The 556,422-nt window shown below is 52.7% G+C and overlaps 2 protein-coding genes and 2 long non-coding RNA genes across 7 annotated transcripts; 2 read left to right on the top strand and 2 right to left on the bottom strand.

Moving 5' to 3' along the window:
* Nucleotides 1–19,934: 19,934 nt before the first annotated feature.
* On the top strand, nucleotides 19,935–37,008 carry C28H16orf78 (chromosome 28 C16orf78 homolog). Its single transcript, XM_070500709.1, has 6 exons — nucleotides 19,935–20,076; nucleotides 20,210–20,217; nucleotides 23,198–23,329; nucleotides 23,576–23,684; nucleotides 34,116–34,368; nucleotides 36,861–37,008. The coding sequence occupies exons 1-6, from the start codon at nucleotides 19,935–19,937 to the stop codon at nucleotides 37,006–37,008; spliced, it is 792 nt and encodes a 263-aa protein (XP_070356810.1).
* A 91,025-nt stretch (nucleotides 37,009–128,033) lies between these two features.
* ZNF423 (zinc finger protein 423) lies at nucleotides 128,034–447,239 on the bottom strand. Of its 4 annotated transcripts, none has more exons than XM_070500329.1 (8): nucleotides 446,845–447,239; nucleotides 390,495–390,554; nucleotides 344,554–344,754; nucleotides 259,783–262,997; nucleotides 252,891–252,975; nucleotides 157,241–157,372; nucleotides 155,507–155,622; nucleotides 128,034–128,578 (listed from the first exon to the last, which is right to left on the bottom strand). In XM_070500329.1, the coding sequence occupies exons 1-8, from the start codon at nucleotides 446,882–446,884 to the stop codon at nucleotides 128,549–128,551; spliced, it is 3,879 nt and encodes a 1,292-aa protein (XP_070356430.1). In that variant the 5' UTR covers nucleotides 446,885–447,239; the 3' UTR covers nucleotides 128,034–128,548. The 4 variants fall into 4 exon arrangements, with proteins under 4 accessions (XP_070356430.1, XP_014713015.1, XP_070356432.1 ...); XM_014857529.3 differs by lacking the exon at nucleotides 446,845–447,239 and adding an exon at nucleotides 406,094–406,166; XM_070500331.1 differs by lacking the exons at nucleotides 344,554–344,754; nucleotides 390,495–390,554; nucleotides 446,845–447,239 and adding an exon at nucleotides 289,285–289,438.
* LOC139042338 (uncharacterized) lies at nucleotides 138,817–162,136 on the top strand. The gene is made up of 3 exons (XR_011498974.1): nucleotides 138,817–154,518; nucleotides 158,148–158,417; nucleotides 161,914–162,136. It is a non-coding gene; the product is annotated as an uncharacterized lncRNA (long non-coding RNA).
* On the bottom strand, nucleotides 431,869–446,545 carry LOC139042337 (uncharacterized). Its single transcript, XR_011498973.1, has 3 exons — nucleotides 446,416–446,545; nucleotides 440,650–440,716; nucleotides 431,869–440,556 (listed from the first exon to the last, which is right to left on the bottom strand). It is a non-coding gene; the product is annotated as an uncharacterized lncRNA (long non-coding RNA).
* Nucleotides 447,240–556,422: the final 109,183 nt, after the last annotated feature.

Here is a 556,422-nt window from a genome sequence, read left to right on the forward strand (position 1 = left end):
CGAGCATCTAAAAGCTTCCAAAAGGGGGCAATTATTAGGAGAAATCATCCTCTGCTTTTTGCCTGAATTAGAGCAAATGAGGTGTCAGTATGTTTGAGAGGCCCACAGGCGTCTCTGGGCGTCTGTGAGCTGTATAATGTCTGGTGGAAGGAGCAAGGGACAGGGGCCAGCATGCCTCCAGGGGACTCGTGGCTCTGTAATTGGGGCATGGACTCAACCCCTCTGAGCCCCAGCCTGTCATCTGTAGAAGCGTTAGATGTGGGGTTGAATGAGGTCGTGTAGGGCGTGCAGTGCCTGGCACTCAGAAGTGCCCACCGTAAGCAGCCGAGGAGAACGCTGCCTGTCCTGGTGCGGGGCCCACAGAGCTTCGCCCTCTGCACTTGCAGCTCCAGAAAATGCCCCCACTGGCCATCCCGACCTTCTCCTCTTGCCTCAACCACCTCTGCCTGCTCTTGACAGCTCCCATTCTCTCCTCCCCAGGCTGCATTGCCGAAGCTCCAGACCCATCTAAACACTGCTGACCCTCCTCCCTGCCCTCTTGCAGCAGCTGGGGTGGTGGCAACGGGACCATGACCTCCGAGGCTGGCTCCTTCCCACCTGCCTCAGCATCTAGCCTGGCACCACCTTGGGCCAACAAGCCACATGGAAATGATGCAAAGGCCCCACTGTTTGCTGACACTCACAGACTGTCCTTAAGGTCACCCTCTGTGATATGTCATCAAGAGCAAACAAATCTACGCTGTGTCTATTCTATCAGAGCTTGTTTCTATCTGCATCTGTCATCGCTGATTGCATTTGAATGGGTTTAGTCTCTATTTTAAATAAAAGATTTATGCCTTAGCTGTCAGAGCCTGCCTTTATTTGAAAATTTAATCTTGTTTCTAGGAGTCTAGATTAACTTATTAGATTTAGGCGTCCCTCATGCGCCTCCAAGAGAAAAGGAGCAGATCTCTTCTCTGCATCTGGCCCTGCACGTGCCACACAGTGGGGCCAAGAGCTGGCTGGGCTTCACCGCCCAGCGAACCAAGGCAGGACAGAGGCCACACATCTCGGACAGCTTTGTTTGGTAGCCTTGTGTCCAGGGACTGTTTTTCTGGGTTCCCAGGTCTCTGGGCCAGCTTCCAGGCCATTGGCCCTGGGGGCCTGTGTTCCCTGCAAGGACCCTCCACCAAACTTGCCCTTTCTCAGGAGTTTTGTGGAGGCTCCAGAAGAGACCCTCAGAGGGAGACTGACGTGTCAACTTCCCCCGTGCCAAGGAGTTCTGAGTTTCCTTCATATCTGCGTTGTATCTTCTACCCCGCTTCGAGCGCTCCCCCTGCTGTTTAGACCACGGAGTCAGAAGACCTGGGTTTGAGTCCCAGCTGGGTAGCCTTGGGCAGGTCACTTAACTTCCCTGACCCTCAGTCTCATCATCTGAAAGATGGAGATAATGTTAAGGCCCGTCTCAGAGGACTGCTGTGTCCCTGAGCGAGAAGATGAGGGGAGCTGCTCTCTATGAGTTTGTCCCTACTTCAGTGGGGATGGGGGCACCACTACCCACTTTGGAGGTGAGGATGCAGCTGCTCAAAGGGCGAAATGACTCGCTCAGGGTCACAATAAAGTGCATAGTAAAGCTGGCCCAGAACCAGGAATCCCGATCCCCACCCAGTGCCGCAGGCTGCTCCCTCCTCCCCACCCCGTCTGTCTCCTCTGCCTCTGTCTCTCCCTCCACCTTCTCTCTCCCCGCTCCCTTTTCTCTGGCTCTGTCTCTCTCTGCCGCGTGCACCGAGGAAAAGCCATGTGAGTGCACAGTGAGATGTAGCCGCCCACAGGCCAAGAGAAGAGGCCTCAGAATGAACCTACCTTGTTGGCACTTTGACCTTGGACTTCCCAGCCTCCAGCACTGTAAGAAATAAATTTCTGTTGTTCAAGCTGCCCGGTCTACGGTATTTTGTTATGGCAGCCATGCAAACTAATATACTCTGTCTCTGTCTCTGTCTCTCCTTTTCTCTCTCCCGCTCCCTCTCCCTTCCTCCCCGGCGTCACCGGCCTTCCTGTGGCACTCCCGCCATCTGCTGGTCAGTCTCAAGATAGCAGGCAAGATCCTGGCCTGAGCGGTTCCACCTCCGTCAGGGCAGCTGGAGCCCGGGCAGCCACACGCACATGCACACACGCACACATACACGCATGCACACACTCCCCAGCCAAGGGTGAGAGCTGAGATGGCCTCTCACCACCCTTCCCTTTGCACTCCCTCCTACCAAATAACCTGGCACACCTCAATTCTTGACGCGAGAACACACACTCATTTTTAGTTATAAGCTTGTAAAGTCTGGACCACAACTGACCTGTCGACCCTTGTTCCCCTACTCACTCATGGCTCGGCACACAGCACGCGCTCACTAAATGCTCCTTGAGCGACTAAGGGAAGATACTCCCTTTTGGGGCTTTAATAGGCTCTCATCTTTGGGGGGCCCTGAGCCCAGGAACGGAACGCCTCTTCCTCCTGGTAGGGTCCCACCACACACACACTCACACGTGTGTGTGCCTGCACTGGGGCCACACTCATGCCCCGGCCTGGCCAGGCTAAGAGGTAACGGATCAGGGCACGGGCTCCTGCCTCACCAGAATGGCCTCAAACCCAGCTCTGCGAGCCAGCCCTGAACGGAGACATGCATCTCTTGGTTTATCACTTGGCAAACAACTCAGAGGGAAGGAAGATGCAGCGACTGTCCCATAATTCAGCCGCCTCGGCCTCAGAAGGGACTGTTATCTGAGGGCTAATGAAGATGAATCTATCCAAGGGAGAGGAGGGAAACCCGGCTTCAGCTTTCCAACCCAGAGGCTCCTCCGTCACTCCAGTTCCTAAATCAGCCCTGGGTGGCAGGGGGAGGAGGCTCCTAGGCCTGCCCACACCAGGCTCATTTCATCCTGCCAGGCCCAGGACCAGGGCGAGGAGAGGGAGGCACAAGATTTAAAGGGGCTCCGAAAACAGGCTCATGCAAGGTAAGTGGTACCCATCCTTCCTTTTGCCTCAGGCTCTTCGCTATCTCAACACAGTGCTATTACTGGTCTTGTCTTTATTTGACATTTTGATAATTTACTCATCATGGACTTGTTTGAGTGAATTTTGACTTTTTAAAAATATAGCATAATGAAAGTGGGGACTTGAACAGATATCTGTATACCCTTATTCATAGCAGCACTATTCGCATAAGCCAAAGGTGGAAAGCATCCATGTGTCCATCTACGGATAAAGGGATGAACAAAATGTGGCACGTGTATACACATGGAACATCGTTCAGCCTTAAAAAGGCAGGAAATTCTGACACACGCCACAACATAGATGACCCTCAAGGGCTTCCTGCCAGGTGGAATAAGCCAGACACAAAAGGACACATGCCATGAGATTCCCCTGATATGAGGCACCTAGAGTAGTCAGATGTCTATCACAGAGACGGAAAGGAGAGTGGAAGTGGCCAGGGGCGGGCTCAGGGAATGGCAGTTCATGTTCAACGGGGACAGAGTTTCAGTTGGGAAGAAGAAAGAGTTCCGGAGATGGATGATGGTGATGGTTGCACAACATTGTGAATGTGCCACTGAACTGACCACTTAAAAATGGTTAAAATGGTAAATTTTATGATGTCTATTTTACCACCACGAAAAAAAAATGCCGCATTAAAATATTATTTATCTTAATGGCTGAGTCTTTTGATGCCTCTTAAATTTTATCCCTGAGTTGAGTGTCTCTCACCTCACCCTTGTCTGACCCTGAATTCCTCACATTGTTCCCATCTTACAGGTGATGAGACCAAGCCTGAGGGAGGTTAGAGGTTAAGAGGTCTGCCCAAGGTCACCAAGACAATTATAGGTGCGCCGGGAACTCTAAAGCCGAGTGCCAGCTGCCAGCTGAGGACTTGGTCTGTTACAGCCCCCGCCTGCATGCCCCAAAGGTGTGTCCAGGGAGCTCTGTCTACCCCCTGTCCTTCTAGAGTCAGCTGCTCCTTGAGTGGATCTCATCCCACAATAAAAGGGCCCCAGTGGTCCCACAGATCCGGGGCCCCAGCCCACCCCATTCCTTGTGAAGATGGGCCTCATATCTGACTCCTCTCCCAACAGCTATAGCCCTCTGCTCCCCGCGAAGAGAAACTTCTAGGCAGAGGGCTTCAAGCAGATGCGGTAGGCAAATTGGGATTGAGTCCGTTTTCACTCTCTAGGTGCAACACTGGCTCCTACTTTCTCCCCAACATCTATCCCCTCTCTTTCCTCAGTAACAGAACCCAAGTTTAGCTGGGCACAGGCTATCTAGAATCAAGCCTTCGTTTCCTAGCTTCCGTCGCCAGCGAGAGGTGCCCACAGACCTTAGATCTGGCCCCAAATCTGGAAGGCGAAACATCATGTGCGGCTTTGGAGGCATGTCCTTATAGAGAGCAGCACCTCTTTTCTTCTCCTTTCCTGGCTGGAAAGGCAAGTGTGATAGCTGGAGCCTTATGGCCGTATTGGAGCATGGCGGGGCACAGGCTAGAAGGGGCCTGGTCCCTGACGTGGGCAGAGCCGGAGCAGCTGTGGACTACCCACCTGCACGCCTCTGTGAGAAGGTCAGTTCCCAGCAGGACACAGGCCACAAGCCCTGGAGCAGATGACCAGACTTGACCTCCCTCTCCAGCAGGCAAGGCCTCTCTCTCTATGTAGATCACTCCCCAGCCCCTATTGGTCATTTCTGGAACATTCCTAGTGAATTCGTTTCACTCGAGTCCTGGATGCAAGGTCTATTTCTGGGAAGTCTACGTAGGCCTTCTCTCCCCTCCCTGCTTGGTTGTGCAGAGGCTGTGTGATGTCCAGCTGGGCCGCAGCACAGGTGGACCTGAGGGCCAGCCCTGGACTGCCCACCTGCACACGTCTGTTAAGTGAGAGAGAAACTTCTATCAAGCTTAAGGCACAGGCCGCGTGGAGAGCTTGGCAAGGCTCTTTGCCTCTGTGGCTCGAAGTTTCTCCTCTGTGACATGCAGATGAAGCCAAATGAGAAAATGGCCATGAAAGCGTTTCATAAACTCTGAGAGGTATCTTATGGACTGAATGTTTGTGTCCCTCCAAGACTCCCATGTCGAGCTCCACCCCAATAGGATGGAGTTGGTGGCGGGGTCCCTGGGGAGGTGATGAGGTCATGACGAGATTCCCGCCCTTAGAAGAAGAGACGCAGGAGGACTTGCTTCCTCCCTCTGCTCTGCCACGTGAGGACACAGCAGGACAGCTGTCTGCAAGCCGGGAAGAGAGCCCTCGCCAGACCCTTCCGTGCTGGCTCCCCATCTCACACCTCCAGCATCCAGAACTGTGAGAGATACATGTCTGTTCTTTAGGCTCCCCTGTCGATGGCAGTTCTGTGACAGCAGCCCGAGCCAACTATGACAAAGGACTCATTTGTATTATCTGGTGAGTGACCAACCCTGTTAAAACCAAGAACTCCCCTAAATCAAGGATGATCTCCAGTGACGATGTTCACTTTATTTTTGGCAATTGTGGCTGAGGAATCAGATCCCTCAAGCTTTGCTCAAGGAAGTGTGGCCTGAATGTCCTCTACTCACAGCCAAGGCTGTGGGGACCAGCGTGTCTAGAAGGGGCTGAGGACTGTCCCTGCCCTTCACAGCTGTCATCACATCACCGCAGACCCTCAGACCTCCCACACTCCCACCAGGGCCACCTTGGCCCTCAGCCTCCAAGGTGCCCAGCACCCACCCGTTCTGCTGACTGCACAGCCACATCACCTCTCCAGGCTAAAGAGAAGTGACAAGGCACTGGGAAAGGCTCCCAAAGCAGCACCCCTGGCAGGAACACAGGCACAGGTCCCAGCCCCAGAGATGAAGGCGTGGAAAAGGCAGGGGGGGGGGAGGGGTGCTGGAGGGAGGGATGAGGATGGTGGGGGGGAAGCTGGAGGGAGGATAAGGATGTGGGGGGAAAGCTGGAGGGAGGATGAGGATGTCGGGGGAAAGCTGGAGGGAGGGATGAGGATGTGGGGAGGAAGCTGGAGGGAGGATGAGGATGTGGGGAGGAAGCTGGAGGGAGGATGAGGATGTGGGGGAAAGCTGGAGGGAGGATGAAGATGTCGGGGGAAAGCTGGAGGGAGGATGAGGATGTCAGGGGAAAGCTGGAGGGAGGGTGAGGATGTGGGGGGAAAGCTGGAGGGAGGATGAGGATGTCGGGGGAAAGCTGGAGGGAGGGATGAGGATGTCGGGGGAAAGCTGGAGGGAGGGATGAGGATGTGGGGGGAAAGCTGGAGGGAGGGATGAGAATGTGAGGGGAGCATCCCTACTGTCGAGGAGTGGAAACTGAGGCAACTCTCTCTTAGGTCATGACCAGAGATAACATCAGTCATGAGTGGTTTGTCCAAGCACTTTACAGCTTCCAAAGCACTTTCCTATCTACCATGTCTCCTTATCCCAGCTGTGAGACAAAGGTTCAGAGAAGGCAGAGAGCATGCCCAAGGTTGCACAGCAGCGAGAGGCAGTGCTGTGATGTAAACCCTCATCTCTGATTCCAGGGCGCTGCATCGACCCACGTTCCACATTCCTCAGAAATTGGAGAACAGCCGCGACACTGGGGCCCTTGGCAGGGTAGACTTGGGAGTGACATCGAAGGACGGTCAACTGCTGGCCGTTTCCCGCTGTGGCCTGGCCTCTAGAGGAGGGCCTATAGGCAGATGTTGGGGTGGAGGGAGGTGTCTCCCTGGGGCTCCAGCCCGGCCCCTCACAGACATGACACCACAGGCCCCTTCCAGAAACCTGGACCCAGCTCAGGAGAGGGGACGCATCTGTCGGTCTTGTCCACTCAGTACTCACTCCCGTCTCTGACACTAGCACCCCAATATTTCTTTGGGGAGCCACCCTCCCCATGGGACACACTCTGAGTCCTTAGGAAAAGGTCCCCCACCCCCTGCAGGGGGTGATCCTGTGTTAGCAGCTCCGGCAGTCAGATCTGCTCCCCAGAATCTCAAGCAGAGGGTGACCCAGATGGGAGCCCCCGCGGGAAGACGACCTGCAGGTCTGCCCCGGCTCGGGCTCCCAAGAGCTACTTCCACCTTTTTCTCCGGCTCTGAGGGCCACTCCAGATCCTTCCAATAAACGTGTGTTTTGTTCAAGTTCGCCAGTTGCTGGGCTTACAACCCAAGTGCCTACCTGATGGCCAACCAGCGAGGCCCAGCAAAGGGGACTCAGAGGAGGTCGGGACCGGGGCACACAGGCCACCAGCCCCGGAGCAGATGCGCTGGCCCAGCCTTCCTCCCTACAGAGCAAGGCCTCTCTCTCCATGCAGGTCACGCCGAGCCCTCGTGGTCTTTCCCGGGACACTTCCTAATGCGTCGCCTTCACAGGGGTCCTGGCTGCAGGTTCCGTTCCTGGGAAGCTGCCTTCCTCACTTGGCCCTTCGCAGGCTCTGTGATGTCCTGCCAGGCTGCAGCACCGCTGGCCTGAGGCGGGTGAGCGCTCCCACCCGTGAGAGACGGCGGCCACCTCCTGAGCCATCACTGCCATCCTCCTGAGCCTTCCTCTGCCCCTCACTCCAGGCCCCTTGTGTAGGCTCCGCAGGCGCCTGCAGCCCTTCCGTCTCCGGACCCCTACCTCGCTATTTCCCCTTCCCAGAGTCACACAAGGCTCACTCCTCCCTCCATCCCTGAGGTCTCAGCTCCAGCAACACCCTCTCACTGGGGCCCTCCAGGACCACCGTGAGCTGAAACTCTACCGAGCCCCGCCCCAGGCCTGCTGAAGGCAACACAAGGAGAGGGAGGGGTGGCCAGGCGGGAGCAGGTCAGCCCTGCGCTCACTCCTGAACCTGCCTTGAAGGAGGGGAGGGCCCAGGCCTGCGGAAGTGAGGAGGGAGGAGAAAGCACTCGAAGGCAACTTCAGGGACCTCAGGGGGCACGTAGCGGGTGGGGGAAGAGTGGAATGAGAGACAGAACTGCAAAGATCTGCTGGAGCAGATCACGGGGTCGTGAAAGCCAGGTGAGGATGTATGAGCGTTTCCTGTTGGGCAATAGGGAACCTGAGGGCTGACCTTAAAGGCGTCAAGGTTACAGATGCCCACAGTCATGGAGAGCCACCCTGATGGGCAGGATCAAAGTCCAGGGCCAGGGACCCGGGCCCAGGAACACGACAGAGGCCTGCCCTGCCCAGCTGCAGGGGCACTGGCCCAAGGTACTGCACAGAGACGCCCTGGAGTTCCCTAACTCAGATTGCAACAGGGAGGATGCGGCTCCAGCTGTCTTTAGTGCCATCCCAGCGCTCCCTGCCTCTAGGCCCGAGGCTTTGAAAGTCCCCAGCCTTCTCCTGAGGGGACTGGGCTGAGGGGGAGTGCACAGGAAACGGAGCCAAGTCACTTTTGACCTTTAGGGCCCTTCCGCCCTCCCTTCATTTCTTTCCCATGAGAAGTAGCGCTCTGCTTTGCAAGCTAATGGTGTTCGTTAACATTTTTCGTGAGTTTATTGTGTTAGATGGATTAGTTCTGGCCACAGCCAGGGGGTGGCATGGTTATTAATCCCAGACTGTTATTAACCCAGGAAAGGAAACTGAGGCAGAGAGGTTAAAGATCGTGTCCGATCGTGTCCGCAGTCACACAGGCAGTAGGTGGCAGAGGCATGACTTACAGCAGTCTGGCGCTCCCACGCCCTTCACCACTGTGCCACACTGCCTGGAAATGGAGATGGGTGTCAACTCTCCCTCCACCAAGCCCTCCCAGGGCCCTGCCCAGTCCCTGTGGCCGACATCCCACCCAGCCTCCCACCTCTCCTCCGCCTTCCCAAATCCTGAAGCCCCCCTCCTCTCCTCCCCAGTGCCACCCCACCTCGTCCCCTGCCTTGTGGTCCCTGTCTCTACCCTCCCAGCCAGGCCACACTCTTCCTCCTGGAAGCTTTAAAGCAGGAGAGACGGTGGGAATCTGCTCTGCAAACTGCTGGGCCGTCTATACTGGGCCACCCAAGCCCCCGCCGCCATGGCCGGCCACCCAAAGGCAGACGCATGGAGATTCTCCGCTGACACCCATGGAGAAGTCGCTGCGGCACCGCCCACTGCCGTCACGCTGGGACTCGTTCAGCACCAAGTGCACGGGGCTTCTAATTAACTGCCAGCCCTGCACAGACAACTGTTCCACAAACCACGGCTCATCACCGCTCCCCCGGTTCGGCTGGGGGGGCACTGCGGTCACAGGAGGCTTGGATATTTTGATGCTGCAAGGATGGCAGCTGCCACTGCTGCAGCCCCAAAGGAAGCCGCCAGCCACAGGAAGGAGAAAAGAAAGGAGCTTTCAGTTGGGGGGCCATCAGGTGTGCAAGGGTGAGAGGAGAAGGCTGTGCAAGATCTCTGAGTGTGCAGATGTGGCTGTGCTGTTTATCTGTATATTAGAAGTGACTCGACTCAAACAGGTATAAGGAAGAAAGATACCTAGAGGTGCCACATAACCAGAGACTCCAAGGCTTCAGGCGAGGCTGGATCCAGGAGTACAAATGAATTACCAGAGCAGATGGGGCCTGAGCCACCAAAGAGCTGCACCTGCAGCCTGGACACAGGGAGCACAGGGAGCTCCTGGGGCGCAGAGGAGATGGCGACGTCAGCTCCCCAGCAGGGACTTCCCTCGCCTCTCTGCCTCAGCTGTTCCCTCCCACCGCTCAGCCTCCAAATAAGTCTGGCCCTGCTTCTATTGCAGCCATACCACATTAGATTTTAAGCATTTGGCCACATGTCTGCGTTATCCAATAGACCAAGATTCCCCACTTCAGCACTATCACCATTTGGGCTGGATCTTTCTCGTCCTGGGGCTGTCCTGTGCATTGTAGGGTGTTTAGCAACATCCCTGGGCTCCACTCACTAGACGTCAGCAGCACACCTTCCCCCAGCTGTCACAACCAAAATGTCTCCAGACATGGCCAGGTGTCTGCTGCAGGGGCAAAGGCGCCCTGAGGAGTCCCTGGGGCACGGGAAGGGTCCTGTCCCCGGGGCACGACTGAGACCTGCGCGGATTCCAGCAAAGCTTCGACGGCAGAAGCAAGGGTGGGGAGGACATAAGTGTGGCTGTGAGAACACAGGGAGGAGCCGACAGCCGTGGGGTCCCCAAGACGGAGGGAGACTCGTGTGTTGATGTGTGTGCTGCTGCACACAAGGATGAATGTGTGGGGCGGCCGAGGAGTTCCTCGGACACCCCAAAACCCCAGACGTGGAACCGGAGGTGATGGGTGCTAAGAAACTGAGCAGAGGGAAGGAAACTCAGACCCAGCGGGAAGGCCAGGGGTGTTGGCCCGTGTTCAGCCTGCCGCCCCACAGGCTGTTCACATGCACCAAGCAAGAGCTGCACTTTTTTTTTCTAGCCGGGCGGGTGCTGTTGCAGCCCTGCGCTGGCACAGCCTGCCTTAGCAACTTCCCAACGATCTACAGATGGGATGAGGACAGGGAGGCCTAGAAGGTGTTGTTGGTTGCTGTTGGTTTACTAGCCGAAGACGCCAAGTGGCAGAGCTGGGATTCGAATCGGTGATCTGTTCGGAGTCCACACTCGTGCCCAGTTTACTCCTCCAGCCCCTGCCAGAGGCAGGGAAGCCCTGCTGTCCTCAGCCTTTGTGGCGGCCGGCAGGAGACGCCTCTGGGAGAGAGAAATGGAGACAGCACCTGGGGGAAGCTTTGCAAAGAGGGCCCAGTGGCTCCACCAGGAGACCCTTCCGCAGCTCCAGGGCAGCGGACTCCAGGCTGAGGGCTTGTTTCCATCCCCAGCCCACCAGCACCTTGCTGTGGGACTGCTGCTTCTCTCCTTTAGTTCAGTCTCTTCATCGATGCAGGAGGCTAACACCCATGTTCCTGAGAAGCGGGAGGGACATGGGCTCCACTGTCTGCAAGTGGTGGGACCCTCGCAAGCAGCTTACGCTCCTTGAACCTTGATTTCTGCAGCTACGACACGGGAGTGATAATGCTGCCATGCCAGTTAGTTGAGGGAATTAAATGAGAAAACACATGTGAACATCGAGACAGTGGCTGCCACAGAAGATGACAGAGCTTGAGAACCGGTATCAGCTCCAGGATCTCATCTGAGACGTTCCCTCTGGGGCTGGCCGGCCTGAATCCACCTAAAACACGTAGCATGGGGTCAAACAGCCAGGAAGCTGTGGTCCCTCAGAGCAGGTGTCAGCACAGCCTCCCCTCCCCACCCCTGTGCACGCACCTCCACATCCAGGGCTCCTCGATCCCAGGTGCTGCGGGATCGCTTCCTGTGCAACAGAGAGGAAAGCCACTCTCATCACATGGCTCAGTGCGCCTGTGCCTCCTCCTTGCAGCCACACAGCCTTCCAGGCTCCCCTGGGAGAAGGAATTTATTCCAGTTTAAATGACGATGATAACAGTTGGGCTGGGACAGCAGAGGGAGGCTGGGACTTGCCAACGGACAGTCCCAGGTAGGGAGCAGGACCAGTTATTGCGGGCAGGCCTAAACTGCCCCCACTTGATGATGTTGCCCAGCATCTGGGGTCAGCCCCCGCCCCCCGCCTCCCCGGTCCACCCACTGGGCCAGGCCTCCAGGCTGGGCTTCCTCTGAGAGGCAGGGAGTAGAAAAGAACGAGCCCTAAGCCATCCTTCAGGGCAGGACGAGCCTCTAAGAGCCCAAGCCCCAGAGCTGCTCCTTCTGATTCCTGCCTCCTCCTCCAGCTGAAGGAGGAAGGGAGAGGCCACTGCCTGGACGGGGCTGACACCGTTTCTACGCTATCGCCCTGCATTGGGCCCCTGGTCTGGCCCTCCCAGGGCCATAATTCTGTTCAATCAGCGTTCCTACACCACTCCCACCCTTGTTCATCCTAGGCCCAAGTGTTTGTCCATGAATGTGTACTCATCGCTGCCACTTACTGAGGACCTACTGTGTTCCGGGCACAGTGCTAAGCACTTTATCCGGATGGCTCATTGAATGCTCACGTTGCTTGGTGTAGGAACCATAATTGGCTTTATTTTACAGAAGAGAAAACTTAGACCAGAGAGGTTAAGCAACCTGTCCAAAGGCACACTGCTGGGGCATGGTGGAGTCCCCTCCAGAGCCGGCACTCTTGGCCGTGGTGCGATAATCGAGCCTCTGCAACTGCGGAGCCCTTGATTGTCTCGTGAGCACCTCCCGCCGCCCCCAGGAGCGCAGCAAGGCTGACACTGGTGCCATCTTACAGAGGAGGAAACCGAGGTCGTGGGATGTCAACCTCCTTGTGGTCGTGTAATCAGGAAGCCACAGAGAAGGGAACAGGCGCAGTCTATCCCCTGATGCCCAGCCCTGCACTCTGCCCACTGCCCTGCCCAGCCTTTCTGTAAACCCCTCATCACAGATGTCGCCTGTGACCTTCTAGTCCCCAGGGGAACGCGGGACCTGCATGCTAGAGAACTTCTCACGTGCCCCCAATCCCTCAGCCCTTCCCGCCTCTCTTCCCAGCGGCCGCGGGGGGAATGTCAGGGCTCCTTTAGCAACAAGGCCTGGGGGGGTCCTGGGCAGCAGCCCCCTACTTAGTGCGGGCCTGGAAGGAGAGTGCACTTGGGGGTCAAAAGGTGTGAGGCCAGCTCCACCACAGGAACCAGACAGCCTGGGGCCTGGGCCACCACCTGTCTTTGAGCTTTGAGCTCCAAACCTGTAAAATGGGATACGAATCTTACTTCTCCAGAGCAGAGAGAGGGGGAGACAATAACTTTGTGACTTTGTAAAGTGGTTAGAATTACGGCCTGGTCCAGGGGTTGCAAACTCAAATGTCTTCAGGGGACAAGTAGGGAGGCAGATGGCTCATGCCCCATCTCAAGGGGGAAGGTGGGGCTAGTTCAGTCATACCAGATAATTTATTTAAAAAATCAGAAATCTGAGTTGTTATTTTTTATGGACTGCCCCTATTTCTAAAACACTTTGCAGGCTGAATAAAACACATCTGTGGACCAAGTATCACTTGCACCGGTTTGTAACCCCTAACGGAGTCCTATTCACTGCGAGAGTCAAGAGGCGAACAGCAAGTTCAAGGTCACACAGCCAAGAGAAGCAGAGCAAGCGGGCCTCGTCGCGGGCGTCCGGCTCCCCGAGCAGCCGTCTCCCAGCTCCACGTGCTCAGAGTTTTACAGTACCCTCAGAGCTGTCCAGTCCCAGGCCTGGGCCCCTGGGAAGCCGGCAGCCTCCTTGGGGCCCTGCAGAGCAAAGGACGGACATTCCCAGGACAAAGGACTGCAGGGCTCTGGCTGTGTCAGTCACAGCCCACTCCCCGGCACATTTATCATGCGGCCTAACGGAGACATTTGCGTGGTATGTCCTCGAAAACTAGGGCAGATGTGGCATTCTGGGAGCCAGAGCCCCCCGCCTCAGACGCCCTGCTGAGACTGGGGACCGACGGCTGTTCTCTGGAACTTGGGCCAGCTGCAGGGAAGTGGTTCTTGCTAATAAGATTATATATATTTTAAGCGGCCCTTGTGTATTGCAATGATACTGAGTATTAAAATGCCGGAAAGGAGGACAAAGTGAAAAAGACAGCCAGCCCATCTCTACAGGAACGGTACGGCTCCACGTGAGAAAACCCCTGTGGCTTCGCCCTCCTGTATCCCCAGCCTGAGCCGGGACAGCTGGAGATGTGTCCAGTCCTATCTCAACACTCGAGGCCTCCCTCACCCTGGAGGGGTGGCTGCCGATGGGCCCTGTTCCTCAGACTCCTCTCTCCTGGAACCCGACAGCGCCCATGGGCTGGGGGCAGGAGGACTGGGTCCTACTCCTGGCTGGAGTTAGTCCCTCTCTCCACCTCCATCTCAGCTCCTGTCGTTCGGCCCGCCCGCCTCCCGGCTGTGCTGAGGTCAGGGGGCAGAGGCTGCACACAGGCATCCCTACGCCCGAGCCCGGCTGGAGGTTTTGTCCAATCAGCATTTCTTTTTAACTTTGTTTCCAACTAATGTCACATAAACACCTGGACTTCTGGCTTCTCTTAAAAATTCAGGAGATCTGGCCACCCTGGGCTGCCCTTCCCACATGGCCACCAGTTCACTCCATGCCGCACACTCCCGCTGCCTCACGCTGAGCCAGCTTCCCTCCTCTCTGTCACCTGCCCAGCCCTTGAATTCCAGACCCCTGACTTAGTGCAACAGACATGGAAAGCCTTTGGGGGTAGCATGCAATTCCAGGCCTTGTCATCATTAACGGAATTTCTGGGTCCCCTGCTATTTTGCTGTGACCTTGGGCAGGTCTCTTGGGCTCCCTGGGCCTTGTCCTCCTCCCTATTTGAGAAATGAGAGCGAGTCCCGGGGGACCTCCAGGAGTGTTTCTAGCTCAGACACCCAGAGCGCCTCAGGAGTCTTGCACTCTTGGCTCTTCCATTGCCGTCAGAGAATGTCCAGCTGCCCAGGCTCTGCCGTGATCTCGTTAGGGGAGGAAGGAAGCTGTTCAGCACTCCTGTGCACATTGGTTCACTGGGCCTCCATCCCTCTCCACCAGCCCACCCCCTGTTCCCGAGACAGCCTGCCTCTGAGGCCAAGAGGAGCAAGCCTGGGGTGGGCCAGCATGGCCAGACTGCACGTCAGCTCCGATGGCAGAAAGCACGTAAAAAACTATCTTCCCCTGACCACACTTTCTACTTCTTTCTTTTGCACCACTGCTTCTAACATCTTTTTGCCAAGGCCTTAACAAACATCAGGTCAATAATTGCCTTGCGGTTTGTTTCAATAAGTACCATTTGGTGGTGGGGGTGGGGAAATATTGCCCTCCACTCCATCCCAATATCCAAGCTTCATTTCTTTCTCCTAACCCTCAGCTCAATCCCAGTCCAACTCTGGACTCGGGATCCAGGCTTGCTAGCGACTGTGCTCTATGTGATGCTGTCTGTCTATATGCACACTGTCTTCCTGGGCTTCAAGCATTCAAGAACTGTGTATTGAATGAATAAATGAACGAGCTTGCTATGGCAGCAAAGCGTTCCAGCACCTTCATTCTCTGGCTCCCAGCTCACCCTGCACTCCCTGTCCCCAGGGCTCATCCACGCCTCGGCCAGTGCCTTTCCCTCCAGCTGGAATCAATTCTGCTATTGTCAAAGTCCTCTGCATCCTTCAGGACCTAGCTCGAGCACTTCCTCGGCAGAGACTTCTCTGATCCCCTCCAACAGACTTCACCATGCCCCCCTTGTGCTCCCACAGCACTCTTGTGTAATGTCACTATTACCATCTCTCTGATTTAGTTATTGGTATCACATGAAAGATTTCAACTACAAGTCATGGAAAGCACGATCCAAGCTGAGTTACACATTAAAAACCTGAAAAGCTCCGGCCCTGGTTCCACGCCCAGTGAGTCTCTTGGCTCTGTCCTCCTCTTTGAATGGGGCTCCTCCTCAGGGCAGCCGCCATCCCGCATCAGAGCAAAATGACCACCACCATTCCAGGCTTCCCATCCCAACACGCAGCCGTTCCCAGGAGGTCAGTGTCCTTGCATTCCTGGCAAACGCTCCAGATCCGTGCTGCTGGGCCCTCCCGCCAACAGTCCAGCCCGGGGAATGCATGCCGTGTGCCGACTGGCTTAGACCAATCTAGGTGATTCCTTCCAACTGGAATGGTGTTTACTCACCCAACCCACTAGGGGAGCAGTGGCAGGAGCGTGGGGACAGCACAGGGCCCACAGGGCTCTGCCGGGGTCTCCACCAGGAAATGACTGACGCCACGTAACCTCCGCGTCCTCCTCCCTCAGTGCCCAGTATGGTGCCTGCACCAAGGACACATCTGTAAATGCTCCTTGATGTGAATTCCCTCCCATCCTACAAGACGGTCCTCTGGGGCCTGGCTGGCTTGGCCTCTGTCTCTTTCAAAACAATATGACGGCTGTCAGGTGAAAGAAAGCGGTAATTCGTATGTTCACAAGGGTAGAGTTCTGGTAACCCCACTCCACCCCAGCCCCTAACAGGGCTTCCAGAAACATGTGGCCACGGATCGCTACTGCAGACTTGAGGAAGAGAAACCGAGGTGAAGAGGCCTGACATGAGCCCCATGTACTGTCCACTGACGCACTCACTCCCTTGCTCACTGTATTGATGCCTATCCACCGTGGCCTCCCCTGAGGAATGGGACAGACCACGGAACGGCACCCTGCCAGCCCCCACCCACCCCAACCATCCCTGCTTGATTACAATTGATTATTTCGTTGGCTCTCAGTTGTACCATTCCCTAAGGGGCATTTGGGAAATCTGGGGAGTTGCCTTCTATTTTAGTTGTAACTGAGCATTAAAACACTGAAATATACCCAGGGAGACTGCATTTTTTTTTCTCTCTTTTATATTAGTTTAGCGGGTTATACTAACTTTTTAAAATATGTGTTTTAAAAATAGGTAAAGTTTTATATGTATTCTATTTCAAGACAGCAAAGGAAGTCTTAGAAAAGAGAAGGTTATATAAAGGGTATGTGTATGGCTCAGCAAGGAGACAGTAACTCTTCTCCCCAAAAAGCAATCATCAAGTAAAATTGACCAAAACAACCTCACAGCGCTCTGGAGGCCACCAGAGGCTGCAGCCAGTGGAGCAGCCTGTGTGCTTGAATACGGCACAAGTCTGGTACAACACCGAGGCTCTGGGCATCCAGCCTGAGGCTGCTCCCATCCCTCCTCCCAGTTCAGTCAGCAGGGAGGGGCCGCCGGGGTGCGCGGGGTCTCTGCTTTGGTTAAAGGGCACTCACTGGAGGTGGAGCCGTGAGCAGCACCCGCTCTGGGCAGCATGGTGATTTAAGCGAGAATCTCCAAGGCAGAAAAGCCGGAGGGCCAAGGGCTCCACTAGACCGAGGTTGCAGTTGTGGTCTGGCAAATACATTCCCGCTAAAGCTGCACACATGCACCACAGAAACTACAAAGGGCCCGATCTAGCCACACACTCCTGGCCGAGCCTGAGGCTGTGCATGTGCGCAGAGGATGAGAAGGAGCCCAGCAGAAAAAGCTAGGGAACCCATGAAAATGGCCTGAACTTTGAATGTGCTTTGTGATAGGCTGCTTCTCAAATTGTTCCTATCGATCCTTGCCTCCTGGTATTAGTACCCTGTATAATCCTTCCTTTGGGTGTGGGCTTGACATAGTGACTTTCTTCTAATAAATAGAATGTGACAAAAGTGATGAAAGTCACTTCCAAATTTAGGTTATAAAAGACTGACTTCTGCCTTGTTCTTACTCTCACAATGGTTCTTTTCCCTTGCTGCTCTGATGAAGCAAGCTGCTGTGTTGTGAGTTTCCCTGTGGAGAGGCACATGTCACAAGGAACTGAGGGTGGCCTTCTGCCAACAGCCAGCAAAGAAAGAACTGACAGCCTCAGTTCAGTAGACTGCAAGGAAGCCAGTCCTGCCAACAACCAGATGAGGAGCTTGGAACTAGAGCCTTCCCCAGTCGGGCCTTCAGACATCTGCAATGCCCTGATTGTAGCCCGAGTCAGAGGGCCCAGCAAAGGCACACTCAGCATCCTGACCACAGAAACTGTGTGAGGATAAACGTTTTTGTTTTAAACCACTAAACTTTGGGATGATTTGTTACACAGCAGTAAGATAACTGATACAGCTCCCACATGCAGATTCAGCAGCAGAGGACAGGTGGTCATTGACCCAAGGGGTTTGAGCACAAGTTCTGTCCAATCATCTATGAAGACCCAGAGACAGTGCTGAGAAAGCCAGGCTGAAATGTAAAAACAAGAACACAAAAAGCTTGATCAGAAACCTCTGGCTCCAACCAGAGGGAGGACAGGATTCCCAGACTCCCAGAGAGGAATTGTCTGAGTCGCAGAGCCCAGATAAGTTATTAAACAAAGAAACAAGTGAAAAAAACAGCAACAATAAACCTTACAAGGGAATCAGAAGGCAAAGCTCCTATGATATTTTTTAATGTCCAGTTTTCAATAAAAAATTACAAGATATGCAAAGAGACTGGAAAGTGTGACACACACTCAGGAAACTGGCTGTCAATGGAAACTGTCTCTGAGTGTCCCCAGATGTTGGATTTAGCAGACCAAGACTTCAAATAGCTGCTATAAATATAGTCAAAGAATTAAAGTAACCTATGTCTAAATTTTTAAATGAAAATATGACAACAATGAATCAACAGAGAGAGATTCTTAATTAAGAGAGAGAAATTTTTTTAAAAAGGAATGGAAATTCTGGGGTTGAAAATTACAATTGAAATGAAGATTATACTGGAAAGACTCAACAACAGATTATATATGGCAGAGGAAAGAATTAGTGAACTTGAAGATAGATTAATAGAAATTATTCAATCTGAAGAGAGAGGGAAAAAATTATTGAAGAAAACTTTAGAAATCAGTGGGACATCAAGCATGTCAACAGATGTATAATGGGAGTCCCAGAAATAGAAAGAGAAAGGGGCAGAAAAAAATATTGGAAGAAAAATGGCCAAGATCTTCCAGAATCTGATGGAAAACATTAAATACCTATCCAAAAAGTTTAACAAAACTCAAGTAGGATAAATACAAAAAGATCCACATCTAGACACATCATAAGAAACAGCTGAGAGACAAAAACAGAGAGAAAATGACTCATGTTGGGAAAGCAACAATACGATTAACAGTGGACTTTCCATACCTACGATGGAGGCAGAAGGCAGTGAAATGATGTTACAAAGTGCTGAAAAACTGCTAACCAAGGATTCTGTTATCCAACAAATCTTTCTGCAAAAATGAAGGTAAAAGAAGGACATTTCCACATACTCAAAGTCTAAATGAATTCATTGCCAAAATCCTGAAAATATATTATAAAATGAATGAAGACAAGATACAAAAGACTATGCATGTTTGATTCTTTTATGTAAAACTCAAACAGACAAATCTATGAAGTTAGAAGTTACGATAGTGTTTACCCTGGGAGGGAGGTGGTGACTCGTGGGGCCATAAGAGGGAATTCTGGGTACTGGTTACACAGAGGTCTTCATTTGTGATTCTGGCACATTTCTGTATACAGAGTTTCCTTCAATAAAAGTTTACTAAAGCAAAAAAGGAAGCTTGCTCATGTCACTCTGTCCCTTCTGTTTGAATCCCTTTATTGTTTTCCTTTTCCTTCCCAATCTGAGCAAATCTGTGACCTCCAAGGTTGTCTGGTCTGGCCTCTTCCCACCTCTCCAGCATCATTTCTCACTACCTGGTACTCTAGTCACCCTGGACTTCTGTTCTTCGAGTGTACCATGCTTCCATCTTGCCTCAGGGCCTTTGCACATGCTCATCCCTCTGGCCCAGAGCCCTGTGGAAGCCTACTTACCCTTTAGCTCCAAGCTCATCACCCAATCCAAGTCTAGTTTTGCGGTCACAGGCTTTCAGAGAATTACATTCCTTTCCTTCAGAGCACTCATCTTCATTTGTCATTATGGATTCACAGAATGATTATTTGACTGTCTTGTCTTTCCCACTGACCCATACGTTTAGGAAGTCTAGGTTTTTATCTTGCATTAGAGTCCCAGCACCATGCTTGGCACATACTAGGCATCTGATAGCTACTTGTTTAATGAATATAGAAGTAATTGAGCCTTTAAAAGCTTCATTCTAATTAGAGTACATTGTGGAAAGCCTGGATGCCAAACTAAGAAATTTAGATTATTTTACAGGCTACAGGGAGCCATGGAAGGTCTTTGAGAGCAGGAGTGACATGAGCTGACCTCTGTTTTAGGAAGATATCTGTGGAAGCGGAGGTGGAGGGGCCGTAAAGGAGGCAGTGGCAGTGTGCAGGCAAGAGGGGCAGTGGCCACGTGGGGAAGCCAGTGTCCCACTCCACTCTGAGCCCAAGGGCCAGCCCACAGTGACCTCACAATCACCCCCAAGACCTCCCAGCCTTTAAGACCAATATCCCAGCCGCTGGCCCAACTCCGCCCTTGAAGTTCACCCTAGAGGCCACACCCTCCCGTCTGGGTCACCCGGCCAGCAAGCAGAGGCAGACAGTCAACCAAGTGAGTGTAGGCCACCTCCCGACCAAGGCACAAGCAAGACGCCAAAATGTCAGAGAAACCCGAGGACCCGAGGGACGCGATGCCCTCAGAGAGGAAGTCCATGTGGAGGACCGCTGAGGAGAGGCGGATGTCCGACCTCACGCGGGTGCTGGAGTGGCTGGAGCGGAGGCGGGGGAAGAAGCATCAAGGTCTCCAGGTGTGGCTGCCAAGGAGGCCGGGAGGAAGACTCCATCCCAGGCTGCCGCAGGGAGGGAGGGACCCCGAGTCCCGAGAAACAAAAGGCACGAGGGTCTCCAAGCACCGGGTGAACTAGTAGAAAAGCACCGGAGGTGTGAGGGGAGGCCGTCGGTGTGGCGAGGACATCCTGTTGACTAACTGTCGCTTATGTGGTTACGCTCCTGCCCCAGGAGGCTGGGAGAGGGCCCTATCCTTCGCGATGGTTACATTTTAAAGGGATGGCTCCCAGGTCCTTGAGGAAAACTTTCCTGGATTTTAAAACTGGCAAGAGGCTAGGAAAACATTTACATCTCTAAGGGGCAGAGAACGAATTCACAGTGTAAGTTTTCTAAAGGAAAAGAAAAGGAAGATGACAGACCTAGAGTCAGGATGAAACCTGTCTAGTTCAGTCAAGGTGAGGGAAATGTTGAGGTCGTCTTGGTCGGTGTTCGAGAAGGACTGAGGGGCAGTAGCGTCTAGGCTTGGCAGGATGGGTCCTTCCCACTGTCCCCAGATACTCCTGTCCTCCTTATGGCTCCAGGGTCACAGGGCACTCAGTCATCACTGCCATTATCTCCACTGGGGCTCCTACGGAGCTCCTCCTTTCTCCGCTGCATCAGAACTAGCTCTAACCCATTGGTCTTAGTCCATTTGGGCTGTCAAACCAGAACAGCACAGACTGGGTGACTTATAAACAACACAAATCTATTTCTCATAGTTCTACAGGCTTGGGAGTCCGAGATCAAGGTGCCAGCCGGCACGGTCTCTTCCTGCTTCACAGCCAGCTCCTTATCGTTGTCCCATCCGTGATGGAAGGCGCCAGGGAGCTCTCTGGAGCCTCTTCTGTAAGGGCATTAGTCCCATTCGTGGGGCTCCAGCTCATGACCTAGTCACCTCTCAAAGGCCCTACGTCCTAACACCGTCTCATTGGGAGTTAGGATTTCAACATATGAATTTTGGGGGACACAGACATTCAGTCTATAGCACCATGCTTCCCTCTTTCTCCAGGAAGTATGGCAACCAATTTTGCCTCTGTTTCCCCCAGAGTCCCCCTTACAGAGAATCAAGCCATGCCCTTGGAAAGTGGTCTCCTCCACAGGAGATGCCACCTGACCTCGAATCCCCTGGCCCCCAGAGGAAAATGGGTGAAAAATGGCCTTACGAATGATGACGCTAACCTCTCTTAAGCATTTCCTGCGTGCTGGGCCCTGTGCTCAGCCCTGCAGTGAGGTCCCGCGTCGACCGCTCCCCCGAGGCTGCAAGGCGGGCGCCCTTCTGAGCCCCCGCTTGAGGACCAGGAAGCTGAGGGGAAGAGAAGTAATTTGCTTGAGCTCATGGAGTTAATTAAAGCCCAAGCCAGGGCTCAAACTCTGATCTATCCAGTCCCCCAGCTCACGGCCGTGTGGGGCTGACTCCCACAGCCACCTCTGCGGTCTCTGCCTCGCCCAGGTCATCACTCGCTGCCTTTCAGGAAAGCTCCGTGCTGTTATGTGGCTCCTTATCATTTACGGTGGGATCTGGAGTGTGCATTCCATCAGAGTGCTGAGACACGTCTTACACGGAGGTGCTAAGATTGACAGATAGCACCCCCGCCCCCCACTTTTTGGAAGGGGTAAGGGCTTGACTGCTGGGTTGCTCAGAGCTCAGTGTCAATTACAGAAATTATATCCACATCTGCAATGAACACGTGTGGTCCCGTGGCTCCTCGCAAGGGTTATATTCCAATAATGTGCTCACAGCTTTACCTTATATGCGGCTTTTATTGTAAATAATTTTGGACCCAGGGTGGGAACAAATTTAAATTGAAAATGCAGTTAAGTCTTCAAGCACTGTGATCTCTCCCAGAATCATTTGGGTGTTAAAGGAAGCTCCTGAGACAGAGGGGGACGCCCCCGGAGGTCTCGGACTCAGGCGACTCCTGAGGAGAGGCTGAGGCTGTAGGGGGAAGGCAGGAGGAGGCACCCCTGGAGAAGCTGGCCTTAGCCTCTCTCCTCAGCCTGAAGGTTCAGCCCTGCCCCCAACTTGCACCCCATCTCCTCACTAAGCCAAACAAGACCCTGAGATCGACCAGCGCCCCCTCCTTAGACGGCCACACGCACACCTTGGGCAGCTTCTCCCACACACCCGACCGGCTCCTCAAAACACTTCTTCTGCCCCACAGGATATAGCCAACATTCATGGAAGGCTTGCACTTCCACATGGTGACTCATTTATTCCTCACAGTAACCCTGTGAGGTAGGTCCCACTCTTGTCCCCATCTTCAGATAAGAAAACAAGCCACAGAGAGAGCTGTCACTTGCCCAAGGTTGCTCGGCCACTAAACAACAGACGGGATCCCAAGCCTGGCAGCCTGACCTGGAAACCAGGCTCGGCCCTCATCTCCCCACAACCACCCGCGGCACAGCGGAGGGGAGACCCAGTCCATTCGGCTTTTCCCCAAGATGCTTCAGATACTGGCCCGGGGGTCCCTGTCCCCAGACCCTGGAGCTCCCTAGTGAGCCCGTGCTCCTGCCTGCCTTCCCCGGGCAGGCGAGGCCAGGAGGGCATAGGGAAGTCCATGCAAGGCACGCACGCCAGCCCTAGACAGGCCGCGAGGAGCACGGGGCGGAGAAAGGCAGGTGAGCTGTGATGACAGCTCTGGGAAGACAGGATGGAGTGGGGGTGCGGCAAGGAGGGCATTCTTGGGACAGAGGGAGAGTCCTGGCTGGACTCAAAGACAGGGCAGCCTTCCTGTGGCTCCAGACTGGAGGCCATGGCAGGGAAGTCACAGCTAGAACGGCCACGCAGGGGCTGGGAGGAGTTCCTGCCAGGCTGGGGGTAGGCCCTGCAGGGGGGTGATAGGGAGCTAGTGATGGATTCTGAGGTGGAGAGGGACAATTAGCCTTGGGGGTTAGAACATGGTTCTGGGGGCGGTATGACATGGCCACCAGGGGTGCCTGGAGGCAGAGGGACAGTGAGGGGAGGACAGGAGCACCAGAGCGGGGTGGAGGGAGGGACAGCCCACTCAGGGGAGCGTCCCATCGCCGCTCTGGAGGCGGATGGTGGTCTGCGCCCCGCGGGGCAGCCACAGCGCCCTCTTCCCTGTCCTTTCAGAAGCACAAGCCCAAGATGGCGACACCTTTTAAAGCAAGGAGGAAGGAAGAAAAGAAAGGCAAAAGCGTCCCGAAGCCCCAGGGTGGGAACCGCCAGGTGTCGTTCTCTGACCAGGTGACACAGCCGCTCGGCGTCCCACCCGCCCCACCCGCACCCGGCTCCCCACGCTGCCGAGGGGTGCCCACCCCGCTCCTGCACACTGGCCACTTTTTAAAAATGTGTTAAGGCTCTAGGCTCCGCTCCTGCCCCAGACTAACGCTCACAGTAATCACCTGCCCCATCCAGCTCCCACCCGACAAGCCCCCGCCGCGGGGGAAGGCACGCTCCTGTACATCCTTCTCTCCACTCCCCTCCAAGGCCACAGGGCAAAGCACCAAGAAGAAGGAGAACTCCGCCAGGTACCGAAGGCCCTACGGAGCGGAGCCAAAGGGAAAACGCCTCAGCACAGTCCCGGGCAACTACACCAGGGACAGCGCCAGGAAATCTGGTGAGGAAAGCATCCTGGCCCCAGGACCGGGAACTGTCCCCCACCTCTCAGAGGGACCAAGAGCTCACACCATTCTTAGGGCAGTAGCATCCACATCAACCCAGCCACTGTGGACGCAGGAGCCCTCCATGGCTCTTTAGGGATCACACTGCGAGCTGGATGTCGCCTGGACACGAGGCAGGGGGATGTCAAGGCTTGGCCCACACATGCGTGTGCTCTTCTCAGAAGCCAGCATAGTGTACCCAGGTTCCTGAAGCCATTTTGGTGACATCAACCTTCTGCGTCCCAATTATCTAATTGATTTAGGTACTGTGACATTGTCAGTTACAGAAGGAACCACACCTGCTGGCCTTAAACCTGCCAGGTGTTGCTCCTCCCCAAGAAGAGGTCGGCTCAGGTTCTGCCAGATGCCCACCTCCCAAGACGGCCTGGGTTCGAATCCTGGCTCCACACTCTGTATTGAGCTCAGAGTTGTATAATTCCTGGGCAAGTCACGCCATCTCTGGGGTCCAGTTTTCATATTTATAAAATGGGACAATAAGATGACCTACCTCATAGTACAGTTGAGGCGCGTTAGTGAGATGAGGCGAGGAAAGCACTCAGCCTGACACAGAGTGTGCTCAACACTGTCAGCGAGTGGTGACTCTGAGTAAACACGTGCTGAACTTCTCAGGAGGGCCGGACCGCGCCGTTGGAGAAACAGGTACGCTTCTTGTGCCCGGCCTCTGGGGTGGAGGGGTATGGTCAAAGAGAATTCTGGAGGCAATTCCATTAACCCAAAGGAAGTGTGGACAAGAGCCTTCAAGCAGGGGCTGCAGTTCTCCTGTACAAAAATGTCCCCATTGTTCACAAGAAAATGCTTTCTCCTTTTCATGTAAGACACCAAAGCCAGTGTAAGCGCACTGCCGTCACACCTGTCAGATTTAAACATGACCAGCTCTACACGCAGTTCAGGGTCCTGGACTGATCATAGAATAACACTTTAGTGGAAAAACTGGTGAAATCCAAAAAGGCTCCATAATGTGCCAGTGTTAATTTCTCAGTTTTGACAAATGTACCCTGTTTATGTAAGATGTTAACGTCAGGGGAAACTGACGGAAGGGTACATGGGAGCTCCCTGCACCATCCTTGCAACTCTTCTGTAAATCTAAACTCCAAAACAAACGGTTATTTAAAAAAGCAAAGCTAGATGGACTTATGCCCTGCAGGAAGCCCCACACCTCTCTCCAGTTTCCTGTGACTCTAGAGTCACATCTGGCTCCAAAGTCCTGGTCTGCTGGGACCCTGAGCATCTGTAGGTCTCACATCGCTTTCTACACTGTTCCTTTCTCCCCGCCCCTGCCAACCAGACACAGAGCATGCTTCCTTCGCTTCTCCCCACACCTCTCACACGAAGCCTGTGTACGCAGACTCTACTGAAGGGTGGGGGCAGCAAAGAGAAAGAATCACATCACAGAGTCATACAGCAAACAAATCAGAAATCAATTATGAGCCCGTCTTGTTCTTCAAAGTCCTTGTCCCCTGCCGCCAGGAGACCCCCACATTTCCCTGCAGGGGCAGCCTCCAGATGTCTTGCTCAAATCCAGGACCCAGGCCAGAGTGAGCCCAGCCAGGCACCCAGGGCACAGGATTTAAGGAGGCACTCAGGCTCAGGTGTCGACACTGTACTTGGGTGAGCCTGAGGGCCAGCACCTCCTTAAATCTGTCCCCGGGCACCTCCTTGTCTCACTCTAGTCCTGGTCCTCCCACTCCCCCTCTTCCTCTCCTCTCCTCTCCTCCAGCCTCTGCCTTCCCCACCCCACCCATTCCCGCTGGCTTTTCACCTGGAGGGATCGCTTTGTTTCACTGTCTCTTTCCACACTCAAAGTAGTCTAGCCAGGTATTTTCCCAAACAAAGGCAGTTCCTTTCCTAAGAGAAACTCTCATACCAGTTGACTAAATAATTCTTTTCACCTCGCGCACAAGGATGCCAGCGGGCAGGCTGACTCAGCAGCCACTTGGTCCTCTGCAGTCCCCTGCGCTCCCCCAAGACAAAGCCACCCTGTTGGACAGCAGTTCTCTTTCCTGATCTAATACAGCCAGTGGCCACTGGGGGGCAGCAGGTGCTCAGCGCAGCCCAAGTGCGTCTGGAGCTCGGACCCCAGGAAGCCGCTGGGCGGCCAGGTGTGGCATCCAGGACCGGGGCAGGGCTGAGCCTGGACGCAGTAGGGGGAGCTTCCTGTGCAGGCTGACAAGAGGCCCAAAAGGCTTGGGGAGGATCTGGTTTGGGAGTCAAGTTTAAGATAACACAGCCCCCAGGAAGGGCATGGAGCCAGTTAAGGCTACAGCAGGAGTCCAAGAGGAGATAAGGCAGCTCGAGGAAGAGTATGCTAGACCGAGACATCGGGGTCTAGCCTCCCCCAGCCCCACTCAGCGCCCGAATCACTGGCATCCTTGTCAAGAACCAGACCCCGTGGGCGTCCTGCATTCCCTGTCCGCAGAGCGAGCCCCTTCCACTCTCAACACCACAATTCTGTGTGACCTGGGGGCGACATCCCCCACCACCTCTAGGACTGGAATGTGACACTGTCTACGCAGTCACAACTCCCCCTCTTCCATGTTTTCAGTGTTGTGATGGCCACAAAATCAAAATCTGCAAAACACTGTGAGTGTCCTGAATGAATGAACTGTACTGTCTCGGGCTCCAGAACCTCAAAGCTAAAAGAAAGAACAGTGACCACTCCACTCCAGTGTTCGCTTTTCAAAGCAGACAGGCTCACTTTCAGCATCTCACTTCATTTTCACAAAAATTTCCCTTCACTCCCCTTAAATCACTGAGATGCCATCCCTGGCCCTCCACTGACTATCTTATTGCCACATCCGGGGGCAGCAGCCTGCTGCCACACTGACACGGTGAGGGGCTCCTTTCTCTCCTTTACGGCCTCTCCCCCGTGAATCCCCCGAGGGCATCTCATCTGTGCCCCCCTTCCTTTGTCACTGCCCCCTCAGTCCCCTCTGAGGGCTCAACCCACAAGGAGGAGTGTGGAGTCCTTGTCCTCCCCCCAGCACAACGTTTAGGTGGGCCCAACCAGACCCAAGGCAGTGAGAGAAACCAGATGGTTAAGCTACAGCTGTGGTCTTGCGTCTCCTCATTTCTATGAACGAAGGATGCAGAATTTTCCAGTTTGGTGGGCTTCTTTCCTGCTTTGTCTATTTTCCATAAGGCTTCTCTGTATATTTTCCTATTTAATTTATTAATCTCATATGTTTCTAAGTCGCTACTAATCACCCTTCCTTTTTTCCCTCCTCCCATACCAAAGTTTCCCCTCGGAATTCCCCTCTGATTAGCACTGCCATTGTCATCCCATTATACACTTTTCCTGGCTGACACTATTCAAATGTATGGCTTTACCCACGGTCTGATGATTTCAAATCTAAATCTCCAGAGAGCCCTCTCTCCTAGGCTCCCTCTACATGCCCAACTCCCAATGTTAGTGTCTACAGGCTCCACAGATCCACACGCCCCCTCGTATGCACCATCTCAGGGCCTAGCGTTGGCCCAGAGCGTGGCCCCAGTTGGAAGTCGCCTCTGCCACCACCCCTCATGACCGGTTGCCCTTCATGACCAGTTACCACTCACAACCAGTTACTCTTCATGACCAGTTACCTCTCATGACCAGTTGCCCCTCATGACCAGTTACCCCTCACAACCAGCTACTCTTCATGACCAGTTGCCCCTCACAACCAGTTGCCTCTCATAACCAGTTACTCATCATGACCAGTTACTCCTCATGAGCTGTTACCCCTCATGACCAGTTGCCCCTAATGACCAGTTGCCCCTCATGACCAGCTACCCTTCATGACCAGTTACCCCTCATAACCAGCTACCCTTTGTGACCAGTTACGCCTCATCACCAGTTACCATTCATGACCAGTTACTGGGTCCTGGAGACAGCACCATCTTTGTGTCTTTCATCTCTTTCCCTTCCTCTCCATTTCCACTCCTATTGTTTTAGTTTATTCCTGATCTTCCTCCACTATCAAAGGCCCCACAGCTCTCCTCCTCTTGGCTATCACGTTGGCCTGTCTAACTTGTTTGCGTCTTTTTATTTAAACTGAATTTTTAGGCAGCAGATGATTGAGTCTTGATTTTTAAATCCAATCTGGCAATTTCAACCTTCTCCTTTGGACAGTTAGACCATTGACACAGAATATGATCACTGAGGTGGTTGAGTTTCAACATGTTAGTTTCTAACTTGTTTCCCTGTTCTTTGCTCCCCTTTCCTCTTTTTCTGTCCTCCTTTGGGCTGAGTGTTTTTGTGATTCAGGCTCATATCCTTTGCTGGATTACGAGCTATAACCCCTTTGCGCCATCTCTGTGGTTGCCCAGAGTGTGCAGGATCCATCCTGGCCTTGTCCCACCTTCCTTCCTTCTCGCTTCACGTAGAACATGAGGAACCAACGAGAGCATGCTTCTACTTCTCCTGTCCCAGCCTTCATGCTGCTACCACCTCACATCACATTTATTCTTACGTTATAAACCCCACAATATGTTGTTATTAATTTTACTTTAAGCAACTCTCTTTTAAAGAGATTTTTATGTTTACTCACACAGTTAACACTTTCAGGGCTCTTCATTTTTTTACACAGGCCCAGATTTCTGTCTGGATTCATTTCTTCTGCCTGAAGATTTTCCTTTAACATTTCCTATGTGTGGGTTTGTTGGTGATAAATTCTTTCACCTTTTGTATGTCTGAAAAGGCCATTATTTCACCTTTGTTTCTGAAAGATAATTTGGCTGAGTATAGAATTCTAGATTGACAAGCTTTTTTCTCTCAGTACCTTACAGAAACACTCTTCTGTCTTCCAGCTTGCAGTGTTTCCAGTGAGAACTTGGCTGTCCTGATTAATGTTCCTCTGTGATGTATCTTTTTCCTTCTCTGAAGGTGTTTGTTTTTCTTGGGGGTTTTTTTGTTTGTTTTTTGCGTTTTTTTAACTGAGGAAGATTTGCCCTGAGCTAACATCTGCTTTTTAGTATGTGGGTCACCACCTCAGCATGGTTGTCGTGTGGTGCAGGTTCACACCCAGGAACCAAATCTGCAAACCCAGGCAGCCAAAACAGAGTGCGCCGAACTTAGCCACGAGGCCGCAGGGCGGCCCTGAAGCCTTTCTTGTTAAGCAGTTTGATTATGATCCGCCCCAGTGTCAATTGCTTCGTGTTTCTTGTGTTTAGCGTTAGTTGAGATTCTTGGCTTATAGTTTCCATCAAATTTGGAATATTTTTAGCCATTATTTCTTCAAATTTTTTTTTCAGTCTCCACTCTCTCCCTTCTCTTTTGGGCACTGCAATTACACATATTTGAAGTCCCACAGCTCACTGGGGTTTTTTTCCCCCAATTTTTCTCTTTGTGTTTCATTTTAGATAGTTGCTGTTGCTCTGTCTTCAAATTCACTAGTCTTTTCTGCAATGCCTAGTCAGCTGTTGATCCCATCCAATGTGTTTCTCACTTCAGGCAGCGTAGTTTCATCTCTAGAACTTCAGTTTGGGTGAGTTTTAGTCTTCTGTGACTCTCCTTAACAGGCTCAAGCCTTCTTGAGCACACAGAGTATATTCACAATGCTCTTTGAGTGGTCGTGGCTACCAGTGCTGTGTCGTTCCCTCTCTTGCGTGTGCTAATTAGTCCTCAGCAGAGAGGAGCCTTTGGAGAGTTCCTGAGAGCTCCATGCCACTCTCTCCTGGCTATCTGCCCTGTGACTCCCAGCTGCCCTGGCCCATCTAAATGGTCTGCTCTCCTTCCTAGCTCAGGGCCACCACCAGGCTCTGCCCACCCTTCCCTTGCCCGTACCACTGCCTGGAAGCCTTTTCCAGCCATTGGTGGGGCCGTCATGGGCTCACCTCACTTGTCTGCCTCTCAAGGCTCACTGCCCTTGTTGCCTGTTATCCAATGTCTGAAAACTGCTGTTTTCAGGCCCCACTCTTTGACTGCTCAAGGTGAAAGGATAAATGCAGCCCCTATTATGCCATCTGGGCTGAAAGCAGAAGTCTCAGATCAGCCTTTCCAAAACCTAAACCTGATCGAATGTGATGGCAAGTCACTGAAAAATTTTAAGAAGGAAGCTACCAAGTTGGATTTTAATTTCAAAAAGGTCACTCTGACTATGGCCAGTAAAAGATCCTGGGAAAGCATTTGGAATGTATTTCCAAAGCAAATCTTGACAAAGTCTGTGCAGCTAGACGGAAACGGGAGTTCCTTTGGCTTTCTCTCCCTGGCCACCTACGCCTTGGGCATTCTGTTGATGCCAGGGCAAGGGTGCATTCCTAACGCTGAGGGCTGGAGGGCAATCACCCCCTCCGTCTCCATGAGTACAGAGTCAGTCCTGGAGTCCCAAACACAGCCCACCAGAAATCTAACCTCTCTGTTCAGCCACAAACTCAGGAATGGGGGGCATTTTTGTCCAAGAGGGTAGCCAGGACAGGCTCCCAGACAAAGGCACTGACAACCTGGGTTCACATCTTCCTGGACCCACTACTAATTAGCTATGATATCTTGGGCACATGACTAAATCTTTCTGATCCTCAACTTTTTCAGTTTTTAAATGGACATGACACGGTTGCAAGACTGTAGTGCCCCCTCCCTAGAAAGCCCCTTGCACACTGCCTGGCACACAACTCACTCAACAGATGTTAGCTGACATGTATAGTTATCGTCACCATTTACACTGTTATTCTTTCCTACGTGAGCCCTGCCTTGACCCCGAAGAGGATCAGATGCCTCAGGAGAGCCTACGGCCCTCTCCCCAAGGGGTTTCCCATTTGTGTCAAGATGTGCAGCTCGTGATTTTTCTGAAACATAGCATCAATTTCCACCATGCACAAACAGGGACTTCTAAGGCCATCTGACTCTATCACCCTATTAGGGACCAGCTGTCAGTTCAGAACAACATACTGGACATAAAGACTCCCAATTAAGGGGCCAGTCCAGTGGTGTAGCGGTTAAGTTCGCACTCTCCGCTTTGGTGGCCCAGAGTTTGGGGGTTCGGATCCCAGGCACAGACCTACATACCACCCCTCAAACCATGCTGTGGCAGTATACCACATACAAAACAGAGGATGATTGGCAACAGATATTAGCTCAGGGTCAATCTTCCTCACCAAAAAAAAAAAAAATCCCAATTAAGCCACTAACTCATGAGACCTGGGCAAGTCACAGCCTCTCTCCAGGCTGCTGTCCCTCCATTTATGTAACTGTAGGAGCTCTAGACTCATTCTCCCTGACCTATCCTGGTAAAATTCCCAAACTTTATTGATGAAAGCTTGCAAGCTTACAGGAAGCACAATTTACTTACAAAGGAAAAAGACACTAGAATCAACCTGGAAGTGAAATGGCACCTACCGACTGCCAAGAGTGAAGACCTACAATTGCATAATCCTGTCCCGAGCCCACACGTAAGTCACTGTCAGAAGGAATAAACGATACTTGCAGATTTAGAAATATTGAAGGACTTTCTCAGCCATATGTCCCTTCATCTGCAGAAAATGGTCTAGAAGAGAGCAGAGGCACCAAATATGGAAATGATTGGTTTATAATCAAAATCTAGATACACACTTAATACAAGGTAATATAGAAAGATTGAAAATAAAAGGATAGGCAAAGAGATAAGAAATGCCAGCAGATGAGGTGGAATTAAGGCTGTAAGCAACAGAGAGGGTAAAAGAGGGATATTTTAAAACAGTAAAGAGAATAAATAATAACCATAAACCTACATGCACCAAAAAATATAGCAGCTAAACAGATAAATGTTTAGAAAAGCAAGCAGAACCTGATTAAAATATAGTTACAATGGGAGATTTTAATACACTTCTTTCAGAACCAAATAGATAGATTAAATACAAAATAATAGGAAGTACATAGACAAACCTATCAATGCAATTAACAAACAATAACATTATAATTGAATAGAGAACAGACATTTTTATATCACCAAAAAACATTTACAAAAATAATCAATGTAGCCCCACAAAGAAAACAGAAACACTCAAAAAAATAAATATTTTAGGATCATCTACATTATCCTAAAGTAATAATTACAAATAAAATTAAAAGCTACCCCCAACTTAACAGTCGAACATTAAGAAACAGGCTCCTAAAATACCCTTATAGCAAAGAAAAAACTAATGAAAACAAGCCTGTTTCATACCAAACCTATGGGATGAAGGCAAAATCTATGCTCAGAAGAAAATTTACAGTAAGAACTAAAAGTAATGGTTCCTGTCTTTATAAAACAAAAAATTAAAAAAGAAGACTTTTATTAATTTATAAGAATAGAAGTAATTAATATGATGAAGCAAGAATTAATACATTAAATACCAGCTGAGATTAAAGAAATACAAGATAAAAAATAGTTAAAAGGATACATTCAAAGCCAGCCTTTTGAAAAAGCAGGCCGCGCCCACACGTGCTGCGCTCCATCCGCGCACACTGCAAGGCCCGAGGGGCCTCCACCCGGCCAGCCCCAGTTCTAGAGGCTGCGATTCAGGGATCCCCATCTATTCCAGCTCCCAAGGGGAAACTCCATGTCAGACAGGGCCCACTGAGGCTGGAGGAAGCGACAGACAATGTGAAGTTATCATGAGCCTTGTTAAAAAGGAGAGTAAAAACATATAAGATTTTGTATGAGAAAGGACAAGTAAGCAAAGATAACAAATACATCAACTGAATACAATACAATACTACATGCATCTCTATACAATAAATTTGAAAACCCAGCAGAAATGGAAAATTTCCTATCATGCTACAAATTATCAAAATTGATACAATAAGGAGCACTAAAAAAGGCACCAGGACGAAAGGTTTCACACCAGGTTCTATCTAACCTTTAAAGAGCAAATAATCCCAATGTTACTTAACTACTGCAGACCATTTAAAATCTAGACACTTCTACGTTAATTTAACAAGCTATCATAACCTTGATGTTAATATATTATACAAAAACGTAGGCCAATCTTGCAAAAATATTAAAAATTTTAGCAAATAGACAATGTATAAAAATATATCAATATGTTAATGTATGAATAATGAATAATACACCATGACCAAGTGGGATTTATTGCAGTATGTTAGGAATGGTTTGGTTATCAATATCAGGATAATTTATTACATCAAGAAAATAAAGGAAGAACCATATGATCATATCAGTAGATGATGGGAAAGCAATAAATAGAACCAAGCCATTGTTACTAATAAAACCTCCATGTAAACTAGGGGTGAAGCTGCTGAATATTGTAAAACATTTACCCAAAATAGTGATAAGCATCATTCTACATGATGAAATGCTAGAATCATTTTAATTAAAATCAGAAACAAAATGAAGCATGACTGCATCATCATCATATTATTTTGTGTGTGTGTGATGAAGATTGTCCCCGAGCTAACGTCTGTGCCCACCTTCCTCTATTTTGTGTGGGCCCCCGCCTCAGCATGGCTTGACGAGCAGTGTTAGGTCTGCACCCAGGATCCGAACCTGCGAACCCCCGGCTGCCAAAGTGGAGCGTGTGAACTTACCCACTCGGCACCGGCCGGCCCTGCGTTATCATTATTGACATCGTTTTGGAGAGTCTGTCAAATGCATTATGTCGAGAAGAGCATATAATTTTCATAAATATTAGAAGGAAGATATTTTCATTTTTCCCCTGATATGATTGCATATCTGCAAAACTCAAGAAATTCTAGTCAAAGATTAATAAAATTTGGTATGATTGTTGGTGTGCTAGAAAAACGTATTTTTTAAAATGGTAATCTTTTCTCTGTACTGACCATACCAGTTATAAATGCCTATCCATGCTGTTCTTTCTGCCTGCAATACTTTTCTCCCTTTTTCATCTGAGAAACTATTTGTCCTTGAAAAACCTAGCTCAGGGCTAGCCTTGAGGCCTAGTGGTTAAGTTCCACGCACTCGCTTCGGGAGCCTGGGTTCACCGGTTTGGATCTTCGGTGTGGACCTATGCCACTTGTCAGCCATGCTGTGGCAACATCCCACGTACAAAATAGAGGAAGACCAGCACAGATGTTAGCTCAGGGCAAATCTTCCTCAGCAAAAAAAAACAAAACAAAACAGAAACCCCAGGTCAAAGTTGATCTCCTCTACCCCCTCTAGGCTAAAGTTCCCTTTAGGTGAACTCCCTCTGAAGAGGCAGGGAAGATAATATTGAGAAAAGGAAATAAAGGAAAGGAGGGAGGAGGAGGGAGTTGGGAAGAAAGGAGGGAGGGAAAGATGATTAAGGATTCAACAAACGCTAAGAAGGAGAACTACGGAAGCCTTGAAAAGACCCCATATCTCAGAACAGTATTGTCTGACGCCCATGCAGTCTTCCAGACCTCATCACCTTCCTGGGTACCCCACCCCTCACCTCCACCAGGATCTAAATCCCTGGTGACATCTGTCCAATTTCAGACCTAGACATCAAGGATGCAATCGCCCTGGAGTCCACTCAGCGGTCAATGCCGTACCGTCGCCAAAGCATTACAGAACCCACGTTGCCGGACACTATCTTTGGCCAGCGGAGGTCAACCCTCCTGAGAGACTGGGTAGTCAAGGCACCCGACAGCTCCTATGAGCGCAAGCTGAAGAGCCTCATGGAGAAGGGCACTGAGCCCAAGATAGAGATGGTGAAAATGCTGAAACCAGAGGAGGTGCTGAGCTGCCGGTGAGCAGTCCTGAGGGTCGGGCGGGGTGTCCCGAGACAAGGAGCTTTGCTCGCTACCATCTGCGGCTCAGACACGGGGGGGCCTGGGGGCCAGGCCTGGGGACCGGGGAGGGTGGCCGCAGCGCGGGTGGCCTCTGCCTTTGAGGCCCGGAGAGCTGCTCCAGGGCTGCAGCTGTGGGGTTTCCAAGCAGCCTCGCCCGCTCGTGGGCCGTCTCTGGGATGGACACGACATGCGGCTGCTGCTATTTCGATGCCACACCTGTGGACACTTATACAACCCTTCCAATATTTCAAACTTTGTTTCACAATAGGAACCATGAATATCATTCAAGAGGGAATTGGCCTTGTTTTACAGGAAGTTTCCTTAACAGATCACTTACACAATGGTCCTGAATTGCTGGTGAGAGAAGCCCCATCCCCAGGGACTCCCCGTGTGTGTCTGGGGCTTGACTCCCAAAGGGACCCTGAGCAAAGTGTGATGCCGTTTTGAATTTACTGCTCTTACCAAAGGCCTCCCTTCTTTCTTGTTCTGTGTCTTATTTATCAGGACCTGCTAGTTTTCAGCAACACCAAACAGCTTGGTTTCCACCCCAAGACCCAAGCACCCCTCCCTAGCCCAATGTTATCCTTGAGTGTAAAGATGTAACTGACAAGGTTCAGAAACTTCATAGAGAAGAGAACGGGACTGAGAATGATGTCGTTGTCCTTGTAGAGGTGACAGCAGTGAGCTCACCTGCATGTAAGAGAGCCTCAGACGCCTGGCGTCCGATCGCCCCATCACGGAGTCCCGCTCTGCTCCCTGGCTGGCTGAGAGAAGGATGGGTGGAGTGGGCTGACTGGCTGACGGGTGGACGGGCAGTCTCCCCGGGCGAGGGGAGCTCCTTGCTCTTGCTGCTTCCGTGGCTGGAAGACTTTCACTCTAGCTTTCAGATTTGATGGAGGGTTCTAGTTGACTCTGGCCAATAGACAGCCTAGCTGAGCTCCACAGTGGAAAGAGGAGAGATTTCGACAGGGCCCCGACCCTCCAAGGAGGGAGACAGGCTATTTGGAGAGATGGCATCCGACAAGCCATTAGGAAAACATCCAAGGAAAGGATGAAATTGTCCGGAATGGGATCTTAGTGAGTGCCCACACATACATATGTGTGAGACCCTCTAGGGCTGGGCTGGTCAGGGAGCAAAGCTGGAGCTGTCCAGCTGTGGGGCTGGCAAGCAGGGTCTGAGCTGACTGTAGAAACAGGTAAGTTCTGGGCAGATCTTGAAGGAGAAGGGAAGCCATCCCCAATGGGTAGGAAACCCAGGTTATAGCAACATGCAGCCCCTCCCCCATTATCTTCAGCAAAGTAACCAACCAGCAGGTGGCCTGTGTAGGGGGCCTACCTACCTCCTTATCCTAAAGCTGGACCAAGGTCAATGTTGATGGTAGAATAAGGAGCCCATCGGATATGACCGGCAGAGGCACGCACTCTGCCACACAGTAGAGACGGGATCTGTTCCTTTCTTCAGTGTAAGGCAGAATTGTGGGGCTTTAGCTAATATTTCAAACCAATGACCTAATTTTTTAAATTTTGGATATTATTAAAAGAAAATACTCATCTCTATTCTTACAATTTTGCTCAGCTTTTATTTCCACTGTCCTGTATTTCTCCCAGCCCTCAGCATCACTCAGATTACACACACATCGCAGCAAGGAGAGGAAGACCTGGCAATTTGCAGCCTGGTTTTTTCTGCCACTCAACATAACGTCATGGCCACATTGCACCTCCTTCCTAGTGACGTTTAATGCTAGCAGAAGAGTCACTGAAAGGGATATTCCATTATGCGTTTAATCGTTCCTCTGTTGATGGCATTTCTTATTTCCCTGTTGTTGATAACCCCAAAATGAACACTTTCCTTTATACAGCTTTTCTTTCCATTGACTTCTCTTTTTGCAATAAGTTGAGGGCCTGAGTGGAGTTACTGAACTAAAGATAATAAACTTTTTTGGGGATGCTCGGCAGTGTTTGATGTATATGTTGCCAAATTAATTTCCAAAGAAGTTATATCAATAAGAACTCCCACTTGAGCCAGCCCTGATGGGCTAGTGGTTAAAGCTCAGTGTGCTCCACTTCAGCCGTCTGGGCTCGGTTCCTGGGCGCAGAACCACACCACTCATCTGTCAACAGCCATGCTGTGGCAGCAGACACATAGAGGAATAGAGAACTTACAACCATACGCAACTATGTACTGGGGCTGTGGTGGGGCGGGGAGGGGGGAGGTTGACGACAGATGTCAGGGTAGGGTGAGTCCTCCCCTGCAAAAAAACGAAAAACGCTCCCACCAACTGTGTGGGTGTCCCACTCTCTTATAAGATCTCTGTCAGCTCCAGAAATGTCTGGAGAGCCGGTCCTCGTCAGAGGTCCTACACTGCCACTGCCGCGATCTAAGCTCTTTTCCACAAAGTTCAGCGCTCAGTGACCCCGCCCTGGGCTGACCTCTGTCTTTCTGGCGCAGGTACCTGAGACTGTCCAAGAACAACATCCGCACCTTGCTCAAGCTGTGCAAGGACGCGGGGATGAACGTGGACATCCACCCCCACATGGTGGAAGGAGAGATCGACGCGAAAATGGTCTTCTCCCAAAACCGCAACGTTGCCCTCTGAGGAGCTCCTCTCCCTGCACCTCAGGCTCCCTCTGCCCTGGGACTCAGCCCCCAGAGCCGTCTTCTGGCGTGCCACACCCGGCCCTTCACACCTGGCGCGTCCCTTGTAGACAACAGTGATCATAAAACACGGCAGACCGCATCCATCATTGTGGTAACATAGTGTTTGCCCAAATCATCCAAGCCAGAACCAACGTGGGAGACACTGTGGGCTTTCTCCCTGACAAAACACCACACCTTAGAAAGGGCTTGGCAGGAAGAAGGTCTTAGGGAGAGGGGAGGAAATGGAGGCCCAGAGTCCCAGAGGGACTTCGGGAGGGCCGAAGGGTTGGAGGGCTGGCTGGGGATGCATGCACCACAGGTTTTGCACGCTACCCCACCTCCCACCGGTGCGGGATGCAGCTCTGTGTGGAACTGGCCCTCTTGCATGTAGGGCGGGAGCTGATGGGGAGTGGGAGACGGAGGCCTCTGTCAGCACACGGAAACAACTCGCTTGAAGAAAAGGAGCCACAGAGGGCAACGAACTTGCTCGAGTCGCACAGATGAGCAGTGGCGGGGCTGAGATGAGAACAGTGTCCTCACCTTAGTCCCCCATTCTGCCTTCTTGCATGATGGAGACTCCCACAAATCCCGCAGGACTGTTCAGAGACGCTGCCTCCCCATCCTGGAGCAACCGCCAGCTGAGGTTACAAGCCCTTCTGGTCCCTGCAAGCTTTTCAAGTACATTCAAATCCCAAATGCCCCACTTGCTAGCTGTGTGACTTCTGGCAAATTACTTTATCTCTCTGTGCCTTTGTTTCCTCATCTGTAAAATGGGGCTAATAATAGAGCCTGCTGATCAGGGATGCTGTGAAGAAGAAATGAGAGCTTGCATGGAAACATGAAGCACAGACATAGATGCAGAAGAGATCAATGAACATGTGAGCTGTTCCCTTAGTCCCCTGGGTGGACAAGGAGCAGACTTCCCAGCCCCCAGCTCTCCCAGAAGGGATCCCCAGAACTGAGGATGTCGTTGTTGAATCAAACTCTGTTGAAAAGCTGCTGATTCCAAACCCAGGGCCCCTCATGGTAAACCTCCAAATCAAATGGTTCCTGAGCTCGGAGGAGATAGTGCCCACCCCCAGGGCAGAACCACAGTGGGCAGCCACGGCTCCAGTGGGCCCAGATGGCCAGTTTCACTTTCTGCCTCCAGACACTAGAAGGGCGAGATTTTCCCCTCATAAGCTTTTCGAATTTCCACGCTCCTCCTCCAGGCTCCAAAGGGCCCCTTGGAGGGGGTGGTGCTCTCCACTGGGTCGCTGCCCTTGGGAGTCAGAGTGCAGTCACAGAGAGTTCCAGAGCCGTCTCTCACCCACCGCCAGTGGCACCAGTGCCCAGTGCGCGCAGGCAGAGCCCGCAGAGGAGCCGGCGGTCAGAGCGGTGCGCCTGGACCCGGCACCGCGGCGGACCCCGTGCCCAGTTCCAGGGCCGGCTGCAGGCGACGCAGCTAACGCCTGTCCCTGCGGGAGAACTCACTCTTCCAAAAGGGGAAGGAAAGGTGTTTTCCGAGCATCCCCAAGTGTCAGCACTTTCAAAACCCAAATCTAACGTCATCCTCCAAGGCCTTTGCTTCATATTGCTGCTCAGGGGTCAGGATGAGGGAGCGCCGGGCCGTCCTGCACAGCGGCTCGCCTTCGGGCTGCCTGCTCTGCCTCTCTCGCGCTGCGTTTTGAACCCATTTTCTCCCATTTGAGCCACTGCGGAAGGGGAGAAGAAGACAGTCTTCTCTGTCTAATAAATATTCGGATTCAGGGAGGATGAGGAATAGGAACGAATGAACAGACAAAATGGCCCTGAAAGCTGGACGTCGGGTACGCTATCAGCAGCAGCGGTGCGACAGGACAGTGACCACTGAGAATTTTCGTGTCCAGACTGCTTTCCCACAGTTTTTTGTCACGCAGTTCAGCTTGATCATTCTCCAGTGTCTGCATCACAGCCCTATTTAAAAGGCAGTGGCAAAGGATGGATCCAGCCCAGCCTTCTAAGAAGGCAAGGGACCAAAGTCGGGATTCCTTTCTGGTAACAAGGAGGGACCTCGAGGCGACATGCAGATTACATTTATCTGTTTTCTTCCCCCACGCCAACTGTGTTATATGGCAGGCATGCTGTATTCCCCTCATGGCCCACCAAGACCCCTGAGTCCTTTCCTGCAGGGCTGGAGTCGTACAGCAGCTTTTCCTCCACGACTCATTCGGGGGCCCATATGCCAGACAGTGTCAGGGAGAGGGAAACCCAGCCCCTCTGATGTCACAGAGGAGCAGGGGAGGTGCCAGTGTTCTGACCTCTAATCTGGAGCCCTCCTCACTCCTGGAGTGGTCAGGGTGATGGCAAGCAGAAGAATGTCTGTGTGTCTAACACCCAGCGGTCTCTCCAGCGCACCCCACAGCAGCTTCTCCAGGTCTGCCCAGGGCCACATTCTCGCCAGCCTTTCGCAGGTCTGGATCCCCAACAGCCGGGGAGAGAGCCGGTCTTGCGATCGTCTGGTCCATTGGCTTCTGATCTTATCCCGTCCCTCATCCATCACATGTTCACTGAGCCCCACCGGGCCCTGCGGTGGCGCCAGCGACACAGCAGCTAAGCAGACCAGGTCTGCCCGCACAGGGCACACGGTCCTACAGATGGGGTACCCAGTTACGCCACGGCGCGGGGTGCCTCAGGGGGGCTGGCGAGGAGGACTCTGACCGCGAGGGGGTGGGGGAGAGAGGGAAAAGCTTCTGGAGGACAAGCCCTCTAAGGGAAGACTTTGAAGAATAAATAAACCAGGGTTTGTATGTGGGAGGGCAGGGTAGGCCCAGGGAAGACTGTGGGCAAAGGCTCAGAGGCCGGGAACAGCGCGGCGTGCCGGGGAACCTTCAGGTCGTTCTGCCCATGTGCAGAGGAGACCCGACAGAGCAGGGCAGGTGATCGGACACTTTCAAAGGGTTTTCAAGGTTTTTTTTCCTTTGTGGTGGTCATTCATTCATTTAGCAGATATTTATTGAGCACTTACTCTATCCAAGGAACTGTTACAGCTCCTGGGGACACAGCAGAGAACAGACACACACTATTCTCACCTTCACGGGCTTACATTCTACTGGGAGACCAATATGCCCACAACAAAAATAATTTTAGCAACTGATGAGAAAATAAAATGATGGCATGAAGGGAGGGGCTGGGCAGGGGGTCGGGGCAGCTGGGGCCCCAGCGGTCGGGGAAGGCTCACTGAGGAAACGCGAAAGTGAACATGAGGAGGGGACACGGCCGTGCGTGGGTCCAGGGGGCACCGCCCCAGCAGAGGGGACAGTGACAGCAAGGGCCTGGGACCGAGGGGTCCTGGCGGCTGAAGTAGAGTGAGGAAGGAGGGTCGGGGGATTGTCCGGCCCTGCGGACGATGGGCTGGGGCTGGGAGCTCCTTTGAGCAGCAGCAGGAGACAAGCGGAGGGCGACAACCGCTCCCCTGGCTTCTGGAGCAGAAAATACTGTGAGAAGAAGGGACAGCCGGTGACAGTTTAAGGAGGTATAGCAGTTAGCTACGTCTCTGGAACAAATTACCCCAAAACATAGCTTAAACAGTATAACTCCTCAGCTCCACAGGTCTTCTGAACAGCCCTTCTGATCTAGGCTGGGTGCATGGGTTAGCTGAGGATTGGCTGGTCCGGGACGGCCTGGACCGGGATGCTGGTCTCTGCTCCATGCATATCATCTTCTACAGGCAGCCTGGGCATGTGCTCACGGTGGTGGCAGGGTTTCAAGACAGGTGCGAGGCCTAGGCTCAGAACTGGCACAGTCACCTCATTGGAGTCTATAGTGGCCAAAGCAAGTCCCAAGGTCAGCTCAGATTAGGGGGTGGAGAAATAGACTTCACTTATAGAAGGAAGGAGCTGCTGAGTCACATTGCAAAGAGCCTGGATGCAGGAAAGAGTAAAAGATTGCAGCCATTTTTGCAATCAACCTACCACAAGAGGCTGTCATGTAGTTCAAGAAAGAGGAGTTGAAGGCTTAAAATAGTGCGATCATGGTGGAAACAAATAATTGCAAATACATTTTGGAGGTAGAGCTGATAGAATTTGTCGCTGGATTGATCTGGGCACGAGGGAGAGGACTCAAGGATGACCCTTGAGTTGTCCTTTGGCCAGAGCGACTCTTGGGTGTGCCCAAAGTGAGGTGGGAGGAGCAAGAGAGAGGAAGTCAGGATCCAGGAACTCATTTGGGGCTGGTGAGACGGGAGATGCCGTCAGCATCCATGATGCTGGCCCAGTGTCATGAGGAGCCGGTGTCAAGCAGGAAAGTGACGTGGTGGAGGGCAGACTGGAAGGTAAGCCCAGAGAGGGTTTGTACTGGTTTCTTGGAGCCACTGGTACAAAGGACCGTAGACTGGGCGGCTGAAAAACCACAGTCATGTATTGTCTCACAGCTCTAGAGGCTGCAAGCCCAAAATCAAGCTGCCGGCAGCACCATGTTCCTTCCGAAGCCTCTAGAGAAGGCCCTTCCCCACCTCTTCCAGCTTCTGGTGGCCCCAGGCGTTCCTTGGCTTGTGGCAGTGTCACTCCAATGTCGCCTCTGTCTCCATGTGACTGTCTTCTCCCTGTTCTCTGCCTCTTCTTATAGGGACACCAGTCAGAGTGAATTAGGGCCACCTTAATGAGCTCATACTAGTATAATTATATCTGCAAAGCTTCTATTTCCAAATAAGGCCACACTCCCAGGTACAGGGGAGTAAGACTTCAACATAGCCTTTTGGGGACCCAATTTAATCCATAACACAGAGAGACCAAGGTGAGGAGGTGGAGGCCCAGAGCGGGCAGAGCTCCACCAGGCCCCTGGGTCACGGCACAGCTGGCACTGAAACCCACACGCCTGACGCCCTCCCTGCCCTACCCTCCCAGTCACCCCCTGCCGCCCACAGTGCCCATCCCGTCCAGTGAACGTGCCAGAGGTTAGGCCTCAGGCTGGTGGCCCCGAGAGGCAGAGCCATCACACCCGCCTCTGCTGGAACATGGAGAGCAGGGCCTCCGGGACACTCTCCTCTGTGCCCCTGAAGCCCTGGTTCCCAGACTTGCTCATCAACACACGATCCCTTTCCACAAAGCAAAGTGATCTAAGCAAGAGGTCAGCCGCAGCCCCTACTTTGCACTCCCAGACCCTCAAGGGGAGCACTGCTGTGGGAAGCCCGCCTCTCAGACCCCAGATGCTCCTGCAGAGCCAGCGTGTAGGTTTCCACAGGGTCAGCATGGACTGGAAAAGGGAGGGGAAATGAATGCAGGGAGGAGAGTGTGCCCCGCCCCAGCTGCTAGGGCCACGTGGGCGCTCTCCAGGCCCAGAGGGCTTTCGTGTGTGGGCCCCACAGGCACAAGGAGCCTCTGATCCAGCTGCCTGGCATTCTGGCCAAATGAGTCCACCGTGAACCCCAACATTCACAGATCCTGTTGAGAAAGGAAAGTTGGTCAGCAACCCCAAGCCAGGGTCCACCAGCAGACAGCACCCTGTGTGCAAGGACTTCATCAGCTCCGAAGGCACCTCGCGAACAGTTCTATTATGGTGCATTTTCTAAAAGAGTTATCACTCGATACAGAAACAGATATCTGTGCCAGGAACAGATTCACACAGGTACAATCCCCTGGTTTATGACGAAGGTGACACTGCGGTGCAGTTGGGGAATGATGATCTTTTCAATAAATCAGGCTGGTCAATTAAATACCCATATGGAAAAAAAATATCCACCCTCGTCCTCCCACCATATGAAAAAATCAGTTCCAGATGGATGCAGATTGTGAAAGCTTTCAGAAGGAGTATAGAAGACAATCTCCGTGACCTTGAAGGAGGTAGAAAAAGTTTTTAACAGACCACAAAAGCCCCAATAATAAAAGAAAAGATTAATATATTATACTAAAATTAAGAACTTCTCATCGAAAGACATCACCAAGACAGTGAAAAGGCAAGTGACTCAAATGGGAGGAGATAGACCTGACAAAGGACTCGTATCCAGGTGACATATTGTTAACACCTACAAATCAATAAGAAAAAGGCAGGTCACTCAATGGAAAAATGGGCAAAAGGCACTTGTACAGGCTTTTCACAAAAGAGGTTAGCCAGGTGACCGATAAACGTAAGAAACGTCGTTAGTCATCAGGAATGCAAATTACAAACACAAGGGCGGCGGCCGGTGGCCTAGTGGTTAGGTTCCCTGCTGTGCCTCAGCAGGCCACCTTTTGCCGGTTAGGCTCCCAGGCGCAGACCTTGCACTGCTCATCAAGCCATGCTTTGGCGGCATCCCACACAGAGGAAGGACTTACCACTAGAACGTACAACTATGTACTGGGGCTTTGGGGAGGAAAAAAAGAGGCGGGGGGAGATCGGCAACAGATGTTAGCTCAGGGCCAATCTTAGAAAAAAATAAAAAGCAAAGCAGTACCACTAACACGCCCCAGAACGGCTGAGAAGATTGACAGCGCCAACGCAGGTGAGAAGGAGAGCAGCCGAACGCTTGGCACACCGACTCTGGAAAACAGGCAGTGTCTACCCAAGCTGAATACACACCTACCCCCTGGCCCAGTATTTCCCTCCTGGATACACACTTCGCAGAGGTGTATGCACGGGCGCACCAGAAGACGTGCCGGCACGCTCACAGCAGCTTTCTTCAATGCAGCCCAATGCCGAGTCAACCCAGACACCCCTCAGAGAACAAGGGATGGCGCGCCGGACATTCACGCACTGGAACACCGAATACAAACCAGACCGAACGAAGAACACGGGTGAAGCAACCACACAAACGATATCGTGCAAAGGTAGCGAGATACAGGAGGACAGCCGCGCAGTTCCACAGGCGCACAGTCGGCCAGGGGGGACGCGCCCCCGCGCTGGCAGCCAGGAAGGCGCAGCCCTGGAGGGCGGCGTGGCGACCGCGGGGCGAGACGGGCACCGGGGCGCCGTTGACACCGGCGATCGCTTGCGAAAACGCGTCGAGCCGTACGCTCGGGATTTATGCCTTTTGGGCGGGTACACTGTACTTTAATTAAAAGTACATTTAAGAAAGAAATACACTAAGTGTTTTTGTAACGAAGTTCTGGTTTGGTTTCTTAAAAGCAATGGGAGCCTCGGAAGCGAGGCGCTGGGGTTCCCTCCCCCGTGTGCCCCCGCCCCGCTGTCCTCGCGCGTCCCCCGCAGCGGCAGTGCCCGCGCGGCGCCACCAGGTGGGGCTCGATCCCAGCGGAAGACCGTGCCGCCCGCGGCCCAGCGCGGGGGTCCAGCGCGCCGGGGCGGGGTGGGGGGGCGGCTGCCGGAACCGGAGCGGGGGGGCGGGCCGGCTGCTCGCGCCAGCGGGGCCCCTGGGCGCGCGTTTCTCGGAAGCTCCGGTTCTTCCCCAGACACGGGGCGAGCAATGCAATGCAAACCAGTGAGGTGTCGCTGTGCACCTGTCAGACTAGAAAATAGCCGTGAGCCGGGCCGCCAGCGTCGGCGCGGACACGGGGAGCGGGGAGCGGGGAGCGGGCCGGGCTGGTGGGGAGCGCGGGCCCCGGCGGCCGCTCCTGCGGAGTTACACGCGGACGCCGCTGGGACCGGCGCGGCCACTCCTGGGCGTTTATTCCGAAGAAGATCCGTCAGAGGAGATGGCTTGAGGACGTCCACCCCTGCTGACGAGGAAGCTGGGTGTGACACGTGGTGGGGGAAAGCCGGGAAACACGGGGAGATGTGACACGCCGCCCTTCGTACAGACTAAACACATGCGGTATAGACCGTGCGTCGTTGCTGAGAGCACGGATGGACGGTTAGAACAGCCGGGATGGGGTCAGGAAGGAAGAAGGGGAGAAGGAGGAAAGAGAAAACGCAGAGGAGAATACCACGTTTCTAGAGTTGTGAAAAGAAGAACCTAAAGGAAGATTCTACAGTCTCTAGCACTTCGTGGTGCCCAATAAATTATTTTCCATGTATGCCTTTATACGCTACTATTTATTGAGTGCTTGCTGTTTCCACGTGTGCCTTTATAGCTACTGTTTATTGAGTGCTTGCTGTTTCCACGTGTGCCTTTATAGCTACTATTTATTGAGTGCTTGCTGTTTCCACGTGTGCCTTTATAGCTACTATTTATTGAGTGCTTGCTGTTTCCACGTGTGCCTTTATAGCTACTATTTATTGAATGCTTGCTGTGCGTCAGGCAGTGGACTAGGCTCTGTAATACAATAGTGCATAGAACAGACCAAAACAAAAAGTTCCCACCATCACGGAGCTGACATTCTAGGAGTTTTGAGCCCTATTCCACAAATAGAGTAAAAGAAATGGCACATTCTCCTAAATCAAATTGCGATAAATGTGATTTTGTGTCCCTGCTGTGGTGGACTGCCGGGAGATTCAACTTCAGCTTCAGTGGGGCTCCCTTGCTCACACCCCCAGGGTCCCGGGACCTGACACAGAGCAGTATTTTGGGGTGCAGGGTTCCTAGCACCTGGTGTCAGCCTATACCGGTCCCTGCTGAATTACTGCGGGGCCTGCCCGCAAAAGCCAAAAAGTCCTCTGAAGACGGGCAGCTCCACGGGGTCTGCACTGAGCCGACCCAAGGGTTTCCACTGAGAGTCCCCATGGCCCCTGTCCTGCTGTCCTGCTGCCTGCCACAGGCCCCCAGCACCTGTCCCAGGAAGAGCCTGCCACCTCCAGGGCACCGCCAACTGCAAAGATACAGCTCCATGGCAGCCAAGCTGGCGCTCTTTCAGCACGGCTCCTGCTTTCTTCTCACCCCCATACTCGCCTCACAGAGCCTGGGCAGCCAGGCCACGGAAGGCCGGCGGTCACAGACACCTCTGCTCCCGGCCTGCCAACAGAACTGTCCTCGCCTCCAGGAGGGTGGGGAGAGAGGGAGGAACTCAGAGACCCAGGCCTAATGAATTCTCCAGCTTTTAAATTCTTCTGCAAGAGTGCAAACGAAACACAGATTAATCACAATATATCACCCTGACGTCATATTTCTTAGTTTTTATTTATCCAACGCATAATGGTTGAGCACTTACTGAGTGCTGTGTCTTCCAGCTGCACGGTGGGACCTTCAGTGAGAGGTGCTATGGTTGAGGATGCTGTGAAGATGATGATAGCGAGGTGGCTGGAGCAACTCAGGTTATTTGGTTGCCAGCAGTAGTCAACTCTGAGTAACTTTGGCAAAAAAGGAAAATATGTGTGTATGCATGTACATACATATATGTGTGCTTTGTATGTGTGTGCATGCCTATGCTTGAGTTGCGTGTTCATATACGTGTGTGTGTACATGTGTGTATAGTGTGTGTTTGTGTAAGATGTCAAGTGTGTATATCTGTATATACATGTGTGTATAGTGTGTGTGTGTGAGACGTCAAGTGTGTGTGTCTGTATGCATGTGAGTATAGTGTGTGTGTGTGTGTGTGTGTGTGTGTGAGACGTCAAGTAGTTTCCAGAATCAGTCCTGGTCTAGTATCTCTGCTCAAGATACAAAACTCCAGGGCGAGGGTCCGGCTGTCCTCTCCAGGGTCAAGGCCTCTATTCCTTGGTCCAGCGAGGATGGCGCACCCTGAGAGACAGTCCCACCAAGGCCACACTCAGGGGGAGAAGGTAGCTCCCCAGAGGGAACTGAGGCCCTTGCTTATCCGTCATCTCTTGCTGTGTGAGCGTTCTCCCCGGACAGAAACGAACACTGATGCTCTGGTGGGGACTCGGGAGCTGGGCTGAGCGGCTCTAGCTTGGGGTCACTCAGGAGGCTGCAGTCATCTGACGGCTTGGCTGGGGCTGGAGGAGCCACTTCCAAGCTGGCTAGTTGGTGCTGGCTGTGGGCTGGAGGCCTCAGGACCTCTCCACATGCGCCTCTCCGTGGGGCTGCTTGAGTGTCCTGACGAGGCGGCGGCCGGCTGCCTCAGAGCAAGCAACCCAAATGGGGACAAGGCAGAGGCTTCAGGGCCCTCAATTCGCCCACCTCAGAAGTCACACACCATCACTAATGCAATGTGCTTTCGGTCACACAGCTCAGCCCTGTTCAACGGGGGAGGGAACAACATAAGGGCGTGAGGACCAGGAGCCAGGCGTCACTGTGGGTCATGGTGGGGACTGGCTGCTGCTGTAGGAAGAGGGGACATGGAGGTAAGGCAGGAGGGAATAACAGAAGTCCCACAGTGACGATGCCCTTGGAGCTCACAGTCTGCAGGAAGGCAAGATAAGAATGCCACGTTAGTAGTTACTCGGCTGAGGACACGCACAGTGATTGGAAGAGGAACCCAAAGAGGCGGCAAGTAGCTTTGGCTGGAGGAGTCAGGGAGGCCTCTCGGAGGAGGCGACCTTTGAGTTGGACCTTGAGGCTAAGTAGAAGTTCCCTAGCAGAGGTGGGAGGAAGGGCGCTCCAGGCAAAGGCAGGAGGCGGGAAGCAGGTGGAGTCGGTTCTGCTAAAGGGGACCGGCAGGGCAAGCCTCTGAGCCGCCCTGATGCTGCCTCCTGGGAGACCTGCTCCTGGGCCCTCCTTTGCTTCCTGCCCCTGGACTCCAGGTGTCTGTCTGCTCAGAGAAAATGGGCTTGGTTTCTCTGCTGGAAGGATCCACGTCCCCCAGCTAACTGGCCCTGCAGGAGGACAAATCCAGAAGAAAGGCCGGACTCCTCACCCTCTGAGAGCCAGAGGCTGGCAAGGGGCATCTCCATGGCTTCCCAGTCCCTGGGCCCTGGCCGCCTCGCTGCGCCCTACTGCTTTCTGGGATTGGGGACAGCCAGACGGCGCTCTACCAACCCACTCAGCCGTCCTCGAGCCCCTACCCCACAGACACATGCACAAATTCCCACTGCCTCCAGGCCAGTGGGACTCGAGCCTCAGCAGGGCCAGTGCAGCCGCTTTGCCTGAGCCGGCAGCCTCCCCCAGGATGCATTAGGCAGGCTCCGCGGTCAGAGCAGGGCGAGTCTGCAGAGAGACAGGCTCAGGGGGCCTCAAATCCCCAGAGGGGAGGGGGCTGTCTGGCCTCAGCTGTAGAAACCACAAAGGGGCCCCCCGGAACGCCCTTTTCTCTCCTCCCTTGTGGTGGAAGGGAGGCGAAGGAGGAGGAGATTACAATGCGGGCAGAGATGCCACCACCGCGTCCTTAGTCGAGGGGCAGAGTGAAGGCCACACGTCCTGCCAGCAGAGCCCAGGGCCCGAGGGCCCAGGGCCCTTCCGCACAGAGCCCATGAGCTGCAGATGCTGCCCCCAGGACCCAGGCGGGAGGGGCGGGGCCGCAGCTCTGCCCACCCTGGCAAGGACTCCTGGCCCACACTCAACAGTAGCCCACTACCTCCGAAGTAAACCAGCTCTCAAGTCCACAGTGAAATCCCCGTAGCCACCAAGCTCAGAGGGACGGCGGGTCCCAGGTTTGCCAAGACCACTGCTTAAACAGCCCGGGCGGTGGTGTGGGGCGGCAGGGCTGGCCCAGGCACACCCAGTTAGTTAGGGAGCTGCCGGCACTCGGCCCAGCTGTGGACCGGGAGGCCTGGCTCTCTGTGAGCCGCTCGTTGCTAAAGCGTCGGGCTGACTTGCAGCGAGTATTTACTGAGCTCTTCCTGTGTGTCAGACTGCACAGCCCGGGGGCTCTGTGACGAGCACAAACAGACATGATCCCACCGCACGGAACTTACAGGTTAGTTGGGGAAACAGGCCTTAACAAAGTTAAAAAATACATAATTACTAAGTGTGACAAGCACTGGGAAGAAAAGAACAGATTTAGTCGTAGGAAACAACTAGGGAAGGAGGGGCAGGGAAGATGCTTCTGAGGAGGTGATTTTACGCCTTCCAGGCACAGCAGACATGAGTGGCGGGATCGACTAATAGGATCTGCCACGGCCCTAGACCAGGAGCATGCCAGATACTTGTTTCACCTGTGTTATGCCCTCGCCTAGGATCCTTGCTACCCAAAGAAGACCAGACGTAATTCTAATTCCCCTGGAATTCACCACGAGGTGCGGTGGATGATCATTTGGAGAAGCCACGTTACAGGGCAGCTTACTAGCTTCGTTGGTAGAAACCTCGAGGAAGTGAAACAGAACCAGTGTGGTGACACCACCACCAGGGGGATGTTAGTGAGGCCTTGAAGGAGCGTGTTGGAGAGAAGGCCCTCGTTGTAAAGAGGCGAAGGCGCTTAGCCTGAGAATGCTGGAACTTCTCTGGCTGTGGCCTCCGTTGGAGGGACGGCTGATGGCCGTTCGCGTCCTCTCCAAGCTGACAGCAAGCGTAGGCACAGTCCCTGCCTGAAGACACCTCTCCACCTGCGCTGGGAGCACCAGCCTCACCACAGACCCTCCGTGAGAACTGCCCTCCTTCCATCAGCCTTTCCACACTCAGCATCTCGCCCAGTGGTCCTGCAAGGCTACGCGGGGCTCCCCATTGCCACCACAGCTGGGCAGCCTGCTCAGACCCCACCAGATGGAAAACAACGTCCTTGAGAGGCAATTGTTAGGTCTATCTAAATATGGTCATGTGCTGCACAACAACGTTTTGGTCAACGATGGGCTGCATACATACGGTGGTCCCATAAGATTGGGACCACAGAGCCTAGGTGTGTAGCAGGCTATACCATCTAGGTTGTGTAATCTTACTCTGTGATGTTCACGCAATGACAAAATCGCCTAACAAGGCATTGCTCAGAACACATCCCTGTCGTTAAGTGACTCATGCTGTGTTCTCAGAGCGGCCTGCACCCACCTCTCACTGCATTTATCACAGTTGTAATCAATCCTTTCTGTGGCTCTTGATTCATTGTGAGTTGCAAGACAATGGAAACAGTGTCTGGCATATTCATTGCCAAATCCCCAGTGTGTGGCACATAGCGGGCCACTCAGCAATTACTTACTGATTAAGGTAACTGTTACAGAACACAGAGTCGGGACAATGTTGAGAAGCCGAAAGTTTTGGCCTTACCCCAAGGACCACTGGTCCTCCATGTTTTAGAGTGGGTGGCAGAGGGTGAGAGCAATATGGTGGCAGTTCCTCTTGATCCCTGCTCCCCAGACTCAGGGATCCCCCAGAGAAGGTGGTAAGTGCGTGTCCTCCGCACTCCCCGGCCCACAGGCTGTTCACTTCTCTGAGTTTGGAAGAGGCCAATGCTTCTTGTGCCCACTCTGTTGGCCCTGCACCACGTGCTGGCACCTACAAGGCAGGCTCCTTGCTCCTAGGAAGCTGACCGTCCTTTTGGGAGAGTAGGCTAGACTGACAATGAGATGGGTCAAATGCACATAGAATTAGTGTGGGAGAACTCACAAAAGGAGTCACTGAGGACGGGTTAGCCTTAGAAGGCTTCTGGGGTCACATTTGCCAGGACGAGTAGACCACGGATAAGTAGAGAAGAGCCTATTCAGAGAAGGGGGCCTTCCACGGAGAAAGGAAGAATAAAGAGGGTTAAGGGAAGAGAGGGGTGCGACGAGACTAGAGGCCTTAGGTAGGTGTGGGGACCGGGAAGGAAAGGCAAAGTGGAGCCAATGCCTGGTGGCCCTTGGTTTCTAGACTGGGAGTTTGAAGTTGAGCTATGGACAATGGGAAGCCACCATGACCCTTCTAGACAAGGAACCTAGAGCTGATTGTCTGGGGCTTCTGGGGTGATGGGCAGAAGACACATCCATGCCCCCTTGGAGGCCGGATTTTGTAGACAAATGGAGAGAGGCCTCGGGGAGCCAGCAACAGATGACTCCTGTAGGCCTTGGCTTTCAGAATGCGCCTCATCAAAGAAGCCGGTCGCCTTGTTAGTTCTCCAAACAGCACGTCTTCCCTAGATCAAGACTCCGATGGAAACACAATGGCCACAAAAGTGGTTTTTGTGTCTTGGTTTCTGGGTCTCCTACTCCCCCCTCCCTCCTGTATCTGTTCTCCATTATCGGCCAGACAAAGCCCATCCCAAGATGCCAGCGTCTCCGCCGGGCCTCACGTGTCCTTTCTCACCTGCGCCGTTTCCCCATCTGCGTCCCCACAAAATCTTTCATCCCATCAACACCGTGAGGATTCAGAGCAAGGAGGTTCACGTTGTCAAAGACGCCTTGATCTCCGTGCCTCCACCTCTTCCTCCTTAAATGAGTTGTTAACAGGAACCCAAGTGTCTGTTGAACCTAAAATACTTAAAAAAAAATTTCAAGGTAACTTACGGCGCGCACTTTAAGAAGCGAGGGCTCAGCGTGTCCCCAGCAGCTTCCTCCTTGATGCTCCGGTCTTCAGGGCTGCGGGAGGCATCCAATCAGACAGGCCGCCGCTGAGGGCCGGGGAGAGGGCTGCGGGGGCTTTATCTCAGATTCGAGCTGAGCCCACGAGATGGAAGGCAGGAGGAGAAGTGAGTGAGCGAGCGAGGGAGTGTGCCTGTGTGCGTGCGGCCGGGATAATGAGTGGCACTAATTCACAGAATTCCGTTTTGGCCATCGCACACGGCTCCCTTTTCTCTTGAAGGCCACTTTGAACAATCCCGTTTTCATAAGTCATTTACTTCCCCTAGGAGGGCAGGACTTCTAAAAATATCCCCCATTTCTTACACCTCAGAAGCAAATTATTTATGTTAAAGCAGCTTCGTTATCCTGGCCCCACTGGGCCGGCTTGGAAATGGAGGTGACTTCAAGAAGGCCCCACTGTCAACGGCAAAATCCTAGGAGGGGCCCATTCCCGGCAAAGCAAGGTTCCCGCCAGGCCTGCGGGGCCCAAGAGCCTTCACGGGTCAAGCAGGAAGTTCCATTCTATTTTTCCGCAAATATTATGTACCAGGCTCTGCGCTAGGCACCAGGAAACCCCCATGAACAGCCAGGTCAGCTCTCACGGAGCTCCCGTTTCAGGAGGGCAGATGGACACTCGACAGATACTCAGATCAGATGTGTCGAGAGCACGAGGGTAAAGTGAGGGAGAAAGCCCTCTGAAGGGGGAGCTTGACCTTCCACTGGGCGGGCGGTCAGGTCATTGGAAGTGACATCCAAATGACAAGGGCTGTGTCATGGGAAGATCTAAGAGTTGTGTCTTGCAGGGAGGGGAAGCGCTAAGGCCTGAGGTGGGGATGAGCCGGGTGAGTCTGGAGGCGAATGGGCGAGGCCAGCCGGACTGCGGGAGGCGAGGCCAGCCCGGAGGCAGGAGCTCACGGCAGGCCCGGAGGCCAGGGCCGAGACAGGGTATTTCCATGCAACTGTTAACTCTTCATGCTGACTTCAAATTTACTGAGAATCCAAACCCCACAAGTGTGTCCCAGTAAGAACCAGGGTGCTTGGAAAAGTGGCCAAACAGGCCACTAACCCAGAAGGTCCCCAGCCCCCGGCTCCTTATCCCTCCTCCTCTCTCCCCAGCTGGGAAGGGCAGTTAAGAGTCATCTCTGCAAAGTGGGCAGGAGGAAGAGTGGCACCAGGAGGGGACATGCCCTAAATGTAGGAGGAACCTGTCACTGCCCCCTGGAGGGACATTTGTCTTCCCCCTTAATCAGTCACAGGTTCAGTCATCATCCAGCGGGGCAGGGAAAGAGCAAGGAAAGCTGCTGCTCCCCGGAGAAGCCCCTCCGTTCTTCCAGTGTCCACGAGGCAATTAAGTCTTGGCATTCACAGACCTGAAGCCTTTCCGGGGCCGAGCCAGTCGGTGAGTCTCCATAATGAGGGGGACCTTCTGCTCTGCCAGGTGCATTGTCCCCGTAGCTTGTCCTCACCTCGCCCGGAGGAAGAGCTCTCACCCAGGGCTAACCTGGCAGGCACCCACAGCCCAGGGCAGGAGGCTGGAGGGTGGGCCCAGGCCGGAGGGTAGGCCCCGGCCGGGGCGGGGGCGAGGGGCAAGGCCTGGGAGCCAGGGGTGGGCTCTGTGGCACAGCCAAGGTGGGGTCTGTTACCTGCGAGCCCCAGACCAAGCCTCTGGTGGGCCTAATTGGAGAATTAATTTTTTCGATGCTGTTGTGTGCTGTGGAGGAGCCAGGATGGTTCATCCAGATCCTCAGCCTTCGCTCGGGATCTCCTGGGTTCCCTGGCAGGGTGGGCCAGGCGTCAGGCGGGGTGAGGCCTCCCTATACCAGGTTCTACCCGAGAAGCCAGGGATACAAGGGGGAGCAAAACAATCCGTCCCCACCACCCTGTGAGCCCACAGTTTCAGGACCTGGGAGGATGCAGGGGAGAAGTGACCACAGAGAGGAAGGGAGAACCCACAGGGGTGGGGAGTACACCTCAGGGCTTGTGACGGGCGTGAGAGAGGCTCCTGCTCCAGACAGGGGGCAAGGAACCAGGGATGGTCTCCCAGGAAGAGATGGGGGCATAGAGAAGAGGCGGGCGAGGGGGAGCATGCCCCAGGTGGAGGGAACAGCATGTGCAAAGGCCCTGCTGAGGGGCCCGAAAATGAGCTAGAGGGGCTGTCTAAGATGCAGGGCAGGAGGGAAAGATCCAGGTGGAACAGGACTATGTGCGCCCTGAAGACACGGCCGGGACTCAGACCCGGAGAATTTCAGCGGGTTCAAGGATGGAGGCAGCACAAGATCTCTTTGGCACTTCTACAGCTCACCAGGCCACCACGTGGAGAGAAATGGGCCAGGAAGAGGGTGACCAGGCAGAAGGTTCCTGCAAGCCTGGACCCAGGTGGTGGCAGAGGAGAGGGACGTGTGTGACACGGGCTGTTTGGTGCTATTAAGACCAGAGATGCAAGAAGACTCAGGTCCTTCTCCGCCGGTTACCCCTAACCCTCTACAAGGTGCCGAGAGAGCGGCACGAGGAGCAAGGACAGAGGACCCACGTTCCTCTAAAACCCACCTCCACACAGGCGCTGGATCCTAGGGCAGAATCTGCAGAGCCAATGGGCTCAACCTCCCCTCTCAGGTGCCTGCCTGGAGGAGGTGACAGTGAAGAGGAGAGAGGTGTGGTAAGACTTTCCTGGAGAGACCAGGAAGACTGTGACCAACCCTCCACACCCCAGATTTTCAAGAATCACAGGACTGGCCTTTCTATGGGCTCAAATCGGGGTGTTTCAAGGAGAGGGGAGGAATCCCAGGAGTGGGCACTGGCTGGGGCTGATGAGGAGAGATCTTGAGGACCCCAGGGCCCTCCCCATCCAGAATCCCCCTGAGAGGTGGGTTGAAGGATCTGGGGGTGGGGCTTGGCACAGCCACTCCCACCGCTGGGGACACGGCTCCGTCACAGGACCCTGAGCTTTTTCATGACCATCTCGGGGGCAGTATTTGCCCTATTGTTCTTCCACGACCCCTGGTGGAAGCCTGCTCCTCCCTGGTAGGGACAGTAGTGGCTAACACAGAGAGGCCAGACACGCTGCCCCCGTTTATGGGCATCCTCAACCCCGTCCTACAGGGAAGGAACAGGCATGAGTTGACAACAGTCACAGAGCAGTGAAAGGTCTGATGCCGATGCTAAGCTCGTGGCCCCTCATTGTGCCGCAGTCAAGGGACGGCGTTCAGTGTTTGGTGGCAGGCATGGGACAGCCAGGACCACCCTTTGCACTGAGACCCCCAGCTGGCGTGTTCATAAAACCAGCGAGGAGCTGGAGCTCTGCTCAGCTCGTCTCCACCCAAGAAGCCCAGGGCCCAGCCACACTGCAGATGCCCCCACCGTGGGCCCAGGTTCGTCACACCCACCCAACACCCTGAGCAGGCAGGGGCCTTGGCTGGGCGGCGTAGTCCCTAATAAGTTAATTATAATGGTGGAATGCGTCTCCCCCACTCCTGCCGGGCCCCCATCAAAGCGTTCCATGATGACATGGGACCGTGAAAAGAAGCTTGCAGGCGGCAAGCAAGGTTTCCAGGCTTTGCAAGGCAGGGAGTGGGGAGGGCTGTTTGTTTAAAGAAAGCTGCCACGCCACATTGATGTAACTCTCATTCTCTCTTTCACGGGGAAGTTGCTGGTGAGGGAAGCCACCGCCAGGGCAGGTAGATGCTCAGAGCATCACTCTCCGTGCAGACGGAGGCAACAGGCAGAGAGACAGGGTGGCAAAGCCAGGCCAGGGTGAGTGCAGGCCAGCTTGCTCTCTCATCTTCCTAGAAGCACCTCCGGACATTGTCTGGAGTGAGGCTTGGCGCTTGCCGTTCCTCAGCTCAAAAACTTGCAGTGGCTCCCCATGGCCCCCACAAAAGGCTTTTCAAACTTCCAAGAGGTTGATATGTTGTAGCAGTTAGGAATCCTTTTGTTGCAAGTGACAAAAACCGTAACCCAAAGTGGCTAAGCTAAGAGGGCAACGTGTTAGCTTTTATTAACTGACAAGCCCATGGCAGAGTGTCACGGAACCCGGCTGATCGCTTTCCACCCCTCAGCTCTCCTTCCTCTGTGGGCATTGTTCTCTGACAGGTCCTCCTCTCAGGATGGCAGGTGGCCACAGCTGCCCCAAATTTATGCTTCCTGGCTTCAAGCTCAGCAGGCGGGAGGCTGGATGCCGGCTTCTGTTCACTCAGGCAAACACCCTGATTGGCTCAGACAGGCTTAGGTGACAAGGACCCTCCGAACCAATCATGCTGACCAGGGCAGTGGAGTCTTCTAGGAATCAGACTGGGAGCTGAGCTTGGACTGGCTAGCCCAGCGCTCCTCTGGGTCATCCCCAGCCCTAACGGTGCCTGGTCTTTGATCACAAACCAGTGCACACTTGGGCCGCCACAGCCTAGGAGAACGTTATTGCCCACGGGGTGAGGCAGGAGTCCTGTTATCTGTCTTAAAGGGTCCTCCTTCCAGCCTCTGAGGGCATGGCTCAAGGTCTGAGGCCTGGCTGCTCTCATGCTGTCCGCCTTCCAAGCCCCCATGGGTGGGGCATCTTCCGGGAACTCAGCCCAGATGAGTGAGAACCAGCAGCCTGTTGCTCAGACTCCAGGGGCAAGTCTTGGTTCCACCAGGAAGGGTTACTTCACCTCCAGCCGCTTCAGTTTCCCCACTCCTAAGATGAGGATAATAACAATGTCTAATTTACAGGACTGTCAGGAGAATTAACTAAGGTCACACATAGAAAGTGCCAGCATGAATTAAGTACTCAAAAAGCCGTACTGTTCGGAAGAATGTCTCTGCTGTGCCCCTCGGCAGAGCAGTGGCTGTCCATTACAACAGGGCAGGCTGGCCAGACACGACTGGACATGGGGAGATGACCAGCTAGGGGCCAGTGCCTCGGCGTCCCTTCACCCTTCTCCTCATAACAGAACCCCAATTTTATCACGTAAAACCAGCCCTCTGTGGCTCTGGGAGGACAGTGGGCTACAGGCCAAAAGACTTGGATCACTTGGAAATATTTGTGAAGTGACCCCCACCCAAGGTGACAATAATGAATATGTACAGTCCGTTGAGCTGCCGGAATGGGCCAGGGACCAAGCTCAGCATGGCACACACCTTACTCACTTCATCTCCACTACCACTGGCCCCATTTCCAGACAAGAAAACAGGTTCAGAGAAGGTTAATGGTTTGCCCAAGGTTGCAGAGCTAATAGGTGGCGGAGCTGGCATCCCCACCCGGAGCTATTGGTCTTGTAACTATCAGTGCTCTGCTGTCAAAATGGGCATCCACAAAGAGGAGTGGCCCTCAGCTGGGTGGGCGGCGCAGTAGCCTCCGCGCCCTCTGCTCACCCCCAGGCGCACCATCCCCTCATGATCGCATGAACGCCTCCTGGAGCACGAACCCTGCTGTGTAGGCAACTCTGGGCAGCTGGGCCCAGTCCTGTCTCGCTGGCCCCCTCTGCCTTTCTGGCCACAGACAGCATGACACGCAGCCTCCCCAGGGGGCCTGGCTCCCCAGCGGGCAGAGGGACCTGGGACTGTGCCAGGCCCCCGACCTCCTCTACTTGCCCTGCATGAACACGCGCCTCCAGGGCCACCCTCTGGCTGTCGTGCCCTGGCCTGCCCAGGGCCCGGTCAGGGTTGCAGCATCAGAAGCCTGCCTCCCCATGCCACTTACAGCCACAGTGCCACCTGTGAGTCGATATGGCATGGGCTGCTGGACAGACCTGACCTCCTGAGCTTTCTACCCTCCAAGCCCGCTCAGCCCTGCCCAGGCTCAGCCCAGCACCGGGAATGCAGCCAGCAGTGCCTTCCGGGAGCCATGAAGGGTCAGCCAGCTGCAGGCACACGAGGCCGTCACCCCTGCCCTGCCCAGGCCCCGGGTGGGCGGTGGCCAGCAGGGGGCTGCTTTTCAACAACGTCAGTGATCCCCCGCCAAGCTCCGCGTGTTCTCGGCTCCAGAGAACTTTCTCATCTGCTCCCTCATCTATTTCTATCGATCATGTTAAGAGCTAATATTAGTGCGTCTTGTGTGCTGGGCTCCGGGCTAAGTGCATTTTATACGCTATCTATTCTCTCATTAACGAGTCAACAAAAATGTTGAACTCTTTATTACAGAAATGTTCAAAGTCACCCAAAAGAAAGAGGATAATATGATTAACCCAAAGGTACTCATGTCCCAATTTTAACAGTTACCAACATTTGGCCATTCTGCTTCATCAACTCCCACGTTTTTCTTAAATGGGATTATTTAAAAGAAATCCAGGCATGCCGTTTTACCCATAAAGACTTCAGTTTGTACCTAACAGTTAAGGCCCCTTTTTTCCTCACCCTACCTTTCCTACCTCCATTATCACACTCAACCAAATTAACAATAATTTCTTAATGTTGTCTAATACCCAGTTCGCATTCAATTCTTCTCAAATCTCTCCAAGACGCCCTTTCACAGTCAACAGGTATTTCTGGGCCCCAACCACGTGCAAGGCTCACTGGCAGGCAGTGCAGGAGAAGCAAATGACGGAGTCCCTGCCCTGTGGTGCACGCTGCTGCTGGGAGGCAAATGGCACCTAGTGAACAGATAGACTGTCATTTCAGCAGCAATAAGGACCGGGAAGAACAATAAAGAAGGGGCAAGGCGTGAGACACACGCATGGATGGCGCTCCAGGCAGAGGGGACAGCAGGTGCAAAGGCCCTGAGCAGGGATAGGTCAATGAGCTCCAGGAAAGGGTGACTGTGAGTCAGGGTGGAGAGAGCAGTAAGTGAGCAAAGAGGGCCTTATGAGCTGCTGTGGGTTGCTGGGTTGCTGAGCAAGGTGGGAATCAGTGAAACGTTTTGAACAGAGAAGGACATGACTAGGATGGAGGCAGGTTACATTTTTTACGCCCATTAGGCACTAAGGATGAGCTATCAAGTAAGTTTCTAACTCACACAACAGCCCTTGAGGAACATGCATGATGAGCCCATCTCATGGATGAAGAAACAGAGGCTCCAAATGGTGACGACCACGGTCATACCTCAAGAACGTGACTGAGGTGTCACCACCATGCTCTGTGAGCGCCTGATAATCTGGGGGGCCAGCAGCAGGGTGAGGACAGGGAGCCCCTCCTACAGGTGGAGGGACTGAGGCTCAGAGGGCTCAGAAGGCCCAAGGCCACGCAGCAGGTCAGCAGCAGAGACCAGAGCAGAACCCGGGCACCTCCCCATCAGCTCCCCTGGGAATGGCTGGGGTTGCCCACTGGGTGCATCTCCATCAAAGGTGCCCACAAGTCGGGCACCGCTTCACTTTCTGGAACTCCTGATCTGGTCGTGGGAGGGGATGTGCACCTGGGTTTGTTCCTATCAGTCCTTAAATTTCAGGAAGCTGCTCTTCCCTCCAGATGGATTTGCCAAAGGCACAGAGAACGTGTGACGAGGACTGGCGAACGTCTGGTGAGGTCATTGCGTGCCTGGGGTGGCAAGCAGTTTAGAGAGACGTCGCTGGCAGCGCCTGCCCACGGTCGAGCAGTGAGCATGGGGACTCAGAGGGCCCCAGTGTGGGCGTGAACTGGGGGAGACGAGATCCAGAAGGGAGACGAGGAATTAGCCCCGTCTGGGTGACTCCACATCAGGGCTCCTCACCTGGCCTCTGCCTCCGCTTTCGGCACAGACTCCATCAGGTCCTCGAGATGGGATGGCGGGCGGGGCTGCTCCCCTCGCCTCGGCACAGCCCTGGGCCTGTGTGATGATGCACACTTCAGTCTGAGGACACTGAGGTTCAGTTTCATGGAGTCTGTGAACTTGGATTGGAAAAAAAAGGACATCTCTATCTTCGCTAACTCTAACTAAACTCTACCATCCTTAAATCACAAATGGAGGCAATAAATTACAACAGCAGGCGCAGTCCGGTGACTGTCACTGAGAGGAGGCACAGGGGTTTCTCCAATCCTGCAATGGTTGTCGCGGATACCTCACAACAGCACTTACGCTACCACTGCTTCCAAAAGCTGTCACCGGCCCCTGCCCTGACTCTCTGTGATGTGCTGACAAGAAGACATCGTCACGCCACCACCACCACCACGGTGGAGAAAAACATGGTAACCACTGTGTTTCAATATGATCGGCTTCCCTTGCAGTGCTCTATTGTTTACTCTATGCATTTAAAAGCATTATTCTGAGACTGCCAAGCGTCCGTGACACAAGAGAGGCTAATACCTCCCCCCTTCAGGTGACTACAGGGCCTGATGCAAAACTGGGGTTCCGAAAGGAAGAGGGGCGGGGGTGTTGGGGCTGTGCAGGCAAAGAGGCGTCTGTGTGTAACATCCATGAAGCCAGCGCTGGCCAGTCCTCTGGCTCAGCCGCCCACAGTGCGCGTCCTACTCTGGCCGAGCGTGTGCGGCTCCCTTTCCTCCCCTTCGCTCTGGGCTTTCCCTTCTATTTCTGTTCTGCGAAAATTATCCGAGATTTCCTGTGCTGTTGGCTGACCCATATCCTTTTAGGAAAGTGATGGAATCTTTTTTTTTGAACCAAACTTGTGAAAAGGGAATGGCGTTGTAACCTGGTTTGATTCAGGATGAAACTGACGATCGGAACTTAGGAAGTGACTTGCTGAAGCTGCCACTAGCAAGGGCCAGGGCTCAGAGCTCCTGCTGCCACACTGCCCGACTGGGCGGGGACTCGCTCCACCCCACCACATCCGCTGGAGCAGGATTCAGCTGGCTGTGGCCAGGGTCTCACTCAGGTTGGGGTCCCAAAACATCTCGGGTGGGAAGAGCCAGCCTCTGTCTGCTTCCCTACTCCCACCATCAGTTAACCCTCCTGCTGCCTGAAGCCAGAGCTGGCACCTGGCTGAAGCACGGTGTTTTTCCATCCCTTCCCACCCTCGGCTCTAAGAGTCACTGAGGAGATCTGACCTTAAATCTCCTACAGTTCTGGGAGCTGGCGTACCTTTGGCCACACTTTGGCCTGGGCCGTGATGGGGATGGGTGAGGCAATCTGAGGGTGACGTATTGGGCTAGATTAGGCAGAGTGAGACCCCAAACCGCAGAAGTGCAGAGTAGCTGCTTATGGGGGGAAGCACAACCTTGGCGAGCGTGGCTCCTTTAGGTTTGACAATTCCATCTCTCTGAGCTCACGTTGGGGAAGTCTTCTGTATTACCAGGATAATACTGTATTAGGAGAGATCTTGTATTTGGTGTACTTAATGAGCAAGCAACTCCCCAAAGACCTTTCAATAAAGCCAGTAAATTTAACAGGAGAAACGCGTCAATTGGCTTTGCTGCTCTGGTTGAGAGGGCTGTCGCTTTCTGCTCTCCCAGATCCTGGCATGAATTATGCTAGGAAAGCCCTGGAATCAATCTTCAAGAGGAAGGCTAAAAGGTGGGTGCAGTTAAGCAGCTAACACTGAGCCTCCAGCCGCCCCAGCTGAAATGATTATTTTAATATAAATGCAATGAAATTGATGAGCAGCCGCCCGCTCACCATCAGAATGTCCCTCCTTGAAGGGTCTCTGAGGGCCAGGCTGTTCCCACACAGACCAGAGCAAGTCAAGGGCTGAACGCACCAGGGTGTGCCGCGCCCAGGACAGAGCGCCCGAGTGAAACAGGCCACGCGGCGCGGCATTGTGGGTTTTGATGAGAAGGGAGAGAAGACAAAATATTCATACCCATCATCTCCTCACATGAGCACACGCCCCCTGGTCCTCTTGCAGAGACGACGGGAGTTAAATATGGGGATGGAGGCGGAGATGACCGGAGCTCTGCGCTGGGGCAGAAAACCTGGGTCCGGTCCTGTCTTTACCCATAAATATGGTGGAGCCTCAGTCAGTCACTTACCCACCCAGCTCCCCAAACTCAGCTGAAAGCTCTGGGGTATGTGTCTGTTAAGTTAATAAACTTCATGTTTTAGAGCAGTTTTAGGTTCCCAGCAAAATTGAGCAGAAAGTACAAAGATTTCCCCTTAACCCCCCTCGCCCCACACACAACCTCCACACGGTGCCAGAGCGGCACGTTCGCTACAGTGGAAGAGCCTGCACTAGCACATCCTTAGCTCCCAAAGTCCAGAGTCTGGTGGTGTCTCTGTAAACAGAATCTGTTCACTCGACACTTCCTAAGCACCTCCTGCGTGCCAAGCCTCAGTTCAGGGGCTAAAGGAACCATAACAAATAACGCACAGTTCCTGCTCTCAAGTAGGCACAATCACAGACATCCCAAGAAGAAAATCTCACAAGCTCAGGCCTCTAATACAAACCTACAGATGTTCTGCTCATCCCTAGAAATCTCGATAACCAGAGTTTGTCATTTGGCAGTTTCTGCAGAACAAAGCACCCCAAACTTAGTGACTAAAACCACCATTGATTTAGCTCATGATTCCACGAGCTGGCACTCTGGGCCGCACTCCGCTGGGCAGGTCTTCTGATCTTGGCTGGGCTCCCCCATGCATCTGCGGTCAGCTGCAGGGCGGCAGGGCGGCTGTGCTCCTGGACGCTGGCTGGCTGCTGGCTGGCTGTGGGCGGGGCAAACAAAGAATAGGGCAGGGGCACCCAGACCCTGGTCTTCCATCACCCAGCAGGCTGGCCGGGCTGTGCACAGGCGGTCTCAGCTTCCAGGAGCAAGGAGAGGGCAGACCCTCTTTCAGTTCTGCGTCAGGTTTGTTCCTGTCCCGCTGATGACTGCGCATCACAGGCCAGCTCAGATTTTAGAGACAGAGAAGGACTCTCCCTCTTGTGGGAGGGGCACCAGGTAACTTTGGATGGGCGTGGGTACGAGCCATGGAAGAACCTGTGGCCAGTTTTGCAACTGCCACCTGTGTCAGTTTGAGAGCAAGCAGAAGCAGGGGACTCGCTGAAACCCCGCCCCACTGCTGAGCAGGTGCTTCCCGCTGCTTCCCCTCCTCACACTAGAAAGCTCTCAAAAGAACAGGTGACACTTGCTGTCACTGCCCTGGCTGCCGGCCTGTCCCCATTGTGGTAGGGACACGGCTCCACCCAGCCTGTCTCAGTGAGGACAATGGGCACCTGCCAATCGCCTAATCTGGACAGTGTGCTCCAGTCTTCCTCACCCTGGCCACCTCGGCTGTGTTTTACCCTGGTGACATCTGCTTTCTTCTTGAATCTCTGTATCTGTGGTCGTATGGGTAATTGTTCGGGATGGCTGCGCCCCATTCTTGGGAGGGTTACACTTCCCTGCCATGTTGACCCTCAGGCTTGGCCTGGGACTGGCTTTGGTTGATGAAATGTGAGCAGAAGTGATAACTGTTACCTAAGTTTCAAGAGGCAGTGCCTGGTGGCAATGTCCCCTTTTATCTCTGCCACAAGACTGGTGAGGCGGCAGGGAGAGGCCACAACGTCAGCCTGGTCCTGGAGGCAGGCGGCAGCTCACCTGAGATGCTCGTGTAGCCTACACGACGAAGCTCCTTTTGGGCAAGCCGCTGAGCTTGGGGGCTGCTTGTTACTGCAGCATAACGGAGCACATCCTGACCAACGCAGGACTCGCACAGCTGCCGCAGTTCCACACTCTTCTTGGTTCCTGCCTGCCACTCCCGACACTCCTCCTTCTCAGGCCCTCCGCCCGTCTTCCTCTGCCCCATGATTCTGTGCTGGGCCTACTGTTTCTCTTCCTTCCCTGCTCCCTGGTTTCACTATCCCTCTGATGACTCCCGGGTCCATATCTTCAGGCTAGATCTACCCCCAGCTTCAGAGTTATAAGTTCAGTCATCCACGGGTGAATCCCACCGAACGTTTCCCAGCACCCCGAAACCCATCCCTCCCTGCACTCCAGGGCTCCATGGCAGCTGCTTTGTCCATTAATGCCCACAGCATCCTTGGCTGCTCACTCTTCCTCGACACATCCCGGCAATGGAACATGGTAGTCAGTACATCTGATACCCAAACCCATCCCCTCCTCCCCTCTTCTTTCTTCTGCTGCCACTTCCTTGGTTCCAGCCACCAAGCACAGCTCCCTGGATGATGGCCACAGCCTCTGATAACCTTTGCTATTCCCCCCAGTCTCGTTCCCCACCCCCACCATCTGCCACCCAGCCCAGACGGAAGCTCATTTTGGCAGCTGCGTGAGAACTGACTATCAAAAATACGCATCTGACCAGGTCGATCTACTTATACCCACCAAGTTCCCCATTCCCCACCAGGGTCCAAACTCTTTACCAAGACCCTCAAGGTTCCCATGGTGGGCCCCTCCCAACCCTCAACCCCTCGGACTCTCCCCACCCCACGCACCTGCGTGTGCGGGGACTCGAGTCCCATTGTCCACTGTCCCACTGCCTCCACTGTGGCTGGCCCCTCTATCTTGCTGCTCTCTGCATGCCCTCCCTCCCGCGACCTGGGTAAGTCCTGCTTGCTCTTTAACACTCAGCCCAGATATCAGCTCCTCCAGGAAGCCTTCGTGTGCCGCCACGCACACCCACACACACACACATGCATGCTCACACATGCACTCTCACACGTGTGCACTCACACACACACACAGGCGTGCGCACACTCACACACTCTGGATTGGACACCCGTCCTCCAAGTTCCCCAGGCAAGTCTCCAACACTGCACTCACCCCCTGCGGCTTCTTAAACGCTCAACGCCCTTCTCTCCTTCAGATGCCGCGCTTCCCCTGCCATCCCAGCGTTTACAATGTGTCTGTCACATGGCAACTAACACATGGGGCTTGTTAAATACACTTTTAAGTGAGGAAATATAACTATTTTCTGCAATGTCTGTGAATCCAGGTTCCCGTCTCTTCTGACCACTCTTCCCAGACTTCAGCTCATCGTTCCCATGGGTCGGCGAGCTACTCACAGCGTCGCAGGTCTTGTTGTAATCACCAAAACACAACCCTTCCGGGTACCCTCACTTACATGACCACTGGCACCCGGGACCACATGCACAAATGGCTGGAGAAGGCTAGTCACGTGGATGAGTCCTCTTTCCCACCCAACTGTAGGTTCTTTGCAGGCAGGCCCCCCTGGTGCTGCATCCCACATGCTTGCCTGGTGCCCGGCTCCAAGTCAGAGCCACGTGTACTGAGTGCTTTCCATGGGCAGCACTACGTGGCTGGTCTCATTTAATCCTGACAACAATCCATTGGATAGGTTATGATTAGTTCCCTTTACATATTAGGAAACTAAAGCACAGAGAGGTTAGGTAAATTTCCCCAGCCCACACAGCTTCTAAGTGGTTCAACTGGGATTCCAACCCTGGTGGTCTGCCTCCACAAGGCTTGCTCTCAACCACTTCACTGTACAACACATATGAGCACAGAAAACATCTAAGGACTTGCATCAGGGATAAATTGATTGGTTAGTTAGACATGACTTGCCCCATCATTTTAGCCTAATATCTGAGCAGATATTCTTCTAAAAATTTGGCACCCTAAGACACAACCCCAAGGCGGGTTGTGATGGAAGGAGCTGAGACTTGGAGTCAGAAGGACCAGCTCTGAGTCCGGCTGGACAACGCCGTCCTGTGATTAACCCCTCTGCCCCTGGGCTCCTGACCTGTGAGACGGGCCATGGTCAGTGGTCAGGGATGCTGCAGGGAGAATTCTCAGAAAGGCATCAGGAGCAGCAGCGGCACCACGCGCCCAGTCGGGGTTCTCCTGGGGCAGCTCCGCCCTCCATTTCCGCTGGAGCAGAGGCAGTGGCCGGGCACTCCCCTCCACTGGGCTGCGTGCACCACACCCACAGAGGCCCCCGAAAGGTAAAGAGGGAAGCGGTGGTCAGTGTTCAGTCCACACAGCACTGTCAGTGGCCTCGGCCCTTCTGTTTTCTTTCCCGGCCAAAGTGATTGATTGTTTTGGCAGCAAGGAGACAGCCTGGACCTGGTGCCAAAGCATCCAGTCAGTTCCATCAAACCAGGTGCTGCCCGCTCCAGCCGCCGGCACCCGCACCACCCTTCTTGACAGCCCAGCCAGGATGTGGCTGAGCCGCTTGTCTTGGTGGGTAACCAGGTGCTAACCAGCTGTTCACCTGGAGCCAACTATCTTCGTGGTTATTTTTCATTCATCCATGCAAGACATTTTGTCAGCCCTACTCTGCGCCTTGCACTAAAGACTCAGTGTCAAATAAAACCAGGTTCTTTCCCCAAGGAACTCACCATTCAGCGGGAAACTCAAGCAAATAAGAACTCAGCTGATGAGGGGAGAACAGAAGACGTGCTGCCCAGCCTCGTCCGGCTCCGAGCAGCATGGTGCGTGTGCACGTGGAGCTGGGACACACACACGCGCCGGGCTCTGCCTTCACCCGCCTGATGCCTCCTCCCCCTCCTCCTCCTCCCCCTCCACCTCCTTCCTCTCGTCTAAGCCTGCCGCGAGCCCACCTCCCTTTGCAGGCCCCCCGGCTACACCCCAGCCCCTCCTCCACACTCTTGGGTCACAGCACACTTGGCTTGGCCAGTCTTTTAGGAGGGGACACACACTGCCCTGTCCACAGGCTGTGCCGTATTAAAACAAACAGACAAAGCCTCTTCCAGATAGCCTAAACAACGCACATTTACTTTACACCCTGTAGATAAGCAAAACAAGTCACCTGTCCCTGACAGCACATTGATGTCTGTCCCCTAGTCCTTTTCTCTGTAAACACGTCTGCCAGTGTGGATATTTTATTTCTGTCCTGTTGCCCCCATCTTTGCAGCCTCCCCAGACCCTGCCTCCAGCAGATGCTCTCAGCCCGTTGGGCGGCTGTTTCCAGTGACAAGGGCTCACAAGGCTGAGGGCTTCCTGGGGCCAGGTTCACTGCCCGTTTGGGGCTTCAGATCTCTCGTGAAGGAGCTTATTTTGGGCAGGCTGTGCTGGTTATCCCAGTGAGGGGCCTGCCAATAGGCTGCTGAACACCAGCGCCCCCAAAGGGCTCCTCTTGGGGAAATCTCACCAACCAGCCGGTCAGGGCACCCACAGCTCAGACACCTGCTCTGTGCCTGGCCCCACAGAGGCACTGGGCGGTGGACCTAAATGAGGGGTGGTCCCTGACCACCTTCTCCTGCAGGGGTCATCTCTCACAGGTGACAAGGGGAGCTCAAAGAGGGGTGCCATATCAAAGAGAGGGACCCTCAGGTCCCCACCGGGGAGAAGGCGATGGTGAAAACCACATGCAGGTGCATCCTGCCTGAGGCCAAACCTGCTCCCACCCTGACATCTTACAGGCCTCTTTAGAGTCAGAGCTTGTTCATTCATTCTCAGCCTTCAAATGTTTTTGGAGCACCTACCATGTGCCAGAGATTTTTCCAAGCTCCAGGTATGCAGCACAGATAGAGGCTTGCCTTCATGGTGCTTACATTCTCATGGGAGAGAGACAGTAAATACAAGTAAATACATAAATAAATAAATTAGGCAAGTTCCAGAGAGAAGTGTGAACAATAAATGGAGAGACAGGAGAGAGGGATGCGTGCCGTCCCCTTCACAGTAGAGTGAAGGATATTCTACTTCTGGTGGAAAGTAAAACATCAGCTGAGGCCTCAATAATAAGAAGGAGCAGCCAAGCAAAGACCTGGAGATAGAGGGAACAGCAAGTGCAAAGGCGCTGAGGCAGAAACAAGCTTTGTATATTTGAGGAACAGAAAACAGGCTCCTTTGGCTGGACTGACAAGGGTTGGGGGCTACCAGACGAGGTCAGTGGGGTCAGGGACAGATCTCAGAGGGCCTTGCAGGCACGATGAGGACTTGGATTTTATTCTAGGAGGCATAGGACAGGACTGGAGGGTTTCTTTCACCAGAGCCTCTGTGAAGTAAACATCCCAGAGCTGGGCCAGGGTTGAGTGTTGCCCCAGGACACGATCTACATAAGGTGGAAATGGAAGGCAGATGAATGGCTACAGTTGGTTCACCAAATATCTTTCTTTTCTCTCTTAAAAATGGCACGACAACAGCTGGCTCTGTGGCCAAGTAATTAAGTTTGTGCGCCTCCCCATCGGTTGCCCCGGGTTTCACTGGTTCGGATCCCAGGCACAGACATGGCACCACTCATCAGGCCAGGCTGAGGTGACGTCCCACATAGCACAACCAGAGGCACTCACAACTAGAATATACAGCTGTGTACTGGGGGCTTTGGGGAGAAGAAAAAAGAAAAGAGGAAGATTGGCAACAGATGTTAGCTCAGGGCCAATCTTCAAATAAAAAAAAGGTTAAAACTTGTGCTTATTAAAAAAAAAAAAAGCACCCCAGTTAGAAATGTGCGCACTGTCGTTGCAGAGCCGCAGATGCCCCGGTGCGCACTGTCCTCGGGCTCCAGCGCATGGCTCCCCGTTTGCCCTGCCCCCACCTTTCTGCCACCCGCCTCTGCTCATCAGGGGCACAATCCTGGCCAGAGGGACGGTGAGTCCTCACTGAGCACCTACGATGGCCAGGCCCGTGCAGGGGTTCCGGGAGGAGGGCCGCCCATGGCCCCGCCTGCGGGGGCCGCGCTCCGTCAGCAGCACTCGAGCCTGAACAAATGACCGCGCACATGAACCATCTAACGCTCGGAAGAGCGTGAAAGGAAAGATCCGATGAGAAGGGAGCTTATGACAGGGGTCCGGTGTGAATCAGGGCTCCAGAAAGGTGACGTTTTAATCGAAGACATCAAGGCTAATGTGTGGGGGCTGCGCTGTCCTTTGGCGATGGGCTCCCAAACCTTCCAGCCGACATTCACTAAGGAAAGAAACTCCCAATGGAAACAGAAATCATTGCGACGCAGACTGTTTAGAAACACAGGTTTTAGAATCAGAGCAAGGTCACTTTGGGCAAATGACTCCACTTTCTGGACCTCAGTTTCTGCATCTGTACAATGGGGATGGTGGCAGTAGTCGCCTCCTGCAGTTATGGTGAGGATTATATAAAATGGCGCACGTGAAGGTAAGGACTCATTGATGTTGGCGCTCACTATTGTGATCTGACTTCCCCTGGACCTGACAGTTCTGAGCCTGGCAGAGGCCAGTCTGCGGTTAACAAAGTGCCCTGCCCCCCTCATCCCAGCGTGACAGCCACCATCAGGGACCTGGGTGGGGTCATGGGGGGGGTCGCAGAGGGCCCGGGCCATCCTATCTCAAGAAAGCTGCAGGAAAGGGCTGATTCCGAGGTCTCAGCCCGTAGACACCTCCCCTGCACCTGTCTGAGGAGCCGTGCTCTGACACCCCAGGCTCTGGGCTCCCCATGGGACTAGCCTCAGGCCCAATCGGCTGCAACAACTCGGGGAGCCAGACGCGGCAGAGAAATGTTGGCAGAGGAGCAGCTGAGCCGGGGGACCCATGCTGAGGGGGGCAGTCTCAGCAAACGTGAGCAAAGGGGCTGCAAGGGTGGACAGAAGGTCTCCAGGACGCTAATTCTTGCGTGTTAAAATCAAACTAAGAAATGCAAGGCCTCATTAAGGAGAGCATACACGCTCTCCAGACTCAAGCAAAACAGTCTGCAATACGGATGGCACAAAGGAGGAGCGACATCCAGGGGGAAAGGATCCTGGCTGTGGGGCACAGGCTGTGAGTCTGGCTATGGCAACTGTGCGTGCGCATTTGTGCACACATATGTGCAAGTGCATGCTGGGAGGAGGGGTACTGAGTGTAGCAGCAAAAGAGGGGACTTTCTCCAAGCACAACCTTGGAAGAGGGTCTGCGTTTTATTTCAAGCAAGTGGTAGGAGGCAAAGGGCCGCGTGGAGGACTGCTCGCCCTTGGTCTTCCCTCTGTCTCTAGCTTCCTTCCTCCTTGCCCATCTCCTTGTGTGTCTCAAGGTCTTTTATTCTGAGTTTCTTTCTGTCTGTCCGTCTCTTACAGTCTCTCTCACTCCCTCTCTGCCTCCCAGTCTCTGTCCCCACCCTCTGTCTCTCGTGGACTCCATTTCTCCTCTCTCCACATGTCTCTCTTCATCTCTCCCCCAGCAATGAGTGTCTTCCCTCATCCCAGACCACGTTTTCTTCCAGCCCCATCGGCTGCTTCCTCCTCCTTTGTGCTGGGAGAGGTGCTGTCTTCCAGAAGAGCGGAATCCTCGGGAGACGTGGGGTTTCCAGGTCTGAATGCTTAATTTCACATTCCCGCTCCACAAGGGCGCAGATTCCAGCCACATTGTATCCTGGCGTGTTTCATGCTCCCCGCCAGGCTGGTGAAATGGCTCTGCTCTTCTCCCTAAATGGGGCCCAGCTGTCCCCCTGGGAAGGGGGCACATTTCCGGAGTCTTTTCAATTGTCTCTTCCCCCATGGGGGATGCTTGGAGTCCGAGGCAGGCCCTCACTCCCCAGCCGCCCAGAGAGCCAGCCTCAGGCTTGGACAGGGCGGTCCGCTCAGGGGTTCAGAGGGTCCTGTCCCTACTCTTTGTTGTGTTCCATTCTATTCTAAGAACTTGTGCTTCCTGGTTTCCAGTTGTATTTTGCTCTGTTACAATTTGAAAAAATGAAAACCTAAATAAAACGGGTGGAAGTTCCTTGACTGTTCAGGTGAGTGAACAAGCACACCAAATACCAAACACTCTACAAACAGGAATTCATTTACTCCTCATGACGTGTCCCTATTTTACACATGAGGAAATTGAGGCACAGAGAAGTTAGACAATGTGCTAGGGTCACACAGCCACCCAGCGTCCAGCGCCAGCATCCTGGCCTGCACTGCAGCCCCTCAGGGACACAGCTGCTCTCTGCAGAGCTCTCCCGCTCAGGACGACACAGAAACTGACCTTGTAGTTTCCTGAAACAGCCTGGCCCGTTCCCCCCAGGGCTTCAGGCCTGGCTCCCTTTCCCTGGCTGTTCTGCAGGGCTGCTTCCCTCTCACCCTCCAGTCTCGGCCCAAACTTCATCCTGAGGCCTTCCCTGAGCCCCTCAGTAAAGGGCCCCCCGCCCCCCCCAGTTCCCAGGACATCATACTGTCTATTTCCTCCAAAGCTTATCATGTGGGGGATTTGGTTGCTATTTCTTTAATCTATATTCTTGGTTTCTCTCTTTCCTCCCCAGCTTAGTCCCGATATTCAGAACAGAGTCAGAGCTCCAGAAAGATTGGGTAAACAAGTCAATGCAAGAAGGGCGAGATGCAGCTTTGTACAGACACAATGAGAGAGGCGGTCAGGAGCCTTACAGGAGGAGAGGACAGTTAAGTAAAGGCACAGAGGATAAAAACATGGTGTAGACCAAGGCGTGTAGACACTCTGTGCCCTGTGCTTCAGGATAGAGTTGGCAGGAAGCACTGGAGAGGTACACGGGCTGGAATTAAGGGCCTTGAGTGCTAGTCTAAGACATTTGGACTTTACCAGCAGGCAATGGGGAGCTAGTGAGGGAGCTAGAGAAGTGGCAGGACATCTGCTCTGGTTTGGGGAGAATGACCTGGCAGGGTGAGTGGGCAGGGAGAGGCTGGTGCCCGAGGCCCCAGAGGACCTAGCTGAGGCCTCTTCTTGGCAGGGGAGATCTCCGGCCTGGGCAGGTCCAGTCCAGGGCTACAGCCTGCAGGATGTGGTGCAGGGGAAATGCGCTGTGCACTCTGGCAGGAGCCACGGCCCCGAGAGAGAAGGGACCGACTGTGGTCTGAAACCGCCCAGAAGCATTTTCTAAAAATCAGAGTGGTGCGCGGTCTTTGTTTTCTCCTTTTCCCCCTGCCCACTTCAGGGCGATGAGGAGCAGATTGTGTTTCCAAACACATCACAAGAATCTGCAGTGGAAGTTGGAAGAATAACCCCAGGCTTCTTGGTCTAATTCTCAAGGTCAGCTGATATCATTAGAATAACATGAACTCAATTTGAGTTACAGCAGGGGAATCATGTTAGAAAATATGGGTCACTCATCACCGAGTGAGGAGGCTGGTACCTCGCACGATCGCAAATGCGCTCAGAACCTGTCAGCCGTCCTCGCCCGCGGTCCTGACAATGGGGGTGGCGCTCACAATGGAGTCACCCACCAAACCGAAGGCCACGTGGAGAGGGAGAGAGTGATGGAGCAGGGCCGGGCTTTCCTGCCTGCAGCCTCCGAGCCAGCCAGAAGGGCGGGGATGTCCTGGAACAAAAGGCAGATTTGTTCCTGCAGGTTTCCACTGAGAAGCTTTCTCGGGGATTTTTGAGATTTTCTTTAAAAGCCACAGTGGGAACAGGCAGAGGCAAGGGCCCTGAGGTCACAGGACCAGCAAAACCCAGTTCTCTATATGCCAGGAAGGACGGGGTAATAGCAAAGACGGCCAACACTTGCCCAGAAGTCGGCTTCGGCAGCAGCCTGTGTAGATGGTAAGAGTCATGACACAAACGAGTACCCGGAGATCGTGTGGTCAGGTGCACGGCAACAGAGTGGCAAGACCACCCACTTTGTAAGAGGGACCGCCGCTGCCCGGCTCCAGCTCACAGCTGCACTGCAGCGATGCGGCCCAGAGTTGCAAGATCTCCCGATGTTTTCATGAAAACTAGAAATTCAGAACGCTGTGTGAAATCTCCTTATTTTAGAATGGTGGCAGTTAATTAAAAAGATTTCAGTGCTGTAGCATCTACACAAAACACGTCTTAATGTTGCCAGTTTGTGACTGACGGGGTTGAGAAACTTGCTGGGGATTTAAGGCCTGAGTTAGAAGCCCTCAGTCGCCGTCGACTCCCAGTGCCACAGTGACGGAGGGGTGGTGGCTCTGCTGTGGAGCCAGCTGGACAAGGTCTCGAGCCGTTGTAGTGGGTGCCCTCGTGCGCCCATGCCCCGTCAGGGGCTGAAGCACTCAGCAAACAGCTGGTAGGAGTGTTGGTGCTCTGCTCTCCTCTGAGCTGCAATCAGGGTCTCGCCCTCAGCTGAAAGAGACACTTCACGCACGGACGCCTCCTCCCTGGGGAAGCCTGCATCTAATGGCTGATGGAGGGGGTTATAAAGGCTTGGCTTTCTTACCCCAAGCGGAAACGTCTTCAGAAGACCACAGCAGCTCCAGGGCCCCAGCAGGATGCGCTGTGTCCTTTCTATGACTGCACTGTGACCCAGTTTCTCCTTCTGCCCAGTCCAGCTTCCTTTACTCCCTGCAGGTGCTGACCCTGTGAACCTCCTCCCAGGAAACCCAACTGTGATGCCCTCTTAGACCCTAATTTCCTCATCTGTCCCATGGAGAGAGTCACTTGCCTTCTTGTGTCTTATGAGGATGTGAGGAGATGATGCAGGTGGAGGCGGCAGGGCTGAGACTATGCATGCAGCAGGTGCTCAGTAAACATGTCCTGTGCATCGTGGATGGAGTGCATAGGAGAAGACAGTAAATATGAGGCTGTTGTTACTAACCACACGGAATTTATCCCCTGACCCAGAGCTTCCAACCTCACCACCTTGACCATTCTTTGTCGTAGGGGAGGATGGACTTGTCCTGTGTGTTGTAGGATGTTTAACAGCCCCTACCCACTAGATCCCAGTAGCAACCCCCAGTTGTGACAACAAAACGTTGCTACACATTGCCAAACGTCCCCTGAGAGGCAAAATTGCTCCCAGTTGAGAACCACTGCCCTAACCCATTCGAGTTCCTCAAGTCACATTTGGGGGACACCCCAGCCTGGACCCAAAGTAGACCAGAGCCTTCCCCAGTCCTCCTCCACAGAGAACCAGGAACCCAAGCCAGGGCAAGGGGGAGTGTGGGGCAGTGGGAGGAGCCCACGCGGGGCTGGAGACACTGTTTCAAGTCCCAGTGACTCAACATGCAACCAGGCAAATGGCTTCCCTTCTCCCAGCCTCGGAGTCCTCAATGAAAAATAGAAATATGAATTCCATTCCTACCGACCTTCTGGGGGGAGGGTGAAAACACCTGGTTTGGTGGGTGTCCCAGCATTTTGACAAAATAAAAGTATTGTGCAGAAGTACAATAAAATTAACTCATACCAATGGCCTTCTTATCCAAATTCAGCTAAGTGAGCTCAGCCAAAGAGAGGGACAGAAAGACAGATAGACAGAGGGGACTTCCCATATGCTGTCACTTTTTCCTTATTCCCACCCTCTAGGCAAGGGAAGCCACAGCTAACATGTCCAAGAAACAAAATAAGCTAAATTCTCAGGGTATACCAGGTTCTAATGATTTACAGGATTTTCATAGTAAATTTCTCTTGGTAAAATTTATAGGACATTTTGCCTCTAGGGCCACTTTCTTGACTGTGAGTAGAATGGACTGAGCTCTTCTTTTTTTTTTTACTCCAAAAAAGTGAATAAAAAGCATATCAAAGAAAGTTATGCCAACTTGACAAATGCATTCCACCAGCAGTGGGCAGCAGAAACAGGAAAAGAAAAGAAAGTTTGCCTCTGAAGCACCTGGTGGAGCAGAGACATGGCTCCGCCTCCCCCACGGCTGCCCTCCATCCTCCTCCCCCGGAGCAGAAGGCAAGCAGCGAGATCCCGAGACTGCCTCCCTCCCAGCCGCCAGGCAGGGAGCCACCAGCCCCACGACTGAAAGCCAGCACGCATTGACACAGAGAGCCCACCACTGCCCGCATCATTTACCTCCCAGGGCTCGAAGCCTCCCACACAGCCTGGGAGGGGAGGCTGGCAGGGGTCTCCCCCTGAGACATCCCCGGAAAGGCAGGATGAAGTGGGGGCTCAGCTGTTCCAGGGCAAGCGGCTTCCTCCTCCCACCCACCCTGAAACGCCCTCTGGCTCTTCCAGCCCAGGCCCGGGGCCTCAGCTTGGTTTACCCCAAGCAGTGGAGTCTGTAGATGTTTCAGGGGCCATTAAACATACTTGAAATCCAAAAAGGGAAAAAAAAGGGTGTTGACTCTACAGTATGAGAAGAAAACTGTAAAATCAAAATTACTAATAATTTCAAAAGCAAGATTCTAAAACCTTAACATTTTTAAGCAAATATATATATATATATATATATATATACACATACACACACAAAATAATTACATTTAATGTAAACTGAGTAGATTTTAGTAAATTGACATAAAATGGAGGAGGACCTCACAGAGGTCTTAAATTGGCCCCCAAAACATTCTCCTTTCACCTCCTGGGGTAAAAATTCTCTTCTCTTGCTGTGTCTAAATGGGACAGGGAGGCAGGCAATCCTTGAGCCCACACAGCATTCTTCTCAGATCTGCAGGACGGCCTCAGAGACCCCGGGCCACAGGCACACTGAGAGCCCCTGTTCTGGAGTATGCAGAGTTTTGGCACAGATCTGAATTCCTATGGCATCCAGGGGCTAATTCTAAACTTGTAACAACTGACCTCCACCCTGAGTTATCAGAGCCTGGGTGATCGCCTGCTTTCATCTCGGTAAGTTTGATGGAAAGTTCTAGACTAGGAGTTAGGACCAGGGCTCTGGGCCAAGCCCTTCCCTCTGATTTTCTTATAGACAAAGGAAATGCAATACTTTCTGCACCAATCTCACTCCCAAAAGTAGAGAAAAACAGGGTAGACTGAGAGGACTATTTTTATTAAGAAATGAAAACGGGGGCCGGCCCGGTGGTGCAGCGGTTAAGTTTGCACGTTCCGCTTCGACAGTCCATGGTTCCCCGGTTCAGATCCCAGGTGGGACATCCCACATATAAAGTAGAGGAAGATGGGCACGGATGTTAGCTCAGGGCCAGTCTTCCTCAGCAAAAAGAGGAGGATTGGCAGCAGAAATTAGCTCAGGGCTGATCTTCCTCAAACAAAACAAACAAACAAAAAGAAATTAAACCGGGCACAGGCACATTTCCTAGTGAAAGAGGTCCACTTCTTTGTGAAAGAGGAAACTCTTCTCACTGATTTCAGATGCAAATAAAGCGCGCCAGCGTCTTCCATCCTGACATCCCACTTCTCTCATTCTCCCTACCTGCCACCCCGTGGGTACCTGACTCTGCGAGCCCTAAACTAGGGGCTTCCCCACTCTGACACTGTGATTCTCTGAGGCCCTGTTGTCCCCCAGGAAGTCACCCATGGCCAGCGGAGGGCAAATGCCACCAGAGCCAAAGGCAGCCCCTGCCCACTGCCCGCTAGTGACCCCGGTTGGCGGAAATCTCTTCCTACAGTCGGTGAGCAGGTCTGTGTTTATTTTGCAATTAACAAAGAACAAAGGAAGTGGCAGGGGGCTTGGGGGTGGTGTTCTGGGCTTCCTTTTGAGGACCAGAATTCCTGCCTTGCCCCTGGTTCTGTTGACTCCAGATCTGGGGGGCGGGAGGGGTGTCAACACCCTCCACCGGTGCATAGCGGTCTGCGTCGTTTTTGGCCAGATGACCAGCTTCGGCAGATGGACTGACGCTCTGAGAGAGACAAGGGGCCAGTGCAGCTCAGACAGGCCTCCAGGCCCGCTCCAGTTGGGGCAGTGAGCGCAGATGCCCCTTTACTCTTGAGGGGGTCACCAGGAGACTAATGGACCAAGGAATTCTGACCACGCCAGTCTCAGAGAACAGCCCCTACTGGTTCTTTGTCATGGCATCCTCAAAGTGGGAACCGTGTCCCTGTGCCCTACATGGGGATGTGGCAGAACCTTGCTAATGAAAGCAGGGAGATTCGGGGGCACGGGAGGTGTTGATGCAGCAGATAGGCTCCGAATTATCCACAGTAAACAAAGCAAATTATATTTACTTCCACGGGAGCCTGCAATTTTGACAGCAAAGAGAGACTTATAGTAGAGTTGTTGCTGCATTTATATTTAATAAATTTAAGAGAGAGATGAAATAGACTTTAGAAAGGCTAGTGAAATATTTATAAAAGCACACCGAAGCCATGTAAGGGAGAGAGAGGGAAATAAAACAGCTCACATGTGGGATCAAATCGAGCAAGCCAGCTTTTAACCTGACAGCTCCCCAGCACTGCGGGTGAGAAGCTGCCAACGGGCCACAGATGCGCTACACCTGAGCTAGCCGGGGAGCAGGGGGAGGTTTGGGGAGGGAGGTGGGGTGGGACAGTCGTGTGTGCACAAGGCACAGCCAGCTCCATGTGGTCCTGGGCATCTGTCACACCTGCCCGGCTGCTCAGGTGCGCCTGGCACCTTGCAATGCCAGCCAGAGCAGGTTCTCAGGCCCCGGCCTGCATCCAGTCAAGCCTCTAGCCTGGTAGGAGCGTCCAAGGGCCCTGGGAGGCCTCATAGACAGATGGAGGATGGACAGCCTAGGCTTCCATCTCTCAGGGAGAGCCGGTCTGTCTTCAAGCTACTGTCCCAGGAAGGTCTGGTCTTGGGGTTATTAGACTGAAGGGAAATAGGTCAGGTTTGTTAGTTTGCAGATTCATAACATTTTTGAAATGCACGAGTAATATATATTCGTGATGGAAAAATCAGAAGGAAACAGATTAATGAACATGCAAACCCTATCACCCGTAATCTCAGCCACTGTCGGTATCTCTAGACTGGTTGCATACCGTTTTCTTATTATGCGGGATCATTTCACAGCAAGTTGTGCTCACCACTGACACATACAGAACGTGCCGGCCATTGTGTGTCTCTTCCTGTGCCCCCAGCTCAGGGCTTTTCCCTCTGCCTGCAATATCCTTCTTTTCGTCTCCTGGTCCAAATCTAAATTCATCTTGTAGGCCCATTTCAATCCTCTTTCCCCAAAAAGACATTCACAGGGGACTGCTGCCCCTCTGGCCCCATTTCTCCCTCTGCTGAACCCCCACGTCACCACATTGTGGTTCATTCTTAGACCGTTTTGTCTGCTGGTTGGGTTGCATGCTGACTTTTCTTGTCTTCCTATTCCCATGGAAGATTCTGCCTTGTCCTTTTTTCCCTCTTTCTCCCTTCATAGGCACCCCCAGCACAGCCTAGGCCCACAGTGGGCTTTAGACAGTACCCAGCACCCAACACTGCCCAGGACAATGTCTTCCGGCTTCAGCAGTGGGCTGTGAACGACTTCTGCTCTCCCTCAGGGAATCCCATCAACGCCCGGTGGTTCCTCCCAGAAGCAGCAGGCTGCTTTGCAGAAATCAGGTTGCAGAAGTTCAGTTCACTGAAGAACCAGCGGACCTAACTACTGGGGGGTGTTCTGGAAGTTTTAGTTTCCCCACTCCAGTCTTTGCCCTGCTTCTGCCACTTCTCTTGCAGATGCATGGCTGTCCCAAATGCTGCTTGCTGAGCAACTCTGCCCCCGACAACCTTCAGACCTGTAACAGCTGCAGAGAACTCTGCTAAACCCGGTCTAAGACATGTGTCAGGGCGTTCTTTCAGCAAACTGGACCTGGTTAAACACATTTTCTGCACACTGGGTTTTGTGAATTGACACAAATGCCCACTGGACTAGGAAGGAGGTTCTGAAGCAACATGGGGATGTGATCTGAGACCCATCTCCTTGACTCCTCAGGTCACCCCCTCTATTCTCTGGCCTCATGACCCTGGGCACCTCCCATCTCCTTCTATTTCCAGCCAATAGCCTCCTACCTTCAGGCCCTGCCTAACTACTCTGAGCTCCAGCCCCTAGGATGGGCTCCTTCAGACAGCTCCTGGGAGTGGCTGGGTGTCACGGGAGCTGGGGAGAATAGGAAAAATGCGATTGCAGTGGGCCAGGCCTGGGCACTGTCCAGAGCTTCCCAGAGACTCCTGAAGGGGGCACAGAACATAATACAAGCAGACCACAAGGGACCAGTCAAGAGCCTCCTGTCTCCCCTGTTCTCCACATGTGGAGCCCTTCTCACTTCTTAAAACCCCTGCTTGCTCTCACTTCCAGGTCTTTGCACAGGCTGTGACCTCTGCCTGGAGCACTTTCCCCTCCTTTTTTAAAGAACAGCTTTACTGGGGCTGGCCCAGTGATGTAGTGGTTAGGTTTGAGTGCTCTGCTTCTGCAGCCCGGGGTTTGCAGGTTCAGATCCCGGGCACGGACCTAGCACCGCTCAGCATCCCACATAAAAGAGAGGAAGATGGGCATAGATGTTACCTCAGCAACAATCTTCCTCAAGCAAAAAGAAGAAGATTGGCAACAGATGTTAGCTCAGGGTCAATCTTCCTCAAAAAAAAACCCAAAAGTCAACTTTAATGAGGTATAATTTACACGCAATAAATCACACACATCTAAAGTGTACAGTGTGCTAAGTTTTGACCCATTTGTACGCCTCTGAAACCATCACCATGGTCAAGCTAGTGAACTTTTCCATCATCCCCAAAGTTTCCTCCTGACTCTCTGATCCCTCCCACCGGCCCCTTGTCCCGATACCCAGGTAGCCACTGAGCTGTTTTGTGTTTCTATAGATTAGCTTGCAGTTTCTAGAGTTGTATATACATTGATCCATATGATATATACTGTTTTATGTCTCAGCATATTTATTTTGAGATTCACTCATGTTGGTGTGTGCATCAGTTGCTCATTCCTTTCTGTCGCTAAGTAACATCCCATTGGATGGATATACCACACCTTGCTTGTCTGTTCACCCATTAGTGGACATTTGGGTTGTTGCCAGTCTGTTGCTGTCAAAAATAAAGCTGCTATGAACATTCATATACAAGTTTTTGGAAAAACATATGCTTTTATTTCCCTTGATGAATCCCTTGGAATAGAATGGCTAGATTGACAATGGATGCATGTTTAAATGTTTAAGAAATCACTACGTTGTTTTTTGAATCAGCAATATAAGAGAGTTCTAGTCTTTCCACATCCTCACCAACTTGGTGTGGCCAGCCTTGTTCATTTTAACCATCCTAATAGGTGATTAGTGGTATATCATTGTGGTATTAATTTGCATTTCCCCAATGACTAATGATGCTGAGCATCTTTTCATGTGCCTATTTTGACATCCACGAATCTTCTTTGGCAAAGGGTCTGTTCAAATCATTTGCTATTTTCTATTGGTTTATTTGTGTTCTCATTAATAAATTTTGAAACTTCTTTATACGTTCTAGAAACAAATCCTTTATCAGGTATATGATTAAAAATATTTCATCATATTCTGTAGTTTGTCTTTTCATTCTTCTAAGGATGTCTTTCAAAGAACAGAAGTTTTAAATTTTGATGAAGTCCAATTTGCTGATTTTTTGCTTTTAGGGGTCATGGTTTTGATGTCATTTCTAAGAAATCTTTGCCTAACCCAAGGTCACACATTTCTCCTTCAGGAATTTGTGTAGCTTTGTATTTTACATTGAGGATTACGATCCATTTTGTGTTAAATTTTGCATACGATGAGACCTGTGGCTCAGAGTTCATTTTTTGCACATGGGTATCCAATTGTGCGCTACTTGTTGAAACAACTATCTTTTCTCCACCTTTGCGCCTTTGTCCACATACGTGGAGACCCCTGTCTGGGTTCTCTAGTCTGCCTCGCTCATCTCTTGGTCTTTACATAAGCACCACCCTCCCCTGATGACTGTGGCTTTTTGGTAAGGCTTGAAATCAGATCATCCCAGTCTCGAACTTTGTCTTTTGCAAAGTTGTTTTGACTATTCAATTTCCCCCTTTGCATTTCCAAGTGAATTTTAGAATCAGCTTGTCAATTTCAACAAAAAATGCCCACAGAGCTTTTGATTGGGATTGCTTTGAATCTGTAGATAAATTTGGAAGGAATTGGCGTCTTAAAAATACCGAGCCTTCTGACCCTTGAACAAGGCATATGTCTCTACTTATTTAGGTCTCTTCGATTTCTCTCAGCAATGTTTTCGTAGTGTTCAGTGTACGGCTCTTGCACACTGTTTGTCAGATTTATTCCTAAGTATTTCAATTTTTTAAATATTACGATAAAAGGCATTTTTAATTTTAATTTCTTATTGTTCCTTGCTAGTATATAAAAATACAATTGATTTCTGTATATTGATCTTGTATCCTGCAATCCTGCTAAACATCCTTGTTAATTCTAGTGGCTGTTTTGTAGATTCCATCAAATTTCTTATAGGCAACCATGTCATCTGCAGATAAATATATTTTTACTTCTTCTGTTCCAATATAGACTCACTTTCTTTCTTCCTTTGTTTCTTTCTTTCTCTGTCCCTCCTTTCCTCCCTCCCTTCTCTCTCAAATTCCTCCCTCCCTCTCTTCCTCCCTCTCTCCTCTCTCTCTCTCTCTCTCTCTTTTGTTCTATTTCCCTCCTATTTCACTGGCTAGAGCCTCAAGTAGAGTATTGAATAGAAGTAGTGAAAGTGGACATTCTTATCTTCTTCCTTAGCTTAGGAGGAACGCATTCAGGGTTTCATTATTAAATATGATGTTAACTGTAGGTTTTTCAAGTTAAAGTTCCCCTCTATTCCTAATTTGTTGAGAAATTTCTTAGTCAGGAAAGCATATTGAATTATCAAATGCTTTTTCTGTGTCTATCAAGGTGATCATCTAGTTTTTATTTCCTAATTCTTGAAAATGGTTAATTGCGTTAATTTTCAAATGCTAAAGCATCTTGGTCATAATATATTATCCTTTTCATGTGTTATTGGATTCAACTCCCTAAAATTTTGTGTAGAATTTTTAGGTCTAAACATGAAGAATATTAGTCTGTAGCTTTTGCATGTCTGAAAAAGTCTATTTGCCTTCATTTTTTTATTGCGGTAAAATACACATAATTCAGGAAGGAATTGGTCTGTAGCTTTCTTTTCTTATAATGTCTTTGTTTGGTTTTGATATCAGGGCAATGCTAGCCTCATAGGATAGGTGGAAATATTCCCTCCTCTACAATTTTCTGGAAGAATTTGTGTAGAATTGGTATTATTTCTTTTTTTAATGTCTGATAGAATTTACAAAAGAAGGCATATGGGCCTGAAGTTTTCTTTGTGGGAATGTTTTTAATTACAGATTCAATTATTTTAAAAGATGCAGAGCTATTCAGGTTATCTCTTTTTCTTGGATGAGATTCGGCAGTTTGTGATTTTCAAGGATTTTGTTCATTTCACCTAAAATATTGAATTTATTGACATAGAGTTGTTTATAATATTCTCTTATTATCCTTTTAATATCTATAAACTTTCTCATTTAACTCTCTCATTGCTGATATTGGTAATTTCTGACTTCTCTTTTTTTCTTGATTACTCTGACGAGGTTCACCATTTTTACGGGTCTTCTGAAAGAACTAGCTTTGGTTTCATCTTTCTCTGTTCCTAATTCATTGATTTCCACTCTGATCTTTATGTTTGCTTTATTCTGCTTATTTTCATTTTCGTTTGCTCTTCTGTTTCTAACTTTTTAAGGCAAAAGAGGAGGTCATTGATTTGTGAACTTTCTACCTTTCTACTGTAGGCACTTAGTCCTGTAAATTTCCCTGATGGTACTGCATTAGAGGCATCCATCACGTTGTGATACAGTGTATCCATCATTTTCATTCAGTAAAAATTACTTTTTTTTCCTTGTGATTTCTTCTTAGAGCCATGGGTTATTTAGAAGTGTGTCATTCGGGATCTTCTCAAAGATCTTTCTGTTATTCATTTCTAATTTAATTCCATTGTGGTCAGAAAACATACTGTGTAACTTAAATCCTTTTAAATGTAGTGAGACTCATTCTATGGCCCGGAACATGGTCCCGTCTTGGCCAGTATTCCATGGGCACTTGCAGAGAACGTGCATTCTGCTGTGTTGGGTGCTCCTGCTCCGAATACGGCAATTGGCTCAAGCGGGTTGATAATGTTGTTCAAGTCTTCTGTACCCTTACTAATTTTCTGTTAATTCTATTAACTATCGACAGAGAGGTCTAGAATTCTCGATCACTGTAATGTGTCGATTTCCCCTTGCTGTCCTGCTAATTTTGCTCCATGTTTTTTGAATCTTGGTTAATAGATGCACAAAGATTGAGGATTGTGATATCGTCTTGATGCCCTTACTCCTTTATTATTATCAAATCACCTTCTCTATAGCTGTACTATTTTTTTGGTCCGAAATTGTACCTTGTCTACTTTCTTTTCACTAGTATTAGCATGGTATGCCTTTTCTTCTCCTTTTCCCTTTAACCTACTTGTATCTTCATATTTAAAATAGAGTCCTTAGGGGCCGGCCCGGTGGCACAGCGGTTAAGTTCATTCATTCCACCTCTGCGGCCCGGGGTTCTCCGGTTCGCATCCCAGGTGCAGACATGGCACCACCTGGCAAAAGCCATGCTGTGGCAGGCGTCCCACATGTAAAACAGAGGAAGATGGTCACGATGTCAGCTCAGAGCCAGTCTTCCTCAGCAAAAGGAGGAGGATTGGCGGCAGATGTTAGCCCAGGGCTAATCTTCCTCAAAAAATAAATAAATAAATAAATAAATAAATAAATAATAATAAATAAATAAGAGTCCTTAAACTTTCGTATGTCTAAAAATGTCGGTTTTGCCTTCATTTTTTTACTGTAGTAAAACGCACACAACGTGAAATTTGCCATCTTAACCATTTCTAAGTGCACGGTTCAGTGGGGTTAAGAGCATTCATATGTTGTGCAACCATCACCACCATCCATCTCCAGAATTCTTTTCATCTTGGGAATCTGAAACTCTGCCCATTAAACATAACCTCCCATCACCCAACCGCCCACCCACCCCGCCAGCCCCTGTAAATTTGACTGCTCTAACTACCTCACATAAGTGAAATCTTACAATATTTGTCTTTTTGTGATGGGCTTATTTCACTTAGTATAGTGTTCTCCAGGTTCATCCATGTTGTAGCGTATATCAGAATTTCCTTCCTTTTTAAGGCTGAATAATATCTGTTTTAAGTATATACAACATTTTGCTTATCCATTCATCCTTCAATAGACACTTGAAATGCTTCCATGTTTTAGCTGTTGTATGAATAATGCTGGTAGGAACACGGGCGTACAAATATCTCTTTGAGACCCTGATTTCAATTCTTTTGGGTATAGACCCAGAAATAGAGTTGCTGAGTTACAGGGTAATTCTATTTTTCATTTTTTGAGGAATCATCATATTGTTTTCCACAACAGCTGGAACATTTTACATTCCCATCAACAGTGCACAAGGGTTACGATTTCTCCACATCCTTGCCAACACTTACTTAGTTCTTTTTTTACAGTCGCCATCATGGATGTGTGTTACCTCGCTGAGTTCTGGTTTTCAGTTCCCTAATGGTTAGCGATGTTGAACATCTTTTCATGTGGTTATTAGCCATCCAAATAACTTCTTTGGAGAAATGTCTACTTAGGTCCTTTGCCCGTTTTTTAATTGGGTGGTTTGATTTTTGCTGTGGAGTTCTTCATATATTTTGCATATTAATTCCTTTTCATATGTATGATTTGCAAACATTTTCTCCTATTCTCTGAGTTAACTTTTAACTCTGTTGATAGTCTTTTGATGCACAGTTTTTTTTTTAAATTTCATAAAATCCAATTTGTCTATTTTTTCTTTTGTTACCTGTGCCTTTGGTGCCATAATCAAGAAATCATTGCCAAACACAATGCTGTGAAGCTTTCGTCCCATGTTTTCTTCTAAGAGTTTTATTGTTTAGGTCTTACATTTAAGCCCCTCCATTTTGAGTTAATTTTTTATACAGTGTTAGGTAGATGTCCAACTTCATTCTTTTGCATGTGGATATTCAGTTTTCCCAGCACCATTTGTTGAGAAGACTGTCCTTTCCTCATTGAATGGTGTTGGCACCCTTGTCAAAAATCATTTGAGCATATATGTGAGGGTTTGTTTCTGGGCTTTCTATCCTATTCCATTGGTCTATATGCATCCTTATGCCTACATGACACTGTTTTAATTACCGTAGCTTTGTAGTAAGTTTTGAAATAAGAAACTGTGAGTCCTCCATTTTGTTCTTCTTTTTCAAGATAATTTGGCTATTCAGTGTCCGCTAAGATTCTATATGAATTTTAGGATGGGTTTTTCTATTTCTGCAAAAAACGTCATTAGGATTTTAGTAGAGATTTCACTGAATCTGTGGATTGCTTTGGGTAATATTGACATTTTAATAATATTAAATCTTCCAATTCATGAACAAGAGATGTGTTTCCACTTATTTATTCTTTAATATCTTTAAACAATGTTTTGCAGTTTCCATTGTACAAGTCTTTCACTTCCTTGGTTGAGTTAACTCCTAAGTATTTTATTCTTTTTGCTGCTATTGTAGATGGAATTATTTTTGTAATTTTCAGATTGTTCATTGTTAGTGTACAGAAAAGCAATTGATTTTTGTTTGTTGACTTTGTATCCTGCTACTTCACTGAATTCATTTATTAGTTTTAACAGTTTTGTTGTGGAATCTTTAGAGTTTTCTACATATAGGATCATATCATCTGTGAACAGAGATCATTTTACTTTCCCCTTTCCAATTTGGATGGCTTTTCACTCTTTTTCTTGCCTAATTGTACCAGTTAGAACTTTCAGCGCTACGTTGAGTAGAAATGGCAAGACTGGGCACCTGGCTTGTTCCCAGCCTCAGAGGACAAGCTTTCCATCTCCCACCACAGAATACGATGTCACCATGAGGTTTTCATATGTGGCTTTTATTATGTTGAAGTTGTTTCCTTCTATTCCTATTGTGTTGAATGTTTTTTATCAAGAAATGGTGGTGAATTTTGCTAAATGTTTTTTGTGTACAATTGAGATGATCATGTGGGGTTTTTTCCCTTCATTTTGTTAATGTGATGTATTACATTGATCGATTGTCATATGTTGGATCATCCTTGCAATTCCAGGAGTAAATCCCCCTGGTCATGGCATAGAATTCTTTCAATAGGCTGCTAAAATTGACTTACTGGTATTTTGTTGAGGATTTTTGCATCAATGTTCATAGGGGATAATGTTCTGTAGTTTTCTTTCTCTGTCGTGTCTGTCGGGCTTTAGTATCAGAGTAATACAAGCTTCGTGGAATGAGTTAGGAAGTGTTCCCTCCTCTTCAATGTTTTTTAGAAAAGTTTGAGAAAAATTGCTATTAATTCTTTTTTAAACATTTGGTAAAATTCACTAGTGAAGCAGCCATCAGGCCCAAGACTTATTTGTCAGGAGATTTTTTTTCCTTGAAGATTGGCACCTGAGCTAACATCTGTTGCCAATCCTCATTTTTTTTTTCCTTCTTCTTCTCCCCAAAGCCCCTCAGTACATAGTCGTATATTCTAGTTGTGGGTCCCTCTGGCTGTGCTATGTGGGACGCCACCTCAGCGGGGCCTGACAAGCAGTGCCATGTCCACGCCCAGGATTCGAACCCGCAAAACCCTGGGCCGCCGAAGCCGCCTGGAGCATGCAAACTTAACCACTCGGCCACGGGGCCAGCCCCTGTCAGGAGATTTTTGATCACTGATTCAATCTCTTTACTAGTTATAATTCTATTCAGAATTTCTATTTCTTCATGATTTAGTCTTGGTAGGTTTGTGTTTCTAAGAATTTGTCCATTTCATTGAGATTACCAAATTTGTTAGTGTATAATTATTTTAGTACTCTCTTACAATCCTTTTTATTTCTTTAAAATCAGTAATTTTCCCACTTTCATTTCTGATTATAGCAATTTGAGTCTATGGTCTCTTTTTCTCAGTCCATCAGACTAAAGGTTTATCAATTTTGTTGATCTTTTCAAAAAACCAACTCTGGGTTTCATTGATTTTCTCTATTGTTTTTCTATTTTCCAGTTCATTTATCTCTGCTCTAATCTTTATTATTTCCTTCCTTCTGCTGGTTTTGGGTTTAGTTTGTTCTTCTTTTTCCAGTTCCTTAAGTTATGAAGCTAGGTTGTTGATTTGAGATCTTTCTTGTTTTATAACATAAGCTTTTAATAGCTATAAATTTTCCCCCTTAACACTGCTTTCACTGTGTTCAGTAAGTTTTTTTTTTTTTTTTTTTTTAAAGATTTTATTTTTTCCTTTTTCTCCCCAAAGCCCCCTGGTACATAGTTGTGTATTCTTCGTTGTGGGTTCTTCTAGTTGTGGCATGTGGGACGCTGCCTCAGCGTGGTCTGATGAGCAGTGCCATGTCCGCGCCCAGGATTCGAACCAACGAAACACTGGGCCGCCTGCAGCGGAGCGCGCGAACTTAACCACTCGGCCACGGGGCCAGCCCCTGTGTTCAGTAAGTTTTGATGTGTTGTGTGTTTTTTTTAAGGATTATTATTTTTTTTTTCCTGCTTTTTCTCCCCAAATGCCCCAAGTACATAGTTGTATGTTGTAGTTGTGGGTCCTTCTAGTTGTGGTATGTGGGCCACCGCCTCAACGTGGCCTAATGAGCGGTGCCATGTCTGCGCCCAGGATCCAAACAGGTGAAACCCTGGGCCGCCAAAGCAGAGCATACAAACTTAACCACTCAGCCATGAGGCCAGCCCCAGATGTGTCGTGTTCTTATTTTCATTTGTTTCTTCTTATTTCCCCTGTGATTTCTTCTTTGGTCTATTGGTCATTTAAGAGTGTGTCTTCTGTTTTCTGGGGTTTTTTTTAACAAAGTGTAGCTTTTTGTTTATTTGTTTGGTTTTCTTGCTAGGAAAGAGTCTCTCTAAGCTGACATCTGTTGCCAATCTTCCTCTTTTTCCCCTCCCCCAAGCTCCAGCACATGGTCGCATATTCTAGCTGTAGGTCCCTCTAGTTCTGCCATGTGAGCCTCTGCCACAGCACAGCTGCTGGCTGATGAGCGCTGTGATTCTGAGCTGGGAACTGAACCCAGGCTGCCCACGCCAAGCGTGCGGGACTTTAACCACTAGGCCATCAAGGCTGGGTCAAGAGTGTGTTGTTTAATTTCTACAAATGTGTGAATGTTCTGTTTCACTTCTGTGGTTGATTGTAAATTCATTCTGTTGCAGTCAGAGGAGATGCTTTTATAATATTTTGAAGTCTATTGGACTTAATCTGTGGCCTAACATATGGTCTACGCTGGAGAATTTCCCATGTGCACTTGAGAAGGACGTGTACGCTGTCGTTGTTGGGTAGCGTGTTCTGAGTACGTCTGTTAGAGACAGTTAGTTCATTGTGTGGTTTAAGTCCTTTATTTCTTTTCTTATCTTCAGTCTGGTTCTTCCATCCATTATAGAAACTGGGGTATTGAAGTCCCCAACTATTATTTCTCCCTTCAATTCTGTCAGTTTTCTTCATGTATTTTGGTGGTCTGTCATTAGGTACATAAATGTTTATAATTGTTATAGCTTCCTGCTGTGTTAAAACTTTTATTAATATATAATGTCCTTCTTCCTGTCTTATAATTTTTTTGCTTTAAAGTAGATTTTGTCTGACATTAGTCTATCCACCCCTGCTCTGTTTTGCTTCCTGTTTGCCGAGAATGTCTACCTCCACTGTTTCACTTCCTGCCTGTTTCTGTCCTTGGATCTAAAGTGAGTGTCCTGTACAAGCATATGATTGGATCACATGTTTCTAAACATTCTGCCAATCTCTGTCTTTTGACTGCAGAGTTTAATCTATCCACATTTAAAGTAGTTACTGATAAGGAGGGACTTACTTCTGTCATTATACTCTTTGTTTTCTATGTGCCTTATAGCTTTTTTGTCCCTCATTTTTGAAAGCACTACTGTCTTCTTTTGAGTTTAGTTGACTTTTTTGTAGCGAAATCTTTAAATTCCCATCTCATTTCCTTTTCTGTATATTCTCTAGCTATTATCTTTGTGGTTACAATGGAGATTACATTTAACATCCTGAAGTTATAACACTCTTATTTGAATTTGTAACAGCTTAACTTCAGTAACATACAAAAACTCTACTCCTTTCCAGCTCCTTCCCCATCCCTTTCGGTTGTTGATGTCACAAAGTCACATCTTTAAACATTATGTGCCCAAACCCATAAGCTAATAATTCTTTTAAATGTGTTAGTCTCTTAAGTTATGCAGAATACGAAAGGTGGAGTTACAAACCAGTTACAATGATACCACCTTTTAGATGTTAACCGTTTTTTGAAATGTATTAGTCTCTTATATCATGTATAAAACAAAATGCAGAGTTATAAACGATTGATACAATAGCACTAGTTTCTATACCTTTATTGAAATCTTGTTTATGTGATCTTAGTTACTGTCCAGTGTCCTTTCATTACTCCTTTCAGGATTCCTTTGAGCATTTCTTACAGAGCAGCTATGGTGGGTGCAAACTCCCTCGGCGTTTGTTCATCTGGGAATGTCCTGATTTCTCCTTCACTTTTGGAGGACACTTTTCCCAGAGACAGCATCCTTGGCTGACAGTTTTTCTTTTAGCACTTTGGATATATTGGCCCACTGCTTTCTGGCCTCCGGAACTTCCAATGAGGAATCTGCTGGTATTCTTCTTGAGGATCCCTTGCTCGTGATGATTCACTGCTTTCTTGCTTCTTGCAAGATTCTCTCTTTGTGTCTGGGTTTTGAAAGCTTCAATACAATGTGTCTTGGTGTGGGCCTCTTTGAGTTCATCTTATTAGGAGTTTGTTGAGCTTCTTGGATGTTTATATTCATGTCTTTCATTAAATTTGGAAAGTTTTCAGCCATTATTTCTTCGAATATTCTCTCCGCCCTCTTCCTCTCCCCTCCTTCTGGGACTCCCACTCCCGGTGAGTGTGTCGGTCTGCTTAGTGGCGTGTGCAGGTCCCTTAGGCTCTGCTCACTTTTCTTCAGTCTGTTTTCTTTCAGGGTCTCAGATTCAATAATTTCTGTTGGCCTGTCTTCAAGTTCACACTTTCTTCTACCTGCTCAAATATGCCTTTGAATCCCTGCAGTGAATTTTTCACTTCAGTTATTGCACTTTTCAGCTCCAGACCTTTTTTTGTTTCTTTAGGTTTTCTATCTCTTTTTGATATTTCCACTTTGTTCACACATCATTTTCTTGACTTTCTCTCTATCTTTCTTTAGTTCTTTGAGCATGTTTATGACAGTTGTTTTAAAGTTTTTGTCTACTAGATCTGCCTTCTGATCTTTTTCAAGGAGAGTTTCTATTGATTTATTGTTTTTCTTCTGAAAAGTTTTATTGTTTTTCTTCTTCTTTCTTCTTTCCTGTTTCTTTGTATGCCTTGTGGTGTTTTTGTTGAAAACTGGACATTTAAATCTAAGAATGTAGTAACTCTGGAAATCAGATTCTCTCCCTTCCTCAGTGTTTGCTGTTTTTTGTCATAGTTTTTGTTTATTGTTTTACTGTTGTAGACTGTCTCTGTGCCAAGGATCAGCTGAGGTGAAAATTTAATGTTTTCCCAGGTCTTTTCTGAGCCTATGCCCTTCCATAGGTATGTGTGGTCACTTTTCTAATTTCCCCTGTATATGCAGTTGCTTATGAATATCCTAGACTTTAATATTTGGCTCCAAAAATGGAAGAAGAGAAGAATCCCCTGGAAGTGACTTCAGCTGGAGGGGGATGTGCCTGTCACAATGAGGGTGGTGCATCAACAATGGCTGCCCATCTCCTTTCTGCACCTCTGTGATTAAAAGCAGTAATCAGCAGTCAGAGCACAGATTCCCAACATTTGGATAACAGGGTCCTTTCTTGCTCATCCTGGCTCCCACAGTCTGTACTCAAGCTGCTCTGGGAACATGTGCACGGCTGCCTGCCACAGGGCTGGGGGTGAGGGATGGATAGCTGCTATCACACTGCAAGCTGAAACTGACCGAAATCAACTGCAGGTTACCATACAAGGCGTCTCTTGGAAGCTGCGAGCCTTCAACAGACTCCAGAGTTCCAAAATAGCTACATCAGACAGATTGCAGCGTAGTTGTTGTCTAGGTGGGGAGACAGATTCCTGGTGCTTCCTACTCCACCTTATTTTCAGAATCCTCTATTTTGCCTTCAGTTTTGAAAAATATTTTCACTAGGTATAGAACTCTAAGTTGACAGTTCTTTTGATATTTTAAAGATGTTGCACCACTGTCTTCTCATTTGCATTGTTTCTGGTGAGAAATGTGCTGCAATCCTTTGTTCCTCTGTACATAATGGCTTTTTTTCTTTGACTTCTTTAAAAATTTTTCCCTTTATAACTGGTTTCAAGCAGTTCAGTTACAACGTGCCTTGGCATAGTTTTCTTCATGTTTCTCATGCTTGGAGTTTAACGAGCTTCTTAGATCTGTGGGTTTACAGTTCTTATAAAGTTTGGGGAAATTTTGGCTACTGTTACTTCAAATATGTTTACTGCGTCCACTCTTTCCCTAAGGAACTCTAATTGCATGCATATTAGGCCACTGACTATTGTCCCACTATTCACTTATGCTATTTACTGTCTTTCTTTCTATTATTTTCTCTCTTGTTTCATTTTGGATAGTTTCTATTGCTATGTCTTCAAGTTCACTGATCTTTTATTCTGCAATGTGTAATCTCTTATTAATCCAACCCAATGTACTTTTCAGCCTGAGTCACGGTTGTCTTCATTTCTCGTAGTTTGATCTGGGTCTTTCTTGCGTCTTCCATGTCTGTTATTAGCTTCTGGAACGTATGGAATATAGTCAATAAGAACTGTTTTAATGTCCCTGTCTGCTAATCCTAACATCTGCATCACTTCTGGGTCAGTTTTGATTGAGTCATTTTTCTCTTCATCCTGGGTCTTATTTTCCTGCCTCTTTATACGCCTGGTAATTTGTAAATGGATGCCAGCCATAGCAAATGCTGTCTTTCTGCGTGCTGGACATGTAGTCTTCTTATAAACATTCTTATGCTTTACTCTACACGCAGCTAGGGTACCTTCACTCTGACCTTGTGGACAGTACATTTCTGGACCTGAGTTACCTTCCCCCGTGCGTTTGCTGATTGATATTCTGCTGAAACTTGAGGAGGGCCCTCTGCAGGTCTCCAGAGTTCTCTGTGAAGCTTTCCCCTCTCAGATCTTCTCCATCTTGCAAACTCTAGTCACTTTGGTCTCCAAACTCTCAACTCTGGCTATCAACACAGGGAGTCTGTCAGCCTCCTCCCACATTTCTCCTCCTTGTGCCATGGACTGGAAACTCAAGGCAGTAAGCCAGGGCAATCATGGGGCTCACCTCATTTGCGTCCCATCTCTCCTGGAACACTACCCTTCATTTCTTCATGTCCAATGTCTTGCAAACCATTGTTTCATACATTTTGTCCAGTTTTTCAGATGTTTCAGGCAAGAAGGTAAATCTGGTCCATGTTACTCCATCTTGGCTGGAAGCAGAAGCTCCCTCACTTGCAGCTAATGAATATTCACAAATCAGCTCAAATGTCGCCTCCTTCAGGCAGCTTTCCCTGATGGCCCATAGACCAGCTTAAGGTTAAGGTTAAGGGCCACCCACAGCCACAATGTTTCCTCTGCCATCATTCTTATCAGGCTGCATTGTTACTGCTTATTTACTCACCTCCCCAGCTAGACTATAGGTTCCTAAAATAGGGACCTATGTCTTGCTCACTGGACTTTACCTGGCACATAACAGTTGCTTGATTCATGTTGACAATTTTGAACATGTTTTATGTCCAGAAGACTAAAACAGTGTTATATGGCATATTCTTTTTGTGCCCAGTCAGATATTGGGGACAGGGAAGTTTCACCTGGAAAGGTGTGGGTCTGAGGTGCACCTGTGCCCCCTGGGGCAGGATGGTAACTCACTCGTTATCTTCAAGACCCCAGAAATCACGTTGGTAGCCAGTCAGGCAGCAGAACACCAGGGGCAATTCAGAGGCACAGGGAGCAGGCAGAAGGAGCAAGGAGCTTGAAGAAGCGCTGGGCTTCTGAGGAAGCTGGAGCCTGTCTCAGAATGTAATACAGCCACGTGGTCCCTCCAGAACTCCAGCCCCTCCAACCCCCGAGGTTCTGGAGAGGGGCCCCAGCCCAGGCAGTACGGTAGTGAAGCAAGTTTGCAAACTGAAGGGATATCAAATGATATTCAAATCTGTACTTAGGTGAGTGGAAAAAAATTCAGTCTTTTTCAAAGAGTGAAAGCCTTCCCCCACCTTCCCCTTCCTTTCTCTTCAGTGACGGCATTTCTATAAGAGAAACTGCTTGATAGGCCTGTTCCCTTTAAATTATTTCCTAACAACCCCAGCTGCCTCTCCTTGGCTCACCCTTCCTTTCAATTACTTTCAGTTTTAAGCTGAACAGTGGCCGCGTCTCAGCCCCTCCTTGCTGGGACTGTTGCAACTCCAGGCCTCTGCAGCCAGGTGCCTGGGCTGGGCCCCGGCTTTGTTCCCCTGGCCAGACGGCCGCCATTTCATCTTCCCGTCTCCCCTTTCTTTGCCATTTAAACTTTAACCTGGTAGTAACTTTGCCCGCCTTGATTCCCCGTTCAAAGGCTGGCAGATGAAAAGCCCTCCCCTTGGATGTGGCTTGAAAACTTCATCCCCAGTCTCTCTGTGTCTTTGAACTGCCTTGGAGCCTTTTTGCCCAGGCTGTTTTATTCTCCCTGGGCCTCTAGCTTTCAGGGCTGGGGGCTTGGGAAAGGCAGCGATGGGGGCGTCTCAGCTGGGGCCCCAGAGGACCCCAACCAACCAGGATGGGCAACTCATGTGCCCCCACATCTTCATTCCTTCCCCAGGCCGGGGGTCTGGATCGGGAGACCATCGCTGCCTTCAGGGCCAGTCCCTGACTTCACCCAGCCCTCCCCCATCTCAGCTTCCCTTCACAAACCCCAGACCCACAGCACTTCAAGGCTTCTAGCCCCAGGTGGGTCCTCCAGAAACTTTTCCTTTTCAATGCCAGGCAGGTCACTTGCTGTTTCAGACATCAGGCAAGGCACAATGAGAGAATTCTGCGATCACAGAAAAACTCAGATATTCAAGACCAAATGGGACAGTGGGGAAAAGAACCAGAGAGAGGGTTAGCAGTAAACCCAAAAGCAGACCCAACTTATCCTCTTCCCCCAAGCAGGCCCTGCACGGCCAGGTCATGCAGCATCACCAAAGTCTCGCGTGAATCCCCCTTTGTTAGATGCTCAGGTGTTCCGTTTGTCTACTGAGAGCAGCTTCCCCACCACCCTTGTCTCTGCTGACAGAAGTAAAGAATATTAAAGTGGGGTGAATGGTGGCCCTCAAAAAGATGTGCTCACCTCCCAACCTCTGGAATCTGTTAATCAACGTTGTTTGGGAAAAGGGTCTTTGCAGACATAATTAAGTTAAGGATCTTGAGATGAAGACATCATCCTGTATTATCCAGGTGGGCCTAAATGCAATGACTAGCTTCCTTATGAGAGATGCTGGAGGAGAGAAGAGGAGAGGGCCATGTGACCACTGAGGCAGATAGTGGAGCAAAGTGGCCACAAGCCAAGGAACACCTGCAGCCACCAGAAGCTGGAAGAGGCAAGGAACCGATTGTCCCTAGATCCTTTGGGGGGAGCACGGCCCTGCTGACACCTTGATTCTGGACTTCTGGCCTCCAGACTGCGCAAGAATAAGTTTCTGTTGTTTTAAGCCATGAAGCTTGTAGTAATTTGTTACAGCGCCCTCAGGAAACTCATACAAGTAGACAAAGCTGTGCAGGGAAATATTTATGGGTATTCACCCTCCCCACCTAGGGCTAGTGTGGTGGCTTGGCCCTTCCTCGGCCTCAGAGGATGGGCTCCCATAGGTTTCAGCCAATCATGATTGCCTATGACCCTCACCAGTGACAAGAGTGGCCATGTGACCTTATGCTAGCCAATGAGAGGAGAGAGAGAAGTGTGCCAGAAAGGTGTGCTGGAAGGGAGGTGTGCTGGGGGCACACCCTCTTCTCCCCCAGGGTATAATCATCTCCACCTGTGCATCCACACTGCCAGCCCGAAGATGACGGCAAGACAGAGAGATGCAGATGCCTGCGGAAGGCAGGGCAGGAATGCGCAATGATACAAGCTAGATAGGGATCCTGAGGGACAGCTTGAGCCTGAATCATATCTCCTGATGGAAACAGGACATAGCTGGGTCCTGGGTAGACCAGATGTCTACTTGCGTGATGCCTTGAGAAGCCCCCCTGAATAGAGTCCCTTCTAAAGGGAGAGCCAGACAGCCCAGCTTAGCTTTGCAGCAAAGGTTTGAGCATGAGGCAGAGACGGAGCCAGGATTCTAGCGTCTGGCACGTAGATTTCTTTCCTGACCACACCCCCTAGATTCATGTTCCAAGTCCTCGGAAGAGAGAAAAGCTGTCAATAAAAATTGAAAGTATGGTTTTCATTGAAACTCAGAAGAGCCACCAGGGTCACTAACAGAGAGCAGCAGGGCCTGAGGGAGGAGAATTCCCCACCGCAGCCCAGGGCAGGGAGGACTCACAATGCTGGAGCCGCTGGCAGCTCGAGAGCGACAGCCCACCGGCGTCATGCTCAGAGGCAGTTGTGGGGCCAACAGACAGGATGGCCCAATCGAGACAGGAGGACCCAGCAGAGGGTCTGAGTATGTCCAGCCGACTCTGTGGTGCCTAAAAGGGACAAGATCCAGTGGAAGCAGAGAGAGCAAGGGACTGGAGGCAGGCCTCCAGATGCAGGGCTGGGTCACTCCAAACAGCTTCTCAGCAGACGTATCTGAAGGATGACAAAGCAGAAGAGAGAGGCCTGTCCCTTGCCACTTGGTAGCTGACAGATTTGTTTATAAGCCCGTATGAGACAAGCCTGGAGAGTCCCCCAGAAAACTGAGCGACGGTTTGAGGGGGTTTCTGGGAGTCCTGCAATATCAGGTGGGAGCAAGAACCACGTCAGTATATATCGTTGCTACCGACACCCCTTTCTGGCCTTAGGCTGTGTGGCCTGGCAGACACAAGTCACATCATTCATTAGCAGCATCAGTTCAGGCCAAAGCTGCTCCCTTTACCACCCTGTGTAACCGCCCTGTGGTCTGAGAAGCTGGGAGCAGACCAGAGTCACGTGGGGGCTTGTGAAAGAGACCCATGCCAGTCCCCATCCCTGCCGGTGGCATTGGATCTCTGGGCAGGGCCCAGGCTCCTATATGTTCAAAGCTGCCCAGGGGAGGCCAATGTGCAGCCAAGGTCAAGAACCCCACTCCATCCTGGTGCTCTCTGCCCGCCCAGGCAGGAAACAGGACAGAACCTGACCTCTTCCCAAACCAGGGAGCCTCAGTTTCCCCAGCGCTAACATGGGAGTTGGGGCTCCCCTTCACCCCAGCTGAGCCAGAGCCCCACTCATGCTCCCCTCACCCCCTACCAGAGCAAGAGGAAGAAGGCAAGGGAGGCAAAAGCCCCTCCTGCCAGCCCCTCTCACAGTCACTGCCCCTGTCTCCTGGCTGCCAGTGTCCTGGCCTGGGTGGGTGTGGGAGAGGGATGTCCCCCACCAGGAGGCAGGAGTCACCCCGAAGCATGCCTGTGCTCAAGTCCAGGAATGACTAATGGGCCCGCACAGTCATTAGGCAGAGGACAGACCTTCTAGTGGTGCCATCTAAACCCCATTTAACTCATCATTTAAATTTACTGACAGATGTAAGCTTCCCTCGAGGAGAGAGCGATGGGCCATCAGCACCCTTCCTCTGACCCACTCTGAGGAGGCTGGGCTCTCATCTCAGGGAAGACGGCCTTCCAGAGAGCTCTGGGCCCTGTGATGGCCATTAGCAGGTGATGATTACAGGCAAAATGGAAGGCAGGTGGCCCCACGCTCTCCTCCTGGGAGGCATCCCCATCCAAAGGCTCCCTTGCCCACTGCAAAAGCCCAGGTGCCCTTCACTATCCCCGGCCCGCGCCTCCCCCGGCACCATGGCGGGCCCAGGCTCAGCAGCTCAGAAAGCTCTGGTCCCAAGGCAGTGATGGCAGCACCCAGCTCTCTGGAGCAGAATCCATGCTCTACTCAGTGGGACAAGTGGGGGTCCAAGGGAGGCCCAGGCAGCCCATCAGCTGTGTCCCCAAGAGGCCTGTTCCCTCAGGGCCCGGGCTCGTAGCTCCAGGGCCCACTCAGGCAGAGCGTAAAGAAGAAGCTGTTTGCAAGCTGCCAACACGCTTCTCTGTTGAGGTGGGGCACTGGCCATCCTGGAGTGGATCTTCTCTGCTCACAAAAGGGCCTTTCAAGGCACCCTCTTGGGTGGGCAAGTGTCCAGCAAGTGGGCACCCATGGCTGAGGGAAGAGTGTGGCTACACCTTTGGGGACCTAACCAAGGCTGCCTCTCCATACCCGCAATTCCTACCCTCCCCTGCACCTCCCAAATCCCCACCTCCCATGCGGGGAGCCAGGGAGCCTCATGGGAGAATTGACCGTTGCCCCTTCCTTCCTAAAGCACAGTACTTTGTGAATGGACAGGGTCCTGACCACGACCCCTGGCTGGAAGGGACCCTGAGGACCCCGCAGGTGCCCGCTCTAAGGAAAGGGCAAGTCTGAACTGGCCAATGAGGCTTTTTCCTGCCTTGATGGTTGGGAGGGAGAATGTTGGCTCCGACACAGCCTGGGGCCCACTCCTGGCCCAGCTGCCTGGCTTGGAGGGTAGGCTTTGGGAAGCATGGCTGGGCCTAGGGGTGTGAGCTCAAGGGTTGAAGCCTGGGGAGGCCTGACACAGGCACAGGGGAGTGGTAGCCCCCTTCTTTGAAGAGCCCCTTCCACCTGCCAGGGCTGGAGCAGCAGGGACATCAGCCTCAGCGACAGGACACAATCTTCCCAGCTTCCGAGCGGCCCAGTGGCCCGGGAAATCTGTTCCACCACGTGGATTTGTCTTGCTCCCTTGTCTCTTGGCCCCACTGGGGTGCCGTGAAGACAAGCACCTTATCCCATTCACTTCTGTATCACCAGCACCAAATTCCTAATTCCTGACTGTGGGGTAAACAAATGAAAAAATGACGCACTGAAACCCATTTCTCGTGTGGCCACACCTCCTTACCACGCGCTTCCTTGCTCTGTGGGTTTTCCATAGCAAACACCTCCGCCCGGCTCCCAGCTCCCTCCGGGCCCAGCCCACCCTCACTTTCTGTGAGCTCAAGGATTACAAACTAATCCCAATATATTTGCCTGAGCGAAACCTAATTAGGAAGGTAAATCTGGAAAAAAAAAAAAAAAAGGTAAAACAATATAAAAACCCAAGGAAAGTGCCCCTGAGCCCCCAGAGCAGGAAGGAAGGTGGGCTGGGCTTCCTCATTCTGCAGGGTCCCTCTCTCAGCTCAAATAAGGAGCAGACAGGTCCCCTCTCTCTACCAGGCAAGGCCAATGGGACAGGCAGAGGATAATTTGTTTTTAGAAAGGCAGCTGGACCTAGGACCCCTCTGCAGACGGGGTCTGGAGGGCCATTTCACCTGTCTCCCTGCTCCCAGGGCTTGGAATTTCCGGTCCATCAGAGGCTCTAGCAAATGGTTAGATGTTTCTATTGCAAGGGAAGAAAGGTGTGTGGGTGCGCATGTGCGTGTGTGTGCTCGCGCAGAAGTCACAGGCTCGCGTAACTGGAAGTCCAGGCGTAGGTCTGATGGGGAGAATACAGCAACTTGAACAAAGAGCTCTCCTTCCCCATCTCTCCTCCATATGCTGCAGGCAGGCTGTCTCCACACTGTCTCTGCCAGCAGCCCGCCCCCACGCTCGCCGCCCCACGGCCAGGGGCCAGGAAGGCCTCTTTCCAGTCTATGGAACAGAAGTCCCAGGAGTGGTGGTGACTGGGCCTGACTGGCTTCTCTTTGGCCACGTGGGCATCCATGAACCAATCATATGGTTAGAAGGATTTGCTACTCTGATTGGTCAGTCCTGGGTCACATGTTCCACCCCTGGAGTCAGGAGTAACATCCATCCCACCTAACACCCAGGGACAGTGAGGGAGGGAGTGTGGTCCTCTAAATGCAGTCTGTTTGATCCCATAAAGAGTAATGGAGGCTGCGCAAACAATAGGAGATGTCCACTATCAACTTGAATAATGAGAAGGAGGAGAAAGTTCTAAAGCTCTACAGGCAGGGCAGATGGCAACCTGGAGGTGGGAAATGAGCAATATGTGCTGGGGTGGGACCTGAGGGGCTGGGCTGAGTGCAGAAGAGGGTTCCAAAATGCAGATCTGTAGCTATCAGGGTGTAGACGTTGTGGGCACATGGCCTGAGGTATACCTGGGGGCCCCAGATGATATGAAGGCCCTGAGCTGGCTGCTGAAAGAAGCATCTGAAAATTCTCACTTTAGGGAACACCAAAATGAAATGTTAGCCTTATATTCTGCTTTCTAGGGGGAATAAAGGTTTACAAAAAAGTAAAAGAGAGAGGAAGCAGCAGACACCATCTGATGGCTAGGGAGCTGAGAAGTTGTTACTGCGCGTCCTCAAACCCACACTTACTTTGGATTTTCTGGGGCAGCTGAGCCTACAAAAGAAAGCTTTAAGACAGAGCAGAGAGCTGCCGTTTTGGTAGTGGGCAGTGGGGATTGGCTAAGTTAGGGGACAGCCCAACCTGGGGCAACTTTCCAAGGATGGGCTTCTAGGGATCACTCTTAATTCAGTTGGGGGGCATATACTAGGCATTTAGTGGGTGCACGACATGAACTATGTCCTACGGAGTCGACGCACAAGGGAAACTCCATATGACCTCTGAACCTTTGGCCAGGCCCATCGCTGGTGTGTCAAGGGACATGATCCTTCTGCCTGTAGATCCATCTCATCTGTGGACTCCTGCCAGGGCAGAGACGTCCCCCATTACTCTAGAGGTCTCAGTGCCTGACCAGGGCCCGGTGCACAGCAGCCACTCAATCTTTGCATCTGTTAATGAGTGAGTGGATGAATGAATTTCTCGGTAACGGACAAGATAAACAGGTTGTCGTTTATTGAGCACTATCTATATGCCACGTAGTTAAGAATTCTGTAAACTCAGCGATCACACATTTGTGGTCAGTCATCTGTGGAGCACCTACCATGTCCTCACGCTGGAAATACAGCAGAGCGTAAGAACAGAAAGCTGTTCTCTCCTGGAGCTGATGCTATGGGGGGCATAGCCGCCACCATCCACAGATGGGGAGACGGAGGCTCGGGGGAGTAGGGAGCACGCTCATGGGTGCACAGACAGGAAATGGGAAAGCTGGCACCTGCCGAAAATCAGATTCAGATCTGATCTCCCGATCCTAGAGCCAGGCCAAGCCAGCACTTGCTGTATCACCAAGAGAAACGAAACCCCCATTCAGTCTTATGGCCGTGAAAGGTGGGCTAACCCTTACCTGGGGGCGGGGTAGGGGAGGTGTCCCAGAGGAGGCGGCCGCAGGTGGGCCCTTGGAGGATGGGAGGGGCTTTCACTAGGAGGAGGCAGTGTGGGCGAGGCTCCCACGGAGGGGGCAGGGTCAGCAAAGACCCAGGAGTGGGAAGGTGCACCGTGAGCCACGGCACCGGCTGGGGCTGTGTGGGGAGCGCATGTTCAAGCAGCTGATGAAGCTGGGTAGAGAGATAAGGGCCACCTCTCAGGGGTCTGGGGGACCGCGAGTTTGTCCTCCTCCAGCAAGGACCGTTGTTAACCCTTCACTCTGTGCCGAGCACTTTCCACATATCATCTTACGGTATTATTACTTATACTATATATTAGCAGGTACTTAGTAATTGCTTAGTACCATTATCTCAGAGTAGTATTACTATTCCCCCTGTACAGGTGGGGCACTGAGGCTGAGGGAGTGCAAGTACCTGCCTGAGGCTGGAACTCAGGCAGCCTGCCTCCCACCACGAGGTATCCTGCTGCGCGGAGAGCGGAGAGTTCAGGGCAGGCAGGAGATGAGGCTCTGCAGGCGGAGGGGGCCGGAGAGGAGGCCGCTGCCCCAGGCCGCAGCCCCTCCGCTGACGAGCAGAGCAAGGAGCAGATGGGAAGTAGCCCACCCAGGGACCCGCTCCAAACCTTCCAGAAGCCTGCAAACATGAAACAATCACAGATGAGAGGAGGCTTGAAAGACACCGTTTTTAAAATAAAAGGAAATCGCATTGTAAAAGCTCTGGCAAAGATGACAAAAAAAAAAAAAAAAAAACTTGTTAAGATCAAAAATGCAGCCAAACCTCAAAAAAGAGGCTTGGGATAAAGGAAGGGAGCGGGGGTTTTACCTGGGGGCTTCCAAGGGGGCTTCTGAAGCAAGTGAGGGCGGGGCTGTCGCGCCTGAGCCTGGGCGGGCCTGCTCCTCTGTCCCCCTCGGCAGGCGGGTGCCTTTCATGTGCCCCCGGGCTTCGTGGCTGGACGACGCCCCACACCCCGGGCACCCATTAAGATTTCCAACTTGAAACTCATTTCTTTCCCTTTAAACTGAGGAAACTTGGAGTCTTTCAAGACACAGAGAATGGCTGGGATAAGAATGGTGCCCGTCTCCGGCCTGCCCTTCTCCCCCTCCCACGGACGGGACCGAGGCCGGCAGAGGGCTAACTCTTCACTCAGCGACAAAGAGCTGGCCCAGGGCGCCTCTGGTCAGGCTCACACTATCCGGCCTGGGAAGGGTCTCACCTGTCCTCGCTCAGGGCAGGCAGCCTCTGAGGGCTTATGGAGTCACCATTCTCAAAAACCTTCTCGCCAGCTGCAGCAGAGGGAGGTCGGAGAGGGAGCCGCGGGGACGAGGACGAGGACGGAAGCAGGCACTGAGTCTTCTCAGCCGTGCCTGGGGGCCCGAGGACGGGCGGGAGGGGTGGCCTGGCTGGGAGTCCCTGCAGCCTCTGGCTTTGGGGCTGACATGCTTGCCAACCTCGCGTGTCTCCCAACGCTGAGAGGAGCCCCAGCGGCACCCCTCTGGGCGGGTGCCTGGAGCAGGCCAGGGAGGTCCCTGAGGACACAGGTGGAGGAATTGGGGCCACCCGTGTGTGTTGCACTGTGGGACAGTTGGGGTTCAGCGGCACGACAGGGGCTGGGAGGTGTGGCAGGCTCCTCCACCTGAGGGCAAACATGGCTGCAAGCACATGGACAGAGGTGCCCACACTCCTCTGCACCACACAGACTGGGGTCCCCCAGGCTCCTCCCCTCGCCGGCCAGGGACGACGAGCACGTTACTGCCCAGCTCTGGGCCTCAGCCTTCCGGGCGGCAGGCACCAGGCCCTGGCCCTGCCCGCTGTTCGCGATGATGTGAGGGTCGCGGGGCCAGGTCAGCCAGAACGTGCTGGGCTTCCTGAGCCTGGAGGGCGGCCTCAGAGGAGACACGATCTGAGAGAGCCCAGGGCGGCGGAGGGACAGAGATGGCAGAAAATGAGAAACAGAGGAACTGAGAGAGAACATCAGAGAGAGAAAGAGGAGAGAGAAAAGGAGAGGGGCAGACAATGAGACAGAGGGAACAAGGAGTGACAGAGACACCCTGTGAACCAGAGAGAGAAACTGAGACCAAGGCAGAGGGACAAAGGGGAAGAAAGCAGGGAAGGAGAGTCAGCGCACACAGTGAACGGGAGAGAGGCTGAGGCCAAGACCCGAGGAGAAGATAAAGGGAGGGAGACAGTCCAGAGGAGAGGCCCACAGAGACAGAGACAGAGGGAGAGAGGGAGGGGGCAGAGCCGCACGGAATAAAAGCAGAGAGAAAGACAGAGGTGTGAGAGGGGTTCAGACAGAGTCCTCCCAGCCACACCCACCCTGACACACGCTCACAAAGGGCCGGGACAGCACCACGTGCTCGCAGCCCATCGTCCATCTGTCTGTGCGTGCAGTCCGGGGTCCTGGCAGGCACTCCCTCCCTCCAGGGAGACAGGGCTGATCTGAAAGGCCTGGATTCCAGTGGGGATGGAAGCAGAAGCTGCTGCAATTAAGAGCACAGGCCCTGGGGTCAGACTGCCCGGGGAGGCGGGGGACCAGCTGAGTGCCCTTCCTCACGTCCCTGAGCCTCCGTTTCCTCATCTGTCAGATGGGAATTATAATGCAAAGCACTGTGGAGTCACCAGGAGCTGCCAGGAGCTGCAGTCACAGAGCCCTCAGCACTGCCAGGCCCCCTTGAACATCCTCGTTGCTTCAGTGGCCTTTGGCCTCCACCCCTGTCCTCGGGGCCTCCCTTTCTCCTTCTCTTCTCCTTCGCTTCCCTAGGAGCCCCTCTGGCTCTGGGTCCCCTCTGCCTGCCCAAGGGGCACAGAGGCACCCACGTCAGCAGCAGTTTCTACTCTGACAGACACCGGCCCGCCGCCAGCAGACACCCAAGGCCTCCTCAGGGGGTCTAGAGGGGCCCAGGCCCTCCCGCCAGGAGCCTGACCGACACTTGGCCAGCTCGTGACACGCTCCACAGCTCCAACCTCGAGAGGGCCAGGGAAATAAATGCCAAAATGCATATTTCTTCCCTTAGAAAAACAAAAGGCCTACAGTAACTGGCGGGATGTTGGGGATGTTGGGGAGGGAGCATGCAGAGCAGGTGGGCCTCACTAAACCTGGTGAGCCGCTCCTGTACAGGGGTCCCAGTGCTCCGGTTACAAGGTGGTTGTCAACCTCACGACCAAAACCCCCCAGACCCAGGGCTGAGGAAAGGGCAAGAGGTCAGGACTGCACAAAAGCACAAGATTCAAAAAAGCAAGGCAGCCGTGGGGGACCTGCAGGGAGGCTGTGGCTGAGATGTCACCTCCACAGAGAGGCCATCCGTGTCCTCCCTCCCCGACGGTTGAACCAAATGAAATTGACTTTCTTATGGATCAAAAATGGTCAAATATTGGCAATTTCAAATGGTTCAATCTGAAAATAATAGGAAGAACAATAATTATCGAGTTTTACAAGGACCATGATAATAGTGTCCATCTGAAGTCCATTTAGGACAAAGAAATGAGGGGCTGGGTCCCTGAGTTCCCTGACTATTTTAGGGTAAGCCAGCCACGTGTGACATTACAGAAGTCACTCTCCCACTCTGAGCCAAGCGAAGATGGCTCACCCACCTCCCCCCCCCCCGTTGACAGGGTTCCTTCCAGGTGACAAGAGGGAAATGCCCAGAAGACTGAGGGCCGCCCAGTGCAAAGCAAGAGCCGCCCCCACTAAATGCTTAGGGCCTCCAACTCCCACCTCGTGTCCAAGCAAAATCCTGAGGGAGTGTAGAGGGCTGGAAACGTCCACGCTGGGGAGGGGACGGAAGCAAGAACTTGGGGAGCAAACACACAGACCAGGACACACGGACACACGGGACATTCGCACAAACCCACAGACACACGCTCACACACGGACACACGGGACACTCGCACAGACCCACAGACACACGCTCACACACGGACACACGGGACACTCGCACAGACCCACAGACACACACTCACACACGGACACACGGACACACGGGACACTCGCACAGACCCACAGACACACACTCACACACGGACACACGGACACACGGGACACTCGCACAGACCCACAGACACACGCTCACACACGGACACACAGACACACGGGACACTCGCACAGACCTACAGACACACACTCACACATGGACACATGGGACACTCGCACCGACCCACAGACACACACTCACACAGACCCACAGACACACGGGACACTCGCACAGACCCACAGGACATGCACAGACCAGGACACACGGACACACGGGACACTCACACAGACCCACAAACACACACTCACACTGACCCACAGGACACGCACAGACCAGGACACACGGACACACCTGGAGACATTCTGACCCACCCAGGGACACACACCCATACACATTCACACAAACACACTGGCAGACACACCCAGGGACACACCAATATGCTTGCCAATTCATGTGGCAGCATGTCGGATGTTCAGAGAGGAGGGACAAAGTCAAGAGGTAACGTGGAAGAGCTGCAGGAAACACTGAGGGGGTCTTGGGCTGCCCATGGGCAGTGCTGTCACAAATGAGCCAACGAGGGCAGGAGCAACAGGTCTGTGTGGTCGGTGTGGATGGCTGTGTGGCAGCCACGAGGGGCCAGGAGATTCCAGATCCAGGCAGAGAAAGAAGAGGCTGCTTTGCGGAAGGTGGGGACAGAGTGGGTAGCAGCAGGTGAAAGAGGGACAGGGAGGGTTGGAAGTGGAGAGGTGACAGGAAGAGCGACTAAGAAGTTTGAAAAGCCACCGGGAGCAGCCTGAGCTTGGGGTTCCCAGGACTGAGGGCCAAGCTCCCTGTGACCCTGCTCTGACTTTCCCAGGCTTTGCTGGGCTCCGACACCCCTGGCCAGACTTCAAGGAGACCCTGGGTGCTGGGGAGGTGGCACTAGACCCAAGAGTGGTGACCAGGCCAGTCTTGTGACTGGCCATTTAATGTGTCCGTCCCACACCTGTCTGTCTACCTCACACCTGGGGTGGTTAGAAGAGAAAAGAATTGGGGCCTGCAAGCCCCTTGGGGCCTCTGTGAGATCCACTGCCCCTAGTGGTGGGAGGCAGGGATTGCTCAGAGTCGCCTACAAGGAGCGGGGCTCCAGCCTCAGGCCCAGGTCCCCCCGCGAGCGAGCTCCACCCAGCCGGGAGAGCCGGAGGGCTCTCTGTCCGGGCCTCCCGTCCCTCCTCCAGCCCTAACCCCACTCTAGGCGTAGTTACTGCAAGAGCCCACCCGGCCTCAGTTGCTGGGGTAAGGTGTGCCGCCCTCAGCGAGGACAATCCGACACACTCCTGCCTCAGCCCCGGCTGGTTACCACAGCAGCGTGCAGCCAAACCCCAACTGTGCTTAAGATCGCTTGAGTTGAATTCTGTCACTTGCATCCAAAACAGCACTCATTACAAAAACACATGTGTACACACACACACACACACACAAATAAATAAATAAAGCAGGAAAGGACAAATGCGAACGGGGTTTTAATGGAAAGAGCACTGGGGAGCCCCAACTTCCCCATTCCTTCTGTGTGACCTTGGGCAACTTCTTGACCTCTCTGACCCTCCGTTCCTTCACCTGTGAAATAAGAATAAGAACGTCTCTTTCATAGGGTTGTGTAATACCCTCGAGCCAAAAACCACCAAGAACACACATTTAGTCCAGCAAAGTTGGATTTACGGACTGATTGCAGTAGTGGCGGATACACACCCATGAGCATCTCAGAAAGAGGATGTTAGCAAGACTGTTCTAGGACTTCAGCTGGTGTTAAGTGATTTTGCAGGCTTTTTCTCTGGGCCGGATGCTGTCAGGAAGCATGGGCAATTCTTATTGATTCTTATCTTATCCTGTCTTAATGATTCTTATCTAGAAGGCAAAAGGAACCAAGCAAAGCTACAGCGGCGATCAGTAAAGGAGCATTTCAGCCAGGCTGGGGGACATTTGGGCAGTTTTGTGGTTTGGAGAATGTCCACCTTCTGTCTGTGCTGAGACATGATTACGTCCGGTCTTGTCTTTCTTGACCCTCCATGGCCCTGCCTGATGTTGGGGTTCTGTGGACTGTTTATGGCCAACAGCCGCAGCTGCTGTCGGAAAGCATTCTCTTCCTCAGCTGTTAAGAGGCGAATGTGCCCACACTCGGTGAGCCTCAGACGTGGTTCCAGCTCTGCTGGAGCAATAATGATCTGGAGGCTGGACACACTGTGTGGCACGGGCTGCCTGTACCGCAGAGGCTGGGGGGGTGACGTGATGTGCCCCGGGATGCGGCCAGCAGTAGTTAGGGCTTGAGCTGGGTCTTGAAGGATGCATAGGGATGGCAGGGGAGGAAGGATGACTCCCAAAGAATCAGGGGGCCGAGGCTGGGTCAGGCCCGTGGTGGGCGTGGTGTTTCTCTGCCCAGGGACAGCAGCCCATCCCCTCCCCCACTTCGGACCACAGATTCCGGGCCGCACCTAGCCAGGCCAGGAGGAGCGCATGATGCGTCCTGGCAACCAGCTCATCACATCCAGTGGCCAGGTGACAGCTTAGGTCAAGCCTGGGAGTGAACAGGTCCAATCCGAGAGGGTCTCAGAGCTTTCCTGGGAATGCCGGGCAAGGCCTCCTGTTCTTCCTCATGTTTCGGAGCCTGGAGGAATGCCATCCCAGAGCCGGGGGTTACTCTATGAGCTTCAGGGGAACATGTGCAAGAGAGGGGCCCAGCCCACGGAGAAGGGCAGCAAAGAGCCAAGAAGGAGGCAACAGAGCCTGTGTGGCCCCTGGGCCCTGTGTGGAGCTGGTCCTGAAGCAGGTTGGCTGGGGACCTTTCCACTCTGGGAGTCCGTAAATTCCCTCTGGGCTGAAGCAGCTGGGGTGGTGTTTCCGTCACTTGCGACCAAAAGAGCCTGACTGATTCACAGGCCCTTCTAATTCCAGCATCTGCATGAGCCCCTGTCCCGGGCCCGGCTCACAAATGGCTCCTGCCCCCTGTGCCAGGCTTCCTACCCTTCCTGCCCTCTTGGCTGCTCCTGCTGCCTGCAGGTCCCGGGAGCAGAAGCTCACACGGGCATTGTGCAGCTCTTTCTGGGCGCTCCCACTTTACCTGCATCCTCGTAACTGCCTGCAGGGGAGGAACAAGGGACCCATTTCACAGATGGAGAAGCGGAGGCTCACAGGTCCAAGGCCCCACAGCCGGTTAAGCAGTGAGGCCACATTTGGCTGATTTCAGAGGTCTGCTCAACTGCACCAGTCTCCCCTCAAATGCGGGCTTCTGAGCAAGCGGATTAATACACAAGTTATCCACAAACATCTGTGTGGTACACATGATTGCACCTGGCTTGGGCCAGGTGAAGGGGCATCCTAGGATTAAGGAAGAGACCAGCTCGCCCCGCACAGGACCCCCATCCGCATAACGCCCGTGCCAGGCTGTGGTGCCCACGGGAACGGAAGGGGACCTTCAATAAGGCCCAAACTTGGGCCTCTGCTTCACAGAGGAGCACCTGAAGAACAGGCCAGATTCCAGAAAGGAGAGAGAGGGTGAGTCTGGACCTCACTGTTGAAACAGCACTGGCCTTGGAGTCAGGCAGACACGGTTCAAGCCCATCCTTTTCTGGCCGTGCGGTTTTGCCTGGTGAGCCTCAGGGAGAAGAGGGCAGCCCTTCCTCCCGGCGTTCTTTCTCCTCGACGCCCCGGGCCCAGCACCTTCTGCTGGCAGGAACCTTCCCGGGGCTGCTGCCAAATCCTCTGGGAGAGATTTCGGGCTGATTTCCTTCCTCCATCCCCATGGGGCCACCCAGCAGGGCTCCAGGTGCTGAGCTGGCGGAGCAAGGACCCAAGGCGAGGACTAAGCTGGTAGTCTGGGGACCAACCACGCAGGCTCGGCCCCCTCGCTCAGGTGCCGTCCTCTGGCTGTCAGGACCGCTGGGATGGAAGCGCCAGGAGGCCGGAGCACCTTCGTTACTCGGCTCAGGGATTGACGCCAGCACCTGGAACAGGGTCTGACAAAGAGTAAGCACTCCTTACACATTTACTGAATGAGTGGACCCTCACCCCTGGCAGGAAGGGGGCTGTCCAGTATGAGGAGGAGACGGAAATGTCATTAGCCTAGCCGCACACTGGAGTCTTCCCGGGAGAGGCCATCACGAGGCTGGTTTGCATACAGAAGACCCTTCTGTGAAGAACCTGGAGTTGCTAAAGCACAGAGCTCCAAAGCAAATGCCCTGAGAGGCCAGGCAGGTCCGGGAGAGCGCAGTGGCAGCCTTCCCCAGAGGGATGGTGGGGCTGTGGGCAGGCAGAGAGGCCTCTTGCACCTAAAGGCCTGGAAACCACAAAAACCAGCTACCACTTACGCAGGCCAGTGAGAGGCCACCCGAGGGCCACGTCCAGCTCACAGCCTCCAGTGTGTGTCCTGTCCACCCCAAAGCCCAGAGGGAGGTCTGCTGGGACAATGTCTTTCATGTGCAGGGTGTCCTTTCTGGTGACATCCAGCTCCATCTGCATCCTTCCTGCTCCCAAAGAGCCCTGCCTGCCGAGAAGGAAGGGTCCCCTCGATACCGCTCTTGCTGCCTTCAGAGCCTCGAATGGATCCTTGGGGCCCCTGGCAGCACTGTGCCCAGGAGACCAGCCTCCAGCACACCTACACAGACATGAGGGACCCAACCATGCACACATGCACAGGCGTGAGCGCCCAAGCACCCACCCCTAAACACATACTAACAGGTTCCTGGGCACCTACCACTGTGTTCAGAGATCCCCTGCTCCAGGGAGCCCTTCCTGACCACGCCCTGTCAACCCGCAAGCCAGTCTGCCCTCCCTCCTCCAGACCTCCATCCCACCTGCACTGACTCATGGCATCCCCTCCCCATGGGACAGTGACTCTAGGGGAGGAACTGGATATGACTCACCTCTGTGCCTCAGCACAGGCATGGCACAGTGTTTGCTGGCACAGGTGGCTGCCTGTGTTTGCAGAGTGCACGAGAGAGGGTTAAGGAGCATCGCAGATACAAGCAAGGCCCTGGATTCAAACCCCACTACCACCACCACCCTGCTGCATGACTGAGCAACTGCTCAGCCATCTCTGTCTCAGTTTCCCCAAGTGTGAAAGGGGTGAGCATAGTGCCTACTTGACCAGTCTGGGGAGGGTAATGTGCAGGTGAGTTTCTGCAGCGCATCTGGAACTGTGCTCTGTGTCTGAGCGTTGGCTGCTGTTGCTCCGGCTGGGTGTGGTGGGATCCAGCGAGACATGAACTTTCTCCCTTGCGGCATTGGCAGAGACACTCAGGCGGTGGGCGAAACAGCAACCTCCCAAGCGTGCAAGCCTGGCCAGCCGGGCTCCCCCAGACTCGATATTGACCTCGCATGTCCTGGGGCACGTGGCTTCTTCCCCAGGCAGCGCATGTGGTGAGGAAGAGCAGACCCCGCAGGCTGGATTGATTTTGAAATCTTGCCTCTTACACAGGAAAAGGTCATGTTTGCAGGTGGGCATCCCGAAGCCTCTTTGCAGCAGGGCTCCCTGGCTGAGCCATGGGACTGCCATTAGCATCAATGGGGGGTCCTCGGCAGAGGGCTCGGGCTGGAGGTGCTGGGAGGCCCGGGTGTGTGTCAATGTGGAAACCATCCTTAATGAAGCTTCTCAGAGAGGGCTGGTCTTCAGGGCAGGCGGGCATGAGGCCAGTCCCAGCCCCCTCTGCCTGAGTTTGCCAAGAGCAAGAAGGGCTGCAACATGGGCCCAGGTGGGTACCCTCAGGGTAACATTCAGCAGCAGGGTCCCCAACAAAGCTGGAGCAGAGGGCTGTCTGTCCTCACACCCTCAGGCAGGGCTGCATCCAGCTGGCTGCTGGACCCCACCAGGGGCCAGAAGAAGTGGGTCAGTGGGAGAGGCAGAGGTCCCGCCCTGGGATGGGGCATAATTCCTGCCCCCTCCCTGCCAGCCTCTGCTTTCATTAGGGCAGGCCCGGGAGAGGGGGGGGCCCTGAAGACAGGGGTTTGGACCAGCCCTCCAGGCCCTTTAGGCTCCGAAATTAGAACCAAAGGACCCCCTCGCCCCACCCAGACCCTCAGCCCTGAACACCTTAAGGCCCCTTCTGGCTGCCCACTGGGGTTGGGATCCATGGTTCAGAATCATGTCCAGTAGGGACCTCACAGACTGCTGAATCCAAAGCTGCCAACTCGTTGCTGGATCTGGCCTGTAATTGAGTTTTGTTTGGCATGAGCAGAGTTTTTAAAAATATGTTTAAATTAGCTTCCAACACTTCAAAGTTGGAAGATTTCACATTTTAAGAGATAAAGATTTTAGCTTTGCTTGAAACACTAGAAGATCTGGCTGCTCTAGGCTTGCATTTCCATGTTACCAGCCAGCTGCCTGCTACGGACCTGCCATGTCTGCCACAGTCCTCACCACTCCCTATCACCTCACTTACACAGAGCTGGTATCAGTTGCAGTGGTCACCACATTTGCGCCTGGTTCACCTGTCTCATGACCAATGCCCAGAGCCCTGGGTGCTGGAATTCATGATCCCTGCTGTTGTCCAATGACTGAGATCTAGAGAGGCCAACCCATTCCCACCCCAGAGCCTTTGCACTGGCTGTTTGCTCCACCTAGAATGTTCTTCTCCAGGACGGCCACATAATCACGCTCTCATTCATTCAGATCTCTGCTCCAGCGTCAGAGAAGCCATCCCTGCCCACACCCATCACTCCTCCCTCCGTTGGGCCCCGCCCTGTCCTTCCTCATAGCTCTTGTTTCCTCCACACACACGATATATTCATCTGTTTACCTGCCCTTTGTCTCCACTCCACCCCACCAACACAATGTCAGCTCCATGAGAACAGGGACTTTGTGCATTTTATTCACTGTCTTATCCTCAGCCGCTGGAGAGCACTGAGCACTGCCTAGGTGCTCAATAAATATTTTTGAAAGAATGAAAAGGAAAAAAGATAGGATGAGGGCAGACTATGAAGAACCTTGAATGCCAGTTTGAGGAGTACGAATGGGGAGCCCCCGTGGGCTGTAGGGCGCAGAGTCACAGGGCTGGATTTGCGTCCTCGAAGATCTTCCTCGGGACTGCCTTCCAGGCACGGTTATGTGGCCCTTGAGGGAGCTGCATTTCCATGTCAGCCACGTGATCTACACAACAGGATCCACTCTGTGAAGGCCCTGACCCCAGCCCTCAGGGGGCTTCAGTACAATTGGGGATCAGAATAACGCAAAGAACACAACGGGGGTGGGAGGGAGGAGAGAGGAGGAGAGAACTCCACTAGACTGCAATCTCTGTGGGGCAGGGTCCCTAAATCATTCAGCAAGGATTTATTGAGCACCCACTAGGTGTTAGGACTCTGCCCTATGGAGCTCAGGCTGGTGATAGAGAGGCAGTTTGTCCAACAAATGCACACGCATCTAAATACAAGCTGATGGGGCTTGAAGGAAGGAAAGCAGGCTCTGAGGGCCTCTCTCGAGCTCCTCGACGGTTGTGCACACAGTAGATATCACATCTGTTTTCAGAAGGAGGGCAGGACTCTCCTGCGGACCAGCTCTGAGAGGAGTGAGACCCTGGGAAACTGCTCAAAGCGTGCTTGAAGGAAGCAGAGGAGAGAAGAGGAGCAGCAGGGAGGGTGGCACCCTCAGAAGCAAGGGTTTGCTGTTTCCTGTATGGGACACCATGCTGGGTGCTGGGTGCTGGACGCTGGATGCTGGGCACTGGGTGCTGGGTGCTGGGCACTAGGTGATAAGTGCTGGATGCTGGGTTCTAGGCAGGAGTCTCCTTGGGAGAAGACAGGGGCTGCTTCTCCTTTCTCAGGAGTGTGCACTGCCCCTACGTCCACCCCAGGTGCACCAAGCGCCACTCGGTCTGCCATTTTGATGCTCTCGGCGGGACCAGGATGCTGTAAACACCCATACGCGACTCTCCTGCAGGGTCTCCCGGTTGCCAGCAATCACAGCCATCTGCTCACATGGCATCAGGCCCAAGCCAGCACCCAGGGAACTGTGCCAGGCAGCGATTGGTTCTGAGGCGTGCCCCTTAAACTGGGCGGGAGGCCTCCTCTTCAAGGGGCCCCTGGGGGAGCTGCAGAACAAAAGACAGATTTCTCTTTCCTTGAAAAAAAAAAATCAATTTCACTTAAGACAGCACAAAATGAGGAGCCAGGAAGAAACAGAGAAGAATGTCTACGGGGTCTTGAATATTCACGAGCTGGCTTTGCATAGCTCAGAGTCCTGGGTGATGGAAAGGCCACGGGGCATGCTCCATGCTTAAAACATCCTTTGGAAGTCACCATTTCCTTTTGGAGGCAGCCCCTCTCCAGCCATCCCTTGTGGCTCAGCCACAGCTGGGTACCGGACGGAGGGAGGCCAGGAGGTTCCCCCTGGAGACAATCCACAGATAGCACAGGACTGGGAATCAGGGCCCAAGATTCCACCCAGCAGGGCTCTTTGGGAGCTGTGTGGCTTTGTGCAGTCCACTTACCCTCTCTGAATCTCCCACAAAACAGAGGAGACAGAACCATTGTGCAGATTAGGTGGAACAGGAGACACGGTAGCATGTCTCTCCAGAGCAAGAAAAGGTCCCAGCAGTGGGAGGTCACTAGGTGCTATGCATGTCTTTTGCACCTGTGCACCCAACTGTGTGTGACTGGTGAGCTCAGGTCTGTCTGCATCTCTGTGTGCGTGCATGTAGTGGACCACGTCCCTGGGTGGCCCATCTGCGTTTGCACATGAGACTCTGGGAAACTACACAGGCTTGTCTTGGCTCCTGCCCACATTTGTGTCTGGGGCACACGTATGGAGGTTTGCATGTGCACAGTGGACATGTGTGTGCACACCCAGGGAGTCAGCCCCACCCTGGGCTCACAGCCTCCAGGAGCCAGGCGGACAGCGGCAGAAGGGAGCCGGCTTCACGTGAGGCTCCGGACCGAGAGCGCTTTCCAGCCGCGCTCCCCTCCGGGTGGGCCTCACTTATCACCTCCTCAGTGGCTCATCCTCAGTTCTCCCGCCCACTGTCCAGCTGGCACACTCCAGGGGCTGGCACTCCTTTCAAAGTCCACACCAGGAAGAGGCTGGCCGTGGTGAAGTCACTCTGGACACCCTGGGGCCAAGTGGGCCTGGCTCGGGGCCTCCGGTGTTCTCTCTGCCAGGCCATCGCTACCAGAGCAGGCAACTGCACAGAGGGGCCTGGCTGGGCTTTGAGCCGAGTGGCAGCCCCATCTCTGTGCTCCCTGGAGCAGGCTGCAGAGGGGCGGAAGGAGCCCAAGGCGCGATGTGAGCAAGAGGAGGGGAGAAGAGGAGGCCAAGCTGCCCTTGTGCACAGCACCCGACAGTTTGTCAGATTCTTTCTCACGCACTAGCCCATTCCATCCTTGCCACCCAGCTAGGCCAGAGGGATTGTCAACCCTGTCCCGGAGGCGAGGGAGTTGCGGCCCAGCCGGAGGTCTGAGGTTGCGCTGTGACACCCTTGGCCCTGGCTCCAGAACCTCACCTCTCGCAGATGAGTGGGCGCAGCCCAGGGCAGCTTCATGGGTGAGAAACTCCGCTCGGGGCTGCTTTAACGGTGGGGCCAGGTGTTTGCTGGAATTTACACCAGGCACTGTTTTGAGGGCCTATTTAATCCCCCAACAAGCCATAAGGTAAGTCCTATTACCCCCATTTTACCCATGAGGACCCTGAGCACACTGACGTGAAGGAATGGCCCCAAGTCACATAGCAAGCAGGACCCATGCGGGTGACCTGAACCGCCGTACAGGGCTGCCTCCCCTGGAGGCCAGGGGAGGCCAGAGACCCATTCAGAAGAACAGAGAGGGGAAGGAGGAACCACTTCTTGCCTCCTCTTCCCAGGAGAGATGAGCAAGGTGGCCATTCTGCTGGACAGAGGGGCTCCCCGGCATCCAGCTGCCCCTCCTCTGCCCCTGAGGCCCAGGTGGGACTTTCACCCCAGTAGGAGTGGGAGACTAGCAGCTCCTAAGCCATGGGACAGCCTGGCCACTGTCCCACCCCAGCCTCCTTCAAGTCCTGACCAGGTGACCCTGTGGCCAGCGGTTCTTTGTCTACACTATTCCAGAGACCTGGGCAAAGGGGTGGCTGGAGGAGAATGGGGGGCAGGAAGGGGGCAGGACCGAGACAGGCAACCAGCCGCCCTTGTCCCCAGCCTGCCACAGCCGCCTCTGCCACCACTGAGCCTGCGCTGGATTATTCAATGTAACGTTTAATTACACCAAGAGTCTAACAAACACAAGGAAAGTCAGATGTGGAACTTGCACCCCCCGCTGAGCCTCCTGGAAGCCATGGGGAGGCAGGATTGCTCCATATGCCACTGTGTGGGGGTGTGTGGTACTCGCACATGTGTGCGTGTGTGTCTGGGGGTCCCGTCTCCATGCGTGCGTGTGTGTCTGAGTGGGCAGTCTGTGTATATCTGCCTGCTGCACGCCTCTGTTGGGGGTGTGTGTGTGTGTGTGTGCATATCTGGCTGTGTGGGCCTGTGTGTGTCTCTGTCTTTGTCATGGCTGCTAAAAGCAGTTTTGCCCCTAATGATAAATACTGTTTCTCAGGCCCCTAGCAAGAGTGGCCTGGTTAAACCTCTCCTCTGACATTGTATTGATATAGAACACAGGCCAGTGGGGCCCCCTTGGCACTGCCAGGCTCCCACGTCATTCCCTCTGGCCCCATCTTCCTGTGCAGGCCTTTGCAGGTGACCAGGTATGGGCAGGCGCTTCCTCACTGCCCCTGCTCCCCACCTCCCTCCCCCCAGGGCTCCTCCCTCAGCACAGGCCTAGACTTAGGCCACCCTGTTCCTGGTCATTTTTTTCCATATGGCCCATTCCAGAATGTCACCTTGGACCTAGAACTCCTCCACTGACTTGAGGCTCTATAGCTAGACCACCGAGGACTGAGTTCTGCATCTCCCCCTCCCTGGCGTGTGACCTTGGACGAGTCACTTCACCTTTCCACATGGTACAGAGCTCTAAAGGAGACGAAGTGTGTAAAGGGCAGCGTGCACTGCGTAGTGTGGTCAGGGGGCTGCATCACGATGAGAATGAAGCACAGGCCCGCAGGAGGATTCCCCTGGGCCCTTACCCTGAGGGGCACAAGATCAGCTGGTGGGGAGAAGGGTGCATATTCTCCAAAACTGACCTCAGGGAACAGGCCTGGAAAGATGGCAGCTGGAGGATGGCACCTCCTGGACAGTAGGACCGGGTTGGGCCAAGGCCAATCGAGAATTTTCCAGAAACCTAGATAACACCTCTGACATAAACTGGGGCAGTCTACTTGGCGCTGGGCCTGGCACATGCTCTCTCTGGTCAGTCCCAATCCAACTCTCCACTCCCCCATCTTTCCTCCATTTGTTTCCCCGCCAAAATCTTGCACTCCAAGAACTAATTTACCAAACGAAATCCAATCTACTCAGTCAACAAATTCTGGAATTGTTATACACTCACACCAAGGCACCAAGATCACGTACAAAACTGTTCATTGCCACAGTGTTTATAACACGAGGGCTGGAAACAACATGAATGCCCCACAACACGGGGTAAATTCAATGAATTATGATTCGTTTATCCAATAACATCCATTGCGGCCATTATAAAAGAAGAAGACCTGGAGGACTTCTGCTTCCAGCAAGATGGAGTAGACATATTTCCCCATTTCCCCTCCTAAGTGCAATTAAAAACCCTTGGACATTCTATATTTTAAAAAATAGAAAAATTCAGAAAGGCGAGGATGGCAGACTGGTCAGGAATCTGGGGACTCAAGGAACAACGTGATGGTGAGTTGGTTGGTTTTTCTTTTTGTTTCATATATCCTAGACTTGCAGTTGAAGAAGCCAGCAACCAGGAAACACCAATGGGCACAAACAAAAGGAAAAATCCCAACAAAAGCCTGAACTCTCTAGCCAAAGAATCAGTAAAAGGGCCACCTAAAGACAGAGAGCTTTTAGACAATAACCACTCTACTCCAGCAACACACCACAGAGAAAACTGTGGCTCCACCCCCACAGTCTAGGGACCCTGGGCTTCACCAGTCTTAATGAGGCTCCCCAGTGATCCCCACCGGGGTGGGGAATCAGACAAGACCAAGTAGGAAGCTGCATCGTCATCCTTCCTGTTCACTAACAAGGCCCTTCTCCCACTCCACAGCACCAGGGGAGGCTGGACTCCTACTGCCCAGCCAGCAGGATGAGGCACTCCAGTCCCTCCCTCCCCGCTGTGCTGGTAGCAGAGGGGGCCTAGTGGAGAGGCAGGACTTGTGCCCCTGCTCAGTGGTAACAAGGCCACCCATCCCTCCCTGGTATCAGAGGAGACTACATGGGAAGCAGTAACTAGGCACTCCTACCCTTCCCGTTCAGAGAGGCACCATTGCAGACTTAGTGGGGAGCCAGAACTCTCACCCCCACGCAGCTGTAATAAGGAGCCCCCTCCTCAGCTATCAATGAAGGCTGAGCGGACCTTGGAATTCCAACCCCACCTGGCATTAATGAGGCAGTGATCCCCACCTCCCCCTTCCCCTGCTGGGGCAGTATCAGAGGAAGACACCTAAAGGAAAGGTTTAAATAAGATCCAGAGTCTCACTACTTAATGTACAAAATGTAAAAGTATCCATAAAGAATCAGCTGTCATACCAAGAACCAGAAAAATATCCAACAGAATGAAAAAAAACAATCAACAGGTGGAAAATTAAGATGACAGAGACATTAAACTTATCTGACAAGGACTTTAAGCAGCCATCATAAAAATGCTTTAATGAGCAGTTAGAACCTGCCTGAAATAAAGGAAAGCAGAGAGAGTGTCAGCAAAGAAACTGAAGATATAAAGAAGAACCAAGTGGAAATTTTAGAACTTAAAAACTACAATATGTGAAATAAAACATTCAGTCAACAAGAGAATGGAGGGGACAGGAAAAATCAGTGGGCTGAAAGATAGAACAATAGAAATTACTCAATCTGAACAAAAGAGAACAAATAAACTAAAAAAAAAATGAATAGAGCCTTAGGAGCCTGTGGGACTATAGCAAAAGTTCTAATGTGAGTGTCATCAGGGTCCTGGAAAAAGGGGAGAAGTAGAGTAGGGCCAAAAAAGTACTTGGCTGAAAAAAAGCCCAAATTTGGCAAAATATATAAACCTACAGATTCAAGAAACTGAGCAAACCTCAAACAGGATAACCCAAAGGAACTCACACTAAGACACATCATAATCAAATTTCTAAAAACTAAAGACAGTGGAAAAATACTGAATGCAGCAAGAGAGAAACATCTTACCTAGAGAAGAAAACAGTTTGAACAAAAGTGGATTTCTCACTATAAATCACAGAGGCAGAAGGCAGTGGCACAACCTTTCTCAAGTGCTGAGGAAAAGAATTGTCGACCCAGAATCCTATATCCAAGGAAAACACCCTCCAGGAATGAAGAGGAAATTAAGACACTCTCAGATGAAGGAAAACTAAGAGAATTTGTAGCCAGCCAACCTACTGGAAAAGAATGGCCGAGGGAAGTTCTCTAAACAGAACAGAAATGATAAAAGAAGGAATCTTGGAACATGAGGAAGGCAGGTGGGACACAATAAGCAAAAATATGAATAAACACGATAGATTTTCCTTCTCCTCTTGAGTTTTCTAAATTATGCCTAATGATTGAAGCAAAAATTTTAACATTGTCTGATGTGGTTCTAAATGTGTGTAGAATATTTAGGACAATTATATTATAAACAAAAGAGGATAAAGAGGCATAAAGAGAGGTAAGGTTTCTACACTTCACTAGAAATGGTAAAATGGTGACACCAATAGATTTAATAAGCTAGGTATGTATAGTGTAATATCTAGAGACACCACTAAAAAAAACTATACAAGGAGATACACACAAAAATACCATATATAAACCAAAATGAAATTCTGAAAAAATGTTCAAGGTAGGAAGCCAGGAAAAAGAAATCAGAGAAATGAAAAACAGAGAAAACAAACAATAAAACGGCCAACTTAAACCCTAACACATCAATTATTACATTAAATGTAAATAGTCTAATATGTCAATTAAAAGAGAGAGATTGGCAGAGCAGATGATCCAGTACATGCTGTCTACAAGAGACTCACTTCAAAGATAACGACACAAATAGGCTGAAAGTAAAGGAGAGAAAAAGATACATTAATCAGAAGAAAGCATAAATGACTATATCAGTATTAGATAAAGTAGACTTCAGAGCAAAGAAAATTACCAGAAACAGAGAGAGGTATTACACAGTGATACAAGGATCAATCCACTTCTCTCATTAAGAAGACACAGCAATCCTAAATGTGTATGCACCAAACAACAGGGCTGAAAAATACCTGAAGCAAAATCTAATAGAACTGCAAGAAGAAACAGACACATCCACAATTGAATTTGGATACTTCAAAACAAGACCCCTCTCAACAAAAGATAGAACAACTAGGCAGAAAATCAGCAAGGATATAGAAGACATCAACAACATCATCAACCAACAAGGCTCCAACAGACATTTATAAAACGCTCCACCCAATGACAGCAGAATATACATTCTCTTCAAATGCCCATGGAACATATACCATGACAGATCATAATATGGGCCATAAAACAAATTTCAACAAATTTAAATCACAGAGTGTGTTCTCCAACTGTAATGGAATCAAACTACAAACCGATAACAGGGAAATCACCAAACACTTGGAAACTAAACAACACTTCTAAAAATCCATGGGTCAAAGAGGAAGTCTCAAGAGAAATTTTTAAAAAATGCATTAAACTGAATGAAAATGAAAATACAACATATCAAAAATTTGGGGACACAGCCAAAGCAGTAGAGAGAAGGAAATGTATAGCACTAAGTGTATATATTAGAAAAGAGGGAAAGTCTCAAATCAATAATCTAAGCTTCCACCTCAGGAACCCAGAAAAACAAGAGAAAAATAAACCCAAAGAAGCGGAGGGAAGGAAATAATAAACAGCAGAAATGAATGAAATTGAAAACAGAAAACAACAGAGAAAAATAATGAAACAAAGAGTTGGTCCTTTGAAATGACCGATAAAATTGATGAACTTCTAACAAGACTGACAAACAAAAAAGAGAGCAAACACAAAGTATCAATATCAGGAATGAAACAGGATATCACTACAGACCCTACAGACATCAAACGCACAAAAAGAAATACATGAACTGTACACACATAGATTTGACAAATTAGACGGAATGAATAAATTTCTTGAAAACACAGACTCCCACAACTCACCTAATATGAAACAGATCATTTGAATAGCTTTATATATAACTTATAACTATTTAGGAAACTGTATTTGAAATTGAAGCTCCCTCCCGCCCCCCAATGAGATGTGTGTGTGCTAACATGGAAAGAAAGGCACAGCATAGAGATGAGGAAATGAAAAGTAATTTGCAGGACAATGTGCCCAATAACATATTTTTGTGAAAAGAGATAGCTACAAATGTATGCTTTCATGCGGACAGACTATCTCCGGAAGGAATGAGGCTGGAGAATATGAGTGTGTGTAGGAGGAAGAGTTGATTTTTTAATGAGGTCTACTTTTTACTTTATAGTCTTCTGACTACTTTGAACTTTTTTCTATTATTATTTAATAACTAAGTTTTAAAAAAATCAAACATTTTCTTTTAAACATCCACATGGCTTGTCTAGCTAGAGCCCAGACTTACAGACATATCGCCTGGTTTCAAGTGTCAGTTTTAACACCTACCAGCTGAGACAGCTGAGGCCCAGCTTCCCTCACTGCAGAACGAGAATGAAGAAAGTGCGGAGTCGCTCTCCGGGAGGGCCAGGACTCGGAACTCAGCGAGCAGCCCTGTGTGCCTTGCACCGTGCTGAGTGTTCTGAGGATTTGGGAGTGAGGGCAAACCCAGGTAGGTGCCTGAGGGGTACTCAGGTGGTGGTGCCTGAGCTAAGCCCTGAAGAAGCTATAGGATCTATTTGAGCCCAGGAGAGGGAAGAATCAGATGCCAGGAGGCACTGCAAACCCTGGGGCCTGGGACCTGAGGCCAGGGTACAGGGCTGAGCCAGGAGCCCAGCCCGGAGCCTTCAGGCTGCCAGGGCAAGAAGTTCTCCTACAAGGGGCCATCTGGAGCCCTACTGAGCTACGAGGACGGAGGGCCAGGGTGATTCCCTCCTCATATTCTCAGAGCTGATTTTCTCCCCTGCTTTCTACGGGACTTTAAGAACCATCAGCTAATAAAACCGTCCCTTGGGTACGTGGCACAGCACAAAGTGCTGCCAAGCACAGCGTGTCCCCAGATCCTCTCCGCAGCCCGGGAGCAGGCATCCTTGTCCCCATTTGCAAATTCAGAAGCCATCGTTGAGCCCTGCCCCAGGGCCCCAGGCCTCTCAAGGCAGCCCCAGAAACACAGGCAGCTCTAAAGTGAAGATCAGCCCAGAGAGACTCTGATTCAACACTCTCATTTCACAGATGAGGAAGCTGAGGCCCAGAGTAACGACGGGATGTGCCCAAAGTCACACAGGGAAATAGTGACAGAGACGAGCAGGGACTCCCAGCCCAGTGCTCACTGCTCTGAAGGAGGAGCACACAGCAAGGCCCCAGTCCAGGTCTGCATAATAAGACAACGCAGGGAGTGTCGCCCCAGAGCGCTGACATCCCCTCTGACATATTCTGGAGTCGTCCATTCCAAATCAACAGCCAGATCATCCCTCAGAATTTCAGGGACAGAAATGGTTAGGAGATCCTCGCTGGTGCCTCTGGAGCGCTCAGCCTGTCTGCAGGAACGGGGTGCCCACCCACTTACATGCATACCTCACACACTCCAGGCAGCAACCGTGCTAAGTGCCTACTATGTCATCTCATCAAATTCACAACTCCCTGAAAGCTAAATAGATCCCTGTTTTACAGAGGAGGAAACTGAAGCACAGAGAGGCCTGAGAATCCGGCTTTGACTTTCTACAGGCCTGAGGTTAGAAATGAAAGCTGAGACAAATCCATCTGGTAAAAAGAGAGACAGGGGTATGCCCTCCCACCGCCGTCTCTAGCCCAGGACCCTGCAGAGGGGCCAGCCCCTCGGCCTCAGAGCTGGGCTCCTCGGCTCCTCTCTGGGATGCATGCTCAGTCCCTCCCTGATTCAAAATGGGGTTGGTCATACACTCCCATCTCTCGAGTTTGGTGCCCCTACGGCATTCTCTCAAGCATTCTCAAGAAGCTTCAAACTGGTGGCCCCATGGCCAAACATAGCCCTCAGAAGTGTTGTCCTTGGCATACGTGGCATTTTTGGTTTTTGTGTTTTTTAAATTAAACTCTGAAGTAACTATCAGCACTAAAAGTTTGAGATGTTTTCATGATAAAATTTGGATTTCCTCCTCTTGAAAAATTGGAAGATGTAGCAGTCTGGGTCTGCATTCTGGCAGGGCAGCAAGGGTCTGGACCTCCTCCAGATGGGCATTTACTGCCCCACCAGCACATGCAGCCCCCACACCCCCAGCCCACTTCACGCATTCACCCTGCCTGCCTGCTCCTGAGCGCCCTGAGTCTGTGGCTCCTACTGCAGGCTCTCATGTATTCAGTCAACAATATGTATTGAGCACTTACTCGGTACAAGACGTGATTTTGAAGGGAGAGCAGGAAGGGAATTCTTCCCTCCAACTGCTCCTGTCACTTCAGGAGGTGATAAGGGTAGCTAGTGGGCAAATGCAGTTTGAAAAACAATTTTCTATATTATGACCTAATTTTATGTTTGGAAAACAAAAAATCCTACTACAATAATACCAACAGTAGTAATAATGAAAGACTACTGCGCTCAGCCCTTTCCATCCCTTCATTTAGTCAACAAATATTTATTGAGCATCAGCCATAATCTGGCACTACTTCAGGGGCTGGGGATACAGCAGAGACAAAAAGACAAAACTGCGCTCTTGGAGCTGAGCTTCCCCCAGGATTCTCACCCCGTCCTCACAGTAGCCTCACGGAGGCGGGAGGAACACAATCGCCATATTCAGACGGGGAAACCGATGTCCAGGGAGGCTGAGCGGCCTGCCAAAAGTCACACTGCCACTGAAGGCGGAGCTGGAAACTGACCCGTAGCCCCCAAGCCCTGCCTCTAAGCCCCACGCCCCAGGGAGACTGCTTGGGCCCACCCCGACTCGAAGCCAGCAGATCTCCGGGGTGTGGCCTCCAGGGTGTGGGGCGTGAGATCTAGAGGGGTAGAGCTGTGGAAGGCGGCACAGCCTCTGCTGAGGGTTCTCGAGCGGCCATCCCGGAATCCCTCAAGAGGCAGAGATGGAGAGCGGTAAGCAGGCGCTTGCAGGTCACGTGCCTCAGGAGGGCGCCCGAAGGCTGGAGGGACGGCTACCTGCTGGAGTCCCAAGAAATCCCGGGCCCTAGCACTGGACAGCTGCCCCTCGCCTCCCAGGGACCGTGACCCAGGCTGGGCTGGCCTCTCAGGAAACTACATTGCGCCTTGCCCTCCACGTCCGGTTGCCCAGGTTGTGGAAAGGGGGGCTGAAGAGAAGAGGGCACCCGGCATGGGGGTGACTGGGCCTGGGCAAGGACCTCTGTTTTCAGTTCTTCATGGACCTGGGTCTGGGTGGCGTCTGTGTCTGGGCTTGGCGTTAAACTAGGAGCGGCCAGGGCAGGTGTAAATTATGCATAGCTATTTCTGGAAACTTCTTAGATTTCTCAAGAGAGAGAAATTAATTTGCCTGTTTGGGCAAATAACACCGATTTTTTTTTTTCCCCTGCTTAAGGTCATTTTGTTAAAATAAAATTGATTAACGTTCTCTTTAAAGTTTAAGTAGAAACTGCTCAAACATATTTTTATGCACAGAAGCACGGCTTCGCCTTCAGTAATTAACGACTCCGCAAACACGTGCGCTCCGCGCGCCCCGCTGCCGGCAGCGCGGGGGGGGGGGGGGGGGGGGGGGGGGGGGGGGGGGGCGGGGCCGGCGCCGAGTGGGCCAATCAGGGCCGGGGGCCGGGGGCCGGGGGGCGGGCCCAGCCGCCGCCGCATCTCGTCCCTGCCTGGCTGGTGCTGACCCTGGCGCGCGGACGGTGGGGGACCGCGGGGACCTCCGGGCCCGCTGTCCGCCCAGCTGCGTGAGGCGTGTCCAGCAAAGGCGGGGTGGCGGGCCAACTCCTGAGGTCAGCCCCAGGGATGCGCGTCAGGGCCCGTCCTGTGCGCTCTGCTGAAGTGCTTCTGTGGCCGAGAGCAGGGCCCTGGGGCCGGACTGCCAGGGTCAGAATCCGAGCGTCAGCAAGTTTCTCACTTCGCTGCCTCGGTTTCCTCGTCTGTAAACAGGATAACAGTACCCACGTGATAATGTTGTGTGGATTGAGTGAGTTAATACCTCTGCGGTGCTTAGAAAATGCCAGGCACTGTGAGTGAAGGCTCAGATAATAGTATTTAAAGTCATCTTCATTGTTATCTCATTTCAACTTCACAACGACTTTGCGAGGTAAGAGTATTTATTATCCTCCCCATTTTACCAATGAAAACACCGGGGCTCAGAGAAGTTAAGTGATTTGCTTGAGGTCACACAGCTAATCAGTGGAAGAGCTGAGGGTTGAATCCAGGTCTGATGTACTCCACAGCTTTTAGGCTACAAGATGTCTTCATTTACATGCTTATCTTCCCCGAGGCCTTTTAAATTGTCATTCATTCACTTTCGTACTCAATTTCTGCATACGTTCAATAAATACTTATCTTCTCCAAAACCCATGCTGGATATACCCAGATTTAGTAAGAGTCAGCCTCTGCCCTCAGAGATGATGGTCAGGGATGGGTGGGGGGGGCAGTGAAGACAGGCTGTGGTCATTAGTGCAATTTGCCAAACCTTGCCTGTTGTTTGTTATTCCAGGCACGTGGCAGGGTTGCACTTCCCCGCTCCTGGTAATGGGGTGGGGCCATATAACGATTGCTGGCCACTGAGTTGAGTTGAAGTGCTCTGTGTGTTTCCCAGGCAAGAGTATTGAATTGCCAGTGTGAGACCCTTCCAAGTCTCTCTCTCTGGCTTGGTTACTGACCACACGGATGGTGGTGGCTGCTCCCTGTGCCAGACTTCCTGAGTGACTGTGATGAGGAGCGCCCCTGGAGATCCAGGATGGCCATGTCACAGGAGGGAGAATAAGCCATGATAACTTAGGGCCTTTTTGTTACTGTGCCATAACTTCACCTATCCTGACTGACACACAGTCCCACAGACAGACAGCTATAAAAGTGTGCAGATGCCCAGTGATAGACTTATGCATCGGCTATTATCAGAGTTTTTAGTGTCAGAACATTTTACCTGACTGTGAGGGTCAGACCCGGTTACCTGGAGGATGGGCAAGGTCAAACCAGGTAAGGTGAGGGAAGCACTCAGCTTGGCCACAAAATTGAAGTGAATGCCAAGTAACTGATAACAATACTTTAATGCAATGTTTTAAAAAATCAAAATTAATGCAAAAAATAATCTATGATGAACAAAATAGCACGATTTCAATAAAGACAGGATTGGCGGCTGCCCCGCCTCACTTGCCCCCCCCCCCAACACAGCCCTGGTTCCAAGAAAACTGTTTTGAAAACAGGCAGCCATCCTGTACGCTGCAGTTTGCCAGTTTGATTTTTTAAGATATTGAATTAAAATATTGTTACTGAGTTTTTTGGTCATCCCTTAAATTTTGCACCCGAGGTGAGGGCTTCACCTGGGTCTCAGCCCTGAGAATTAGACACCTAAGTTTAATGAGCTTAAGGAGTTTAAAGAGCTGAGTCTGAAAACTGGTGTTAACCAGGTAGCAGAGAAGGGCATTCTAGGAGGAGGGAACAGCATGCGCAAAGGCACGGAGGAGGAAACAGCCAGGGGTACGCATGGCAAACTCTAAGCCATTTTGTGCTTCTGGAGAGAGACGGAGCAAGATGGGCTGTGGACGCTCAGCCTTTGCTAAGTGTCGCGAGCTTTCTCCCAGGCCCTGAAATTGAGGGTGCCATGCAGTGTGTAATCCCTGGTCAGTCCACCGACAAGCCCGAGTGGACCAAAATCAACTGAAAATTGTAAAAATAGTGGCCCTGTGAACTTGCTTTGACAAGTAACAAGCACTTGGAGAAGAGAGTGGCACCCACAAAGGATTTCTCCCCCAAAGGCAAGGTCTGACCCATCAAGACTAAGCCGGCCCATCTCAGTTTGCCGTTTCCCAGGCTGTGGCCATGGGTGCTAGCTAGTAATTGCCAGGTTTTGCCCTGGAGGAGAGAGGGGGCCTTTTGCTTCTGTGGCAGATTGGTCATATGAGTGACCCCAATTCTCCATCCCTCCCCGAATCGGCCCTTTTCCCTGGGGTTTTGCAGCACCCCGTCAGAAGCTGGGCTACATTTCCATGCCCTGAGGCTCAGGCTGGCCTTGTCATCTCCTTTGCTGAATGGGACAGGAGCAAACAGGATGCACAAGCAGAAGCTTGGAAAGCGCTGGCACGCCTGGGCTTGCGCTGCTCTGGCCCCTGGCCCAGGCTGTGAGAAAAGCATGCTCAGGGCACCTGCTGGAGGGTGAACCGTGAAGAGGCCGTCTAGATCACAACAGCCGACACCCAGCTCGGATCAGCCCAACCCCAGGTACTTAGGGCCAAATAGACACGACTGTGGCTTGTCACTGAGGGACATCTCTTAGCCTTCGGATGTTTTTAACCATCCCCTACCTTTTCCTTGAACCTTCTAAATCTGGTCTTACTTGAAAGCCATATGTATATATTTTAATTTGTTTTAGTTGAGACTTGGTTTAACTGTAACTGAAAAAAAATCAAATAATAATGACTTACACAAGAAAGAAGCTTATTCCTTTCTCGAGCTCAGGGTGCCTGTTGGGAAGGGGGCCAGAGCTAGTGTGCATTTGGCACAGTTGAAGCCCCAGGCTCCTTTTATATTGCTGCCCAGCACGCGTGTGGCTTCCATTTTCAGGTTACCTAATGGTTCAAAATGGCTTCTGGAGCTCCAGCTATTGCAGCTACATTCCAGCCATCAGGAAAGGGAAGAGATGAGCTCATCTCTTGAAGGACAATTCTTAGAATTTGCACATACCACTTCTATTTATATCTCATTAGCAGAACCAATATGGCCACCAATAGCAATATGGCCACACCAAACTTCTAGGAAGGAGAGGGTGTATAATCCGACCTTCTCCAAGGTAACGTGTGCTCAGATGAGAATCACAGTCTATTAAGGAAAAGAAGGAGAGCCGGCAGTCTTTCTCACAGAGTACGTCATTCTACTCACAATAACGATTATTCAATCAATTTGCCTTTCAACAAGTAGAAGAGGGGAGTCAGACACCCAAGGCCAGAAGGCAGGACATTCAGATTATAGTATCAATTCTATCCTGAAGTGTGAACCTTAGACGAGACTCTGAACTTCCCTGGGCCTGTTTTAAGCCACCTAAAATGAAACCCAGCAGACCGGAGACCCCTAAGGACACTCCTGGCTCGTTTCGTTAATTCGGGGCTTTTCACTGCCTAGGTCCTTTCATTCTTCAGATCTCAACTCAAGTCACTTCCTCAGCAAGCCCTTCCTCAACGTGCCCCTGCCTCTCCTTGTGCCCTACTCATCTCACGCAGCTCCCGGCCTCTCTCCTCACAGCACTTGTGAGTGTCCAGGGCTAGGACTTATTGGCATGCTTGCGTGTTAGATGGCTGTCGTGACTGGGAGCTCCGTGAGGGCAGGGCCCATGTCACTGTCGCTCTCCATATCCCCGACGACTTGCGCAGCGCCTGGCACATGAGGGCAGCTCAGTAAATACCTGCCGGATGGATGGACGATTGCAGTGAAGTCTTGGTCCTACGCACTGAACACATGTCGGTGCAGGTCCTGCCCTCAGAGTGTGCCCTTTAGAAGGGAATTAAAGAAACAGGTGGGGAGTTAAACATTAAATATACTGTGAGTTTAAGAGGAGCATTCTTTATGGCAGGGGAACTCGAGAAGATTCTTCCTATGGCAGCTTCTCCACTGAGACCAAAACCCTTATCCACCAGCTTCCAGAAGCTCTAGGCAGGTACCCGACGACAGGAGTCTGTGCCCCAGGGCTCCTGGTCCATTCCTCAGCCTGGGCAAAACTCCCCTGCCCACAGGGCCACTAGAAACTGACCGTTTGTCCATGCAAACACAGCGACAGTGAGCCTCAGGCGTCCAGCAACCTCGCCCACTCCCCACTGCCATATCCTGCTCCAGCACCCAAACCGCCAGTGACTGATTCCATCACACCGCCCAGCTGAAAGGGGCCGCTCCTGTGCAGGAGGCCTGGCATCAATGTCCTCCCAATGACCAGCCCGCATCCGGGTCTTCAGCCCTCAATTGGCATCATTTCCTTAAGCCTGCTAGTGACCCTGTGGGGTCCTGCCGAGCTGGGAGGTAAAGCGGCTCATCCCAGCTCCAAATCCTCTGACTGGACAGAGGTGGGGGTTCCCCACAGCACAGGCTTCTAGTCCTGCACTCCTCCCACCCCAGTACTGACTGATGGCTCCCATGTCCCCCCACGTGTCCCCTCCCCACACGGAGTCACGAGGGGCTCTCAGCAGAAGCAGTGGGGGCAGAGTCAGCCAGAGAACAATGGGCCAGGCGAGGGGGAGTGGGTAGGGTTCCCTGGCTGCCTTGTCATTGCCATCAACCTCATTACCTCGTGGTCCCCTAGGCTGCCTCTCTCCTTACCCAAGGCATCCACCGGCTTCGCTGCAGATTCCCACACGGCGTGAAAAGCTCTTAAACCCCCCGCTGTATTTTTAATGGGGGCAGTGACTAATTTAGCCCTACGCCACCAACCGTCAAATCAAATCTTCTATTGGTACTTACTGAGGACTCACCTGGGCTCCATGGGGTTCAGGATGAATCTGGAACTGGAGAGGGCCCAGAGACAGTGCAAGCCCTGGGACATGCTAGTCCTGTCCACAGTCTCGGCACCATCCGAAAGGCAGGCCTGGCTGTGGACACAGGGCAGCCTAACCCAACCCTAGCCTGTGGCTGGCCACACTCTGAGGAAGAATGATCCTACCCTGAGCTCATCCCCTAAAATGGCCAGGCCTCCAGGGGACTAAAAATTAGAGTTCACTGCCTTCAGCTTCCAGGAGGCAAGAGCCCTGATCCTGTCCAACGCTAGCAGGAGTCTGCTCTGTGATTCGCAGGAGTAAAATGCCTTTTGAAAAACTAAACGCCCCACCCGTGTGAGAAGTTACATGAGACAGCAGAAAGGGGAACTCTTGCAGGTCGCCAGGAGCCCTTGATATGGGAGTCAGAAGATGCTGGGTATAATTGCTCCAAATTCCACGCCCGTGACTTAGTATTACATTATAATTAGGTGCAATCTGTCTGCCTGTTCATTTCCGCTCTGCAGAGGGTAATAACCAATTTTCTTGCCCCTTGTGAAAAGTTAACAAGGAAGGGCTTCCCCGTGCAGGTTCTGAAGCCCTGGCCTCTGATTGGCAAGTCAGCCGAGCACCAGCCTGACGCAGGTGTAGGAGGACGCGTGTGGGAGACTAAGGCTGCTGGATGGGCCCTGGGGTGCCACCAGGTCAGGAGGAGGTGAGGCAGGTGAGGCACCGAGGATGCGAACTGTGAAGGGAACCCCAGTCTTGGGGCTGGCCAGTGCAGTGGGCCCCTGGGACTGGTATGGGTACCTCACTGCCCGCCAGAGTCCGGGCCCAGTGCAGGTCTCAGCACTTCCACGTCCCCACTGATCTCTGTGAGTGGGAGCCTGCTGCCCCCACCTGGCTCTGCTCTGCAGCCCCCCAGCCCTGGATCTCATGGGGCTGGGGAGTTGCCCGCAGCTCCTGTCACATCCCCATGCCTCGGTCACAACCAGACTCCAAGTCCTGGCGAGGTAAGGGTTAACCACTTGACCGCCTGCATCCAGCACATGGGAAAGCCATCCCGATGGGCAGAAATAAGGAAACATCATGGACGAGCCCACTTACCCTTGGGCCTCAGTTTCCCCATTCATAAATGAGAAGATCGGAGAATTTCATCTTTAAGCGTTCTTTCCAGTTCACCCAGACTGCGTGTGTTAGGCTACTACGCTGCTTCTTTCCAGAGGGAGCCGGGTCTATTATGTTCAGTTCCCCACATGCAATCCCACGGGAACTCAGGGACGCACCCCATGGCTGATGACCACCCCTACAGCCCTAGGCTGGGGAGGAGAGAGCCAGACAGTCGATGCTATCGCATGGATTCCCTTTATTGAACTGTACTAGTTACTGTAGTCAGATTAAGTCACATTTAAAAGCAGACCATCCAGTTGCACTGAAACCGATTATATTCATTACATAGTTTTAATCACTGTCCGGTGAACTGGCAAATCCAATCAAAGCATTAGTCTTTAATTAAAAAATTAAAAGGAAATATTCAGACAATAGCCAAGCAATCACATCACGATGCACAATTACCTAGAATTGCAATTAAAAAGTAGTTAACCGAAGGGGGGGAAAGAAAAACAAGAAAGAAAAAAAAGAAGCAAAGGAAAAAAAATCACACTAATCCTTTTTTAAAAACTATCAATATAATACATGAAGGAACAAAGGACAATAGCCTCAAAAAGCGGGTTTCTCTAACTCTAGAAATGTAGTCTTCGGCGGAAACTCTAAAAGCACACTAGCTGTAGCAGGACAATAAAAAATACTGAGCATGGAATACTTTTAATCTCTGCCATTAATATTCATTTCCAGCTGCTTATAATAGCAGCGCCTCATGGCCAAATCATTAGAGTTTTACATCTGGGTTGCAAATGACACTTTGATTGGATGTAATGTTCAAATGGCCCTCCCCACGGCGTCTCCGGCAAGCCTTCTGCGGAGAGGCGTCCTGTCGAGCGGTCCCTCACTGCGCGTGCTGGCTCATGGTGTGGTTCTGCAAAGGCGAGGAAAGGAGACACGCATGAGGGCGAGAACGGAGAGCATGCCCATCACCTCCCACGCAGTGCACTGACGCCGAGAGCCGCAGAAAAGCGTCTCGATTATTACAAAACAAATGCAATGAGGAAAGAGTGCTCTGGGGACGCAGCTGCCAAGGCGCCACATTGATTTGGGGCTTGGGGATCGGTTCCTGTTGCTGCCAACCTGGGATCCCTATAAATTGTGGGGGGTTTTTTGACCATTCAGGTCTTACGATGGGGACTGGCTATATGGAGGGAAAGGGGAAATGCTGGGGCGGGAGCAGGAATTAAAACCATCCCTGTCCACCTCTCCATCTCCTTTTTGCTCTAATGATCAGGAGGAAATTATATCTGATCGCCTGCAGGCTTCCCCAGATCTCCCTCTCAGTCCTTCCCTGGAGCTGCCCTGAGCGTCGTGGAGGAGACAGCAGATGTGCCACACAGCTCTCCGGCCAAGAAACACCCGAGTGGCACAGACGTGCTGAGGCCGCGGTGGCAGTGCCTGCGGCCGGGGCAGGGGACGGGTCACCCGGCAGGGATGGCGCTGGAGGGGGAGCCTGCCTGTTTGGTCACGTGACGGTGCTCCAGCCAGAACGTTGTGCAGTTTCCTGAACCTGCTTGGGAATCCAGGGCCCGGATGGGACCCTCTGGCCACACGCTTCCCCCTCCCCACAGCTCGTGGCATTTCCTCCCTCATGCGGCCGGGGTCAGGCCAGCAGTGTGGATTTGTTTTTACAGGAGCCAGTGGCCTGGGGCTGGGGGTGGGATTTGGCCTCTAAGAGCCTACAGTTTTTTTGTCTCTTTTCAGTGGTCTGTGTTCCAAATCCAGACCAATCTCATCAAAGCCTCAGGTGGTGTTCAACCTCATGACACCTGGAGAAAAGAAGCAACCCCCACCCCCACCCCAGGCAGCGTAGCCGTATGTGGGGCAGCACAGTGCCTGTAGTCATAGGCAGCAGCTTCTCAGGGATGCTCCTGCCTCCCCAGACCTGGGCGCCCACCTGCCCAGCGAGGACCCTGGGGCTTGCAGCCGTGGCCTGCAGCTGTACCGATGACCACCAGGGGTCAGACGTGGCGCCGCGTCTCTCTCCTGGGCTCCAGGACTGGTCTGTGAGGGCAGTGGGGGAATGCCCCCTGCCTGCAGCTTTCCCGGGGGCCTAGGGCCACCCCCGCTCCCAGCCCAGGGCTCCCGTGGCAGCCCCTTCCCGCTGTAGGCACTGCCGCTGCCTCCATGGTGATGTCACCGACCCCTCTGACAGGCTCATGGCCAGAGACGGGCTGTGCCCTGTCGTCCCACAGCAGATGCCTGCTGAGCCCGTAGCACAGACGCCAACCACTGCCGTCCCCCTCCTCGGCCCCCGGGTGCAGGCCACACGGCTGGGGCCTGGCAAGCACACACACTATGTGCGGCTATAGGTCCACTCCCCTGACTCCTCACGACAGCCTCACGAGGCAGGATGGGGTAAAGGAGGACGATGAGGCTCCGAGGCTCGATGCTGGCCAAGGCCACCCAGCTAGGAAGCAGAAGGGGTTGAGCCAGGCAACTGAAATAAATGAATCCAAGGGAGCCAGGGGCTTGGGCGAGAAGGCAGCCTTCCCAGCGCCGTAACCCCATGGCACCGCAGTCGGTGGAGCATCCCCGCTCCACACCAGACACGAGCACGAGCTCTGCCAGTGTGGCCTGGTACCTCAGGGGGGTGTCATGGACCCAGAGGCATCAGGCAGGTTGTCCAAGGCCACAGATGGGATGCGGCGGTTTCCATGGGAACACCCAACCTCCAGCCGAGGCACCTCTCCCTGCTCTTGTGCAGGGACAGCCAGCCAGTCCTGTGGGGAGCCGAACCCCCCTCCATCAAGCCATCCTCCAAGCGTCCAAGCCTGTGCTGATTTACCTCCCACCTCCTCTCTCCTCCCTCCCAACCAAGCCGCTCCTGAAGTCCTCTGGGCACACGGTTGCTTCCCAGCCCTGCAGCCCCTCTAGGCACTTCCGTCGTCCCCCATCTGTGTGCCTCCCCAGGGCAAGACTGGCCCCTCTGCTGAGCTGCAGGCCCTGCTTTTCTTGACCCTGCAGCACCTTGCCCAGGGTTGGGCACACGATGCCCAGCGGTGGCGTGGTGGGCACAGCTGCCCAGGAACAACTTGGAGGTCTCACTCTCCCTCTGCCAACAGCCAGTCAATTAACAGAGCCACGTGGCCAGGGTGGTCAGGTCCGTCTTTATTTGTGGGGCTTGGGGAGGAGGAAGAGCAGGGATGTTAGAAAGATAAACAGGCATAGCTCTTTTCCTGTTCCCAAATTATGGTTCCTAGGGCCTGACACCAAGTAGACACTGAGGAAATATTTTTGAATGAATCAATGGGAGGATAAATAAATGAATAAGTGTATGGATAGGATGTAGATATGTGGAAAGGGGAGAGGGCATTCCAAGTGGAAGGCACAGCATAGACAAAGGTATGGAGGCTGGAACAAGCCTGGCAGATGCAGGTACCAGAGCACGATTGCAGCACAGAGGTCACCTAGAGGACTGGGGAGAGTTTAGACTAGGGACAGTGCAGGCCCTGAATGCCCCTGAATGTGGACTTTGTCCCATAAGCAGCCGAAGACCAGAGATGACATTTGATGTCCACAAAATCCCCAAGGACCGCCCACCACCAGCATGGTGCAAGGGGGTTCCCAGGCATCTCTGGATAATGAAGCAGCCTCTTCCCAGGATGCCAGGAACAGGGCCAGGTGACACACGTGGTCCACACTGGCTCATCCAGGGGCTGCTGGCATAAAGATTTCAGAAGTGAAAACCTACCCCTAGGACCACTGGTTATGAAAATTTGAGAATAAACCCCACATCTCAGGTAAAAACAATGGGCCTTCTTTCTTACGGAGCAATAGCAGGAAGTTCTTCGTTTAGACTCAAGAAAGAACTTCCTCCAAGAGGGTTCTGTGACAGAAGGGGAAAACTTCCTCCTCTGAAGTTCTGGAGGAACAGCCGCCCAGGATGCACAGCAGATGGAAATGTCAGCCCCGACGCCTCGAGGGGCCGCGCACCAGAATTCGCTCAGTGCCGTGTTCTTGAGCCCCTGCTGGCTGCTCTGCCCTGGGCCGGCACCGGGGAGGGTGTGGGGAGGCTCCAGCTGGGCCCACCCCTCTGGGGCCTGATGTGGGGAGGCGCTCGGGACACACAGACCCAAACGTTTGCGTGGGATTAATGGTGCAGATGGCAGCTCAGCACGGGAGAACGGTCAATGCCACCCAGGAAGCGTATGTGTGGTGGGGGTGCCGAGGAGCCAGGTGCTCGGCCGAGGGCACAGACTCTGGAAGGGCACAGGGGGTGGCGGGGACCCGTCAGGAGGACTCACCAATCACCCAACACACCTGTGCGCGGAGCGGCTCCCGGCAGCGCCGCTGCCAGTCGGCACAGCGCAATAACCCTCCAGCACGCAGCCTCCTCCCCCGGCTGGGAGCCGCGGTTCCGGGGACCGAGCTTCATCAAGCCTTCTTACAGAGCTCCTTCCACCCGCACGGTTCTCACTAGGGCATTTTGGCTTAATGTCTATTTCTCTATTTATGCCTGTGCTATATTTAGCCCTTTTGGAGAAGGAAGAAAATCGTTTTTTAAAGATGCTACCGACCCCGCAGATGAACACTTCCCAGCACCATAAAGGCCGGGGTGGTTTGGGGGCGGGAGCGGGAAGGACCGGAAGGCGCCTGGAGGGGAGGCCTGGCATGCGCACGGCCGCTCTGCCTGCCAGGAGACGCAGGTGTGGGCCGAGGAGCAGGTGAGGAGATAAAACGGAAGAGCAGTGGGGGCGGGCGGCGCTGCGCGCGCTGAGATCCATCCACGACGCCGCGGCTCGCGAGCGGAGGGTTCTGGTAGGGCCCGATTCGGTCGCCTGTGCCTGGCGCACTGGGTTATCTGATCCCAGGACACAAGTTAGTGATGGGCGAGGGGTGGCATGCCGTCAGTCTGGGTCGGGCCCTACTGGAGTCCTGCCGAGCCCTCTCTCTGCACGTCAGCAGAGCGCTCAGGCCGAGAATCCCTTTGTCACACCCTCGCATTCACTTACATGGTCGTTCATTCATTCATTCAACAAACCTTTACTGAATTCCTGCTGGGTGACACCATGCTTGTTGCTGGGCATTCAGCAGCAAAATGACCCCGATCCAGAGCCCAAGCCAGGGTATGTGTTGGGCACAGAGGCAGTGTGCCAGGAGCACAGAGCCTGATGATGGACCATCCTCCCCACAGCACCAAGGCACACTCGAGTGGTCCATTCGAGTTTCACGGCCCCAGGAGCCATCCCTGGCTCAACCCATTCCATGCCCCACAACAGTCATGCACACGCACTCACACACACACCAGTGCGCCCCTCCCTAGTCTGCAACAGGGATTTCTTCTCGAGGTCTTGGCTCTGTTTTCTGTCCCTCAGTCTGGGACCCTGCGTGGTCTCCCTTTGACACTCACCTCCCACAGTGTCAAGTAGGGGAGACTGGAGGTACTTCAACACGCTGGCTACCCGGTGGCCTGGGAAACGCTGTGCGCGACGCAACAAGAGCCTTCTCTGCAGCCCCGAGATGCACGGGCAGGGCTGGGAGGATTTCTCTGCACTGCAGGACACTCTCGGGTGTCACCGTCAGCTGCCCTCCTGATGACAAAATGCCTGTAAGGGCCTAGCCCTTAGCTAGGGCTCCACTGGTGCTACCCAGGCCTGGGAATCACAAGCTGGTGGTGAGCCTAAGGGGACTGAGGTGGGCTGGCTCCTGGGTTTGAATCCTGGCTCAGTCCCTTAATAGCCATGTGGCCTGGAGCACATCCCCTGCCCTCTGGGGGTGTGCGTGGGGGGGTAATAACAGAACCCTCTTCCTAAGAGGCCCTGAGGACGCAGGACATAATGTGCGTGCACTTCTTCCCGCCTGGCCAAGCCTAAGTGCCCCCCGACCTCCATGAATGCTGTGCAGTCTTCCCGCCCAGGCGGGGGCTCTGGGACAGGGGGACTGGTCATTCCTGCCTGTGCCTCCTTGGCACCAAACATTTTTGGGGGTCTTGCAGTGGGGTTTGATGGACTGAATGACTGTGCCCCCCCAGTTCCTCCTCTAAGGGTGGCATGGTGTCGGGAGGCTCCCGAGATGGCAGACATTTCATGGCCCTGTCCCTGGAGAGCAGCAGGTATCTGACAAAGGCACTGCCTGCCCCACAAGCCTCCTGGCTACAAGCTGCGTACCCACAATTCACTGCTTTCCCCTCCCCCCAGGGAACAGAGGGGGATATCTGGCGAGGAGGGGAGCCTCAGGGAGACTGCACAGGGGAGGGAGGTATGCACTCATGCACTCATTCCTTCCACAGCCGTTCACTGGGTCCCCGGATGTCAGGCCCCCAGCTGGGCACTGGGCACATGGAGGGGGTGGCCCCGCCCCCTCCCTTGAGGTGCTCACAGTTCCCTGTCGGGGGAGGGGACTGGACTCAGACCCTCACTCTCAAGGGGCCCAAGAGAAGGACTGGCTCCCAGGGCTTGGTCCTCATGTCTGCCACCCTGTGGCAGATTAAGGGTGCAGAGCCCCCCCACCCAGAACATCCCCCCGGCCCTGCTCACCCGGCCCCACCTGCAGAACCCATGGGGCTTCACCTCGACCCCACATCACCTCCCTCTCGTTCTAGGTCGGGAAAGAGGCTGTGGTCGATCCCTTCCTCCCCAGTGCCCACCCGAGGCCCCCCGGCAGCTTCAGCCACAGTGGCTCTCATGAGGCTGGCTTTACACAGAGCTGCCTCCAGGGGCAGGACCACGTCCAAGAAGCTGCCTCAACCACGGGAGGATGCCGCGTCCAGGGAAAGGAGGTCCTTCAGGCTAACACTGCAGCCATGTTCGCCTCAGTGGGGTCCTGTCATTTGTTCATTAACAAACACGGAGCCTGGCCCTGTGCAGTGGGCAGAAGACAGAGAGTAAGGCACGTCCTGGCCTTTTACGAGCTCATGGCTGAGGGAGAGGGCGAGATTTCACAGAGAGGGACTATGGAGAGAGGACTTCTGACTGGGAGATGCTTTTGGCAGAAGCCGGCCTTCCAGCTGCCCTGTGGGGACGGCTGGGTTAGGATCTGCACTGGCGTGTGAGTGTGTGCACGCACGTGTGCGCAGACAGCTTTCCAAGGAGAAAGAACCCCCGTGACAATGGCGTGGAGGTGCCAATAACACCAAGAATGATTGTAGCTAACATCTGTCACGTGCTCACTGTGTGCCAGGCACCATGCTTAACCCTTCCCTTATCTGAACTCGTGTGGCCTCACGACACCCCTGGGTGTCAAATACTACTATGGTCCCTGTTTCACAGATGAGAAAACCGAGGCCCAGGGAGGCAAGGTCCTGCAGCTGGTAATGGCAGGGCCCGTCTGTGCCCATGCAGTCTGCGTGCAGACCCACTCGTAACCACAGCACTGTTCTGCCTGTGAAATGGGAAAAGCGCAGCATATGTTGGGGGAACAATGAATAATTCAGCCTGGCAGAAGCACAGGGTATGTGCCATGGAGACAAGCCTGGAAAGGAAGGTGGGGGCCTTATTGATGAGGCTCCTTGATGCGAGACGAGGCAGCTTGCCCTTAAATCTGGGCCATGGGGAGCCATCGAAGGTATCTGAGCTGTGGAGTTACATGAGAGGCAAGGAACCAGGAGAAGCTCACACCTCCAGCCGAAAAGGTGTATCAGCAGGGCCTTCGTGCTCTCCATCTCCCTCTGCTCCCTTCCCAGGCTCCCCTCCCCGTTCCCCCAACACACCCCCAATCCCTCTCCCTTTGGGGAGGGTAGAGACTCAGGCAGCCCTGCTGCCCTCTCTGCTGTGTATCACCTGGGCAGCCCCTCTCTGCTAGTGAGCACTTATTTTTAGAAGCATTTGACAATCGTCCAAGGGTCTAAGACGAACAGATGGCCTGTCTTAAAGGCTCGTATGTTCGCTAGTTTGCACTTCTGACAAACGGTAAGCGCACTCGAGAGCACGCCATAAACAGTGCTGGATGAATACTCAGAACACAATTTAACTAATGCACGTCATTACAATTAGAAGTGAGTGATGGCCAAGGTTCCCCCAAATGCCTGCCCGGTGACGCAGCCACTCCCCCAGGGGCCCAGGCTATGACGTGTATGTGTCCCGCTCACCCTCGTGGCCCCCGCCCAGAGAGCCAGCGTTTACCCCGATTACACAGATGACAGGGAAAGGCGTGCCATGAGGAAGAGACACCCTGCTTGGCATCAGGGTCCTGGGTGAAGCTGGTGCCCCGCTGGCCTGGGACAAAGCCCTGGAATGTCCTCCCAGGCAAAGGCAGCTGCTCCACGCATGGGGCTGTGGGAGGCTTCCTGCCTCCCAGACCTCGAGACAGGCTGGCGTCTGCCACCAGAGCAGCAGGAAGTGAGCGTCGCACCACCCAGCCTGACATAGCGGGGGAAGTCTGCCTCTCCTGCGAGAGAGACAGCCTCAACTCAGCCGGAACTCCTAGCCTGGAGGGAGTCCCGCTTCCAGGGAGCAGCGGGGTTGGCTTTGGGGCTTCTGCTGCTTTCCTGCAGAACCAGGAACAGGAGCAGACTCAGGCCCTAAAGTCACCTGGGGCACGCGGAGGCGCTGTGTGGGCCAGGCTGCTTTGGTTGGATGTCCCCCGGGGCTGGCCTTCGGGTTTCTCTGTTCTCCTCACTGCTCTGAGGAGCCCAGGCTGGGAGGCCAGTGTCCAGCGCCCAGCAGCCCCCAGAACACAAAAGACCAAAGCAGGTGGCCCAGCCAAGAACCAGTTCCATGAGCAGGAAAACATCTTCCTTCCAGTGACAATGTGGGAGAAAATGTTGTGAAAAAAAAAGCCCGGTGAACTCCCCAGGGGCAGGTTCTGTACTGCTGTGCTTTGGAAATAAAACCCACCAGAGAGCAGATGATTAGGAGGGAACCAAAGCCTTCTATTAGGAGCCCAGCCCGTAAACAGGCTCCCATTCACAGTCACCCAACAAAACGAGGGAACTGATCATACCTGCCCAGAGGGATGGGGACATGGGACTGCACTTGAGAATGCAAATGGGCCAGGCGGTCTGCTTGTGACGTGAGCCGAGAACCACAGGCAAGTGACACGGCTGTAGACAGCGGCCACGCGGGGAGAATGGGAGTTCGTGGCTGCCAGCACAAGCAGAGGAAGGCGCACTCTCTCCGGGGCTGCCTACAGATTTGCCCCTCCTTGGCAGCAGAGGCCACACCTGGCCCGAAGTCCTGAGTGCATTTGGCCACTGCTGTTGCTGTTTCTCCAAAGAGAAGTGGGGGTCCCCAGTGGCTAGGCCCCTCGGGGATGGGGTACCTAGCAGACTTGAGACTAAGGACCGAGAATTGAGGGTTCTGGCAATGGTGTGCCAGGTAACCATGAGTTCCCTTCTGTGGACCTTGGTCCCCTCCCAGGTGGGGACACTGCACTGGCCTGTCAACCTCCTGAGTCACTGCGGAGTCCATTCTCACCGTATCAGGCAAGCACGCACTTGGAACCAGGCCCCTGGGGGACAGTTCATCTCAAATATGAGTTAAGACCCCGTCCCCAGCACTCAAAAAGCCTGGGTCAGACCCCTCAATGACAGAATTCCAGCCTGACGCAGGTCAGGAATCTGAGCGCACATGCCACCGCCGAGCTCGCCGGCTAGAACTTCTGAAACTCCATGAAAAACGGTGCTGGCAGGTGGGCCCCCAAGACCAAGAGAGAGGTCTCTCTTCCCACCTCAGAACTCATCTGCTGTTATTAGTGGGAGTCAAGACCTCGCACACAGAACACTTGGAAAGACTGACGCATCCTGTCAGCGGGGGCGCCAAACTCACAGCAAAGGAAGATGCATGGGACGCGGTGACTTGTGGAGATGGCTGCGGGGCAGCCCTCCTCCAACCTTGCTGCCACTTCTGGTGGAGGCTTCCCGCTCAGGGGCTAGCCAGGGCAGCCCAGGCTGGGCGCAAAGACATGAGGCACGGTGCAGGCTGTGCCACCCCGAGAACCCAAGCCTTGTCAGCAAGGGCCAGTCCTCGGCAGCTCCAGGCTAGTTTTGTAAGAAAAACTGGAAATCTAGATTTTTAAAAAATATATAAAACGTCTTGATGTTTAAAGCATTATGTGGACCAATCGAAACATCTCTGCAGGTCGAATGTGGCCCAGGGGCTGCCAGCTTGAGGCCTCTGTGAAGTCTGTGAAGACTCGGCACGCCCCAAATATCCTGCAGGGCACCAACTGGGCTAGGCCTGGGGCAGGCGTGGATGTGGGCAGCAGTGACATTAGAGGGCACATGGCCCATCATTTAGGGTTCCCACCCAAGGGAATGGGGCGTGGGACCTTGCGTGGTTCCGTTCTGAAGATGAGAGGGCAGAAGAGGAGGTTCTGCCGAGGTCAGAACCTTCTCGTCTGTCCTGGGTACCACTGCCTCAGGGGTGTGTCCCCATGCGGCCTGTTTCCCAGGTGCGTCAGGTGCTGGCAAACCAGGGGAAATGTGCCTTCCTCAGAGTCACCCAGGAGCACCAAAATGGCTGTCTCAGGGAGGGGGACCCGGCAGCCCCTCCTCAACCACTCGGAGAGAGAGCACAAGTGTGCCATACCTATCCCATCACGAGTCTCGACAATTATCTCCTCGTGCCTTCCTTTTTTCCAAAGAACTCGAGAATCCTCCCACCCACTGCCCCCCGCATCTCAGGGGGGAGGAGAGAGCCAGGCACTGTGGGGGGACGCCGCGGCAGGGCTCCTCCTCCATCCCAACTCCATCCACCCCAAACACACACACACTCAAGGATACCCTACAATCACATGCATACCCACTAACGGACGCCCTACAATGAAATGCACACACATACACACACCTCACAGCCCACAGTTACACACACACTCACAGATACCCCACAACGAACGCACACTCATGAATACCCCACAATCCCATGCACACAGAGACATTACACTGACAACACGCTGCAAAGTGGTTCAGGGGTTGGTTGGTATTTTTGGCGGTGCGCTCCCTGCACCGTGCCACTAACCTGCGTATACTCACAGCCCTGCTGGGACCCTCGGAACCCCCACCTGCCGACGACCTGGGCTCCCACCGGGCTCCCTCTTCCAGGCAAAGGGAGATCTCGGCTTAATCCCACAGTGGGTTCCAACTACACCCAGAAGAAATCCAGACCCCTGAGCACGGCCCTGCCCGTCCTACAAGATCTGGCGCCTGGTGCCCTGAAGCCTCACCCACCTTCTTCCAGCTCCTGAGACAGGCCAAGCTCTTCCTCAGCTCGCCCTCGGGGGGCCGTTCCCGCTGCCCAGCATGCTCCCGCACTTCTCGCGGCTCCTCCCCATCTGATTCCTGTCCCCTTGGAAAGGCCTTCCTGCTCACACGACAAGTGGCCGCCCATCACAGTCAGCTCTGCACCTGCACGGGTGCCCTTCCAGCACCTTGTCCAGCCTGCCAGGAGCCGGCTGTCTCCCTGCCACGGAAAACCACCCTCCCTAGGCCGCGAGTGGCAGGCAGGGACCTCACCGCTCAATTCTCTGCTGCTGCTCTAGTGTCCACTCAGAGCCTGCCCTTGCTAAAACGCAACGAGTGTTTCTGAAAGGACAGTCCGCAAGCCACAGCAGCGAAGCGAACCCTCCCCTGACAAGGTCAAGGGAGAGGAGCGGGAGCTGCCCCTCCCTGCGGCGTCTCCTGCCCCGCCCAACCCAGGGCATCTTGTGCTTTTTTCTTAAAAGTGGAGGAATCCTTTGAAGACATTATGCTAAGTGCAACGAGCCAGTCACGGAAGGACAAATACCGTGTGATTCCACTTCTGTGAGGCTCCTGGAGCAGGCTTATTCACAGAGACGGAAAGTGGGCTGGTGGGTGCCTGGGGCCAGGGGAGAGGGGAAGGGCGAGGCAGCGTTTAGTGCAGACAGAGTTTCAGCTTTGCAAGATGAAAGGAGTTCTGTGGACAGCGGCGATGGGTGCACAACAATGTGAATACACGTTGTGCCACTGAACTGTTGACTTAAAAATGGTTAAGATGTCAATCTTATGTTATGTGTGTTTTACCAGCACTTTTAAATTATTGCGGGGCATCCCACAGGGGAGTGGCCAGGTTGGGGGAGAGAGGTCGCAATCCACGCACACAAGGGAGGCGCTCAGGGCTGTTCTGAGCTGCTACCCTTCCGTCTCCGGTTCCGGGGGGATGTTGGCAGCTGCACAGACTGCAGCAGCGAGACGCGCCTGTGGAGGCCTGGGCTGGACGGTGGGGGGAGCTGCAGCCTCCAGGTGACACGTCACCTGCCAGACACTAGCTGGCCCTGGATGCAAGACCTCTGCCGCTCCGGGCTGCACAGGGCTTCCTCTGCTTGCCCGAGCCTGTGGTATAGTCAGCGACACCGCTCCCGGGGCTGGGCCCAGGGCCTCCGGAGACCTGCAGAGCCCAGGGCTCCTCCCTGAGCACAGGGGCCTGAGGCACCCTGCCGAGGGGCCGCCCCTGCAATCACGTCAAGAGGACCGGGCCCAGATGCCTTCAAACCCTGCTGGTTGGAAGTGCCCTCGTCTCTCTGCTCCTGCAGTCCGGGGGACGGGAAAGGGGGCAAGAGGCACACCTATAGACGCTAAGGATTTTGCCATGTTGGGAAAAAAAAGTGGGAGGGAATTTTTTTCCTTTAATTTTTCTGAAATCTTTCCAGGTCTTTACAACTTTAAAAAATTTATTGATGAAAATCTGATGAGAAAATCCAGCTCCACATATAGTCATCATGTTTTACAAGCCAAAAATCAGGACAGATAGCCAATAGCTGGGACGGAATGCTTGAAATCAGAGCTGTCCTGGAAAATCTAGGTCACACGGTCACTATACAGAACACACATGTTCAGGTCCCTAAACTAACCCAGTGCTTTTCGTCTTATAAATCATATTTTAAGACCTTGATCATATCCATTTCTACTTTCCACCAAATCTTTGCTAAAAGGAAAAGTTTCCTGCGTCTCAAAATTTCTAGAAAATTAACCCCTGTGGATGGAAAGCTGTTCTGGCCGATATTCTGAGGGTGGCCCCACTCAGAAAACATGGCCCATCACCCCCGAGAATGGCTTTCAGCCCCACATGGCCCAGCTCCCTTGCTGACAGACCCCAAGGCTGCAAGGCCAGAAGCTCTGAAGATGGACCTAATTTGCTATGATGAATTGTGGGCATGCTCCAGCGATGCAAACTGCGGCTGAGACCGATTACATTTAATGATCTCCACGGTTTTTGTGAAAACGCTTAGGTGTACATACTTGCCAGTGCAGAGAGGAAGTCCAGCCTGGCACAAAGCCAAGGGCAAAGGTGATCCCCAACACCCAGAATGGCTGGGCAGCCCATGGAGCTGATCCCACCAACGGGGCTGAAGAACACCATGGCCCAGCCTGCAATGCTTGATCTGCTCCTCTCACCTACACTCAGCTTCCAACCAAACTGTGGGCACATCACCACTGCCCACACACCAGCCCCACCATGACCCAGTGGGTCTGCCCTATACCTTCCTTCCCACCACCAGGCAGAACTCGCTGGTTTCCATGAGGCAAACCAAGGATCATCTATATCCCCGGTCTGTCCTAAACCACTCAATTCACCAGAGGCACACATGGGTGCGCGTGTGTGTGTGCGCAGGTGCAAGCAGCTTCAGGGTGGGGGGAGGGATGGGAAGCAGGTAAGCATGGACTTAATATATGAGGAAGGTGTCAAGAAAGCAGTGTAATTCCTGGTACTTACTTAGCACTCGATACTAATGCACGTGTGGCTGGATGGATGGGTGGATGGTGGATGGATGCATAGATGGATGGACGGATGGGATGGGTGGATGATGAGTGGATGGATGGATGGGTGGACAAATGATGTGTAGATGAGTGGATGTGTGGCAGATGGATGATGAGAGAAAGAAGACTGCATGAATAAATAAGTGGTAAGGAGAGTGGATGTGTTGATGGAAAGACAGTGGGCTTTGGAGTTCAAATCCTGCCTTAGCCACTTACTATATTTGTGACCTGAGGCAAGTCACTTCACTCGTCTAAGTACTCATTTACTCACCCGAAAAGTGAGACAAATAATACCTACCTCAAAGTCTTGTTGTGAGCCTCAAGTTAGATAACACATGCAAGAGTCTTTACAACATGTAAAAAGGTACACAGATGTTTAATATTGTCATAATTAATACTAACCACAAGGCTTTGCCATCACTGTCAACTCAAAAGCACGGGTGACCCCACAGTTTTGATTGGCAGTTTCAGGAGGAAGGATGGGGGAGACCGAGAAGCGCCACGGGTCAGGGATGCGGCTGTGGACTGTGCTTCCAGGTCTGGTTTCAGCAGGGGGATGGGCCAGTGAGCCAGAGAGTAGGGAGCCCCACGTGCCTCCCCTGCTCAGACACCCAAGCCCTCGTGGATGGGGTACACTCCCCACTCCCACCCGAGGCCCCACTTCTCCCTGCAAGTCTCCTCTTTATCGCCCTTTTCCAGCCTCAGTTTTCAGGTCTGCAAAACGGTGAGAGTAAAGAGCAACTCTAGTGGTCGCCCGTTGTGGATGTGCCAATGAGATAATATTTGCAAACTGTGCAAGCTACAGGACCTCAAGCTGAGCCCTGGGGGGTAGTGAACCAGGTGAGGCAGACCAGGTGGGGGTTGTGTTGAACTGGAGAGTACATCCCTGTGTCTAAAGGGGGCAGCTGCTTGTCATCACACAGGACTGTGGTCTGGGCACTGCTAGGTCTACTTTGTAGATGAATCCAGAACTCTAGCCATTTAGTGTGGTGGTAAAGAGGACAGAATCTGGGGCTGGTGGCCTGGATCGGCACTGAGCAGCTCTGTGGCCTCAGGGAGTTAGTCAACCTCTCTGTGCCTCAGTTTCCATATCTTAATAACAGAGGCAGTGTGAGGACTGAATGTGCTAGCGGATGAAAGCGCTAAAACTAATGTCCGGCAGGGACTGCCCTGGTAGCGTAGTGGTTAAGTCCATGCACTCTGCTTCAGTGGCCCAGGGTTCACAGGTTCGGATCCTGGGCGTGGACCTACACACCACTCATCAAGCCATGCTGTGGTAGGCGTCGCACATATAAAGTAGAGGAAGATGGGCACAGATGTCAGCTCAGGGACAATCTTCCTCAAGCAAAAAGAGGAAGATTGGCCGTGGATGTTAGCTCAGGGCAATCTTCCTCACCAAAAAGAAGAATAATAATAATAATAATAATAATAATGTCTGGCACTTAATGAAGCCCTAGAGAAATCTCCATTTTGAAACACAGATAATCATTTAAAGGTTCCGCAATCCCCAGGCCAAGGGCTGTGAGTTTTCACTCTGCTCTGTCAAAACGTTCGCGGGTGCTGTGCTCATGACTCTCCCTGCGTGTGTCCTTCCGCGTCACTCTGGAGCACCTGAAGGGAGGGAGGGGAGTGGCCTGCTCCCTTCCCGCCCAGACAATTCCAGCACCTGGCTTCCTCCTGCCCTCCGCCGTACTTCCTACCAATGCCATATTTAACTCCTCTAAGACCCCGGAGAGTATCAAATGCTCCAGTATTTGACGCATCACAACAAACAAAAATGTCTGACCAATTAAACTATAACACGCAAGTGAGGTATTCCAATTTAAGAAACGCTATAATGAGAAAAGTTGGATATGTTCAAATATGTCAGTGAAATACAGTGAGAGCTAACATATCTTGAACCACTATGTGCCCAAACTGGGCCTGCTCTTCATACGTCATATTTCCATCTCCCAATTGTCCCCATTTTCCTGATGAAGAAACTGAGGGGAAGCAGCTTGCTAAGTCATGCAGCTGCTGAGAGGCAGCGCTTGGATTGGAGTCCAAACAGCCCAGTCCTAAGGCTGCCTCCTCCCCTCTCGCTGTCCCCTGCTCACCCCCTCTGCCTCCTGGTGCCGCTGAAAGAGACACCCAACTGAACCCATCGCCTGCCCTCACCCACGTGCAGCCTTGGACGAGCCCCAGCCAGGCCACGTTTGATCTTGTCTCCACTCCAGAAGCAGAGCAAGCAGGGCCACACTCGTTATTGACACAGCAAAATTAATTTCTGCCATCTCCTCAGACTCCCCCCACGCCGGCCCCACCCCGCCTCTCCCGTGAGTGCTGACACGCGGCTGCTGACGGGCGCTCCTGAAATGCCAACTTGCATTTCTCATCATTAATTTCTTCCTAAATGTCATTAGTAATTGTTCCTGCTCAACCAAAGAGCGCAATCCGGGCTTCCGCCGAGAGCAGGCAGTTCTCGTCTCTCACCTGGTGGGGCCGAGCACCCCCGGCCGGGCCAGACCCTGGCACCCCTCCCTGCAGGAGGTAGCCGCCCGCTCCCAGCCAACTGCGGTATGGAGACACAGCAGGCCTCGTTTGAAAATGGGTGGGCTCGACGACGGAGAGAAGCCTGACCATGCTCCTGGGGCAGTGGTTCAATGCTCAGGCTCTTAAGCCAGGCTGCCTGGGTTCAAATCCCACCTCTGCCGCTGCCTAAGCTGTGCCTCAGTCTAGAATAAGAGCTTTGGCTTCATAGGATTGTCCTGAGGATAAAACAGGATAATCAGTGCAAAGGGCTCCCCACAGTGTCTGGGGGCTGTTGCTGTTACTATTACTCCCCACCAGGGTTAGGCTCAGCCCTGCCCCTTACAAACCAGGTGACAGGATGTCGAGCATCCCAATCATGAAAGGGGACAGCAACATCACACCAGTTCTAGCTTCAATGCCACGCCCTCTGTCAGGCCCTCTGGGGCAGGGACTGTGTTCCATGTTTCACAACATTACATTGCAGCCTGACAACAACCCTCCCAGGGTGGCAGCGCTGGCCCACTGTCCAGGCGAGGACGGAGAGGCTCAGAGGGGACGTCACGCGCCCAAGGTCACAGCCACAGCAAGAAGCCAGTCTGAGATTCACACCCTCTGGCCCCCAAGGCCCGTGTCCTTCCTGTCCGTAGGGCTGCCTCTTTTTTAAGGCAACGAGGGGCAGGGCATTGTACAGGGCAAGCCTCTGGGGGCCTCTGGGAGCCTCTGACCCACCCGGCGCCCACTGTTATTAGTATTATCGTGTTTCTAGGAAACTGCAGGCATTTGGTCACGGCTGGGACAGTGCCGGCGAGGGGCCGGGCTAGCAGCACACAATGGCCGCCAGCTTGAGGCTCCTGGCAGCTCCCCCATGCCCATCTGTCGTGATGGCATGGTGCCCCTCTAAAGTTGGTTGGCCCCTGCCCTAGGGCATGAATGACAGGCTCTGATGGGCAGACGGGCAGCCTGAGGCCGATTCCAAGTGCCATCTCTGCCTGGGGCTGGGCCTTGGGGGGGGCCCCCAGTCTCCACCTGGGCCTCCGCACACTTCATCGCTCAGGCGGGCGGAGCCCCAGGGCTCACGAGGGCATCTGAGCACAGAAGCCGCTGCCCACCCAGGCTGCCGGGAGCAGGGCACCCACACATGCTGAGAGCTGTGTGACCCCCGGGTCACCCTCTGGACCTCTGGCCCTCCTGGGAGGAGTGGCCTGCCCGACTGCCCCCAGCACCTAGGACCCAGAGGCCTCTCATTGGATCCTAAGAGCTTGAGAGTCGCCTGCAAGCCCACGGCCTCAGGCTCAGGGCTAAGAACACAGACTCCAGTGTCAGGCTGCCTGTGTTCACAGCCCTGCAACTCTAGCAGCTGTGTGACCCTGGGGAGCCTCAGTTTACCCATCCGTGACATGGAAATCATAAGATCCCCTACTTGTTGGGTCATTGTGAGGTCTCAAAAGACTACGCATGTGAAGAGACGGAGTCAGGCTCCCAGTAAGCACTCAGAAAATGTTGTCTGGTTATAACTGCACTGGGGTGAGTGGCTTAGGCTTGCGCCCTGGACCTCAGAAGGACAAGAAGCAGAGTCAGTGTCCACCCCTGCGTCTTCTTCAGACGCAGACCCTAAGTCATCACACACAGCCCCTCGGGAGGTTCAGCCACCCCAAGTGGTGGCAGTGGTAAGAGATGGTGATGATGACAATACAGCACTGGGAGCAGGAAAGACCTGGATCCTGCTCCACTCACGTGAGTAAACAAGAGACACAGCCGGGCGGTGCCTGGGGACACAGTGAGGAAGGGGCAAAGCTCAGCCTCCCAGCCTCCCGTGCTCTGGCGTGGGGCCTCGCTGCTACGTACATCATGTTGCACTTACCATCTGACAGGACCAGGTGATCTGCCCCAAACTGGACTCTAGTGCAGCATATTAGACTCCATTATGCCACAAACACACAGTGAGCCTTCTTTCTGCTTGTCCCCATCGGGGCACTGTTCCTCTCCACACAACACGAGGGACTCAGGCCTCTGTGTCCCCAGCACCTGCACACACCTGCGCCTAGTAGGGGCTCAGTAAACACTTGGGCTATACTGAGCACATCCACACACGACGGACTGAAGGAATGAGTCAATGAAGCAGGGAACCGAAAGCTCAGGGGCACCCAGATCACGGTCACAACGATGATGACGATGACGACAGTGGCTGATGCTTACCAAACCTTGACTCTGAGCCAGACCCAGTGCTGAAGGTTTTTCAGGCACCACTGTTTCCAGTCCCCCAACACCCAGGAGGAAGGAACTGTCAGTAACCCCCATCTACTGAGGTCCAGAGAGGGTCAGTGACTTGCTCAAGGTCACAGAGCTGCTCAGTAGTGGGGCTGGGATTTGAAGCCAGGCTGTCTTCTGTCCTGTGGTGTGGGCACGGCCTGGCACTGCCACACCATGTTGCCACATTTAACAGAATTCGAGCTGTGCTGGGCTCTGGTTCCCACCCTAGTGGGGAAGGCAAGAAGCACAAGGGATCGTACCCTGAAGCATGCGGTAAGTACCCACAGGAAACCTCATGAAGTGCTCTATGCATGAGAACCCTCGATCTTCACAACTACCCGAGACAGTAGGTCTTACCCATTTTACAGACTAAGAAACTGAGGCCAGAGAGGCACAAATGTCTACAGGACAAAGTAATGGGGGCGGGGCAACCTGGGAGGACCCCAGTGCAAGGTGCTGGTGGCCTGGCACCTCCCTCTCGCTGCCCCGAGCCAAGCCCAGCCAGGCCTGCTCCCCTGAAGCAGCAGCCAGTGTGGACTGGGCTGTCTTTAAAGCAGGAAGAAGGAAGACGCTGCTACTCACAGGAAGCTCAGCCAAAGAGTCAAATGCTAAGCATGTGCCTAGAGCACTTTAATTTTTAATTATTATTAGTTATAATTATCTGGCTGAATCTGACGGCAGCAGCACAAAGAGGCATGGAGGCTGGCTCCTCGGTTACCCATCTTGTAAGACCAGGAGTTTTAAAAATGGGCTCCTACAATCCGCAGTTGCAGCTTCCTTCTTTTTCTCCTTTCTCTGTTTGTGTTCTCTTTCCTTAATTTTCCTACTTTCTAGGAGCTAAAAAAATATGATACAACATGTGATAAATGGATGGAGGATGGATGGATGGATGGATGGATGGAGAGGAAGTCTTCAGCCTCCAAAAACTCACATTAGACTGGGAAGTCAGGTATAGACATAGTTACTACAACTGCACTGGCAAAGAGATCGGGGTTAAACCCAGGCCTGGAGAGGTCATAGGAGGGAGGGCTTCTCAGAGAAGGGACCACTTGAGCTGGGGCCTGAAGCCTGGGAAGAGAAGGGCATCCAGGCAGAAGTGTCAGCAGGACCAGCACCTCGGGGAAGCACCCACCTCGAGGAGCAAGCGACACAGCAGCCCCGAGGAATGAACCAAGGGTGTGCTCACCCCACTCCAGCCCCACTGCCCTCTTCTCTGTTCCCTGGACACCACAAATCTGCCCCTGCCTCTGAGCGTTTGCACTGGCTGTTCCTTCTCCTGGAACAGCTCTTTCTACTCCTGGCTCCTTCTCAACCTTCAGGACTCAGCTGAGATGCCAGCCTTCCCTGACCACCTGATGTGATTGTTCATCCCCAACATTCCTCAGCCTTGCCCGACACATGCACGCACATGCACACACACACACCATTCTCCGTCACCGCACAGTGTTTGACTGTCTTCAAAATTCCACGAGCTGAGATGACCTAGTTTCATCTTCACTGACTTATCACTGGTGTCTCCCATAAAACGTCAGCTCCATGAGAACAGGGACCTTGTCCCCCTGTTCAAGCTGCATCCTGAGCTCCCATGATGGTGCTTACGGTAGGTACTCGGTACTAAATGTTTGTTGAATGGAAAAGGAATGAGGGAAAGGGTCAAACCAAAAGCTCTTGAGGCCTGAGAAGGAAGGGTCCCAATGGAGCTCAGACCATGCCCTGGCTCAGACACCTCCCCCTGGCTGGCCACCAGGATCCAGCCTGGCAGGGCCCGCAGGCCCCATCAGAAGGGCTCCGGGCTGCTTGTTAGAATACCTCGCTCTGCTTTAATCAATCGTAATCACGTAGCTGGAAGCGGCCCGATCAGGCACACACAAGCAAACAGCGTGAGCTAATCCTTTAAATGTGCCTGCTCAACGCTCAGCTGGCCGCTTTGCCGCCACGGCCACACTCGGAAAGCACTTCCTGCAGCCCCTGGCTTTGTCAGTGAGGGAGTCTCGATTCCTGGGCATGGGACAGGCCCACGGCTCCCCCCAGCCTGGCCTCGTCATGGAGGTTTGCAGGATGCCAGAAGTTGCAGATGCCAGAAGAGCCTTTCTCTGGCTCCCACCTCCCTGGGACAGTGCCCAGCAGGTCCCAGGTTGCCGTGACGGGGGAGGCAGCAGCTCCAGGAAGCCCAAGGGCTTCTGAGGCTCCTGTCTCCAGGACTGGACCTAATCCTTCCTCTCTCCAAGCTGGCCTGAGCTGAACTAACACCCTGGCTCATTGCAAGAAGCTTTGCAGGCTCCTGGCCTCAAACTCCAGCCTGGCAAACCCGGCTCCGGGCCTGGCCCCTGCAACACGGGCCTCCAGGGTGCCTCCGCCTGGCCCCCAGAGGAGAGGGCTCTTCTGCATCCCGTTACTGCTACCGTGCCACCTGCCCGGCCCAACTACTAAAATAGTTTCTGGGTCCCCTGACACAAAGGCTTTTTATAGTTCAGCACTGCAGGCCTCATTTAAATCTATTAGCTCATATAAACGGCAATTCATTTAAACTTTGGAGGGTTTCTGTCTGCAGTGGTGGCGAAGACAATCAGCTTTGCATGTGGCTCTGCCATTTGCTAGTGACCCTGGCCAAATCGCTTAACCTCTCGGGGTCTCAGTTTCCATATCTGTAAATAGGGATGAGAGTACCCACTTCGTGGGATTGCGCTGAGACAATCTGTGTAAAATGTGTAGAACGGGGCCTGGCTCACAGCAGGGATCCAGGCAGGGTGGCACCTGTTACAACTATTTCCTGTCAGTTTCAGGGGAGCTCCTCCACACGTCAGAGGTCTATAGGGCTGGGAATCTGCCCACTCCCTTTACGCACCCTGCGGGATGGTGAAGAACGGGGTGCAGGCAGGCTCTCAGGACGGAGAGAAGGAGGCGCCATTGTGCCCTGTGTCTGTGGGCACAGAGGTGTCCACGGGGAATCACAGACGGCTGGGCTGGGCAGGCAGAGCACCCTTGCCCTCAGGTCAGCCGACCCCTGGCAAGGGGCCCATAGGGCCCCAGGCCTTCATCTGCTAAGGCCTGAGGCTGGAAATGCTGGGCCGACAGCCCTCACATTTTTGGGGTCTGTGGTTTACAGAGTTGTGTCCCAACCTCAACCCAATCGGCACAGCACCCTCCACTGAGTCCGGGCCCAGCCGAGAACAACAGGGTCCAGAGAGAAGGCCCAGGCCATAGGCACTCAGAAACGTGTACAAAGAGGACTTGAAGTCGCGTCCTTGGCCCCGCTCGATGCCCTGTCCACCTTGCCTCCCTGCCCTGCACACCCAGCTCCTCCCCACGGCCCAGGGTGGCTCTCCTGTGCCTGTGGCCTTGAGACTTGGCTAGGTGCCAGAGGGAAGGATTCAGAGTCCCACTTTGTTCAAACTCAGGCCAGAAATCATGAAATCACGGCAACCTCTAATGGAGAGACCCTAGAAAGTCATCTAATCCTCAAACGGCTCGTGCTAATAATATGCTAATAATAATAATGGCAAAAATAACTCCAATAATAATAATAAAGGTAAATAACAAAGGTAGCATCTACCAAGCTCTTCCTATGTGCCAGCCACTGTGCAAGGGCCTTACACAACACAACTGTGAGGAAGGAAACTATTAACACCCCTGTTTACAGATAAGAAACCTCAGGTCCACAGCTGGTAAATGACGGAGCAAGGCTTCAAATACAGAGCTGCTCTCCCAGAGACAATGCTCCCCGCCTCCTCCTGCAGCATTTCGGACAGGGCTCTGTTTGCACACCTCTACCAGCAGGGACCTCACCACCTTCCATTTCTTCTATTTGTAGACAGCTTTCCCAAGGAGTAGGCATCTGGGGTGTCCACCAGCCCACGCTCCCCTCCTCCTGCTGGTTTATACTGTGCGGCCCCGCTCTGGGCCACGGCTCACTGGAGCAGGGTTGGACAGCTGACCTGAGCTCAGCCCTCAGATTCCCTCTCCAGGGGTCTAGAACCTGCTGCCTGTGCGCTGGCTACAGTCACTACTTCCAGGTGAGCTGGGTGTTCTTCGTGGTTATCTGTGTAACCAAATCCCCATGCTAAACCCCCTCTGTCCAAACAGCCAGCTGTGTCTGTCTGGGCAGAAATGACAGGAGCCTTGGTGGCGCTGGCCACCTTCCTCCTTGTCTAGAGGAGCCCAGAGGGTCAGGCTTCAGGAGGAGAACACAGCACAAGCCAGAAAGAGGCCAAGGCAGACGGTCACTGCCTCAATAAACGGACGGTCCCGGGGAACACGGCCGACAACCACGACACTTCTTGCTCTTAGCATCCAAAAGCCCCCGTGTCCCTGCAACTCGATCCCTGTCCTGCTTGTGTGAACTGCAGAGAGTGAGCCTGAGCCACGACCGCCAGAGGCCAGAAGGCACGCCCGCCAGTCTGCCGCCACCACAGTCTTGGGGCCCCTAGAAGCACACTGCGGAGCCCTCTCCCCAACAGGACTTAAAATGCCTGAAGGCGGCCGGCACCACACTTCCACTGCAGCCCATCCACGTCCGATCCCGACCTAATGGTCTCCAAAAGCTCCGAGTCAGGCTGGATCCCCACAGCCAAGCACACCGCCTGAGCACTCAGGGTGTGGGGTGGAGTGTGCAAGTATGTGCTTGTGTGTACATTTAGATGAACCTTGCTTAGTCTCCCCTATTTCTTACCCCCCTTCCAGCCCCTGGCAACTATAGGTCTGTTTTCTATTCCAATATTTTTGCCTTTTCCAGAATGTCATGTACACAGAACCTTACAGGATGGAGCCTTTGGAGTCTGGCTTCCTCACTTGGCACTTGGGACTCATGCACGTTGTGCATGTATCAGAGCTGCTTTTCATTACTGAGCAGTGGTCCGCTGTACGAACGCACCGCATCCATCTATCCATTCACCAGGTAAGGGACCATCAGGGGGTGTCCAGTGTGGGGCCGTTATAAATAAAGCCACCATCCTCATTCACATAGAGGCTGTTGTGTGAGTATGTTTTCAGTTCTCTCGGGTAAACACTTGCAGTAGGATTGCAAGGTCATATGTTAAGTATATTTTTAACTTTATAAGAAAATGACAAACTATTCTGCTATGTGGCTGCACCATTTGGCACTTCCACCACGACGTATGAGAGTTCCAATTGCTCCTCCACACCCTGGCCAGCACTTGGTGTTGTGCGTTTCCTGTTTTGTTTTAGTCATTCTAACAGGTGTGAGGTGGCATGACCCTGGGATTGTCATTTGCACTTTCCTCTTGACTAATGATGTTGGGCATCCATGCTTCTTTGGTAAAGTGTTGAAATTTTTCGCTCATTTTTTGGTTGATTTTTCCCCCTCATTATTGAGTTTTGAGAGGTTCTTTTATATGTTCTGGATACAAGCCCTTTATCAAATATGTGATTTGCAAGTATCTTCTCCCAGTCTACAACTTTTCATTCTTTTAACAGTGCCTTTCAAGAGCCAAACTTCTCAAATTTTGATGCATGGTATAAATCAGACAATTTCTCTTCCTTACTTTGTTTCCCATCACAATGGGGATAAAAATCCAAACCCCTTCACTGTCCCACAGACCCTGCCGTGACTGGGGCTCCACCTCCCAGCCCCCTTCACACCATCCCCCCAACTCACTGTGCTTCAGCCACACTTTGCCTTCCTTGTCCCCACAATACGCCAGCTCCCACTGGCCACAGGGCCTTGGCACTGACGGCCCTCTTCCACTCTCTCCTTCCCTCTCACCATCCAGGTCTTGGCTCAAATGCTATCTCTTCAGAGGCCCTCCCTGACCACGCTCACCAGGGAGTACCCACCCTCACCCCCATCACGCTCTGGCCTATTACCTAGTTTCATGTTCTTATGTCATTGACCCCCACTGGACAGTGACCATCAATCCCTCTAGAATGCAGGCCCTAGGGGTGTTTCTCTGTCTTGTTCACCACTGTCTTGTTGGTTCCTAGTTCTAGTGCCTGGTGCACAGTGGGCCCTGCAGATAGATGCTGCGAACAAATGAGCAGCAAAGCTCAGCTCCCAGTCATGCTCCTAATCGCTCTGTCATTCATGTGCCCCGGTTTGTCCAAAATCCTCTAAATTAATCTCAGTCTTTGGGCGGAGCCAGGTGAACTCAGAATCAAACAGGACTTGTACCTCCCTCATCCTGGCAACTGTGCTCCTGTTAATGCATCCTAAGAGAACATTCCCTTTGGAGGCAGACACATCACTGACACAGCCCAAGCTTGCCAGGGTCCAATCACACCTCTACTGCCTCTATATCCACAGCAGGGCCTCCTGTCCTACAGTGACAACAATCCTGAGCTTGACCTTCCTGAGACCTCGCAACCCAGACTTATGTGTGCCAACGAACGTTAGCTTCTCTGAGTCCCGCACAGGACCTCAAATGACATACGGCCAACAGAGCTGGTCAAGGCCCCAGCAAGGCCCGGGCCTGTGTCCTGCCATACCACCCAAACTCCCCACGCCACCCCAGGGAAACAACACGCTCACCCGCCAGCCCCAGCCTCAGCGTAATGACAATGAAGACTTCAATCCCTAGACAAACCCTCCTCTCAGAAAACCAGAAAACCACTATTCAAGTTACTTAACGAAAGCCATTATTGGCATAGATTTGGCATTGCTACAGCACTTCCACATTTAAATGGTCTGTAATTAAAATCACTAATTGCAGAAAATAGTGACTCGTTAAGGCTATAATTTAGCGAGGTTCTCGGCATTTGAGGATCTGCCTGAAAGGCTGGTGGGGTGACCCAGGAAACCACCAGCTCACACAAACCATTCTGGCGTCTGGCACAGCCTGCAGCCCCGGGCGGGCATAGCTGGAGCGAGACCCAGCTTGAAGCTGCCGCTCCCTACACCTCTGCTGCCCGAGGGAGGCCACTGGCACAGTGACACCAACAAAGCCCAGAAGAGGCAGAACCGGGAAACTTCTCTGGGAAAAACCTTAAAGCCAACAAGAAGGAGAGCAGTCATCCCTCTCCTGGCATCCAGGACAATGCTGGAGGACGGGAGGGCTGAGCAAGTCTGATGTTTAAGTAAACCATAGTTTATATGTGCTAGTGGGTCTAAAGCAGGCTGTCATGTCAGGCTATAAAAAGCCTCAGGTGTCTGGGGACCTGGGGCCTATTTTGGAAGCTGGGCCAGGCACGTGAGGCAGGTGGGAGGCTGAGGCCCAGGGTGCACCTGGGAGGAAGGGCGCACGGCAAGCAGGTTCCCTGGACGGCCCGGACCCAGGCACTGGCACTAATCCCCCTTGGTTATAGAAGAGCAGGGACAGCCAGCCGTCCCCCAGCCTCAGCACAGAGGCACAGCTCAGTGTGTGGGTCAGTGGGGAGACAGCAGTGAGCCCAGGGCAGGGTCACTAACTTGCTGGTGGCTGTTTGGAAGTGGAACCCCCACTCTGGGCCTGGGTCGGTTACTCTGTCCCACAGTGTGATGGGATGAAGGCTACATGAGAGATACAAGGACTTAGAGGAACTCAGAGGGGCCACCCAGAGAATAAAAAGCAACAGGCTGTTTGCAAACTGTGCAGGCACTCTTCCAGGTCAGAGGCCAGGCCTGCCAGCTCCGCCCACCCAGCTCTGGCACGGCCAGCCCGTGGGACCGGGACCCTGACTGCCGATGTGAATCCCCCATGCCCTCCACAGGCCTGCTTTCATTTCCTCTGGGCGACGCTGCCAGCTGCTGTGCAGACAGGCGGGACTGGGCCTGGCTGTGTGGACAGGCTGGAGCGCAGCGCGGAGAGGAGTCTCCCACGCCATGGGGTGAGGCTGCGCCCTTCCACCTCAGGAGAGGGGCACCACTGCTGCCCCCGAGCAACTTCAGGACTTTGCCCCGGCTGCCACGGCCTCAGCTCGTCCCGCAGGTGGCGGCGAGTGCCAAGTGCGGGATCAGCACTTGCCCAGGCGTGCGGGCCGGGCGCGTTCCGGTGGGCAGACACGCCCTACGGGCCCACATGGGCTAGTCCTCAGGGTGCTAACAGACGCCCGCTCTCCTCTCCTTCCAGGCACAGGGAGGGACGACCTTCCTCACCCCTTTGAAACTGGGCATGGCCAGGGGACTGGCTCTGGCCAAGACAATGTGAGAGGAGGAGACGTGTGTCATTTCCCAGGGCAAGCTGGGAGAGCCGGCGGGCGAATCACCACCTCCCTCTTCTCCCCGCCTGGTGACCACGCAAGCAGGAGCGGAGATGGACCCTCCGAGGGCCCAGGTCACTGAGTGACCATCTGAGTGTCGTGAACAGGCCCTCCTCTGCCACCTACCTGGACACGTAACACGAGCAACAAACGAATCCCTGTTGTTTGAAGACACTGAGATGAGGAGGATGTTTGCTACTGCAGCATGACCGAGCCTGCACCCCAACTGAAGACGGCGTCATTCACGGTTTATGGCACTTCAGCAGGTCTGTGCAGACATGTGGCCTTCCTGTGGCCATCCGTGCAGCACTTCCCCTTGGGCTGGGGTGTTATGCTGTGTGTGCAGTGTTACTCTTTGACGACGGTGTTTCCGCGTGTGTGTGTGCGTGTGTAGGAACTATGTGCATGGAACTTTCCTGTGTGTGTGATGACACCACCTGTGTACAGTGCATGTGTGATTTTTCAGTGTGCACGTGTGGTATTTATGGTAGGCGCATGACCTCTCCAGTGTCACAAGTATTTCTTGCAAAAATCAGTGGATGAGAAGGCAGTTTCACGTGGACACAGATCTTGGTCCTCAGGAACCAGTAAGAGGTGGGGGGCCCCACGGGATGCCGAGGAGAGTGACTGCAGGTGCCTAGGGAGGACCCCCACAGCAGCTTCCCTTCACAAGGGCCCTCTCAGCTCTGCAGGCCCTGGATGGGGATCTGAGGAAGCTGCTCAGGGCCATGTGCCTCTCCTGAGGCCACATCAGCCTGGGAACCCCTGGTGGGAATCCGTTGCTCTGCGTTGGGGCCCAGGCTGGTATCCACTGCTCTCTTGGCTGGCTTTCCTGGGACTCTGAGACCCCAGACCCAGGACTCAGCCATGCCAGCCATAGCTCCAAAGCTCAGCCAAACACCATCATGCAATAGAGGCGGGGAAACGGAATCCCCAAGAAGGGCAGGGATTTGCCACAGAAACACCACAAACATAAGCCTTTGGACTCCTGCTCCAGGATCTGCTGCTACATCCTGGCTTTCCTGAGAATGCGAGGCCAGCAGAGGCCCAGAGGGCATACCCTACGTCAACCAGCCAGGAGGGCAGCCGCTGGCTCCAGACCCACAAGGCAAGTCCAGCCACCTGTTGCTTTTCCAGTTGGGGTGATGCTGAGTACAAGGCCTCATCACCATGACTTCACCCCAACACCCTCGGTGCCAATGGGGGCCCCAAGGAGGATAAGGAGAGGTGTGTGCAGCAGACGAGAGCACTCACCTGCAGCTCGGTCTGGAAGAAGAACTTCTGTGGGCACTGCGAGCAGTCATAGATCTTGTCCTCTTGCCCGTGCACGGCAAAGATGTGCTGCTGCAACTTGTTGGCCTGGACAAAGACTAGACACGGACATGGCCATCAGGGGCCAAACTCTGGGGACACTAACCCAGCCACCTGGCGCAGCCGCTCCCACTCCACTCACAAGTAGGGATCACCCAGACGTGGACACAGTCAGCCAAACAATGGGCTATTGGGAGCATTGGCACCTACTAGAGGGAACCCAAGCCAGTGAGGCTGAGCTCTGTCACTTACAGTCTGTGCAACATTGGACAAGTCACTTAACCTCTCTGGGCTTCATTACTTTATCTGAGAAACGGGGATCATTAAAGTATGTAGCTCACTAGATGGCTGGGAGAGTCAAATGGGTTAATGCTTGCAAAATGCTTAAAAGATGCCCTGCCACATAACTAGCCAAAATGAACGTCATCATTGTCGTCATCATCATTCGCCAGATACCTTCACCGTGTGGGCTCCTTGAATACAGCACTGGCCTGTATGGCAGCCACTGGTGTGATCCCCATTTTATAGAGGAGAAAACTGAGGCCCTAGGAGTGTTAAGTGACTTGTCCTTGGTCCCGCTGCTATCAGGTGGCAGAGCCAGGATCTGAATTACATAAGCTTAGCACAGTGTCTGGTACAAGAAGGTGCTCGAGAAACAGGAATTACTATTCTTTCTGAGGTTATTGTTGGCGTCCTTAGACCCCACACAGGGCCCCGGGGTCCGGGATCAGCTCACCTGGTAGGCCCCTCGGTGCAGCCCCAGCACAGCCCTAGAGTGTGACATAGCAGATAGGGGCTCCCAGACTGAGGGAAGAGGCACCGGGCATGCCAAGGCTCTCGGGAACTCCAGAGGGGTGTGAGTGTGTGAGGACATCCCCATAGCAGAGCGCCTCCCTCAGGCATGTCCCGGAGCAGGTCGCATGCCAGCTTCCCGGCGGCGGGTCCACAGGGCAGCCTCAGCCCTGGGCACAGGCAGGAGGTGGCCCTGAGGCAGCTGCATGTCTGGGAGGTGAGCACCTCAGAGCTCCCCTCCCGCCAGGCACCTCCCCAGGGGGGCTTCCCGCCATGGCAGACAACAGATGTCGGGGGAGGCAGAGGCAGGCCAGGCTCCCCCACACACCGGCTGCCATCTGGGCAGCAGGAGGGGGGCCAGCAGAGCCCCTGAGACTCGCCTCAGGCTGGGACAGCCGCTCGCCTGGGCCAGCAGCCAGTCTGGGGCCTGGGGGCTGGGGCCTTGGCCGGCAGAGCTGCCCTTGACCCCTGCGGCCTAGAGCACGGCTGGAGCATGCACTGAGACAGGCCAGGAGGTGTGCAAAGGGAGAAGCCCCCTGTGCTGGACAGAGCTCGCAGCTCAGGGAGATGGGCACGAAGCCTGTGAGGGGCAAACTACCACGGAGGGCCGAGGCCAGGGTGGACAAAGGACTCGCAGCCACTGCATGCAGGGGTGAGGGGGCTGCCCAACTTGCCTAAGAGGAGATGCCGGAGAGCACAGACGGGAGGGCGTGGGTCAGCTCTAACAGAGGACGCAGGGAGCGGGGCTGCAGATCCCTGGGGCTTTCCCCATGAACTCCAGGTCCACGTCAGACCAGGCGAGGCCCAGCAATTAAAGGGCTGGGCCCCTGGGTCCCTTCCCTCTCCCCACGTGCTCCCTGCCAGACACATGGCAGGGCACCTTACCTGTGAAGCACACAGGGCATTTGAAGGTGCCGCCCATGCCCTCGAAGCTGTGCTCGATGAGGTGACAGAGGAGCTTGGCCGGGGAGTCGAACATCTGGTTGCACAGCTTACACTCGTGGTTGATGCCTTCCTCTGCAAGGAGAACCACAGCCGGTCAGCGGCTCTGCACACCACGTCCTCTGGGCAGCGGCCCATGGCCCAGGACCCCTCAGGCCAGCCCCAACCCAATCCCCAGAACCAGGGCTGGTGTGGGGGCCGAGGATGCCAAGATCCATCTCGCTCCAGATGGTCCAGCCCCCAAGGCTTACAGACCCCAGGGGCCAGCTCCTAATATCTGGCTCTTGAAAGTGTCATTTACTGTGATTTCTCCTGCTGGTCCAGCAACAGCTTGAACCCGAGACCACGTCACAGTGGAGAGGGGCCCCAGATGGAGTCTGCACGGAGAAGGGAGTCCAATAAGGATTTTAAAAAATCCAGTTGAGTATTTACTAAGCATGTACTATGTGCTAGGTACTTTGCTACGAGCTGGGGATTCTGTGGAGAACTGAGCAGACCATGTGCTTGCCCCCACTCTAGTCGGGAGGAAGACAGATAAATAAAATGGTCCCCACAGAACACAGCGTCGGAGGTGATGTGAAAACAAGGGCGCCCTCTAGGAGAGGGTGGGGGCAGGGCCCTGATGGGGGTCGTGCAGGGCCGGCCTGAAGGCAGCAAGGGGGCAGTGTGTCTGAAGCTCAGGGGCGGGGCAGGGGGGCAGGGTGGGGGTGAAGTCAGGGTGGACAGAGGGACACACCGCAGAGGGTCTTGCCAGCCACTGGAAGACTTGGGGATTTTCCTCTAAGATGGATGGGCAGCCACTGGAAGATACTGCAAAAAGCAATAAACGCTCTCCTTTTTTTGGAAATAGATGGCCTATCCAGTGGATCACAGACAACGGACAGACACCCTGTCCTGCTTCCAGATCAGAACATGGCTCCATCGCCCCACCTGGGAGCTGCTGTGACCCCAAAACTTCATTCAAAGTCACCCGGGGAAGGGAGCATGGCCCCGAGTGACAGCTTCACACCAGTGTCAAGAGGCGCAGAGCGGACATCTGAGCCCCCGCCCAGGATCAGCGGGGCAGAGTGCAAATCCTGGCCTCTTCATACCGTGTGGCCTGGGCATCAGTTCATGCTCGGTAAGTGAGGGCCACCTGAGACCCTGCCTCATGAGAGTCATGGGAGGGGCCGGTGTCTGAGGCCCGTGTGGCCCGGTGGTCAACACGGGGTAGAAGGAAGTCCCAGCTTAACCATCACATCACCCAGGGTTGGAACCTGGCTCTGCCACTCATTGCGTGATCTTGGGTAGTTATATAACCTCTCTGTGCCTCAGTTTCCTCTTTTCTAACACATTCAGTCACAGCCTTCCTTATGACTACACAGCTATTAGAATGGCCAAAATCCAGACCACTGACAATACCAAATGCTGAGGAGGATGCAGAGCGACAGGACGCTCACTCACTGCGGGGGGGAGCGCAAAATGGTACAGCCACTTGGCAGCTTCTCACCAAACTAACATACTCACCATCCAATCGAGCAATCTCGCTCTTCAGTATTCACCCAAAGGAGACGAAAACTTACGTCCACACAAAAACCTGCACATGGTGCTTACATCAACTTTATTCATAATCACCCAAACTTGGAAGCCACCAAGACGTCCTTCCGTAGATTAATGAATAAGTAAACTGGCACATCCAGACAGTGGATTATAATTCAGTTGTAAAAAGAAATGAGCCAGGAAAAGACACGGAGGAACCTTAAACACATAAGATTCAGTGAAAAAAGCCGATCTGAAAAGGCCACAACTGTATGATTCCAACCACATGACACTGTGGAAAAGGCAGAACTATGAGACAGTAAAAAGATCAGCGGCTGCTGGGGGTGGGGAGGGGTGAGCAGGTGGAGCACAGGGGATTTTTAGGGCAGTGAAAATACTCTATATGACATTATAATGATGCATACACGCCATTATATATAAATTACACATTTATAGAATGTGCAACACCAAGAGTGAACCCCAAGGCAGACGATGGACTGTGGGTGATTATGAGATGTCACTGCAGGTTCATCTTTGCAAAAAAATGGACCATTCTGGTGAGTGATGTTAACAACGGGGATGCTATGGATGTAGGGGGACACAGGCGTAAGGGAAATCTCTGTGTCTTCCTCTCAATTTTATCATAAACTCTAAAAAAATAGTCTTTTAAAAAAAAGTCAAATCCTCCCCTGCTAAAAAACACCCTTCCTCTTATAGTCGACTCGAGAATTAAATAAGTCAACACATGAGAAGGAGTTTGACCAGCCCCGGCACACAGCAAGTGCTCAATAAGTGTTTGTTGCCAGGCAGGCTGGTATCAGTGAGAGTGTTATCTGGGACATCCAAGGACACAGGCTCCCCCTCGGGCTCCCCCAGGGAACCAGCCTCACCAAAGGCGCCAGGTGCTCGATTTGCCCTCAAAGGCAAGAATTAGGTAGCAGAGGGGCTCTGCCAGTGGCAAAACAGGAACACAGATGGGCTGAGGCTCCTGGCCAGGCCCTGGGTCCCCAGGCCCTGGCAGGGGCTGGCAGGGACAGCAGGCATCCCTCCGGCCCAGCCGTCCCCCACAGGCATCCCACCGCAGAGGCGGACGTACACGTGTGCGTGCAGGTGGGCCTGCCCCACATAGCCCGCTGGCTGGAATCTACCGGGTGTTTGTCATGCCCCTGGAGCCCCGGCAACTAGGCCACATGCACCCGACAGAGATGTGCGCAGAGCTTCCATTTATATGCGGAAAAGGGACTCATTGACAAGTCCTGGGACACAGGGCTGGCTCAGCACGCTCGCTGCACGGGCCTCACGCACGTCCTCCACGTCCCTTCGGGAGACCCTCCTCATAATTAGAGATGGCCTCCAGTGGGGCACTGCCTCAGAGGAGCCCCCACACACCCCCGCCCCCACACAAACAATGCTTCTCAGGGCTTGGCACGGAGTATGGGTTCAAGGAATGAATGAAGGAATGAACGAGAGAGACAGACATCAGCTTTATTTGTGGCCTTCCTATTAGAATGTGGACACTTCTTGGACATTAATGAAGTAATGAAGTAGAGGGTGTGTGAAAATGACAATTGTACGGAGGTTTCTAGTATAGTTTATAATACACATTTAAATTTATAACATACCTTAATTTAAGTTTATAACATAAATTGAATCTCAGAATTAACCCTGCTTACTGGGAAAAAAACATTTCTAGGAAAGAAAAAATGGGTTCAGAGAATTAGAGCACTTGCTGAAGTAACACAACCAGGTGGGGGCAGTGCTCTGAGTCTCTCCTTATTCGTATGTGTTCCACCTGCACACCACCTCCAGGCAGCCTCCCCTGAGTATGCCAGCACACACGGCTGCCCCTGTCTGGGCACAGCAACTCTGCATTCATGTAACCGGATCCTAGGAGTCTTTCTGATCCTGGCAACCAGGCTACAGGTGCAGAGGCTGTCTTCTCCTCCTCAGGCTCCCAAAGCATCAGGGCCAAGCTGGGCCCACAGGAGGGGCTCGGGAAATACTCATGGGACAGAGATGCCCCTGGCTGGGCCCTGTTCCCCTGCCCAGCCAGAGCTAGCTCCCTGGGCTGAGATGGCAAAGGAGGATTTACTGCTCTCCGCCAAGCGGGGGCCTTTGTCCACTTGGCTGTGAATGGAGACGTGCCAGTCTGATACACAAACACCGAGAGGACAAAGAAGGCTCCTGCAACTTATAAATCAGAGAAATCATGTCTGACAGTCACTTTCCGTTTTCTGAGCGCTGAGCAATTCATCAGCCGGTCCCCTCTGATTCATAGTTGCAGCTACACCCTGCACCCACGTTCATAAATATGTGCACAGTCAGGCAGTCCTGGAGCTGCAAGCAGGTTCCGGGGCCTCAACAGCTGCCATTTAAGCAAATCACAGCCCCAAACCGGGGTGATGTGAGGTTCCGGGCTAATTAGATCAAGAGCCAATGGATGGCTGCCGGGCCGCTGGTCCCTTGCCTCGCTCTCCCCCAAGTGTTAAAGAGAGTCAAAGCTGGGAGAGGGCAGAGGGAAAATAAAACAAGCAAAAAGTAAAGGTGGGGTGAAAATAATAAAGCCTGAGGGGACCCCACAGACCTGGGACCTCCCGAGGCCAGGCCAGATCTGATTTGCAAATCTTTCTGAAGCCCGAGGCCCTCTCCCCACCGGAGGGGGTGGGAGTTGCCCCCTGGGGCGTCCATTATGTGTACCTCCGCCCGTAAACCATCCGGGAAAACTGGGGAGGGCCAGGGAGGCGGGTGGCCAGGGAGGGGCTGCCCTAGTTAGTGCCGAACACTGCTTGCTGTGACCCAGTGGAGCCAGCCCGCGGATGCTGATGGAATTCGCCGCCGCCGCCATCGCTCTCACCCCGCCGACGCCGACAACCTCTTCTTCTGTCCCAAGTCGCAGGGTCCGCAGATAGCGGCACCCTCCGAGAATAACTTTCCTGAATTATATAAGATCACAGGCGGAGCGCCGACACCTTGGAGCAGAATGACAAAGCTGTCTGGGAGCCTGCAGGCCCCGGAGCCCCGGCGTGGGGGCTGGAGGATTTTGTGAGTTAAGACGCACAATTGCTTCGTCTCCTTTCTATTTTTTCTTTTTTTTATAGCACATGACAGGCATCCATAAGAGAGACCTCGCAACTCAAGTGAATTATGCAGCCGGGCTCATTTGTAAAGTGGAATGTAGATTTCACCTGCTCGCTGCCCCAGACCTTCCCTCCCTGTCCCCATAAGTCAGGGCTGGCACAGCAATCTATTGATTGATTATGATTTTAAAAACATAAAAATAAATAAAGCCCCAAATTGCCAAATAAACAATCCAGCAAGCCCAAAAATCTGAGTCCCCCATCTCTTTTTTTTTTTCCTCTGCTCAAGAATAATAAGTGTTAATTTTACACTTCATTTCTCAAAAAAATAATAGGATGTGCTTTTACTTAAAACCAAGTCAGCCTGCTGGAAGCTTTCAGGCTGAAACTGTGTCAGCCCAAAAGAGGAGCAGAGGGCTTTGTGCGGGAGCATCGTGCCGAGATGACAGCTCCCTGTAATGTCCTCCGCACCGACTTTTGTCTCCAAAAGCATTTGATCCCTGGCAGACACACACTTATTTCCATGCAGGTCTTGGGGGAAGCCGGGAGGAGAGAGAGCTGATTATCAGGAGCCTGAAGGTGAGGCTCGGGTGGGCCCCACTGATGTCAAAGGCAGGCCTGGGCACACATTCGGAGGCCATAATTTGCTGCCCAGGAGGGAGGGGCAGCAGGCTGCCGTGAGGAGCCGACAGGGCATTGTTCTTGGGCTCTGATGCACTGAGCCTGACCTGCTCCTGCCATCTCAAAGGGCCTTATCTGGCCCTTCTCTAAGTGGGGACCCCACTTGGGGAAGCTGACCCAGGAGTGTTATCATTAATGGGTATGCGTTTCTAGGAGAGAACCAGTGACGGCTGCCCGTGTGGACAGGAGGCATTACGCCACCTCCATTCAGGAAGCAGCAGTTAAGGACACAAAAGTTAGAACGAGAAACACTTGGGTTTGAGTCCCACTTCCATCACTCACTCACTGTGTGCACTTGAGTAAGTGACGTAACCTCTCTGAGCTTCAGCTGCTTCTGCTAGAAAATGGAAAGAATCATCACAGGGGTTTTGTAAGGCAGCCGAGCAGGCTTCTTCTGCCACAGGACCCCTGCCCTCAGTGCACCACTCTCCCCAGACCGTCTCCTCATCCTCCTCCCCTCACTTCATCCGGGTGACTGCTCCAGACCCCCACCCCACCCCGGCTGAAACAGCACATGCCCCATCCTTTTGAGTACCTCACCCACCTTTAATTTCCAAGCCAGTGCCTTCCACCACCTGCCGAGTTGCAGAGCCGACTGTTTTCAGTTGACTCACCCGCAGAGGAGGAGTAAGCGAGCTCCCCAGGCTGCTGCTCCTTGCCGCCCCCAGGGCCTGGAGCAGGGCCTGGCAGCCAGCAGGCACCCAGGGAAGAGGACATAAAGACTTACATAGAGCACTCAGGACAATGCTGGGACGGAGCGGGGAGCTGGTAAGTGCTGGTTACCATACTCCAGCGGTCCCTCCAAAGCTCGCAGCACTCATGGCTTATCACCCCTGTGCCTGCCTTCAGGGACTGTCCACCTGGATCCTCACAAGGTAGCCTGCTCCAGGAGTGCAGACACGGGGGATCTCCCTTGACTGACAGAAGAGGAAAGGGACGCTTGGATGGGTAGGGCTGGGGGTGGGTGGGGAGCCATGCTGTTCACCCCAAGCAGCTCTCTCTGGCTTTAGAAAATACAAAAAAAGGCCCCAGGACTCGAGCCCTGTGCTCCTTGATATCCAAAAACGCAGCTGAGAAGGGCAGACTTGAGCCTGGCGGAACCCCTTGCCAGTGCCAGCTCCAGTGGGCAGGAGGGCTGGGGGCTTTCCCAGGTGAGGGGAGGGGCAGCGCCCTCACCGGACAGCGTGGGCCAGCCTTGGGCTATGGCACCGTCTCTGTCTGTGCAGCAGTATTTCTGCGAGTGGAAGGAATGCAGGGGAATGCACGGGCTACCGCGCTGAGCTGGAATTCCTCCTTAGCAGCTCAGGTAATGAACCTACCAGACATCAATTCCAGGGCACCAGGGGCTGAGCCCACAGCCTACCCCAAATATCAGGTTTTGTAAAGACCCCTGAGGTCCAGAGGTCCAGGCTGAGACACACATGGGGCACATGGAGGTAAGGAAGAGGAAGAGCAGAGGGCCCGGCAGAGGTCAGGGCAAATGAGGAGGCAGGAGGGGAACTGAGGAGAGGACCCATCCAACACCGCGCCAGTAAATAACCAGCCACAGACACATGCGGAACAGGATGCAGAAGCGTGGGCCCATGGAGGACTCACTCCTTTGTTCTCTGTAAGGAAAAAAGACCTTTGGGCAGAAGAGAAGAGGACAGATGGTAATACCTGGGCAGCCCGATCAGACTTCATCTATTGATTTGTCATTAAACACCACAAGGAATTTAATGAAGGCAGGCTGAGGGGAGGGGAAAGGATGACATTAGGGCTGGGAGTTGACAAAGGAGAAAAGAGCATGTGAGGGAGAGTGCTTCCATGGAGGCCAGGCAGGAACTGGGGAGCGTGTAACGGGGCCAAGGGCTGTGCTGGGATCCCAACGGCCCAGGCCCTGGCTGCCCTGGAGCATCTGCATCCCTGCTAGGCAGGATGTGGTCCGCAGACCAGCAGCTCTGGCATCACCTGGACCTGGTTAGAAATGCAGACTCTCAGGGCCCACCCCGGGCCTGCAGAAGGAGAATCTGCATTTTACAAGTGCCCCAGTGATCTGAAGGTGCATTCAAGTTTGAGGAGCGCTGAGCTCTGTCAAACGGCTTCTGGAGATGCCCGTCTTGTTGGAATCCTGTCGTCATGAAGTGGCATGTCCACAGCCATTGCACTGCCTTTACCTAAACTGCATATTATGGGTCTCTAAAAAGGCAGAGAGTTTTCTAAAGTCGCTTTTTGTCCACACTTTACAGAAATTTGAGAAATCATCAACTAACACCAAGAAACACTTTCCTATTATCACAACTGGGATGAAAATTACGTGGGGTGTCTTTGGAGAGGATGCTGGAGACTCTGGGGGTGGGTGACCAACACTCCCCCAAGTCACCCCGGTGTCCCCACAGCCCCAGATGCCCAATGCCAGGGTGCTGCGGGCTACTCAGTGCGTCCCATCACTCAACAACGCTCAGCCATTGCTTGAAGGCACGCCCCACCACCGCCACCCCCCTTTTGGGCTCACATTTTCCTAATTAATCCTGGAGGATGGGCTGTACCCTTCCTCCTCCTCTCGGGGGCACCTTCCCAGGCCTCTCTGGCCGGGAGGGACCCATCTCATGGTCCCCCGTGTTTCAGAGAGGCTTATAAATGAGCTCTGGCAGCCTGAACTGGGGCCCACTGGGGACCCAGAGCCTCTTCAAAACAGAGCGCTGACAATTAGGCGGTCTGAGTTTTGAAAGGCTTGGGATTGATGGCGTGGACAGTAAAAATATCACCTGGGGAGCTGGGTGTAGTCCTCCGAGGGTTGCCTGAGGTCAGTTGCCATGGCAACAGAGAATGAGCTCAACCTTGTAACTGACCCTTATCTTTTTTTGATCTGTGGGCCACTTGGGGCCAAGGCTTGAAATCAACTGGAAAATAATCCGGTCACATATCAGAAAGAAAACTATTTATACTTATTTACCCAGGTACCCACTAACATCCCCCTTCGGCAATGACGCCGACGCCACGACAAACCGCCGTCAAACGTCAGAAAGGAGGCTCTCGATGGCAGGAGAAAGGGGGAGGCTGAATCCCCTAGGTCAGCAGAATGAAGCTGTGTCCACGTGTGGGCGGTGCACGCAGGTGGAAAGGGCTACCCTCCCCCGCCCCTCACGTCGTTCCTGCCAGAAGCAATGGCTCCTCTTCGCATGCTTCCAGTAAAAGTCCACCTAAGGAGTCAGACTCTGAGACTGCCCCTCTCGCCTGCCATTTGGGCATGTCGTTGCAGCCCGGCTCCATCACTAGGCTGCCCGGCTTTATTCCAGGCTCGGACGAGACTGCTCTGCAAGAGGCGTGTCCCAGCTACGAGGCTGGACAGAGATCTGGGCACACGTGCCCTCTCCACACCTGGGGGAGGCGTCCACACGGGGTTGGGGGAGGGCAGACTGAGGGGGGACAACTGCAGGCCCTTCCCCTTGGTCCCACACCCCAGGAAGGCCTGGCTGGCTCAGCGGCCCCGCACTCACCCCAGGGTTCCCATGGCAAGACGGCCATCTGGCCAAGGCCCGTCTCCAGGATGCTGCTATCCTAACTTACAAGTACTTGCTCGCCCTCTCCTCCCCTGAAACTCAAATTAGAAGACTCCAGATGGTTCTATGGAGCGAATGCTCCCCAGAGCCAAGTCACATGAATCTTAGCTAGGGGTCAGTTAGGCTTGAGGGTGGTTCCGGGTAAACCCCCTTTAGATCGCCCGTCACAGCAAACAGGACAGCTCAGCTGACTGCCCCCCACTCATCCTGTTCTGTCAAGTGAGATCCTTTGGGAGTAGATAAAAAATATGGCTGAGGACTAGCCAGCAGGGAGGACATGCCTGGCTCCACCTCAGACTCAGGGGTCAGTGGGCTGAGCGCTTTCCATCTGTGCCTCAGTCTGCTCATCTGTGCAGTGGGGAGAGAGCCGTCCCCTCACAGGGCTGTTATAAAGAGGGGGTGGGAGCATGCTGAAGAATACCAATTACATGGCTCCTACCACCACGGAGGTCATTACTGCTTCTGTAACTTCAGACAGGATTCTGCCTGAAACTCGGGGTACTGCACCTGAGGACAGGTACTCGATCTCTGTTATGTCCACCTGCGAATGCCTCTCTTTTTTTGCCTTGTCTCCATACTCTCCACCTCTGTACCCCTCCCCACATTTGCACGGCAGAAGCTGTGTCCAAATGTCAACCCCTCGTCCGTCTGTGCCTCGCTGCAGCTGCCTACTTCTGGCCACAGGGAGTTTACTCCGTCCGCCTTTGATGCTCCTGTGACCACAGTTTCATATTTCTTCATCCTTCTCCTAGTTACTCTCTCTCAAAACTCAGTGGGATTCCATGGAGGTCACAAGCGGGGCCTGAGACAAGGGCATGAGTCACATTCATGTGCCCCCATCCCCAGGCCTGGCAGCCCTTCCTCATAGCTGGGCCCGTGCAGGGAGCTCCCTCAGGGCCCCCATGCTCCAAGAACCTCGACTGCAGAGGCTGCCCAGCCAGGTAGGATACCTGACAGAGTGAGGCTCCTTCCAGCTCGACCATCTGCTTTCCACACCGTCAGGGAGCCCAGCCCTGAGGTGCTGGCAGCCCTGGATGGTTAATGAGAAAACACACCATCTTTGCAGAGGGCCATGCTTGCGAACTTCTTAAGGTGGCTGACCAGAGACTCGGAGAGTCTGTAACCTTCAGGACACAGTGACTAGTTGTCTTTAGCAAAAGAGAAGTCATCAACCAGGCCCTGGACACGTCACCAAGAGACGGGAGAAGCCTATCTCACCTACTCAGTGGAAAGAGAAGGCAAATAAATGAGTGAATGATCAAATTAACCACAGACAGATGAGTGGGCCTTCACCGGGAACTTAGAGCGGGCAGAGAGAACTCCCAGAGTTCTAAAGGATTCAGAACTTCTTTGCCTCCAAACTGCTAGAGTTTGAGACTTTGGGGGCTTGGAATACCCTACTGAAGAACAGGATATTTCCTCAGGCGCTCCATTGTCCTCTTCACACATACTCCTTCCACCTGCCAAAGATCAAGGCCCTCGGAAAAAGAAGATTCTGCACATCCCGGGGGACCCACTGAGTGAAAACAAGTGGCTTATGCTTCCTTAACACACCACACACCTACTGACGTATCACTGATCTTCAGACTTATGTCTCCCACAACAAGGCAGCTGTTCAAAAATCCATCATGTGAATAACCCTCAGATTAACGGCCTCTCATAACATACAATTAATGTGACAGGCAGGTTGCAAAATCCTTATTGTCACCGACCGTGCCAGGGACACATGAATTACCCCTGCTTCCACTACTAGGGTTTTCTCTGCTGCTGACATCATTTTCTTCCCCTACCAAGACCATTTTTTAAATGAGCAACAACAGTGAGTCAAAAAGCCAGACAGCCACCCACATGTACAAACACAGTGCATCCATGCAGAATGCAAACAACACCATTTTTCAAGTTTTCCAATCAGGTAGACACAGGACGGCCCCTGAAGTTACTCATACGTAAAGCAAGAAGATCTAGTGCTCAGCCTGGAAACTGCAATTCTCCACTTCCCCTCACTGACCACACGCACCGGACACTGGGCATCCATCCTCACCCCTCACTGACCACACGCACCGGACATTGGGCATCCATCCTCACCCCTCACTGACCACACGCACCGGACACTGGACATCCATCCTCACCCCTCACTGACCATGCGAACCGGACACTGGGCATCCATCCTCACCCCTCACTGACCACGCGAACCAGACACTCGGCATCCATCCTCACCCCTCAGCAGCTCCCTGGCAAAAATAAGTGACAAGACTAGAAAATAATGACTGATTTCTATTGAAAAGTTTTAAAAGTATGCAGCTGTGAGATCTGCACTGTCCAATATGGTCAGTACTAGCCACATGTGGCTATTTAAGTCTAAGTTAATTAAAGTTAAAATTAAAAATTCAGTTCCACATCTCAAGTGCTCAACAGCAGTGGCTGCCGACGTGGACAGCGTAGAAGGTTTCCCTCATGGAAGGTCCTACTGGACCGCCTGTGCTGGTCAGCAAGCGGCGTGAGGGCAGCAGCTCTGTCTTGTCAACACTGTGATCCCAGAATCTACGACAGCGTGCAACACACAGCAGGCACTCAAGAAATACGTATCGAATTGTGGCATGTGTATTTGAAAATGTAAGACTACCTCATCCCTTTTGGTTGTTGGCACATGCTTGTGATTGCCCTACGTGGGAAACTACTCGGACGCGACCTCTGCCCTTCAACTGAAACCTCGACCCTGATAATTATGTAGTCACTTTGTCTAGGGGATTTAAGAATATTGTGAATACAGGAAAGTTCAAGAGTAATGAAGTTTCTCTGAAGGGCGGACCCCAAATAATTGGGTAACTTGGACCAATGGGTTAGGAGGCTGATGGATAACAATGAGCCACTAGCTAGTCTAGAAGCCCACGTGCCACCCCACCACTGAGCTGCCTCTCACCGAGTAACTCGTGTGCCCTGGTCTCCACATCTCCCTGAGAAGCATCAGAATGTCAGCAAGCAGAGAACACCTGCTGGCACTCAGGGCCAAGAGAGAAAGACCAAGGCGAGGATTTCCCAGCTTTCCGCTGGCTTTGCCCTCCTGCTCGAGGGAAGCGAGTAGCGAGTGCTTGCCTCTGTAATGCTTGATGAAGTGGTTTCCTAGCTCTGCTTCTGCAGGCTGCATCTCAAAGAACCAGGTTTTTGCTGTGACCTGAGTAAAATGAAAATTGAAGCTAAAATCGGAAATTCAAACGCAACCTGGAATAAATGAATACATTCAAATCAATGACACATCCTTCAAGTTGTCACATGATTCCAACAGAATCCCAGCATTGAGCCTGCTGGGGAAGGGCTTGTCTCTTCACTTGGGCGGGAAAGCCAAAAGAGACAGCCATGCTGCGGCACACGCACGGCGCCCCCAGGCGGCTTCTTAGATGGAACTTTCCTGTGTCTCCCACTCTCCTCCACCCTCCCTCTCCCCAACGCCCACCATCAAAATGTCGCCCTGAGGGCACGTATGGTGCCGCTGCCTTCTTGCCTCCTTCAGCTGACCCAGGACTGAGAATAAGCGAGGCCTAGTGGATGCTCCAAGCTCACGTTTCACATCAACTTGTTGATTTGTTCAGCTCTCAGAGCTGAGTTCTCCCAGACTCAGCTGGTTATCTGGGATGGTTTGGGCCCAGCACCCAGAGACCAGAAGGGGGGCCTGCCATCTCTAGGCAGCTTAGGCCCCACAGTCCGGCTCCCAGAGGCCGGCCAGTCAGCCTCTGCCCACAGCCAACTCTGTCCACCATCTGGCCCTGCCTTCACCTTCCTGGCAGGCCCCCGAAGCCCGAGCTCTGCTCCCATCCACCCAGCATTCCTTGCCCAAGAAGGCAGTGAACTGACAGCCACAGACAGCCCCCACCCGCAGGGGAGCAGGGGACAGGCAGTCTGTTCTGGAAGGAGGGAAGCCGGCTGCTTGTGGAGAGGTTGGGAGCGGGGGTGGAGGCCCCCCCCCCCACCCCGCAGCCTCCACCCTCCGCACTGGCTCAACGGGAGGAACAGCTGCTGCTAGCTTCAGCGAGCTGCGAGCAGTCCGAGGCCCACGCACGGCAGGACGATGCCCCTCCACCACTCTGACTGGCATCTTGCCTTTTTCCTCCTGGGAAAAGACAGCTTCGGACACCTTTATAAAAAAGCACATCTGACACCCGGCCATTCACCCTTTGCTCTCCACCCTCCTGGCCCCCCCTTACCACGCCTGCTCCAGTCTCTCCCCTTCAGTCCACCAGCACTCACTGACTGGGTGGTCCTCCCCAGGCGCCATGGCCATCAGCTCACTCTCTCCCTCAAGAAACTGCAGTGGCTCCCTTTCTCCCTGTGTAAAGCTACAGCCTCTGCCAGACGGCCCAGGCCCCACCCAACCAACACACCTCCTCGCTGCCACACCCCGCCTCGCGCCCCACTGCCCCTCCCCCCCAGGGCCCTGCTCATTCCTGACTCTGTCTTCATTCAAGCAGTTCTTCACGCTCCGCCTCTGTGCTTCCAACCATAAGTTTCCAAGAAAAGGTCCCACACCGGCATCTGAGTTTCTGGTTCCACTTGCACCCAAAGCTACCCGTAATCAAGTGACATAAAAAGCTATCTTTCAAAAGATTCCTCCCTTTGCTTAAGCTAATTTGACTGTCTGTCACTTGCAACCCAAACAGTCCTGGCTAATAAATTCTCTGAAGACAAAAAATGCAGTTCTTTTACTTGTCTAGGGTTTCTAATAGGGCCAGACAAATATAAGGTGCTCGATAAATGCTAATAGTTTCGTTGGTGAGAAGATTCATACGCGCCTCCCACTGCGGCCCTGGACCCTGCCCTGGAGCGTTCACTTCAGGCCGGCGGTCCCAGTGCTCAGCGCAGTCCCAGGCGCGCGAGCTGTGACATGTGGCTCTGGGTCCACAGACACCCAGACGCCCCCCTAGGAGCGAGGTCCCTAGCATGCTGGATGGTGGCGCAGCAGGATGGGGTCTGCCCTGTAACCACCTCTGCAAAGACAATGCTGTTCTTGGGTGGGTCACGGTCCCTGCGTGCTCACTCATTGCACTCGGCAAGTTCAGCGCATGCAGAGAAGCAGAGCCCTGGAGTCAGGGTTCATGCCCCCTCCTGCCACCAGCCAGCTGTGGGACCTTGCATGAGTGACCTAACCTCGCTGGGGCACTGGTCCCCATATAGAGTGAGGGCTGTCACAGTACCGACCTCGTCAGACCGCTGTGAGGATGAGCGGGCTCGGAGGGTGAGTGCTGCTCTTATCATGACCATCACTGCCACCGTCTCTGTGTAGGGCATTGGGGTGGCAGCCAGTGAGATTCTGTGGCCCCCAAGCTGCTCAGAGGTGAGGAGTCTGGGAGGCCAGGTGAAGGGACATGCCATGTGCGATGACACAGTCACCCAGAAATCCAGAAAACACCCCAAATCAGGCCTGGTAGGACCTGGGGAGGGGGCAACAGAGCTTGAGAGGAGACAGAGGGTTGGAGGCCTGGGTGGATGGAGGAGCGGCAGGAGTTGAGCGCCCAGCAGCCCAGCCGGGCCCTCCCAGGGCCCGGTCCTCCCTGCATGCCACATCACAGCCTCACTGACCCAGGGCCTAGGATGCAGGAGCCGCTCCGCTGGAGGGCGGGTGGAAGGGCAGGGGCCTGCTGTGAGCCCCCAGGGTCCCTGCTGTCATTGAAGGGCTTGGTCTGGTAAGGTGACACCTCCATCCCCACTGGATGCAAACAGGAGACGGAAACACACACAAACATGCATGCATACCCCTCCAGAACCCATTTTGAGGTCCCACAAATTAAAGAAGTTTTTCAATACACAACCTCCCATCACAGCAAAGGCCGTAGTCCCCACTCCCACCCACAACGTTAATCTCAGATTCTGAAGAGAAAAGTAATCCAAAGCCGATTTCTCTGCCTTCCCCTCATGCTTTAATCACATCCCCAACACACAAGGGCCTGCCCTTAAAGACAATTTAGAAACCAGAAACCGGACTCTAGCAGAGTATGCTGAATTCTGGTTCCAAAATCAAGAGCACGTCTTCCACTCGTGACTTGCCTGGGCAGGGACAGTGCCTGGCCATATCCTGGCCTCCATCTGGACAGCTCCCTTCTTTTCCAGAGCTGAGAAAGGCAGAAAACCCATCCACCTGCAGATGGCGGTGCACACGACGGTGGCACTGGGGTCCGGCATGAAAGTGGGCGCCTGCGTGGCCTCTGGCCCAGTTCACAGCAGAGAACACCTCCACACCTCCTGCCCACAGCAGGTGTCTGCAGAGCACAGCTCCAGCTCTCACCTCAACGGGAACGTGACGGTCCACCTACCCCTCCTCCCCAGCCTGGCGTGGGACCCTAGCTCTCTGCACCCGGGCACTATCCTTCCCTCCTCGGCGCACTCACACCTGCACCCCGTCTCTCTCCCACAGCCGGGGTAGCACCTGGGGCCAAGCAAAATGCCAGCACACGTGGGCGCGCTCAATCAGTGCGTGCTCAATGGAAGGGATTCTCTGGGGACAAATAATGTTTGGTCCCTGTCCACAGTCCTGAGGGCCAGGGACAAACACCTCCTCTGAGAGGACAATGCATCGCTTTATTCTAACCATCTCCCACCTCACACACAGTTAAGTGGAAACAAGCAAAACCAGGTACTCAACACTATCCTATTTTGGTAAAGGGGGGCTTATTGAAAGAACTGCTGAAAAGACACACACCAAGGTGAGAGGGTCCTCTCTGGATGGCAGGACATGTTTTTCTTAGCCTTTTTTTGGGTGAGGAAGATTGTCCCTGAGCTAATGTCTGTGCCCATCTTCCTCGATTTTGCATGTGGGATGCCAGCACAGTGTGGCCTGATGAGCCGTGTGTAGGTCCACGGCCGGGATCTGAACCTGTGAACCCCGGGCCATCAAAGCAGAGTGCGCGAAATTAACTGTTGTGCCACCGGGCCAGCCCCATGTTTTCCTTATTCTTGCTTGGCTGTATTTTCTAGTTTCCTTGCAATGAGCATGGATAGCTTTTGTAATAAAGTAGAATAAAAGTTCTTTTAATTAAAAAATTTTAATCCACTGATTAATGAGTAAGACAATGACAGCAACGACAGCATCCCCTCTCTGGCCCCTGTCTCTCCATCTACAAGGCGAGGTGCTGGGACCAGAGAGCTCCAAAGCCCCATGCAGCCCTGCTCTGTGGTTCTCCCATCAGAAGCTCTGAGCAGTAGTGCTGTGTCTCACTCAGGTGGGCTCTTGCTGTCTGTCGGTCCTCACCGGTCCCTGTGGGTCCCTGCCTTTGTGGGGGCAGATCTCTCCCTCTCACCTAGACTCAGTTCCATCATCTGTCAAGAGGGATGCGCAGGCCACTGTTCCAGTCTGGCTCTGCCACTGTGTGACCTGGCCAGTCACCTTGCTGTGCCCTGGTCAACCCATCTGTACAGTGGGGATAGGTGCACAGGCATTTGCGGAGCCTGGAGTGCCCCCACAGGGCTCCCACAGCACCAGCTCCTGAGCACGGCTGGGAAGCCGCTTTGAAGATGGGAGGCCCCATCCACTCCCAGCCGGGCATCGGCCCCTATGAGTCGGTGGGATTTGTGCCCTCCTTGCCCCCGAGGCATGAGCCTGCAAGAAGGCAAGGAGGGCATGCCTGGTACACTCACGATCCCAAGGCCAGAGGCCAGGACGTGTGGGGAGATGGAAGGGAGGTTCTGAGGGGGCGAGAGGCACTGCGGAGGCTTCTGACCCCTTGAGAGGCAGTTGCCGCATGGCAGCCCCACAGCCAGGGCAGACATTCTCAGCAGCCACTGCCTCTGACTGGGTAGGGGCTGGGCCCAGCCCATGGGGGAGGCGGCAGCCCCAAAGGCTCCTCAGGCCAGATGCAGCCTGCCCAGATGGGCACCCTCTGTGAGACTGAAGATGACAGGCTCTGGGGGCCAGGAGGGCCGGTCAGAGGACACTTGGCAACAAGAAGGGCAGGAGGAGCAGCTGGGCAGAGGGCCTTGAGCCCTGTCGTCAGAGGGCCCAGCGAGGGGCCTGCTCCTCGTCTTCAAGTGAGTTCTAAAGGCTCCCCGTCCGAGGCTGGGGTCCTACTGCTGCCCCTTCCCATCCTGACAGCTTCCAGAGAGCTGGCAGAAAGTGATCCAGAGACCCCATATTTGTATTCTGAATGCTAATTTGACAAAGAGAAGTGGGCAAGGGGGGGTGTTTATCATCAGCACTCCAATAAGCCCACAAATGACGCCAGTATTTTATAAGCTTGTTAGAAACAAATCACCCCTCAGCTGATATTTACTTACTGATGAATCATAAAAGGGCTCAATACACAAAGAGTAAATCCAAAAAGAATGTCTTTCTTCGGTCCCATCTCCGGCAAGAATGCTGGGAGCCAAGCCTGCTCTCCCCTAGCACCTGTCCCCAGCCCCCGACTCTGGGCAGCCTCCCCAGGGGGGCAAAGCATGGGCACCAGCCCCATCTCCATGCCCCCCTGCCCCATCCCCACCCCCTCTACTGGCCTAATCTTAGGCTCAAGCTGGTGCTCCAGAGGCAGCTCCGTCCTTCTGCCGCCCCCGGAGTCCTCTGCGGGAGCAGATCCAATCCAGCTAATTTGCATAGTGATGAAGCCCTCCAGTGCAGGCTGGGCCTTAGGAGGCTGGGAAGAAATATGCCCTGTCCTTTGGAGAGGCACACAGAAGGCTCGGTGCAGCCTGCGAGGAACGGGGTGCCTGGCTGGTGGGCGGGGGCAGCAAGGAACCGGCAGCTCGCACGTGAAAGACAGCTCAGCTCCGCCACCCGCTGAGCCTCTGCCCAGCTGGCCCAGCGGAGGAAGGACTGCCTGGGGCTGTAAACCAGCAGGAAGTGAGGTTCAGAGTGCCACCTCCACACTCAGGCTGGACAGAGCCAGGTCACAGCGACCGCCACTCACCGGCTGGCTCACCTTGGGCAAGCCGCTGACCTCTCTGAATCTCAATGGGACCAGACAAGGCAGCCAGTAAAGCCCGGATTAGAATGGGCTGGTGGAATGCAACCACTGTCGGCCATCGCTATGTTAACATCGTCATTATTCTCATCCCTGCGTTATTTGCCCTGCGCCTCTATTTGTTTAGCCAGCAAATGCCAGGTATTGTGCCGGCAGTCCAGGAGACACAGGGACTCACACTGTGCTTTTGAATCACCTCCAGTGACAAGACCACTGGACAGGTGGGAGGTGAGGGCAGCGCTCGCCCTGGTGGGGAAGCAGTGCTGGAAGGGCAGGTGGGAGCGACTGGAGGGCGTTCCGTCCCGCTTCCTGGTCTGGATGCGTTCCCTTTCTGAAAATTCATCAAGCTTACACTCATGGTTTGTGCCTTTTTCTGGACGTGTGTTATACCTCAATAAAACGTTTTCAAAGCTCTTGTCTACTCAAGGAGGGGGATCAGCCAGGTGTGCACATCACCCAGGCAGGGCGGACCAGCTCCTCAGGAGGGCGAAGAGAACATCTGAGATGGGGATGGGGGCAACACCAAGAGGAAAGAACCTTCCTCTACCTGAGGGAGGGCCGCTTGGCACGTGTCTGCACACAGTAGGTGCTCAACAGATACCTGCTGAGTGAGTGACAAATGACTTCCCAGAGGAGGTGGCCTCAGAGGGACAGGTTCAGATGAAGCAGCAGGAAGGCGTCCCAGGGAGGGCTGTCCCCGGGGACAAAGGCTCCAGAAGATAAATGCTCACTGGCCAGGGGCCTCCTGCAGCAGTGATCCCAGGAACGGGGCTTCCGTCTTCATGGGCTCACAGTCTGCGGGGAACCAGACACCCAAGAAGCAATTCCAGGGGCATCAGATCCTTCTCCTACTCTGCAGATACGGACTGGGCGCCCAAGTGCAGAGTACAGCGCTGGGCGCTGGGCACACGGGTGAACGGGACGATAGGCCCTGACCTCACAGCGCTCACTGCCTCCTGCAAGCAAGCGCTTTTTTATTATCCAGTGTGAATAACAAACCAGACCTGGAGCTAAGCCAACCTGACATTGAGTTAGTCACTGATCATCACAGCGATGCTGAGGCTGCTGCTGTTTCTATTCCCATTTTACAGACGAGGAAACTGACACTGAATGAAGTAACTTGTCCCAGGTCACAGAGCTCACGGATGGGCTGGCCCGGGACGGGAACGCAGCTCCTACCCTCTGCACTATCTCTGGGAGCTGGTCAGCAGCCAAAGGTGACTCTTCCCTCGGCCTCTACAGACCCGGTTACAACCACGTCTCTGTCACAGCCCTCGGAATAAGCCGGACAGAGACACCATTCTTACAGATGGGAACACACATTTTCTAGTCACCTGGCCACAAACGGTAATAAATGACAATCCCAGGGGCTCAACTCCTTGTCTGTGCCCTTTCCCCTGCCCGATGCTGTTGGGCGGGTCAGTGGAGGCTGTCCAGAAGAGAAGGGGCCAGGCAGGCTTGACAAGGGTGAGCCCAGCACACACGGTGCAACCTGTGCAAGCCTGGGCCCTGGCCCAGGGCCCCACAGGGCCACCCAGCTCATCGGCTCTGCTCAGAGCCTGTGAACTCCACGGGCATCATCCTCAGCACTGCCTACCATGTGCCAGCCAGGGTGACCCCCACTCACCCCTCACTGCCTGCAGCCCCAGTGGGAAAAGTGGCCCCAGCTGGAGCAAAGCTCACGCAGAAGCAACTCTCCAGTGCTGCCTGTGAGCAGACACGGCTGCTCTAAGTGGCGATTTTGCAGTTTTGGGTGCAAATTTATTTTTCACAGCACATGGGGAGTGGGCAGAATGGATTTGCCTGTGCTGAGCACAGTCCTGCATCCCAAGCAAAGCTGAACAGACGCCGGCCATGGCTAGACGCGCCGAGCCTCAGCTGCCACAGCTCCGAGACAGGACAGGAGGGTCAACAATTATTAACATTTACTAAGTGCTGACTATGTACCAGGCATTATGCTAAACACTGTCCATCCGGGATGAACTCACAAAATCTCTATGAGGAGGTAAGAGTAAGCGACGGAGCCCAGGCAGTGCAGCCACAGAGCTGTGCTCTGAACGCCAGCCACACTAACTTCCTCACCATGCCTCATTATTACCGTTGGTAGTAGAGGGACAAAGACAACTCAGTTCAATGCCTAATTTCTGCCACGTGAAAAGCACAGGGCCAGGAGTTAGGAATATAAGCATGAATAAGAACTAAACTGTCTGCAAGAAGTTTCAAATTACTATGCCCACAAATGCAGGATGTCCTTTCACTAAGATTATTTTTAATGATCAAGCACTCTCCCCAGCACATAGTAGGTCCACAGTACATGTCCTTTGATTAAGCCTCAAAAAGTCAACATTTTTTAAGGAGATCACATCCTCTTCCCTCCAGGCTACTCTCCATTCTATTTCAAACCAGCCCCCACATTCGCTCCAACAGTCACCTCCTCCACGCCCAAAGAGCGCCTCTAATGAAGAAACTACCAGCACTGTGTCCTTAGGTAAGTCGCTTCCCGCTCTGAGCTCAGAGTCCTCCTTTGTGAAAGGAGGTGGGAGGAGATAAGTCACAAGGTCCCTCAGGGTCCAGAGGACTAACGCATAAAGGGCAAGTCCCCATCTTAACTGTGAAGGACTTTGTCAGATAGTTGGAGGATATAAAGGAATAAGCAGAATTTCATTAGAAAGTTCAAGATTTAAACTTGAGGGCAAGACATCAGAAGGAGACACGGTGAGCACACGGGAGCAGCTAAAGAGATGTTGCTCTGGAAGCTCGAGATGTCATTAAACTGATAGGCTGTGGGCAAAAAGCTGAATTGTAACGCTTTTAGAATATTCCCTGAAGTCCCCACGGTTCCCTGTCGCCTTATGCTCCACAGCCCCACCCTCACCTGCCTGACCCTCAAAGGCAAGAGGGAGGAAAGAGCATATTTGTAACTGCGAGGCATGGATGCCTGATGTCTATAAGCTGTGTGACCTTAGGAAAGTCACCTGACTTCTCTGAGCCTGTTTCTTCATTGCCAATAGGGAGCACACATCTATATCTGTTTGATATTCTTTCCAAGGAAGAAAATCAACGAGCTTTGCAGCACTCCCAGCACCCTGAAAAAAATCGTGAAGCTTGGGGGAACCCACGAGGATCTGTATCAGTCAGGACAGGCTAAGAACGTGTGGGAACCAACAACCCAAAATCGCAAGGCTGCAAGCACAAAGGCTCATGTCTCATTTGCCCTTCATGTCCACTGCAGGGCTCTGCTCCTGGAAGTCAGCTGGGCTCTGAAGGCGGGGGCGCGCCTTCATCTCTGCAGTTGACAGTCGCAGCACCAAGGAAAACAGAACTCTGGAGGCTCGCACCCTGGCGGCTCAGCGCTTGGTCTGGAAGTGACACAGGCCACCTCCACTCACAGCTTTCTGGCCAGAGTTAGCCACTAGGTCTCACCCAAGACAAAGGGGCTGGGTTGTGTAACCCTACCACGTGCCGAAGAAGAGCAATGATGCTCAGCAGAGAACCCACACCAGGAGTCAGCACGTAAGAAAGAACACGCACCCTGGAAACTCAGTGCTCACAAAGCCACTCACAGAACGCACCAGCTTGCCCAGGGCCCGGACTCGGCAGGCGAGATGCTCGAGCCTCTCCGTCTCTGGGTCACCTCCACAGCGGTGAGGGAACCCAGACAGAGGCCTCCAGCCCCAGGCCCGCTCCGAGGGGAAATGATGCTCTCCTTCTGCCCCCCTGGCTCTCCAAAGAGTGCAGCAGGTAAACGCCACAGGCCGTCCCGGGGCTGCCCGCAGAAGTCGCTCTCACGATAGCGCCTTTAGGAGGCTATGCAGCTGCACGCTGGGCACCGAGACGGCATCTGAGGCCAGGTGTTGCATCCCTAATTAGGATGGGGATTTCTTTCACCCCACACAGAATCTACATAATTGGGAAGGAGGTTACAACGAGGACCCTCCCCGCCAATTGTGCATTCTCCACGCCCTCCTTCCACTTTCCCTTGCACACTTGAAATTTAAGGGAGAAATGAATCGATTTGAATTTTTTGAAATTAATTATCATCATTGCCATGGAAAATTTATCTGCTGCCTTCCTGCGGGAGTTAAGGGAGGAGGGGATGATCTCATGTGGAGAGGAGCCCTGGGAGGTGACACATGTCCCCCGCTGCGCTCTTAAAGAGAAACCCCACCTCACCCAGCTGGTTCTCAGAGCACCTCCCAGTTCGGTCTGAGCATTCTTCAGAATTTTTTTAGCACCAAAATTAATGCTTTAAAATGTCACTCGCTACAGTAAAATTTATCAACATTATTATATACCATAGAAACTGCCATCCCAGACAAATGCCCAACATTAGAATTTGGTCTAGAGCTCCCCAGAGGAAACGTTTGCAGCAATTTGTATAACAGTTTATATATTTATGCTATTTAATGGTACAAAGCAATAATTATGACTTCATTCACTGATAAGCAACGGCATTACATAAATCTGATGCGGATTTAGAACATGCCAGCTCTGACACCAGCGTACTAGTTGTAAATTATGTTGCCGTTAAAAAAAAAAATCCAAGCAAATATGAAGGAGCAGCAGGAAACTAATAATGCATCTCCAGCTGTTCCAGTTAACCTGCAAACGTGGCCATCTGCACCTCGGGAGAGAGACAGAAGAGGAGAGACAGGGAAGGCGAGCCGGGAGGGGGCAGAGGGAGGAAGCAACCTTAGGGAGACTGAAGTCTCCTGGACCCCAGCCAGTGACCTGCTCCTCCACGGCCAGGCAAACCGCACCGAAAGCATGGAGAGCCCAGACCGGAGGGTCCCCTCTCCGCTCCTCTGGCACCCACATCCAGCCCCACGCTCCTGACCCTTTGCCAAAATAAGGCTCCGGTGTCACCTTCCTCTCTGAGCCCTGGCGAGGCTGGGCTGCCCCTCTGGGTTCCTACTGACCACAGCGCCAGCCTGACTAGCAGCTTCCTTGACAACTTTTTCATTTCTGTTTCTTTCTTTTCTTTTTTTTTTTTAAACACTTCTTCACAGATCTCTCTTGCATTGTTGAGAGTGGCAGAAAAAAAGTAGTTATTGTCATAGATGTGTGCCCACTTCACACAGTTCCAAATGGAGCCGCGGACACAAGGGCTTGAAGTCGCAAACAGGACAGACATGCTCGGGAGGCCACAGGTCACAGATCTGGACAGTGACTGCGGACCAGGCTGGCTCTGCGGGCCACAGAAGGCTGAGGGGCCGCTGTGGCCCCGGCCATGCCCTGCCCATCCAGGGGCCCCCAGCCACCCCCAGAGGGTACAGAAGAGCCCCGCAGGCAGGCGCCCGGCTTTGCTCAGGGGCGGGCCCCAGTCAGCCTGTGTCAGCCGTGGCTCCGGGGACCACCCGTGGGGTCTGCTGGGGAACCTCGTTCTCTCTCCTCCCAACAAGAGGCGGGCTGAGCAGGGCCTAAAGGGAGCAGATCTGGCATCTTCCCTCGGTTGCTGCGTCTAAGAGGAATGCACGGCTGCAGCAATAACAGCCGGCACGGAGCGTGGATCGCGTGCTTGTGGGCTGAACACATCACATGATTCCCTCACTGACCCTCCTAACAACCCTTCGCGCAGGGACTGAGTTACTCCCATTCAACAGACAAGGACACTGAGTCGCAGAGGTTACACAACCTGCCCAAGGTCAGCTCAGCGACTGACCTACACTCATGAACCACAAGGTTTAAAAGAAGGTTCGTAGGCCGACTAACCTGTTTTTCATATTTTTTAAACTACAACCTACAGCAAGAACCATATACACCATGACCTAACACACACACACACACACACACACACGTAAAAACGCAAACAACGTCAGGCAGCCACACTGGGGCTTGCTAGCCTGGTGTACTCCAGCATGTTCTCTCTTGCTTTTCCTTCTTCATTTCCGTTGCTTCCCTCCTCCATTCCATCGGCCCGGCTAGGCCTCACTAGCTCCTTTTTCATCATTGTGTTGGCCTTCACCATAAGTTGATTTCATGATTTGCTAATGGCTGCAGCCTACAATTTGAAACACTGACTGTTTCAACTCTCTCATTTAACCGAAGGAAAGCTGAGGCTCAGAGAGGGAAGACTGTCGTGCCAAGGCCACACAGGCTTGAACCGAAGCCCAGGCCTCGAGGCCTCTTTTACCAAACCTTGCAGCCACATCATCCCTAAGCCCTTCCTGGGCCTCCTCGTGCCCACTTCTGACCACACTGGGGACCAGGGAGCCCCTGGCCCCTTCGGGTCCCTACCCACAGGTGGGCACAGAAGAAGGGGCTGTGGGCAGATGAGGTGAAGCAGAGGGGACGACAAGGAGACAGAGAGCAGGACAGGGCCTTCGAGAGGGGCTCCAATTCGTTCAGTGAACAGCTGTGGAGTGGGGCTGACCCAACAAGTCTAGCTCTGAGGGCTACACCCCACCCGCCCCACAGCTGGCCAGGAAGAGTCGATGCGATAATCCATAGAGAGGGCGGGGCACACTGCCTGGCATCTCGGTGTCCCCCACTCTCCTTCTGTGGCTCCTGCGGGGACCCTCCCGGCTGGGTGATGGGAGCTGGCTGTCCTGCTACAGACACAGACAGAGGAGGGGCAGGTTGGCCTTTGCAGGGCCGCACGCAGAATCAGCACCACCTTCCAGGGTTTGGGCTCCCCCTTGACGTCATTATGTCCCAAACAGAACGGCAATCCCTGTCCCATCTCCAAGTGGTCCTCAAAGGAAGGCCCTCAGGCTGGGACAATGGGCAACAGGCATGGTCCCCACCACCCTCATTCCTGATCACAACTTCCTATCATTCAACTAAATGATTTCGCAACAAGAAAACAACGTTTTCTCGGCTACTCCAATTTCCACAGATGTCCAACAAGCCAGTTCAGATGTCCAGCCATCAGCTTTCCCACCCAAAGCTTCCAAATGCTCTCCCTTCAACGCCAGCAGCATGGGCCCCTTTGGTAAGCTGCCGGGCGTCGGTTCCTAACAGCACCTCAGACACATCCCCATCCATTCCCGCACACATCAGCGTATTCCAGAGACACGCTCTAAGTATCGAGGACACGGTCTTTTTATTTTTATGGTCTAAGCAACATCAATTCCAAGAACTAGAAAAACAATCCCTCAGTGGGAACCTATTCAGTGACTCGCCCAGAAGGTCCTGGAGGCCAAGCTAGTAGCTCTATCTTCCTAGCAGCACAAGGACAAAGGACAGCCAGGTCGGAGGGGTGGGGTCAGGCCTACACACTTCAAAACATACAGGGTGCGTTTCAGCTGGAACTCAGAGGGCAGGATTGGTCAGGAAAAGCCTACACTTTGTCCACTGACAGGGCGAGGAGACCTTCTGAGCGCAGGGAGCCAGGCTGGGGGAGTGGGGCTGGAAGACAAGGCGCTGAGAGGAAAGAGGAGGGCGGAGCCCTGAGCCTGTGACTGGGACAACTGGAACGGTGAGAAACACACCTGGAACAGCAAAGCATTTAGACAGTCAGATCCACAATGCATGGCAGGTACACTTTCAACTCACAGCTGTAGTTCTCTTTCAGGGGTCACATTATGTGGGTCACAATTTTTGTAATTAGTTGCCAACATTGAGAATACAAGAAATCTTATACTAAAATCTGGATTTTTGGCTTCTCTTGAAAACTCAGAACATCTGGACTTTCCAAGATGCAATGCCCCTGGACAACAATGGAGGGGCATGGGCCTCTGCTGGGACACTGTAGCCCGCACTGTCTCACATGCAGGCTGTTTCACTTGCTTTTGTTAATGCCTGGCCCCTGTAGACACAGAGTTGAGGACCCCTGAACTACCAAGTGAAAGAAGGTCAAAGGAGACGAGGGTTCCAGTTCTCTCACCATCCACTAACTCTCACTGTGTGACCTTGGGCAAGCCCCCGCCCCTCTCTGGTCCTCAGTGGAAGCTGTGCAATGATGGGAGTAGAAAGCAACCACTCTCGTACACTCAGTAATTTCATGACACAATCTCAGGCTCCTTCAAGTGGGGGAGCCAGGTGTGGTTTTCCCAGCGAGCAAACAGGCTGGAGGGAGAGGGAGGTGCCAGTGCAGCCCTCACAGCCACCCTCCCGTGCCCGGGCGCCATCCCCGAGGCTGTGCTGACGCCACTCCTCAGCAGCTTGATATGAATATTGTGTCAGAGATTGGAGATATTAAGAGTGACAATGCATTATTAGTGCAGCAGGAAATCTCAGGAGTCCTAGAGACAGGATTTCGAAATCCTCAGCCAAAAATCAATAGTAATGCCCAAGAATTTATAAAAGAAGCACGTCAGTCTCCATTTGAGAAGACACACGCTCTGGTTCTGGCTAAACCAAAGGGATAAATGCAAGTGTGTCATTCTGAAAGGGCAGGAAGCAAAGAGCAAAAGCTGCGTGCGCGGTGCCAGGTCATGGAAGGCACCTGGCCTTTCCCTCAGAGGCCAGGCCAAAATCCCACAAGTCACACTCAGAAACCAGCAGCGTCCCCAGGGGCTCCCTCTGATCCTCTAGGAGGGGTGGGGATGCAGAAGAAACCTGCATCCCCGACTGCTCCTGGACTCGCTCTGTCCTGGAAACCAGTGTTTAGAGAGTGAGCAAGAAGAGATGGACAGTCCAGGGCCTGGGACACTAGGTCTATTCCTAGCTGCAAAATGGGTACAAAATAGTGGCTCCACCTTTCTCCTAGGATTGTTGTGAGGATCAAAAATTTATTTTAAAAAATCAAAAGTGCTGTAGCAAGCATTAAGACCCCACAGAAAGGGCATTGGCTCTGAAGGCAGAAGGAGCTGGGTTCAAACCCTGACTCCACCCCTGGACAATGACAGTAGCAACGTTTCCCTTACCTCGCAGGGATGGTGCCAGGGTTAGAGGTGGTATCTGCACCATGTCTGACACAATATTGAGTCTCAATAATTGACAGCAGTTTCAATATTATGGTCATTATTAAAAATATAAACAAATAGGTACGATAGCATTACAATCTTAGATGTGTTTCTTGATAGCAATCACTCTTGGTAGATTAGCTGATAGTTTTAAAAGTCTTTTCCTGAAATCCTGTCTTTCACTGGTATAGGAGTCCCCAGTTTATGAAACGCTTCCATAACTTTTTTCTTGAGTGATACACACAAGATGAAGTAAGAGAAAGTTTGACAGGAAACTGAAGCTCCCCAAAAATGATGTCACTGGACCAAAGACAGGTACCAAATCAGTGACAAGGAAGAGAGATGCCTCTGTCCCAATGCAGTCCCACCTGGAGCAGGGGGGACCCCCAACCCCTCCACCGACCCCTACCCTCCAGTGCCCATTCCTTTTCTGGGCTCCCAGGCCTCCCAAAACAATGACCTCATCTTTCTCCTATCACTGACTCCATAAGGACTTAGCTGAGAGAGCACCAGAGAGGAGCCTATATGGCTCCCAACTTCGCAGACCCAAAACCTGAAGCCAAGAGAGGGCAGGAAGCATGTGACCACAGCTGCTGACTCCACGTTCTCAGTGAACGGATGAGGAGTTCGAAGGCTCACCCATGTGCTTCCTCCCCCGCTCAGTCCTGGACTCCTCAGGGGATGTGGCCTTGCACAGCAGGATGGGGAGCAGTGGAGGGGCTGAAAGAAGCTTCCGTTTCAGCCAGGAGGCAGGACCCATGCCACCTCCACCCTCCACGGCCTGCCTCGATGGCCGTGCGCGCTCCATGTCTCCTAACCGGTGAGCAAGGACAGAGCTCCCCAAATCCCCGTTACCTCCAGAACAGGTGCGCTGGACACCCTCTCCCTGCCTTGTCCTGTCTAAACAACTTGACTTTGCACAGGGTGTTCTAAGTGCCAAGAGTCAACAAGGCAGCTGCTGGTCCACGCCCAGGCGGCCCAAGGGCCAGCCTTTGAAAATTCCAATGCGGCGTTTTCCACGTGTTTTCCAAGATCACAGCTATATCACTACAATCCGAGGGCATTACTTGGGCCACTATACGTGGCTGTCCTTCTGCCTGACTATGAGCTCTGTGAGGGTGGGAGCTCCGGCGTCACCTGATTGCTTTTAGTTGGCTTTTCTGATGATGTGAAAGCATTACGTGGTTACCACAGAAAATTTGCAAAGTACAAAAACAGATAAACATCACCCTGAATTCTACCTCTCACAGAAACTCACTGTCAAGATTCTGGTCTGCTGACCAATAGAGATACAAATATCACGTGAAGTTACACGAGATCTTAAGCACAAAACCACCTGGCAGAGTGCCTGCTACACACTTGGCACTCAACACATGCAGGCTGAAGAAATGCGTGAGAGAACAAATGAACAAATAAGAACGTCCGTGGCATCGAGTGTCTACAGGCCACACAGCATCTTCCAATTAAGGGCTTTGTCGAGATGGCAATTGGGATCGTGGACAGCTCACCAAGGAGTTTCATTTTCTTTGGTATTTTGTATGTTTATCTATAACTAATTGTTAAAAACATATTAAGAGACCTCATAGACACGGGCTAACATGCTCCATTAGAAATAGGGTAGAGGCAGAGCTGTGAGACAGGAATTTTCCCCCAAAACAGCAATAAAGACCAAATACTCTGGCCGTTCTGTAACCAGGCCATCCTGCTTGAACCCCAGCGCTCATCCAGAGGAGCAGGCCCTTAGCGCCTGGAGCTCTAAGAGGTTCAGTCCAGGTTGTGGGACAGCATCTGGCACACTGGTGTCACTCTATAAATAAAACCAACAATTACTGAGTCCTACTATGTGCCAGGCACCGTGCAGAGCACTTTGCATGTGGAATCTTGTTTAATTTTTGCAACAAGCTTTTGCTATCCTCTGTTATTTCACCCCATTTTACAGAGGAAAAGGGTTAACCTACAAGTTAAGTAGTTTGCACACGGACATAATGCTAGTAAGTGATGGAGGTAGGATTTGAATTCAAGAAATCTGACTGCAGAAGTCCTGCTTTTAATTCCTACGCTATAACGTCTCGTGGATTATAAACGGATAGGGAGATGCATAGATGTGGATGGACAGATGAACAGATGATAAATGAATGGTTACATGGATGATAGATGGACAGACAGACATATGGATGAAACAGTGGGTGGATGGATAGATAAGTGGATGGATAGGTGAATAGATGGTGGGTGGATGGATGGATGGATGGATGGTGGACAATGGATGGATGGATGGGACGGGTGTGGATAAATACTATATGGGTCAATGTCAGATGGATGATAGTCATGCACCCATCCAGGTCTGCTTCCTCCCCTTAACCCAACGCCTCAGCACTGGCACATAAACGAGGAGATGCTCCCAACGCCTGCTCCCATGAAAACTGCACTAACATGAGAGCCGCAGGCCGGCCTCCTTCTCATCCCGCTAGGAATTATCTGCACCCAACCCACCCAAGGGCTGAGTTTTCAAGCCCACCAGGCCATTGGCAGCTCCCCGCCCCTTGGCACTTTCCAGTTGTGGCGGCATCAAGGAGAAGGCGAGCCAGGCCCAGAGGCAGGGCCATCAACTCAGCTTGCTCAGAATGTTTGCTTTCACACTCAAGACTGACTTGGGTTTTGTTCACTTCCAAATAGTCCCCGTGGCCCTTCTTACCCTTCAAGACAGAGCAGAGGTGTCACCTCTTCTCCAAAGCCCTCCCCTCCGCCTAGCCAGCGTCAGATGCCCCTTCTTAGTGCCCCCATACACACCTTTCTATTCTCGCTGCTCTCGCATTGATTTGCTACTCGTCCTCACCCATGGGACCGAGTGGAGATTCTGCTCCCATAGCCCTCAGCTCAGCGCTCTGCACAGAGAGGGGCTCAAGAATACGTGTGCCATTGATCCCCAGATCCAATCCGAGACTTCCACGGACTCCACAGCCTCCCCGCCCTCCTCCCAGCCAGCCGTAAGTCAACGGGAGTCGGGCCACCAGGCTGCAGTTAGCCACCTGCAGTTACTCCTCTATCCACAAGAGAGCACCGTGTCTTGGAGCTCAACCCATATTCTTTTGTAAATGCCTGGTGTCCTCACAGAACACTGTATAACTCAAAAATTATAATTAAAATGTCTTAGCTCCTGTATTTATAGTAACATTTAAACTACTGTGCTTTCTTGAAGTCAGTCATTTACTTGAGAACAGCACACTTTATGGTGAACAGACCTTTGAAACAGTACCGCGGGGAGGGAGCCCAGGCACATGTAACTCAATATACGTCAACAGCTGTAAAAATATTGGTGGGAGAAGGCAGGAAAAAAAGCCATGAGCCCAGATCGAGTGCCCTGTCTCTCACATCCGACTGTTTTCAGCTGTTCCCTCCTCTTCCAAATAACGGGGCCATTTTGGTGCCCGCTGTCACACAAGGCCGGCCCTCTTTGAGGCTGGATGATCAAAAAGGTTATAAATGAAAATGATTTCGATGCTGGCGGCCTGGAGAGTGACCAGGGCGTACGCCGCGGCAGAAGGGCCTGTTCTAATCTTACCAACTGCACGCGGCCTTCGGAGAGCGCTCCTAGGGCGCGAGCAGCTCCCCAGGGCGAGGCCACGGTAAATTCTGCCTAATCCCTTCTGCATACAAATGAGCGCCTGGCAGGAAGGACAGGCCAGACGCTGCAGCCCAGGCCTGCTCCTCCTCCCCAGGCTGGCTGTCTTAGCTGAACAAACAACGGGCAACAGTGGAGAGGGCTGTGGGCTGGGTGGAACAGGACGGAGGAACCCTGGGGCAGGGGCAGGCGGTGCAGGGCAGTACTCTGACCTTCTGACCCCAGAGCCTAGCAGTGGGTACACAGGTGATCTGGCATGGCCAGAGGCTGGACTAGAGTGAGGGAATGGAATGTGCATCAACCTTCGGGCAGTGGGAGGCACCTCTGTGCCAGGGCTGGAGGAGCTGTAAGGAGGGGGGCAGCTGGGTGGGCACCCAGTCCTGGGAAAGGCCCAGCATGGTATCCACCAAGACGCAGGCGCTCGCCTCCCAGGAAGGGCACACGGTGTGGGAAGGGCTCCTCCCCTCCCCTAGGAGGGAGGGACGCCAGCAGGCAGCCCAGGAGGAGCCAGGGGAAGAGGCTCCATCTGGAAGTCTCCGGCAGCCCCAGCTCTTCACCACCACCCAGACAGGTCAGGCTCTTCCAGCAATTGCGTGTTAAGTCAACTGCTGGAAGCTAGATCTGAGGGAAGGACCCCGTGGGAACGGGTGGCCCCAAAGCAGTAGAGGGATGGCTCCAGAGGGGCAAATCGTCCAACGAGGAAACAGCCCGGCGGGGCGGGGAGTCGGGGCAGTGTGTCTCTTCACAGAGAAAGAAAATGGACCAGCCGGGGCCAGGGTACTGAGCATCGCCCTACGGGGCCAGCGGCTCTTGACTCAGTTTTGCCTTCAGTAAAATGAAGGCAAGAACCGTTTTTGAAATGAATTCTGAGACCTCAGTCAACCCTCCAGGGCAGGTGTCCATAACTTGGGGTCATGGATGGACGCAGCAGACATCCAGACCCCTGCCATGGTGGGCAAAGCTCCAGCTGCACTGCACGTGATCCTCGCAACCTCCGCAAAGGGCCCGGGGCGATTTCAGTGAGCTAATCCACGTGGAGCACTCAGACTGTGCTAGGCACACGGGCACTCGAGAAGCATTAACCAGTGGTATGATGTTCACTCCGGGGGAGAAGGTTTCATGGCACAAAAAAGGTTCATGGCCATTGCTTTGGGCTGGCCTGGCAAAGGCCCTGAGTCTCTTTCCAACTCGGTGACCCAGGATAAGAGGAGCAGGCCCAGAGGTGACTAAGGGACCCTCCCCAATGAGGAGGGGACATCATGCCCTTTGCTAAACAGTGGGCCTAGCAACACATCCCGGCACACGTGCACATCTACACATTTCAGAAGTCATCATTTGCCCAATTTTGCCCAAGGATTCATACACACACACACACCCACACACCCCACATCCACAACTTCCATGAAAATCAGCAGGAATTGCACATTCTGAGGACCCAATTAGGCTCAGTGTGTATTTGACAACCTTTCAACCTCCAGAAGACATTTATTTTTACAACGCTCTCCAGCTGAGAAATTACTAGGTTCCTGCCCTTCCCTGAATCGTCTTAGCATCGGGAAGCACCAAGGTGTTTCCGGCAGTGAGGAAGGGGGACCTACTTGGTGAGCCCTGGCAGTGGCATCATGACCACTTAGAAAGTGGGTCTCAGAGGTGGGGACGGTCCAAGGGGAGCCTAAGTCTTGAGCCCCTGAGGAGCCTCGGGAGCCCACTCGCAGCCCCGGCTGCTGCTGGGATGGACAGTTCTGGAGGTCTAAGTGCCCCCTCCACTCTCCATTAGCCCCTGTGCCCCTCAGCCCTTCAGTGCCACTCTGAGAGGAGGGTGTGTGTTTGGGGTGGGGGTGATTTCTGTTTCAAGGATAAGGAAAGTGAGGCCAGAGAGGTCTACTGATCTTTCCCATGACCTTGCCACTCAAAGGGCCGAGCCACGGCTCCACACCTGGGGGGTCCCCACACCCCACTTTGTTCTTCCCCACCCAGCACACACGGCCACACTGGGTTGGGTCACTGAGAAAACCAGGCCAGATGGGGAGGGAGCCTCTGCATTGAGGGGTCAGGGGACAGAGCAGAGCATGGGAAATGAAAAGAAACAAAGGAAAGGAAAGGCTTCCTTGCCAACGAGGTAAGGTGTGCATGAGTATCAGCCCAGGGTAAGATGGCTAGAGATGTCCTCAACCTGCCTGGGAGGCCCCAGTGAACTTCTCACAGGTTCGGTCTATCTGTAGCAATTACTCCAACCCAACAATTTCTCCAGCTCACTGACTTCTCTCTCTCCCAAGAGCCAGCATCTTCCCCACAAAACGACTAGGACTTCACATCCTTGTCAAGGAAAGAGGCCGACAACGGTACATTTCCCATGGATGGCACACGACCCCCAGCTCTGCTCACCTTTGTCAAGCCCCATCGTTTGTGCATCTGAACCAAAGTCTCCTAGCGTCAGACTCATCAGGATGTTGCTGGGCAATGAAACCAAACATCCTTGAATTTCCTGGGTATTTCATAGGAGGGTCCCTCATTTACTAACATCATCAAACACAGATGAGCGAAATCAAGGCACTATCCCAGTTAAGTGAACTGTGGACATTCCCCCAGTAGAGTCAGTGCTGCTGACCCTGGGTGTACCAAGTGAACTCCCACGATTTCAATGTCTGCCTCTCTTTGGCCCTTGGCCCCTAAAAGTCATGGTGACTTTGCCAGGGTGAAAGTCGCACCCAGAAAAACACCACCCCTTCCCGGCAGCCCGGGGCGGGGGTCCCGAGCAGAACATATGCTCTGTGTGGCTTCATCTGTGCCTGACTCTGCTATCTCACCAGCAGCAGGTTGGCAATTAGCAAAATAGCAAGAGCATCGAAGCCGGTGACAACTGCCACAGTCGTGACAGTGATGACAGCCATCACTCGGAGCCGTCAAGCCCGCTTCTCCCCTCACCAGAGTCCCCACGCAGGCAGGAGCTCAAACATTTTAGGTAACTTGGCCACTCATTTCCGTGAATCTTTACTGCCTGGACAGATTAAACCCAGGCCCCAAGTGGCTCTCCCAGTCGACAATTTTTCTTTCAAAAAGGCAGAAGTTGCTCTGAGCCAAGTTCTTGCAGCCGAATTCCTGGACACAGTTTCCAAGCATTCCAATCAGCCGGCTCTGCGGTTGGGCTGGGGTTTCAAGCTTGCCGCAGTATGCGGTCCAGTTTGGGCTACATTCCCTTCCCTCTCGCAGCGTGATGAAGGTTCCCCGCAAAATCAAAAGGCTTACTGTCAAGTCTTCGATTGGTCTGGGCTCCGCGCTATCATGTGTGTGGTGAGGGAAGGAATATGAATGTGGTGCGGCTCTACCATGGGGCCTGGAGGCCTCGTCCACGCCATCCAGGGACCTTATGAAAGTGGAGCGGAACTCTTTTCATGTATATTCCAACTGCTGAAATTCCCCAGACGCACCACAGTGTGCAAACGCGGTGTGAAAAAGAACAATGGCTGGATAAAACCGAGGCGAGTGCACGGAGCGCCTGAAGACGAACCAGGGTTGCTAATGCGAGGGGAAGCCCAGCCGGACCCCACCCTCCGTCTCCACCTTTCTGCCCTCCTTTCTGTTGCATTTGGAAATTAATGAAAATAAAGTCTCCACGTTTCCAGGGGAGGAAGCCCACTCTTTTCTTTACTTGCATAAAATATACATGCAAATTCACCAAAGGGGGTTGACGCTTGGGAAAAACGCAGATGACACTCAGGGCTCAAATTGATGGGTATAATTTACATCTCCTTTCCTTTTTTCTTAAACCACAGATATGATATGTATACGTGTATATAAAAATAGCGGTGCACTGGAGCCAGTTTTTACTGGCTCCTGAGAGCTGCTGTTGTTCTTCTCTTCCGAACCCCACGTTCAGTGACATCCACTGGGATCTCAAAATCAGCATGGCGGGAGTATTTACACCACAGAAATTGGCAAACGCTACAAATCAGAATTCTTTTTTGTGTGTTTGTGAGGAAGATTGGCCCTGAGCTAACATCTGTTGCCAGTCTTCCTCTTTTTGCTTGAGGAAGACTGTCGCTGAGCTAACATCTGTGCCAATCTTCCTCTATTTTATGTGGGATGCCGCCACAGTATGAGCTGATGAGTGGTGTGTAGGTCCACGCCCGGGATCCGAACCTGTGAACCTCGGGCTGTCAAAGCAGAGCACACAAACTTGACAGCCATGCCACTGGGCCAGGCCCCAGAATATTTTTTTTTTTTTTTTTGCAGACAGCCAGTTGTTAAATATTTACCAGCATATCACATCAGTGTGTGTGTGTGTATATGGATGGATGTGTGGAGAGATATACAGATATATACACACGTGTTGATATATACATACACGTATACATATATTTTATAGATATACCTGTATGTGTGTGTATATATACACACACACAGACATTACATATACACATTATTCACGTTTGCATGTTCCCCCTAATTCATAACTTCTCTTTAACTATTCTTTAAAAGCAATACTAGAACCAAGGATCCATGTGAATCTGTACACTTTTAAAATGAAAAAGAAAGAAAAACCAACATGCTCTTCCCAAAATATAACAGCAATAGCTAAATGGATTCCTTTTTGCCGGGCATTAACTTTCTCCTATTACTGCAAATTTGCTGCACTTGTATTTTCTTCCATCCCCGGAATTAAACACACTTCTAATTTCTCACTTCAGGTGCATTAAGTGCAGTATAGGGCACAAATGAATAATTTTATTGATAATAAATTTTATAATCCATGCCGCACTTGCTGGAAATGGATGTGTTCTGGATGCATTCATTATTTCTCCTAATTCGAAGACCACAGGATTGCAGCAGCCCTGCTCACTGAGCCTCTGGAAATTGCTGGCTATTTTCTACTGGTTTGGGGCCCGATTGACAATTCAGGCACATGCTACGCTTTATGTGGATAAATTACAATAACCAGTTTATCAGATTATTACTTTTATTAATTTAAGAGACTATACAACAGTGGCAAGTGGTTTCTGTCTCCTACAGATAGAAGTTATCCTACCAGCTTAATGGTGCTGCAAGGAACTGGATATCTAACAGCTTACCTAAGGGAACGGCCCTAAACACTCTCCCCAGTTCATGCCACTAACACATGGATGGGAGGAAACCACTGCGGGAATGTAGGCTGGCTGAGATGGAGACGGGAGAAGCAGGGAAAAGATCAAAGAATTGTTGGTTGGTTTTGAGCTGGCCTGGAAAGCGTAGTGGTTAAGAACAAGGGTTTTGACCTCAGACAAACCTGATCTCAGTTCCAGCCAGCCCACTTGGATCTGTGTGACCCTTAAGTCAATTCTCGGACCCTCTGTTTCCTCATCAGTAAAATGGAGACAAAATAATCCCTTCCCTTAGGACTAGGGAGGATGGATGAAATAATGTATGTACCGTGCTTAGCACACAGGCTGGCACCTTGTAAGCACCCAGTGGGTGACAGCTAGTGACTCTCCTTGGGCCTCCACACTGAAGACAAAGTCAGGAAAGTCTGTACCAGGTAAGAACCGCCAAAAAAGTACAGAGTTTGGAAAGTGGGTCCAAGAAAGCTGTCTATGACTGTAATGGCAGCCTAGGGTGAGTTCCCCATCATGGAAGGCATTCAAGGAAAGCTGGGAACTTGTAGAAAAGACTTGTGAATGGATTCCAGAGTCAAACTACATGACTTGAGGTTCTAGGATTCTTGTGCAACTATTCTAGATAAAGAGGAATTTGACCAAACTGCCACATTCGCTGGGTATTTACAATGCCCAAATTTAGTTCTAAGTATTTTACATGTTATCTCATTTAATCTGCATGACAGCCCTCTGAGGGACATGCTCATTATCTTAATTTTATAGATGAGTAAACTGGGGCACGGGGAGGTTAAACAGCCTGCCCAGGGTCATGCAGACAGCAAGAGGCAGAGCCGGAACCCAAACCTGGGGGTCTCCCTCCCAGAGCAGGGTCCTTGGCCCATTCACCTGTCTGCACTGCTCCCACCCACATCCCTGCACCATGGTGGACCAAGCCAATGGCATCTGCCTGCACCCCTGCTTCTCCCAGACTGCGGCTCCAACTCACCCACCTCACCACAGGGCCAGCTCAGGAATCCAAGCAAACCCCTGACGCCCGACTGCACGTCAGGAAAGCGGGCGCCACCTCCACGTTCGCTCCAATCACGCCACCGACAAGCCAAGCTCGTTTCCTGCCACCTGACGGGCAGGGGCAGGCATGGTGGCTTTGGAAGCCAAACTCCTTCCCAGCACAAGGACGTCCCAGTGGACGTGTGACAGCAGAGGTGCAGCGGCATTTACCAGCAGGCTCTTTGCCTGGGTTTGTGTTTCCTCAAGAATCAAATACACCTAATGCTTACACAAGGTCTGCCCAAATGCGGACGCAGGACATGTTTGCAAAACGGATGAATTCACCCTGATATCCCACATACACAACTGCAGCTGAATTACGGGAGTACGCTGCTCCGTCTATAACCACATTGCTAGGAACAGTTTAGCTGGATTTGTTCCGGTTTTTGTCAATAAGGACTCACCTGGCCCTTCCAGTGGGAAGCGTTTTGCTTTTTGCAAAAATAAGGACACATCAAAGAAAAAAAAAAAGAATGTACTCAGATTTCCAACCTCGGCATTCTGATTTTTCCAAGAATGGGGTGGTCTAGTTGGGCTCTCAAGTGACATCTGTGACAATGGAAAGGAACCACCCCCAGGCTCGAGTCAGACTCGGGGCAGAGCCAGACGCCTCCCGAGGGCCCTTCTCACACAAAAACAGAAGACATCGCTAAAGGCCTGGAAACTGAAGTCACAAGGCCGGGCCCCCACGTGGCAGCAAGGAGGGGAAGTGGCGGCAGGAGACTCTGGCAGTGAAGTTTTCCTGGAAAAAGGTAGACCGTACAGCCTCCTAAACACTCGAGCCACCGTGCCCTTTCAGCCAGGGGGCACGGGCAGTGGCACTGAGCTCTCGGGGCCCTTTGGACGCAATGTGGAAACACCTGGATGCCCCTCGTATTCACCTGCCTCCCAAGCCAGCTGTCTGCAGCAAGGTGCAGGGAGAGGCTGGGCCTCGGGGCCCCACCACGGGGCCCACGCCTGCAGCAGCCTCTTTGTTATTGGCCCCAGGAGCCACAGTGCTGTACAAAGCTCCCGGTCCAGGTGGGACACTCCCACCAATCGCCCCCTCCTCCTCCAAATGCCCAGCATTCCGCCAGGCCCTCCCCCTCTCCTGATTAACAGCCGGCCACCCCATTTAGAAAGCTCACTTTTCTCTGAGTTCCATCCTGTTCTTGAGGTTTCGGTTGGAAACTTGGCCTAGATGACAGCTGTGTGGGCCTCTCCCCAGCTCGACCCAGCAGGAGTTCTAATACACTTCATTCTGGGGCTGGTTGCTGCTTTTAATCTATCAGCACGGCGCCGCAGCTGCTGTAAGCTAGCTGAAAATTGTCTGCATACGGGGCGAACCATTTGTAACCCTTTTCAGTGCAAATGTGCACTTCAGCAAAACACACCACCCAGCTCTCCCAGGCCTGGGAACCACGCGCGCCCAGAGTGGCCGAGGTCATCCCATGGACCCGGTGGTTCCCTGCCCTAAAAGCGATGGAACTTTCAGAGGCCTGAGCTTGTTATTGGCTTGGAAATTCTACTCTCCTGACTCAACTTCTTCACAAGCTTTGGCCAGAGCACCTTGTGACATTGGAAGCAGGGCCTGGCCCCAGGGCTCCTCTCACTGGCCCTTTGCTTGGATTCCTGGTAAGAGGAGGGCTTTTCCCCCACGGAGGCAGGCTCAGGTCTGCAGGCTCAGGTCTGCAGGCTCAGGTCTGCAGAGGCTGCTGTCCCCACACCCAAGCAGGGCCTGGCCCAAGGCAACACCGCCTGATTCTCAAATCTGCTGGACCCTCAACCGGAAAGGGCCTCTGGTCAATCCACTCAGCACCATCAGACCCAATGGGACTCTGCAAACATGGTGGGGAGGGAGGAGTTAAAATATTTGCCAAACATGAATAGTGCCAGTTGTTACAAAATAGCCAGTACCCTTCAGGCATCCAACACAACTTCAGACGTCAATAGGGAAAGAGAAAAATAGGAAAATACAAAGGAAAGGGAAAGGATGGAAGGAGAGAGGAGAGAGAAGAGGAGGGGAGGGAAGGAGGGGGAAGGGAGGGGGGAGGAGGAGGGGCAGGGGTGATAGGAACAAGGAAGGTGCTCCCACCAGATAGTACCACCCACCCATCGCTCCTGACTCTGTCTTTGCAAAGCCCTTGGAGTCAGCGGGAGGAGGCCCAGGCCCCTCTCCATTTTCAGTGGAGAGGCTCAGAGAACTCTGCTCCCCAGCACCCCGCCCCCAGACATCCATCACGAAGGAAGAGACAGGCTCCCTGGCTTCTCCACCTGCCACAGAGGCCCCAGACAGCATTCACAGCCTCCTCTGCTCTCACAGAGAGGGACCCTCCTCTCTGCCACCCAAGGAGGGCCCAAGATTTCTCCCTCCCTGCGTATCGGCCATTAGACTGCTGTTTGCAGAGCAGCACCCGCAGGAGCCTGGGTCACCAGCCAGGGCAGGCCCCACACCGGCCTGCGGCAGATGCATGCAGACTCCCCAGCACCCGCTACTTGTTGGGGCAGGAGGGGCTGTTACCAAATATGAGGCTCCAAGGAAGAAGGGCTGGAGGGGAAGGGGAGGGGGTGGACCCACCTCCCCAAATCAGTCCAACTCAAACCCAGTCTTCCCTTAGAATTGATTCGGCAGCAGCTGTATCTCTTTCATTTGAGTAATTATCATATAATTAAGTGCATGAATTACAAGAGAGCCAAGGCATTAAATTAAAATATTTAATGCTTGTAAATCTGAAAATGATTACTGTGCTGATGCGCAGCCAGTGAGAAGTGAGGCTAATGGCTCAGCGGCCAGCACTGGGAGGTGGTGGCAGGGCTGAGCTCCACCTCGGAAGGCAGGGTGGGTGAGGAGGAGGATGCGGGAGGATGCAGGGGAGGATGGGGGAGGCAGCAACCTTGAGCGGGGGAGCCAGTCTAAGAATCTCATAGCTGACTCTCCCAACAGAGAGAAGCATTAATCCTAAAATGAGGGCCACGTGTTCTGAGGCCCCCAGCTGCAGCAAGGGTACAGACAAGGGGTAAGACAGAGTCAGCACACTGGGAAATATCACAAGGTGGGTCGAAGGCTTTAGGGACATAAAGAAAGAGGGCAAAGTTGATGACATCACTCATGGGTCCACTTTTACCCTTTGGAAAGTGTTCATGTTCCTGTGTGGACAAATGAGGAAACTGAGGCACAGAACAGAAGGGAGACTTGCCCAAGCTCATGAAGCAAGTCGAAGCAGGGCTGGGACTAGGGCCAAGGTCTCCAACAACATGAACTGCCACACCCGGGAAGCTGGGACGAGCGGGCTCATGTGGCTTTGGCTGGCTTTGATGTGACCCAGGATGGCATTAGCTGATCCTTTCATTACCCAAACCAACCTGTCTCCCTCTTGGGACCAAAAAGAGATATGAAGCTCCTAGAGTGATCCCCCACGATGCTGACAAATAGTTCAGCAAAGCAGGAAGAGGGGTGAGCTCTGGGCTTCTGCCCAGAAAACACCACACACCACCCAGACAGAGCCAGGCTGGACAGATGCCAGGGGGTTCAAAGGAGAGCAAGACCTGCCATCTCAATCGCCATTCATGGCGGCCAAGCCGGAATCAGACCGCCGGCGGCCTGGGGCAAAAGCTCCCATTCCAATCCTGGAATGTCCTCAACAGGAACAGTGGGAGAGGATGCAAAGAGTGGACGTCCCGTCCACGAGCAGGAAAACCAATGGCCTGCGGTGTTAGGAAACTGAGAGGGCAAGGGAGCCCCCTTTGCCCATATGGCCTCCACCAGAATTCGTCATTTCTTGGCCCAGAAGACCCCTCTTCCGTGGACACACCCCTCTGTGAGTGGCCAGCTTCCCTTGAGATGTTTAGACCCAGCTCAAGTGACTCATGTCCCACAGGGGAGAGCCAGCCTTTACTCCCCCTGAAGTGGAATTTGGTTTACTCTTGCTGCCATCTATTCTCCCTTCTTCTGGGAACACGGACCCAGACATCCTTTGGGGAACCGGAGGTTGACCTCCGCCCCGGTGCCCTAGGTGAGCATGGGACTCAGGCCTGGTCAAGCAGCGTATTCCATGCTTCTGGATAAAGTGATTGGTTCAGTGATGAACACGTGACCCACACCTGGCCTATCAGAGCCAATCTCCAGATTGGGGTTCAAAGGCCTTACCCCTGGGTTTGTGGAGCTCATGGGCGCCTGGAGGGGCTAGTGGCCATTTTCCCTCCCAGCTGGGGAGGCCCTGTGCTGATGGTGGGCCCCGGGCCTTGAGGACTGGCCCTGTGAACCCAGTGCCTTGGTTCCTTAAGCCAATTTGAAGGAGGGCCTGGGTTCTTGCAACAACAAAAGGCCTGACGACTATGTTCCCCCTAAAGCTTCGGTTCCTCCCAGGAGAGGTCTGTCCCTTACTGTCCATCTGTCTGCCTCTCTCCCCCTCCCCCTCCCCCTGCTCTCCTGCTACACAGTCCGGAGTACAGTGATGGCGAACAAATGCATGGATGAACGACAGATGTCCCTGCTCAGGCAGGTCCTCTGGGGACCCACACCTCCTGGCCCACTCCTCTCCCTGGTGCCCCTCCTGAGAGCTGAACTTCACTGCCGGCCTGACTCTGCAGAATAGCTGGTGTCGAATGTCAGTCTGCTTGAGCCACTAGGGGCCACAGGCCTTTTGTCCCCAAACACACAGGGAGCTCCTTGAAGGCAAGGACCTTGTCACAGCCTCCCTGTAGTCCCCACAGCTGGTCACAGGTCTTCCCGCCTCCAACCTTTGCTCTCCACGTCCTCCCTGTCTGAAATGACCCCTTGCCTCCTTGGGGAGTCAGATCGAGCCCCAGCAGCCCCATCTAGAACCTTTCCCAGAACACTGTCCCTCCAAAGACCCCATTCCCTCCAAGGAACTCTTCCAGCACCTACTGTGCACACCCCTGTGGACTAACCACGATTTCTCCAGAATTCACCCCCTGCTTTCCAGCCGCACTGCTCGCACCTCCTTCAGGCCACCATCTCTTCTTGTCGGCATGACAACAGCCTCCTGACCAGTTTCCCATCTACCAGGGAGTGTGAGCCTATCCACAATAAGCCCCAGCAGAAGAGAGCTGCTGAGGGTGTCGCTCCACGGGAGTCACCAGAGACTTATGGACAGCCCAGTGAGGCTGTGGATAGGAAAGTGGTCTGCACAGCGCGGACAGATGCCAGTGAGGTCAGGTTTGGAAGGTGTGTCGTCCCGGGTGGTGGCAGGGCAGGTGAAAAGACAGCAGCTTTGCAGTTGCACAGGCTTGGGTACAAATCCCAGCCCCACGACTTTCCAGCTGCCCATATTGCCTCTGCTAGGAGACTTGAAGAGCCTCAGTTTCCTCACTTGGAGGACGAAAGTAACAGCAAGCTTATTGTGACAATGATGAAAAAGTGGATGTTCAGTGTCTCCTCTGCATCTCCTGTGACCCACAGCAGGCCCCTGATAAGTGGTACCTACTGTCACTGTGATGGAGGCCCCTACTGTCACTGTCACAGGGCCTCTGCAGACCCTCCCCAGCCTGACGAGTGAAGCACCCACAGAAACCAACCGGCAGACTAAATGGGCCGTTCCGAGTTGAAAACTTAAATAAAATGACAAAAAACCGACAAGAACTGGGAGCTTACTCTGTGTCCAGAATAGTTGAAGTGCTTTCCACCGATTAAACCCATTTAATCCTAGGAAATCAGTTCTAATTCTTATCATCCCCATTTTACAGAGGAGGAACACGATGCAACAAGAGCTTACTTGCCCAGGGGTCACCGCGCTGCTGAGCGGCAGGCCGGGATCTAAGCTGGAGTCTGTGCACAGCCCCTCCACCTCTGAGCTGCCCTGAGCTGCGGACTGTGGGTGATAAAGAAGCAAAATCCTGAGGCGGCTCCTCAGTCCCGCTCCCAGAACCTCCCAGATATGCTAGGAAGAGAGAACACTCTGAGAGGCATTTCAGGCCCTGCCTCCGTAGAAACACGACTTCTAGCGTGGCCCTGACCAGTGAACATGAATCATCCAGCCTCAGGGTACCTCCGTGCCATGGCCCTTTCATGAAGGGCCACTGCATGCTGGGAACTGTGCTTTTTCATTCATGATGTCATTTAATCCTCACAGCAACCCTGTGAGATGGGTATAATATCCCCATTTTACAGATCAAAAGGCTGACGTTCAGAGAGGTTAAATGACTTCGCTGTGGTCACACAGCAAAAGAGAGCTGGAAGTCAAAGCCTGGAAAAGTTCTTATAAATTGTGCTGAGTGGGGGTTATTTAGTTATTTATTTAATTATTTTCTTCCTCTCCCTCTTTTTTTTTTTTAGCTCATGTGGAGTCAAGAGAGGTGCCTGTTAATGAAGAATGAAATAGCTTGCTACAATTTGCTCCAAAACAGTAGGCTTAATTACCACACTCTTCCCCAACCAAATCACTTAATTGAATTCGGACAGCATGTTTGATGTTATATATAATATTTCGCAAGTTGGCCCTCTTTAGGGAGCGTATTGATTGAGGAGGAAAACAGATGTTCTGGAAGATGTTTCTGGATCAGGGCTGGACCCGGTGGCTGCAGAGTTGAAAGGATCACACAAGTGCAGACAGCTGTGACCCCAGGGCAGGCTCCACCACCAACCCCAACCCCAACCCCAGCCCCCGGCACCCCTGTGTCAGCAGTGGCTTCCAAGGCCTCTGTCTCCACCCCTCACACAGCTCCTGGTTGTGAGTGCTGGGCGAGAGGCAGGCCTAGGGTCAGAGGCCTGGCTGTGCGGAGCCTCCTGGAGCCCTCCATGAAGGCTGGGGGGATGGATGGACAGACAGTCTCCCTGGCTACAGGGGCTTGACTGGCCAGAGCTCTTCCAAGAAGGCACCAAGCATCCTTCTCTATTCACTCATTTGTTTGTTTATTCAACGAACATTCGATAGGCACCTACTCTGTGCCGTTTGTGTATTCACTCAATAAACATTTACTAAGTACCTACCATGTAGCTTTTTAATTTATTCATTCAAACAACACGTATCAGAAGCCTGCTGTGTGCAGGTCCCAGTGGCACCTGCCGGCTGGGAGCTCACAGTCCAGCAAGGGAGGAAGATACTCACCATCGGACACAGTGCGACAGCGGCCAAGCACAGCCAGAGGGAGAGATGGAGGCACCTGAGCGGGGAGAAGGGCACCGAGCAGGCGCAGTGAGAGCAGTAAGGGGTATGTGTTGAGTGGGGAAAGTGCCAAGGCCAAGGGCGCAGCAGGTCCAAAGGCCTGTGCCCGGGAGGTGAGCGAGAGGCAGTGTGGCCGGCATGCAAGAGAGCGCCGGCCAGTGCTGGGGACAGGCGGGTGTGGACGGGGAGGGAAGTGCCGACCTCGCAGGGCCTGTGGGCGGCCCGGAGCGTCTCTCTCTCAGGGCGACAGGGAGCCCCACTCAGAAAGCCGCTTCGAGTCCGACACAGACAACAGATTGGGTAGGGGAGCAGAAGAGAGTCGGGAAGAGCAGGGAGGGTGCCAGGTTCTGTGCCGGGCACAGGGGTTCAGATTCGGGAAGGCAGCCCCTGCCCACTAGAATCCACAGACACGGACAAGTGAGCAGACAGATGCGGTCCTAGGTGACCACACGTCACGGGGGAAGCTGGTTTTCGTAACTTTAGTATTATTTTTGCTTTATTTGGTCAATATTTAGTTTGAAATTACAAACAACATTAAAGGGGAAGGTGAATTTTTTAATTCATTCTTTCAGTCATAAAACGTTTATTAAGCACCTACTATGCGCCAGGTCCTGTGGGTGCCATGAGGCAAACAACAACGTTTAAGGCCTTTTAACCCAAAAGTCAGACCCTAATAGGCCTTCCTAGGTCTCTCACTTACAAATGCATCTTAGACACATGTCAGTGAGCCCACTTGAGAAGCTGCACCTGCTGTGTGTTGGGCGCTGTGCTGGAGATGGCACAGACCTGCTACTGGCCGCCATCCACCATGAGCACGAGCCTTGCAAACGAGAGCCAAGCACACGATGATGTGGGACCAGAGATGACACGGGATTCTGCAGAGGGATGTCCCATCCCCATGGGAGACATAAGCAGATGTCATGAGTAAGGTCATGGGGGGCACTGGAGCGGCCCCATGGAGCAGGGAAAGGATTTCAACGGGAGGAGTGAGGAGAGTGGGGTGAAGGCATTTTAGACAAGGAGGACAGCATGTGCGGAAGATTGTGCAAAAACGCCCAGGAGCAACCAAGCACCTGCTTAGGCTGGAACGGAGGTTGGAAGACGAGAGGGTCAGAGGTTGATAAACAGACTGGGAATGAGCACGGATTGCATCAGATGACAATACAACTGTGGGCCTTGTTCTGCAGGTAATGAGGAGCCACTGGTGTCTTTTAAGTGGAGAAATGGCATGACTACACACTTCCAGAATATGAGCGACAGCACATGAGTTGGGAGAGGCTGGAGGAGGGGAGACCAGATGCTACGCCACTACCATAGCTCAGAGGAGCAGGGATGAAAGAGGGGACAGAGGTGGGGGCAATAAATCAAGCCTGCATATGAGGTGCCCTGGGAGGGACGGGGGAGGAGGGTGCAGGCAGGAGGCCCTAGGCAGAGCTGTGGGAGGACCAGATCTCCGTCATGGTCCTAGCTGAACAGTGTCTTACAGGACATGGCCAGCTCCTGGGACCAGGGTTAGCTTAAGCTCCTCTTGGTTGAGAATGATATAAAAATGCCTGGTACATAGTAAGCTCCAGGGTGGGAGCGAGAGGGGGAATGTTTGGTTAATGAGCGGATGGTTAGACGGCTGATGAGATAGATGGATGCACGGGTGGGGTGGACAAGCAAAGGGGTGAGTGACGGCCACTTGAATATTTGGATAGATGCACGAGTATGTGGCCAAAGGGAGGGTGAAGGATGAGTGGACTGACGGAAGGTAGGAGTGAACAGTAGAAGGGTAAGAGGCGGCTGGCTGGATAGACAGGTGGATACGTAGGTGGGTGGATGGATGCGCGTGTTGGCAGAAAATCCCAGCAGAACATGACTAGAGAATGCTGGGAGATTCCAGGAAGGTAAATATATTCGGGGTCGATAAACCTTGGGCTTCTCCTTGGCTTACCTCATCACTTCCACTTGAAACCTCTTCTCTCCAAGCCCTGCCCTCAGCATTCAGAAAGATAGTCTAACAGAATGATCTGGAATTAAGAGAGCTAGCTGATTACTACTTCCAGTTTTGCTCTGATTTGCTCTGTGGCCTTAGACAAGCCACTTCCCCTCTCTGGGCTTCTCTTTGCCATCCAGTACACTGAAGGAATAGGACCAGATCAGGGATGCCTATGTGCCATGCCTCTCACGCCCCACCCACACCTTACTAGCCAGCCTCACCAATCTCTAAGGGTGCATTTGCATGCCGAGCCCCATTTGCCAGGTGACCTTTAAGGACAGCGGCTCTATAACTTCAGCGAGCATCGGAGTCAGCTGGAGGACCCGTTAGAACACAGACTGTTGGTCCTCATTCCCAGAGTTGCTGGTTCAGCAGGTCTGGGTGGGGCTGAGAACCTGCATCTCCAATAAGTTACCGGGTGATGCTGATGTGCTGGTGCTGGGACCCCACTTTGAGAACCACTGATCTAGGGATCGCCGTCAGCTACTTGACTGATAGTTTGTGCTGAAACCTGGTAGGTATCCCCACAGGGGGAACAGCTCACCCTGCCCCAGAGAGAGGGTCTCCTGAAGCCACTGTCCCCTCTGGTCACCCAGGGACCACCTCGGACACGGTGAGAGGGGTCTTCCGCACTCCTGCAACCAGCCTTGCCCGGCCCGTGCCCAGCCCCACGCCCTGTACTCCTCGCCCGGTCCCCGCCTCGGAGCCTGTGAGAGCACCGTGCCTTCTGCCGCCTGCCCCGCCGCCCTCGGAACAGCTGCGGCTTAATTATCAAAATAACATTTTAATAGTCTCACAACTGCACTCCCTTCAAAGCACGCCAGCAGAGGAGGCGCGAGGCCTCCTCCAGCACCTCTGCCAGCCCCACTTCTAATCGGAGGCATTTAAGCTGCCAGGAGGCCCAGATGCCCGCTCTGCCCAGGGAGCACCTCCACCCACCCTCGCGGCCATGGCTTCCCCACGCAGACCGGGAGCCAGAGCCAGGGGTCATCGCGGGGCCCTGCCCCCTCCTTAGGAAAGGAAAAGCCACTCATTCCCGCACACACGCTCATCACTCAGGAAAGCGGATCTGCGAAGAGAACTTCAGCAATTCACTCGCGATCACCAGGGGTTTTACTTGCTTTTAGCACATTTTTTTTTTATTTAAGGAAAAATTGCTATCACCAGCATTAACTCTGGCTCCCCTTTCCCTGCTACTCCGTGTAATAATTCTACAGGGAGTCTTAGCTGGTATTTAGCTCCTGAGTTAAGCTCCACTAAACAAGCCCAGTGCAGAACAAACTTCACAAATCACAGTGTTTTCCCTCCCACTCCCCACAGCCCCTTCACTCTGCCGTTCCTAAAGCGAGCTAACGGCACGCTCACCAGCACTCACGATGCCGGGCTGCGGGCTACGGCAGGAACATAGGTTATGTTATTACGTCTAATCCTCGTTCGGCGGCCCAAGGAGAAAAGCCGACTGTTTCCATGATCCTCACTTTATCCAGGAGGAAAGCGAGGCCGGGAGAGGCCGCAACCCAGGTGCGCTGCATTGATGGGGGGCTGGGCCGGGAAGCCAGGCAGGTGTGCTCTTAGCAAGGGTACTCTCCTATCTTCCTTGGGGTTTGCCCTGGGGGAACTGGCTTCTAGCCCAGCGCTTCTCAAACTTTGCAAACTTGAATGAGTGGGTGAATCTCCTGGGGCTCTTTTTAAAAGCAGATTCTGGTTCAGCAGGACCGGAGTGAGGCCTGGGACTCCACGTCTCTAGCACACTCCTAGGTAGGGGAGGTTGCCCGTCACTGGGCCATTCTTTGAGGACCGGGACTCTAGGAGGCAGGGCCTACAGCATCCTAGGCCAGCCCCCAGCACAGGTAGATGAGAGAGACCAAGGCAGGCCTGGCAGGAGGGCCTCCTCCGCAGCTCTGTCTCGGGCTGGTGGCCCTGGTTCTCTCCTGGCCCCCTCACCATTACTGCAGGGAGTACCCCCAACTCCCAGGGGAGAGACAGGAGCAGGAACTATTTCAGAGGCTAATATTCTCACCCTACCCAGTTCACCTGGTTTCTCAAACTCCACGCCCAGCACGGAACAAGAAGGTGCCGTTGCCCGCTGGAGGACATTGCCAGAACCAGGCAAATCCCTCTGCCCTCATTGGATTCCCTGTTGCCTACACTGAGCACGTGCTATGGACCAAGACAGGTGCTGTGGGAACACGCAACAGGATGTGGTACCTGGCCCCAGCACCGGACCAGTGGACAAGAAAGAGTTGCTGCTGTCCAAGGCAGCTTACGGTTCCAGGTGGGCTCATGGCGGGGACCTGGGGGACACACAGGCGAGAGCAGAAGCTGGGCTGGGCTGGGCATTGTAGTAACCCTGGGCTCTGGGGAAGTCAAGTCCACTTAATCTTAGCCCCAGTGCCACTGAATTACTACGAACAAAAACGCAGGCCTTCAGGCTGCCCCGGACATCAGCCAGTGGCAGGCACTCTGTCATACATATGGGGACCCAGTAGTCCATCAAGCTTTTGGGGAAAGGGACTTGGGCCATGGCAGCCCCTGGCCTATGGTCAACCCTTAGTAAACTGGCTGCCTGCCCATCAGAAGACCAGCCCTGTTTGAGTGCCCCAGAGGCCACTCCCACTGGCCACAGGCCTGCTGTAGGGGAACGGAGCACTGACTCCAAACCCTGCCTCCGCCATTCCAAGCCGGGTGACCTGCAGCGAGTCAGCTATCTTCTCCGAGCATGACATTTTCAACAGCCAGATGAACATAACTGCACGTGACTTGATTCGCGGGGTCAAGCACAGAGCAGACACTATATATATCTTTATATTTTTTTTATTGAAGTGAAAGGCCTTTACCTTTTTGTAAATGTAGTTTAATACTATTTAATTAAGTGAGTGCCTACTAAGCATTTGCTAAGTCCAGAACTTGGATGAGGGGTGTGGAGGGTGACAGATAAGTCCCTGCTCTCAAAGAACAGAGAATTTAACTGAGAAGATGTGCCAAATGCATATGGTGTCATTAAAGACAGAGACAGACGATAAGGCAGTAAGTGATTAGGTGCCAAACTACCCAGGGAGGACGATGAGAGACATGGGGCACAGGCTGCCGGGGGGGGGGGGTCCCTACGAGGGGGGAGGCACTTTGAGTCTCCAGGAATGGGGAAGATTTGTAGAAAAGAAAACAATAATCAGAGCAATAACATCATCAAGCCTCCACCCACTCATCACTACTCTGTGCCAGCACTCTCTAAGCACGTTACATCCTTAGCCCATTTCGTTCTCACCACCACCTGAACGGGAGGGAACAGGCACAGAGGTTCAGTGACTTGCCTGCAGCCACCCAGCTCGAAGGGAGCAGAACTGAGATGCAGACCCAGGCAGACAGAGTCCACGTTCTCAACCCCTTGGTTCTGCTGAGGCCAGGGTTCCTAGAGGCCAGCCGGGAGCCAGCATCTCCCCAAGTGCAGAGAAAGGAAGGGCTGCTACCTCCCTTGGAGCCATGTTGAGAGCAAAAAGGAGTGGGGGCAAACTGGAAAGGTGATGGTAGGGCGCTCCAACCACTAGAGAACCTGCAGCAGGTTAAGTGCAAGGGGGCAAGACCCCAAAGTGACTAGGGGCTGGCAGGAAGGCTTGTCGAAGGACTCCCAGCAGCCCCCCGCCCTCCTTGCTCAGGGAGGAGCCTCTCCCTGTGCCCAGCTGATGGCCACACTGTAGGAGCAGCTCCCATTGTCCTTCACCACGAAGGCGCGAGAGGCCCTTCTAAGGCACGTGACAACATCTCTGGTTTCTAGACACCCAGCTCCCAGCCGCCCCAGGCCAGGGCTGGTTCTGAAGCTCTGCGCTCGTGTGGCAGTAAAGGTCCACACCTGCCTGGCCTGGACACAGGCACACACACTGTGGCGGGGGAGAGGGAACAGGAGGGCAGAGGGCATCGTAGCGCCTGCGTTTGGAGGAAAGGCACCGGCTCTGGAGAGTGGGGAGGGCAGGGACCACAGAGACCAAGAAAGAGAATCCCAAGTCTGGGCAGGGAGTGGGGCTCACCTCTGTGCACAGTCTTTGAAGCCACCCATGTGGAACCAGTCCCAGCAAACACCCCCAGAGGCAGGATAGGAACCTGCATCTTTGTCCCCAAGTGGCCACCTGCCCAGGACCCACTCGGCAACAGCCGCCTCTCCCTGCCCCAGAGGCGGCCTCTCTGCAGCTTCACCAAGCAGCCCGAACAAGGCCTCTGGTCCGCTGGTTCAAGCTGGGGAAGGGCCTCTTCCATTTGTTCAGATCTTCTTCATTTCCTCCACTTTCTCACGACGGCACTTTCCAAACAGGATATTAAGGGAAGAGAAACCAAGGGCTTTCGGGGTTTTTAGTCTCCGCTCCAGGGAAAAACAGACACTCATGCCTGTCTGAAATTGCTTCACTCTGCGAGAGCCTGTGGGCTGCGGGAGCTCTCCCGCCACAGCCGAGCAGAAAATAGAGTTTGTTTCTCTATCTCCCAGCCACCCCCCACGCCTCTGGCCTGCCCGCCCTCCTCCCGCTTTCTCGCTCCGTGGCTCCCCGCGGCTGCCTGGTGCCACGGCAGGGCCTGGGGCCCACAGCACGCAGCCCCAGGAAGGGAGGAGAAGCAGCAGAAACCCTGCCCACTGCCCCACCCCCCCCAGCCCCAAACCACGCGGCCTTCAAATAACCCTGGATTGAGGCCCATCTCAGGCAAGCAGACCCAAGGACCTTTCGTTCCCTGAAATATTCAGGTTTTCAGGTCATTCTCTGGCCTTACCAGGAAGGCAGTGTGCTCCTGGCTTGAACAAAACGCTCTGGTGTTAAAATATTCATCTGGTTTTGGTTGGGACTGAGGTGTTGTGTGTGTGTGTGTGTGTGTGTGTGTGTTTCAAAGAAACAAAAACATTGTTTTTCCCTCTTGCTCTGCTCCCAGCACACCTGGGAGGTTCCACCTAGATTTTGGCAACATTTTCTTAGATTCCGCAATGGATCCCCGGGAGGCAGAGAGTAGGAGAGAGACAGACGATGGATTCAACTAGTTGTTGCCTCTCTCCAAGGGAAAGGGAGCGAGAGTAGATGTTTTCTCCAAAGTTAATTCACCCCAAAGCTGGCCCTGAGAATACTCTGTCCAAACAATTATTCCCTGCCCCCTGCCCCCCCACTGCCCCAGCCACAGCATCCGCAAAAAGCCTGTCTACCTTCCAGGGGCACACACTCCCGCTGACCAGGCCCCCACTGGGGAGGACCCCTCTCGGGCCAACTGGACCAGACTGGGGCCCTCAGGATGCCTTAATTATCAGTCACTCCACCTCCTTTCCCTTCACTCCCCAGTCCCCATCACAGAAACCTGTCAAGCGTCCACCCTGAGGACTGGGAAAATCAGCTACCTACTGGCCCTGGTCTTTAACTAAAGGCTCGAGCTCAATTATACCGCAGACCTCGGGGATCTCCGAGTGGTGGCTGGAGGAAGGGCTGTCAATGGGTGTGGGGGGAGGGGAAGGCACACTTCCAGCCCCTTCCCAAGAGGAGCTGGGGAAACCAAGGCTGGAGAGTGAGTAACACGATGCATAGGGCCCAGGAGGCAGGAAATCCTGCCACGCCTGCTCCATCCTCTCCCAGGGGACCACCCTGAAGGCTTCCAAACAGGCTGGGGGAGAAGACAGACACCCCAGTAGTCAGTCCTGGAAGCAAGAGGACCTCCCCATGGGAGGACACAGGAGGACGCAGGAAGAGGTTGACCAACTGCAGGAACTCAGTGGCCCAGAGTCACTCAGGCCCAACACCTTTTCCTGCCTGGCATGCCCTTTACCAGCGAGTTCCTCCACCTCCCTTTCAAAATGTATCTCGAATCAGACCCCACCCAGTGTCACCACCAGGGGCCACCATCTCCAGCCGGGACAGCAGCCCTGGCCGCCCCCCGGACTCTGAGCTTCCATTCTAACTCCCTGATGGTCTTGTCTCCAGCCAGCAGCCAGGGCAATCTTTTAACGAGCTTAAAATAGGAAAACGTCACCCGAGACTTGAAGCCCCACACTGCCTTCTTGCTGCAGAGAATAACATCCAGTTCCTGACCGCACCCTGCAAGGCCAGATGCTGCCCGGCCTCTCGCCTCACTGGAGCCACGGGCCTGGCACTTGCCGCACCGCAGCCCCACACGCCACGGTACTTCCAGCCTCGGAGCTTCACCGGGACGGCTCCTTCGCATCCTTTAACGCTCAGCCTAGCCGACGGCCTTCCGTTTTCTCCATCCCCGCACTAATGACACATCTCTCCATCTGTAATTATGTATGGGCTCCCTTGCCTGTGCAGTCTCGGCTTTCCCAGCTGGACAGTAAGCTCCACGAATGTGGGGGAAACACATCGATTCCCTCATCAGAGCCCAGCACAGTGACCGGGACAGAGCAGTCCTCAATTGATGTTGGCTGAATGAATTACAGAATACATGGCTGCCAGTTAGCTGAAAGCAGAACTTTCTGATAGAGATGAAGATAGAAGGGCTCTAAACACTCAAAACCAGTAGAAGCAAATATTCTTCCAACCTGCAATGAAACCAACCTCCTCTACTCCATCTAAATTCCTGATCACACTTGGATTCAGATATTTAAGAAGCCAGAGAAGCACGTGTCATGTGATGCCCGGAGGAAGCCGGAGGGACGGCACTGGAGAGTGGAGAAGGTTCCCTTTCACAAAGCCCTAATAAGATCTCACTTCCACCGAGCAGGCAGCGGAGGACGCGCTCAGAGAGCCGACAGGGCGCTCTGGATCCTGAGAGCATAGAAACTCGGACCGTGACAGGAATCCGGGGTCGGCGGCCGCCAGGAGGGCGCCCGAGGCCCGGCCCAGCCCAACGCAGGCTCGGAGAAAGGGCCCCAGGAGTCCAGGAGCTGAGCGGTTTTACGCCCGGCCGTGGCGTTTATAACAGTGCATGATTCACACGATCGCCACAGCCCGCAGCAGTCCTCCTTGAGAACTGTGGACAAAAGCAAACACATACTCACCAAAAAAACCAAAAGAAATCAAAAACAAAGGGGAAGAGAGGCCGTCTCTTCCTCCAGCCCCCCCTCCATGTGGCTCGCCCATGACTCTAACGTAATCAAAAGGACATTAAACATTTCTAAAGTCTCCTCTCTTTTCCATGGCTGATTAAGCAGTTGGGAGCAGAGAGTTTACTGTGAAAAAAGCAAACAATTATGTGCCATCCGAGGTAAACATTACCTTCGGAGGGCAGGCTGAGATGCACAGCTCCACTGTCAGGAGGGATTATCATTATAATACTTAAAATAACATTTATAACACTTACTGAAATTACACGAAGGAAGTCTGCAGAGACACAGAAATGAAATCAGCTCAATGTGTTTTTATAAGAATACTGAGATCTCTGTCCCTCGGAGGACAGTTAGAGGCATTAACAGTTTTTGCTGGGCCTCCATTAGCTGGTAAAATTTGAATACTGTTTCTTAGGTGAGCTCTAATCTTCTTTGAATCCTCCCAACACATTTTATCTGTAAAAAATTGTAGTTAAAAACTCAGTTTGCTGGCAGGATGTTCGAGTGCTTCTCCTCACGCAGCTCCCCAAAAGCGCCTCGAGTGCCCCTGTAATTTGTTCCGCGAAATAATATGTCCGTTTCCCCATTTCTCTGTTGTCTCGTGTGATGAAAAGTAACATTTCTTTTCTTTCAATTCTATTAGGCGAGGCTCGTGGAACACCAGCCACTCAATCCAAATGCGATCTGGCAGGCAGGCACTCGGCTTAAAAAGCAGGGTCTGCCAACCCGGGTTTCTGCCAGAGCTGACATGTCACCAGGCGGCAGATCTGTGCAACATTTCCTGAGCAATAGCCAGGTGACCAGCAAGCCGAGTGGGTTCTCTCCCTCTCTCTCTCTGTTTTCAGCTGACACACTGGGATCCTTGGCTCAGCTATTTGGTCATTCGCACATATTCTGTCTTCCCCTCAAAACCCACCATGCTCCAATGTTCTTCTGGACTTGCCTGATACCTACATTCAACCGGGGACGCAGGGAACTGGCTCATCTCCAACTGCTCGACTTGCCCTCTAGGGGGCCCCTCCAGGCAGAAAGGGGTGTGAAAACCCGCTCTGTTCCCTGCTTGAATCTACTGAGCCTCCTTTATTCCTTTTCCCATCCTGCATGACTTCCTTCCGTACTGCAGTTATCAACAAAAGTGGCTTCACCTTACAAACACCAACTCACTCTTCAAAACCTGCTCCCAAATGTCACCTCCTCCCTGAAGCCCTCCCCAGCATCCAAAGGCATCCATGCTCCCATGGCACTTTGCAAATGCTTTGACTCCATCCAGAAAGATGAGATCAAATAAGTTATGGTGCAGCCATCCAATAAAACACTATGCATACTCTTTTTTCCCCCCTTTTATAGAGTAAAGCCAAATGGGTTGATATGGAACGATGTCCATGGCACAATGCTAAAAGTGAAGTAAGCAAGATGCAGAATAACACATATAATCGATCCTATTTGAATAGTACCTGTGCATAAGGATAGAAAATTCTTGGAGGACACATAAAAATCAACGAGTAGTGGGTGGCTTCTGGGGAGTGGAAATTGGGGGAGGAGCCAAGAGGAAGGGAGACTGTATACTCTTCTATGTTATTTGAATCTTTTCTCCATGAGCAGGGGTTACTTTTCTGATTAAAAAATAATAAAATTCATCTATGTTGATGAAAATGACTTGGTAGTGCCATTTTGAATTTCTATATTTAACTCACTGGAATGAATGCCACCATCAACGAATTGCCATCACTGATTAACAGACATCACACAACTTTCTCAAGGATCCACCCTTCCCATCTATGTCTATATGTGAATGTCTTGCCTGTATTACAAGTATTAATTTATTAATTTAATGTACAAGTATTAATTTATATATGGAACCCTCTAAAGATGAGATTCTCTTAGCGTCCTACTCGAAACTAAGCTCAGACTTCTTCTCTCTATCCCTGGCTGGCTGGAAAACAGAGGGAAAGGCCAGCCAGGGAGAACACAGTGCGACCGGAGAGGCCCTCCTGGGCTGGAATCTTAGGCAACAGCTCAGGGCGGCGCCCTGAGGGCTTCACGGCCTGATGGCAACAAACAGGCATGTCTTTGGGACTGTTGGCCAATTTCAGGTGGTGGGTTTTCTCATTTCCTGTATAGGAAATGTTCCCATCCTTGGAGAAGAATAGCTCGAACAGTGTGGCCAAGGATACTGATAGGGTGCTGACATTTGGATCTTTCAGATAAAGCTGGCATTTGATATCAGAAAAACATATTGTGATTAGCTAATTACGCCATAAGCAGGGACAAAATAATCACAATGGTGGCACCATTTCCATTCTATATGAAATGTCAATGGATTCAAAACTATTTGAAAATGAATATATTTAGGCATAGAAACATTAAACCTATCAATTTTATCCTAATAACATAATTGTCTTTACAAATACATTAACCACCTAGAAAAGTGCTCACACGCTGTGTATACATTTCATCCATGCACACACACACACACACACACACACATATCATCAAGGTCAACTGCCCACTGCCCAGAGAGGAAGGCCCTCCAGGGTGGAGACTGTATCAAATCTATATCCAGAAACACCAGGGTGCCTAGCACAGTGTGACACAGCACCGATTAACAATCAATAACATATATTAATCATGTTTAAGCTATTTATCCCATAATCAAGTACAGCAACCCTGGGAAAAGCAACAATTTGCCCAGAAGTGGAGAATCCAAATGATTTCTGTTACTTTACTTTATAAGTTAAAAGAAATTAAATTCTTTTCAATTGTGAGCTGGAGAAGTGGGCAGGAGGAAGCAGAGCCTGAAGTGCTAAGGAATGTGTCCGTCACGGACCTGCTTGTTCACTGAGCAGATACAAGGCCTAGAGATTTGCTGGAATGACCTCAGACAACCACAAGCATTGTCTTCCAGGCTTAAAACGTCCCTTTCTCAGATGCTGGTTTGTAGGCACCAACACCCGCATGCCTGGTAAAGGCAGACACAGGAATGCAACCCTGTCCCATGTCTTCCAGGCAAACACGGGCCGCACATGGCTGGTGCAGGGGGGCAAGAGGCCTCTGTGCAGCCCATTTCAAATAGCAAAGGAGATCCCTCCCCCAGCAGCCCTGGGTCCCTAGGTCACTAACTGGGGCTACCAAACAAGGTCTGTCAGACCCTCGTAGGACCCGGCCCTCCACTGTGGAACATACTCTGAGTGGCTGCTATCTACTGCATGAGCCTGGGGTATCATTTTCTTTGTCCTAAAACTATATTTTTCAAGCTTGACAGCGGGCTGCTGCCCTTTGGTTTTCTGGGACTTTTGCGGCACGTCCATCCCACACCGTCCCAGCCCATTCTCATGGAACTGCTGGGACCACCTGCCTAGTCAGCTCGGGCTGCCAGACAACATACCGCGGCCTGGGCGGCTTAAACAACACAAGTTTATTTCCTCTTTTCGGGCAGCTGGAAGCCCAAGATCCGGGGTCGGGGGTCGGTTTCTTCTGAGGCTCCCTCCTTGGCTTGCAGGTGGCTGCCTTCTCCCTATGTCCTCCCACGGTCTCTCCTCTGTGTCTAGATTTTGTCTTCTTACGAGGACACAGTCACACTGGGCTGGGGCTCACACTAAGGCCTCGCTCTAACTCACTCACCTCTCGGAAGGCCGGATCTCCAAACACAGGCACAGTCGGAGGTCCTGGGGGCAGGGGCTTCGACATATGAATTTGGGGAAGACACAGTCAGGGCTCTGTCGCCACCCTAATCACTTCCTTAGCAGAGCGCACCTGCCCCGGGCCTCTCAGGGTGCTGCCACGCCTTTCTCAATGAGGATGACAAATGGCCACAGCATCCAAGAAAGGACGACACAGTGGCTGTGCCTCCCCCACCACGACCCTTTTCCAAATTACCTTTTGGCTGTGGTGGAAGGGGCTTGAGGACCTCACCCAATCCCCTCCCAAGAGCCCCTTAGGCTGGCAAGGCCCCAGTGGAAGATCCAGCGCAGAAACCATCTAATTATGTTCAAGCGCAGAGACCCACAGCGCCTCCAGATGGCGGCGAGGGGTGCATGGGAGACGACTCAGGACAGAGGCGAGGGCACAGCCCCTCACCCCCAGGGGAGCAGCCCAAACCTTCCCTCCCACCCCAGGTTTTCCCCCAAAATCTCACATCTTTCAGATCCACACACCCACTATCACCCATCGCCCCTGAACTGCCAGCCCCTGTGCACAGTCCTTCGGGGAAGGGGAAGAATTTGTTGTTTTCAGTTCCACACGTTTCAAGAAATCTATTCACGTGTGACATGCAGCCTGCCTCTGCCACAGAGGGCGAGCTCTGCAATCTGAATCGGCAAATTTGTTAACTGACTGTTGAGTCTAATGTTATACCACTATTCTGCCTCTCGTTAGCAACACAAATTACCGGCAATTAGCCGGCTGACTGTTCAAAGGCAGTTCAATTTCATGTATAAAGAGAACTATATAATGCTTAATGTATCTATCAAATGTAATAGCCCAAACAAAATTAATGACATGAATACAATGAATGCTTATATGGGATAATTACAAGGTGCCCCTCACGAGAAGCGTGCCATGGAGTCAGACACACAATTCAGGCAGTCACCCAAGTTGTCGAGGCTGGCCTAGGCTCTTTGGAGAGAGAAAAGTCACTGTGAAGCAGAACTCGGCTCAGCCCCTTCCAGCGACAGAGCAGGAAGAACAAGCCTCTGTGGGGGCCTAGAAACACAAGTTGTGGCTCCAAGCCCAGAGTGAAGTGAGACCTTGGGCAAGTCCCTGAGACTTCACTTCCTGCTCTGTAAAATGGGCACAAGAGCACCCGCTCCCCAGAGCCCTAACCTGACATAGCACACACAAACGCGAAGAGCTTTGCCAACTCTGCAGGCCTCGCCTGGAGGAAGGGGGCGATGCTACTGATGCTACTATTATTACGTAAGAATTTCCAAGGTGAGGCCCAGCTCTTCCCGCCCACGTTGCTGACGCAGTAGCGTGGCATGATACAAACCACACTTGGATTTAATTACTACTTTTTTTTTCCTCCGGTAACTAAACATTTTCCTCTGCTCAGTATCCCTGGAATGGCAGGGCCATTCCCAGTGTATTACTTGCATATCCATAATTAAATAATTAAGAATTGTTCAAGCCCTTCCAAACACAACAAAAGACGATGATTATTTCAAACCCACTTTAGGAAAAGTCAAGCCCCTATCAGCTCCATTTTTTGCTAATAGTTATGCAAGGCTGCACCGGCAGCATTCCCTCTTGCATGCCAGCACACCAATAAATTAAGATATTCCTGGCCGCATCTGCACGAGGGAAATTAGAGCATTACCTGGTCCCCGCCAGTGTGCCAGCTCCGAGCGGCAGGCGCAGCCCACGCTGGGCGACCAGCTGTCTGAGAATGTGGCGTGTGGATCACAGCTCAGAGCCAGGGGATCTCTTAGGAGGCCTGCTCTAATATCACAACCGCCTAGCTGCAGGACTGTTCCCTTCACAGCACAGTATTCAAACACTTCTTCCGCTTCTTTCTTTCCAGCTCTGGACCAGGAAGAACCAGGACCTGGGGCCTCCAAGCTGGTCCCCCGATGCTGAAACGTGCTTGGCTGATTTCTCCTGCACGCCTCGCGTCCTTACTGGCGAGGACAGCAGCAAAGTACTTTGTTTTCTGAAACCCCAGCCCCGGCTGCCCGGGAGGAGGGGCGGCCTCATTCCTGGTGGGTGTAACTTCGCCAGGCACAGCGTCTCTGGCTTTGATGGGGAGAAGTGGCCCTTGTAGCGCCTTAAACGCCAAGATCATTCAAAATGGTTTACACAAGCGCAAACTCACGGTCCAAAAGGAGGGAAAGACCTATTTTCCCAGAAATGGGTGGAGGCTTCCCTCCTGGGCTGCTGAGCCCAAGTGTGTGTGCGCCTCAGGAGACAATAGCCACACTCCAACGTGTTCCTTTCAGTCCGAATCCTCCTCCCCCACAGGGCTCCGGAGACCCTGCCCGCGACAGACAGGCCCTGGAAGCGGTCCCTAGCTTTAGACCAATAAAAGCAGAGAATGGAGCACCTCTGAGCTCGCCCTTGACAGAGGTGCCGAGACATCCAGGATGCAGCCTCTTTGGTAAACAGAGCCCAAGGCACTGCAGGGCTGGACCAGAGCTGCAGCTTGGCTGGCCTGAAGGGCAGCTTTTGAGCAATGGGGGTACAACAACTGTGTGGGTAGGGGTGGTGGGGACGGGCGGAAGGAGCTGGTCCAGGAGCTGGTGCTGAGGCAGAGGACTGGGGTGACTGGCACTGGGCTGTGGAAGAGAGGGTGCAGACCTTTTCAAGCATGTTGAGTTGGATGGCCAGAAGGCAGCTGGTACATGAGAGAGAAGGAAGCCAGAGCTGGAGACTATTGACTTGTCAGATGTGCATGAGGACAAGTGTCCTGGGAGTGGTCAACAGGGCCCTGTGGCCTGCAAGGACTATGGACGTCCTCAGTCCTGACTGTGGAGTCAGGAGTCCTTGGTGACCCTGGCAAGGAGAGTGTCAAGGAGCATCATGCTCTCTTTAGTGCCTCTGAGCTTTTGCTGTACCCACAACCTAGAATTATCTTTCTCTAGTCCCTCTCCTGAAACTCCTACTCATCCTTCAGAGGCCCAGCTCAAAGGCCTATACTCTTTCAAACCTCCACTGACCATGTTCTATCCTCACATATCCACTCCACCCACACGTAACGAGGCCAGGCAATCACTCCATAACCCCTACTCCTTAGGATTGGCACAGCCACATGTCCATGTCGACGTCTCCCACTGGATTGGATAGTCCCTTAGAGGGGGGCTCTGTTTGCCTTGGCTCAGGGTCCCCAGCACTCAGTGCAAAGCGTGGCACAGAGTTGCAGGTAAAGACTAGAAGGCACGAGAGGAAATATATTCCAAGCCTGGGGCAGAGTCTGAGATCTGTGGATCTTTCCTGTGACCGGGGGGCTATCTCAAGAGGCTGTGTCTGGGGTTGACTCTTGAAATCAAAGGGGCCAGTTACCAGAAGGCCATGGGATGCTATGGGTTGTGCTCCGTGCACTGGGACAAACACCCTCCTCCCCCAGCACCCCTGAGGCCTCTGCCCAGATGGGTGGCAGCCGTCTCTAATCTTGCAAACATGGAGGCTAAGCCCCAGGCCCAAGGGACAGAGCTCCCTCAGGGTCCCTGGAGGGCCACACAAAGGAAAAACTAGATTCTTCTCCCTTTCCCTCCTTCTGGGTATGAGTTGCAGCAAACTGCTACACCTTCCTGGCTTCACGAGGAGGTCAGATTCCACCCCAGCTGGTCTCACCCGCGCACGACGTGCTGCATCGCTCTGGATGTCTGTTTGGACTACTGCCTTCTCTGTGCCCTCTTCCCTGACAAAAACGTGTTCTCCAGCATTGAATCATAAGTTGCTTATAACAGAGATGTTTTCTATAGCTTGTCTGTCTCCCAAATATGCTGAAAGCTTCTAGGGGGCAGAAACGAATCCTACACCTTTCCAGTATCTTCCTTGATGTAGAGCCGCAGACAGGAGCTCAGTAAGCTGTTTGACAGACAAGTAGGACAGGGACAGCAGCACCTCACCACCGGAGCAGACATTGCCAATCAACCACCTATCCATCTCCTGATGAAGATACACTCGTGGAACTTGATTGCTCCTGCCAGTCTTATTTGGTGGCTGCTCTCCATCAGAAATGGAAGGAGCTGGGAAATGCAAGACTTCCAGGAGGCCCCCAGAAGGGATTGAGTGGCCATGTGTTTGGATGGAGCCCCTTTCTGAGGTTCTCCTCGGTCCTCCTCTGTCGAAAACTGAAGAGGCCACAGAGAATCAGGAGGAACGCAGATGAGAACCACCATCGCCATTCTCAGCATTTCTTCCGAGAGTCACCGCAACCCGTCTTCCCACTCAGCGTTCCATTTTGCAGCAGCTCCAAGTCCAGGGCAGATGGGGCACCACCTCTCTACGCTGGGCCCTTCTCCAGGCTTCTGGCAGCCCAACAGAATCAGACAAAGAGAGAAGACGGACGGTGGGCAACTCTGCCACAGTCCATGGGCTGCTTTCAGGACTCGTTTATAAACACTCTTTCTCCGTCCTTTGCCACTTGCTCTTCTCTGGGCTACGAAACGCAGCTCAAGACCTGATCTGGGCATCACTTTTCAAATGCCCAAATCCCTGTAAAGGTTTAGAGTCTAGCTGTGTGCATTTTGCTCAGTATTAACATGTTCAATGGAGGACTTTGATTTTTTTTATCTAGACGCCAGAAGCTGGTGAATATATGCTTCATAGCTTCAGTTAAACCTTTTGTTCTTCTGGGGCTGATCAGCTGGTAAAGCAGCGAGAGGGAGAAGGGGAGGGGAATTCACAGGGGCTCAGCGGTTTCAAAAAGTCAAATTACCTCTGAGCCATAGCAAGGCTGATAATTTAAATGAAAAAATATATATACAGGCTGCAGCACACAACACCGTCTCTGGTAGGACTTTTAATGAAGCCCCAGTTGTGATGACACTGAAGCCGGGAACGCTACAGTGGGATAATTACTTGGCTCCCACACAGCTGAGTTCCATAGTTGCATTATTAACGGCACATTCCTCGCCATAACGAGAGCTGAACAGAGGTAAGCGCCGCAGACCTTGGCGTCCGCCATTAGCGGCCTGGCGCAAACACAAATGAGTGTTTTCACAAAAGCATGCAAAGGTTGTGAAATTCCAATGAATCCTGTGCTGGGAGGTGGAGACGGGGTGGGGGAGGAGCAGAGGGAGGGAAGGGAATATATGTATAAAATATATATACACACATATACACATACATACATACATACATATCTATATTTCTGGCCCACACAGATGTGACCAGAGATGTCACCTTCCCCGCACAGTGTACTTGGAGTAAGGCAACCTGGGAAATTATGGAGGCAGAACACATTGATTTTCCTGCGACGGATCCAGGCGGCAGCCTGATGAAGAATTACAGAGGAAACGCAATAACCTAATTCTCCTCCAACCCGGCCCTGCGCGCCTGCAGCCTACCTGGCTGGGGCCACGGGGCGGCGCCTCCTGACCTGGCGCCCTGCACAGCTGAGCTCCCGTGTGGCCCCCATTCCCAGCCCTGGTCCATTCCCGAGCCATGCGCTCACCCAGGCCACATTTCAGGTCACGCAGGAAGCTGCCTCAGAGTGCACTGGTCTTCTGGAAAGGGGTAAGCCACAGATATGGGTATTCTTGCTCCCCATTCACCCCAATTAAAGCCAGGGACAAAGACACACCAGAGGGATCCTATGCACATCCAGGACAGAGGCCCCAGGGCGACTTAGAGGACACCGATGGGAGGCCGGTGCGCGGGCCCTGCGCTTCCCCGTGGTCTTCTCCTCGGTTTCGCTTCCCCTGGAAACGTCTGTTTCAAGGTGACCCTGTTTCATGAGTTAGCCCCAGCGTCCCCCGCCTGCTCACAGAACCAGGGGCCTCCCAGTAATTAACACCCGCACTTGATGAGGTCCAGCTGGCAGACTGAAGCGATGCCAGCATCCTCCACTCACAACCTGGGCTCCTCCAGCCCGGCCCCAGCGAGGGCCCCTCCCTCCACGGCCATTCTGGCCACCCTGTCCCCAGAGGAGAGGGTGAAAGTCACCCGTCTAGCGTGGATGTTCAATAAGAAGTTGTTTATAATAGGGAAAAGCTAAGCACCCCAACAGGGAATTTAAATGGTGGTGCTTCCGAAAGTGGAACACAAGCAGCCACTGAAAACGACGGTGCGATGGTGTGTGGGCTGGCCGGGGCCAGTCTCCCGGTGTCCTTACTGCTGGGGAGGTTATAAGACAGCACAAACACTGACTCCATTTAAAGCTAGACACGTGTACAAAAGAACACACAGTGATCGCATTCGTAGAAAGGAATAAAAACAGGTGCCTGCCGTCAGAAGTCAGGATCGCCGTTACTCTGGGGTGGGACTAGAAGGGGGCACGGGGTGGTTGTGGGGGTGTAGGTGACACTGTGTCACGAGCCAGTACTAGCTGCACTGAGGGGTTCAGCCCGGAAAATTCAGCGAGCTACACGCTGACGACACAGGAGCTCTTCTGTACGGAAGTTACACATCCCTAACAAGCCAGTACGTATTTACTGACGTGGACTTCTGCTTAACCACACACGTCAATAACATGCTTTCACCCTGTGTTCACATGCGTATGAGCACAGTCAGGAGAGGCAGCACCAAATTGGCAGTCGCAGTTTTCCGCGGGCCATGAGACTAAGGGTGATTTCTCTCTCTTCTTTCTATTTATCAGCATTTTTTTTCTTATAAGGAAAATATATTGCTTGAGATAAAAAAAAAGTTTTTTTAAAAAAAGAGAGGCAACTCGCCTGAAATTATAAAGAACATGACCAATTAGCAACAAGAATCATAATAACCACCACAACATCATCATCTACTCAACAGATTAAGCACTCAAACGCAGTCTGGGACCCGCTCCGCCCTGCCTTCCTGATGGGCACTCCCCTAGGAAACCGGATGCAGAATTCGTCCACAGAAGTCACTTTCGGGGTGAACCATTTACGCCGGCCTGGCCCATGAGCCGTGAGGACCGAAACGTAAACAACAGCTCTGTGTGGCAGTTCATCACCGCCGAGCTTCTCTCGGTCACCCACACCAGCCGGGAGCCGGCCACGTGCGACCTGAGGATAGTCAGACAAAAGACAGCTCTCGGGCAGTGCAGACCCACCAGGCAGAGAGGGGTGTGACGCCCCTCAGCCAGAGCCCACCCACCCGCGCTGTCCCCTCCTCCCGCTCAGCCCTCCTCGCTCGCTTTAGATCACTTTCTAACGGATCGTTCTTAACTCCTCTATCCCCAGTTCATGTGCCCAATTTCCCACGGATGCTGGAAACACAGCTGAGAAGATACGGCAGGGGAGCAGGTTTCACAGTAGAGACACTGCTGGGGGAAGCAGCCACCAGGCAGAGGAATCATTGCCCCCAACCCAACCAACGTACTTTAAATACCTAATCAAGGTTTATTTAGAGGACAGGGGAAGGCCGTGGGGAGGACTGAGGAGGCGGGGGGACCCCTGGTGGTGACTGCAGCCTCCCTGATACTGTCCCCAGCAATGCGGTTCTGACCCGACTCCTCCTCATACAGCCAAACAACAGCTCTCCCCTTAGCGGGCCCCACCCCTTAGAGGCTGGCAGGGAAGCCTGTCCTCAGGTCTGGGCCCTGCCCCGTGTGTGGCACGTCTGCTGGGGGACCGTCCCTCCAAGAAGTCCCATCTGGAGATACTTGTGGTGGGGTTGTAGCACCTCCCACAGGTCAGCTCCCAAACTCTGCCCTGTGTTCTCAGGCTAGCTGCCGGTTCCTCCGTGTTTCGGTTTCTCTAGTCTCTAAAGTGGAAAATCTAAATCTGAGCCCCAGCCTGTTCACAGGCAGGGGGGCGGCAATGGCCCGCGACCACTGGCTGCTGGCGTGGCACCTGGAAGAAGGCCACTTCCTTTGGAAAGGGGGTAGAGATGATTTAGCAAAGCACAAGGAAAAAGATCACTTCCTACCAGAGGCGAGACCAAGAACTCCATCCGGGCTTAGGAGGCAGCAATTTCTATCTGTGTCGCTCTCCCAGGTCCCTGCTGGAGGGGTGGTGAGCTCGGCACTGGACCCAGCCAAGGAGGGCCTCCCACAGCGCCCGAGGGGCCGCTAGAGGCAACTTGCCCGCCTCTGCAGGATTTCACACAGAAATGTTGTCCTAGATTACTGCGGATGGCCAAGCCAGGAGAGTAAAACCCAAAAACAAAATCACTAGCAGCACAAGGCAAGTCCTTGAAAATTCCCCTGCCCCAGGCTGGGGTGGGGGCCTCCAGGCAGAGGCCCTGGTACTGGTCTCCCCCAGCAAGAAAAAGAGAGTTTTCTGGATTAAGAACCAAAAGCAGCAAACTTCCTCCCAGATTGCTCTGGGTGTTCCGAGACCAGGGTCCAGTCGTCTCTTTATTAAAAATTCCACACTTCCCTTCCCTTTGGAGCCTCCTCCCTGCCTCCTCTCACCTCCCCTTCTTCAGAAAGTTTGGTAGAAAGAGATGGTCACACACTTGCACTAGCACAGCCAGCAATCTCTGTGCTGGGACGCCCCGGAGGGCTCTCCCAAGGACGCTTGTCAATCTCTCTCTCTCTCACACACACACGCAGACTCAGAAACACACAGGCACACAGCAGAGGCGCTGCTTGTCACCCATGCTCACACACACACACAAACACACAGTAAAAGAAATATAGAGACATTTACACACAGCCATGCACAAAAACACAGAGAAACAACCGCATGGATCCAAATACACAGAATCAAACAAATACACAAGGCCACAAACACACCCAAACTCAAACCCAAAACTCATAAACAAACCCACAAACATCATATTTGATTGACCCAAAAAACACACACAAGCACAAAGACACCTGAGCACATACATAAAAGGTTCAGCAACAAACCCACAGGTGTGCAGAGACACAAATAAACACAAGCTGCACAGACTCTCAACAAGAACCAACAAATACACGGAAACCAACACGCAGGCTCAGAGGGCAGACCCTTGGACAGGGCTGTCAACCCAGGGACCTCGGGAGAGCAGGGAGGCAGAACCAGGCTGGCTGGTACCAAACCGGACTGCTGTCAGGCTCTGCGAGCATGCAGGCTAGGCCCAACAGGCTCTTTCAGAACTCCATGGAGCCCTCTTTCTTGTTTGGGTCCTTAAACTCCTTCCCCTCCAACTCAAAGACCCTCCCCATCTCGGCTGCCAGCTGGTGGGGGCCCCCCTCCTGTGTCTCCTGGACAAAGGAGGGGCTCAAGAAGTCAGGGTCTCCCTGCCACCGAGGCTCCAGAGGGGGCCTCACAGGGGGCGAAGCAACACTGGGACACACCTTGCTGGCTGCAGACAGAAGCTGACAAACGAGGTCAAATCTTTACAAACCCCAGGACTAAGCTGACCTCCCAACAGTGCCTGGTCCTGCTGGAAGCTAAACTCCGCAGAGCCCTCAGCAGCCTGCCTGCCACCCAGCCACAGAGCCCTCAGCAGCCTGCCCGCCACCCGGCCACAGAGCCCTCGCCCATTCCCTCCATGCAGAGTGAGCAGCAACTCTGATGTTTAGCTCTCCACTGGCAGGATCCACAGCTAAGAATTATATTTACAAAACAAAATATCTACCAATATCCCTACCCTACAGTAGGCTAACAAAATATTAATTTTTGCACCTAGTCAGTTCTCAACCAGTAAATTAGGGAATAAACTCAAAAAACGAACCCAGTTTTGCTAATCTTGAAACATCCACCGAAACAGCACCAAACTTTGACACCACACTCGCTTCCTGGAAAATAAACCTATCAATTGTCTTTTTAAGCCTCTATAGTATTTTGTCAATATTTTTTTATTACAGCAGAGAACATATAAATATTTTATTATAAACCAAAGGCCTAAAATAAACAGTTTAGTAAATAGTTATTACATTACAAGGAAAAACATCTGTGGAAACTGCTTTCCATGTAATTATTCTTGCTATTTTACATTAGCACTCAACGTGAATTTCTTTGGCACTAATGTTTCACTTGTTCTAAATCTTCCTCCTTGTTGCTATTATTAAAATCTTAAAAAGGTGCCAAATCTTAAATGAAGAAAAAAAAAATGATTCACTAGAAATTATTCATATCACAGTCAGCCGCTACTAAACCTGGCAGGGGTGCAGTGTTTTCGGTGAAATTAACATAAAATATACAACTGCAAATTATCCAGGAAATAGCTATGTTCTTTACGGCATGCTTTTACACTCAGAAAAAAATGTTCTCCTTCTCCATCTCGCACAAAGCCACAAAGTGCTCCATTCCGGCAAGTTTTAAAGGGAAAGTAATAGATTTGTCAAAGGAACGCGGGCTTCGAGAATGGACTAACAAACAGCTCACGGGTGGATCAGCCTAGGTAATTACCAAAGACCGTGTCAGAAACGGAGAGAAGGCAAGCAAAACAGCCCACAGCTTCCTTCCCCCTTGCTTCCAGAGAATGTATTTCCTTTCATAGGCCTCAGTTCTTTCTCCTAAACACAAGAAAAACTGTAACACCATGTAAAATGCAAATCTTGCTGTAAATATTTTATAAAATTGTTGCATACAGCCCAAAAGCTATAGGTCTTAATTGAGAGCAGGCGATTTTTCTAGTCAATATATGGAAATGGAAAATGCTAATTTGTGTTTTTCTACTTAGGAAAAACCCTGGAGAACAGCAAGCCACAAATGCACTCACTTTAATATTATAAATATAATTTGGCTCCCTCTTTGCCATCCCCACAGCCCTCGCTTTTATCTCCCCGTGGCTGTAGGAGGAGGTATGGAGAGTGGCTTTCACAGCATCAGCCGGGGAAGGCGGCCTCGGATGATGGCAGGGGAACATCAGGCACAGAGCTCTGTGCCCCCACCCCCACCATCTTCACGCCCTGGGGACCAGCGGGCAGGGGCCACACACCAGGAGGCACTGCCCAGCATTCTGTTCCCCAAAGGGCCAGAAGCAAGCATGAAGGCGGGAGCTGTGGCCATGTGGCTTCTCCTCTCTCCCCTGACAGGCCTGCTTGGGTGTCCAGCTCCATCTGGCCGCCTCAGAGCTCCCTCTGGGCAGGGAGAGGCTTCTCTGAGGGCCAGCCCTGGAGTGGCCATAACGAACAGGAGCAGCCAGCAAGACGGCGGGAGCGCTCCAAGTTGGGAATGCCTGTTTCCAAACTCGGAAGAGAGATTAATGCCTCTGCCAAGGATCCGGGAGGGCCAGCCCCTTCTCCCGCACGGCCTGGGCCCCACTGCACAATGCGCATCCCAGGAAGAACGCAGGGCTCTCCCACCAGAGCTGCCCTGTCTGCGGCGGCACCACCAGTCACACGGAGCCGCTGAGCACTTCAAACGTGGCTGGTCCACAGTTTGCACCACACTTTGCAGGTGCAAAATCCACACCAGAGTCTTAAGACTTAGTATGAAAAAAAGAATTTAAAAAGTTCTCAGTAACTGTGTAAGTTGGTTACACGGTACAATCATAGTATCTTGGATATATTGGGTTATATAAAAATATCTTATTTCATCTGTTTCCTTCCACTCTTTCTCAATGCGGCAGTAACACATTTAAAATCACAAGTGTGGCTCGAGCCTCATTTCCCTTGGACAGCACGCTCTAGAGAACATTCTTGTTTTCTGCGTGAAGGCTGCATGGTGTTCACGTGTGTGAGCGTGGCTCCCTTAGACACCGTGTAAATGCAAGGTCCCCAACATTATGACCCTAGAGCCCTACGGGCTCAGAGTCTGGGCTTCTCTGATTCCCTCAGTCCAGACATCTCCAGTTCTAAGAAAGCACTCTGACGCGAAGCCATTCCATTCCTCTTGCCTCCCAGCATTTAACGAACCTCCTCAACGACGTTCTTGAAGAGGGCAGGTCCTCTGGCCCTGGTCTTGCCCACTCCTCAATCAAAAAGAGCTTTGGCGATCACAGCCCCCTTCCGCCCACCCCATCATGAGCCCAAGCATCTCTCAGGCCCCCTTCTCCGCCACCCCCAGGAGCCTCCCCAGTGACCCCTGCCCTCCCTGACACTCCCCTGCCCAGAACGCAGAACAGGTCCTGTTGGGAGAGCTTGTCAGTCACTGACAGCCTTTCCCTGTGTTATCCTCCTACAGGAACCTGTTCTTCAACTTCTCCCCAACTTTGAAGAAAACAGCAGAGGGGGTAGTGAGAAGGACAGACTCAGCATCAGGTGGCCTGGCTGAAACTCCAGGCTGTGCCCCTGCTGGCCTTGAGAGATTAGGTACGTCATTGAACCTCCCCTTGCCTCAGCTTCCTAATCTGTCAAATGGGAACAGCAACGCCTACTTTATAAATTTTGGGGGAAAGCTGAAATAATGCACATAAGGTGCCTGGACATAGAACACACTCTATAAACAGTAGCTCTTCTTATCTTACTATTACTATTGTCTCTGTTACTCCAGAGCTGTCCCACGGCTCAAAGCCAGGCCCTCGCGTGCCTGGATCCTCATTCCTGGGGCAGAGGCAGGAGAGGGCAAGCGGCCACAAGGCCAGAGTGGAGGCCAGTGCAGAGGAGAAAGGGGTGTCTGGAGAAAGCAGCCCCTAGCTGCTAGAGGGTCAGCTGACGAGCACTCAGGACCAGCATATACAGCTGCACAAGAAGCCCAAGGACGGGCCGTCCCACAGAAGCCCAGGGCCTGCACTCCCACGTGTGCAGAGCCGCCGGGAGTCCAAGCCGACATTTGTGTGCCGGAGAAACTGGCTGCCACAAGTCCAGTACGCTGGGTCAGGTCCTGCCAGGGAGCATCCAGGGCGGGGGGCAGTGTGGGTCCTGGAAGTTAGATAACTCAGGCAGCAACTGTTTACCGTACACAGTTGCTTCCAAAGGCCTCAGATACTAGGCTGAACCATATGAAACTGCCATTTTCGTAGGTCAAAAATTGGATGTTTAACCTAATAGCTTTAACCCCTGAAAGCTGCATGACCTCTGCCTGGAACGCAAGGCTGTGCTGTTTTAAGGAAGCCCCAGTTTCTGAATTCTACCCTGGGCACCTCGGGTGCATACGCACAGACACACACAGACATGCACACACATAGGCTCCTTTGCCTTTGAATTTGCTTACAGATCAGAAATTAACAAACCAAATAAAGGAGGGAGGGAGGAAACACAGACCCATCAGGCCCCATGCAATGGCAAACTTTGATGATCTAAAGAAAAGGGCTGAGGGTCACTAGGCAGTCTTTAAGAATCAAGGGAGGGGTCAGCCCAGTGATGCAGCTGTTAAGTGTGCACGTTCCACTTCTCGGTGGCCCAGGGTTTGCCAGTTTCCCGATCCCGGGTGTGGACATGGCACCGCTTTCCCGTATGCTCTCCCCATTGCAATCAGGGCACAAAAGCGTGTGTCCAAGAGAACCCAACTGATAAAGGAGGGGCCCTCCATCTCCGAGCACTCCCTCAGTGGGCTGAGTACTGGACAGTAGACTCTTTAATCCCCTCATTTCACAGATGTGAAAACTGAGACTCAGAGGTTAATCAGCCTGCACAAGGTCACACGGCAAATGAGTGGCAGAGCCAGATCTGAATCCAGATTCAGAGACCCCAGAGCCAAGACTCATACACAACACGCTGGGCTGGAGTCGGGCACCCCTGTCTGGGCTCATCTCTCCTTCAAGCCTCGCCTTAGGCAGAGACCGTAACTCGGACTGCATCTTGCTCACAGGAATGGGGCTGGGATGGAAAGAGGAGATGCATGTGACGCCTGGGCCTGAAAAGCTCGAGCGCATTAATTCTCTTACTCTCACAAGGGCTCTGATCTAGGCACTGGGCACAGGGCAGGAGCAAGACAGACAGGTCTCTGGGCCACTCTAGCGGGAAAGCCACATACTACACGACAAACTGACGAGTAAGCAGATGACTGCAGACGCAAGAGGCGCTGCGAAGAAGTAAGACTGGGACAGAGTGACGAGGGCGGGGCAGGGGCAGTCGGCCCCACCAGGAGGCGACACATGAATGGAAGACGGCAGCAGTGTGGACAGCTGGAGGAGAAGATTCCAGAGAGAGGGCGCAACCGGGCAAAGCCCTCAGAGTGCTCAAGCCCAGGAAAAGACAGCGTGGCCAGGGCACTGTGAGCCGCAGAGCTGGAGACCAGGTCGTGAGGGGAAGGGCCCTGCAGGCGGGGAGGGTGGGCAGGGAGAGCGGTACCACCACCCCGGAGACCGCCCGTCTCTACTTAAGCTCAAGAAATCCTCCTCCACGAGCCAACAATCCCCCTCCTGGGTGTGCCCGCCAAGGCGTGGGTGCCTGTGACCACAGAAAACCCCTCTGTGGACAGGACACCCCTGTGGATGCGACACCACTGGGGACGAGACACCGCTGGGGACAGGACACTGCCACGGATAGGACAGGCCATGGATAGGACAGGCCGCAGGTGGCCTCAGCAGCACTAGTCATAACAGCCCCAAACCAGGAACGACCCAAACGCCCAGCCTCAGTAGAATGCACAGCAAGTTGGAACACGTTCATCCAGCGGCTGCAAGACAACAAAAAAATGAAGAAACTACTGAACCAGAGGCAAGGCTGGGCCCAGGACGGAGCAGTGACTGAAGGAGCCGGACAAAAAGGCGGTAGGCTGGGGGCTCCGTTTGTAGGGCGCTCAAAAGCAGGCTGAACGGGTTTCCGGTGGCAGGTCAGGGGAGCAGTTGCCCTTGGGGTACGCTGGAAGGGGTGGAGGGAAACTGCTGGGGGAGGAAACGGGTATTTGCTGAGGTGGGTGCTGGTTAGGGGTACCCATCTGTAGAAGTGTGTCGTGGGGTCCCCGCCATGCTATAGCCTTACTGTCTAAGTCAGACATCAGTTAAAAGGGGCAAGGTGGACAGATGGTCCCAAGTCGTGGCGGTAATGACCTCTCACTCAGAGCAGTCCCTGCATCACACTCATCCTTTCCACGAGGACACGATGAGTCCAGGAAACCCTGCAGGAATACAACTGGAAAGCCAAGCCGGCAGACCGAGAGCCCCCAAACCAACCGCAGGCCTCTGAACTCTGCGTCAGACGGACAAATTCTGGGCGCCTTCTGGACCCCGCTCTCCAGGCTGAGAGGTGACGTGAGGCCCCAGGGCAGTGGAGCCGGGCAGCGGGCCCCCTCCCGTGGGCACAGGAAGGGAGCGGCGGCGGTCATTACCCGCCAGCAGCCAGAGGGGCTGCAGGCCAGCCCTGCCCACACTGAGCCATTAGCTGTGATGACCGCGCAGCTCCCGCAGCCACAGACCCAGGCCCGGGGCTCGGCTCCGACACCAGAGACACTAATGACAACCACGCTGCCGAAATAAATCATTGCCGCTCAGAAGGGCTCCGGTGCGCAGCTCCAAGCTGCATCCCACCAACTTGCCCTCAGCACGCAGCGCCTTCCTGAGGGGCTCCTCCGGGGGGCGCATCCTCGGCCAGTGTCTCTGATACGGTGTTTATAAAGACAGAGGGAACAGGGGGAGTATTCATCTATGCGCCGCCACAGGGCTCCATGTGGGTGGGAATCTGGAGAGTGGCGCTAGGTCCCCACTTGAGATCCCTCGGGAGCTTGATGGTCCAGAGCGGGCAGCCGGAAAGCGTGTTCTGGGGACGCTGCTCCCTCTAGGTAGAGGCGCATAGGTAAGGGGCTCCACCACCCAGTCAGGCAGTCTGGCACGCTGGCTGAGCGCAGGAGTCCTAACTCCAGCTCTGGCTCGTGGCGGCTGTGTGGTCCTGGGCAGGCTACTTCACCCCGTGTTCCTCAATGTCCCCATCTATAAAATGGGAGACTAGGGTATCCCTGAGGGGGTTGATGTGAGAACCAAGGGGGGCGGTCGATACAACGTGCTTGGATCAGGGCCTGGCCATGAGTGATGTAGAAGTCTGTGATCGCCGTCAGCACTACAATCATCACGCAGACTAAAAACTCCAACAAGAAGAAACCTGGTCGATGGGGGGCCGTGGCCACTCGCTCCAGCCCAGTCTTGTTACAGCTGGAGGGTGGTTCCTGGGAGGGACATGAGTTGCTCAAGGTCACCACGCGCATGAGGAAGGACAGGCTGACATCAGGCCTCTGTCTCCCACGGCAGGCGCCCATCCGCAGCCTCCAAGGCAGCCCTCGCTGCAACCCGCAGTGACACAGAGCCTGTCCAGGGCAGGTGCGGCATGGCTCCGAGTCCCAGGGACGCCCCAGGCTTCTCTCGGAGCCCCGCTGCCCCGGGGGGCCCACCCACAGGCCTTGAGACCTACAGGCGACCCCTGGGAGCACAGAAGCAGCTGGAGAGCATCCTCCCAGCCTGCCTGCCTTCATGGAGGAGCCTCGTTCCTCGAGACTCCCAGGAGCTCCCCCAGCCCCTGACCTGCCCTCCTCTCCTTCCTCAGCGTCCCCTCGCTGGCACTCAGCCCACCTTGCTGGCTCGGCTGGAGTTCTCATGCTACAAACCTCAGCTGAGCATGGAATCTTATACTAGCTCTGAATCAGTTCTGACCCTGGCAATGGGTCTTACACACAGTTGGTGCTAAATTATTGTTTGGGCGGGACTGAATTTCCAGGTCATAATGCTATCCCAGCCTAGGCTTTCCTGGCTTCTTGTCTTGGACTAGAAATGCTCTGTTCTCAATCTTATTCTCAAGAGGCCCCAAAAATAATAGAGAGAGGGGCCAGAGTCCAGCTGATCACTGCCTCTGCCAGGAAGCCCTCCAAGACTACCGCAGGCCTCCCGTTTCAGCACTCCTTGAGAAGTATTCTCTCCGACAACCAATCCTACCAGCCTGCACATCACCCAACCACCCTCACCCCCAGTCCCTTGCAGGCAGGGTCTAATGAGGATTTGCTCATCTTTTCCCCTTCCTCCAGCATGGAGGACAGAGCTGGGCACCAAGAGGTGATCACAACAGAAGATGCCCAGAACTTCGGCACCCCAGGCCGCAGGGGGGAGCCGGAGGTCAGGAGGGGCTGTGCATGACCAGGTGGGTCAGCTGGCAGGCTGCGATGCGGGTCCACAGACCCCGGCGAGCCCAGTGGGACTCAGGTGGGTGCCAGTTTCCGCAGAACCTTCCACTTCACCCAACATGGGAGCAGAAGCGAAACCCACCCCAGCGCCACCTTCCCAGAAAACAGGGCCCCCGGGCAGAAGGCTCCACGGCCGGGCTGAGACCACACTCCTTCTCGGCGGCCGTACGTTTCCAGCACACAGGCATCGCTCCTGTCAATTCAAAACCAGGTCAAAGAAAACTGCCTCTCGTTTCCGGCTGGGGCGAGCGTTCCTCCCGGGGAAGGGCTCCGCAGAAGCCTCCAAACTGAGCGCGAGAGGCAAGTGGGAACCAAGCCTCGCTCCCTCGGTGGCCCCGCGGCTGCCAAAATTACTGACAAACTGACCTACAAAGAGAGTTTCTATTTTATGAGCAAACCCCAAAGGTTAACGGCAGAGCTGCCGGCGGGCGATCAGCACTGAAGAGCGGAAGCTTCCCCAGCAGCGCCCGCGTGGAGCTGGGCACCTCAGTTTCGAGGAGAAACGTGTCCCTGAAACGCCAAGGAGAAAAGGAGGCTGGAAGGGGGAGGCTCCAGAACCCTGGTGCCAGGGAAGAATCTGGATGTGAGGACACCAGCCCATCGCCAAGTGGCCTCTCTGTCCCAAAGTTCTGGATCACTGCCACTGTCAGGGCCTGGCTGAAGTGACCTCTGGCAGGGCTGCCATGCAGACCACAATGGGAATGGTGTCTGCTAAAGTTGTGCAGTATACAACCCACACAACCATACCCTGCAGACCAGATTCCTGTGGGGTTCCTGTCCGCAAAGGAGCTTGCCTCTATCTAGTGCTGGTTTCATGGGCATATGACCTGTGCAGCAGCACAGGGGCCTGAATTTAGAAGGGCCCCAAACTTGCTTCAATAACCTGCTGCTGCCATCTTGAAATTCTTAATTTTCTAACACAGGCCCCTGTCTTTTCATTTTGCACCAGACCCCACATATTATGTAGCCAGTCCTCCCTCCATTTTGAGAACACCAGGCCCCTGCCAACACTGTGGACATAAAAGAGAAAGGATGCGCAATTATCCAGTAGATTCATCATTGAATAATTTAGACAAAAAAGTAAGAAAATACCCAGTCTCGGTGCTCCCCCGTCCTCCAGGTAGTCCAGCTGTGGGCTTGCCAGGAGCAGGGGCGGGGCTGGAGGAGCCCTGGTAGGGGCACGGGCACGGGGCACCAGGAGTCTCTAATGTTGGTGCCCTAATGCAGGAAGAAATTCTGATAGCAAGGAGCCCATCTGAGGCCAAAGGCCCTGGGCGTTCTCATGTCTGAGCTGCAAGAAACTCTCCTGGATTTGGCAGTGGGAAGTAGCAAAAAGCAGGTCAGAGTACACATGAGGGCAGGAAACAGGGCCGCCATTGGCAACCCACTGACCAGCACCCAGGGCCCCCACCTCTGACCCTCAACCCAGACTCAAAGCATCCATCACCACCGACACCTCATCAGATGTGCTGGTAACCAGAGACAGAGCATCCGCCCCATCGGGAAGACGATCCCAAGGTCTGATGTCACAGAGGTCTGGAGACCGCCCAGAACTGCCCACCCACCAGGCCCTCCACACAGCCCCCCAGCTCCAGTGATGGTGTGAGGTGTGAGGACAGAGAGTGGCCCGGGGCAGAGCCTTCAGACATCCCCCGTGAAGTCTTATACGAAACACCAACCTACAGAGCAGAGCTGATCTCGGCCCCACATCCCACCCTCTGGGCCTCCCCCATGCACGCAGCCCACCTGCACGGCACACCGGTGTGGCTCAGACTGCAGTTTGAGCACCAGTGACCAAGTGGCCTCGTTTCTGGTCTCCATCAGTACTCAACACCTACACCGCCACAGGGGTCCTAACTCTCCCTCCGTCTCTGCATCCATAAGAAGGGCATCCTGGGTTTCAGCAGGAGCTCAGGTCCTTGGAGAGACACGTGATCACGGTCAGCAACCCTTGGTCCTTCCCACCCCTAAGCCTCAGAAGGCTGCGCTACCACTCCCCATGTCTGACCACCGCCAACAGTGACCCTGCACCCCCACTGCTGGTGCCCACGACCAGTGCACCAACCGGTCTGAGCAAAGCAGGGTGCTTTCCGTCTGCACCCCCAGCTCCCCAGCCTGCCCACCTCACCCGTCCCTGGGAGGATGAAATTAGAGTGTGAGAGAACAATGGAAAATAAAACAAACAAAACTATTTTGATGGAAGCAAGGAGAAGGTTATTAGTTTCAAAAAAAACTGTTGCTTTTACCTTGGATGCTGTCTGGCTTGACTTATGTTCACAGAGACCCGCTCTTCCCCCTCCTTGCCAAGAGAGTGGACAGTTCGAGCCCCGGCCCCGGCCCTGGCCCTGGGTCCCAGCCCCAAGGTTCCCGGCAGGCTGGACCAACCCCCAGCAGCTGTGGTCCAGACCAGAACTTCCCAAACTTCTCTGATGATACAAACCCCAGGGGCAGGGTGGGGCACTCATGGACTCCACACACTTCCAGGCCCCTCACTCCGTTCCGGGGGGGCTTCTCCTGTCAAACGAGCGAGTGGGGTAAAGCGTGTGAAATGCACGCTCAGTAAGCGTTAAGGACTGGAGGATGGACGGCACTTGGGCGTGCGCAGGACTGGCTGCATTCACCCCAGCTTCCAGCCATCTGTGCGACCTTGGGCAAGTGTCTGCCCCTCTCAGATCCTCAGCTTCCTGCTGAGTAAAATAGGTCAGGTGGTCACTCCTTGGCTTCTACAGAACAGCAAGACCCTCCTGGACATTGTCCCTAACAATGAGGGAACTCCAGCTGACCTCCCAAAACAGAAGCGAGCCTGCCCTACTCCTTCCATTCCCCAGAGCAGACGCTGGGGCCCACCTCTGGAGGGGCAGCGAGGGGGGCACAGACCTTCCCTCGGGGGAATTAAGGTGTCTTTAAATAAATGAGCGTCGGCTCAGCACCAAGCCTAGAAGCCCGCGAGCTGGGCTGAGGCGGCCTCCAGACACTGGCTCGTTGATAAACCGCCATTCTGAAGAAGAGGCCCTGCAGGCCGGCGGGTGCTGGGGGCAGGCCCCCGACAGGCAGTGGGAACCAAAGGCGGGTTGACCGGCAAGTGTCAGCTTTCAGCTCACTGCCTAAGAGGAAGTGGAGACTGCGAACCACAGAACTTTCAAGACTGCCTCACGCTGAAAACACGAGGAGCGGGGCCCCGAGAGGTGTTTCCTCCACTTCTACGGGTGATGGGGTGACCAGGAAAAACACCAGCAAAACGCTGAGCCGGTGTCATTCCAAGTGCGCAATGAAAATGAGCAGGGCGGCGGGGGGCTGACGGGTCTGAGCCCCACTGGGGCAGGGGGGAGGGCTGCTCTCACGGCCGGCACACCCGCACCATTGTCACAGCAGCTCCAAAAACGTCAGGGCCCACCAAGCAGCTGTTACCCAAGTTGTAAACAGAATGACAACAGCACGAGGAGGAACATGAGTAAACTTCCCAGAGGAAAGTCCCACCCTCGGGGGTCAACAATATAATGTCCTCTTTTGGGTTCTCCTGTGTAGCAAGAAAGCACCAATAATGCTCATCAAAACCACGTGAAGGGTGAAGCAGGCCCCGTGGCCGAGTGGTTAAGTTCACGTGCTCCACTGCAGGCGGCCCAGTGTTTCGTTGGTTCGAGTCCTGGGCGCGGACATGGCACTGCTCATCAAACCACACTGAGGCAGCGTCCCACATGCTGCAGCTGGAAGGACCCACAACGAAGAATATACAACTATGTACCAGGGGCTTTGGGGAGAAAAAGGAAAAAATAAAATCTTTAAAAAAAAAAAAAAACCACGTGAAGGGGAAGCGTGGTGGGGACAGGCACAGAAGGGGCCTGGCGTGGGGGCATGTGATCAGGAGGGAATGAGACTGGACCAAGAGGAGCTGGCGGCAGAGGCAGGGAGGGATGTCACATCAAGCACACGGCTAGGATTCAGGAAACACTTGCTGTGCGGCGGAGAGGAAAAGGAGTGAAAAATACGGGAACAAGCAGGGCTGATATGCGAACTGTATTACCAACCAGTGCGCCGGGGTCCCCCTAGACTGCAGCATCCCTGGCTGGAGCCCGGCGGCCCTGATGGACCAGGAGTTATCCTCTTGCATGCTGGATCCAGGGAAGGGCCACGGGTCCAGGCACAGGGGGAGCATGTGTGGGCAGGGGGCTCAGGGCAGAAACTCTTGGCCAGCAAGTTAGGAACTATTTCAATATTTTAACTAACAGGACAGTGGTACTGGCACATTCCAGCAAGATACCGACCCTCTCTCAAGTGCCCGAACACAGGTGAGGACCATGTTCTGCCTACACTTTTATTCACTTGTTCATCTATTTTGAGGAGCAATGCTCCTGCCATCCCAGTGACAAGATTTCCAAGCCTCCGAGCAGAGAAACAGAGATTGTGCAAACTCTGCTCAGGCCAATGGAACCTGAGCAGGGCCCACACGGTGGGCTGCCGCAGGGGGTGAAGGCTGCCGACAGGTCGCCAGGAGAAAGAGCTGAGCTGCGCAGGAGCGGGAGACAGAGCCAGACAGCTGAGACCAGATTCTGATCCTGACGCTGCAGAGGGAAGCCCCAAAATGTCTTACAGCGAGATGCTAAATCCTTTTTTTTTTGGTAAAACAGATCTTAAAGGCACATGCTGAGATGGCCGAAGCTCTCCACACAAGCAACAGCTGAGGGGTCTGTGTGTGTGTGACTGTGTGTGGGTTGTTTTTTTTAAGGAAGCTTCCCCTCCTTAGAAATCCTCCATGAAAACCTTACTCGGTCAAGTGTTTCTGCCGCTCCGGCGCACAGGAAAGGGGCCATTTGTAGCACACTGCAGCCCTACCTGTGGTGAACGGGCCACAGAATTCAGAGTACGTGGACATAGGAAGAGAACCTGGGCCCTGTGTGCACTGCGGACCTCAACTTCAGCATCTTTTGGCCTCACGTTACCAGCAGAAACAATTCTTCTCTCTGGAGGCCGCCGGTGCTTCACAGCACTTGTTAGCACACGATGGGGATCCAGCCCGAACCAAGACTCTGGGTGCAGATTATCAAAACCGAAGTGGCTGCTGGAAGCCAGGGAGTGCTACAGAGTTTCTTTATTTCCACCAGCCCCTAAAACTTTAAAGGAGCAGCCCAAGGAATCCTCTTCCCAGAGTGAAAGGGTTGGGCAGGAGGGTTGTATTAGTCATTAAAAGGAAAGATAATTCTGCTTCTTAATAAGTCCATAATTAGTTCACACATTCAACTGTTAGGTCCAGAAATACGTTTGTGTTGACAATTTGCATTTGATGCTTCGAAAACAATCTGTCGTGTTTTTATTTGCCTCACCATCCCCGAAACACCACTTTCCAATATCCTTGCAAGTGCCACGATTCTACTCCTGAGACCCTGCCGTGGCAATGAGGGAGGGGACGCAGAATGCCCAGGTGGGAAAGCGGGGTTTGTGCAAGACCTGTCCTCCTTTGGAGGGACAAGATCACCAAATAGCCAGTCAACTCTTGGTCTGCCCCCTCCCGACTCCCATGACAGCTTTCAGTCCTAGGCTGCACTGACCTGAGATCACTCCACCACCCGGCATGTCCAGTACTGGGTCACTGCAGCTCATCTCAACCCTCGAGCACCAGCACCGCCCACATGAGCCCAGCTCTTGGTTCCCTCTCTCCGCGCGCCCAGCTGATAGGTCAGGTGGGACTCCACCCTGGCCTGTCTACTTCATCAGCTCCTTAAGAGGCTAAAATCAGAGTGAGAACGATTGTTGGAGGGAAGGAAACAAAAGGCAATGCTGGACACAGGAAAAGGGTGTCCTTAGCATCAATCTTTACATCGGGTACTGCCAGGATTGATTTATGACTGCCACAACAGGGAGTCAGGAGTCTCACACAGCACACTGTTCTCTCCACTTGCAAAGAGAAAGGGGGAAGGTCCTCAAAATGGTTCTGGTCCAGGTCTGAGCTATACACCCCCAGTCTGAGCTCCAATTTTCCCACAAGCTTTGGACCCAACAACCTAGTACAGAAGTTGCTGTGGAATCTAGACGTTCCTGAGACTCTCAGTTGCCTATTCAGCTTCCAGATTTCTCCCCTGGACATAATTTTCCCTATTCTTCCAGCTAAGTACAACTAAAAACCCTGGACATTATATATGAAAGAAACATAAAAAGATTCTGAATGGTGGAAAGAAGAAGGCGGAACAGCTGGGGACCTCGGGACCCAAGAAACGAAACGGTAGTGAGTATGCTGGGGTTTCCTTTGGCCTCATATATCTCAGATTGGAGCTGAAGAAGCTGGCAACCAGGAAACACCCACAGACGAGATTTGATAAGCCTGATCTCTCTAGCCAACGGGCCAGAAAGGGGTAGCCGGGAAAGACAGAAACTTTTAGACAATAATATCTCTGCTCCTGCCAAACCCCACAGAAAAAGCTGTGCCCCCTACCCATTCCATCAAAGGCTGAGCGGGGTGCCTAGACGTCCATGCTCTCCAGATAGTAACAAGGCACCCAACAGCCCCTCCTCACCCCTTGTTGAGGTGGTGTCAGAGAAAGCCTAGCAGGGAACCAAGACGGCCATACTTGCTGAGCAGTAACACAGCCCCTCCCCATGGTGTTAGCAGAGACCACCTGGGCAGCCTGATCGCCCCCGTTCCAGCTGTAGCAAGGTGCGGCTCCCCATCCTCCTAGTGTCAATGGAAACCACGTTGGGGCAGGAAGAGGACACTCCTCCCACCAGTCAGAGAGGTATCAGTGGAGACCACGTGGGGAGATGAGCCTGGAATTCCTCCTGCTTCAATCAAAACCATTTGTCCCACCAAGAACCAAGAAGACCTCAAACTGAATGGAAAAAGAATCCATACATGCCAAAACTGACATGACAGAGAGGCCTTATCTGTGACAGAGACAGAATTATCCATTAAGGAATTTAAATACTTCATAAACCTAAAATACTTCAACAAATGAAGTATTTTATCAACATAAACATACAAACATAAACTTCATGAACATAAAATACTTCCACAAATATGAAAATGTGTGAAACAAACGGAAAAATAGAGTCTCAGCAAAGAAATAATTTTGGCAAAGAAATAGAGGATATAAAGAACCACTAAATGGAAACTTCACATAGGTTAAAAAAAGTAAACAAACAAAATTTTAAAAAACTAATGATGCACTCAACAGCAGAAGGGAGAAGAACAAGGAAAGAATTGATGAACTAGAAGAAAGAACAATCAAAATTACCCAATCTGAACAAAAGAGAGCAAATAGATTTAAAAAATAAATGAAAAGAGCCTCAGGGATTGGTGAGACTTTGACATTCATGTGGTCAGAGTCTTGGAAGGAGAGGAGAAAAAAAGTAGACTAAAGAGTACTCAAAAAAACATAAAAGACAAAGCACAAGTCTTGAGAGTGGTGAGAAAACAATACTTTACCATAGCAGAAAAACAATTCAAATGACAGTGAATTTCTCACCAGAAACCATGGAGGCCAGAAGAAGGTGACACAATGTTTTTCAAATGCTGAAAGAAAAGAACAGGCAACCCAGCATCTATATCCAGTGAAAATATGCCTCAGGAATGAAAGGAAAATCAAGACATCCTCAGATGAAGGAAAACTTAAGAGAATCTGTCACCAGGAGACCTACCCAAAAAGAAGAGCTAAAGAAACTTCTCTAAACAGAAAGGAAATGATAAAAGAAGGCATCTTGGAAGGTTAGGAAGGAGGAACACAGTCAGCAAAAATATGGTACCCCTTTTGAGTTTTCTAAATTATGTTTGATGGTTGAAGCAAAAATTTAACACTGTCTGACCTGGTTCTAAATATATATATATATAAGAAATATTTAAAAACAATTAGATTATAAATGGGGGAGGATAAAGGGAGGTAAGGTTTCTACACATCACTTGAACTGGTGAAATGATGACACCAGAAAACTTTGATAAGTTAAATTTATATAATGTAATACCTAAGTAATCATTTTAAAAGCCATACAAAAAGAAATATTATAGGTAAACCAAAATGAAATTCTTTAAAAATGTCGAAGTAACCCACAGGAAGGTAGGAAGAAGAAAACTGAAATGAAAAACAGAGTGAACCAACAGAAAGCAAAATAAAAAATGGTAGACTTAAGCCCCAACATATCATTAATTACATTAAACATAAATGGTCTAAATATACAAATTAAAAGACAGAGATTGGCAGAATGAGGTAAGAGGAATGACCCACCTATAGTCTATCTACAAGAAACTCACTTAAAATATAACAGTATAGGCAGAATGAAAGTAAAAGGAGGGAACAAGATTTCTCTTGCAAACATCAATCAAAAGAAAGGAGAAGGGCTATATTAATATTAGATAAAGAAGGCCTCAGAGAATAAAAAATTCCCAGAGACAGGGAGGGACATCATAATTGAGTTGATCTACCAAGAAAACATAGCAATCTTAAATGTGTATGCACCAAAAAGAGAGATGCAAAACACGTGAAACAAAAGCTGCCAGAACTGAAAGAAGAAATAGACATATCCACAATTATAGCAAAACATTTCAACACCTATGGCTCAATGATTGATAGATCAACTAGATAGAAAATCAGTAAGGATACAGAAGAACTCAGCAACACCACCAACCAACAAGGCATAATTGACATCGATTGAACACGTTCAACCAAAACAGCAGAATACACACTTTTTAAGTACCCAGAGAACATAAACCAATATGGATCATATCACAGGGCATAAAACAAATCTCAACAAATTTAAAAGAATTGAAGTCACACCTAGTGTTTTCTCCAATCACAATGGAATCAAACTAGAAATTAATAACAGAAAGATAACAGGGAAACCTCCAAACACTTGGAAACTAAACTGCTCAATTCTAAACAGTCATGAGTCAAAGATGAAGCTCAAGGGAAATATTTATAAAACACATTCAACTAAATGAAAAGAAAACCACAGTATATCAAAATTTGTGGGACACAGCTAAGTCAATGCTAAGAGGGAAATTTACAGCACTAAATGCACACATTAGAAAAAAGTCTCAAATCAATAACTAAGCTTCCACCTCAAAGATGCAGGAAAACAAGAGCAAGATAAAACCAAAGTGAGCAGAAGGGAGGAAACAATAAAGGTCAGCGCAGAAATCACAAAATTGAAATCAGGAAATCAATATTGAAAATCAATTTTTAAAAGTTGGTTCTTTTAAAAGATCAATAAAATTGACAAATCTCTAACAAGACTCATAAAGAAAAAAAGAGAAAAGTCGCAAATTACCAATAGCAGAAATGAGCCTGAGGAGACAACTACAGACCCTACAGACATCAGAAGGATAATAGAGAAGAACACTATGAAAAGTCTACACACACAAATTGGACACATCAGATGAAACAAACAATTCCTGGAAAAACACAAACTACCACAACTCAACCAACATGAAATAGATAACTTGAATAGCCCTATAACTATCAAGGAAATTAAATTTATAATTAAAAACTCCCTAAAAGGCACTCTCCAGACCAGGTTATTTCACTGGCGAATTCTAACAAATGTTTAAAGAAGAATCAAAACCAATTCTACATCATTTCTTTCAGAAAATAGAAGAGGAGAACCCCTTCTCAATTTACTGTATGAAGCTAACATTGCCCAATACCAGAGCCAGGCAGACAGGACAAAACAAAACAAAACTACAGACCAACATCCCTCATAAATACAGACCAAAAAAATCTTTAACAAAATATTAGCAAAGAGAATTCAGCAATATATAAAAAGAATTATACACTATGGCAATGGGGAGTGTATACCAAGGATGCAAGCCTATTTCAGTATTCAAAAATCAATCATATAATCCACTACATGAACAGACTAAGGAAGAAAAATCACATGGTCTTATAAATAGATGCAGTGAAAAAACAAATATTTTCTTCACAAAATCCAACATTCATTCATGATAAAAATTCTTAGAAAAATAGAAATGGGGGAAAGTTCCTCAACTTGATAAACAGCATCTACAAAAAACCTATACCTATGATTATATATGATGGTAAATGACTAAATGCTTTCCCCTAGGTTCAGAAACAAGGCAGGATGCCCACTCTCACCACTCTTATTCACATAGTGGTGGAAGTCCTAACCAGAGCAAAAGCAAGAAAAGGAAATAAGAGGCACATAGATAGGAAAGAAAGAAATAAAACTGCTCCTATTTGCAGATGACATGATTGTCTGTGTAGAAAATCCCATGAAACCTACAAAAAAAATTCCTACAGCTCAGTGAGTTGAGCAAAGTCAAGGGGTACAAAATCAACATTCAAACAGCAACTATATTTCTATACACTAGCAATGAACATGTGAACACTGAAATTAAAAATACAATACCATTTATAATCATTCAAAAAACAGAAATATTTAGATGTAAATAAATCAAAGCTACAGAACTAGTACAAAACAATAATGAAGAAATCAAAGAAGATCTGAATAAATTGAGAGATACATCACGTTCATGGATTGGAAGACTCAACATAGTGAAGATGTCAGTTCTTCCCAAATCAGTATACAGGTTTACACAGTTCCTATTGAAATTACAGCGTGACAGGCCAGCCCTGTGGCCGAATGGTTAAGTTCGTGCACTCTGCTTTGGTGGCCCGGGGTTCATCAGTTCAGATCCTGGGCGCTGACCTCACACACCTGTTGGCCCATGCCGTGGCAGCATCCCACTTAGAAGAACCAGAACAACTTACAACTAGGATATGCAACTATGTCCTGGGACTCTGAGGAGGAAAAAAAAAGAGGAAGACTGGCAACAGATGTTAGCTCAGGGCCAATCTTCTTCACCAAAAAAAAATTACAGCAAGAATTTTTATATATATAGACAAGATTAATTTAACATTTCTATGGAAAGGCAAAGAACCTAGGATAGCTAAAACAATTTTGAAAAAGAATAATAAAAAACGAGGACTCAGTCTACCTGATTTCAATATTTATACAGTTATAGAATCAAGACTGTGTCGTATTGACAGAGGGATAGACACATGGGTCAGTTAAACCCAGAAATAGATACACACGAATATGCCCAATTGATATGTGACAAAGAGGCAAAAACAATCCAATGAAGGAATTATAGTCTTTTCAACAAATGATGCAGGAGCAATTGGACATCTATAGAAAAAAAACCTGACCCAAGTCTCACAGTTTATATAAAAAAAGTCCATTACATCAAAATGGATCATGGACTTGAATGTGAAATGTAAAATTATAAAACTTTTTTGAGAAAAAAAAGGGAAAAACCTTTGGGACCTAGGGTTAAGCTCAGAGTTCTTAAAGTGGGCACCAAAGGCATAAAAGGAAAAATTGACAAATGGAACCTCATCAAAATTAAAAACTTTTACTCTGCAAAAGACCCTGTGAAGAAGATAAAAACGGGGCCAGCCCGGTGATGCAGCAGTTAAGTTTGTGTGCTCTGCTTTGGCGGCCCAGGGTTTTCGGGTTCAGACCCCGGGTGTGGACCTACACATCGCTCATAAAGCCATGCTGTGGAGGCAACCCACAGACAAAATAGAGGAAGACTGGTACAGATGTTAGCTCAGGGCCAATCTTCTTCAAGCAAAAAGAAGCAGATTGGCAACAGATGTTAGCTCAGGGCCAATCTTTCTCACCAAAAATAAAAAAGAAGATGAAAAGACAAGCTAGAGACTGAGAAGAAATATTTGTAAACGACATATCTGACAAAGGACTAGTATCTAGAATATATAAAGAACTCCCAAAACTCAACAGCAATAAAGCAAACAATCCAATTAGAAAATAGGCAAAAGACATGAAGAAGCATTTCATCAAAGAGGATAAACAGATGGCAAATCAGCCCATGAAAAGATGTTCAGCATCATTAGCCATTAGGGAAATGCAAAATAAAACCACAGTGAGATACCACTACACACCTACCAGATTGACTAAAACAAAAAATAGTGACAAACCAAACACTGGCGAGGACGCAGAGAAACCTCATCTCTCACCCATGGCTGGTGGGATGGGAAATGGCACAGCCACTCTAGACGACAGCTTGGCAGTTTCTTAAAAAGTCAAGCCTGCAAATGCTAGAGCAACTGCACTCCTGGCGTTTATCCCCAAGATAATGAAAACCTACGTCTAGCTCCACTTATATAACATTCTTGAAACAACACAGGCATAGAAATGGGGAGCAGGCTGGTGATCTCCATGGGGGCAGGATGGAGGGGGCCACGGGGATGAGGACCCTTGTGGCGCCGGGGATGTTCTGTGGCTGGAGTGCATCAATGTCAATATCCTGGTCGTGAGCCTGCACTCTCGGTCTGCAAACTCACGGCTGGGGAAACTGGGTAAAGGGTGCGGGGGAATCGATCTGTGAATCTCCACGTGAATCTACAATTATCTCAAATAAAAAGTTTAATTCTTTTTAAGTTAAAAATCTTATAAGGATGAATAAAGGACCATGAAGAGCTTTAAAAGTGTGTGTGGTGGTGGGGGGAGGGGGGGGGGAAGCCCCACTGTTCTCCCCCAGCCAATGGGCTTGAGGCCTGGAGACCATGGGGAGGCAGACGGTTGCCAGGTAAAATACAGGATGGCCAGTTAAATTTGAATTTCCGATAAATAAATAATTTTTCAGTCTAAGTGGGGACATACTTAGACTAAAAAATTATTTGTTATTTATCGGAAATTCAAATTTAACTGGCCATCCTGGATTCTGATTTGCTAAATTTGGAAACCCTAAGAGGAAAGGACAGGACACAGGTGTCTGAGCAACCCAGGGGATGTGGACTGAAAGAGGCAGGGGGACACGGGCAGGAGTAAAACAAAGACTCAGGAGGGAAGCCAGAGAGCAGGCCAAGGGACACCAGGGGACCACAAGGACGCCCCGGCCAGGCAGTGCCCCAGAAGAGGGGAGGCAGGCAGGGGCCGGGGAGGCCGCCGCTGGGCAGTGCCCCAGGAGAGAGGAGGCAGGCAGGGGCTGGGGGGTCCGAGGCTGCTGATTTATGGAGCTCTGCTGGTGAAATGACCCTTTGCGGATAGGCCGCACAGAATCCAGAGAAAGGGCAAAAGAGTGGACACTTGAGTCTCAAGGTGCTGATCCGGGATCGAAGGAGCCTGACAGCTGTCCGAGAGGGGGCCCCTAGGCACTAGGAGCAGCACCAGATGAACCCCAGGCTGGCACCTCGGCACCGGGGCTCCTCTGCCCACGATGTGGCCCCACTCTCAGGATCTCCCTTTCCTACAGGGGAAGCGCACACAGACCAGCAGGCTCAAGTGTCCAGGTCAGTGGGCTACCATGCCACTGTCAGCACTCTGCTCTCAGCTTGAAAGTGCCCTCCCAGCCAGACCACGGCCAAACACACGTTTCCACATTGCTCCCACATGCCCCGTGGCCCTCCCTATTTTCTTCAAGGAACACATCACTATCTGAAATAGTCGGGATTTCCTATTTATTCTCTTAACACCCACCTGCTCGCCACAGCTCCAGGATCACAGGGCCACTGCCTTGCTGTGATATGCATGCTTAGTGCCTGGTGCATAGTAGGTGTTCAAGAAAGAAAAAAGGTGCTGAGTGAATGAAGGAGTAAATGAATAAGACATTCTGATTGGAGCTACTCTTTCTGGGTCTATCCTGCAGGCACAGTCCCTGGAGCTGACACAGGCAGAGCGCCAGTCTTCTCTTCCAGGAAGCCCCCAGCAGCATCCTCTGAGCTGCCATGGGCTGGCACCTTGGCTGCAGGCTGTGCATGGCCACAGAGGGGCTCAGTTTGTCCTCTCGAAACAAGGCTCCATTATCATCATCATTATCTTTAATTAGCCCTGGCCACAGGGACTAGTAATAATAATAGCAATAATATTAACCTTAACAGCTGCCACTTACTGAGAACTTACACGTTCCAGGCAGTGTAGTGGGCACTCATCCTATATTTTAACTCATTTAACCCTCCAAACAGCCCAAAAAGGTAGGGGTGGTGACCCTCTACTGTTTGTGCTGCCCCTTCCTTGTGCAGAATAGATACCCTCTTTCTTTTCAAGAATACCCGCCCCCCTCCCACTGTTGGGGTAGGGGGGCGGACACTGGCTCACCCAGCATCCAGGGAGGGCGGGTGGTGCCAGCTTGAGCAGTCAACATGCTCCACCTCCCTGGCTACAATGATTGGTGCAGGGGTGGCTTCAAGAGCCTCCTGAGGCACTAAGCCTTGGTCCTGAGACCTTCTCTGCTGATGAGGAAAAACACGCCCCTCTCTGCTGGGACTGCAGAGCCAGGATCTGCTGGCTGTCATCTTGTGCCAGGGAAGGCCACCTGGGAAGGAAGGCAACCAAGAGGGAGCAGAGCTGAGAGATAGGAGAGAGGTTGGTGACGACTTTGTTGGAACCCCTGGATCCAGCCATGCCTGAAGCTTGTCATCCAATGTATCCCCAGACTTTTCAGTTACAGGAGCCAGTAATTCTCCTTTTTATGCTTTAGTCAGTGTGAGCTGGCTCTCTGACTTGCCACTGAAAGAGTCCTGTCTAAACTGCTATGTTATTACCAAGATGGGGTTTTTATAGAGGAGGTTCTGAAGCAAACAAAGGTGAAATAACTTCGCCATGATGAGACACAGCATGAGCTGGGAGTGCTCCTACCCACTGTGATTCACTCAGAGCTCCTCATTGCACGTGCAGGTGTGCATGCACACATGTGCACACTCTGTTTCTCATTCATACTCACACTTACAGCAGATTGAGCAAACTGCTGGTGCCTAATAAAGATCTATTGGATAAACTAAAATCGGCAACTCCCTAAAGGTGCCTCTGTTTAGAAAACGCTCCCATCAGTGACCCGGATTCTCACTTGAGCTCAAGCTCAGGACTCGCTGCGTCGTTGGGGAATCACTTCTTCCTCCCACCTTGGTTTCCCCAGGCAGATGAGCTGGAGCCCGCAGGAGGCAGGCACCTGCAAGGCTGGCCAGCCAGAGAGAACACCCGAGTCTCCGGAGAGGGCTCTGAGGTTGAAAAGGACTGGCCCAGGGCCCACAGGAAGGGCAGCCTGGCCAGGCATCCAGAGCCCACAGCGAGCTCAGGCAGACAAGGCCAACCCCGGGCCACCACTGGCCGTGGGACCCTTGGTTTTTTTTTTTAAATAATTCCTTTTTTTAAAAAAAAAAGATTGGCACCTGAGCTAACATCTGTTGCCAATCCTTTTTTTTTTCCTTCTTTGTCTTCTCCCCAAAGCCCCCCAGTACAAAGCTGTGCATTCCAGGTATAGGTCCTTCTGGCTCTGCTATGTGGGACGCCACCTCAACATGGCCTAATGAGTGGTGCTGGGTCTGCGCCCGGGATCCGAACTGGCGAAACCCTGGGCTGCCAAAGCGGAGCACGTGAACTTAACTGCTTGGCCACAGGGCCGGCCCCAGGCCCCTTGTTTTCTGCCGTTCCTCCAGTAAGGCTGGGCCAGACGCAGATGCAGGACACTGCTCCTGTAGCAGCTGCTCCCAAGCAGCCAAACAACCACAAAGGGCATCCAGCAAAGTCAGCTCAACAACACAGGCCGCCAAGCCCACGGCAATGCAGAGCAAGAGAAGGCCGTGCTTGCAGGCCAGCCCACGCAAGCTGGCGCAGCGGCCCAGGCCCCGCCCCTCCAGGAGCGGCTCCACTGCCCTCTCCTCTCCACCCTCCCGTCTCCTCTCCATCCTCCCATCTCCTCCGCCTGCTGGTGCTCTCCTCTTGCCTACATTGGACAAGTCCCTCAATTCCCTGTGAACAGAAGGGGGGACATCGCCATCAGCCCTCAGGAGCTGTTGTGGGGTAAGTGTGACAGCAGGTGCAGACACTGACAGCAGGGCCTGGTGCTTAGTCAGCCTCACTAAATGTTACTGATAGTTATCAGCATCATCACCTTCTTTGCCAGCCCCCAACAGCTCTTCTTCCGGCACGATATCATCTTCTACCTGTCATCTAAAACCTGGTCACCTTGGAGTCATTCCTGACTTCTCCCCTTCCTATCTCCACCCAACTGCCAAATCCTGCTGGTTTTGCCCCTTAAATGTTTCTCCAGCCCGCACCCTCCTAATCAACATCCTCATCTTCTCTCACCTACTCTGCCACAATCTTTTCTGGGATCCACCCACCTCCTGCCTCACGATTCACTCTGTAGTGGTACTGGATTGTCTAGAGCCTCCCCACATACTCTTCTCTTCTCTGCGAATCGGCTCATGCTATTTTCTCTACCTGGAATACCCCTCCCACCTTACTTCCCATCTTCTAAGACCCTGATTAGGTGTCACCTCCTCCAGTAAGCTTTCCTGGAATGCCCAGATTGGGCAACATGCCTGTTCTTTGAGCTTCCACATCTTAACTAGCCACATGGTATTAATTTACCCTTTTAGGTCACCAACCTCCCAACTGGGCTAGAGGTTCCTCACCAGCCCCACCGAGGGTCTCAATCATGTTTCCTGAACTGAGGTTACGGTTAGAGGAAACCTCATCGACAGAGGCCTTTCCCCCTCTTAAAAGGAAAAAAAAAAAGGGGCTGGCCCCGTGGCCGAGTGGTTAAGTTCGCGCGCTCCGCTGCAGGCGGCCCGGTGTTTCGTCGGTTCGAATCCTGGGCGCGGACATGGCACTGCTCGTCAGACCACGCTGAGGCAGCGTCCCACATGCCACAACTAGAGGAACCCACAACGAAGAATACACAACTATGTACTGGGGGGCTTTGGGGAGAAAAAGGAAAAAAATAAAAAATAAAAAAAATAAAAAAAAAAAAAGGAAAAAAAAAAGGAAGAATGAAAATGAAACCATTTCCACTATTTTACACTACAGAACTGAAGGATTCTCCTTAGAACAGAATGCTCGATCAATGGCTTCCTTACACCAACCAGTGGACTCAAGTTCGGGGAGGCTGAGGCCTCTGGCCTTGCGAGGGCTAAGGCGAGACATGACTACACCCTTCTTGGGGTTTCGCAAAAATAAATAAGTAAATAAAAAAGAATTGGATTCTGTGCTGTCTGTACAAGCCTGTTGTTCTCACAGAACGTTCCAGAAGGTGACACGTGGCCTGTGCAGGGAGGGAGGCGTGTTTGTCACATACGGAGGTTAGACACATGTTTGGTCTGGTGTCACCTGAATCAAAAGTGACACAAAAGAGTCTCACAGCCCCGTCCAGCAACGTGCTTGCAGCAGAAAGGAAACACAAACCCTTTTTCTGTTTTTCCTTTTCCTTTCCCCATTATGTTTCAGATCTATTTGAGGGACTTTGTCTTTCTCCAATACGAGAGTGAGACACCAATTTCCACGCCAGACTTTCGTTCCCTCTGAAACACTTCAGGCCAGGCCTTCAGCGAGGGTCTGGCTGTGCAAAGGGCCGCAGAGGAGGGGCCCCCGGTCTGCAAAGTCGCTTTCAGTCTGTCTCCAGGATGAGCTTCTTAGAGACTGAGAAGGCAGAAGACCTCTCTGTCTCACACGCACCCCTTTCCCCTCGGGGTGGACCAGGGCCCACCCTGTCACAGCGAGCGGGAGGACACACAAGGGCCACCCGCCCAGCACGGGGGGCCTTTTAAAGGCCTGAGCTGGAGGGGAGAGGCTGATCTTCCAGACGCCCCCATCGCTTCAGCCCGACAGCAGCGCCCGGCCCTTAAGAGGCACCCAAGGAAAGGGGCCGATGGGACCAAGAACTCCCATGTGCTAATGACGAATGTCCACCCGGACCAGAGGGTCCACAGCACTTTCCAAGGTCACGGACGGCAAACGTTCCTGACAAGATTCCCGGAGGACTGTCCCTTCCCAGCCCTGACCCTCGTCAGGGCTCCCCCGGGGCCCATGAAGGCTGAGTCATGCCTTTGGGGCCAACCTGGGTCATAGAAAGTTCATTATTTCAAGGACAAGTTCTCAGACCCCTCATCCAGCCATCCACCCACATGACCGAAGAGGAGAAATGTCCAAAGTAACTGAGGAGAGGGTGGGCCTCCCAGTGAGTCAGCTTCCTGGGGGGCTGAGGCCCCAAGTGCAAGCCTTGTATGCACACATTCCACACCCCGGGAAGAGCCATGGGCGGGGCTCTGCTTCTGGGCCAGACCCCCCACGAGCCTGCCTTCAGCCCTTGCTCAGCAGGCCCCAGGGAGCCCAAGGCAGGGGCCTCCCGAAGAGCATGCAGCTGAGGCGGCCAGGCTCCCAGAGTCTGGGGCTGGATGGGGGCAGCAGGAGGCGGGCAGGTGGCAGGGCGGAGCCAGGTCAGCCCAAAGGAGGCTGCAGATCTGAGCGGGGACTGCTTCAAGTTTTTGATGTGACTGCTGGGGGCGGGGGGTGGGGGGGGGGGTCTAAAACCATTTCCAAAGTTCAGGGATGCCCAGAGAAGGGGGCCCTATTCTCTGTGGGGAGGGGGGATTGCAAAGGAGACCCCCCTGCTGAAAGGGCTTCTCAAGCCCTTTGCCTTTCTCTGGGCTCCGAATGAATCGCTCCCTCGGCGCCAGCGGCCGGGAGGGGGTGCTGGGAACGTTTCCAAGGAGACGTGTCCCTGAGTCGTCATAACTCCCGGGGTCTGGAGGCTGCACAGCCACGGAGAGGCCCACTATAAAAAGGCCAGTTTAGTGTCCCCCGGGGAGGCCTCCAGCAGTCTGGGTCCCGGGGAGGCCCGTCTCAGACCCCAGGGCCCCGAGTTTATGAGAAGGCCGCCAAGCTGACAGGGCCACTTCTGCCCACTGAGTCCCCTTGGTGCCACTAAGGGGCTTTTACCCCGCCAGCTCCAGGCGCCACCCTGGGCTCGGGCCATTTAGCAGGGAAGCTGTCCTTGGGGACACTGGGCTGCAAAGCCAGCCCCCAGCCAGGACTCCTGTGCCTGCCTCTCTCCATCCACACTTCCCATCGTTGTCCCCCACACCCTCCCCAAGCCACCAGGGCCAGCGAGGCACACGGCACAAGCCAAATCTAAGTTCTATCCCCTCTCCTCTCTCTTCTCCCCCCCGCCTCAGTCCCTCACCTCTGGATCAGACCAGGGGTGTCTCTGTTCTCTTCCCATCTTCTTCCCCCTCAGCACTGTGGCCAGATTACTCTCGCTAAAGTGCTCGGCTATGTCCAGGCCATACTCTGCTCCAAAACCTTCAATGGCTCCCTAGTGTGTAAGCCCAGGGTTGTACACTCAGGTGCCCACAGGAACCAGGCTGGGGACACAAATGAATAAAGCATCCCCCTAAAACACAATAGGGACTGATGGGGACTGTGGTGCCTGGGAACACACAGTCCGAGCTGCAGCCCAGCTCGCATCAGCTGTGCATGTGAGAACGCAGGGCCCTGGCTGCCACCTCTTCTGGACTTTTAAGAGAAGACAAATAAAACATCGGCCAAAGGGACCCCAGATTTGGACCCTGGCCTATAGGGTCAACTCCAAACCCAGACCCCTTAACCTGGCATTCAAGGCCTTCTGTGGCCCGGTGCCAAATCACCTTCCCACCCTCAGTGCCCACGATGCTGCCCCATGAGATGCCTCCATCCTGGCCGGGTCAGGCTCCTCAGCTCCTAACCGCATCTCCTCTTCCCCTGCCCCTGAGCCTTGCTCAGCCCACGTCTTCCCACACACAGTGCTCCCCTCCTCCTCAGCCTAACAACAACCCATCCTTCAAGGAAGCCCGCCTCCTTATGCTGAGCCCTCCAAGGGCCTTGTTCTCTGGAGACTGTCCTTGCTTGCCAAGACTGCTCCCTCTGCCAGGGATGTCCCTGTCACAGAGAAAACTCCTATTCATCCTTCAACGCCCAGCCCTTTCTGATGGACCTGTTTGGATCCAACGGTCCCTGTTCCAGGAGCACCCACCACACTGTGCTGAGCCCACCTGGATGCCCGTCAGCCTTCCCCCAGGCGGGGGACCCCTGAGGGCAGCGCCGGGTCATCCCACCACAGGCCCTGGCGGAGAAGCCACATGCTGCGCAGAGAGCCTGGTTTTATTCAGACCCCAGCTCCGCTACTTCCTGGCTGGCAGCTTGGGCAAGTCGTTAAACCTCCTCTGTGAGACGGAGAACTAGCACCTACAATCAGTACCTGGCATGTGGCGGGGCTCAGTACCTGGCAGCTGTTCGCATCCTTACCCAACACGACCTCCCTTTGCTGCAGGGGGTGTGTCCTACCACGTCCTCTATGGGGTGCCGTGAGGTCTCTAAGGGTGGGGACAGCGAACCCTCTCACACCCGCAGAAACCTCCCCAGCTCTCTAATGCAGCAGGTGCTCAGTCAACGTTCTTTGATAGATCGGGTGGATGAGGCCAGGGAAGGGCGAGCACGTGGGCAGAGCAGGTTAGAGCGAGAGGAGATGCCAGCCTGCCCCAACAAGTGTGGCTCGCGAAGGGGTCCTCAGGCCACGCCTCACAGCCACGCGCCAGGGCCTGCATGGTGAGACTTCCTGCAATTGCATAAATGTCTCGTCTGGACTCTGAGACTGAGACCAACAGCTCCTTGCTGCCTGCTCCCCAGGCCCCCAGCTCCTACACGTCCTGAAAACCAGGCCAGGTCAGGACACTGCCGAGCAAGTGTGCATGAGGGGCCCTGTCTAGCTACCAGACAGGACACCTTCCTGAGAAAGGCCGGCCAGCCGCTCACACAAAGGCCTAGGGGCCATCAAACCCTCCTTTCCAATTTCCCATAACTCTGGTTAAGAGCAACGCCTCGCCCTCCACCTGAGGACACACAGCTCCCAGGCTTTGCACGACAGGAAAGGTGGACGAGAGAAGTGGGGGAACGCCCCTGAAATCACTGTGGTCCCATTAGCTGGGCTCCCGCCCTTCGTGCTGACCAACAGGAGGGCACCAACACCTGCAACGAAGCAGACAGCTTTAGATATCTTCATCCTCACCCCCAACACTCCGTGGAGGCGCTCTCCACAGCCGGTGACTGACGCGGCGGCTTCCCTCTCCCCTTCAGCAGGGGGCTTTCAAACAGAAGAAATTAAAAGGCCACCAATCTCCTCATCCGGCTGAACCCCCAGGGCCCAACCTGCCCCTCGCAGGCTCCTCTGGCTCTTCGTGTCCCCTCAGCACTGGGTGAGCCCCACCACGCACACAGTTGGATTCAGCGCCTTCAGGAGACCAGCTCCCAGCCCGCTGCTGAGCACCCAAGCCCCCTGAGCACAGCGAGGCTGCAGCTGGTGGGACCAGGGACTGTGCTGGCCCTGAGCACAGCTTCACTGAGGAAAGGCCTTTGCGACCACTCTTATTACGCAAAGCATGGATGATGCACAGATGTGGAGCAACTCTCGTCCACCGCCAGGGGAGCATAATTTCATACAACCAGTTAGGAAATTTGTCAGTATCGACTGAAGGTGAACATACCCATATCCTATGACCCGCCAATTCCAGGGCTAGAGATATTCCCTTTAAAATTACGTGCATATGTTCACGAAACCTACAAGAATGTTCATAGCAGCACACTGTTTGAAACAACTCCAAAATGGAAACCACCCAAGTGCCTATCAAGAGTAGAATAGATAAATGGTGATGTGTTCGCACGATGGAATATTATACACCAGTGAGAAGGGGTGATGTCCAACTACAGGCAATAATACAAATAAGCAAAAGGCACCAGACACAAATGAGCTCATTTATATAAAGTCCAAAACAGCGGAAAGCACCTATGCTGGCAGATATCAGGGTGGTGAGGACCTTTTGTTGGTGGGGGGAGGGGCTGGGGGGGGCCAAGAGCAGGGCTCCTGGGACACGGGAATGGTCTGCTTCCTCATCTGAGTGTTGCTTACCCAGGTGTACTCAGTTCATGAGAATTCACTGAGCTACACAGTAAATGGATTTTTTAATGTGTGTAATCAAGGTTTTTGTAAAACAGTACTCTGTTGGCACGGCTGTTGCTAAGACTATAATGAAAAGATGGTAAGGGAAGAAAAGTGGAGAGGAAGTAAGGGTCAGGATGCTCAACACGGGACTGAAGCCTCTCAGCTCAGACAGCAGGGGTCTTGGAGAAGGGCATCACACTGCCACCAAAGACCCAGGGCACCAGGATTCCAGAAGCTTCCAAGGCCCTCACTGCCAAACTCACTACCCCCTGGGTCAGCCCAGTGCCCACCAGAAATCCAGCTGTGCCCTCTCTTATAGCAAGGGCATCCCCAGCTGCCAGGGAGACTACACCCAGCCACAGAAGGCAAGTAAGAGTTCACAGCTTCCCTCCATCCCTCAGGCCAAGGGGCAACACGATGGGGCTTTGAAGCCTCCCCTTCCAGAAAGGGTGCATTTTCCAAAGTCCAAAACTACTTGAAGAGGAATAGGAAAAGTACCGAATAACTTTGCAGGCATTCTGTTTTGACAACGTGCCTGAGGAATTCACCATGTTTAGTGGGGAAACGTGAGCAGTTAAATCTATTACATATCATGACATACAAAATTTAAGCATAATTGCCCCTGAGTGCTTGACAACTGGAAAGTACTTCATTTCAGAAATGGAGAGAAATTTACGCTGAGAAATGGAAGAGATTGTCAAAGGTTTGATTGTAATGTGAGTGGAGCAGCGACAAGAAAGCTCAGATGGAGAAAGTGCTCCAGCTCTGACGTTTTTACTCCTATTTGAAATGTCTCAGAAACAGCAGCAATGACTCCATCCTTTGCCCTAAAAGCCAGTGAAATGATGATTGGAACAGCAAATTCCAAACGCTGAGGAGTGGCGCCGGCACGGGTGGGAGGAACTCTTACCAATCATGTGGTTGGCAACATGGATCTGGATCTCTCTCTCGTTCTCAAAGGTCATCTGGCACTTGATGCACTGGTATGTCTTTTTCTGTTTGGAAACCAAAAAGGAATTAGACAGTCAGGAGGTGGAAAAGAACAAAAAGCAAAAGTCCCTGGAGGTCCTCACTCAAAACTCCCCAGAATGGCCTTGTCCCCTCCCAGGTCTCTCCAGGCCATTCTCCGCACTTGCCTCCGAATCCAGCTCTCCAGCCTGGGGAAACAGGGAATAGGCTACACTCCAAGGGAGCTGCTCTTCTGCTAGACCTGTGGAAACTGCCCCTTTCCAGGGTGAGAGCACACAACACCAACCACGGAGAGGAAGCTGAGGGAGGATGCCTGCTTGGAACATGCTCAAATCCATCTTCCCATCCACCCATCTCCCCATCCATCCATCTACCCATCATCCTATCTACCTTCCGTCTACCCAACCATCCATCTACACACACACACACACAAACACCCATCCACCTTCATTCATCCATCCATCCATCTACCCATCCATCTGTCTACCCAACCATCCATCTACACCCACACACCTCCATCCACACCCAATCCACCCATCCACCTATTCATCCATTTTTCACTCATCCAACTACTCTCTCATCTATTTACCCACCCTAAGAACTATGTGGCTGAGCAGAGGACACTATGCCCACCAACTCTAGTGCTCAGGGGTGAGTGAGGAATTCTTCATTTGCCCTAGACACACAAAGCCCCAGGTGATCCTACAGCTGACGTCCACACACAGGGAGCTATTGCCAGCCGCCTTTAGGGGGTGGGGGCAGAAAAAGGGAGATCAGAAGAAGCTTCAAAGCTTCTCAAAGACACGTCCCAAAGAGTGGAGCTCACTCTCAATAACTAAGCCTGGGTGGTTGTGAAACCAGTCCACGGTGGACAGGGGTGGTGTTGTCTGTGTGGGGAAAGGGCTATGGCTGTGGATTTTTATGAAGAGGGAGGCATGGTATTGAGATTCAAAATATCCAAGCTTTTTGAAGACCACTTTGACTCCTGGGATGATGGGGCCTCCCTTGACCTCTGGAAAAGGGAGGACTTCAGATGTCTTGGCTGAGCACTCAGGCCCAACCCTCCATCATGTAGCCAGGATGAACCAGCAGGGGGCCCAGCTGTGCCAGCTCCCACTTTGGCTCTACCCACACCTGCAGTCCCCCTAAAGGGCCTGGTCTCAGCTCCAGGCCGGGACCCACGCTGTTTCCTGCACCTGGAATACCCTCTCCATCCTTAAGGACTCAGTTCAAATGTCACCTCTTCTGAGAAGCCTCCTCTTCCCACCTCAGAATGAGTTCAGGGCCTCCCCAGGTCCTTGAGCTTATGCTGAAAGCATCTAGTTAGCAGCACCCAGTTCTGTCGTGGCTGATCGACTTGCCTGCCCCCCACTGCACCCTGAGCCCCCGGAGGGCCAGGACGTGTTCTGCCCACCTGTGAGGCCCCACGGCCAGCAAAGACAAGCCCTTAGGGAGCATTCGTTGGACAAATGAGCAAAGTTGCAAACTGGCATGTGCAAAGCACTCTCTTAGGGCAGAAGGGACAAAGGGAACCAAAGATGACTCAGCTATCCCGGGTCCTCACCATCCAGCATAGGGCCTGGCCCAGAGGGAGGGCCTAATAGTTATTTAACCTTTATTGTGATTGTTATCAGTGCTAAGAAAATGCTTGTTGAACAAATGAATGAAGAAACAACTGGAACAGCTAGTGCTGGGAGCTTTAGTTTCCAGAGGCAGAGTCCCGGCTCCAGGGCCCATTCTACAAGACCAGGGGGCTTTTCCCCTAGTGTTTCAGGAGCCCTGGGGTTCAGTGTGTTCTCGGTGCAGGCCACAGCACTGCGCCCGGAAGCAGGCATTGAGCATGGAAACACCTGGCGAAGATAGGGGTAAGTCCGGAGCAGAGGACAGGGCTGGGGAGTCCACTCCCACAACAGGCAGAGATGTTCGGGCCAGGAGAGACTGCAGGGGTTGAGGTCTTCTGGGGGGACGCTGTCACCAAACTCCCATCTCAGCTTAACTCCAGGTCCGTGCTCATGGAGAACGACCTTGGTTTCTCCACTGAGATCATTCCTTCCCTCTCACATGTGTCCCCCACCCACTCTGTCCGGCAAGCATAAGAGCCGCTGATGCTTGAATGAATGAAGGAATGAATTAACGAATAAATGCACAGTAAACGCAAGAATGAAGCACACCCCAGGAAGCTCCATGCCAAGGAAGCCCAGGGCAGGCCTGCTGGACGAGGAAGGCCATGTCCCCCTCCATGCTTGGTTCTGCTTGGTGGAAGTCGCTGGAGGCCATGGCCACGGCTGGCCCAGGCCAATGCAGGGGACAGTCCATGATCAAAGGGACTTTGGTTGTTCCTCCTAGGGGCAGGTGAATGCAGTGGGCTTGCTGTGCTAGGAAAATAAATCACAGGGGCCTAGGCAGGACGAGAGGCTACCCCCAAATGTCCCTCCACCATATGGTCATCCTTGGTGGCAGGAAGAGGACTGCCAGCTAAGTGGGTCCTGCCTGGTGGGGAAACAGGTTCCTGGGGATTCCCAAAGGGAGGGGTCAGAGGAACTGTTGAGAGAAGAGCCTGGGGGTTCACACACACACACACAGCCTGTGTGCACAGGCATGGACCCACACATGAGGACATACACACAGACATGCGAGCATACACACGTACACTCCCTCACTCCAACTCACCAACACACAAGACCATCATGGACACACCCACAACCCCCCTGCCCCCCAGCAACTTGCTCCCTGTAACACGGATACACGGGTGCAACACCCTCAGAGAAGTGGAGACACCCTCTGGACCACAGGTGCACACAGGCTGACACATCTACCCTCATCCCCACGGACGCAAAGGCTCTCACCTCTCTGCCTGGAGCCTGAGAGCCTCGCCACCACTCCCAAACGTGCCCACAGAGGCAGGGGCGGCTCTGACTCGGTGCATGCAGAGATACGCACCGTCGTGTACACACGTGTAGACATGTAAGCGTACACATGCAGTCACATGCAGGCACACTCACACAGGTCCACCAGCACCAGCACTCACTAAGGCATGTATATACCCAGACACCCCTCACAAAGACGGCCCTTCCGGCCTTGCACGTGAGGCCGGGGTGCCCAGGTCCAGAGCAGCGGGCACCGGCCGGGCCGTGTGGTCCTCCATGTGGCTGGGACATGAGGACGAGGAGAAACAGGTGAAGACTCGCTCACTCTGCCTCCCTCCTGCGGCACCTCAGCCGGCCCCCAGCCTACACCCCAACACCTCTTCTTGGTCTGTTTCCCCTTCTCCATCCCGCAGAGACCCCCTCCTCCTCTGGCGCTTCAGCCTCCACTAGGAGACAATTACAGAAAGACAGAACTTGGCATTCAAAGTACCTCCTCTGCCATAAGCCCCTTCCCAGGGGCCCAGCCCGGAGACCAAAGCTGAGCCCCAGGGCCGGCAGCCCAGTGTGGCCCTGAGCAACCTCCGAGGGGGTCCAGCATAAAGAGCACACACGTGAGAGTAGCAGAGCCAGGAGAGGAGAAGGGAAGGAGAGGGGGGAAGGACAGCCACAGCTGCTCACTTCCATGACTGTGATCACAGCTCACACTCAGGGAGCACCCACTGTGTGCAGACACTGTTTATTCTGAATACTCACAAGCCTTCTGCAAGCTCCATTTTCAGGGTTGGAGAAACTGGAGTTTCCAGAGGCTAAACCACTCGGCCAAAGGCCCATGCTGGTGAGCAGGCAAACAGGGATTCGATGCCAGGCAGGGGCCCTCTGGAGCCCACTGTCTGAGCTGCCATTCTCGGCTCCCTGCCCCAGATGGCCCTGGACAGTCCTGGCCTGGGTGACAGGAAGCTGGTGCGACCTGGACAAGCCCTCTCACGTGGATGTGTATTGACCTCGCTGTAGGATGGGTGTGAGGGCTCCCAGGCTGCCCCACCTGCACCATGAGGATCTGGTGAGTCGCGGGAGGGCTGGGGGCTGCCCACTCTGGCCTCAAGTTGGGGTTATGTTGTCATTACGCATAAACAGAGGGGGAGGCAGAAACCTGAACGCTTCACGCTCCAGCCGACAGCAGCCTCAGCCCCACAGGAACCCAGTCCTCCGAGAGCTGGTTGCTATGGATACACTCCCAAGGGTCCCAGCCAGCCCCCAAGCCCCTGCGCAGCCCCTAGAGTCTGCTCTTACATGTGTGAGTCCCGGGGGAAGGGGCGTGGGCTAACAGACAGCTGGGCCTCTGCCCCCAGGCGTGCCCAAGCAGGGGGCAAGGCCCCAGAGGCTATACCTTCCCTGGAGAGGTCCCTGGGCTTTGTCTAGCTCCTTTCTGCAAACTGACCATCTGCCCAGGCCTCTAGATGGGATTGTCAGCTCACCTCCTCTCTTACAAGGCCTGGGACGAGGAGAGGAAGGCCTGTCAGGCTCCCAGAAAACAAGCCCCTGGGGTCTGAATCCCTGCACTACCACCTACAGCTGTGCATCCTCCCGTATGTGGCTCCACCTTCCTTAGCCTGGATCCCCTCTGCCAAAACAGAGGTCACGGCAAGGCTCCCAGTTTGTTGCCATGGAAATGATATAAGAGCCTGTGCCCGCACAGTAGGGGCTTTATGAAGCAGCACTTGATGCAGGATCCAGGGCTGAGACCAGGGAGGAGGGGGCTCCATTAGCCCGAGGCTCTGGAGGCACCAGAAGCAGCCCCGTGGCCATCGGGGACCCTGCGCAGTGCTGGGCAGTGCCGAAAAAGCAGGGATGGGAGCTTTCCATCCCACGGCCTCAGCATGGGGGACGACCGCCCTGGACACTGCCCCATGGGCTCCAGGATGAGCTCCAGAGGTGCTGAGTGGAGGGCTGGTCAAGAGCTTGGCTGGGGCACCACACACCTCCTGAGTTCAAGTCCCCTCTCTGCCTCTTAACAGCACACGGCTCGTGGCAAACTACCTAATGGCTGTGTGTGTCCATGTCCTCGTCTGTAAGGTGAGCGCTGTAAGGATGGAATAGGTATAAAGTGCTTGGCACGTCCTTACCCCTTGGTAAGTGTGAGTTGTGATTATAAATGGGAAAAAGATCAAATGACGTTTCCATGTGCCCAGCACTGCCTTTACTCATTGATGCCTCAGCGCAGAATGCTGACATCTGCACGGGAAGTCATCACAGCACTTAACAAATGACGAGGAAAAGCACCAGCCAGAGTAGATGTTGGTTGAAAATCCAGAACGGCTGCCCAGTGCCTCCCAGTCCTGTCAGCTTTGGAGCCAGACTACTACGACTGCTGTTATTACTATTACCCTCTGGCTTCACAGGTGATGACAGAGGCCAGGCAGGCACTGGAAGACGGAGACTTGAACCCAATGCGTCTCACTCCAGGGCCCAACAGCACCCCCAGTCCACCCATGCTGGCAGCCGGCGAGCTGAGGCTGCGGACGACAGAGCTGGGCAGCAGTGAGCGGGGCCATGCTCAGGACCTCTGACCCGTGTCCTATTGGACCCTTGCCTAGAGGCCCAGCTCGGTCTAAGGCCTGGAGAGGGTGGGGTGTGCCAGCGCTAAATGGAGCCGTCTGCTCCAGACGGACCTTTGAAGAGAGCCCCAGGCCCCAGGCGGACGCACAGCTCTGGTCGCATTCAGGCGTTTCCCCCTGCGGCCAGGTGATCACTGCCAGGCCCTCCGGCTTCCTGGGCCTCAGTGGGGAGCTGGGCCAGGATCCTCCCTTCACTCTCTCCTTCTCTCTCACTCTCTCTCTCCCCGCCTCAAAATCCCAGAGTTCCAGTCCCCAGTTCTGACCCGGTAGGGAAACACCTCAGCAAACATCCTGTCTTCCAGGAGGCGCCTGCGGCACGTGCCCTTCCCCAAATCCTGCCTCACTGCCAGTGGCATCAGCAGAGGCCCCCAAGGGAAGGACACTCCTGAGACCCGCCTGGCACCTCCTCAGTCTGCAAACAGACAACACAGACTCAGTGGGCATCCCCAGGCCCTTTCTGTCTGACACCGAGGGCCACACAGGCTCCAGGCCCACCATCAGGTGCCCCTCGGCCGCTGTACCCAGGGCCTGTGTGGACCCTCCAAAAGCCCAGACTTCCTGCCTCACAGAAACCCACTGGTTATGGGTCTGTGGCTCCCCCTGGTCTGGGAGCCCCCAAGGGAGGGTCCATGTCTGATTTTCTTCAGCTGCCAGGCACCCCCAAACATAACAAGTGCACAGGACAAATTTGATGAATGAATGAATGAATGAACCAATCAATCATTAATAATAACAGTAATTGGGACCATTGCTAGGGCCCTCCAGGCACCCGCAACTGCACTAAGTATAATGATGCTGTTGATAATAATATCAGCTGGTGACTGCAGCTAGCACAGCCGAGCCCTAACCAAGTGCCAGATTAAGCCCTCTCTACATTCTCTCTGGATTATCACAAGAATCTTGAATCTAAGGCCCAGAGAGCAAAGCAACTTGCCCAAGGAGACTCAACAAGCAAGTGAACAAGCCCACTCAGACCAACAACAATGACGGCACCATCATTCTCAGAGCCCTCACTGTGTGTCGGCCACTGTACTATGCCCTGGACACACATTATGCCACGGGCCCCTCACAACAATTCTGTGGAGTCGAGACAATTATGATTCCCCTTTTACAGATGAGCACTGGCTAAATGAAGCCCAGAGAGGTAAATAATGTCAGCCGTGTCACACGGCTAGAAGGGAAGTGGCAATACTGGGTTCAAACTCCAAGTCCACTGCAGAGCAGATATGCTTGACCGCTATGTGGCAGCCACCTCTCTGGGCTACTCATGGGAACACCACCAGGAAATACAGAGCTCCATGTGGGTGGCTCCTGTGGGGCTCTGGGGGAGCAGGGGGCAGGTTACACTTACCCGGGGCACTGGTGACGTCTGGGTGCCTTTCCGGGGCCCACTGGCCTCTGGCGTGAGGTCACGGTGGTCCACTTGCATGTGGCTCTCCAGGTCCTCGGCACTCTCGAACTTGACGCTGCACTCGGGGCAACGGAGGCCAGCGCAGGGCCGGTCAGCAGGCTCGGGCGGGGCCAGGCCGCCCACCTGTCCGTTGGCACTGCGGGCCGTGCAGCTGGCGCAGAGGCCATAGGGCAGCCCGCTGACATCGAGCTTCACCAGGTCCTGCCTGCTGCGGAACTCCTTGAGGCACAGGGCGCACTTGTAGAGCTTCTGCGGCCCCTGGCCATTGGGGGAGGACGCAGCCGAGCTGCCCGCCAGCTTCTGCATGTGGAAGGTGCCGTGGATCTTGAGCTCCAGCGTGGAGGTGACCGTCTGCATGCAGACCACGCAGCGAAAGCCTGTGAGTGAGTTGCGCAGGTCAGGGTGCATCTGGCAGTGCTCGATAAACTCCTCCTCGCTCTGCAGGGGCATCTTGCAGATGCGACAGGTGCCCGTGTCCAGGCTCTTGCTGTGGGTCACCTTGTGCTCGGTGAGCGTGAGCAGCGAGGGGAAGCGCTCCCCGCAGATGGGACACATGTAGTGCTTGGCGGGACCCCGGTGCGTCTGCAGGTGCTCCCGGAGCCCATTCTCCGAGAAGAAAGTCCGCGAACACACGTTGCACTTGTGGCTCCCCTTGATGAGCTCGGCCTTCTTCCGCGAGCTGCCGTCCTCACCGGGCCGGATGTTGTGGTCCCGCAGCCGGTGGTTCTGCAGCAGCACCTCCATGGTGTAGGCTGCCCCGCAGATGTCGCAGCCGTACATGGGCTCCGACGCGTCCACGTCGTCCTCGCTGGCCTCGTGGCTGTTGGGCGCCTCGGGATTCTTAAGCAGCATGCCCTGCAGGTCAGCAGGCTCGGCCTTCTTGGCGGCGGTGGGGGGCACCCCGTTGGCCGTGCCGTTCTCGGTCGCAGCATCAAACACGCAGTGCTTCTCCCGCAGGTGCTTCTCCAGCAGGATGATGGCGTGGAAGGCCTTGCTGCAGAACTTACAGTTGTACTTCTTGCTGTGCGTGGTGATGTGGCACTGCAGCTCCACCTCGGTGCTGAAGGTCTCCCCACAGAAGATGCACTTGTGTGCCTTGGCCGGGTTGCCCAGGTGGCTGTGTTTGACGTGCACCTGCAGGTCGGCCTCCTTGCGGAAGTCCCAGTTGCAGGCCGTGCAGCGGTACATCTTCTTCTCGTTGCTGTGTTTCACCGCCAGGTGCACCTGGATGGACACCTTGGAGTCGAAGACCTCCTGGCACAGGGTGCAGTGGTACAGCACGAAGGTGTGCATGTCCAGCAGGTGCTTCTGCAGGTCATCCACCGACGAGAACTGCTTGTCGCAGCTCTCGCACACATAGTGGGTGGACGTGGTCATGTAGTGCACCGTCAGGTGCTGCAGGAGGGACTCCTGGGAGTCAAAGTCCTCTTTGCACTGTGGGCACGCCTGCTTCCGCAGCAGCAGCTCCAGGTGCAGCTTTAGGTGGGTCTGGAAGCTCTCGAAGTTGGAGAACTTGAGGTCGCACTGATTACAAGGATACTCGCCGTTGGAGATGGAGTTGGTACTCGCCGAGAGCCGCTGCCGCTTCGGAGAAGACACCTCCACGTCAGACGAGACCGGGCTCTGCTCTGCCTTGGACTTCTTGCTGTGGGCTAGCGGGATGTTCTTGTGGTTTTCCTTGATGTGCTTGGTGAGCTTCAGGATGGAGCCGAATATGGGTGAATTGGTGCAGTAGGGGCAGGAATAGACCTCCATGAATGACTGCGTGGGCTGCACGACTGGAGACTCCAGCTTGGCGCTGCTGACGCTACAGTGGGCCTGCTGGATGTGCTCCGTGAGGGAGGACTCAGTCAGGAAGCCCATGGAGCACTGGTTGCAGAAGAAGGCGTTATTGCCATCGGGCGGGTTGGCGTTGGGGCCACAGTGGGAGATGCGGATGTGCTCCTGCAGGCTATTGATGTCAGCGAACATCTCGGGGCAGTAGTTGCAGTGGAAGGCGGAGATGTTGCTGAACTGCATCACAGGGTAGGTGTGGTTCTTGTGCAGCTTGCGGACATGCTCATTGAGGTTATAGAGGGTGGGCATGGAGTCCAGGCAGATCTGACACGTGTGGCTCTGCTGTGGCTTATCCGCGTGGATGGTCTTCAGGTGGATCTCCAGCACTGCCAGGCTGTTAAAGTCCCGCTTGGAGCAATAGGGGCAGCTGTAGACCACCTTGGACCAGCCCTGCCCATCATCCCGCATCTTCTTCTGGCCTCGCAGTGGCTTCAAGGTGGAGTCCGGGGTGGAGCCACGCTCCACAGAGGCACTGGAGTCTGGCGTGGCGCTGCTCATGGACGCCACGCTGCCCAGCACGGGGTCGGGGCTGGCGCTGTGGTTGCTGGAGTCGGGCTGCCGGTGGCTGTCCAGGTGGCAGTAGACACCCTCTACCGAGGAGAACTGCTCGGGGCACATGGGGCACTTGTGTTTCTGGTTGGCGTGGGCTTGGTGGATATGGGTGAGCAGCGCGTTCTCATCGACGAAGACCTCGGGGCAGTGGATGCACTGCAGGTCCGCCTTCTCGGAGAGCTGGGGGTGGCGGGTGAGCACGTGCTTCTCCAGCTCCTCAGTCTGGCTGAAAGTATCCTCACAGTAGTCGCACATGAAGTCGTCCTTCTTGGCCTCCTTCTCCGACTTGGCCAGATGCTCCTTGTTCTTCTTGTGGGCCTGCATGTGGCTCTGCAGCGAGCTGGTGGACGAGAAGCCGCGCTTGCAGACGGTGCACTTGAAGGGCTTGCTGGAGCTGTGGGTCTTCAGGTGGATCTTGAGGTGGTCGCTGCGGGAGAAGGCTGCCTCGCACTCGTGACAGTGGTACTTCTTGTCGCCCGTGTGCAGCTTGATGTGCCGGTCGCGGCTCCTCTTGTGCTTGAAGAGGCGGCTGCAGTAGGTGCACTTGAAGGGCAGCTTGTCGCTGTGGATCTGTTCGTGCCTCTTCAAGTAGCTCAGGCGGATGAAGGACTTGTCGCAGAACTGACAAGGGTACGGCAGGCCCGTGCCCCCTTCCTCCTCACCCAGGCCGAGGTCACACCCATCTCCAATCATCTGCGTGGGTGACGCAACATCCTTGCTGGAGGGAGACGAGGCCACCCAGGAGAGTTGTGGGTCGTCGTCACCATCTGCAGGGGGAAGGCAGAAAGGAGATTAGAGGCAATTCCCAGGGCCGCCGAGAAACAAGGACAGAGCCAGCTTCTCGACAGCACGCGGGCTGAGGCTGTGCAGCTGGCCAACTGCTGCGGGGGAGTGGGGGCAGGCGGCCGGGGGCCGGCAGCAAGTGCACGCGAGGGCCTGCCCGTCTGTAAGGGGACGGCAGAGGGCCGGCAGGATACGGCGTGGACAGGCCTTTTCCCTCAGCAACACCTGCCTGGGCCTCGCTGGACGCGAAACTCCTGTGGGAGGTGCGGTCTCAGCCACTTCCCTGATGGGGCGGGGAGGGGCCGCCTGGAAAAAGTCACTGGAAATGACCTCACGGACCATCAGTCCCACAGGCCAAAGGAAGCAGGCCCCATCACCTGATCAAGACCTGGGGCGACTCCCTCTCCCAGCCCCGTCCTGGTGCAACATCCCGCTGGTCCTCAGGGGCACAGGCAAGACTTTCCCAGAAAATAAAACGTACTCTAGTGAATTCAGTTAGGGCATCTTCTTTGGCGATGGGGGCAGTGCTTCATGAGGCAGACGGACACACGAGGCAGAAGGCAGGCACAGGGCATCAGACAAGAGCACAAACCCAAGAGGGGTCTGCAGGGCTCCCAGCCCAAACCATCCTAAGGGGGCCGTTTTCTTTGTTCCCCTTCCCCCGTGGATTTACCCCAAGTCCACCCAGGACCCCAGGAGATGTCCTGATGGTGCAGTGACTAGAGGATGGACCGAGACCCAGATGGCCACAGAGCTCAGAGCCTAGCGGGCCCTTAAATCCACCCGGGCAGGCAGGGGCGGGCTCTCCTCCAGACGCCTGGCCTGGCCCACTCTCCCCAGGGACAGGGGCTGCTTCCACCTTCACTGGCCTGTTCAGCCTCAGAGGAAAACTAAACAAACTAGGGGCTGGCTGTTTCTGAAAAAACAAAGGCGCACAGGACGCCGCACACGAAGCCGGCAAAGTTCCCGAGCCACACGGGGCAGAACCACGCCAGCCCGCAAGGGGTGAGGCCACGGCTCAGGTTTCTGTTGGGTGGATTTAAAACTTAATAATGAATGAAACGGCCCACAGGCTGCTCCGGGCCAGGGAGAGACAGACAAAAGCTGTGATTGGCCGCTCTGACCTTGCTCTCGGAACCCTGAAGAAAGAACGGCGCTTGCCTCTCGGGGCCCAGTCAGCCTGGCCAAGTCTTCAGAGAGAGGCTCAGGGGCCCAGGCAGTCAGGCCCTCCGGGAGGGGAGGGCACCAATACTCACACCTGCACACGGACGCACATACTCACCCATGCATTCAAACACACACCACTCCCAGGACTCACACACAGACATACTCACCCACATACAGTCACACACACCATGACACAGTCACATACAGTCACACACACCATGACGCACACGGTCACATACAGTCACACACACCATGACGTACACCGTCACATACAGTCACACACACCATGATGCAGTCACATACAGTCACACACCCCATGATGCACATGGTCAACATACAGTCACACACACCATGATGCAGTCACATACAGTCACACACCCCATGATGCACATGGTCAACATACAGTCACACACACCATGACGCACACGGTCACATACAGTCACACACACCATGACGCACACCGTCAACATACAGTCACACACACCATGACGCACACGGTCACATACAGTCACACACACCATGACGCACACCGTCAACATACAGTCACACACACCATGACGCACACGGTCACATACAGTCACACACACCATGACGCACACCGTCAACATACAGTCACACACACCATGACGCACACGGTCACATACAGTCACACACACCATGACGCACACGGTCACATACAGTCACACACACCATGACGCACACGGTCACATACAGTCACACACACCATGACGCACACGGTCACATACAGTCACACACACCATGACGCACACGGTCACATACAGTCACACACACCATGACGCACACGGTCACATACAGTCACACACACCATGACGCACACGGTCACATACAGTCACACACACCATGACGCACACGGTCACATACAGTCACACACACCATGACGCACACGGTCACATACAGTCACACACACCATGACGCACACGGTCACATACAGTCACACACACCATGACGCACACCGTCAACATACAGTCACACACACCATGACGCACACGGTCACATACAGTCACACCAACCATGATGCAGTCACATACAGTCACACACCCCATGACGCACACGGTCACATACAGTCACACACCCCATGATGCACACGGTCACATACAGTCACACACACCATGACGCACACGGTCACATACAGTCACACACACCATGACGCACACGGTCACATACAGTCACACACACCATGACGCACACCGTCAACATACAGTCACACACCCCATGACACAGTCACATACAGTCACACACACCATGATGCAGTCACATACAGTCACACACCCCATGATGCACACGGTCACATACAGTCTCACACACCATGATGCACACGGTCACATACAGTCACACACACCATGACGCACACCGTCACATACAGTCACACACACCATGACGCACACCGTCACATACAGTCACACACACCATGATGCAGTCACATACAGTCACACACCCCATGATGCACATGGTCAACATACAGTCACACACACCATGATGCAGTCACATACAGTCACACACCCCATGACGCACACGGTCAACATACAGTCACACACACCATGACGCACACGGTCACATACAGTCACACACACCATGACGCACACCGTCAACATACAGTCACACACACCATGACGCACACGGTCACATACAGTCACACACACCATGACGCACACCGTCAACATACAGTCACACACACCATGACGCACACGGTCACATACAGTCACACACACCATGACGCACACGGTCACATACAGTCACACACACCATGACGCACACGGTCACATACAGTCACACACACCATGATGCACACGGTCACATACAGTCACACACACCATGATGCACACGGTCACATACAGTCACACACACCATGACGCACACGGTCACATACAGTCACACACACCATGACGCACACGGTCACATACAGTCACACACCCCATGATGCACACGGTCACATACAGTCACACACACCATGACGCACACGGTCACATACAGTCACACACACCATGACGCACACGGTCACATACAGTCACACACACCATGACGCACACGGTCACATACAGTCACACACACCATGACGCACACGGTCACATACAGTCACACACACCATGACGCACACGGTCACATACAGTCACACACACCATGACGCACACGGTCACATACAGTCACACACACCATGACGCACACCGTCAACATACAGTCACACACACCATGACGCACACGGTCACATACAGTCACACACACCATGACGCACATGGTCAACATACAGTCACACACACCATGACGCACACGGTCACATACAGTCACACCAACCATGATGCAGTCACATACAGTCACACACCCCATGACGCACACGGTCACATACAGTCACACACCCCATGATGCACACGGTCACATACAGTCACACACACCATGACGCACACGGTCACATACAGTCACACACCCCATGACGCACACGGTCACATACAGTCACACACACCATGACGCACACCGTCAACATACAGTCACACACCCCATGACACAGTCACATACAGTCACACACACCATGATGCAGTCACATACAGTCACACACACCATGATGCACATGGTCACATACAGTCTCACACACCATGATGCACACGGTCACATACAGTCACACACACCATGACGCACACGGTCACATACAGTCACACACCCCATGACGCACACGGTCACATACAGTCACACACCCCATGACGCACACGGTCACATACAGTCACACACACCATGACGCACACCGTCAACATACAGTCACACACCCCATGGCACAGTCACATACAGTCACACACACCATGACGCACACGGTCACATACAGTCACACACACCATGACGTACACGGTCACATACAGTCACACACACCATGACGCACACGGTCACATACAGTCACACACCCCATGATGCAGTCACATACAGTCACACACCCCACGATGCAGTCACATACAGTCACACACACCATGATGCAGTCACATACAGTCACACACACCATGACGCACACGGTCACATACAGTCACACACACCATGACGCACACGGTCACCTACAGTCACACACACCATGACGCACACGGTCACATACAGTCACACACACCATGACGCACACGGTCACATACAGTCACACACACCATGACACACACGGTCACCTACAGTCACACACACCATGACGCACACGGTCACATACAGTCACACACACCATGATGCAGTCACATACAGTCACACACCCCACGATGCAGTCACATACAGTCACACACACCATGATGCAGTCACATACAGTCACACACACCATGACGCACACGGTCACATACAGTCACACACCCCATGATGCAGTCACATACAGTCACACACACCATGACACACACGGTCACATACAGTCACACACACCATGATGCAGTCACATACAGTCACACACCCCATGATGCAGTCACATACAGTCACACACACCATGATGCAGTCACATACAGTCACACACACCATGACGCACACGGTCACATACAGTCACACACACCATGATGCACATGGTCATATACAGTCACACACACCATGATGCACACGGTCACATACAGTCACTCTCACAGGCATACACATCCATCCACACACTATCATTGCCACTATTGCTCACACATAAACTTAAACATACACACACACACTCACACGCCATCACACTCACCACAATGCAGAGGCATGGCCCAGACCCCGGGGGCCCCATACCCCAGCCTCTCACAGCTGCCTCTGCTGTCCCAGGTCAACCCCAAGACTTAAGAGAGAGCAAGCCCGGCTGGGAGTTCTTGAGTGGTCCCTCAGAGCTGGCTCTGAATGGGTTCCTCGTGCCTACCCACCACCCCAGTGCCCACCCAGGCCCCTGGCCCTGACCCTGTGAAGATCCGCCCGACCCCAGCTGGTACCACTTGGCAAAGCTCTGCCTGGAGGGATGCCGCTCTCCAAAGCCCCTGGCCCCAAGTCCTGCATCCAGCAGCCTCCCACATCTGAAGCCCACCAGCCCACCCAGCGCGGGGCGCCTCCCAGAACACCCTCCCGCATCCAGCAGCTTCCAATCTCTGAAGCCCACCAGCCCGCCAGCGCGGGGCGCCTCCCAGAACACCCTCCCGCATCCAGCAGCTTCCAATCTCTGAAGCCCACCAGCCCACCCAGCGCGGGGAACCTCCCAGAACACCCTCCCGCATCCAGCAGCTTCCCATCCCTGAAGCCCACCAGTCCGCCCAGCGCGGGGCACCTCCCAGAACACCCTCCCAGAGTGAGGGTACCTGGTCCCCCAGGGGCCTCACATTACGGGCCCTTCGGAGGGGAAGGGAAGGACACAGCCGCTGTCAGCTCCTCTGATTAGATGTGGCAGGAGGCACCACAGCCCCTGCCTGGTAATTCCCAGGTCTTGCCAGCTGGGCTCCACAGGCAAAGACAAAGGGACCCAAGGGAGGAACTGGCTGGAGCTGGGGCAGCTGGGGCACCTGCTTGGCCCTCGCCTCCTGGCCAGGCTCAACAGGTTTTTTACTATTTTGAAGTCTTAGCTCAGACTCACTCAAGCTGCCGCAAAGCCCTTCCTGTGTGCCCAGTGCTCTGCTGAGCTGCTAAGCACGCTGCTTTCTCACAACCACCGATCAGGCGGGAACCAGGGCCCCTCCCGCTGTAAGACGAGGAAACTGAGACACAGCCACAGCGACTTTTCCAAGGAAATGACAGTCTGGCCCCTTGACCAGGGTCTGGACGAGCTTCTGAAGGTCAGTCAAACAAGACTACACCTGCGTAGGTGAGAAAGGGAGGGGGACCCACACGTCCAGCCTCCAGTGCAGTCAACATCTGGACCTCCTTTGAGCCCCCCTGGCAGGGAGGAGGCCCAGCCCATGGAGACAGGGGCTTTCAGGGCCGAGGAGTGGAGGACACAGGCTTGAACCCAGGCCAGTGCGAGGGTGAGTGAGACAGGACGACGCCTTGCCCAGAAGACCGGGCCTGGACTCGTCTTTCCGCCAGGGTTCATCTGCCCCAAGCCCTTGGTGCCGCCCAGCACGAGAGCAGACACCTGCATCCAAAACCATGCTCCTCCTTTGCTTCGTCCGCCCTGTGAGCATCTCTCTTCATTCTCAGACTCAGCTTACACATCGGAAAAAAGGGAGCCACTGTGAGGAGTGGATGAGAAAAATTAATGCGAAAAAGCATTATTATTCCATTTACGTAGAATGTGCAGACAAGACACATCTGTGGAGACAGGAAGCAGATGAGTGGTTGCCTGAGGCTGGAAGAGGGAGCAGGGACTGACTGCAAATGGGCAAGCGGCATCCTTCTGAGATTGGGGAAATGCTCTGAGACTAGACGGTGGGCAGGACCGCAGAGCTCTGTGAAGGTACTGAACGGCACTGAATTGCTGGCTTAAAACACGTGAAGTTTACGGAATGCAAAGTATACTTCAATAAAGCTACTAAACAAAAACACTATTTGGCCAATAATAATAATTAGTACTAATTAGTACCACTGGTGCTAATGGTATTAGCAGCTACACGTACTGAGCATGTCCCAAGTGCCAGCACGTGCTGAGGGCTCCGATTAGCACAGTTAATTCCTTTTCATCCTCAGGACCATCAGAAACATCCCATTTGTGAGCTGAGGAAGCTGAGGCTCCAAGAGGTGAGTAACCTGCCCTCAGTCACACGGCAAGGTGCCCCAGAGGTGTCTGGCCAGAGCGCCTCATGTCCCCGCAGTGCGGGGGCCCCCCACCCCTCACTCCCACCGGCCAGGCGCCCCAGTCCCCAAGGTGCGTTGCAGCTGCATGGTCGGCTTCTTTCTCTGCAAAAAAGTTTCAAAACTAAAGCAAAGCACATTATCCTGGGAGCAAAAAGCTGAGCAACTGCTGACCTTAGAATCATCTGAATCAGAATGAAAATAGGGCTCCTTAAAGGAAAAAGGCCCAATCAGGGGGATGGGCATGTGGACAGACCAAGTCCCAAGCACAGACCCCTACATTGAAAGCCTCCTAGCTAATAACATGAACCGTGGCTGCTGCCCTCGCCCTCACCCAAGGCATCCTGCTCCAGGGCCCTCAGCCTGGTGCACTGGGAGCGGCCGAGGGCAGCAGAGGCAGCGCGCTCAGATGCGTGTGGGCGATGGCAGAGGCAGGGGGTCTTGCCTCACAGTGGGAATGCTCCGCTCACGCTGACGGTCAGACACCACGCACGGGCAGCATTACAGCCCGCGGCCCTGCAGACGTGCAGAAAGGGAAGTGGTGCAGACACGGGCGAAGGCAATCTCAAAGTCCCCTTCAACATGAACATTCCAGAACTCAGGGAGAAGGTGGGCTCAGGGAGGTCCAGCTCAATCAGCTACCTCTCCATTTCCAAATAAATGCTTCCATAGGTTTTACTACGTGCCCTGTGCTCTTCCGAGAGCTCTACATGTGTTCACTCATTCAACCCTCTCAACAACGCAAGAAACAGGTACTGTTATTATTATTTCCATTTACAGGGGAGAAAACTGAGGCACAGAGAGGCTGAGTAACTTGCCCAGTGCCACACAGCTAGCAGGCAGTTGAGCCAGGATTCCACCCCAGTGAGCCTGGTTCTGAGGCGGTGCTTTCCCTCACAATTTTCCCTGCTTCTCTCCTCTGGGAGGGGGCGCTGTCACACGAGAAGATCAAGTAGGAAACACACTGACTAACACCAGCCGCGTCTTAGCCCCCTACCCCGAGAATGACTATAAGAAATACAACAACGTGAGGAGAAAAACCACTTTCAAAAACGGAGACTAAAGTCATTTAAAAATGACTAATCCTGCAAAAAGGCCTGGTAGGAAATGGGTTATATGAGGCTTTTGCTGCCTGCTGCAGGAAGAGAACCAAAACAAGCATAAAAGGGGAGAAATTTCTATAAAAATTCAATCAAGTAGAAAAAAGAACATTAACTGGGCTTCAGAAGACGTCAGTGGCAGAAGGCGCGGGGTGGATCCGGCTCACGCGGCCACATGTGGCGACTCCAGCAGGCCGGTGCTGCGGCCACTGAACACAGCCTCACTTGCACCTTGTCCGGGCGAGCCAAGTGGCCGCCGCCCAGAATGGCTGGGAGCCTCAGCCCCACACTCCTCCTGTCACAGAGAACCAAGGTCAGGGCTGCGAGGAGGTGCCTGGAAAAAGAAGGGAGAGTGATGAGCTCGCAGGCCCACAGGAACAAACCGAAAGCTCCAGGCCCTGCAGCAAGAGGCACAGGCTGAGGGGGAAGTGAGCCTCCCATCACCAGAGCTATGCAAGGGAATAAACAGCTCTGGAAAGAACTCTGGAGGGTTTCCTGCAGTGGATGGGAAGGCAAAAAGAGCTGATGCCAGGCAGCTCCAGGGTTCTAGGACATTCCTGGGCTGGGCAGCTCCATTCACATGAATGAAAATGACTGATATTCCAGACTGTGACAGAAGGCGGACTTGGAACTCGCAAGGCCCCTGAGGGAGACGTGCTGGGGGCAGAGGCAGAGCGCGGGACAGAGGGTCCATAGGAGACCCAGGCCTCGGCTGCCTCCACTGTCACATGGGAAGGTGAAGCGCTGGTCTCCAAGGTTCCTTCCAGAAGAATCCGTCCTGCGTAATGACGTTTCAGTCACACATGCGATGGGGGGCCCATACAGTCAGAACCACAGAGCCCAGGTGTGCAGGGGGTTGTACCACCCAGGTTTGTGTCAGGCACCCTGTGATGTTTACACAACGACAAAATAGCGCAACGACACGTTTCTCAGAACGTGTCCCATCTTCAAGCCACGCATGACTGTGTAAAGGCCATTTTGTACAATATTCCAACCATCCAGATTGTCTTTGTGATAGCCACAAAAAGCCCTGACAATTCTTCACAAAGCCCCAAAAGGTCTCCATGTCACTCAGCATCTCCTTGGGAGAACGAACACTGCCAAGCAGACAGGTTCCCCACAGGATGAAGCTCCACGGTGCTCCAGGCAGAGCCGTCCCTGCCCCCATCAGGAGCTCCAGGAATGGGAATTGAGAAACGGGACCCCAGGCTCAGGATCCATTTACACCAATCCCATATGATACAGAAGATTCAGAGAGAGAAAGGAACCTCCAGGATTGGGAAACCGGCAGTGGTTGCCTACAGCATTATATTCAGAAGGATTCTAAGGCAGTATCTGGGCTCAGAAGACATGCGTGCTGAAATCAATTGGTGATGTCTGCCATGAGCAGAGGAGTGTAAGAGTGGAATGTTCAAAGGGCACTGAGCAAACTGGAGGAAGAGGTCTCATGACTCCCAGTGCTAGAGAAGAAGCCTTTAACCATCAGCTTTCCTCCTCCAAGAAAGGGGCTGTCCATCCTCCCTGAAAGGGAGGCCTTGGGGCAGGGTCAAGCAGACAACAGGACGCGGAAGATGCTGTGGAGCTGCACTGTGGTCTGGAGAAGGGTCTCTAGCCAGAGAGAAGGTCAGCTCAACCCTGGCTGATGGTGAGGCCGCCCAAAGTGAGCACAGAGCGGCCTGGACACCCTGGGATTGCAGATCCATGCTCCCCAGAGCCCGAGGTGACAAGAGCTGGGAGACACGAATGCACTCAGGGCACATGCGGACTGCGCCTCCCACAGAGGCAGCCAGAACCTACACAGGGGGCTTCCCAGACAAAGTGGCAAAAGGCAGCTCAGGGGGTATCCAGGTATATTCCCAACCTCTTCTCAGGAAACTTCAAAGCTTGACCCATCCGTGTCTCCGCACCCCTGGAAGCCTGGTGCAGTGGAGGGAATATGGATCTGGGGGAGCCCTGGTCCCCAAAGGCAGCCATTGCTGGGGGGACCTCCCCTTCTGCCATTGCCTCTGTGACACGGGTGGGCTGGGCAACTCTGAGACCCCTTCCTAGGGCTGCTTCCAGCAAGCTGTGATGGGAGCTTCCCTGTGAGGCCCCAAGCACCCCTCACAGCAAACCCCAGCCAAAGCGGGGGCCTGGACCCCACGGGATGAAGGCCCAGCAGGAGACGGGGCCACCAGGCCAGAGCTCCCAGGCTGGGTGGGGCATCCTCACTGTCTCAGTGCCCACCAGGGACTCGCCCCACAGAGGCAGAATCCAGTCTCAAACTAGGCCAGGGCCGGGGGTTGAGGACACAGACATGAAGGGGACAGAGTGTCTGCCCCGTTCCTTGCCTCCCACCAGGTGCCAAAGATGGCCATCCATCCCAGAATACTCTCAACTCAATTATATCCACACATCAATCAGTACCAGTGTGAAGGGGTGGGGAAGTCAACAGGCCATCACTCATCTCATTTCACAGAGGGGGAAACTGAGGCCACACAGCAAGGAGCAGACAGATCTAGGACTAAATTCGTAAAAGCCACGGTAGTTACTGTTTCTGGGTCATTTTCTATAAGCCAGGTCCTTGCCAGCATTTTCTCACTTGATTTTCAAAACATCACTATGTGGTGGTGCTGTTACCACCCGCTTCTTTCTAACTGCGCACACTGAGGCTCCAAGAGGGAAAGCAACTTTCTAGGCACACAGAGCTAGCAAGTGGCAGATGCCCCTCCAGCACTCACTAACCACTGCACTAAACTGCCTCACCAGGCCCTGAGTGCCAGTTCAGGGCTCGTCCCACTGCAGAAGCTGCTCCCTCTTTCTTGAGGCCCAGCATGTACCAGCGCAGCATCAGGCCCTATGGCTCGAGGATAGCCACGAAGGGGTCCCACACTCCACAATCCCACCTGCCCCCCAAGGCAAAGTCACATCAGGACGTGGGCAAAGTCAGCGGTGGATTACCAGGCCAGGCTGGCTCTGAGGCCAGGCACCGAGGGATGGAGCTGGCCTGTTTCCTCCCTGGACGGCGGACAGAGCAGGCTGCTTCAATAGCCTGCACAGAACCAAACTGGGAGGTTGTGTAGGCAGAATAATGACCACCGCCACCCCAGGAATGTCCGTGTCTTAATCCCCAAAACCTATGAATACATTACATGTCATGGCAAAGGGGAATTAAGGGTGCTAAGGAGCTGACCCTACAATAAAGAGATTATCCTGAATTACCTGGGTGGGCCAAATGTAATCACAAGGGTTGTTAGCATAGAAGAGGGAAGCAAAAGAGGAGGTCCCAGTGACACACTCGCCGGCTTTGAAGATGGAAGGGGCCACAAGCCAAGGAACGCAGGCAGCACCTACACACTGGAAAGGCTGGAAACAGAGCTCCAGAGCCCAGAGCCTGCAGAAGGGAACTCGGCCACATCAACACCTCCACATCGGCACAGGGAGATTGGCGCCAGACTTCCGACCCACAGGACTGGAAGATGATCATGTTTTGTTGTTTTAAGCCACTAAGTTCATGGTAATTTGTCACAGCAGCAATAGGAAACTAATACAGAGAGGTTGGTTCCAGGAGTGGGGCGCTGCTCCAACAAATACCTGAAAGTGTGGAAGTGGCTTTGGAATTGGGCAGTGGGCAGTGGCTAGAAGAATTTTTAGGAGTATGATTGAAAAAGCCTATATTGCCTTAAAAAGATTGTTCACGGGGCCGGCCCAGTGGTGTAGTGGTCAAGTTCACATACTCTGCTTTGGTGGCGCAGGGTTCATGGGTTCGGATCCCTGGTGCAGACCTACACATCGTTCATCAAGCCATGCTGTGGTGGCATCCCACATACAAAATAGAGGAAGATTGGCACAGATGTTAGCTCAGGGCCAGTCTTCCTCAGCAAAAAGAGGAAGATTGGCAACTGATGTTAGCTCAGGGCTAATCTTCCTCACCAAAAAAGAAAAAGATTGTTCATAGAAATATGGACGTTAATGACTCTCTTAGTAACGTCTCAAAAGGAAGTCAAGAGCACAAAGGAGGAAGCCTAAATCACTATAGAAAATACCTAAATCACCATGACCAGACTGTTAAGAGAAATATAGTTGTTAAAGGCACTGATGGTGAGGGCAGAAGGAAATGAGGAACATGACACTGGAAGCTGGAAGAAAGGGATCCTTATGATGCAGAGGCAGAGAGCTTAGTGGAACCGTGTCCTACAGTTACGTGGGAAGCAGACCCTGTAACAGGTAAAAACGGATATTTAGCCGACATTTCCAAGCAAAATGTTGAAGGCCTGGCCTGGTTTCTTCCGCTGCGTACAGTAGAGAGGAAAGAGAGGGATTGACAAGAGAGCTGTGAAACAAAAAGGAACCAGGAACTGATGACTTTGGAAATCCTCAGCCTGCCCAGGTTGCAAAAGACACTATAATTAAGAGATTCGCCATCAGGACAGCATGCTCTAGGGAAAAGGCTGAGGGTGTAACTGTGCGTTTCACTCATATCTCAGAAAAATCAAAAAGTCAGAGTATCCAGTCATGCAAAAGACTCTTTGCAAAGACTAAGGGTGTGACTCACAGATCCCCCAGATCAAACCAGAGAGCACCCAGGACATCTGGGAGCACGGCCCCGGAGCCATCTCAGAGGAGCCCACAGCAGCGATAGAATTATCTCTTGTCTACTGAAGTAGATCCCCATGACATACACAGGAGACCCACAAGGCTCTTGAAAACTTCATACCAGCAGAAATACTGCCAGCTCGGACCAAAAAGGACAGAGAGAGTACAGGTGAAAGAAGGCTGTTGGACCCCACGTTCCACAGGCAGGAAACAGGCTGATAAAACTACTCAGCTGCAAATAGGTACTACCTTTCATTATAAAAAAATTAAAAAAAAGATGACTCAGAGGGTGGACCCTCAAGCCCAGAAGGCAAAGCCACACCCAGAGGGTAGAATTCTGAGCCCAGAGCATGGAACCATGAGCCATAGAGGACGGGACTATTATTGGACTGGGTTCAGATTCTGGCACTGTATAACCATTGGCAAGCACATCCCTCTTTGTGCTTTCATTTTTCCAGCTCTCAAGAGAATGGATCAGATGAACTGGTCTCTAAGAGCCTTTGTAGCTCTAAGAGTGTGTGATCAATTAGTGATGTCTGCCTTGGGTACGGGAAGGAGGAATGGCAGGCAGCAGGCATCCCAGTTCTCTGCTATCTTCTAGTTTAGGTATTTTTTCACTCAGCACATATTTGTTGAGCCTGCTGTATATGCCCGGTCCTCTGAGGGGTGCAGAAAGTACCCAGCATTCTTAGGTTTCTATGCTCCTGTCAGTCTCTCTGTCCATTAGCCTCTGTCTAAAGTTTGGACTCTAAACCAATGCTTTGCCACTTTGAAGCACTTTGAAAGAAAAAACAAAAAGCTCCTTTCACCATGGCAGTTGTTAGTGCTACATCCAGATATCTGGTTCTCCCAAAGGGACAGATAAGGGTGGCCCCGGGGAAATCAGGAGTCCACCCTGGGAAGGAAGGGGATGAGGACGCTGAGGGTCTTTCTGAGGTAGGCCAAGGAGCCCCATGGAGGCTACCAGGAGCTGACGTGGCTCCACCTGAAAGCTTAAATTAGAATTATGCTATTAGCAAAAATGACAGCAGCTCATATTCACCCTCCCCTCCTCCAGGGAGCTCAGAGTGCCTTTGCCGATATGATCTCATCGTCCCCAATGAGGCCACAGCAAGGGAAAGTAGGGATCATTCTTTCAGTTTAGCGATAAAACGCTGGTGGGTTGGGGGCTCGGGGGTCATGGGCAGCGTGGGGGTGGAGACTGGCATGCAGAGGTCAGTGGCCCACAACTGAGAGGAGGAAGAAGGCATTCTTGCCCTAGGGGCTGCTTCTCCAGCCAGCCTGGTGGGCAAGGAGCAGACCCTCTCCTCTGCCCTGCCTCAAAGGGGCACTTGGTATGAGCCTCTGAGGACCCACAGGCCTCCCCACAGACTGAAGGCCAGGCCAGGCCAGGTATGGCTTTCTCCAGCGGGCTCCGGGGGCTGCTGAAATGCCATCCAACAGCAAACAGTCGCCACCAAGGCCCTTGATAAACGTTCCAGGGAGCCAAACTGTCAGCCTGAGCTTACAGACACTCAGTCACCTGCAGCGAGACACCAGCCACCAGGAGAGCACGCGGGCTTGCTTAGATAGCTGCTACTCATTAGCTGTGTGACCGTGGGCAAGTTACTGCACCTCTCTGAGCCCTCATTTTCTCACCCATAGGATGGGGATAACAAGAGTGTCTGCCTCACAAAATGGGTAACGCATCTATGCTGCTAAGTGTTCAGCAAACGTTGGCTAAAGAGCATGGAGGAGGGTGCCAGTGTGACTCACACCGTCATTAAGTGCCTGTCCTCTCATCCCTAGGGCATTTGAAACACTACACAGCTCTCTCACACCCCCTGTCCCATTCGAGCTGGAGCAACTCCGTCCGGGTGTGAGGGCGGTGGTGGTGATGGTGGCAGCTATTCCCACATTATGAGTATGCAGGGGGCAACACAGGGAACCCTGGGACGGAGCCCCACCTTGCAGGCCGTCAGGGTCCCTCTCTCACACTCGAGGAGCTGGCTTTACGCCGACCGTTGCATGGCTACCTCACAGGTGAGGAAACAGAACAGAGAGGTTAGGTCACATCCCACTATCACAAAGCAGGTGGTAAGTGGAAACGCTGGGGGTTCGGACTCCCCGCTGGGGACCTTTGCCAGCTGGACTGAGAGAAATGACCTGAGCATCGGGCCGCACATCAGCACAGCTGTCCCCCCGCCGGACGGGCGGGGGCCGTCCAGTTACCAGTTAGTTTGTAAAAATGCCAACATTGAGAAATCAGAAACTCTCCAAGTTTTTTAAAAACCCACATTCTCTGTAGGCCTCTCTTGAGGGAGACCTGGTGGCCGCGGCTCTGCGTGGGGCACGACCAGGACGACCCTCTGCTCACTCCCCAGCCGCCTGCCCCACGGCCCCTCCCGCACGTGGTGTCCCGGCCCCGGCGCCCTGGTGTTTGCTCAGTGGCTGAGGCCGGCAGTTGGCCTTAGACTCCCAGCTCCACCAAGTAATTAACCTGCCTCAGTTTCCCCACCTGTAAAGCAGGGATAATAATAGTCAGAACTATAGATTTGCTGTGCAGATGAAATAAGTGACTATTTATAAAATGTTACATGTGAGGAGTGCTCTGCAGTGTATAAAACAGAAATAGCCACTGGCGCCCGGCTCCCGGCTCCACATAGGTCCCAGGGCGGAGAAAGAGGGAGAGGCAGGCAGCAGCCAGGCGGTTTGAACGGACATGAGCGTGAGGGGTCCCATTTCACTGAGTTCTGATTAACAACCACGAGGGTCTACATTAAGGACCAACAGGGACCCCAGGCAGGAGATGGTCTCAAAGCGAAGGCCCCAGGCCCTGTCATTTTCAACCCCAGGACGCAGAGAGGAGAGGAGCCTTCAGGAGCCCGCACGCTCTCCTCTCGTCAGACAGGTGGAGAAACGAAGGCGCCAGCAGCCTTGCTAGGGCTTGGACTTGGGGCTCCAGGCTGGTGGTGGAGGGGGTGGGGGTTGAGACCTGACTCCCAGACACACCCACGCCCGCACCCAGTGGGGCTGCAGTCTCTAAAGGCCCCTGGGACCGCAGGACAGGACGGAGGGAGGCCGTGCCTTTCCCCTTGGAGACTCTGACCTCACAGAACACACAGCCTGCCCGGCTGCTCCATCCCTTAGACAAATTTACTTAGCACTGATATTGAAAATGCAATTGAGCTTGAGTTTTATTGCAGAAATTAAACAGTCCAGGAAAAAAAAGAGCCAGCCCTGGCCAATTCACCGGAGAGCTGGCTCTGCTCAAACTGATAAAGCGGAGCATCCCGGTCAGCTGCTGCCAGGGTGGATGGCCCCAGTCTGCCCCGAGGAGACATTCGCCAAAGATGGGGCGCTCGCAGCTGGCAGAGGTGCTCTGGAAGCTTCTCCCACCAGCCCCTGGCCGGGCGTCCCTCACACCCCAACACGGCCTGCCGCCTCCCACCGCCGCAGGCAAGGAGAGAGCCCGTGAAGCCACCCCCATGGGCTTGCACCGAACAGCACTGCCAAGGCCAAAGCAAAGGGCTCTACTCCACTCAGGAGGAAGCAAAACGCTTTCGGGGTCGAATCACTGTTTTTCTTTACTCCCTTTGGAGATCGGCAGAGCCCACATTCGGCCGCGCGCGGACCTGGGACTGGAAACAGCTGCGCTCTAATTACATGTAAAGTGCACCAAAACATCCCTTTTATCACAGACTGGAAATCTGTTAGCATCTGTCTCTCCTTTGTTTCTTCCACAAGATACAAGCTTGTTTCTACATTTTTCTCACCTGTAGCGGTGATTAAAATTCATTATAAATGAAAGGAGTGAACAGAGAAACAAGTTCCTCTGTGTACCGTTCTAAACTCAAATTAGAAACAGCTGTTTGCTAATTCATGCAGTGATGTTTTGTCGTGCTCTGTGAATCAGTAATAACTCACCCTATTGCTGCAGAAATTTTTGGAGAATCCATATATTTAACTCACTCTCCAGGCAGGATGGCGGCGGCACCCCAGGCCCACCTTCGGGCAGGCGCAGGAGACCTGGGTTCCGCCCTCGAGGATGTCCACCGCCGCCCGACAGAGGACCCCAAACTCAGAGGTGCCCTGCGCACCCCCCCCAGACACCGGCCCTGGCAGGACCAGAAGGAAACCCCAAAACAGTCTCCTCGTCTCCTCCCCTCCCCCGGAACCACCAAAAAAAAAAAAAAACCAACTCTGATTAAACACAAACTGCACACATCCTCCAGCCGCCGGAGGGAACAGCAAAATTAAAAGTCTAATTGGTACCCGGAACAATTTAAAACTATTAAGTATAGGTGAAGCTCCTCTGTAAGAAAATAATCCTTTGACTGGGATTAAGCTCGTTTGGATAGCATTCTTTCCTTCCCTACGTTCTGGAGCAGAAGTCAGAGCTACAGTCTGGGAGTCCTGGAAGCTTCTGAGAAGTGCTTGGCATCCCCTCTGCCAACTTCAGGAAAGCGGCATGTGGCATCCAGAGGCACACCCCCATCAGAGGCTTTGAAAGGAAGTGGATGTTCTTTTTTCTTTCTGGGGAGAGGTGAGCAACACGTCTGGAAGCCCGTACTGCCACATGGCACACCAAACCTGCTCTGTCCTGGCTAACACGCACCTGTCCTTTAAGACACTGCCTCCACGAAGCCTTCCCTGACTCTGCCTGCCACTGTCAGCGCCTCTTCTCAATCTTGGGGCGCTGCCATCAGCCTACTTCTCACCCTGAATTGTGGTTCTTGGTATCACTATTTTTGAGATCTTGGAGCTCCCTTGTGTCCCCTGCGTGCCTTCAGATCATGGTGACACTGGGCCACTTTTTGAACTTCAGACTGCCATCACCTCCCAGCCCCACCCTACAGCCACCAACCACAGAGCCCTGTGTGTGCGGCACGCATGGTGCCAAGCTCTTCGAGGCCTTTCCTCCTTAAATCCTCACCTCTGTCCATGTGGTACCACCGCTATTTCCCCATTTCACAGATCAGACACCTGAGGCCCAGAGAGGGCACGGGCCCTGAGTTGCACAGCAATTAGTTGAGGGAGTCTGCAATGACTCCATGTTTCTCCAGAAAGCCATCAAACCGCCCACTGTTAACAGAGAGCATGCCTCGCCGGGCCCAGCCTCTGAGCCCTTGTTCAGGCCACGGTGCTCACCAGCGGTGCCCCTCCACTGATCTCCTCCACCCAAACCCAACCCGTTCCTCAGGGTGCAGCTCCTCCCACCTCCCAGGGCATTCTGTGGGGCCCCTGCAGAGCTGGGAGTCCGGCCCTCATTCGGTGGCGTCGGGCTGGGCCTGGGAGATGGCAGTCGGATGCACCGGGTCTGCAGGCGCAGGCCACAGCTGTGCCCACCTGCAGGGCTCTGGGGAAGGCAGGGGGTGGCAGAGGGCTCCCTCTCGGGCAGCATCAGGAAAGGGTGAGCCCGAAGGAGGGGCCATGCTGGGAGGCAGGGACACTCAAATGGGCTCAGAGGAAGGCCAAGCCTCTCCACTGACCAGCATTGCCCAAACATGGGAGCTGCCCACGGTTAGAAGCCATGATGAGATGAGGGGGCAGCCAAGATGGCGTCTGATAACAGTGACACACAAAGTGGGAAGGTTAGTGCCCTCCAATGCCCTTCTCAGCCTTCTCATCAGGCGAGAGCGCCTCCAGGAGGCCTGCATCTGTCACTCGTCTCCAGCATCCCACAGAGGGAACGGACCCCAGGCTCAGCCCCTGCAGAGCACAGCGGCTTTGGGCTGGGGCAACATGAGAGCGGGGCTTCCTTTGGGTTTGTTTTTAAATTACTTCTAAGGTTACTGTCTACTTACAGCAAATAATACTGATTTTTCCATTTGAAGAATTAAGTAAATGAATGAATTTAAGTACGAAAAGAGAACTGACTTAAAAATACCAGGGAATCGCAGCACCAGTTGTGCTCAAACGTTGCAGAAAGCATGGCAGAGGTACAGGCGGCCAAGCCTGGGACACCAGAGTGGAAGCGAGCACGGATGCCTCCATCACATGGTCACTCGCAGATTTGCCCCTGAAATTATTTTTCTCCCCCAAACCCACACGGCTTTCCCTGCAGCGCATATGTGACTGAAGCCCTGAATGTGAAATGGGTGAACGAGGCAGCCTGGGTGGGATTCCTGGCCATCTGATCCAGGGCAAGTCTCCTTCCTGCCACCACCCCCCGTTAGCTGGGGACCCAAATCAAAGGTGTTCTGACTTCCAACCCCACATCCCATCCAGACAGCGAAGCCTCCTGATGTCAGACTAAGCAGAACCTGATCGGGTAAGGTGCGGGTCATCAAACTCCAGCCCCCGTTCTCGCCCCATAATGCCCACTTCTGGGAGTTTTCTGAGGCTCTGCACGGGCACAAACAGCCAGGCTGAGCCCCGGGTCCTGGCTCAGTCTCACCAACCCAGGTGTGTCCCAGCCCCAACCCCTGTGACAGCCACATCCACACCCAGGGAGTCAGGTCCCAGGGACCCTGGGGGATGTTGCAGCAAGCCCAGCCCCAGCTCCTCCAGGAGCAGATGCGAGAGAAGATGCTACAGCTGGAGAATACCTGTCCTGTGAGCTTGCTGCCACACCAGGCCCTGCCTCAGTCGCCTCGCCCCCCACCCCAGGCCTTGCCCCCAGTCTTCAGAGGCCACCACTCAGCTCTCTGAGCTCACAGCAACCTGGGCAGGTGCTAGGGGGAGGTCATCCACAGGGTATCCGGGTGGGGCCTGAGCCAAGTTCAGGAGGTCTCTACAGCTCAGTGCTAGAGAGAGGCCCCGGGAGCTGCCGCCCTCCCCTCCAGGTCTGGCTGGCTCCAGGCAGAATTCAGCAGCCTCTCCCAACAGCTGAACCAGCACGGGACCAGCAGCTTGGTTCTGAGACCCAATAGCTGCGTAACCTTGGGAAAACCCTCGGCCCCTGGGCGCTCCTCGCCTCATCTACAGAATGTAGCTGGTATACGTGCCTTTCCTGATGGAGGTACGGACAGAGAAGCGCTCAGTGAGGTACAATGAGCAAGTGAATGAATAGAAGACCAAATTCATATTGTAATTTTCACCAACCGCAGTGTCAGAGAAAACAAACAGTGCATCCCACCTAGAACTCTGAGTGTTGAGCAGACATGGAAAAATGACTCACCCGTAGATTCTTTTTACCCTATAGGTACACATGTGCACATGACATGTGGGTCATAAATGACAATCATTATGTGCTGACACTGGAGTGTTTGCTCCAGGTCACACACGTTGTCTCATTTAACAGTCACAACAGGCTGACGAGTTATAATTACCAGCCCCATTTTGCAGATGAGAAAACCGAGGCTTACCAAGGTTGATTAACATGTCTGCAGTCTTACAGGTCAGAAAGGACGGAGCTAGGTTTTGACTATGGGTCATCTGACCTCTTAACCCCTGTGACCACCTGTGACCTGTGCTCTTAACCACCCTGGGACGTGTGTGTGAATCACCACATCTGAGGGAAGAAAACGAGTGGTGACACGGGCTCAGGAGCAAGAACACCTCCCGCCACAGAGCCAGCTTCACTGAGAGCCCAGGCTGGATGCTCCCCGAGAACCCTCGGGGGGGCGTCTGCACTGGACCCGCGCTTCTCAGGCTGGGGGTCAGACTTCCAGGGACGAGGCTGGCACTGTCCGAGTTCAAAGCGCAGATGTGCTGCTTTTCGGCTCTGTCAAAGCTGTCCGCAGCCCGGCTTGGGGTCAGCCCGCAGCACCTGCAAGACTGAGGAGCCTCACCTCTGCGGACCGAGGCACACCCCGAAAACACTGCTCTCTGCACCAGCGACGTGCAGGCGCCCGCTCAGCAACTCAGCGAGGCGGTCACCAGCTCGGTCCCATCTTACAGAAGAGGACACTGAAGGATGGGGGCTAAGGGGCTTCTGCGCAGGCGCTTTAGGCACGTACAGCCCTGAAGGCAGGGAGCCCCCACCAAGGTGTCCCTCATCCGAAGGGGGACTGGGGCCCGTGAGCTCCTTCAGAGCCCTTCCTGGGGCGTCCTGCACACGCACCGAGGTCCCCGCAGAGTCAAGCCCACGTCCACAGCGGTGACCTGGACACTCCACCCCAATGTGGACCTTTCCCCTTCCCTGCCCCACTCCCCGTGCCCCCACTCCTGCTCCCTGGGACCACCTCCCCATCATGTAACCTGGACCCAAGTCCTGGCCTCAGGCTCTGTGTTGGGGAAGGCCATCCGAGACACTTACCTGCATGGTGGCGCCAGATTCGGTGGCCCTCCACCTCCACAGCCCGCTCTGTGCCCCTGGCCAGGATTTCTCATGCTTGAGTCACTGAGAGGACACCTTCAAGGCCTGTGCTCTATTTATTTACTTACTTTTAATTACTATTACTCATCTTTGTCCTTTCACCTGCCTTAGGCCTAGCAATGCTACCTACCTTAGCATAATAATCCTGATTAGTAACCTTGATGAAATTATGAATATTATTTTGCAATGTCCATTAAAATAAATGCATAATTACAAACAAAAAAAAATGTACGAACCACCTAAAACTGGGCTGCATCTTCCTAAAAGTGGCTCAGGTCTCCCCCGGTGGAGCCCCCTGCCCCCGCCTACATCTGCACAGGACTGCAGCTCTCAGTGTGTCCCTCCCTCCCCTCCAGGCTGTGAGGGGGGGGGTGGCCCGCCTTCGTGGCCACCGAGTGCCCAGCGCAGTGCCTGGCCAGAGACGGAGAAGAGGTGCGCTGGGCCCTGCGGGGGTGCCCTAGGATTCTCCTGATGGCTGGCGCCAGCCACACAGCCACTCTGCAGGTCCCACTCACCCTTTATACTCGTCCAAATCTACAACTCAGCAGAGAAAATCTCAATTTTCCCTAGATTTTGATGTTTCAGACTCCAGAAAAATTGCCATCGTGGGCCTTGTTGCCAAGCTGTTGAGCGCCAATGACTGAAGGCCGCCCCGGCCCCGGCTGTGTGGGAGGAGATGAAGCCCACTTGTCAGGCCCGGGAAAGGCTCCGGAGGGCACGGGGAGCAGCCAGGGAGGCGGCCATCTGGTCCAGGACCACATGGGAAGGAGGAGCCCCACGTTGTTGCGCTGGCAGGTCAGGTCACCCCCTGGAGGCGGCCGTGGCACTCCCCTGACTCCATTTCCAAGTGTGGGGCGGGGCCAGTGAAGTTGCAGACAGCACCACTGGGGCGTGTAGTCCCCTGGCCCCTTCTTAGCATCACTGACCCTTCCCTAGGTGCCTCTACACCACCGCTGCCCCCCCACTGCTTTCTCAGCCTGAATGGCCACCACCTCCTTACACCCTCCTCTCGCCCTCACTGTGCCCACTCTCAGAAACAGACTTGAAAACCGTCAGCATAAACCACACTCACTGAGCACTTCCTATATGCCACGCCAATTTTTAATTTATTTACTTAGTTACTTCTATTATTAGTCATAGACGTTTCAGTTCTATTAATGCATTTAAACCACACATAATTTTTTCACTAGACACATTTTACAGATGAGGAAGCTGAGGCTCAGACAACTGAAACAGATCTTTGGGACTGCCTGGCCAGCGAACCACTCCTTGTGCATATGGGGACACCAAGGCCCTTGAGGTCTAAGGGACGGACCTGCCCCAAAGCCGAATGCAGCAGAGCCAAGAGGATCTGGCTGCCTGACTCTCCATGTCAGGACATGTCGGCATCCTTGGATTTACGGGAGCCACCCCCACACGCCCCAGAGGAGGCTGAGTCACTGACACAGGGCAGAGGGGTGCACTGAGAGCCCAGCTCTGATGGAAAGTGGTCCATCACCCAGGATCCTGCACACGACATATCCCCCCGTGCACGCCGGAGACCTGCCCCCAGCGACATCTGGGAAGGGGGACACTGCCCCCAGCCCAGTTCAGGGGAACAGCATCCCTGATGGTGGTGCTTGGTCCACAGCCTGCCAGGGGCCACTGTCCGAGACAGGGCTGGTTACCAGCTCATCTGAGCGTGGGGCACACAGTAGGCCCTCCACATTTTCTGAATATTCTGTGAGTGACTGAGTCGACAAATGAGGGTTTCAGCCAGGTCACGAGGGGGCCAAGCACAGGGCTGCGAGTGAGCTGATCTTCCTAACCCTTCCCTTCAGCGTCGCATCCACCAGCGCCTCACCTGTCCCTGTTCACCTTCTCCCAAGAATGGGACTCAGGTTTCCCCACAGGTACTCTTGGCTTAGAACTGTCTGGAGAAAACTCTGAGAAGCCCCGAATTTCTGGATCCCTAGGAGCCCACGTGAGGTGCCTGGTAATAACAATCTGCTTCATGTCTAAATAAACAAACGAATGGACGAAAGGGTGCATTTCAAGTCTTGGCCTAGAGGAAGCACTTGGCGACACTGTGGCATGAATCAATGAATGACTGGATGGATGGATAGGTGAGATGTTGAAGTTCCAGGGCTTGGTCTAAAGAAGGCACTTTCTAACTATGGTATGAATGAATACCCGAAGGAGAGAATGAATGAATGAGTGACAAAGCTAATCACAAAGAAGGTGCCTGGAGCCACTCGAGGAGGCCTCCGTCAGCTGGAGGCCCAGGGGTGGGCAGAGTGGCAGCTCTGGCTGGAAGCTGGGGAGTTAATGAGCTTGACCACCACTTGACCACCTGGGCCCAGAGGAGCCACCATGCAGAGCCTGTCCACGGTCACCGAGCTCCCGAGGGTGTCCGTGCTTTAAATGCAATTACTCCAGTCTTCAGCGCGGCCCCCATTTGTCATTCTTTTACTTGAAAGAAGCTCTGGGAGCCCGGGAGGGAGCACAGGGGTGTGTGTATATGGCAGGACAAGGGCGCAGGGACAGAGACTCAGCTCCCCGCCTCAGCCCAATTCCCTGGGGAAATGACATTATAACAAACGAGACCCCGGGAGGGGAGTGGAGGGAAGGGGGACGGGGGTGCGTGGGCTGGGGGAGCTTCCATTTTCTCAGACCAGAGCAGAACAAATGGATAGAAGTAGGAAGGAAGAAGCTGAGATTCCCTGCTCCTAAAGGCGCAGACTCAGCAATGTGATCTGGGTGGGACGGGGCTTTGCATTTTTTTCTGGTAAAACCCCTCAAGTGGATGCTTCTCTCCACACAACACAGTGTGTGTGTGTCTGCACGTGTGCACATGTGCATGTGTGTCTTCCTCGTCAGGGACTTCCCTGCTAACTACCCAACACTTGTGAACAAGCGCGCCCTCCTGCTGGGAACACACAGCCAAGCAGGCCCCTTGTAAGCTTTTCTGGGAGAAGGTCAGGCCAGCCAAGCACCAACGGCGTCGCCCTTCCTGGCACCACTGCCCTGGATCTCTCCTGCCCTGCCTAAGGGCCAACAGTAAAAAGTGACCACTTCCCGTTCATCCTGGGGAGTCCCCACACTCATTCACCCACCCATTCTCCAAGCACCGACTGAGCGCTTCCTGAGCACCTACTCCGTGCCGGGCTCCCTCCCAGTGCTGGGGCCTGAAGCCCTGCCATGGAGCCTGTGCTCCAGGGGCGTCAGGATCACGTCCAGGGAGGCCCCAGGGCCAGAGAGCCTGGTTTCACACCCTGGCTCCACCAGTGACCCGCCACGTGACCTTGACACGTCACTGAACTCTGCAAGCCTCACCAGGGAAAACCAGGCAGGACACTCGTCCCCCGCCTCTGGTTGGGGGAGGACTGAACCGGGTAACCCAGGTGAAGCACCTGGCCCAGCGCCGGGAACACGGGAGACGCTCAGTGACACATCCCTGTGTGTCTCTGCTACGTCAGTGGCAGCAAGAGAGGAACGCCTGGTTCACCGCAGGGTTCCCCCCAACTCCAGTTCACCCTGCCCAGGAGCAGCCTCAGATTTCCACGTCCTTGCACCATTCCCGGGTCTAGATAGGAGCTGCTAATGTGCCGTGACAGAAAGCTGAGCCCGCGATCCTAGCAGTGAGCCCAGCAGAGAACCAAACACAGAAGGACCCTCGAGGGGACCCAATCCACCCCCACCCGGTCCTTAAATCCCCTCTGCCACAGAGTGCGGTCCCTTCCAGTGATGGGAGTGCGTTCCCCTCCAAGCTTCCTTAGCAATAAGAAATGCTGTCATCATCGGCACTAAGGGAGGACCTGCAGACCCCCTCTTAGGGACAGGAGCAATAGGGTCCCTGGACTCCCACATCCTCCAAGACGAGGGAGAAACAGTCACCTGTTACAAGGCAGCCTTTTTTTAACGACATTGCCATTTACACTCATTTATTCCTTCAACAAATATTACCAAGCGCCTACTCTGCCAGCGCTGTTCCGGGCTCTGGGGAGAGGGTAGTGAGCATAACAAATCCTTGCCCTCAGAGAGCCTACAGCAATGAGAGGAGACACACCCAGGCAATACATCTGTCTGTCATAAGTCAGGCAGAGCAGGAGAAGGGCGGAGAGGGAAGGGATGGGGGGTGCTACTCTGCACAGGTGACAAGGTGACCTTGGAGCAGAGACCTGGAGCAGGCCAAGGCGGAATCTGGAGGAAAAGCATTCCAGGCAGGGAAACTAGCAGGTGCAAATTCCCTGAGGCTGGAGCACGCAGCTTTGGGTACTTTCCAAATCTCCATTTTCCGAGATGCCAACGTGATGCTCAGAGAGAAGCCACCTGTCCTGTCTCCAGGGATCACAGGCCAAGTTGCTCGTTCCCATAGGGACCAAGAATCCAACCCCAGCATCAACTCACTGTGTGACCTGACGCTGGTCTCTCAACCTCTCTGGTCTTGGTTTCGGCAACAGCTAATCGGGGCTGAGCATCCTCCAAGCAAGCACTACCAGGAGAGGGAGACCCCTGGGGTCCTCCACAGCCTGCCGCTCTGTGCAAGACGCACCCACCATTCCTCCCTACCCCATCGCGCCATTCTCGCGCCTGCGCCAGCAACGCCACGCAGGATTGGTACTCCTGCCAAAATAGCTATTAACCCAGTAGCCAATAATAACACGCTATCCTATCAATTTGCTTCTGAAACCCGTGTAATCACAGAGCCCAAGTTTGCCATCTCGGTAGCTTGGTTACAACATAAACAGAAAGAAACTCACCAGTTCCCTCCCAAGGAGAACAAGTGGCTGGCCACGAGAAATGCCACTTACTACCGAGTGTGCCCTGGGAGGCCCCACGGAGTCCATCAGGATTCACGGCCTGGCAACTAACAGTCCAGAGGCCTGTCCCAGTGTCCTCTCGGCATGTCACCTCTGTGACAGGGGAGGAGACCGATCCCTGGAGGGAACGGCTCAGGGCCACCCTGGCTTTGTGGGTGGCAAGGCCGGACCCAGAAACCAGCACTCCAGCACCCTCCCAGACACTGGCCAGAAACCACAGTGTAGGAAGTGGACAGACAGAGGTGTGGGAGGCGGTGGGAGCCAGCCCCCTAGGGGCCAGCAAGCGCTCAGGGTCACACCAGCCCAAAGGGCGCAGGGGCCATCATTAGGGATGCGAGCCAGGCCTCTTCACAGGAGACCGGGGGACCAGGAGGCCACGGTGGCGGCATTGAGAGAAGGGCAGTGGAAGCAGGGAGAGCAGCACCAGACCCAGAAATGAGGGTGCTGGCCGCCACCCTCTCGCTGCGGGCTCTGACCACATCTGACGCCCGGCGGCCGGTGCCTCCTAGCCCCTCACTTCTCCTCTCCCACTCCAGGAAAACAGTTTCCTTCCTTCTGGAATGGATTCCACTCTGAGCAAACATTCCACTTCCCAACGAGCCAGGAGCCTCTAATGGGACTCTGGGCGTTCCTGTGCAGACACCAGCCTGTTCTGTTCACTCTCCCCTCCAGCCCCACCCCCGCTTACCTCTACCCCTGCTCACCAGGGCGCCCCAGGACTAGGTGGTGGATGACTTTGTTCCCGGCACCCAGCGGCGGGGCAAGCGAGGGCCAGGGAGGCGCTTCCCCCTGCCCCACTGGTGACCTCAGCCCCAGGACGCATCCCCACCCTCGGCCTCAGCCGGGAGAGGAAGGGCCAAGAGTGAGCTGCTCCCGGCGGCGCTTGGCGGAGACTCCGGCTAATGGGGAGAGGAAGGGCCTCAGGAGGGGGAGACAGAGGAGGCCAAAGGCTCGGCCACTCGGCCAGATGTTGACCCAGTTGAGGGCCCCAGGGGCGCCCGGGGAGTTCTGACTCCCCTCCGGCTCTGGGATTTTTGCAGAGATGGGGGGCTGGGGCAGCCGCCGCTCCAGTGCTTGTCGCTGAGGTTGGGGTTAAAGGAGGAACACGGAGAGACAGGGGCTGCCAGAACAGGGTGGGGGACAGCCCCTCCGAGGCCCCTGGGTGGGGTGGGTGGGGTGCTGTCTGTGGGAAGGAGCTCTCAGCAGACGGAAGCCAGGCCTCAGAAACTGGCTAGGCCACGGCACTGCACAGCTCCAGGACAAGCCCACTGCCCACTAAAAGGTACCCAACCTGAGCGAAAGGGGGCATTAAAAATGAGAGAGCAGGGAGGGGACCGGGCAGCATGGGCAAGATCAGGGGCGGTTGACTGCAAGCACCCCATCCCTCCTTTCTTGTGCTCTGAGCGCCTTCAGTGTGTAGGCACGCCATCCTCCCAGGGCCCGCTCACCCACAGCGCTGAGAAAAGCCAACTCTGGCACCATCCCCCTCCTCCCCTCCCCGGCCGGGTCAGCCGTCCAGCAGAGCCGGGCCTCAGCTGCACTGTGAGCCTGGGATCGGGGTCCCGCTGGGCTGGGCAGGCGTGAGTCCCCTGCTCCCACGATGTTCATTTTTGGAGACTTGGCCCTCGACACTGCATCCTCACCCCACAGCAGTGAGGACAGAGACCCGGGGTGAGGAGACGGCCCAGGGACACATGACTACAGGTGACACTTTGAGGTTGGCAGGACCCAGGGTGCTGACACCAAGAGCTTGGTGTGTGGTGGAGTTCAGGAAGTGTAGACGTCATCCACCCATTCAGTCCTTCTCTCGCTCATTCATCCGGTTATTGGATGGATGTTGGTGACGTGCTCAGCAGCCACCAGGCACTCTGGTGCGGGGGGTACCAGGGGGACAACACAGGGGTGGTTCTTGTCCTGTGAAGCTCAGAGCCTCGTGAGGGAGACAGACGTTTGCATGCTGTGACATCTGCTACAACTGGAGAAGTCCAGGGGGCTGTGGAGAACAGGGGTGGCGTGGGCCAAGAGGCTTCCCAGAAAAAGCACCCTCCACGTTGAGAGCAGCAGGACGGATAAGAATTCACCAAGGAAAGGAAGCAGGGACGGAAACAGGGCTCCCAGCAGCAGCAGCAGCAGCAGCACGTGCAAAGGCCTGGAGGCAAGGCTGAAGGCTCAGCCCGTTAGGCTGAAGGCTCAGCCCGTTCCCATCAATTCGCATCTGGCTCGTCACCCTCAGCCCGACTCCAGCAGCTCCGCCCCAGCTCGGGGAGGCCCCATTGGCACCTCGAGGTTAAGCTCATATTCAAGCCCCTTCTTTCCCAGCTGAAGTTCTTGTTAAAAATGTTTTTATATGTTTATTTTTTAGGGGGGATGGGAAGAGAAAAGGGAGACCTGAAGGTCTTCTTCTCTTCAGAAAAAAAATAAATAAATACAGCCTCGAGAAAAGGGCATGGAAAGGTCTCTGCATCTGTAACCACTGAACAAATTAAAATTAGCTCATTTAATCAGCTCCTAATGGCCTGGCTGTCCCGAGTGGGCCCTGGAACACAGCAAACTTCACAGCAGAAACGCGCAGGCCAATGTCAGTTTATCCTACAACAAAGGGATTTTCTAAACAGCGTGATCAAAACGCAGTGAAGGCCGCAGAGAGCTGGGGGGACAGAACGCGGCCCCCAGATCCTGTTGGGCCCCCACCTCCCAGCTTCGTCCCTTTGAACGGAATTGTTCTCTTGGCTTTTATTCTAATTATCTAAACATGTCTGTAACTCTGTTCCACAAAGAGAGTTTTAATCAGAGAGGCAGTAACTCGAGCCCCATCCTCCGTTCCTGGGCCTGCCCCACACCTCAGCACCTCCCCATCACCACCAGCCTCCAACACACACCCACATCCAGACACACACAGCAGTGACGCACACACAATTCTATACACAGTCACGTTACACACACAGCCACATACGCCGCACCCGGGCACACAATACACACAGCTCTCCAGTTTCTAACAGCTGGAGGTGGGGGAGGCCTCCCGGGAGGGCCGCTGCGCGCACACCTGAGGCCCAGGCTGGTAGCGAGGACTCATTTCCCTGGAGAAGTTTCTCCACGCAACTTGCCACCTGGGCTAAGCCATTAGGGAAATTGAGGAGGGGGAGTCAAAGGCCAAGGAAGGGGGGCAGAGGGCCAAGGGAGAAAAGGGGAGAGGGGCCCAGAGGCCTGGTGAGCTGGAGCTAGTGGCCACTCTCAGGCCTGGCGGGGAGGCCAGAAGGCCGGCTCACTGCCAAAGCTGACCTCCCCATCCCGCCCCACAGCCTCCACGCCAGTCGACCTGCGGCCAGGGGCTCCGCCCAGAGCTGGGACACAGCCAGGCTGGGCTCGAGTCTTGGCTCCCCCACTCACTAGCTCTCAGCCTTCACCTCTTCCTCCAGTCGTCCCCTCGCGGCACCGCTGTGCTGCCCCCGGGAGGGAGTGTCAGCCAGTGGCCAGGCACAGGACGCCCTGCAGAACGTCCGCCGCCTGGCCCTGACACTGCAGGCACCATGGGAGTGCAGGCCCAAGAGGACGGCCGGACAGCGGGCTAGCGACACAACCTGTCATTTCATAGCTTCCAATTTCTTAACCAATCCTAATCCCATGCGTGGGGAAAGGGGACTAAGCAAATCAAACAAAACAAACCAGGTGTAAGGAGCCACCAGCCAGGACCACGGGGGCCTCTGGCAGCCTGCTGCCCCAAGTCCGAAATTTACAGCAACGCCCTATGTAAATACAATTGTTACCCCCACCTTACAGAACAGGAAACTGAGGCTCAGGGAGCAGAGGAGCCTGGGCCCGTGTCCCTGGCTGGCGGGCGACGGAGCCAGCATGCAGTCTGCTCGGCTCAAAGTCGCATGCTCGTGCCCTGCCCGGCAGCTGCCTCCCTGCCAAGTTTCTACTTGGCCTGGAGTCTGCAAGCCGCAGCCTCCCTCTAAAAAGACCCCCAGGGGAAACAGGAGGGACCCCACGTGAGGGGCCTTTCCAGCACACAGGGCCTGAAGCTGCCCCACCTCCCAGAACTGCGAGAGCCTCAGACCACCCCACCCGGACCCAGGAGGGTAGCCCCCTCCCACACGGCAGCTCACCCCATGCCAGAGAGGGGGTCAGCAAGGACCCTTGCCCATTTCACAGACTTGAAAACTGAGGCCCAGAAATGGTGGGGGTGGGAGATTCAAGCTGCCACAGCTCGGGGGCTGGCTCCCAAAGGGAACTGAGTCCGCCAGTCTTGAGTCTGCCCAGCTCGGGACTCCTACCCTCCCCGCCCTGCCCTCGCCAAGCAGCTCCTTCTGTAACCTGTTAGACAGGCAGAACATCTGGCCCCCAGGGAGCATTCAGAAAAGGGGCCTGGGCACCGGTTCTACCCAGTAGGTCCCACTGGGTTGGTGGTGGCTGTGACCCCTTCTCCATTTAACTGGCAGGGCCCAGGCTGACCTCCTGGCACCCCTGGAGGCCTGCCAAGACACAGTCAGGTGGCAAGAGACTCAGAGCGACCTGAGGCAGCCTCAGCATGGCAGCAGGACCCAGGGAAGCAGCTCCTTTGCCAGCTCACCAATGCCCACAGATCCCATATCCTGCATGCTCCCCCAGCCATGTCCCCAACAAGCACCAGGAGGGAAAAGAGTGGGCAGAGGAGGTCAAGCACACAACCTGGGGTTGAATCTTGGCTCTGCCACATAAATGCTGTGTGACCTGGGGAAAGTGACTTCCCCTTTCTGAACCACAAACTTCAACTATAAAATGAGGACAGTAACAATGGATGGCCCCCTCCTCAACTTGAGGATTGAAGGAGATGATGTCTAGAAAGTGTTTAGCTCAGTGCCTGCCCCAACCCCCAAATGGTGGCCCTTAGTAAGCACAGGGAATGGGGTAGGCAAAGCAAAGAAGGGTCTCAAATCTGCCTCATCATCTACACAGGCTTCCCAAGAGGCCCAGGCCATCACACCCACTGGGCAGGACACGAGCGCCCTGTCACCCCCAGAGACTCCCCTCAGGCTCAACTCCCCTCAGCTGTTCCTGAACCAAGCCCAGCTGACGGGGTGGCCCAGGGCACGCGGCCGGGCCAGGCTGCCCCAGGTGATCACAGACCCCTCCTTACAGGGTCTGCCCCCAGGAAGCAGGAGTCGGACCCAGAAGCCCCTCAGAGAGCCCCGACTTCACTCTTACTATAAGGATTCCGAAGAGAGTCACAGGGAAAAAACAGTTGGCAGTACTGCTCCCCAGCACCATGTCACCCCCCACACAGAAGCCCTGCTGGGCCTCTTTCTGCTCCTAGGCCATGAGGTCCTGCATAAGTCTGGCTCTCGCTCTGAGCCTCAGTTCCCACTCTTCGGGCTCTGCTTGCCCCACAGGGCTGCCGTGATGGTCAGAGGAGAGTAACGCAGTGAAGATGCTCTGTACACTGCCAAGCGCCATGGCCACAGGTGGGATTACCAGGGACCACTGGGACAGGAAGGGGAGGAACAGCCAAGGGCAAGCACCACCTGCCGGTTCCCCTACATCCGGGCAGCGGCCACAGAGGGGAAGAGGCTCACGCCAGGGCTGGACACTCCCTCCAGAGCCCCAGGATGCAGGTGGTGGCTGCTGCAGCCAGGCAGCGGCCTCCATCTTTGCCGACTTGGAGAGCCATGGCCACCTGACACAGCACACAGTAGGTGTTGTCAGCTGGCTGATGTCAGTGTCTTGCCACCCTCGACCCTCAAGCAACCTGCTTCTGCAGGAGGCCAGTGCAGACGCCCACGGTCACAGCCAAAGGAAAATGCGGCTCCTCGCAGAAAGTGGACGGCATCCAGGCTTGTCCAAGCTCAGGTGGCGGCCTGGCGAGGCAGGATGGGAGGGGGACTCTCCCGCCTCACGGGCCACCAGGGGTGGCCCCTAACTGCCTACCTCTGCCAGGAGAGGGGCTCAGCCGCGGGGACTACCCGGTGCCAAGGAGCAGGGCACAAGTGGTCCAGGGGCCTCTGCTCTAGTCCCTGCTCACCTCCGCCCCTGTGCCGCCTCCAACCAGGGTCCACCCCTACCTGAGACTCAGTTTCCCCAAATGCTCCAGCCTGCTCTGCCCCAAAAGCTGTGAAGCCAGAATGACTGAGCACGCTGCCTCACTGCGTGGAGAGGTGCGGCTACAATTAATCTGAAGCGGATATTTTCTTAAGTGCTGGGTTTTACAACCCAAACAGAAGAGATAAAGCGCAGCTAGCTGACAACACTGGCCTGAGGCAAGGCATTTAAAGCATCTTTTTGGGGGGCTCTCTGAAAGGCTAGTGTGGTGTGACTGGAACCGTGCCTGGAGGACGTGAGCAGAAGAACTCCCGCGAGAACTGACCAGTTCCCTTAGGGAGTCAGGTCAGGCGCACACAGCTCCAAAGAGATGCCTTCCCAGGGACTAAAAAATAAACATATCAATAAAGACAGGTTCACCTCAAGTTTCCTAAGTGCCTTCCTTCCCGGCAGATGTGACTCCACACCCCACAGTCCCTTTGGAAGGTGGTGTCAGAGCCAACAGGATTCCCACAACTAAGAAGGCCGAGCGTTCCTCGTTAGCTGTGCCTGGCTGCCCAGGGGGTGCAGGAGAAATCGTGTCAGCATGCACCAGGCAGCGGGCCTCCACACGAGGATGACTGCCCCCGGGAGAGACGGAAGGACAGTGAGTGAAGGGGGTCCCCATCTGGCCCCGTTCTTGCAAGGGGCTACAGGCCTGGCAGCAGCCACCTCTGAAATGGAGGCAAACCATGGGCATCAGATCTGGTGGCCGACCCTTGGGGCCGGGCCAGGCATTGGACCTTCCGCCACACCCCAAGCACAAATCAACCTGCTATGAGGCGTCCCACCTCCTGCCAAGGAGGAATGGCATGAGTGTCTGTGCACGCATGCACAAGTGCCAGGACAGCTTAAAGGCTAAGGAAGGGCCTCGCTCTGCATGGCCGAGAAGGAGAGGGAGAAAGGCAAGGCCGGGGGCAGGCGATGCTGCTCAGCTCAGTGGCGTCCACTGACGTCTACTGAGCATTGTTCTGTGTGACGCCTTGCATGTGCCAGTCCACACCCCCCACCCGAAACCTCGAAGCCTGATGTGTTCCAGAATTCACACTTTTTCAGGTTCTAGAAAGGTAATACAGTGCATTCCTGAGTATTTAAGAATACCTCAGAAGCAATCAAGCATATTGATATTTCTGCAGCAACACACAGAGACAGTCACCAACGTGAATTAAATAAAGACTATAAATAGCTTCGCATCAGCCAGGTCAAATTTTGCTGCCAAATGAGTTACCAAAAACCTTTCAGGGTTCAGGCTTTCTAGAATTGAGAATTATGAATAAGGGAACACGGACCTATATTATCCCTTTACTCTTCCCTGTAACCCTCTGGGGGAGGCAGTGTTGCTACTCCTGCTTTCCAGAAGGGGAAAGTGAGGCACAGAGAGGTAAGAAGTCATTTCTGCAGTCACACAGTGCGCAATGGGGAGCCCTGCGGCCGTCTGCCTGAGGGTCCGCGCTCTCCGCCGCAGGGCATCTTGGCATTGACCAGAGTGCTGAGCCACAGTTTAAAGCATCCTCAAGAACACACCCATATCCGTGCGTGTCCCAGTGTCCACACCACCCCACCACATGTGCGGTACTCGGCCAACCCCTGCCAGGAGGCGCCTATCTGGATGCTGCACAGGCCCTGGCGGTGTCCTCACAGCTGCCTGGGCCCTCGCGCACCCGGAAGCCCAGGGGCGGGCTTCCACCAGCAGGTGAGGCTCCCCACCCCACCCTGGTGCCCAGGTAATTACTCCCCACCTGCCAGTCTGCACAGATCCTGTTACCTACAACAAATACGCTAAACACATCCCGGGTGGGGAAGCAGGCCATGGCAATCCCCTTGTCAGAGGCCAGGCTTCCAGCACGACTCCCAGGGCAGGGACTCCAGCTCTTCCAAAAGACGTGGAGCCCCACAGCTCCTCAGGCGTACCCAGTCGTCTCCGATTCCTCTTCCTCAGCAGTTTCTTCAGCTGCGGGGCAAGAGTGCTGCACAGGCGACACCCTGACGCTGCCTCGCCAGCCTGGTCAGTGAGTGCTTGTTAAGGGGAACTCCAGCGTTGAGAAAGACCTCCAGCCGCCGTGCTGGCCCTCTCCTTCACTGGTCTGATTCCTAATTAAAAATTACACCAGGTACCTTTCTCCAGAAACCCAATCAGATGGGAGCATCAGGCTGATGGGCCAAAACACACGTGTGTGTGCACATGCATGTGGGCACGTGTGTGCACACAGAGACGCATGCATGCACAAACTCTTCCTCCGGCCTTGGCTGCAAATCCCAATCAGGCCTTCCATTCAGTCCTCACCGATAAGGACTCCCCAAGTTCTGGTCACTGTCATGCCCACAATGCAGGAGCCCAGGGCCCTGCGTTCAGGAGCTTGCTCTCCAGAAGAGGCTAAGAAAAGTGCACTCAGCGGGCTATGGTGGCACCGTGAAAGGGTCCCCGTAAGCCCCGAGAACTCAGCTCTGGCTAGCTGATCAGGGACACTACCATAGGGCAGATAGGCCTCGTGCTGGGTCTTCATTTATGGGAAAAGTAAAAAGCCAAGGGGTAGACAAAAAGAATATTCTGGGCAGAGGGAATAACAGCAAGGGCAAAAGCAAGAAAAGGCCACTGGCATGAGAATGGAAGTTGTTCCAGTTGATCGAAAGACAGACAGATAGATAATGGGCAGACGTGGATACAATCGGCTCTATCACGCACGCGTTAGCCTGTGTGCATCTAGCTATGTGCTCAGAAAAAGGAGGAGAGAGCTGGCCAACAGTGCAGAGTCTGCTATCTCCCTCCGAGAGCAGGGGCCAGGAATGGGAGTGAGGTGAGAGCAGAACTTTGCACGTGGTCGCTGCCACAGAGCGGCTGGTGTGGGTGTAGGCCTGCGCCCACAGGTGCTAGCTCAGGGCTAATCCTCCTCAAGTAAACATCAATAAACAAGTAAAAATTCTTTTAAAACATTTGCTTTCCCTCCGTCTGTCCCATTCCCCCGGACTCTCCTCCTGCAGCACCTGGGCGGACCCAGCACGGCCAGTGTGAGTGCCAGCAGTAGGGGGGTGTCCCAGGCGAGTGGCAGCCCAGTCTGGGCCTCTAACAGGAGTCCGGGACTCGGCCTGGTGTGTGTGATGAGTTGCAGCTGGCCCGTATACAGGGTGTCGTCCCACTTCACAAGCAAGGAGAGGGCGGCTCCAAGAGGTGAAGCCACTCTGCCAGAATCACAGAACCAGTGAGGGGCAGAGCCTACATCTGACCCCGGGCAGTGCAGCCCCAGTGTCCACCCCCTGGACTACTCGACAGGAGGGAGACGTGAACAAACCTGTATTTCAGCAACATAATCAGGAAGGGCCCTTGAGTGGAATGGGACAAAGAGAAAGCCAAGGCCAGAGGCCCAGTGGGGAGGCCACTCTGGAGGTGCTAAGGAGCGCACGGTGGCCGTGGGTGATGCTCTGAGGCCTTGGGACAGGCTGGATGGCAGGCAAGGGGAGGTCTGGCGTTTAAGTTAAGAGATTTTCTTCAATAACTCCAACCCTGAACTCCTGGTGACCAATTTGTCTTAGGAAGAGACCAAGCCTCAGCCCTTGCCCCTAACTCAGCCCCACCCCCTCCCCCACCTCTCTCTTGATGGGAGAAAACTTTACCCCAAGAAGCCCTGGGAAAACTGCCCCTCCCCCGACCCAGGTGAACAGGATGGTGGGTAGACAGCTGGAAGAACTGTTCAAGGCAGAGGGTGAGGTGTGCACACCATGGTATGTGTACTCATCTGCCCCTGAAATGATACAATGAATTTCTTCATGCCAGCATTACAGGGGTTATGGAGAGAGTAAGGGAAACAAAGTCAAAATTTCCACCTTGTCTGCTAACATGCTGTGTGGCCCTAGAGCCATCACTTAACCTCTCTGGGCCTTGATTTCCTCTATCTGTTGATTTATCCATGCAAAAAACATGTACAGAGACCCCATTATGTGCCAGGTACTAGGCTGGGGATAGAGAGAGGACAGTCAGTTAGTCCTGCATGGCTCATGGGTCCAGAGCCCACCCTGGATGCATGTCAGGAGTTGTGTGTTCCCACTCGTGTGTTGAAACCACTAACCTGTCCATCTCTGACTCGGGGGGGAGTCTTGGGACTTGCAGAGAGTTCAGCCTCTCCCAGACTCCCCTCCCTGCTAGGCCAACAACCTGCACCAGGGCTGCCTACCACTGCACCACGCCATGGTGCCATCAGCTGGGACTGGGCACGTGTAAGCTCCGGAGCTGGCTGCCTCCGCCTCCGCCACCACGGCTGCCACCACCCCGCCCCCTCCAGCTGCCTTTGCGCCTGCTGCCGCCGCTGCTCATTTCCAGGCAAATGTTCTAGTTAATTAAAACACACCCAAGTGCTCACACGCACATGAAGCCAAGCTACAAAATCTGCTCTACCAGACAGCAGTGCCTCTCCTCCAGCCCGGGACCCGCACAGGCCACAGAAGCTTCCAGAGCTCTTGTTATTGGCACCAAAGTTTGGCACATATGCTCCTACCATGCACACACACTTGTACACAAATATACACGCACGCACGTGCAGGTGCAAGGCATGCACACACAAACACTCACGCATGCTCTGCACAAACATGTGTGCAGGTGTGACACACACATACCTACATACATGCATGCGTGCACACACACCAGTGCTCCCTCCTCCAGGAAGTCTTCTCCAGCTACGTGGGCCCTCCAGCTCGGAACATCAGCCCTAGTTAGTAGATAAACACTTGCAGCAGGAGAGAATGAAGGAATAATCAAAGGCATCAATTGCTCGTGCATGCAGTAAGCAAGGGGAACGGCACAGCCCTGGCCCCAACCCCGGTTCTGGGTGCTTACTGCATCAGTGGGATAGACTGAGCTCCCCAGGGAACAGGAAGTGCAGGTGGGTTGGGAACAGGGACGACCTCCTGCCCTTCCACCTGCGGAGCTCTGCCAGGCACTAACTGGGATGCAGACACGTATGTGTGTGTGCACCTGCACATGTGACCCGAAAACTCATCTTCCCAGACCTGGACATCCATAACACCCAGGAGGTGCCAAGAGAAGGCTCTGACCATTGAGGCCAGGAGACAGAAAGCAAACCCCTTCAATGGGGATCTGGTTCCCAGAAGGGAAGCAGAGTGTCTGGCAGTCCCCAGGACTTCCTGGCATTCTGGGGCTAAGATGGGTACAGAGCCAGCCCAAGGCAAGTGACTGTAGATGATAAAACACCAGGACAAAACAGCCAACAATCCTGCCCCAGAAAGCATTTCCAGCACATGCAAGGTCCACGGAGACCACCTTGCTAGGAGGAACCAGGAACAATCATGTTCTTGACGAGGATTTGACACTTGTGCAAGAACCTGGCTGCTCAGAGCCCTGGATGAGCCATGGCAAGGATTTCTGTTCAGGGAGTGACCTCAAACCACGTCACACGGACACCTGGCCCTCTAACCCACGCCATGGGGCTGGCGAAGCACTCTGCAGAGAGCAAAGAGGTGGGAAGGGTGTTTGGAAAGGACTGGAGGCAGTGGACTCAGCAGCCATCTCAGTCACACACTCAAAATGCAGTCCTGGCAGCTCGGCATTGCCTGGAAGTTTGAGAGAAATGCAGAATTTCGGGCCCCTCTTGGACCTGCTGAATCAGAATCTGCATTTTAACACATTCCGTTACTAACTGTGGCTAAGAATGAAATGAAAAAATGTTTTTTCTTTGAATTTATGTATTTTATTTTTCAAACAGCTACTAAGCTGTTAGGACATAAAGACTTCAGCTGCTCGGGCCTGATGACTTTAACAAAGGGAACTCCTAGGTATTTCTTTCGGGTTAGGGGATGCCATGAAAAATCACCGACACTACGGCGTTGTGAACGGAGAAAGTCGGGACTCTACGATCTGTATGAGGCGTGGTCTGGGCGACGGGGACACAGGTGGAATAAGGCAAAGTCCCTCACGGAGCTGACAGTCCGGTGGGGAGGGGAACAGTAAGCAGGTGATCAGAGATCCTATAAGATGTTAGGGAACCGGAAGTGAATTAGAAGAAGCAGGGCAAGGTTTTTACTGTCCACCTATTATGTGCAAGCCCCGTGTTCCTCCTCTGTCCTTTCCACGCCATCATGCCCCTGGCTAGAACCCCTTCCTCGCTCTCCTCTCACTACATCCAGCTAACCACCGAGCCCTGTCCCTCCCGCCATCAGCCAGGTCTCCAATCCGTTGCCTTCACTGCCATCACTTGAGTCCAACTCACCGGGGTGGGTCGGTTGTTGGGACCACAGCAGTGGCCTCCTAACATGTTGCTGACCACCCAGTCTAGTGCAGACACAGTAGCCTGAGCCACCTTTGCGGAGCACAGGTCTACTCACATCACCGCCCTGCTTAAGATCTCTTCGAGACCTTCCCGCTGCTCCAAGGTGAAGGCCCTTTTCTGCCCAACAGACCGCAAGCCATCTTTCCTTAGGCGATGCACAACTTCTCCAACCTTGGAATCAGACAGGACCTGCCACTTCACTTATTTTTTCCATATTGATTTTCATGTAGTACTTGCTTTTTATCCACGGTGACCACCGAAAGCTCAGCTTTGCAAAGATATGATGTCATCAAAAGGAATATAGAGGGATCTGATGTTGAAATGGTAGACAGCCCCAAGCTAGTTCACGCCATGTCCAGTAGATGTTGAGTACTGCCGTGTCCCCCTTGAGACTTCAGAAGTCATCACAGAGCTGCTGTGGCTTAGCTGTGGCATCCTGGGCTGCCTTGGCACATGGTTTGGGGAAATGAATGGATGGATTAGAGGATGAAAAGCATTATGAGAATCTGACGTGAGACACAAAGATCAATCCTCAGGCCACACAAATGTTCAGAGACACCTGTGGACGCTGGCTCAGGAACGCCGGCCCTGACTGCTTCTGGCCCACTCGGTCTCTCTCCGGGTCGCAGGCCTCTCAGCAGAATTCAGGTCAGGAGCCATCAGTATACAGGTCAGGAGTCATCAATATTTGGATGTGGAGTCATCAGCCACTTGTAAAATGCAGAGTCATTAAGCCAGACAAGTGCCTGTGTAGATCAAGACCAGTGGGCAGAGACAGCAAGAGAGAACTTGCTAAGAAATGTTCACGTCCCACTCATGTCCCCCAGCTTTGTGGACCCCCAGAGCTGGGACAGCAGGCCTACCCAGTGAGGAGACCAAAAGGCTTCCCCGGATTTGAGGGTCAGGGGTTCAGGTATCTTGTGAGCAAAGCAGAAAAGCCACACAGCAGAAAAGGCTGGGTCTGAGCCCTGAGAGGAAGAGAGGCAGACACGAAGAGTGGGCGTGGGGCATGGCTGAGCCCGGAAGGCTTCCTTCGTCCTGAGCAGTGGCAGTGGCTGCACAAGTTTGGGGGAAAGGAAATCCCCCAGCATCCAGACTAAGCTGCTCCCAAGATCAAGCGGAAAAGGACAGGCGGGCTCTTTGGGCAGCTGTCTTCCCTGCGGCAGCAGAGCTCCGGTAAGCAGTGCTTTTGGGGTGGGGAGGGGAGAAAAAACTCAGGCTTGTTCAGGCCGTCAGGTTCACGTTGCCATCAGATGTCATAAAGCAAACAGAGCAGAATTACTGGTGTGGTGTCAGATGTGCGGACGGGGGATTAAACGGCAGGGGCTAACTGGACCTCAGATGGGACTGCATCGCCGCAAACGTCAGGGACGCCAAAGTGACAGCTCCGGGCCGAGGCTGCCAGAGAGGGGAGCCCGCGGGCAGGCCCAGCACCGCGGCCTCTCCGCCCCCTCCGAGCGCCTGCCCACGGCTCCCGGACGTTGTGGGGATCCTAAGGCTGGACTGTCCAGCCTCGGCACATTACCATCCTCCAACGCTGGCACGTGTTCTGCATGGAGCACAGCCCCCTCCACACCCCTCCATCTCTGACCACCTCCTCTCCTCTCCTCTCTGCCCTCTCTTCCCCTCCCTTCCACCTCCGGTTTCTCTTCCTCTGATTACCACCAAGTCTTCCCTCCTCCCTTCTCTTCCCTCTCAGGAGCCAACTCTCGCCCCCTTCCCACGTCTGCTGACTCTTCCTCCTGCATCCTTTCCCTTCACCCTCAGAGGGTCTGTCCTAAGCCCCTGTCTGCTCCCTCCCTCTGTTCTCTTATTCTGCCCCTCTTTCTCTCAATGCCCCCTTCCCACCCCATTCCTCGGGCCCCTCTCTCAAGCACAGGAGAAAGGAGCCAGGGAATGGGCGAGGTGCTGGGCTTGCTGGGAGCTCCCAGGCTGGCCAAGCAAATCCCATCCCACCTGCTCAGGAGAGGAGGGTGGGCTGGGGGCTCATCATGTGCACAGAAGGCCCAGCTGTGCGGAAGAGCCTAGGGCTGCCAGACCCACCCAGGCCATACTTGCAAAGCCCAGGTCGGGAGCAATGACGAGGCCTGCAAATTCCCTTCACCTCCCTCTACAGCACTGCCCCAGCCTTAGATCCCAGGAGGGGCACTGCATCTGGCCAGAACAGAACCGCTGACAGATGGGATGTCGCTGAGCACAGCAGGAGGGCATGAGAGAAGGGAGGAGAGAGCAAGGTTTGTGGGGGTGTTGAACTGATGGCAGCAGGAGGGGTCAGTCATGGAGAGCATGAACTCTGAGGGAAGGCCCCTGGGTTCAAACACCATCTCCATCACTTCCTGGCTGTGTGACCTTAGGCAAATTATAACTTCTCCGAGCCTCAGTTTCTTCACCTGTAAAATGGGAATGATGGTCACAACACCCACCTCGCAGGGCCATTGTGACGATGGAATGGAATGCTGCATATTGTAAGTACTCTATAAACAGCAGTTACTATGTCACGAAAACAATTCTTACAGCTGTGCCTGTGTTGGTGGCTCTGAATAGGTGTCAAGACTTCAACAGACTGGCCCTCTAGAAGACCCCCCAACCCAGGATTCCCACCCAGGGTTTTTACTCCACGCTGAGTGTCCCCTCCCACCCAGATATCTGTGTCAGGCAAGGGAGCCCCAGGACCGAGGGGGCACCCACCCGCTTCGGACCCTGATATGGAAGGGGCCCTCTCTAGCGCAGAGGCGGGGCCCGGAGGTCTGGGGACTCGCCCTGGCCATCTAGCTGTATTCTTCACCAATTATAATCCTGTGGACAGGAGCAGAGGGGTGCTTGGTGCCTGCCACCAACTTTGCTAGGTGACCTTTCACTCAGCGAAACTGCCTGCGCTCTCCCGTGGGCCACAACTGGGGCCTTCAGCAGGGGCTGCGGCCGAGGGGCCCCTCACAGTTACTACATCATGTTGGAGACTGACAATGATCAGAAAATTATGCCAAATAAGTATAATGCCAGAGTGGCTGGGAGCTACAGAGAAGAACTTAGCATAAGTATAACCTCCTACTTTACACTCACACTTGACATACATATATTCCTCCTTTCGAATCCCAAATCTTGGGATGTCAGAGGTGGATGAGATCCACCCTCATCTTTAGACAGGGAAACTGACACCGAAGAGACAAAGGGCCAAGTCCACTAACAGCCACTCAGGGGCAACCACGGTTAGAGCACGCTCCTCCTGACCCAAATTCTGAGCCCTTTCCTCTCTGCCACAGGCACACTGAGAAGAGTCCCCTCCGTGGGCCCAGGGTCCCAAAGGAAACTGGGAGGAAGAGAGGCCTCCTGTGAATTCCAATGCACGAGGCACGCCGCCGAGGTCTTCCTCCACATCTCGTGCTGGACCCGCAGGCAGCCATTAAGAGCAGCTACACAGACCGCAGATCTGGAGACCGTCACACGACGACTCACTGGGCAGAAGAGCGGAGCATATTAGATTCCCTCCGGTGAGAATCCTGTAAACCCACACGTGTGTGGACAGGACCAAGAGAAAGGGTATCAACAGGAAACAGGGTGTTTGGATAATGAGGACTTTTTTCCTTCAAAATTCAACTAACTGTTGTCTTTTATTCGCCTATTGAATTCTCAGGTTGTAAAACTGTAATAACATGGCCAGATATATCAGGGACATTTAGATTCTCAAATTGTCCTGGGGAAAACTAAAGGGACATTTATAAACCATCACGAAGAAGTTCATGCCATTAGTCAGCCCAAAAGTTGGACAGTGAAATAGGGCAGAGAGGAGAAGACCCCAGGCTGCGGGCCAGAAAACCATCTATGTGAGTGGTCCCTGTGCCTCCCCATTGCCTGCCCAGATCTGGTGATGTCTCTCTTGGAGAGCCTGCTATTGGAATGAGGATAAAGAAATAGGGAGCTGAGTCCCCCAAAGTACTAGTCGGGATGTGAGTGGTCCCAGGCAGCAGATCTGGGGGAGCTGCCCTGGATTGATAGCAGAAGTCGGCTCGTGAAGAGTATGGGACACACCCAGAAGCCCCATCTTCCCAGAAGACCCCACTACCCAGAAGTCCTCCCCCAACCTAAGCCACTTCTAGGCCCCTCCTGCCAGACTAAGCGGTACCCACTCCCTCCCCAACCCTGCAAGAGGGAGCTGGCCAAGGTGGTGGGCCATAAATGCAGGAGCCCAGTCAGGCAGTGGGCAGCGTGAGGGCTCACTGCCAGGCTCTGTACACACCAGGCAAAGCTGGTCTGTGTGCAGCCTGGATGGCAGGCGGAAACAAACAGCCCTCCCGCATCAGCCCAGAAAGGCAGGGGCACACGCGCCATCAGTACAGCTACTGGCCGTCCCCAGCCTCAGACGCCCCGCCAGCCCAGCCAAGAAGATTTACAAGGGAGCAAGGAACCCCAGACAGGCTGCCTCTGTCTGAGCATCAGGCCGCCCAGCCAGGTACAAAAGCTCAAGGGACGGCAGTGGGCCTCCCTCCAGAAGGTAGAGGAGGCGGCAGCCGGGGGCAAAACCTCCAAGTGTCAAGCAGCAGCCCGTCCCCATGGGCTTTAACTGCTCTGTGGCCTTGTGGAGCAGGGCGCCTCAGCATACACTAGTTGGGGTAGGTGGGCTGAGCTGGGGACACAGCAGGTAGTCCCTGCCCTCACACAGCATGGATTCTCGTGGCGTCAAGTGGCAGCCAGCTCCGGCTCCTTGCACTTATGCCCCACTGTCCCCACGGCTTCGCCCCAGGCCCCTGCCCTGGCCCAGTGCTGTCAGGACAGGTGAAGGATTTCTCTGCCTCAATCCACTTCCTTCTCCATGCCTCCCCACGTCAGGGAAGACATCTCTGTTCACCCCGATACCCAAGCCAGAAACCCAGGGCTCATCCTGGCACTCCTCTGCCCCCAGTCCTCAATCCATCTCCGCGTCTGGTCAGTTCCGCCACGTAGATCAGCTCTCGAATACGCCCTTTGTTCTCCATCTCCACCACCTGCACCTGGCCCACAGCCATCCTCCTCAGAGCAGTGGCACGAACTCTTCAAAGAGCAAACCCGACGATGCCAAGACCCCTCAGTGCCCCGGCTTGGCCCACGAAGCCCTGTAGGGCCTGGTCCTCACCCCTCTCCTCAGTGCACCCCTTGCTCACCACGCCCCAGCACTGCTGCTGATGGCCCTCCAACGTGCCAAACGCTCTCCCACCTCAGGGTCTTTTAACCCTCTCTCAGGACGGCCACCCCCCATTCTTTCTATGCATATTGCACCTTCAGTTTCAACGTCCGTTCTTCAGAGAACCCTCGCCTCTCTCTCACGCCTCATGCTCCTCCTTCCAGATGCTTACACGCCTCTACTGACATAAGTGTTATGTGGACCGGGCCTGCCTTGCTCACCATGTATGCCCAGCCCCTGCACAGAGCCTGGCACACAGTAGGCACTCAATCAATATCTATGAAGCATTCAGTGGCCTGAGTATCCTGGAAACTGCACCTGGGGTAGATGGGCAGAAAGGCCAGCCTCGGCCCTCCCAGAAAATGTACCGTTAGCCCTGCCCAAAGGACGAGGCAGTTCTCCAGGGCCTGTCCCCAAGATGGCACAATGGGTCCACACCCTCAGGAGCACCAAGCCCTCAGTGGAGGTGACACACGGCCTCAACATCATGTGCAGAGAACCCTTCCAGCCAGTGGGACTCGCTGCCAAGAAGTGCCCTGCACCCACCTTGGAGCAGGCCACTCTCGGACCACAGGCCTTCCCAGCCTGCCCCAGGCAGAGGCTGCAGGACACAGGCCCTCCTGGCCTCTCCTGCTGGCCCCACCTGGCTCCAGCAGCCTGAGGTCTTAGCCACCACCACACTCCCTCCACACTCAGGGCTTTCCCACCTCCCAGCCTTTGCCATTGCTGTCCTCTGACCAAGCAAGACTTCTTCCTTCTCATCTCCTCTAAGAGATTTCCCATAAAGATGGGAATTTCTGGTTTCTCTTGGAAATCTGGAGGCTTGTGCACCCTTGGATCCAGCCTCCAGGAAGGCAGCCAGAGACAGGAACTGAGGAGCAGTTGTACCCCTTGCCAGGGACGTACGTGATCTCCATCACCTGGCCCCTTCACCCAATCCCCATCATCTTTGGGGCTTATAGTCCCTGCATTAGCCACGCACATTCCCATCCCAGGCCTGAACCGCAGGCTTCTTACCATCAAAACCTCATCCTTTCATCCCTGGCAATGCACGGGGCCCCCTGCTGGGAGGTGCTGAGCAGGAGACAGGAGCAGGGAAGGACAGGCAGATGAGTCAGGCAGTGACACCGCCCCTCTGCTCCCGCCTGCCCTGTCTGGCCAAGCGCCTCCATTCTACTTCAGCCACCTGAGCTACCGTTCATATACCTCCTCTTGAGGCTTGTCCCTTGTAGTTTATTAACATCCACTAACAAACAGAGTGCAGGCCTCCCACGGTGCCACCAGGAGAAGCCCAGCCATGCGGGCTGAGCCTTCCCCGGCCTGCTCACTCTCAGCACATCTTCCTCCATAAGGGAACAATTAGGAAAAACTCCCTCCAGGTTAAATTTAGAAAGGGGTGGAGGGGGGAAAGACTTCCTCTAGTAATTTTCATTCAGTTGCACAGGACTGCCTGTCCCCACCTACCCCCAGGCCAGCACCACAGGGCAGGCAACAGCCTCTCCCGAACGTGGGTTAGAATCAAGACCAGCCTCTGCCAGCCCTGATTATGCCCACGTTTAAAAATAAGATGTGAAAGATGCATTATGTAAGACCTGTAACACTCTCCTGCCCACCTCCGACTCTGGAATCAAAGATCATCATTTCTGCCATCAAAAAAGAATGAAAGAAAGGCAGGAACAATGAAAATAGCCGCCCAACATGAGCCAGATCAAAGACATGGGCACAGAAAATGAGGAGCCAGGGGGGCCTTTAATTGCTGCCTGCATCCTCCGAGTCCTGTGGTGAGAGGGGAGAAGAAAAGTTTTGAAGGCCACCAGGCTGCGTCCTGCCGTGGCTCCTGTTTCCACCGCCAGCACCAGTTCCCGACAAACTCGTGCCTTTCATTTCCCTCCCTTTTTTCCCTCCTTTTTCTCTGCCCCCCACATGCCAGACAGGACTCCCAGACTCCCCAGTGCTCGCCATCCACCAGCAGAGAGAGCTCAAAGGGGCTCCTCAGAGACCCCGAGGAAGGGACACGGCCCCCCTCGGAAAGCTGGAGGCTGGGTGGGCCTCAGCCCACCAGCAGCCAGAGGGGCTCCAGGAGGGACCCAGGGACCCACTGTGGGGGCTGAGGCTGCAAACCATGGCGAGTTTTTTTTTTTTTCTTTTTTTGCAAGTCTCCCTGGTTGAGAGGGGAAAAAAACTCTTCAAATTCACATTGGGCAGGGCTCCGTGGGCAGCAGATCAAACCTGAGGGCCGGCTGTTTGAGCTCAGCGGCAGAAAAAAGGACTGCCCAGGGACTCAGCTTAAGTAGAAGCTGGATTAAACTTCAAACGCAAACTCCTCCTTTTTCTACACAGCAGACAGTCATGGCTAATATTGCAATATGGACTCTAAAAATGCATTACAAATAACTTACTCTGGACCCGGACTTGGGCCTTTTGTATCAAAGGGAGGAGCCAAGAGATAATTTTGACAGAAAAGACACAGGGGAGTCCACCCTCTTGCTCGGTGGAGGGAAGCCCGTCGAGTTTGGGGGACCCAGGAGGCCCCCCGCAGGCCCCAAGCAGGAGCCCATGGGGAAGAGGCCTTGCTGGCGGCCGGGTGGCTCCTGGGAGGCTGAATGAGGCTCGGGTCTTCCCCAGTTATGAGAATCCTGGTTTATTTCATAAGCGAAGAAATGGCGGGACAGGGTAGCAAAACAGGGGTACATTTAAAATGTCTAATGATTAAAATAAAGCACTGACACTCTCAAAACACAAACACAAGCGATGGGGTCTAATCGTGCTGTTCATGTGACAGACGAGGGGCTCACTGGAAAAGAAAAACTTACATTCACAGGTGGTGCACCTGGGAGCAGAAGACAAGCTCGAAGCTGTAGGATTTTCTTCTTTCAACACCTGCAGGGTAGCCTTGTGGCTCCTGGGAATCAGAAGGCCTTGGCCAGTGGCTCTGCTCCAGACACCAGGGTGAGCCTGGGCTGGGCGGGGATGGGCCAGCCCTAACTGGGCTCCCGGGGCCGGCACGCAGGGACCTCAAGAGATCCTGGCAGTGAACACAGGCATGAGGGGAGGATCTGGAGCTCTGGGGACAGGATGAGGGGCCTTGGTTCCTCTCTGTGAGTGTGGTGGCTGAGGACAGGGGCCCAAGATGGTGTTGTCTAATAAAGAATTCAGACAAGGATATGCTGCTGTCCTAAAGAATTTTCCTCGAGTATTTTCCGAAATATCCAAAGCCCATCTCCCTAGGATGACTCCTCCCTGTGACCTTCAAGGGTCTGGAGGTGCCCACTGTGTCAGGGAGGTGGAGAACAGACCTGGCCCCTCTCTCCTCACTCTAGAACGCCCGGGAAGAAGCCAGTAATCCCTAAGAGTGAGCAACCCGTGTGGCCCATTTGGGAGTTCCAAAGGCATGTGATGCCATTGCTGGTGTCGCCACATGACTCCGCAAAGGGCAGCCACAGGCGTGGGGACCGCCAGAGGAGGCGGCCCAGCTGGAGAGGGGTCTGTGAAGAGCAGCTGGAAGGGCTGTCCTTCCCCAGACAGAAAAACCAGGGTGAGTCCTCCTTCACAATGGTGACATCTCTGGACTCCACAAGTCCCCAAGGCTCCCAGGGCAGTGACCCAGCTCTGCCACAAGATAGCTCCACAGCCAAATGACTGTGGGTGGCACCTCTCCTGGGTCCATGCAGGTGCGGTAGCCTGGCCTGCTCCAGCGACCATCCACTGGGGAAGGCTCCCTCTCCACACCCTGCGCCATCCCCTCTCATCCCTTTGGGGGCGACCTGCTCCAGGCCAAAGGAACAGAACCACCACTCACCAACTGCAGCCACACGTGCCAGGCAGTGTGCCGGCCCTTCATGCTCATTGTCTCTCTGAATCCCCCATCAGCATGCAGGCAAGGCTTCAGTGGCCCCACTTCACAGAGGGCAAAGTAAGGCTCGCAAACTGCTACAGATCACAGACTTCGGGCAGAGAAACACAGGACCGTCAAGATCCAAATCACCTGTTTTTCTTTCCATGGTGTGACATCATGTCCCAAGGATTCTAGAGCTTCCACCCCATCAATAATAATAGTAACAACAATGATAATAAGAAGAAATTCCTTTGATAAAAAGGTGCAGACCAGAGAGGTTCTGGAGGAGGCAGCCATGAGGTGCTGTGGGTTACACAAATGAGTTACTCACACCTCAAATGGAACTCAGGCCGGGCCTGGGGGAAGCCTTACCGCTCCCCAGGCAGGCCCACGGAAAGCCGCACTAGACAGCATTCCCAGCGAGAACGGCGGTCAGAGGAGGATGAGGAGATGGAGAGCGTGAAACAAGGAGCTGAAAGAGTGCCTCTTTCCTCCCTCCCAGAGGACAGGACAAGACAACCACCAGCTTTCAAAGGAGGAACACGGAAACTGAAGGGGAGCATCCTCCCCACGCCCTGCAAGGCCTAGGCTGAATTGCACAGTCAGGCCCAGGCCCGGAGAAGGCCAGCAGAACTGTAACCAGCTGTGGCCCAGGGAGAGCAGCGGAGTCCGCCCCACCCACTCCGCACCCCCCCCCCCTGCCCCGGCCCCACACGCCCCAGCTGGAGCCAGCAGGCTGGGGGTGGAGCAAGGTGGTCCGGGGGGCGGCTGAAGCTCCAGAGGGCGGGGGTCTGAGGGCAAACTTAATGAACACCAGCGAGCCCACTCCTGTCTGAGCCCAGTCCTGTCTTGCAGACCAGGACCCCGGGGAGTGTGTTGGGGTGGGGACCTCCCCCAGAAGCCAAGGGCTCCAGCCTGAGGCACAAGCATCTGAGCATCTGATCAGGGCCATTGATTACTTCCTTCTGGGAAGCAGACCCCTGGCTGTGACTGGGAGCCTCTGCTCCCCAGGAGGGGTCTGAAATAGCCAATCTTTAGTGGGGAAGAATTTGGCCAGACCAGGACAGGGCAGTCCTTCAGAAAGGAGTGAACACAGCCCACAGAGATATATTCAAGATCTATACGTATATACAAAGAGCGTGTACAACGATGTACTCTAGTCTGCCAGGGCCCTCGCCCAGGGCAACTTCTGGTCCTTGAAATTTCTAACTTCTAGAAAGAAAATCAGCCACCTCCTGGGCCTCTCCCAGCTGGGAAGACACTTGAGTGGATGCAAACATTCACTCCGTGGGACAGTACAGCTCAGTGACCAAGAACCTGGGATCTGTGGTCAGACAGGCAGGGGTTTGCCACCAGGCCCTGCCACGTACTGGTTGGGCAACCATGAGCTAGTTACTGAACATCTCTGGGCCTCGGTTTCTTGATAGGTGAAAAATAAAGAATCCCAAGGTACATATCTAAGAGAGATGTTGAGGGTGTTAAAAGATGGGGTATCTGAGAAGGGGTCAGTGGGGGGGGGGGCGGGGTCTGGCACAAGGTAAGTGCCAATGAGTGGCCTTATGATGATTATTGGCCTGAGGCTAGGCACAGAACAATTCCTCAGCGTCCTCCTGATCCTGAGGCACCTGCCCCACTGCCCCACTGCCCCATTCCTTATGCAGAGTACTTCACACACGAGTACCCCCACCCATGGGCCAGAAGGCAGAAAGTGATGAGGTTTTCTCCCTCCCTACTGCCCCCTCTTTTGGAATCCCATGTGCACAGAGCTGCAGGAAATGACCCAGCAAGACCACAAGGGAGCCAGGCCCAAGACCTCACAAGGAAGCAACTCCCAGCAGGGACAGGGGAGGGACCCCCTGGACCAGTGGGTCCCACCAAGGACCAACACCTGGACCCAAGCTTGACCCAGCCAGAGCAGAGAAGGCCTGAAGCCACCTCATCCACCTTGCTGGCAGCAAGTGCAGAAGCTAAGGGGACCAGCCACCCAGGGGAAGGCTCCAGAAAGGGACACAGGGAAGGGGCTGGGCAAGGCCACACTCCTGGGGTGGACAACACCTGATAGGCAGGCCGATGCCTACCCACTGGCAATGCACCAGATAAAAAGCCACTTTCAGATTTTGAACACATTTCCACACCTCTTTACATAGTCTCTCTGCAGAAAATACCATTATCCTGCCGTTTAGATGAGAAACTAAGAATTAGTAAAGATACCTCACCCATGTCCCGAGCATAGCCCAGCACTGTGCTTAATAAATACTTCTTGAATAAATGAGTAAAAAACCACTGTAGAAACATTCTGTGAGTTCCATAAGCACAGAAACTATGATTTATTCACTCTCATCTGAGTGCAAGAGAGTTCATGAATAAGTGAGTGAATTAACGACAATAGTAACAGCTAACATTTAAGCGCTTTATTATGCGCCAAACATTGCTCTGAGCACTTCCCATGGGTTCACTCCTTTGATTCTCACAACCCTATGAGGTATATACTATTGTTATTTCCATTTTACAGATGAGGAAACTGAGGCACAGAGAGTTAAGTAGCTTGCCCAACGTCACACAGTAAAGCAGAACTGGGATTAGGACCCAGACAGCCGGGCTCCAGAGCCCAAGGGTGCGTGAACACACTTCCCGGGAAGCTCACTGACCATGAGGCGGAAGGCTCCGAGCCCTCCCACTTGCTCTCCCACCGCTGTAAGAGCAGCCTGTCTTCCTGGAGCAAAGGCCCCTCCTGTGTGACTCGGGTGCCCCAGGCTTGGCCCGAACAGCACTGCGTCCCCCAGCCACAGGGACTGGTTTAGGGATGGGCACGTGCCCGGCCGCCCAAGCAGACTGAATCCTGAGACTCTTATGCTACAAAAAAGAGCCGCCCTGCCTCAGCAAGGAGGACATGCCCACGGAGCCCCTGGGGGAGGGGATTAGCCTGCCCTGCCCAGGAAGAGCCAGGCTGAGAAGAAGCCAACAAGGAGGAAAGAGAACAGAGAGACGAGCTCCTGAGGGCCATCCCTGCGCCAAGGCTTCTCCTTCAGCCAGTTTGAGATGTGCCTCCACTCCTCACAAATGAAAGATCCCTGGCCAACGCCACGGCTCAGTTCCACGTCCCCATTTGGTAAAGGCCGGCTCAGAGCAGGTGAGGGACTTCGTCAAGTTCTCGCAGTCGGGTAGCTGCAGGGCCAAGGCTGGAACCAAGTCTCACGAGCACCCCTCTGCCCGTGTCCACAGTCTTGCTCCCTGCCCCTGTCTAAGGGGTCTCCCCAGCCCTGTCCATCTCTGTGGACCCCTATTATTAGCAGAGAGAATAAGGATGCTTAATACGCACTTGATGAACGGAAAGGAGGGAAGGGGGAGGGGGAAGCGGGAGAGAGGGAGGTGACGGGGACAGAGGGAGGTGACCGAGCTCCTGGAGGGCAGACACTGTTCTTGCTCATCTCAGCAGCACAGTGCCTGGCAGAGAGGGGTTCCAAAACAACCTGATGCGTGAAGAGGGAAGGCCCATACCGAAGCCCGAGGCCTTGTTCCACCGCCCCGCCGTGCAAGGCTGCCCCTCAGTCCGAGCAGCTGGGTCTGGCTTGCAAAACTCCTAAGTGCACACACAGTGTTGCACCCCAGCCACTTCCCGAAGCACCTGTGGCCCACGTGGTACAAATGTGCAGCCTGCTCCTCTGCAAGCAGGGCGGCAGCGCATGCTTTCCAGGCACTGAGATGTCCTTCCCTCCATCCCCTTAGGCCCCTCCCACTTCCAACGGGTGGAAGCCCTGCACCTTCCTCTCCCACAGAGGGCACTCCGCACGCGGGACCCAAGCCGCCCTCGAGGGAAGGGAGGGGAGGGGAGGCCCTGCCCTCCTCCTTCCAGGACAGACTCACAGCTTCTGGCCAGGGCAGGCGCCCCCAGGGCCACAGCAAGGGGACCAGGCAGCCAATGTTTGGTTACTCCTAACAGCTTCTTGGGGCACTGGTTGGAGGGCCTCAGGAAATCCTCATGAGCATTTCCAAGACGCAAAATATGGTCCAGTATCACGTGAAGAAATGAATCTCTGCAGTTAAGCGAAAGAGAGGAAAATACACCCCACACCTGCCCGCACCCCCACACCTGCTAGAGACAGGAGAGTGTGGTCCTCAGAGGCACCACCGTCTCCCGCACCCCACTCACCGAGCTCGGACCCGTCCCGTCTCCTCTCTGGGCCTCTTCCTCAGCTCTACACCAAGCAGGTCAGACTAATCATCCCTCAGCAACCTCAAAGAGGCTTCTTTTTTTGGCCATGAGGCAAAAAGAGCACTGACCCCAGAGCTGAGAGGACGTGGGCTAGAACCCACACCGGACACCTTCAACAATAGCGACAGCTACTGTTTACTGAGGGCTTACTGTGCACGTCACACTCCCAGTCCTTGACACACAGCATTTCAGCGCATCCTCCCAGCACGCCCATTGCTGGCCCCATTTTACAGTCAAGGAAACTGAGGGATGGAGATGTTCAATAAATTAACAAGAGTCACGGAGTTTGCAAGTGACACAGCCGTGTGACCTCGGGCAGGTTTCTTTATCCTCTTGGAGGCCCAGTGGACTGGCCTGTACAATGGGACCGAATGCCCAGCTCTCAGTGTTCCTGTGAGAATTCAGAGAGACGAGGAAGAGAAAAGAGCTGAGCACTGGGCCCAGGAACTGCTCTCCTCCTCCCTTCCTCCCACCTGAAAGGGAGAGGTGCTCCCACCTGCTTACCCTCCCACCTCACCAGGCAGCTAGAATAGTCACGGAGACAGGGTAACAGCACACGTTGGATTCAGCAACACCCGTCCTCATGCAAGGGGTGGTATTATTATTGTTGTTGTTGATTTGAAAGGCTGTGATTTAAACAACTGGCCATATTGAGCTCTGGCTCCAAACAAAGAAAGTGAAACAAGGCTGCCAGAGAAAGACCCCATAGGAAGGGCTCCCCATGGCGCCAGATTCCAAAACCTGACTCCATCGGCCACATTCTCAAGGTGTTTTTCCACCTCCGGTGGCGGCTTTGGGAGCAGGAGGCCCAGGCCTGCCTGGCGGGGCTGGCCTCTCCCCTCGCCCCTTTGAAGTGCCCAGCATGGGGCAGGCTGGAAGGAAACCCTGGGCCGCAGAGGCCGGCTGTGGCAGCACCTACCCGCCCCCACCCAGCTGCCCCCCCTCTCATTGTGCAGCCTGACTAGGCCTTTGTTGCCAGAGCCCAGGCAAGGGACAGCCAGGGACCTGGCCTCATTATGTGCCTGACCTCAGGCAAGCCCCCTCCCCCGCAGGGTGGAAGGTTAACGTGGCTGCCCGCCATGCAGGCCTGGGCCTCCGGGAGGCCTCCTTCCAGGGACAAAGGACCAGCCCCCTTCCTCCTTTCCAGGCCCCAAAACAGCTGCCGGCCTGCAGAGCCTATTCAGAAAGGGAGCTGAGGGGCCCGGAGGCCTGCTGTCCCAGACTTTGATGGCTCCGAAGTCACCAGGGGGCCTCCTTTCCGATCTCCTTCCTCCCACCCTGTGGAGGAGAGAAAGCCTGGGGGAGGCTGCCCAGGCTGATGCGGGAATGCGGTCAGTCCTGGGGAGGAGGCTGGCAGGGGAGGGGCCAGCCACACCTTTCTCTGACCCCACTCAGGACACTGCTTCCACGCAAGGCCAATGTCACCAAGGCAGGATGGTGTGGACCCAACAAGGGGTCAGAATAAAATCAGAAGCCTCTCAGTCCTGCCCCGCTGGGTCCCTCTGCCACCCAGCTTCTGGTATAGAAGCCATGTCACCTAGGCAGAGATGGAAAGAGGAGAGGCCAGAAAATGTGTGGGAGAGGCACCGAAGTCCCTCTAGCTTATGGCACCACCTTCCAATAGGAGGGCTCCTTTCCTCAACGCTAATTACCTACCAAGGAGGATCCTGGCATACATGCCAAAGACCAGGTAGAATCACCTGGAAGGCTGATCACTCCCACTGCTTCCCTTATGCCATTTCCAGTGATTTGGAGGCCCACACCTCACATGCTGGACTGACACACCATTTTACTGCACACTGATTTTAATTTCAAAAGATTGCAGGGAAATTTTTTGGCGAGTTTTATTTGCTTAAGATCCTGGAGCTGACACGTGGGCTCCCCGGGGCACAGCGGGAGCCGCTCAGGAGCGAGCAGGCTGGGCGGCGCGTGGAGCTGGCGCCAGGGCCGAGTTGTGCACTCACGCGTGTCTCTGCAAGCAGGTGTGTACCGGCATGTACACAACAAAAGGCCGCCGAGAGCCTTACCCACGGAGCAGGCGGGCAGCATGAGGCCGCAGAAACAGCCTGGTTGGTGCATTGTTGAGAAGGGCTGCCTTTTAAGGGACAAAAGGCAGAGGGGGGCAGGACGCCACACGTGGGAGAGCAGGCACATCTGTATACAGCATACACTGCTGTCCCATTATTGGCGCTGTCTCCCCCGGCAGCATGCTGCAGCAGGCGTGCATGTGCGTGTGTGTGGGTGCATGTGTGCGGGGACCGGCCCCACTCACATTGTCCTGCCCAGCCAGGAGACGCAGTGCCCGGCACTCTGACAAAGACATCGATTTTCTTCCTTCCCTTCCAGAGCAAGATCAGATGAGCTCCCGGAGTGACACGTCCTTAACTTTTCAGTGGGGTTTTCTTTTCTGACTTGTTTGTTTGTAATATATTTTTTAAAACGTGGTGTCTAATTGTGTCTGTTCATGGCCACAGCTCCCCAGCTCCCGCCTCCCAAAGCAAGGAGGGCGTGTGCTGATTATCTGAGCGTGCAGGCTGCTCACGGGGCATCCCGGGCTCTGAGAATGCCAGGGGGCTCGAAATTGGGGAGGGGGGGAATTAATTGCCAAGAAAACACAAGGCTGTGTTGCGACTTTGATTCCATCAATTACCATTATCTTTCTCCGCAGGTCCGCCAACCATCCCCCGGAACCGGCGGCGTTTAACTTTCTTTGCCAGTCCTGATACCCCGTCAGATTTCTGGCGGTGCCACGCCGCCCGCCTGGGCTCCTTCTGGGCCCTTATCAGCCTCTCCCAGTCAGCCTGGCCCGGCACAGCTGTTCCAGGCCCTCAGCCCCTCACTTTATCTGCTCGCACAGACCTCGGCCTGGCAAGCGGCGGGCCCGGCGCCTGCTCCACATTCCCCAGGAAGCCGGCTGGGAACGCAGCCGCCCTGCTCCCAGAATCCTCTGGGAGTTCATTACCAGCCAGGGTACCCCAGCCCAGCAGCCAAGGTGCAGGCCGCGCCGCCCGGCCTCGCCGCCAGCGTCATTAAAACTCCAACCTTCTGAAGAGAAGAAAGAACAAAACCACAAATTTAGATTAATAAAGCATTTGTTGATTCTACAGCAATTTAGCAGGCCCCTAAGAAACCCACCAGAGACCCGCGGAGCTCCAGTAATTTTCTGTTATATTATCTTTCTTGTAAAATACTTCCCCAGACAGAGTCCCCAAAGGGGCTCAAATATCACTGTGACTAACCAAAATCAATGTGCACTCACCTATTGACATTTTTACATAGTTTTTGGATTTAGTATCCAGCCGAAAACACAATCAACTCCTCTGCCAAGGAACCGACAGGCACTTAGCTAGTCGGCTATTAGCGTTACAGAGGGAAAAATGCAGGCACCCAGGGGAGCAGGACGAGGAGGCACTGACGTCAGGGGGTAATTGGGTGTCTGAGAGAAATTGCCAGCGGCTGGCCGGCTCCCCTGGGGCCGCACAAAGCTGAGCTGTAACTCTAATAAAGGAGAGGAAATTCTAGAAAAGGGGGCTTTGCTACAGAGGAGCCCCGGCAGATGCTAAAAATAGCCCTTTGGAAATAAATAAATAAAGGTGGCCAAAGCATATAGATCTAAAAAATAAAATAAATCACTGCCCGGAGGAGGCCTCCCGGCCTCCCCTCCCTGGACATCTGTGTGGGGCTCCAGGACTCCACCTCCCCAGCCTTCCTCTCTGGAACCACAGAGATCCAGTGCTGAAGGGAGCTGTGCCAACTATTTTCGCGAATGGGATGGGTTTTCTAAAGAACCTAAGTTTGCAAGCCCCTCTTTCCCAAAGGCAGTGTCTTCATTGTTTACTTTGAGGCACACAAGGAGAGGAATTTCTATTGTTCAGTTTTTGGTTGTTTTTACGTCTTTAGTTTTGGTGTGTTTTTTCCGGGAGGTGGGGGGCTCTGATAATGCCACTTGCATTCAGTGAAAATTTTGGACTTTCTCGCCACATGGCTCAGGCCTCCCCTGGAAAAAGTCTGTATCCTTGGGAAGCAGGTTAAATGTTCTTCCTTCACCAGTCTCCCACCCACCACGGTGGCTCTCAGCCCTGAGGTCAGAGGCTGTGGAAGCGTCTGGGCAGACTTCGCTGCCTCCCTGGAACGAGGACAAGTCCCAAAGAGGAAGGAGGGCAGGAAGATGGCGGCTCCCACCCTGCAGCAGCCCCCCACCCAGGCCTCAAGCTGGCACTGGCCTCCCTGGGGAGTCTGCAGCCCTCTGAAGACCCGGGCAGCGGGCAGGGAGAGGACAGTCTGAGCCCCAGAGGCTGCTGGGAAATTCAGGCCTTCTTGGTCAGGCGGGAGAGGGTCGCTTGAGGAAAGAGATGGCAAGAATGGGATTCCCGGGGTCAGATTCTATTTCATTGCTTTGAAAGAAAAAGGACAAATAGGCCCAGGATTTACAAAAAGAAGAAGAAGAAGAAAGAAGAAGAAAAAAGCAGAATGCACTCCAACCCAAAGCTACTTGGAAATTGGTCTGAACAAAGGTCTTCAGCTAAAAATGTCAAATGCGCACCACACGGCTCCTTGCCCTCTCAGTATCCGAGCCCCTGCTGAAGCCCAGGGGGCCTGCTGGGAGGAGAAGAGCCCCCCCCCCCCCACCCAGGGTCTGCCCAGGGCTGTGAGCCCGCAGCCCCACCCCATCAAGACACCCCAGGAGCCAGCAGAGCTTCCTGGCTGGGGAGTGGCTGGGACACAGGGGCCAGTGCCTCTCCTCACTGAGCACCCGGCACTGGAGCCAAGGAGGAAAATCCGGCTGGAAAAAAGAAAGGGTCCTACAACTGCCAGCCTGGGGTGGGGGGAGGCAGAGCTCAGGAATGCGCCAGCCTGCGCCCTGCCTCCAAATCACAAACCTTGGATCAATGATGCAAGAGCTTAATTAATCAGCGCGCTCAGGGCGGGTGCAGAGGATCTCTGTGCGTGTCTGACCCAACCAGCTCCTGATGGGCAAACCCCCCTCCTAGGGCCCCCTCTGCCGGACCCACGGGACCACAGATGGTTGAGCACCGTCTGGGAGTCTCACCGAGGGGGGAAAATGTGAGTTCCCGCGTCCCCTGTGTGATCCAGTCACTCTGGCAGAAAGGAGGAGGGCGGGAGAGAGGAGGAGGGAGGAGGAGGGAGGAGGAGGGAGGAGGAAGGAGGAGGGAGGAGGGGGGAGGGGGAGGAGGGAGGAGGGAGGAGGGTCTTATCAGCAACTTAGACTTTCTTGGCCTTGGCTGCTGCAAGTTAGCTCTCTCAATGTTATTTTCTTGTCCCAGTCAATGAGACTGTAACAGAAATAGAGAGAGCAAGAGGTTTCTTTTCAGCAAGCCAGTGAGTGCCAGATTTAGAAGGGAAAAAAGCAGCTTAAATTAACCCTAAGGCTTAACATGTTGAAATCTTGAAAATTTTCAAAAACAATACCAAAGGTGAGCGTGCAGATAGTAGAGGCTGGAGCAAGTCACATGAAGAAATGGGTGTGTGTGTGTGTGCGCGCGCACTGAGGGACAGGAGGGCATCCCTTCTGTCCTTTCAAGACTTCAGCAACAAAATGCTGGCAAAAAAGTAGTAAGCAACCTTGATATTTCCTATTCTGATGGTCCCCACTGGGAGTGAGGGTTTGAAACCAGTTCACACGAGGGGGTTGGACCATCTCCAAGGTTGATTTTCTCATCTTCAATGCACAGAAGGGAGGGGAGGGGCGGGGAGGAGAGCAAGCGGGCCAATATCTCAAACGGACCCCAAACGGTTAATGATAATGAGCCGGGAGCTACAGGAGTTTAACAGCTCTAAGGAAGAGGGCAGACCCGGGAGAGGGGCATGGCAAAGGGGTTTTCAATTACCAAAAGAAAAATAATTTATTTTTAAACAATACCCCGCAATACTGGATGTTTAAAGAGAATATACTCCGGCCCCTAAAATATCAAAGTGAGATTTAAAAATAGAAAAGTCATTTCCCCCTTCCCCATTGCAGATTTTACTGTAGCGTTCTAGAAGGCAGATTAAATGAAGGAAGCTCAAACACACTCAATTTTGTCCTTTAGCAAATTCTTCTCTTTCACTCTTGCATGAAGAAAAAAAATCTCCCCACAGAGTTTTTCTCTTCTTCCTGGTGTGGATCTGGGCCCCTGCAGTGCCCTGTGTAATTTCCAGTTCCTCAGAATTCAGGTATTAATAAAGACCCCATGGGGACTTCCAACAATATAACCCTACATTTTGAGGCATTATGAAAGGAAACCCCCAGGGGTCTGTGGCTCAAATTTCTGAAATGTAGGCATTGTAAAAGGCACCCCAGGGGATGCCCGCAATAGAAATCTGCTGAATTCAAAGCATTTTGGAAGTCCTGGTGGGAGTCATTACTCCCACTGGAAGCTTTTTACAAAACATGTGTTGCTGACATGTTGACAGATTGCTCAGTGAAGTGTTTAGGTGCATGCACAAGGCGGGCCTTTGGAGACGCTCCGCGCTGCCAGCGAGTCTCCGAACGCTGGAACCGGTACCATCCATGTTTCATGACGGGGGAGGCCCCGGCAGCCGGGCACAGGAGGCTCCGAACCAGCAGCGAGCCTCGCACCCCTCCGCCGAGGAGCCGCTTCAAGTGGGCCAGCCCAGTCCTCGCCTTTGGAAGCCGGGCTGCGCAGCACAGCTGTGACGGCCCTTGTATCCCTGCCAAGGGCTTTACTGAAGGAATCTTGAGGCAACCTCACTGATCACTGCAAGGCCTGGGGCAGACCAAACCGCAGAGGGCGTGAAGTGGGGGTGGGGAGCTGGCGGGACCCTCACCTCCACCCCTGGCCCTCCAGGAGAGGCTGGATGGCAGGGAGGGAGTTTGAACTGGGGCGCGCTGGTCTTGACAGCGTTAAGCTCAGGAAAGTGATCTGCGACTTTAATAAGGCAGAGGGGCTCAGAGGAATTAGCTGCCTAGGTGATGGGGGCTGGAGATGGATGGAAATGTATTCATGGCCTGGTGGGCCAAGGGCCAGGCTGGGGCCCTGGGGAGGTCGGCTCACCCACAGCACTGCGAGCTCCGAGGCTCTCCTCTCCAGAAGAGTTTCTCGGCCGCTGGAGGAGTGAGTGCCAAGCAGGCCTGCCTGTGTGAGCGCGCGTGCACACACACACACTCCATGGCAGCAATAATGTGCCATATGCCACATTCATAAAATTTTAAAGGTAAAAGCAGATGTAATTTGATAAATGCGTACACATGTTGATAGGAACACACACCCCAACACACACGCACATGCATTCCGACACGGGGCCTTTTCCTTCCTACGTGGCTCTCGTCTGCCTTCAGGACCCCACCACACGTGCATGGGATTCGAGAAGCAGCCTGCTCAACCACGCCATGGCCACTGGAACACAAAGAAATCTCCTCTAGAAATTCTGTCGTTGTGTTTTTTAATTTATTCTCTTTGAAATGTACTATCTACTACATTGTCAGCTTGGGGTTTTCCTTTGCTGAATTTTTTTAAAGCACGTTAAGGAATAAAAATCCTTTCTGCTTGGCACAACAGCATTTAGAATCAGGGTGAGGGAAGGTAGGGCAGATGGTGACTGAGTGCCCACCCAGCCCTGCATTTTCGCAGGACCCGTCTCTGCGCTGGAAGCAAACCGTGGTGCCGGCTTGTAGGCACAGAAATACATTCTCACCCTGTGGCCTTTCTAGTCTTTCCCTCCTTTCAGAAGTAAACTGCATCTCAATGGACAAATGGGTTTTCCAAGAGAAGGGTGCAAGATTCCATTGTCCCAAGTCCCTTCACAGACCTCTGGGGACAAAGGCCAGAGAGAGGCCTGGCAGGGCCCCCCGGACGGATCTGGGGGAGTCCAGCTGGGGATGGATAAGGCTCTGCTGACTTAGTGCAGCAGCCCTGGGTGAGAAATCCTGTAGCTTCTGGAGCCGGCTGGCTCCAAGGCTGCCCCAACGTGCTGGGCCGGTAGGGGTTTGTACCTGCCAGCTCCTCTGTGCCTGGCCCTAGGCTCAAACGCATCTCGCAGGCACATAATAGACACTCGGTAATAACCATGTGGGGTGAAGAAGTGAAGGAGGAAATGGATGAATGATAAGGCCGGGCCATGGATGGGCTGTCAGAGGCGACCCCAACAGGTCTGCTCCATCAGTCCCGAGGGAGGAGGGACAGACTTCCCCTCCAGAGCTGACTTTAGGGAGCCTTCTTCTTCAAAGAGGAGACGTGGCTCCTGGAGGCCGAGAGAGGCGGCTGAACCCAGGCCCCAGGGAGCCACTGTCCAGAGGGCTGGAAAGTGCCCCAGGCGCAGGGCTCAGTGTGCCCAGACGGAGAGCGCCTGGTGCGGGAGTGAAGTACTGAGAGAGCGCAAGACTCTTTGGTAGAAGCCCCTTCCAGGACCTCACCCTGTCCAGGAGGTCACGACTCCACGTAAGGCTCCCCCTGTGTGTGCCAGGCCCGCACCATGAGATCCCTCCTGAGCCCCTCCTCTCAATCCCCCAGACGCCGCCGCACGGCTCTCACCCCTTTCTCCTCGGATGACAAGAATCTACGTTTATGTCCGACTAGGGTGGCCAACTTGTCCCAGTTTGTCTGGGACTTAGCATTAAAAATCCTATACATCCCGGGCAAACGGGGACAGCTGATCACCCTGTACCCTCCCCCCAGACTGGGAGCGCCGTGAGGGCAGGGCCAGCACGGAAACTTACATAAGAGGTTACAGTCAACATTTGTTTAATCCACGCGTGCACGCGTGAATAAACGGAGGCTTCCATTCCTAGGCTCCCATCAGTCTGAGGGAGGACGCAGGCTGGCATCTCAGCACACAGGGTGAAGCTCCGCTCGGCTCCAGGTCAGGGCCGCTCACCGCGCACCAGGCGCCACAGCAGCGGCACGCCCCGGGGGCACTGGAGGCCTCCAAACGTGGCCGCCAGAGCTGGGAGCAGGCACCCAGACTTCCTGCTTGCAGGGACCCCCACCCCCCACTGGAGTCCCTCCTGATCCCCGGCAGCCAGAGCTCCTTGGCCCCCCAGAACCTCCCCAGCTCCCTCCTACCCTGGAAGCCACTTCCAAGCAGGCCCCAGTGCCACTGACCTCTCAGCAGCCTTCCTGTCCACCCTCCATGTGACCCTCCAGCGTCCTCGCCCCCTGCACCGTTGGACTTGACTTTACAGGTGAGGCCAAACAAGAGCAGACTGGGTGCAGAGCCTCCTTTCAAGGAGAGGGCAGGAGGGCACTGGGAGCGGGAGAGCACAGGGCTCAGCTCCAGCCGCGTCAGGAGAGAGACCAGAGGCAGGATGCATTCATTCGACAAACGCTTCCCGCGACCCTCCCATGCAGTGCCAGGCCCTGGTGAGCAAAGGCGGAAAGTCAAGGTCCAGCCCCTCACAGGCCCAGAGTGGACGGCTGGGACGGGTGTGTCCAGTCCAGCAGCGGGGCTGCTGTGCACACCTGAGCGCAAGCACGACGGCACAGCGGGAAGCCGACGGGCAGAGGCTTTAGGACAACACTTAAGAATAGGAGAGGCTGTGGACAATCTACAGGTGAGTGGGGAAAAGCAGACTGCAGACAAGAATCTGGAAGGACAACTGCCAAAATGATTGCACTGAATCTCTGGATTACGGCCGGATTTTACTTTCTTCTTTTGGTTTGTCTTTATTTAATAGATCTTCTACAATGAATTTGTCTAACAAGCACGAAACACGAAAAATGTATTTTGAAAACAAGGGAGCAGGCCAAGAGCTCCCGGGCCCCAGAGAAGGAGGTCAGGGAAGGTTTCCAGGGAGGCCGGCAGGGTGGGTCTGGCTTTGCCAAGGAAGCAACTGAGGGCTGGGCTTCCAGGCAGAGAGAATGGCACAGGCAAGGACACAACAGACTTCAAGGGCAGCGGGGAGGGGGAAAGCGGGAAGACAGGCTGAAAAACAGGGATAGACCCAACCTCAAATGGCCACTGGAGTAAAGAGGTGGATTCTGGTCTCACGGGGATGGCGGCCGGCAGACCGTCAGAGCTCTGAGCCCTGACCACCGCCCATCAATGTGAGGCCACAGTTCACCGCTGAAGAACTGCTTTCCACCACGCAGTTCAGATGGGCGGCGCCGCGGTCCTAAATGAGGCGGCACCTTCAAGTTCCTACCTCCGTGCCGCTTATTGCACAGTGTCTGGCCAAGCAGACGGACATGCTGGAACCAGTCCTGTCCCTTATACAGGCACGGACTCCAGTGCCATGTTCTAAAGGGGCTCACTGTTTCATGAGGACCAGGGCCGCTGCCTCAGCTGCCCCCCTGTCCCGACAGAAGCAGGTGTGAGGGCCCAGGGCCCCACGGCCCAGAGGCGGACTCGCAGCCACTGGAGGGACAGCCGCCACCGCAGAGTCCAGGTGTCAGAAAGAAATGAAAACAAATGACCGTGCCACATCTTTTATCATTCATTCACAAAAATTACAAGAGCAAGATGGAAGAGAAACAGGACACTTCAGTGAGATTTACAGTGACTTAGAAATCTAAACATCACCCAAATGTCCTCAGACCCCATCTGGCTTCTGAAGGCCAGGTCTGCCTGACCCAGAAAGGGGGGAGGGAGTCCAGAAATGCAGAGCAGCGGGGTGACAGCCTGGGGTACCAACGATGCAACGGCACCTTCAGCCTCACAGCACAGGTGGCCCCAGGGCACATGACTTCTGGCCCCAAAAGAAAAACCTATAAACAAACTCCCAGAATGACCCACAAATGGCAGCCACAATAATCTTTTAAAAACGTACATCCAATCACGTCACCCTTTGGCTCATCCCTTCCAGTGGCCTCCCCCTAGTCTTAGGATAAAATCCCTAATCCTTCCCAGCGCATCCAAGGCCCTGCATGATCTGGCCCCAGAAGACCTCTCAGCCTGATCCCACAGCCTCACCTGTCTGCTCACTGGGTACCTACCACCCTGGCCTCCCTGTTGGTCTGCCAACACACTGTGTCACCTCAGCTTCCCCAGGACCTTTGCATATGCTCTTCTCCTGTCTCTTCTCTAGAGCCTTCACCCACTTCTCTTGTACTCAGCCCAGATCCAGGGCCAAGACTTTTAGAGGTCCTACATACAGAAAAGAGTATGCTTCACACCTGTATAATTCAAAACAGAAAAAAACACTAGACTATAAAATAAGTGTAAGGAAGTCTTGACAAAATTATTATTGATTCATTTATTTATTTGTGTATCTTCTAATGCCTTAAAAAAATACCTTAAATCAAATTCTTGCAAAGGAACTTCTTTCTCATGTGGGAGTGGCCCTGCCTTACTGGTACTCTAAGCACTTATTTGTATGCAACGAGTTCAGACCTCAGCCCAACTTCACCACCTCCAGGCAGCCCTCCCTGACTCCCACTGCAGACTGAGCCATCGAGAAGACTAGACACAGAGCTCTTCTCAGCACCTTCACAAAACCATGTGCCTCCCCCAGAAGCACCTGCAGCCACTGAAATATGCCCATTGTTCGCATGGTTCTCTGATGGGGTACTTCCCAGCACACCCTTGGCTCCCAAGGGAACAGTGCCCACCCTGCTCGCCAGCATGCTCCTGCCTTAGCACAGTACCCAGAACATAGCAGGTGCTCAGAAATAGTTGTTGAATGAATGGACTAATAACTGCACGAATGAACCAGGGATGACAGTTCACATTACAAACACCATCACCAGCAAACCAAAGGGAGCCACTGCTGAGCTGCTGGAATGAGCCGATTCCCCTAGTGAATTCAAGCAGTTTTTCCAGCAAACATTTACAAGACGCCTACTATGTGCCAGGCTCTGAGGACACAAGGATGAACAAGACAGGCCTCATCCTCCAGCAGCTCAGCCCAGGAAAGACAGGTACAGCAAAAGCTCAAACGCTCGGCAGCCTCCACGAGAAAACGGAGCCTCGGAGCGCTGGGGGAGAGCTGAGGAAAGAGAGATGAACTCAGAAGTCTCCATCACGTGCAAGTCTCGTCTCCCGCGCTGTCCCTCGAGGTCGGAGGGTGCTATCCTCACAGGCCCACCCTGATGGCACGCAACCTGCTTTCCCTGGTGTGGGCGGGGCTGAGGAGAACCTGCCTCCCACTTCGGCCGGCATGCTGCCTTCTTTCATACAACACACACAGTCGAGCGCTCACTCGGCGCCAGGCACGGTGCCAGCCCCTGGGGACATGGAGACCGGGCCACAGTCCCTGCCTTCAACAAGGGCTGTGTCGGGCTCAGTGGCCCTCAACCACGTCCAGCACTGCCTGTCCTTCAGGGGCGTTCTTTCAAGGGCTGCAACGATCAGAGAGGTTGCTACTGGCATCTAGTGGGCAAGGCCAGGCAGGGGTGCTGAACGTCCTGCAGAGCAAGGGACAGTCTCTCAGAACGAAGAATTATCCCACTGTCATGTTGCCCCACAGCTGGAGATTCTAGCACAAATCCCTCAGCTATAAACACACCAACACGCTCTGCCTGGATTCGCACACAAGTGCTGGAGAGTGGCATGCCGGAGTACAAAGTCGAAGAATCCACAGGCCCAAGAAGGGAGATCTGCCAGGGGTGTCCAGTGTTGGTCCCTAGAAAACCTCAGCTCCCACTCTCCTCCTCCACTTCGCAGGTGCTTCCTGCCTCCAGAGTTTGCTTAGCCTTCCTAAGGTCCTTGCTCCTCAAAGGAGCTCCTGATGGACCAGCAGCATCTGCAGCCCCTGGGAGCTTGTAACAAATACAGAATCAGCCCCTCCCACTCCCAGACCTGCTAAAGATAATCTGCATTTTCACAAGATCCCAGTGATCTATATGCACTTAAAAGTTTGAGAGGCACTGCCTGAGGCCATTCCAGGACAGCCTTCAGGCATTTTCTGTTCAAAACTTCCCAGGTGGGGAGGCTGCATCCACCTCTGTCACCTCCATTCCCAGGCCCCATGTTTCCTGCTTCCCCAGTGAGAGATGACATAGCACCTCCACAGAGGGCGGACCAGCTGCCACAGGACCCATGCGTGGCTCTTTTCTCCCTACTGAGCTCAAAGGTGGGAAAATATGAAAGGGAACCCCCATAACAACCCAAATACGTCTCAGCCTTAAGAAACCCATTTGGGGAAGATTCCCACTTATTCCCCAGGTAACTCAAGGGGTGACATGTGCCAGTGCAAAGGCATTCTTTTTGTTACTCCTGAGGAGCTTGCCAGCCTGAGAGGACCCCAGAATGAGTAGAAAATGAGAGCTGAAATGCCTTCTTCAGAACCACACCAACACCTGTGTCCCTACCCCAAGGCTTAACTTGGGGATGCTCTGGAATTTTGATCCAAGTTTCATTTCATGCCTACTCTTCCAAATGGACCAAAAGCTCTCGGGAAGGCAGGATCTGACTCCCTTTTGTGGACACCTCAAGCCACAAAACTGATCCAGACACAGTATCAGATACCAAGTAAGTACTGGGGTAATGGTTGTAGGATAGGATGGAATGATGCAATGGGATAGAATGATGGGATGGGGTGAAATGGGAAGGAATGGGCTGGGATGGGATGGCATGGGATGGGATGGCATGGGATGGGATGGGATGAGATGGAATGGGATGAGATGGATGGCATGGGATGGGATGGCATGGGATGGGATTGCATGGGATGGGATAGGATGGCATGGGATGGGATGGGATGAGATGGGATGAGACGGCATGGGATAGGATGGCATGGGATGTGATAGGATGGCATGGGATGGGATGGCATGGGATGAGATAGAATGGGATGGCATGAGATGGGATGGCATGGGATGAGATGGAATGGGATGGCATGGGATAGGATGGCATGGGATGGGATGGCATGGGATGGGATGGCATGGGATGGGATAGGATGAGATGGGATGGGATGGCATGGGATGGGATGGCATGGAATGGGATGGCATGGGATGGGATGGCATGGGATAGGATGGCATGGCATGGGACGGCATGGCATGGGATTGCATGGCATGGGATCGCATGGCATGGCATGTGTTAGGATGGGATGGGATGGGATATGATGGAATGAAATGGGATGAAATGGGATGGGATGTGGCAGGACAGGATGGAATGGAATGGAAAGGGATGAAACGGAAGAAATGTTGAGCCCATCAATGCCCCCTTCTTGCTATCAATCATGGAAAAGTGCTCCTATGGTGAGATACCTACAAGAATGTTTACTGTAGCAAACACCTGGAAACAACCTAACCTAAATGCCCATCACCAGGAGACCAGCTGCCTAAACCGCGGGCCACCGTGCTGTGCAATGTCACACAGCAGTTACTAAAGAATAAGGGAGATCTATACGCCGATGTGGAAAACTCTCCGAGGCATAGCATTGCATGAAAAAAAAAGCAAGTTACAGAATGATAGATTCAATATGGCATCATTTATTCCTTGTAATCAAAAATCAATACAGCATTGTTTCTAAGGATTCACATACACCATATTCCATGGAATCTAGGACACCGTGGATTATAAAATGCACCATTATTGTATGTACCACTAAAAAAGCAAGACAAAACATTGTAAATTAAACCATAACAAGTCACTAATTGTAAGATTCATCTCAATTTTAGAGATGTTAAAGTTGTCTTAGAATCTATGAAACATGGTATTACGTAAATTTGTAGTACAGAGTCTTGAAGCATGCAAGCCAAAATGTGACCACAATTAACCTGGGAGGGGGCAGGATGGATGGAGACTTTAGCTTTATCTCTATCTTTGAAATTTTTACAAATGGAATACATTTATGGGCTAGTGATATTTAATAATCTCTAAAATCGTTTTAATAAAGAATGCCTGAAGGTCTCAGCCGCCCCTCCCTTAAAGGCAAAGCGATGCTCCCAGCTCACAAGGCAGAGGAGAAACAGGGCCTTTCCACGGTGACAATCAGGGTGGGGCTAGAGCAGATGAGTGAGTAGGATGCTGCAAAGCTTTCCGGAGAGGAGAAGGAAGTGCTTATGAGTACCCAGTGGGGAAAGTGTCATGGAAAAAAGAAACAAGAGGAAGTGAATTGATTTGGGGAAACAATTCATAATCTACTCACAGACCAACATCAGGGCTACCTGGGGGCCTGGGGTTGTCCCCCAAAATGGCTCCTTCATCCACCCTTGCTGCTCTCTGCAAAAGCAGTTTGGAAAGTCATGATGCCATCCTAAATCCATCACTCACAAGAGATCGCCTTGCACTCGAGCTTCTAATTCCGCCCTAATATCCAATTCCGTGTGTCAGAGAGAGCTGAACCTCGGCCTGCAGCAGCCGCACCACCTTGCCCTACGCACAAATAAAAATAGCCTTGGTGCTCCGAGCGCAGGTTTCCTTGCCTTATCCTCTGGGGTCCCAGGAGCAGCACAGCCGGCAAGTGGAAACCACGTGCAATATAAATACATAATGAACAAAGAGCCTCCCCAGAAGCATCCTTGACCTTCCTGCTGCCTTGACTTCTCCCCTGCCACCGTCCCCAGTGGAGCTGTAGATGGAATGCCGCTATCGAGGGGCAACAGCCACAGAGTGCCTTCCTTCCCAATGTCTCCAGAAGTTAAGCAGTAAATGGCATTAATCGGAATGATAACCTATTCAATTCTCCACTTATGCAAATAACAAAGTTTTGGCAGCTCGGGCTGTGATTTGAACAGCTACACCTGCCAGGAGCTGGGCCTGTATCTGACAAATTTTGCTCCTTTGTTCCCCTAATTTGTGGTATAACAGCACAAGACCAACTCACTGACAAGTACCATGTCCTGGGAAAAGGGAAAACCACACGCCAACCACCCCACAGCAACCTGCCAACGCCACTAGCTCCAAGAAAAATGTGTGGCTCCCACTGCCCCGAACAAATCCACGGAGGAAATTTCTCCTTTTATAAACTTGGGTGAAGCTCCAAAACTGGACTTCTCAGCAGCATCCTAGCTGCCCCAGGAACAAGGGTGACGCCATCGGCCCCTCCAGATCCCGACCCCACCCTCCTCTACCCGGCTCTGTGCCCCGGGAGGCTGACCCACAGGCTCTTCTGCTTCGGGCTTCCCGTTGGGTTCCGCTGATGGTCCTGGCAGAGACTGGGGGCGGGAGGGGACCGAGCCGGGGTATTTATGCTCCTGGCATGCTCCAGGGTTGCCACAGGCTGTGTGTGCCTCTCACGAGGGAGCCCTCCGACAGGGCAGGACTCTCTGACAGCTGCTCTCTCCAGGTCCCGGCACACGCTCCTCCCCTCACTCCAATAGGTTCTCCAATGTCCCCATTAGGTTCTCCAATGTCGTGGGGATGTCCTCAAAATCCTCCCCCATCCCCGCTGGCTTCCCTTCCCCCTGCCCACCTCTGTAAAGAGCCCTTTAGTAAATGCTCCTCAATTACCCTGTTTGAATGCACCATCTGTTTTCTGTTGAGACCCTGACTAAGGATCTTTAAACAATTTTTAAGTAAATATGTCGACATGGTGTTTGTTAAGACTGTGATAAAAAGACATTAGAGGGAGCAGTGTAAAATATGGCATCAGTGAGAGCCACGAGGAGACAAGCAGCCCTCGGGCGAGGTGGTCAGAGGACAAAACCTTTAATAACTCGCTCACCCAGCACCCAGGGCTCCCCAGCCCCACCCCCTCTGACCTGGCTGGACCGCTGGCTGCACTTCTCCCTACAACTCTTTATAGGGGGTGGGGGAGTGGGGGAACAAATCGGCCCTGGAATGACCCCGAGACGCGGTCCCCTCGAAAACCCGCCTCCAAGGCTCTTACCTGCCACCCCACTGGTGCTCCTCAAACCCACCCACAGGAAGCCTAGGATCTTCCCAGCTCTGCAGACCTGCTCTTCCCCCAGGACACAATAGGTTCCTAGGGGGCATGAACCCAATTGAACCTCCCGAGCCCCTTGCACATCCCAACTTATCCAGCCCCATGTGCATCCCAGGCTGACATCACACATTTGTCTACTTACCTCTTTGTTATCTGTCTCCCCTGCCAGAAAAAAAGCTCCCTGAGGGCAAGGGTCCACTATATCCCTGACACCTAGCCAGGGCCTGCCACGCAGTAGAGACTTAATAACAGCCTGATGACCCAAAATGCAGAACGCCCCTCTCCCCTGGGAGAGTAGAGCACCCGCTCTGGTTTGCTCTGTGGTCCCAGGAAGCAGGCAGAAGGGGCAGCTCCTGAGGCCGGGAGGGGGTGGGAGGAGGTGTGGCTTGGTGGCATTTGAGAGGAAGTAGGCTTGTCTCCTGAGCAGAGGAGACGGCCCACAAGAATTCCTGGTCTTTGACAACCCAAGGGAGTGACAAATGGAACAACTCGGCCACCTGGGCCACTGCCAACAAATCACTCAATAATGTTTCCTGAGGACCTACTGTGTGCGAGGCCCTGTGCTAGGCCAGAGACAGAGACAGGCCTGAGAAAGACAGAGCAGGACACGCTCTCAAGAGGATCACCTTCTAGTAGCAAAGACAATAATCCAAAAGCAAACCAAAAAGAAAATCTGAAATAATAGGAACTGCCAGGAAAGAAATCAAATGGGATGATTTGATGGACAGCGGAGGAGAGTGACTTTAGCTGGGGGACAGGGAGTGCCCAGCAGGGCCACTCTGAGTAGGTGACTTTGGAGCTGAGACCCAAAGGAAGCGAAGGAGCCATCCAGGTGACAACCTGAGAGTCCGTCCAGGTAGAGGGCGAGGTGCTGTGAAGGCCTGGGTGGGAAGAATCCTGGCCTGTCCAAGGCTCAGGAGGGGACCAGGGGGAGGAGGGCAGGCCCTCAGGGCAGGGACCGGGCAGTGGGGTGGCTTCATTCCAACAGCAGTGGGAGAGGGGCACGGTCACAGTCAGGGCAGGTGCAAGCTGCCCTGTGAACAGATGCTGGGAGGGGCTGGGAGGCCACAGGCGATGCCAACCATCCCTCCTCCCCAGCCCGCATTGCGCGCCCCTCAGCCACCTCCCTCCCACCTCCTCTCCACTCAGCCCCAGCAGCTCAGAGGGCTCAGACCCACGCCGGCAGATGTGGCCTCGTCACCCGCACCACTCGGCAGCGTCCAGTCACACAGCCCTCCACTCCGGGAGGCCAAGACTTCCACATCCCAGGGGGCGGGGGCAGGGTGCATGCACTCCCCTCAAGCCAGTAACCATCCCCCAACCTGCACAGCTGCCTGCAGCCTCAGTCTTCCCAGATGCCCCCCAGAGCAATGATGTCACTTCCAAAGGCAGCCAATTCTAGCCAGTCAACTCCAAAATAAAACTGTTTAACACAAAATGAAGCATTTTATAATCCCCTGTACATTTTTCCCTGAGCTGGCACACACAGTGTTTGAAAACACTGCCAAAACACTCAACCAATAGTTTCGCTTTATTTTAGACCAGCGCCAGAGTTAGATTTCAGGCTTCCTTGCTCTTTTCCTGCTCCGAACCCCCCCCCATCTCCCCGAGCCTTTGCCGCAAGGCAGCGCCGCTGGCAGGTTCCTCCCCAACCCCCCCCCGCCCCTCCCCCCAGCTACAAGGCCAGGTGGGGAGCCCAAGGAAAGAAGGCTGACTCCCTGCTGGCTGCACTCCTTGAACCACATGCCCCAGCCAGCGGGAGATAAATTTGGTTGCTTTCTCATTTTGTTTGGGGATGTTCTTTATTTTTCTGTGTTAGGGTGTCATTTTAGGAACGTCAGTCACAGATCTCGGAGTTTGGAGGAACCAGAAAAATCAACCCCTTTGTGCCAGCCCCTTGACCCCCATCCCCACTGCCTTACCCCTGCCGTCATCTGAGGCGCTCATCTCCAGGCTTGTCAAGGCTCTTGCCACGAGGAAGCTGCTCCTTAAACGTGGGGCCAGAATGGGTGTCCCCGTGGCTTCTAGGGTTGGTCCCGGTTCTAGCCCTTACAGTACCAAGACTAATGGAGACAGGACTTGGGGTGCCTCATCCCCATCCCCCACAGCTGTGGCTCACAGCTTTGACCAGAGCTTCCGCTGGGCAGCCCCCTCCAATAATATGTCTTATCCAGAGGTGACAGTAAAAATGTCAACCACTGGATCGCCATCACAGGAGCAGACACCAGCTGAACTGGTGGGACTGGCCAAGCAAGCTCCTAGCTATGCCTGAGGTCAGGTCACCTACTCTGGCATCTTTGCCGCTAGAGGTTAAATGGCCCAAGTTTCTTCCCTCTTCGGGCTGCTTCTGTCTAACAGCATCCACCTCCCTTTCTGCTGCCAGCACCTTGATTTCCCCTAGGGAACATCTCTGGATCTGCCATTCGGAGCACTTGACTTGGCCTGAGCCAAAAGCCAACCTAGCATTCATCAGAGCCAGAGATGCAGGAAGCCTGGGTCCTAAGGCCTTTGCTGGGATCACTGGATCCAGCAGCACCTGAAGCTAGTCCTAGTAGCTGGAATTTCTATTTACATGAGCCACTAAGTTCCCCTACTTGATTTAATCAACTGAGGGTTTGATTTTCTGGCACTGGCCGCCAAGAACCCTAACGTCCCAACTTGCAGGCGTGACTTTGAGGCCTTCCCCTCCCCATCTTCCTCTGCCCCTCGCCAGCCGTGGTCTCTCCAGCACCACGAGCAACAGAGCAATCATCTCCTCCACCCTGCTTTCGCTGACATGGGCTCAAAGTACACTAACCATTTTGATAGCTACTTGTTCTTCCGCTTCATACGCCTCAGGTGGGCCTTGGCCAGCACTCAGCTCCACCAAAGAGGGAAGCAACCTGGGTTTAGAACAAAATCGCTACAGACAGGTCAGTTTAAGAATCTCCTGGCCAAAGTCAGTGAGGGTCCAGGTGTTACACAATGTGAGCTCCAAAGGGCAGCAACTGTGGTCTGCTTCACTCACTCCTCTCTGCCCTGTGTCTACAGCAGTTCCTAGCTCATAGTAGGTGCTTAAAAAATGATTCAATGAATGAATGAATGCATGCCAGGGGATGCTGTGGTTCTAAGGAACATATTCTTCCTTTGACTGGTGGTTTGCTCTGTTCTTTGGGGTGCCTGGAGTCGTAGACTAAAGGACGTGGGAACAGCTCATCAATAGTTTTCAGCTATCATAAAAGATTCTCGTAGAACAACTCCCTCTAGTTGCCTCTTTTACCCCAAAACCAGGTCAGGATCCAGCTGGAGGCTATTCCCATTTTCACCTGCAGGCACTTCTCAAAGCTTTTTCAAACCTCAAATTGGAGGTAACCGAGACGGATTACTCAGGGAACACAATTTTCAGATCTTTACGCCCAACAGGATCCGGAATTAGCACGAGCACCTCCAGGAGAAATGCACCAGGGCCTCTCTGAGGGGCTCTGGTCTCTGTGTATCCTGACCATCGGTGATAAAGGTGGTAAGAAGGGGCAGGAGTGCTGGACTAATGAAATTTCAAACCTCGACGGGAAAGGAAAAGCTGTCACTCTTGACAAAAGCACCACGTAACTGGCCCTGAGTTTGCTCAATGACACTCAGGTTTCAGAGCTATACATGGATACGTTGGGGAAAAAACTTATTATTAAGACAATAATAAAGTATAAAGAAAAAAATCTTGTTACTGCAATTTGGAATATTTTAGCTGCGTCCCTACTTCCCTCTGAAGCTGGTGGCAGCCGATGTGAACTTCTGGAACACAGCTGCAGAGGTACAGCACAGCAGACTGGTTTCACAGCCACCTTTCCGCACCACGTGGGCACCTGAGCCACTCAGGCCCAGGGACCAGATTAACCCAGTGGCCACTCAGCCCCTCTCCAACCTGGTCCAAGGCCTGGACAGGATGTCCCAAATGCCCAGCAGCGGGTGGATGCCACTAGGGCATGACTTGCCTCTCTCAGAGAGCTCCGCCCCCAAAGGACCAAGAGGCAGAGGTTCCAGGAAGGGAGGCTGGGCTGGTCTCTGTGGGACCCCCAAGGTGGGGGCATAATTTCCATAAAATTTGTAAGAATTCAAGGGTCAAAGTCACTCCTCCACAAGAAGCAAACAAAGGAAAAGTCCAGAGACTTCAAAGATGGCGGGCTGAGTGTGGGGCACACCTGCCAACAGTCAGTGAGGCAGACAGGAACCGCACAAAGGCGCCCCTGTCAGAGCACACCTGGGTGCCCAGTACCAGCACCAACCCTCTGTCCACCCTGGGAGCTGCCCTGCCTCCTAGGAATTATCAGACACCTCCGGGGCAGGGCGCGGGGGCAGGCCCCCAAAGGCCCCCACCTCCCTGTGGACCTTGGACAAGCCCACCTCACTAAAGAGCCTAGCCCACCTGCCTGAGGCCTCTGAGGAGCCGCCTGGGGCTTCCTGGAGGTTTGAGGGCACGGGAGGGGGATAGTGGGCCAGCAGGCAGAGCTCGGAATCTCCCAAACCCTTTACCAGAGCACTGTCCATTTACCTGCTTTATACACTGGCTGTGTTTGAGAAGAAGAGTTTGAGGATAAGGTTAGAAACCGCTGAGACAGATGTTCTCTGAGGCCTCTGCCTTCCTAAAATGCTGAGATGAGAGGAGCAGACGCTGTCAAAAGCAAAGTGAATGGACTTGATCACTGATACCCAACAGTCTGCCATTTGATGAAACTATTCTCCTCTTTCATAGTGGCCTGCATATAATTCCTTCCTCCTAAAGAAGATGTCCGTGTTCCCTGGCCAACATCCTGGGGAAGCCCCTCCCCAGCTCTCAGTCCCAGTGGTCCGTAAGGAGATGCCAGACTCCCCGGACCCTGAGCCTAGCTAACTTGCGTGGCTGCCTCCTCCTGGCCACAGGGACACTTTCGAGGATGAGCCTTGGTCCCCTCCGGACTTCTGTCCTGGCTGCTCCCTCTCCTAGTGTGGCTGAGTCAGGAGGGTGGAGACCTGAGGTGCTGGGACCTCTCAGAGGAGATGCATGGGGGTGGGAGATGGGCAGCCTCAGGGTGTGTCCTTGGAGGACCCTCCTTACTTCTCAGTTCCTTGAGCCAGTGAATCTGCTTTTAGCTACTTCTCAGGTTGAACTGAATCTCTATGCAGCACATTAAGTGAGGACCTACTATGTGCCACGGCAACTTCATCCTCCAGCTGGATTGTACATTCCTCGCCGACAGGCATGCACTCTCTCTCACACACACACACACACACATGGCCCTGGGCATGCAGTAGGTGTGGTATCACTACTTACTGACATGACATGTACCCTCTGGAAACTTCTAGGCTGAAATGGATGACAGTAGACTGGACGCAGACCACAACAGGAAACACGTGCAGCCAGCCTGAAGGCCAGCTTGGGGTTTTTCTTTTCCTCCCAGGACCTGAGGTCCTGCTGGGTGTACATCTTGGGCCCAACAACAGGAAGCCAACGGAAGCTCTGGCTGCTGCCAGGAAAGGTGCAGAAACCACGCCCGGCCTGGGAGGCTCAGCCCAGTCCCCCACCCTGCCCAGAGCATCTCCAGGGTCCATTCACCCGGGCTCCTCCTGGGGGCATTTGCAGCAGAAACAGCCCGGATGTCAGGCCCCACCCCTGGATTCCACTCGGGCCACAAAAGAACCCAGGAGGTGCAGCGATTCAGCAGATCATCAGGTGGTCCAGCTGGCTGGCTCGTGGGAAGGAAGTAAAAGATGCCCTCCACTTTGGAGAGCCCTCACAAACCTCAAGACATACACACAGACACATTTTTCCCAGGAAAACCAAAAGAAACGTGGACTCTTCCCACTGGACCCCTGCCTTCTATGTTGTCAGATGTGGCGTCAACTTGGGAGAGCTTGGACAGTGTGACAGCAGCACTCGCTCTACATAAGCGAGTCGAGAGGGACACATTCTGTACACTGCAGACTTCACAGGGCGCGAATGATAACACGGGCATCTGAAAACAACGCCCCTCCACATCACCACCAGAAGCCAGGCAGCTGCCGAGCCCCGAGAGAACCACAGCCCCACGCGGCCTGCCGGCTCCCAGGCACCTTCTCGCAGGGAACTCAGAGGGCAGCAAGCAGGCAGATCAGGGTGGGCGGCAGTCTCGCCAGCAGCCAGGTGGACCCAGACTGGCCGGTCGCCCACCCCGCCCATCCGCTTCCCTCCCAAACAGCAGCGCACTAGCAGGCTGACACACGGTGGTCAGCATTTTCCCAAAGAGTTGTAGGGAACGACATCTCTGCACCTTGAAACACCTTCGGAAACACCTTCGAAAGGCACCGGGGAAGGCAGCCACTTAAAGGCCACCTACGGCGCTTCATCTTACAAGTGGAAGAACGCTTTCGAGAAGTGAATACCTTCTCCAGTGAGTTACGTTTTATTTAAATGAACAGTTCCTACAGCCCGGGCACCCAGAAAAGTCCTAGGCATAGTCCATGCTCAATAAATATGTGCCGCATGAATAAACCATCTCTTCCTTCTCTCAACTCCTTCTGATTACACATTAATTGAAGACCTACTATGTACAGGCACAGTACATGGTACCATTTTTTTGCTATCTCATACCTCGGAGCCCTTTCTCCACAGGGTTTCCACTGTCTACCTTATTGTGGACACCTCTCTCTCTCTCTCAGAGCTGTGGCCTCCTCTGGGGCAAGATCAACACACAGCTGAGCACCTACTATGTGTTCCAGCTGCAGCCCAAGACCACCTGGGAAACACAGAGGAGAACAAGACCCCGGGGCTCAGCATCAGCTTGTACATCCTCACCAGCACGATGCAATGACAAGCTTTTTGATCTTTGCCAACCCGACAGGGGAAAAGTGGTATTTTCCTGCAGTTTAAATTGACAGTTCTCTTATTATAAAAGAGGTTCTGAATCTTTCTAACTGTTAAAATCCCACTAATATTTATTTTTCTGGCTCCGTTTCTGTCCTTTGCACATGGGAGATATTCAAAATATCTGAGAAGCAGTGTGGTCCCCCAGTCCGAGCAGGTGCTGGCCTCGACTGCCCGGCCTTTGTCTCATTTTTCTGTTGATTTCTCGGCTATTTTCCTAGGGTTGGTAGGAGCTCCTTACACATTAAGGAAAATATCTCTTGCCCGTGATACATGTCTTTGGTTTGATTTATCGTGGTTTTGGCAATGCAGAAATGTTTTATTTTTATGTCATCGAATATTTCTGTCTTTTGTTTTATAGCTTCTAGGTTTAGGGTTATGCTTAGAAAAGGCTTTCCCACTCTGACACGATTATATTTTTTAAAACCTCACTCGTGTTTTCTTTTAGTATTTCCAAGTGTTCTTTTTATGTTTAGATTTCTGATCCATCTGGGATTTGTTCCGGCGTCAGGAGGAGGCAGGAGTCCCATCTCCCTTTTGCAGGATGACGGCTGCCTCCTCTCAGTCCCCATTACCAAGTGGCCCATCTGTCCTCCACCGACCTGCACGACACCTTCCTCGGTCACCAAACTTCCAGCTCTATGCAGGCCCAGTTCTGGCCTCTTCTCCATTCCCCTGGGCTGGCCCACATGGCTTAGAATCCTATGGCTTCAGAATATGTTTTAAAATCTGATCTGCTTACCAGCCCCGCCTACCATTCCTCTTTTTCAGAATTTTCCTTCTGCTCCTTGCATGCCTATTTTTCCTTATGAACTTTAGAATCAGCTCGTCCATTTCTAGATGAACCCTATTCTTACCTTAGTTGGTAACATTAAGTTAATGGGTTACTTTCAGGGAAACTGATGTATCTATGATACTGAATCTTTCCACCCAAGAATAAGGTCTGCCTTTTTATTTATTTAAGTCTCTTTTGTGTCCCTCAGCAGTTGTCCTGTTTGTTTGTCCTCTCTAAACACATGAACGTTGCTTCCTGGGTTCGCTCCCCAGTCTTTATACCTTCTGTGGCTAACGTAAGCAGGACCCTTTCTTGCTCCATGTTTTCTAACTGGATGCTGTTTGCACGCAGGAGGTCTCTTGATGTGGGCATATGAATTGTGCTCGAGCCCCCAGGCCTTTTGCACTGTGAGAGGCCGGCTGACACGAGCACCCTGAGCATGCTCCCCACAGGCAGAGGGAACTCGCGCCCTGCACCTGTGCACTTGGCAGCGCATCGCCCAGAGGCTGGCCTCTGCCCACTCTGTTTTGCCCAAATGGAACCAGCATGAAGGGCGCCCCAAGCAATAAGGCAGAGAGGGCCCCCACCCACGCTGTTGGAGCAAGAAAGGGCCTGAGCTGGCACATAAAAGCAAGCTCTGGCCAGCCAGCGGACAGGAATGAGGCTGGCAAAGGCACAGCCTCCATGCAGCCCCAGCCCTGCAATTAGAGCCCACAGGTCCCTCTGGCCACAGCCGAACAAACCAGGGTGCAATTCACTTTCCACCTGGCTTTCTACACAGCAGCATTTCACCTGCGCCAGAAAAGGAGGGTCAGCCTCTCCCAAGGGGCTAAGGAAATGCTACTTGGTCCCAATCCTCAGGAAGGGGCAGCAGCTGAAGGGAGAGCAGTGACATTAACCCACAGGGAGCACCGTTTTTGCTTGTTGCCCTCTTATTTTTTTTACGTTGAGTATTCAAAAAAGCTGCATCTGTCGAGTTTAGTTTGAAATTGCCCACCACTCCCATCCATGTTCTCAGCACGGGCTGTTCAGACATCGAATTGTAGCTCAAGCTCTGTAACCTTGAGCACGATCTGATCCCTCAGTCTCTGAGCCTCAGTTGCCCAATGTGTAAAATGGGGATGAATGGTGAAAAATAGCATCTCCCTGATGGGACTGTTGTAAAGACTAGGTCAGAGCATTCCTTTATTCAACAAGCATGCATTATGCACCACTGTGTGCCAGGCACTGGCCTAGGACACAACAGAGAACACAACAGATGTGGCCCTTGTCCTCTTGAAGCCCAACAGTAGTGGGGGAGGTGGGCAATAAGCACAGTGACACGATCACAGAGTAACTACAAAATCTGATGTGGGCTGCGGACCATGGGGGTTGGGGGGCGGGGGCTGCAGAGAGAGCCTGCAGGGAGGGCTGCGGCCCACACTGTGAGCCCCTGGAGGGCAGCAGGGACCCTGTGTGCTTCAGGGCTGCCCCTCTGTGCCCAGTGAGGCAGCTAGCCTGAGTTGGAGATCAGGGAATGGAGGCTGAAGGGAAGAAACCCATTCTCGGCTCCAACTTGGTCGTGAAGGCAGCCTGTGTTGTGTGGAGCAAGTGCTTGGAGGCCACAGTTAGAAACCTCGGTCTTACTCCATCTGCCTCTCCCTTCCTATAATGAAAGCCCAAATCACGCCAGTAGTGCCTTTAGAGAAGAGCCCAGGGACCTCCAAAAGCCGTCAGGGGCTCCAGCCCAGGACACTGCGGCGTTCCAGGACTGGCACACTGCACACCCCTGCAGACAGCCCACTCCTGACATAATGAGCGTCGCTGGGACAGTCAGGCCTAGAACATCACAGCAGTGCAGATCCAGCACCCAAGCATCCTCAGGCAGTCAGCCTCACTCATCTGGGCCAAAGCAGCAGTCAGTCCAAATCACAGAGCATCCTCACAGGGTAGTATTCCTACAAGGAAGCGGGAAAACATTCCACCTGAATCCAGACCGAAGGTCCACGGGTGACCTGCTTCAATGAACGCATGAAAAACGGGAGTCAGCCCCTGGTAAACCAAGCGTCTCGCTCCCGCCTCCGCAGTGCCCCAGGAACTTCCCAGAAACACTTTCCAGAGCAGCTGAAGTCCTCCCGGCTCCTAGAAGATGAAAAACAGCCCTGCAACCGTTTAGAGGGCCCACATGTGTTTGGCCACCGCTTCACAAATTGCCTCAACGTAAACAGCTCCCTCCCCATTCTGGCATTATTTGAAGTTAGTGGGACCTGAATTAATGGGACTTTCTGTCGGTTCAGACAGGCACCAAATGCTTTGTGTGCACAAACGATGCTCCATTAGGAAAGACAAGCCCCCCACACGCATCCAGGCAGCCTTCATTTACTCTGTTGCAAAACCCTAATCTACCAGCATATTGGTCTAAATGTAATAGTTTTATCGTATACAGACCCAGTATCAGCAACTCAAGCTGTATCCCTTTGAGTCCTACTGTTTAAAATAGAGAGGATCCCCAAAAATAGGATGATGGAGAAGACCACGTCCCAACGTGGGATCCTTTCGGAAAACATTCAGTAACAAATGCAGGATACAAAACGGTGTGTGCCCACGCCTCCAAGCATGCAAACACTTGTTATCCTATGCGCAGGGGCTGGAGGGGAAGAAGGAGAAATCGAACAGCTGTTGGGGGCGTGAGCGTCACCAGAGCCGACTGGATCCTTGCTTGTTTCATTTTGTGTCATAAAGATGCAATGTTCGAGGCCTTGCGGGTTTAAGGCTGGTTTCTCAGACACAAATGAGAGACAATGAGAGAGACAGAGAGGAGAGAGAGAACTATGACAGGGCTTGACGGAGCTGTCTGAGTTCTTGCAGTCCACGCTTCAGCAACTTCCCCTGGACCCAGCATCGCCACTCCTGCTGAGGGACAATGGAGAAGGCACCTTCTCAAGCTCCAGAACCTCCGGAAATAAAGATCTCTTCAGTGCAGAGTCCCAGGTCTTCCTTATGAAGGTCATCACTGCCAGTCTGGCAGGAGGCTCCCCCTTCCACGGTGAGCATCCCCACCTCAGAAAATCTCCAGACCTTACAGCTACTCTCCCAGATTCTGATGGAACATGGCACTGCCCCCCACCCAAGATGCTGCAGAAAGAGCCCAGAGGTCACCATGCTAAAGCAAACCACATTCAAGGCCCCCCACAAACACCCATGCCCTCCACACAGCCTCTTCCCAACATGCCGACTGCCCGGAGGGCTGACCTTCCCGGGACACCTGCTTGGGGAGGGGTGTGCCACCTCCACATTCCAGAAGCGACAGCCCTCTGCAGGGCACATATGTTCAAGGAGCAGACAGCAGGATTGACAGGTGGCATCACCCGCAGGCCCCAAATTCTCAACAGCAAGGAGGGCCCACTCCCCTCTAAACAAGACTCATTTGTTCCCTCAGAAACGTCTGCTGAGCACCCAGAGCCTGCCCGGCCTCAGCAGAGCACGGCCCTCTCTGAAAGGTCATTGCTGGGCTGTCACGCATCCACCTTTCCCTCCAGAGTGTACTCTCCAGGAGGGCAGCAATGCCCACCTGTGTCGTCCCCGGTACAGAGAGCAGATGGCCAGTGATGAGCGTCTGGCAGCCCCCTCAGCCTGGCCTGGGAGGGCCTGCTATTGCATTTTTGTGCCAGTTCTAGACTTTTCAAGCAGAAGCCTATTTGCAAATGACATCTTATGCTAAAGCCCAATGTATAGAACAGACTTTTTAAGGTGAATAGCTCTGATTAGAGTGGGTGTCAGCGCCCCCTCAGTTGCACAGGCCCCAATATCGGCCCCAATAGCCCTAGAGACACCCCTGAGGACACAGTTTGAAAACCACTGCATGATCAAAGGGTATGGAGGCGTCTTAGGTAGGCACGTGTTTTGAATAATATGCAAGTAATTCCCAGTGGCTTTTCCTGTCATTGGGTAATCCTAAGGAGGTAAGACCTGGGGGGAAATAACTCCTCACATATCTCTTCCACGTCAGGGAGACTCTCCCAGGCTGTCACACCTTTACTGGGCAGTAATGAATTTCTCAGGGATGCTATGAGGCAAGGTCGTTTCCCATGCTCTTTCAAGGAATTTCTGACTCCCTTCCAATGGTCCAAGGTTTGGAGATATTCCTGGCTCCCACGTCCCCGTGGAGGTCGTTAGTGGGGTCCTGTTAGGAAGCAGGCAGGAGGATCGGTTGATGATGGATACCACCAGCATCAATAAGGATGGCTGGAGACCCTGAAAACAGGGCTGCCATGATTTCAGCCAAAGTCGAAGGCTGCAGAGAGAAGAGACTGCCACTGGGAAGAGAATCCTGCCCAAGACGAAAGCACAATTGGCTACCATTTCTTATTTCCAGTACAGACCCCAAATACAGCACCAAAGTGTCACATTTTCCCTTCACCTAGAGGCACCACCATTCACAAAAGTGTGGTGAGAGACATGAGGATCTTCTTGATTCTGAAGAACTGGAGGAAGGCGCAGCCCCAGTAGTGACGGGCATAGGGCTTCACCCCAAGAGCTGCAGAGGCTCAACAAAGCATCACTTAGCAGTGGTCCTGAGGGGCCCTGCTTTCACGACTAGATGAGAATGGTGTGGACTTTTCCACTTAGAAAATAAAGAGAATAGCTTTTAATTAGAAAAACAATTAATTGTTTTTAAAGTAAATGACAATATTTTATTCTTATAGTTAAAAGTCTACCTCAATTCTTGGCTAAATCAAGAAATATGCTAGCATTTATTATTTTCTCAAGTAGGATAGAGTCCACAGCCAAGTGTCCTGAAAAGGTCCTGGCTCTACCTACAAATTGCTCCCTGACCTTGGTCAAGCAATCACCTTTCCCTCTCAACACCTCAATATTCTAAGATTATAAGTTATCCATCACCTCTGCCTGTGGTTGAAATATCACAAATTCCACGTGACTGGGGTTTGGTCTGCTGAGCCCCCCAAAGTCCAAACCTGTAAGAGTCCTCTTGGGTCTATTGTTTTGGCTATCTGTTCCCTCCAGAGGTTGAGAATGGAGACTGGGTCTAGCCAGGACTATGCAGGTACAGATGTCACTAGAGGGAAAGTCATAGTAATTCCCAAAACTTTTGGCTTTCATACTTCCAAGATGGCATGAAAGGTATGGGAAGTGAGGGCTTTGAGTCCCAACCTGCTTCCTACCAGCAAATTTCCCACCCAAACAGGTGACAGGTCCTCTTGCAAATACTGGTCTGAGATTTTAGGTCCTCTCCCCACAAACCAGCATCCAAAGGGTTTCATCAACAACCACAATGGAGGAAGATGTCCGGGGATAGCTATGTAAAGAACAAGGATGCTCTGGACTCTCTGCTCAGAGCCTGGCAATATGTCAACCCCCAGCCCTGTAGCATGGCTGCCACACCCCAGGGAATGCACATGCCCCCATTCCCCACCCCATTCACCGCACATGCCGCAGACACACAGACACACAGACACACAAAACTTGTGAAATCTTACGCACTCCCATAAAACTGTGGCCTTGCCCACCTTCTCTGAGACACCTAGGAAATAGGAAGCAGGGCCACAGCCAGGTCTAGAAGAAGTTCCCAGCCACCCTTCTCCTCAGACTCAGAGAAGTGGGAGGCCAAGCATAGAAGCGGAACCAGGTCCCTTTCTGCAAGGGCTCTTCTTGGCCTTTGAAATTCTCCCTGTCGCATCACAAGCCCTGACCCAGGGCACCCTCCTTCACATAGCTTTCCACACTTAAGCTGCTTAACTTTGCACCAACAACCTCTGAATTGCTGGGTTTCCAAAAGGCCTTCCAGAAATCTGGGGTGGCAGACATGCCCAGTTACAGCCCATACACTACGCAGTGCTGTTTGGGGGGCCCAGACGGGGCACCTCCACCTAATTCCTGCCTGCCAGAAAGCCGTTACTTTTATTTTTAATTTCATTTAAAAGGCAGATACAGGGTACCCAAGACACCACAATAAAATGACATTAACTGTAGAATTACATTATTAATTCTTTAATCTCACTTGAGGCTTCAAGCTGTTGCTATGTCCAATTATCCGTATAACCACCTGTCAGAATCCCGGCGCTATTGAACATTACCTCCAGGACAGCGGTGGGCCCGGTGGTCCGTCAGGTCTGCCAGAGACTCGAAGTCCTGCTGACAGTGATCACAGGTGTAAATTGACTCATCCTCCATGTCTTCATCGTCCTCATTTCTCTCCTCTTGACTTGTCACGCTGTTCCTGTCTTCCAGCGCACGGCTGGTTTTCCGATCACACTCCGGCTCTGCTCCTAGGCCTCCTGCCAACAGGAAGAATACAGTCCATGTCAGCTGACAGGGTCTTGGGAAAGGGTTTTAAAAGAATCACCCGGCATTTATTAAGATACATTTAATTACTCTGCCTCCCAGGGTCCACTATTCTTGACAACTCTCAGTACATTAATAGATGGGAGTTTTTTGTAGCATGTGGTGCCATAATTCTCAACTAGATTCTTTAATTCTTGGTGCAAATCTTCTAGGGGGATTTCCTGTCGTTTTCCCTCTGTGCATGCAGGCTGGGGGTCGTGATCCACCAGGGAGGTGAAAATATCTCAGCATTTTGTCCCCTAAAAAGCCAATTCTCTTACACGCTTCTCTAGAGCCTCTATCAGCTGTGCCTGATGCACCTAAACTTTTAGTTTCCCCCAAAGCCTTGCAATTTAGAGCTGGGAGATCTCGGAGCCAAGTTCACCTTCCACACAAGCCTCCCAATATGGTGATGCTGGCTCAGTTCTTTGTCAAGGTGTCCTGACTCTGGGATTAAGGAAGCACGTGTGTTTGCAGGACCACAGAGAGCCAGATCAAGCTGAAAATGCCCCTGAGCCCTCACTCGTGCCTGGAATCCCCCTAGACAGTGAGAACCAGCCTTGGAATCATGGGACCAATTTATTTAAAATAAAACACCTATTCTACGATTAGCACTGTGCAGACAAGTAGCTAAACTACAGAGAAAAGTGAATTAATGATCATGATAGTGATGCCTTTCATTTAGGTAGTGTTCTGTGCTTTTAAAAAGCCACAATTTCACACATGTAGTCCCATTTCAGTCTCACACATCCCAGAGCTAAAAGGAAATTCAAGTGATCATGGTCCCCCTGCCCGCAGAGAGGGATAGCTTTGTTTTTCCCACTTCACAGGTAAGGCACCTGGCACCCAGCCAGGGGGATGCAACATCCCCAGCACCCCAGATGTTTAACTTGACATCCTGACTCTCGTCTGGAGCACTTTCCCGCACAGCTGTGGGAAACGGAGCACAGCCTCAGTCTGAGAGATTAATAGGACATATCAAGAATTTGTAAATCAAAGTCCAGATAAAGCATGGTACACATAACACAGAGAATATATCAGTAATCCCAATAAATGTCAGTGGATTAAACTTGCCCATTAAAATACAAAGATTCACAATGGAATATCAAAGTGTGCATTGCCTCTTCCCACAGTCTGTCCTGAAAAACAAATCTCTCCATCCAGAAACTAGCACTGACTTAAATTAAAGAGAGAAATCTCTATTATGTGTAAAGATATTTATGCAAACATATATGCATATGCAAATGTGTGAGTGCACATGTGTGTGTACGTGTGTGTCACACACAACACTGCAGCTACAGAAAGACTTCAGCACACAACCTTTAAACCCCTGAGGCTGCCCACCAAAGCAAGAAAGAGAAACGAAGCAAAGAATGCATTCGATTCGAGGTGGAAGCCACAGTCCTCTAAATATTTCAATTTAGAAACAGATAATGTTATAAGGGCTCTATTTCTCCCATCCGCACAGAACACGCACTTCCAAGCACGCGACATCAAGAACCTGCGATCACAAATCAGCTCATCGGAGAGCCAGCTGCTGCCTTCTGTGGCGGGGAACGTGGCATGACACGCCGCTTGGAACTGCGCGGAGGTAGTAAAAATCAATGTTTCCATTTGTGGCCCATCAAAACATCTCTCTTCTTACCAATTAAGGGATGTACAATTTTTAGGTTCTTTTATTATCAGAACACGCCAACTCCTGGCAATACAGAAATCCCATTAAAAGCAAGGCAGCATATTTATCTCAGGAAATCTGATCTGCTGCTGTGGCAACGGCAAGAAATAGAAAGCAAAGAAATGAGAAATAGCGTTTGGAGCCTTCAATATTATAAGTCATCACACAACCACGGTTATACAGTCAAGCCGTCTCTGAAATTCCTAGTTTATAGTCTCTTCCCTCAAGAAAAAAAATGTTCTGAAGGGAGGAAAAAAGAACCATAATTCTGGCTCAGTCAACTCCACCAACTCTGCAGATAATCGGTCACGTTCAGCACCACATTTGTGCTACTTTACTTAACACACAATTTAATAGACATATTTAAATTATCCCCTTGTTTGTTTTGGGTCTCTTTGCCATATTGACTTGGCAGCACTTTCCATAATATCTCACCTGATCCACGACTGGAACCACAAACGTTACAATGCATTTGATCTCTTTAAATCTGCTACATCCTGTTGACTCAGGAGTAGATAAATCAGAATGTCAACTCTTGGGTTTTTATAAGGCAAAAACCCATAAAGTCATCCAAGAGTATAAATTTGTTTTAAGGAACTGTCACCTCCCCTGCCGCTGTCCACTAATGGGAAGGCGGGAGAGGGGAGGCAGGCAAAGGCGTCATCTGGGGTCCCCTGGGGTCACACGGCAGCCAGCCTGACCCTCAGGACACCAGAGAGGGAAGATGCAGGGCCCTGAAGAAGTTTAGGAGAGCAAGACTTCCCCGAAGACCCAGGCCGCAGGGCTCTCTGCTGCGTCAGCAGAATCGGACCTCGAGGACAGGACGCCCTTCATCCTGCTCAGGGCTTCACTCTTTGCAAGGCACTTTCACGCTCCGCAGCATTTGAAGCTCACAATAGGAAAAAAGAGTATACGGTATAATTTCTCCACTTGTAGATGAGAAAACAGAGGCTCTGAGGGGTCACCCCAAGCCATGCAAGGGCTTGAACCTACAAGTTCTGATCCTCAGCAGCACCCCCTCTCCCTCCAGACCCAGGATCTGCTGGAGCCCCAAGCGCTCCGAGGCCCGGGAGGTGGGAGCTCAAAGGTCAGAGGGTGCCAGTCTCCTCGAGCACTCTCTGGGGTCTCCTCATCCCCAGCCCACCCCAAGCAGCCGCTCAGGAAGCCCCTGAGGACTGAATGAATGGACATTCCCTACTCCCTTGATCCTGCTCTGGCTAGTCAGGAGTGGCTCTGACTGTCCCATGTCCCATGCTTGGCCAGCCCCAGAGGTCCCCACCGGTCCTCACCCAGGCAAGCACAGAGAAAGCAGAGCCCAGAGGCCACCACTGACTTTGTCTGAGTCCCCATCCCAAGTGCTGCCTTATGTTTCTGACATAGTGACCTCCTGGGCCTGAACTACAGTTGACCTCTGGTCTCTCCCACCACCCAGGCCATGAAGCAAAGTCAGCAGGCCGAGGAGCCCACTTCTCTTCCACCGACGCCACCAGGGCTGGGAAGGATGTCCCCAAAACGGGCTGCCGGCACCCTTCCCTATGGCCCCACCCGAGTTCTCCTAGGGCCTGCCTGGGGCAACTTGAAGCATATCCAGGGAAGGCTCAAGCTGAACCATTTCAATAGGGCCCTCTCCCGCAGGGTGACACACATGGGACGGGAAACAAAATTGGTGCTGTAAATGCCAGCCTCTCTGTCCCCTTGACAAAGCTCCCTACCTCCCCAGCCTCACGCGCCACCCTGGACAACTCACAACCTAGTTGTTTTCTGACATGCACACCTCCATCCTCTTGCTCAGGAGTCCAAGGGCAGCTAGCATTTGCTGAGCACTTGCGCGGTGCCAGGTGCCCCTGAGCAGTCAGCCAGGCAGCCCCATGAGCGGGGCACCATCTTATCCACATTTCACCGGTGAGGAGACTGGGGGTCTGTGAGGTGACGATGCTTAAGCAAGGCCACAAGTGGCAGGTTTCAAACACAATTGTGTCTGACTCTTAACCACTCTGCTACACGGTCTCCCCACAGTAGAGAGTCAATGAAAAAATGAGCCAAGTGTCAAGGAATATGCAAACCCTTCAATGTCATATGTAGGGTCCTTGTCCCAGCCCCTAAGATCCAGCAAGGGCTCTGCTGGCCTCTGTGACTTGGTGCTCATTCCCGCAGCCACACAGACCTTCTCTCACTCCCTGGAATTGCGAGTGTGTTCCACCAAGGGCTTCACACTCCTCTGCCCCTGAAACTCCTCGCCCACCTAACAGGGCTTCCCGCAGGCCTGAGCTCCAACGTCATGTGGGTCCCCATCATTCTTTCTCCTTCGTTCCCTTCCCTTTGCCATCAGTGCACTTGGTGCGGTGTTCACTCAGGCTTTTGTCGGCTAATTTTTTGACTGTCTGCCTCCCTGTAACAGGCAGCATTTTCCAAAGATGGCAGTAACCACATCTCCCATCCCACAGGCTCTTCTGTAGTGAGGCCTTGCACTTTCCCATCAGGAAGAGGGATCTAATTCCCCTCCACAATTCCCCTCTGGGCCAGCTGGCCTCGATAACTCTTGGACCACTGGAATACAATGGAAGTAAGTTCTGGGACGTCTGAGACCAGGTCAGAAGAAAGCTTACAGCTTCGCCCAGGTCTCCCGGTCTCCCGGTCTCACTACCCGCAGAACCCAGCTGCCATGCTATGAGAAGCCCAAACCACGTGGAGAGCATAAAGGCGCTTCAGTCCACAGCCGCAGCTGAGCTCCCAGGTGTCAGCAACAACTGCCAGCCATGCGAGTGCACCATCTTGGATATCCAACCCAGGTGAGTCTTCAGATGACAGCAGCCCTGGCCAACATACGACTGCAACTGTACAAGAAATGCCAAGTGAGACCACCAACGGAGTCCAGTCAACCCACAGAACTGTGAAATAATACCTGTTGCTTTAGGCCATCGATTTTTGAGATGGTTTGTCACACAGCAATAGACAGCTGGAACATTCCCCCACCAGATCGTAAGCTCCGTGAGGGTGGGAGCTGTGTTGGTTTTTGCTCAGTACTGTCTGCCCAGCCCCCAGTACTGACAGATACACGGTGGAGGCTCAGTAAAAGTTGAATGAATGAATGAATTGGTTTCAAAGAAACAAGTCTCAAGGTATCAGGTGAGGGCAGGTGGAGGGGAAGAGGTGACAGTGCTGTTTATTGTCTGAAGATAAGTACTAGGTTGAACCATATGAAGTTCCCATCCTGGTAAGTCAAAAAGTCAAATATCGGCAATTTGAAATGGTTTAACCTAACATATGACGGCGCCACTCTGTCCTGCCAGCTTCTCCCTCAAAGCAGGAGAAAGAAGATACACCTCACCAATGGACCCCACTACACCACACCACACACTCAGAGTCCCTGAGCCCAGGACCTGGGATTGGGGAATTTCCTACGAGCAAAGAGAGGCGGTAACAAAATCCTCCACCTTCATCGCTCGTCATTAGAAAGTTGTGGATTTCCCACCCCAGGCCTAAACAACCCCACTGAGCCACTGCCCTCGAGAAAGCGCTTTCATTCAAGACGATAACACGAGGATAGTGGGACCCTGCAGAAAGGGCATGCAGCAAGGGAGGCTTAGCAAGAAAAGTGGCCCCATGTCCTCTTGAGGGAAGAGGCAGGAGGGCCAGTCAGGGGAGGAGGAGGTGGCTCTGCCGCCCCAACACCCTGAACGATGCTGACCAGCATGTGAGTACTTCCTGGTACCATCCTACACTCGCACCGTGCCACCCCGTCATAACAGTCACCCTGTGCGGTAGGTACAACTGATATCCCCACTTTGCAGATGGGGAAACCAAGGCTCAGGCCACACGCAAGTCACCCGCACTAGGAAGGAGAGAGCCTGGATTTGAACCCTGGTCTTCTAACTGCAGATCCCGATTCTTAACCACTATGTGGGAGGGCAAAAAGGCAAAGCTTGAGAAAGGGCTGAGCAGGGGACAGCTGGCTGAGTCCAGGGCCAGGAAATAGGGAAGGGGAGAGGCCCCAGGGGCAGGCTGCCTGCAGGCTGCTGGGCCTGGGAACAGGGCATTTCCTACCCTCAGCAAGGATCCTGGAACTCACAAGGCAGGGCTGTGGGGGCCTCAGTGCTCCCAAGAGCCAGTTTAGGGAGGCTCAGCCTGAGAACCCCGTGAGAGTCCCTCCCCTCTGGTCTGGTCCCCGCAAGCACATGGGTCAGAACAACCCTCACCCAGGAGGCTGCCTCTTCCCCTTCCTGGGAGGGACCGCAGGGTCAGCTAGCCAGCGGGGAACCCTGGGCACCCTGAGAACCCACCAGGGACCTCCAGGGGTCCCACCTCTGGGGCCCCAGCGCTGAGTACCTGCTCAGTGGAGGCAGGAGGCCAGGAGCAGCCTCCATATGCCAGAGATAGAGAAAACAAGGGAAGAGTTTGAGAGGCAGGAGATACCCCAGTGCCAACAACCACACGCATTGGCCCATTCCTTCCTTCATTCATCCCACAAATATCTAGTGAGTGTCTACTCTGTGCCAGGCATAGCACACCCATATTGCTACAACATACAGGGTGTTCCCCAGTCCCATTTGTCTCGGTGACCTCAAAGCTCACACAAGGTCTGGCACAGCAAAGATACTTAATAAATATGGGGTGGGTGAATGAGTGAATAGATGAATGAATGAATGCGGAAGAAGAGGAATAAGTGGCAAGACCTGCAGCCTGGCAGGGGTTGGTCCAGGACCTGGGTTCCAGTCTTAGCTTTCGTACCCCCCACCTCAGCCCATGAGGGACCTTGAGCAAGTCACTTCTGCCTGAGCCTGATTGCTCCTATGTCAATGAGGAGCCTGATCACGATAAACACAGTCCTCTCCTGCCGCACAAGGCAGAAGTGAGGCTCACCTGAAGGGACGTCACTGATGCAAGAACTGTGCACACAACTACACGCCAGACAGATGTAGGTCCAGGAGCCCTGGGGGTTCCAAGGGAGCCTAGAGGAGGCCAGAGCAGGGGCAGGCAGGAAGACGAGGGAGTGGGCAAAGGTGCCGCGAGGGGTGACTGGTGGAGCGCAGAGAGGCATGAACGGCAGGAAGGGGGACAGTGCCAGGTGAGAGCGGGGAGGCAGAAGAGTGGGCCCTGGAGGCCAGCGAGCCTGGGAAGGTCTCCTCACTTCTTTCTTCTTGCAATCAGGAACCACCAGAGAGTAAATTCTAGGCATGTCCAAGTCGTGACCAGGGGACCCAACCGCATGGGAAGCATGGGGAATGCCAGCGTAGAGGACTCCAGTGGGGCTGACGGAACCAAGTCACCACAATAACGATGGTTATTAAGCAACAACACACACAAGGAGCCGACAGCTGGAGTCACATTCCAGGGACTGGCGGGATGACAGAGAGAATGGAAAAGAATCTTTGGAGCCAGCCTGTCTGGGTTGAAATCCACATGCTACGACTCAGTGGTTGGGGACCTTGGACAAGTCACTTACCCTCTCTGAGAAAAATTTAATGAAGTCAAATTATTTTAATGAGGTTATATACAAAGCCTGATACCTGGTCCACAATAAAACTTCAGAGAAGTGGAGTAGCTGCGACAATACTGTCTCACTGCTGCTGTTATCATTCAAACCAGCATGTGCAGCAACACGGCCGACACAAGTTGGAGACGATCCTACCACAAGGGAGGTTCTGGCAGGAGGCCTTGGAGGAGGCTCCTGAGGATAGGGAATGTCAGGGCACACACCCCTTTGAAAGGCACAAAAATGTCTACACAACAAAAAGAATCCACTGGACAGAAGAGGGAAGTTCTGGGCTCAAGTGCAGGCTCCCCGTCCACGCCATGCGACCTCGAGTAAGTTACAAGCCCACCTCCTCCAGAAGCAGTGCGACCTCTGGTCTGTCCCCGCCAGCCCCTGGGGAGACGATGCAGACACTTCAGTCTACAATTCACAAGCCCACGTCTCCTGCGCTCTCCCCGGGGATGCAGTTGGGGGGCCTTCCAAATGAACTCACAGTCCACGAAGGGTCTACCACTTCCAAAGCATTTATCCTGGAGCAACTTTTTTTTTTTTTAAAGAGAAAATGCATACACCGACATAGCAGCCTGTAAGTTTCCTATACACGGTTTCACTGGCAGCACGTTCCCAAGGATGAGAGTGGGAGGAGGCACTCTGGGAACCTGGGCACTGGGTCGAACCCCTGGCTTAGCCTCCACATGGCGTTTGGGCCCCACTTCTGGAGAAGGACACGCCTCTGTGAACACTTTCTCACGCACTCCCAGGATGGTGGGACAGAGGATGGATGGAGCTGGGCTGGGCGGGGAGCCTGCCAACCCCAATTAGACACTCCACTTGCGCATCATTGCTGGCCCCAAATTCCACGAGGCAGCCACTATTTATCTTCAGGTTTAACATATTTGCAGTGCAGGCAGCGGGGTAACATTTAACACTCAGCCTAAAGGGTCCCCTTGGCAGCAGAGCTGTAGGCAAATATTTTAACACATAATTTGCTGTCCAAGTTCCACTTCTTAAAAAGGAAGCAACTTCCGGATGGCTGTCTGGGGGCGCCTGCTGCTCCCCTGTCAATGCTGATGGCTCTGCAGATGGAATTTCCAAGCCAGGATCAGTCCAACACCGAATGTGACCCTGGCTGCCCCCGAGAGGCCTTGCTGGGGTGCCCCGCCTGTGGCTGCCGGTGCAGGGCTGGGTACAGGGCCTCCCTCTCCCCAGGCCCGTGGCTGACCACAAAAATGACTAGGACCTGCCAGAGAATGTCTCTTTCGTTGTCAGGAATTCTAGAACCTGAGGCCAAAATGGTTAGTGGCGTGATGGCAACCAGTTCCCTCAGAGCAGACCTCCCGGGCCACCTGCACCCTTCACCCAGTGCCTCGTGGCCAGTAAGGGAGTGTCACCATTAGAGCTATTTGACAGAGGGCAAACTGAGGCTCAGACGGGTGAGACAGCCCACTCTGACATTCAGGCCATCGGTGGACCCAAGCTCAAAACGCCAGTGCCCTCCTCATTACACAAATGAGTAGAATGGGCTGGGGGGCGGGCGGGGCACTGAGGGGATGCACGTCCACCCAAGGGGGTGGCCCCAGTCAAGGCATCTACGTCGTCACCACACAAAAAGTGAGGCCCAGGGAAAACGCAGCACTCTGTCTTTTTAAGAAGGAAACCCACAGTTTTATGTGAAATCTCTAGATTTTTAGATGTTGACTTCAAGTTTTAAGAAACACAGCATGGGTCAAACAACAGGCCCTGGAGGGCAGGAGGCAGCCTGGGGGGTGCCTGCTGAGGGTCTTTGCCATGGGGCATGCCCAGCAAGAGCCACCGGGCCCCCTCCAGCCAGGGTGGTCTGCTCAGTCCTCACCAGACAGGGAGGTCAGCTGGCAGTGATGACACTGCCCCTTCTTTGCAGATGCAGGACCTGGGTTCAAGCCCACTCCTTTGGAACCTTGGTTCCTTACACTTCTGGCTTTCCTCACCTAGAAAATGAGGATGACGTGGTCTCCTCCTGCTCAGGTCGTGGGAGCTCCCTATGGGGGCAAAGAGAGATGGCGGCTTCCCCCGAACCCGGCTCCCAACTGAGATGGGTAAGGAAGGAGTGGAAAGGAAAATGGCAGATGGGAGGGAAAGAAGAAGGCAGAGAGGCAGGGCAGGAAGCGGGAGAAAAAGCGATCACAAACACCCCCACCAAAAAGGAAAAAATCCTATTTTTCCAGCAAGTGGTTAACAGAGTTGCTCCTCCGAGCTTCACAATCTTAATAAAACTGATCTCGCCACATGCAGTAATGAGGAAGAGTCGGACAAAGCCACCCGGAACCATGAAAATTGTGCGCTGCTACCCCTCGTGACCTCCCGAGGCTGTGACCACGCTGCCCTCTGCTTGCTGTCATTTCTGTCTCTGACAGCTGCTGGGAAGAAGGAGATGGAGACGCGGGGTGGGGGCGGGCAGGGGAGGGAGGGCAGCATGCGGAGCTCGATAAATCCAGCTAATTTGTGGCCAGCGCCATGGCCTGGCGCTCCTAATTGCTCCCGGTCCTGGAGCAGAACTCAGGGCCTGGAAGCTGGGGTGCAAATCATCCCCTGGTGGCCAAGGCAGAAAGAGGAGCCCCCTGGGGGGAAGGGAAGGGAGCAGGGGAGGGCTGTGTACCCCAAAGACAGGACAGGTGGCCAGGCTGGGTGAGGGTGTCTCGGGGTCAAAGACAGATGGATCCCAGGGCAGGGCCACGCTGAGGTCGCTGGGGAATCCCAGCAGGCTGCTCCCTCTCCGGGCCTCAGTTTCCCCATCTGTAAATTGAGGCATAGACAATGCATTTACAGTGCACCTTAGTGACTTGTCACTGTGCCAGCGGCAGGCCTGAGGGCAGAAGGCCGACGTGTCACCTCCACACTAAGGGAGCCCCGCTCTGCCTGCCTCAGACACTGGGACCCCGCAAGCGGGGCTTTACAGAAGGGCTCCGCTGTAAAACCAGAGAGTGAGCAAAAGCTCACCGACCAGGGCTCAGCTCAAGGGGCCCTCCCCTCCCCGGGCCGGCTCCCGCAGGAGCTCCAGGGCTCGCCAGGCGCCTCTCCACTGGCTCTTCTTTAGCAGCCAGAGTCCTTTTCACTGCGGGACATCCAACCACTTCCTGTGTGGGGAGCAGGCTCCAGGTGGGTGGGATCAGCATGGGGTTTGCTCACCTGGCTCCCCCTGTGCTCACCCAGCACCCAGCAGAACACCTGGCACACAGCAGGTGCCCTACACATCTGTTGAGTGAAGGAGTGAACAAGGCAGTCTGGAAGGGCCCTTCTGTCTCCAGCAGTTAAAGATCCAGCCATGGGTCCATCATCTCTGAGGAGGGCGAGGCAGTGAGCAAAGCCAGGAAGAGGCCCCTGGTCCTGCTGCTGCCCCAGGAGGCGGGGAGCAGGAAGGATTCCTGCCCTTGGTCCTCAGGAGCTCGCGGGCCACTGCTGTAACCCAGAGGCCAGCTGCCCTTCCAGTGACCCGCCACCCCAAAGTCTCCCATCCGGTCCCAGGAGTGCCTGAAAGGCCAGAGCCCCACTCCCTCCAGACACAGTGGAGAGGCTGGGTAAAGCCTTTAAAAGTTAACAGGTTGCTGGGCATGGAGATGGCCTGGTGGGTGGCCACAATCCGGGAAGCTGGAAGGAGCGCCTGGAGAGAAGGGAGCGTGTCTGATGGAGTGGTTCTCTCCATGTTGTTGCTACTGAGGAAGAAACCAAATGGTGGCACACTCGGCTTCCCAGAAGCCAGCTCCCCAGCCCGGGCCCCCACCCCCTCCCAGGACCCACAGTTGCGGTGGGCTTCTTACCCCATCCGCTTAACCTCACCCACTTGCTAAGGCCTGCCAGCTTTCTGCTGATTTCCCTCCGGCCCCCAAGAGGGTGTCGAGTCCCACAAGGGGGCTATAAGACATTCCAGAAGTCTCCAGAAACCCTGACCCTACGGCAGCTGACAGAACAAAGCCAATGGCTTAGACAAAACATTTGAGGGGTCCCAGAATGAACACGGCCATCCCTTGGGAGGGTGCCCCCTCCCAGGGGATGAATTTAGGTGAAGAGCGTTCTGGGCCCATGCCCGCGAATGAGGACAAGGCCTGCCTGGTGCCTAGGACTCACATTCCTACACAAAGAGCAACAGAAACCTGGAGAGGATTAGCTGCAGATCAAAGGTCACATGGGCAATGCAAAGGAAACTTCCAGACCCAGCCCAGGTGCCTGGCTGCCTCCTCCGAGATGGCCAGGATCCGCGCGATCTATATGCACACGCACACCGCGCCCCATTCCACCCCCGGCTCATCCTCAGACCGCCACTTAACTCGGATTTCAAACTGCTTGCGAGGTTCTTTAGTCAACATGAAGCAGAAACCTTTTATTAAATGCTGCTAATTTTTTATTGATCACACCGCAAATCATTTCATTTTCCATTACCACAAATGTCTCCTATCAGGGCCCACGATCACGCCTCTTTATGCAGTCTCAAGCAACTTGTCACTTTTCATCAGCTTGCAGTTTCAGGATCGCTCAAAAATTAGAAAGCGGGTTCTCTGCATCATTACTGCTTTTGTTTAAAAAAAAGTTTCCATACAGGAGAGGTTATTACACTTGGAATAAATATACATGAATCAAATTCAAATGAAACTCCTCCTTGACTCTAACCAATTTCAGCATTAGCTTTTATAATTTTTTTAGGTTTATTTTCACAGAAAGACTGTTCATAATTATTGCTCGTGCTCTCCCAAAACACTTATGTTACTAAAGTGTGAAACGTCTTCTAACACAAAGACAGATCTCTGGGAAGTAATTACAGAAATGCATTCAGGGGCAATAACTCTATATTAGCTGTCAGCAGCAGACATCCTGTGAAAGGCACTTGTTATGAAGGATTATTTGTGCTGCCATTGACGGCATGGCAGGCCAGCCCCAACTGAAAGACGGCGTCTGACCAGAAACATGGGCTCCCTCATCAAGGGTCAAATTAAGCTTAAATCATTACCTTGAAGCCCAGCAAACGCACACCTGACTGTCTATTGTGGAGACGTTTCTGAGACGCACTCGAGCACAACGTGGCCTTCCCGTTCCCAGCGTGGTGCAATTACCCTGAGTCTCGAAAGGATTCTGCCAGGAGCTTGTCACAATAGGGAGAGAGGAGGTGGCAGGGTGTCTATTAAATGCTAACTCATGTCACCAAACAGAATTTTCAAGAATTATAAATTGCCGAGATGCCTCTCAGCTGACCCCCTCGCGTTAAGAAGAGCCCAGGATATTATCAGGAAAGCGCAAGAATTTACATCAAAGGCAGGAAAGGACTCTCTGTGGGGAACCCATGGGAAGTAGCTGAGGGGACGGGGGCCAGTGGACTATCTCCTCACCCCACAGAAGGTACAGCTGGGGTCTGGGCAGCCATGCAGGCTCCATCTGGGGCGGAGAAGTACCCTACCATGAGGGCAGGGGGACACAGCACAGGAGGGCACGGGGAGATGCCTACACTGTTATCAGAGCTTTGTCCCTAACTCTTGGCATGACTTTGGGCCAGTCCAGTCACCTCCCACCTCTCAGTCCCGGTTTCCCCTTCTGTAACAATACCCTGCCTCCAGGTTGTGTCGAGGGTATCGGATGAGCGACTTGAAACAAACAAGGTGCAAGCCTAGCCCTCCGGTTCTGGACCTGTTCTCCCACCTAGGAAACAGCAGCATGGATTCCAGGAGCCATCAGAGGAACCGCCTGGCCTCCAAGAGTGCGAGAAAGCATGGGGAGGAGAACAGAGTCCCTTCCTGGGTTCAGCGGGTCGCACAGGCTTGGGACCTGCTGAGACCGCTGCGAGCCTCAGTTTCCCCATCTCTAAAAAGGACACTCTGAAGACTGCTGCCTTGGGGTGTGCTCATAAATCAAAGAGTGGAACACAAACCTAGGCTCCTTTCTTCTGCTCACTCACGGCTGTTTCCACGGAGAAAGGGGCTCCTAAGACAGCTCAGGGCAAGGGCAAAAGAGCTACCCCCCTTAACAGCACGAGCCCAGCCAACCTGGGCCATGCCACCCCCACCACAGCACCCTGCCGGCCCTGGGGCCAGCCCTGCCCACTCTCTGAGGCCCACTAGGGGCTGCCCGCCTCCAAGCTCCAGGGACAGGCCATGACCCAGGCCTGGCCAATCAGAGATGGGCATGTGACACAAGTGGGGCTACTGAGACTCGGTCCTGAGGCATTTTTGGGAACCACTGGGAAAGACCAGAGCTGACGGATGGAGAGAGCGGGCAGAGGGTGTTTGAGCCATGCCCTTTGACCCAGTCGTTTCACATCAAGGTTTATAGGCTGGAGAACTGCTGTACCTGACAGTTCACTGGAAGAATATCCACCCCAGAATCAACTGTAATAGCCAAAGAAATTAGACAGCCTCGACATGTCCACGAACAGGAGACGGAGAGAGAACCGATGGCAGAGGGGGCACCACGCAGCAATTAAAATGAAGAGAATAGAGCTGCAGGTACCAACATGAGCGGATCTTCCAGACCTAAGGCTGAGAGAAGTAAAGAGCAGGCTGCTGAGGATAAACCAGGGTGACGTGGTAAGATATGCCGACACGTATAGATGGTATTTCTAGATCATTCATGGTATTTCAAGAATAAAGACATACACGGAAATGATAAACACCAAGCCCCGGGGGGAGGCAGAGGCGGCGACGGGCAGCTCGGCTGGGCAAACGGTGTTCCGTTCCTCAGCCTGGAGGGTACGTGTAGGTGGGCATCGCTCTCTTTTATCTATCTGAAATATATCTAAGAACTCTTGCTGAGCCACTAAAAATTTTTAAATGATAAAAACTTTAAAAAGGGCGAATGGTAAATGAATTGGGGGATTTTAGCTGGAGAAGGCTCCTGAGAAAGGGGTCAATCTAACCCACAGCTTTTCTAGAAGCTGAGACCCAAGGCCTTGTTCCCAGGCCTCACAGCAAGCGAGTGGCAGAGCCAGCGCTAGTCCTCAGGGCCGGTAGGCCCCGCCTCAGCGCTGCTCCTTCCCGGCCATCCAGCGTGACGGGCAGGGAGGAAGGAGCCGAGGAGGCAGCAGAGTTGCCAGCTGGAGAACATCAGTGGTGCCGAAGGCCATGGCCCCCCTGGGGCAGGAACTTCTGTCTGTCTGGGCCACTGTGGAATCCCCAGCACCTAGGACAGTGTCTAGCACACAGTAGGGGCACAAGAACTATTTGCTGAGTGAATGAACGAATGAGTGCAGACAGAGATGAACTAAAGTCGCATACATCCATTCCTTAACACAGACCCTCTTGGACAGGACCCCTTTGCTGGACAACACCAAGTCAGTCATTTTTAAGCAAATGAAGATTTTCTACTTTCATATCTTTTTTTAAAAAAAATCAATGCTCCAGCTCTGACTTCTCAACCAATTTTCTGCCCCTCCTGTGGGTAGGCTGAGATTGTGAGGCACAGCGGAGTCTGGACAGCCAGGACCTGCAGCCTCCCAGAGGGACAACGACAAGTGTCCACAGGGTCCCGGTGCTGCCACTGCCACTTCATCTCCACAGCATTAAATAAAGAGACAAGGCAGGTGGAGTGTCACCTCCTTCTCAAGCCAAGGCACCCCCCAGGAGGGTGACCAGCAATACCAAGATTCCTCAAAGACATGGGCCCAGGAAGTGAGATCCCAAGGGAGACCTTGGCCAGGCAGGGCACAGGGACCCCAAGGTGGACACAGAAAGACCGGGGATGGCCCAGAAATTCCCACGCAGGGGCTCTGCCCATCCTTCCAACTGAAATCCACATTTCCTGACCTTGGGGCTGACAGTGGGATATATCACGCCAGCCAGCAGTCCCGCCTCACTCTCTCCCCAGAAGTGTTTCTCTATCTCTGAGTATGTTTCTTTCTCACAAAAATGAAGCTTTGGTGTTGTTTCTGATTACAAAGACAACTGCAACTGATGTGAAAGATACAAGTCACACAGAAAAGTATAAAGAAAGTGGTAAAAATCCCCTGGACCCACACCAGGTAGAGGTGTGCGCTGTGACCACCTGGATGAACGAGACCTGGCGTCTACAGACACGCAGCGATGGCTGTACAGGAACGCGGTCCTGAGCCGCACAGAGCTTGTCACCTTTCTACCCTTTGTTCCACTCAGCCCCGTGCTATGGCCATCACTTTCAGGGATGGTTTTGGGAACCCACCATCAAAGCTTCATGCAGAGCGAAACCTCACGGATCCCAGCTCCTAGTCAGATACGAACAGCTCCCAGGAACAAACTGGGGAGGGGTGGAGACTGCTCTCCTTGCTCTGCAAATGGGTTCGCCCTGGGGGTCTTAGCAGCCGGGGTGGGGGAGGAGGAGTGGGGCCTGGAAGTGATAGGAAAGGACCACCTGGAAGGAGGGCCTGTGAAAATGCAGGTGACGCACCAACAGCCCCTCTCTGAATATGGGGCCCAGAAAGTGTATTTAACAAGCCTCAGCATCTCCGCCCCTAAGTACTGTCCTAGTGTCTTTAAAATAGAATTGAAATAATAAAGATTCTCCAACATCATTTTCAATCACCACACTGCTGACAACGACTCCTGAGAAAAGAAGCTGCTTGGCGCAGCAGCACGGGGTCAGGCCTGCAGTGCGGCCACGCCCAGCGCTCCGCCTCTTCCCTTCGCACCTTCCTGGGCCACCGCTGCCCACTGCACAGCATCCGTGCAGAGGACATAGGGTGTGCGGTGGAGAGCCCGGGCGGCCGACCTGGAAGGGAAGGACGCCCTCAGCCCGAGACCCTGCGGAGTGGCCCAGGAGCCCCGTCTCCGGGTGTCACTCACACGTGTGCACAAGCAAACGCACACACGCACACTCACCATCACACTCCTGCTCAGTGGGAGCGGAGTCGGGGCCTCTTCCTCATACCCACTGATTCCAGGGGAAGTTTAGAAAATTCCCACTCTGGGAATTCTCAGTTGGCGGCTTCCTCTCCTCCCTCCTCCACCAAATAGCAAAGAAGGTTTTTCCCTCCTCGCACGCAACCTGGGTGCTTCCTGGGTTTTGTCACTAACAGCTAAACACAGGACCCAAGTCATTTCCACCCTCCAGGGGCCAAGGCGGGAGGGTTTCCAGGAAGCCTTTCATCCTTCTGTCCTCGGGGGAGCCCAGGTGGGGGAAGTGAGCTGCATGTTTCTGGGAAGCGGGCCCCTCTGAGAGACGCCTTCCACACTCTGCCAGCTGCCGGCTCGGAACCACGGGAGTCGGCACCAGCGGCCACAGGAAGGAGGGCTGGGCCCCCGGGCCAGCCTCACGCCCTCTCCAGAGAAAAGAGATGCAGGAGCATTTATTTAAGACACATCCATCTGTTCACAAAACGTTGACCGAGACCTACGATGGGTCAAGGACTGTCCGAGGGCCCGGCGGGGAAGAAGGCAGCCATACCCCGTCGTCAGGGAGAAAGACGGCAGACACAGAGAGAAACAAAATGGGCTCTGCGAGACTAGTGCTTTGAAGGAAATAAAAGAGGCGATGGCATGGGGACCGGGAGAGGCCAGCTTTACCCACCCGGGTGGCCAGGGAGGGCCTCTCCGGGGGCAGGGGCGTGAGCCAAGCTGTGGGGGACGAGAAGAACCAGCTGATTAACCCATGGAGAAGAGCGTTCTGAGACGAGGAAGTGGCGACACAAAGGAATCTTCCAAGAACCAAGGAGGCCTCATATCTGCAGCACAGAGGAGAGAGGGCGCGGGCCGAGGAAGCCCCAGGACTCGGCACAGTGACGCGGGAGTCCAAAATCAGGGTGAATGCCTTGATTTAAGACAAACGGGAAAAACCAGACAGAAGACAGAGTGAAGGCGATTGTGTACAAATAACGGATTGAGAGCCTGCAGACTTCAGCTCCACTTGGTCAAACCTCACTGCAAACATCTCAAACCTCGGAGTGCCGTGTTAGCAGGACACGCCTGGCTCTGTGCAAAGTGCGCAGCCCGGGCACAGGCTGTGAGGTCAGACCTGGGCTCGAATGCCATCCTTACCACCACCAGACAAGTTCTGATGCATCAAAGATGAAGCTGTATTCAAAACCAGGCTGCTACCCCAAGTGTTCGGAGAGGACGGGACAGCAGCAGGCGTGCATGGCCTCTGCTGACCGCAGTAATGACAGATCGGCCACAAAAGCCCAAGTGCGCCAGACAGCGGGGCTCAGGGATGCCTAGCCCAGGTGGGCACTGCAGGCACAGTCCTTGAACTCTTGAACCACTGGCTCTTAGCCTTGGAAAGATAAAAGTGCCACCCAAGGGGCCAGCAAAGAGACCCCTGCAGCCCACAGAGAACAAGGGTCCCAGCCAAGACCCCACAGCAACGAGGCGGCCAATGAACAGCAACAGCTCTTCTCGTCTCGAGAGCCCCAGATCTGCTGGCCAGGCTCTCCCAGCCTGTGTCAGGGTGCTCGCCTCCACAGCGAGCTCCTGGAGAGGAAAGCTGGACTGAGGGAACCATAACTCTGTGGCACCGTCGTTCACCCTGCCCACAGCTCATCAGCTCGGGATTCCAGGAATTTGGGCGGCTGTGGCAGTGATGTAGCCCAGGAAAGCATCTGAAACCAGTGGCCTGGGGCATCGCCCACCCTCCATGGACCCCAGCCAACAGCTGCACAGCAGTGGGACCACAGGGTGCCTCCCCAACCCTGCCCTGCCAGGCTCCGGCCTGGTGCACATCAGCAGCCCTGCGTGACGGAGCTGCAACACTCTCTCCTGCCACACACCATGCCCTGCCTCCCCAGCACTGGCTATCTGGCAGATTCAGGGGCCAGGAGTCCCCACCTCCGTCAATGGCAACATCGTCAAGGAACTCTAGCCCTGGATACCTCTCCAAGCATCTCGTCCTTTAAGAAAGGGAGCAGGGGAAGAGCAGGACAACTGTTTACGGACCACTGAAGCATGGTACACAGAGCCAGCAGGCTTGTTCCAGGAGATCACAGGGCACAGACCAGATTCCGTGGGGCCATCTAGGGCAGAAAAGCCTGCACCAATTCATCATGGGACCGGGAGCATGAGTTTGACCTTAGACAATCTGGAGATGTAGCCTTGCTTCACAGCTCATGAGCTGTGTGACCCTAGGTTAATGATTTAACCTCTCTGAACCTCAGTTTCTCCATCTATAAAATGGGAGGGTAATAGTACAGGAGGTTGTTGCGAGCATGACATGAGATGGCACAGAGAGTCAACATGGGCCTCACATGTCCTCATCCACTCAGCAATTCCTGACTGTGGGCCTCTGCATGCCAGGCAGTGTCCCTGGGCTGGGGACACAGCTGTCAACAGCACCAACGATATCCAGTAGGTAACAAGGAAGAAAATCTCAGGAAATCTCAGGCATTGATAATGCATGAAACATGATGGACGGCATAGGAAGCAATGACAGGTAAGGAGGCAGCCTCGGTGAGGGCAGTCACCAAGGCCTCTCTGGGGAGAGGCATTCGATTCGAGCCCACACTTGAAGGCATAAAGAAGCCAGGCACCGAGAGCCGGAGGAAGGGCATCCCAGGTGGAAGGCACAGCTAGGGCCAAGGCCAGGCCAGTGCAAGCTTGGGGGGCTGGAGGAACGAAGGGCAGCATGAGTAGTGGGCCAGGGCAGCTGGAGTTTTATAAAGACAGGGCCAGAAGGTCGGGTGTGGTACCTCCTCGTTGTCAGCAGGGCGGCGACACTGCGCCCACCCTCACCCTTTCTGCTTTAGTTCCCCTGACACTCGAGACCTCACTGCGGTTATGGTTTAGTGTCTCCAAACACCCCATCCACCATAAGCTCCAGGGAGCCACCTTGGGTCACTGACTACTCCCCCGCACATGGCCTGGAGGAGGTTCCCACTAATGTCTGTTCAATTCAGTAATCACTGACACGCAGGAAGTGCGCAGTAAACGTGATGACCCAGCTGCCACTAGGATCCAGGCTGCTTTGGGAGAAGGTGAGCCTCCCATCCCTGGAGGCAAGCAGAGCCTGGAAGAACACACGTTGGAGCCCCTTGGCCCCAGGAGGGGCTGGGATGATCGGAGCTTCTAGGTTCTCTCTCACTCCGAGAGCAGCCAGCCGTGCCCTCTGCCCAGGGCCCAGGGCAGCCAGTTCCTGCTGCAGGCCCTGGACAGCCTGCGACAGCATCATCTGAGGCCAGGACACACGTGCACGGACCTCGGGCAGCCGCCAGGATATCTCCGTCACTAGAGGTTTGTTAGCACCACAAAGTGCAGCCCCTTGCGCTGCTTAATGAGAGATGTGACCCTTATGGGGGGGGGCTGGGGGGCAGGGGTCAGAGTGGAAAAAACCTTTTTTGCCAACATTGTGCACTGAGAGCCGGGCGGAATGGTCTTAAACCCTCCCTGGAAGGCCCCCGGGGCAGGGCACTTCCTGCGGACAATTGGGACTCGGCCTGCAGGGTTCGACTTCCTTTGTGTTAACTACTTTCTGACTCGGGGGTTTTCAGCTATTTATTTCTAGAACAATGCGCTCACTGCTCCCGCGTCCAGGGCAGCAATCTTCCTGGCCGTGGCAGCCGCTCTGCCTGCTTCCCTCCGCAGCAGGAGGGGGAGGGAGGTGTGAAGAGCCATCTGGGGGGGCACGAGGGGCAAGTGGTCAAGCCCCGTCCCCGGCACAAGTCTCATTCTCAGCTCTCTGGAGCCAGAATGCAAGAGAGGACACCAGAGGGGTTTTGGAGACCCAAGATTTTGGGGCAGGCAAGCGACAGTCGGGGAAAAGAGGGTCTGGGCCCCAGAAGGGACTCTTTTTCCACACGGTGATCACCCAGGATCCCGGAACCCTTCGGCCAGCTGGCTGCCGGCTCGTCCCTCTCTCTAATCTTTCCTAACGTACGTTGCCGCTTCCTGCTTCCTCCAAGCCTCCTTAATTGGAAACTCTTTAGTTCACACGGAAAGTTCCTCTCTGCTCTCTGAGGACACCTATCGAGGGTGGAACCAGGCTCTTCACAATAATTCTTACCAGGCATGGCTTATAATGACCCTCTTTTGCTAATGAAAAAAACACACACGCGCACGCACTGTGGCTGCTGTAATTAAGCTTGTGACGAGTTGAGTTGGAGGGAAATTAGATTTATTTACAGGCTGTCTGTTGCTGATGCAGCACTGGCTATCACGAAGGCTTCTAATTAACCCTCGTTTAGAGGGCGTGCTCTTTGGTGCCCCCTTCCCTCTACGCACCCTTTGTAAATTGCAGTTGGTTAAAAAATAATAATAATAATAATTAGCCGTTCTTAGAGTTGAGTTCTCTCCTGCAATTCTATTTAGTCCTCGAGTTGTGTTGCCCGGATGCTGACAGTAACGAAATGCCTGGAAGATCTCAGTTCAGAGCCGCAGTCACATCAACGAATCAGTCAACAAGCGTTGCCAGAGTGCCTGCCAATGGCCAGGCCCGTCTAGGCGCTCAGAGGATCAGAAGTGGAGCCAGAGACCGCCCTGCCTCAGAGGAGGTCAGGACGGCGGAAAGGACTGGTGAGTGGCAGTTGAGGCAGAAATAATGGCGGAGGGGCCAGGCTGGAAACAGGCCACATTCAGGTTTCAGGTGGAAGAAACGGGGAGGCACTGAAAGGTTTGTGGGAGGGAGGGAGGGAGGAAAAGCAGATGTGGCATTTCGACAAGATCAGGGCAGAGCCCACAGAGGCAACTGGAAGGTCTTGATGCGCAGGGTTTTCAGAATAGACTTGCGTCCGTTGCTGACCACCTCCTCCGTGCGCGCAGCTGTGTCTGGAAAGAAAGAGGCCCAGGAGGCCACGGCCTCAGGCACGCAGATCCAGGACCAGGTGTCCACACCCTGAAGTGCTGGGTTCTTAGAACCTGGTTCCCGGGGCAGCGTGCATCAGACAAGAGTGTCCATCACCAGTTACCACAGCTCCTCCAGCCTAGGAGGCTGCCGAACGCGTGACACGTGCTGACTTGATGACAGTTTTCTGGGGAAGGGAGATTCATTTCGTTAAACGTAGACACGGACACTAAAGTGCTTCCCAATTTCAGAAATGTTGGACTGTGACAAAATACATACGTTAGAATCAAAGCAACATGATAATCAAGTCTTCAGAGGACAGCCTTGCGGGGAGCCAGACGGCCTGAGATACATGGACACAGGCAAGCTTGCCCGAGTCCTGCAGATGGCCAAGGCGAGGAGAGTCGCGGCTGCCACAGCCGACTCGCAGGGTCCTCTTCCCCACCAGCCGTAGAGGATGGGCACATGGGGACAGCACCCATCTTGAGTTTGGATACTTGTGAGCACCTCTGGCAACAAGTTCATAGCGAGACGGGGGAGGGCAGCACGAACACGAACCCCCTTCAGAACCCACATCCATGCAGCTGTGTGATTACTTGAGTTTTCTTCTAAAGCACATAGGACTTTCTAACGCCTAAGTGCTGGTGGGAGGGAGACGGACCCCCACCAGAGACAGCATAGCCCCAGGACCCAGGGTAAGGGTGGCGAGAAGCTCTATCTCGTGTCACCAACACACAATAGACTCCTTGCCTTGTGCCTGGGTGTTTTGTTTCTCTTATACATTACCTGCCATGCTGTGCAATGACAGTTATTTCCTCCCCCTTTAAGTGTGCAATATTGGACAAGGCACCTGTGGCCACCCCTGTATCCTCCGCGCCAAAGACAAACAGACTTTCATCAATGTTTTTGAACAAATGAGGGCAAGACTTTCCAGTCTCAAAAGTCTCATTTTTCTAGGGGTCGGCCCCATGGCCTAGTGGTTAAGTTCAGCATGCCCCACTTTGGCGGCCCAGGTTCCATTCCTGGGCTTGGACCTACACCACTCGTTGGCAGTCATGCTGTGGCAGCGACCCACAAACAAAATAGAGGAAGACTGGCACAGATGTTAGCTCAGGGCCAATCTTTCTCAGCAAAAAAAAAAAAAAAACACATTTTTCTAGATTTTCAATATGATATGGGGGATTTCATGGGTTTGTGATGCTTATCACACACTCAATTTAACTTGCTATATTTAACTCTCCCACATTCCACTTCCATTTACCCTCGCTTGGGAGTTAACAAGTGTGTAGCAAAGGGCGTCCTTTGTAACACACTCACATATCGGCGGCCACCTTCCCTGCCCCAGGGAAGGGGCTTCGTAAACGTCTGCGAGGTAAGCAATGAAACTAGCCCCCAGCCCCTGCTAAGGGGACGGCTGTGCCATCCACCTGCTTCAAGCCAGTTTCTAGGACACGAGCCCTTGTACTAAGGACTGCACGGCCCACGCCAAAGGTCAACACTGCTCCACGAGCCAGCATTTTAAAGTCACCACAGCCCAATCCCACAGAACTCATCTGCAGGTGACTTCCAGAATCCAACTCAGTTCCGCAAGTTACTGGGCTCTTGGGAACTCAAACCAAGCCAGATGCATGCCCACCTGCCTCCGAAGCCCCCTCTGGCAGACCGGTGAGGGGCCAGACTCGGCAGGGACTGTCTCTTTGCCATCAGTTCTGAAGACGAAGCCTCAGAGATGCATGCGTGCGCTGGGTGGCCCCAGCAGCAAACTCGGGCTCACCTGCACAGCAGGTCTGAGGCTGATTTCCCAGAATGCTCTGAAGGGGGATATGTTACAAACGACAAGTCAAGAAAGAGCGACAGACAACACCCGCTCAGAACCATCCATGGGCGGCTCCCCTCCACACTGTTGGTCCCCACCAGCCGGCGCCACCCTGCTTCAGGACTCAGTCACCGCTTCCCTCAACGACTGTAAAACCTCCCTGACTCGTCCAGCCACTCATCACACCCTGAGTGGACGCCTGCCATGCAGTAGGCACTAGAATGTTCTTGTCCCCCCTTCACTGCCAGTGGTGGGAAATGGTTTACCCAGGAGCCTAACTGTCAAAAGGATCCACTTCAGGGATTTATTTTAAAGGATGTTTAAAATAATCATCCTTCCAAAAAGCAGTCCTCCCTCATACTCCTTAAAGAATGGCCCTCCATGACCAAATGACAGAGGTAATGGGGGCACGCCTGTGTGACAGAACTTCAAAGAAATGCAAAGAATTCATTACCAGAAAAGACAGCAAGTGGTTACTTCTGGAAGGAGAAGGGGGCAGTGACCGGGAGGGAGGGTGCAGACGGGGCTTCTGGGGTGGCTGGCAAAGTTCCATCTCCAGACCTGGGAGGTGGTGTCAATGGCACCCCACCTTATAAGAATCACTCTGTTCTACATTTGTTTTGTGGGGTGGGTGTCTGTATCTGTGTCTCATTTCACAATAAAAGTTTCAAAAAATAGTAAATGAGAGCTTGCTATGCCATGGAAGTGATGCAACCCACAGGCCAGCCAACAGCTGGAGGGTACCATCGAGGGTCGGCCCTCAGACCAGGCGCTGGGACAGCCCTGGTGGGACCATGGCAGACTCGCCCGCAGCGCGTCTCGGGGACCTTCTCAGTCAGAAATAAACTTTGCGGGGTCATAACTGTTTCAAAGCACAGAATTGCAGTTTTACAAATATACACACATTTGTCACATACCAAACTGTCCTGCTTTTAACCGCTGCGCTCATCTGGAGTTAAGATCCCCAAACTCTGGAAGTGTCGTCGGTTTGGAACGGGTCCGGTGCCAGACAGCCCAAGGGAAAAGTCTTGTCTCCGTGTAGCTCCAAGTCCTCCTTCAGGTGCCAGGGTCCCTGCAGGAAGGGACCTGTCTGCCCAGAAGGGGCCAGGAGCCCCACTGCCGCCCCCTGGCCCTATGTTCTCACTGCGCTGAGGCTGTGAGGGAGATTTTGCGGGACAGCTCCCCCCTGGCTGCAGGCCATGAGGGCCAGGATCACTTCTGACCTGCTTACACTGTGACCCCAGGCCCACTGTCGGCTGAATGAATAAATGAATGAATGAATGAATGAGTGAGCGACCGAGTGAGTCACCCTTCCTCAAGAGCTTTCCTCTCTAGACTACACTCCGGGGATCAGGAACCACATCTGCCTCACTCGCCATGGACCCATGCACGCCTAAGCCCTGGCACAGCGCACAGTAGGCCCCCAATATATTTTTATAAAATAAATTAACAAAAAAATCCAACTGTGCTAGGGATGGAGGATACAAAGATGACAAAGACGTGGCCCTTCCATCAGGGACCTTCCCATCTAGCAAGGTGAAGCACAAACCAGACCACGTGGTGAAGCAAAGGGAGAAAACGAGCAGGGGGTGATGGGTGCACAGGAGGGGGCCACAAACTGTGAGGCGGAATCAGGGAGGGCTTCTCAGAATAGAGGGAGTGGAGCTGATTCTTGAAGGAAAAGCCAGGAAGCGGCCCCATGGGAGACAGGACAGCACCTCCCAGGAGGTGGCCAGGGTCTCCCACCCCTGCTGACTTCTCCCCTGACCCATCTGCCGCATCTGCAGCTTCCACCAAGAGCCACCTCCCCAAACTCCCGGAGCCTTACCGTTACCACCACCACCCCTCGAGTGTGTGTGCAAGCACACACATGCGTGCACACACACACACAGAGAAAGCGTCTTGCCTCCCAAGTGCAGTGTGATCTGGGGCAAACTGGTTAACCTCTCTGAGGCCTTGGTTCCTCGGCCATACAAGGTGATGGTGATAACTGTGCCTACCTTAGGGGGCTACTGGGAATTCAGTGAAAAGTGCTCAGCACAGTGCTGGGCACTGTCTCTCAGAACAGCTTTATTCTCACTCCACTGTTCACACCAACGAGGGCGTGCTGTAGAGAACGGACCTGAGTTTGTGCCCAGCTTGCTCACACCTCACCCGCGTGGCCTGTAATGTGCACAGAGCTCGTCAGCTTGGTCAAAGGCAGAGTCCGATTCAGCAGGCCTGGGGACAGGCCCCAAATCCTGCATTTCTAACAGGCTCCCAGGTGATGAGGTCCAGTGACCACACTTTGAGTAGCTCAGTGTACCTGACCCCAGGTTCCCCTCTTGTGAAGCAGGAGGGATAACCACCACTGCACAGGGCTGGTGTGAGGACCGAACAAGCCGCATGCGCACAGACACCCTGCAACCCAGCCAGGCGCGTGTGGCGGCTGAGGAAGTGGCACCCCCTCCCTCCACTCCCACTAACTGGCTAATTCCAAATAGTATTCCCCTTGGCACACCGCCCCCAGAAGCACAGTCACACTGTTCAAGTAGGGTTTAATGGGGGAATGAATGAACAGATGCATCTTTAAAACCCACTCGGCAAAGGGGCTGAGACCCAGGAGTGGACCCCCCGGGCCCAGACCCCTGGCGGTACAGTAGGTTTACAAGTGCCAGCTGCCACAGGAGAGACCTATGGCTCCAAATTCCCCGCCAGATCGCGCCCCACAAGGAAGTGGGCCCCGTGGAGGACACGAGCCCAGATGGCCTCTACGCGTCCCCAGGTCTCCCCGATCCCGGAGGCCCACAAGTGCCAGGACAGAACTCCCCACGGGGAAGCCTGTGGACAGCCCTTCACAGGCACCTGGTCCCCGTGTGCGCTGCCCGACCACTCTGGAGGTTGTCTCTGCGTCCAGACCAGGGGACCCAGGCTCTCAGGGGCCAAGCGACTCGCCCAGGCCAGGCCAGGAAGACAAGAAGTAGTCCTGGATCCCATTCTAGAACAATTTCCCAAGCGTGAGAAGGCCTGAACCTCACTTTCCAAGTGTACTGGGGAGTGATGGGCCCGCAGCCCCCTCCCCACAGCACTGTCACTCAGAACGTGAGATGAGCACATCGGGCCCCCGACACCCTCCACCCCCAGGAACCGTGCCTGGTGACCTTTGTTCTTATCTCCCCCGTGAGTCTGCAAAGCCGGCCAAGACTTGGACTCTCTCAGCCTAATAATTATGGGGAAACGAGCGAAGGGCAGAGCCACAACCTCCACCTCTCTGAAATGAAAACATCTTGTTTTCTGCGTTTTTCCTCATGTCCCTTTTTTATTGAGGTTTAAGTTAAATGCTGTCACGTGCCCAAATCTTGAGCAAACTGGGTGGTGAGCTTTTACAGAAGGTGCCTCCACACCCGCAGGCCCACCCACAGGCCCCCGGCCAGTGCCCGGCCTCCATCGCCAGAGGCCGGGGCCGACTCCGACCGTCACACGCATGGACACACAGCATGTCCTCTTTCACCGACGCTGCGTCTACAGGACGCATCCGATCCCCAAGCGTGGCGGCGGGACGCTCCTCACACTGCGTTTGCGCTTTTCTTGGACGTTTTGCTTTCTTAAAGGTCAGGTCCAATCCGATCCTTTTTTCCCTCATCCATGTCACGGACTCAGGGCAGACATTAGACCATGGCCCAGCTCTCCCATTATTTCTTTTCCACCATTTGGCTGGTTGCTGGTTGAGGTTTACAGCATTTCCACTGCCGCATCCAGAGCTCCCTGTCTCCTCCAGCGCACCGCGCTGAGACAGCCCGCTGGCCAGAGGGGCAGGAAAGGAGCTGGGAGAGGCTGTCTCTATGGGGCCCTGCTCCCACGGCCTAACTGTGATGGGAAGGAGGCCAGGGTCCATCTCCGGGCCAAAGCCAGGAGGGCTGGCAAGGGCTCTCAGCTCCCACGAGGCAGCCTCACACACCCAGCCCTCGGCCCAGCTTCAGAGAAGCGGGAAGCCACACCCTGACAAGCCTCGGCCCCTAGGTGCTGGTGGTCTTGTGCAGGTCAGGACGAGAAAACACCCCGCTCTGCAGGTTCTTTCTCCCTCCACCAGCAGACCAACCTTCCCATGAGGGGCTGTGAAACGGGGCAGCCACTGGGGAGGACAGGATGGTGGCTCCGCACACACTAGGCAGCCTGGGTCCATTGACAGATGAACAGATAAACAAAATGCGGTCCATCTGCATGCTGGAATATTACTCAGCCTTAAAAAGGAAGGCGATCCTGACACGGGCGGCAACACAGAGGAACCGAGAGGACAGGACACGAAGTGAAATAAAAAATACCATAGGATCCCACTCATGTGAGGCTCCTAGAGCAGTCAAATTTAGAAACAGAAAGTAGAATGGAGACTGCCAGAGGCTGCGGGGGGAACGGGGAGGCAGTGCTTAATGGGGACAGTTTCGGTTTGGGAAAATGAAAAGAGTTCTGGACGTGGATGGTGGTGATGGGTGCACAACGCTGTGAGCATACTTAATGCCCCTAAACTTTACACTTGAAAATAGTTACGATGGAAATTTTGTTGCATGTATTTCACCACAGTTTTTTTTATTTTAATGGGAAAAAATGTAAAATGCTGAGAAAAGTTACAGCAGGCAGATGCAAGAAAAACTAAAGCAGAAGTCATGATATTCACATAAGACAAAAATGCAGTTCGGGGCAAATATCATTAACTAAGACAATGAGGGTCATTTCATATTGAAAAAAAGTGACAGTGCAGCCATAATAAGGCCAAAGTGGGAGCAAGATGCAGGAGAGGGTGGAACCCCAACCAGAGAACAAGGACAGCGGAGGCCTCTGCTCCTCTTCCAACTTGCTCCCAACATCGCAGCCAGAGCAAGCAAGATCCGTGGTGGGCAGGAAGACGCGCGGCGCCAGCAGATGGTCCTGACTCTGTCATGGAGCAGGGACCTCCTTAGGCTTCCTCAAGTCCTGGAGCCGTCAGAGCAGGTCCCAGGTGCGGCATGACTCCCTGCATTTGGCCTCTTGTAAAACAAGGGTTTGCACGCTGGAGGGCCCAGGACACTCAAAACACTGCAAGCCTGAGCCCGACTGGTGGGGAGGCTGCCAGCCTCCAGGCAAGGCCCATCAGGACCTGACACGCGGGTTCCTCTGCCTCTTGGCGACAAGCAGCAGTCCCAGCGCTGCACACTAAGCCCTCCCTCAGAGCCAGGCACCTTCCAGGACATCCCCTTCACCCCACAGCAGCCTGCGGGGCAGGGCCACTGGCTCCACCTTACAGATGAGGAGACTGAGGCTTCCAGAAGCCAGGTAACTCAGCAAAGCTGCCACGCCAGGGGCAGAGCCGGGATTCAAGTTCAGGACCTGGCAGTCTCCAGAGCCCAGTTCTTAATCGTCTGGCTGTGGTGCCCTTCCGAGACAGTCAAACAATCTGAGGGATTTCACAGCCTGGAAACCAGGGAAGGCCAGAAAAGCAGCACTCTGAGCGGGCGGAGGCTGGATCAGGTACACAGAGAACAAATCATCCCTCAGCGCTAATCTCATTGATACACATAGACAGTTCTGAGTTTTCAAATCACTCGTACCTAAGAATCTAGCTGATCCAACAGACTGAGGAGGCAGATGGGAAAGTTTCATTGTCACCCACAACTGATAAAGAAGAAAACTTAGAGGAATGATCAGAGAGGGGCATGGACAGCCAAAAGTCACAGAGCAAGTTCCCATCGAGTTAGGCCAGCTTCCAGCCAGGCCTCCTCTCTCGACCCCAGAGACAGTCAGAGCCCACCAGGTCCCCCAGGAAGGTGCCCTCAGATATAACATTGTAGTGGGCACTGGATATAGATGGAAGTCTCTGAAGTCCACACAGCCTGCTACCAGGCCACCACACACTGCCTGCCTGCCAGCTCGACGCTCTGCCCTCCATGTTTCATTACTAATTAATTTGGTTGGAGACGTCTTTAAAACGAGACTTACGTCAGGCCCTCCCCACTGTCTGTGAACCAATTTCATTACAACAGAAACTGTGTTGCCAAAATGAGAAATCCCCTCCTCTTCAGGCCTGTGCCCTTGAAGGCATCTTATTAGAAAAGACCATTTCTTAATTAACATTTTTGATCTTTAATCCATTACACGTCCCTCTAATCCTGTATGGAGGTGCGGCTGGCCCACTTCCGCGGGCTGGCTCCGGGCGGCGCAAGCCTGGCAATTTCAGCACTGAGGGCTCGCTCACAGCTGGACTCCGCCACCGACCGTCTGCTGCTCCCAGACAACACCTCTGGTCCAGCCGCCGTACGTTTCCCGAGCGGGAGCCAGGGATGGGGGCTCGGCACAGACACACCGGATGGGCCAGTGTGCAGACGAGAGTTCACTTCATTAACCCCCGAACCCCATCTCTTCTGGCCCCAGAATGGCTTCAGCAGAGGCTGTTTTAGCAGATCAGGCTCCCGCCGAGCACACAAGCTGCTACACCGGTCTTCCCATTTGCACAAACCTCGAGCAACGCAACCACATCTACAGGAAGGCTGGTGCCATCAAGGTCAGAGGACCCCGCTCTGTAAAGCTCCGGACCTGCCCACTGACTCTCCGCTCCCTGAAAGACTTTCTTCACTGGGTGTTGGGCACCCCGCCCTCTCCTGGCCCCCTCAATCTCTCCTCTTCTTCCCAGCCTTCACTGTTGACGCCTCCCTGGATGCAGACTTCAACTCCTTTTCCTGTCTGGGCTCACTCCCCCAGTGGGTGCATCCACCCAGCTTTATGTTCCAGCTACACACTCATGATGCCCAAACATAGCCCCAGTCCCATGCTCCCCCAGATCACAGACCATACATTCAATGTCTAAGAGGCATTTCAAACTTACGGCCGAAACCAAACCCTTGAGCCCACTGCCACCATCCCCACAGAGTGGTCCCACCCAGGACTCCCCTCTCAGGGAGCGGCACCTCCAGCCAGCCAGCTGCTCAGCCGAGGATCCGGGATCATCCGTGGTTCCTCTCCTGTTTTCATCCCCGACATCCAATCCTCTCTGCTGGACCCACCTCCAAAAGAAATTCCTACCGTGACCTCTTCTCACCACCTGACCTTGGCCGCAGCCCCGGCTCATCCCTCGCCTGGATGGGTGCATCAGTCTGCTGCACTCCTGCCCACACACGGCTAAAGGGGTGCCTCCTCCCTTCCCCCCAGCTTCCCTTCAACTCTGAATAAAACCCACAGATCCACTACGACTCGGGGCCCTCTGTGGGCTCCTGCTCCCTCCCTCACCTCTCCAACTTCACCTATTTCCCCTCCCTCCCTCTCTCACCTCCGCGACCTCACCTCTTGCTCCTCCACCCCTGGCTCACTCTACTCCAGCCACAGTGACAAACCCTCTGCCCTTCAGCAAGCCCAGCATTCCCCCGGTTGGGAAGGGATGGCCTGGCACACTGCTCCCACCCCTCAGCACGGCTCACGTGCTCTCTGCTCAGACGCCCCCTCCTCAGCACAGAGGCCTCTCTGAGATGGGCCCCTCCTCCCACCGGCCCGTCACTCTTTACCTGACCCTCCTGCTGGTCACCTCCCAGAGAAACACACCACGTATTTATCGTTTACTTTGCTGGCATCCCATCCCACGCTAGACCGCACGCGCTGTGCACGGCAGGGACCTTATCAGCCCACTGACCACCTAGGGCAGTGCCCAGCACTCAGTAGGACTTAGGAACATTTGTTGCAAAGAACAGAAGCTGTCAGGGCCCTGCCAGGGTGGCTCAGGCTCACGGCCGTCGCTGCCGTCAAGGAGGCGTCCTGCGCGCCAGCACAGACCTCACCCAGCGGCAGCCAGGACGGTGGCGAGACACCATTCCGAGAAACTGTCCACCAGTGAATCAAGCAGAGCTGGCCTCACGCTGGATTACTAGGGGAGCGAGGGAGAGAAAACAGTCCATGGTGGCAAGGGAGATGGAGCCTCTGAACAGTTAAGGGAAAAGGACAAGCCGGCACGTGGTCCCTCACAGACTCGGAAGGGCAGGACGGGGGTTCATGGAAAGCGCAGGCCCCTGGGAGACACACGTGCAAGGGCTTCATAGAGGGGAGGCCTGGGGCTGGCTTTGAAGGACATGCAGCTCTGGGTAGGGGGTGGGGGGCATTCCAGGAGGAGGCCAGAGGCCACACAGAGGCACGTGGTTAGAATGAGGACAGAGGACACGGGGGGAGACTCCTATAAGAGACCGTTTCTGGGACTTATGAGCCCCCACCCCAGTCTGGATCCACCCAGCAAAATGGTCCAGTGAGACCCTCCACAGGGACCATCCCGCCTAAGGGCACCATCACCTCCCGAGGCTTGTGGTGGCCCCTGAATCTGGCCCGCAGTGGAGCCAGGCCCAGAGCACGGGGCTCCAGACTCCCCATCCGGTGCTCCTGCTGCTCACCTCGCCCCAGACTCCCCCTGGGTCTGCCACCCAAGCTACCAGCCCCGACCTTGACCTGCACCCTGGAGGCTATCGTGCTACAGAGCAGAAGTCAAGAGCCCTTCCCCCTCAGCAGCAGGAGGCCAAGGTGCCCAGGCCCCTGCCCTCCACTCCCCCAGGCCAGGGATGGAGGGTGCTGGTGGGCTGCCGGAGCCACAGGCCGGGCGAGGAGGAGCAGACTGACCAATCTCCTCCGACACCAGACAAGCCCCTTTAAGGGAAACTGCCACAGCCCGAGCAGGTATCTCCCAGCTGGTCGGGCCCCAGAGACTGGGCTGGGGATGGTGCTCAGGGAGAGGCCCAAGGATAACGCTCATGATGGAGACAACTCAGCACCCACCCCCACCCCTGCCCTTGCACTCTGAGCCGTACACCACCCTTCACCTTTGTGGTCCCTTCACAAACTGTGGGTCAGACACAGGCCCATCCCTGGTGCCCTGGGTGGTCCAGCTCGGGGGTTGGGAGGGGAAGGGGTAGGGGGCCGTGCCAGGTTCTAAAGTCAGCCTCTGAGACAACAATGTCATCTGGCCTGAGATGCAGCTGCCGTGGCTAGGGATCCACACAAGGACAATGGCTGAGGTGCTTGGCTCCTATGTCAGGCGTGTGGGATGAAGACATACATCTTAAAACGCCAGAGTCACAGCCACCTGCCCCAGAGGGGCCACACAGCCCACCACCAGCTGCTTGCAACTGTCCACCTTTAAATTGTTACTGTCCTCTCTTTTTTGGCAGACGTGCATCTAGATTGGGAGAAGGTGAATGAGCCAATAATGACCAGAAAGCAGGCACACGGTGCCGTCAGCAAGGTAGGGGGCTGTGTTAGGCAACCTGTGTTGCAAGGCAACTCTGCCACAAGCTTGCGGTGTGACCTCAGGCAAGACCCCTAGCCTCTCTGAGGCCCAACTTCCGCATGTGGGAAAAGGGACGATACTGATATCTGCGGTCAGCATGCGGCTCCCAAGACTCAACCTCATGCCTGTGGAGGTGCCTGCTGGAGGGAGCCAGGGGCAGAGCAACAAGCACATGGGACTGGGGGACAGAGAGCCGTGCTTGAATCCCACCAGCCATTTATCAACGGGCTGCCCCGATCTCTGCGGGAGCACGCTGCAAACGCAGGCACAGACGTACAGGAGCTCAAGGCCAGAGGTAGGAGCACGGCAGTCAGCCCCAGGGCAATCCCACAGCGTGCAGCTGGGGCCCCCTGGCCACTGGCCTTCCCTGAGGGGTGGGTCCTGGGCAGCCCCAGCCCAGGCTCTTCAGCTGTGCAGGAGTCAGGGGCTCTGGCCAGAACCCCAGGCTGGCCGCCTCTCCCCTCTCTCTCTCCACACTTGGCGAAGGCATTTCCTCCTTCCCAGGGCCTGCGGGTCAGGTTTCCACCCAGATGGAAAGTCCCACCCAGGGGCCCCAAAGGAGAGTTCACCATGGAAACTCCACAGGGCGCCCGCCAGACACAGGGGCAAGTGGCCACTGGCAGGGCTCACCGGGGCCAGGCCCACAGTCCTGCCAACCAGGAGGGGAGGGGACAGGAGGGGGCTCAGCTGGACTTCTACCTCAGGCGCAGAGCAATGTCCACATACACGTGCAAAGCAAAGAGCGGGAGAGGGTCAGCATATCGGGGACACGTGTGCATTTAAGGCCTGTGGATCTACGGAACCACCCTGAATTAGGAGCCCGGCCCTGAGTCCTCTTAACCTTTCTGAGCCTCAGTTTCCCTGACTGTGCCCCTCCTGGAGGTTGGATTCTACTCAGATAAGATGAGTAGATATGATAATCCTGTAAAAAGTGAACAAGGGGTGGGTACTGGTGGATGAAAGGCCCCAGGCCCGACCACACCAACCACAGCCAGGGAGAGGACATGCGGGCAAGGCTGCTCCCAAGCTGCTGAGCTCAAAACACAAGGATGGAAACAGAGCTCCCCAAACTGTGTTCCAAGACGCCATGAGTTGGGGAGAGGTAGTCCTCAAAAAAGGAGTGTGGGGTAGTTTCTGAGATCAAAACATCTGAGGTGCCTCCCCCAGACTCACAGCCATGACTGGCACAGGAAGGCTCCCCGAGGGCCTGCATGAAAGGCACCCACTTGATTGCACTTAACCAGGCACTGAGGAAAGGAACCTGAGCGGCTGCCCCAGGACGCAGCCCAGCTGCAGCGGCCCCGTCTGCCCCACTCCTCCAGACCGCACCACTGTAGCTCCACGGCTGTGCTGTGCACTGAGCCCCGAGCATTTTTCCAGGATCAGTTTAGGAGCGAACTCTAGGGAAGATGTTTCTGTACCCTGTGCCACATTGTTACCGAGACACTGCCTGTTGCCTGTTCAATGATTAATGAGGATCCGCATGGTAAATTCCTCGGCATTTAGCACCAGGGAAACGTTTGTCTGTCCCAAGGACTTGAATCAGACAGGTGCAGCCAGACCGCCCTCCATCCTATTTCGCTTCTGGCCTAGGCTGCCAGGAAGCTCACCGGCATAGTGACCTTACCGTAGGCTTCTAACGTAATTAGTTTTTCATCAATTTTTTTAGCTGCCCAATAACATAGGCCACCTCGTCCATTTCACTAATAGTCACCAGGACCAGCATTTATGGGTGCTTGCTGTGTGCCAGGCACTGTGCTGAACACGACCTTCTATGTTCTCACGTATCCTTATAACACTGACACAAGGTAGGGCATCAGTACCCCGGCTTTACAGATCAGGATCCGAGCCCGGGAGCGTGGACTGAGTCCAGTCCGTCCTTGGCCAGTAGGCTAACAGCGTTGCTGTGTGTGTTCACCTGCTCGTTGTCTCCTCACTCTAGACTGTGAGTCCTGGAGGCCCCACACCCTTGTGTCCCTGTGGCTAGTGTGACACGCACAGATAATTCTGTGATGAACGAGTTGGTGGTGAATTCAGGATTGAAACAAAGCTCTGACTCCTGTCTTTAGTCTTTAGGGCCGGTAAACCTAACTCTAACCTTAACCTCAATGGCACCCCAACCCTAATCCTAAATCTAAGCTCACCTCAAGCACAACCTCAGATGAATTAATAACCACTCCAGCGCTCCCTGCCAGGCCTGTCCTCAGTTCTGTGGGGCAAGCACTCTGGCCACAAGGGTTGAAGAGCAGAAGCATGGCCTCCCACACAGATGGCGGGGCACGTGGGGTCTGCAGCAGGGAGAGATCAGGGCCAGGGGTCAGGTTTCCACTCCCAGGAGGCCTGGGCAGATCCAAGCAGGCCAGGCCTGGGCTAAACGGGCGGGGAGCAGCAGAGGGTGGGCAGGCCCACGTGCTGACCCAGCTCACAGGAGCTGCGAGTCCGGCCCAGCGGGCGGGGAGGAGATGCCCTGCCCGGCTTCCTGCCCCTCTGAGGCTGGCCAGGAACCCCACAGGCAGCACAGGAAATAACAGGGGCCCCGAGGCCGCCCAGGCAGGCCTGTGCCGAGGCCGCCCAGGGAGGGAAGGAGGCCATTGTCGGCCTTTGTTTCAGTTTCCCCAGCACTGCCCGGGCTCCAGGAGGCCCCTGGGAGCTCACAGAGCCACCCCCACCCGGCAGCTGCCCAACCTCCCCCAGCCCGACCCTGGGGACAGGCCCCTGGGCTCTTAAAGTGGCAGGTGCAGAGTCGAAATGAAGTCATGTCCAAGTTGGCAGGGTGGGGGGGTGTCTGGGCCAGGGCAGGCCAGGAAGGCGAACAGACAGATGGACACTGGGGCCCCTGTCTGCACCCAGGTCAGCCCAGCGCTGGGTCCCACAGCAGGGGTGCAAATCTCTGGATGGAAACAATGTCTGAGACCCTGAAGGTACGACAAAGAAGCTGAAGAAAGAAAACAGAGAGCAAGGAGACAACCTGGACACCCTGGTGGGAGAGCCGTCCTCGTCCTTGAAGAATGACATCCCAGAAGCAGCTTTTTCTGCTCTTCTGCAAGCCGAGGGCTGTGGAGGGTTATGTGGAGCCTGTCTCTGCATGTGCTCCTGTCTGTGAGTGTGTGCACAGGTGCGCTGTACGCGTGTAAGCACACGTGAGCACACTCACATATGTGCATCTGTGTGCACACACGTTTGCATGCATGTGTGAATTTGCATGCACATGTGCTTATGTTTGAGAGCAAGTTGTACATATGTGTGTTTGCACACGTGCATGCACACACCATGACTTGTGAGTTTACACATCACTGCTGAAGAGCACTGTCAGGCTCGGGCCCATCCGCAGGCGCTCACTCCCACACGGGCCTGCAGCCTCGCCCTGGTGGTGTGTCACTATAACGACGTCATCAGGGCTCTTAGCACATCCTCACGTATGCCATTCCACAAAGACACAGTCTGTCTCCACCAAGTCCCAGTCACTGTGAATCAGCAACCACAGAGAGTGGGCCCCGGGCTCAGACAAAACCAGCCCAGGCTCAAATTCCCGCTCCGGCCCCGAGGAGCCGTGAAACCCTGCCCCAACCAGTCTCTCCATCTCTGTGAGCCTCAGATGCTCACCTGCGAGATGGGAATGGCAATATTAGCCCCTGTGGTTAGGAAGCTTAAATGAGTTACCCACGTCGGGTGCACAGCCCGCTGCCTGGCACCAGTGAACGCTCACTAGATGGTTATTATTTTTGCATTGTTATTGTTATTACAGTTGCTTGTAATAATAGCTCATTGCTGAGAATACAACAGTGAGCAAAATAGGGGCTGCCCCTGCCTCCACAAGCTTGCAGCATTTACAAAGCATTTAGTCCTGAGGAGAACAGTATAAGCAAAAATGTATCCTATTTACTAGATTTGGTATCAGTCTGATGTGCTAACTACCACCAAGGATGACCAGCAGCCATCAGTCAAAGAATCAACCACAACAAAGGGAAAAAAATTATCAGCATGGACAAAATAATGGTTTTTGAACCAGACAGGGATCAGTTAGCCAGGTTCAGCCTAATACATACATGGAGTGTGTGTGTGTGTGTGTGTGTGTGTGTGTGTGTACACATGCACCCACACCCGCCTGCATGCTCAAGGATTTTTAGAGAATTTCAGCTGAGATGACAACAGCCTAACCCCTGTGGGCTACCCAGAGCCCAGAGCCCACAGTAGGACACCAGCTGACGCAGCGCTGCCCATACCCAACCCAGGAGGGGGCCCTGCAGAGTACCTGGCCAGGAAGCCAGGAGCAGCCAGGCAGCCTGATAGGGCTGACCTTGGCCGTTTCCTACTGGGCGCTGCCCCACGGCTGCACAGTGGTGCGTCAGGCCCCACGCAGGGAGGCAGCCTGATCGTGTGACTCAAAGGCAAGGGAGCCTTTTTGGCTTTTCAGAGTAGACTCTGCCCACTAGTCCCCCACCAACCCCCAACCCCACCCAGCCTTCTCCAGCTGGGAAACAAGCCGCACCCCAGGCAAGCAGGGTCAGTGCGCGAGGACGGTCCCCTGAGGACTCGGTTCCACGCCAACCCTGCACTAGGGTGAAGGCGAGAGGGCCCCGCCCACAGTGGCGATGCTAGAGACCGAGGTCCAGAGCGGAGTAAGGCAGGGCACCACGCCAAGGCTTCTCTGTCACCTGCACAGAGCCCTGTGCAGGGCTGAGCTCCGTCCAAGCTTCCCACAGCGTGCCATCAACAGCAAGAACAAAAGTGCAGAGCACCAGGTGCCACCCAGGGCCGAAGGCTAACCCACCGGGTTCCCCCATATAATCCTCACAATGGCCCTAGGAAGCAAGACGATTACCCCCATTTCAGATGAGGAAATGGAAGCACAGAGAGGTTAAGTAACTTACTCAAGATCGCACAGCTATTACGTATCTGGACCTCAAACCCAATTCTTGCTCTTAACAAAGTTGATAAAAATCTGGCCCTGAACTGCCAGGAGCAAATACAGACACAGAGGCAGAGGTGAAGTTCCCCACCTTGGCAAACATTTGTCAGGTACCTGCCAATTGCCAAGCCAGGACTGGGCTCTGAGAAGACAGAGACTCAAACATGGTCACTGCCTCAAGGAGCAAGCAGAGCAGCAAGGGGACAAGACACACACAGAAGGAATGTCATAACCAAGCAGAGGGCAGTGAGGACCTGGATCAGGGCAGCCCCCCGAGGCTCAGGGGCATAAAGGAAGGCACGGTAATTATGGTAAGGCTATCATAGCATACTTCCTGGAGGAGGTGTCATTTAGGCTGAGCTTCGAAGAATGAGCTCCACAGGCAGAGGGCCCAGCCATAACAAAGGCCAAGGGGAGCAGACAAGAGGGCTAAAGCCATCCCACCCTCTACGTCCTCACTGCTCAGAGTGGCATTCAGGCCAGCAGCAGCAACCACCCCGGAGGTGGTTAGAAACGCGGAGGCTCAAGCCCCAGACGCCACCCCCCGACCCACTTTAACAAGATCGCCAGATGTGCTTGCATGTTCAAGTCTGAGCAGGGCTGCCATAAACCACCCCAGGATGCACGAGGCTGGGCAACAGGCGAGACGTCCCCAAAGTCACAAGGAGCCACGTCACCATCACACTAACACAGGCACACCCACACACATGCCGGACGGTGGCCCTGGTTCACAGCCAGGCCTCAAGGCACCAAAGAACTGCTGACTTCCACCATCTCGGGGGTCCTCAGGCCTGCGGGAGGGGCCAACACCACAGAGACTCCTCGCTGTCCTCAGTGAGCACCCAAGCCTGGAGAAAGTAGGACCAGCCCCTCCCCATTACAATCCACAGTAGTGACGTCCCCTGAAAAACCAACAAGGGAATGCCGGGCTTGCCGGGGTGGACAGCCCCAAATCAGGGGGGCTGCGAGCAGGTGACCACACTGCAGAGAGCACGGTGGCAGAGCGCCTGCCAGGCTGCGGGTACGAGACAAATGACACAGAGTCCCTGACTCTGAGGAAGGCCCAAGCCCACTGGGAGGAGAAAATCAGCAAGGCAAGCCGCATTCCAGGGATGCAGAACCATTAGCCAGGCTGGAGGGGGAGGGAGAAGGGGGTCAGGAGAGACCCGCACACGTGCTCCCTTGCACATGCATGCATGGGCTCTGCCCACACGTGTGCACAGCAGACACTGTACAGAGGAAGTGATGTGGAGTGCAGCCCGGCAGGGGCCTGGCTGGTCCAGGGCCAGAGGAAAGGATGGGCAGGAAACGCCACATCCCCCTCGGATGACTGGTCCAGGTCAGCTCCAGGGGCCCAGGATGCTGCACAGAGGGGCGCAGAGGCCCTGGGGCCCCCCAGGGGCCCAGTGAGGGCTGCAGCACCCAGGCACACACACTCACACGCATGCACGCACAAGTACATGCCTCCACGTGCGCACAGGGCACAGACGCCCTACCTCATGGACTGCTCACCATGGTAACAGAGTGGCCACCCTGCAGCTCCAGGCACTACCTGAAGGTTTCCAAGGCCTCCTGTGCTGGACAAGCAGCTCTAACAAAGGCGCAGCCCAGGCCGGCCTGGCCGGGGGTCCATGGTGCAGACCAGCACGCGCATGCCTGCCAAGCTCCCCCCCTGAGCTCGGGGCCACCGCGGCTCCCTACCCAGCCTGCCTGCCTCCACTTAGCTCAACTCCCCACAGACGCCCCAGCCGAGCTAATGAGAAACTCCCCAGCTGGCCCCATGTAAAAACACATTTCATAAGTCTTTCAAATGCTGGGAAATTCTACATCTATTTAGGACTTGTTTGCTCCTTTAAAACATCCCCTCATTGAGATGACTGGGTTGGGGGCTCAAGCACAAAAGGTGAACAGCACCAGCCAAGGCAGCCAGAACCCAGGGCCTGGGCAGCTTCCGTGGGTGACCACGGTATCACGGAAAGGGCAGTTGGGACCTCCTCACTGACGAGGCCAGGGCAGGAGCACCACTCAGGAAAGGACTCAAGGTGAGGGGCCCCAGGGGGAGCCAGGGAGAAAGGGGATGGGACAGTCTCTTCAGTCTTGATTTGAGGATTGAAAGAAAAAGTTAAAAGGTGCTGGGAGCCCCTAAGAAAAACTCCAAAGGAGAAAAAAGCCCATCTACACAGAGACACTGGTCGTGGCATTATTTGTAAGAGCCCAAAGGAAAAGTAGTCAGATGCCACAACCAGAAGGACCTACAACTAGAATATACAACTATGTACTGGGGGGGCTTTGGGGAGAAGAAAAAAAAATATTGGCAATAGTTGTTAGCTCAGGTGCCAATCTTTAAAGAAGAAAAAAAAAACAGTCCGAATGTCCAAAGGGGAGGGGAGGTTAAAAAAATGAACACCCACCCACCCAATGGGCCCGATGGAGGTCCTAGGACAGAAGGATGTGTGGGTCCAGGGTTACGGGAGGCTCGGGGCTGGCGGGGGGCTATGCAGAATCACCGGCACGTTCGCCTGGACGTCATCCAGGTAGGTTTGTTTATACACAGATGGAGCTGGAAAAGGAGCCGAGGGGAACAGAAGCAGCAAGTGCGAGAAGCACAAGGTTGTGGGTGGAGTCTCTGTGAAGTAGTTGAAATAATAAATCTGTGCTCTAAGAAAACACGTGGGTGGGGAGGCAGCTCGGAGAAGGTTGAGCAGTGCGGACGGCTGCATGGAGGGGCCCAGGCTCCAGGACGATTCCGCCCACCTCACTAGTCCAAATGTGGAGCGAAGGGCTGCAGGGGGGAGGAGGCTGCCCCTTTGTCAGGAGTGGGGACACTGACCCCTCTCACTACCCCCTTCCTTACCCAGAACCTGGTTAAAAGGAAAATGAAAGGCTTCCAGCCCCCCTCCCCACGTGGCCCCCGGGACACAGGACACCCAGATGCTACTCTGATCTCCCCCCTGAGCAGGTCCCAGAGCCTGCAGCCCTGATGCCAACCTCCCCCTGCAAACTGCACCCAGGCCCAACACCCAGGTACAGTTGAGCAGGGCCAGGAGAGGCGTGCTGGGGTCGCATCGGTGGGCATCCCTACAGAGAGCCTGGCCCACAGTGTTGTCCGGGCCTGGTCTTTGAAGATGGGAAATGGCTGCAAGTCCTTCAAAACATGCCGCCTCTCCTTCCCGGCAGCAAACCAGGAGACCTGGCCCCAGTTAGACTCTTCCATCTGACCCAGGAGGGACCTGGGCACAGAGCCGCCCCCATCCCTGAGCCTCTGGTCCCCTCTAGAGTGAAGAGCTTGGACAAGCATTCTCACAGGCAGGTCTGCCATTTACAGTTCGGATGCTACATTCATGCATGAGCTGCCAGTTCAAATCCTGGCTCTGCCACTTCCTGGCTGTGTGACCTTGAAGCAAGTCACTAGCATCTCTGTGTCTCAGTTTCTATATGTGAAAAGCACCAAGAAGGAGACCTGGCACCTAGAAGCAGCTCGTAAATGGGAGTAATGGTTCCATTAAGCAGGACAATGTGACCTGTCACTTGACAAAAAAGGTTTACAACTCTGATCACGCCAATCAGGTCTCAGGCTGCCAGGCTGTGGCAAACAACTGATCATTTGAGTGTTTCTCTCCACCACGATTGTGTCCATCACCATGCCAGAAATAAACCTGGCTAAACTGCCCACGCGTTGACAATGAGCATTTGTCAACAAATCCACCGTTTCCCATCTCCAGACTGCCCTCAGACCCTCCTCCCTGCATCCGTGGCGTGGTCCAGAGCAGCCATGTTGCAAGGAAGCTCAAGCTTCCCGAAACTCCACCTGGAGAGGCAGGAGACAGGGGTGAGACTGGTTAGACAGCTACACAAGGACGAGCCCTTCAGCTCCCAGCTCAAACTCAGTGACCAGGGGAGGGAGGCAAAGTTCAGTGTGGCTGGGCCCATTCCCTGAAACCCTACACTGTCGGGCTCATGATCCTCCTGGCACCTGCCCCTCAGAGGCCTCGTTCCAAAGGGCTGGAGGGAAGAGAGAGGAAGCGCTGAAGGGAGGAGGGCCCCCTCACTGGGCGGGCTGGGCTGGGGGCCAAGGGGACGGAGAGGCCTGAACATCAACCCTAAGCAGTGGCCCCTCGGTAAAGCCACACTTAGCAACCTGCTAATTGGTGGCCAGGCTGAAACCAGCTGGCAGAAAGACTTTCTTTGGCCTGAATAATGATTTTCAAAAATACAAGTTGTCCAAAGTAAGATACTACTTCTTTGTAGTAAAAAGAAAGTAAGACTCTAGGAAGGCTAGAATCAAAAAAAAAGAAGGAGGGAAAATAACAAGTGTCAGTGAGAATGTGGAGAACGGGAGCCTCACACCCCGCTGGCAGGAACGCGAAGCGCTGTGGCTGCGCAGCTTGGTGGTTCCTCAGAGAACTAAACTCAGAACAAGCGAATGCCCGAACAATGCTGCTCCGAGGTACACGCCCTCCAAAATTTAAAACAAACGTTCAAGCAAAAACTTGCACGCGGAAGTCATAGCAGCACTATTCCCGGTAGCCAGAAGGTAAAGCCCCAAATGTCCATTGGCAGATGAATGAATAAATAAAACGTGCTCGATCCATACGGTGGGATATCAATCAGCCACAGACAGGAACGAAGGATGACACAGGCTACAACAGGGACAAACCTTGGAAATACTAGGTTACAGGGAAGAAGCCAGTCGATAAAGACTATGTATGATTCCATTTACACGAAAGGGCCAGAATAGGCAAACAGACGGAGACAGAAAGCAGATTAGGGGCTCCTTAGACCTGGGGGTGATGGGAGGATAGGGGCACAGGATTTATTTATTTATCATGAAAATGTCCTAAATGGGCTATATGATAGTGGCACACAGCTCTGAATCTATAACCCCCACTGAACTGTACACTTTAAATGGATGAAGTGCGATATGTAAATTATACCTTAAAGCTGCTTTAAAACGATACGAGTTGCTGTTTTTTTAATCTGAGGATTTCATATGAAAATCCAGCTTTCTGGCTTCTCTTTTAAAAACTCAGAAGATCTAGCCATTCTGGGCCCAGGTGCCCTGGCACAATGGGCTGGCGCTGAGCGACGGCTGCCCTGGGACCGCGCCTGTGTTGCGTCTCCCGCAGCCCTTCCCCAGCCTCCCAGCCTGGGTGGGCCTTTGAGCTTGGGATCCCTGTGGGCCTTCACATTTCTAAGGAGTTCAAAGCCACGGCCAGGCAAGGTGGGGAGAGGAGGTTGGGGTAATCTGTGGACTCCCCTGAAATCACACACAAACGCTCTGTGTGTTTGGGAAGAAAATCCATATGCTTCCATTGGATGCTCAAAGGCATCTGACTCTAAACAGATCAAGAATTTCTCCTGTTTAAATTGTCTCGTGATAAGGTATCGTCCCCTTCTCCCCATTTTATGGATATGAAAACTCAGGACCCAGTGGGACATGATCTAAAGTCCCACACCACTGGGCCCCCCGACCCCTCAGTTCGGAACACAGCGCCCCCCTCCCCAGGGCTGCTGTTGGCAGCCCTGCCACTGCCATTGGAGAGGCAAGACTGTGCCACGCTCCCTCCTCCTGCCACCCCCCCCCGCCAGGCCAGAGAAGATTGCTGTGAGCTGATCACTTTGTTCCCCTCCCTGCCAGGCCAGGCCAGGCCAGGCTTTCCATCACTGTCAGGGCCCTGACTCAAGGGCACAGACAGAGCAGGCCAGGTTGTGTCTGGGGGTGGTGGCTATAGGGTCCCCAGGGGCAAGGGAGGCCAGGGGTGAGCAGGGAGAATGCTGTGCGCTCCGCTTCTTTATTGGAGCTCTCCATCACGCTCCCGGAGCAAGGGCACAACAAAAGGCTTGCACCCCAGGCTGGCGGGGCCCCACAAAGAGGAGCTCCCTACTCCTCCTGGTGAGATGCTCTCAGCCCACCCTGTTCACCTCACCCTGCATTCCTTTGGTCTGAAGCGTCAAAGACCCTCTGCGGCGACCTTGGGTCCTGTACCACCAGCAACTCCCAAAGCCCCCAGGATGCCACGCCTTCAGGGCTCTGCTCCGCTGCCCACCTCCCAGCATCAGGCGGTGCAGAGGGTAAACCCCAGGCTCTGTCTGCCGGAGGACTTGGGTCCGAGGCCCTGCTCCACAGCTCGCTGGCTGGGGACCACAGATCACTACTGTGCCACTCCAAGCCTCCTTCCCTCATCCGCCAAACGAGGACAGCAGTGCTCAGTAGCAGTGCCAAGGGCGGCCTGGGGAGGCTTTGCTGCCCCATAATCTTCCTTGGCACCTGCCCCCACTCTCTGATGTGGCCAAGTGACATTTTCTCAGCTTAATGAAAAGCATTATACTGAAGCGGCTTCAACCAGGCCTCTGGCCCCGTCCTCCAGCAGATGGCTGCCCCTCAACCAGCCCATGGAGAAACCCCGCAGGTGTTGCTCGAAACAGCACCCGCCTCACAGGACTGCCATGCTGGCTCAGCGAGATACTGCAGGTGAGGCCTTTGCTCCGTGCCCGGCACACAGCTAAGAAGCGCTCAGTGTCTGTGACATCACCCACGTCCAGGGCGGCCTCCCACACTGACTTCGTCCTGCCACCCAGGGTTTGAGCCCTCTCACAAGCCCCACGCTCAGGGAATAGGAGCTGACTTTAACAGCCTGATCCCAACAAAATTGGGAAGGAAAATTTATCACATGCATGCACTGTAAAAAAACTCATCCAAAATGGGCCAAAGAAAACAAAACAATCCATGGCCTGGCGTGGAGTCTCCAATGCTGGCATGCTCTGCCCTCCCTTCCCTACCTCTGAGCAAATGTCCCAAGCTGAGTGGCACCAAGGAGTCCCCGGGGGCCGGGGGACTCACGAGGAGTCGCACACCTCTTCCCGCACAGGCGTACAGGGCTTGCTCAGCTCTTGCTGGAAAGTGGCAAATCCCACAACCTCCACCACTCCTAAGCGCCCCAGCGAGGCCCCACGCCTGGCCACTGCACTGTGGAATCAGAGAAGCGCAGACCGGCAGGGCCCACCCAGCCCCTGGGCCTCGCAGCCCAGGAGACGCCTCACTGCCTTAGGGATGCAGCCCGGTGTCCAACACCCCTGCACAGGGCTCTGCAGCCACCCAGCCACTGCCAGGGCTCCCCCTGCACCACAGCCGCCCCAGGCTGTCCCCCGGCCTCTGGCAGCCCTGAGAAAGCAGTGGGAGGGAGGACCTTACCCGGCTGCCACCAGGCTGGGCACTTTCCTGGTTCGGGGGTTTGGAGCACAGCGGGGAACCTCTACAGAGCTGGCGGCAGGCCTAAGCGCGTGCACCCCCACATCTGTCAGGACCGCTGGATGAGTCGTGGCGCTTAATAGTCTCACTGTGTTTCCCCCAACTGTGGGGAGGGCATCTTCCCCACACAGAAGGAGACGGGACAAGGGCTCCGCAGCCCCTCCCCACCCTCCCCAGTGTGGACCCCAGCCTGTCCTAACCCTGGACTCGCCTCCTGAGTCTGAGCACCTGCCATTCTGGCTTCAGACAAGCCCCTCCTGTGGAGGGAGCCCCTGTAACCAAAGGCCGGGACCTGTAGACATAACAGTGTCCAAGCCTGGGTCAACCAGGACCCTTCGGACTCTCCAAGCCACATCCAGATCCTGCTGGAAAGAGCACTGCACCCAGAGCCCGGGAACCTAGGTTCAAGGGCTGGCAGTCCACTCCCCTTCTGTCCAACCTACACCAGCATTTCCCAAATTTCAGTCATTTGTGAACAATCTTCACGGTTCTTGCTGAATCCAAGCATTACGTACTATTACTTAAAACTCTGCCCAACTCAATTTTCTCACTTAAATGACTTCAGCATCATCTTAAGTCACAAATGGCCATAAAATCACAAACTCAATGTGAAACCGTTCAGTTAAATGTTAAATGTTCCATTTTTGGAACCACTGACCCAGAGTGGATCTCTCCCCTCACTGCAGTTTCCACATCTCTAGGGTAGGGAGGGCCGAATGACTCCCTCGTGGGTCTCTCCGGGCCTAGGACACTGCAGGACCGGCCTGGCTCCCGCTGCCCCATGGACCTAGAGCCAGCTGATCCGGATGCTGGGACGGGGACCAGGCAGAAGAGCCCGGCGCCTGCCGACGGGGAGTCACGGCCCTGCTGCCGGGAGAGGTGCTGGCTGGACGCAGAACAAACAGGAGAGCCGCGTCCTCCGCTCGGGAGCTGCCGAGGACCCCAAAGCTGGCTCCAACCGCAAACTCCAGGGGCAGCTCCAAATTATAGAACTTTACAGTTAGAAAAACCTCATTCATCTACCTCTTTTTATAGCTGGGGAAACTGAGGCACAGAGATGGAGCTAATGCAAGGGCAGAACTGAGCCGAAAACCCAAGTCCCCTGAATGCCAAGTCACCCCTAATACCCAACATGGCCACCCACCCCACAAGTCTGAGTTTCCCCTATTACCTCCCCCTAGAGGCACAGGCTGGGTCTGAGGCCTAAGAGTGCAAAGCAGCCCCTTCCAGGAAGGGAAATACAGGAATTCTGGTTCGACTGGAGACAATGTCCAGTAAAGGGGCCTTTCTGCCACCAGACTGGAGTGGACGTGCAGCGGCACCCACACAGGGAGCTTCCAAGCCTGATGTGAGGTCGTCACAGCCCATCTGAGTGTGCCCCCAGGAAGGGAACGCGGACCCCAGGGAATAAGGGCACATTAGTCTCCATATGTAATAGATTTTATTGACCATATGGAACTGATATAAAAATCGTGTTGCACAGGGTAGTCTAGACTGAAGACAGGAATGTGACATGAAGAATATGATTTCCATAACCAGTTGGGTGGCTTTCTGAGTTCCTGAGACGACCCCCAAGGATCCCCAGCAACTCTCCCACCAGCCCCCGGGCATTTACCTGATGCTGTCACAGAGGAATCCCAGGCCAGCGAGAAGTCCGAGGCCTCCCCCTCTTCAACTGAAAGAGAGAACAGAGAGGGGGCTGTGAGTTTTGAAGCTGTACAAACAGATCATCAGGGTGGGGCACAGGACAAGGAAGAAGGATCATTTGTGGGGGTCCTTATAATACCCACGATCAGGGGCAAAGGGGTAAAGCCTACGAAGAGGCCTTTGTTAGCTTTACAGAGATGTGAAATAATCAGAACAAAACATGAATAGCAAATAAGTGCAACGGTTTCTCCATCCCTGTGCCCCTGGCAGACATCACGAATCAATCACAGCACTGTCTCGAACCGGACATAGCATCAGAATCTTTCTCTACACAGTGCTACAGGCCTTTACTATCTATAACCAGAGTTTCCATTTGAGATGAAGCCATTCGCCACTCGCAGGAACAGAACGAAGACTCAGACCTCTCCCTGACCCGCAGACACTGTCCTCCTACCAAGAGCCCTTTAGACTATTGCTGAGATGTGAGGGCTTTCTCGATTATTCCAAGAAACAGACGAGGTCAGCCTTAGAGGCTGGCGAATCATGGAGTGCTGTTCTCCACACTGACACTCGACCGACAGACAGACCTCAGGACAAGGTGAGGTCGATTCTCCCACAGTCACTAGTCATGGGCTGGTGACACCAGAAAGCAAGCCACCTCTCCACTCCACTCCAGAGCCCACTGAACAAGGCTGGGCGGGGAGGGGGTGTCCCCGCCAGCCCACACCCCAGCATGGGAGACCAGGCTAGTGGAGATGAGGGCCATGCACTAGGAGAGCATGGAGGGAACTCTCTACACCATATTAAAGCTCTTGTCCTGGGATTAATCCCCGTCTGGGGCATGTAATAATATCAAAGCTGGGTTATGGACTTTGTGAAACGCAACTTTGTTCAAGCCAAAAATGTGAATACACAGTATTTTTCAGATTTCACAGGCTCTGAAGTTCTGCACACGTGCAGGCTGAAGCTCCCACGTCCCACCCAGCTCTCTTCGCACTGTCACTGTCTCCACACGGGCACACTGTGAGCCGGACACCGTGCTGAGTGCTTTTCAGGCATTGCTGCATTTAATCCTGGTCAGCAGACTCTCCGAGAGGTGAAGCGACATGCCCGAGGTCTTACAGCCAGAAAGAGTCCATGCAGAGTGTGGGCTGAAACCCAGGACTGTCCGTCTCGAAGGCTGTTCCTGAAACCCCTGTAGCCTGAGGCACAGGGATTCTGTCCGGTCTTGTAGCAACTCAAGAATGGAAAGCAGCGACCCCACCCCACCTACGGAAGGCGCATAACCAGCAGGCTGGGCTGCCAAGCAGTGAGAAGATCAAGCAGGCCGGCTTGTGGTCAGACACTAGGTTCAAATCCGGATTCTGCCTCCAACTAGCTGTATGACCTTGAGCAAATTATTTAACTCTGGGCTTCCATTTTTCCATTGTGAAAATGGAGATAATAATGGTACGTAAGCCACAGGGTTGTTGAGAGGATTCCGCGGGCGACGGCTGTTATCTGCCCGAACAGGGCCCAGCGCTCCGGGGCTCTGGTGCAGGGCTGGGGCAGCTCTTGCAGCCCCCCAGGCCGCTCTGCGGCGACCCCAGGCTTGCTCCTCCACCAGAGCCTCACAGAACCTGTTTTCTTTGAACCCTCAGGAACAGCGCACCCAAGAGGGGACATCCACGTCACTGAGCCACAGGCCAAGGAATGCTACCGAAGTGCTCCCTCTTTTGCAAGTTTGCATCCTGAGAGTAGAAAGTCAGAATCAAGACGATGAAATGCAGAGACAATCTGGGTTGGTACCGAAGCTACTGTTTTACTTAGCTGGTTACAGCTGGGGTGGGTTTTCAAACATGCAGCTTTGTAAATATGAATCAAGACCTCACGTCACACAAAACTGATATTACTTGCTAAGCAGCCAGCCAGCCTCCGAAACACAGGCGGCTCATGCTTAAAGCGATCAGAAGCAAGCCACACGTGAAAAGGGCGGTTGTTAACAGCTTTCATCGCCACACCTGAAAATCAGTTTCCTTCGCATCTCACTATTTACTTACTTTAATATATATACCTATAGATTCTATCGAGAGGTTGCTGCCAGTCTGTAAGGTCATCATGCTGCCATTTTGTTAGACACCTTCCACAAGGTCTGCATGAGGCCCTAGACCCCATCAAGCATGGGACCAGGACATCCATGCACGGCCCTAGCTCTGCCTCGGTCCTCAGTGTACTCCGGGTAGTGGGACAAGCAGCCCCCACACATGGGCCCACTCAATGCAATCTGGTTGAAAAGTGTGACCTCCCAAGCCATTGAACTGGAGGACGTCCCCAAGAGGCCCAACCCTTCCCTGCCTAAGATATGGCTTCCGTGGTCATGGGAAGGTGGATGGAAAAACATCTGCCATTTTGGAGCTCTTGGGAGGATTCCAGGCTCCATCCCGGGAACGACAAGCCCGCAGAGGTGGGAAGAGGAGGACAGCAACCTGGCACTGGCTGGTGGGGCAAGTTCAAAGTGGCAGACATCACTATGAGCACACAGCTGCATCACACACCAGCATCTTCGGAACCACATCCCTCACAGCAAGGGGCATAGGGATAGGCATGAGCGCATTTTCCTACAAGTACTCGCATTCACCCCACTAACATCCCATCCCCTGGCTCACATTTTGGTTTTGAAGGTATAAACACACCATCTTTTATGCATTCCTCATGAGAAAAAGTAATGCCCAGCCCACGACCACCACCACCACCATCACGAGGCCCCATGCTACCTGACACTGAGAGCGAACATGTCCTCCTCCCCTCCAGCTGGACTCTTCTGTCCAGACTGGCCTCTTCAACAGTGAGATAACTGGCAGGGGCAGTGGGCAGAAAAAGGATGGCCTCCCCTGCAGCTGGAGCCAGGCGCTGGCTGGGAGCCTGAGCCCACACCACGGCCGGCACACTCTGGGGGCCTGAGCCATTGCTAACCTGGAATTCTGCCGCAGGGGCATGGGGAACCAGGGCTGAGCATCTCAGAGAAGACACCGTCAGCACAGCGGCCAGTATAAACAACACCCACAGAGGCTGCCCAACCACCGGCAGAGCTAAGTGCTTTCTGGAGACTTCCTCAGACTCTACCTCTAACTGTTTAATTCATAAGATACTTGGCATCACTGAGGCCAAGATACACACACCCATCCTGCCCAGTCTCGATGGGAACAGAGGGACGCCCACTCCTGTGAATGACAGACATTTGCAAGCACAGGGTGGGTGCACAAGGCCAGTGAGCAAACAAAGGGAGGGAACGTGGCAAGGGAGGGCAAGTGTGTAGGAACAGGAGAGTGAGTGAACAGGAGCAGAGAGTGAGTGTGAATGCACAGGGAGGGACACAAGGTGAGTGTGAATGCACAGGGAGGGATGCAGGGTGAGTGTGAATGCACAGGGAGGGACGCAGGGTGAGCGTGAATGCATGGGGTGGCACAGGGTGAGCATGAATGCCCAGGGATGGGGTGCAAGGCCAGTGTGTCCACACTGGAGAGTACACAGAGTGTATTCACCATGGTCCCTGGGGTGTGTTAGGAAGGATTCTGAGGCCATGTCAGGGCTTCAAACAGACCGGAACTCCATGTTCTCTGCCTGCCCTGGGATCACACGTTGTGGATGGGTGATCCCCCGGTGGGAGTCTGACGCCTGTGAGCCCCACCAGATGCCATCTCCCCAACTCAGCAGCAGGCTCGTAAGTGACAACAACTCCCCTACTCTGGGAGTGGCTGTAGCTTGCCCCCTGTGCACCAGGATGGCCTTGCCACCATCCATGACCTGCCAGTGAGACCCAAACCCTGTGTGCTCGGCTGTGAACTCGGGGAGCCAGTGGCACGGGCACCTGTGTCAGCACTCCCCATGGCACTTGCTCCTGGCCTGGCGAGGAGTGCCCCCCACCCAGGGCTCCCCAACACCTCACAGCTGCAGGGGAGGTGGAGCTGGGGCAGGGAACAGACAGGGAAGGCGAGGGCTGAGATGAGGGGCTGGAAACTGGGCCCCGAAGCCGGCAGTTGAACCAGGACAGGCAGGGGCCCAGCCAGGGGCGGTCCAAGGCAGGCCAGCCCTGGCTGGCAGACAAGGGGCAGGCCAGAGGCAGGAGGGCTGGCGATAAGTCCTGGGGCAGAGAGAGTCAGGAGCTGAATGAGGGAGACAGACAGAGGCAAGTGCTGACCCAAGGGCCGGAGGAGGCCTCTGGCAGGGCCCCCCGTGCCCAGAAGGCCCTTTCCTGCCGCCAGCCACACCAGGGCCAGCTGCTCCCTTGGCTCCCAGGGTCTGGGCGTAAGCTTCCAGACATGTGTGCAGATAGTCATTCTTCTGGGGAAAGGATCCATAGTTTTCATCAAAAAGACCTAGAACCCCCACGAAAGGTTTCAGAACCACCGGACTAATGGCTTTTATTTGGGGCATCTTCTCAGCAGGCCCCACCTCTGGCTGGTGTTCCCAAGGTCTCAGGGGACCTCTCCACGGTCTGCTGGTCGTGGCCCCAGGGATCACCCCGCCTATAGGGGAGGGTTGGGCCCACCCTGGCCTGACAGAGGCTTGCAGAGGCATCCCTGTCCCAGTGGAGGTGGGGAGCGGGGCCGGGGGCACGTGACAGCTTCTCCTCAGCTCATCCCTAGGGAAACACTTCACCCACACCAGGTTAGTGCCGAGGAAGGTAAAGGATACACAGAGAGCCCAGAATCTCGTGGTCAAGCATGAAACGGAGCATCACTGCTCCTGACTTAGTACTGAGAACCTCAGGGAGTGAAAAAGCACAAAGCAAGCAGGACTGTCATGTATGGCTGTGCAGGTTGTGCGCTGCTCAAGGGGCCAAGCAGAGGTGGTGAGGGGAGCCCACTCTCTGTCCACCAAGCAGTGTGTCCTGGTACAGGGCTGTGAACGCCCAGAAGTAAGGGTACCTGTTCCTTTGCACAAAGTCAAGGCCAACCTTTTTTCTAATTCACGCAAATGTGCTATAAAGTGTAGCCCATGACCATCTCTGGCATCAGGCCTCAAGGCAAAATGACTACGATCAAGTGCAAACAAACTCACCCACCAAGCCCACACTTTCCAGACTCCTCTCGGGGGATGGGCTCCGGGCAGTGGGAGGGGTTGGGGAGGGACGGTCGGAAAAGTAAAGTTCTCTGTGGCCAAAGCCACAACCACCCAAGACCCCACGCCAGCCCCTCGGCGCCAAGCACAGACCCTCAGAGGAGCCAAGATTTCATGACAGGTGCCACGGCAGACCCAGCCAGCTCTCATGATTCTGCAACCACTCGCCGAAAGAGAACAAGCGGACGGTTTCAACGGCACAGGTCAGACTGCTTGCCACCTTCCTCTACAACCGAAGGCGGGCCCTGCAGCAAGGCTGGGAGTGGGGACAGGACTCCGAGTTCCCTCTCAGCCACCGCTGTCCACGCCCCCATCGAGTGAGCACCTGGCCACAAGGAGGCTGGGTCCAGGATCTAGAGAAATCTCTTCTTGGGGCGACACGGCTCCCAACCAGAAGCCTTCTTCCAGCTGATCCAGAGCTTGAAAAAGGATGTGAGGTGCTCCAGCGCCGGAGGAAAAGCTGCGGCACAGACTCATTGAGAGCTGGGACAGGTGGGTCTCCATGCCAGCACCTTTGTAAGAGATTTTTACAGCAAGTGTGCCAATACTTGACTTTCCCCTTAAAGCTTACTTTGGAACCAGCACTTAAGAAAAGATGCAACCAGGGCCGGCCTGTGGCCGAGTGGTTAAGTTCGCGCGCTCCGCTTCGGCGGCCTGGGGTTTCGCCGGTTCAGATCCTGGCCGCGGATACGGCACCACTCATCAGGCCACGCTGAGGTGGTGTCCAACATAGCAGAGCCAGAGGCACTCACAGGTAGAATATACAACTGTGTACTGGGGGGCTTTGGGGAGAAGAAGGAAAAAAAAGAAGATTGGCAACAGATGTTAGGTCAGGTGCCAATCTTTTAAAAAAAGAAAAAAGAAAAGATGCAACATTACTAAAAATTTTCATGAATTGTTCCCCTGGCCAATGCTGGGCAGAAGGGCCCAGAGCCTGGATCTTACCCATCCATTGTCTTCCCTTTCTCTCCTTAGCTGCTTATCTATAAGACAGAGAGAACAGAAAGACATCCAGTAATTGCCCAAGAACTCCAGAAAGGAGGCGGTCCATGCTCACAGGGAAAAGTCCAGGCCACAGCAAGGACTCTCCGGAGGAAAGCCCACTTTCACTGGGCCCCAGGGCCACGAGGCCCCATGCTGGGCAGCCCACCCAGCGGCTCCCACTTCATCCTCCCAGCGCCCCTCAGAGAGAGTCCTCCAGCTCCGCTTTCCTGCTGAGGAAATGGTGCCGGTGAGGCAGAGCACTGGTCCAGAGCCAGCCTGAGGGCTCAGGCGGCCGGCGGCATGCTTCCACGTGCAGCTTTAGCTCAAGGCCAGGAGCACCCAGCCACTCGGCGCAGCGTGGGGCGGGAAAAGAAGAGGAACCTGAACATCACAAAGCCACCTGACACGTCCACGTTGGTGGAAAACAGAATGAGGAACTGACAAGAAGCAAAGACCATCGCAAAGGCAGGTGCCCAAGTGAATTAAAACGGCTTTTTTCTTTTTTTTTTTTATAGGAACCAAATCAGAGAGGCCAACATGCTGCCTCCAGGTTTTTGGTTTTTCGGGGTTTTTTTTGTTTTTTGTTTTGGCTTGAGGAAGATTAGCCCTGACCTAACATCTAAGCTGATCTTCCTCTATCTTTTTCTGTGTGGGGGGGATGCAGACACAATATGGCTTAATGAGTGGTGTAGGTCAGTGCCCGGGATCCGAACCTGTGAACCCAGCCCGCCAAAGCAGAGTGCGCCAGACTTTACCCCCTCACCACAGGGCCAGCCCCAGCTCTTTTCTTCTTTTGTTGAAAGAGTCCCTTGCAATTCTATCAGAAGAGGAGGCAGACTCAGGTAAGTCGGTGGCCCCCAGGGACCGCTGTGCTGCCATAGCCTACCCCTCTGTGCCTGTCCCAAGCGGGTGAGGAAGCAGCTGGCAGCGAAGCCCGGGGTCCCTCACGTGCTTCTCTGCTGCCCTCACCAGAATCACTGCAGCAGAGGGTTTTTACGGGTGTCTCCTCAGCTGCTGCCTTCAGGCCTTTACTGACCCATTTCACAGAAGGGGAAATAAAGTCCCAGGGAAGAGAAATGGCTCACGTGGGGCCCAGGAGGTACCAAAGGCAGGCCTGGAACCCGAGTGCTCTAGCTTCCAGGCCTGGAGTCCTCACAGACAACTCTTCCTGGCACGTGGCTCTTCTCGGAACAAGCAGCTAAGCGTTACCGAGTCCTCACCAGGCCCCACGCTCCGTGAGGAGCACTTGATACACATTTAATTGCTCAAAGCAGAGCTTCTCTGCGTGCAGCCCCAGACCAGCGACAGCAGCATCGCCTGGCAGCCCCAGACATGCAGAATCTCAGACCTCAGCCCAGACACACAAGAGCAGACAGTCTGGGGGTGGGCCCAGCAAGCTGTACTTCCGCAAGCCCCCCAGGTGACTCTGGCCACGCTAGAGTCTGAGAAGCATGCGCCTAAGCAACCCTATGAGATAAGCACCTTTATTAACCCATTTTACAGGTGAGGAAACCAAGAGTAAGCAATTTGCCAAAGGTCATGCAGCCAGGACGGGGTGGAGCCAGGGCTGGGAGTCCTGCCCCTTGATTCCCTTCCGCCTTCAACAAGCAGCAGCTCTGATTCCAGATCGGGTGGGGTCAGCCAAGGAAAGAGCAGACTCATCTCCCTCTCTGCCCACAATGATTCAAATTTACAGAAGATTCCGTAAGTCCATCCCTGTGCCAGATCCATCCTCTCGGGTCTCCCCAAGCACACAGGCTCCTTGGGTGACATGGGAAACCACGTCAGACATGGCGTGCTGGTAAAGGTTTAACAGGTGGCTGTTTGCCGCTTTCAATGGTATAAATACTCCTACCACGGCCAATTTCACACTCCAAGCAGGCTGCTGCTGCTGCCGGAGCTGGAGGGAGATGAGCAGTCGCACTCCACTGGATAAAGGAACAGTGCCATGGGGGCGCAGGGAGGGGCGGGCACCAGGCCGGGTGGGGGCAGGGCACCCAGTCTCACTGCGCTTTCCGGGCACTCCCCACCCAGCCCACTCGCCCTGCCCAGGCTCTGCCCCGTGTCCCACGTGCGTCAGAAACCCAGAATTCACTCACAGCTGCCCTTTTCTTATTGTTTCCTACATTAAGCACCTTCTTCTTTTTATAAAAGCTTGTGGCACAAGTAATCCGTGTACAATGCAGAAAACTAGGAAAGACACGTGAGTTAAAATTTAGAAACAAAAAGCACAACTTTCTCTGTGTATAATACATTGGTATCATGCACCTATTATATACACCTATAATTGAACAACACAAACTGTTCTGCAACCTGCTTTTCCAACTCAGCAATATATGCTGAACATCTTTTCACATCAAAAATGTGGACCGACACTATCACTACTAATGGTGACCTGAGTCCCCTCATAGGAGGCCCCAGGGCTAATGTAACCGACGCCCTATTGCTGGACACCTAGGCTACTTCCAGTGGTTTCCCACTGTAAGAGAAGTCATGTTGCAAGACACATCCACACACATCATGCATGGCCACAAGCCTATTCAATAATTTATCTCAGGATTAGTTCCCAGAAGCAGGATTGCTAGGACAAAGAGTTTGCCGATTTTTCAGGCTTTTGAGACATATTGTCAACATCTGCTTGGCCTCTTCCTCCTTTAATAAGCATTGAGGACTTCCAGTGACTAGAACTCTGAGCTAGATACAATGGGAGAGATGAGAAAAGAGACGTTGGCGTTGACGGTCACCATTAGACGGTGAACTCCATGGTGACAAATGTTCCCATCATTGGGCCCCTTGGGGGCAGGTATATAACAGGAGCTGAGTGAATGAATGAATGAACAAATGAACTATGGCATGATGGAGGAGCTAAATGAATCCCCATCTCAGAGCAAGGGAGAAACAAGTGGAAACAGTAGTGTAGGCGTAACGGAGCGGTGGGAGCTGGAAAGGCAGGTCCTGGGCGGCAGGCCCACCACTGCTGCAGCCCCGAGCGCAGCGGAAGGGCTTTCTGTCCAGTCACGGAGCCGGGGGAGGCTCAGGGGTAGGGAAGCAGCCTAGAGCGAGGATGAGTTCCGACTTTACCCACAGACAAATTCTGATTTCCTTTTACACTAACATGCAAATCCCATTGTAGGAAGAATGACAATTGTGGACAAAAACCTTAAAAGTCTGTGGGTCTTGGGGCTGGCCCCGTGGCCAAGTGGTTAAGTTCGCGCGCTTCGCTGCAGGCGGCCCAGTGTTTCGTCAGTTCGAATCCTGGGCACGGACATGGCACTGCTCATCAGACCACTCTGAGGCAGCGTCCCACATGCCACAACTAGGAGAACCCACAACGAAGAATACACAACTATGTACCGGGGGGCTTTGGGGAGAAAAAGGAAAAAATAAAATCTTTAAAAAAAAAAAAAAAAAGTCTGTGGGTCTTTTTTTTAATGTAAGTAAAAATTTCCCTGCTCAAAGACGAAGTTCAGGAAAAGAAAATCAAATTGCATTTGCCTGAACTACGAAATATAAACTAGAGGACATGTGAGTACCCCCGCCCCTCCCACCAAGCCCAGCCCCACTTTGGATTCTACCTGTGGGGAAACCCGGACAAGCTTCCTGCCCAAGCCCCCAGGGTGCAGCTGACCACCGGCTACAGAGCCCCCCAGCTCCCCTGGGGAGAAACTGCCTGGAGCTCAGGCTCACCTCCTCCAAGAAGCTCTCCCCGACCACCCTACACTGAAGTTAGCCTCATCTGCAGCAGGTGTGGCCAAAGCAAGATGCCTTAGGGTCCCACTCCTATTGGCCATGGTTTGCTGTGTGATCTGGGCAAATAAGATAACTGCTCTGTGAATAGCAGCCCTGCAAGGTAGCTCTGAGGATAAAACGAGGACATGCTTAAAAAGCGCACAGGCCAGAGCCACTTCCCAGGAACCCGGGAAAGGGAGATCATGACCCCAGCATCGCATGCTGCCCCCAGCTGTCCTCTCAGCCCCAGTAGGAAGACCCTCGATTTCTCCTCCTTCTCCCAGCCTCCAGTCCACTTGGCACAAGACCACACACGTCAGTGACACTAGAAACAACCATCACTTATGCTCTCCACACAGGTGACCAGGTGTGTGTTTAACCGGCCCAATGGCCCTGTAAAGGGATTGGATCATGGTGCCCATTATACAGATGGGGAAACCAGGACCTAAACGAGTTTTTTACGTGGATCAAATTACATACACAGTGGGAGGTAGAGCCCAGATTTGAAGCCAGGTCTACACTGCTCCAAAGCTCTGGCGCATCCCCCCCGCCCCAGCTGCCTCTCTGAGCCTGTCCTGAGCTAGCAGGAGCTGGTGGACCAGCTTCCCAGGCCTTCTGACCGTCGCAGAAGAGCCACGGCGAACAGAGAAGGTTGGGGTGGAAACGACTCCTCTTTTTGGAAGCCTCCTGAGACGGGGCTGTGAGGCCAGTGTTGGCTGCTGCTCCAGCCTGGGAGAATCACAAACTCTCCCTCCCACTTGCTGTGTGACCCAGGGCAATGACTCCACCTCTCAGAGTCTCGCTGGTTCCACGTCTATAAAGCGGGGGTGATAAAATTCCCATTTGCCTTGAATACAAAGTGAAAGAAGACATGGAAAGAGCTTAGCCCCGTGCCTGGCGCACAGTGCGCACCACTCAATAGGATTATTGTATCTGCACCCCCAGCAAATCCGTTCCGGGTCGGGACGTTTCCTGAAAATTTCCTTTCTGGGGAACCACCTGCCTGGGCCTTAACACTTGGGGGGCCCCAGGCCTCCCAGGCTGCCCTCACGCTTAATCTCGCCTCTCCCTGAGGTTAATCTCCTGGTTCATATATACATTTCATTTCATACGGTAACCCCTGCACGGTCTCGTTAACCAGAAATGTGCAGCATATAAATGTCGATTTATGACGGGGTCTGGCTCCCACATCCTGTTTCGGTGGCAACGCTGGGTTCTCACCCACCAGCTGTCCAGCTCTGATGGAAGGAGACAAAGCCAAGGGCATACTCTGCAGAGCGCGGAGGGGCCACAACTCCATCCCACGCAAAGTGGGGGTGGGAGCAGCCCTCTGTGCATCAGGAACCCGAACGTGGGCGCCGGCCGTGGGGTCAGGGAACACCAGTCTGGGGCCCTGGCCCCTCTCTCAGGGGAGGAGGGGACAGCACGACCCAGCACGTCTGCTGTTTGGGTGGAGAGGGAGGGGGCGTGGGATCAGAATTTCACTCTCTTTCCTTTCTTCCACTTTCATTGGAAGAAAAGCACCATAAAGTAGAAACTCACATTTTTTTACGACCCCCTAACAACTTATCCTCTGTGCTAACATACTGCAAATACATGTCAGTACCTTGTTATACATGTGGTTTATCTTAAACACAGCAACGAGGAAACTGAGTCTCTTATTGAAAACTGATGGGCGTTCATGTGCATGTGAGCTTGTGTGTGTGTGTTTGTATAAGTGTTTTCATCTGGTTTTGGACACACAGACCAGCCTTCCAACTCTTTCTTCATATCAAAAGCCCAAGCCTTCCTCAAGAATGAGCTGTAATGACCATTTCCAAACATTTTTTAATCCCACGAGGGCGTCCCAGGCGTAGGGACAATCATAATACTTTACAGTTTTAGGAGGCAATACTTTTAATAAGTCTGATTTGGGAGGGGGGCATTTTATTGGCACAGATGTGTCCCCTGACTTCACCCCATCGCCCACCCACCATGGCTGGAACACATGTGGAGAGGCCTTCAGGGGCCCTGAGCACCTGCAGCAGACAGCTGGTCCCACCAAGGCAGCCTCACATCGCCCCAACCTGCCCAACAGTCCCAAGAAGCCGGCCATCAAGGGGTGTGGTGGAGTCTCCCCAGGCTCACACCCCTGAGCAGCGGCCCCTGAGCAAGTACAGAGCATCTCCACCATCCAGTCCCAAGGGCCGGCAGGGACCTCCCCAGACCTCCCCCGGGGCCCCGCCAGGAGCACACAGGCCCAGCCCTAAGAGTTACAGAACGCCTTTCCTCACTCACGGCCACTCCCTTCTGTTACCTGAAGACCTCTCCTTCGAGCCTCCTTCCAAGCAGCATACTCAGGAAATCACACATTTGGTGCGTTACTAACAATTTGTCTAATAGACATTAGAATGAACACAGAAAGTAACATTTTCCTAACAGACAGCAGAATAAATAGATAAGTATGGGGGGAAAAAATTTATTCACCTATCACCCACTGGAGTCACCGTGGGATTCAGAATGTGGAACGTGACACGTAGGGGAACCCCGGCACGGCAGTGCTGGGCAACCCTCGATAAAGCAATGAATGAGGAGGGCGGGCAGGAGGGCACCCCCTCTTCCTTCCTCCCGACCCAAGGTGCGCATCAGTCATCCCACACAGAACCCGCCCAGCCCACCTAAGCTCAGTGAGGGCTGTGTGTCAGGCAACGAGGGTCATGCTGGGCAGAGAATGGCAGGGGACACGCCAACTACAAACCCTCCCCCAGCACGGGGCTCATCAGCCGCTACAGCCTTGAGCAGAGGGACAGAAAATCTCGACAAGCGAGGATGCTTCCCAAGCATGCCTGGTCACCTCCCCAGCACTGGCCCCTTTCACAGGCCACACTTCCAGTGCAAGCACCAGGCTGGGCCAGGGAGAACCAACCTCAGAACAGCCACCTAAGACAAGGCCCCAGAAAGGGCCAGCTGGACAGCAAGGGGTGCAGCTGAAGGCTAGCTGCCTGAAGTCCCTCAGGCCCGAGGCTGGCCCGGAGCCCCGGACGGAGCCACGTCCCTGGGTAGGGGTTCCTACCAGGGACTGAGGCCTTCCTACCCAAACCACATCTGTCACATCTCACAGCCCTGAGAAGCCAACACTTGCCAGATGTGAGCCGCCCGTGGGGACCGAGTTCATTTTCCTCGCGTCCTGTGATAATACTTGGCTGTGTTTATTTAACTTTCTGCTTTGGATGGTGGGGAGATGGGCCAGGAAAATCAGTTTGGCTCCCTTCGATCCAAACACAGCAGCCCACACACCACGCAAGGACACCCACACGGAGAAGCCCCTGCACCGCCCAAAAGAGCACATCTGGCCAGCTGCGGGCAGGGTGGCCTGGGGCGGCCGCTCAGGGCAGAACAGGCCGGGCCACGGTGCTGCCCATGCTCCACACCCGGCCGGCCAGGCTCCCGCGCAGCGTCTCACGGAGTCCTCTCAGCCAGGTGGGGCCTCAGAGGGGTTTCAGGTGACACAAAGGGCCGCTGCGGGTGGTGGAACCAAAATTCACACCCAGGTCCCCTGCCCCCAGAACCCGAAAAAGGCAGGAGAGGGATGGCAGGAATATCCGCGAGAGAGGCCGGAGGCCTGTCTCATGCTGCTTCTCCTCCCTTCTCGGCCACGCCCCGGCTCCCAGCTCGGACAGGCAGAGCTCTGGGTGGGCCTACATGGCCGGAAGAGACACTCACGCTCCCTGTTCTTACCGACTATTTTTAGTGCCTCTGCCAAGCCCCATGGTACCTAAAGCATGTTCCTGAGACTGGCGACAGGGACACCAGGGGTCTCGGGCTGGAGCGGCCACCCAGGGCCTCCCATGTTTGCTGCAGGGCAAACAGGGGACCTCACCCGTCTGTCAGGCAGTCAGCAGCTGGCAGGACCTGGTCCCTCAGCCAGCCCACCTCCAACAGGCACAGCCCCCAGCCTGCACCACCACCCTCTTCCCACCCCAGGACCTTCCCGCACCAAGAGGGGCCCCCAGGTCCAAGCCTGCCCACGCCTCACTCCCTGAGACCGTGCCCTCCCCCCTCCACCGCCGGGATGCACACTGAAGGATCGGTCCACCCTGGGAATAACGACCCAGCACGAGGCCCTCGGCTGCCCAGGGCTGGTCAGGGGGCATCCTGGGGATCTGGAGAATTGTCTGGAAGTGGGGACACATCCCCGGGCTCACAGACTCCTCATCCCAAGGCAGACGGCCATCAAGAGTCTTCTAAAGCACAGAGCTCAGCCCAGGGGCCCTGGTCCCGCCTGCTACACCCAGCTCTCCGGCCTGACATGCCTCAGTTTCCACTCTTTTTCCTGCTTCTGCAAGGCAGCTCGTGGGTGCGTTCGGCCTGTGAGGAAACTCCAAGAGCTAAGAGCACAGGGTGTGTAATCAGACAGACCGGGGCTTCGAGGTCCAGCTCAACACCAAACCGCGTGTGGGGGCAGCCGGGCTCACCCTCTGTGCCTGGTCTCCTCAGAGGTTACACGGGCCCCTCAGAGGGCCATGAGGAGGTGACAGGACAGCGTGCTGGATGCAGAGAAAAGCCCAGGATACAGGGCCCACCGGGACACAGCAATGGTGGTGGTCTTAGCTCACGAGGCAAGGCGGTCCCTCAACACACAAAGCCACTGGCACCTGCACAGAGCTTCACCGAGCTCGACGCACTTCCACACCCTGACGGCCACGTCTGCTCCCCCAGGCTGCTGGGTCAGGGTGACAGCACCGTGTGCCACACGTCAGAGAGGAGACAGCTGAGGCCTGGAAGTGAAGAGCTTGCGAGGTCACACGCAGCCGTCAGCCCAGCCCGCACTCCAAGGCCCGGCTCTTTCCACGGTCCCTCCAGATCCCCTTCTTATCTCTGCCTAGCTGTGCTGGGCACTGCTGACCACGCACTCCAGTTTAGGGGTGTGGAGGGCACAGGCAGGGCCTGAGAAGCCCGTGCAGCCGGCACGTCCTCGCTGGACTTCAGAGTTCTGCAGCGCCATCCTGCTGCCCAGGGCCCCTCTGCAGACGGAGGACCTGGAGGCCCCAGAGCACCACTGGACAGGGAGTGCCCATGGGCACCCAGCCCGGCCCTGCCGAGGGACAGATGTGCCACAGCCACCAGGCCGGAGGGGCACCAAGAGCACTGAGGGCCAGGCAAAAACAGAACCTGCAGCCCCTCTTCCAGCTGTGCCAGGCCAGACGGCAGCCCACAGAGGCTGCGCTTGGGACCCCAACTCACCCGCCAGTGCCGGATGCTGGAGCTCCTGACTGGAGGGCCCCTCCCCACAGGGCCTGGCACACACCGACAGACGCCCCCAGCCCCGCACCCCTTCCTTGCCAGGTTAAAAATGTTCTCTGGAAACCAAATGCCCTAGAAAGGCTTCTGGGCCAGGTACGATGCCCAAGGGCCGGCGTCTCACCCCAAACCTTCTGAGAGGGGGCAGTGGAGCAGACAGAGGCCAGGGCGGGGCCCACCAAGCCCAGGTGTGAGTGCGGCACCCGAATCAGCTCCTGACAGATGGCAGACAACAGCGCCCACTGCCGTGGGCGGTGCAGGCCCTGGAGGAGCTCCGCGCGAGGCTTACAGCATGCCCACGCACTGCAGACCCGCGGAGATAGGCCGTCACCGGGGCGACCCGGGCCCAGGCTCCAGGCTCAGCGCTTGTCCCAGACTAGCTTGTTAATCCTCACGGCCACCTTCTCCCACTTCACACGAGAAAACTGAGGCTTGAGACCATTAACGACTGGTCCAAGGTCACATGCTACCTACCGCCGGGAAAGCCAGACTGTAATCCAGTTCTGCCTCCAGAGAGAGCTCACTGCTGCCACTCTAGTTCCTCCTGCTGTGTCACCACCTTCAGAACGACCTTCAGAGGGCTCTGTCAGCATCCAGGGCCTGCCACCGCCTGGGCCCAGTGCCTCTGCCCCAGGACCCTGCCCCAGCCCATGCATCTGCCCGCCCGCCTGCCAGACAAACACATCCCGGCCTCAGGGTCGTTGCTACTGGAGCTCCCAGCACCTAAAATGCCCGCTCCGGGTTGGAGGCCCCACCTGACCTCTGCTCTCGAAGAGGTCTTCCCAGACCCCTGGATAAGCAGACCCTGACTCCTCTGGTTCCCATCCTGCCCTCGCCGTGTGCGGCTCACCTGACGCACCTGGGCACGCAAGGCTGCCCCAGGCTGTGAGCTCCCCCAAGGCGGACCCCACCCTGTCCCACGTCCTCTCTCCTCACTCCAGGCCGGGGTCTTGCCTCGGCAGGCACCCGCCACGAGCTGGTTAAAGTGAATTCATCCCAACTCTTTGGTTTTTTACCTTTTTTAATCCCCCAGATGGTAGGGAAAAAACTAAATACAGGTGGGCACACAAAGAAAAATAAAACTGACCCCAAATGCCCCATTGGGAAATGCCACAGGTGTCTGGGGTGCGTGGGCTTAGGGGCACTTCACATGCCTACATTCTCCTTTGAGCGGAAGTGGGACCCAGCATGGCTCCATGGCCCTCAGGGTGTGCAGGGCAGCGCTGGAGCAGCGGGCGAAGTTCACAGGCCCATGGGAGGTGGCCAAGGAGGGGCGCCAGGGTGACGGGGGTCTTAAAACCACATCTTAGGAGGGAAGGTGAAGGCCAGACGCTGTTAGGCCCGGAGGGCAGGCTCCAGGGCCCCCAGCACTATCTTCACGCCTCTGAAGGGCTGCCACAGGGAACAGAGACTGAGCTTGCTGTGTGGCCCCAAGGGATCAAACGGGACCAACCAGAGGAAGTCACTACAGGGAGATTTCAAGAAGGAAGAGGGAAGGCTGCTCCGAGGCAGTGAGGCTGCAGGCACAGGATGTGCAAGCGGCTCAGACAGGACAGGGGGCTGGAGCTGACCTCGACAGGCTTCTCCAGGCCAGGATCTCAACCGACGGCAGGGGGAACCAGAGTTGAATGGGGACAGCGGGATTACGAATGACCCCACCCCCGGCCCAGTCAAAGCTGCCACCCGGAGCGTGCTCAGCAGGGTCAGATCTGGTTTTTCCCGGGAAGCCAGAGATCCGAATGTTTATATGAATCAATGCAATTTTTAAACAGACCCAACTAAACTTCTCACAGTCAGATATAGTCCTTGCACTGCATGCGAGAGAGCCCTGGTCTAACAAGGAACTCACAGGGCAAATAAGGCAACCGAAGGAAAGGGTAGCCATCTCAGGGCCTGGAAGAGCAGCCACCCCACAGGAACAGAAGGGGTTAACGGCTGACTTGGCTCTCCTCGGGGCTGCAGCTGGCCTCCCAGCCCCGGGGGCTCCCGCCCAGCCTGCCCGCCTCAGCCACCCAGCCCGGAGCCGGGATCTGGGAGCGGACAGCTGCCCTGGGGCCGGCTGGCCACAGCCAGCCAGAGAGAGATTCTGTTCCCCACACCCTGCTGAGAGCCATTTGCTCATTTGGGATGGCTGCCACAGGGGCAGAAAAGCAGACCCCCCCGCTCTCCTCTCCTGCTTCCCCAGCAGCTCCAGGCCTGTGGACAGGGAGAAGACCTCCAGCGGCACAGTAATTCAAACTGAAAGAAGTATGACTGTTCACTCAGCGTGAGCCCAAGGATGGGGCTGGGTGTTCAACACACGTGGGCTCACATAATCTTCACAGTAACTCTAAGGAGTTTTTAACCATCCTCACTTCACAAGTGAGGAAACCTATGCTCAGAGAGGTTAAGACACTCACTTATGGTCACACAGCCAACAAGTGGCAGAGCTAGAACTCAAACCCAGGCATACCCAATTCTAAGACCCCACAGCAAACCACTGGGCCAGTGGGTCCTGGCTCCCAGGCATCCACACCCGCCCCGGCACTTGGTTATGTTTTATGGGGTCCAAGTAGCTGGTGCCCGACTGGCTATGAGAAGGGAGAGAGAGGGCGGAGCCAATGTTACCGGTATAGACTGCATAGGGACATACTAGGCTAGTAGATGTTGAGCCATTTGCTCAGTTTCCCCACTTGTCCCACGGGGACGTCCACCCTAGCTGAGCAATGTCTTGTAGGAACTGGGGTCCTAGGTTGCGGGCCGCAGCCGGAGAAGACCAGGCCCCGCGCCCCGGGGGGAACCTCAGGCTTGCCTCACATCACTCCTGGACTAGAGCACCCCAGGCAATTCCGACGGCTCCCCAAGTCAGGAGCCTTGGGCCCAGCACGACACTTCTCATGCAGAGCAACAATACCTGTGAAATCTCAAGTCAGATGTGCTGGCTATAGTTTCTTCAAACATTAAAATAAACACATAGGTATTCAAACCTCAGCTGTTCACGTGGGGATGGCGTGGCCGCCGGGCAGGGCCGTGGGCGGCGGTCAGGTCCAGGAGGCTGGCCTGGCTGTTTCTCAGTCTGGTGCTGGTTACACGGACGTGCTCAGTTCATGAACGCTCGTGACCAGCATGTGAAACTTCAGTGACAAAAAGTCAACTTAAAAAGCAGCGCTAAATTAACCGATTTGGAATCATTCCTAACAGGTTGGAAAGGGAGCAAAGGGGAGGGAGCGTACGACGCGCTTCCATTTGTACAGAGGAGGGAGAGCCAACATGGACTTTTTCCCACGTGGGCACATACACAGAAACGCTCTGGAACTAGGTGCAAGAAACCCATAACGCCAGCGGCCTCCAGAGAGCGGAAGTGGGCGGCTGGGGGTGTTTTCAATTTTGTACCTTATGCATTCATTAGCAATTAATTGTTTTTTAAGTTTATATGTGTTCAACTTAACATCCACTGCCACACCACCAGGGGAACCCGTGCTGCACTTCAGGAAGCAGTGCTGAGCCATCCCCCGTGGTCCCCTCCCCAGGTCTGGCCCTGCTGGGCTGGGGAAGCTCCTGTCCTTCCCGGACTCTCCTATCCCTGGGCACAGGAAGACGCTGCACTGGGTCTCCCCCAGGGCCCGTCCCACCCTGGTGTCCTAGATGTCGTGACTTGGTGAACCCAAGCCCAGAACCCAAAGCCAGCCTGACGGGCAACAGTCCACCTCACCCCCCCCCGCCCACCCTGCACGCTGACCCTGGGCTGCTGAAGCCTTCCAAGATGGCAGGACAACCCGTCACAGCAGCACGACCATCAGGCAGGTGCGTTCCCGCCAGGTACCTGCAGCCCCAGCCTCTGATGTCAGCACCCTGCTTGTGCACCCACGTGGACCTCAAGGGACTGTCAGTCAAAACACCCCGCCTTCCCCCGGGATGCGGCCAGGCTAGATGCTCAGCCCTCCCCAGAGACGGACCTCGAGCAGAGTAACACGGGAGATGGAGGAAGCAGGGCTCTGCCAGCAGAGCCAGTTCCCCAAAGGGAACAGACACTGCACCCTGCTCCCTCCTCTACTCACTCCATCAGCTCCCCTATCTTCCCATTAAACTCCCTTTGGGCCTAAGTTGTCCAGAGTTCACTTCTATCATGTGAACCCTAAGGGACAGGAAGGCAGCACAGGACCGGAGAACACCAGGATGGTGCCACCATCATCCCCCACCCAGAAACCCAGCCCGGAAAGGCACGAGCTCTCTTGGCAGGGGCCAGGGCCCCGCCCCTCCCACCTGCGTGATCCCCTTGGAGGACTGCAAGGACGCCTCACTGGGCTTCCCCTGAAGCAGCTGAGGGAAGAAAACAAACCCCTCCTTACTCAAGGACAGTGGCAGGATCCGCTGTCCCCACCTCTTCCTCCTGGGAACCCCAGAGGGCTCAGGAAGCAACAAGGCGAGGGCAGGTGTGGGGCTGTGCCCAAGGTCTGGCTGAAGCTGGGTCAGAGAAGGCCCTGGGTCACGGTCGCAGCCCAGCCCTCAACCGCTGGGGGACCTCAGACCAGGCCCATGACACAGCCTTTCCAAACACCACCCGTAAACTGGGTGGACGATCTGTCTCCTGAGGGGCCGCTCAGCCTGTCACGAGCCCTGGAAAGTTACAGCAACAGGGGCGCAGGCCTAGGGGTGGAAAGAGAGGTGTGAGTCCCTTTCCTGGGTGGGCACCCTGAGGTTCAGGCGAGAAACATGCTTGGCCCCAAGAACCCCCCAAACCACTCCCAAGCCTGCAAGTTCCTCCTGAACAACCAAATTAACTGGCTCGGCTGCACAGTTTGATCCGGAGAGCTTTGCAAGCCAATATTGTAAAAAGAAAAAACCACACACACAAATTGCTTACAGCTTGATGGGCCTATGACCCCATTTCTCCCCCATTTGAACCCAAAAGCATGGCCCAAGACAGGGCTCTGACTGCAGGAAGCCTGGTGTGTGAGCAGGGAACCAGGAGCCAGACTTCCCTGGGAATGTGGATGGCCGGAGAGAGGGAGGGGGCAAGAGGCAGCTGGGTTTCTTATGAAGCAGCCACGGGGCTCCAGCCTCTCTCCTGAGGCTCCCTCTTCCAACGCAGGCACCTCAGAGAGCCTCCCTCCCACGCCACCGCAGGTGGAGCAGCAGACTGTCGGGCCTCAGGCTCTGACACGGAACAAACCCAGGCCCACAGCTACGTGACCTGTGGAAAGTTATTCAACCTCTAGAACCTCAGTTTCCCCACCTGCAAAATGAGGGGAGCAGCTCCCTCAGTGGGAGAACGAGGCTGCTCAGTAAATGCAGCTGCCGTAACTATTAATGAAAATGCTGTTGGCCCTTCCCTGCCCTGACGCCCCAACCGCTCCTCCAGGAAGAACAGGGGCCCCCACGCAGCAGCTGGACCAAAACAGATGTTGATCTGGGGTCAGAACAGGAAGCGACCTCGGAGTTTCCCAATCTCTCTTGAGCAGTGGGGCTCCCTCGCTTTTCCCTGAATAGTCTAATGTACAACCTTAACAAATAAAAGAAAGAAGAGAGTGGGGGGCCCAGCACCCCACCCCTCAGCCTCCCCCTGGCTGGTTCATCTGGGCACAGTGGGAACGGCAAAGCCAGTCTAACGTCCCACTGGACAGAGAGGGAAGCTGAAGCACAGAGAAGGAGTGTGACTGGAGCAAAGCCACCCAAGTAAGCAGGAAGCAGGGCTGGAGCAGGAGCTGTCATGGCCACAGCTCACCTAACCCATGGGCACTGGCAATGCTAGAGGCCTCCAGGGCCAGGGAGCTGCCCCACGGGGTGGGGACGGCTCTTTGTTCCAGCCCAGGGAGAGCAGGAGCTGCGGCAATGGACAGCACACGCGCCCTGTGTAAACGGGCAGCGCCAGCCCATCCTTGCTGTGCAGGAACTAAAGCCAGTGCCGCCAGGTCTTCTGATTACTTCAAAGAAAACCTAGAAATCTAGATTGGTGTGCAAACTTTCCTAATTTTTAAGTGCTACATTCTAATTCCAAACAAATGTGAATCCTGAGCAGTCAACAAAACAAAATGACTGGCACTGGATGTGGTCCTTGGATCACCAGTTTGCAATGTAATTTCTAGTATTTCACACTCCTAAGTAGGTTTTTTTGGCTTTGTGTCAAAACGACAGGAGAGGTGCTGTGAAGCTGTCCTTCCCTACAAATCAGTGTCTTACCCAGGTGGCTAAAATTCTACCATTAGCTATTCATTCCTTTGAGTCAGACAGCGCTCTCCTAGGACATTCTTTAAAAAACAAGATTCCAAAGAGTTCATTGTAAATGTCTTTGTCTAGAGGAGAGACCTAAGCAACATTTCAGTCCCAGAAAAACAGAAATTAATAATAATAGCAACCGTAATAACGATAATTATAACAACAATGGCAATAACTAACCTATACTGAGCCATTACTAGCTCAAGGCACTCTCCCAGGTACTGGGACACACCGCTGACTGACAAGGTTCCTGAGAGAGAAGAAAAGCACATGTCTATTTTAGACAAGAAGCTGCTAACATCCCCCCAAAATACCACTCCCAAGCTGAGATCAGACACTTGGTGTCTTTCCAGCAGGGAAGTATCCACCACATTTGCGATCTCAAAATAAGTCTGGCGTCTTCCAGGGACAAAACTCTCGCTGCCAAATAGCTGGGGCTCGCTGAGGCTCCGGCCACCCGACGTTCTCGGGGAGCGGGCGCATGGAGAGCTGGCGGTGGGCAGGGGCGGGCAGAAGGAGGCAGGGGAAAGTGGAGCTCGACATTTTTCCCTAAAATGCTGCTCTCAGGTCTAGACAACAGAAAAGCTGCTGCTGAAATTACTGTGAAGTCTTTCCCCAAAGGCGTTTGGTTGCACCGGATCTGCAAGCACACTTGCAGAAGTCCAGCCTCGGCCCATCATGGAAGAGGACTCCGGAAGGGGCCTCCAAGATGACAAACTCAATAAAGAGAACTCGACGCCTGGAGAGGATTTGCCAGGAGGCAGAGCAGGAGCTGGAACATGTGTCCCCGACCCCAGCCCAGAGTGTGGGTCCCAGGCCACAGGGACCACCGCGCGCCTCAGCCTGAATGAGAAGGCCGGGCAGAGCCACGCTCAGGACAGATTCTCAGGCAGAGCTGTAGGCCTGGAGGCAGGCGAATTGGGGAAAGGGCAGTCAGAGAACAAAACAAAACAAATAAAAAACAAGACCACCAGGCTACCCACTTATCCCAAGGACTTCCTCCACACACATGGGCTCTGGACCTGCAGTTTTAATCCATCTGTCCTTCAACTCTATCAGAGAAGTAAGTAGCAAAGTACGGTTATCTCCATTTTATCAAGGGCCAGAGAGGTTAAGGCACTATTCCAGGATCACAGAGCTGGCAGTACGAGGTCTTCTCTGTCCACCTCTCCAACCTCAGTTCACAAACCCCTCTTCAGTGCTCCAACACACTGGCCTTTCCTGAGTGCACCCAATGTGCCAAGTCCTCGGCGTGGTGAGCTGTGCACCGTGATCCACACCATCGACACCCTCCCGGGCTCCAGGCCCGCCATCTGCACCAGCTTACTCGTAGTCCACTCTCAGCTCTAGCATTCCTTCTTCTGGGGAGTCTTCTGTAAATCTGAAATCCACCCCCTGACTCCTGGACACACCCCTGACCTGAGACACATTCTAGCATCACTCCCATAGCCCACCTTTCCTCAACAACAAGGCTGCATAAAATCCCGCAGAGGCATCGGTAAACTAGAAACTCCTCGGCTCCACTCACAGACTTCTGATGCAGCAGATCTGGGCTGGGGCCTGAGAATCTGCATTTCCAAGTTCCCAGGCTATGCTGCTGCTGCTCCTCTGCTTTCCAACACGGTAGCCACGAGCCTCAAGTGGCTAGTTGGATTAAATTTATATTTAATTAGGAGTTCTTCGGTCACAGTAGCCACATTTCAAGTGCTCAATAGCCACATGTGGCTCGTGGCTACCGTATTGGACAGCACAGACGTAGAATTTTTCTTTCACTGCCAAAAGTTCTCGGACAACACTGGCCTAGACTCCAGAGAGCACATATTATCGTTCCCAATCATAGGCTCATCTGTGTATTTGATCACCATTACCTCTTCCGTAGACTATACGCTCCCTGAGGACAGGGACTAATATTGTGCCCAGCTCATATTAAGCCCTCAATAAATATATATTGGATGGATGGAAAGACGGACAAATGGACAGATGGAAGGACAGATGGAAGGGTGATAGATGGATGGATGAACAGACGGATGGTGACAACTCTGGAAGGGGTAGGGACCTCCCAGTGGTCTAATCTCACTCTGGGGGGGCAGGCCCCCCCTCAGCTAATGGAATGGCAAAGCTTTACACTTCACCTCCCTTGGCTGCCCTCCTAGAATATGAACCCTCCCCACGATCCCATAGCGCCTGTCCCCAAATATGAGCCGCAGAGGACCATCCCGCAGGTGCCAGATACGTGTGCCCTGCCTGTGAGCACGCTTGTTGGGAAAGAAAGTCAGTTCAAAAACGCCCTCGCAGTTTTTGAGTTCTTGGACACCTAGCAAACAAGAGCTGACGACCTGCCTTTAAAAGCTCCAGTTCTGAGAGTCTTAAAGACATTTCTTTCCAACTAAGTAACCCAAATAAATTTAGCGACTTTTTTTTATAAGGAGAAATAATTAAAGAACAGATGGTGTTGCTTACTTTGAAATTTTTGCTCTAAAATAGATTTTGTGTGCACCTTGGTTGGAGTTCAACCCCCCGCCCCCATCCGTGTGTCAGAAAGGAGATCAGCTCACTAATTACCTGGCTGTCTTTTCCCTACAAGATCCCAATTTAAGAATCTCGTTTCATTCTAAGAAAATTAATTCAAAATGCCAAATAATTTAAAAATGTATTAAGAGTCCCCTTAGACTAGAAAGCAAAAAGGAGCTTTCATTTGTCTGCTAAAAATCACCTTGGGTAGTCGGATTGAAGTTTAGCTCTTAAGACTCGATCCCCAGAATTGAGCTGTTGGCAAAGCTATTGGTTCCATATGTACACAAAATGTTTCAGCTAAAATCTATGTGCTTTTAAATTGGTCTCTGACCATTTCTCTGCCACGGTCTCTGACTGCTCCACGCATTTCCCACCCCTTGGAGCCCTCAGAAGCTGGGCTCCTTATTTGCATTGGAGTAACCTATTTCCAGCACACCAAAATGTGTTCACTTTCAAAGCCACTTTTGGAGATTTTATAGCCTGAAATGGAATAAAATTTAAATTTAATAAAATTTGAGACCTGAACAACAACAACAAAAAAAAAGTGAACTGGTTTAAAGGCCAGCTACCCAGAAGTTGAGGCAAATACCCTGAGAAAGCCCCCCAGGGTGGAGGGGGAGAAAACCAGACCCTGGTGAGCCTGCCAAATGTCACCAGGCTGGTTCAGAGGAGGGCCGGAGCTGAGACGCAACGCAATTATTTAAACCCAGAAAGAAAATCCTGCGCTCCGAAATGTGTCAGCAGCTGATTGCTCCAATTCTTCCTGTTTCAGACTGATTCCATGCACAGGTGGGGGAGCTTCCAGGCCACAAGAGCACGTTGGACAAGGGTGTCGCACCTGGACCCTCTGCCTTGAGGGGCAGCTTGCAAAGGTCCTGGCATTGTTCCATCGGACCAATGGAGAGTTTCACTCTAAAGCATTGTGGGGTAGCAGACCACATTTTTCTTTAAACCACAGGTTGTAACAAGAGGGGATTTTCTCTCTCCCTTTGTTTCTCTCTGTCTCTGCCTTTGTCTCCGGCTGGCAGCCCCCCTCCACCCCTGCCTCGCTCTCTCTTCCTCCCCTGGCTCCAGCATGCGAAGGCCTCGTCTGGCTGTCACTCACGCCCTTTTGTGGGCTCCGCAGGCCTCAGGGTATTACAACCCCCCACAGCCCCAGGCCCTCTGCAGCCTCAGAGGCTGAGCTCAAAGGCTGGCTGTGAGTCTGCTCTGACACCCATGAAAGGGTTGGAGGGTGCACCAAACACTCTGCAACGGTTTCCTCCGTGCCCCAGAGACGGCACCGTGGAGAAAACCGGGCTGTGCCACATCTCCTGTCCTGCTGTCAGGGGGGACAGAAAGCCGAAAGAAGAGCGAGACGGCGTCCTCCCACAGTCCCCAGCTGGCTCAGTGAGTCCTCAGTTCCAACAAGGGCATGGGCAGGAACTCTGCAGTGTGGGGGCAGCACCCAACACACAAACCTGCAGGCTCATTTGGGTGAAAGGCCCCTCGTCGGCCTAAGTCACCCTTGCAGGAGTTTCCGAAGACAAGTTAGTTCAGACCCAGAGGGTGCTACTCCCCCACCTCCTCCTGCAAACGCATGTCCCATTGCAAGGTCCCTGGCAGGGTCAGAGGGATGAGGCCCACACCATGAGTGAGAACTGAGCTCTTCTAGCAACTTCCCTCTCCCCACGTCCCCTGCCCCCACCCCTCGGGCCAGTGCATCCCCTCCTCTCCCTTCTCCCCTGGGAGAATAATAACAGGATTGCTTACTGCAGGCCAGGAAGCATGTCCAGTCTCACCGCATCCCCAAAGCAACCTTCTGAGGTGAGAATACTACTGCTACCCCCATTTCACAGATGAGAAAACTGAGGCTCGGACTGGTTCAATGACTTGCCCAGTCAGTCAGCTGCAGAGCCAGGATTTAACTCTTTTCCAGATACGTGAACGGATCCCCAATCCCTCTGGAAGGCCGACACTGTGGACCCTCTGCCAGCAAGGCCTTGTCCTGGGGCGTGACCTGGAAGTCAGGATAGGCGGCCCTGAGTCATCCCCATTCTCTCTTCAGGTCCCCCTAGTGACTAAGGACTTCGGGCACGGCAGAGAGGCCCATGTAGGGGACAAGGCCTGTGATCGACCTTGAACTTAAAGAGGCTCCAAGTTCTGACCAGCGTCGCTAATGGGTCAGGAGTAACCTGAGCCAGCCCTTGGATGGCGGCTCCGGCACTATGGCTGGCCGGCCCGTGGCGGCTGGCACCGCCACCTGGATGAGCGCCTCCCTTCTCCATTTCACAGGCCTCTGTTCAGAGCAACCTTTTCTCCTCCGACAACAAAGCGGTGCCCGTTATCAAGCGCTGACTAAGTGCCAGCACTCCACTAAGCACTTTACACACGTTATCTTGTTTAATCTTCACCACCAGGCAGAGGAGCAGGGACAGGGCCGCAGGCTAGGGAGGAAACCAAGGCTCCTCCGAGCAGACGGGGCGCTCAGCTAGGAAGCTCCAGACTGGTATTTGAAAAGGCCTGTGTTCTCAACTGCAGTCCTGTGCTGCCTTCGGGAGGAGATTCTTGGTAGAGATTATGGGTGACTCGTTATCTTCTTTTCATTTTAATATATTTTCAAAATGCTCTGCAACATTCCAAAGGAAAAAAAGGTTGCAACTTGATAGGAAAAAAAGAGGAGGAAAGAAAACGTGAGGGAAGAGTGTTAATATCATTATGTTTGATGGGAACACTTCACACACACACACATACCCAACAGCCTTAATCTGCTATTTATTTGGGGTTTTGTGATTGTCAAGAATTAAAAGTCCCAAAGGCTGATTTTCCTCATCTAGGGCTTAGATGATCAGTTTCAATTTGGGCAAAGGGCCGAGACACAAATTCTTCCTTGTGAGGCTTCTGAGCTACCCAAGAGCCTTCTGAGCCACAGTGAGGCATGGGAGCCCCCAGGTCAAAACCACACAGGCTCCCGCACACGGTTCTCAGGGTTCTCGCAGCAGCCCTGGAGATGGAGACTAGAGCCCTTTCCCAGGCGATGACCTTGAGCCTCACAGGGGCTGAGGACCACACCCACTGTCACTCAGCTTATAAGAGGCAAAGCCAGGCTTCCAAGCCAGGTCAGCCTGCCCCCAAAGTACTTCCAACCTGCTTCTGAGGTCCAGTCACCCCAGGCCTAAGGGAGAGCTGCCGCTGGATGGTCCTGGGCCAGGGAAGCACCTGCAAAGACGCCCACGTGGTGCCCGAGTGATGGGAGAGCATCACTCAAGTCCTCGGCCCTGGCTGGATTTCCGGGAGGCAGGAGCTCTTGGCCAGGAGACCAGGGTTCCACCAGAGTTCAAGGAAAAAGCTGGGCAAGTCACTTCCCCTCTCCAAGCCTTTCTAGTCCTCAGATCTCATGTTTTCCTACAGAACAGGATCTTTCCTAGGTCTGCCTCGCAGAAGGAAACCCGACCCCTGCTTTCTCTTCCCGGACCCCGCCTCTCTGACAGGCACGGAGCTGCCTAGAAAAGGACTCCACCCTAGGGTGCCCCGTGGCAGAGGCCCTGAGAACGCACCAGGCTGGCACCCTCACCCACCCGCAGCTGCCCTCCTCTCGGATGGGAAAGAAGCTCATGGGCAGGTTTTTAAGGCTCGAAATAAAGTTTAAATATTACGTGGAAATTACTAAACAAATCAAATCACTGTTAAGTGGATGTCATGGGCTTCCTCTAGACAATACGTTTAATGAAGATTATTGTCCTCCTGGTTATAGTTTTAGATTTGCATTTTATTATCAGAGAACCACTTACGCATTACTCCAGGATTTTCATTAGGTAAATAAATTTTTATGTGGATTTCATTATATTCCCTTGGCTGAAATCCTGATCACTTAACAGCAAGAACGCTGCTCCAACATCCTGTGTGTCAATCAGGATGTAACTGTTTCCTCTGGTTGTTGAAAAGTACTTTTTAAAAAATCTGGTGTTGATGGCAAAAGGAAGAGGGACAGGGTCAGAACTCAGGGTAGAGTTTGTGTCCAGTTCTTCCAGTAAAACACACACACACAACCTAAAAAGGAATTTTCTATTTAGAAAGAGATATATGACATATATAAAATCTATGCAAGAAGGTATTGTATATACTATAATATATATCCTGTATAATTTTTTTCCTAGTGTCTTCTCCACCCTGTTTTGGCCACTAAGATGTAAACTGACACAACAGCACCAGGACTAAGAGGACTAAGGTATAGGCTGGTCCTGGAGAAATAAAGTTGAAAGAAACAAGCCTGGAAAGAAGCAGGAAGGAAGAAGGTGGGGGTAGACATTCCTGGAACCGCAGCCATCAGCAGGAAAAAAAATCTTTTCTAAGAAGTCTAATACGAAGCAATTAAGCTAATTGGAATCTAGATTGTACCAGGTGCCTCCGGAAACTTGAGACCAAGGGAATCTCCTTGCTGGAAAAATTACACCTCGATATGAATGAGTGAGGGACTGAATGAATGAAGCAGCTAAAAACAGACCCTAACATTCAGGTCTAATCCGTCTGGCCCTAAACGACATAGGTAGTTCCAGGTGTCCCTTTTCTACGGCCCGACAAGGTTGCAGAAGAATTTGCTAATAATAAAAACTTCTGCTTATCAAAAAGGGCTGCTGCACGCCAAGGCCTGGGCTGAGCATCATGTGCATTGTGGCGTCCATCTCCAGTCCAGCCAGCCCAGAAGACCAAGAGAGAGCCTCCCAAGGTGCCTTTCCTGAGAGCACGTCAGAGAGGCAGACAGCAGCAGGGGCGACACAGTAAGCCACTACGGGAAGGAGCACGAGTCAGGCTCGTTGTCAGGAGGATGCACCAAACACCTTCACTGGGGTTTTCACGAGGGTTTTCATGAGGACAGCCTTGTGGCATCCTCAACTCTAACTCCTGCCCGGAATCGGGATTCAAATGGTGAGGTCTCATTATCAGCTCTGTCCCTGATTATCTGTGCAATGTGGAGACAGCCGAGACCTCACTGATTCTTGGTTATCGTCAATGATAATAATGGCACCAACCTCATAGAGTTGTCATGAGATTAGAAAGAACTGACACAGAATGAGAGAAAATATTTGCAAATCATATATCCAGAGAACTCCTAAAACTCAACAACCAAAAAGCAAACAACTTGGCTTAAAAATGGGCAAAGGACTCGAATAGACATTTTTTCAAAGAAGACACACAAATGACCAATAAGCACATGAAAAAGATGCTCAGCATCACTAATCGTCAGGGAAATGCAAATCAAAACCACAATGAGATACCACCTCACATCCATTAGGATGACTACTATCAAAAAGAAAAAAAAAAAACAGAAAATAACAAGCGTTGGCAAGAATGGAGAAATTAGAATCCTTGTGCACTGTTGGTGGGAATGCAAAATGGTGCGGCTGCTATAGAAAACAGCGTGGCAAGTTCTCAAAAAATTAAAAATAGAATTACCATATGATCCAGCAATTCCACCTCTGAGTAGGTGTTCAAAAGAATTGAAAGCAGAGTCCTAAAGAGATACTCACGTTCATATCGGCATTATTCACAATAGTCAAGAGATGGCAGCAACCCCAGTGTCAATCAACAGATGAATGGATAAACACAATGTGGCACATCCACACAGTGGAATATTATTCAGGCTTAAAAAGGAAGGCAATTCTGCAATAGGCTACAACATGGATGAACCTTGAGGATATTATGCTAAACAAAATAAACAAGTCACAAAGACAAACACTACATGATCCCACTGACATGAGGTACTCAGAGTGGTCAAAGTCATAGAGACAGAAGGCAGCATGGCGGGTGCCGGGGCTGGGGGAGGAGGGATCGGGGAGTCAGAGTTTAATGGTCCAGAGTTTCAGTTTTACAAGATGAAAAGAGTTATGGAGGTGGATGGTGGTAACAACTGCCCAACACAATGGAGGTACTTAATACCACTGAGCTGTACACTTAAAAATGGCTCAGATAGTAAATTTTATATGTATTTTAGTACAATAAAAAAATTGGAAAAAAATTAGAGAACTGAATGAAGACTACTTATGTCTAGTGCCTGGAGATAATAAGGACTCATGTTTGTGTTACCACTGAATGTTGTCTACACAAAACCACCAGCCCTCCCTTTTCAACAGTTTTTTTCAGCTGTCAACAACTTTCCGAAACTACCTGGACCCCAATTTCAAGGTGTTTAAGGGCGCAACAAAACCTCCTTAATCTTCAATCCCAAAATTAATCACCCTTGACCCTCACGCAGGGCCTTGACTGAGCATTGCTCTCGGACCTTTCCAAAGGAGAGACTTAAGGCAGATGATCAAAATGAAGACGCCTGAAAGGAGAACCCCCAGATGTAACAGTGGTCCTCTGTAGGGGGAACTTTGGGGGTATTTTTATTTTCCTCTCTATATTTTTGTGTATTAGTCTCATCATTTGCAATTGAGCGAGTGTTGCAAAATGCTAACGCCCTTCTATTCCGTGAAGTAGAGAAAATGAAAAAGATAACCGCCGGGCAGCTCAGAAGCATTTTCTCATATATAATGAAAGAGTTGATTAAATTTCCCTGCCCTCCCATTGCCTATCTGACATCATCACCCACTTCTACCTGCCACCTGCTCAGCCCTAGGCACACTGGCCTCCTCACCCTTCCTCAGACATCCGGGCACTTTTCCTCTCAGGGCCTTTGCACGTACTGTTCCCACTGCCTGCAGAGTCACATCACCTCCTTCACATCTTCACTCAAAGTCACCTCCTCAGTGAGCCCTTCCCCGACCCAATCTATAACTGCCCCTGTTGGTCCCAGCTCCCCACACCTCTCCTCCTTCATCTTCTCCCTTAGCCCTCACCTCCAGCACACCACACACAGTCTACTCACTTATCTTGTGTACTGTCTCCCCCGCCACCAACACCACCAACAGCCAGAGTATCAGCCCCCAGAGGAGAGGGATTGTTGACCTTTCCTTCGCTGCCACACCCAGAGTCCTGCTCCAGCAGCATCAGGTGCTCGGTAATAATTGGTCAGATGGATGAATGAATAAGTGAAAGCTAACTTCAAATCATTCTCACCCACTTACAAAAGCAGCCCCAGGAAGAGTGCGCCCACACTTTCTTAGAGACCCAAGAAGAAACTGCTCAAAGAGCTTGACAGAAACACGTTGACTCTTCTCTGATTCAGGCTTTTCACTAATCCAGAGGGGCCTCCTGCCCATGGACATTAACAAGAGCTCCACGAGATGGCCCATCTCCAGGGTCCTGACCCCACATTCCAGGTCCAGGGCATTTTTCCTGAAGAGCATTTATCACTCAATCAAAGCCACCCACCCTGCCAACACTCTGGTGAACACCACTTACAAGAGGCTCGCGATCACTGCTTAAAAATCTCGCTTGTCCTCAAATATCGCCTGTTTGTCTTGGGAACAGTGTACATGAATAGTCGGTTTGTTGGAAGAACATAATATTTTCCTTGGCTTTTAGGCAACAGTCTGGCAAATGAGTTTTCCCCATGTAACTTTCTGATGGCTTTATGTGAGCAGTTAATTAGAATTATACAGACATGTTTATAGAAGTTTAAATGAAGCATAGTTCGAGTTTGTGAAAATATATATAATTACTCACGCCGACACTTCCCACTGAAAAAGAAAAGGCGACATAAGCAAGAGCCCTAAAAGCAACAGCAGGTGCTGGGAAGGGCTCCACCAGCCTCAATGGCCGCACGTGGGGGTACTTGGGGAGACTGAGCCCTGTGGGGAGACCACAGCCCCTCCCCAGCACTCTGCTCATTAGGCTCACACTGCAGCCAGCGCGTCCCCAAGAGGGCCCCTTGGGGTGGGCACCAGGCACCAGGTACGGCCCATGGGGACCCGGGTACACCAGCACACACAGAGCAAGGCCACACTCTGTCATCCGACCGGCTATGGAGGAGAGGTCTGGAGACCCGGGGAAGTTCCTTCCCCACCCTGAGGGAGGGGCCCCAGCCTTCCGAACTGAGGGAGGTTTTTGGCAGCCTGAGGACCCGAATCAGGGCAGCTTCGGGGCAGGCTCGCCCAAACTGGGTCCACTCCCCTTCTCTCCGAGCCCCCACTTGCCCGGTGTCCCCACTCCTCCCAGTGCTGCCTGGCCTGGCCTGGGCTTGCCGTTCCCTATCCCCACCCCAGTGCCTTGGGGACAATGTGGCAGCATCCACGTCATGTGGGTGTGTCCATCCACTTCATCTGACCCCTGTCAATGGTCAATCCGACTATTCCAGTCAAGGAATTCCTCAAAATTATTCCAATTCCTTGTCTTCAAACTTAAAAGAACCCTAGCCAACTCTCTCCACCTTTGTGTTGTCTAGAATGACCGGCTGGCTCCCATGCCGGCCTTATGATTTGGCAGCAGCAACACCAAGAAGTGAACGCCCTTCCCAGGTGCGGGATGCGCTCCACAGCCCTGAGAAGGGCTGACCCCACTGTCTCCTGGGCGGAGGGGCTCCCAGCAGTGAAAAAGAATGTCCTCAGGGCAAGGGGACCCAACCCGTGTGGGCAAGGTCAGCTCCAGGCACCCAGATGTGTCTCTGTGCTGCCCACTGGCTTCAGCCACTGAGCCAACAGCCAGATGGGCTGCCCCAGGGCTCCCAGCCGCGCCGCTCCCACGGTGCCCACTGTGGGCTGCCTCCAGGCAAGGACTTCTGCAGAACTAGCCCTTGGAGATGCCCCTCCAGTGATCTGGTCACTGGAGAGAAAAAGGTCCCAGACTCACGGAGACATTCCGCCTCTCTTCTTCCTCAAAGAGTAAAGAACACAACAAGGAATTTGGGGTTCCAGGGGACAGACAGACAGAAGCAGACAAGTCAGAGGAAAGAGACAAGGAATCCAGGAAGGGCCTGGTGAGTAGCGGTCCTTCATTCGGGCCTTGTTTACTAAACGCCTGCTCAGCGCAGGTACTTTCTAACCCCTCCTCCCGCCTCTGGCCTGTCTCCTGAAGCCTAGGGACACGGGAGTGGACAGTCAAACCCCATCCCCTTCCAGACAGAGCTGAGAGTCCAGTGCATGAAGACTGTAAACAGGTAACCACATAAATAAATTCCCACCGAGAATAACATGACATTAAAAGAAGAAACAGAGAGAGACTAACGGGAGCGGGCCTGCTTTGGGGGAAAGGTGGTCAGGAAAGGAGACACTGAATCTGAGCCCAGAAGGAGGAGAAGGAGATGGCCAGGCAGGAAAGGCAGAGAGTGACTCAGACAGAAGGAAAGACATGTGAGCAGGTGGTACAGTCCTAGAACTCGAGGAGAGGAGATAGGGACCAGAAAGAGTAGGATGGAGGGCCATAACGGGACAGGGGAGGGGCTCCAGAACCTTGCATGGAAAGACAGGTGTGACACAGGCCTCCTAGAGTCTGCCTGTCCCCAAACAGCACTGGGGACCTCCCCAGCAGCCTTTCCACCCATTTCTCTCTTGCTGACCCAATTCAAATTTTGTCCATATCCTCAGAGGCCAGTAAATCCAAGGAAAGCTGGGGCTCTCGAGAGCCCCTGGAGCGATGCTCCACACGCTGGCCTGTGACTGGTCTAGGATATGCAGGGGATGCCATTCTCATCAATGAGGCACAAAGGAGAGACTTAGAGCGAATTAGGGAAAGTATCCTTCCTCTAAAGACAGGCCTGTATAAGGGAGCTTCTCTCTCCTGGTCTTTGGACATTGATGTCTGGGAGTGTGATGTCTGGAACCACAGCAGCCATTTCTCCACCAAGAAGAGACAAATTTGAGGGCAAGAGCCAATGTGTTGAGCAGGACGGAGCATAACGATGGAAGGTACCTGGGTCCCTGCTGACAGTGCTGACCGCTCTACTAAGCATTCTGTAGCCACACTCCCCCCAGACTTCTCGTCCTACAAGACATTCCATCCCCTCATGCTTGAGCTGTTTTGAACTTGGAGTGCACGTCTTGCAGCCCAAAGCATCCCAACTGATCTGATCTCTTGTCGGCCAGCCAGTTTTGTTGAAACTGAGTGGCTGGCCTACTGCTCTTCCTCCTTCCAGAAGACTCTTTAGGTTTCCCTGCACCACTCCCTACCCAGGGGAGCCCCAACCAGTCAGAGATGCAATCCTCCCCCAGGAGAATTTCACAACCTCAGGATATTGGAGGAGAAATTCTGTCCAGAGCAGTGAAATGGTCAAAAGACAGATCATAAAGACTATGGGAGGGAGAAACGGGAGAAAGGGCTATGCTTCAGGACACCACCCAGTAACAAGGAGCTGGAGAACCCTCTGCAGACCTGTGTCCATGGTCCTGCTCTGACAAGTAGAGGTTAAGGGTCACGGTGAGCTCTTTCTTAGATCATTTTATCTTTGTAACACCCCTAGGAGGTGGGGACTTTTTCCCCATTTTACAGTTGGAGAAAACGGGGTCATGTTAAGAGACGCTCCGGGGCCAAGAGGCCTGTGCTCAACCCACCTCCTCCTCTCGGCACTGGTGTGACCTCGGCCTTGGCGCCTCGCCGCCTCATCTATAAACAGGGATAACAGACTGCCACTTGCAGCGGCCGCGAGGGTAACAAGGGACGCTATGTGAAGGGGACAGAGCCCCGAGTAGGGGGCTGCCCACGATGAGGCCTGGAACCCCCTTCCTCAGAGCGCCGGCCCCAGGCTGTCGATAGCTCTGTTGGGGGGAGGGCGGGGGAAGGGGGGGAGTGGGGGCGGGGTATTGACCAGTTCCACCCCCTGCTGTTGCTTGACTTTTCCTCCTACAAAGTAGACTCTCCAGAAATGTAACCAAATTTCTGGGGCTCTGCTGCCGAGGCCACGGCACCTAGGGTGTGGGATGGGCACCACTCCTCAGCTCCGAGCCCAGCTCCAGCCCAGGTCCTTCGTCAAACCATTCCCTCACTGGACAGGTGTCACTCTGGGCCTGCCCTACCTGAGTGGATTTGAAATGTGTTAGAATCGGCTGAAAAGCCACTCGGGCTAAATCTGCTGAGCAAGCTGGGCGATGTCGCTTGAGTCTAAAAAACAGTCTGAGATCATGAAACGCCTGTCTTCTGGGGGCAGCAGGCTCTAAAGGGAGCCGCTGAGGAGGAGGCCGGGAACGTTCCGCGCAAAGGCGAGCTCCTGGGAATAAGGGTGTGACCTCCTAAAGTGACTCCTTTTCCAGACCTCTGCCCCAGCCAATATGGACATCAGGACGCCTGGCACCCAGGGTCGCTGGAGCAGAGCCAGGGGGCCCAGGGGAAGCTCCTCCAGCCGCAGGGCCTGAGCAGAGGCCTCCTCACAGATTAGAGCGGAGCATGCAGAGGACGCCCGGTGCACGGCCGCCGAGCCTCGGGCCTGCAGGGCGCGGGGGGAACGGACCCAGCGCAATCAGGACCCCAAGCCCCCGGGCGCGCGGGCAGCACGTGAGAGCCTGTGGTGAGCGCACCCTTCCTGCAGGAGCGGCCTCCACCCCAGCGCCAGGGCTGCTCCAGGCAGGGTCGTGGGCTGAGCAGTCCCACATCTGCCTATTTGTTTTGAGAGAGAGAAGCAAGAAATTCGAACGATTTTTTCCGTGAAATCTCCAGATATTTTAATGTCGGTTTATTTCTCTTAAATATAGCACAACCCAATCAAAACATATCTGTGGGCAACACTGGGCCTCAGTCCCCAGCCTGCAACCTTAATGGAAAAGGCTGGAAGGGCAACGTCAAGGAGCTGACGCTCAGGTCCGGGCTTCCCTCGCGCTCACCTCGGCGACCCCGACGCCCTGGCGAGTCCCTGCTCGGAGCGCGGTTCCTCCGCCTCCACGAGCGCCACCCACCAGGCCACACCCAGCCCAGACTCGAACCGCGCTGGGAAGCACCTCTCCTGCGAGAAGCCCCTCCGGCTGGGCTCTTCCTGGAGCCCGAGTTTCCTCCCCGAGCAGGACGGACTTCCGCGCGGGAGGAAGCGCTGCGCATGCGCCGGCTCCAGGCGCCCGTATTTATACAGTTTCGTAAACTGCAAGCGATTATTTTGTTTCATAAGAACAATCACTATGCAAATAACGCTCACCAGCTAATACAAACAGGGCTGTTACACTCACTTCCAGTGTCCATGAAAAGACACTCGGCGGCCCTGACCAAACACGCTAGGACGATGCGTAACCAGGAGATGCTCTCGAGTGAGGGAATTAGGCAAATGAGAGAAGGTGTCCTGACCCGGCCCCCAGAGCCCCCGCCTCCCAGCCCCGCCTTTATTCAGCAAGACGACCGGCTGAGATGAAAAGGCTCCCAGAGGACGGGCGGATGTCAGGACTCGAGGAAAAGACAAAAAGCACAGAGAGGGCAGCACGGCTCCCAAATTTGAACAGCCCCCAATTTTCACATTTGTTTTCTGGCGGGGCTGTGGAAAGGGGGCAGGGGAGGGGCAGGGGCTTCGCCGGCTGGGCGCGAGCGGGGAGGGCCTGCGGAAACTCCAGGCTGGCTCCTGGTCCCTGCGGCGGGCGCGGGGGCAGCCAGGACACATCCTGTTCTAGGAGTGGGGCTCACACGGGGCCAGGCCCTGGACACAGGACTAGGCCTCCGGATGGGGCGAGTTCCCAGCTAGGGGCAGCCTGCGACCTTGGCTTCCCACAGCCTGTTGCAGGGCAGGAGCAGGTATGGGGACCCAGACAACACACAACCAGGACAGAGTGATGAGGGACTCAGGCAGGAAACCTGGAGGAGGGCCTCAAGTCCTTAGAGGGCCAGGCAGTAGCCCTGGGAGAGGTAACAGCCCCGCCATCAGGATGGATTCCAGAATGTTAGCGCAAGGAAAAATCATCTCACCTCAAACCCCTGTGGTTACGCCTGTGTGATGTGGAGCAAGTTACTTTCCCCTTCTGGGCCTCAGTTGCCTCCTCTTTAAAATAGGGATTAGGAAAGCATGCCTCACGACATAGCTGTGATAATACAATGAGATCATAAATTTAAAATACTTAGTTGAGTCCCTGAAACTTAGTAAATGCTCAATAAAGGTTAGCGATCTGGTCCAAATCCCTTGTTGCCCAGAGAGGGCTGGTGGATTTCCCAGAGTCACACAGCTTAACTGCAGACACAGACCTTGGTCCCAGCTCCTGTCTCTCCAGCAGAGATTCAGGGGAGGAATGGGTGGAGGCTGGGGCCTGGCTTTGCCTGAGGCCCCTCGGGAAGTGCACTCTGCAAGGCAGCCTGTAGGAGGGACCGCTGGAGCCGCGGCTCCCTGGGGCTGGGGGAAACCAGAGCCTGTCCCTGGCAGGGCCTCCCAGGGGCCCAGGCAGGGGCAGCTGTCCAGAACTGTCTGTCCATGGAGGGGGCAGGGAGGCTGCCACTCGGAGCACGCTGTGTGCCAGTCCCTGGGGCTGGGCCGGCTCAGCCTGCTGGCTCCATCCAGAGCCCGCCCCAAGGGATGCTGGGGGAGGCAGCCAGGATCAGAGCCGCCGGCTGTGCACTCCCCTCCCCCAGCAACAGGGGACTAAAGTGGGTCAAGGAGGAAGGAGGGGGCCCAGGAGGGCTGGGGGAGGGGCCCGAGGAGCTCAGAAGGCACCCAGAGGGAGGAGACCAGGAGAAGATGCCTGGAAAAGCAAAACCATGTGTGCAGTGGGCCTTGGGGGGCCAGGGCAGAGCAGTGCCAGGGACTTGGGGGTTCTCAAAATCACCTTAGAATTCATCCAGGGAGACCTTAGCCTGCCCTGCCCCCGAGGGCCGGTCCTTCCCTTTCTCCCACCCCTGGCTCCATCTTCCCCCAGCCGCTCAGCCTCTTCCAGAGCCCCCACATCCCACCGCCCCCAAGCCACGGGGTCTGCGAGGAGCTCTCACAGCCGGCTTCGGCCTCTGGCTCAGACCCAGACATGGGCCCAGCTTGGCCCAGCTGTCCAGCCAGGAGGTGCGGTCTGAGGAGGGTGGGGAGAAGCCATCCAGCTGACCCCATGCTGGGCCCAGGCTCAGCAGGACTGTGGTGGTACCAGGCCAAGTCAGGCCCGAGTCACCAGGGAGAACGGTCAGAGCAGCCCCACGTCCCCCCAGAGGCATCCTTGGGGAGCCTGGTGCAAAATGAAAGGGAGGGAGGCAGGAAATGCCAAACAGGGCTGTTCCCTGCCAGGCGGGGAAGCCAGGCCCCTCAGGGCCGGGGCTGGGGGCCCACAGTGCGACCCAGGAGACTGGGGTTAGCCGTCAGCCTCCACCCCTGGCTGGCCCTGGCCCAATCATCGGCTTTTCTCCCAGCTCCCCCACCCTGCATGGCCCAAAAAAACAGGGCAACAACCACCCAGGCAACTCGATATGGTCCAGAAGCCTCCAGGGTCCCTGGGTTCCAGGAAGCCGGCGCAGGAGGGGTGGAGGGCGGGGAAGGCAGAGGGCCGGTGCCGGGAGAGGGGTTTCAGGAGCCGGGAGAGGAACTGCTCCCGGGCTTCTCAGCCAGGACGGGGCCGGCCGAAGGGCAGCCGGGAAACTGGCCGGCAGGTTCACACACCCTCAGGTTCAACTCAGTCTCTAGGGCAAATGTTGAGGGCGAAGAAGATACAGGCTCCAGGCCAGGTCTCGGGCCCAGGGGGTGGTTTGAGCAGAAACAGAGAGGCTGAGAGGCTGGGCCCTTTAAATCTTGGAGTCCCTCAGCAAGGCCACCCACCCCTAACCACCACATCCAAGATTCCTCGGCTGAGCTAGCTGGTCCCTTGGGGCCTGAGGGGAGGGAGACGCAGTAGACAGGAGGACTCCCCACCCTAAATACAGCAAGCAAGCAGCTCCCATCTCCACCTGGCAGAACAGAGGGGCTGGCCTGGCTGGGTGTGCAGTTCCTAAGAAACCAGGAAGAAGGTACAGCCCTGTCCATCACCCACCCCAAATGTCCCAGGGACCTGGCCTCAGCCTCCTGCCCCCAAACTGTGCAAGTCCCTTCTCCCCCATGTGAACTTCAGGAGCAGACCTGGGCAGGCAGGAGAGGGGGAGAGTAGTGGCGAGGGGCGGGGGGGGGGGGGGGCCACCAGCTGGGTCCTCAAGGGGAACGTAGTGTTACCAGCCTCAGAGTTCATAACTGTTTATGGGTCTGTCTCCCAGGCCAGCATGGGCTCGTGGGGGAGGAGGGCCGCCTGCTCACCAGGCACGTAGAAGGAGGCCCTGGGAGTAACTGGGGTAGGCCCCGTGGTGTCAGGCAGCCCAGCTGTGATGTGTGACCTTGGACCTCAGGCTGACCCTCAAAGTTCCCTCACGCGCAGGATGGCAAACGTAATGGTACCAACCCCAACGGGCTGTCAAGGGATTCATGAGAAAATGTATATAAAGCACTCAGCATGTGCTGGGCAGTCAGCCTCAATATATATGATCAATGAATGTCCTTCCCCTCTTCTGCCACCCCCGTGTCCCAGGTGGAACCTGTCTCCAAGAGAAGAGCAGGACTGGAACGCTCCTGATAAAAGAAGGCAGGACAGGATGCACAGAGACGTCTGCGGACAGGCCCACCCTCACCCTGCCCGCATGAGTAGGGAACTGAGCTCGGACCTAGAACCCGTGACAGGCCTGGCACTCCCCGGATGAGTCTGAGCAATGGGTATTTTGAGGCAATGAAGACAGGAAATTCAGAAGAAAGCCTGTTCCGATAACCAGCTTAGGCTGACTGTGGATGCAGTGGGCACATGGGACAGCTGTCTTCTCACCGGCCTGGCTGTGAGCTCAGGACTTGGGTAATAGTGATGGAGCATCAGCATCTCCCTTCCACCTCCAACCCTAACTGTGTGCAGCGGATGTCCCAGGCCTGGTGAGCTGGGGTCAGGACCCCTGTCCATGGGACGCAGGGACCTTGGAAATAAGCAGCCTGACTGATGGCTGGACACCGGCTCTGACACACATGCGCCATATGAGCCAGGGCAGGGCTGTGGACGTCTCAGGATCTCCCTTTCTCATCTGGCAAATGAAGAGGGACCCCCTCCAACGTACTCTGGCTACTTGCAGGTGCCTGTGAGAACCTCTGGAACAATGTGGCACTCAGAAGTCATCTAAGCTCAAGGCTCAGAGGCCTGCTCGGGGGGCTCCCCAGAAAAGACCAGTGGGCCACCCCACACCCAGCAACCTTTTCCACTACCCTCCCCTGCCTCTTTCTTCATCTGTGCTCCAGCCCTTCTAGGAGAGCCCACTACACTTGTCCCTGTCGCTCCAGACATACATACTCAAAACTCCCCCAGATTTTGTCCCATCAGGTCCTCATGGGCAGGGACCACGGCCTTTCCTTCTCCCTCCTACCCATCCATGCAGGGCTGGGCCCAAGGCAGGGGGAGGAGGCCCTGGGAATGAGTTTCAGAGCCAGAGGGGACCATCCACCTCCCTTTGTGTTTCCCTCTCATCCTCCCAGGCCAGCTGACACATCACATCCTCTGAAATGGCCTTCCAGGACAGCTGTCCAAGGCTGAGACGCCAGAGCCGTCTGCCCATGAAAAACTACATATTGGTGTAACTGTTTACACTTTATCAATCCCACTACCACACCCCCAACTAAACTGTAAGCTCCCTGAAGGCAGGGACCCAGCCTTCTCACTCATTACTGTGCACCAGCAATAGCAGAAGCCCACTAGCAGAGCCGGAAATACGCAGCCAGGGAATGAATGAAGTCAGGAAGTATCCATCCTGTGAATGAATGAGTGAGCGAATTTTAAGTGGCAAACCCAGAATCATGACTCAGATCTGTCTGCTAATCTTCTGTCTGTAATTTCTTGAACACATACAAATGCACTCAAAACAGCACTCCCACGCCGCATACCCCATACCTGCAGGCCTGGGCGCCATGCAGGGGCAGAGCACGGCTCTGGGGCCGGGGTCCCTGCTTTCGAAGCCTGTCTAGTCCTAGCTGTGGGACACGGGCGATTTATTTTCCCACTCTTGACCTCAGTTTCCTGCTCTGTAAAAAGGGGGTAATCCCAGTCCCTCCCTCCGAGGTCGCCGTGAAGCTTCAGTGAATTACGGAGTGTGAAGTGCTCAGAAGCAATCAATGACATTTACTGTTGATTATTATACACTCACGGATGGCCGGCGCTGCTTCCCACCGCCCTCCCCCTGCCCCGCCCCCGCCCCCACCCCGGCCCCGAAGCCAAGACCAATCGGCGCTCCAGCCGCAGCGCCCCCGAGGCGCACAGCTGGCCAGCGGGCCGCGGCCCACCCCCGCCGGCCCCCAGCTGCCAGCGCGGGGCCTGGGACTCAGGAGTCCTGGGGTCGCCGAGGGGCGGGCGGCGGGGGCGGCCCGCCGTGCAGAACAAGCCGGGGCCCACCGGCGGCGCGAGCGAGCCTTCCCAGCCGGCCCCCCGCCGCGGCTGCTTTGTGCCCAGCCCCGGGCTGAGCGACTGCGCCGGGGCCGCGGAGCCTGCCGGCGGGAGGGGCGGCCCGACGCGCTCCCAGGACGGCCGCCTCAAAGGGTCCCGGGCCGCCCCGCGGGCCAGGCAGGCCAGGCCGGGAGGGGCGCGTTCCTGCTCGCTGGCGGGAAGAGCCCCGAGGCCCCCTCCCAGGGCCCCTCCCCGTCTCCTGGCCCGCCTCCTCCCCAACCCCGGATCTCTTCGGCCTCTCCCACCCCGACCTCCCCCGCCTCCGTCAGCTCCTCTCATCCCCGTCCCCCTCCCCTCATCTCCTAGGACCCAGGTCACACCGGTTAACTCTGCAGGCAGACCCCGGGAGGGCCCTGGAGGCCCCTAGATCCCACCTCCCGTCCTGGAAGTCTCTGCCCTCCCCGATCCCACCAGCCTCGGGTCACAGCCCTGGCTTGGAAACGAGCTGGTTCTGGGCTGGGCTTCTGAGAGAATGGGCTGTGGGAGCTTCCTGGCCTCATTTTCCCATCTGTCAGATAGGGGGTGGGAATGTGCGTCCAGTGCCAGGCACTGGGGACACGGTAGTGACCAAGACAGGCAGGGGCTCTGCGGGGTGGTGCTCACAGCCCCCCTGCCCAGGGAGGGACCATCCCCTGAGACCTCCTGGTGATGTGCACAGGGTTACACTGCCATAGGACCACATGGTTTGGGGAGGAGGGCAACGAGGCTTCTAGGGCAGGACTGGGAGCCAGAAGCCATCCTTGCCCAGAAACAGCCCCATCAAACGGACTCACCACCCAGAGAAGCCTCTCTGAGCCTGGACTGTACCACAGAAACCAAGGAAGGCTGGGCCAGTGGCGGGTCCTCCCAGGGAAGGACCCCTACCTCCCACATCCCTCAGCCCCTTCAGAGCACCAAGTGCACAGGCTTCCAGCCCCCAGCTTCCATCATGCCTCCCCCATCACCCTGGGCTCAAATGTCACCTCCAGACGGCCCTGTCTGGACAGCCTCTCCCACCACTCCCTATCCCAGGACCTGCTTTGTTTCCCAGAAATTATGTTACTGACTCATGTACTTGTAGGTGGCCTTTGCCTCCACTAGAATAAACTTCTCTCCTATCCACCGCTGTGGCCTCAGCACCTTGAACAGTGCCCAGCACGCAGTAGGTACTCAATAATCGTGTGTGGGATTAAGAAATAAACAAATGAATGAATGAACAAACAGGTAAGATAGACCTTAAAAGCGCAGAAACCCAAGCTGTACCCAGCTAAGAGGATTCCATGACAAGTGATCAAATGAGTCTGGAAATCAGAACTAACATCTGAGAGAGTCCCGCATTAGCATTTGAGAGGCTCTGTCAAAAGTTTTAAAAACTTTAACTCCATTTACCACAGTGTTTGCCAAATGTGTCTGGCCACAGAAAACATTTTTTATTCTTTTAGTGGAAAATCAACAAAATCCTGGAATACATTTTGGGAAACACCAATATAAACTCATTTCCCACCCTCACAGCCCCAACTTTACAGTTGGTAAAGTGAATCATAGAAGGAGAAAGAACTTTCTTCTGTCTTTTGTGAGGTCAGATCTAGCATAGTGCTTGGCACAGAGTAGATGCTCCAAAATTATTCAAATGAATGGCTATAAAGTAAATTCACGAACAAAGTCTAACCCCCATGTGCATTTTCTCTGCACCTTCCCCAATAGTCTGACCCACGCAAGCAGCAGCCCGAGCCCCTTCCCCCTGGAGGCTGGCGCTCACAGTGCACACACATGCACATGCAGACGTGTACACACAGAGGCAAACCCGAGCCAGCACGCACACACACAGATTCATGCACTCACATATGCGCGTACACACAGACAAAGACACATGCACACACAGACACACAGACACAGGCACACATGTGCAAACCAATTCTGGGACACAGGCCCTCCCACACAGCCCCCTTCCTTATGCCTGTCCAGTGCACACCTTAAGAAGGGTTGCTGTCCTTGATGAGAAGGGGAGAATGGACATGGGGGCGCAGAAGCCTCATTCACAACCTGGTACCACCAAGAGGCTGGGGGGCCCCAGCAGGTGACAGATTAAAAGCTAGGTTTTTCCCACCCATTTTTTCTGGCGCTGCATTCTGAGCACCAATGTACAGAGAGAGAGAGAGAGGGCAAAGTTAGGCTACTCCAGAGTGACCGTGCCCCAACCCTCTGGATGGTCATTTCGGTTTTACAAAGCTTTTGCTCCCTCCTGAGACTTTCCTGGGAGCAGAGCCCTCATTCCACAGAAAACGAAGCTGAGGCTCACCAACAACGTGGTGAGAATGTGAGTGAGATGAGGGGTGGGAGCCCAGGTCTGCCTGCTCAGGATATCCTATGCCCCAGAACCTTGGGATCCCAGGTTGCTCCCAAGGCAGGCCTTGGCCTGGATGAGTGGCAGCAGCAAGATCCACCACTCGCCCTCATCCTTGCCCTGCCCCCAGGCACAATTCTGCCACAAGGTCATTGTATGACCTTGGATAGCTGACTTGCCCTCCCTGGAAAAGTTTAACCATTCACGTGAGAAGGGAGCTCAGCTGAGGATCCATTATCGCCTCTGAAAAAGAAAGTCCGACATGCCCACCTGAGCGCTCAGAAGTGTCAAGATTAAATGAGATAGAGCCTGTGAAGTACATAGCCCAGTGCCTGCACAGAAGGGGTGTTCGTTAATGTTGGCTGCCCTTGGTGTTGTGAGTCCATCCTTCTGGGCCCAAATCAAACACTACCCCCTATTCCAGGCCTTGCCTGATTCCCCCATCAAAAGGAATCCCTCCAACTTCTCTCAGCCCTCAACCCCCACCTCTGTCTTGGACTGTCCTGTCTGGTCCTGTTGGTTAGGGTCTTACATCCTCTCCAGACTATGGGTTCCCTGAGAGCATGGCCTCCATTTGGTTCATCTCTGCATCCTCCTTGGAGCCCAGGCTGAGAGTCTCAGCTGAGTAAGATACTCAGGACCTGGAAGGAAGGAAGGAAGGAAAAGAAAGGAGGATGGATGAATGGATGGATGGATGATGGATGATGGATGGATAGATAGATGATGGATGGATGGATGGATGGATGGATGGATGGATGGTGGATGGATGACAGATGGATGGGTGATGGATGGATGAATGGATGGATGGATGGATGACGGATGGATGGATGACGGATGGATGGGTGACAGATGGATGGGTGATGGATGGATGGGTGATGGATGGATGGATAGATGATGGATGGATGATGAATGGATGAGTGATGGACGGATGAATGGATAGATGGATGGAAGGAAGAAGAGACATGACTAAAGGACTAGCTGAGGGAAAGAAATGCCCAAACCCCCAAGCTCCACATTCAGTGCAGTGCCCCCTTCTGAAGAAGAAATAAAAATGGTCTATGAACATAAGAAAAATGGTCAACTTCACTAGTAATCAGGGAAATACAAATTAAAACAATGAGCTGTTTCTTGCCCACCAGATTGGCAAAAAGAAAAAGGCAGGGAAAAAGACAAAAGAAAGAGAAAAAAAGAATACATCCTACGTGGGCAAGGATTAGGAGAAACATGCATTCACACACTATTATGGAAGAATAAACCGACACAGCCTTTGTGGAGGGCAATTTGGAGCTCTCTCTCAAATTTTTCCAGCAACTCCTTTTTGACCTAACAATTCCACTTCTAGAAATCTAGCCTAAGAAACATGAAGATTTATAAACAAGGATGCTCCCTGCATCCTGTTTATAACAGTGAGAAACTGGAAGCAGCTTAACGTCCATCAATAGAGTATCGTAGGTAAATTCTGGTACATCCGTTCTGTAGTATGGTGGCTGTGGAAATGGAACAGGTCTGTAACACTAGCATGATGGTATGTCTCACACTAATGGTTCTTAACCCTGGCTGCACACTCCAAGGACTCTGGAAGCTTTAAAAAAAAACCTGACCTGGGGCCTCATCCTCAAAGACTGGATTACCTGATCCGTGGTGGGGCCCAGGTAATGTTATTGCTTTAAGTGCCTAAGATGATACTAACACACAACCAAGATTGGAAACGCACTGCTACATGAAAAGAACAAATGACAGACAGTGTGGTCAAGCGGTACATGAGACCATCCAGGTTTAAAAGGAGGTACACATAGGCGTATGTACATATGTTTTTGTGTCAGTGCACCACAGAAAAGGTCTGGAAGGAAAGATACCTGTGGAAAACAGTGCTTATCTAGGAAAGGAGCGGATTCTATTACTTTTTTAAGATGTGCATGTGGACAGGCCAGAAGGCAGCATTACAACAAGAGTGGGGAGCAGGACAGACCCCTGTGCCTTCCCTCATGGCCCTCTCTCCTAGCCCAGAGCCCGGGGACTTCTCCAGCCCCCAGAGAAAGGATGAGTGTCTCTGCTGTCTTCCTGGCCCCTCAGGTCATTATAAATACAGGTAACAGTTACTAGCAGGCTCTGGAGCTAATCCCAGTTCCGCTACCTCCTCCATGTGACTTTGGGGTGAGGTTTGTACATTTGTGAAACTGAGATGAATCAGAGAGCTGTTGTGAGAACTCGGGGTGAGTGGGGGGACACATGGGAAGAGCTGAAGGCAGGGCCTGGCACAAGGAAGTACTTGGTCATGACTGTCCCTCCAGCATCCTCTCCAGGGATCAGGGCTGGCCTTGCTGGTGGCTCTGGATGGGCATATGTGGGACTCGGTCATTCTCCACCCATGTGGTCTCTGGCTTAGAGAAGCACCAGAGAGAAGCTGCTCCAGTAATGCTTGGCAAAGCCACTGGAGCCCAGAGAGCCGGGGACACCACAGGCTGAACTGTCAGACACCTGAAAAGACACCGATGTCACCATCAAACCCTGACATTTCTTCTCTTGTCTCATGTTCCCCTCAACCTTCCAAAGGGCCAGGGGAGCAGGGGAGGACCCAGTGCCCTGCCGTAGGGTTCCCCAGGGCCACCTCTTGAGACTTCTCCCTCTGTGGACTGGTCACTTTAAAAGGTAATTTGAAAAGACTTAACAATATCTTTCTAGCCTGTATTATTTTAACGCCAAAGCTTCTCGGGTTTTCTCCTTCTTTTGTTCCAGGAAGTAAAATCCTAAAAGATCTAAGACAGGCAGCTACTCCAACCAAGTGCCTCCCATCTCAAAGACAAGGAAACTGAGGCCCACAGAGGGAGCTGTCGTGCCCAGATCACAGAACACGTCTCCTTCAACCCACAACCCTCCCCAACGAGAGAAAGAAATCAATCTTGGCTCAGACCTTCAGGGAGAAGAGGGTCTCTCTCTTTCATTCTGAGTTTTGTTTTCCTGGCAAGTTCCCCTGCAAACACATCTCACTCTCTCCTTCCTGCACAAACCCCGGCCCTTCCCCTCAACCCCACCCCTGACTCCGAGGGCTGTTCAGGGGCAAAGCGTCCGTGAAAGATAAAGCAAGTCTTAAAGGGTGCTTAATGGAGGCTGGGCCGCGAGCCCCAGCCAGCACCGAGCTGGGTCAAATCTGTCTGGTCTGAAGCCCCCTCAGCAATGTGGCCGGATGGTCGGGGCCGGATGAGGAGTTTCTTCAATTAAAAGTTCTGTTTTATTTAAAGTTAGTATGAAAATCTCATATTGCTTTCATTATTTAAAAATGTTTTACAATCTAGCACAATGCTTGGCACAAAGCCTTCAGTAAACAGTAGCTACAATCACGGCAGAGAGCACGGCCACCCCCAGTACGGGCTGATGGCAAAGGCGGGGAATGGGCACGAGCCATCCCCAACCCCAAGGGGCATGAGGACGCCCAGTTCTCCAGGGTGGAGCATCTCGCACCTCCTGAACACGAATAGGGGCCGGGGGGAGCTGGAGGGGGCAGGAGAGACCATCAGAATCACCCTCAAGGACAGCTGTTCCCTCAGTTCACTCTCTCAGTCGTTCACTTAGGAACTCGTGTATTCGTTCATCCGTCATCTATTTACTACACACTCATGCACTTGTCCACCCACTCATTTATTCCCTTAACAGTTTACATATTTACTCAGTCATGTAAGAAATCCTTTTTAGACACAAGGACCCAGAAGCCTAGGTCAAGGCCATCTATGAATGAGTGTGGGGTCCTGGAAGCCCATGAGACTGACCGCACCCCATACATAGAGATCCTGCTGCTGAGCGAGTAGAGCAAGGCAAGCTTTGTCAACTCTCAACAGGGCTGTTCGGAGACTGGGAACTTGAGTTACTCCCTACGGCCCCAGGGGACAGAACCAGGACCAATGCATTGAAATTACGGGAGGCAGAATGCAGCTTCATGGGAAGAAGAACAGGTTAAATTCAAGCCAAAAATGCAAAGATGTGCACGAGGTAGTGAGCTCCCTGCGAGTGAAAGTGTGCAAGTTCAGGCTGGATGAAACCAAGGATGCCACAGACACACCCAAAGAAGTCTGCATGAAGGTTTTAACCTGAGGTTTTCAGGATCCTGAGAAGTTCAAAGGCAAAAACAGCAAGGGTCTGAATCTTCCCAGTACATGTGCCAGGCCCCTGGCTGGCCACTCTCTCCCTGAGGGGCGTACGGCACCCACAGAGCTGTCCTGGGCACTGACACTGCTCGCTGCTCCCTAGAGAACCCAGCGCTCTCTGCAGCCTCCACCCCAGGTGACAGGAGTCTGCCCCTCTTTCCATTCCGCCCCTTTGGGAGCCTGCTCTCCTCCCTCACCCTCTCCCTGGGGACCCTCTGGAGCTAGTGATTGTCTCTCCTCTCCCCAAGTTCAAACCTGCAGCCCCAGGGGGCTAGGGACAAAGCCATAACTCAGTTCAGGAACCAGAAATGTGCTCTATGCTGCTGGTGGCTACAAGGGCCTGCAGTCCCAGGCCAAGGGAGTACACACAGCCCGGATGCAGCAGGCGCTACCACCCCAGCGCCCTTACCCAGCCATGCCCTGCTCCCTGCCCAAGCCCAGATGGCCATCACTCTGCCCTCAGGCAGGTAAAATTCAGTGCAACAGGAGTTAGGTGAACAGTATGTTTTATTTAATTAGGATCAACAGAAGAGATAAACCTCACAGCAGGATAGGGAATGACAACACTGCAAAAAATAATTCATGCCCAGGTAATGAAAGGGCAGATTTCAATTACAGAGAAAACCAGGCAGAAAAAGGCACTGGCACCTCCGAGGTGGAGAACAGTGTAAGGGTCTGCAGTGCCCACCCCGGGCCAGAGGTGGCCGGCCCTCCAGGACTGAAGTCAAGGCACCTAAGTGGCCATTCCTGAACAGCCGTCCCTCCCCTTTCCTCGTCACAGACAAACCAGCCTGAAGCGTGCAGGGCTGGGTGAGGCCGGGGGGCTGTCTGGGTCCTGACAGGCAGGTATGGAGGCCGCTGGGATCTGCCCTGCCAGGGCCACTGGGCAAGCTCACACTCAGCCAGTCTTAGTCTCCAGAGGAATGGTGTCCCCAAGGAAAGAGATTCCTTCTGACCCTGTGAATGGTCACCAGCTCACTCAACAACTCCTAAGCACCCCCCCTGCCCTGCACCCGCTGGGGTCCTGATGGCGAGCCCTGTCCCAGCTTCTGGCACACGCGACCCACCTTGCACATCAGAGCAAGGAAGAGCACTACCGGCTCTTCAGAGTCACTTCATCTTCTGAGCCCCTGTTTCCATTTCTCCCTGGAAAATGGAGACCCCGAACCGGACGGCCTCCTCAGAGGGTGGCGGGCTGAGCTCCCCACCGCACCAACCCCAGGCTGCTGATGAGAAATGAAAGTTCACGGTGGTGATGACTGCACAACGATGCTAATGGACTTAATGCCATGGAACCGGACACTCACAAATGGTTACAATGACAAATTTTATGCTAGGTATGTCCTACCTCAATTTTTAAAAAGGGAAAAAAAATGAAGAGTTCTGAACCCCTCCCCAGACCAGCTGGGTGAGCATCTCTAGGATCCCGGCCCGGAATCTGAAATTTTAACCAGCTTTACTCTAGGGGAAAGCGACGAACTAAGGATCCACTAATATGGATGAATCCACTCTCTCCCCAAACCAAGGGCTCCCCTCACCTCTTCCAGGCTAATGCCTTGAATTAGCTCGATAAATACTTCTTGTGCAAATGAGTACTCAAGACAATGATTTCTCCAAGTTTCTTAGTCCCAGGAAGCATTTTCCCTCCAAATGCACACTCCTGCCACGCCCTCATGCCCAGGGCTCGGCAGCATCCACCACAGACAGCACACCTGTGCAGCTCACGCTCGGCTCTCTCTCGCCTCCTCATCCCTGGTCCTTGGGTACCACCAGCCCCAACACCCCCATTAGCTACGAGAGGGAAATTGCTGCTAAATTAGTGAGCCCATCTACAGAGCCCCATTTTATATCCCAATTCAGAAGATGACATGAACATCTGCTTTCACTTCAAGACATTAATTTTCAATTATTGGAGAAAAACAAAATTAGTCCTGACAAATTGCTGGCGAACACACGCTCTTGTCTGGTGGTTCATAATAACAACTCGGGGGCCCACAATTCGTGTCCTCGGACAGAGTTTCCTGACAGCCCGGTCCTCCCGAGTCAGGGGCGGCAGTCTCCTGGCCCCGAGTTCTGTCTGCTGTCAGGGAACGGCCTCTCTGGCCGCTGGGTTCCAAGAAGTAAGGAATTTAGGTTTTTCTCTCTCTGGAGAAGGCAGGGATGGGGAGGGGGGGAAGATAAATAAAAACATTTTCAGCTGACCATTTTCAGCTTCAAACATCTCAAGCTTTGCGTCTCTTCCAGTTTCAGGATTCCACACGTTTAGACAGGAATACGGACCAGTCCTGAGGCCAAGGGCACCTAGCAAAGGCACACATGCACCACCTTATAATGCACGTTTGCCATCTGTGATGGGAGAAGGATGGGTGACGCGATTCTCTTCCGAGGTCCCTTCCACCCTGGCCGTGATGTCACGCAGGATTCCAAGTCCAAAACTCAACAGCCCTGCGCTCTGAGATGGGAATGCTTATAAATCTTCCATAACCAAACACTGTTTGCTGGGGTCCCATTAACCCAGGAACCTGGTTCATCCAGGGTCAGAATCTACAGGAAAAAGAAAAAAGAAAACCCCGAATTTGTCAACCTCAAGGACCCCAAATCCAGAGAACAACCCACTTGATAAGAGATTATCAATACCGTAATCTCATTTGATGGATTTTTTCTGTATCTCGGTTGCTGTAGTCACTGTATCAATAAGAAGCCCCTGAAATGTGAAGGAGCAGAAGAATTGAGAGATAATGATGTAGCAATCTTTGAATTTAACTTGTCATAATTGAAACCAGAGTGTGTTTACCTGGCTAACACATTCAGACTGGGAGGGGCGAGGGCAGGGGGCAGTAACCAGAGGGAGGCAGGTTTGAAAAAAAACAAAACAAAACAAAACAACGAAGGAAAATTATATCTTTAAGAAGAGAATGACAGACGTTGCTACTCCCAAAGTCAACCCGGTAACTGAGCTCCAACATTGTGTAATTGACTTTGCAAGTAGACAACAGCAACGCAACAAAGAAAATGTCAGTGTTTTCACAGCACTAATCTATAACGCTGGGAGGCCCTCCCGCTGTCAGCCAGGGCTGACAATACAATAGCTTTCAAAGGGATATTACCATCATGCTTTTTATTCCTGACATCAATCAAGACAAAGAAAATCCTTTTCACAAGACATTAAAAATCAAACCTTTGTACAAGGAGATAGGTAAAACAGTATTCTCCTTAAAGACAGTCACACTGAGCAATCAGCTAATTGGCACTCCTTGAAAAAAGGTAAAGTATTTTTATTTACTGAGTATACAACCCCAATCGTTGGCTGCCACCGATCCTGGCAGGTAAGCTATGAATCAAAAGTTTCCAATGGCATCTCCCCACTACACTCAACCCTACCTCTCCCACAGTAGGCCAAGGGAGCTAACAGCCAGAGTCAGAAACTTCAAGCGGGATATCACCAATCCAGGCTTAATTAGTCCATTTTGGGTGCAAAACTATACTAATTACCAACTAACATGTTTATGCACAAAATGCCCTTGCAAGCTGACAAGAATTTGCAGAAATTGCCAAATTCACCAACCAAGGTGTATCACGGTTTTCCCCAGCTACCCACAGTAATGGGGAGCCCACTAACAGTTTTCAAGGCAGTTTCCTGTTGTAATTACCCTAGACCTGCAGATAAGAAAGGAGCCCTGAAACCTACTGCAAACGTTTTCGAGACACGAAGATAATATTCTTTGCAAACAGCAGTGTACCACGGACAAGGTCCGGGAAAAGTAAATCCACCTTAACCTCAACCAAGCAAAGAGTTAACTAAACCCACCCACCCACCTTGGTAAAAAGGATGGAGCCATCAGGAAAGCTAGCCATCCTCTGCTTGTTTACCATCAAGACAGTTGTAGATGCCTGCATGTCAGAGGCTGGTGACACAGAAACCTGAGGGTCCAGGAGCAGGGAGTTAAGAGGTGCTAATATTTGTGAAAGCTCATTATCTATACACTCTCCAAGCCACTGGAGTGACAAGAGTCCACCAGCCTGCCCAGGGGTCCAAGATGGCACGTCCCCACACCTCCTCAGGGCTGACAGTACCGCTGGTCTAGGTAGCCCCAAGCTCCAGACTATTGCCGAGGAAGAGAGGGGGAGAGAACTCATTCAGTTTCCAGCAGGGGGGTCCCACTGGAACTCAGAGTCAAGGTGTTTTGTGACTTTTCCCTCTGGTACCTAACAGACCATCTGCCAAAAACATGCAAGTGAGTCCAGTCAAAGACAGAGATGTTACTCTGTCAGCATCTGCAGCAGAAAAGGCTGTGTGTGCTTTTCAGACATAACTGGACATCGCTGTTTATTTTTAAACAGTATCTGAATGACAGGTGCTGTTCATTTCACTGCAAAATGGGCAAAGATTTTAAAAGAAGAGGGAACTGGCCCCAACACTGCCTTGAAGAATCACATTCTCCCACCACCATCTAAATGAGCCTTTTTCCAAGAGCCAGGCAGCACGTCGGCAGCATCAGCCTCAGTGGCAGATTCCTTTCATTTACACATCCAAATGAACAGTTAAGAGAAATCAATGCATCTAATTGCCATACTATTAAATCCTACATCAGGGGAAGAATTCCACAGCCACCAGCTTAAGAGTTGGCTACCGATATAGCAATTATTGCAACTTTCTATTCGATTGAACCAGATGCCCAGCCTTTGGTCCCCCATCTAGGAATGCCGGACTCAAAGATGCTGCACTCCAGTTTCCTCCTCTCTCGGTTCCCCCGACTCCTCCTCTGTCAACATGCTGTAGCAAACCACCACAGTGCCAGGACTGGCTGCTTCTACCGAATTACTTTATGACTGCAAAGTCACCGGCACTTTGCACCTTTCCTTATTAATTTAGGAATTTAGGACGTTTAGCAGCGTCCTTCTGCCAGAGGCACATAGTTATCTTCTCGTATCACTTATTAAGTTTTTGCAAGGAAACAGGTGTAAGAATCTAAACAGCAGTCATTACACATAAAGACTGTTTTCTAGAGAGAGACAGGCCCTTCCAAAGCTGGGACTGGGTGACTTCATTGAGGAGGAGGAGATTAAATATTAGTATTAAATATCAGCTGCCCCAATCCACACAGAAAGCTAAAGACTCTATAACGGATTTGTTTTGCCCTTCCTACAAGATCATGTACACTTAGCCAAACAAATCTCGACAATTTACACTTGTATGTGGTCTCAGTTGAATCAAGAAACCTGTAACCTCAGAACGCCTCTATTTATTACATCTCAATTATTTCCATGGAAACACGAGTAGTGGCAAACTACACTGTTCCCAAGTCCCCAGACCACCAAATTTATACGATGGACTTTTGAGGAGCTACAGGCTGGGAGGAGAAGGAGACAGAGAAGCAAGGGGAGTGCAGAGAAGTCACTGGGGGTAGTTTTGGATGTTGGGGTTGGAGGGGCTGTGTGGGTGCAGCCTGAGTGTTAATTAATATTAAGAATTGTAATTAACAGGCAGTTGCTAGATGGAGAAAACTGACCATATTACAAATTATTCAAAAGTTTTCATCTGAGGCTAGGAAAAGGATGTGTTTACTTCCCTTGTAAATGCATAGGCTGTTTCGTGGATCTGAGTCGACAGCGTGGGTGAGGGAGGCAGGTCACCAAACCACCCAGCATCATCAGCCAAAATAACATCAGTGAGATGTGATGAGAGCAGTCGCAGAGAACGAGGCCAAAATTATCAAAGGGAACAAATCACCTCGCAACTGCCACACCACACCACCAGGAAACAAAAGGGGGCAGAACGGCGTAGGGAGGGAAAATCGGTCAGAAATCTGACTTTTGTAACATTCGTGGGTTTTGGAGGGTTTTTTTTTTAAATCACAAGGCTTTTGAAAACCAATGAGGCTATTCTCCCCCCTGCTCCAGCCCCCTACCCAATTTGCTGGGTGTCCTGCCTGGGAGCTAGCTTTTCTAAAGAAGGACAAACATCCTGTGGGACCAGTGACCCCACTCCAGAAGGGAGGTTGCGTCTCCGAGTGGGAAGTGAGACCCCTCCACCCCACCCCCAGGCCTGTTTGATTTTCAAAGCAGCAATGCCAGTGCTTTCAAATCACACTTTCTGAGCATCCATTAGAAATTGTTATATTTCTGTCTTTCCTTCCTGCTATGGGCTTTCACATTTCCGAGATCAATTACGAATTACAGTCAAGCAACTTCCACAGCAGAACGTGCGGGCTGGACAAGTCCACAATGCCTCTACATTAGCCCTGACACACAGCAGTGCAGGCGATAGAAAATGAAATAAAATTTAAAAGGCACCACTGTTCCTTAAGAAGCACCTTCAAACATCTTTAAAGGTGAAGACCTTGTCGCTTTAAACACTTGGTTGGAGCTGTCCACACTCAAGCACACACTTTTGAATATTGCTTGAGAAAGGGGGAGGCACTTCTTGAAAAGCAGTGAGCCCATCACCTGCTGTAGCTCTTATCTACCCAAATTATCTTCTCTCTCAATTCCTCCCTTGACAAGTGGCCACATCTCCACCCTATTCACGCCAGTAAACTGAATAAAAGGCAAATGGTGAGAGACAAAGGTTGTAGCTGCTTTTGGAAAATGCAGAGAACCACAGGAAGAAACAGAGGATGTCAGACTCCAAGGGCAGAAAGGCGCCCTGTGGTTGATAGTTACAACACTTCTCAAATGCCTGCACTGGCCTGTTCCCAGTTTGCTGTCGTCCCCCATCAATTAGCTTGAACTGTTGCTATAGGTCCACATACAGTACATTTAGAGAGAGACACTCAGTGAAAATCACGTCAAGGCTCATCTCATGAAAGGCTGAAGACCAATTCTTGAGTCTTTCTCAGAGGCACACAGTGGTTTCAGAACCAGGTTGGAGCAACTCAGACACCCACCCATCTGTTCAGCGCGAATCGCTTTCTGTGTCTCGTCTTCTAAAACAAGGGCGTTGGGGGGCACTGATTGAGGTCAGAGGTAGGTAAGCTTTAAATCTTCCTTTATGAAAAATCCACTCCTACACATAGATTTTAACCCAAAATCAACTGCCCGGGTTAGATAAAACTGGTTTCCAACCAGAGCTTCGCATTCTACATCTTATTCTGGACCACCTTAAGTGGCTAATGAAGGAGTGAGCAGTGAGCCAGGGAGAGAGAAAAGAAATCAAATATTATGTCAAGCCACAAAGCCCTACATTCAGCAAAAGGACAAACATCTGCGTTTGCCTGTCCCCTTCTTGGGGTCTCTCTTCTGGTTTCCTGGTCCCTCAATGAGAACACCCTCTGGAACCCCAGTCCTGAGGAACAGGTCAGGCTATCCCAGATTGGGATGCCTGCCAGGGCGAGGGGAACAAGACCCACTTCCCTCAAGGAAAAAGAGGAAAAGGAGCGGCCGGGTTGCTAAGTTGAGACTGAGTTGGTCTGCTTCTAAGATGACAGGAGAGGCTCTGCTAAGCCAGTGCCCCCGCACCTCCTGGGACTTCAAAAGGAGAGAAATGGCGGGCGTCTCACGACCCTCCTTGCCAGACTCCGTCCTGGCCATTCCAGCCAGAAGCAAGGCTGGCAGGAAGGGAGCGGGGCCCCAGCGCCTTTCCCGCGCAGGCCTCCAGGAAATGAACCTTTCAAAGCAGAATTGGGCTCGGGCCAGAGGTCATCAGGGGAGCTGGGAGAAGACAAGGGCCTCGGGACTTTTGGATCCAGAGCCGGGACTTTTGGATCCAGGGCCGTAGCCGCTCTCGTCCTGTCCCTCCTTTACCATCTCCCAGCGCAGCCAGGCACCCACCCGAGGGGCTGGAAATCGGGACAAAGCAGCAGGCGAGGCATGGGGAGACCAGCGGGTGGGGAAAGGGCAGGGGAGGGGCTCAGCCGTCTGCGCGCGGCCTCTCCCCGGCGCCTCTACTCTCCAGGGGCCCACTCGAGCCGGGGGCCCTCGATAGAAATAGAAAGCAAAGCAAGGAGACGATAGGAGTGGGTGGGTGGGGGGTGTGTGTGTGTGTCCTCACAAACGTGTGCACTCCGGGGACCCGATACAGGAAGCTGGCCTGGGTGTCAAGGATGCGGTACCCCGGGTCGGGTCCCGGGCGCCCTCGGCGGAAGGGCTCGCACCGCGGCCGCTGCGCTCCCCTGGGGACCCGCGTCCCGCCGGCGCTGCGCAGACAATGAACTCCTGGCGGAGGCTCCCGGCCGGGTTGGCCTCGGTGGAGGAGGCAGGAAGTGCGGGGGCCCTGACCGGGAGCTCGGCCTGGGCAGGGGGCGGGGAGGGGCGCGCGGCGGCCGGGGTGGGGGGGCGCGCAAGCAACGCCCGCCGCCCTCGGCGTCCCGGGCCGACAAGGCGGGGGCCGAGGAAAGGCGACAAGGCCCGGGGCCCAGCGAGAGCGGCCTCCGAGCTGCTGGCCTCCCGGGCGCCCGTCCTCACCGCCTCTTCCTTCCTCCCGCCGCCGCCGCCGCCGAGATTCGCAATCCCCGCCAAGTCGGGCCCGCACCCCTTGATTGGCCACGCGGGCCCGGGGCCCGCACGGAGGGAGCAGCGAGGGCCCCTCGGCGGCGCCCCCAGGCCCAGGTGCCCCGCGGGCGGCGGCGCCCGGCCCGGAGACGGTCCGGGCGGGTAGGGTGTCCGCGGCGCACCCCTCCACCGCCTCCGCCTCCCGCTCCCGGCCTCCTCCTCCCCCTCCTCTTCCTCCTCCTCCGCCTCCGCCTCCTCCGCCGCCGCCGCCTCCTCCTCCTCTCGGCTCGCTCGCGCGGGTCCCCGGCCGCCCGCCCGCTCGCCGGTCCCTCCTCCCTCGCTCGCTCCCTCCCTCCTCGCTCGCTCGCTCTCTCGCGCCTCCGCCGGGCCTCGCTCGCTCACCTTTCACCGAGCGCGGCTTCGCCTGCTTCCGCCTGGACATGTCCGGGGCTCCCGGCGCTCCGTCGCCCTCCGCGGCCGGCTCCCCCCGCCGCCCCCCGCCGCTCCGGGCTGCCCTTCTCCCCCTTCTTCTCCGCCTGCCTCTCGGAAACTTTTTTTTTTGCAGCCGGGTCGGCGGCTGCGGGGAGCGGTTCGCAGGTCCGGGGCGGCCTCCCTGGGGGGGGCGGCCCGGGCCGGCCGAGGCCGCTCGGGGGCGGAGGGAGGCCCGGGGGGCGCGCCGGGGCCCTGCCTGTTGCAATGCGGCAGCCGGGGGCTCTCGGTCCCAGCGGCGGTCCCAGCGGCGCGGGGAGTCCGGAGGCCACTCGGCTGAGCCGAGTTATGCAAAAAAAAAAAAAAAAAAAAAAAGCCGCCCCCCTCCTCCTCCCCACCCCCCGCCGGCCCCCGGCCCCTGCGGCCCCCTCCCTCCCTCCCCCACCCCACCGCCACCCTCACCCTCCTCCTCCTTCTCCTCCTCCGCCCCTTGCCGGATTTTTGTGCAAAGTTTGCAGGCGTCCGGCCACGCAGCCCGGTGCGGAGCTCACAATGAACCCATCTGAGGAGGGGGAACAGGGCTGGAGTCGAAGGGGTCTCCGGGGGGTAGGAGACCGGGAGGCAGTCGAGAGCGCCGAAGCTCAGTACCCCCCGAAAAAAAAAAAAAAGCCTTCAAATTATCTCCTGCCGCACAAAAATAATAATAATAATAAATATTAATGGCTAAAAAATGCCCAAACGCCTGGTTCGGAGATTATGATGGATGGGGAGGGGAGTCCCTCAACTCAGCCTACTTGGGGGGCTCGAAACGGCTGCAGTGGCTCGGAAGCCGCAGCTCGGGGCCCCTGGCTCACGCCCCCTTCTCTGGCTCTCGGCTCGGTCCGGCGCCTGCCCCCCGGAGGAGGAAGGGGCGCGCGGGGGCGGTCAGGCGGCCGCGGACAGGCGCGCCCGCGCCCCGGGCATCGCTCAACCCGTGCGCCGGGCCGCCGCTGCCTGCCCTCGGGCTGCGGTGCTCAGCGCGCGGCACGCAGCCGATCCCCAGGCCGGTGCCAAGTCGCCGGCCCCGCTAGCTGCCTCCATGGGCCAGGGGCTCGGAGAGGGGGGAGGCGGCGGCGGCGGAGGAGGAGGAGGACGAGCAGGCGGCGGCCGGGCTCCCGTCCTCCCGGGCAGCGGCGGCGGCGGCTGCGCCCCGGCTCCTCCGCGCTCCAGCCGGCGCCGGCCCGCCCGCCAGCCTCCCTTGCGCTCCTGTCTTCTTTGTGGTCGCTGGCTCTCCTCCTCCCGATCCGGCTGCTGGGGCTGCACTGCAGAGACACATAATAAAGCCAGGCTTGGCTGGAAATGTAGCCGGGTCCCAGCAGGAGGATGTGAGGAGCGGAGTCCCGGCGGGGGAGCGCTCTGATCCCGTGGGGCGCCCCGCACTGCTCCGGCTCGGATCAGACGGAGAGAGGGCCAACAGCACCGAGCGATGGACAGCGCTGGAAATACAGCTCCGGCCGCCCGCAAAACCCGGACCGCGGCGGCGGCGGCGGCGGCAGGCACGGCGCGGGCGCGGGCACCGCACCGGCACGCGGGGCCCCGACTCGGGCGCTGGCGGCGCCGGGGGCGGGAGGAGGGAACAGACACAGGGCCCACGCGGGCTGTCAAGCTCGAAAGACGCATTAGCATCACAAACTGCAAAAAGTGAGGGAAGGGGTCGGGGGCAAACGGGTGGATTGCCCTAGCGTTGTCACCTCGCAGATTATGCCCCACGCACGTGGATTATCCCTGGACCTGGCTTTTCCCTCTCGGATTTGCCCACCGTTGAAGACCATCAACCCACATCCACACACTCTTCCACCAGTGAGCTAACTCTGGTCGCCCCACACACCCACATCTGTAGGGTTCCGGCGTCTGGTTGCGCACTTCTTAGTTAAGACTATGAAAGGAACATCTTAGCCCCAAAACATTGCAGTAGCACCGCCTCCCCTTGAGCTTGACAAAAGAAATAAACCAGCTCCTACATTCCACAAAGTTTTGCCCCAGCCACCAGGGGGCGCGTCGCGTCCCTGCAGCTCCTGAACCACTTCAGGCTTCGGTTTCGGAGCCGGACCAAGAAGGGCTCAGACTTAGGGAAAGTCTTCCCCTGGCGGCTCTGGTAAACCGTTCCTCTGAAGCCTGCGCCTCCCCCGCCAGCTGCAGGCGGCCGGGTCCAGGGTGGGGGAGAGGCCCTGACATCGACCCCCTCCCGGGCGAGTGGCGCCACCTTGGGCCCGCTCATCCTGGAGTGGGAGAACTGAGCGGGTGCTCGGCGCGGCGCTGGGGGTTATCAATCTCGCGGATCGATAAGTTGCCACTTGGAGAGGGGAGGGCTGTGTCCCCTCGGAGACGAGTTACCCAGGGCAACCTTTCACGGAAAAACCTGCTGCCCGCAGAAAGCCGCGCCGGGGCTGGCCGGGCAGCGGCGCCCGCCCCGAGCAGGGCGCCTGCGCCCCGCCGTTCCCCAGCCGGTCCGCCAGCCCGGCCCGCTTCACTGTCCCACCCGTCCCTGCTCGCCTCTCCGGGCTGTGGGCTCCGACCCCTTGCTTGGCTGATTGCAGAGAGACATGCCACCCCCGCACCCCCGCGGCTAGGGAGCGCGGGCCCGCGGGTGCAGGGAAAGGCCTGAGACAGAGCGGGAGGTGGAACCAAGCTCCTGCGCTCAAGGCCGTCTCCGAGGTAGAGTCGGGTGACCGGAGAAACGCGGCGCCGAGACGGACACGGTGATACCAGGAGATAGCGAAAATCTCCAGGACCAGGACAGAGATGTCCCCTAACTGGGAGCCAGGCCCTGAGGGCCGCCCCCTCCCCAAGTTAGGGCTGCCCCCCCCCCCCCCCGGGTCGCCGCCCTTCCCAGCCCTTGCGTCCTGGAGTGTCCAACATCTCAGCCTTCCAGGAGGGAAGTGGGAGCCGCCTCCCGCAGCTCGGGGATGGCCGGGGTTAGGCTGAGTGGGGTGCCAAGGGCCAAAGCAAGGGCAGAGGCCGCGAGGCGCCTGGGAAGGAGCCAGGAGGGAGGGGCCGAATCGGCAGCTCCCCCACCCCCGCCGGCGCCTGGGATCGAGGCCCGCGGAGAGAGGCTGACAGGCGGCAGATGGCACACGCTGGGGGAGGGGGGCTGATTGGCCTCGGCTCCGGGGTGCCCCCGCCACGGGCTGCCTCTCCTAGGGGAAGGGGGCGGAGAACAGCCCCCGGCTCGCCCGCCCAGGCTCTCGGCAGGGCTGGAGACTGCGGATAATGCCCAGCCCGGAGCGCGAGAGAGGGAGAAGGACAAAAGGAGCGCGGGGGGGAAGGGGTGTGCTGGAGGAAAGGAGGGGGCCACCCGGCGGGAGAGGCGTCTGGAGACCTGCGGCGCTGCCCTTTCTCCACCCTCAGGGAACTGCGGAAGCCCCAGAGGCCAGAGGCGGGGGTAACAGAGTGGGGGGCGGGCGACAGCCTATCCCGAACTAATCCACAAGGGCTGGGGGTTCTGGAGAAGCGCACAAAGTTTTTTGGACCCCTTCCCGCGTGTCGCAGTCACACATGTTCGCGTCCCGACGCTCACTCCTCCCTCGGGAGACCTGGCTGCTGTCTCCCAGCTCAGGCGCAGTCAGGGTGAGGAGGGGGCTCCATGGCGCCCCAGCCTTGGCCCCCGCCGCTTTCTCAGAAGCCAGTTTCATTTTTCACTCCTTCCAGAAAAACGCTGTTTTAAGGAAAATTCCAGAGCAGCAAAAATATGGTAGCTCCTACTGAAAGGGTCTCAGGGGCACTGGGTGAGGGCAAGGCTAGGGCCCTGTGCCTGGGCCTTGCCTCTCACCAGCCTGGCCACCTGGGTCCAGACAAAGGTCATTTTCAGGTGGTGTTTTATACTCCATCTGCCTACTTCCTGCAGGACCCAGGGGTCTGGGGGCTCCCCTGTCAGAAAGGCCCCCTGGGGCCTCTTCTTCCTCATCTGCAAAGTGGACAGCCAGCTGCTCCTGCCGCACCCAGAGGAGTGGTGGGGGAACTCTTCGTAAACTTTGAGGAGCCATCATCCTAAATGAAGAGAAACTGCAACTTGGTGTTTTTGAAAACAAGAACTTGCTCAGATAAATGGGCATCTTCCTTCCAAGTCATAACTTCACTTGGGGGGGGGCACCTCCTGCCCAAGGGGGTGCCTTTCCCCACCCATCTCTGCAGGCTCCACATGATGCACCCCAGACTCAGCTAGTGAGGCTACTGCCTGAGTTTCCAGGGGCAGGCATCATCCAGAGCACCCGGTGAGCGCGGGAGGGGCTGCGGCGACAGAACCAAGGTAGGACAATGAAGGGAAATAGGACAGGTTTCCTTCTGTAACCTCTAAACTAGTACCCCTGAAGAGTCCCCAGGGTTCTTCAAGAGGTGCTTTGTAGTAAGTGACCAAATGACCGCCTTCGCCCCCTCCATACACACCCCCCATGCACACAGGTACACATACACTTTAAATGACGCTTGAACGTATACAATCTGGAATTCGTGGTTTTTGTTTACCGTTCTATTACGTGGAAGGCACACTCTCTACCGGGGAAACTTGCATCAGCCTATAAGGAATGGTCATTTGGGGAGGAAGACTAACCCCGCCCCCTTCAGTCCCCCAGGAAATCAGTTCATTCCTTTGTTTATTTGTTATTCAACATTTATTCATTGATTGTGTGCCTACTGTGTGCCAAAACTGAGGGTCAAACAATGAACAAGAAGGACCACAGGCCCCCCCTGCTGGGGCTTGTTCTCTAGAGGGGAGGCTGGCTTTTAATAAATGGCCACATAAATAATTACTTAGTTACAGTTTTGAACAATCCTGAGAAGGAAAAATATAGTGTAAATGAGGCCAAAAGACCGAGAGTCACAGTGGTGGTCTGGCTGACAGCCTGGAGGAGGGAGAAGAGGGAGCCAGGGAAGCGGGTACAGAACAGAGTGCCTGGCAGCATCAACAGTGTGTGTAAAGGGCCTGAGGTGGAAAGGCGCTGGGTGACTCAGAGGGGAAGTCGTCAGCTCTGAGCTGAAGGCCAAAGGAGACAACCGTAGCCAGCTTAGGAGCCAGTCTGATCCATCTTCCCGTCAGTCTCCCTCATCACCTCGCTGGAGAACCTGCAGCAAGGGACTCTCTGTGCCTCCGTTTTCCCATCTGCAAAATGGGACTACAGATAGCATGGGTCTCCTGGGGCTGTCCCGAGGAGTCACATCTACGTGCTGCCTGCGTGGCCCAGAGCAAGGCCAGAGGCCTGACAGCCTTATCAGGCCTTCTCCCTGCCCCCTCACCTTCACCACCCCTCCAGGTCGACCATCTTTCTAGACAGAGACGCCAATCACACAACTGCAAATTCTCTTCTTGCGCTGACAAGCCCCTCCTTCCCCTGTGTTCCCTTGAGACAGACACCATGCCCCTGCTTTCTAGAAGCTTTCTAGCAGCTTCAGGTCTGTTGAGAAGGTTTTGTGTTGGAGCGGACTTGATTGTTCCTTTTTCTCTGGCGTTTTTATTTTATTTTAATGATCCGTCCCTTGAGGGGAATCCAGAGTTCCCTGGACGCTCCTGACCTGGGGTACTAAGGAAGCCGTGGCTGTGCCCTCTGGTTGAACCCAGCAGGCGATGGCCGGGCACCTTGATTATTCGCCAGCAACCACTCACCGCCCAGGTTTTCTCCACCTCCCCAACAGTTCTTGCAGCCCTGAGGTTCCTCACAAGGCTTGGACTCAAAGCTTCTGAGTGTTCAGAACAGAGTAACGCGAGGTGGAAGGGAGTCCCTTTCTCTCCTCTTAGTTCTCAGCCTGGCCTTTCAGGGAGAGAAATCCCTTCAGATGCTCCTGAAAGTCCCCAAGGGTCTCCAGGGCCCCCCATGACCACAACTCAAAGAGGCCAGCAGAGAGTCCAGACATCTGCGTCCCCAGGGCTGGGGGAGGACAGTGCCGAAAACAATAATTCAGGCGTGGGAAACTCCTTGTCTTCAGTTTCTGTTCAGCTGGGAAAGCCATTTCTATTTTATCACCATTATTATAATTATTTAATTCTTCAAGTGTCAGCAGTCTTTGCAGAGAACACCCACAAGGCAACGAAGAAACCGACTTGGCGGGAGGGTCCCACTGGACTCACGCCCTCAGAAAGCAGGAAACTCACGGCCCCGGCCCCACCAGCCACCCTGGACCGCCTCTGGCTGCCCGTGTGCAGCACACAGGCCTGGCGTTGCTTGACTCTGGATCATTTGTGGCTTTGTTCTCTTACAGAACTTCTTTCACAGTGTCTGTGATTCGCTTTGAAAGAAAAACACTCGGTGTATTATGAATGTGGTAGACGCCCAGTTCTCTAAGCTTGAACTGGGAGTGGTTGTATCCGGCAGGGGCCCACTCCAGAACTGGTCACAAGGCATTTGGCCATCGGTAGCTCAATGAGCCACCAATGTTTTGCTAATCAGCTAACAGGTTATCAAAAAATGTGATCGATTTAGAAATGGGCTCTTATCAGTGAAATTAAAGGCATTCAAGTTACAGTATAGCAAAATGGTCTGGAGACACTCCCTTGCCTGCACAGAGAATGTAGGTCCAGTGAGGCTGGGGGGACCTGTGCCCCTAGGGCATGCCCCCGCCCCCAGCTTGCTCCCTCAGGGTCCTGTGTCCAGCCATCGAATGTTTTCTGACTGCGTGGTGCTCTCAGAGCACACGGAATCCTGCCCAGGAGTGGGAGGGGGCTTGTTTGGAATGCACCTCTCACACCAGCAGTAATCACATGACCCACAAGGACAGAATGCTGGGACTTCATTAAGCTGACAACACTGGTTGTGGGACCTGTTCTGTTCTCGAGGGGGTCCCGCGTTAGTGACTCTCGGTGTGCATGGCAGATTTGGTTAGAGGCCTGCCTTCACTGGCACCTGGTACGGAGGTACGCAGTAGTAGCAAACCCTTCTGGCCTCCAGCCTCTTTTGTGACCACTAGTATTTACCAAAAAGGGCCTGAGAGCGCAGAGGACCAAACTCGCTTAGGTTATTTTGCAAAATCCCATATTTGGCTGTTTCCTGTGCACATGCCTTCTCTCCTCCCACCCCCTACCATCGAGATAAGAACATACTAGGTGCCCAGACCTAAGAGTAATGCCATGGAGATTTCAGAAGAGCGTCAGCATGTGTGGTCCCTGCACTGGACACACATCATTAGGGACCCAGTGCCCACGGGCAGCAAGGAGGGGAGTGGGGTCATCGGGGCTGAAACTACCTGCTCCCCATTCCATCCCCAGGGCCCTGCGGACTCTCAGGACTTAGTGACAGCGTTGGGAGAAAAACGGTCAATCTATGTGGGATACAGAGCAGGTGCCTAGTAATCTCTGTGTAATCAACCTTTTTCACATGAAGGGTTTCTGGTGGACAACAGAGGCCAACTGGTAAAACTCTTTGCCCACCTGACTAGGACGGAAGCTATTTCTGGGCAGAGCCCTAGATTTTAATATGTATATCTCTTAAACTATGGTGCCTACTTCATGCCCAGTGAATGGTGGTCACTGGAGAAGCAAGCTGACCGGAGAAGCCAGAGCAGGCTCTAGATAGACAGGGCCACCATGTAGCACAGAGAGAAGCCCGTATCATGGAAAGAGCTCAGCAACCCAAGCCAGACAGACCTGGATTCAAATCCCAGGGCAAAGCAACTTCATTTATAAAATGAGGAGAATAATGCCAACGGCAGAGGGTGGTTGTGAGCAATAAGATAGTGTCACCGTTGACCTGCCTCCATGAGATGTGGAGGGCATGAAATGAACTAATGTTGTAACATGCCTGGCACACAGCACTTTGCACACAGTAGGTGCCTGATGAATGCTAGTGATGTTTTGACTATGGTCCTTCTTCAGTGCTGGGTATGGCTGTGACCCTGCTGAGGTGTGGGCTGACCAGAAGAGCTCCTTTGCGAGGATCAGAACTAGCAAAGGCGGAGAAGAGAGCTGGTGAGGCAGCTTCCCTGAGAGGAGACTTGAGACACAATCATCTTTTTTATCCAGTTCCCTGGATTCATCACCTGGGTCCTCCCATGTTGTAAGTGCTTGATAAATGTTAGCTACTGTTAATATTTATAGGCAAAACACACACAACGGTCCCTCAATCAGTTTAGGTTCCCTGGGTGGCCTCAGGCAAACCCTCTCTCTGCCTCAGTCTTCTCATTTGTGAAATCTTTCTCATTCTCCAACTAAATGAAGAAGCAGAGGTGGGTTTACTCCCACCCTCTGGCCCAGCCAGCAGCAGGACATTCAAAGTGAGCGGAAGCAGAAGAAATTCAGGCAAGAGACCACCAAAGAGAGGTGCTGTGGCTTGGGCAGCGACACAGTGGGGCTGGACTCAGACCCCACTGGACCCAGCCTGGTGCAGTATTTCCCAGGCCCGCTGCTGCCTCCTGAGTGCCCGGCCCCATCCTGCTCGGGCACATTGGGACCTGCCAGGGCCTGGCTTCCCAGGGGCCAGAGGGAGCTCCCGCAGGGGACTTCAAAAGCCCAAACGCCTTTCAGAAAGGAACTAAAACTTTCTGCTTAACCAAAGCCTCCACAGGGGAAGAACAGCTAGCCCTTTTCTTTTTAAGTCTCTTTATTTTCCAGCCGGCTGGCCTGGTCATTCTCTTTTTTTCCTATTATAAACGGTCCCAGCTGCAGCACACAGGGAAAAAAAACCATCTCCCAGGCCTGGGCAGGGGCCGGTTGTAGCCGCAGCCGCCTGGCTGGCCTCCTGCGGCAGACAAAGGCAGCTCCAGCCTCCGGCACCCACTGGGAGAGGGCCTGGAGCCCCCGCCCAGAGCCAAGGCCACAGCAGGAGCGAGGGAAGGACTCAATTCAGGAAGTTTCTGCCAGCACTCCAAATCTCCTGCCCCTGGGAGCAGAGCCTCCATCCAGCCAAGCCAAGAACTCCTGGAGAGTCTGTTGTCAAGGGCAGAAAATGAAAGCTCGGGCCCCCCTTACACAGGCCACGGGATTCAGGGCTTTAGACCTGGAACGGCCCTATGAGATGGATCTAGTACAACCACCTGGCTGGAAAGATGAGGAAACCGATGTCTAAGGGGAACAGACTGCCAACTAATGGCAGAGCCAAGGCTCCCAATCACAATACCAGGTAGCAAAGAAATTGGGGGGGGTGGGCCTTAACACCTTGAGGTCGCTGGGTGGGGGTGGGGTCATGCCTTCCCTTTAGTGATGGGTAAGGCCAGCAGGGGACGACCTGAAAGCAGACACCTGCTTTGTACTCAGCTCCCCTGCCCCTCAGCGAGTTAGTTCATTTCTCTGTGCCTCTGTTTCCTCATCTGTGAAAATGGAGACATGCTGGTACCAACCTTGTGGGGATGTTGGGAGGATTAAATGAGCCAATATGTAAAGCACGCGGAAAGTTACCTCTTACTATCTGTCAATGTAAGGATCTGTTTTCTTCACCCAACAAATATTTATTTGGGACCTCTGAGGTCTACTCTGTGACAGGCACTGGGCCAGATGCTGAGACCCAGCTGGGCAAGGCAGAAAGGTCCTTGGCCTGCTGGAACTTCCAGTCAAGGTGGGGAGGGACTGATGCCCCTGGGTGATCTAGCGCACCCCAGCTCCCAGTCCTCCCAGTAGGAGTAAGCAAGACTCACAAACTTGGTTGTCTTCAGTAGGAAGCTGACCAGGAGGATGAGGCCAGAAACTGGAGAGCCCAAGGTGAGCACGCTTGCAAAGAGTTGGGATGCTACTGTGCAGCTCTGTCTGCCCTTGTCTTTTAAATGTTGACAACCAGTTTAAGTATTTTAGTTATGTTTTTTTAGTGAGATTGGGTCCCAGGCCAACAGTTTGACACCTTCCCCGCCTGGTGGGTCTGGATCTTTCTCTGAAGAGCCCAGGTCCCCTCCTGCCTGCCTGTAGTACCAGAGAGGCAGGGGTGGTGCACCAGCAAGAGGGAGCCCTCGTCCCGGGCCCCAACCCTGCCAGCTCCCCCAGCGATCGCTCAGCACACGGGGGCGGCCTGCGAGTGCCGGGTGGGGGTGCAGCAGCCTGGCTGCCGCAGGCAGGTGCCCTCACAGCGCTGAGCTCCCACATGCCACAGCCTGGGCGGAACGAACGAGGCTCCCTGCCATGGCCCATGGGGAGGCGACCTCCCGTGGGGCGCCAACCCGCCTTCAGAAAGCCAACAGACCCGAAAACAAACATTTCTCCTCCCCCTCCTCCTCTGCCCTCCAATCCCCCATGAACTTTGCCTTCCTTCTAAGGGTTGGGGGCACAGAACCACGCTCCCCTCGGCCTAGGGGAGAGACAAGCTCCCTCCTCTCCACAGCTTTCTCCCCAGAGCCTCACCCTGAAGGCCAGCTTGATATCCTGCAGAGAGCTCTTCTTACCTCATCTGAGTTGAAGCCCATATGCTGTTATTATCTCCATTTTACAGATGAGAAAACAGAGGCTCAGAGAGGCTGTATCACTCGCTGGCCCAAAGTCACAGTGCCAGAAAGGATGGAGCCAGGGTTGAAATCAAGGCAGATCTCCCCCCAGAGCTGGAGATTTTTCACCTGCCCAGTCAGTTAACTTCAGTTTCTACATCCTGCCTGAAGCATGGCACTGGCGTATTGATTTTAGATGGATAGATGCTTAGATAGTTAGATAAAGATGGGACCTGGGAACCACAGACAACTGCATCAGGTGTCAGTCGGTGCCGAGGGATATCCTTCCCCGACATCTCCATCCACTCTCAAATTCTTTTGTTTTAATTTTTAATTAGGGAAGGTTTCAAACAAGCAGAAAATAATATAGCAGATACCCATATGCCCCAATATGTGTTAAAATTTTACCACATTTGAAGGGTGGGGGGCTTTCTTTGGGATGAACAATTGATGTTTTCTCAGTCTTACTCAAATGTAGCTTCAAGTCAAATCTCTTAGGTACCCTCTACCTTCTCCAACTAGATCTAAGCCGCTCCTATTTAAAAGTGCTGCTACAGGGGCAAGGGCCCAGCCCCCAGTGTTCAGGTGTTCACACTTCAGGCCAGAAGATCCAGGGATCTTAACTGAAATATGGGCTCTCAAACAGTCCCTCATGGCCCTCTGACCCTGGGGGAAGGGCCCTGTGAACAGGTGGGGGAGATAGCAAAGGTCCCATTTCAGAGGGGTGCAATCTGAAGCTCAAGAAATGACCCACTCAAGACCAAAGACTCTGGCCTGTCTCTTCCCTGGGCCTGCCTCCCTGCTTACCTACCGCTTTCCTCAGAACAGTGGGTGTAGAAAGGAAGGGGTACCTTTAGAGGGAGGGGGCTGGGAGACCAAAGCTTCCGGCAAGAGGGAAGGGGCCAGGCTGTGCCCAACCTCCAGGGAAGAGGGCTGCAGGGCCAGGTGGTCGGCTGCCCTGCCCGCCCACAGGGGCCTCAGGATGCACGGAACGAGCAGTGCCATCAGCAGGGCATCTGGGAGTTGGGAGGGGGTGAGCACGGGTGGGTGCCCTGGGGAATGACAGGCAGTATGTCAGATAGGTTTGTATGTCTAGGCGAGCTGAAGGACGCACTCGCCGTGGCAGGATGTCCACAGGGCTGGGGGTTAGACTGTGGCTCTCCTGTTAGATGACTACAACACCCAGAAACACACACACATTTTTGGGACCTTCCTCATGCAAACCTATCTGTTAAGCTAATCCTAGGGTTTGGGGACTCTAAAGCCAGAAGTGCTGGATCTTCTCTTCGGCAGGTCCTTGGCCTCACTGGGGCTTTCAGCAACATCGCAGAGTAGCAGCAGTGGAATGATAATGACAACAACAGCAACAACTTGGGAAGTTTTCTGTTGCAAGGGATTTTTTAAAAATCTGCCTTAGAGCCAGCTCTAATGGCCTAGCGGTTAAAGTTCTGCATGCTCCACTTCGGTGGCCCGGGTTCAGGTCCCGGGTGCGGAACCACACCACTTGTCTGTCAGTAGCCATGCTGTGGTGGCAGCTCACTTAGAAGATCTAGAAGAAATTACAGCTATACACAGCTATGTACTGGGGCTTTGGTGGGGGAGAAAAAAAGGAGGAAGATTGGCAACAGAAGTTAGCTCAGGGTGAATCTTCCCCTGCAAAAAAAAAAGCACAAAAACTAACTTAAAAAACGGTGTGTCTCCAGCTGCAGGCATGAGAGGATGCAGGTATTTGAAGAACATCACCAGGGACACAGTCTCTGCATCACTCTGCCTTCTCTCCTGCATGATGGCTTCCTTCTCAGACTCCACACGGTGACAGTACAGCTGCCAGCAGCTCCAGCCGCCCCACCAGTTTCAAAGTCAGTCAGTGAGAAAGAGCCAGCCTCTTTCGCCAACTCCTTATCTTGACCACCATGACTGCACTGGCCAAGGTGAGGCACCCACCACTTCCTGTGTGCCAGGCCTGAGTTGCTGTTTACATCATTATCTCATTTTATTTTCAGGGACATAGCACTACTTGATCTCACATTTATTTGTTCTTCTTTAATGCCTATCTTTCCCACTAGATTATAAACTCCATGTGGACAGGGAACTTGTATGTCCCCAGTGCCTAGAACAAGCCTAGAACAGACTTATTACTTATTACTTATTGGAAAGAATTACCTATTGGAAAGTAATTAAAATTACTTTCTGGAAAGAATGCAGTTTTACCCAATTGGTAATGAGTGTCGTGGGCAGACAGTTAGTTGTTCTTACTTCCTGACCAGCTCAATTTTTAGCCAGTTTCCCAATAATGGAGGATGTCTCATCTTATCTCTTCAAAGACTTGGTTCAAACCCCGAACTTCCCATTCCCCCAGACAGAATTAATTGCCCAGTTAGCAGCTGGGGATAGTGTTGCTATTACATGACCTTTCTCTCTGTATTTTTTAAGCAGTATGTAAAAAACACTATAATTGAAACTGCAGAAATCCAGAAGGAAAACTACCCACAGACCCACCCAAGATTAAAGCAACGTTTTCCTTTGTCTGTGGCACCAGCTTTTCATTGTCCATGTACAAGTTTGCTTTCACAGATTTCCAGTATTAGCCTACATAAAACATCAGGTCACATATTTTCCATCAAAATCACGTAGTACATGCTTTCCCAGTTTTGCTGGAGACCAAGTTGGCTTCCCCGTAATTCTCCACGCCCTTCGCAATCCCCACTTCCAAGGCTGGCCATCCAGTGTTGTAGCCTTCCAGAAGGATTCACTATGCTCACAGGTCATGTACAAACAAAAAGTACTTATATGGGAAGGGGCGGGGCTGGTATTAGTGTTGAAAGGTGTGTCGTATAATAGACACTGGACCTTTGTCCACCTCTGACTTTCCTCTCTTGACCATCTATCATGGAAGCCCTCAGGGTACCTGGAAGAACGCCAACTCATTTTTTTCGTGGCCACATAGTACATATGTGTGGATGTGTCACAATTTAACCTTTCACCTTGGAGGTAAATGTTTCCAGGTTTTTAGCACTTCGCAAAACATTCTAGTAAGTATCCTTGTAGCATCCTTAAGTCCTGGGGTCTCGGGAGTGTGGTTGCTGGACAAAGGCTATTTTTGTTTTGTTCGTTTGTATTTTAACATATATTGCCAAATTTCTTTTCCATCAAGGCCATAACAATTCATATTTCCACCAGCTACATATAAGACTGCCTTCCCTCTGCCCCTCACCAACCAGAACCAAGTGACTTCATCCATTTTTGGTTTTGCTCATCTGATGAGCATAAAGAGGCATTTCACATGGCTCTGATTTGCATTTTTCTGGACCAGGAGCCATACCGAGTCTCTTTTCCTGTGTTTTTGGCTATTTCAGTTTCCTCTTCTGTGAAATGTCTGGTTGTGTCCTCAGACCATTTGGGGGGCCCTTTGGCTGTGGGCTTATCTCAATGTGTCATAATAATTTGTGTTCCAGACTGCTGTGAGCTCCACCTGGGAGGGGCTGTGTCTTATTCCTGCCACATAGCCAGCACCTAGCACACAATAGGACTTCAGGAAACACTGAATGAAGGGGCCTCTGTCAGCCCTAGGAGTCTCCGTTAGGCAGCCCTCAGGCCCAGACACCTGGGCAGGCTGGTATGTCCTCCCAACGGGAGGACCCATGTATGTTCTCACACTGGGGTTATTTGTTTATTTCTCCCAGTCGTCTGTCACCAGCACCTTTCACCGGGAGCTCTGAAGAGCCCCTTGGCAAAGCCCAGTGGAACCTCATCATAAGTGCCCCCAGCAGGCCTCCCCTGTCTCCTCTCTCCTCTTGCCCCTGGAAGAGGTCCATCCTCCACCATCCCTGTGCTGTGGAGGGCCTGGCCCAGGAAAGTCAAGTTCTTCTCCTCAGGAAGCCATTCTCAAACTCCTTCCTGCTGCTTCCTGCTGTGAGTTGGCCAGAGTGGAAGGGGAGGGATGGGGACCCCCCAGCAATGACCCCAAGTTGCCTCTCCCCCAGGGCCTGCTCACGTGGTTTGGCTGAATAGAAAGAAGCCGACTTGAACCACGTGCGTGAATGCCTTATCCAAAGTCAGGCCAAGGTGGGCGGCAGTATTTTCTATGCAGCCAGTCTGGTTCCTTGGTTTCCCCTGAGGATTGAGGGTGGGCACACTCTCCCTTCTGATCTCCAAAGGAACATCTGTTTAAATCACTATGGACCCCTATGCCAAGCTCAGGAACATTGGAGCCTGAGCCCCACCATTGTCGGGGGTCAAACTCATTCATGCAACTTTGGGGGCATCTATTATGTTCCAGGCACTGTTCTAGGCATCAGAGACACACTAATGATCAAACAGGGAAAATCCCTGCACTTGTGGAGCTAACATTGTCACAGCTACTTAACTCTGCCTCTGTAGTGTGAAGGCAGCCATCGTATGTAAATGAATGGGTGTGTCTGGGTTCCAATAAAACTTTATTTATGGACACTGAAATTTGAATGCCATATAATTTTTATGCATGCTGAAATATTAGTCTTCTTTGCTTTTTTTCCCTCCTAACCATTTAAAAACGTATAAGCCATTCTCAGCTCAAGGGAGGGTCATATGAACACAGGTGGTCCCAACCCCTGTGTTAGATGGACAATAAAAAAGGAAACCTACACAGCACAGACCTGTGCCAGGACTGTTCTGGTGCTTATGTCAATTAACTCATTTCATCATCATCATAACCCTGGGAGCTGTGTCACCACTACTGGCTTCAGGTTACAGAGAAGGAAAGAGGCACACAGAAGGAGGTAAGTTATGCAATTGTGGGGTCAGGATATGAATCCAGAATCTGAAGTGTATGCTCTTCTGCACTACTATGCACCATTCTATATCTCCTTCTGCAAAACCACAACTAACTAATAAGTAGCTGTCTTTGGGATGGCCAATAGGCACATGAAAAGATGCTCATCATCGCTGATCATCAGGGAAATGCAAATCAAAGCTACACTAAGATATCACCTCACACCCATTAGAATGACAAAAATATCTAAAACTAATAGTAACAAATGTTGGAGAGGTTGTGGAGAAAAAGGAACCCTCATACACTGCTGGTGGGGATGCAAACTGGTGCAGCCACTATGGAAAACAATATGGAGATTCCTCAAAAAATTAAAAATAGAACTACCATACGATCCAGCCATTCCACTACTGGGTATCTATCCAAAGAGCTTGAAGTCAGCAATTCCAAAAGTCTTATGCACTCCAATGTTGATTGCAGCATTATTTACAATAGTCAAGACATGGCAGCAACCTAAGTGCCCATCAACAGACGAATGGATAAAGAAGATGTGATATATATATACAATGGAATACTACTCAGCTGCAAAACAGAACAAAATCATCCTATTTGCAACAACATGGATGGACCTTGAGGGAATTATGTTAAGTGAAATAAGCCAGTTAGAGAAGGATAATCTCTGTATGACTCCATTCATATGAGGAATTTAAAAATGTGGACAAAGAGAACAGATTAGTGGCTACCAGGGGAAAGGTGGGGTGGGGGGTGGGCACAAAGGGTGAAGTGGTGCACCTACAACACGAATGACAAACACTAATGTACGACTGAAATTTCACAAGATTGTAACCTATCATTAACTCAATAAATAAATAAATAAATAAATGCTGTCTTTGTTTGGTACCCACTGTGCGCTGGACAGGTGTGGCCACCAAATGTACAGTAAAGGAATTAAACTCCAAACAACCTTGAGAGACGATGTCCTCACCCCACTTGGCGGAGTGCCCTCACCTTGAGGCCCTCACTGTGCTCCCCTGCTCTCAATCTCTTTGCGTTGCCCTCTTCCCCTGCAAACACCCTCCAGCCACACTGCTCCTCAGCCTTCCCCGCATGCTGGCCACATTTCAACCTGGGTTCCTAGGCCAGAATCATGTTGGCATCATTTTAGCACTCCCAGCTATTTGAGGGCATAATATTCAGAGTTACATAGCCCCAGGAGAGAGACAGACTGGGGAGCTTGTGGGGCCCCAGAAAGCCTTTTTGGGAGAGGGATATGGGAGGTTGGGGGATGTGGTGGACTGGGAAAAGAACCTTTTCCTCATCGCAAGAAAACTTCAGTCTATCTCCCGCCCAAAGAAAGCCTTGGCCTCCAGGTCTTTAAGGGGGAGGAGGAGGCAGGTAAGCGATCCTCGACTCCCAGAGCATGGGGAAAATGTTCTGGCATTAAACAAAGCCTTTTTATATTTAAACTACCAGCCCTGGATTTTCAGAAAAGTTTCCCCAAGCGTCACTGACTGTGTGTGCACAAAAAATTATACACCAGTGTATAAACACAGTTGGATGCAGAAACACACACATGTGCACATTAAAACACCCCAGGTAGGTCTAAACACAGCCACGACGACTGTGAGCCACAGAGACAGATGTGCACACCCAGGCCAACACACTCCGCAGGGTTCTTTGCACACCCCGGTGTAGGGCCAGCTAGCGGGGGGGGGGGGCAGGGGCAGGAGGAGAGGGTGCGGCAGGAGGAGAAAGGAGAGGAGAGAGGACAGGAGGGGGAGCCCCAGAGCTGGAAGAGCTGGCATGGGCCAGGGGACCCAGGGGTCACAGGGGAGGGGGTGGGAGATCAGGGTCCTGGACCCTCACTGAGGGGCCGCCCAGCTGACAAGTGGGGAAGGACCAGGCCAGGGAAGCTGGACCCAGATCTAGAGGGCTGGGGGCCAGCCAGGGGGTTCCCGGAGGGGCTGGGCGAGGGAGGGCAGAGGTCAGGGTGTGGCCTGGTGGGGGAGGAGTGGGACAGCTGCCCAGGGTCCTTCTGATCAGGAGCCACAGACCTGTGCCTGTCCCTCAGGGTGGCCACCGGCCTTGCGCAGTGACTCTGCAGGCCCCAGGTTCCTCTCTCCTTCTTGGAAGTGGAGAACCCAAGGGTGGGTCGGTTCACTGGGGCTACAAGTGCTCCCAGCTGGGGACCCCTGAGCCCTCGCTGGCCAGCGTACTTGTGTACAATTTTTTTTTAATTTGATATGAGCCCCTTCAGCTGGAGTCTGAGCTCTTTCGTTTGCGCAAACACGGAGTCGAAGAGTCAGAAGAGCCGGATCAGAGTTCGGAGGGGAGAGAATCTGGACTCCCGGCGCACGCTGACTGTGAAGCGGGCCCTTCTCTCTGCCGCTTGCCCAGGCTGCCCAGCCACTGAAGGCATCTCCCACCCTAATTTGGGAGCCAGATACCCTTGGGTCCTGGGTTCCCATCTAGCTCTGCTCCTCCCAGCCCGCGTCTCCCTGAGGGAGTCACACCAGCTGACCTTCAGTTTTCTCATCAGTCAAATGGGCTGATTATCCCCACCCTCTAAGGCCGCATGAGGATTCCCTGGGGCCACGTCAGTGCTTCATACACACTGAGGCTCTGAGATGAGTCATGCTCCAGCCTTGAATAAGTCTGGGGTGAATTTTGCGCATTCACGATGGAAAGAGAGCCCTGGCCACTGCATTGTTAAAGGAAGTAGCTGATGCTGGGCTTAGGAGACCTCTTTCCAAACTCCACAGCTGGCCAGAGGTGGAGCTGGGAGCCCTGTCCCCTAGCCCTCAGTCCTGAAAGCAAATAGGCTTGTCTTCCAAGGCCAGATTCAAGGTATTGAGTCAAAAGCAGCTACAATTCCTTTTTCACCACTAAGACACTGAACACCCCTTATGTGCCAAGCCCTTGACATAAATGACTCCTCCCCACTCTGCCCACAGCCCCACTGACTCCGCGATGTGACATACTTACCCAGATCACCCAGCCGGTCCACCAGGATTCAGCCCACATCTGGTGCCTGGTGCTCACCAAGATGCCCCACGCCCAGACCTTAAGTCAGAGTCTCAGGGAGGAGTGGGGGTCAGCTTTTTTCTAATCCCCAGGTGATCCCAGTGTGTAGCCAGAATGAGAACCACACACTAAATGTCAGGGATTTCCAGTCCAATGTTAGCAAGCAGGGCCCCCAGGGCCCAGTCTGGCACACTGGCATGTTTTCTTCGGCCCCACAGTGTTTTATGAAATTTTGAATTCATTGCTAGCAGGTAAAAATCAGGAAGTTTCTCACTAAAATCCAGACTTCTGACTTTTTCTTCAGCAGTTGGAGAATCAGATAAGGCAGGATGCATTTACACAAGGCAGCCACTGAGTTGGGTGGAGCAGAGGGACAGTGTGGAGGTGCTTAGGCCTGGCACGAGCCAGCAGTTCACTGGGGCCCCCCCACTCCACCACACTGGCTTTTATGTTCCCTTCCTGACCTCACTCATTGCACAGATGGGAAACTGACGTAAGAGGGGGCCAGAGGTTTGTCCAGATACCCACAGGTCAGGTTCAAGAGACAGGACTAGGAAAGAAACCAGGCCTCCCGGCTCTCAGTCTGTGCTCATCCCTGACCCTACACAACTGCCTCTGAGTCATTTTAAAGGAGCCCACCCTGCACGTGGAAGAGACCCCCCCCACCGCTGGGAAGCCGGAGTGTGCGTCTGTATGTCAGCCTGTGGAGGCCCTGCTCCCAGCAAGCCCCTCGGCCTCCACTGCCAGGTGCCCAGTTTCCTGCTTCAGAATCTTGCAGGAGGAAAGTGGAACTCAGAGAATAGAGAGGCTCCAGCAAATGGCAGCAGCTACATAGATATTTAGATATACCGATAATTACAGGTGGGCATGTTATGACCTGGATTCAGCTACCTGTTGGGAGCTGTCAGGGGTCAGAGTGGACATCCACAGGTAGAAGGAAATCTCCTGGGGTGCGACCTGAGGCAGACTCTGAGAAAACAGATGCCCCAGTGAAGACAGGCAGTCTGATTCACGCTTTCAGACCCTTCAAATGAGGCAGTGGGTGGGGTCTCCTCTCCCATCCTACAGAAGGGCAAGCTGAGGCTGGAACAGTCCTAGAAAGCAGAAGGTGAGAGCTGGGAGGAACCCTGGGACCTGAGCTTGTTCAAGGGTGACAGATGGGTTTCATCTCATGTGCCATCTGTGATCAGTTGGTACTGCTGCCTGGGGCATGGGGTCTCCAGGTGGGCCCAGTGGAAAAGAGGGCTGAGATCTGTTGGTCTGTCTGCCATGGGCTGGGGATGGGGGAAAGGGCAGGGGATGGGAAAGTGTTTCTAGCTGAGAGGATGTGCCAAGGGCTGCAGGGCCCACAGAGAGTGGCATGTTTGGGGTGAAGTCAGCATGCATGTGGAGGCTGGTAGAGGCCAGATTGCGCCGGCCACAGGGCCTGTTAAGAAGCTTCAGTTCATCAAACCACTTTAAAGGATTTCAGAGGGGAAGGACCAGCTCATGCAGGCTGCAGGGAAGGGACAAGACCAGGGATGATGCTGCCTTGGTCGCCCAGGCCAAAGGCGATGGTGCTGTGATGGGGGACACAGCGGGCAAGGTGACCCAGAGACCCCCCTCCCAGCACGGGCAGATTAAAGAGATCTAGGGGTGGTCACCGGGAGTGAAATCTTCTATCTTTGCAAGTCAGCCTGAGAGCCGCTTAATGCTTTCTTGGTCCCCACTTCTCTGTCAAGGAAAAAACAGACAGCAGCTCAATGCCTGAGGCCAGTGTCAGGGAGGAGGCAAGGGGCACACAAGGAGCACCCCAGGCCTGCTTCAGTCTGCAGTCTACGGAACCCCATCCCCACCTCGTGGGCCTTAGCGGGTGGAAGCCTGGCGTGGGGCCTCTAAGCAGTCCACCGTAACCGCAGGCTGAGCAGAGGCTGCAAGTAGGGCCTGCAGATGCGGGAAACGTGGGCTGGACCACCCGCTACCAGGTGAGGAAGTAGGGCCAGGACACCTCTTAAGTTTCCGGATATGAGTCTCTCCAGCGAGGGCCGCAGTTCCCCCAAGACGTCCCTCGCAGCCCTCCTCACCGTGTGCGTCTCTGCGCTCAGGGAGCCGTTTGCAGGTACGCCCAGCTGTTCCCGTGGCAGAAGCAACGCTGAGGCACCACTTAGGGGTGCTGGTCCAGGCCTCTGCCCAGGACAGCAGACCACTCATGGTCAAGAGGCTCTGGTCCCCTCCCAGGACCCCAGGCACAGTCCCATCTCCTCTGGGGCTGCCTCATGTGGTGCACCAGAGGATGGGACCTGGGCCTGTGGGAAGAGCAGGGCTCTCCTCCCTGTCCTGCTGCCCCCGCTGTGTGTCCCTGAGAAAGTTGCTCACCTCTCTGAACCTCACTTTGCCTGCCCTGCCGACTGCACAGGGCTGCAGTGAGGGCTAGAGGAGGAAAGGAACAGCCAGGGAAGAGCTGGAGACGACCCTAGGCTGAGTGTAACTTGAGCCTGGTTCCCCAACAAGTATCCACAGAGCCCCGTGTGCAGAACCTGGGATGCTCCAGCACACGAGACAAGGCGCAGCCCCAAAGAGAAGCTCAGCGTGAGGGAGGCAAACCCCAGACAGACAGGCTGAGTCACAGGGGCCGCTGTGTGCTCTGGGCAATAGAGGGATAGGGAGGGAGGAGGCAGCAAAGAGGAGGTTGCTTGTATTCAAATCCAGGCCCCACCACTTGCTGTGTGACCTTGCACAAGTTACTTAACTTCTCAGAACCTCCATTTTCATATGTGTAAAATGAGAAGAATAGTAACAGCCAATATTTAGTGAGCACTAACTGTTCCAGGAACTGGTCCAAACCCCTTCTGTATTTTAAATCATTCCTTAAAATCACCCTGGGATGAAGCCAACATCACTCTGATCCCCAAACCTGACAAGGACAACACAAAGAAGGAGAACTACAGGCCGATATCACTGATGAACATAGATGCAAAAATCCTCAACAAAATTTTGGCAAACCGATTACAGCAATACATCAAAAAGATTATACACCAGGATCAAGTGGGATTTATACCAGGGACACAGGGATGGTTCAACATCCGCAAGTCAATCAACGTGATACACTACATCAACAAAATGAAAAACAAAAACCACATGATCATCTCAATAGATGCAGAGAAAGCATTCGACAAGATCCAACACCCATTTATGATAAAAACCCTCAGTAAAATGGGTATAGAAGGAAAGTACCTCAACATAATAAAGGCCATATATGATAGACCCACAGCCAACATCATACTCAATGGACAAAAGCTGAAAGCCATCCCTCTGAGGACAGGAACAAGACAAGGGTGCCCACTTTCACCACTCCTATTCAACATAGTACTGGAGGTGCTGGCCAGAGCAATTTGGCAGGAAAAAAAAATAAAAGGAATCCAAATAGGTAACGAAGAAGTAAAACTCGCGTTGTTTGCAGATGACATGATCTTATACATAGAAAACCCCAAAGAATCCACAGAAAAACTATTAGAAATAATCAACAACTACAGCAAAGTAGCAGGGTATAAAATTAACGTGCATAAATCAGTAGCATTTCTATACACTAACAATAAACTAACAGAAAAAGAACTCAAGAACTCTATCCCATTCACAATCGCAACGAAAAGAATAAAATACCTTGGGATAAACTTAACCAAGGAAGTGAAGGATCTATACAATGAAAACTACAAGACTTTCTTGAAAGAAATAGGCGATGACATAAAGAGATGGAAAAACATTCCTTGCACATGGATTGGAAGAATAAACATAGTTAAAATGTCCATACTACCTAAAGCAATATACAGATTCAATGCTATCCCAATCAGAATCCCAAGAACATTCTTCACAGAAATTGAACAAACAATCCTAAAATTCATATGGGGGAACAAAAGACCACGAATTGCTAAAGCAATCCTGAGCAAGAAAAACAAAGCCGGCGGAATCACAATCCCCGATTTCAAAACATACTACAAAGCTACAGTGATCAAAACAGCATGGTACTGGTACAAAAACAGGTCCACAGATCAATGGAACAGAATTGAAAGCCCAGAGATAAAACCACACATCTATGGACAGCTAATCTTCGACAAAGGAGCAGAGGGCCTACAATGGAGAAAAGAAAGTCTCTTCAACAAATGGTGCTGGGAAAACTGGACAGCCACATGCAAAAGATTGAAAATTGACCATTCTTTTTCACCACACACCAAAATAAACTCAAAATGGATCAAAGACCTAAAGATTAGGCCTGAGACAATAAGTCTTTTGGAAGAGAATATAGGCAGTACACTCTTTGACATCAGTTTCAAAAGAATCTTTTCGGACACTGTAACTCCTCAGTTGAGGGAAACAATAGAAAGAATAAACAAATGGGACTTCATCAGACTAAAGAGCTTCTTCAAGGCAAGGGAAAACAGAATTGAAACAAAAAAACAGCTCACTAATTGGGAAAAAATATTTACAAGCCACTTATCCGACAAAGGGTTAATCTCCATAATATACAAAGAACTCACACTGCTTAACAACAAAAAAACAAACAACCCGATCAAAAAATGGGCAGAGGACATGAACAGACATTTCTCAAAAGAAGATATGAATATGGCCAATAGACACATGAAAAGATGTTCATCATCGCTAATCATCAGGGAAATGCAAATCAAAACTACACTAAGATATCACCTTACCCCCGTTAGATTGGCAAAAACATCCAAAACCAAGAACGACAAATGTTGGAGAGGTTGTGGAGAAAGAGGAACCCTCATACACTGTTGGTGGGAATGCAAACTGGTACAGCCACTATGGAAAACAGTATGGAGATTTCTCAAAAAGTTAAAAATAGAAATACCCTATGACCCAGCCATCCCATTACTGGGTATCTATCCTAAGAACCTGATATCAGATATCTCAAGAGTCCGTTGCACCCCTATGTTCATCGCAGCATTATTTACAATAGCCAAGACGTGGAACCAGCCTACATGCCCAGAAACTGATGATTGGATAAAGAAGATGTGGTATATATACACAATGGAATACTACTCAGCCATAAAAAAAGACGAAATTGGCCCATTCACAACAATGTGGATGGACCTCGAGGGCATTATGTTAAGCGAAATAAGTCAGTCAGAGAAAGACGAACTCTATATGACTCCACTCATAGGTGGAAATTAGTATATTGAGAAGGAGATCTGAACGGTGGTTACCAGGGAAAAGCGGGGGTGGGGGGAGGGTACGGAGGGGGAAGTGGTGTACCCACAACATGACTAACAAAAATGTACAACTGAAATTTCACAAGCTTGTAATCCATCATAACATTAATAAAAAAAAAAAAAATCACCCTGGGATGTGGGGATTATTCCAGCGCCAGTGGACAGATGAGGAAACAAAGGCCCAGAGAGGTCAAGTGATTTACTGAGATGACACAGCTGGTAGGTGACAGAGCCAGGCTGATTCAGCAAGGTCCTTGATCCCCACCTTCCAGGGTTAGTGAGGACTACGAGTGAGGGCACGTGGCTCAGGCTGGCACCCTCCCGGTGCGCAGGAAGCTCAGACTTCGCGTTGGCTGCTGTTGGTGCTGGTGGGCACCGGTTTGCTGGGGCTGCAGTAACAAAGCCCCACAGACCGCCGGGTTGAAACAACAGGAATGTCTTCTCTCCCGGCTCTCGAGGCTGGAGCCTGAGGTCAGGGTGTGGGCAGGGCTGGTTTCTTCTGAGGCCTCTCTCCTTGGATTGTAGATGGCTATCTTCCCCTCATCTTCCCTCTGTGCACGTCTGTGTCCAAATGTCCTTTTCTTATAAGAATCCCAGTCACATCGGATTAGAGCCCAGATTAGTGACCTCATTTTGACTTGGTTGCCTCTGGGAACACCTCATCTCCAAACACAGCCCCATTCTGAGGTACTGGGGGTTAGGACTCCAACATACGGAAATGAGGAGACACAATCCAGCCCCTAATAGTGGGAGGTGTGGTTGCCTGTCACCATGGCAGGGACAGAGAAGGAACAGTCTGGAGGAGAGGCAGTGCCTACCCAGATGCCCCTGACTCTGCAGGCCTGGCTGCCAGCTCCCTGGTCATCGGGAGGAGGGCCAGGGCAGGATTGGGCCCTGAACGCCATGTAGGGCTGCCTCCTTGAGGACAGAGCCTGCAGGGTAGGGTCCCCCCACCCAGGTGTTCACACATTCTGTCCCTCACATGAGAATTCGTGCCCCAGCACCGCGGGGTCAGTCTCCCCAGAACTTGCCTCCATAGATAGATAGAGGCCTCATCTCCGGGGCCAGACAGGGCAGCTGGGCCCCAGTTACCACCTGGACAGCCCACCATCCTCTCACCTTCTGCCCAGGTGGCTCGTGGACCAAGAACACGCTCACGGAGTCAGGAAGCTGCCTCCAGCTCCCGCGCTTCCTCAGGAAGGCTTTCTTCAACTTCCACAGGAATTCTGCCTGCCAAGTAACAGGGACCATCAAAAGATCCCTTAAACTCATTCAGGGATTCCGGGCTTCTCAGCATTTGTTTTATTTTGGCCTGACACTTGGCTGGGTTTTTACCAGGCCTGGAATGTGTGCTGACCGCAGCCGGGCGCTGGTCTTCACGTCTTTGGGAGACAAATCCTAAAGGCACCAGCATGACCAGGTCTGGGCTCATCCTGTGGTAAGGGGGCTTCCTCCCGGCTGCCACTTGCCTGCTCTTCTCCCAAAGATGCCCCCTCCTCTCTAGCTCACTGCCACCACTCTTGTGCCAGCCACCATTGCTCTCAACTTATACTACAATTCCCCTCCGGTCATACCGCAAAACAGCCAGAGGGACCTTCTCACGCATAAATCTGATCGTATCAGTCCCCAGCTTAAACGTGGTTAGGAAAGTCCAGCTCCTTCCTGACCTTATGCTGCCCCTGGCCTCCTTCCTGGTGGCCAGGCTAGTGCTTGCTGTTTTCACCTAGAATGCTGGAGCGCTAGGCATGCTCTCGCTCGCCCGCCGTCAGCTCCTGCGGGCTCCCACCAGCCCCTCCTTCTCCAAGGGCTTTGCACATCTCTGTTTTATGAGCACTCCCTGGATGGCTGACCCTGGGCCAGCGTGCCCACACTCCCAGCACCCTCTGCAGCTAGGGCTTGGGTCTGTCTGGCTTAGCTGGTGGAGAATGGCTGCCTCTCATGTTCACCCTTGGCCTGCAAAGAACCGGGGAATGACTTGCTCTGCCCAGACGTCTCTGAGCTCCAGGAACCCCCAGCTCCCAGCCGCCCCACGGTGACCTTGAGAATATTTCAGCCAGAGCGTGGGGCTGAGCTGGGGACAGGGGTCTGGGGGTGCGAACATCCTCTGTTAGGCTTGGTCTGCCCCAACTGCCCCTGGACGCTCTACAGCCCCTGGCTGCCCTCCTGGGGCTCAGACACAACTTCCAGAAGGACTTGGCCAAGGTCATTATATTGATTTCCTATTTGCTGTAACAAATTACCACCAACTAAGTGACTTAAAACAACACAAATGTATTATCTTGCAGATCCAGAGGTCAGAGGTCTGAAATGGGCACCACTGGGGTAAAATCAAGGGACTGACAGGGCCGTGCTCCTTCTGGAGGCTCTAGGGGAGTCCATTTCCTTGTCTTTTCCAGTTTGTAAAGGCCACCTCTATTCCTTGACTCGTGGCCCCTTCCTCCATCTTCAAATCCACCAGCATAGCATCTTCAAATATCTGCCTCCAACCTCCTCTCCTGCCTCCCTCTTGCACTTTGAAGGACCCTCATGATTACACTGGACCCACCAGGATGACCAAGGATAATCTCTTTATCTTAAAGTCGGCTGATGGCAGCCTTAATTCCATCTACAACCTTAACTCCCCCTTGCCACCTTACATATCACATTCTCAGATTGCAGGGGTTGCACATAGACACCTTTGGGGGTGGATGTTACTCCGCCTACCACAGGGAAGGGCACTGTGGCCCAGTTAGAGAGAAGGCACAGGTGGCATTAGATGAGTTGACCCTGGGTGCAACCACATGGGTTCAAGCTCACCACTTACCAGCCAAGTGACCTTGGGCACGTCATTTCATTTTTTTGAACCTGGGGATGGTTATAACCGATTTTACCTCATTTTTAAAATGGGGGATGGTTATAAATCAATTATAAATAAACAAACAAATGAAATGAGGGATGATGTGGTGCCTCTATGCAACGTTATACTACTCAGCAATGAAAAGACGTGACTATCGACACACACAGAAAGGTAGAAGAATCTCAGAGTTATTATGAGAGAATGAAACCAGACCAAAAAAGTACATACTGTGTGATTTTGTTTATATGACATTCTAGAAAATGAGAACTAATTTACAGTGACAGCAGATCAGTGGTTACTTGCGGACAGAAGGAGCTAGGGAGGGGCAGGAGGGAGGAGTTACAAGGGCACACAAGGAAACTTTTGGGGGTGATGGATGTGTTCACTGTCTTGATTGTGCTGATTGTGTTGACAGATATATGTGTGTGTATATTTATGCACAACGCGCATATGTCAAAACATTAAATTGTATACTTTGAAAGGTGTAGCTTATTGGATGTCAGTTACACCTCAATGAAGCTGTTAAAGGGTGGGAGATGGTTATAGTTTCCCCTCATAGGGTGGTGGTGTAGATTAAAGGAGCTAACTCATGAACAACCATAGGCCAACTCCGTGCACGCTGTAAGTACTCAGAAAGCATTAGCCCGCATCTTCATTAATGTTGTCGTCACGGTTAAGTGGCAGTGGTCCTCCACCTTGACTCACATTAGCATCACCTGGCAAGAATTTGCAAGGCGCCAGTGCCCGGGCTGCCCCTGCACAGAGGTGACTCGGCGGGCCTGGGATGAGCCCGTGGCAGGACATTTTTAAGCCCCTCAGGTGAGTTTATAGCATTTGAATAAGTGAGAATTATTCTTCACCTTACTGTTATCTAGCTAGTCCCATGATATGGAAATTATGCAAATACTTGTAGATAGTTCCGTCATAGGCTGGCTACCGAAGAGAAACGGCTCTGACCTCATTCATTTATTCAGCAAATCGAAGCTTCTACGCTGTGCACCTCTGACCAGACCCAGGGAGATAAAGGTGGACCCAAGTTCCCCCCTCAGGACGCCTGGGCTCAGGGGACGTTCCCCCCTCAGGACAGCTGGTCTTGGAGGAGAGACATTGAGCAAACAGATCCACTCAGTGAGGGTAGGACCATCTGAGGCACACAGAAGATGCCACCAGGGCCAGGGGAATCCGAGAAGGCTTCGCTGATGAGGAGGCGACATTTTCCCAGTTCTTGAAGCATGTGCAGGAGTTTGCCAAGGGGAGAAAAAGAAGAAGGGCATCGTGTGTACGTCAGTTATCTACTGCTGTGTTTCAAATTACAAAATTTAAAAGTTCAAACCACTGTCTTATTTCGTTCAGACTCTGCAGGTCAGGAATGCCAATAGGGCGGAATATGGACAGCTCGTCTCTGATCCTCAGTGTATGGGGCCTTTAGCTAGAAAACTTGAAGCTGGAGCAACTCCAAGTAGGAGCTGAGATCGTCTGAAGTCTCACTTACTGGCATGCCTGGCGCTGGACCAGGGCGACTCAAAGCCTAGGGCTGCCGGCCAGTGTCGCCCGGGGCCTGTCTGTGCGGCTCGGGCTTCCTCACGCCATGGCAGCCTCAGGCTGGGTGGACTGGAAGCCAGGGCTCCAATAATGAGTGGTCCAGTGGAAAAGACGCAAGCTGCCCCGCCTTTTAGAAGCCGGCTTCAGCAGTCACAAGGCATCACCCCACGGCACTCTGTTGGTTGAAGCAGCAACAAGCTCACCCAGATTCAAGGGGAGGGGCCGTGGACCCTGGCTCTTGAGAGAAGGCCATGTTTAGAGCTGCTCCAGCGTGTTCAGGGAATAATAACAATGAGGGGGACGAGGATAACGTCTTACAGACATGTTGAGCACTTAAGGGCTCCAAGGACCATTCTAAACTTTCTTCGTGTGTTAGCTCACTGAGCCCCCACTAAGACATGTCATTACCCTTGTTTTCTAAACTTTCTTCGTGTGTTAACTCACTGAGCCCCCACTAAGACATGTCATTACCCTTGTTTTCCAGCTGGGGAGCTTGTGCAAAGTCAGAGAGCTGGCAAGTAGGAGAGCTGAGATTTGAATCCAGGCAGCCCAACTCCCCTGCCCAGGCACTAACCACTATGCTACACTGCTTCCCACCAGCAAAGACCAGTGCAGCTGGATCCTTTGATGCCTGCGGGGAGGGGCTGGGGCTGCATCTGGAGAAGTGGAGGTGCCAGAGCCTGAAGGCCCCTGCCAGACACATGGAAGAGTCTGGGGTCCATCCTAAGAACAGTGGGGAGTCACTGCGGGGTCTTAAGCAAGAAAATCATGTGACAAGACCTGTGTCACAGGACGATCCTTCCAGAGATTGGTGGAGAATGGATTGATTGAGGGGAAGCCACAGATGGGAAAACAAGTCAGCAAGCAGCTGCAGGGGCCCAGATGAGGGCCATGATGCGGAGAAGAGGGGAGAAGCTAGAGGGGAAGTCAGTAAGTGTCAGTCCTTGAAATGTCCCACAGCCATTAAATATCATGATTTTGAAGAATATTTAGTGACTTGGAAAAATTCCTATAATATACAATTTAAGTTGAATTTAAAACAAAAAGAATTCAAAACCATACAAAACTATAGCCCCAATTTGTTTAAAATGTACGTATCTAACTTGCATTGACTCTCCATCTGCCCCCTCTACCCACACTCTTCACTCTTGTCCCTCTACATCCTGCTCTCACTACAACAGACTGCATCCCCAAGGCTCCTCTACCCTCTGATTTCAGAGGTTCAACCAAAGGGAGGCACCAGAGGAGAGGAGAGGGCAGGAGGAGAGAGAGGCCAGGGTACTAATTTCTCTGGCTCCCATTGCCTCTCCATGGCTCTGGCAGTGGCTGCTTCCCTCAACTTAAGGCCACAGCTCCTGGCGGCCCCTCTCCCACGGCCCCAGCACTTGCTGGGTTCCCTGACCTGAGTAATACAACTACACACAGAAAAAAGCCTGGATGGAAATGCCCCAGATTGTAAATAGCAGTTATTCAGGTGGTAGGATTGGAGTGTTTTCCCCTACTTTCTACTTTTCTATGTTTTCTAAATTGTTTGCAGTAAACCTGTATAACTTTTATAATTTTTTAAAAAGCATGCTAGCCAATAGAATTTGAGGCTGGTCAGATGTGGCAGGGAAGCATCTGTGGCAGTTTTAAAACATGTGCCTCAACCTTTTGACACTCCTCTCTCCAAAAGGGAGGCTAACCCCCTCCCCCGGAGTGTGGGCTGCCCTTGGCAGCTCGATTCTGATGCATATCGTAAGGTGGTGTGCATCTAGGTCATAAAAGGCATCCCAGCTTTCTCCTTGCTCTCTCTCTTGGATCGCTGGCTCTTGGGGAAGCCAGGTGCCATGTCGTGAGGACACTCAAGCAGGCTTCTGGAGAGGTCCACACAGTGAGGAACTGAGGCCTCCTGCCAACAGCCATGTGAGTGAGCCACCCTGGCAGCAAATCCTCCAGCCCCAGTCAAGCCTTCAGGTGACTGCAGGCCTGTCCCACATCCTGACTGTACCTCACAAAAGGTCTTGATGCAGAGCTACCCAGTGAAGCCACTCATAGATTCCTGCCCCACAGAATATGTTTTAGGGTGCTTTGTTACACAGCGATAGACACCTAATGCAGCATCAGGATGGTCCTCTGGATTCAAGCATGGCTATTAGGACAGAAGAGACACAAGGCAAGGAGCTGTCACGGGTGAAGAAGGTAGTCTCCATCTGGGCGATGTTGAGCTTGGAGGTCCTGCGTGGAAGGGGCCCACGTACACCAGGCGTAAAGTTTTAGGGGGACATCTGGATGGTGGAGAGAGATCTGGAATCCTCAGCAGAGGAGGAGGTGAAAGAAGAAACTTCAGGAGTGGAAAAGGTCACCCAAGATGAATGTGTAGCGTCAAAAGAGGAGAGGGCTAGATCGGGGCCGGGGGAAGACCACCACTGAGGAGGGCGCCGAGCGGGAGTCTGAGAAGAACCCGCCAGAGAGGCGGGAGGAGACCACGGGAGACAGCAGTGTTCGGAAGGCCAAGAAATAGGGAGTGCTTCCCAAAGCCATAGGAAATGGGAGGGGGACTTGTGAGGAAGGCCCTGGGCTTGGCCAGGATGCCCTGGGCAACCTCACGTGGAGAGAGTGGTTTCCTGGCTTCCTCTGGCTCAGGGTTTCACCACCATGTCCTTTCCAAGGGTCAGGAACAGCACAACCCCATCCTGGACGCGGCTTTTTCGCTCGAGTCCTCCAAGCTTGGGACACCAGTCACCAAGAGCTGGTGGGAGGGGAACCCTCATGTTCCAGGCTCAGCTCCTAGGGCTTACTCTGCTGAGCGTGGGGTTTTTCCATTCCTTTCAAGAGCTTTCTTAATTCCCCTTCCTTTCTCCACGCTTCTATCGGGGGACCGAAGTGTAAAGAAACCCACCTCCAAACATCCACTCAACAGACACACACTCAGAGCCTCTCCTTTCAGACTGGGGAGCTTCCTCTTCAGATCCGGCGTCTCCTTGAGTAATTTCGGTGGCAGCAGCTTCCAGGGGAGCAAAAGGCTCCACAAACACCCCACGCAGCATCCACGTGGGACCAGCTCCACTTCCCGGGTTCTCAGAGCCCAATTTAATGCAGGCTTATTAACACATAACGTTTTAATTTGCCTTTTCAATATGCTCTGCACTGTATCAGCGTAACAAATTTAATAACATCAGAAGTAAGGATTTCACATGTTAATTACAACGTTTCCACTGCTTTGAGAAGTTCTATCCAGTTGGGGTAACCCCTGTGGAAAACAGACCACTGGAAAGCCTAGCAGTTTCTGGACCGGCCCCCTGCAGACCCCTACTCCACTTGCTGTATTGAAAGCAATCAGAAATAAAAAGTGGGTTTTTTAGGCATGGAAAATTAGCTGAAACCTAACGTTTTCCAGTGTCTTACTTTGTGTTCTCCCAGATGCAGAGGCTGAGACAAGAGCTCCTGTGTAAGCTGTTTACTTGGGAGGTGGTCTCAGGGAGTACCAACGGGAAAGAGGGGACACAGACAGGGAGGGGACAGCAGCCAGCAACAGCTGTGTCATCAAGTCTGTTACCACTGAGGTCAGCTGGGGCTCAGTCCCCGGGGGAGCCCTGGGAGCCAGCGTGGAGCACGCACCACTTCCGAGTTATCCCACCCAAGGGCTGAGGGATGGGACATTTATCTGCCAACTCTTGTCAGTCATTGGGTAAGGGCTATTTCCAGGGACCACTAATTCTCTGGCACTTCCAGTCTGCTGTGTGGGTGGCAAAATGGGCTCCAGCGCCCAGAGAAAGCCCACAGACAAAGGGAGGTCAGGCTGGTGGGCACTGAAGTAGTAAGGGATGAGAGAATATAGGTGGGGTGCAGACAGTGATGACATACCCAGGTTCCAGGGGCCCAGATGGAACCCCAAGCCCCAGCACAGGTTGATGGGGACGTGAGCTCCTGGATTGTGCTGGGCGGTTGAAGGAACATAGCTTTGGCTTTTCCTGGTCAGAGGAGACTCTGAGCCCTAGCCCTAAACCATTCAGCAAACAATTTCAAGCATCTATAAGGCACCAGGCACTGGCTAGGCCTGCAGACTCAGCAATGATGAGGCTTGGTTTTGTCCTGTAAATGCGTACAGTGTTGCCCCGAGAAGCATGTGGACTCCTGGTGACAGGCAGCGTCACTTCACATGATCACAGACACACTGTTATTTTCTTTTTTTTTTTAAAGATTTTTAAAATTTTTCCTTTTTCTCCCAAATCCCCCTGGTACATAGTTGTGTATTTTTAGTTGCGGGTCCTTCTAGCTGTGGCATGTGGGATGCCGCCCCCAGCATGGCTTGATGAGAGGTGCCATGTCCACGCCCAGGATTCGAACTGGCGAAACCCTGGGCCGCCAAAGCGAGCACATGGACTTAACCACTCCGCCACGGGGCCGGCCCCTACACTGTTATTTTCTTACTTTGTTAGTTATAGATTTATTTTTATGGGTGTTCAAAACAGTTTACCATTCAACCCTTGCTTTCATGGATATTATTGCTCAGGACATAGCTAAGTTTAAAAAGTGAGCCAACCCAAATGTGTGTCGACAGATGAATGGATAAACAAATGTGGCATATACATACAACGAATATTAGTCAGCCATAAAAAGAAATGAAATTCTGAGTCCTGCTACAACATCGATGAACCTTGAAAACATCATGCTAAGTGAAAGAAGCCAGACGCAGAAGAATAAATATCGTATGATGCCATTTATATGAGGTACCTGGAATAGGGAAATTCAGAGACAGAAAGTAGAAGAGAGGTTACCAGGGGAGGAGGGTGGGAATAGGGGGTTAGTGTTGAATGGAACAGAGCTTCAGTTTGGGGTGTGAGAAAGGCCTGGAGAGGGATGGTGGTGATGGTTGCACAACTTAAAGCCGCTGAATTGTACACTTAAAAATGGTTAAAATGGTAAATTTTGTGTTATGTACAATTTGCCACAATAGAAAAAGTGTGCCGATTAAAACATTGATTTACATAAAAATATCACGTCAGTAATAGCACACCCTGCATCCACCTGTGACAAAAGGAGATGGAGAAACTGTCAGGAGAGCTTAGAGGAAAAGCGACAGGCTGCCGGGCTTCTGGAAGGAGATCCATGTAGTTTGCCAAGGGGAGGAAAGACATTCCAGGTCCAGGGTAGTGGGTAAGAGCATGAAGAGCATGGCGGAGCATCGCTTGGCTTGTCCGCGGCCTCACACGATTTCTTTGGCTGGCAGTGGAGAGGCGGTGAAGAGAACCAGAAGGGGCTGCGGAGGCAAAGCCAAGACAGCCTCCCCACTTCTGGTTAGAGGTCATTTTAGCTTGGGTCCCCTGCCCTCCAAGGAGATTCCAGGGCAAGTAGATTATTTAGGAGGCAACGCCAAGAAGCACACTGGGGGAGTGGGGCAGGGAGGCAGGGAAGGAGGGCAGGCTTCGAGGGTGTGTCAGTGTGCGGGGGATGCTGGAGGTGCCTGTGGGGATGCTGGGAGACAGCTGGACTGCCAGAGCCACTCTACCTGAGGGATGAGGAGGCGGGCCGCGAGCTGCTCCCAGGAGTGCTGACCTCTCACCACCTCCAGCTGCTTGTCAGAGCTCCAGGGGCCAGGGGAAATCAAGGCAGGCAGCTGGGGGCCGTGAGAGGGCAGGCCCACGATGGTGAGTGCTGAGGAGCTACAGGCAGGTGCCCAGAGTGGCACGACAATAGTGAAGTCCCGCCCCCCTCACTTTAAGTATAAAACAACCTCTTCTTGAGGGGAGGTGGAGGAGAAAGGAGAGGGAACCTTCCACACAGAGGCTGCTCTGCCCGCACTCTCTGCAGGAGTCAGTGTGAAGCAGAAGGCACAGAGCCCTCCCACCCTAGGCAGCCCCAGGCCCTCATTTCTCTCCCAAGGGGACTCCCTGCCTGCGCAGGACAACCCCAGGATTTCAAGATTTGTATTTTTCTTACCACTTGATCCCTAAACACAAACTAAAAACATCATCCAGTTCAACAAAACCGGCCATGTTGGATTTCCAGGGACCCCAGGATGGGAGTGGGGCCTCCCACATGGCACCTTCCTAAGGTGTAATGATGCCTCCTTTGGGGCTCCCCTGCCACCTGCTGCCTTGCCCTTCTGTGGCCTTGTCACACTTGTCATTCCTAGTTATTCCTCATCACTGTCTTCCTTGTGAGATTGTAAGCTCCACAGGCAGGGCCGGAGCCAGTCAGCATGTTCGCTGCTGTCCCCCTGCCTGCAGCCGGGGCCTGGCACCACGAGGCACTCTGAGAATACCCACCAGGGACTAACCGAGCGGGCGCCCGGGTACGGAGCACGTGCTGTGTGCCCGACACGTAGTCAAGCGGTTTATGTTCTCTCACTAAATCTCACAGTCACCCTACAAGACACAGCTTCTTACTTATTGTTTTTAAACAGGGTTGCTCTTACTTCCTAATTTTACAGATGAAGCAACTGAGGCCGGGGCTGAGTAACTTGCAGTAGCAAGCGCTGTGGATGCTTCACCCGCATTCCCCTGGGCCATTTCAGTGCCAAAGGCCCGAGTTCCAACTGCCAGCACCTCCAGCTCTTTGCCTGAGGTCTCTCTCTGGGCACATGCCATCCTGTGTGCTGCGGAGATAATGCCCCTACAAGCAGCCCTCAAACAATGGGATCGAGAGTCAGTGTATAAATACCCCAGCCCCTGACCTCCGGCACTCCCCGTACACCGATTCCCAGAGTTCCGCAGAGGGGATGAGCTCCAGTGGCTCCAAGCCCACTCTGCGTTGGTCTTTCCCTTGCCTGCCTCGTCTCCCCACTCTCCTCCTGCTGCTCTGAGATCACCTCTAAACACACTCTTGAACCCCACGCCTTGTCTCCGAGTCTGCTTCTGACTGAGCAGCTCTTCAGGGCCAGATCCAAACACAGGAGAGCCTTGCTCAGCAGCCACACTCTTCACCATGATGCCACCTGAGGCCATTAATGACCCTCAGATTTCTCCAGCCAGAAGCTTTCAGGGCTGGCCCACATCTCCACACTCCCCTGGAGTTCCCACCTTGGGAGAACCGTCTAGTCTCATGAATGGGGAGGCCCAGAGTTAGAATTTTAAGCAATTGTAAGGGACTCTTTATGCATCCTGGTTACTCTATCCCTATTTTTCCAGAGCCTTTGGAAATATGAAGTCTTGGCACACCCCTCTACCTTTTCCAACCTTCTCCGCCTCCAGCTATTTCTCTGCCTTTCACCAGACCTAACATTAGATTTTCTCTTTAGAATTCACAATCAGGTATTTCTTGCCCACTGGGATGAGAGACGGGGCCGCCCTGGCGACAGTCTGGAACCTGGGTCCAGTGGTTGCCCCCAGCGCGTCCCTCAGAGAGGATTATCACTAGGAGCACAGAGATCGTAGCAGCCAGACGCCATCTCACTCTGCGTCGGCTCCAGTTCGGTGCCCCTTTTCATTCTGGGGGGCAGTGGGGAGATCGGCCCCCTCCGCTCCCTCCGCTGGGCTTTGCCTCCGGCGTAAAGCCGGTCTTGGTGCCCACGGACGAGCCGCCAGGCCTGGCCTTCTCTGGCCACAGGTGAACTCCCGCCCCTTCTTGCGCCTCACATTTTGGAAAGCAGAACCTTCTTTTTATAATTGCCTTGGCCCCTCTTCTCACCCTACAACGGCCACAAATGTAAATTAAAAAGCAGTGTGAACCCAGCTGCAAACGCTCCCACGGGTCGAGCTTTGTTACCTTAAAGAGTGAAGTGGGAACGCAAGCCTTGCTCCGAGCACCTGAAGGACCTCAGGCGTTCCCAGGGAGCCCCCCAACCCATCCTCCACCCTAGAGGTCTCCTTCATCCCCACCTGCCCCTCCAACCTGTTCCCCTTGTAGCCTCCAGAACAACGATCACATCAATGCCCTGCTAACACGTTCCAGTGGCTCCTCTGACAACGAGAATAAAAGTCAGCCTGCACCCACAGCCAGCCTGGCCCAGCATGACAGGGCCCCGCTGACCTCGCCTCTCGGATGCCCTCTGACGGCCCTGCACCGATGCTCCAGCCATCTCCTGCTCCTGGAACTCCTCCACCACTTCCTGCCTCAGGACCCTTGCCCTTGCATGGGGCCTCAGTCCATCCATCAGGTCTCAGTGAAAATGTCCCCTTCTCAGAGAGGCAGTCCCCAATTGCCCTGTTTCGTATTCCCCCACCCCATCACTTTCTGTCAAATCATTCGGATTCACTGTCACCACAACCCCTATCAGTTTTGGAAGACATGTTATTTGTCTATTATTCATCTGCTTGCTGGCTGCCGCTCCTTGAGATCAGGACTCTGTCCCTCCTTTTCAGCACTGTGTCCCCGGCACCTGGCTCGTGCCCAGCACAGAGCTGGTGCTCAGTCAAAATGGCTGAACCAAGGACGGAGTGATGGACTCCAGGTGGTGAGACTACCAAGCGGAGGTGGAGGAAATGAGGGAAGAGCCGCTTCCGGCAGCGGCGGCCCTCAGGGAGGGCAGCTCCCTTCTTGTGCTTGGAAATCCAAATAACCAGATGTGTTAGGAGGGCCTGTAAGCTGCTCCCGGCACATCCTTTTGCTGTCTCTGCTCGATATTTCATTTTCCGCCCAGGCTCTCACGGCCCCAGGGGAGGCCCCACCCTCCAGGGAGTTCAGCTCCAGCCACGAGTGGGAGGACCTGGCAACTGGGCCTGGGAACGCCAGACCCTCGGGGCTCTCTCCAGGCTTCTCTTGGTCCCCAGGTCTTCAGGGGCCTCTGCTCAGCAGCCTGGGCCCCAGCCCAGGAGGGGACAGGTCCCTGAGGGATGGGACTGGAAAGTGAGGCTCCGGGATCAGGGGCCTTCCTGGAAGGGGCCCTGAGGGGTATGTGGTTCACTCAGGAGTTGCCAGGCTCCAATCTCCCACGGCCCCCTCCCCAGGGCCCCGCACCCCTGAGAGACAGAGCCCAAAGAAACAGCAGGCCACGTCCTCAGAGGAAGCCTCAGACCACTGGAAAGTTGCTTGGAAAACTTTACCATTGCTCTCTCTCTCCCCCAGGTGCTCTCTGGGCCTCCTGGGCTCCTGCTGCTCCAGGAACACAGGGCCGTGGGTCCCTGGAGGCCTAATGGCTGGCTGGCCTCACTCTTTCCGAGGTGGGCCCCAAGAGTCAGGAGCTCAGGAGAGTCAGACCCTGGGCCCAAGAGACCTCAGTCTCATCAGGTCCAGCTTGGCCCCGTCCTAGCTGCCCAGGACAGCATTTTACCACCTATAGTCAGGGAGAGCTTTCTTAGGTCTGTCTGCTGTTTCTTCTGCTTTCGTGTAAGAGCGTGTTCTGAGAACGTGGCGTCTAACATCAGAGCATATCTTGATAACAAGGAAATCTGACTTACAGACCAGGCATCTGACGACCAGCATGCGGAGGCGGAGAGGTGTCAGGAGACCGCGGAGGGGCCTTCCATCCTCTCGCATCCCCCTACTGGAGCACGACTGAGCAGGAAGGAGGAGGGCCAGGGGTTTGGGCTCTGGAATCAGACAGACGTGAGCACAAGCCCTGGCTCTGCTCCCTGCCCTGTGACCTTTGGGAGGGGCTAGAGCTCGCAGAGCCTGTGGGGCCACATCTCTAACTTGGCTGGAATCCAGGGATCCACGTCAAGGGCAGGGTTCCCTGAGATGGAGAGTGAGCCTTGAACCTAGTGGTTGCTGCTACTAACACTGCCGTTAGCACATCCTGCATAGAATGTGCTGGAAACAAGGCTCTCTGGCCTCTCCCTCCTCTGGACTTGCAGACCCTAAATGCCCAGTTCTCCCCAGTTAGAGAGGGAGGCGTGGAGCCTGAAGCAAGAATGAGCATCAGCCCTCTCTCCTCTTCTTCACAAAGGGATTGCTTATTCATTCAACAAACACCACTGCGTGCAACCTGTGTCCTGGTACCAGTGCTGGGAGCCATGCCCAGCAGCAGACAGCTCATAGCCAAGGGGGCTGCGAGCAAGTCACCAGCCACTGTGTGAGCAATGCTAAGCAGGAAGTAAGGGGTGGCGGGAAGGGCCCCACACAGGAGCCCAGAGACGTGGGGCCAGGGAGGAGGAGACGCTGCAGCTGAGAGTGGGGGACCAAGGAAGGTCTCACTGGGTGAGGGGGGATCCCTAGGCCGCAGGCAGAGACCCTTGGCCCAGTGTCTCCTGTCCCAAGGCCATCTTTTATGTCATTTATTTATTTCACCTATCACCTCACTTAATTTTTGAATTGGCATGGCTCACAACAGTCGGGTGGCCCATCGGTGGCATGCAGCCAGTGAGTTTCACAGACATGCACCCCGGGTAACTGCCTCACAGGTGTGCATGCAGGCCACCTCCAGCCCACAGCAGGCCTCATGCTGTGCTTGGGTGCCTCAGTCCTGGTCCCAGGGCTGACGCCTGTCGCATCAAGCATTGAGGTCCTCTGTCACAACACGTATTTTGTAACAGCCTTTTTACTACCCTAGGATGAAACCCACAGGTGAACCCTAACCTGAACTAAGAAGAGAAATAAAGGAAAGGATAGAGATACATACATATTTAAAATAAAACAGCAAGTATAGTAGAGCAGGATGTAATTGTTCCCCTAGGAACATCCCAGAGATGAACCTTGCCAAGGGGGCACTTACACGCTTCAAGAACCACACCTTAGATCGTCACATTTGCAGGGACTTCAGGAGCACTTGGCCAACACCCCCTGTGGTCAGAAGGAGCTCCAAGCTGGACGGCACTTGACCAGGTCACAGAGTTGGTTCCTGGCAGAGCCAGCGCCAGAACCCAGGTCTGAGGGGCAGCAACGCAGCATTCAACAGCACGAGCTGTGGAGGCAGATGTGAGGTTTCAATCCTCAGTTTACGGGCTCCATAACGGTGATGCCAAGAAGCCTCACGTGGATTAAACAGGATCACACATACAGAGTGCTCAAGGTTAGCGCAGACAAGCAGGTTCTCTCCTTCGACAGGTACTTCTTGTCTGCTCACCGTGTTCCAGGCCCCAGTCTGGGTATGGGAGGTGGACAAGGATGGACAAAGCTTCAGGAAGCTCACACTCTGGTAAGGGAGACACAATACACAGGCAACCAAATGCATAAACAAGAAAGGTGTGGGTGGTGAAATATGGCAGGCAGGTACTAAATAAGACGTAATTTAGGGTTTCTTAGATTGAGGGGCTCAAGGAAGTCCTCACTGAGGAGCAGACACTTGCACTGAGACATGATGAGACGTTATCCAGGCAAAATGGGAGGAAACTGCATTCTAGCTGGAGGAACAGCAAGTGCAAAGGCCCTGGGGCTGGAACTGCCTGGAGTTCTAGGAAAGGAAAGAAGGTATAGAGACAGGAAGCTGGCAAGCGGCGTGGAGCCAGATCACAGAGGGCCTTGCAGAATTGTGTTCTGGCTGCAAGGGAAGGCTGTAGAAAGTTTTAACCAGGGACATAGCATGATCTGGTTTACATTTTTAAATGTAAATCTTACCCTCTGGCTGCTGTGTGGGGAAAGGATTGAGGGGACAAGAGAGGAAGGGAGGAAACCAGCGAGGAGGCTGCTGTGGGTATCCAGGTGAGAGGTGATGGAGGCCTGGGGCCGGGAGGAGGTGGGTGGATAGAAGTGGACAGATAGTTGCGCATAACTCGATCAACACTGGAGGCGATCAGTATTTCTATCCAGCGCTCTTCCTGATGTGCATTCAACAAACACTATCCTAGAGCATTCCATGCAACCCACATTTATTCAGGACATGCCACATGCACGGCTCAACACCCCTCTGAGCTGACTGTGGGTGGCAGAGGAAGCAGAGGAAGCAGAGACTCCCTCCACCCCACCCAGCTCGCAGAGACCCGTGTCCAGGGTGGCTGCGACTCCCAGCCCCTCCGCTGCCTGCAGCTCCCTCGTCATGCAGGCTGAGCTTCCTCCTTCTGTCACATCGTAGGACTCCCCCAAACCACCACCACCCCACCTCAGAAGCCCCCATCTACCAGTTCATGGTCCCCCTGCCTCCAACCCAGCAAGGATGCTGCAGGACGCACTACTTCCTCCACGGCCACCAGGCCTCCTTTGACGGTCCCCGCAGTGGCCTGGGAGCGGCCTTGGGGGCTCCCTCCTCTTGGGCAGATGGGGCCGACATCTTGGCGTGTGCACTTCGAATAAAACCAGTGCAGCAGTTCTTGTGCGACTTCTTGTAGTAGAGCAGACTCATGGGAGAGGCAGCGGGCGCCCCCAGCCCCTGCTCGCCCTGCTCACACTCCCTGCGTCGGTAATAGTGGTAGCCCCCGTTGACTGCACGCGCAGTCTATGCCAGGCCTTATGTACGCCGCTCGTTCACTTTCCACAGCTCCGAGAGGCGGGGTCCTACTGCCTCCATTCTACAGACGAGCAAGTGAAGGTCCAGGATTCACTCAATCACCTGTCACTTGAGACCTGGGCTTACACTGCCCCCACGCAGACACCCAGCTCTCCTCTGGCCTGGACCACGAACGGCCCCTCCCCAGCACACAGCAGAATCTGGTTCCACCAGAGGACTCTGAGTCTCTGGGCCCCATCTCCCTTTCCACACACTTCCCCAACCCCGCTCCGTGGCAGGGCCTGTGCCAAGTACTCGTTCCACACACATCTACGAAGCAATGTCCCGTGGTCCAGCCGCCAACTCTTCTTCCCAACACGCCTAGAATTCCACCGCTGCTCACCACTGGCTCGGCTGCCATCCCCTCTCGCCTGGATTATGGCTGTGGGCTCCTAACTGTCTCCCAGCTTCTGCCCCCGGCCTGGAGTGTCTAGAGCAGTGCTGTGCAGTAGAAATAGAATACAAGCCATGTATAGAATTCTACATTTTCTACTAGCCACATTAAAAAAGTAAAAACAAATGGGCAACATTTTAATAATATATATTTTAACAAATATATCCAAAATATTATCCTTTCAACATGTAATCAGTGTTTTAAAATAGTTAATGAGATGCTTTACCTGCTTTCTCCCATCGTAAGTCTTCAGCATCCGATGTGCATGTATGCAGAGCGCATCTCAATCAGGCCAGCCATGGTTCAAGCTTTCGACAGCCGCATGTGGCTCACAGCTTCCATAATGGACAGAGCGGCTCTATCCTCAACACAGCAGCCAGCGCAGTCCTTTTCAAAAGGGGACCAGCACATGTCACTTGTTGTTGGAACTCTGCAGTGGCTCCTGCTTCTCTCAGAGTCAATTCAAAGTCCTTGCAAGGGTGCCCAGGCCTGCATGGATGACCCTCCCTCCTTGGCCAACCTCAGGGCCTTTGCACACTCTCTTCTCCTCCTCCCTGGGACACTTCCAGCCCAGATAGCCTCATGGCTTGCTTCCCGGCCTCCTTCAGACCTTTGTTTGACTGTCCCATTCCCAGGGAGGCCTGCTCTGAACACCCTCTTCAACTTGCAGCCCTGCCTCCACCCTCTCCTTCCTGTCCCATCCCCCATCCCAAATTACTATATAATGCTGTTATTTAATGTGTTCACTATCTTTGTCTCCCTTGTGAAAACATCAGCTCCAGGAAGGGAGGAATTTTTGTCTGTTTTGTTCACGGCTCTATGCCCAGTGCTTGGCACATAGTAGATACTCAAGAAATATTGTTTGGTTGGACGGACAGATGGACACAGACCTGCTGTGTGCCAGGCAGTGGAGTGGGAGAGAAGCCGTTACCCACATACACACGCAGGCCAGGAGAACTGGGAGGCTGTGTGCTGTGGCTGGAGCTGGCCCCTGGCTCTGCTGGGCAGTGCGGCCCTCTCCTGAGAAGCCCAGACGCTGTGGGGCAAGCGGCAGGCGGCGCTGCCCGGCCCGGCTCTGGAGGTGCATGTCCTCAGGCCGGGTTCTAGGGGTGTGGGAGGTTTTAAAATAGTCCGTGATTTAAAAACAGAAGATATCCCAGTCTGCCCAATTAATGCTCACAGCTCATTGTTTGTAATTGCACATAAAATTTTATAACGGGAAATTACAAGAATGCTCTTTGAAGACTTCCCGCAAGGAACGGATTTGGGAAGAAAAATCCCATTTCTTCTTTCAAGGGGTAGGTCCTCTTAACAGAGTTCTGAAGCCTTCCCAAGAGATGAGCTTATAGGGTTGGGGGTGTAGAAAGAGCAAGGGGTCCCAGCTCTGCTGATGGAGCGCGCAGCCAGCACCTAATCAGTGCTGAGCACTTCACATGTCGTCACCCTCAACTCAGCCCTGTGGTGGGCCGAGAGGTATGCCCACTCTTTAGATCAGAAAACTGAGGATGGAGATTCTGACCCAGGCCTGCCTCAAGGAAGCCAGGTGGCTTTCGCCTCCCAACCACAAAAGGCCACAACTCTGGGCTCCAAAGGGTCTCCCAATGGGCCTACACACAGAGCCACAGAGGCCTCCTGGCAGGAGTATAGAAAGAAGACCGGTGTAGTATCTAAGGACATTCATTTGCTCCCACTCCAGCAGGACATAGGAACGGATCGTTGTTTCTAAATACTAGGATGATCTTCTGAGGAGCATGATTGCATTGCACGCTATTTGTTGAATGTATTAAAGTGTGAGTTTGTTCAATGCCAAAATTCAAAATACATCACAATTTTTGAAACCTCATTTGGGCATTTCTCTACCTGTTTCTATCTGTCTGGAGACTAGAAAACCACAGCTCCGGCATCCCTCTGGACTTGCAGCCTCTGACCCTGAGCACACTCCTGTGTCCACAGAGACTTGCTCTGACTCGGGCCAGGTCTTCTCCAGCTGAGCCTCAGTTTCCCTCCAAGCCCTGACTTTCCAGGATGATCAGATTCTCGCTGCTGCCATGAGGATGCCCATGAGTGACGAAGAGGGACACCCCAGGCCTCACCTTGAGCCTACCCAGCTGATGACACCTCCTTCCCAGTGGCCTCTCCTCACAGGGTCTTACCAGCGCTGTCCCTACCCTGGTGGGCTTGCAAATCCTTCTACAGTGGATGCTAGGGGCCACCCTGGAGTTCGAAAGGCAGGCTGTAATCAGCAGACACTTCAGCAGCTCAGAGCGAGCAGCTAGGCCTCACCTGCCCCTGACACTCCAGGGGGCAGCAGCGCCAGCACCCACCCCCTTCTGTCATGCCTCACTCTCAAACAACTTCCTTCCCAGCACCCCGCATCTCTGAAGGCTCCTCTGGATCAGACACCTGGACACGCCACTTTTCACTCATCTTTAAACAATTATTGAGCACCTACAGTGTGCAGACTATGAGGGTACAGCAGCAAACAGACTGGGTCTCTGCCCTCCTGGTGCTTAACTGCTGTAAGAGAGAGACTATAAGCACAAAAGCAAAATAAACAAACAAGATGATTTTGGAGGGACATGAGAGCTATGAGAACAGGGTCACGAGTGACCAGGGAGGCAGTTGGAAGAGGCGACTGAGACCTCAATGATACGGAGGAAGCAGAGCTATGCAGATCTGGGGGAAGAAACAGCAGTGCAAAGGCTCCGGGGCAGGGTCACTGAGATTCTGGAAGGACTAGCTGGGGTTTGAGTTTGCAGCTCCTGCTTTTGACGTGGTTAAGGGACAGAAAGGAGTGTCATGAGGGAAGGGGAGAAGGTGCAGATTGTGAGGTGCCTTGTATGCAGCCATTGTCCTTCCAAGGTCTGAAGTTGTTTTGACTACAAGACTCATCGTCCTGGCAGACCAAGGAAGGGGCAACCAGAGAGGGGCCAAGGGCACTGGTGAAGTTGGGCTTCTGAGCCAGCTAGACATGCGTTCAAATCCAGTTGCTCCCAACTGACCAGCTGTGTTGCACAAGTTAGCAAACTCTGTGCCTCGGTCTGCTCATCTGTAAAGTGGGAGCAGATACCGTCCCCTAGGCTCTCACAGAAAATATGTCCCACAGGGAGGGCGTAAGCGGCCTCCAGAGACCGGCATGGGCTGCTTACACTCTCTCCAAGCTCCCCAGCTCTGAGTCACTGTGGTTTCAGAGCAGAGAACCAGAATGGTAAGACAAAGAAGCTGGGACTTGGAGAACAGGCTACAAACTCCAGCCTTACAGGGCTTTGCGGGGAGCGATCTGAAGACGCAGCCTGAGCTCCTCTCCACCACGACCCTCTTTACAAGTTGACCACATTTGGCTCATTTGGCACTTCTACAAAAAAAAGTATGTACTCTCTTCCTTTTGAAACTTGCTCTCCCTGACCTTCCAACTTTCCTATTTTGTTGGAGTCACAAGAAGAGATATTTCATTTTCCTATTAGCTCCACTATAAGCAAAACAACAGTGCAAACCCAACAACAAATGGTAACTGACATTTGGCTTCAGCGCCAGAGAGGCAATAGAGAGCAGTAGGGTCTGCAGCAAATTGGAGTATGCAGCCTCTGCCTTGAAGGGCCAGTGGCTGCTTCTTGATTTCAGCCAATTATTTGCAGCAAAATCACAGGCCCGTGTACCCAGACGTTCTGACCTTTCAGTAGAAGGCAGACATCCTGAAGCACATGGGAAATCTCTCAGTTTCTCAATGTTGGCAACCAATTCAGATGTTTTACAGTCATTGCTCAGGCCAAGGAAAACATACCTGTAGGTGGGACTGGGCCAGCGTGCCACTTCAAAGCAAGAGGGACAGACACATTCTAGAACACAAGGAAGGGTTCCTTCCCTGGGACCTACGAGGGAAGACTCTGGCCAGAAACCAGAAGTCAAGGGGGGAATCTGGCTGCTGGTCTGGGGCGTTGGGAGGTGGAGACCATCTGAGCAAAGACCTGGTGGCCTGACCATGCCCACCATGGTCAAGGCCGGCCAGCTGCCTTCGGTGTGGCTGGGGCAACAAGCGAGTGCCCAGAGGAACTGGCCCGCCCAAAGACAGGCCCAGGAATCCAGAATGTACTCTGCCTAGTTTTGCCTTCCATGGGAGGGTTTCTACATCTTTAGGTTTTACGGAGAAAAAGCCTCGTGGACTTTTGCTAAATCCTTAGCCATGCCCCTCCTGCCTCCACAGAAATCCGGCACCCTCCCTCTGGTAATCTCTGTAGCTCTCTCATGAATTATGAGCGCATTCATTTGCATGTCAGAAGCTCGGCCAAGAAATTAGATAAAATTGATCCGCCACAATTTATTCTCTCTATTTTTCCAAGAAATGGCCTCCTTCCCATGTTTTATTCATGGAGACACCCAGCTCTCTCTTTTATCTCTAACCCTCAGTAACATTTTCAATTTACTCAATTTATAGCTGCAAGACGCCCTTGGGCTGGGCAGTGGGGAGGCCACCCAGAATGGCAGTGGTGCTCCCGGCAGCTCGCGCCACTCTGGGGTTGTCTCAGCCAGGCGGGTGCTCTGAAGCAGGGCGGAAGGTGATTCCAGCAAGATCTCGCCAGCCCTAGGCTCGGGAGAAAGGTTTCTGGAGGCAGCCTGCAAAGAAGGTTTTGAGCACTAATGAGGGGCCTCTGCTCCAAGGGGGCCCTGCCAAACCTGGAGGAGCCTCTGGCTGTGCTCGCCTCACGAGGTGGGCCCGCCTACGGCCTGACACAAGGGCCCTCTGCTAGGAAGAGAGACATGCCCACCTCTGTCAGCCGCCCTGTCTCCAGGTGCCAGAGACACCCTCTCAAAGGAGAAATCGAACAAGGCTCTGTCCACATCTTCAGTCTCTCCTTTACAGGCAAGCTCAGGATTCCTGGAGGCCTGTGGGTTTGTTTTGCTTTTTTACTTCAGAGCTATTTTCCTCCCTGAGAGGCACAAGTTCACGTGAGTTCACATTTACAAGATTGATTTCGGCAAGGTCAGCTTGCTGTCCACACAGAGACATCTGAAACCTGTCCAGAGACCCATCTGGGTCCTCCTCTCCAAGCAGAGGTTGTAAGCTCCAATGCCCGACATGGCTGTGCAGTATCTTGTGCGATGTGAGGCAATAGAGCCTGGCAGGGACTGGGGCAAACAGGAGAGGGGCCTTTCCAGAGGGGTGGCCTCTTCTTGAGCCAAGTGCCACCATGAGAATATAAAGCAGGTCTGGTGTCACCAGACTTTGAAGTGTTTCAAGAGCCTCCAAAATTCCAGATCAAATGTGAATTCTCCTCAGTTTCAACGATGGCAAATTTTTCTTTTTAAACAGTCTATTGCGGAAACAATTCATAACTATGAGAGCCATTTCAGCTGTGGTCCACCATCCACTCCAGACTTTTGGCTCCTTGAGAGGAAAGACCATGTCTTATTTATCTCTTTATGGCACAGCCCAGCCCTGTGCCTGGCATACACTAGGTACCCAAGAAATAAATGTTGACCTAAGATGTAGGTTTGAACCCTTTGTGGCAGAAGCCGCTCTTACTTCCCCAAACATCCATTCTTCTCCCTCCTTTAAGTTATCAAACCCTGATTCTTAGCTGATTATATTATTCCCTGGCATAAAAGACATTTCCCAGCTTCCCTTGCAGCCAGGGACTATGTGCTGACCAATCAGAAGTGAATGTAACTCTTGAGTGGAACATCTGGGAAGGATGTTTAAAGGGAACTGACAGAGCTGAGAGGAGCCCCTTTTTGCTCTTCTGTGTTCCCACTTTCCTGTGATTCTGGTCATGATGGCTGGAGCTCTGGCAGCCACCCCAGACTATGCAGTGTCCTTGAGGATGGAAGCCAATGTTGGGGGTGGGGGCAGAAAAAGAGAAGGAACCTGTGTCACTGATGGTGGTAGAGCTGTCCTACCACCCTGGGCTGTCTACATTTGGACTTATTTAAAGAGAGAAATAAGCTTTATCTTCTTTAAGCTACTATTATTTTGAGGTTTTCTATTGTATGTAGCTAAACCTAATCCTAGCTCGTGTACCCTCTTCTAAGGTACAACTGTTCAGAACCACATCCACCATTCCCCCGCTGGGGAAAGAAGGGGAGAACCCAACCCATTAGACTTACCCTTCGTAAGTAAATCCCATGGAATGGGCTGAAAGGAAGGAGACTAAAGATGGTTTGTGGATCCTCAAGGATCCTTCTGGGTTCTCTGTTCACAGGAGGCCCAGGGAAGCCACCATCTTTGGTGGGAACACTACGGTGACCTTGACTCACTGTTTTTTGGGGTTTTTTTGAGAAGATTGGCCTTGAGCTAACATCTCCTGCCAATCTTCCTCATCTTTTTTTCTTTTTTTTCCTCTCTCCTCAAAGCCCCAGTACATAGCTGTATATCCTCACTGCAAATCATTCTAGTTCCTCTGTGCAGGATGCCTCCATAGTATGGCTTGATGAGCAGTGTGTAGGTCTGTGTCCAGGATCGGAACCAGCGAACCCTGGGTCACTGAAGCAGAGCATGTGAACTTAATTTGTCACAGGGCTGGTCCCTCTGACTCAGCCTGGTGTGGTTTAGGTATGTGCCTACGTGGGGGCAGGGGGATGGGCCAAATGGCTCTGGACAGTCAAGGTTTGATAAGCGTGAAGCGACAATTGTTGGAGGAAACTGCCTTCATACATGGCAATCCCCAAAGCCTAGGACAGAAGCCATTGCATGGGCCCCTTTCCCCAATGGGGTAATCAGTGTCCCCAGAGGAAACTGGCCCAGCTTTCTGAGATCTGAGCCTTCCCCAAGACCACACCCAGGGCTGTGGGCAGTGCTTCAGAAGAGCTGCTCCAGGACTCCCCGCCGGGCCCTGTGCATGATGAAGCTCCTGATGGCCTGGGACTGGAGCGCAGGAGGCTTACATGACATGCTTTGAAACATAGCAAAGGCCCACAGCACGAAGGCGTTGCACGAAGCATTGCATGGGCTTGTTAGTGATTCTGGCTGCAAGTAACAAAAGACCCAACTCAAAAGGGCTTAACCAATGAGAACTTGTTCTTCTCTTGAATAACCGAATGCTCCAAGGAGAGGGCAGCTCCAGGCTTGGTTAATTTAGCAACTCTAGCACATCATCGAGGAGCAGATTGTTTTTATCTCTCTGCTCTGCTCTCTGCAGTAGATTGAAGCAATGGCACTCTTTCTGCTGGCATCCCTGCCCTGTGCCCTGTGACTGGCAGTGCCTGCGTCCCCAGAGGAGGCCCTATTCCTGCCAGCTTTAACACTGGGCTCAGCCACGTGGCTTGCTTTGAGGTGGGCAATGTCAGCACATGGACGCAGGCAGAGGCTTGAAATGACATGCACACTGGGGTTGTCTTTTGCACCTCTGCCATCACCCTGAGAACCTGCTAGACGATGAGAGACACCTGGGGCTGATCTGAGCCAGGCTTCATTGGCGGACTCCAGTCACATGAGCCATGCATGCTTCTTTCTGAATGCCTCTGAGGGTTCGAGGTTGTTATGCAGCGTACTGTGGCCTTGCATAACTGATACACATCCTCAGCACATCGACCTGCACCTTAGGTGGCATCTCTTCATGGCTCCAAGATGGCTACCACAATTCCAGAAACTACGTGAAGCCAACGATGACCAGAGGCACAGAGTAAGAGGGAGTATTCCTAACTTGGGTCCTCTTACCACAGAGAGGAAAACCTCCTTCCCGCCAGCCCTGCTCCACCTGCCCGGGCCGAGTCAGCCCAGCCAAGAGGAGGAGGGCAGCACAGCCGGATCAGTCAAAAATCACCCTCTGCGTGTAGAGTGAAGAAGCACAAGTGGACGGTGGTGAAGAAAGGCAGTGTTGTGTGAGGGGTGGGAACAGCTGTGGGGCAGGCAACCAATGCATCTCCCCCACACATGGTCTTGCAGACTCAGTTTCCCATCTGCTGAATGGAAATAATGCCAGTCCCACCCACTTCCCTGAGTGAAATGAGAAAACACACGTGAACCGACATAGCAGATATCATGATTATGGGACAGTAATACAGATAGCTTAGAGTCCATCAAATAGTAGTTTCTACCCCTGAAAGAGGCCTTTGCTGGTTCCTAATGGGGACTCGAAACCTAATGAGGACTAGACTAACCCCAGCCTCTCCCAGTCCCCAGTGGTGAGGGCTTCGTATGGCGACGGTCTGTTGAGTCAGGTTCCGTTGCAGTTTGTCCATCAGGACCCGCGGGGACTGGGGGGGTGGGGCGGGGTGGGGGGGTGGCAGGTGGGGAGGGGGGTGCTACCCCTGCTGTGGCACAGGGCTCCTCCGAGCCAGCACCTCACTGTCAATCATCTGCAGAGCAGGCGGCCCCGGGAGGACCCAGGGACAGCCTGGCCCTGGCTGGTAGGGACAGGTCCACAGAGCAGGGGCAGTGCCTGTCCCAGGAGAGGGAGCGGTGGGGCAGAGCCCTGAGGAACCCCTTAGGCAGCGGGCGCCCTCCTCCTGTGCCTATGGCATCAAGACGCTCCACAGGAGCGTCGGTCTCGGGGCACAGGCCCTCTGCCGCAGCCGGCAGCCCCGACCCCCCTCTCTCGGGTGCCGATCTTTGGGAATCTAGAAGTTTCTTCACTCAGGGTGATGGCAGAGGCCTCACAGACGTTCCTCCAGGGTAAGGGCTGGATGTCTGTAAAACACTGTGAGTGGCTCAGCTCACGCCACAGACAGGCGCAAAATAAGGTTTGGGCTGAGGAAGAAGATTCGTGAATGAAGTCAGCAAAGCCAAGCCCTGAAAATACGGCCACAGGTCCTGGCCACCCTCGCCTTCCTTAGGTTCAGTCAGGGACAACAGCACGGGCTTTTCAGGCTAAGCGGCTGCTTCGGCGGGTCCCGGCCCCAGCCCCGAGCGCAAGGGCGCTTCCCCCGGGTGCCGGCACGCCGGGCCGGCCTGGGCTGCCGCGCTGTCGCGCTCCGTGTCCGGGGTAGGGGACCGGCTCACAGAGCTCGGAACATCCGCACAAAGGGTTTTCAGAAAATAAATAATAGCCGTTCTTCTCGGTTTCTTCTCCCCAGCCTTCCACCTTGCCCCTTCCTTCCCCCAGGCAGCCCTTTTCCTTGACCCCGCCCCCAGCTAGCCCCGCCCCTGGCACCTCCCTCCCCTTGGCTCCTCCCACTAGCCCGCCCCCGGCACCTCCCTTTCCCTTGGCTCCTCCCACTAGCCCCGCCCCTGGTACCTCCCTTCCCCTTGGCTCCTCCCACTAGCCCGCCCCCGGCACCTCCCTTTCCCTTGGCTCCTCCCACTATCCCCGCCCCTGGTACCTCCCTTCCCCTTGGCTCCTCCCACTAGCCCCGCCCCTGGCACCTCCCTTCTCTTGGCTCCTCCCACTAGCCCCGCCCCTGGCACCTCCTTTCCCCTTTGCTCCTCCCACTAGCCCCGCCCCTGGCACATCCCTTCCCCTTGGCTCCTCCCACTAGCCCCACCCCTGACACCTCCCTTCTCTTGGCTCCTCCCACTAGCCCCGCCCCTGGCACCTCCCTTCCCCTTGGTTCCTCCCACTAGACCTGCTCCGGCTCAGCTTCTCTCAGCCCGGCGGCTGCGGGAAGCTCTTGGTGCGGTTTCTGGAATGGTGGCTGCGGGAGGGTGCGGTTATCCCCATTCCAAAGAAAAGAAGGCTGAGTCCCAGAGAAGCAGGATGACTGGCCCGTGGTCCCCAGGAAGATTCCAGCCAGGCCTGGACCAGCACCAGCCTCCTGGCTCTCAATCTGGAAGAGTTTTCGGCCTCCCCGTGCCACTTGCCTCGAGTGTGAGACCCTCTTCTGGCTGGCTTCCCCAGGTGCCAGCAGCCCAGCCTGCAGGCGCCCTCCAGTTTGGGCATCGGGGGCTGCGATGCTGAGCCGGAGACAAGAGGAGCCCCTAAGAGGGTCCCCGTCAGACCTCACTGTCGGGGCTCTGCAGCGAGGCCTCAACCCTCCGGTCAGCCCTGCTACCACTGCGTGCATGGCTTGTAAAATACATTCTTAAGACGCCTATCATATTTTATCTGATGTTTAAAATTGATTTTCTTTTTGGATGACACACAACATGAACCGGCTGCTCAGTGATCTCTTTATCAGCCATCGACTCCAGCATGATACTCATCATCCACGTCTGGACGCTGTGAGCAGGCCTGGAACTGGCCCAGACGCGGGGTTCAGGACGGCTGTGCACCCGGAGACGTGTGCGGCCAGGGCACTGCCTAGAGGGTTTTCCAAACGACAAGTGGGGCCTCCATCTGGTGCTGAGGCCGCTGAACCCTTCACATCACAACATCCGCGAGGGAGACAGAGCCGCGACTGAGAGAGAAAAGACTAAAAAGAAACAAATCCAGACGTGTATGAGCAGCTACCAGGAGCCCGGTCTGCGCCTGGCACTGTCGCAGTGTCACCTCCTTTACTCTGCAGAACAGCCAGGGAGGTCACACCTCGATCTATGTCTTTTTGTTGCCAGAAAGCGTCCCGCTGAAGCTAGCACAAGTCATGTGGGGGGTGGGAGGACATCGTGGAGGGACAAGGGACATGGACTCTTGTGGGAACTCACTGGTTTCTTCAACAAATAGTTGATGAGCGTCTGTGATGTGCCAGACACCATTCTGAGTGCTGTGGCTACACCAGAGAACAAAATGGAGAAGGAAAAATCCTGCCCTGGGTTGGTGGGCACTTTAACCAAGGTGATCAGAACAGCCTTCAGCAGGACGGTCCCTTAGATCTGAGTGACAGATGGGGGCAGGCCGGGGAGCCCCTGGGGCATGAACAGTGGGGATAGGGTGGCCCAAGGCAGCTATGCCCCGCGAGCCACAGCATAAATTGTTGCCAGCCTGGGATTGGCTGGCCTGGGGCTGCCTTGGTCCAATCAGCAGGGGTCAGGGGTCATGTGGTCTAGGGGCACAGCTGATTGGCTGGGATGGGCTGTGGGAGGCCCCCCACAGCTAGGAAATAGCCCCCTTATGTTACAGAGGAGCCTCCAAGAGCTTAACCCAGAGACTACCCTGTCAACTATGGCTCAAAGAAACATTTTGTTTGCCTTTCTGGTGTGGTGGTGGTGTTTTAATTGAGCCAACACTGAAAATGGGAAATTCTATATACAACCCAGATTTTTAAAAATTTTCTTGAAAACAATCATAAAATCTGGCAACTCATTTTTATGCCAGGTGCCAGCGGTCTGGAGGAGCCAGCCCTTCCAGTGGGGCTTCAGGTGGGGCTCTCACCACACAAGGGACTCATTTATGCTGCTACCTGGCCCTTGTGGCCATTTGATTTGCAACTTTGACTTAATAGTTTGTCCAGTGTCACAGAGGGACTGGTGGGGGCCAGGACAGGGTGTCCCGTCTCCCGCGGCACTGCTTTGCTGCTGTGTCCTCTGACTGCTCCCCATTAGCTCTGGCAGCCACTCCAGGGGTGCCCTGCCTTGTCCTGCCACCCAGGGACTCCCTGAGCATAGAGTAAAGGGTGGGCTCCCCTGGGCTCTGCCACCCACTTGCTGGGGTAACGTGTCATTCCTGCTGGCTGAGAGTTGCTTTGAGCCCTTTAATCCCTTCCCACGAACCTCTAAAACTTATTTATTTAGAAGTTTTTCCTGAACAGAAAGGACGAGAACTCCAGGGATAAGTTTGGGAATTGGGAAGCAGGGCTGTTTCTTCCTCTTGGTGTCCCCAAGTCTGAGCACTGTGCATGGCTCAAAGGATCAGTCTGAGGGCTGACTGAGAAATGGACCAAATGCTGCATGCCAAGTCCAGAGGCCTCACCAAGGACCGGGGCCTTGTCCAGGAGAGACAACTTTCCTTCCAACCAAAGGGCTTCCAGCAAGAGGCTAGAGGGGGCCTTTAGAGGAAAGGCGGGGCTGGGGCCTCACATTTAACCTGACACCTGAACCATGCAGCAGAGTTGGTGCACAGAGTAGAGCAGGGTCTAGGCAGAGGCAGGGCAATGTGTGAGGTCCCAAGGCAAGTCAAAGGTTCTACGGCCTGGAAGCAGTGCAGGCAGCTGGCAGTGTGTGGGAAGGAAGCGGGGGAAGCAGGTGGCCACAGGCAGGAAAGCTGGGGACGGCCTCATAGAGGCAGGTAGAGGCCTGGGCACTGTCCTGAGGCAGCGGAGCCACGGAAAGGTGTTAAGCAGGGGGCTAGGGTAGTGGGACTTGTGCTGGGAAAAGGCCATTCTGCGGCGGGTGGACAACGGCTGGAGGAGGCCAGCGTGAAGTCGGGACGTTCTGTGCAGAAACAGGTCTGGGTCTGACGTTGGGGCAGCGTGTGCAGTGAGGATGTGAGGAATGTCAGCGCCTGGACCCTCCCCCGCAGACCCAGTGACACAGGGAGGCTTGCCCAGCCGATGAGTCTGGGTGCTGAGGCTTTTCCCTAATTCTGTTGTGAAAATCCATCTTCATCCCGGGAGATCAAGCGCCCTTCAAAGGCCCAAGCTGGAGCTCACCTTAATCTGGGCAAACACCCTCTTGTGTCCAGCTTGTGTCACTTGAAAACTCTCTTTGTTTGAGCTATCTGAGAGCCCCGGCTGCTGGGCCCAGGGAACTCACAAAGGACTCAACTTGGGCAGGAACTGAGGTCTGGGAGGCTGGCTGCCAGGGCCAAGGAGGACCTACTGCTGAAAGGCTGGCCCACGAGGAACACCCAGCACACCACCAGTCCTCAGCATCCTACTGATCACCAGCACCAGTGGTGGTGGCTCTGGAGCAGTGGGCCGGGTGTCAGGGAGCAGGAGGGGAGGCACCCCCATCTCCCAGCCCTGCCCACTGGGAGCCACGAGGCACTAGGGCATTTCAGAGATTTGCCACTGTGCCTTCCACACAGGGCAGTGTGGTGGCTCTGCAGGTTTCTGAGGCCTGAAGGGTTTCCTTGAGCAGTGGATAGGCCTTAGGGTGGTCTGGGGGAACTTAAACCCACCCAGGATTTCCAGCAGCCCCTCCAGCCCCCCAAGTAAACACACAATCTAGATAAAGATGCTGTGCCGGTTCTTCAGCTTGAAGACCAGCCACCAGCCCCTACTCACAACCCGACTGCCGACCCCCAAGCCTGTCCTGGCTGCCCCTGCCGAGTGACCTGACACATGACACGGGACTGGCGGGTCCTCTGAGCCAGACCACACCTGTCGTATTCAGGAAGCCAGGCCCAGCCTACGGGATCCCAGCTTGTCCTGAAGTGGTCATGGTCAGGGTGGCAGCCTGGCACCTCTGTCCGCTCCCGCCTGCCTCCTCACAGACCCATTGTGTCCCGGGTTTAGAAGTCACAGTCTGCCCCCTTCTGGTGGCTGGAAATTCTCAGGAAGCCGCGGGCTGGCAGGAATTCCAGCACGGATGATGGGGATGAAGGCGCCGGGCTGTACCCGCCTTGGCATTGCCTCCTGGGTGCCCCTCCTGAGCCCTGACTGAGGTGGTGGGGAGCTTGGCAGACCCACCCTCCTTGCACCATGACAAGGGCCTCAAATGTGTGCCTTTGATCTTCCCTCCAAATGCTGTTATGCACAGGTCACAGGAACAGGGTGGAAAGGAGAGACATTCTTCATCCTGAAACTTGTGGTCCCATTACCAGCCCATGCTGCCTCCAGTGTCCTGTAAATTAACTTTTAAAAAGAAAGATACTAATTGCCCTGGCTAGTTAAATCGCACCGTTGTGTGTGTGTGTGTGTGTGTGTGTTAGGAGCACCCGCCTGTGAAATCTAGTCATATGGAGTACACTACAATGGTAGAAATTTGTTTTTGTACTTCCTCACTTTTTAACATATGGAAGCCTCAAAAGTGGAAATGGCCTGGCCTTGCACACTGCCCGGGAGCAGATTCTACCTGAGATGTGTGGATGGAGAGCCTTCGTCTCAGGGAGTTCTGGAGCCTGGCACGGGTTCTGAGTTGCCTCTGTACCCTCAGAGAGACCAGAGCTCTGGGGCCAATGGATCTGGGCTCAAGAGCAACCTTCTCCACTGACCAGCTATGTGGCATTTGGCAAGTGACTTAACCTTGCTGTGCCTCAGTTTCCTCGTCTACAAAATGGGGTTAATAAAGCAGCCCTCCCAATCCAGTAGCAGAGTGGGTTAGATGAGCTTGCGCACGTAAAGTGTGTGGCACAAGGTAAGTGTCCAGTGAACAGGGCCTGTTTCATCCCCATGTGCTGGCCTCACCAGTGCCCTGACTAACACACCGAGGGCCCGGCTCATGATCCTCCTGCCATGGGTGAGGAAGCTGGAGCTCAAAGAGGCCCAAGCAAGTCACTGGATAATTGCTGGGCCGTGATGCCTCCCTTTGGTTTTGGCCTCCAAGTCCTGTGCTCTTTCCTTGTCCCAAGCCTGCCCACGTCCAGATTTCCAGGTGATCTGGTCTGCTATTGGGCTGCTTTCCTTTTACCATTCAGTTCACTCAGCACCTGGCAAGTGGCAGGCAGGGTGCCAGAGCCTGTGGGGAAGGGCAGACTGAGCTCCGACTCCTCAGGACTCATGTTCCCTGGAGGAGACAGACCGGCAGACAGACTGACTCCTGGGCAGCTGCATGCAGGGGAGGGGCTGCTCAGGCTCCCACAAGGCAGGGCTGCAGGCCGGGACCAAGCTCACCAGGCTTTAGGGGTCAGCCCAGGATGAGTGTCAGGGAGCTAGGGAGTGAGGAGGCCCGGGTCCCAGGAAGTGAGGAGGCCCGGGTCCCAGGAAGTGAGGAGGCCCGGGTCCCAGGGAGTGAGGAGGCCCGGGTCCCAGGAAGTGAGGAGGCCCGGGTCCTGGGGAAGAGTGGGGCACAGACCCGGCTTCTCTCCCGAGAATCTGGAGTTTGTCTTTCCAGAAGCAGGCCCGCCGCAGTCAGCCCCCTGCACAGTTCTTAGATGATGTCAGCTTAGGCTATTTCGCTTCTGAGTGACAAACGGGATTAAGTATAAAAGGGGATTTATTGGCTCATGTAACTGAAAATGCCACACCATGGCTGCCTCCCAGCACGGTGTGACCGAGGGCCTCAGACACTCGTGTCAGAGCTCAGTTTCTCTCCCACCTCTCACCTGTGCTCTCCTCTCTGGTGGCTGCATTCTCAGGCAGGCTCCCCAGGCTTTTCCCCAGGTGCATCTATCCCAATCTCTGCTCCAGGGTGACATTCTAAATTTGGCAACCCCACGACAAAGGGCACTGATCTGACCAGTTCACAGTAAGTTCTAGCGAAAGTCCTGGGGAGGGCTCTCATTGGACCAGTTGGAGTCCCAGGGCTGCCCTTGAACCAATCACAGAGGCCAAGCCAGTGGGATACACTGATGGGCCAGGCCCAGTCACATAACCACCCCTGGAGCCCTAGGCTTGAGAAGTCAGTCCCTTGGGCTGCGGGTTGGGAAGGGGTGCCTCCCCAAAGGGATATCGAGGCACCATGAGCCGAAGATCCCCCTGGGGAAAACAACAGATGTCAACTGCAATGGTGATGTGTTTGTTATTCCCAGGTTTGGTTTGGTTTTGGCTCTTTCCCACCTGGAACCTGCTATTTCATGCCAAACACAGAAAAAAGGTACTAGCACCAGTTTGGAGGGCTTCTGGGCTGAAGCCGCTCACGGCGCCTGGCCCTGCGTGGAGAAGACCCCGCGGTGGAGAGGGGCTGCGTCTGCCGATCTCCAGTCCTAGAACATCAGGCTTTTGCCTTGTACAGATCCAGGGCAGCCCAGACACCCACAGCTCCCCAGACAGCCTAGGTCTCGGCTCCCAGCACCCACCCCTGGCAACCTGGGGCCGTGAAGCCCAGCACAGATGCATCTTCTACTCTAAGAAGCAGCTCCGGGTGCCGTGTGTTTCTAGAAAAAGAATGATCTAAGATGCATGTTTTCTCACAAGACGCATTAAGTATATTGAATAAAGGTGTGTTTTACAACTACTGTGCACCTTTCACGGAGTGACGGTTCTTTCCCTCCTCTCCCAACAAAGTCTCTCATTTGATAGGAGAGAGCTTAGGAGCAAAACAGGGTATATAATTTTTTGAAACTGATTGTTCTCATTGTCTGCATAGAAAGTCCCGAAGAATCAACAACAACAAAACACTCTTAGAACTAATAAGTGATTATAGCAAGGTTGTAGGATACAAGATTAATATACAGGTCAATCACTTTCCTCCACACCAGCAACAAACAAGTGGAATTTGAAATTAAAAACACAATGCCCTTTACATTAGCACCCAAAAAAGGAAATGCTTAGGTATAAATCTAACAAAACATGTACAAGACCTATATGAGGAAAACTACAAAACTGGTGTAAGAAATCAAAGAAGAGCCAAATAAATGGAGACATATTCCACGTTCATTGACAGAAAGACTCAGTATTGTCAAGATGTCAGTTCTTTCCAACTTGATCTATATATTCAATATAATCCGAATCAAAATCCCAGCAAGAAATTTTGTGGATATCAACAAACTGATTTATATGTAAAGTTTATATGGAGATACAAAAAAGACCCAGAATAGTGAACTCAATATTGAAGGAGAAGAATAAAGTTGAAGGTCTGGCATTACTTGACCTCCAGACTTCCTATAAAACTACAGTAATCAAGACAGTGTGATATTGGGGAAAGAAGAGACAAACAGATAATGGAATAGAATAGAAAGGCCCGAAAAAGACCCCCATAAATGTAGTCAACTCATCTTTGACAAAAGAGCAAAGGCAATATAATGGAGAAAAGATAGTCTTTTCAACAACTGGCGCCGGAACAACTGGATATCTACATGCAGAAAAATGAACGTAGACACAGACCTTACTCCCTTCACAAAAATTAATTCAGAATGGATCATAGACTTAAATGCAAAATGCAAAACTATACAACTCCTAGAAGATAACATAGGAGAAAATCTAGATATCCTTGGGTATGGTGATGACTTTTTAGATACATCAAAGGTAAAATCCATGAAAGAAATAATTGATAAGCTGGACTTAATTAAAATTAAAAACTTCTTCTCGGTGAAAGACAATGTCCAGATAATGAGAAGACAAGACTAGGAGAAAATATTTGCAAAAGACACCTCTGATAGAGGACTGTTATCCCAAATATACGAAGAACTCTTAAAACTCAACAACAAGAAAATGAACAATCTGATTAAAAAATGGGCCAAAGAAATGAACAGACATCTCACTAAAGAAGATACGCAGATGGGAAATAAGCTTATGAAAAGACGCTCTATCACAGATCCTGATTTCAAACTATATTACAAAGCTCTAGTAATCAAAACAGTATGGTACTGGTATAAAAACAGACACATAGATGAATGGAACAGAATCAAGAACCCAGAAATAATCCCATGCATATATGGTCAACTAATATTTGACAAGGGAGCCAAGAATACTCAATGGGGAAAGACAGTCTCTTCAATAAACAGTGTTGGGAAAACTGGATATTCACATGCAAAAGAATGAAATTAGACCCCTATCTTACACCACTCACAAAAAATTAACTCAAAATAGATTAAAGACTTAAATATAAGCCATGAAACCACAAAAATCCTAGAAGAAAACATAAGAAAAAAGCCCCTTTACAATGGTCTTAGAATGATTTTTTGGATATGATACCAAAAGCACAAGCAACAAAAGCTAACATAAACAAGAGGACTACATCAACCTAAAAAGCTTCTGCACAGCAAAGGAAACAGTCAAGAAAATGAAAAGCAACCCACCAAATGGGAGAAAATATTTGTAAGTCATGTACCTGATAAGAGTTAATATTCAAAATATATAAAGAACTCATACAACTCAAGAGAAAAAAGAACAATCCAATTGAAAAATGGGCAGAGGATCTGAAAGGGCATTTTTCCAAAGAAGACATGCGAAGGGTTTACAGGTACATGAAAAGGTGCTCAACATCACTAATCATCAGAGAAATACAAATCAAAACCACAGTGAGATATCACCTCACACCTGCTAGGATGGTTATTATCAAAAAGACAAGAGGTAACAGCGGATGGTAGGACGTGGAGAAAAGCGAACACTAGTGTGCTATCAGTGGGGATATAAACTGTCACTATTTCCATATACAGTCACTATGGAAAACAGTACGAAGATTCCTCAAGATATTAAAAATAGAACTACCATATGATCTAGCAATCCCACTTCTGGGTACATGTCCAAAGGAAGTGAGATCACCATCTCAAAGATATCTGCACCCCATGTTCATAGCAGCATCACTCACAATAACCAAAACTTGGAAACAACCTAAGTGTCCATCAATGGAGGAGTGGATAAAGAAAACACACGCGCGCACACACACAAGAACATTACTCAGCCTTAAAAAAGAAGGAAGTTTTGCCATTTGCAACAACATGGATGAAACTTGAGGGCATTATGCTAAGGAAAGTCAGGCAGAGAAAGACAAAGACCGTATGATCTCACTTACACGTGGAATCTAAAAAAGCTGAACTCAAAGAAAGAGTGTAGATTGGTGGTTGCTAGGGGCTGGGGAGTGGGAGAAATGAGGAAATGTTGGTCAAAAGGTACAAACTTCCAATTATAGGATGAACAAGTTCTGGGGAACTGATGTACAGCACGGCGACCGTAGTTAATAATACTGTATTGTATACTTTAAAGTTGATAAGAGAGTAGATGTTAAATCCACACACACAAAAAGGTAACTATATGAGGTGATGGATGTGTTAACTAACCTTACTGTGGTAATCATTTCATGAGATATATATATATATATCAAATCATGCTGTACACCTTAAATTTATACCACGTTATATATCAATTATATCTCAATAAAGCTAGGGAAAAAGAGAAGAGATGCTCTACATCATACGTCATCAGGGAAATGCAAATTAAAACAACAATGAGATACACGCCTATTAGAACAGTCAAAACTCAGAAGACCGTATAGCAACAGGGACTCTCGCTCATTGCTGGTGGGAATTGCTGGTGCAAAATCCACAGCCACTTTGGAAGAGTTTGGCAATTTCTTACAAAACTAACATACTCTTAACATTCGATCCAGCAGTCACGCTCCTCAGTATTTACTCCAAGGAGTTGAAAGTTTATATCCACACAGAAACCTGCACATGGATGTTTATACCATCTTTATTCACAGTTGCCAAACCTGTAGGCAACCAAGATGTCCTCCAGCAGGTGAGTGGATAAATAAACTGTGCTACATTCCGACAATGCAATATTACTCAGTGTTTAAAAGAAATGAGCTATCAAGCCATGAAAAGACATGGAGAAACATTAAATGCATATTACTAAGGGAAGGAAGCCAATCTGAAAAGGCTACGTACTGTATGATTACAACTATGTATACAACATTCTGGGAAAAGCAAAGCTATGGCGACAGTAAGAAGGATTACTGGTTGCCAGGGGTTGGGGGGAAGGGAGGACAAGAAGGATGAAGAGGTGGAGCACAGAGGATTTTTAGGACAGTGAAACTAGTCTGTATGATATTATAATGATGGATACGTGCATGTCATTATACGTTTGTCCAAACCCATAGAGTATACAGCACCAAGACTGAACCCTAATGTAAACTGTGGACTTTGGGTGACAATTATGTGTCAATATGGGTTGATCAATTGCAAACGTACACTCTGGTTCAGGATTTTGATAGTGGGGGAGGCTGTGTGTATGTGGGGGCAGCGGGTATATGGGAAATATACCTTCTGCTCGATTTTGCTATGAGCCTAAAACTGGTCTAAAAAATAAAGTCTATTAAAACACACCAGCACTAATTTGTGGACTCTGTCACGGTTCTGGGCCTGACTGGGCCCAGCTAGGCAGTTCCCGCTCGGCCTCACATGTGGATGCAGTCAGAGTGGGGCGGGGGTCGTCTCAGAGCTTTCTTCACTGATGGTTGAGCCCTAGGTCAGCTAGGACCTCAGCGGGGCTGTCAGCCCTCACGTCTCCATGTGGCCTCTCCCTGTGCCCTGCTCCAAGGGTGAACGTCCCCAAGAGGGAGAGAGGGAGGAGGAGGGAAGGGAGAGGAGCTGGAAGGAGCTCCAGGGCCTACCTCCAGAAGGTGTGCAGCGTGGCAAGGTCACATCACGAGAGAACGTACAGGACGGGAGACAGTCATGGCTCTCTTCAGGAAATAAAATCTGCCACACTGACCTACCTTGTGGTGTGGCTGAGGCCAAGGGGCCAGCTGGGAAGTGGGCACGGGTTTGTTTCCCACCCTTTTCCCGGGAACTGCGCACCTGCAGTCCACCTGACTCCGGCCCAGGCACTTTGGGTCATTAGCCCTGATGCCCACAACCTTCCCAGGGAGAAGAGGATGAAATCCCCTTTTCCAGATGAGAAAACTGGAACTTGCACGGGTCTCAGAGCTCAGGACTGTTTGCTACATAGGAACGCTGGGCCCCTGAGCCAGAGATCACCCCTCCTCCACCTCTTGGGCTGCTCTCTGCCGCACCCGCTCTGAGCAGAAGCCAGCCACTTGCATGACAACCTGTTCCCCTTCTGCCACCTCCCTGGAGCTGCCTCCCTGGCCCAAGTGCCCTCTTCAACTTTCCTGGGGTTCCCCCACATACCGCCCCACACTGTCTGGCCACCCACCAGGCGCTCAGATTATCTTCAGGGCCTGGTAGCCACAGCCCCTCACTCAGAGCCAGGGAGGCAGCGCCCAGGCTTATTTATGGCCTAACACCCCCTCTCATGCTGAGCGTGGCCCTGCTCTGGGCCTCCCCTTGTGTGTGGAGGCCCCACCGTCCCTCCCTCAGAATTAGCTGCTCTGTCCTCTCCATGTGTTGGCTTCCTCTCCAAAGCTCCTCTGCCAATGCCCACACATCACCAGGCCCACAGAACACGGTCAACCAGGGCTAAGCCATCTGCACATGCATGTCCTCATGCAGGACCCTGAGCTCCGGGTGGTGAGCACGTGCCTATGTCTCCTTCCGTGTCCCGTGGCACACAAGGGCACTCATCTACTGAGTGAACGAGTGGCTGATTGAATGAATGAACAAACAAACAGGCAGCATCCTAAGACCTAAGCCTCAGTCTGCCCATCAAGGGAAGTAAGAGCTACTGCAGACCCCAACCACACCTCTCACAGGGCACTTCCAACTGGGCCAACACCTACTTGCACCTTTCTTCAAGGTTTAGAAGGGGGGCCTCGGCAGAGCTGCCTCCTTCCCTCCCCTCCTTGCCACCCCGGCCCCCGGCCCCAGGCCCCCCACTCTCTTCCTCACGCAGCTGAAGCCCAGCCACACACTGATTCAGCGGCAGGCATCTTTCAGCTCAGATTCTAAAAGCTACTGTTTGTTTCTTAGGCATACATATAATGGGTGCTTTAAAATCGAAAAAGAAGATTACAGGATGAAATTCACCCATGTCACCGTGAGAGAATTACTATGAACATTTTTGCATATTTTCTTTCTTTTCAAAGCACAAATATTTTACACCGTTGAAAGCATACTGCATAGGTACCTTGTAACCTATTTCTTCAAAGCATTCTAGCATAAATCCTATCATTAAATTTTCTCCATACATTTAATTTTAATGTATGTTTTAACGGCTGCATAATATTCCGTCTTGTGAGTAAGAAACAGTTTGAGCCGTTCTTCCAGAGCTGCTCGTTTGTTTGGCTCCTCACTTTTCCACGTGATGTTGTGAGGAAGTCTTTGCTCACCCAGCACTCACCTTTCTTTTGGCACGAGCACCAGGCAGCCCCTCCTCCCTTACAGTGCGGTCCATGTGGGGATGGCCTTATTCCCGGCTCCAGGAGACGGCATGTGACTGAGGCCTGAGCAATCGGCTTCTTCCATCCCTCTGGCCACAGAGATGGCATCCAGGGTGAGCATGTGGCCCCGTGAGCCAGAGACTCACTTCTAGGACAGCTGTGAACTCTTGTGAAGAGAGGCTGTCTAGTCCTGTCCGCTGGTGTTCCTGGTAGGTCAAGAGGAAAGCTAGAGCTGCTGGTGTGTATCTTGCCACTGAGAGAGAAAGGAAGAGAGAGAGAGAGAGAGAGGGAGAGAACACAAAGAGCAGCAGGTGAGCCACTGCCTCCAGCCGTGCCGAATGTTGGACGCTCCTTGGCTCTTTTATCACCTGACTAACAGTCTCCTTGCTTCAGCTGGTTGGAGTTGGGCTTCTGACCTTAAGTCCTTACAGATTCCTCAGACACATTTTCATCCACAGTGCAAATCCTTCATTTCCTTAAGAAATGGACCCAAAAGTGGAAATTGGGGATCAAAGCAGAGTGTTTAAAGCTCCTAACATGTTCTGATGAGAAGCCTATGACAGCTGACCCTCCCTCACTGAGTAGGGAGAAATGCCGCACTGTGCTCCCAGCGTGCCCTCGCACACTTGGGAACGACCACGCCAGAATGCTGTTGCTGAAAGAGGCCTCGGCAAAACACTCCGTGTCCAACTGCCCAGCCCGGAGGTGAGGCAGCACAGAGCAGGCACGCGGGGCTGGGAGAGGGGACTGCCCAGCCTGGAGGTGAGGCAGCGCAGAGCAGGCAAGCGGGCCTGGGAGAGGGGTCCAGCAGCCCGAGGCCGCTGCCAGTGGATCCTGAAGCAGTGCCTGGACTGTGAGTAGAGCAAGGGAGCCTGGAGAGGCAGACAGGCCAGGTCGGTACCAGGAAATGACAGCTCTCAGAAACCACTCCCCAAGTCACTGTGGGCCAAGAATGACACACTGCAGTCCTCGAAGATGGTTACTTCTCCTCCTCTACTAACCCCTCTTGCTCCAGTTTTGGAGTGGCTCAGAGTTCTTTTCTCCCTGGAATCGGGAGACTAAGATGAATTCTCGATGAGCAAGGACACTTGCTTCCAGGGAAATTCTGGATGTAGTCGTTGTCCAGCCAGATTCATCATGACCGAAAGGATGCCAGGAAAGGTTGAAACGTGCCTCAGAAATATCCAAACCCCGTCGTGAGTCAGAGGCAGCTGAGCCTACCCGCAGCGCTGCCCTCAGGAAAGCCACGCCGCGCCTGGGACACCCGCTGCCGCCCCGCCCGAGGTGGCGCGGCCCTTTGACCGCGAGGCACCATCCAGCGAGGCTGCGGCAGGGTCACCGTGCTCCTCCTCAGAGGACAGGCCGTGGGCCCAGCCAGTCCTGCGCTGGTTACTCCGTCTGCCCCACAGCCAGCCTGCTCTGCGCAGGAAGGGCACGCGCACACCTCCCCACCACACCCGATTTCCCACTGCCGCCGCCGTTCCCAGGCCGTGCAGAGCAGACCCCACTGGGTGGGCAAGGCTGGGTGCGAGGGCCAGGGCCAGGGCCAGCCCCAGGTTCTAGCAGGGCTGCCCCCCTCTCTGGAAGGCCACGGCTCCAGGAGACCCTCTCCCACCGCTCCGGCTCTCGCTGAGCTCCACTGACTCCAGGCCTCCCGGTCCCCGGGGCCCAGGGGGTGACAGCTTTGTGTTCGTCCTAGTCCCTGAGCGCCTCAGCATCCTTTGTGCGTGCCCACACCTCTGTAAGCAGTCCCTTCATTAGACTCTGGTCAGCTATAGCCCTTGACTACACCACGTGTCTCCTGACAGCAGAACAGCTCAAACATCCCAGAATTCTAACATGCAGAGCTCCAAAAGTCTTGGAAATAATACGATCCTTTCTCAGTGTTCAAATGGCCAAGCGGCGAACAGAGGAGAGGGCCTTGTCCATGGTGACACAGTATAATTTATAGAAAAAGCCAAAGTGAGACACAAACTCACCCCTCAGAGCTGCCTGCTCACGGGGCGAGAGTCACACGGTGGGGTCTGCAGTTCCACGAGTTACCGATCTTGCCCAAGTGACCTCGCCTGTCTGTGATGATGCCATGTACCCACTTCAGAAAGTAATTGTGAGGATTGAATGAAAGGGCGCGCATAAGCACCTCACGCAGCTCACACACAAACCTGGGAGCTGTCCTCTCTCAGGAAAGAGCTTGCGGTCTGCCAGTTACAGGTGAGAATGCCCAGGATGCGGTGCCTCTCCTGGCAATGAAATGGGCCACTGAGAAAACAAACAAACAGGGGGCCAGCATAGTGGCATAGTGGTTAAGTTTGCACTTCGACAGCCCGGGGTGTGTGGGTTCAGATCCCGGGCAGGGACCTAGTACTGTTCGTCAGGCTGTGCTGTGGCAGCATCCCACATAAAATAGAGGAAGATTGGCAGAGACATTAGCTCAGGGCCAATCTTCCCCAAAAAACAAAAACAAAAACAATGGAGACACATAAACCAGCCGGCTTGCTGCTCTGGGAGGCTCCTCCTCCCTTCTGGCAGTGCCCTTCTCTCTTCCTGATCAGTCAGTGACCGGCCTCCACAAGGTCAGGGACCACTGTCGTGGCAGAGCCCAGGCCTCCTTGCTAGAAGCCTCTGCACGTGATGGGCTGACACGGAGAACGATGCAGAGAGGGTGGGGCGCTGGGGCTGGAGGGGAGCATGTCCCTGGTGCCCTGCCAGGAGCAGGGTGTGCAGTGGGGAACAGGCAAAGCCCGGCCTCGGGGGCTCCCCTGAGATCCTGTAGCGTAATTCTTCACATCAAAATGAGGAAACGGGGGCCTGGAAGGGAGACTGTCTCTTGACCCACAGCTCGTCAGTCAAGCTGCTAAACTCCGTCTGGAAATGCCAAGTCTTGCCGAGTTCTGCTTGGGGTTTGGTCCGCATGACGTGAGGCAGAAGGGCCAAGTGAGTGTTTCACTTAACTTTCGCTGGACTTTGTTGGAAAGGTTGGCAGCTGGCCAGGAAATCATTGCCACCTAAACACTATGAGCAGCATTCCATTCCATCACTTGGTCGGTCACCTGCTCACTCACCACTGAAGGGTCTTAGTGCCAAACATCCTTCAGAAAGGTGAAGAAAAGTGAAAGCTTCTTTATGCTGTTGAGTGAAAAAAGCAAAGCACAGAGCAGTGCTTTAGTACACGATTAGTCCGAGAAAAACAATGAGGACACAGCTATGCATTTGTACAGGAGTAGAAATTTCTAGAAGGACACAGAAAACTGGTAACATTGGTTGTCTCTGGGAGGAAGACGAGGGTCTGGAGGAGGAGGGGCGTTTCCTTTCATTCCACACTTTCTTTTACCAGTTGCAAGTTTTTCCATGAATTACTTTTCCAATTAAAACATCATAAAGGATAGGGAAAATTAGGACAAAAACAATCAAAAGCAAACAACAAAACAATTCCTTCTTTGCATTTGGATAGTTTCCCTGTATTGTATGTCCCATAGGAGACGCCGAGACGGTGGCGGTGAGGAGGCCGCTGTGGAATTCCTGGTCGTTGACGTGCATTTTAGCATCTAACAGGCAGCCCCTACAACAGCTGCGCAGGTCCCAGCCATTCAAGTTTAACACCCAATTCTTTGTTTGCCATTGTTCTCACAATTCCGTTTATGCCCGAGTGACAAGATACTGCCACCCAGCAAAGCCCAGTTCTTTTAGACACAGTCACAGTGGAACAGTGGCTTCACTGCCCTGCAGGCACACTACTCTTTCTGAAGATATGACTGGGAAGTGTGTATATCTAAAGGCCTTTAAACGTGAGTCCCCATCAACCCCCGTTCTAGGAATTTATCACAAGCAGATAATTAGCAAGAGTTCAAGACCAGTAAAACCCACACACACACGCACACACATGCACACACACGTACACACACTAAGGCACATTTTTATACATGATGGAACACTATACAGCCACTAAAAGAATAACAGGATCCATATTCATTCATATGCACAGTGACTTAAGTGAAAAACTAGATAATAAAATAATAACAAATACTTGCTGTGTGCCAGGGCTAGTCTAAACTCTTCATGTATAGCAATTCACTTCACTTTTTATTACAACTTTATTAGGTGGGTACTTTTACTGTCCCCATTTTGTGGATGAGGAAACTGAGGCAAAGAGATTTGCCAAGGTCACGTAAGTGGAAGTGGTGGAACAGGGATCAGAACCCAGGCAGCATGGCTCCAAAGTCTGTGTTCTTAGTGGCTGCATCCCAGCGTGCGGAGCGCGATGCCATCCACAGCAAAGCAGAAAGGAATTCTAAAGGAGAGTCGCCAGCTATTGACGTCGATTGTGGGATTGTAGATTAAGCTTTAGTTTTCTGATGAGTGACATTTATTAAGTCAATCTATTCTCATTTTGGTGTTAAAAAATGGGTATTCTCTTTGATTCAAGAATTCTATTTCTCAGAATTTATCCTCAGGAAATTATAAAGAGATGCCAGCAAAGACGCATGAATAAAGATGTTTATCCCAAGATAACCATAATAACAGAAAATTAGAACCAAACTCAATGTCCAAAAGGGATTGGCTAAGGAAGGTGTGCTATCTACATATGGTAAGAAAATCAGCATTGACACGGTGAACGTGCATGCTCCGCCAAGGAGTGAAAGAAACAGCAAGCTATGTTTGTAAAATAAACAAAATAAAGCCACAATGTGCAGAGGGCAAGTGTGGAGGGAAGCACCGGGCAGAGGCACTGCAGCCCCCTCAGGGTGTTGAAATTGGCTTTTTTATTTGTGGTATTTCTGAATCTTCCAAGTTTCTTGCCTTGAGTATACAGTACTCCTATAATACTAAAAAATGTTATTTTTATAAAGCAGTTGTCACTATCCCCCTGCTCGAGTGTCAGATCTGAGACAACAACATCCCCGGGGGTGACGGTGCCCTTCATCGTGATTCCCAGGAGAGACTATGCAGGGTCCTACTAGCAGGAAAATTCTCGTTACGTTAACTTCCACCTAAAGAGTCAGCCTTCGCCAGAGGAGTACTAGAAAACAGTCAAGATGCAGGGAGAGGCTACGGTGCCTTCTTAAGCTCGTACCGTCAACGCCCCTCCTGCTGCCAGGAAGCCAGCCGGGCGGCCCCTCTCCAGTCCGACATGCTGGGAGTGCAAAAGGTCCATCAAATAAGGACGTGCAGCTCAAACATTTACTTTTCAAACATCTTCAGAGAGTTTATCATACACAAACAAGCACAGGAGAGAGAAGGGTTCAAGGTCAAGCCAATTCATTTGCCCAGCGGCCCCAGGGAGCACGAGCATCACTTGGTGAGTGGACCACCAAGGGCTGTGGTGGGGGCTCGCCCTGGCAGCCACAGATCACAGCCGGCAGGACAGACTCAGTGGATTGGGGGGTTGGCTATGAAAAATACTGTGGAATAAGTATAACAAGAGTTGTCACAAAAAAGGTTAAGATGCCAAGTGAACACAAGAGTAGCCTGCACTGGGAAAACAATTTAAGGAAAGCGTCAATGTGTCCAGAGTAGTCCATAAGTAACTCGTGCAATGTATTTCGACAACTATTCCAATGCTATAGCCAAGTGAGGAAGATTTTAAGGAAAATTGCAAAATAATATTATTATTTTAATTATATAGTATTATATATTATTATATTATATAATTATATATTAATTATCATATATTATTTAATTATGTATTATTTTAATAATAATAATGTCAGCAATGCTTCTTTGGAAAGTTAATTGACAGTCCCAATTTCTTTTTTCTTTGCAAAACATTTGCCCATAGGGGAAGGTAATTACCTTGGTCTTGAGCAGAGAAATCAAGAAATGTTAATTGAGCATCTACTATAAACATGGCAGGATGCTAGACAATCCCTGTGAGCAGCAAATCTCCCAGCTCCTTAGGACACATAACCCGAGGTTATCATGGGAAGAGAGTCCAAAGGACACAGGATATCTGGTGTGACCACAAGTGCCTGGGCCTACAAAACCATGTGACAAGTGTCTATTAGGCACCTTTTGGGCTCCAGGCACCGAAAGGCAGAGAGCACAGTCCTGTCCCCTGGGGTCTCACAGACAGACAGGTGGACCCTTGATGGCATCAGTGAGATAAATGCTGTCACCAAGGGCATTCCAGGAACTACAGAAACTAGGGAGGAGATGTCACCTCTGGTGAAGTCTGACAGGCCTCCGAGAGGACAGGACACTGAGTTGAGTCTGGAGAGGTGAAAAGGAGTTCAGTGGGTACACTAAATACGTGGGGGCAAGGGGGAAGCCACAGCGCAGATTCACACGGACAGAGGTGAGCCTAAGGCCAAGAGGTGAGCCTGAGCCCGAGCACGGAGGCCCTGTAAGCTGGACTTAGGGGTATGGTTTCAGCCCATGGCCCCGTGCTTCTCAAACTGCAAACTCACACAGACACATGCACAGACACACACACGCACAGACACACACACGCACCCACAGACACACACACACACAGTATGAGAAAAACACTGCACGAACAGTTAAAACCCTATCACGTTGGATGTTCTCTTGGCACCAGAGCAAGCCAAACAGAAACACAGGCACTGAAATTGCACGACAGGACCCCTTATAAGCGGTGATCCAGATGATCCAGTATAAGCTTATACTGAAAAATGTTGTGAAGATTATCGTTAAAACTGGAACAAAAATCAAAAGATCCTTGTAGAATTCATAGTCACCTCGATACAATTTTGAAGACCCCCGGGGTTCTGCGCCCCTAAAGTGAAAAACACTCCTGTAGGCAATGAAGGTTTTTCAAGTGTATGTTTGGGGTGGGGGATAGCACGGGGGGAACAGCTCAGTGTTCTAGAAAAATGATGCTGATGACAGTCAGGAGAGCCTGGAGGGAGGGCACCATTGGAGGGGTGACCACAGAGGTCCAGGCAAACAGCGACACAGGCCTGAGAGGCAGTGAGAATGGAGAGGAGAGGCTCCGTTTCCTGGACATCTGTGTTCAAGGCCAGGAGCCCCAGGCCTTGGAGACTGAAGAAGGAGAATGGGTTCCTGCCCTCCCAGAACTTGGAGCCTAGTTGGAGACCTAAGATATGAGCCTCACCAAAGAAAAGATTCAATAAATCATTCCCAGAACACCACCTAAATGTCCATCAATGGACAGACAGGTAAAGAGAATGTGGTACACACATACACATAAAGAAAATGTGGCATATACATAGTGTTTTTCCCCTAAAAAAGAGGGAGATCCTGCAATTTGCTACAACGTGAATGACCTTGGAAGATACTATGCTAAATGAAATATGCCAGGTGCAGAAGAACAGACACCACATGATTCCACTTTACGTCAAATCTAAAAGTCAAACTCATAGAAGCAGAAAGCGGAAGGGTGACTACCAGGAGCTGGGGGAGGGGCGTTGGGGAGACGTTGGTCAGAGGTACATCGTGTCACTTATACAAGACGAATGAGTCCAAAGAGCCACTGTGCAGCACAGTGCCTATAGTTAACCACTCTGCACTGTATACTTAAAATTTTGTTGGGGCTGGCATTAAGTTTGTGCACTCTGCTTTGGTGGCCCAGGGTTCATGGGTTCAGATCCCAGGCACAGACCTACACACCGCTCATCAAGCCACACTGTGGTGGTGTCCCACATACAAAATAGACAAGATTGGTACGGATGTTAACTCAGGGCCAATCTTCCTCATTAAAAAAAAAAATTGTTCAGAGGGTAGATCTTATGCTAAATGTTCTTATAAAAAAAAAAGAGGGAAGGAGGAAACTTCTAGAGGTGATGAAAAAGTTCAGGGCATTGTATTTGGTGACAGTTTGATGGGAGTAGTCCTAGCTTGAAACTCATTAAGATGCATACATTAAATATGTACAGCTTTTCTCTGTGTCAGTGGTACCTCAATACAAATAAATCCATACATAAAAAAGCAAAAAGTAAAAAGCCCATCAGAAAAAGTAGGACTGTGCTGGGGTGGACCGTAGTCTGGATGACCAGCCCGCCCCCGTGGGAAGGGCTTCAAAGGGAGTGAGAACTTGAGGCTTTACAACTTGGAGAACTGAGGCAAGAGGAGAAAACAGGGGACCCCATCTGTGGGATGTGGGGGAAACCAAAGGAACAGACAGTGCTCGGAGAGGCCAGGGGCCACCACGGGTGGGAGCAGAGGCCCCACTGGGGCTGGCGCCAGTGTCACAGGCTCACCAACCCAGGGCCTCAGGAGGGCCACAGCCTGCCCTGGCCTCCCCCACCACCCGGCACCAGGAGAGGACGACGTTCTGGACCCTCTGCAGATTTTACTAGATTTACCAAATTTCAGTCATTCGTGTACAACCATCGCCATGCTCGCCAGGTCCTTGTATCTGTTATACTATTATTTACTTCCTGTTTTTCTTTCAATTGACTGACTTGCTAATTTTAAATAAATTTATTTTAAAAGGAAACTTTACATGACAGTAAGTGGAAAACCAGTGTCATTTACTATAAAAGGAAAGTAATTGGAAAACTAAATACAGAACTCGAATTGAAGGGTCTTCAACCAAACCAGAGGCTTATACTCTTTAAAAGGAAAGGAACCCAAGCAACGCGATCACAGAGTGCAGGGCACGACCTAAACTGGAGCCTGGAGTGGGGACGGTGCTGACGCTGTACAAATACGTATGCACAGATCATGGCATTGTATCCATATCAGATTTCCTGATTTTGACAATTACACTATGGTTAAGAGAATAACATCCTTATTCTCTAGAGAGAAGGGCTGAAGAATCTGGGTGTGAAGGGCATTTACTGCAACTTACTCTCAAATGACTAAACAAAAAAGGCTCAGATATTGTATGTATATATATGTTAATTATATCAGAGTGAGAGAGACAAAGCAAATGAGAGAAAATGTCAGTGATGGGTGAATGTGTGTGCAAAGTTATATGAGAATTCACTGTAATCTTATAATTTTTCTGTAGGTTGAAATTTTTCAAAGTAAAACTACTATAAAAGACATACATATACACATCATTATGTATGAACCTGGGAGGTGCTTAGTAAATGTTTGGTGTTGAATGAGCTGCTGTAATAAAAATGTGTGTCCACGTGCCCCCTAAAGTCATCTTATGTAACACAGGTGGTCCACACACGGCACAGGGGAAACTGTGTCAAAGGACAGGACTGAACCAGCAGAATGACTCACAGAGAGGAGCCACAGGGGCTGTGAAAAGGATCATGGGGGGCCATTCCAGGCTAAAAGCGCGTTTCAAAGCGCACACCTCCCGCCGAAGAAAAAGACTGAGGAGCAGACCACAGGGACTCCTGCCTCCTGCCTGGGGAGCCACTGGGACGGCCCTGGGGGACTGGAGGGGAAAGGGCCGTCAGAGGGGAGTTGTGGCAGAAGACTCACGGTCACAGTGCAGCAGGGGTTGTGGAGAAGGGACGTTTCTGTTCCGTTCTTCTTACCAACACCAACATTGCCACCCAGGTAGTGGCTGAAGATCGTCTGGAGCTAAGCAACCGCAACTCTGACTGCGAGGAACTGCCGCTTTGGTGGGGAGGAGCGTGAGCAGGCTTCCTCGGCAAGGGGAAAAGAGGGGACACTGCGCAGGGGACTGAGGAGGCCGCGCCCGCCTCCGCCCCTCTGAAGGAGAGTCTCCGGGAAGGAGAGACTCGGTCTTCAGGCTTTCCGCTCCGTGGATTCCTGGCCTGTGACCCGTGGTCACTCATCGATGCCCATCACCATCACCGTCTGTGAGACTCACTGTTATTTCACCTTACAAGAGGAAACAAGAATGCCAATTATTGCGGTGAGATGCCTGCAGTTACACAACATGTCACGACTTCGGAGATACCACTGGGAAATAAGATGCATCTCGGAACAGATGAAATACAAAGTTTCCAAAGCTCTTTCTCATACTGTGCCATTTACCCTTCCAACCATACCGGGTGGAGTGAGGTTAATCTGATTTACAAGAAGAGGAAATTGAGGACCAGAGAGGTGATGTGACCTGCCCAAGGTCACTCTGGAAACACATTGCGTATCCCGACTGCAAGACAGGCTCCTTCCACCTCATGAGCCACCCAGCCGGACCGGCTGATGGAGCCAGTGCCGGACACCTGAGTTTTCTATGACAGAAGCCGGTACTTTTCCACCACATAACCACAGACGACCAGTGACGGAGCAGAGACGGGAACACTTTGGAGGACTTTCACGAGGCGGAAGCGGGCCAGTCTCTCCCTGTCCTCTCGGGTGTTCAAAAAGCGGCACAGTGCAGTCCCCTGGGCAGCCCGCCGCAGGATCCCCAGACAGAGACTCAGGGAACTCACCTTGCTTTGTCACCACCCTCCCCGGGACAGGATTCCAATACCAGAAATAGAACTTGCCCGTCCTCTGAAGGCAGAAATCAGGATGAGGTTTGGGGCAATGACTCTCTCATATAGGTTCTAACAAGCAGACTTTTTCTCAATTCAGAAAAGCAACCTCCTCAGCTACTTTGCAAGGTTTATTGCTTTCCTCTGGCTGCATCCTGAATAATAAATACCTCTCATAAAGTTACCCTCGACTTTTAGTCCACAGACATCTGTGCCCTCTGTGCTGGAGACAGGAGGCTTTGTCCACGCGCACTCTCTCATCTTAAAGGGAAGTCCACCGCCCAGCATCCTTTCTCAGGACACAGTCACTAGACTCCAGTTCCCCTCTGACAGCACTGGTCAGTTTCGAGACAAAAACACAAATTCAGAGATGGTTCATACAGACTGACAGAAACGGCTTTCCCCACACCAGCCCACAAAACTAGTCTCCTTAAGACCTTGGAAGGGGATAGAGTTAAGAGTTTAAAGAATTCCAGGGGGCCAGCCTGGAGGCGTAGTGGTTAAGTTTGTGCACTCCACTTCAGCGGCCCGGGGTTCATGGGTTTGGATCCCCAGGGCACACCCACACACCGCTAATCAAGCCGTGCTGTGGCGGTGTCCCACATACAAAATAGAGGAAGATGGGCATGGATGTCAGCGCACCAAAAAAAATAATTCCAGAGAGTAAATGCTGATGGGTGTGAAGGGAAATAAGTTTCCAGTGGAGCCACGTTTCCTCTGCTACAGACTTCGTAGTAGGAAGGCTCCTTCTCCCACTGCTGGACAGCAGTGTTGAGAGCCATTAGCTGAGATATTTGGCTTATAAGGAAAGAGCTTTTTAGGGTTTTTAGCATTTTAGGGTTGAAGGAGAGAAATAGAGAAGACCCTGTTAATAGGAGAGATCACTTCTGAAAAGTCGATGTTTTTGAAAGATATGGAAGCAACTGGCTAATAAGGTGGGGACAAGCAGAACTTCTCACCCGTCCACTGGGATTTGGAGACTGTCTCACATAAAAAGGTAAAGGTTAATTGTGGCCTAATTACTGATTCTTCATACAGAAAAATGCTATACCAATTCTAGCTCCCCTCCCCTATGACAACAAGACTCATAACTCGTAACCACCTTCTGTGGTGGGCAGAAATCTAAGACGACCCCCGGGATTCTTGCCCCCTGGTGTGCACACCATGCATAATCCCCTCTGTTTGAGTGTAGGTGGGACCAATTAATATTATGGGAGATCACTCTGAGTTCAACAAAGGGAGATTATCCCAGGTGGGTGGGCCTGACCTAATCAGGCAAGCCCTTTAAAAGGTGAAGCCTCAGAGTCAGTCAGTGGTCCTGGGTTTCTCCCATGTGTACATGCATGCTACTAAACTCCTGTTGGTTTTTCTCCTGTAAAAGAAAGAGAAAAAAGTGAAGCCTTACAGACTTTCCTGGTGGCCTGGAAGAAAGCAAAAATCCATGTTATGAGAGGAGAGGGCTACGTGGCAAGGAGCTGAGCGGTCCCTAGGAGCTGAGAGGGTCTCCAGCTGACAGCAGTAAGAAAACAGAGCCTCGGTCACACAACCACCAGGTCGTTAACCCTGTCAACAACCAGTGAGCATGGAAGAGGACCCAGAGCCTCAAGGGAGACCTCAGTCCCTGCCCATACACCCTTTCCAGTCTGGTGACACTGAGGACCAATCCAACCTGTGCCCCATAGACACTGTGAGACAGTAAATGTGAGTTACTGCAAGCTGCTAAGTTTGTGGTAATTTGTTACATAGCAATAAGAAACCAATGTGCCCACATATCAAAAGACCCTGAAAAATCTGGACAAAGGCTCCAGCCAGGTTCTTGTCTTGGCTCACAGAGCAGCTCAGACAGACCTGCTTTGCTCCCAAGGGATTTGAAACAAAAATCACAGGCTAAAGTGGAAAATAAAAATATATTTAGCAGGCTGTAGAAAAAAACAGTATTAGAAGTTTCAATCTAGCAAACTCTTTTTTATCCAAAATCCATGGATAAATCAGTGGGATAAAACATTGTCTATTATAATACCCCGAACTTCCTACTACAACACCAGAAAGAACACCTCATTGGGCCTCCTTTCCAAATGTTAGCCTATCCTACTAATTTATGGCCTGAAGATAAGCATGAGGGTTTAGCCAAAGTAAAATATTTCGTTCATAAAATTCACAACCTGAGTTTTCTCTTCTTTTTCCCTTCTTCTCCTCCCCAAAGCCCCCCAGTGCATTGTTGTATACTGTAGTTGTGGGTCCTTCTAGTTGGGCTATGTGGGATGCTGCCTCAGCATAGCCTGATGAGCAGTGCTAGGTCCGCGCCCAGGATCCCAACTGGTGAACCCCTGGGCCACCGAAGCAGAGCGCGAACTTAACCACTCGGCCGTGGGGCCGGCCCCCTGAATTTTCTTTATATTCCTGTCTAATAGCAGAAACCCAATTTTGTCGTTTCTTATTGCTTAAGCAGCAAAAGATTGGAAATGACCTAAAATGCCCATCAATAAGATCTGATGAAGTAAATTAAGGCACGTCTATACTCCAGAATAATTTGCGATCATTAAGAAGAGGCGGTAATAGACCTGATTTACAATCATTTTCACGCTATAATGAGGAAAACATTGAAAGAGGCAGAAGCCTATTGACACCATGTTACCATTTGAGGTACATTTATATGGCGTGTGAATAAATATCTACAGAAGGAGGCATAAGAAACTGTTAAGCTAAGAAACGGAAGTGGGGAAACTACTTTTTACTGTTTACTTTTTGTTTTTTTTTAATTTTGTACCATGTGTATATATCATCTATTTGTAAAAATACTAATTTTTTAAAAAACAGAAACATCAGAAAAATGTGTGCTTTTAAAAAATACATGCTGTCTTCAAAACCTTAACACAAGTTACTGTTCTAATCTTGTTCTACTAAATTATTTAGGTAACTCTAAGAAAATAAAAAGTCTCGCCACTGTAGACATTCGTGATTCGTCCGAGAACTCTGAATGTCTCTGGAAAGTTTATGTATATTTATGCGCAAGGGAGGGATCAAGCGCTGCTAAGAATGTCTCGTTAAGACAAGAGAAGGGCTCGGGGACGAACGCCCAGCGCACACTAGACCTGAGGTCAGACCCATAGGACAGGACACGAGGGCTCCACGAGAACGAGCTTCTCAGCCTCCTATCCCTCTACCACCTGGTGTGTGGCCACTAACTAGGGTTTCCACCTTGCCCCACGTCAGCCGTTGGTAGGCCAGAAACTAAATGTCAATAGAGTAAGCCAAAGAGCTCCCAGCCAGACGTAAGACTTCACCCTATGCAGGAAAAGACCCACAAGTTCACGTAATCTAAGGAGACGCCTCAAGACAAAGGAAAAGAAGTTTCTTTTTAAAGTTGTGGAAAGACAAAAAAACACGCAGAGGGGACAGACAACACGCAGCCACACGAGGGAGGATGGCCACACGACGATGGAGGCAGAGATGGCAGTGACGCAGCTACAAGCCAGGGGACACCGAGGGTTGCTGGCAAACACCAGAACACAGAAGAATCAAGAAAGGAGTCTCCTCTCCACGTTTCAGAGGAAGCGCAGTCCAGCCAGCACCTTGATTTTAGACGCCCAGCCTCCAGATCTGGGGGACAAGCTTTTCAGCCAGCCAGTTTGTAGTACTCTGTTACAGCAGCCCTCAGACACTAATACGCTGACAAAAAGTCTCTGTAAGTCTTCACCACCCCGTTCCCTAAAGAGATGAGCAATGAAAAGGAAAAAAGAGCTCAGCATTAGTCATCAGAGAAATGTAAACGAAAACAACAGTGACAAACCTTTCACCCCCATTGGAAAGGCTGAAAGTGGAGACAGACAAGATAAAAACGGCGTGCGGGTGCGGAGCAACCAGAGCTCGCAGATGTTGCTGGTGGCTGTGCAAAATGGTAGAGCCACTTTGGCAATTCTCATTACATTAAATACACATCTATCCTATGGTCCAATGCCACTCCTAGATATTTACCCAAGAGAAATGAAAAGATATGCCCACAAAAGGACACGTATAAGCAATCTTATAACAGCTAAAGAGTGGGAACAACCCAAGTTGGAGAATGGACAGACAGACTGTGGCACATCCATGCAATGACCTCTGGCTCAGCAACAAAAAGGGACAGTCTGTAGGCGACAATATAGGTGAGCTTCAAAGGCATTCTATTCAGCAAAAGAAGCTAGCCAACCAAATATACACTGCATGATTCCCTTTTTTAAAATGGCCTCTCTGATTTCTTTTACAACACATTTACAAAAACAAGAGAAAAACAACCAGAAAATAGCATAGTTAATCTAACGCCATGTTGTTTAAACTGTCACAGCTTTCAGTACAGATGTGATTGTCTCCTGATTCAAGAGACAGGGACCCTCAACAGCAGGTGCCTTGTCAGATTTCAAAATCAAACATTACATCCTGTTTCAAAATTAAACCATGCGGCGGCTTGGTTTACCATTTCCATACAAACCCTCGTTTCACAATTGGACAGCTTCACGCTAAGCTGACGAGCGAGAGAGACAGAGAGAGAGAAGAAATAGGTGGCATGTGTGTCGATGGGAATTCTACAGCTAAACAAACCTCGCCTAAAAAAAAAAAAAGCAGGATGCAACTTCAACCATCACTGGCTACTTGAAAAGTTAAAAAAAAAAAAACCCAAAAGCAAAGGTGTTTTATTTGGTTCCGGCAGTCAGGGTGTCTGGCTTGAGAGGAGCGTGGGGCACAGAGGAAACAGCCGGGCGCTGAGGACGGCAGCCTTTGGAGGGCAGAGCAGGGACGAGGAAAGAGTGAGGCGAGGGGCTGCCAGGTTCATCGTAAACCTCTCAGTGTCTTTCACTTCACACTATCTTTCAGCTTCATCTATACAATACTTTGATGGAAGGCAGGCAGATAAACAGACATGCTGATTGGTGCAGGGCTTCTAGGCTCTGCCCCTGTAGCATGAAGAGTAACCCATATCATCTCTGTGAGTCTGCAGTCTTTGGCTCAGGCCTATGGGATCTCAGACTCTGTTAAACGCCTTTCCAGGTCAGGTTAGCACTGCTCCAGCCCTAAATATTACGTATGAAATAAATGCTAGACACCAAGAGCGGCTTTTCTCTAACGTAATGGTTGTAGTCAATGCAGAAGTGTCTTCTGATCTCTCCTAGGTTTATCTACTGAGAATAAGACTTGATAAAAGTTTGATTTTAGGTGGGAGGCCCCATCCTATCTTGCCATGTATCATCAGGCTTGAACAAATTTAGGACCCAAGGGGCCCTACAGAGCTGCAGTGAAGATTACTGCAGTATTTGGCTAAACCTTAACCTGCGTTTATTAAGATTACATTTAGGAAGAATTTGAATATATATTTGCCTTCAGGCTCTGAAGTCTTCATTGTTTGACTGTTTTACACTTTTGTCTCAGCTCGCAAGCGGCTCCACGTGCTTCTGAAAAGTGGCCACGCGCAAGGTCTGAAACAGACTGTGGGCTGTAAAGCGTTGTGAACGAAAGCCAAGCTAAGACGAATCGTGCTAACACAGACGTAGCTTATAGGAGAAAAAAGGTGTTCTTTTCACTAATGATCTGAGTTCCATAATCAAATTCGTGTATGGGAAACGAAATATGTACCTATTAATGCTATTCCAGACATGAAAAACAAACTATTTTCTGAATTTGTAACATTAAAAGTAGATTATGTCCTTTTTTGAAGTAGTCTTTTTTTTTTTAAGTATTTTAGTATAGGCAGTTTATGCAACCTACTTCGTTTAGTGATAATTTCCTAAATGATCTTGCATGAACATGAACATTTAAGTACCTAGAAGTGAGCAGTCCTTTGACAACCTGCTCACATTATACTGTTCCCCACCCAACTCCGGGAGACTGGGATTTGTGGTTTTTGAAAGTATGCATTTTCCTTTACATTTTCAGAACTTACGTATGACATAAATGTGATTTTTTATTATTATTTATTTAAAATAAATCAGACATTTTCTACGCTTCGAAAAACCACACTTTCATACTCTTGAGAACAGTATTGAGCAAAAGCTGGCCTGGTGGACCCAGGTGGCGGCAAAGAGGAGACCAGGACCGGTCAGAAGAAACGACGTCACCATCCACCGTCCCGCAACTAAGCTGCATCAAAACCCAGAGTCACCTCATCTCCTAGCTCCTCAGCCTCGGCCTCAAGTCCTGGAGAAGCTGGCCCAGACCTCTCCTTTGGGCTTATGCTTCCATTCCTCCCAATACTTAGAAACTTGCAAAGGCCTCCCACCATACCTTCTATCTTCCTCCCACCATACCTTCTATCTTCAATTTCTTTTCGCTCCAATCCATCCTCCACATCGGTCTCTAAGTAATCTAGTTAAAAGTACTGCTTTCAAAAAAGCCACAGTAACAGCTCAGTATCCTACACTTCTTAACTTAGCTTTCAAAGTCCTGGCTCCAGCCCATCTTAATAGGTTTGTAACCTACTGAACTTCAAACATCCTATTCTCTTCTCGAATTTAATTTGTGATCTCTGGAAAACCAAGTCTCCCCACATCTTTCCCAGCTGTGCCTTCCCTGGCCTTCTGTTTGCTGGACTCTGAGCAGTCTCTGCCTCAAAGACCCAGCCCAAATGACATTCCTCCCTGAAAGCCCTTTCATTCACCTCCTTGGAGCCCACAACGGCAGTCTACTCTTCCTCGTGTGTGTGCGCTGCTTAGAGCGGGAACAACTCAGCATCTTCACCTCCACCTGTTATTTATGCAAGTGTTTTATCTTATTAGACTGCATGTGGGACAAGTAGGAACTGTCACTCAACTATCTGGCCTTCCTCACTGTGCCTAAGCACAGAGCTTTACATACAGCAAGTGCACAGTACATGCATGTTTTGTGAATTAAAAATTAATATGATGGCAGGAAAAATGCTTTTCTGGCTATTTAGGAGAATATGGATGATTTCAGAAAATAAATTCAAGAGTAAAGCAAAAAAAAAAAAGAAGACATGGTTCATATTTACAGAGTGACAGCCCGTGAATCAAAGTTATTACAATAATAATCCATGTTGGAGGACACGATTTGAGAATTAATCACTGTTTTGGAGTATAAAGGAATGACTTAGCCAACTAATTTATCTCTACAAATCTTTCTGACATCAAAGTGACAACAGAGCAAGCGGCACGGGCTGGTTCACGGATTCCCCGGCAGAGGCAGACCGCGGACGGCCCAGCAGACCCCGCGTGGCGTCCACCCGGGATGCCAATCCACGTACACGCCAGAGCTGCGGAACGCAGGGCCGGGCGGGGCAGCGTCGAGGAGCTTCTGAACGCCTCTCCAGAGGGAGGAGACAGGAGCAATCACCAGCACTCCTTCCTCCCCACCACAAAGCACTGCTCTCAGATTACTACCCGTTAGCCCGGCTCTGGGGACGGAAAGTGGCAAGAACACCAGGCTGTGTAAGTCGAATGGCAGCCAGAGTCAGTCACAATTCTAAAAGACCTACAAGATGTTACAAGTTGGATGTGACGCTTGCTACAAGTTTTGAGAAAGGTAATCTAGTCAAAGATTAATGTCATTTCCCTGGCTAATGCAGAGTATTGTATCAAAGTTGCTAAATGTTGAGGAAAAACAGAGCTAGCATGCATGCTGAGTCTTTATTGCCTCTGGGTTCAAGATGGGTTTAAATTACTACACAATCAAATTAATCCAGGGCATGTCTGGTTGTCTGCCAGTTATTAAAGGGAAATTCTGTAATTTTCTCATGTAAAAGGAATTGGTCTCTCCCACCCTCCCCACGCCATGACTGACCTCATTTCTTCCAGAACGCTGTCTCCCAAGGTCCAACCCAAATACCCTCTAATCAACATGGAGCTATAATTTTGCTTTCACAAACTCTTAAAGTAAAGATGCTATTGACAAATAAAGTGGGTTTCTGTTGAGGAGATATTACAGAATAAAAATTCTGAGTCACTTTAAGATTGCAGATTTTCAGGTAAAGTGAGAACAAATGCCGCCTTAATGCTGAGTTAGGTTTTGTGCACGCCTGGTCTCCTGTTCGGGAATTGCTAGTTCGCATCATGCCTGGGTCTTCACTGCCACTTACTCAGTGCCTAGCCCAGAGGAGGAGTGCATGCCTGCCACCAACCGTTTGTCTACACGCCAGCTTCTTTGCCAAGCACGGAGAAACCCGTGATAATCCAGAGGCACAGTTATCATCACATTGTACGTCTCTGGCTGCCCTCAAGGGCCAGCCAACGGTGGGTGAGCTTAGGGCACCATGCAGACCCAGAGGAGGAGCTGGACACAGCCTTGAGGGCAGGAGCAGCAGGGCAGGCCTCCCAGAAGAACGGGCTGCAGTTGTGCTTAAGTGGCCTGCACGAGTCAGGCAGGCAGAGAAGATGGAATGGGCATCCCACATTGAAGGAAAAATAGCATGGGAAAGGCCGAAAGGAATTCAGCAAGCGGTGAAGAAATGAGAGGAACCCCTCTCTGAAAGAGCAGGGGGCCCAGCCTGTGGCACTACACTAGCCCGTCGGCACCCCAAGACAGGAGTTCGTCTGTAAGTTCACTGAGGTATCCCAGAGCCTAGACCAGTGCCTGTCACACAGTATCTGAAAATAGCTTTGTTTTCTTTCCAATTATACAATCGATATATGCTCAATGTAGAAAACTCAAGCAATACAGAAAAGCTCAATAAGACACTAATCTTCAGAAATCTCCACCACAGGATGCCTCTACCACCAGTTTGGTAAACCCAACAGCATAATTCTTGTAATTCCTAAAGCAGTGTTCTAACAGAGCATCTCAAGAATCTCAGCTCGGGGCCGGCTCCGTGGCTGAGTGGTTAAGTTCGCGCATTCCACTGCAGCGGCCCAGGGTTTGGATCCTGGGCGCGGACATGGCACTGCTCGTCAGGCCATTTTGAGGCGGCGTCCCACATCCCACAGCTAGAAGGACGTGCAACTAAGATATACAACTGTGTACTGGGGGGGTTTGGGGAGATAAAAGCAGAAAAACAAAAAGAAAGATTGGCAACAGTTGTTAGCCCAGGTGCCAATCTTTAAAAAGAATTAAAAAAAAAAAAAGAATCTCAGCTCTCAGTGACCTATGTACTCAAGGCCGCATCCGCATTTATTCAGTTTGGACACAATCTCATTGGACACGCTAAAGAGAAATAAATCTGCCTCTGTCCTTTGCGGACAGCAACAATAATGCTCTCTGAAGAGCTCCCTCTACCATGCTCTTCCTGGACCACACGATGAAAGTGCTGGAAGCCCCGCTTCCCCAGCACCCCTGCCTCGGGCATCGTCTGGGACATACTGATGCATTCATGCTTTTGCAAAGCCAAAAGCAACCACGAAGCTTTTCAGCCTTTCTTGCAAAAGTGCAAATGAAAGACAACACCTCTACCAAGAACAGACAAGGGAACATAAGTAGAATCAACCATACTCTTACCCGACGGAGAGCACTGGTATCGCTCACGGCCCTCTTCATTCCCTTTGGAATAATCAGCCACAGTTCGCCATAATTCTTCAACGCTGTTGGATGCATGAAAATATAATAGTTAGTGCAAACATAGTTTCCCTCTAAATGTGTCCCCCAAAGTCAAAAAATAAATACCAGATCACCTAGTGTGATCTATCGACACTTACATAAAGGCTGTGTCTACTCAGAGGTGAAATGACGCCCAATCTTCCATTCTCATTTTAGAACATCATAAGTTTCTGGGATTTTCTGACCTTTCCCATTCATTTCCTCTTGTCTGTTATGATGGAGACACTGATTTTTAACAAGTAAGACTCAGATGTAGGCAGACAGAGAAGAGATTCATACTTAAGGTGTTTATTCCAAAGGACATGAGATAATATTATCAGAAGTGTTCATCTTTTATTTTATTTATTTATTTGAGGAGGACTGGCCCTGAGCTAACATCTGTGCCCATCCCCCTCTATTTCGTATATGGGACGCCTGCCACAGCATGGCTTGACAAGCAATGGGTAGGTCTGCAGCAAGGATCCAAACCCGCAAACCCTGGGCCACAGTGGGGCATGTGAAGTTAACCACTACGTCACTGGGCCTGCTCCAGAAGTGTTCATCTTTTAAAGAAGGGGCACTTACCTCTGAAGGTCTTCACTGGATATGGATAAAAAATGAATCAACAAGATCTGCTCACTTTACTCCCAAACACTCTACAGCTCCTGCGGGCAAGCTATTTTCCCTTGCTAAACGCATGCGAAATAGTGCACAGATGCTGGGTAATCTATTAGCCATCTAAAGTGGTCCCCTTTGCTGTGATTTAACAGAAGAAAGAAGGAATTAGATGCAGTCTGTACCCTAAATCAGGCGGTTTTACTGCTGCTCCCCAGCATCCAGACACTGATGTGCGTCCACAAGGAGCACCCTGCCGGGAGAGGGCTCCCTCCGTCACCAGAGGCATCACGCCGCGCAGCAGAGCCGCCTCGGGACAGGCGCTGTCAAACCACGACTATTCAGCAAGCTGCAACCAGCGCCGACCTCCTGCTTGGCCCCGTCCGACTTTCATTTGGGTTCTAGTCCACATCCAACCGCCTGACAGAGCAGAGAGCTCCAGACTTTCAGATGCAAAGCTTTTGCCTGAGTCTGCAACCAGCCTACTGCCCTGAGAATCCTGAGCTGCACAAGAACGTCTCCCTCACCCCAGCAGACTTTCTCTTTGTCTTCTGTCCCTGACAAACCCTGGCCATTGACTCCAGAGGCCACCCTTTAAGCTGCCCGCTTTCCCTAACCCTTGTTGCGTTGTGTTCTTGCTGGCTTTCTCTCAGACTTACACACTTTCTTTTAATGAAGTGGTGTGCAAACTCCCCCCAGCACCCGAAGCAGTTAGAGGGGATTGGGGGGTGCCCCAGAAGCTGGTGCTTGGTCATCCAGGAAAGGCAGTACGATGTTGAAATTGCAGCTGCCTGGGTTTGAATCCCAGCTCTGTCACTTACTGACTGGGTAAGTTTGAATGAGTTACTTAACAGCGTTGTCCCTCAGTTTCCTCACCTGTAAAATGGGGATAATTAGGAGAACCTGCCTCGAAGGCTGCTCTGAGGATTCAGTGAGGTAACACAGGTAAAGCCCTTATCACGGTTCCTGGTGCACAGCACGCCCTCAACAGACAGAAGCGTCCTCGTCCAGCTCTGCCTCCGGGTTTCTTTCAGAGGAAGGCTAAGAAAATGTCTCCTTCAGAGGACTGCCTGGCAATGCAAGCAGTCTGAGTCTCCCTTTCAGGAAAGTTACCCCAGAGAAACTAACCTCCGTTAACAGTCATTCCTGAATTCTGTGCTTCCAAGTGCTTCTGCAGTTGAGGAAAGCATTTGTCAGCTTTGAATCCTTGATCTAATCTGACACAAATCTCGTCTTTAATGCAGCCAAGAGAGAGGCTCATTCAAGGTTCATACTTAGGAAAACCAATTCAAATACAGTTCAAGGAAAACTGCTTTTGCCAAAACTACAGAGGTAGATCCCAAACAGGAATCCCGAGCCACCGTGTGGATCCGCCTGTTTAGACACTTAGAAGAACCCACGGCTGACTTGTGAAAGACGGAGCAGACTAAATGAGATAGCCTTCAAAACCGGGATTCACACGAAGGAACACACAGTGGTCAAAAGCCAGGAGGAGGAACGATCTTCCACAACGTACAGCTACGTCAAAGCAGCACGTTCCAGAATAGTCTGCCAGGGTGAGCCATTTAAGTTAAAAACAAGGAAAAACAGGGAGAGTGCTGAAAAGGGATTTTCCCTTTTTATTATCACATCCTTACATCTATTTATCCATTCCCTGCGTAAAAAACAAACCATTTTTGAGTGACTTGTATTTGCACTTGGCCCTGGGGTGCTTATTTGTCTCGTAATAAAATACATTTGTGTTTTTTGAGCATCCGCCAATGGTCTGATGGTAGCACAAGAAAGGTGTGGAAGAGCGGAGTCCGGAACCTGCCACAGACGACCCACAAAGTGGGCCACCCACGAGGAGAAGACTGAAAACCCAGAGAGAAAGGCCCGGGTGGCTGACCCCCTTCTGTCCATAGGTCTGCTGCCGTGACCAGAGTCCAGGCGACTGTGGGGAGGTGAGAGGTAAAGCAGAATGGCTTAATGCAACCCAATTGATCCAAGGGACTGCCCCCAAAGCAAACATTAATAACATCAATTTTAACAAACATGTAAGTCTGCACAGTAAGAATATGTCTAAATTACTACTAAAGCTTTTAGCAAATTGAGCCACAACAATAAAATTTTACCTTAGCATGTCTTCACCCTCCTTTAAGTAGCCCTCTCGGGGAGAATAAGAAGTCGGCAGAAAAGGTTTATTTGGCTTACTGCTAAAAAACCAACAAAGACAAAATTACACTTAAGAAGAAGTTGTTTCCCATAGTCCATGCATTAGTTTCCACAGTTCTGGTGCACTCAAAGGTGATTAAATCTTCAGTTAAACTGGATTTTTAAAACTCAAACAACGGCTTTTCACAAGACTTTTTCTCCTTCAGAGCCTCTCCTCGACTTTGTGATGCCTCCTGCTATTTTGTCCAGTTTGTTTGCTCAACCGCTTTTGCAGAGTTGACAACCAACGACACAGCTCTGGCACGAGAAAGACCATGAGAAACTCGCCGACAGAAGGGGCTCCACACAACCCGTCTGCTTTGCCCCAAGTGACCTGAACGAACCCGGAAAGTGATAGGTGTTGGTGGTGGTGGTCTTTGGTAATTACTTTTTAAAATCCCTGATTTTTTTAAAGCTTCTCTTTGCTAGATACTCCACAAACATCATCACAAATTTTTGTGGATTGTCTGCCACCTTTAAAGTATCTGACACAACTCCACAATAGAGCTTATGAAAGAAAATTCCTAAGTGATTCACGTGCAGCAGTTCCATGTATTAAACATGTCCTATTAGGATCACCGTTACAAATATTTACATGCCACATGCATTTGGACACACATGGACGCCATTCTCCTTGTTTAAAAGTTGTGTGGTTAACAAATAACATAGATCTGAATCTAGGACAAAAATGAAGGGCAAAACCTAAGAAGAAAATGCCTGCTCTGAATTGTTAGCTGAAAGAAACAAGGGGCTAAAGAAGATTAACCACTATGCATTTGGACTGAGAGGGTTAAAGAGTTATTAGAAAGCATTCCACTTCCAAAAAGGATAAGGAGCACAGATGCTCCACTCGACCCTCTTCTTGATGATCCTCGCCAAGTTTGAAGGCCATGAGAAGAAATAAGCAGATGGTTCAATGTGAGTAAGTCAAAAGGAAGTTGCATTCGCCTTATTCGGCTTCCTAGCAACTAGATTGAATGATGCCAAGAAAGCCAGCCGGCTCTAAGGAGGAACGCTGCAGGATACTTGGAACCCAGAGGCTGGGCAGAGCAGAGAAGGCCTCCAGACACCCCCACTTGGCAACACGAAGCCCATGCCCACCGACATCCACACTTCCCGCCTCCCCGGGGCCTCCCATTTCCTTCGAGCTCTCGCTCCAGCCTACCGGGCTATGCGAATGTCAACCACCTGACTACTCGAAACTCCTCTCAGGACAGCCTTTCCAACTCCAGTAACATCAGCTGAGCAGTCTTGCCCAGCCATCAAAGAATAACTTCCCATTTCTCCACGGGAGAGAAGGTCCCACGCGCTCCTAGTGCACCTCGGCCAGCTGGACAAAGGATTCCGCAGGCCAGAAGGCCCAAGCTCACACACTGCAGCCCCAGCGCTGGGAAAGGCAGGTGCTCACACCAGCTAGGACCCCAGAGGCCTGGAAACATCCCTCGCAGAGCCATGGTGTGCTCCTGCTCTCCTCCTTAAAACCACCCCTCAGTAAACTGGAGGCCAGGGAGTCCCAGCTGGGCTGTGCAGAGGAATTGCACTCAGTCAGGAACTGCCTTTGTGGAAGTACATAAATATGCACATGAAATACAGCCCCAGCACAATGCAAATGGCCAAAGGAAGGCTTTATTAAATGTTGCAAGGTCACCCTGAGCCCTGGCAAAGCCACTGTATTTTGCCATATTCTCTGTGGCCTCCTTCTAACTGGTGGCACCCATTAAAACTTCAGTTCCTCTCCTTCTCGGTGGGTAGCAGGTCAACCACGGTCAAATAGAAAATGGAACTTATAATTACAAATATATATTGGGAAATGAATACAGTTTCCCAGATGATCAGTGTCTTCAGTGCATTATATTCAAGCCTTATAATAACGTGCAAGCTGGGTAATATCAACCTCCACACACATGCTTTTTAAAAACAAATGAAGAGACTGAGGCTCAGCCCACACGACTTGCCATACAGCTAAGCCGTGAAGTCTAAATTCAGATCCAGGTGTGTCCAACTCTAAAACAGGCTCCTTTCAATACCTCACAGCCCAGAAACTCTGGACTTAACACAGGGAATCTGCAAGCAAAAAAGTTAGGAAAAGCAATGACAGAAGGACAAGTAGAAGGGAGAAAGATGTTAAGTCATTCTAAATTTGTATGGAAAGTAGATTCACACAGGCACAAAAAATTCTCATTTGAGAAAGTAAAGTGTATGGGGGAGGGCTCCAGAGAAATGGCTGCCTGCCCATGCCCCTCCTGGCCATGTTACAGCAGGCCACGAGCCTCTGTCACACCTCTGGCTGGACTACCTACATAGAGCAATTCAAAATTGAATCCTCAAGACTGATATGAAGGACCCAGAACTCTCATGGGCTGCTGGAGGGAATGAAAAATGGTACAGTCACCTCAGAAAACAGTTTTACAGTTCCTTAAAAAATAAAACATAATCCTACAAACCTAAAAGAAGATATTAATAATAACATAATAATAGTAGGGGACCTCAACCCTCCACTCACATCAATGGATAGATCATCCAGACAGAAAATCAATAAGGAAACGGTGGAATTAAACGAAAAGCTAAACCAGTTGGACTCAATAGACATATACAGAACACTCCATCCAAAAACAGCAGAATACACATTCTTCTCAAGTGCACACAGAACATTCTCAAGGATAGACCATATGTTGGGAAATAAGGCAAGCCTCAATAAATTTTAAAAAATTTGAATAGTAACAAGCATCTTTTCTGATCACAATGCTATAAAGCTAGAAACTAATTACAAGAAAAAAGCTGAGAATGGGACAAAGATGTGGAGACTAAACAACATGTTATCCAACAAGCAATGGATCACTAATGAAATTAAAGGAGAAATCAAAAAATATCTGGAGACAAATGAAAATTATAACATACCATACCAACTCATATGGGATGCAGCAAAAGCCATATTAAGAGGGAAATTCGTCACAATACAGGCTCACCTCAACAAACAAGAAAAATCCCAAATAAGCAATCTCAAATTACACCTAACTGAATTAGAAAAAGAAGAACAAACAAAGCCCAAAGTCAGCAGAAGGAGAGAAATAATAAAAAGCAGAGCAGAAATAAATGCCATTGAAACAAAAAAGGCAGTAGAAAGGGTCAATGAAACAAAGAGCTGGTTATTTGGGAAGACAAGTAAAATTGACAAGCCCCTAACCAGACTTACAAAGAAAAAAGAGAGAAAGCTCAGATAAACAAAATTAGAAATGAAAGAGGAGAAATAACAACAGACACCACAGAAATACAACAGATTATAAGAGAATACTATGAAAAACTATATGCCAACAAAATGGATAATCTAGAGGAAATGGATAAACTCTTAGACTCTTACAACCTCCCAAAGCTGAATCAAGAAGAAACAGACAATCTGAATAGACCAATCACAAGGAAAGAGATTGAAACAGCAATCAAAAGCATCTCAAAGAATAAAACCCCAGGACTGGATGGCTTCCCTGGGGAATTCTACCAAACTTTCAGAGAGGATTTAATACCTATCCTTCTCAAGCTATTCCAAAAAATTAGGGAGGATGGAACACTTCCTAACACATTCTACGATGCCAACATCACTCTGACACCAAAGCCTGACAAGGACACCACAAAAAAAGAGAACTACAGGCCAATATCACTGATGAGCATAGATGCAAAAATTCTCAACAAAATTTTGGCAACCCAAATTCAGCAATGCATCAAGAGGATCATACATCATGATCAAGTGGGATTTATACCAGGGACACAGGGATGGTTCAACATCCGCAAATCAATCAACGTGATACACCACATCAACAAACTGAGGAATAAAAACCACATGATCATCTCAATAGATGCAGAGAAAGCATTTGACAAGATCCAACAGCCATTTATGATAAAAATTCTGAACAAAATGAGGATAGAAGGAAATTATCTCAACATAATGAAGGCCATATATGACAACCCCACAGCCAACATCATACTCAATGGGCAAAAACTGAATACCATCCCACTGAGAACAGGAACAAGACAAGGATTCCCACTGTCACCACTCTTATTCAACATAGTACTGGAGGTTTTGGCCAAAGCAATTAGGCAAGAGAAAGGAATAAAAGGAATCCAGATAGAGAGTGAAGAAGTGAAACTGTCGCTGTTTGCAGACTACATGATCTTATATATAGAAAACTCCAAAGAATCCATTGGAAAACTAATAGAAATAATTAACAACTACAGTAAAGTTGCAGGGTACAAAATCAACTTACAAAAATCAGTTGCTTTTCTATATTCTAATAATGAACTTACAGAAAGAGAATGCAAGAATACAATTCCATTTACAATTGCAACTAAAAGAATAAAGTACCTAAGAATAAATTTAACCAAGGAGGTGAAGGACTTATGCAATGAAAACTATAAGACATTACTGAAAGAAATTGATAATGACATAAAGAGATGGAAAGAGATTCCACGCACATAGGTTGGAAGAATAAACATAGTTAAAATGTCCATACTACCCAAAGAAATCCACAGATTCAATGCAATCCCAATCAGAATCCCAATGACATTCTTCATGGAAACAGAACAAAGAATCTTAAAATTCACATGGGGCAACCAAAGACCCCGAATTGCTAAGGCAATCCTGAGAAAAAAGAACAAAGCTGGAGGTATCACAGTCCCTGACTTCAAAAGGTACTACAAAGCCAAAGTAATCAAAACAGCATGGTACTGGTACAAAAACAGGCTGACAGATCAATGGAACAGAACTGAAAGCCCAGAAATAAAACTGCACATCTACAGACAGCTAATCTTCGACAAAGGTGCCAAGAACATACAATGGAGAAGAGATAGTTTCTTCAATAAATGGTGTTGGGAAAACTGGACAGCCACATTCAAAAGAATGAAGGTAGACCATTATCTCATGCCATATTCAAAAATAAACTCAAAATGGATCAAAGACTTGAAGATACATCCTGAAACCATAGAACTACTGGAAAATAATATAGGTATCATACTCTTTGACATCGAACTAAAAAGGATATTTTCAAGTACCTTCTCAGACAAGGGAAACAAAAGAAAAAATAACCAAGTGGGATTTCATCAGACTAAAGAGCTTCTGCCAGGCAAAAGAAACTAGAATCAAAACAAAGAGACAACCCACCAACTGGGAGAAAATATTTGCAAATCAGATATCTGACAAGGGGTTAATCTCCATAATATATAAGTAACTCACACAACTGAACAATAAAAAAACAAAGAACCTGATCAAAAAATGGGCAGAGGGTATGAACACACATTTTTCCAAAGAAGACAGATAGATGACCAATAAACACATGAAAAGATGTTCAACATCACTAATCATCAAGGAAATGCAAATCAAAACTACACTAAGATACCATCTTACACCTGTTAAAATGCCTATAATCACTAAGACTAAAAATAACAAATGTTGGAGAGGGTGTGGAGAAAAGGGAACCCTCATACACTGCTGGTGGGAATGCAAACTGGTACAGCCACTACGGAAAACAGTATGGAGATTCCTCAAAAAACTAAAAATAGAACTACCATATGACTCAGCCATCCCACTACTGGGTATCTACCTAAGCAACTTGAAATCAACAATCCAAAGTAACACATGCACCCCTATGTTCGTTGCAGCTCTATTCACAACAGCCAAGACATGGAAGCAACCCAAGTGCCCATCGACTGATCATTGGATAAAGAAGATGTAGTATATATACACAATGGAATGCTACTCAGCCAGAAAAAAGACAACAACATTTGCAACAACATGGAAGGACCTGGAGGGAATTATGCTAAGTGAAATAAGCCAGATGGAGAAAGACAAACATCATATGATTTCACTCATATGTGGAATATGAAAAAACACATGGATGAAGAAAACAGTTCAGTGGTTACCAGGGGAAGGGGTTGGGGGTGGGCACAGGGGGTGAAGGGGAGCACTTATGTGGTGACAGTCAAGAAATAATGTACAACTGAAATCTCACATTGATATAAACTATTATGGACTGAATTAAAAAATTTAATTAATTAATTAATAAAACCTAATCCAGCCAGCCCATTCCTAGGTATTTACCCAATACAAATGAAAGCACAGGTCTACACAGAGATCTGTAAATTAATGTTCACAGCAACTTTGCTTGTAATAGCCAAAAAGTGGAACTGACCATCGACAAGCGAACGAGAAAGCAAATTGGAGCCTATCCATACACTGTGCTCTGCTCAGGCTGCCGTAGCAAATACCACAGACTGGTGGCTTAAACAACGGGAATTTATTTTCTCAGAGCTCTGGAGGCTGGAGCTCTGGGATGAGAACGCCAGCACAGGCGAGTTCTGGTGGGAGCTCTCTTCCTGGCTTGCAGATGGCCGCCTTCTTGCTGTGTGCTCACACCGCTTTCCCTCAGTGCATGCGCATGGGGAGAGGTCTCTCTCCTCCTCTTCTTATAAGGCCACCAATCCTATCAGATTAGGACCCCATCCTTTTGGCTGCACTTAACCTTACCTCCTAAAAGGCCTATCTCCAAGTACAGTCACACTAGGGGCTAGGGCTTCAACAGAAGAATCATAGATAGCACCACAAAATGGACAGGAAGTACGGATCTACCCAACAATACGAATGAATCTCAAAATACTAATGCTGAAAGATGGGTGGCCCAGTAGTGTAGTGGTTAAGCTTGTGCACTCGCTTTGGTGGCCCAGGGTTCTCGGGTTTGGATCTGGGGTGCAGACCTACACACCGCTCATCAAGCCATGCTGAGACGGCATCCCACATACAAAATAGAGGAAGACTGGTACAGACGTTAGCTCAGCAACAGTCTTCCTCAAAGCGAAAAAGGAAGACTGACAACAGATGTTAGCTCAGGGCCTATCTTCCTCACCAAAAACAAAAAAACTAATGCTGAAAGAAACCAGAAACTTCCCCTCTAAGAAAAGAATATACACTGTATGATTCCATTTAAATAATTTACATAAAATTATATATACAAAAAATATATAAATTTATATAAAATTCTAGAAAATGCAAACTAGTGACAGATCCGTTGTTGCCTGGAGAAGGAGGGATTACAAAGAGGAATGAGGAAACTTTGGGAAGTGATAGCTGTATTCACCGTCTTGATTGTAGCCCTGGTCTGCCATCCACGTGTCAAAACTCAACTTGGTGGGGGGTTGGGGGGGGCGCCAGCCCAGTGGTGCAGCGGTTAAGTTTACATGTTCCGCTTTGGTGGCCCAGGGTTCACCAGTTCAGATCCTAGGAGCAGACATGGCACTGCTTGGCAAGCCATGCTGTGGTAGGGTCCCACATATAAAGTAGAGGAAGATGGCCATGGATGTCAGCTCAGGGCCAGTCTTCCTCAGCAAAAAGAGCAGGATTGGCGGCAGAGCTCAGGGCTAATCTTCCTCAAAAAAAAAAAATCTCAACTTGTACATTTTAAATAGGTGCAGTGTATTATTATAAATCAATATTACACATCAATAATAACACATCAGTAAAGCCCAAAAAAATCTAAGCTCTTTCCTGCTTCATCTTTTTCCTTCTTTAACATCAGTAGGTTTCACTGTGTTTCAAGTTTTAGCGCTGGTCAGAAATCATTTAGATGCTGAGGTCTTCGCACGGGGAGACCCGTAGACATCCATGGAGAGAGCCCATCGAGGCCCTTTCCTCGCGCTCTTAAATTAAATGTGCGTGTCACTCCAAACCCTCCAGGAAGGCGAGCGTGATGGTCTCAGCTTCTTACTGTTGCAGTTCAATTCCCTCCACTTACTACACAGCTGGTCTATTAAGCTCTCAGGGTAGGACCCACTGGGGATAAATTTTAAAATTAAAAAGATTTTTAAGAATCTACTCTTAGAAGTTCCATCATAATTTCAAATTTCACTGAAAACCATTTGAATTTATCACTCCTCTGGAGAAATTTCAATCAAGCCTCCAGAAATAGGAAAAGAGTAGTAACATGTCACTGTCAAAGGGACGCAAACCAAAAACAGTCACGGGGGCTCCCATAACACTCTCAAAAGCAGAAGTTAATACACAGCTTAGCACAATGTTACCATGCGATTCAGCAATCACACCCAGCTGGTTTAAAAAGTTATGTCCACACCAGAACCTCCACATGAACGTTTACAGCAGCTTTATTCAAAATCGTCAAAACCTGGAAGCAACCAAAATGCCCTTCAGTAGGTGAATGGATAAACAAATTACGGTAAATCCATAAATGAATATTATTAGTGATAAAAAGAAATGAGGTGTCAAGCCACAAAAAGACATGGATGAATCTTAAATGCATGCTCCTAGGCGAAAGCAGCCCATCTGAAAAGGCTGCACACTGTAGGATTCCGACTACAGGACATCTGGAAAAGGCAAAAAACAGAGACAGTGGCAAGACCAGCGCCAGCCGGGGGCGGACAGGAAGGAGAGGAGTTGAATAGGTGAAGCGCAGGGGTTTTTCTGGACAGTGAAATTATCCTGCACGATACAGTAACGGTGGATATGTGACATGATGCATTTGTCAAAATCCGTTGAACTCACAGCATTAAGAGTGACCTTAACTTATGCAAATTTTAACAAATCATTTAAAAGTCAAGAGGATCCCAGGATGGAATACAGAATGTGACTAAACGATTACAAATTGTACTAGGAATGTATGAAACGAGCCCACTGAAGGGAGGGAGGGAAAAGCTTCTGCTCACATCTGTACACCTTTGTAGAAAAAACGGGTGGCACAGGATTTGGCCCTACAGCTATGGTGGTCAGACCCCTGCTCTACAGCCTAATGATGCCCTCGGGTGGAAACTTCCAGAAGCCTGTGAAGGGAGGGCCATGGTGAGAAGGGCTCTTTGCCACTGGGAAGAAGGCCAGACCCACAGCTTTGCCCGCATCTGGCCCGGAGTCTATGCCAAACTCCTTACCAAGACTTAAAAGGTTCCCGGTGCCCGGCCCCCTCCCCCAGTATCCCACCCTCCACACCCCCACCTGTCTGACCTAACTCCCCACCTGGACCTGTTGTCCCCGTGGGCTCCTCCCTGGCAACCAGCGTGCCTTCTCGCTGTCCTCTCCCGCAAGGCCTTGCCCCTGGCTCTCTCTCTGCCTAGAACACACGCCCCGAAACCCACATGGCCGCTCCCTCGCTTCCACCCAGGGCTCTGTCCAAATGTTGCCTCCTGTAGGGCCCTCCCTCACCTTCCCCACCACCTGCGCTCCCCTGCCCCTCTGACCAGCCTTACTTCTCTCCATGTCACTCATCAACATCTGATATACTACACATGTGTGTGTCTATGTGTGTCTGTGTGTGTATATATATATATTTAAAATAAACTTTATTTTTTAGAACAGCTTTAGATTTTCAGAAAAATTGTGAAGATGATACCAATATAAGATAGTTCCCATATAACCTCCACCTAGTTTCCCCTATTATTAACATCTTACATTAGTGTGGCACATTTGTCACAACTAAGGAATCAATATTGACACACTGTTATTAACTGAAGTCCACACTTCATTCCAGTTTCCTGAGTTTTTCCCTAAGGCCTTTTTTCTGTTGACGGGAAGGAAAGGAGGACCCCATCCAGGTCCCCGGTTTCATCGAGTCCCGCGTCTCCTCAGGCTCCTCTTGTTTCTCAGACTTCTCTGACCTCCCTTGTTCTGGACCTTCACAGCTGAGAAGCACTGTCACTTACATGTATTTTTACTTATTTCTGCATTATCTAATCCAAAGTAGAAAAGTAAGCTCCCAGAAGACAGATTTTTGTCTTTCTGTTCACTGCTCCCCCAGGAACTGGAATGGCACGTGCCACATCAGAGATGTTTAATGAATAACTGCAGAATAGAGTTGGCGAAAGTGAGTGATTTTCTCTCACTGTAAAATGCTATAGATCTGTAGGTTTCACGGCGCCCAGCCCTGCTCATTCTGCACGTGAAGACTATTAGGTCTGAAGTGGTTGGGTAACTTGGTAGTTACAGGAACCAGACCAGAGCCTCCTCGGCCCTCTGTGACTGCCGCAAAACCTGGACTTCACTGTATTCCAGGACCGTCGATCACCATCCGTCCGACACTCCAAGCTGCGCCTCAGGGAAACCTGTGAGCTGATGCTCATTCTCAGCAACCTCGACAGCTTTTTCTGTATGATGGTGTTTATTTGGGTCAACTACTTGAATATTTTACTGCATTTTGCCCTTATTATTTTAAAAACTAAGTGAAAAAAATGGAAGAAAATGCTGATGCTAGTAATTGGGAGAAATCATCAAGGGAAAGCAGATGATGAGCAGGAATGAGATCTTTGAAGGCAGGTCAGGTGCTTCTTAGGCCTTGGCTGATCACTGGAAACTGGCACCATGTGCTAGAAAACCCGATCAAATGTCGAGTGTCCACAGAGACGTTGACTGCCCCACCACGTTAGACAGACAGATGGTTTTACTTTTTCCTCATTCCTCTTTAGCGTCTTTTCAGAAAAAGATATCAGGGACTGCCTGCTTATTAGACCTGTTTGGCAACCTTTCGCATGTGCTTTAGAGACACTTGTATGAGCTGGGAATCCAATTTCGTTCATTGATAAATAATTGTTGACCACCTAGCATCTGCTAAGCATGAACTTCAAACCGTGTCCCTTCTCACTCACCCCGAGCCCAGCACACAGCATGCTCTAAGTGCTTACAGAACCTGTGGCAGGCTTCATTTCCTCAAATAAGAGCATGAATGTCCCCCAGTTAGCCTAGGGACATAGGCCTACATATTATTCTAACATTCTAGCCCTCAAAAAAAGCACACAACTGAGAAAACAATCAAATTTACATAGCTAACTCAGAACTTGACCTCAATTATACCATTTACCATGTTCAAAAGGTATTCTCAGTGGGAACTAATGGCATTCCTAAAAAACTAACACAAATGGTAAAAACTGCTATAAGAGTTTTAAAAAAAAAATTTTAAGAAAAAAAATTGAAGTGATTCAAACCTGTATCAGAAATGAACAACAAGGAAAGCACTCAGTGCTGTCAGATTCCTCCTTTGTGGTAAAAGGACCGTGACCTTAAACTTCGAGAGCTATCTATTGCAGCAACCTCTGCTCCATCATCCTCAAACACAAGACAACAATAGGGTATGTAACCTGAGTTGTCAGTAGAACCTTAACTTCTTCCAAGGTAAAACAATTTCCAAGTGTCACTTTAAACGTTCAGTTTGCTCTCTGTTGTAGGTTGAATTGTGTCCCTCAAAAAGATACGTTCAAGTCCTAACCCCTGGTGCTTGTGAATTTGACCTTATTTGAAAATAGGGTCTTTGCAAATGTAATCAAGTTAAGATGAGGTCATATTGTATTAGGGTGGGTCCTAATCCAATGACTAGTGCATTTGGGAAATTTGGACACAGAAGAAAATTTTGACACAAAGAGAAAGGGAGAGGATGCCATGTGACTTTGGAGGCAGAGACTGGAGGGATGTGGCTAAAAACCAAGGAGTGCCCATGAGTGTTGGCAACTGCCAGGAGCTAGGAGAGAAGCATGGAGCAGACTCTGCCTCAGAGCCTCCAGAAGGAACCAACCCTGCCGACACCTTGATTGCAGATAGCTAGCTTCCAGAACTGGGAGAGAATCAATTTCCATTGTTGGAAGCCACCTAGGTTGTAGTACTTTGTTATGACAGCCCCAGGAAACTAATATATTCTAATTCTTTCAGGGTCCTGTGGGCATCTGCAAAAAGAGACCACAAGCACACTGGAGGACGTCTTGGATCTGAGTACCACATTCTTCAAACCAGTCAATATTAAGTTAACAGTTGCTTGGTCATGCCTGGTTTATGGAAACTACTTTCATGAATCAATGTAACTAGAAACGTTATATATACACATAAATATATGTGTGTATATACACACATCATCTACCATATTCAGATTATACTAATGAAGAAAACCTCATTCCAAGACACTAAAAACTATTTGAGGAATACACAATAGGGAATTTATCTTGATGAATAATTTCTGATTCTGTGACTTTCGATGTCCAAAGATTTCCCCAGGAAAACTCTAATTGCAACAGTTTTCAGACAGTTGGTGTTGAAGACCAAGCTAGCTGAGCAGACCCATGAGGTCATCTTGACCTTGGTAAAGGTCTGCACAGGTCTGCAGCTTTACAAGTTCAGAAGCCTGATATTTTCCCAAATTAGGTAGGTGTGATCCGGTGCAGGAAACCAGTTCACACCAACCCAACCCACGTGATTTCCAAGTCAAAGGATTAACCCATTAATTTTCAACATACCTTTCAATGCCCAGGACACCCCTGTCTATCTAGAGCTTCCTCACTTCTGTCAACAAATAACCAAAGAACTAAAATGGAGATCTGGAGACTACTTGGTTAACATGTAACAAGGAGTTAGACAGTCCAAGCTAGAATCTGGAACAGTCTACTTCCTCAGCCAACACAATACTTGAATAGAGCTGTACAATCTTTCACATGCACTATTTGGTCTGTCCTCACTACCTATGGTGGTGTGGATACCACAGGCGTCCATGGTGTAGACATTGGCATCTGTATTTTACAGGTAAGTAAACTAATGCTGAGGGAGGGGAGAGCGTGGTTTATCCATTCATTCAGCAGCTACTAATGAAGCCCAAGGGAACAAGGTAAGCAGCAGGCAGCACTTAACGCCAATATCCGGACCCTTAGTCAAATGCTGTCTTCCCTACACTCTACTGCCACTTCTAGAATGTGCCTTCCCAGCAATCTAGAGCACTCACATCTGCCAGATGATATGTTTCTCTTCCTCATAAAATTGCTACTCCTAGTCCTTCTATTTTTCTATATATTCCATGCAAACCCCAATATACTGATATATTATCAATAACCTAAACATATTACAAGTAATAAGATCATAGCTGAGCTTACTCTTTGAAAAGACTTGAAAGATGCTCTACTCTTTTTGGACAAGGAAAAATACTCTTGAGTTTTATCAGCAACACATTTACAAATTTTGCATGCTGTATCTTAAGCATTTCATGTTGATCTCACTAACTTCAACTGTAGGTCTCCCCAATCTCCAGCAATACCCCCTATTAGGACCCTGCCGCCCCCTTACTTTGTAGGAGGGTAAATGTCTGACTTTACTCCATCCCACTGTTTCACTAACATTTCTTGTATGTGGGGATCATGCTGGTCAATACAGGTATATTAAAACCTCCCATTATTGGGGATTTTGAATTGATAAGCAGCCTATGCCATATAAAAACTACAACACAGCCTCCTCCCTCAGTTATTGATAGGTATCAGCACATGATCACAGGGAAATCTGACTAACAATATCATAAGCAAGATGGAAAACATTGCCGAGTAACTCCACAGAGATGCTAGGGCTTAATGGTCATCAACCAACCCCACGCCGAGAAACAATTTTAAACGTTAACCTCCCCAAGGGCTAGGAAATTAATGTGTTCTATTGAAATGACCCCAAAAAAGATATGGACCAAAGGAAAGACCAAAATACCAGATATTAAAACAAATACTCTTCAGAAACACGGAAGTGTTCTTTGCCAAATTGTATCCTGGGATAATTTATAAACTTTAAGCATGTCAAGCTGATAGACTTAGGAAAATCTTACTTATGTATTTTTACTCTATCTTTTTCCAAATGGCTTAAGGGTTCTACTTAAGAAAGTTGATTCATATATGGTAACATTTCCTTATCCAGCATATTTACGGTGTAAGAGAGTTCATATACACACACGTACCATCAAAGCTTTTCATTGTAAGCCTTTCTTAATGGACCTTTCTAAAATGTACTATACCCATCTCATCCTTCTTTAATATCTGAAATAATCTCTCATTATTTATCTGTTTCTTGACTATTCAAGGTCAGTTATGATCATGACCACTGTATTTTCTCAAGTGTAAGACCAGTATTTTTTTTCATATCTGAAATTAGAGATCTTTCTTACAATTAACATGTACACTTAATGTTGCGGCATATTTTCCTCTTAAAAGCTACCATTAAGATGAATGGTTTTTCTTTCCGACTGGAACTGTATCTCAGAATAACCAAACAGTTTATAAAGGGTATTATAGAAGTAGTCCAGCTAATGAATAATGAAAGAATAATGTAATAATTGATTATCAACATCTTGCAACACCCAGTGAATTAACGGCCCTAGATAAAAATCAATGGTTGCTAATAGCATAGACAGGAAGACAACTAGACGTTCAGTACTTCTTAATAGAAGTGAGTATCACCTGTGGAATTATGTTGCTGAAAAAAGAACCTGAATTATGTCACACCTCTAGATCTGCCTACAACTTCCAGGAAATACAGGAGGCACAAAGACAAGTTAAATGACATCATAAGATGCAATTGGCACAATCTAGACTGTGGGAAACTCTAGAGGACAAAGGACCTGCTTTTCCAACAACAAAATATTAAATTAAAAAAAGACAAGGGAACCTAGAGATTTAAGAGACCTCAACCACCACAGAACATTCCACTCTACAATAGTGGAATACACATTTTTCAAGTGCACATTAAACACTGTCAAGGATAGACTATGTTAGGCCACAAAACTACTCAATAAATTTTAAAACATTGATCATATAAAGTATCCTTTCTGATCACAATGGAATAAAATGATATGAATGGCAAAAGGAAAACTGAAAATCCACAAATATGTGGAAATTCATACACTTTTAAACAAGCAATGAGATGAAGAAATCACAGAGAAATTAGAAAAAATCTTGAGACAAATGAAAATGAAAACACAACATACCAAAACTTATGAGATGCAGTGAACACAGTGCTAAGAGAAAAATTTATAACTGTAAACATTTACATTAAAAAAATCTCAAATCAACAACCTAACTTTACAACTTAAGAAACTAGAAAAAGACCAAAATAACCCAAAGCTAGCAGAAAGAAATAATAAAGATGAAATCAGACATAAATAAAATAGAGACTTAAAAAAATAGAGGGGGCTGGCCCCGTGGCCGAGTGGTTAAGTTCGCGCGCTCCGCTGCAGGCGGCCCAGTGTTTCCTTGGTTTGTATCCTGGGCGCGGACATGGCACTGCTCATCAGACCACGCTGAGGCAGCGTCCCACATGCCACAACTAGGACCCACAATGAAGAATATACAACTATGTACTGGGGGGCTTTGGGGAGAAAAAGGAAAAAATAAAAATAAAATAAAAAAATAGAGAAAATCGATGAAACAAAGAGCTGGTTCCTTGAAAAGATCAACAAAATCAAAAAACCTTGACCTAGATTAGAAAAGAAAAAGTAGACAATACACAAATAACTAAAATCAGATATGAAAGTGGGAACGTTGCTATCAGTTTTATAGAAATAAAAAGATTTATAAGGGGTACTATAACAATTATACACCACACATTTGGATAACCTAGATGAAATGGATAAACTCATAGAAACACATAACCTACCAAGACTGAATCATGAGCAAATAAAAACTCTTAGTAGACCACTAACTAGTAAGGAGATTGAATGCGTAATTGAAAACCTCCAGGAAGAACGGCCCACGGCCAGATGGCTTCCCTGGTGAATTCTCCCAAACATTTAAAGGCGAATTAACACCAATCCTTCTCAAACTCTTCCCAAAAAACTGAAGAGAAAGGAACACTTTCTCACTCATTCTATGAAACCAGCATTGCCCTGATAACAAGGCCAGACAAAGATACTACAAGAAAACTACAGACCAGTGTGTCCTTTATGAATATTAATGCAAAAGTCCTCAACAAAATACTAGCAATCAATTCGACAGCACATTAAAAGGATTATACATAACCAAGCAGGATCTATTCCTTCAATGCAAGGATGGTTCAACATGTGAAAATCATTCAATGTGATACACTGCACTAACAGAATAAAGGAAAAATCCACATGATCATCTCAATTGACGCAGAATGCATCTGATAAAATTCAGCACTCTTTCGTGATAAAAAAAAAAACCACTCCCAAAACTAGGAATAGAAGAAAACTACCTCAACACACAATAAAGGCCATACATGAAAGTCCACAGCTAACACCATGCTCAATGAAACTGTTACAAGTTGCAATGGGTGCTTCTAGCCCCCACCCTGCACCCCAGTCTACAAATTTTCAAGGAAACGTAACAATGAAGACCAACTAATTACAACCTAGAGATATCCTCCCAACTCTTATTTCTCTGCTAAAGATAAAGTTTGAGTCAATAAAACATGTAGAGAAGACCCAGGGAGCACTGAAGGATGTCCCATGGACTGGAGAAAAGAACATAAAAGGAACGAAAAATCACAGAGGCAATGGGCAATTGAAAAAAACAACAAAATGAATTTTATTTCACTGATTTCAGTTCTACTGTGGTGCCCTCTCGCTTCCTTCAGAACTACGTGCTGTTGGTAAAGATGGCACAGCAACACCAAACCACAGGACAAGACGCTGCCAAGGCCAGATTCGGGGCCAGTAGTGTTTTTTTCTCTTTTTTGTAATGAATTGATTTGTGTATTGCCTATCTCCTAAAAGATGCTGAGATGTCTCAGACTAAAAGGCAGAAACAATAAAGCATTAAAATAAAGTAGAAAAAGAAACACCAAGTTAAGGAAACTTTTCATTTTTTTTGTCAATATAATTCACACGCCGTAAAATTCATCTTTTTAAAGGTAAGTGTTATGGTATGTGTTTTTTAGTACATTCACAAAGTTGTGCAACCATCACCAGTTATCTAACTCCAGAACATTTTCATGAGCCCCCCCAAAAAACCCAGTAGTAGTCACTGTCTATTCTCCCCTCTTCCCTGCCCCTGGCAACCACTAAGGTACTTTTGGTCTCTATGGATTTGTGTATTCTGGACATTTCATATGAGTGGAATGTCCTCTTTTGTGTCTGGCTTCCTTCGCCTAGCATGTCTTCAAGGACTACCCATGTTGTGGGATACATCAATACTTCATTCCTTCTTATGGCTGAAGAATATTCCACTGTATGGGTATACCACCTTTTGTTCATCCTTTCCTCAGCTGGTGGTCATTTGGGTTGTTTCCACTTCTTGGCTATTTGAATAATGCTGCTATGAACAATGGTGTACAAGTGTTTGTATGAACAAATTTCAACTGGATTGTCCTTTTGTTGTTGAGTGGTAAGAATTCTTAGTGTGCTCTGAATGCTAGACCATTTTCAGATATATGATTTGCAAGTATTTTTCTCCCATTCTGTGTGTTGCTTTTTCCTTTTCTTGACAGTATCCATTGGAACACAGAAGTTTCTAATTTTGACAAAGTTCAGTTTATCTGCTTTTTCTTTGGCTGATTGTGCTTTGGCTGTCATACCTAAGAAACCATGGTGTACTCCAACATCACGAAGACTTACATATATGTTTTCTTAACTTGGATTTGCTCTGAGATTAAAATATCTGTAAAGCAGAATACCAAAGAAAAGCCTTCTTAATGCCCTTGCTGCCTGAGCACAGCACTCACTTTTTTTTTTTTTAATTTTTTAAACTACCTTTTTTTTTTTTATTAATGTTATGATGGATTACAACCTTGTGAGATTTCAGTTGTACATTATTGTTAGTAATGTTGTGGGTACACCTCTTCCCCCTCTGTGCCCTCCCCCCACCCCCCCTTTTCCCTGGTAACCACTGATCAGATCTCCTTGTCAATATGTTAACTTCCACCTATGAGTGGAGTCATACAGAGTTCGTCTTTCTCTGACTGGCTTATTTCACTTAACATAATACCCTCAAGGTCCATCCACGTTGCTGCGAATGGAACAATTTGGTCCTTTTTTATGGCTGAGTAGTATTCCATTGTGTATATATACCATATCTTCTTTATCCAATCATCAGTTTCTGGGCATGTAGGCTGGTTCCACGTCTTGGCTATTGTAAATAATGCTGCGATGAACATAGGGGTGCAAGGGACTCTTGGGATTTCTGATTTCAGGTTCTTAGGATAGATACCCAGTAACACAGCACTCACTTTTTTAATTGTCTTCTTACCCCGTCTCCCTGGTCGTTCCTGGGTACTTTGGAGCCAGCCCAGGGGGCCTTTGCACATACTGCGACCTCCACCAGGAATGCCTGCACGCTCGCCACCCTCCATTCGCATTTCCTTGCCCTTCCTTCAGCTCAGTTCGGTCTCTTTTCCTCAAAGAAGCCTGTCTGACCCCCTGACGAGTCAGGGCACCTCCCCCGCAGCTCTCGTTATACCAAGTCCCAAGTGCCTCTCCCCTGCACCTGCCGTACTTGACATTTCACATTTATCTGTGTGGCTACTTAGTTAACATTATCTGCCCCACTGGATGAAGGTAACATGTTATCTTCAGTGCCAGATGCAGCACCTGGCACACAGCAGGCGCTTAATAAAACATTTGTTGGTTGAAAAAATGAATAAATATAGTTTAAGGGAGTAAAGCAAAGCATCACGCGCAAGGGTCTTTTGGGGAGACAGGAATGAACACAAAGGTAAGTGAGGAAAATCAGAAAAGGCTTCCTGGAAAAGGTGACACCTGAGATGAATGTGAAGCAGCAGTCTTCGAGATGGGTGCCCGGACTAGGGGGTAGGAAGACTTTCTGGGGGGTGCACGAGCATGAGCACGGACGCTCCGAAGACCGTCTCAGGCCCTCCGCTTCCCCAAGTGCTCTCTCCCAGACGGACCCCATCTAACGGGCTTGGAAAAGGCCTGGGATCTCCCTGACCCTCTCCTCTTGCACACTCGCCCCATCCCACCAGACAAAAGAAGGCCCCCTCTCACCACCCAGAATCCTACTCCAGCACATCATCCTGGAGTAAAAGCTTCAGGACGGGATTGCAGAGAGCATAGAAGGCAGAACAAAGCAAAGACATTCAATGAGAGACACTAAGGGAACAGTCTTATTTCATGCAGTTCCCAGCATGGCTCCGGGCATCACCCATCTCCGAAGACTGGAATGTTCACCGTAGGGGTGGGCACTAACAAGTCTCTTTGATTATACCACACACACAAATCAACTGAGAATAGATCACACACCTAAATGGAAGAGCCAAAAGTATGAAACTCTTAGAAGAAAACATAGGAGTAAATATTTACAACCTTGGGTTAGAAAAAGATTTCTTAGATATGGTACCAAAATCACAAGCATTAAAAATTTGGCAAGTTGAATTTCATCAGAATGTTATTAACATTTTGTGTTTCAAAAGACACCATTAAGACAATATGTGTAAATCATATATATCTGATAAAAAACTTGTATCCAGTTCTTTATAAGGAACTCTTACAATTCACTTTTTTTTTTAAGATTTTTTAATTTTTTTTTCCTTTTTCTCCCCAAAGCCCCCCCAGAACATAGTTGTGGCATGTGGGATGCTGCCTCAGCGTGGTTTGATGAGCAGACATTTTTTCAAAGATGGTACATGTGGCACAAAGCACAGGAAAGGTGCTCAAAATCAGCAGTCATAAGGAAAATGCAAATCAAAACCACAGTGATATCATCACATCCATAAGGATAGCCACTATCAAAAAAAAAAAAAAAAAACCCCAGAAAATAATAAATGGTGAGGATGTGGAGAAAGTGGGATGCCTGTGCACTGTTAGTGGGCATATAAAATGGTGCAGCCACTGTAGAAAACAGCATGGCAGTTCCTCAAAAAAATAAATATAGAACTACTACATGACCCAGCAATCCCACTTTTAGATATATCTACGAAAGAACTGAAAGCAAAATCTCAAGTGATATTTGTACACCCTTGTTCAGAGCACCATGATTCACAGACAATAGCCAAAAGCTGGAAGCAGCCTGAGTGTCCATCAATGGAAGAAAGGATAGACAAAATGTAATATATACATACAGTGAAATATTATTCAGCCTTAAAGAGGAAGGAAATTCTGACACACGCACGCTACAATGTGGATGAATCTTGAGGACATTATGCTAAGTGAAATAAGCCAGTCATAAAAGGACAAATACTGTATGATTCCACTTAAAGGAGGTACCTAGAGTAATCAGAATCACAGAGACAGGAAGTAGAACGGTGGTTGCCAGGGGCTGAGGGAGGGGGCTGGGGAGTTAGTGTTTAACGGGGACAGAGTTTGAGTTTTGCAAGATGAAAAGAGTTCTGGAGACAGATGGTGGTGATGGTTGCACAACAATATAAATGCAGTTAATGTGCTAGAAGTGTACTCTTAAAAATAGTTAGAATAGTAAATTTTACCACAATAAAAAAAATTCATTGAAAAAAGCAATCTAATCCAAAAAGGTGTTAAAGAATCTATCCCTGACATCTTCAATGGGCTCATCTTTCTTGCTCTTGTGTCAGGATAAGAATCTGATCTATTTTCACAGAAAATAATCCCAGATTATCTGGGTGGGCCCTGAATCCAATGACAGATTTCTTTGCAAGGAAGGAAAAGGGGAGAAGACACATGGAGAAGGCGAAGGGAAGACAGAGGTGAAGATTCGAGTGACACATCTAAAGCCAAAGAACGCCAGCAGCCACCAGAAGCTAGGAGAGGTGTGGGACAGACTCCCCCTCGGTGCCCCCACAAGGAAGCAGCCTGCCGACCCGGATTTCAGACTTCTGGCCTCCAGAACTGGAAGAGAATGAATTGCTGTTGTTTTAAGCTACTCGAGTTTGTGACAATTTGTTACAGCAGCCCTAAAAATGAATACAGAGAGACTGGAAGGTGGAACTATGTTAGAGGGACAGTCAGGAAGACCTTTCTGACGAGGCAACATTTAACCTGTTTTGGATGAGAAGTTGTCAGCCTTTCGAAGAACTGGGGGGGAAGAGATCCAGGCAAAGAGAACGGCTCTGATGCAAAGGCTCTGAGACTGAAGAGGATTGACACATGCCAGGAGCTAACAGAAGGCCCAGTGCACCTGGGGGCTACAGGCGAACCAATAATTCCACATGGAGATAATCCTTGCTGTGAAGAAGAGTAGGATGTTAGGACAGGAGAAGCTGACCTAATTTGGAGAAGGGGTAAAGATGTGTAGAAGAGTAACTAAACAAAGCGTGTTGTGGAGGAGAAGTGAACTCCAGACTGCTAAGGAGCATGTGCAAAGGCCCTGAAGCCGAAAAAAAGCAGAAATTTGGAGGAACACATACTCAAACGTGATTTCCTTGAACCAAGCTCAAGCATGTCCAAACTCACTCTCAGATACTATTGGAGAGCGTCTGCATCCAAAAAGTAGCAGTGAAAATGACTGCCAGCGGCCACATACATCAACCCAGATTAATCTTAGAATTAGTACTGGTGAATAAACAAACCATTTCTCAGGAATATTCACAACATGATACTATACTTGTAAAATTTACTAAAAAGCAAAACCAAATAATAAATTGCTTAGGAATATATACACATGTGGTAAAACTATAAAGGAAAGCAAAGGAATAACCTTAAAAGAACAAATTTTAAAAAAAGAACGAATTCCCTGTAGCGTTGAGGACACTCAGGATGTCGAAGGATTTGCTACCATTCCATTTCCCACATAGCAAGCTGGGTTCACAGGGGCTATTCTTTGGTCATGCTTCATGACCTCCATATGTAGCCCTTTTACATTTTTTGTATGTATCAAATATTTTGTCTTTTTTAAATTTTTTTGCTGAGGAAGATTCTCCCTGAGCTAACATCTGTGCCAATCTTCCTCTATTTTGCATGTGGGTTGCCACCACAGCATGGCTGACCAGTGGTGTAGGTCCATGCCCGGGATCTGAACCTGTGAACCAAGGCCACTGATATGGTGCACGCCAAACATAACCACTAGGCCACAGGGCCAGCCCCTGTTTTGCCATTTTAAAAAGGGAAAGTGGTCTCTTGGGTTGCAATAAGGAGAATGGCCAGGGGTGGGGCTCCTGAGCGGAAGTGGGAAGGGGAGCATGTGGGGGCTGTCACAATTGTCCAGCTGCGGCAACGAGCGGAGAATGTGGCTTCCAGGCACATTTTGGAGGTAGTATGCACTTGCTGACGGATTGCACGTAAGGAATGATGAGGAAAGAAAGTCAACAATGGCCATCCCGTGGAATCAGTCCAGAAACAGACCCTCGCAGATATGGAAACTTGGTGTATGACAGCGCCATCCAAGCAGGTCAGCAGGGAAAGGGTGGGCTATTCCGTAGATGGTGCCGGAGCAACTGGGGGCCCACAGGAAACGAAGAGAAATTGCACATGGCCCAGACCAGGCCAATTCAGTGTGGAAGGCGAAACTGGAGAATGTTCAGAAGAAAAAGTGAATGGAGGGGCTGGCCCCATGGCCGAGTGGTTAAGTTCACGCACTCCGCTGCTGGTGGCCCAGTGTTTCGTTGGTTCGAATCCTGGGCGCGGACATGGCACTGCTCATCAAACCATGCTGAGGCAGCGTCCCACATGCCACAACTAGAAGGACCCACAACAAAGAATATACAACTACGTTCTGGGGGGGCTTTGGGGAGAAAAAGGAAAAAAATAAAATAAAAACCTTAAAAAAAAAGTGAATGGATTCAAAACGCATTTTGAAAATGGAAATGGGAGGAAAGACTGCATGAATAACTCCTGGATTTTTGGCTGAATCGATAATAAAAATATCAACAATGATAGCTAACATTTATGTAGCACTTACTATATACAGGAGAGGCACTTCTCTAAGCCTTTTGCATTTTCCCCTTTCAATTCTCACAACAGTCCTGTAAGATAGCTTCTCTTACTGCTGTCGTGTGTCGGGAAATAACTGAAGCACAGACAGCTCAGGGAACTCGCCTGAGATCACACAGCTGCTAAGTGGCAGTAGTGACCAGCCGCAGAGACGCCATCCACGGAAGAGTGACAAAACCAGCGTGTGGAGCCCAGCCTGCTGAGGACTTCCCAGAAGGACTGTGTGAAGGCAAAAATCCTTCTCAGAGCACTTCAGCCTCGGGGGGCAGGTTTCCGGGGCGTCCCAGTCCCACCTCTGCTCACCTCCCTGGGAGGATGTACAGGCCAGTGAAAGGCAATGAAAAGAAGTGTCACGTAAAAAAAGGTCCCAGAAGCTACAAGCCCAGCCTGCTCCCTCTGCGAGTGGCCAACTTTTCCTATCATGCTCAGACTTAGCCTCATTCGCTCTTTTTTTGTTGTTGTAACTAAGAAAGTTACCAAATATATATTATGTGACATCAGTGTGCTTTTTTATTGTAGTAAAATACACACAACATAAATTCCACCATTTTAGCTATTTTTAAGTGTACAATTCAGTGGCGTTAGGTACATTCACATTGTTGAAAACCCTCAAACTTCATTTGAGCTTAACACACATCTTGAGCTCTTGATATGCACCAGGCAGTGTTCTAGTCAGTGAAGGATGGGAAACAGGTCTTCATCCTGATGCAGCCCATGTTCTAGTTGGAGAGACAGACAAAAAGCATGGAAGAAATAAGTACGATTGCATCAGACATAGACAGGCGCTAGGAAGAAAACCAGGCAGGCCAACAATCACCGTTGCTATGAAGCACGTACTGTGGTCCAGCAGTGACTTGAGGGCTTGGCAAGGAGAATCCCACTGCATCCCCACTCCAGTGCTTTGTGGGTAGCACTTGTCCCCATTTTATGGGCAAAAAAGGGAAGCACAGAGAGCTTCAAATTCCACAGTGAATAAGCAGGGAGGAGCAAGGCCAGGAAAAGGCAGTAAAAGAACTGCTTAAGCTGGGGCCATCCAAGGCCTCTCTGAGGAGGGAACACTGAGCTGAAGCCTGACATACAAGAGACAGCCAGGCTAAGAGAGTTCCAAGGAGAGGGCACAGCAAGTGCAAAGGCCCTGAGACATGCTTGACTCTTTCAAGGAACAGCAAGGAGCCCATGAGATTGGAGCCAAATCAATCAAAGAGGCCAGGGGGAGTGAGGGAGTGGGGGAGGTGAAAGGAGCGGGGAGGAGAGTCCTGTGAGTGGCAGGTAGGCAGTGTCAGAGCCCACCGAGCCTCGTGTAGGGTGACCAACTGTCCTGGTTTGGCCTAGGACGAGTTCGTCACCTTACTACGTCGAATATTATTCAGATTTTATGCTAAGCACAAAGGAAAGCAACAGGGGGGTCTTAACTTAAGAGAGGGCAGGGCTAGGACTCCTCTGGCTACTGCAGGAAGGAAAACTCGGGAGACGGGAGGCAGGAGGAAGAAAGGCAGTTGAGAGGCTCTGGCAATCTTCCAGGCAAGCATGATGGTGGCCTGGACTTGGGCGACAAGGTGGAGGTGAGAAGTGACTAACTTTGGGATACACTTTGGAAGTGAGGCGACAGAACTTGCTGGATGGGATAAGGAGTATGAGGGGAAGGAAAGGCATCAAGGACAACACTCAGCTTCTCGGCTGAGCAACTGGTGGATGCTGGACCATTTACTAAAATGGTGAAGATGGGTAAACAGCAGATTTGGGGGGGAGTCAACGTAAGTGCATATCCTCGGAGAGGTCCTCTGACGCCCAGACTGAGACAGCGAGGTTGGGGGGCTCCGGGGAACAAGGATGACCAGTTCCCTCACACGGGGACCTTAGTTCTCCTTCTCCCACAATTGCTCCAGAGGCCAGTTTAGAAAGAAAGGCCCAGCTCCCACCTGTTGAATTGCAGTGGGGCATGGACCTGGCGCAGAGAAGACGGGGTGCCCATTGCGGGAACTCTCAGGGCATCTTACTGAAATAGGCACTTTCCGAGCCTCCTTCAACCAAGCACGAGACCCATCCTACGCTCTCGGCTTCCCTGTCTTGTACGGATTTCTGCTTTGAATAAAAGCAATTTTGCCTCATGTTGATTTTCTTGAGGATTTGCAGTGAAAAAGGAAATAAGTTTTTCTGACAGAAATGAAGGGTGATTTTGCTAAGTGGTTTGACAATAAAGGCTGACTTTGCCAATTAGAGTAAGTGGTGAAAAGTGTCTACAAATTAAATGAGCTAGGTCAGGTCCTTCCAGTTTTTGACGAAAATATAAGGTATAAGATAAAAGCTTTTTTATTTTTCAAAAAATATTAGCAAAGACGTATTGAAATTACCAACATTACAATTGTCCCAATTGTCTCTGAGTGTACTG

This window comes from Equus asinus, chromosome 28, assembly GCF_041296235.1.
Source record: "Equus asinus isolate D_3611 breed Donkey chromosome 28, EquAss-T2T_v2, whole genome shotgun sequence".
In the NCBI taxonomy this organism is placed as follows: Eukaryota; Metazoa; Chordata; class Mammalia; order Perissodactyla; family Equidae; genus Equus; species Equus asinus.

Coding starts and splice junctions, on each gene's coding strand:
- C28H16orf78 (XM_070500709.1), top strand. CDS start 19,935: ATGTCAGAGAAACCCGAGGACCCGAGGGACGCGATGCCCTCAGAGAGG. Junction 23,330..23,575: donor AGGTGACACAGCCGCTCGGC/GTCCCACCCGCC, acceptor CAAAGCACCAAG/AAGAAGGAGAACTCCGCCAG. Junction 23,685..34,115: donor GGACAGCGCCAGGAAATCTG/GTGAGGAAAGCA, acceptor GTCCAATTTCAG/ACCTAGACATCAAGGATGCA.
- ZNF423 (XM_070500329.1), bottom strand. CDS start 446,884: ATGTCCAGGCGGAAGCAGGCGAAGCCGCGCTCGGTGAAAG. Junction 262,998..344,553: donor GGCCCACCGCTGTCCTGGAG/GTAATGTTCAAT, acceptor TTCCCCCTGCAG/ATGGTGACGACGACCCACAA. Junction 128,579..155,506: donor TCTTCCAGACCGAGCTGCAG/GTGAGTGCTCTC, acceptor TCGCCTTTGCAG/AACCACACCATGAGCCAGCA.